Source organism: Ranitomeya variabilis, chromosome 3, assembly GCF_051348905.1.
Source record: "Ranitomeya variabilis isolate aRanVar5 chromosome 3, aRanVar5.hap1, whole genome shotgun sequence".
Classification (NCBI taxonomy): domain Eukaryota; kingdom Metazoa; phylum Chordata; class Amphibia; order Anura; family Dendrobatidae; genus Ranitomeya; species Ranitomeya variabilis.
This window is the reverse complement of record NC_135234.1, coordinates 786,968,075-787,544,790: the sequence shown is the minus strand read 5'-3', so window position 1 is coordinate 787,544,790 and position 576,716 is coordinate 786,968,075. Positions and strand designations below refer to the sequence as shown.

The window sequence follows — 576,716 nt, the reverse complement described above, 5'->3', positions numbered from 1 at the left end:
TCACCAAACCAGGGATTCAAGCTTGAGGAGGATAATTTGCATATTCCAGGTGCCTTCTGGGAAAAGCGAAGAGTCTCCCTCAGCAAGAAGATCGTTGGGTACAGCCGGGACCAGCTGCTTGGAAAGCATCACCAAACCGCGCGCCTTACGGCGCGCAAATTTTTGCCTGTAGGACATTATTGCAAGAAAGCTTGGCTGAGTAGATTACACAAGAAGGAAAGCACACAGCAAGTCAGCAGGATCTAGGAGCAACATGGCAGATGTGACAACCTACATGGTGAGCTGCAGCATGTGCTACATGTTCACAGATCGACCAGAAGAAGAATCCAATTTCACCTGTCAGAAGTGTAGACTAGTGGCCCTTTTAGAAGAAAAGGTGCGGGGTCTGGAAGAAAGAATAGCAACTTTGAAACTCATCAAAGAGAATGAAGACTTCCTAGACAGAACAGAAGCATCTCTACTGGTCACAGAAGGTGAAAAAAGTGTCAGAGAACCTCCAAAAGCAGATGAGTGGAAGCATGTGACCAAAAGAAGCAAGAAGACCATGTAGAAATCACCAACCACACAACTGAAGAACCGATATCAAATCTTTGTAGAGGTTGAAGATGGCACACCTAAGGATGAAGCACTACCAGCAAGCAAAAAAGAAAAGGGTACACAGCAACAAGTGACAGCAAAAAGTACAGCCAAGAAGCAACGAAGAGTGGTGGTGGTGGGAGACTCACTACTGAGAGGCACAGAAGCAGCCATCTGCAGACCGGACATAACTGCAAGAGAAGTATGCTGCCTTCCAGGTGCGATGATCAAGGATGTGACCGATAGGATACCAAAGCTCTTCAGCTCCAAGGACGTCCACCCATTTCTTCTGATACATGTTGGCACCAATGACACGGCAAGGAAGGACCTACCGACAATCTGCAAGGACTTTGAAGAGTTGGGGAAGAAAGTAAAGGAACTGGATGCACAGGTAGTTTTTTCTTCTATCCTTCCAGTAGACGGGCATGGCACCAGAAGATGGAACAGGATCCTTGATGCGAACAACTGGCTAAGACGATGGTGCAGACAACAAGGATTCGGATTCCTGGACCACGGTGTGAATTACTTGTACGATGGACTCCTCGCCAGAGACGGACTACACCTCAACAAACCTGGGAAACACACATTCGCCAGAAGACTCGCTACACTCATCAGGAGGGCGTTAAACTAGAAGAAGAGGGGACGGGAAGAAAAACATTAGACTCGAACAAAGAAGACCCAGGAAAACATACTCAGAAGGGAGGTAAGAACATTTCTAAAACAATCCACAGCAAGGAGATTGGAACAAAACAAAATCCTCTAAACTGCATGCTCGCAAACGCCAGAAGCCTGACAAACAAGATGGAAGAACTAGAAGCAGAAATATCTACAGGTAACTTTGACATAGTGGGAATAACTGAGACATGGTTAGATGAAAGCTATGACTGGGCAGTTAACTTACAGGGTTACAGTCTGTTTAGAAAGGATCGTAAAAATCGGAGAGGAGGAGGGGTTTGTCTCTATGTAAAGTCTTGTCTAAGGTCCACTTTAAGGGAGGATATTAGCGAAGGGAATGAGGATGTCGAGTTCATATGGGTCGAAATTCATGGAGGGAAAAATGGTAACAAAATTCTCATTGGGGTCTGTTACAAACCCCCAAATATAACAGAAATCATGGAAAGTCTACTTCTAAAGCAGATAGATGAAGCTGCAACCCATAATGAGGTCCTGGTTATGGGGGACTTTAACTACCCGGATATTAACTGGGAAACAGAAACCTGTGAAACCCATAAAGGCAACAGGTTTCTGCTAATAACCAAGAAAAATTACCTTTCACAATTGGTGCAGAATCCAACCAGAGGAGCAGCACTTTTAGACCTAATACTATCTAATAGACCTGACAGAATAACAAATCTGCAGGTGGTCGGGCATCTAGGAAATAGCAACCACAATATTGTACAGTTTCACCTGTCTTTCACTAGGGGGACTTGTCAGGGAGTCACAAAAACACTGAACTTTAGGAAGGCAAAGTTTGACCGGCTTAGAGATGCCCTTAATCTGGTAGACTGGGACAATATCCTCAGAAATAAGAATACAGATAATAAATGGAAAATGTTTAAGAACATCCTAAATAGGCACTCTAAGCGGTTTATACCTTGTGGGAATAAAAGGACTAGAAATAGGAAAAACCCAATGTGGCTAAACAAAGAAGTAAGACAGGCAATTAACAGTAAAAAGAAAGCATTGTCACTACTAAAGCAGGATGGCACCATTGAAGCTCTAAAAAACTATAGGGAGAAAAATACTTTATCTAAAAAACTAATTAAAGCTGCCAAAAAGGAAACAGAGAAGCACATTGCTAAGGAGAGTAAAACTAATCCCAAACTGTTCTTCAACTATATCAATAGTAAGAGAATAAAAACTGAAAATGTAGGCCCCTTAAAAAACAGTGAGGAAAGAATGGTTGTAGATGACGAGGAAAAGGCTAACATATTAAACACCTTCTTCTCCACGGTATTCACGGTGGAAAATGAAATGCTAGGTGAAATCCCAAGAAACAATGAAAACCCTATATTAAGGGTCACCAATCTAACCCAAGAAGAGGTGCGAAACCGGCTAAATAAGATTAAAATAGATAAATCTCCGTGTCCGGATGGCATACACCCACGAGTACTAAGAGAACTAAGTAATGTAATAGATAAACCATTATTTCTTATTTTTAGGGACTCTATAGCGACGGGGTCTGTTCCACAGGACTGGCGCATAGCAAATGTGGTGCCAATATTCAAAAAGGCTCTAAAAGTGACCCTGGAAATTATAGGCCAGTAAGTCTAACCTCTACTGTTGGTAAAATATTTGAAGGGTTTCTGAAGGATGTTATTCTGGATTATCTCAATGAGAATAACTGTTTAACTCCATATCAGCATGGGTTTATGAGAAATCGCTCCTGTCAAACCAATCTAATCAGTTTTTATGAAGAGGTAAGCTATAGGCTGGACCACGGTGAGTCATTGGACGTGGTATATCTCGATTTTTCCAAAGCATTTGATACCGTGCCGCACAAGAGGTTGGTACACAAAATGAGAATGCTTGGTCTGGGGGAAAATGTGTGTAAATGGGTTAGTAACTGGCTTAGTGATAGAAAGTAGAGGGTGGTTATAAATGGTAGATTCTCTATCTGGGTCGCTGTGACCAGTGGCGTACCGCAGGGGTCGTTATTGGGACCTGTTCTCTTCAACATATTCATTAATGATCTGGTAGAAGGTTTACACAGTAAAATATTGATATTTGCAAATGATACAAAACTATGTAAAGCAGTTAATACAAGAGAAGATAGTATTCTGCTACAGATGGATCTGGATAAGTTGGAAACTTGGGCTGAAAGGTGGCAGATGAGGTTTAACAATGATAAATGTAAGGTTATACACATGGGAAGAAGGAATCAATATCACCATTACACACTGAACGGGAAACCACTGGGTAAATCTGACAGGGAGAAGGACTTGGGGATCCTAGTTAATGATAAACTTACCTGGAGCAGCCAGTGCCAGGCAGCAGCTGCCAAGGCAAACAGGATCATGGGGTGCATTAAAAGAGGTCTGGATCCACATGATGAGAGCATTATACTGCCTCTGTACAGGTCCCTAGTTAGACCGCACATGGAGTACTGTGTCCAGTTTTGGGCACCGGTGCTCAGGAAGGATATAATGGAACTACAGAGAGTACAAAGGAGGGCAACAAAATTAATAAAGGGGATGGGAGAACTACAATACCCAGATAGATTAGCAAAATTAGGATTATTTAGTCTAGAAAAAAGACGACTGAGGGGCGATCTAATAATATGTATAAGTATCTAAGGGGACAATACAAATATCTCGCTGAGGATCTGTTTATACCAAGGAAGGTGACGGGCACAAGGGGGCATTCTTTGCATCTGGAGGAGAGAAGGTTTCTCCACCAACATAGAAGAGGATTCTTTACTGTTAGGGCAGTGAGAATCTGGAATTGCTTGCCTGAGGAGGTGGTGATGGCGAACTCAGTCGAGGGGTTCAAGAGAGGCCTGGATGTCTTCCTGGAGCAGAACAATATTGTATCATACAATTATTAGGTTCTGTAGAAGGACGTAGATCTGGGGATTTATTATGATGGAATATAGGCTGAACTGGATGGACAAATGTCTTTTTTCGGCCTTACTAACTATGTTACTATGTTACTATGTTACTAATAGTCCTTCCTCGAGTCCAACAGATCCACCACAATCACACGGATACCGATTGCTTCCTCTGACAGCTTCGGTTTCTTCTCTTCCAGTATCCAACACACAACTGACTAGATCACACATGGGTCTCTTGTCTGTGCTCCTGGGGTCATCCCATGTGTGTGTAGGGGAGGAGGGTTCATCCGAAGCTTCTAGAATGGTAGGCTCCGGTGTGTCTAGAAGTTTGTGTATTTGGAGTTATCTTCTGTTTACGAAAACAATGGGGGAATTCCCCTAGATGTTGGCACAAGCCTGAATTAAATTAAGGTCCAGGTACACAATTCTTGTGGAAAGGAGACAGGTTACTTACATAATTACATTAGAGTCCAGGAATGCAATTGTTGGGGAAAGAGACATATTGTTACAGGTGAACTCCCAGCACAAGAAAATACATAAATTACAGCTAAGGCTACGTTCACACTAGCGTTGTGCGCCGCTGCGTCGGCGACGCAACGCACAACGCACGCAAAAACGCTGCAAAACGCACGCAAAAACGCTGCGTTTTGCGACGCATGCGTCAGTTTTTGCCGAAAATCGGACGCAAGAAAAATGCAACTTGTTGCGTTTTCTTGGTCCGACGCTTGCGGCAAAAAAGACGCATGTGTGGCACAACGCAACAAAAAAAAACGCATGCGTCCCCCATGTTAAGTATAGGGGGCGCATGACGCATGCGTCGCCGCTGCGTCGCCGACGCAAACCCGACGCACATTAGCTTAACGCTAATGTGAACGTAGCCTTATAGAAACCAGAGAACAGTTACATACATCAAATGGCATATTATTCAAATACAGGACAGGGCAAAAGTACATACCATGACAACGTCCAATGGCAGAAAGGGGTTTAATAAAAAACAACGGATACATGTTTGGTGTCTGTGAACTCGTATTGACCAGGAGAATCATAATGGCAGGTCAGTGTTAGCATTTAGTGAACAAGGTAAAATAAACAATGGTGGAATTGCACTTTCACTGCACTTGTACTTTTGAACGACAAAAGTTGGTTTTACTGGAAAAGAGGAAAAAATTCCAGTTCGTCCCGCAAAAAGCAAATGCTCACACGGCCATATTGATGGAAAAATAAAGTTATGGCTCTGGGAAGAAGGTGGTGAAGGGGTTAACAGTGTTTTACTTTTAAGAGTCAGTTAAATCTTTTTTTGTTGTTGTTTTCTATTATTTCTGAGGACGTTGTACCCTCAGACCTCGCCCCTCCTTCCACAAATATTTTGCATGTGCAATAAGTTTATTAAAATCCCCAAATCTTGTGACGTTTCGGTCTTTCACGCTTTCCCTGGGACCCTATACCCGCTACTCTTCGCGATTTCTGGACTTCTTATCTACTCACTGGGATACATCCCTTCGATTTACCTTTTTATAACTGATTAGAAATGTTTGAAGAAGGTCTATGTGAAAGACCGAAACGTCACAATAATAATAATAATAATCTTTATATAGCGCCAACATATTCCGCAGCGCTTTACAGTTTAACAGTTTCAAACAACAGTCATAGGTAACAATGTTAGCAATACAATAATAAAGCAAAATAAGAGGACCCTGCTCGTGAGAGCTTACAATCTACAATGAGGTGGGGGAGATACAAAGTACAGGTGTGTATTTACAATGATGGTCCGGCCATCTTCAGGGGGTGGGGGATAGATGGAGATAGTGAATGGGCTACACACAAACATAAAATGACTGATTAGTTAATGTGGTAGGCAGCTCTGAACAAATTTTGGGACTTTAATAAACTTATTGCACATGCAACATATTGAGTGCCAGATTAATTTAATTTGTACATTAGGAGTGGTATCCTTTTCTGTGCACCTTCCACAAACGAAGTGACGTGTATCTCATCTCTACTCCTTCCACAAATACTCATCATCTGATCTACTTTATCCAATAAGGTAAGAAGTTGTCTACAGTTCGAAGGGAAAATGTGAAGAAACTGATGATCGGGTGTAAGTCCTCAGTGCCTGTGAACTGTGCACACAGTGTATATAGTGTACATATTGTATATAATGTAAACAGTCTATATAGTATATATAATGTATACAATATATATAGTGTACATAGTGTATATAATGTATACAATCTATATGGTGTATAGTGTGTATACAGTGTATATAGTAATTTATATCACAAAATCCTAGAATGCATGGTATAACCTCACACAAAACCAGAAAACACAAAATCCCAATTCATAAAATGGGATAAAAATGCATAAATATAGAAAGATTTCAAATTTTAAATATTTTATTGATAGCTATAATAAAAAGGATTCACCAAGAAGGTTTTCAAACACAGGGTATTTCATTAAAAGTAGCAAAAGGCAAATTATAAAGGATTTTAGCAGCACAGAAAGGTTATCATGGAAAAAAGTCCTACTAACGTAATTATTTTCAAGACATTTTTTATTGGTACTACTATTTACTCCGACTGGTCTGACATTCCCTTGTGTGCGTCGCTATCTATATTTGACATGCTCATACATAAATATTAGTCTCATGTATATACTGTATATTGCTCTGGTTCAGTATTCTGATTTATAGTGCATACAGTGTATGTGGAGACTTGGGGGGGTCAGCGGACGTCCTGGTCCACTAGCCAAAACCACATGGACCTGGGATCATCCCACCGAACACCCGTTCTCCCTTTAACGTGGGCATACACTACTCAGACAACACAAGGTTGCTAGGGTACACGGGATGCGTGTTTTGTCATCTTAATGGTCTTCTGCCAAATTGTTTATGAGAGGTTTACGGCAGGAGAAATACACAGGACAAGAGCAAGTCGTGTCTCAAATGATTTCTGATTGTTATTGGTGAGGCAGAAAAGTTTTATAGGGAAAATTCAGCATATTACATCATCTGTTTTTCAGCTAATATTTATTGCAAGTCATTATTGATTTCACATGTTCTAGATCATTATCTTTATTGCTATAGGATCATTACTCTAACGGTTATTGCTCTTTACTGGTGATCACTCTAAGGGTATGTGCACACGTCCGGATTTCTTGCAGAAATTTCCTGAAGAAAACCGGAAATTTTCTGCAAGAAATCCGCATTTTTTTTTTTTTTTCCGTTTTTTTCGCGTTTTTTTTAGCATTCTGTAAGCGTAATTAGCTTGCAGAATGCTAAAGTTTTCCAAGCGATCTGTAGCATCGCTTGGAAAACTGACTGACAGGTTGGTCACACTTGTCAAACATAGCGTTTGACAAGTGTGACCAACTTTTTACTATAGATGCTGCTTTTGCAGCATCTATAGTAAAAGATAGAATGTTTAAAAATAATAAAAAAATAAAAAAAATGCTTATACTTACCCGCAGACAGCTGATCTCCTCACCGGCGTCCGTTCCGTATAGATGGTGTGTGCGCGCAGGACCTTCCATGACGTCGCGGTCACGTGAGCGGTCACATGACCGGTCTCGACCAATCACAAGACGGCGACGTCATCGGCAGGTCCTTCACCGCACACCAGCTACAGGAACCGAAGCGACCGTGCAGTGGAGAGGCGGGAAGACATCGCAGGTGAGTATAGGACTATTTTTTATTTTAATTCTTTTTTTTTGACCAATTATATGGTGCCCAGTCCGTGGAGGAGAGTCTCCTCTCCTCCACCCTGGGTACCAACCGCACATAATCTGCTTACTTCCCGCATGGTGGGCACAGCCCCGTGCGGGAAGTAAGCAGATCAATGGACTCCTAGGTGTGCGGAATCCCCTGCAATTCCGCATTTTAATGAACATGTTGCTTTTTTTTCCGCGATGCGATTTTTTCGCGGAAAAAAGGCTACATTTGCACAAAAAATGCGGAATACACTGAAAATAATGGGAGGCATATGTAAGCGTTTTTTTCGCGTTTTTATCACGTTTTTATAGCGAAAAAACGTGAAAAAAACGCGAAAAATACTGAACGTGTGCACATGGCCTTAGGGTATATTGCTAGGTCAAGCTGACATCTGTCTTGCACGTATTATATCCATCTTTTGTTTATGAGGGGAGCAATATCCCCATGTGCAGGTACATTTAATCTTGATAAGCTGGGTGGATTACACAACCAAATCATAGTCCATAGTCACCCACCTGGTGACAAGAATGAACTTTGTCACAAGAAAGAATCAGAGCACATAAAAACATTATTGAGTATATATTTTCAGCAAAGCGTCCATTTTTAAATATAAGCTTGATTTTAATATATATTCATATGCCATATATTATTCATATATCATCTCCTTAACAGGGTGAGGGTAAAACAGTGTGGCAATACTTTATTGAACTACAAAACAGGCAAATAACACATAGAATAGTTCCAGCAAAATACCCCAAGATGGTGCACATTAAAGTCTCACCCTTCCGCTGACTCAGGGTGGCGCTCATAGCAATTCGGCATCAACAACCATTGAGGTCTCAAGGAGACCTTTGGTTGTCTTGCCGATGCACTGATGACCCCCGATCACATGAAAGGGGTCAGCGGTGCGCATGCTTCCGGCCCGATGGCCGGAAGAGCACGTTAAATGCCGCTGTCAATTTGACAGCGGCATTTAACTAGTTAATAGGCGCGGGTAGATCGCGATTCCACCTGCGCCTATTACGGGCACATGTCAGCTGTTGAAAACTCACCGCCGGAGTCCAACTCAAAGCGGGGATACTGATGTCGGATGTACTATCCCATACGACGTCAGAAAGGGGTTAATAAACTGGCTTATAAAATTCCATAATACCGCATCCTGTGCCTACCTCAACCACAGCCAAGTGAGTACAGACTCCTACAATTGGTGCTAGAAGCACGGGCACGAATCTCAAGAGGCAGTGTGACCACCGATAACACATGTCCTGGGTTAAGTCTTCTGGAAGCCAGAAAGCATCGCCAGACAAAATGGAGGACCTGCTGAAACACTTGGTCCAGTTGCAGCAGCAAGAGACCAACAGGCTGTTGTTACAGCAGATCCAGCAGGAGCAACGGCAGCAGATGCAGCTTCTGGCAACCGCCATCCAGGGCAGGATGAGCACCCCAACTCCAGGTCCTGCTGATGACACCCATATCCAGAAGGCGGTAGGAAGAGCATTGCAAAGGATGACCCCGGGGGACGATGTTGAGGTCGTTCCTGCCCCACGTGCCAGCTGAGTTCCCCAGTAGGTCACTTCCACAGTCTAGTACCGTTGCCCATCATCAAGGTTCCATTCAAGCGGATAGCGATAGACCTGGAAGGACCCCTGGTAAAGTCTGCAAAAGGACATCAATTCATACTGGTGGTCCTGGATTATGATATCCGGTACCCAGAGGCAGTACACTTAAGAAATGCTTCTGCTAAATGTATCTCTAAGGAGCTGATTCATATCTTCTCCAGAACCGGGCTGCCGAAGGAGATACTGATGGACCAAGAGATACCCTTCATGTCGAAGGTCATGAGGGAGTTGTGCAAGACCCTGCAAATCTCCCAGCTCAGAATCTCAGTGTACCATCCCCAGACTGATGGACTGGTAGAGAGGTTTAACAAAACCTTGGCGGCTATACTGAAAAAAGCAGTGGAGAAGGACGGCCGAGACTGGGACTGTGTAAGGATTCCGGATTTCCCTTTTGAGCCTGTTCGCCCTTAGATCTCAAGATGGAGTCATGTATCTCGCCCTGCAGTGGAACTTTCTGTCTGTACTGTTATTTAAGTCCGGGTTGTGTGTTCCTCCTTGCTTGAGTATTTTGTGCTGTTGGCTCCTGAGCTCCTGCCCGTTGTGCTGGCAAACTCCCTGCTACTGCTGCTCATTACTCGATGGTCTGCCTTGCCTCGTTCAGGTGCCTACCATTTTCTTTGTGCTCCTGGATCCTGACAGGGATTGCTGCTGCTGTCAGTAAGAAGTGTAACTTCTTTATATCTTCTGGACTACGTCTGTTGGGCTGTGGTGCAGTACTTGTCAGCTCTTAAAGGTACCTTTAGAGACCTTCCCCTTGTCTACGCTTGTTCTACGTATTATTGGACTCCCACAAACAAGTGCCGTGTGCACATGTGTTCAAGTTATTGATGGACTCCCTCGTTTAAAGGGAACCTGTCATCCCCCCCAGGCGTTTGTAACTAAAAGAGCCATCTTGTGCAGCACTAATGCTGCATTCTGACAAGGTGGCTCTTTTAGTCCTTTTTCCTGCCACTGCTGAAAGAATCGTTTATCAAATTTGTCCCTCATACCTTGAAATCGCCAGGGGGCAGGTCTTTCCCCCCTTACACAGACGCACCACAGCCGTCACTCAGGGCCTCTGCGCGCCAGGCGCCGTCCCCTCTTCCTTCATTAGTGTCCCCGGCGCCTGCGCTGTAAGTTCGAAGGGCAGCGCAACTGTGCATGCCCGAAAAAAAACTTACAGCGCAGGCGCCGGGAACGCTAATCAAGGAAGAGGAAGCAGCACCCGGCGTGCAGAGGCCCTGAGTGATGGCTGTGGTGCATCTCTGTTGGGAGGAAAGACCTGCCCCCCTGGCGATTTCAAGGTGTGAAAGACAAATTTGATAAACGATTCTTTCAGCGGTGGCAGGAAAAAGAACTAAAAGAGCCACTTTGTCAGAATGCAGCAGTAGTGCTGCACAAGGTGGCTCTTTTAGCTACAAATGCCTGGGGAGGGTGACAGGTCCCCTTTAAGTACTGTATGCATTTCCACTATCCCTTACTTGATAACCACATTTAAGTACTGTATTCATACCCACTGATATCTTTAATGGACATCCTCGATTAAGTGTCTCGCGCACTCCTGTGTCATATCCTTACTGGACTGGTTCATATAAGTGGCTGCGTTCTGCTATTCAGTTTGCTGTGATTTACCGTATTTTCTGGTGTATAAGACGACCCCCAACTCTTCCATATAAAATATGGAATTTGGGATATACCCGCCGTATAAGACGGCGGTCATCTTATACGCCCAGTCATCTTATACGGCGTGTGGTTCCCAGGGTCTGGAGGAGAGGAGACTCTCCTTCAGGCCCTGTGATCCATATTCATGTAAAAAATAAAGAATTAAAAAAAATATATGTATATACTCACCCCTCCGATGGACCCTGGACCTCAGCGGTGCAAGCGTCTGTGTTATGATTTTCCCAATGGCAGGGAAATCAAAATAACAACGGACTAGCTCTCGGGTGATGGGAACTAAAGTGACCGTGACCTGAACCTGACACGACACTGGAAGTAGCCGGGGAGTGTTTCCTACGATGCCCTAGACACCACGCGCCAGCCGGAGATCTAACTACCCCTATCAGAGGAATATACAGGCCTGCCTTACCTCCAGAGATGAACCCCAAAAGGAGATAGCAGCCCCCCACAGATATTGACGGTGAGTCAAGAGGAAAAGACATACGTAGGATGAACAGCAGATTTAGCACAGTGAGGTCCGCTTACTAGATAGCAGAAGTACAGGAAAGAGTCACTTCACGGTCAACTTCAAAACACTACTCAAAAACACCATCCTGAAATTACTTTAAAACTCCAGTGACAACTCATGCCACTGGAGTGGCAATTCCAGTCCACGAGAGCTTCCAGCTACAGAGAGTCACATTGCAAATAGCTGGACAAAAATAGAATAAACTAGAAACAAAATTCAACTTAGCTGAACAGGATCTTGAGGCAGGAGAATGCAACAGAATGCTACTGATACATTGTTGGCCGGCATCAGACCAGCAGCCAAGCAGCCTTAAATAGTAAACTCCCCTAATGGGTGTCAACAGGTGATCAAGGATAGAAGAAGGCAAATAAGTGGCACTACCATAAAACACCACCGGGGGAGCCCACAAACAGAATTCACAACAGTACCCCCCCCCCTTAAGGAGGGGGCACCGAACCCTCACCAGAACCACCAGGGCGATCTGGATGAGCACTATGAAATGCATGAACCAAATCAGGAGCATGAACATCAGATGCTGTCACCCAAGAATTATCCTCCTGACCATAGCCTTTCCACTTAACCAGATACTGAAGTTTCCGTCTGGAAACACGGGAGTCCAAGATCTTTTCCACCACATACTCCAACTCACCCTCAACCAGCACAGGAGCAGGAGGATCAGCAGACGGAACAACCGGCACCTCATACCTCCGCAACAATGACCGATGAAAAACATTATGAATAGTAAAAGATGCTGGGAGGTCCAAACGAAAGGACACAGGATTGAGAACCTCCAGAATCCTATAAGGGCCGATAAACCGAGGCTTAAACTTAGGAGACGAGACCTTCATAGGAACAAATCGAGAAGACAACCAAACCAGGTCCCCAACACAAAGACGAGGACCGACACGCCGATGACGATTAGTGAACTGTTGAGTCTTCTCCTGGGACAACTTCAGATTGTCCACAACCTGTCCCCAAATCTGATGCATTCTATCAACCACAGCATCTACTCCAGGACAATCCGAAGACTCCAATTGACCGGACGAAAAGCGAGGGTGAAACCCTGAATTACAAAAAAATGGAGAAACCAAAGTGGCAGAACTGGCCCGATTGTTAAGGGCAAACTCTGCCAATGGCAAAAAATCAAGCCAATCGTCCTGATCAGCTGACACAAAACACCTCAAGTAAGTCTCCAAGGTCTGATTAGTACGCTCAGTCTGGCCATTAGTCTGAGGATGGAATGCAGACGAAAAAGACAAGTCGATGCCCATCCTGGCACAGAACGCCCGCCAAAATCTAGACACAAACTGAGTACCCCTGTCAGACACTATATTCTCAGGAATACCATGCAAACGCACAACATTCTGAAAAAATAGAGGGACCAGCTCAGAGGAGGAGGGCAATTTGGGCAAAGGTACCAAGTGAACCATCTTGGAAAAACGGTCACACACCACCCAGATGACGGACATCCTACGAGAAACAGGAAGGTCAGAAATAAAGTCCATAGAGATGTGCGTCCAAGGCCTCTTAGGAATAGGCAAGGGCAACAACAACCCGCTGGCCCGGGAACAGCAGGGCTTAGCCCGAGCACAAACATCACAAGACTGCACAAAAATACGTACATCTCGAGACAAGGAAGGCCACCAGAAGGACCTAGACACCAGATCCCTGGTGCCAAAAATTCCAGGATGACCTGCCAACGCGGAAGAGTGAACCTCCGAAATAACTCTACTGGTCCAGTCATCAGGGACAAACAATCTACCAGGCGGACAGCGATCAGGCCTATCCACCTGAAACTCCTGCAAAGAGCGCCGCAGGTCTGGGGAGACAGCTGACAATATCACCCCATCCTTCAGGATGCCAGTAGGTTCGGAATCACCAGGCGAGTCAGGCTCAAAACTCCTAGAGAGGGCATCCGCCCTCACATTCTTAGACCCAGGCAGATATGAAACCACAAAGTTAAATCGAGAGAAAAACAATGACCAGCGCGCCTGTCTAGGATTCAGACGCCTGGCTGACTCAAGATAAATTAGATTTTTGTGGTCAGTCAAGACCACCACCTGGTGTCTAGCACCCTCAAGCCAATGACGCCACTCCTCAAATGCCCACTTTATGGCCAAGAGCTCCCGATTTCCAACATCATAATTTCGCTCAGCGGGCGAAAACTTTCGAGAGAAAAACGCACATGGTCTCATCACTGAGCAGTCAGGACCTTTCTGCGACAAAACTGCACCTGCTCCGATCTCGGAAGCATCTACTTCAACCTGGAACGGGAGCGAAACATCAGGCTGGCGCAACACAGGAGCAGAAGAAAAGCGGCGCTTAAGCTCCCAAAAGGCCTCCACAGCCGCAGAGGACCAATTAGCAACATCAGCACCCTTCTTGGTCAAATCAGTCAAAGGTTTAGCAATGGCAGAAAAACCCGCTATGAATCGGCGATAGAAATTAGCAAATCCCAAGAATTTCTGAAGACTCTTTAGAGAAGTAGGTTGTACCCAATCACAAATAGCCTGAACCTTAACAGGGTCCATCTCCATAGATGAAGGGGAAAAAATATATCCCAAAAAGGAAATTCTCTGAACCCCAAAAATACACTTTGAGCCCTTCACAAATAGAGAATTAGCTCGTAAAACCTGAAAAACTCTCCTGACCTGTTGAACATGAGATTCCCAGTCCTCCGAAAAAATCTAAATATCATCCAAATACACAATCATAAATTTATCCAGATATTCACGGAAAATATCGTGCATAAAGGACTGAAAAACGGAAGGGGCATTCGCGAGACCGAAAGGCATTACCAAATACTCAAAATGGCCTTCAGGCGTATTAAATGCGGTCTTCCACTCATCCCCCTGCTTAATCCGCACCAAATTATACGCACCACGTAGATCGATCTTAGTGAACCACTTCGCCCCCTTTATGCGAGCAAAAAGATCAGTCAGTAAAGGTAACGGATACTGGTATTTAACTGTAATCTTATTCAGAAGTCGATAGTCGATACAAGGTCTCAATGAACCATCCTTTTTACCCACAAAGAAAAACCCTGCCCCCAGTGGAGACAAAGAGGGGCGAATATGACCCTTTTCCAAAGATTCTCTGATATACTCCCGCATAGCAGTATGTTCAGGTACAGACAAATTAAACAAGCGACCCTTAGGAAATTTACTACCGGGAATCAACTCAATAGCGCAGTCACACTCTCTGTGAGGAGGGAGAGAATCAGTTTTAGGCTCCTGAAAGACATCATAAAAATCTGACAGAAATGCTGGGATCTCAGAGGGAGTAGATGAAGAAATGGGAACCAAAGGTGCATCCCCATGAATCCCCTGACATCCCCAGCTCAGCACAGACATTGATCTCCAGTCCAAGACTGGATTATGAATTTGTAACCATGGTAATCCAAGTACTAATACGTCATGTAGATTATATAACACAAGGAAACGAATAATCTCCTGATGGTCTGGGGACAGATGCATAGTCACTTGTGTCCAATATTGTGGTTTATTGCTAGCCAAAGGTGTAGAATCAATACCCTTTAAGGGAATAGAAACCTCCAGAGGCTCTAAATCAAACCCACAACGCTTGGCAAAGGACCAATCCATGAGACTCAGAGCGGCGCCAGAATCCACATAAGCATCCACAGTAACAGATGATAAAGTACAAATCAATGTCACGGACAAAAGAAATTTAGACTGCAAGGTACCCATAGAAAAAGATTTATCAACCTTTTTATCAACCTTCTTTATGCGTTTAGAGCATGCTGATATAACATGAGCTGGATCTCCACAATAGAAGCACAACCCATTTTTGCGCCTGTAATTCTGTCGTTCGCCTCTAGACAATACACTATCGCATTGCATATGCTCTGGTGCCTTTTCAGAGGTCACCGCCAAATGATGCACAGGTTTTTGCTCAGAAGATACCGCCATATGGTGCACAGGTTTTTGCTCAGAAGATACCGCCATATGGTGCACAGATTTGCGCTCCCGTAAACGCCAATCAATCTGGATAGCCAATTTCATGGCATCATTCAGACCTGTAGGCACAGGGAACCCCACCATGACATCCTTCACGGCATCAAAGAGACCTTCTCTGAAATTAGCTGCTAGAGCGCACTCATTCCATTTAGTAAGCACCGACCATTTACGAAATTTTTGGCAGTATATCTCAGCTTCATCTTGCCCTTGAGAAAGAGCTATCAAGGCTTTCTCAGCCAAAATCTCTAAATTAGGTTCTTCATAAAGCAACCCCAAAGCCAGAAAAAACGCATCTACATTTAATAACGCAGGATCCCCTGGCGACAATGCAAATGCCCAACTTTGTGGGTCACCCCGCAATAGAGAAATAACAATTTTAACCTGTTGCGCAGGATCACCAGCAGAGTGAGATTTCAGAGACAAAAACAATTTACAATTCTCTCTGAAATTCAAAAAACGGGATCTGTCTCCGGTAAAAAATTCAGGCATAGGGATCTTAGGTTCAGACATTGGAGCACGTATAACAAAATCTTGTAAGTTCTGGACCTTTGTAGCCAGGTTATTCAGACCTGCAACCAAACTCTGTGGATCCATGATTCAAACAGGTGTAACCAAAGCCATTCAGAGATTAAGAGGAGAGGGAAAAAAAAAAGGCTGAAGACTGCAGTTTAAGCAAGGAGTACAAATAAGCACTAAGGTGCACTTTCCAAACACAGAAGGAAAAAAAACCTTTTCATATCCTTTCCTGCTTTAGTGCATAGTTTTAACACATGTGGGCCGGCCAAACTGTTATGATTTTCCCAATGGCAGGGAAATCAAAATAACAACGGACTAGCTCTCGGGTGATGGGAACTAAAGTGACCGTGACCTGAACCTGACACGACACTGGAAGTAGCCGGGGAGTGTTTCCTACGATGCCCTAGACACCACGCGCCAGCCGGAGATCTAACTACCCCTATCAGAGGAATATACAGGCCTGCCTTACCTCCAGAGATGAACCCCAAAAGGAGATAGCAGCCCCCCACAGATATTGACGGTGAGTCAAGAGGAAAAGACATACGTAGGATGAACAGCAGATTTAGCACAGTGAGGTCCGCTTACTAGATAGCAGAAGTACAGGAAAGAGTCACTTCACGGTCAACTTCAAAACACTACTCAAAAACACCATCCTGAAATTACTTTAAAACTCCAGTGACAACTCATGCCACTGGAGTGGCAATTCCAGTCCACGAGAGCTTCCAGCTACAGAGAGTCACATTGCAAAAAGCTGGACAAAAATAGAATAAACTAGAAACAAAATTCAACTTAGCTGAACAGGATCTTGAGGCAGGAGAATGCAACAGAATGCTACTGATACATTGTTGGCCGGCATCAGACCAGCAGCCAAGCAGCCTTAAATAGGAAACTCCCCTAATGGGTGTCAACAGGTGATCAAGGATAGAAGAAGGCAAATAAGTGGCACTACCATAAAACACCACCGGGGGAGCCCACAAACAGAATTCACAACACGTCTGCCTCCGTTCCTAAGAATGCAGTGAGTGAAGGACCTGCGATGACGTCGCGGTCACCGAACGCTCACGTGACCGCTCATGTTACCGCGATGTCATCGAAGGTCCTACACTCACTGCATTCTTAGGAACGGAGGCAGACGCTTGCATCGCTGAGGTCCAGCGTCCGTCGGAGGGGTGAGTATATCCATATTTTTTATTCTTTATTTTTTACATGAATATGGATCCCAGGGCCTGAAGGAGAATCTCCTCTCCTTCAGACCCTGGGAACCATCCAGGATCGCTCTGTGCACCCGTACCTGGCGTATAAGACGACCCCCGACTTTTGGGACAATTTTTAGGGTTAAAAAGTCGTCTTATACGCCGGAAAATACGGTACTATATTGTGCTGAGCACCTCGTTTCAATTGCAGGAAAATCTATGTTAGTTCTGTTTGCATTTCTGTTTTGTCTAAATACATCTTTCTGCTGCATCTTTGTTCTCAGACTGGTTTTATCCCACGCTATCTTAGTACCTACATAATTATTACAAGATACTCAGGCCATTTAGGAATCTGCTGGGATAATGTCGACTGAGACAAAGTTGGATCAGTTGTTTTCTATGATCAACTCCTTACAGAGGGACATAGAATCTCTGCAAAACAAGGTTGCTAACTGGGAGGCCAATTTTGGGCAGGCGCTGCATCAAATAACAGCATGGGCACCTTCGGGGCAGCTACTGCCAACTAGTCCTCCCAAGTTACCGCTGTTTAGATTTAATGGTGAACGCTACAAATTTTGTGGGTTTATAAATCAGTGCATTTTGTATTTTGATGTACGTGCTGCCCACTTTCACGCAATCGACCTAAAGTCTTGTGTATAATCATGTTACTTCCCGAGCTCTCGCGTGGACGAATCCACTAATTGAGACTCGTTACCCTCGCTTGAATAACCTTGATGATTTTCTTACTGCAATGTCTATGATGTTTGATGATCCAAATTGTCGCACAACAGCTGAAAGGGCATCTTTGTCTTTATGTCAGGGTAAGCTTTCTGTGGTTGAATACGCCACTGTATTTAGACGGCTGGCGGTGGATACAGTTTGGGACTGTTATGCTCAATTACCCATTTTTAAGAGGAGACTTTCTAGTACGATTAAAGACAAGTTAGCCCATGCAGATTCTCCTGAGGAGTTAGAGGCGTTCATACAGCACTGCGTGCTCATTGACATACATATTACTGAATGTAGACAGGAGAAATTTGCAGCCTTTAACCTTGTCTCTAACTCTCCCCTTCCCTCCAAAGAACTTGCAGGCAAAGCCTCTTGGGAAGCGGAACCAGTCCCTATGCAAGTGGATGCTTTACAGCGCCGTGAGAGTAACGAGCGCAGGGAGCATCGCTTTCGTGAGAGTTTGTTTTACTGCGGTCAGTCTGACCATTTCCTTATTAATTGTCTTAAGTGGCCTCGCAAGGTACTAGCCGCTGTAGGGGAACATGATAATCAGGATGATGAATGATATTTCTGAGTCCAGCTTTCTGTGAATGCTGTGTTTCATTCCCTAGCAATGACTGCCGCTCTCAAGACACGGAAAGATAAAGGTACATTGTTCCCTCCCCATTAAGATCGTGTTGTCGGGCCAATAGATCTCATGTGCAGCTATGGTGGATTCTCGAGCGGGGGGGGGTAACTTTATGGACATCACCTTTGCCAAGGAACATGGCATACTGATTCTACAGAGAACCACCCCAGTAGCCATGGAAACGGTGGATGGTTCCCCCCTAGTTTCCGGACCAGTGTATCAGGAGACGGTACCCCTGGAGATTTACATGGAGCCTAATCATCGGGAATTGCTTTCTTTTATGCTAATTTCTTGGCCACATTTTCCTTTAATTCTAGGAATTCCCTGGCTTCAGGCACAGAACCCAATCATCAACTGGGAGACCAAGGAGATCACCTTTCCACCAAAAGATACACCAGTTACAGGTCAGGTAAATACTCAGGATGTGGAATGTATCACTGAAGTATCTATGTTACCACCCATTTACAACAAATTTTCTGATATCTGTGATGAGAAAATTGCAGATAAGCTTTCTCCTCATAGACCCTATAACTGTCCTATTGAGCTTCTTCCGGGGGCGGCTATTCCATTTAAAAAATTGTACCCACTAGCAGCTCCGGAGCTGCAGGCCTTGGAAGAATACATTGATCAGAATCTGGCTAAGGGTTTCATTCGGCCCTCCTCGTTACCGGCAGGAGCACCCATCTTTTTCGTAAAGAAGGATGGAACTCTTAGATCCTGTATTGACTATCAGGAGCTCAACAAGGTAACCATTCGGAACCGTTATCTTTTACCTTTAATCACCAAATTGTTGGAGAGAGTACGACACGCCAAAATTTTTTCCTTGTTGGATCTTCGAGGAGCTTATAACCTGGTTTCGGATCCGCTCTGGGGATGAATGGAAGACGGCATTTAGATGTTTGCCCTTCTCCAAGATGGAGTCTTGTATCTTGCTCTGTTATGGAACTTCTTGTCTGTACTGTTATTCAAGTCTGGGTTGCTCCTTGCCTGAGTGTCATGGTTCCCAATGGCAAGGGAACGTAAAAAACAAATAAGTAACGAACGAGCTCTCGGGTGATGGAAACTCGAGTTGACCGTGAGCTAAATCTACCACACAACTAACAGTAGCCAGGGAGCATACCTACGGCTTCCTATATGCCACGCGCCAGCCGGAGGACTAACTACGCCTGGTAGAGGAAGAAACAGACCTGGCTTACCTCTAGGGAAATACCCCAAAAGATGATAGCAGCCCCCCACATGTAATAACGGTGAATTAAGAGGAAAAGACATACACAGTATGAAAGTAGATTTAGCAAAGAGAGGTCCACTTACTAGATAGCAGAAGGATACAAAAGAGGACTTCACGGTCAACTGAAAACCCTTTCAAAAACCATCCTGAAATTACTTTAAGACTCCTGTGTCAACTCATGACACAGGAGTGGCAATTTCAGCCCGCAAGAGCTTCCAGCTACAGAGAATTACAAAAACTGCAAACTGGACAAAAGGTACAAAACAAAAGGACAAAGTCCACTTAGCTGATCAGCAGACTAGTAGCAGGAACATGCAACCGAAGGCTCTGGTTACAATGATGACCGGCAAGGAAATGACTGGAGAGCAAGGCTAAATAGGAAACTCCCAAACACTGATGGAAGCAGGTGAACAGAAGAAGCAAAGTGCAAACAAGTCACCAGTACCACCAGCAACCACCAGGGGAGCCCAAAAAGCGGATACACAACAGTACCCTCCCCTTAAGGAGGGGGCACCGAACCCTCACAAGAACCGCCAGGGCGATCTGGATGAGCCCTATGAAAGGCACGAACCAAATCCGAGGCATGAACATCAGAGGCAGTTACCCAAGAATTATCTTCCTGACCATAGCCTTTCCATTTAACCAGATATTGAAGTCTCCGTCTGGAAATACGGGAGTCCAAGATCTTCTCCACGACGTACTCCAATTCACCCTCCACCAGCACAGGAGCAGGAGGTTCAGTAGAAGGAACCACCGGTACCTCATATCTCCGCAACAACGACTGATGGAACACATTATGGATCGCGAAAGATGCCGGGAGGTCCAAACGAAAGGAAACAGGGTTAAGAATCTCCAAAATCCTATAAGGACCGATAAACCGAGGCTTAAATTTGGGAGAAGAAACCCTCATAGGGACAAAACGGGAAGACAACCACACCAAGTCCCCAACGCGAAGGTGGGGACCAACACGACGACGACGGTTAGCAAACTGCTGAGTCCTCTCCTGGGACAATTCCAAATTATCCACCACTTGTCCCCAAATCCGATGCAACCGATCCACCACCGCATCCACTCCAGGACAATCCGAAGACTCAACCTGACCAGATGAAAAACGCGGATGAAACCCTGAATTGCAAAAGAAAGGAGAAACCAAAGTGGCAGAACTAGCCCGATTATTAAGAGCAAACTCCGCCAACGGCAGAAAGGCAACCCAATCATCCTGATCCGCAGACACAAAACACCTCAAATAAGTCTGCAAAGTTTGATTAGTTCGCTCCGTCTGGCCATTGGTCTGAGGATGGAATGCAGATGAAAAGGACAAATCAATGCCCAACCTGGCACAGACTGCCCGCCAAAATCTAGACACGAACTGGGTACCCATGTCAGAAACGATGTTTTCCGGAATACCATGCAAGCGAACCACATTTTGAAAAAACAGGGACCAACTCAGATGAGGAAGGCAACTTAGGCAATGGCACCAAATGAACCATTTTAGAAAAACGGTCACACACCACCCAGATGACACATCTTCTGAGAAACAGGGAGATCCGAGATAAAGTCCATAGAGATGTGCGTCCAAGGCCTCTTCGGAATAGGCAAGGGCAACAACAACCCACTAGCCCTAGAACAACAAGGCTTGGCCCGAGCACACACATCGCAAGACTGCACAAAAACACGCACATCTCGAGACAGGGAAGGCCACCAGAAGGATCTAGCCACCAAATCTCTGGTGCCAAAAATTCCCGGATGACCTGCCAGAGTAGAAGAATGAACTTCCGAGATGACTCTAGTGGTCCACTCGTCAGGAACAAACAGTCTACCAGACGGACAACGATCAGGTCTATCCGCCTGAAATTCTTGCAAAGCACGTCGCAAATCTGGAGAGACAGCAGACAAAACCACTCCATCCTTAAGGACACCAGCAGGTTCAGAATTCCCAGGAGAGTCAGGCTCAAAACTCCTAGAAAGAGCATCTGCTTTCACATTCCTAGAACCCGGTAAGTACGAGACCACAAAATTAAACCGGGAAAAGAACAACGACCAACGTGCCTGTCTAGGATTCAGGCGCCTGGCAGACTCCAAATAAATTAAATTCTTGTGATCAGTCAAAACTACCACCTGATGTCTGGCACCCTCAAGCCAATGACGCCACTCCTCAAATGCCCACTTCATGGCCAAAAGCTCCCGATTACCAACATCATAGTTTCGCTCGGCGGCCGAAAATTTTCGCGAAAAGAACGCACAAGGTCTCATCACTGAGCAGTCGGAACTTTTCTGCGACAAAACCGCCCCCGCTCCGATCTCAGAAGCATCGACCTCAACCTGAAAGGGAAGAGAAACATCAGGCTGGCGCAACACAGGGGCAGACAAAAAGCGGCGCTTAAGCTCCCGAAAGGCCTCCACGGCAGCAGGGGACCAATTGGCAACATCAGCACCCTCTTTAGTCAAATCCGTCAGAGGTTTAGCAACGCCAGAAAAACCAGCTATAAATCGATGATAAAAATTAGCAAAGCCCAAGAATTTCTGGAGACTCTTCGGAGAAGTAGGCTGCGTCCAGTCGTAAATAGCCCGAACCTTGACAGGGTCCATCTCAATAGAAGAAGGGGAAAAAATATACCCCAAAAATGAAATTTTTTGAACCCCAAAAACACACTTTGAACCCTTTACACACAAAGAATTCTCCCGCAAAACCTGAAAAACCCTCCTGACCTGCTGAACATGAGACTCCCAGTCATCAGAAAAAATCAAAATATCATCCAAGTACACAATCATAAATTTATCCAAACATTCCCGGAAAATATCATGCATCAAGGACTGAAAGACAGAAGATGCATTAGAAAGGCCGAAAGGCATTACCAAATACTCAAAATGGCCCTCAGGCGTATTAAATGCGGTCTTAGAGAAAGGAATAATTTACAATTATATTTGAAATTCAAAAACCGAGATCTATCTCCGGAAAACACCTCTGGTGTAGGGATTTTAGGTTCAGAAATAGGAGCATGTATAACAAAATCTTGTAAATTTTGAACCTTCGTAGCAAGATTATTTAAACCTGCAGCCAAACTCTGGACATCCATATTAAACAGCTAAGGTCAGAGCCATTCAAGGGTTAAGAGGAGGTAAGAAGCAGCTAGACAGCAATTAAGGGCTAGGCAGCAAAACTCTGAGGAAAAGGAAAAAAAAAAAAATTCCCTTCAACACTTCTTTTTCTCCTGCTTTAGCCCAAACAATTAACACTTTGTAGGCCGGTCATACTGTCATGGTTCCCAATGGCAAGGGAACGTAAAAAACAAATAAGTAACGAACGAGCTCTCGGGTGATGGAAACTCGAGTTGACCGTGAGCTAAATCTACCACACAACTAACAGTAGCCAGGGAGCATACCTACGGCTTCCTATATGCCACGCGCCAGCCGGAGGACTAGCTACGCCTGGTAGAGGAAGAAACAGACCTGGCTTACCTCTAGGGAAATACCCCAAAAGATGATAGCAGCCCCCCACATGTAATAACGGTGAATTAAGAGGAAAAGACATACACAGTATGAAAGTAGATTTAGCAAAGAGAGGTCCACTTACTAGATAGCAGAAGGATACAAAAGAGGACTTCACGGTCAACTGAAAACCCTTTCAAAAACCATCCTGAAATTACTTTAAGACTCCTGTGTCAACTCATGACACAGGAGTGGCAATTTCAGCCCGCAAGAGCTTCCAGCTACAGAGAATTACAAAAACTGCAAACTGGACAAAAGGTACAAAACAAAAGGACAAAGTCCACTTAGCTGATCAGCAGACTAGTAGCAGGAACATGCAACCGAAGGCTCTGGTTACAATGATGACCGCAAGGAAATGACTGGAGAGCAAGGCTAAATAGGAAACTCCCAAACACTGATGGAAGCAGGTGAACAGAAGAAGCAAAGTGCAAACAAGTCACCAGTACCACCAGCAACCACCAGGGGAGCCCAAAAAGCGGATACACAACACCTGAGTATTTGATGCTGGTGGCTCCTGAGCTCCTTCCCCTTGTGCTGATAAACTCCCTGCTACTTGTTACTCGGTGGTCTGCCTTGCCTCATTTAGCTGTCTGTTGGGCAGTGGTGTGAGACTTGAGCGGGACTTGTCAGCCCTTAAAGGTACCTTTTAGAGACCGTCCCTGTCTACGCTTCTTCTACGTATTATTGTACTCCCACAAACAAGTACCGTGCACACGTGTGATCAAGTTATTGCTGGACTCCCTAGTTTAAGTACTGTGTGCATTTCCACTACCCCTTGCTGGATAACCATGTTTAAGTACTGTATGCATACCCACTGATATCTTTAATGGATATCCTCGTTTAAGTGTCTCGCGCACTCCTGCGTCATATCCTTGCTGGACTAGTTCGTATTAGCGGTCGCTTTCCGCTATTCAGTTTGCTGTGATTTACTATATTGTGCTGAGCACCTCGTTTCAATTGCAGGAATATCTGTATTAGTTCTGTTTGCATTTCTGTTTTGTTTAAATACATCTTTTTGCTGCAGCTTTGTTCTCAGACTGGTTTGATCACACGCTATCAGATTTCTTAGTACCGACACAATTGTTACAGACTGTCTGCTTCCTTACCTGTTGTTCTCCATCTGGGAAGTTCCCAAAGCTTCCACTGGCTTCTCCCCATTTGAACTGCTCTATGAATGACACCCTCGAGGGCTCCTGGATGTGGAAAAGGAATCCTGGGAGGCTGAAACCACCCCCTATAGAAGCATGGTAGAGCATGTCACCCAGCAAGAGAGGATTGCCAACATCATGCCCAGTGTGAAGGAGCACCTTCTCAAGGCTCAGGAAGCTCAGTCCAGGGTGTATAATAGGTCAGCCAGGGTAAGACAGTTCAACCCAGAGGATCGAGTACTTGTGCTGGTACCCACGCTGGAGACCAAATTCCTCGCCACGTGGCAGGGTTCCTATGAGGTGGTGGAGAAAGTTGGTGAGGTCAACTGCAAAATCCAACAACCGGGGAAGCGGAAGCCCTACTAGGTATACCATGTGAACCTGGTTAAGCCATGGCAGGAAAGAACCCGTGGAAGCTCCTTGTCTGATGTCGGTGCGGAAGGTGTTAAGGTGGCCGACATCTTGTCTCGCTCTCAGAAGCAGCAGTGCCGATAGTTGCTACAGCACAAGAGACCTGTTCTCAGATCTTCCAGGATGTACAAAGGTCATAGAGCCTGACGGAGCCTCATGTCCGGGTCAACTTAAAGCATACCGGATTCTCGAAGCATGCCGAGAGGTGATCTCCAGGGAAGTGAAGCTGATGCTGAGCTTGGGAGTCATCGAGGAATCCAAGAGTGGCTGATCCAGCCCAATAGTACTAGTGCCAAAGCCAGATGGGGAATGGTGATTCTGCAATGACTATTGGAAGCTGAACAAGGTTTCTAAGACTGATGCCTACCCAATGCCCTGGGTCGATTAATTAATTGAGGCTAGGGCCGGCTCCATACATCACTATCCTTGACCTCAAATTGGCAAATTCCCATGTCCCAGGGCGCCAAAAAGAAGACTGCATTCTCAACACCAGATGGATGCTTCCAATACACAAGGATGCCGTTAGGGTTGCAAGACGCTCCAGCAACATTCCAGAGAGCCATGGACCAGATCCCAGCTCCCCACAAGAGGTATGCAGTGGCCTACCTAGACGATATTGTATTCTTCAGCCAGGATTGGGGAAGCCATCTGAGCAAGGTCCAGATGGAATTTGATGCTCCATGGAAGGTGGGGTTTTCCATAAACCCAAAGAAGTGTGCCTTGGGAATAGAGAAAGTGATATACTTGGGCTATGTTGTAGGCAGGGGTGAAATAAAACCCCAGATAAAGTGGAGGTGATCCAGGGCTGGCCCCAAGCCCTCTCAAAGTAATGGGTCAGGGCGTTACTGGGCATTGTGGGATACTACCTCCGGTTCAGCCCAAACTACGCCATGGTAGCCACCTCTCTGATGGATCTCCTTAAAGGGACGAAGTTGGCTATGGCTAAGTGGTCTCCAGAAGCTGAGACGGCCTTCCAGGAACTGAAGCTGGCCCTATGTAAACAGCCGGTGCTGGTAGCACCTGATTTTCCCAAGGAGTTTGTGGGCCAGACGGATGCATCGGATGTTGGGCTGGGTGCTGTGTTCTCTCAAGAGGTAAATGGGGAAGAGCACCCCATAATGTATCTTAGCCAGAAGTTGTCATCTTGCAAGAAGAACTATTCCATAGTGGAAAAGGAATGTTTAGCCATCAAGTGGGCCTTGGACTCCCTAAGGTACTATCTTTTAGGCAGGAGGTTCAGACTAGTGTCAGACCATGCCCCACTGAAGTGGATGAGGAAAAAGAAAGGAAACAATGCCCAAGTGACCAGGTGGTTTCTAGCCCTTCAGGATATTAACTTCCATGTGGAGCATAGGTTAGGGAATGCTGCTACGACATCTCTCTCTCAATGACAGAGATGGCTCCCACCTCCATGGGTTCTGTAGGCTAAGCAGTGTCCCCTGAGCTGGAGTATAAAGGGGTTTCCTGCTGTATCACTCCTCTGGCACAGAGCCTATAGTCCATATGGACAGCCTCAGACATGGCATCCTCCAGGGTATCCGAGGGAGGATGCAAGGCCAAAGCATCCTGCAAACTGTTGGACAGGCCTCTGCGGAACAGCCCTCTTAAGGCAGCATCATTCCAGGATATCTCAGCCGCCCAACATCTGAATTTGGAACAAAAGCACTCTGCTGAGTGCTTTCCCTGTGTCACACTCATCACCATATCCTCACCCAGACGAACTCTATCAGTCTCATCATAAATATGTCCAAGCGCCTCAAAAAACTGATCCAGACACGTTCTGGAGTGGAGGGAGGGAGAGAGAGAGAAAAAGCCCAAGCCCGTGGAGCCCCCCTTAATAAAGAAATAATAATTCCCATCCTCTGGCTTTCATTTGCAGAGGCATGCGGATGCAGAGAAAAACAATTTACACCCCTCTTTGAACACCCTGAATAATTTTTTATCCCCAGGAAAGGTGTCAGGCAACTTAACAAGTGGTTTGGGGAGATTAAGGTGTCACGATGGGGGCCTGACCTGACTGCCTGGGAGAGAAGACATGGCTTGCAAGAGCTCCTGTTAAAATCAGTGATTTTTAAAGAATAAGTGAGCTCCTGGCTAAAAATTGCTCATCAGTTGGGCTAACCTCATCCTGTAATCTCTGGGGTTGAAGTTAAGACTGAAAAGAGACTCCTTGCTACCCCTGTTCCAACGAAAGGACATATTGGGCAGGCCCACCTGTCACGATAATGTATAAAATGGAGTTGTATTTTTCATTTTCCCTGTTATATGCACACTGTGGGCTCTGACCCCCCTTCTCTTTTTGCTTCTGCTGCTGTGTGTGTGAATTCTAAACCTCTCATTCCCTCCCACCACAAGAATGTTTACGACCTCTGTAGCTGCAATAGACAATTCTCCCATCTAGTACCAGCTGAAACTGGTGTAGTCTCTCTCAAAAGACATGATGTTCTTCGTTCTATTATAGTAAGATACCGATTTGGGCTAGAAAACTACGGAGTACATATTGCGAATTCCCATCGGTAGATCTGTCAATCACTGTAAGCGCTAGCAGCTAAACATGAGTACAAAGTGCAGATTTCTCCTGAACCGTGTGGACCAACTAGTCCAAGTGCGGTATCATTAGAAAGCAAATTTTAATATAAGATGAATGATGGGGGTGCTGTGACTCTGCCATGTCTGAAGCCAAGATATGAGAATTATAAGTATTGTTGGTACAATCTGTAACTTTGAGGAGAGGGGAGGTTGAAGGTAAACCAGCCCCTGTAGTGATGTCACAAGCCTGCAGGTATAAGTGACTGCACTCAACCCAGCCTTCATTCTTGCCTGGGATTTCACTACAGAAAGACCTCCTGATGCACTGGGTTATTTGGCTCCGCCTACCAGCATGGTTAGCTGACATGATCTAAGCAAATGTGAGTTTTATCTTTCTTTAATCCATGTTTATTTTTATAATTGCTGTACCGACTTTAAATTGTCTCATATTGTAAAATCTTGATATACCTTTTATAAACACTGCCTAATCTTTTTATGGAGTAAAAGTTATAATGTTTACTAGTTTTGTTCCCTTGCTCTAAAACATACCCTAAGTCTTCTGAAGTTAATTACGCTAGTAATTTGGGTTGGCTCAAACCCCTCTCTGTGAGAAATCTGAGCTGGTGGCAGCGAAGTGTGTTCTGGGCTAGGTGGGTACCGCTGGCAGCGACGGAACGGGGTTTTATAAGCTATTGTCTGCCTGCGGCCTGAGCATTTATAATTCCATCGCTGCAGCGTGCCTGCTAGCCAGTCCACAGTGAAGCGGCCCGTCCGGCGACTAATTATCCCAGGTGTAGTTCCCTGACTGACCTGAGGGTAAGGGGGGTGCCGGAGAGCTGCAAGTTCCGAAGCGGAACTGGAAAGCGGGATATACATAAATCCCTGCAGTTCGTGATATTGTAGCAGCAGTGGGATAACTAAAATAAGCCCCTGCGGTAAGTTGATAGGTCAATAGCCTTGTTTGTGTTTTCATCACATGGTAGGAGTGGAGGAATAACTAAGATAAGGCCCCCTGCACATGTGATAGCCGTGTGCTGGTCAAAGGTCACCCACGATCCGTGACCTATTGGTGTCGGCACGGTGGGAATCGTGACACCGACAGAGAAAGGATGGATGCCATCCATCTGACATAAGGAGCTGCTGCTGAAGGCAGGCTACAACCAGTGGTCTTTATCACAGAGGTACTGCCAGACTTTCATCCTTCCTTCCCCCCACCTGCACTGACTGGCCATCTTGCCTTAAAAATCGTGTCAATCAGTTCACTGGTACGTCCCCGTTCTTCTGCAACTATGGGTTTCACCCTCACTTTGGTGAGTTTTCCCGGCGGTATTCAGGGTGTCCAGGGGCTGATTTGGCCTTTCTGCAGTTAGGAGAGATCTGGAGGGAGGTTCAGAGAAACATTGGGGAGGCTCAGGGCAAGTATACATTTTGTGCCGATAAACGACGTTCTGTGGGGCCAACTTACCAACTGGGGGATAAGATATGGTTTTCCACTTAGAATATTAGATTGAGGATTCCCTCTGCTAAGTTGGGTCCCAAGTTTATTGGCCCTTATGAAATTTTAGAGGTGGTTAATCCTGTGGCCTTCCGTCTGCGCTTGCCTCCGTCATTGCGGATCCCCAATGTATTCCATAAGGCGCTTCTGAAGCCCGCGGTGCCTTCCGCAGGTGAGTCTCCCCTGCACCCACTGTCTGTTGTGGTTGATGGCCAGACCGAGTATGAGGTGGAATGGGTGGTGGATTCTTGTAAGCTCCGCCGTTCACTACAGTACTTGGTCCATTGGAAAGGTTACGGTCCTGAGGACCGGTCGTGGGTGCCGGCGCGTTCGGTCCATGCAGATCGACTGGTCCGGGCCTTTCGGGTTTCTTATCCAGGGAAGCCTGGGGGTCCGGTGGCCCCCCATTGAGGGGGGTACTGTCATGGTCCAGTCCTGAGTTTGTTTTCAGCTGTCTTGTCTCTGGACTGGTCATGTGGGAGTTAATCCCCTCTGCCTCGTTATGGAGCTGGCTGAGCTATTTCAGTCCTCTGCAGCCTGTGAGCCAGTGTCAGCTATAGTTCAAGCTTCCCAGCTGGAGCCCCTGACCTGTATTCCTGTTAGTGATCCTGGTTCCTGTGATTGCCTGCACCCGTGTATGACTTAATCTGATTTCTGGACTTCACCCCTTGTTTTCCGTCTTTGATACCACGTTTCCTGACTGGCTTCGACTCTGGTCTGGCTTATATTCTGACTTCTTCTTACGTCTCACGTTTTGGTTACCACATCTCATGTTTTTGGTTACCACGTTTTGGTTACCACTTCTTGTTTGTCCCCGACTATTCCTCTGACTCCCCGTTTACTGCGCTGACCTCTCTGTGTATGACCTTGGCTTTTCTGACTTCGCTTTCATTACCTGTGGCACCTGTGTTGTTGTGTGTACAACCTCTTTTCCCTCACCAGCACCCCCTGGTGGAGGTTGCACTATTCAGCACTGCAGCAGCACATTACAAAAACTGTGGCCGACAGCACTTTTATGCAATCCTAAAAAGACGGACACCATCGGATCACAGGTTAGACGGCGTCCACAGTGCCTCCATCTGCTTCATTATAGGGAATCTTACATCGGGGGTTCTGTCTGAATTACGTATTTCAGAGATTTACATGGAAACCCTGGTGTAAGCGCTCAGCTTAAGGGAGCAGGGTAAATGTGCGCCGAGCCTTACTGCGATCTTTGGAAGGCAGAATGAAAAAATCAACAGCATGTGAAGAATTGGTTTTCTTTATTTTTTATGCTGTTCCTCGTGCAGGTGATTAGGCGACTTTATTCTTCGGGTCGGTGTCATTACAGCGATACCAGTTTTATATTGGGTTTTTATGTTTGGCTGCTGTCACACACTAAAAAACTAATTTTTGCATCACCATATTTTGAAAGCTATAATTTTTTTCATATTTTTGTCGACAGAGTTATGTGTCGGCTTGGTTTTTGTGGGACAATTTGACATTTTTATTGGTACCATTTTCGGGCACGTGACATTTTTTGAACGCCATAACATTTTTTGAATGCTTTCTATTCTGATTTTTGGGACAGAATGAACTAAAAACAGCAATTCAGGAATTGCTTTTTTTTTTTTTAATACCGTTCCGCGTGTGGTAAAATTGGTAAGGCAGCTTTATTCTTCGGGTTAGTACGATTACAGAGATACCTCATTTATATTTTCTCTAGTAGCCCTCCACAACAGCACACCTGGAGGATGTTACCCCTTTCCTAATAGGAACAGGAAATGACAGAGGTTAAATAACCCCTCCCTCATCCTCCCCCTCAGTGTCTTTTCCTGTCCCTACTAGGGATGAAGAGGTCATCCCAGGTGTACTGTGGCGGCAGAGGTCACCGGGGGGGGGGGGTAAAAGCTTGGTGATGCCGGGCAGCTGGGGAGCAGACTTACCTCTCTTCCCTGAGTGCTGCTCTCGTCTCCTCCGGACTCGGGACTTCTGCCACCAGTCCACACCTTCAGGGCAAGGTCTGGGGGCATTTTTCGGCTGGAGGCCTCTCGGAGCTCTCCAGCCCTTCTCTTCCTCCGGCGGTGTGCGCGCGACGCGAGGACTTCCGGTCTGAAGCCAGCGGCAGGATGTGACGTCAGACGCTGGTCAGCTTCAGCGGATAGGAAGGTCCTTTTGCATTCCACGCTTGAACGCACGATAGAAACCGCGTGATGTCGGCGGCCTCCCCCCACACACACATCCGGACATCGGAGGAGGTCCTCTGGCCAGGAGGACAGGTGCTGCGGTCCGGTTGCCTATTTAAGAGCCCCGGACAAGAAGACATCTCAGGTAGGACCACTGTAGTGAAAATCATGGAGATGTCCACTGCCTCACGATCTGCATCTGCAGATCCCAGCACCATCCTGGCCCCAGTAAGTAGTCTGGCTCTGGGTGTCCACTCCCTGATGTGGGTTACAATCTTATGATTCCTTTACCCCTTTATTTCAGGGGGACAAGGAACCCGCATCAGGAGGCAAATCTAAAGCTACGCGCAAATGCGCAGTTTGTATGAAAAAGCTGTCCTCTTCGTACAAGAAGGCATTGTGCAAAGAGTGCACAGAGGAAATAATCAGGGAAGAGCAGCCATCTGTCATGGAAGAGATTAAAGGCTTAATCCAGCACGAGATTAAAACCTCTCTGGCCACCCTTTCCCAACCCACACTCTTTCCTAGTGTCCCTCCGGAAGCTAAGAAAAGCTTAATCCAGAGAATGAAGGGCATGAGGACTCTCGGGGATACGTCGGATGATCTTCCAGAAGAGGGTGAATTATCCCTAGACTCGGAGACTTCCCAGTAGGAGAGATATTACTTCTCCTCGAGTGACATAGAACTCCTTACAGCAGTAAGGAAGACTATAGAGATTGAGGAAGAGAAAACAGTGCCAGCAAAAGAGGTTGGGGAGCCACGGTAGAGCAGCACATATTTCAGGGATACTGGCCAACCGAGATAAGCCAACGATCCTCGAACTTCAGAGAACTGAAGGCGGTAGAGGAGGTCCTCAAAGCAGCAGTAACTCTTGTTCAGAATTCCCATATCAAAATATACTCGGACAACATGACAACAGTTGCCCACCTTCGCCATCAGGGAAGTACAAGATACGAGGATCTAAAAACAATATCAGCCAGAATATTTTTGTGGGCCGAAGAACACATTCTCTCACTGTCTGCCTTACACATAAAAAGAGAAATAAATATACAGGCCGACTTCCTGAGCAGAACAAAGATCCATCCAGGAGAATGGAATCTAGACCCGGAAGTTTTTCAAATACTGACCAGAAGGTGGGGACACCCAGAGGTGGACCTGTTCGCAAATGGTGAGCACAAAGGTAAACCAGTATTTCTCACTGGATCCAACCAATCCTGGGCTGGGTGTAGACGCTTTGGCCCAACCATGGACATTCACACTGGCTTATGCTTTCCCTCCATTACCGATTCTACCAAGAGTCCTACAAAAGATAAGGACAGAAAGGGTCAGGGTAATCCTGGTGGCTCCATTTTGGCCCAAAAGAAGCTGGTTCGGGACCCTCATCAGCCTAAAAGTAGATGGACCGATAGAACTACCTCCGGTCAAGAACCTTCTCTATCAGGGGCCAATACTTCATCCAGATCCCTAGAGATTACACCTGCACGCCTGGCTTCTGAATTCTCAATTCTGAGGACCAGAGGGCTATCAAAAAAGGTCATTAAGACACTACAAAAGAGCCGGAAGAAGGTAACCAATTCCATCTACCAAAAAATATCGAAGACCTTTATTACATGGAATGCTCCCGAACGGCCTAATCCAGACCGGCCGAACCTAGCCAGAATCTTGAATTTTTTACAGGATGGGCTGGAAAAAGGTATTAGACCCAGCACCCTCAAGTTACAGGTGGTGGCCCAAAGCTCGTATTTTGACCAATCTTTAGCCGACCACAGATGGATAAGATTTATGACGGCAGCATCCCGCATATCTCCAAGGTCTATAAATATAGTCCCATCCTGGGACCTCAATATAGTCTTGAAGGGACTTACACTTCCACCTTTTGAGCCCTTGTCATCAATAAACATGGATAAACTCACCTGGAATACCACCTTCCTGGTAGCAATAACTACAGACAGGAGAGTAGGGGAACTACAGGCCCTGTCAATCAATGAGCCCTACATGAAGATTCTACAAGACAGGCTTATCCTGCGATTGGATCCATCCTTTCTCCCAAAAGTCATCTCTGATTTCCACAAGTCGCAGGAGATAATTCTCCCCTCCTTCTATCAGGAACCAAAGAGTGAGGAAGAAGAACAATTCCATACTTTGGATGTTCGGGAGAATGGTAATCTCTATTATCTCCAAGCTTCAGAGAAAATCAGAAAGGATCAAAACCTGTTTATTCATCTTCACGGCCAGAATAAAGGGAAAACTTCCAAATCTACAACTGCCAACTAGATCAAGAGAGCAATCTTGGAGGCTTATCGGATCCAGGACCTTCCGCCACCAGAAAATTTCACAGCCCATTCTACCAGAGCAACAGCTGTCTCCCGGGCTGAGAAAGCCAGTGCTTCCATCGAGCAACTATGCAGAGCTGCAACATGGTCCTCGGTTCATACGTTTTCCAAACATTACAGGCTAGACCTGATGTCAAAAGAAGACTTAGCCTTTGGAGAAAAAGATCTTAGAGCTATAGTCCCTCCCTAAATGTTACTCTTGGGTACTGCTCCAGGTGTGCTGTCGTGGGGGGGTTACTAGAGAAAATAGAATTAGACTTACCGGTAATTCGGTTTCTAGTAACCCACCACGACAGCAGGAGTAATCCCTCCATTTGCTTAATATACGTTCTGAAAGAATAAATATAATTTGAAGCATTCCTTCTCCTGTGGTCCTTTATAATAGCACCGTAGGGAAGGATGAGGGAGGGGTTATTTAACCTCTTTGTCATTTTCTGTCCCTATTAGGAAAGGGGTAACATCCTCCAGGTGTGCTGTCGTGGTGGGTTACTAGAAACCGAATTACCGGTAAGTCTAATTCTATTATTTTTATGTTTTGGAGCTTTTACACAATAAAAACTATTTTATAGAAAAAATTATTTTTGCATTGCTTTATTCTGAGAGCTATAACTTTATTTTTCTTCTGATTGAGCTGTATGGCAGCTTGTTTTTTCACGAGACAAGATAACGTTTTCAGCGGTACCATTTTTATTTACATCGGTCTTTTTGATCGCATTTGATTGCACTTGTTGTTTGGCGGTATGATGTATTGTATTGGCGGTATAAAGTATTGTTTTTTGTCTAGATTTTTATTTTTTAGGGTGTTCACTGAAGGGGTTAACTAGTGGGACAGTTTTATAGAGCTGGTCGTTACGGACACCGCGATACCAAATATGTGCACTTTTATTGTTTTGTTTTTTTTAATTACTGACATAAATAAGTGTATTTATTGGAAAAATATACTGTACATATTTTTTGCTTTATTTAGGGATATTTAAAAAAATAATATTTACATTCTAATATATTTTTTTTTACATTGGGACATCACTATATAATGTCAAATTGCTGATCTGTTGTTCTGCACTGCAGAGTATCAGATCAGGATCTGACAAAGAAGGAGGCATGCCGGCGCCTGAGAGCAGGCGCTCTCAAGCCACCTTCACTGCAGGACCCCGCTGCCATCTTAGTGCCAGGTCTCCCCATTGAGACCCTCAGGCCATCGCGATCGCATTGCGATGTCCTGATGGAAGCGCGCAGGGAGCCCCCTCTCCACGCAGTGCTTCTCCATGCCACTGTCACTACTGACAACGGCATTAGAGGGGTTAAATGCCTGCAATCTGTGCTAGCACCGATCGTGGGCGTTGGTGCGGGGTGTCAGCCGTCACATACAGCTGACACCCACACCCCATTGCCATGGTACTTAGCGTGAGGCCGCGCGATCGTGCCGCCATAGATATACTGCTCTTTGCGGGAAAGAGTCTCCGGCAAAGCAGTATATGAATGGCGCATGTCAGGAAGGGGTTAATCATATGTGACAAGTGTTTGGTCATCAAATGTCTCATGCACACCGTACTGTAATATTGTACTGTCAGATTTTATCCTACATAGTTTGGTGTCGTCAGCAAAGAATAAGAATCAGACTGACACTTTACTCTCAATCCATCCATAAGGTCATTAATAAAGGAGTTAAAAAAATCGGTCCTAGCACAGATCCCTGCGGTGCGTGGTTCCCACTGCTCCCAGTACAGATCCCTGCTGCTCCCATTACAGATCCCTGCTGTCTCCACTGCTCCCAGAACAGATCCCCAGAGTCCGTACTCCCGGTAGATCCCCACGGCCCCCCCTGCTTCCTGTACAGATCCCCACGGTCCCCACTGCTTCCGGCACAGATCCCTGCGGTTCCCCACTGCTCCCGATACAGATCCCCACGGTCACCACTGCCCCCGGGTACAGATCCCCACTGTTCCCAGCACAGAGCCCTGGGGTTCCCCACAGCTGATTATATCCTATTTAGAGAACATACTATTTATGATGACTCTTTGTTTTCTGTCATTTAGCCAATTCCTTACCCATCTGCATATAGCTTCCCCAGTCCCGGCATCTGTAGCTTCAGTATAAGGCTGTTATGTGGTACAGGATCAGATGTATTAGCAAAGTCCACATAAATTACATCAGCCACGTTACCTACATCCAGATCTGCACTTACCTCCTCATAGAAACATAACATGTTGTCAGACACAACGTATATTTCATGAATCTGTGCTGGTTGTCAGTTATAATATTGTCTGCAGTCATCTCTTATAATAACTTCATATATGTCACCCTGCTGATATCAGGCTTACCAGACAGTAGTTGCCTGGATCCACCTTCTTACCTTTCTTAAATATTGGTACCATGTGAGCCTCCTCCAATCCAATACTGGTATTTACCTGATAGCGATTTGAATGATTAAGTCCCTTGTGAGACTAAAATCCTTTAATTTGCATCAGAATACTTTAGAGTGTCATGAATTTCTCTTAACATACATTGTGGATTTGAATATCCTTCCACTAGGTAGCACTCACTGACTCCAATGCGGAATTTAACATTAAGATTATCAACATAAAAACCATCAAAATGCCTCTCCTGTGTGAGTTCTCTGATGTCTAACAAGACCCGATTTATAAGTAAAGCAGCTTCCACATTCTAAACATGAATACGGCTTCTCCCCTGTGTGAGTTCGCTCATGTTTAACAAGACGCGATTTATCTTTATAACATTTCCCACATTCAGGGCATGAATATGGCTTCTCCCCTGTGTGACTTCTCTCGTGTAGAACTAGATGTGCTTTATTTGTAAAGCGTTTCCCACATTCTGAACATGTAAATGGTTTCTCTCCTGTGTGAATTCTCTGATGTGTAACAAAATTTGATTTATCTGTAAAACATTTCCCACATTCTGAACATGAATACGGCTTCTCTCCTTTGTGCCTTTTCTCATGCTGATTTAGACCTGATCTACGAGTAAAGCATTTCCCACAAAGTGAACATGGAAATGGCTTCTCTCCTCTGTGACTTCTCTCATGCTTTATCAGACTTGATTTATGTGTAAAACATTTCTCACATTCTGAACATGAAAATGGTCTCTCTCCTGTGTGAATAAATTTGTGTACAACCAGACTTGATTTATGAGTAAAATATTTCCCACATTCTAAGCATGGAAACGGCTTCTCTCCTGTGTGAGTTCTCCCATGTGTTACTAGATTTGATTTCTGGGTAAAACATCGACCACACTCAAGGCATTTATACGTCTTTTTTACTGTGTGACTTCTTTTGTTTGTAAGGAGACCGTAGCTGTGTGCACAGTGGTTCTTTCCACATTCTCCCAGCTGAAGTCTTTTACTTATACTTGAAGTAGCAATCTGTGATTGGTCAGGAGGTGTGTCGGGATTATATGGCAGATCTGTAGTGTCAAATGCTTGATGCTCATTCAGGGGGATGAGGTTTTCCGCCGGAGAGTGCTGCATGCTATCTTCTTCTGCTTTATAGCTCAGTGATAACATGACATCTCCCTCAGAGATGTTACTGGGTTTTCCTGTTAGGAGTAAAAATTATAAAATTGATTTCATGATTCAGATAAACATATGATTCTTGTTCTGCAATTGGTTTGCTTGAAGCTATAATTGCAATCATTGGTAATATAAGAGATTAGGCAACATTTGTGTAAAATGTGTGAGTCACTGGCAGGGTGGTAGAAAGGAGATATGTGTCACTGCACTTAACGGCGTCAGTGATATGAAACCAGAACATTTTTTTCTCCAGCACACTACGTGTTGAGAGGGTTAAGTTGCATAAAAGAGCTGGTTTTATGTGGACCCTCATAGAGCGGGCAGACGTGCCAGGACCTGCGTGAGGTCATAATCATGTGATCAATCACATGATGGAAATCAGAGGCGCAGGTTTAAATAACCGAGCTCTAAAGGCAGTCGGTGTTCAGCTAGCCAGGAGAAAGGAGTCTCCAGAGGCTTTGTGGCTTGGTGGGCACAGACTGAACCTGTGCTGCTTCAGAGCAGCTGGATAATAAACCAACAAAGACTTAAAGAGACAGTCTACCCAGATTTCCTACCTCTCTGTGCAGCCACGTGAGTGAACTACCACAAATCCTTCTATTTTTTGCCAATTAAAACATATTTTGGACCTGGATTTTCTAGGCACATTTTATTAGGAAAGGTTCTTGTCTGTACAGAACATGTCTACTGGTTGATACAAAATGGCCAAATTTTAAAATCACAAATCTGAAAATTGTCATGTGCATTTGAACTCGGCCCCCTGTAATCTGATACACCTAACTAAAATCCTGAGTGGCCACTTCCCCTTTTATTTTTAAAATATGTAGAAAACCATGTGCAGTATGTCCTTTACACGTTCCAAATAGTTGATACTTTGTGTTGGTATCACATAAAATCCCAATAAAATACATTTACGTTTGTGGATGTAACGTGAAAATGAGGAAAAAGTCATGAGGTATGAACACTTTTTCAAGGCACTTTATTCATTATCACAAACCTATAACATATAGGTGTATAGTCATTATTATACCCCTGCAATATCACTGTGTATAGGCATTATTACACCCCTGTGATATCACTGTATATAGTCATTATTACACCCCTGTGAGGTCACTGTGTATAGTCATTATTACATCGTTGTGATATCACTATATATAGTCATTATTACACCTCAATGATACTATACAGTGATATCACAATTACACCCCTGTGATATCACTGTCTAACCATTAGAAAAATATTTAGAATTGAGAGTCCTCAGTGGTTGATACCTTTTAATGGCTAACTGAAAAGATGGTAACAAATTGCAAGCTTTCCAGACAACACAGGTCTCTTCATCAGGCAAAGACTTTCTATCTAGTGGCTAACACGGTACCAAGATATATATCTTTCCTGTCTAACCATTATTACACCCGTGTGATAACACTGCACAGGCATTATTACACCACTTGGATAACACTGTGTATAGCCATTATTACATCCCTGTGATATCACTGTATATATCCATTATTTCATAGCTGTGATAACATTGTGTATAGGCATTATTACACCCCAGCGATATTATTATTATTCATTTATATAGGATCATTAATTCCATGGTGCTGTACATGAGACGGGGGATACATACAAAGTTATAGATATCGTGTACAGTAAACAAATTTATGATAACAGATTGGTACAGAGAACACTGAATAGTCAGTATTGCACCATTGTGATATCACTATGTATTGTCATTATTACACCCATATATCACCATAAATAGTCAATATTACACCCGTGAGGTCACTATGTATAGTCATTATTACACCCATGTGAGGTCACTGTGTATAATCATTATTACACCCCTGTGATATCACTGTGTATAGTCATTATTACACCCCTGTGGTAACACTGTATCGTCATTATTACACCCTGTGATATCAATGTATATATTCATATTACACTTCTGTGATAACACTGTGTATAGGCATTACATCCCTGTGATACCACTATATAGTCATTATTGCACCACTCTGATATCACTGCATATTCATTATTACACCCCTGAGATAACACTGTATAGACATTGTTACACGACTGTGATATCACTATGTATAGTCAGTATTACACCCCTGCGATATAAATATGTATAGTCATTATTACACCCCTGTGAGGTTACTGTGTATAGTCATTATTACAGCCCCATGATGTCACTGTGTATAGCCATTATTCCACCCCTGTGAGGTCACTGGGTATATTCATTATTACATCCCTGTGATATCACTGTGTATAGTCATTATTACACCACTCTGATATCACTGTATAATCATTATTACACCCCTGTGATATCACTGTGAATATTCATTATTACACCCCTGTGAGGTCACTGTGTATAGGCATTATTACAGCCCTGAGATATCACTGTATAGTCATTATTACACCACTCTGATATCACTGTATAATTATTACACCCCTATGATAACATTATTACACCCCTATGATAACATTGTATCGTCATTATTACACCCCTGTGATACCACTATGTATAGTCATTATCACTATATACAGCTCTGGCAAACAATAAAGAGACAGCCACATCAAAACCCTGTCATGAGCAGCCCAATCTCCAGACCTAAACCCCAATGTAGACTTCTGGAATGTAATCAAGAGGAAGATGGATAGTCACAAGCCATCAAATAAAGAACTGCTGACATTATTGTACCAGGAGCAGTGTGAAAGACTGGTGGAAAGCTGCCAAGATGCATGAAAGCTGGGATTAAAAATCATGGTTATTCCACAAAATATTGATTTCTGAACTCTTCCTGAGGTAAAACATTAGTATTCTTGTTTCTAAAAAAATAAAATAATAATAATAATAATAATAGTAATATGATTATGAACTAGTTTTCTTGCATTATTTGAGGTGTGAAAGCACAGAGGTTTTTGTTTTTTTCATTTTGACCATTTTTCTTTTTCAGAAAAAAAAAATACAAAATGTATTGCTTGGAAATTCAGAGACATGTTGTAAGAAGCTTATAAAATAAAAGAGCAATTTACATTTTACTCAAAAATATACCTATAAAGAGAAATCTGACATTTCCCTCTCCGTGGGTGGCACCATAATAACACCCCGGCAGCAGGCACGCTGTCTGGGTGTTATGTTTGACTCCGATCTCTCCTTCACCTCCCACATACAATCTCTTGCCCGCTCGTGCCGCTTACACCTAAAGAACATCTCTAGAACTCGCCCTTTTCTCACCATGGAAACCACAAAAACCCTCACTGTTGCCCTAATCCACTCCCGCCTGGACTACTGTAACGCTCTATTAATTGGCCTCCCCCTCACTCGACTTTCCCCTCTCCAGTCTATCCTTAACCCCTTCCCGACCTGTGACACAGCGTATGCGTCATGAAAGTCGGTGCCAATCCGACCTGTGACGCATATGCTGTGTCACAGAATGATCGCGTCCCTGCAGATCGGGTGAAAGGGTTAACTCCTATTTCACCCGATCTGCAGGGAGAGGGGGAGTTGTACTTCAGCCCAGGGGGGTGGCTTTGCCCCCACGTGGCTACGATCGCTCTGATTGGCTGTTGAAAGTGCAACAGCCAATCAGAGCAATTTGCAATATTTCACCTATGAAAATGGTGAAATATTGCAATCCAGCCATGGCCGATGCTGCAATAGCATCTGCCATGGCTGGAAATCATGTTCTGCCCCCCCCCCCCCACCGCCCCGATCTCCTCCCCAGTCCTCCTTTCTGTCCGGTACCCCCCTCCGTCCCCCTGTCCGCTCCCCCGTGCTCCTGTCCGCTCCCCCCGTCCTCCGATCCCCCCCCCTGTGCTCCGATCTACCCCCCTGTGCTCCGATCCACCCCCCCGCCCCCCCCCTCATACTTGCCAAGCCTCCCGAAGTCGGTCCGTCTTCTCCCTGGGCGCCGCCATCTTCCAAAATGGCGGGCGCATGCTCAGTGCGCACGCCGAATCTGCCGGCCGGCAGATGCGTTCCATGTACATTTTGATCACTGTGGTAAACTTATCACAGTGATCAAAATAAAAAAATAGTAAATGACCCCCCCCCCTTTATCACCCCCATAGGTAGGGACAATAATAAAATAGAAAATATTTTTTTTTTCCACTAGGGTTAGAACTAGGGTTAGGGTTAGGGGTAGGGTTAGAACTAGGGTTAGGGTTAGAATTAGGCTATGTGCACACTGTGCGGATTTGGCTGCGGATCCGCAGCGGATTGGCCGCTGCGGATTCATAGCAGTGTTCCATCAGGTTTACAGTACCATGTAAACCTATGGAAAACCAAATCCGCTGTGCCCATGGTGCGGAAAATACCGCGCGGAAATGCGCTGTATTTTCCGCAGTATGTCAATTCTTTGTGCGGATTTCGCAGCGTTTTACAGCTGTTCCTCAATAGGAATCCGCAGGTGAAATCCGCATAAAAAACACTGGAAATCCGCGGTAAATCCGCAGGTAAAACGCAGTGCCTTTTACCTGCGGATTTTTCAAAAATGGTGCGGAAAAATCTCACACGAATCCGCAACGTGGGCACATAGCCTTAGGGTTAGGGTTGGAATTAGAGTTAGGGTTGGAATTAGGGCTAGGGCTGGAAATAGGATTAAGAATAGGCTTGTGGTTAGGGTTATGGTTAGGGTTAGGGGTGTGTTGGGGTTAAAGTTGTGGTTGGGGTTGGGATTAGGGTTAGGGTTGGGATTAGGGTTGTGGTTAGGGGTGTGTTGGGGTTGGGTTGTGATTAGGGTTATGGCTAGAGTTGGGGTTAGGGGTGTGTTGGGGTTAGGGTTGGGATTAGGGTTAGGGGTGTGTTGGGGGTTAGTGTTGGAGTTAGAATTGAGGGGTTTCCACTGTTTAGGCACATCAGGGGTCTCCAAACGCAACGTGGCGCCACCATTGATTCCAGCCAATCTTGCGTTCAAAAAGTCAAATGGTGCTCCCTCCCTTCCGAGCCCCGACGTGTGCCCAAACAGTGGTTTACCCCCACATATGGGGTACCAGCATACTCAGGACAAACTGGGCAACAATTATCGGGGTCCAATTTCTCCTGTTACCCTTGCGAAAATAAAACATTCCTTGCTAAAACATAATTTTAGAGGAATGAAAAATGATTTTTTATTTTCACGGCTCTGCGTTATAAACTTCTGTGAAGCACTTGGGGGTTCAAAGTGCTCACTATACATCTAGATAAGTTCCTTGGGGGGTCTAGTTTCCAAAATGGGGTCACTTGTGGGGGTTTCTACTGTTTAGGCACATCAGGGGCTCTGGAAATGGAATGTGACGCACGCAGACCACTCCATCAAAGCCTGCATTTCAAAACGTCACTACCTCCCTTCCGAGCCCCGACTTGTGCCCAAACAGTGGTTTACCCCCACATATGGGGTATCAGCGTACTCAGGAGAAACTGGACAACAACTTTTGGCGTCCAATTTCTCCTGCTACCATTGGGAAAATAAAAAATTGTGGGCTAAAAAATCATTTTTGAGAAAAGAAAAATTATTTTTTATTTTCATGGCTCTGCGTTATAAACTTCTGTGAAGCACTTGGGGGTTCAAAGTGCTCACCACACATCTAGATTAGTTCCTTGGGAGGTCTAGTTTCCAAAATGGGGTCACTTGTGGGGGAGCTCCAATGTTTAGGCACACAGGGGCTCTCCAAACGCGACATGGTGTCCGCTAATGATTGGAGCTAATCTTCCATTCAAAAAGCCAAATGGCGTGCCTTCCCTTCCGAGCCCTGCCGTGCGCCCAAACAGTGGTTTACCCCCACATATGGGGTATCATCGTACTCAGGAAAAACTGGACAACAACATTTGGGGTCCAATTTCTCCTGTTACCCTTGGGAAAATAAAAAATTCTGGGCTAAAAATCATTTTTGAGGAAAGAAAAATTATTTTTTATTTTCACGGCTCTGCGGTATAAACTTCTGTGAAGCACTTGGGGGTTCAAAGTGCTCACCACACATCTAGATTAGTTCCTTGGGAGGTCTAGTTTCCAAAATGGGGTCATTTGTGGGGGAGCTCCAATGTTTAGGCACACAGGGGCTCTCCAAACGCGACATGGTGTCCGCTAACGATTGGAGCTAATTTCCCTTCCGAGCCTTGCCGTGTACCCAAACAGTGGTTTACCCCCACATATGATGCATCGGCGTACTCAGGAGAAATTGCCCAACAAATTTTAGGATCCATTTTATCCTGTTGCCCATGTGAAAATGAAAAAATTGAGGCTAAAATAATTTTTTTGTGAAAAAAAAGTACTTTTTCATTTTTACCGATCAATTTGTGAAGCACCTGGGGGTTTAAAGTGCTCACTATGCTTCTAGATAAGTTCCTTGGGGGGTCTAGTTTCCAAAATGGGGTCACTTGTGGGGGAGCTCCAATGTTTAGGCACACGGGGGCTCTCCAAACGCGACATGGTGTCCGCTAAAGATTGGAGCCAATTTTTCATTCAAAAAGTCAAATGGCGCTCCTTCCCTTCCGAGCCCTGCCGTGCGCCCAAACAGTGGTTTACCCCCACATATGAGGTATCAGCGTACTCAGGACAAATTGGACAACAACGTCCGTGGTCCAGTTTCTCCTTTTACCCTTGGGAAAATAAAAAAATTGTTGCTAAAAGATCATTTTTGTGACTAAAAAGTTAAATGTTCATTTTTTACTTCCATGTTGCTTCTGCTGCTGTGAAACACCTGAAGGGTTAATAAACTTCTTGAATGTGGTTTCGAGCACCTTGAGGGGTGCAGTTTTTAGAATGGTGTCACTTTTGGGTATTTTCAGCCATATAGAACCCTCAAAATGACTTCAAATGTGAGGTGGTCCCTAAAAAAAATGGTTTTGTAAATTTTGTTGTAAAAATGAGAAATCACTGGTCAAATTTTAACCCTTATAACTTCCTAGCAAAAAAAAAAATTGTTTCCAAAATTGTGCTGATGTAAAGTAGACATGTGGGAAACGTTATTTATTAACTATTTTGTGTCACATAACTCTCTGGTTTAACAGAATGAAAATTCAAAATGTGAAAATTGCGAAATTTTCAAAATTTTCGCCAAATTTCCGTTTTTTTCACAAATAAACTCAGAAATTATCGACCTAAATTTACCACTAACATGAAGCCCAATATGTCACGAAAAAACAATCTCAGAATCGCTAGGATCCGTTGAAGCGTTCCTGAGTTATTACCTCATAAAGGGACACTGGTCAGAATTGCAAAAAACGGCAAGGTCATTAAGGCCAAAATAGGCTGGGTCATGAAGGGGTTAATGCAGCAGCCAGGGTCGTCCATCTGGCTAATCGTTACTCGGACGCGTCGGCTCTTCGCCAGTCATTACACTGGCTGCCCATTCATTACAGGATACAATTCAAAGTTCTTGTTCTCCCCCACAAAGCTCTCCACAGTGCGGCCCCCTTACATCTCCTCCCTCATTTCTGGCTATCGGCCTCGCCGACCGCTGCGCTCTGCAAATCACTTTCGACTAACCTCTGCACTAATCCGTACCTCCCACTCCCAACTCCAAGACTTCTCTCGTGCTGCGCCAATCCTCTGGAATGCTCTACCCCAAGATATTAGGACCATCCACAATTTGCATAGTTTTAGGCACTCCCTCAAAACTAGTGTTGAGCGATACCGTCCGCTACTTGAAAGTATCGGTATCGGATAGTATCGGCCGATACCCGAAAAGTATCGGATATCGCCGATACCGATACCAATACAAGTCAATGGGACACCAAGTATCGGAAGATATCCTGATGGTTCCCAGGGTCTGAAGGAGAGGAAACTCTCCTTCAGGCCCTGGGATCCATATTACTGTGTAAAATAAAGAATTAAAATAAAAAATATTTACATAGTTACATAGTTATTAAGGTTGAAGGAAGACTGTAAGTCCATCTAGTTCAACCCATAGCCTAACCTAACATGCCCTAACATGTTGATCCAGAGGAAGGCAAAAAAACCCATGTGGCAAAGAGTAAGCTCCACCATGGGGAAAAAAATTCCTTCCCGACTCCACATACGGCAATCAGACTAGTTCCCTGGATCAACGCCCTATCAAGGAATCTAGTGTATATACCCTGTAACATTATACTTTTCCAGAAAGGTATCCAGTCCCCTCTTAAATTTAATTAATGAATCACTCATTACAACATCATACGCCAGAGAGTTCCATAGTCTCACTGCTCTTACAGTAAAGAATCCGCGTCTGTTATTATGCTTAAACCTTCTTTCCTCCAGACGTAGAGGATGCCCCCTTGTCCCTGTCTCAGGTCTATGATTAAAAAGATCACCAGACAGGTCTTTGTACTGTCCCCTCATATATTTATACATTAACATAAGATCACCCCTTAGTCTTCGTTTTTCCAAACTAAATAGCCCCAAGTGTAATAACCTATCTTGGTATTGCAGACCCCCCAGTCCTCTAATAACTTTGGTCGCTCTTCTCTGCACCCGCTCCAGTTCAGCTATGTCTTTCTTATACACCGGAGACCAGAACTGTGCACAGTATTCTAAGTGTGGTCGAACTAGTGACTTGTATAGAGGTAAAATTATGTTCTCCTCATGAGCATCTATGCCTCTTTTAATACATCCCATTATTTTATTTGCCTTTGTAGCAGCTGCCTGACACTGGCCACTGAATATGAGTTTGTCATCCACCCATACACCCAGGTCTTTTTCATTGACGGTTTTGCCCAGAGTTTTAGAATTAAGCACATAGTTATACATCTTATTACTTCTACCCAAGTGCATGACCTTACATTTATCCCCATTAAAGCTCATTTGCCATTTATCAGCCCAAGCTTCTAGTTTACATAAATCATCCTGTAATATAAAATTGTCCTCCCCTGTATTGATTACCCTGCAGAGTTTAGTGTCATCTGCAAATATTGAAATTCTACTCTGAATGCCCCCTACAAGGTCATTAATAAATATGTTAAAAAGAAGAGGGCCCAATACTGACCCCTGTGGTACCCCACTGCTAACCGTGACCCAGTCCGAGTGTGCTCCATTAATAACCACCCTTTGTTTCCTATCCCTGAGCCAGCTCTCAACCCACTTACACATATTTTCCCCTATCCCCATTACTCTCATTTTATGTAACAACCTTTTGTGTGGCACCGTATCAAAAGCTTTGGAAAAGTCCATATATACTACGTCCACTGGGTTCCCTTGGTCCAGTCCGGAACTTACCTCTTCATAGAAGCTGATCAGATTAGTCTGACATGAACGGTCCCTAGTAAACCCGTGCTGATACTGGGTCATGAGGTTATTCCTCTTCAGATACTCCAGTATAGCATCCCTTAGAATGCCCTCCAGGATTTTACCCACAGTAGAGGTTAAACTTACTGGCCTATAATTACCGAGTTCAGTTTTTGCCCCTTTTTTGAATATTGGCACCACATTTGCTATACGCCAGTCCTGTGGTACAGACCCTGTTATTATGGAGTCTTTAAAGATTAATAATAACGGTCTATCAATGACTGTACTTAGTTCCTGCAGTATTCGGGGGTCTATCCCATCCGGGCCCGGAGATTTATCAATTTTAGTTATTTTTAGACGCCGCTGTACTTCCTGCTGGGTTAAGCAGGTGACATTTAATTGGGAATTTTTGTTATCACTAGTCATATTGTCGCCATGGGATTTTCTTTTGTAAATACTGATGAAAAAAAGTCAATTAGCAGATTGGCTTTTTCCTCATCCTCATCCACCATTTCACCCAGACTATTTTTAAGGGGGCCAACACTGTCATTTTTTAGTTTCTTACTATTTATATAGTTAAAGAATATTTTGGGATTATTTTTACTCTCTCTGGCAATGAGTCTCTCTGTCTCAATCTTTGCTGCCTTGATTTGCTTTTTACAGAATTTATGTAATTTTCTGTATTTATTTAATGCCTCCTCACTACCTACTTCCTTAAATTCTCTAAATGCTTTCTTTTTGTCCCTTATTGCGCCCCTTACAGCTCTATTTAGCCATATTGGTTTCCTCCTATTTCTAGTATGTTTATTCCCATACGGTATATACTGTGCACAGGTCCTATCCAGGATGCTAATAAATGTCTCCCATTTTCTTTGTGTATTTTTGTGTCTCAGGATATCGTCCCAGTTAATTGCACCAAGATCCTCTCTCATCCGTTGGAAATTTGCCCTCCTGAAGTTTAGTGTCGTTGTCACCCCCCTACTACCCATCTTATTAAAGGTTACATGAAAACTTATTATTTTGTGATCACTATTCCCCAATTGATCCCCAACCCTTATATTTGATATGCGGTCTGGCCTGTTGGTTAATATTAGGTCTAGCAGTGCCCCCCTTCTTGTTGGGTCCTGAACCAGTTGTGAAAGGTAATTGTCTCTCATAGTTGTCAGACCCCGATTACCTTTACTGGAACTGCAGGTTTCTGTTCCCCAATCTATTTCAGGGTAGTTGAAGTCCCTCATAATAATGACTTCTCCTTGAGTCGCAGCTTCATCTATTTGCTTTACGAGGATATTCTCCATTGCTTCCATTAGTTTTGGAGATTTATAACAAACCCCTATCAGTAATTTATTATTTTTTCCCCCTCCCCTTATCTCCACCCACAGGGACTCTACATTTTCATTAAATTCACCTATATTATCACGCAGGATGGGTTTTAAGGTCGATTTTACATACAGACACACCCCACCCCCTCGCTTATCTGTACGGTCATTTCTGAACAGGCTATAGCCCTGCAAGTTAACAGCCCAGTCATGGCTCTCATCCAGCCACGTCTCCGATATCCCCACCATGTCATAATTATGCTCCAACAACATTAGTTCTAATTCGTCCATGTTGTTGGCGAGGCTTCTGGCATTAGTATACATGCACTTGATGTTCCTCTCTGTACCTCTATTCTTTCTTAAATTACTAACTGTTCTAACCCCACCCCCCATGCCACCGCCACCCCCAACTTCCTTATTTGTGCCCAGGTCTCTATCTGCACTATCTTCCCCTCCTATAAAATGAATACCCTCCCCCCCATTCCCTAGTTTAAACACTCCTCCAACCTTCTAACCATTTTCTCCCCCAGCACAGCTGCACCTTCCCCAGTGAGGTGCAGCCCGTCCCTAGCGTAGAGCCTATAGCCCACTGAGAAGTCGGCCCAGTTCTGCAGGAACCCAAACCCCTCCTTCCTACACCAATTCTTGAGCCACTTATTAACCTCCCTAATCTCCCGTTGCCTCTCTGGCGTGGCACGTGGTACAGGCAGTATTTCAGAAAATACCACGTTGGAGGTCCTTGCTTTCAGCTTGCAGCCTAATTCCCTGAAATCATCTTTAAGGACCTTCCACCTACCTCTAACTTTGTCATTTGTGCCAATGTGCACCATGACCGCTGGGTCCTCACCAGCCCCTCCCAGTAATCTGTCCACCCGATCAGCGATGTGTCGGACTCGAGCGCCAGGTAGGCAGCACACTGTCCGACGATCCCTGTGACAGATTGCCTTATCTGTTCCCCTAATAATTGAGTCCCCCACTACCAGCACCTGTCTGGCCTGCCCTGCTCTCCTATTTCCCCCCTTACTGGAGCAGTCACTCCTCCGGCTTTCAGAGGACATGCCTGGCTGCAGAAGTGCTACCCCTGTACTGGCACCCCCCTCATCTGCCAACTTAGCAAACTTATTGGGGTGTGCCAGATCAGGACTAGCCTCCCTGGCACTCTTCCCTCTACCCCGCCTTCTATCTGTCACCCAGCTAACTGCCACACTGTCCTGCAGCTCCATCCTACCATCCCCCTCCTCATCTATCCCATTGAGCGTCTGCTCTGTGAGCAGAAGACTCCTCTCCATATTGTCTATGGATCTCAGTGTTGCCAGCTGCACATTTAGATCCAGAATCTGGGTTTCCAAATGCACAATGTGCTCACATCTCGCACAGCAGTATGCACCCTCGACCGGCTGGTCAAGGACTGCATACATGTGGCAAGATGTACACTGGATGGCATTAACAATTGTGGAGCACATTTCCTAATGGGGATTGCAGCACACAGAAACGTTAATTAAAAATAAATACAAAGTATTAATTAAACCCCCCCCAAAAAAAAAAAAAAAAAAAAAACAGAAGCAATTCCTCCCTTGGAAACTCCCTGATTCCAAAGTCACTGAATCACAAGTCACACACTTACCACCGTTCACACTTACGCTCAGGTCACACTCAGCTCGCTCACACTCGCTGTGCTGAAGATTTATAGATTTATTTTTTTTTTCTCTCTGATATCTTTCTGATATACTCACCTCTCCGGAGGCCCCTGGACATCACCGCTGGTAACCGGCAGCCTTCTTTGCTTAAAATGAGCGCGTTTAGGGCCTTCCATGACGTCACGGATTCTGATTGGTCGCGTGCCGCTCATGTGACCGCCACGCGACCAATCACAAGCCGCGACGTCATTCTCAGGTCCTAAATTCCTAGAATGAGGAGTTTAGGGCCTGAGAATGACGTCACGGCTTGTGATTGGTCGCGTGGCGGTCACATGAGCGGCACGCGACCAATCAGAAGCCGTGACGTCATGGAAGGCCCTAAACGCGCTCATTTTAAGCAAAGAAGGCTGCCGGTTACCAGCGGTGATGTCCATGGGCCTCCGGAGGGGTGAGTATATCAATATTTTTTATTTTAATTCTTTATTTTACACAGTAATATGGATCCGATACCGATTCCCGATACCACAAAAGTATCGGATCTCGGTATCGGAATTCCGATACCGCAAGTATCGGCCGATACCCGATACTTGCGGTATCGGAATGCTCAACACTACTCAAAACACATTTGTTCAGAGCGGCCTATCATGTTCCCTAATCAGTCATTTTATGTTTGTGTGTGTGTGTAGCCCATTCACTATCTCCATCTACCCCCCACCCCCTGAAGATGGCTGGACCATCATTGTAAATACACACCTGTACTTTGTATCTCCCCACCTCATTGTAGATTGTAAGCTCTCACGAGCAGGGGCTGCTTATTGTGCTTTAATTATTGTATTGTTAACATTGTTACTTATGACTGTTGTGTTTGAAACTGTTAAACTGTAAAGCGCTGCGGAATATGTTGGCGCTATATAAATAAAGATTATTATTATTATTATTATTATTATTATTATTATTATTATTAAAAATCAGACAAACTGAACATTTTTCAGTGGTCTCTTAATTGTTGCCAGTGCTGTATATTACTTATTACACCCCTTTGCTAACTGTGAATAGGCATTATTACACCCCTGTGAAATCAGTGTATAGACATTACACCCCTGTAATATCACTGTGTATAGTTATTACACCCCTGTGATATCACTGTGCATAGTCATGGTTACACCCCTGTGAGGTCACGTTGTATTGTCATTATTACACCCTGTGCTATCACTGTATATAGTCATTATTACACCCCTGTGATGTCAGTGTATAGTTATTATTACATCCCTGGGATAACACTGTGTTTAGTCATTATTACACCCCTGTGAGATCACTGTGTAGTCATTATTACACCCCTGTGATATCACTGTATATATTCATTACACCCCCATGTCACTGTGTAGACCAGTGTTCCCCAACGCCGATCCTCAAGAGCCACCAACAGTTCATGTTTTCAGTATTTCCTTATTTCCTTAGTATTTCACAGGTGATAATTGCATAACCTGCACAGGCAATAATTCTATCACAAAAAAATATACTAGGCCTAGATAACTGGCACTTCCAATATTAACTCGTCATCCCATAAATAAACACGGAAGTAAACGCCAAAGTGAAAAAAGACTATAGAAATTTTATTTTAACATCAAATTACAGAACACTAAAATCAATACATGTATAAAAAGGGAATGCGGACACAAAAAAGCAAACACAATGCATGTATCAAATGTACAAACTGGGTCAATAAGGCTGAGAAAGATTTGTCAATATGGGTGCTTATACCCCGTAAATTTATATACAGTATATCCATAAGTGGATGGCCTTAAAAAGACCCAATATATGATTGAATACGCCTCATACATAAATAAATTCCTTATTCAATATATGATATATAGCCCAAAACAATTTATTTCAACAAAGTGCGTATAGTATTTTTCAAAATGCATGTATATATAATGTACTAGCTATGAATTATATATGAATAAATGAATACCAATGCACCAGTGTGCCTATTCTATACAGTCAAATCTCCACAAAGGAAGTGTATACCATATATAATTAATTTAAATATCCACATATATTACTTGCAATGACTAGGGATAAATACATAAGAATCCAAAAATAAAGTGCCAAGTGCTTAATTAAATACACAGATAAACAGATTTAATTATGTGGCATACTTTACACCAGTGTGCATTGCTGAGTGCCATTAAATCTAAAGTCTCCCGCAGTGGAGGTGTGTATTTATATTTAAATAACTATGCAAATTAAATGCGATAAGTAGCTATATACATAAATCCAAACTTAAAGTGCCAGGTGCTTAATAATTGCACTGATGAACAGTTTCTAGCTATGTAACATACTAGCACACAAATTGGGAGCAAGGAAAAGGCTGAAAAAAGACATGATACATGACCTGTGTGTGCAAGCTGAGCCCCGACGCGCGTTTCGCGATAGCTTCTTCCTGGGGGGTTATCGTATTATTCTATCACCTGTGCAATACTAAGGCAATACTGAAAACATGACCTGTTGGTGGCTCTTGAGGACCGGAGTTGGGAAACACTGGTGTATAGTCATTATTACACCAGTGTGAGGTCTCTGTGTATAGTCATTACACCTCTGTGATGTCACTATGTATAGTCATTATTACACCCGCGATGTTAATGTATATATTCATTATTACACCCCTGTGATATCACTATGTATAGTCATTATTACACCTCTGTGAGGTCACTATGTATAGTCATTATTACACCCTTGTGAAATCACTATGTATAGTCTTCATTACACCCCTGTGATATCACTGTATATAGTAATTATTACACCCCTGTGAGGTCACTATGTATAGTCATTATTACATCCCTGTGATGTCACTGTGTATTGTCTTCATTACACCCCTGTGCTTTCACTGTATAGCAACTATTACAACCCTGTGATAACACTGTGTTTAGCATTATTACACCTCTATATCACTGTGTAGTTATTACACCCGTGATATCACTGTATATAATCATTATTACACGCCTGTAATATTACTGTGTATATTCATTATTACACCGCTGTGATATCACTGTGTAGTCATTATTACACCTGTGAAATCACTGCATGTAGGCATTATTACACCCTTGATATACCATTGTGTATAGGCATTATTACACCTCTGTGATATCACTATGTATAAATGCATTATTACACCTGTGCTATCATTGTATAGTTATTATTACACCCCTGTGATATCAATGTGTATAGTCATTATTACACCCTTGTGATATCACTGTATATAGTCATTATTACACCTGTATTATCACTGTATAGTTATTATTACACCCCTGAGATAACACTGTGTTTAGTCATTATCACAACCCTGTGATATCACTGTATAGTCATTATTACACCACTCTAATATCACTGTATAATCATTATTACACCCTTGTGATATCACTGTGTATAGTCATTATTACGCCCTTATGATATCACTGTGTATAGTCATTATTACACCCTTGTGATAGCACTGTGGATAGTGATTATTACGCCCCTGTGCTGTCACTATATATATTCATTATTACGCCCCTTTGATAACTGTGTATAGGCATTATTATACATCCATGTGATATCATTATTATTATTTATTTATATAGCACCATTAGTTCCATGGTGCTGTACATGAGAAAGGGGTTACATACAAAGTTAGATATCGGTTACAGTAAACAAATTTACTATGACAGACTGGTACAGAGGGGAGAGGACCCTGTCCTTGTGGAGTACACATTCTTTGTGTATAGTCATTATTACACCCCTGTAATATCACACTGTATAGACATTATTAAACCCCTGTGATATCACTCTATAGCCATTATTACATCACTGTGATATCACTATGTATAGTCATTATTACACCCTTATGATATCACTATGTATAGTCAATATTACACCCCTTTGAGGTCACTGTGTATAGTCATTACTACACCCCTGTGATATCACTATATATAGTCATTATTACACCTGTGATATCACTGTGTCTAACCAATATTACACCTCTGTGATATCACTGTGTATAGCCATTATTACAGACCTGTGATATCATTGTGTATAGTCATTATTACATCACTGTGTATAGCCATTATTACGGTACATCCCTGTGATATCACTGTACATATTCATTATTACATCCCTGTGATATTACTATGTATAGTCATTACACCGCTGTGATATCACTGTCTAACCATTATTACACCTCTGTGATATCACTGTGTATAACCATTATTACAGTCCTGTGATATCACTGCGTATAGTCATTATTACACCTCTGTGATATCACTTTGTATAGGCATTATTACACCCCAGTAATATCACTGTATAGTCATTATTACACCCCTGTGATATCACTGTGTCTAACCATTATTACACCTGTGATATCAATGTGTATAGACATTATTACAGCCCTGTGATATCACTGTGTCTAACCATTATTACACCTCTGTGATATCACTGTGTATAGACATTATCACAGGCCTGTGATATCACTGTATAGTCATTATTACACCACTGTGACATCACTGTGTATCGCCATTATTACACACCTGTGATATCACTGTATAGTCGTTATTTCACCACTGTGTATAGCCATTATTACACACCTGTATTATCGTCTCGTGGAATCTTCTCCTTCATGTTACTCATATATGGCTGATCGTTCATTATCCGCTCTTCTTCATCCTGCAGCTTAATATCAGTCACACCTCCATCCTGATGTAACATATATAACAATTCAGTACAACACGGCAGAAACAAGAACAGAAGAATCTCCCATATCTCTTAACGCAGTTCTACAGTCATTGCCAAGATTTCTGAGACTGACACTTTTTTTTTTTCACATTTTGCCTCTTCAGTATTTTTCGCTCTTTTAGTCAGCTGTTTCTATGGTTACTGACGGACAATTAGAAATATTTCATAAGGTTTTACACTTTTCCTGATAACTACATGAAGTTTCTGTGACACCTCAATATTCCCAGGAACACTGCCCCTCATTCTCCAGACTTCTGCCCTTTATTCTCCACACTCCTGCCCCTTATTCTCCAGACTGCTGCCCCTTGTTCTACAGGCCCCTGCCCCTTATTCTCCAGACTGCTGCCCTTTATTCTCCACACTCCTGCCCCTTATTCTCTAGACTGCTGCCCTTTATTCTCCACACTCCTGCCCCTTATTGTCCACACCCCTGCCCCTTGTTCTACAGGCCCCTGCCCCTTATTCTCCAGACTTCTGCCCTTTGTTCTCAACTCCTGCCCCTTATTCTTCACTCCCCTGTCCCTTGTTCTCCAGACTTCTGCCCCTTTTTCTTCAGACTTCTGCCCCTCATTCTCCAGACTTCTGCCCCTTGTTCTCGACTACTGCCCCTTATTCTCCACACCCCTGCCCCTTATTCTCCAGACCCCGGCCCCTTGTTCTCCAGACTTCTGCCCCTTATTCTCCAGACTTGTCCCTTATTCTACACACTCCTGCCCCTTATTCTACACTCTCCTGCCCCTTATTCTCCAGACTCCTGCCCCTATTTCTCCACACTCCTGCCCCTTATTCTCTAGACTTCTGCCCCTTATTCTACACACTCCTGCCCCTTATTCTCTCCACACTGCTGCCCCTTATTCTCTCCACACTGCTGCCCCTTATTCTCCACACTCCTGCCCCTTATTCTCCACACTCCTGCCCCTTATTATCCAGACTAGTGCCCCTTATTCTCTCCACACTGCTGCCCCTTATTCTCCACACTGCTGCCCATTATTCTCTCCACACTGCTGCCCCTTATTCTCTCCACACTCCTGCCCCTTATTCTCCACATTTCTGACCCTTATTATCCAGACTAGTGCCCATTATTCTCTCCACACTCCTGCCCCTTATTCTCCACACTGCTGCCCCTTATTCTCCACATTTCTGACCCTTATTATCCAGACTAGTGCCCCTTATTCTCTCCACACTGCTGCCCCTTATTCTCTCCACACTCCTGCCCCTTATTCTCCACATTTCTGACCCTTATTATCCAGACTAGTGCCCATTATTCTCTCCACACTCCTGCCCCTTATTCTCTCCACACTGCTGCCCCTTATTCTCTCCACACTGCTGCCCCTTATTCTCCACACTCCTGCCCCTTATTCTCCACATTTCTGACCCTTATTATCCAGACTAGTGCCCCTTATTCTCTCCACACTGCTGCCCCTTATTCTCCACACTGCTGCCCATTATTCTCTCCACACTGCTGCCCCTTATTCTCTCCACACTCCTGCCCCTTATTCTCCACATTTCTGACCCTTATTATCCAGACTAGTGCCCATTATTCTCTCCACACTCCTGCCCATTATTCTCTCCACACTCCTGCCCCTTATTCTCCACACTGCTGCCCCTTATTCTCCACATTTCTGACCCTTATTATCCAGACTAGTGCCCCTTATTCTCTCCACACTGCTGCCCCTTATTCTCTCCACACTCCTGCCCCTTATTCTCCACATTTCTGACCATTATCCAGACTAGTGCCCATTATTCTCTCCACACTCCTGCCCATTATTCTCTCCACACTCCTGCCCCTTATTCTCCACACTGCTGCCCATTATTCTCTCCACACTGCTGCGCTGCCCCTTATTCTCCACACTCCTGCCCCTTATTCTCCACACTGCTGCCCCTTATTCTCTACATTTCTGACCCTTATTATCCAGACTAGTGCCCATTACTCTCCACACTCCTGCCCATTATTCTCTCCACACTCCTGCCCCTTATTCTCCACACTGCTGCCCCTTATTCTCCACACTGCTGCCCATTATTCTCTCCACACTCCTGCCCCTTATTCTCCACACTGCTGCCCCTTATTCTCTACATTTCTGACCCTTATTATCCAGACTAGTGCCCATTATTCTCTCCACACTCCTGCCCATTATTCTCTCCACACTCCTGCCCCTTATTCTCCACACTGCTGCCCCTTATTCTCCACATTTCTGACCCTTATTATCCAGACTAGTGCCCCTTATTCTCTCCACACTGCTGCCCCTTATTCTCCACATTTCTGACCCTTATTATCCAGACTAGTGCCCATTATTCTCTCCACACTCCTGCCCCTTATTCTCCACACTGCTGCCCATTATTCTCTCCACACTGCTGCGCTGCCCCTTATTCTCCACACTCCTGCCCATTATTCTCTCCACACTCCTGCCCCTTATTCTCCACACTGCTGCCCATTATTCTCTCCACACTGCTGCGCTGCCCCTTATTCTCCACACTCCTGCCCATTATTCTCTCCACACTCCTGCCCCTTATTCTCCACACTGCTGCCCATTATTCTCTCCACACTCCTGCCCCTTATTCTCCACACTCCTGCCCCTTATTCTCCACACTGCTGCCCCTTATTCTACACACTGCTGCCCCTTATTCTCTACATTTCTGACCCTTATTATCCAGACTAGTGCCCATTACTCTCCACACTCCTGCCCATTATTCTCTCCACACTCCTGCCCCTTATTCTCCACACTGCTGCCCATTATTCTCTCCACACTGCTGCCCCTTATTCTCCACACTCCTGCCCATTATTCTCTACACACTCCTGCCCCTTATTCTCCACACTGCTGCCCCTTATTCTCTACATTTCTGACCCTTATTATCCAGACTAGTGCCCATTATTCTCTCCACACTCCTGCCCGTTATTCTCTCCACACTCCTGCCCCTTATTCTCCACACTGCTGCCCCTTATTCTCCACACTCCTGCCCATTATTCTCTACACACTCCTGCCCCTTATTCTCCACACTGCTGCCCCTTATTCTCTACATTTCTGACCCTTATTATCCAGACTAGTGCCCATTATTCTCTCCACACTCCTGCCCATTATTCTCTCCACACTCCTGCCTCTTATTCTCCACACTGCTGCCCCTTATTCTCCACACTCCTGCCCATTATTCTCTCCACACTCCTGCCCCTTATTCTCCACACTGCTGCCCCTTATTCTCTACATTTCTGACCCTTATTATCCAGACTAGTGCCCATTATTCTCTCCACACTCCTGCCCATTATTCTCTCCACACTCCTGCCCCTTATTCTCCACACTGCTGCCCCTTATTCTCCACATTTCTGACCCTTATTATCCAGACTAGTGCCCCTTATTCTCTCCACACTGCTGCCCCTTATTCTCTCCACACTCCTGCCCCTTATTCTCCACATTTCTGACCCTTATTATCCAGACTAGTGCCCATTATTCTCTCCACACTCCTGCCCATTATTCTCTCCACACTCCTGCCCCTTATTCTCTCCACACTGCTGCGCTGCCCCTTATTCTCCACACTCCTGCCCCTTATTCTCCACACTGCTGCCCCTTATTCTACACACTGCTGCCCCTTATTCTCTACATTTCTGACCCTTATTATCCAGACTAGTGCCCATTACTCTCCACACTCCTGCCCATTATTCTCTCCACACTGCTGCCCATTATTCTCTCCACACTGCTGCCCCTTATTCTCCACACTCCTGCCCATTATTCTCTACACACTCCTGCCCCTTATTCTCCACACTGCTGCCCCTTATTCTCTACATTTCTGACCCTTATTATCCAGACTAGTGCCCATTATTCTCTCCACACTCCTGCCCGTTATTCTCTCCACACTCCTGCCCCTTATTCTCCACACTGCTGCCCCTTATTCTCCACATTTCTGACCCTTATTATCCAGACTAGTGCCCCTTATTCTCTCCACACTGCTGCCCCTTATTCTCCAGACTTGTTACTGGTTGTAGATGCAACATTTCAAAATGTTGTTCCCCGAGCCAGTTATCACTTTTATCTTGGTCTCCATCATGGGGGTGGGGAGGGGGTATCATCACCACATTGCTCCTGGATGATGGGAGAAGTTGCTCTCAGAGGAGGTTTAGATCCGATTCTTTTTCATGACCATGTAATTGTGAGTCAGCCCCCTCCATCAATGAAAAGTCCTTACACATAAATGACAATCGGGACATTTTTCATCAACAAGCGGGGCACACATGCAACTGGAGCTTTTACACAGGGAAAACCAGTGTGCAGCAGGTTCAGCAGCAGAGTGATGGAGCAGTGTCACACTGTTTTCTACATAGGGACATGCTTGAAAGATTCAGTGTGCGCCCTTGAAAGATTTGACCGGAGAGCTCCCGGTACTTGGAAGTGCGATGTACTAGTTATAATGGATGGAAAAGATGGCGTTTTGACAAAGAGGAACTGAAATGATGATATTTTAAGCTTTATGGTGTACACATGGCACACATTGTAAATAAAAGTGTATCTTTCAGCTGTGTGAGAGCAGGAGTGTTTTAGGCTATGTTCACATTTGCGTTGTGCACCGCAGCGTCGGCGCCGCAACGCACAACGCAAACAAAAACGCAGCAAAACGCATGCACAACGCTGCGTTTTGCGCCGCATGCGTCCTTTTTTTCATTGATTTTGGACGCAGCAAAAATGCAACTCGCTGCGTCCTCTGCGCCCGGACACGGGCGCCGCAGTGACGCATGCGGCGCAAAACGCAAGTGCGACGCATGTCCATGCGCCCCCATGTTAAATATAGGGGCGCATGACGCATGCGGCGACGCTGCGGCGCCCGACGCTGCAGCGCTGACCGCAAATGTGAACGTAGCCTTATCTACCCTGACTCCATTGTGGTTATCCTACATGCATCTCCTTGCTTTCCAAAATGGAGTCTGTATTTTGAGATTAGGAATCTAAGGAATTTCTTTGCCTAACAGACTAGAGATAACATAGGAAAGTGAAAGAAAGAAGAAAGACCCTTATAAACACATCTAGACCCTAAAGCTGGGTGTAGATTGTACTAAATGTAGCCAATGAGATTTATGTATGCTAATGCCAGCACATACGTAGAGATACAATGTAACAATACAGAGAATGCCTATATAAACTCTGACCTATGATGTAATAAAGAGAGATCTGCTTCGATGCTCAATGGATCAGCACGGCTCTTCTGTGCACAGATTTGGATTTTACAATTTAATTTGGAGCCGGCACAACATCTCAGAACGTCCCACATTACGTGGTGATGACAAAACCTGAATCAAACAGGGCCCCGCCAGTTCAAAAGACCCCTTGATCCAAACGTTTGGCAGCGATTAGACAGACGGACAGGACAGCTGCAGCAAAAGGTAAGAAGCTTCATTGTTACACTACCTGAATTTGTACCCCTGTCTTGGCCTCCGATTTTGTCTGCAGATCGCTGGATCGGTTCATAGTAAGCAGGTCCATTATTGTTAGACAAAGAAACGTGAGAAGACCTTGTGTACAGTGTTGAATTTCTGTCTTGTATATTGTATGGGGAGTGTGGATTTGGCATCGCATCGGTAATCTGTAAATTGTAACGATTAGTTGATTGTGCCCGGTGGAGCCGACGTGGGTGATTGCTAGCAGCAGCCTTTTTAGTGCTAAGGAAACCCATATGGTTCCGGCCCTTGGACGTATTTCTCGCAAGTGAAAAGGAGCCCTGAGTCTCGCATGTTAAATCCAAGCTCTGGCACCATTAAATAGAATAAGTCGGTATTGCCACCAGGAGCTATATCATGTGCTGCTCCCGCTGCACCGCTTTGTGAGCTTGCTGCTACCGTAACAGCAGATTAAAATTGACATGATGGTGGGATGTCCCCACTCTATCAGTTCTTACTCCCCCGAAGAGTCTTGATGAGAGGAAACGCGTTGGGAGTAGCGTACTCTTGTTTAAGACAGTCCTCTGCCCATCACCATATGAACTTGACAGTCCCAATCTTCTGGCTGGGTGAGAGTGTTCCAAACCAATATTTATAAAGTGATGGTTGTCTAATGTGTTTACCCAATGGGGACTGACTCTTGGACCATATACTGATTAACACATACTGGTAAAAAATCTAATTTTGGATTTTTGATTAATCACACACTGCCAGGATCATTCTGATTCTATTTGTTGGTCAGTGCAGATTATTAATTCTATATGTCTGCCACGTGCATCATATAAGTGTATCATACAAGTGTGAAGCTCAGAATTAATTCCAGAATTTTACAGACTGTACCCTGCCGTCTGCCACCATCACACTCTAATCAGCTTGTCCATTTATCTATTCTCCCTACAGGTCTGCCACCCAGCTTTCCCACACTGATCTTTCCTTCCTCAGCCTGTTGCAAAACTTGGTATGCTTTTCAATTGACCCCTGCAATACCCCCAATGTTATTTATGACTTTGTTTACTCTGCCTTGATTATATGCATTTGGTCCACTAATAACTATCTGACCAAGATGAACACAGACCACTCCCCTCTGGTTCACACCTGAATGCACTTTGTTGCACATACATTGCACAGCACAAGTCTGCCAAGATGTCAGTCTGCCCCGCGCATGATAGAAGTGTATCATAGAAGTGTGATGCTCAGAATTAACTCCAGAATTGAACCAGAAGGGAACTGAAGGTAACTGGCTACAGTCACTGTAAACAATGCTTCTGTTTGTCCTCCTCACCATATTCCCACTGTCATTTCTACCTCCCATCCACGCTCTATCACAACTTTCCGTAACCTCTCTAACCTTATACCCATCTGCCCAGCCCATGCTTCTCCAGTCCCACTAGCAGGAGCTCTATGGAACACTCACTTTGTCTGCAACAAACTTTCCTACATCCATGATCTTTTCATTACTCACAAACTTTCCTTCCTCGCCATCACCGAAACCTGGCTCACCCCCTCTGACACAGCCTCTCCTGCTGCACTCTCGTATGGTGGATACCACTTTTCCCACACCTCCCGCCCCAGCAGCAAGCATGGCAGAGGAGTTGGTTTTCTCCTGTCAGATAACTGCTCCTTCACCCCAATACCACTGTCACCCTCTGTTACCCTCCCATTCTTTGAGGTGCACTCTGTGCGCATCTATTCCCCTCAAACTGGCTGTCATTTACCGCCCCCCAGGGCCAGCCACGACCTTCTTTGACCACTTCACCACCTGGCTACTTCATTTCCTTCCCGCTGACATCCACACTATCATCATGAGCGACTTCAACATCCTCATTGACACTTCCTTCTCAGCTGCCACTAAACTTCTATCTCTCACTTCCTCCTTTGGCCTCAATCAATGGTCTTCTGCAGCCACTCACAAAGATTAGACATTACATTAGACATCACATTAGACCTCATCTTCACCCGCCTCTGCTCCCTATGTAACCTCTCTAACTCACCTCTACCTCTTTCTGACCACAAACTACTTACATTCTCTTCCCTCTCCACTCCTTGTCCACAATCCCCACTCCACAAACTTGCACACCCTCGCAAAAATCTCAAACATCTCAATCTATACTCACTGTCTGAATCCCTCCTCACTCTTACAGACATAAGTTCCCTACACAATGCGGACGCCACTGCCGCTTTATGAAAAACACCACAATAGCTGCAGCTCTGGAATCGGTTGCCCCTCTCACACATACCAAAGCTCCCAAAATCAACAGACAACCCTGGCACACCAGCCTGACCCAAGAACTGAGACAAGCTACCAGGGTTGCTAAGCGGAGATGGAAAAGATCCCACACCATCGAGCACTTCACCGCATTCAAACAGTCCCTCACTAGTTTCAAGGCCACACTCGCTGCAGCAAAACAAACCTACTTCTCATCCCTCACATGCTCCCTTCCCCACAACCCTAAACCGTTATTCAACACTTTCAATTCTCTCCTCCATCCCCCAGCACCCCCTCCCGCTCCACTCATCTCAGATGAAGATTTTGCCTCATTTTTCAAATAGAAGATTGATAACATCAGAGAGTTTTGTTGACAACCCCCAGAGCCCTTTCTCCTAACTGCTCAGCCTTCCTCCTCCTCCAAAACCAACTTCTCCACCGTTACAGAAGATCAACTCTCCACTCTACTCTCAAGATCACATCTCACCACCTGTGCACTTGACCCAATCCCATTCCACTTCATCCCAAACCTCACCACAGTCTTCATCCCAACCCTAACCCATCTCTTTAACCTATCACTAACAACTGGTGTTTTCCCCTCAAGCTTTAAACATGCCTCAATCACAGCTATCATCAAAAAGCCCTCCCTTGACCCATCCTCTGTATCTAGCTATCGCCCCATATCACTTCTCCCCTATGCCTCAAAACTACTGGAACAGCACGTCCATCTTGAACTGTCCTCCCATCTCTCTTCTTGCTCCCGCTTCAACAGCTTACAATCAGGCTTCCAGCCGCATCACTCCACTGAAACTGCCCTAACTAAAGTCACCAATGACCTACTAACTGCCAAAGCCAAGAGACACTACTCTGTCCTCCTCCTCCTAGACCTGTCCTCGGCCTTTGACACAGTGGGCCTCTCTGACCTGTCCCAGCGCCTGCGCATTGCAGTACTTTGCTCTGCCCTCAACAGGGCAGACAAAGTACGCCTGCCCCACAGCAGCGGCGTGAAGGCCAGAAGAGGACGTCATGGAATGAAGATGGGAGGCCCCGGACCGGACCTGAGACGCCCATCGGACCCGGACCATAGCGGGACCGCCCCTGGGTGAGTATAATCTAACGTCTTTTTCTCCTCTTTCAGGTAACATCGGGGGCTTATCTACAGCATTACAGAATGCTGTAGATAAGCCCCTGATGACGGTGAGCTTACCTCACCATCGATTTTGGGGGTGACAGGTTCCCTTTAATGTATGTGGGCAATTTTGAAATTTTAGATTACACTTCATATTAAAAGTTAAGTTTTATTACCACTTTTGCTACTACTCCACTGATTCTTAGTGGTACATGTACTTGTTGATTATCGCTGTAATCATATAGGGTATGGCAGGCTTTCTAACCACTGGTTTTGATACAAGTCAATGGGCTACAGAGGCTAAGGAGGTATTTTCTGACCGCACCTTTGTTCAGAAAAAGTACACCCCCTCCTTTACCGCAGCTTACCAAAGAGCTTACCAAAACCAAACCACCTCTTGGTGGGAGGTTCAGACACTTGAAAGCTATATAAAAGCAAAGATAGTTCCCTGCAATCTGAGAATCACCTTACATCCTCCCTTTACGTTTAAGAATCCTGGGCTACTAAATAAACGGGAAAAGGAGGGCACTGAGTTCTCTCGGGTTTATGAAATTACTCCTGGAAGAAGAGAAGCTCAATGTATCCAGTCTAAATGAGGCACTGAAGACCCATGTAGAGGCCACCAAAAAAATTCTCTGCACAACAAGATTTCTCAGCCAAGGAGATAGCTCTGCAAAACACTCTGGAAAGATTCCAATTTCATTTAAAAGAAAGAAACCATAGATATTTCATCAGCGACCTCCAGGAATTTAAGGATAATAAAGCCTACACCTTCCCCACAAATAAAAACTTTCGTAGTATTGAAACGAATCTGTCCTCTACGGACAGTCTCTGATTCCGAAGGTAGACCCAGAAACCAAAGGGGAAAATTAAGAGGAAGAGGTGGGAGGGGTGGAAGTAACAGCAGAGCGGCATTGGCTGGGGGGGCTTTTTTTTTTTTTAGAGAAAGGCTATCCCCTTAGAAGCCAGTTCAATCTCTCGAATCCCCAGTATCTCCTCAAATAGTCAATCTTTCCACACGTGTCCTCTCAATTACTGAAATGGCGGTGTTATCCAAGGGTTTAACATTTGTACCCACTACAGACTTTGATTCTTTCGATGTTGCTAAAGACTTGAATTTCTTTGTGCGCAAACTCAAGTGGCACAAGCATTTTGCCAGGGAGAACAGACATACTTGTTCAGAATTGGGAGTATCGGACGATCTTTTGAAAGATATTAGACTGCCGTTTAATCTTGGAGACCCTTATCCCCATCCAGGAGGGTCTTGGTCCTTTTACTGATCTAAAAAACAAAAGTAAAAAAAGCCCCAATATCAAAATGATCCATGTCCAAATGATGTTTTTTCTAGACTGGTGACAGGGGAACTGAGGAATCTCGAACACCTCAGATATAGAGACAAATACAACCTCACTAAATCAGAGATGGCCGCGTTATGTACCCTAGAAAAGGATCATACTGTGACCATCAAACAATCCGATAAAGGGGGCAATACTGTGATCATGAACACAGCTGATTATAACAATTTAAGTAATTAATTATCACAAAACAGTACCTGCTACGATGTTCTAGCGGCAAATCCGACAGATTTTGTGTGTGATTTGGGCAGACTGGACAAAATAGGGTTTGATAATTGTGTTGTTACCAAACAAGAACATGATTTTATTTGCCCTAAATTTCCGATTATGGCAACCTTCTATTGTTTACCAAAAATTCACAAGGGACTGAGTCCTTTGAAAGGTCGGCCATTGTTTCAGGGGTTGACAGTCTCACCCAGAATCTAAGTATTTATCTCGATCGTATCCTCAGGCCCTTTGTCACCAGTCTGAACTCTTACATTTGATATACCAATGATCTTATGAGAAAAGTAGAGGGCCTGACCTTCGACATCGATATGATGCTGGCCAGCATCGATGTTGAGTATCTATATTTTTCCATCCCCCACGACAAAGGACTATCGGCCGTAGAATTCTTTCTGAGGGGCAGAGGTCATCAATACTCCAACCACAATGAGTTCGTTCTTGAAGATTTGAAATTTTGCCTATCAAGAAATGTCTTCACCTTTGATAGGAAGTACTTCCACCAGCTCAGGGGTACTGCGATGGGGAGTCCCTTTTCCCCATCGTATGCCAACCTATTACTGGGCTGGTGGTATGAAACAATGGTTTCTGGAGACATCCCTATTGAAGGTAGCGAGAACGTCTCATTGCTGACCCGCTTCATAGACGACATTCTGATTGTCTGGAAAGAGGATACAGCTCAGTTCAAAGAATTTGTGGACAAATGAAATGTTAATGATCTTAATTTGTATTTCACATATGAGACCAGTGATAATCAAGTCCCATTTTTAGATCTTTTGATCCAAAGGAAAGCCAATGGTAGTCTGGTGACCAAAACTTACAGGAAGACCAAGACTACTTCACTGTGTGCAGAATTATTAGGCAAGTTGTATTTTGATCACATGATACTTTTTATACATGTTGTACAACTCCAAGCTGTTCAGGCTTGAGAGCCAACTACCAATTAAGTAAATCAGGTGATGTGCATCTCTGTAATGAGGAGGGGTGTTGTCTAATGACATCAAAATCCTATATAAAGTGTGCTTAATTATTAGACAACTTCCTTTCCTTTGGCAAAATGGGTCAGAAGAGAGATTTGACGGGCTCTGAAAAGTCCAAAATTGTGAGATGTCTTGCAGAGGGATGCAGCAGTTTTGAAATTGCGAAACTTTGGAAGCGTGATCACCGAAAAATCAAGCGTTTTGTGGCAAATAGCCAACAGGGTCGCAAGAAGCGTGTTGGGCAAAAAATAACTGCCCATGAATCGAGGAAAATCAAGCATGAAGCTGCCAAGATGCCATTTGCCACCAGTTTTGCCATATTTCAGAGCTGCAACGTTACTGGAGTAACAAAAAGCTCAAGGTGTGCGATACTCAGGGACATGGCCAAGGTAAGGAAGGCTGAAAAACGACCACCTGTGAACAAGAAACATAAGATAAAATGTCAAGACTGGGCCAAGAAATATCTCAAGACTGACTTTTCAAAGGTTTTATGGACTGATGGAATGAGAGTGACTCTTGATGGGCCAGAGGCTGGATCAGTAAAGGGCAGAGAGCTCCACTCCGACTCAGACGCCAGCAAGGTGGAGGTGGGGGACTGGTATGGGCTGTATCAAAGATGAACTTGTGGAACCTTTTCGGGTTGAGGATGGAGTAAAGCTCAACTCCCAGATCTAGTTGGCAGTTTCTGGAAGACAACTTCTTCAAGCAGTGATACAGGAAGAAGTCGGTATCGTTCAAGAATAACATGATTTTCATGCAGGACAATGCTCCATCACATGCCTCCAACTACTCCAAAGCGTGGCTGGCCAGTAAAGGTCTCAAAGAAGAAGAAATAATGACATGGCCCCCTTGTTCACCCGATCTGAACCCCATAGAGAACCTGTGGTCCCTCATAAAATGTGATATCTACAGGGAGGGAAAACAGTCCACCTCTCGGAACAGTGTCTGGGAGGCTGTGGTGGCTGCTGCACGCAATGTTGGTCGTAAACAGATCAAGCAACTGACAATCTGTGGATGGAAGGCTGTTAGTGTCATCATAAAGAATAATATTGGTCACTAATTTTTGGGGTTTTGTTTTTGCATGTCAGAAATGTTTATTTCTAAATTTTGTGCAGTTATATTGGTTTACCTGGTGAAAATAAACAAGTGAGATGGGAATATATTTGGTTTTTATAAAGTTGCCTAATAATTCTGCACAGTAATAGTTACCTGCACAAACAGATATCCTCCTAAGATAGCCAAATCTAAAAAACACCCACTCCAACTTCCAAAATATTAAGCTTTGATATTTATGAGTCTTTGGGGTTGATTGAGATTATAGTTGTTGATCAATAATAAAAATAATCCTCTAAAATACAACTTGCCGAGTAATTCTGCACACAGTGTAACTTACTACTTAGATGGGAAAGTAATCACCCAGTACCATTGAAGAAAGGGATCCTTATAGTACAATGTATGTGTGGTGAAATGTGTGAAATGTGTGTGTGTATATATATATATATATAATATATATATACACACACACAGTGTATATATATATATATATATATATATATATATATATATATATATATATATATATATATATATATATATATATATATATATATATATATATACACACACACACACGTGTGCAGTTGACTATGTATAGATTTATTGTGTCACTGGCAAATGTAACATCTGTCTTGTAAGCTTTAAGTCGCACCCGGTGTTAATATGTACGTCCCTGAGACAAGTAGACCTCTGTCTCCAAATCTCACCAGGGGGTCTAGCTAGGGCCAAGAAGAAAGGGAACATTTGACAACTCCTAGCTCTTGGAGGGGAGATGTTAATAGCGGCCTGATGGTATCTATCCGTGAGAACCTTTACACAGGGTGTCTCAAGAGAAAAATAATATATTCATTAGTAGCGCGGCTGTGTCCCAATCTAAAAGCCAGCAATCATGATATTAACATGAGGGGGCGGTCTAGAAACCTGACCTCCAGACCAAGCTATAAATTAAGGCTGTATACAGAGAATTGTGTTCACATAATGGGGGCAGCCTGAGAAGCTGGTGTGATCCAATCTACATTCGTCCTATCCTCAGGGAGCAGAAAGCAACTACCAGTTAGATAATTTCTGTAAGTTTCTCCTGTTTATTTTTATACTGTTTTGGAAGTTGTATGTCTTCTTTTTACCATATTGTTATATATTTTCTTACTGTAAGCACTGAACCTTTTTTGTATTAAAGTATAAAAATTTTAACAAGTTGAACCTTGAATGTTCTAAAAGAATCCATAGTCTAAGGTGTGTGAGCCTTATGAGTGATAGACATTATTATTATTAATATTTCCGGGACTCATCGCCCATGTATTCGGTGAGTGGTGGCAGCGCGTATGAGCGGGTGTGTGGCCTGGGTCGGTGTGTAATTTATGCTCCCATTACAGCATAGGACAGAGGTTGAATGCTGGACTGAGAGAGGCGAGATAGATTAACCCTTGCAGGCACAACCCCAAGTCATGGGCTGAGAGCGGACACGTGACGAATTAGTTACACCACGGAGTGGGATCCGTGACAATTGGAGGCAGAGCGTTGGGATAGAATTATTTCTATTAGAACATTAGTGCATGGTTTAAGCAATTATTCCCTGTACTAAAGAATTGGTATCCTTGCGAGGAGTGCACCAGTTCTACAAGGTTCAACTCAGTGCTTACTTAGACATACTTGCAAAGTTTCCCTGCCCGTTTTTCTTTTCTATCTTTTATTTGGCAAAGGCTGTTCATCGATATGGCAGCCCAGTACAAGAAGCTGAGCAAAGAGGCTCTGACCGGCCTCTGTGAGCAGAGAGGAATAGAGACAGCCGACAGATCCAGGGAGTGGCTGATATGTGCCTTGGTCGAGCAGGACATAGAGCAAAGTGCTGGAACATCTGGCCAAGGAGAGTCCACCTCAGAGAGACCCAGCAATGCCAGCTCTTGAACTGGAGATACCTGAAGGAAATGCCAGTGCTGAGGAGCCTATGGACTGTACTTTACAAATGGACTTACAACGGCTGGGAACAAGTGATCCCAATCTGCGCATGCAGCTGATTCTACAGCACCGACAGGCTGAGAGAGAGGCTGCAGAACGCCGGGACCAGGCTGAGAGAGAGGCTGCAAAACGCCGGGAGGACAGAGCTTTCCAGCTTCAGATGGCTCAAATAGAACGGGATATCAGTCCTCAGATAACCCCCTCCCAGGACATAAATCCAAGACCACGTCTGGAAAACTTCCCTGTGATGGAGAAGGATACGAACTTACTTTCCTTCGGGGGTTTGACAATACCATCTACCCCGTGAGCAGTGGGCGCAGTATCTAACCCCAGGGTTGAGAGGCAAAGCCCTGGAAGTTTTTGCTGGCCTCCCACCAGAGCTAGATGGGAACTATGAGGCCATAAGAGGCCCTGATCAGGAAATACAACCTAACACCAGAAGTGTATCGGAGAAAGTTCCGGAACCTACAACGTGGATCAACTGACAGCTATGCAGATGTTGTGAGCATCTTGAGGACCACGTTCCACCAATGGATCAGGGGACTTTCTGTTAACAGTCTTGAGGACTTAACGGATCTTATGGTCAAGGATCAATGTCGTACATCCGTGGGGCACATGTGAAGAAAATTTGTGTCTGATCGGGAGCCACAAACTGCGGATCAGGCTGCAAGGATTGCGGACTGCTATGTAGCTAACAGGATGCCTGAGGTGCGGAAACCATCGGGATTCAGCTGGAGGGGAGGTAAGCCAAACGGGGACCCTTCCCCCTCTGCCGGCCGATCACCCGTGCTGTCCAAGCCAACATTCTATGGGGCCCCGGGGAATAGACATTAGACATTCTCTAGGCGATTCAAGCCGGTGCTTCTCCTGCAACAAAGGGAGACATGTTAGCGCTGTCTGCCCTGATAGGGAGAAACGCCCAACTACAACCCCAAAGCCGTCTGTGTCCCCACCATCTGTCCTCTTTGTGGCCGGCTCTGATGCGAGGGCTAATGAGAACTGTCAGTCTGTCACTGTTGGCAATAAAGTCAGCACTCCAGTGTTATTTTTCAGTTCTGGAGTGGTGCTTTAAATATAAGCCCTGTGCCCCCATTCTTATACCCACCCTCCAGCGTCTTCATATAGTACTTTACAGACCCCACACTGGTCACGCAGCACCATCTTCTACCCGCAGCTTCCAGCAAAATAACATACTATTATATATAATAACATCACATATAATAGTATGTTATTAAATTTTACCACATTTTTTTGTTGTTGCTTCAAATATTTTTTTCCCTATTTTCCACCTCCAAAACCTGGGTGCGTCTTATAGTCCGAAAAATACGGTAGATGTAATTAAAAACCACATGGTGAAGGGAGGAGTGCTCAGTCAGTAAGCTAACATAGAAATGACAGAAAAATGACTAGCACATCCAAACTAGTGTGAATAGGTGCCTGTTTTTTTTTTCAGTCAAGATGAGGTGCAGAGTGAATTAATGAGAAAAAAAAATGAACTTTTTTTGAATTTACCAAATGGCTGCAAAGAAACAGTGAAAAATGTAAAGGGGTCTGAATAATTTCCTTACCCACTGTATACAGTGCCTTAAGAAAGTATTCGGCCCCCTGGAACTTTTCAACCCTTTCCCACATATCATGCTTCAAACATAAAGATACCAAATGTAAATTTTTCGTGACGAATCAACAAGTGGAACACAATTGTGAAGCTGATTGAAATTTATTGGTTATTTTAACTTTTTGTGGATATTCAGAAACTGAAAAATGGGGCGTGCAATATAATTCGGCCCCTTTACTTTCAGTGCAGCAAACTCACTCCAGAAGCTCATTGTGGATCTCTGAATGATCCAATGTTGTCCTAAATGCCGAATGATGATAAATAGAATCCACTTGTGTGTAATCAAGTCTCCGTATAAATGCACCTGCTCTGTGATAGTCTCAGGGTTCTGTGTGAAGCACAGAGAGCATCATGAAGACCAAGGCACACAACAGGCAGGTCCGTGATACTGTTGTGGAGAAGTTTAAAGCCGCATTTGGATACAAAATGATTTCCAAAACTTTAAACATCCCAAGGAGCACTGTGCAAGCGATCATATTGAAATGGAAGGAGTATCATACCACTGCAAATCTACCAAGACCCGGCCGTCCCTCTAAACTTTCATCTCAAACAAGGAGAAGACTGCTCATCAGAGATGCAGCCAAGAGGCCCATGATCCCTCTGGATGAACTGCAGAGATCTACAGCTGAGGTGGGACAGTCTGTCCATAGAACAACAATCAGTCGTACACTGCACAAATCTGGCCTTTATGGAAGAGTGGCAAGAAGAAAGCCATTTCTCAAAGATATCCATAAAAAGTGTTGTTTAAAGTTTGCAGCAAGCCACCTGGGAGACACACCAAACATGTGGAAGAAGGTGCTCTGGTCAGATGAAACCAAAATCAAACTTTTTGGCAACAATGCCAAACGATATGTTTGGTGTAAAGCAAAACAGCTCATCACCCTGAGCACACCATCCCCACTGTCAAACATGGTGGTGGCAGCATCATGGTTTGGGCCTGCTTTTCTTCAGCAGGGACAGGGAAGATGGTTAAAATTGATGGGAATATGGATGGAGCCAAATACAGGACCATTCTTAAAGAAAACCTGTTGGAGTCTGCAAAAGACCTGTGACTGGGACGGAGATTTGTCTTCCAACAAGACAATGATACCAAACATAAAGCAAAATCTACAATGGAATGGTTCACAAATAAATGTATCCAGGTGTTAGAATGGCCAAGTCAGAGTCCAGACCTCAATCCAATCGAGAATCTGTGGAAAGAGCTGAAAACTGCTGTTCACAAACGATCTCCATCAAACCTCACTGAGCTCGAGCTGTTTGCCAAGGAAGAATGGGCAAGAATTTCAGTCTCTCGATGTACAAAACTGATAAGAGACAAACCCCAAGCGACTTGTAATCACAGCAAAAGGAGGCGCAACAAAGTATTAAGTTACAGGGGCCGAATAATATTACACGCCCCACTTTTCAGTTTTTGAATTTCCACAAAAAAATTTAAAATAACCAATAAATTCCGTTCAACTTCACAATTGTGTTCCACTTGTTGTTGATTCTTCACCAAAAATTTACATTTGGTATCTTTATGTTTGAAGCATGATATGTGGGAACAGGTTGAAAAGTTCCAGGGAGAATACTTTCGGAAGGCACTGTACCTAAAGGTACCGTCACATTAAGCGACGCTGCAGCGATATCGACAACGATGCCGATCGCTGCGTCGCTGTGTGGTCGCTGGAGAGCTGTCACACAGACAGCTCTCCAGCGACCAACGATGCCGAAGTCCCCGGGTAACCAGGGTAAACATCTGGTTACTAAGCGCAGGGCCGCGCTTAGTAACCCGATGTTTCCCCTGGTTACCATTGTAAATGTAAAAAAAAAAACAGTACATACTCACCTTCTGATGTCCGTCAGGTCCCTGGCCGTCTGCTTCCCGCACTGACTGTGAGCGCCGGCCGTAAAGTAAAAGCAGAGCACAGCGGTGACGTCACCGCCGTGCTGTGCTTTACGGCCGGCCGGCGCTCACAGTCAGTGCGGGAAGCAGACGGCCAGGGACCTGACGGACATCAGAAGGTGAGTATGTACTGTTTTTTTTTTTTACATTTACAATGGTAACCAGGGTAAATATCGGGTTACTAAGCGCGGCCCTGCGCTTAGTAACCCGATATTTACCCTGGTTACCACTGTAAAACATTGCTGGCATCGTTGCTTTTGCTGTCAAACACGACGATACATGCCGATCTGACGACCAAATAAAGTTCTGGACTTTCAGCAATGACCAGCGATATCACAGCAGGATCCAGATCGCTGCTGCTTGTCAAACACAACGATATCGCTATCCAGGACGCTGCAACGTCACGGATCGCTGTCGTTCTCGCTGCAAAGTCGTTTAGTGTGAAGGTACCTTAAGGTCAGACTCTATCAATCTCATCAGTATCTCAGGGTCTCATGCCATTGTACTCCCAGCCCTAGGCCCATTGTGTGGATGGAGATAGTAGACCCAGGGGAGACCACCACAGGGGGTCTCACTTGCAGTCCCAGGTGATGGACTATGCTTCATTCTAGGAGCTAAGGGAAAATATGTAAGGGGGAGAGAGAAAAAGACCCCACAGGTTTAGTTAGGCAGTTGAGAGAGTGAAATTGAAGAGAGAGGATCGAGGATGACGTCCTGGACATAGATGAATGGTCTATGGAGTTTGGAGCTCGGTTGTCTCCTGGGCTGGACACGTGCTACTGTTGATAGATTTGTTGTCTGGATTTCAGGAATTTTCTTAACTGGAACTGTTTCTCCTGGATACATGGGCTTTAGTTGTGTTACCTGTCATCTGGAGGATTCTGGACTGTGACTATAGACTATGCTGGCAGGAGATGCGAAAGCTGTGGGCCAGCCAAATGTTGGGAGACAGTGAGTATCACCTGGTATGGGGGTAGTGGGACTACCAGCCCTGGGGAGGGGACTTCGTGGACTGAGGACACTGTATTTTGGACATCTACCTGGATTTGTTGTACAACCATGGACATATGAAATAAAAAATATTTGCATCGTTGATCTGCCTAGGTGATTATTACAACCCACAACCTCAGATCTTCACAGGCTCTTTTTGTCTGACTGCAATTATTCGCACACTGTTTATCAGGGGTACACTGAAATAGCGCACACAGTTGACCAGCGCACTGATTATCCATATATCACCTGTGCAGACCACCAATTGCTTGTCCTTTCAGTGCCCCCTTTTCCTGTCATTTTGTTCATTATTATGAGTGTATACCCATCTAGCGCAGAGGCACAGAACCAAAGATCTCTCTGCTTTGAGTGACCCATCTACCCCACCAGGGTGTATTCTGTCACTTGATGCTTTAAATATCTCCTGGAGTTGGAGTAAGCGCGGGTATTATCACATATGGATATACAATCTAGCCTAAAAATCCTGAACATTTCCTGCCTTGGGAACTTTTCAAACCAATTTTCCCTGGACTGTTAAATTAATTAAATAAGTGTAACAGCGAATGCTGCCAAGTCCCGTCAGCGCACCTTAGGAGGCATGTCTTGGTATAATGTGCTTCAGAAAGTCATTAGTAACATTGGGGAGGCGTTTCTTGCTCCCAGCCCTTAAACATTGACTTGTATCACCCCCATATACTGTAACCCACAGGTGCATTCAATCAGATATACAACATACGGCGAGGAATAGTTGATAACGACATGGCTGTGGAAAGTGTCACCTCAAGATTTACTGCCAGCATACACAGGACTCATGGCACCATCACCTTTTCTTCTCTGGACAATACTTACAGATGTGCCAAATAGTTTGCATGGGTCTTCATCAGATAAAATATCATTACCCCCATCCTCAACGGGCCAATCCCACCACTTCCTGCAGTTAGTCTGAAGGGGCTTCATCAGAAAGTGTTTGGGACGTCTGGAAGAAAGATTGTCTGGAGAAGAGAAGGCGACGCCGCCATGAGCCCTGTGTCTGCCAGAAGTAAAACCTCCTTAGACCATACATGCTTGGGGTCTTCTCATCCATAGAGAGAGCCACTCATAATATGTGGGGCTTTTCATCCATGGATGAGGCTTACTCAAAATTATACCTAAAAACACGGCCATAAATAAAGGGACCTAAACCCCCTACAAAATCAACTTCTCCCATCATCCAGGACAATGTGGTGATGATGCGTTTTCTAGCATGATGGAGATCATGTTACAAAGGAAAAGTGGGAACTAAATGTCTTGGGAAACAAAACATTCACATTTGGGTCCTTGGCAGGAAGTTCTCCAGATCTTAGTCTAAGTGAACCTGTGGTGAATAATCAAAAGTGACAAACAAACACAGAAATGGTTGTAAATTTCGAGAACTGATAAGACAAGAACGGGTGGCCAACAGTCACGATCTGGCCCAAAAGTTCATATCCAGCTGCTAGAGAAGGGCAGAAGTCTGGAGAATAAGGGGCAGCCCTGAGGATATTAAGGTTTTACAGAAAGTTCATGTAGTTGTCAGAAAAAGCATAAAAACATATTTATCTATCAGTAACCATAGAAACCACAGACTAAAAGAGAAAAAAACATGGAAGAGGCAAAGTGTGAAAACCAAAATGTTTGTCAGTTTAAGAACTTTAGGCCATTTCTGTTGTAGGAAAGCTGGAGGTAAAGTCTGGGATGGGAGATATGTGTCACCGAGGTGGCTAGCCTTGGTGATGTAAGTCCTGGAGGTGAAGGCTCCAGCAACAGTAGGTAGACTAGTGTCACGCTCGTGCCCAGACTGGTTGGCGCGGGCGTGCGGCCCCACTGGGCCACAGACCAGACTACCCTGGAAGGGGCATAACTAAGTAGCTTCCTTGATATTCGCTGGAGCCTCTAATGGTGAGGTCAGACTTGTGTGGCAGGAAGCTCCCAGGTGCTACTCCAGGGTGGTGTCTGGCTGTGGCCGCTGATCCCACCGGGGAACGGAACATTGATAGGCAGGTGGGTACGGCTGGCACTCTGGCAGACAGGCGGTCACGGCTGGGACACAGGCAGGCAGACGGGTACAACAGAGACACTGGCAGGCAGGCGGGCACGGCTTGCTCTCTGGTAGGCAGGCAGGTACGACTGACTCTCTAGCAGGACAGGCGGACAAGGCTGGTACACTGGAAGAACCGGCAGGGACCGGTCTGCAGGCAGGTATGTAAAACAGGTAAGAACCTGTTCAGACAGGAGAAATTATGAATAGGTAAAGACCGCAAGAGCGGATGCAATGCGGAAGCACAGGATCTAGAGCCAAGAACAGAAACGCAGGAAGCAGAGCCAAGCACAGAAATGCAGGAGGCGGAGCCAAACACAGAAATGCAGGAGGTGGAGCGAAGAGCAGGAGGCGGAGCCAAGTGCGGGAACCCAGGAGGCGGAGCCAAGAGCAGGAGGCGGAGCCAAATGCAGAAACACAGGAGGTGAAGCCAAGAGCAGGAGAAGTAGGACCGCAAGGAGCGGAGCCAGGTAGAACCGCAAGAAGCGAAGCCATGTAGAGCGACGTCACAGAGTGCAGAGCAAGACACAGTGCCAAGAGCAAAACCACAGAGTGCAGAGCAAGGAGCAAAGCAAGGTACAGAGTGCAGAGCCGAAAGCAAAGCAAAGCAAGACACAGAGTGCAGAGCCGAAAGCAAACCAAGACAGGGATATAAACAAACACAGGAACAGGACTAGACTAAGACAGTCCGAAACGGGACAAGGCACAGAGACACGGACACAAGCCAGTGTATGATGCCCCACTGGGTGGTGGACACAGGACATGGTACTACGCCCCACTGGGTGGCAAACACAGGAGTCACAGAGACAGGGCCTGGCACCTCCGCAGCTAAGAAATGACTGAGGGAGTAAGTTGCGCAGGCCCCCACCAATGGGTGGGGAAGTCTTAAATACAGGAAGCCTCATGGCGATTGGCCAGGGACACACAGTCTCTATAAGACACAGGAGTTGCTGGCGCCGCCCTCCTATGCACACAGACAGGGCATGCACAGAGCAAGCAGCAGACATGAGGCACACAGCATGGAGCTGGCAGCAGAGAGAAGTCACAACAAGGCCCAGAGAAGTGAGTTTGAGTGTAATGCAGGTGGGGGATGGGAGGCCATGCAGTGATGCCAGGAGGGTTGTTACAACTAGGGTTAAAGGAAATCTCCCAGTAGGATCGTCCCTCCTGAGCTGTCTATATGGCCGCAGGTCATTGGAAGCTGATTAAAATGCCATCTTGATATTTAGGATCTGACGTCTTAATTCAGAGCAATACACGTTTTTCATATATGTAAATGAACTCTTTCATGCTATGGTGAGGATATTGCCTGGAAGATAAATCCGCCTCCAGAGATTATTTTAAATAAAAGGGGGCGTTACCATTGTGAGACAAGTGACTCAGGCTGGTTTCACACTTGCGTTTTTGTCTGCAGCGTTTTTTGCACAAAAAACGCATGCGTTTTTTTTTCCTATATTTAACATTGAAAACGCATGCGTTTTTTTGCACATGCGTTTGGTCGCATTTTCAAACGCATGCGTTTTTTGTCTGCATGCGTTCATTTTCAAAAATGCTACCTGCAGTATTTTCTTGCGCGTTTTTTTGCCACGAAAAAACGCATGCGTTTTTTTGCGGCAAAAAAATGCATTGCTGTCTATGTAAACGCATGCGTTTTTAAGCACATGCGTTTGTTTGCGCTAAAAACGCATGCGTTTTTATAGAAAAAAACCAGAAAACACACTGAAAAGCCACCCACCACCATCAAGGTGATAAAGGGATCCAAACCCTAACCCTAACTCTACCCCTAACCTCACCCCTAACCGTTTAATGAACATTTTCTGACAGTCATATTGCCACGTATTTAAGTGCCACGTATCACGTATTTCAGTGCCACGTATGCCACGTGCCACGTATTTAAGTGCCACGTGCCACATATTTAAGTGCCACGTGCTAAAGTGCCACGTATTTAAGTGCCACGTATTTAAGTACCACATATTTAAGTGCCACGTGCCACGTATTTAAGTGCCACGTGCCACGTATTTAAGTGCCACGTATTTAAGTGCCACATGCCACGTATTTAAGTGCCACATGCCACGTATTAAAGTGCCACGTGCCACGTATTTAAGTGCCACGTATTTAAGTACCACGTATTTCAGTTGCACGTATTTCAGTGCCACGTATTTCAGTCACGGTTAGGGTTAGGGTTAGGGGTAGGGGTAGGGTTAGGGTTTTCTTGTTTTTTCTTGTGTTTTCTTGTGTTTTTCTATAAAAACGCATGCGTCTAAAAAACGCATGCGTTTTACCGCGTTTACATGCGTTTTTCACACATGCGTTTTTTTTAAAAACGCATGCAGATAAAAACGCAAGTGTGAAACCAGCCTCACACAGAAGAGAATTGAATTTTGTCTTCTTACAAACATATTTTTTGCAGCTCTCTGAGCTCTGCTGTATTTGATCAATATTACAACCCTGTCTGCCTGTGAGCTGGAAGCTGAGAGAAACCTGCAGATGTGACAGATATAATCACACACATCTCTGCAGTGAGATCAGGAGCGCAGAGAGCGGTCATCACACATAACACTGGTAACAATCACACATCACACTGTTCAACATCACACAGGTAACAGTAGTAACCATCACACATCAAACTGGTAACCATCACACAGATAACAGTGGTAACTATCACACTGCTAAATTCCCCTTCATCTAGAATAATCTCTGGAGATGGAGTTATCTTCTGGGCAGTGCTCTCCCCATAGCCTGGAAGATGTAATTTACATAAAACGATAAAAGAGGATTTCTCAACAACAAGGCAAACGAGTAGGGCTTTTTTCAGCATTCTATAACCTGTATGCCCATATTAAGGCTATGTGCAGACGTTCAGGAATGTCTGCAGAATTTTCCTGAGCAAAACCTGACTCCCTGCGCAGGAAATCCGCTTGTGTTTTTTTCTGGAGCTTCCCAATGCAATAATATAGAGGCAAAACGCGAAAAATCCGCAAAATGAATGAACATGCTGCGTTTTTTACCGCGATGCTTTTTTTCACAGAAAAAAAACCGCAGCATTAAAAATGATGGGATGCTTAATGTAAGTGTTTTTATAGTGTTTTGCTGCGGAAAACTGCCGAAAAAAACCCCAAAATTCCTGAACGTGTGCACATAGCCTTATAGTTTAGATAGGTCAAATGAGGTGATAGATTCGCTTTACAACCTAGCACTACATGTCAAGATTATGTGCACCTGAACAGCTACAACTAGAACCAGGCCATGTGTTCGATACATCCGAGCAATACTGGTCCTGATTAGGTGTACCTTGATAGCTTTGACTAGAACTAGGCCATATGTTCGATACATCCGAGCAATACAGGTCCTGATTAGGTGTACCTTGATAGCTTTGACTAGAACTAGGCCATATGTTCGATACATCCGAGCAATACAGGTCCTGATTAGGTGTACCTTGATAGCTACGACTAGAACCAGGCCATATGTTCATTACATTAGAGCAATACAGGTCCTGATTAGGTGTACCTTGATAGCTACGACTAGAACCAGACCATATGTTCATTACATCCGAGCAATACAAGTCCTGATACTGTGCATCTGGACAGCTACGACTAGAACCAGGCCATATGTTCGATACATCCTAGCAATACAGGTCCTGATTAGGTGTACCTTGATAGCTATGACTAGAACCAGGCCACGTGTTGACTAGTCAGTCAGCTGGGGAAGCTGAGCAGAGTACGATGTGTTGGAGCTGAAGAGAAACAAGCCAGAATCTGAAAAAAGACTGCACAGCCCATGTGCACCAAACTGCAAACCCATTCAAGAGCGTGAATCCCTACAATTGGTGGTTTGGATGTGGGCACCAAGTCCCAAAGAATAGAAGTGATTACATTTTAAAGACTGAATGTCCTACGTCAAGGCAGCTACAGTATTAGATAAAGGTAAAAAAGGAGCTCACCAAGCTTGCTGATCATGGAGGTAGCCAAGAACCCTGTCAGGGAGGGTGCTAGATCCAGTTGGTGTAGCACAGTGATAATAACAGGAGAAAGGGGGAATGCAGCACGCCCATCCAATAAGTATTAATAAACTATTTATTTAAATCTATTAAGATGAACAATTTCCAGGAAAAATGTTAAAACTGACAAGTTTCTAGCAAAAAATGCCCTTAATCATAACTACAGCATTGCAAGCACAATCTGAAAGCATAGAAGAGCTTGTTAAGCAACTGTTCCAGGCCAATCTGCAGCAGCGCAGCAATGGCGGCAGCAGCGGGCCCAACAAGAAACCAACAAACTTCTGGACCAGCAGTTGCATAAGAAGCAGATGGCTCTCTTAGCAGAAACTGTCCAGGTCAGGGAGATGGCCCCCCAGCCAGCCAATGTGATAGTAACCGTGTGAGGCGGACAGTACGTGAGGCCTTCCTGAAAATGTCTTTGGTAGAGAGGTTTAATAAAACCTTAAAGGGCATGTTAAAGGAGGTAGTAGAGAAGGATGGTTGTGATTGAGACCATCTTTTACCGACCTATTGTTCTCCATCAGGGAAGATTCACAAGCCTCCACAGATTTTTCTCCAATTGAGCTACTGTATGGCCGACATCCCTGGCAACACCTGGATGTAGCAAAAACAGAAGCATAATAGAGCAAGTGGCGCAGATGCAAGAGAGGAAGGTCTATGTGATGCCTACTGTGAAAGTGCATCTCCTCAAGGCACGAGACATACTCCAGGGTGTACAATACGTCATCTTGAGTGAGACAGTATCAGCCTGGGGATCGGGTTCCTGAGTTAGTATTCATGGAGGAGAGCAGGTTCCTTGCTAAGTGGCAGGGACACTATGAAGTGGTGGACAAAGTGGGAGAAGTCAAATGTAAAGTACATCAGCCAGGTGAAAGGAAGTACTTACAGACATAATATGTCAATCTAATCAAACCGTGCAGGATAGAGAACGTCTTGAAGCTCCACACTTATAGGCCAAGTCAGAAACTAGCATTGAAGATATCAAGGTGCACCCTTTCAAAAACAGCAAAGTCAAGCGTTATGCCCACCGGGATATAATCTTGAAGTAGGTGAAAAGAATGCTGAACTTAAGGCTGGGTTCACATTGCGTTCCCCCAGTCCGTTAGACGGACTACGTTACACCGCTGCATAACTTAGTCCGCTAGCGCCGCCATTGACTGCAATGTCGGACGCATCGCTAGCGCACGCCCACAATGGGCGTGCGCTAGCCATGTGCTGTCATTGAGTGACGGACCCTGAGACGCGGGCTGCAGCGTTTCCGGGTCCGTCCTGCTAGCGCAGATAGAGCTAGCAGATGCTCTATCTGCGCTAGCGATGTGCCAAAGTCGGCACTTGCGTTACAGCAGCCCGTTTAACGTATGTGTTGAACGGGCTGCTATAACGCAGTGTGAACCTGGCCTAAGGGTAATTGCAGAATCCAAGACTGGGTGGTCCAGCTCCATAGTGTTAGTGCCAAAGCCAGATGGGGAATGGCAGTTCTGCGATGACTAACGGAAACTCACTGAGGGTAGATGGGTAGAGGGTAGAAATCGCCACCCTTGCCCTCACAAAAGGTTACTGACAGACCCCTCTGTCCAAAAGGGCCAAATAAAAAACAGCCTTTCAACATCAGAAGGGTGATTTTATGATCTGGTGGCCTAGGAGCAGCATAAGACGTACTCTGGAGAAGGTGGTATCTGTACTGACCGCGGACCCTGAACTTAACACCGCAACTAGAAGTAGCCGTGGAATGTACCTACTGATCCTAGACACCTCGACACAACCGGAGGACTAATTAACCCTATAGATAGAAAAGGGAAAACTATCTCGCCTCAGAGAAAATTCCCAAAGGATAGGCAGCCCCCCACAAATATTGACTGTGAGAGGAGAGGAAAAAACATACACAGGCTGAAAACAGGATTTAGCAAAGGAGGCCAATCTAGCTAAATAGGAAAGATAGGACAGAGAACTATGCGGTCAGTATTAAAATACTAGGAAATATCCACCACAGAAAATACAAAAAACTCCACATCTAACTAAAGACATGGAGGGTATATCTGCCTCTCCAGAGATTCCAGCTTGACTGCATAAATCCTTACACAGATTAAGCTGGACAAGAAAAAACATGAAATGCACTGAACAATGAGGCCCACAAAATGTGGGCTGCAAAACAAGCAGGACTTATCTTGGTGAAAAGACCAGGAAGCAGGAGAAACCATGAAGGGGTGTGAATCCTCCAGAAACAATGAACAACTGGCACTGACTAAAGGGTGAAGCCAGACTAAATAGCCCAGTCCAGAGTGGACACACGTGATAACTGCTGTGAAGGACAGACGGCAGCGCTACCACTTATAACCACCGGAGGGAGCCCAGGAAGAGAATTCACAACAGGGTGTTTTCAGTATATCAGCATGCTTTTTGGGTTGCAGGGGGTCCCGGCCATTTTTCAGAGGGTCATCAGAGAGTCCTAACCCACAAAAAGAGTATGCAGATGCCTGCTTGATTTGCAACTGAGATTGGGGGAAGTAATTTGAATAAAGTCCAGGCAATAATTGATGCTCTAAGAAAATCTGGCTTTATGATTAAGAAATGTGCCAGAACGATGGAAGAAGCCAAATATTTGGGCTACGTTAAAGGGCAAGATATGATCAAGCCTCAGGCAAAGTGGAGGAAATAAAGGTATAACTATGACCCCTCATGATAAAATAGGCTTCAGTGTTCCTAACTTGCAGTTATAGCAGCCTCCCTTACTGACCTCCTAAAAGGTATGAAGTCGGCTATGTATAAGTGATCACTGGAAGCAGAGAGGGCATTTAAAGAACTAAAATTAGCCCTCTGTAGGCATCCAGTGTTGGTAGCGGCAGACTTTGCAAAAGAATTCATAGTTCAGAAAGATGTGTCAGATGTCGGACTGGGATCATGTCACAGGAAATTAATGCGGAAGACCACCTAATAATCTATTTGAGTAGGAAGCTGTCCCCACATGAGAAAACCTACTGCATTCTAGAAAAAGAGTGGTTGGACATCGAATGGTCACTGGAAGCATTAAGGTATTACTTGTTTGATGGGAAATTTATGCTAGTGTCCGACCATGGCCCACTAAGATGGATGCAGAAGAGCAGGAGAAAAGGGGGAACAATACATGGGTAACTCGGTAATTCTTAACTTTGCAAAATTGTAACTTTCATGTGGAGCATAGGTCCGGGAAACTACACGTAAATGCCAACGATCTCTCTCAAAAGTACAATGTTTGGTGGCATAAGAAGCCCGGGCCCTTGACTTTGGGCAAAGGGAGCAGTAAATAGGAAACCAAGAGGTAAAGTCCGGGATGGGAGATACGCGTCACCGAGCTGGCTATCCTTTGTGATGTAAGTCGAGGAGGTGAAGGCTCCAGCCATAGTAGGCAGACTAGGGATAAATCCTAGCAATACAGGTCCTGATTATGTGAACCTTGACAGCTACGACTAGAACCAGGCCATGTGTTGACTAATCAGTTAGCTGGGAAAGCTGAGCAGAGTGGGATGTGTTGGAGCTGGAGAGAGACAAGCCAGAAACTGTCTGAGAAGAGACTGCACTGGCCATGTGCACAAAACTGCAAGTATCACTGCTTGCTATGGAAGACAGTGGTTTTGGGTGACCGAACTGAGACTAGTTCACCCGTCCTGGGAAGTCAGAGTCTTCAATGTTTAATTAGTACCTGGACAAAGCCAGGGATTTTATGGATTTTATGTTCATGGGTTTGTTTTTGGTAGTGTGTAACCAGTGGAAAGAAACACCTTTCTGTTTTAAGATAATAACTCTGTGGTTTCATGCTCCTAGCGGCGACCAGAGAGAGTGAACCCCTACTATGTAGATACAGTAGATGTGGTGTATGCTTTGCTTCATCTGCATGATAACTCTCCAGATAGTCCTGGGAATACAGAGAAGCCGGACATCTCTCCGGGAAATTTCTTACCCTTAATCCATCTGTAGGAAACAAAACAGAAGTAATTGTTACATGAGATGATGAGAGCTAGGTGACCCTCTAACAGACATTAATGTCTTCCCTCCTTACACTGCTGCTCGGCCATGACATCAGTCTCTTCATCTACGACTTCAACCTTAATATCAATTAGATCATCATCCTAAAAATAAAAAAATAAAAATGAGAAAAGAGTCACGAATCATTGATTTATGGTTGAATATGGGGGAGACGATAGCGTCATCTACCTGATGATTCTCCGAGACATTCTCCTCTGGACAGTCCTGAGAAAAGAGAGGAGCCGGACATCTCTCCAGGAGATATCTCTTACTGGATCCATCTGTGGGACATACACAAATGAATACACAACCCCAGTATAGACCCTATATATCTACATACCAGAGACTACACGACCCCCGTATATCTACATACCAGAGACTACACGACCTCCGTATATCAACATACCAGAGACTACACGACCCCCGTATATTAACATACCAGAGACTACACGACCCCCGTATATCTACATACCAGAGACTACACGACCCCCGTATATCTACATACCAGAGACTACACGACCCCCCGTATATCTACATACCAGAGACTACACGACCCCAGTATATCTACATACCAGAGACTACACGACCTCCGTATATCAACATACCAGAGACTACACGACCCCCGTATATCTACATACCAGAGACTACACGACCCCCGTATATCTACATACCAGAGACTACAGGACCCCAGTATATCTACATACCAGAGACTACACGACCCCAGTATATCTACATACCAGAGACTACACGACCCCCGTATATTAACATACCAGAGACTACACGACCCCCGTATATCTACATACCAGAGACTACACGACCTCCGTATATCTACATACCAGAGACTACACGACCCCCGTATATCAACATACCAGAGACTACGCGACCTCCGTATATCTACATACCAGAGACTACACGACCCCAGTATATCTACATACCAGAGACTACACGACCCCAGTATATCAACATACCAGAGACTACACGACCCCCGTATATCTACATACCAGAGACTACACGACCCCCGTATATTAACATACCAGAGACTACACGACCCCCGTATATCTACATACCAGAGACTACACGACCCCCGTATATTAACATACCAGAGACTACACGACCCCCGTATATCTACATACCAGAGACTACACGACCCCAGTATATCTACATACCAGAGACTACACGACCCCAGTATATCTACATACCAGAGACTACACGACCTCCGTATATCAACATACCAGAGACTACACGACCCCCGTATATCTACATACCAGAGACTACACGACCCCCGTATATTAACATACCAGAGACTACACGACCCCCGTATATCTACATACCAGAGACTACACGACCCCCGTATATTAACATACCAGAGACTACACGACCCCCGTATATCTACATACCAGAGACTACACGACCCCCGTATATCTACATACCAGAGACTACACGACCCCCGTATATCTACATACCAGAGACTACACGACCCCCGTATATCTACATACCAGAGACTACACGACCCCAGTATATCTACATACCAGAGACTACACGACCTCCGTATATCTACATACCAGAGACTACACGACCTCCGTATATCAACATACCAGAGACTACACGACCCCCCGTATATCTACATACCAGAGACTACACGACCTCCGTATATCTACATACCAGAGACTACACGACCCCAGTATATCTACATACCAGAGACTACACGACCTCCGTATATCTACATACCAGAGACTACACGACCCCAGTATATCTACATACCAGAGACTACACGACCCCAGTATATCAACATACCAGAGACTACACGACCCCCGTATATCTACATACCAGAGACTACACGACCCCCGTATATTAACATACCAGAGACTACACGACCCCCGTATATCTACATACCAGAGACTACACGACCCCCGTATATTAACATACCAGAGACTACACGACCCCCGTATATCTACATACCAGAGACTACACGACCCCCGTATATTAACATACCAGAGACTACACGACCACCGTATATCTACATACCAGAGACTACACGACCCCAGTATATCTACATACCAGAGACTACACGACCCCAGTATATCTACATACCAGAGACTACACGACCTCCGTATATCAACATACCAGAGACTACACGACCCCCGTATATCTACATACCAGAGACTACACGACCCCCGTATATTAACATACCAGAGACTACACGACCCCCGTATATCTACATACCAGAGACTACACGACCCCCGTATATTAACATACCAGAGACTACACGACCCCCGTATATCTACATACCAGAGACTACACGACACCAGTATATCTACATACCAGAGACTACACGACCCCAGTATATCTACATACCAGAGACTACACGACCCCAGTATATCTACATACCAGAGACTACACGACCCCCGTATATCTACATACCAGAGACTACACGACCCCCGTATATCTACATACCAGAGACTACACGACCCCCGTATATCTACATACCAGAGACTACACGACCCCAGTATATCTACATACCAGAGACTACACGACCTCCGTATATCTACATACCAGAGACTACACGACCTCCGTATATCAACATACCAGAGACTACACGACCCCCGTATATCTACATACCAGAGACTACACGACCCCCGTATATTAACATACCAGAGACTACACGACCCCCGTATATCTACATACCAGAGACTACACGACCCCCGTATATTAACATACCAGAGACTACACGACCCCCGTATATCTACATACCAGAGACTACACGACCCCAGTATATCTACATACCAGAGACTACAGGACCCCAGTATATCTACATACCAGAGACTACACGACCCCCGTATATTAACATACCAGAGACTACACGACCCCCGTATATCTACATACCAGAGACTACACGACCCCCGTATATCTACATACCAGAGACTACAGGACCCCCGTATATCTACATACCAGAGACTACGCGACCTCCGTATATCTACATACCAGAGACTACAGGACCCCCGTATATCTACATACCAGAGACTACACGACCCCCGTATATCTACATACCAGAGACTACACGACCCCCGTATATTAACATACCAGAGACTACAGGACCCCAGTATATCTACATACCAGAGACTACACGACCCCCGTATATTAACATACCAGAGACTACAGGACCCCCGTATATCTACATACCAGAGACTACACGACCCCCGTATATCTACATACCAGAGACTACACGACCCCCGTATATCTATATACCAGAGACTACACGACCCCAGTATATCTACATACCAGAGACTACACGACCCCCGTATATCTATATACCAGAGACTACACGACCCCCGTATATCTATATACCAGAGACTACACGACCCCCGTATATCTACATACCAGAGACTACACGACCCCCGTATATCTACATACCAGAGACTACACGACCCCCGTATATCTACATACCAGAGACTACACGACCCCCGTATATTAACATACCAGAGACTACAGGACCCCAGTATATCTACATACCAGAGACTACACGACCCCCGTATATTAACATACCAGAGACTACAGGACCCCCGTATATCTACATACCAGAGACTACACGACCCCCGTATATCTACATACCAGAGACTACACGACCCCAGTATATCTACATACCAGAGACTACACGACCCCCGTATATCTATATACCAGAGACTACACGACCCCCGTATATCTACATACCAGAGACTACACGACCTCCGTATATCTACATACCAGAGACTACATGACCCCCGTATATCTACATATCAGAGACTACACGACCCCCGTATATCTATATACCAGAGACTACAGGACCCCCGTATATCTACATACCAGAGACTACAGGACCCCCGTATATCTACATACCAGAGACTACACGACCCCCGTATATCTACATACCAGAGACTACACGACCCCAGTATATCTACATACCAGAGACTACACGACCCCAGTATATCTACATACCAGAGACTACACGACCCCAGTATATCTATATACTAGAGACTACACGACCCCCGTATATCTACATACCAGAGACTACACGACCCCCGTATATCTACATACCAGAGACTACACGACCCCAGTATATCTACATACCAGAGACTACACGACCCCCGTATATCTACATACCAGAGACTACACGACCCCCGTATATCTACATATCAGAGACTACACGACCCCCGTATATCTATATACCAGAGACTACAGGACCCCCGTATATCTACATACCAGAGACTACAGGACCCCCGTATATCTACATACCAGAGACTACACGACCCCAGTATATCTATATACCAGAGACTACACGACCCCAGTATATCTACATACCAGAGACTACACGACCCCCGTATATTAACATACCAGAGACTACACGACCCCAGTATATCTATATACCAGAGACTACGCGACCTCCGTATATCTACATACCAGAGACTACACGACCCCCGTATATCTACATACCAGAGACTACGCGACCCCCGTATATCAACATACCAGAGACTACACGACCCCCGTATATCTACATACCAGAGACTACACGACCCCCGTATATCTACATACCACAGACTACACGACCCCCGTATATCTACATACCAGAGACTACACGACCCCAGTATATCTACATACCAGAGACTACACGACCCCAGTATATCTACATACCAGAGACTACACGACCCCCGTATATCTACATACCAGAGACTACGCGACCCCCGTATATCTATATACCAGAGACTACACGACCCCAGTATATCTACATACCAGAGACTACACGACCCCCGTATATCTATATACCAGAGACTACAGGACCCCCGTATATCTATATACCAGAGACTACACGACCCCCGTATATCTACATACCAGAGACTACAGGACCCCCGTATATCTACATACCAGAGACTACGCGACCCCAGTATATCTACATACCAGAGACTACACGACCCCAGTATATCTACATACCAGAGACTACACGACCCCCGTATATCTACATACCAGAGACTACACGACCCCAGTATATCTACATACCAGAGACTACACGACCCCCGTATATCTACATACCAGAGACTACACGACCCCCGTATATCTACATACCAGAGACTACACGACCCCCGTATATCTACATACCAGAGACTACACGACCCCCGTATATCAACATACCAGAGACTACAGGACCCCCGTATATCTACATACCAGAGACTACAGGACCCCCGTATATCTACATACCAGAGACTACACGACCCCAGTATATCTACATACCAGAGACTACACGACCTCCGTATATCTATATACCAGAGACTACACGACCCCAGTATATCTACATACCAGAGACTACACGACCCCCGTATATTAACATACCAGAGACTACACGACCCCAGTATATCTACATACCAGAGACTACACGACCCCAGTATATCAACATACCAGAGACTACAGGACCCCCGTATATCTACATACCAGAGACTACACGACCTCCGTATATCAACATACCAGAGACTACACGACCCCCGTATATCTACATACCAGAGACTACGCGACCTCCGTATATCTACATACCAGAGACTACGCGACCCCCGTATATCTACATACCAGAGACTACACGACCCCCGTATATCTACATACCAGAGACTACGCGACCCCCGTATATCTACATACCAGAGACTACACGACCCCCGTATATCTACATACCAGAGACTACACGACCCCCGTATATCTACATACCAGAGACTACGCGACCCCCGTATATCTACATACCAGAGACTACACGACCCCCGTATATCTACATACCAGAGACTACACGACCCCAGTATATCTACATACCAGAGACTACACGACCCCAGTATATCTACATACCAGAGACTACACGACCCCAGTATATCTACATACCAGAGACTACACGACCCCAGTATATCTACATACCAGAGACTACAGGACCCCAGTATATCTACATACCAGAGACTACAGGACCCCCGTATATCTACATACCAGAGACTACGCGACCCCCGTATATCTACATACCAGAGACTACACGACCCCCGTATATCTACATACCAGAGACTACACGACCCCCGTATATCTACATACCAGAGACTACACGACCCCCGTATATCTACATACCAGAGACTACACGACCCCCGTATATCTACATACCAGAGACTACACGACCCCCGTATATCTACATACCAGAGACTACGCGACCCCCGTATATCTACATACCAGAGACTACACGACCCCCGTATATCTACATACCAGAGACTACACGACCCCCGTATATCTATATACCAGAGACTACACGACCTCCGTATATCTACATACCAGAGACTACACGACCCCCGTATATCTACATACCAGAGACTACACGACCCCCGTATATCTACATACCAGAGACTACACGACCCCCGTATATCTACATACCAGAGACTACGCGACCCCCGTATATCTATATACCAGAGACTACACGACCTCCGTATATCTACATACCAGAGACTACACGACCCCCGTATATCTACATACCAGAGACTACACGACCCCCGTATATTAACATACCAGAGACTACACGACCACCGTATATCTATATACCAGAGACTACACGACCACCGTATATCACCATACCAGAGACTACACGACCCCCGTATATCTACATACCAGAGACTACACGACCCCAGTATATCTACATACCAGAGACTACAGGACCCCCGTATATCTACATATCAGAGACTACACGACCCCCCGTATATCTACATACCAGAGACTACACGACCCCCGTATATCTATATACCAGAGACTACAGGACCCCCGTATATCTACATACCAGAGACTACAGGACCCCCGTATATCTACATACCAGAGACTACACGACCCCCGTATATCTACATACCAGAGACTACACGACCCCCGTATATCTACATACCAGAGACTACACGACCCCAGTATATCTACATACCAGAGACTACACGACCCCAGTATATCTACATACCAGAGACTACACGACCCCCGTATATCTACATACCAGAGACTACACGACCCCCGTATATTAACATACCAGAGACTACACGACCCCCGTATATCTACATACCAGAGACTACACGACCCCCGTATATCTACATACCAGAGACTACAGGACCCCAGTATATCTACATACCAGAGACTACACGACCCCCGTATATCTACATACCAGAGACTACACGACCCCAGTATATCTACATACCAGAGACTACAGGACCCCTTATATCTACATACCAGAGACTACGCGACCCCAGTATATCTACATACCAGAGACTACACGACCCCCGTATATCTACATACCAGAGACTACACGACCACCGTATATCACCATACCAGAGACTACACGACCCCCGTATATCTACATACCAGAGACTACAGGACCCCAGTATATCTACATACCAGAGACTACACGACCCCAGTATATCTACATACCAGAGACTACAGGACCCCAGTATATCTACATACCAGAGACTACACGACCCCCGTATATCTACATACCAGAGACTACACGACCCCCGTATATCTACATACCAGAGACTACACGACCCCAGTATATCTACATACCAGAGACTACACGACCCCCGTATATCTACATACCAGAGACTACACGACCCCCGTATATCTACATACCAGAGACTACAGGACCCCCGTATATCTACATACCAGAGACTACACGACCCCAGTATATCTACATACCAGAGACTACACGACCCCCGTATATCTACATACCAGAGACTACACGACCCCCGTATATCTATATACCAGAGACTACAGGACCCCCGTATATCTACATACCAGAGACTACACGACCCCCGTATATCTATATACCAGAGACTACACGACCCCTGTATATCTACATACCAGAGACTACACGACCCCCGTATATCTACATACCAGAGACTACACGACCACCGTATATCACCATACCAGAGACTACACGACCCCCGTATATCTACATACCAGAGACTACACGACCCCAGTATATCTACATACCAGAGACTACACGACCCCCGTATATCTATATACCAGAGACTACACGACCCCCGTATATCTACATACCAGAGACTACACGACCCCCGTATATCTACATACCAGAGACTACAGGACCCCAGTATATCTATATACCAGAGACTACACGACCCCCGTATATCTACATACCAGAGACTACAGGACCCCAGTATATCTACATACCAGAGACTACACGACCCCCGTATATCTACATACCAGAGACTACACGACCCCCGTATATCTACATACCAGAGACTACACGACCCCCGTATATCTACATACCAGAGACTACGCGACCCCCGTATATCTATATACCAGAGACTACACGACCTCCGTATATCTACATACCAGAGACTACACGACCCCCGTATATCTACATACCAGAGACTACACGACCCCCGTATATCTACATACCAGAGACTACACGACCCCCGTATATCTACATACCAGAGACTACAGGACCCCCGTATATCTACATACCAGAGACTACGCGACCCCCGTATATCTACATACCAGAGACTACGCGACCCCCGTATATCTATATACCAGAGACTACAGGACCCCCGTATATCTACATACCAGAGACTACACGACCCCCGTATATCTACATACCAGAGACTACAGGACCTCCGTATATCTACATACCAGAGACTACAGGACCCCCGTATATCTACATACCAGAGACTACACGACCCCCGTATATTAACATACCAGAGACTACAGGACCCCCGTATATCTACATACCAGAGACTACGCGACCCCCGTATATCTATATACCAGAGACTACGCGACCCCCGTATATCTATATACCAGAGACTACACGACCCCCGTATATCTACATACCAGAGACTACAGGACCCCCGTATATTAACATACCAGAGACTACACGACCCCAGTATATCTACATACCAGAGACTACAGGACCCCCGTATATCTACATACCAGAGACTACACGACCCCAGTATATCTACATACCAGAGACTACACGACCCCCGTATATCTACATACCAGAGACTACGCGACCCCCGTATATCTACATACCAGAGACTACACGACCTCCGTATATCTACATACCAGAGACTACAGGACCCCCGTATATCTACATACCAGAGACTACACGACCTCCGTATATCTACATACCAGAGACTACACGACCCCCGTATATCTATATACCAGAGACTACACGACCCCCGTATATCTATATACCAGAGACTACACGACCCCCGTATATCTACATACCAGAGACTACACGACCCCAGTATATCTACATACCAGAGACTACAGGACCCCAGTATATCTACATACCAGAGACTACACGACCCCCGTATATCTATATACCAGAGACTACACGACCCCAGTATATCTACATACCAGAGACTACACGACCCCCGTATATCTACATACCAGAGACTACACGACCTCCGTATATCTACATACCAGAGACTACACGACCCCCGTATATCTATATACCAGAGACTACACGACCCCCGTATATCTATATACCAGAGACTACACGACCCCCGTATATCTACATACCAGAGACTACACGACCCCAGTATATCTACATACCAGAGACTACAGGACCCCAGTATATCTACATACCAGAGACTACACGACCCCCGTATATCTATATACCAGAGACTACACGACCCCCGTATATCTACATACCAGAGACTACACGACCTCCGTATATCTACATACCAGAGACTACACGACCTCCGTATATATCTACATACCAGAGACTACAGGACCTCCGTATATCTACATACCAGAGACTACACGACCCCCGTATATCTACATACCAGAGACTACAGGACCCCCGTATATTAACATACCAGAGACTACAGGACCCCAGTATATCTACATACCAGAGACTACACGACCCCCGTATATCTATATACCAGAGACTACACGACCCCAGTATATCTACATACCAGAGACTACACGACCCCAGTATATCAACATACCAGAGACTACACGACCCCAGTATATCTACATACCAGAGACTACACGACCCCCGTATATCTACATACCAGAGACTACACGACCCCCGTATATTAACATACCAGAGACTACACGACCCCAGTATATCTACATACCAGAGACTACACGACCTCCGTATATCTACATACCAGAGACTACACGACCCCCGTATATCTATATACCAGAGACTACACGACCCCCGTATATCTACATACCAGAGACTACACGACCCCCGTATATCTACATACCAGAGACTACACGACCCCCGTATATCTACATACCAGAGACTACACGACCCCCGTATATCTATATACCAGAGACTACACGACCCCCGTATATCTACATATCAGAGACTACACGACCCCCGTATATCTACATACCAGAGACTACACGACCCCCGTATATCTACATACCAGAGACTACACGACCCCCCGTATATCTACATACCAGAGACTACACGACCTCCGTATATCTACATACCAGAGACTACACGACCCCAGTATATCTACATACCAGAGACTACACGACCCCCGTATATCTACATACCAGAGACTACACGACCCCAGTATATCTACATACCAGAGACTACAGGACCCCCGTATATCTACATACCAGAGACTACACGACCCCCGTATATTAACATACCAGAGACTACAGGACCCCCGTATATCTACATACCAGAGACTACACGACCCCCGTATATTAACATACCAGAGACTACACGACCACCGTATATCTATATACCAGAGACTACACGACCCCCGTATATCTACATACCAGAGACTACACGACCCCAGTATATCTACATATCAGAGACTACAGGACCTCCGTATATCTACATACCAGAGACTACGCGACCCCCGTATATCTATATACCAGAGACTACACGACCCCCGTATATCTACATACCAGAGACTACAGGACCTCCGTATATCTACATACCAGAGACTACAGGACCCCCGTATATCTACATACCAGAGACTACACGACCCCCGTATATTAACATACCAGAGACTACAGGACCCCCGTATATCTACATACCAGAGACTACACGACCCCCGTATATCTATATACCAGAGACTACACGACCCCCGTATATTAACATACCAGAGACTACACGACCACCGTATATCTACATACCAGAGACTACACGACCCCAGTATATCTACATACCAGAGACTACACGACCCCCGTATATCTACATACCAGAGACTACACGACCACCGTATATCTATATACCAGAGACTACACGACCCCCGTATATCTACATACCAGAGACTACACGACCCCAGTATATCTACATACCAGAGACTACACGACCCCAGTATATCTACATACCAGAGACTACAGGACCTCCGTATATCTACATACCAGAGACTACACGACCCCCGTATATCTACATACCAGAGACTACACGACCCCAGTATATCTACATACCAGAGACTACGCGACCTCCGTATATCTATATACCAGAGACTACACGACCCCAGTATATCTACATACCAGAGACTACAGGACCTCCGTATATCTACATACCAGAGACTACACGACCCCCGTATATCTACATACCAGAGACTACACGACCCCAGTATATCTACATACCAGAGACTACGCGACCTCCGTATATCTACATACCAGAGACTACACGACCCCCGTATATTAACATACCAGAGACTACACGACCACCGTATATCTATATACCAGAGACTACACGACCCCCGTATATCTACATACCAGAGACTACACGACCCCAGTATATCTACATACCAGAGACTACAGGACCTCCGTATATCTACATACCAGAGACTACGCGACCCCCGTATATCTATATACCAGAGACTACACGACCCCCGTATATCTACATACCAGAGACTACAGGACCTCCGTATATCTACATACCAGAGACTACAGGACCCCCGTATATCTACATACCAGAGACTACACGACCCCCGTATATTAACATACCAGAGACTACAGGACCCCCGTATATCTACATACCAGAGACTACACGACCCCCGTATATCTATATACCAGAGACTACACGACCCCCGTATATTAACATACCAGAGACTACACGACCACCGTATATCTACATACCAGAGACTACACGACCCCAGTATATCTACATACCAGAGACTACACGACCCCCGTATATCTACATACCAGAGACTACACGACCACCGTATATCTATATACCAGAGACTACACGACCCCCGTATATCTACATACCAGAGACTACACGACCCCAGTATATCTACATACCAGAGACTACACGACCCCAGTATATCTACATACCAGAGACTACAGGACCTCCGTATATCTACATACCAGAGACTACACGACCCCCGTATATCTACATACCAGAGACTACACGACCCCAGTATATCTACATACCAGAGACTACACGACCCCCGTATATCTATATACCAGAGACTACACGACCCCCGTATATTAACATACCAGAGACTACACGACCACCGTATATCTACATACCAGAGACTACACGACCCCAGTATATCTACATACCAGAGACTACACGACCCCCGTATATCTACATACCAGAGACTACACGACCACCGTATATCTATATACCAGAGACTACACGACCCCCGTATATCTACATACCAGAGACTACACGACCCCAGTATATCTACATACCAGAGACTACACGACCCCAGTATATCTACATACCAGAGACTACAGGACCTCCGTATATCTACATACCAGAGACTACACGACCCCCGTATATCTACATACCAGAGACTACACGACCCCAGTATATCTACATACCAGAGACTACACGACCCCCGTATATCTATATACCAGAGACTACACGACCCCCGTATATTAACATACCAGAGACTACACGACCACCGTATATCTACATACCAGAGACTACACGACCCCAGTATATCTACATACCAGAGACTACACGACCCCCGTATATCTACATACCAGAGACTACACGACCACCGTATATCTATATACCAGAGACTACACGACCCCCGTATATCTACATACCAGAGACTACACGACCCCAGTATATCTACATACCAGAGACTACACGACCCCAGTATATCTACATACCAGAGACTACAGGACCTCCGTATATCTACATACCAGAGACTACGCGACCCCCGTATATCTATATACCAGAGACTACAGGACCCCCGTATATCTACATACCAGAGACTACACGACCCCAGTATATCTACATACCAGAGACTACACGACCCCCGTATATCTACATACCAGAGACTACACGACCCCCGTATATCTACATACCAGAGACTACACGACCCCAGTATATCTACATACCAGAGACTACGCGACCCCAGTATATCTACATACCAGAGACTACACGACCCCCGTATATCTATATACCAGAGACTACACGACCCCCGTATATCTATATACCAGAGACTACACGACCCCCGTATATCTACATACCAGAGACTACACGACCCCCGTATATCTATATACCAGAGACTACACGACCTCCGTATATCTACATACCAGAGACTACAGGACCCCAGTATATCTACATACCAGAGACTACACGACCCCCGTATATCTACATACCAGAGACTACACGACCCCAGTATATCTACATACCAGAGACTACACGACCCCAGTATATCTACATACCAGAGACTACACGACCTCCGTATATCTACATACCAGAGACTACAGGACCCCCGTATATCTACATACCAGAGACTACACGACCCCCGTATATCTATATACCAGAGACTACACGACCTCCGTATATCTACATACCAGAGACTACGCGACCCCCGTATATCTACATACCAGAGACTACGCGACCCCCGTATATCTACATACCAGAGACTACACGACCTCCGTATATCTACATACCAGAGACTACGCGACCTCCGTATATCTACATACCAGAGACTACACGACCCCCGTATATCTATATACCAGAGACTACACGACCCCAGTATATCTACATACCAGAGACTACACGACCTCCGTATATCTACATACCAGAGACTACGCGACCCCAGTATATCTACATACCAGAGACTACACGACCCCCGTATATTAACATACCAGAGACTACACGACCCCCGTATATCTACATACCAGAGACTACACGACCCCCGTATATCTATATACCAGAGACTACACGACCCCCGTATATCTACATACCAGAGACTACGCGACCCCCGTATATCTACATACCAGAGACTACGCGACCCCCGTATATCTACATACCAGAGACTACACGACCCCCGTATATCTACATACCAGAGACTACGCGACCCCCGTATATCAACATACCAGAGACTACACGACCTCCGTATATCTACATACCAGAGACTACACGACCCCCGTATATCAACATACCAGAGACTACACGACCCCCGTATCTTAACATACCAGAGACTACACGACCCCCGTATATCTACATACCAGAGACTACACGACCCCCGTATATCTATATACCAGAGACTACACGACCTCCGTATATCTACATACCAGAGACTACACGACCCCAGTATATCTACATACCAGAGACTACGCGACCCCCGTATATCTACATACCAGAGACTACACGACCACCGTATATCACCATACCAGAGACTACACGACCCCCGTATATCTACATACCAGAGACTACACGACCTCCGTATATCTACATACCAGAGACTACACGACCCCAGTATATCTACATACCAGAGACTACGCGACCTCCGTATATCTACATACCAGAGACTACACGACCACGTATATCTACATACCAGAGACTACGCGACCCCCGTATATCTACATACCAGAGACTACACGACCCCCGTATATCTACATACCAGAGACTACACGACCCCCGTATATCTACATACCAGAGACTACACGACCCCCGTATATCTACATACCAGAGACTACACGACCCCCGTATATCTACATACCAGAGACTACGCGACCCCAGTATATCTACATACCAGAGACTACAGGACCCCAGTATATCTACATACCAGAGACTACACGACCCCCGTATATTAACATACCAGAGACTACACGACCCCCGTATATCTACATACCAGAGACTACAGGACCCCAGTATATCTACATACCAGAGACTACAGGACCTCCGTATATCTACATACCAGAGACTACAGGACCCCCGTATATCTACATACCAGAGACTACACGACCCCAGTATATCTACATACCAGAGACTACACGACCCCCGTATATCTACATACCAGACTACACGACCCCAGTATATCTACATACCAGAGACTACACGACCCCCGTATATCTACATACCAGACTACACGACCCCAGTATATCTACATACCAGAGACTACACGACCCCCGTATATCTACATACCAGAGACTACACGACCCCCGTATATCTATATACCAGAGACTACACGACCTCCGTATATCTACATACCAGAGACTACGCGACCCCAGTATATCTACATACCAGAGACTACACGACCCCAGTATATCTACATATCAGAGACTACACGACCCCAGTATATCTACATACCAGAGACTACACGACCCCCGTATATCTACATACCAGAGACTACACGACCCCCGTATATCTACATACCAGAGACTACAGGACCCCCGTATATCTACATACCAGAGACTACACGACCCCCGTATATCTATATACCAGAGACTACACGACCCCCGTATATTAACATACCAGAGACTACACGACCCCCGTATATCTACATACCAGAGACTACACGACCCCCGTATATCTACATACCAGAGACTACAGGACCCCAGTATATCTATATACCAGAGACTACACGACCCCAGTATATCTATATACCAGAGACTACACGACCCCCGTATATTAACATACCAGAGACTACACGACCCCCGTATATCTATATACCAGAGACTACACGACCCCCGTATATCTATATACCAGAGACTACGCGACCCCAGTATATCTACATACCAGAGACTACGCGACCCCAGTATATCTACATACCAGAGACTACACGACCCCAGTATATCTATATACCAGAGACTACACGACCCCCGTATATTAACATACCAGAGACTACACGACCCCCGTATATCTATATACCAGAGACTACACGACCCCCGTATATTAACATACCAGAGACTACACGACCCCAGTATATCAACATACCAGAGACTACACGACCCCCGTATATCTACATACCAGAGACTACACGACCCCAGTATATTAACATACCAGAGACTACACGACCCCCGTATATCTACATACCAGAGACTACACGACCCCCGTATATCTACATACCAGAGACTACATGACCCCCGTATATCTACATACCAGAGACTACACGACCTCCGTATATCTACATACCAGAGACTACACGACCTCCGTATATCTACATACCAGAGACTACACGACCCCCGTATATCTACATACCAGAGACTACAGGACCCCGTATATCAACATACCAGAGACTACACGACCCCAGTATATCTACATACCAGAGACTACACGACCCCAGTATATCTACATACCAGAGACTACGCGACCCCCGTATATCTACATACCAGAGACTACGCGACCTCCGTATATCTACATACCAGAGACTACGCGACCTCCGTATATCTACATACCAGAGACTACGCGACCCCCGTATATCTACATACCAGTGGCATAGCGGGAGCACAGACGGGAGTATGCAGTGCACATAGCGGGAGAACGGATGGGAGTATGCAGTGCACATGACGGGAGAACGGATGGGAGTATGCAGTGCACATAGCGGGAGAACGGATGGGAGTAGACAGTGGACATAGTGGGAGAACGGATGGGAGTATGCAGTGCACATAGCGGGAGAACGGATGGGAGTAGACAGTGGACATAGTGGGAGAACGGATGGGAGTATACAGTGCACATAGCGGGAGAACGGATGGGAGTAGACAGTGGACATAGCGGGAGAACGGATGGGAGTATGCAGTGCACATAGCGGGAGAACGGATGGGAGTAGACAGTGGACATAGTGGGAGAACGGATGCGAGTATGCAGTGCACATAGCGGGAGAACGGATGGGAGTAGACAGTGGACATAGTGGGAGAACGGATGGGAGTATGCAGTGCACATAGCGGGAGAACGGATGGGAGTAGACAGTGGACATAGTGGGAGAACGGATGGGAGTATGCAGTGCACATAGCGGGAGAACGGATGGGAGTAGACAGTGGACATAGTGGGAGAACGGATGGGAGTATGCAGTGCACATAGCGGGAGAACGGATGGGAGTAGACAGTGGACATAGTGGGAGAACGGATGGGAGTATGCAGTGCACATAGCGGGAGAACGGATGGGAGTAGACAGTGGACATAGTGGGAGAACGGATGGGAGTATGCAGTGCACATAGCGGGAGAACGGATGGGAGTAGACAGTGGACATAGTGGGAGAACGGATGGGAGTATGCAGTGCACATAGCGGGAGAACGGATGGGAGTATGCAGTGCACATAGCGGGAGAACGGATGGGAGTAGACAGTGGACATAGTGGGAGAACGGATGGGAGTATGCAGTGCACATAGCGGGAGAACGGATGGGAGTAGACAGTGGACATAGTGGGAGAACGGATGGGAGTATGCAGTGCACATAGCGGGAGAACGGATGGGAGTATGCAGTGCACATAGCGGGAGAACAGATGGGAGTATGCAGTGCACATAGTGGGAGAACGGATGGGAGTATGCAGTGCACATAGCGGGAGAACGGATGGGAGTAGACAGTGGACATAGTGGGAGAACGGATGGGAGTATGCAGTGCACATAGCGGGAGAACGGATGGGAGTAGACAGTGGACATAGTGGGAGAACGGATGGGAGTATGCAGTGCACATAGCAGGAGAACGGATGGGAGTAGACAGTGGACATAGTGGGAGAACGGATGGGAGTATGCAGTGCACATAGCAGGAGAACGGATGGGAGTAGACAGTGGACATAGTGGGAGAACGGATGGGAGTATGCAGTGCACATGACGGGAGAACGGATGGGAGTATGCAGTGCACATAGCGGGAGAACGGATGGGAGTAGACAGTGGACATAGTGGGAGAACGGATGGGAGTATGCAGTGCACATAGCGGGAGAACGGATGGGAGTATGCAGTGCACATAGCGGGAGAACGGATGGGAGTAGACAGTGGACATAGTGGGAGAACGGATGGGAGTATGCAGTGCACATAGCGGGAGAACGGATGGGAGTAGACAGTGGACATAGTGGGAGAACGGATGGGAGTATGCAGTGCACATAGCGGGAGAACGGATGGGAGTATGCAGTGCACATAGCGGGAGAACGGATGGGAGTAGACAGTGGACATAGTGGGAGAACGGATGGGAGTATGCAGTGCACATGACGGGAGAACGGATGGGAGTATGCAGTGCACATGACGGGAGAATGCACGCGAATATGGATTGCACATATAGAGGGATGAATGCTCTGATATATGTTTTAACTCTGTAATGTAGGAGGCTGGTAGTTTCTTTTACTTGAGACTGCGATTGCATTCTCCACCTGAATGCACAAAAAACATGTAGCAGTTTCACCCAACACAGTGCAGTGTGGTCTATCGCAGCCTACCTTAAAAACAAGAAGCACTATAAAACACCTTCCTCTGTCCCTCCGACACAAACGGCAACAATAAGAGTCAGGAATCCACGGCCGCCCCTCTCAGACGCTGGGGAAGCCTATTTTGCACCCAGCATTGATGTAGGCTCCCACCCCAGTTGAACTGAGAGCTCAGTTGGGTTAAAGTCTTCTCATGGTGGTGGAGAGTTGGTGCTTGTAGGTGTAGAGAGAAACGGATGGCCACATACTGTGCCCCTTGGACCATTCAGGACTTGAAAAATAAGGGACCCCAACAAGAACATGCAGTGAAACACAGTGCAATAATGGCTGTAGATTCAACCAGAAAATTAACCAATTCCCTATCCAGGAAGAAGGGGTCATCAAAAGAATGAACGTCATTAGTATGCAAGTATTAGTATGCAAGTATGTCCTCCCTCAAGTGAGGGCCCAAAGCCAATCTAGACACCCAGAGGCCCCACACTGCACAAACCTTCCTAGATGACTAAATAAAACACTCAGCGAATAGCCAGTGTGCAATAGTGAACGTGCCCTACATCAGCACACCGGGCCGAGGAACAGATACTGCCCTCATCTACAGCCAAGAGGCCAAGAAGACATGTCCTCTACTGTAACCAGCCAGACCCAAGTGGTCAGAAGCATTCTGCTCTACCTATAGAGTACATGGAGCCGAAGAGAAACAAAGGAGGAAAACTGCAAAGGACATAAAACGAAGCAACAGGGATCCAACGTGTATACCGCAAACATGGCGGGAGGAGGGCGTCAGATACTGCCCTCATCTACAGCCAAGAGGCCGAGAAGACACGTCCTCTACTGTAACCAGCCAGACCCAAGTGGTCAGAAGCATTCTGCTCTACCTATAGATTACATGGAGCCGAAGAGAAACGAAGGAGGAAAACTGCAAAGGACATAAAACGAGGCAACAGGGATCCAACGTGTATACCGCAAACATGGCGGGAGGAGGGCGTCAATAATTATGTACTTACCCCATAACATAGGAGGCTGGGGGTCCTCCATCATAACGTTCTCGTACTGCGTCTTCTGTCTTCCCAGATAATCCCACTCCTCCATGGAGAAATAGATAGCGACGTCCTGACACCTCAGAGGCACCTGACAACCAACAAGACCGACATCACCCAGAATCCTTCAGTGTACACTGTATAATCTCCCAGCAGTCTCCTCACCTATCATCACTCAGAATCCTCCAGTGTATGCTGTATAATCTCCCAGCAGTCTCCTCTCCTCACCCAGAATCCTCCAGTGTACGCTGTATAATCTCCCAGCAGTCTCCTTTCATCACCCAGAATCCTCCAGTGTATGCTGTATAATCTCCCAGCAGTCTCCTCACCCAGAATCCTCCAGTGTATACTGTATAATCTCCCAGCAGTCTCCTCTCCTCACCCAGAATCCTACAGTGTATACTGTATAATCTCCCAGCAGTCTGCTCTCCTCTCATCATCCAAATTCTCCAGTGTATACTGTATAATCTCCCAGCAGTCTCCTCTCCGCTCACCCATAATCCTCCAGTGTATACTGTATAATCTCCCAGCAGTCTCCTCTCCTATCACCCAGAATCCTCCAGTGTACACTGTATAATCCCCCAGCAGTCTCCTCTCATCACCCAGAATCCTCCTGTGTATACTGTATAATCTCCCAGCAGTCTCCTCTCATCACCCAGAATCCTCCAGTGTATACTGTGTAATCTCCCAGCAGTCTCCTCTCTTCTCATCACCCAGAAACCTCCAGTGTATAATCTCCCAGCAGTCTCCTCTCCTCTCATCACACAGAATCCTCCAGCAGATTCCTCTCCTCGCATCACCCAGAATCCTCCAGTGTATACTGTATAATCTCCCAGCAGTCTCCTCTCCTCTCATCACCCAGAATCCTCCAGTGTATACTGTATAATCTCCCCGCAGTCTCCTCTCATCACCCAGAATCCTCCAGTGTATACTGTATAATCTCCCAGCAGTCTCCTCATCTACCATCACCCAGAATCCTCCAGTGCATACTGTATAATCTCCCAGCAGTCTCCTCTCATCACCCAGAATCCTCCAGTGTATACTGTATAATCCCCCAGCAGTCTCCTCTCATCATCCAGAATCCACCAGTGTATACTGTATAATCTCCCAGAAGTCTCCTCTCATCACCCAGAATCCTCCAGTGTATACAGTATAATCTCCCAGCAGCCTCCTCTCATCACCCAGAATCCTCCAGTGTATACTGTATAATCTCCCAGCAGTCTCCTCTACTATCACCCAGAATCCTCCAGTGTATACTGTATAATCTCCCAGCAGTCTCCTCTCATCACCCAGAATCCTCCAGTGTATACTGTATAATCCCCCAGCAGTCTCCTCTCATCACCCAGAATCCTCCAGTGTATAATGTATAATCTCCCAGCAGTCTCCTCTCATCACCCAGAATCCTCCAGTGTCTACTGTATAATCTCCCAGCAGTCTCCTCTCATCACCCAGAATCCTCCAGTGTATACTGTATAATCCCCCAGCAGTCTCCTCTCCTCACCCAGAATCCTCCAGTGTATACTGTATAATCTCCCAGCAGTCTCCTCTCATCACCCAGAATCCTCCAGTGTATACAGTATAATCCCCCAGCAGTCTCCTCTCCTCACCCAGAATCCTCCAGTGTATACTGTGTAATCTCCCAGCAGTCTCCTCTCATCACCCAGAATCCTCTAGTGTATACTGTATAATCCCCCAGCAGTCTCCTCTCCTCACCCAGAATCCTCCAGTGTATACAGTATAATCCCCCAGCAGTCTCCTCTCCTCACCCAGAATCCTCCAGTGTATACTGTGTAATCTCCCAGCAGTCTCCTCTCATCACCCAGAATCCTCCAGTGTATACTGTATAATCTCCCAGCAGTCTCCTCTCATCACCCAGAATCCTCTAGTGTATACTGTATAATCTCCCAGCAGTCTCCTCTCATCACCCAGAATCCTCCAGTGTATACAGTATAATCTCCCAGCAGTCTCCTCTCATCACCCAGAATCCCCCAGTGTATACTGTATAATCTCCCAGCAGTCTCCTCTCCTCTCATCACCCAGAATCCCCCAGTGTATACTGTGTAATCTCCGAGCAGTCTCCTCTCCTCTCATCACCCAGAATCCTCCAGTGTATACTGTATAATCTCCCAGCAGTCTCCTCTCCTCACATCACCCAGAATCCTCCAGTGTATACTGTATAATCTCCCAGCAGTCTCCTCTCATCACCCAGAATCCTCCAGTGTATACTGTATAATCTCCCAGCAGTCTCATCACCCAGAATCCTCCAGTGTATACTGTATAATCTCCCAGCAGTCTCATCACCCAGAATCCTCCAGTGTATACTGTATAATCTCCCAGCAGTCTCCTCTCCTCACCCAGAATCCCCCAGTGTATACTGTATAATCTCCCAGCAGTCTCCTCTCATCACCCAGAATCCTCCAGTGTATACTGTATAATCTCCCAGCAGTCTCCTCTCATCACCCAGAATCCTCCAGTGTGTACTGTAGAATCTCCCAGCAGTCTCCTCATCACCCAGAATCCTCCAGTGTGTACTGTATAATCTCCCAGCAGTCTCCTCTCATCACCCAGAATCCTCCTGTGTATACTGTATAATCTCCCAGCAGTCTCCTCTCATCACCCAGAATCCTCCAGTGTACCCTGTATAATCTCCCAGCAGTCTCCTCTCCTCTCATCACCCAGAATCCTCCAGTGTATACTGTATAATCTCCCAGCAGTCTCCTCTCCTCACATCACCCAGAATCCTCCAGTGTATACTGTATAATCTCCCAGCAGTCTCCTCTCATCACCCAGAATCCTCCAGTGTATACTGTATAATCTCCCAGCAGTCTCCTCTCATCACCCAGAATCCTCCAGTGTATACTGTATAATCTCCCAGCAGTCTCCTCTCATCACCCAGAATCCTCCAGTGTATACTGCATAATCTCACAGCAGTCTCCTCTCATCATCCAGAATCCTCCAGTGTATACTGTGTAATCTCCCAGCAGTCTCCTCTCATCACCCAGAATCCTCCAGTGTATACTGTATAATCTCCCAGCAGTCTCCTCTCATCACCCAGAATCCTCCAGTGTATACTGTATAATCTCCCAGCAGTCTCCTCTCATCACCCAGAATCCCCCAGTGTATACTGTATAATCTCCCAGCAGTCTCCTCTCATCACCCAGAATCCTCCAGTGTATACTGCATAATCTCACAGCAGTCTCCTCTCATCATCCAGAATCCTCCAGTGTATACTGTGTAATCTCCCAGCAGTCTCCTCTCATCACCCAGAATCCTCCAGTGTATACTGTATAATCTCCCAGCAGTCTCCTCTCATCACCCAGAATCCTCCAGTGTATACTGTATAATCTCCCAGCAATCTCCTCTCCTGTCACCCAGAATCCTCCAGTGTACACTGTATAATCCCCCAGCAGTCTCCTCTCCTCACCCAGAATCCTCCAGTGTATACTGTATAATCTCCCAGCAGTCTCCTCTCCTCACCCAGAATCTTCCAGTGTATACTGTGTAATCTCCCAGCAGTCTCCTCTCCTATCACCCAGAATCCTCCAGTGTACACTGTATAATCCCCCAGCAGTCTCCTCTCCTCACCCAGAATCTTCCAGTGTATACTGTATAATCTCCCAGCAGTCTCCTCTCATCACCCAGAATCCCCCAGTGTATACTGTATAATCTCCCAGCAGTCTCCTCTCTTCTCATCACCCAGAAACCTCCAGTGTATAATCTCCCAGCAGTCTCCTCTCTCTCATCACCCAGAATCCCCCAGTGTATACTGTGTAATCTCCCAGCAGTCTCCTCTCTTCTCATCACCCAGAAACCTCCAGTGTATAATCTCCCAGCAGTCTCCTCTCCTCTCATCACCCAGAATCCTCCAGTGTATACTGTATAATCTCCCAGCAGTCTCCTCTCCTCACATCACCCAGAATCCTCCAGTGTATACTGTATAATCTCCCAGCAGTCTCATCACCCAGAATCCTCCAGTGTATACTGTATAATCTCCCAGCAGTCTCCTCTCATCACCCAGAATCCCTCCAGTGTATACTGTATAATCTCCCAGCAGTCTCATCACCCAGAATCCTCCAGTGTATACTGTATAATCTCCCAGCAGTCTCCTCATCACCCAGAATCCTCCAGTGTATACTGTATAATCTCCCAGCAGTCTCCTCTCCTCACCCAGAATCCCCCAGTGTATACTGTATAATCTCCCAGCAGTCTCCTCTCATGACCCAGAATCCTCCAGTGTATAATGTATAATCTCCCAGCACTCTCCTCTCATCACCCAGAATCCTCCAGTGTCTACTGTATAATCTCCCAGCAGTCTCCTCTCATCACCCAGAATCCTCCAGTGTATACTGTATAATCCCCCAGCAGTCTCCTCTCCTCACCCAGAATCCTCCAGTGTATACTGTATAATCTCCCAGCAGTCTCCTCTCCTCACCCAGAATCCTCCAGTGTATACTGTGTAATCTCCCAGCAGTCTCCTCTCATCACCCAGAATCCTCCAGTGTATACTGTATAATCTCGCAGCAGTCTCCTCTCATCACCCAGAATCCTCTAGTGTATACTGTATAATCTCCCAGCAGTCTCCTCTCATCACCCAGAATCCTCCAGTGTATACAGTATAATCTCCCAGCAGTCTCCTCTCCTCTCATCACCCAGAAACCTCCAGTGTATAATCTCCCAGCAGTCTCATCTCCTCACCCAGAATCCTCCAGTGTATACTGTATAATCTCCCAGCAGTCTCCTCTCATCACATCACCCAGAATCCTCCAGTGTATACTGTGTAATCTCCGAGCAGTCTCCTCTCTTCTCATCACCCAGAAACCTCCAGTGTATAATCTCCCAGCAGTCTCCTCTCCTCACCCAGAATCCTCCAGTGTATACTGTATAATCTCCCAGCAGTCTCCTCTCCTCACATCACCCAGAATCCTCCAGTGTATACTGTGTAATCTCCGAGCAGTCTCCTCTCTTCTCATCACCCAGAAACCTCCAGTGTATAATCTCCCAGCAGTCTCCTCTCCTCACCCAGAATCCTCCAGTGTATACTGTATAATCTCCCAGCAGTCTCCTCTCCTCACATCACCCAGAATCCTCCAGTGTATACTGTATAATCTCCCAGCAGTCTCCTCTCATCACCCAGAATCCTCCAGTGTATACTGTATAATCTCCCAGCAGTCTCATCACCCAGAATCCTCCAGTGTATACTGTATAATCTCCCAGCAGTCTCCTCATCACCCAGAATCCTCCAGTGTATACTGTATAATCTCCCAGCAGTCTCCTCTCATCACCCAGAATCCTCCAGTGTGTACTGTAGAATCTCCCAGCAGTCTCATCACCCAGAATCCTCCAGTGTGTACTGTATAATCTCCCAGCAGTCTCCTCTCATCACCCAGAATCCTCCAGTGTATACTGTATAATCTCCCAGCAGTCTCCTCTCATCACCCAGAATCCTCCAGTGTATACTGTATAATCTCCCAGCAGTCTCCTCTCATCACCCAGAATCCTCCAGTGTATACTGTATAATCTCCCAGCAGTCTCCTCTCATCACCCAGAATCCTCCAGTGTATACTGTATAATCTCCCAGCAGTCTCCTCTCATCACCCAGAATCCTCCAGTGTGTACTGTAGAATCTCCCAGCAGTCTCATCACCCAGAATCCTCCAGTGTGTACTGTATAATCTCCCAGCAGTCTCCTCTCATCACCCAGAATCCTCCTGTGTATACTGTATAATCTCCCAGCAGTCTCCTCTCATCACCCAGAATCCTCCAGTGTATACTGTATAATCTCCCAGCAGTCTCCTCTCATCACCCAGAATCCTCCAGTGTATACTGTATAATCTCCCAGCAGTCTCCTCTCATCACCCAGAATCCTCCAGTGTATACTGTATAATCTCCCAGCAGTCTCCTCTCATCACCCAGAATCCTCCAGTGTATACTGTATAATCTCCCAGCAGTCTCCTCTCCTCACATCACCCAGAATCCTCCAGTATATACTGTATAATCTCCCAGCAGTCTCCTCTCCGCTCACCCATAATCCTCCAGTATATACTGTATAATCTCCCAGCAGTCTCCTCTCCGCTCACCCATAATCCTCCAGTGTATACTGTATAATCTCCCAGCAGTCTCCTCTCATCACCCAGAATCCTCCAGTGTGTACTGTAGAATCTCCCAGCAGTCTCATCACCCAGAATCCTCCAGTGTGTACTGTATAATCTCCCAGCAGTCTCCTCTCATCACCCAGAATCCTCCAGTGTATCCTGTATAATCTCCCAGCAGTCTCCTCTCATCACCCAGAATCCTCCAGTGTATACTGCATAATCTCACAGCAGTCTCCTCTCATCATCCAGAATCCTCCAGTGTATACTGTGTAATCTCCCAGCAGTCTCCTCTTATCACCCAGAATCCTCCAGTGTATACTGTATAATCTCCCAGCAGTCTCCTCTCATCACCCAGAATCCTCCAGTGTATACTGTATAATCTCCCAGCAGTCTCCTCTCATCACCCAGAATCCTCCAGTGTATACTGTATAATCTCCCAGCAGTCTCCTCTTATCACCCAGAATCCTCCAGTGTATACTGTATAATCTCCCAGCAGTCTCCTCTCATCACCCAGAATCCTCCAGTGTATACTGTATAATCTCCCAGCAGTCTCCTCTCATCACCCAGAATCCTCCAGTGTATACTGTATAATCTCCCAGCAGTCTCCTCTCATCACCCAGAATCCTCCAGTGTATACTGTATAATCTCCCAGCAGTCTCCTCTCCTGTCACCCAGAATCCTCCAGTGTACACTGTATAATCCCCCAGCAGTCTCCTCTCCTCACCCAGAATCCTCCAGTGTATACTGTATAATCTCCCAGCAGTCTCCTCTCCTCACCCAGAATCTTCCAGTGTATACTGTGTAATCTCCCAGCAGTCTCCTCTCCTATCACCCAGAATCCTCCAGTGTACACTGTATAATCCCCCAGCAGTCTCCTCTCCTCACCCAGAATCCTCCAGTGTATACAGTATAATCCCCCAGCAGTCTCCTCTCCTCACCCAGAATCTTCCAGTGTATACTGTGTAATCTCCCAGCAGTCTCCTCTCATCACCCAGAATCCTCCAGTGTATACTGTATAATCTCCCAGCAGTCTCCTCTCATCACCGAGAATCCTCTAGTGTATACTGTATAATCTCCCAGCAGTCTCCTCTCATCACCCAGAATCCTCCAGTGTATACAGTATAATCTCCCAGCAGTCTCCTCTCATCACCCAGAATCCCCCAGTGTATACTGTATAATCTCCCAGCAGTCTCCTCTCTTCTCATCACCCAGAAACCTCCAGTGTATAATCTCCCAGCAGTCTCCTCTCCTCTCATCACCCAGAATCCCCCAGTGTATACTGTGTAATCTCCCAGCAGTCTCCTCTCTTCTCATCACCCAGAAACCTCCAGTGTATAATCTGCCAGCAGTCTCCTCTCCTCTCATCACCCAGAATCCTCCAGTGTATACTGTATAATCTCCCAGCAGTCTCCTCTCCTCACATCACCCAGAATCCTCCAGTGTATACTGTATAATCTCCCAGCATTCTCCTCATCACCCAGAATCCTCCAGTGTATACTGTATAATCTCCCAGCAGTCTCATCTCATCACCCAGAATCCTCCAGTGTATACTGTATAATCTCCCAGCAGTCTCATCACCCAGAATCCTCCAGTGTATACTGTATAATCTCCCAGCAGTCTCATCACCCAGAATCCTCCAGTGTATACTGTATAATCTCCCAGCAGTCTCCTCTCCTCACCCAGAATCCCCCAGTGTATACTGTATAATCTCCCAGCAGTCTCCTCTCATCACCCAGAATCCTCCAGTGTATACTGTATAATCTCCCAGCAGTCTCCTCTCATCACCCAGAATCCCCCAGTGTATACTGTGTAATCTCCCAGCAGTCTCCTCTCATCACCCAGAATCCCTCCAGTGTATACTGTATAATCTCCCAGCAGTCTCCTCTCATCACCCAGAATCCTCCAGTGTATACTGTATAATCTCCCAGCAGTCTCCTCTCATCACCCAGAATCCTCCAGTGTATACTGTATAATCTCCCAGCAGTCTCCTCTCATCACCCAGAATCCCCCAGTGTATACTGTGTAATCTCCCAGCAGTCTCCTCTCATCACCCAGAATCCTCCAGTGTATACTGTATAATCTCCCAGCAGTCTCCTCTCATCACCCAGAATCCTCCAGTGTATACTGTATAATCTCCCAGCAGTCTCCTCTCATCACCCAGAATCCCCCAGTGTATACTGTGTAATCTCCCAGCAGTCTCCTCTCATCACCCAGAATCCTCCAGTGTATACTGTATAATCTCCCAGCAGTCTCCTCTCATCACCCAGAATCCTCCAGTGTGTACTGTATAATCTCCCAGCAGTCTCCTCTCATCACCCAGAATCCTCCAGTGTATACTGTATAATCTCCCAGCAGTCTCCTCTCATCACCCAGAATCCTCCAGTGTATACTGTATAATCTCCCAGCAGTCTCCTCACATCACCCAGAATCCTCCAGTGTATACAGTATAATCTCCCAGCAGTCTCCTCACATCACCCAGAATCCTCCAGTGTATACTGTATAATTTCCCAGCAGTCTCCTCTCATCACCCAGAATCCTCCAGTGTATACTGTATAATCTCCCAGCAGTCTCCTCTCATCACCCAGAATCCTCCAGTGTACCCTGTATAATCTCCCAGCAGTCTCCTCTCATCACCCAGAATCCTCCAGTGTATACTGTATAATCTGCCAGCAGTCTCCTCTCCGCTCATCACCCAGAATCCTCCAGTGTATACTGTATAATCTCCCAGCAGTCTCCTCTCATCACCCAGAATCCTCCAGTGTATACTGTATAATCTCCCAGCAGTCTCCTCTCATCACCCAGAATCCTCCAGTGTATACTGTATAATCTCCCAGCAGTCTCCTCTCATCACCCAGAATCCTCCAGTGTATACTGTATAATCTCCCAGCAGTCTCCTCTCATCACCCAGAATCCTCCAGTGTATACTGTATAATCTCCCAGCAGTCTCCTCTCATCACTCAGAATCCTCCAGTGTGTACTGTATAATCTCCCAGCAGTCTCCTCTCATCACCCAGAATCCTCCAGTGTATACTGTATAATCTCCCAGCAGTCTCCTCTCCTCTCATCACCCAGAATCCTCCAGTGTATACTGTATAATCTCCCAGCAGTCTCCTCTCATCACCCAGAATCCTCCAGTGTATACTGTATAATCTCCCAGCAGTCTCCTCTCATCACCCAGAATCCTCCAGTGTATACTGTATAATCTCCCAGCAGTCTCCTCTCATCACCCAGAATCCTCCAGTGTATACTGTATAATCTCCCAGCAGTCTCCTCTCATCACCCAGAATCCTCCAGTGTACACTGTATAATCTCCCAGCAGTCTCCTCTCATCACCCAGAATCCTCCAGTGTGTACTGTAGAATCTCCCAGCAGTCTCCTCTCATCACCCAGAATCCTCCAGTGTATACTGTATAATCTCCCAGCAGTCTCCTCTCATCACCCAGAATCCCCCAGTGTATACTGTGTAATCTCCCAGCAGTCTCCTCTCATCACCCAGAATCCTCCAGTGTATACTGTATAATCTCCCAGCAGTCTCCTCTCATCACCCAGAATCCTCCAGTGTGTACTGTATAATCTCCCAGCAGTCTCCTCTCATCACCCAGAATCCTCCAGTGTATACTGTATAATCTCCCAGCAGTCTCCTCTCATCACCCAGAATCCTCCAGTGTATACTGTATAATCTCCCAGCAGTCTCCTCACATCACCCAGAATCCTCCAGTGTATACAGTATAATCTCCCAGCAGTCTCCTCACATCACCCAGAATCCTCCAGTGTATACTGTATAATTTCCCAGCAGTCTCCTCTCATCACCCAGAATCCTCCAGTGTGTAGAGATTAGACTGAAAGAATCCATTGTGTCTTTGTCCTGAAACATCTGACTTCTTATCAGAAGAAACTAGAGCAAAGTTGACATTTCTTTTTTATGGACGCATTCCTTCTCGACTGATGTAACTTTTTACCTACATACTAGAGGTCGTAAATTTCACAGTATAGATAAGCTTTGTAAGAGAATATGAGCGCTTGTGCGCATGTCTTAAAATGTATAACTCTTCTCTGTATAAAGGAGGGGTGAGCACCCGGTGAGTCAGACGGGCTCCTGAGCTTTCCCTGTTATGATCACACAATCTTTTGTGTTGCGTGTCATTCACTCGGATGCCTACTTCTAGTAAGCCAGGGACTGAAAAGGACTTAACATTTCTTGGCGCCTGAACAGGGACCTGAGGAGAGAGTGTTTGCTCGAGATTTACCTGCGGATACGGACAACGGAGATCTGGGATAATGGACGGCAAATGAACTGAAATACCTGGCCAGGTAAGAGACATTATTAGTTCTCTTTTATCTGCCCTGTATTATCCGAAAGATCTCTATGAGCCGTGTCACGCTGGGTTAGTCTAGTAGTGAGTAGATACCTATAAAACTCGGGTTACCATATTGTATAGATTTATGAGTCTAGTCCCTGGCAGTGTGTGAGCAGTGTGTGAACAGTGTGTGAGCAGTGTGAAGGTTGTGACATGTTGTGAAAGAAGAATAGAAGTACGTAGAACAATAAGCCACGATTGTTAGAACAAGGTTATTGGTGAAGTCAGCCTAACTGGGTTATGAGGTAGCGTCCTTCTGGGAGACCTCCGCCCATGCTTGACTCTCCTATAGAACTTGTTTCTACATTCCCTGGATAAGGTGTGATAGAATGAGCCCAGGACGCGGTTTTCATGAGCCTGGGACAAGTATGCTAACTGACACAGAAAGTTTTGTGATCTGTATGGTGTTGCTGGGTTTGTGTGCATAATAGCACTTAAGTACGTCCTGCATATTAGAAGAAACGGAGCAGACGAGCTCTTCAATATTTTAGCTCCCTAGGAGAGAAGGCAACGAGACGCCACCAACAGAGGAAGTGGTTGTCCAAACGTCACCTGGGGTAGAAATAGCAAATATTGAAAGGATATTTTAGCTCCCTAGGAGAGAAGGCAACGAGACATCACCACAGTGATTGTCCAAACGTCACCTGGGGTAGAAATAGCTAAAATGAGAAATAAACAGACCAAAACTGTCTTAGGACAAGTGGAAGCAGCAGATATCATACAGGAAAGATGTGGAAAGGCAGTCAGAAGTCAGATTAGAAGAGTGAGAGGAAAATTGGGAATTTCAGAAGCACTTATGTTCAGTACAGAATGGGAAAGACTGAGTAAAGAACGAGGTGGAATTATTAAAGACAATGGGTGGGAAGAAATCATACATTGTATGATAGAGGTCTCAAAAACAGCAAAAGAGGAGAATTGGAAGTATGATCCAGACACTTCCAAATGGATCATGGGAAAGGGAAAAAGTTGTGACATAATCCCACCACCTTACCTAGATCCAAAAGCCCAATCATTTGTACCATCTGGAAGAGCAGAAGGAGGAAAACAATTTCCAGCCTTGTATCCCAATCTTGGTGGGGTAGGAGGATGGGAATGTTCACACTGTGGACAACAAAATCCAGATTGGAGAAATGATTGCCTAGCCTGTGGTACACCTAGATATGGCGCTGTACTTGCCCCTGTTAGGGTAGTACCAAGACCTTTTAGAGAAGCTGGTGCTGACGGGGTAATGAACACCAGATATCATCAGACCAGACAATACTTTCCTTGGTCCCCTGCTGAGGGTATGTCCCTCTTACATAACGCACCAGATCCTGTCCAGTTTCCAGTTAGATTTGCACAATACATACAACAAATCATGCAGACTCATGCTGGGGTCTGGGCGGACGGGGAAGAATTATGTAGAATGAAAATGTCCCCCGGACTTTTTCAGGAATTATTGACACACTTACAGCCCAATAGACCAGTGGCAGAAGGGGGTGCCTTACAGACAGAAGCATCAGGTACCCAGTTCACAGAGGCATTAATAATTTTCATGAGGGGAAAACAGAGGGAAAGGGGGTCTACAGGTGTGATTATGCAGAAATTTGGGCAAAGTATTGAAGAATATAGTCAAGAACTAGAAAATAGCTTTAGGGATGAAGGATTGGATATGACTGATGCTTCAGTAAGGAGACTTTTTACAAAACAATTAATAGAGGGGCTAGATCCGAAAATCAGAGAAAAATTTAAATCCTCTACTCCAGATTGGAGAACAATTGAACAACCAAATATTGTGAAACAGCGATGTTTAGGAATAGCCATGGATATGAGAGAGAATCATAAGCCTGTTAGAATAGCACAAGCTAATACAGGAGGAAGAGTGAGACACAATTTTCCTTGCCACTACTGTAAAAAGCCAGGTCATTTCCAAAGAGAGTGCAGGAAGAAGTTGGCAGATATAAAGTCAGGCAAATTTGTTCCCAGAAATAACCCTTCCCAAACGGACAACCAGCAGAAATCTACCATCATAGATGGTCCCATATCAGATTCAGATTGACTCGATGTGTTACAAACTTCCCTACCAGCTAGGAGACCTATGATACAGGTGAATGTGGGGGGGGAGAGAGATTCCATTTTTGATAGATACAGGTGCAACTTCCTCAATTTTGAATCAAGATTTTCTTCCGAATCCGGAAGATATTTCAGAACAAACAACTTTTGCTGAGGGTTATGATGGGGTAATTCGAACACTGCCATATACTGTGCCCCTAGAGGTCTCATTAGGACCTAAATGTTTTGCATCCAGATTTTTATATGCCAGAGGTGCCCCAACATGTTTGTTAGGAACTAATGTACTAAAGAAATTAGAAGCTAACATCAATTTTAGGGAAGATGGCACAGTTATGCTGACTATCCCTGATGATGCAGAATCATTAGAACAATATGTCAGAATTCAGGCTTTTGAGGATTATGCTGAAGAAAAAGAGTACACCACAGATCTAGACCTCTCAATGGTCCCAGAAACACTGTGGGCACAGGGTGACACTGATGTGGGATTATTGCATATTTCTCCTGTAAATTTATCTGTGCAACCAGGAGCTGTTCTCCCACAGCTCAGACAATACCCTGTGAGTGCCCAGCAGGAACTAGCGATTACAAAACAGATAGAGGGATATAGAGAGAAAGGAGTTTTGGTAGAGATACAATCACCTGCTAACACTCCTCTGTATCCAGTCAAGAAGAGAACTCTTGATAAGAGTTCTATGCCCAAATATCGTATGGTACATGATCTAAGAGAAATAAACAAAGTTCTAGATCCAATCACCCCAGTTGTACCCAATCCTCATACGTTACTATCACAGATACCAGCCAGTTCTCAAGTGTTTACTGTAATAGATCTTTCAAATGCATTTTTCTCGGTTCCTTTACACCAAGACAGTTGGCATTTGTTTGCATTTACATTTAAGGGCAAACAGTTGGCGTGGACACGCCTTCCACAGGGAATGATACACTCCCCTACTCTTTATTCAAATGCCCTACAAACAGTTCTTCAGAGGTTTGGACCTGAAACACAGGTAGTAATTTTGCAGTATGTGGATGACATACTACTTTGCTGCCCAGATCTAAAAACCGCAGAAAGGTCTACTGTGAGTTTACTATGTTTTCTAGGAAAAGAAGGGTGTAAAGTGAATAGACAAAAGCTACAAGTTTGTCAGACCAAAGTGGTCTTTCTAGGTCATTGCATTTCTCAAGGTAAAAAGCATCTTACACCTCAAAGAACTGAAGCAATAAGACAGATGAATGAGCCTAGAAATCATAAACAGCTACGAGCATTTTTAGGAATAGTGTCTCATTGTAGACAATGGATTATACATGCCAGTCAATTAATGCAACCACTGTATGACTGTGTAAAAAATGAACCTTATTTGTTGACAAAAGAAGGTCAGATTTCATTCCAACAATTAAAAGATGCCCTTGTTTCAGCTCCAGCGTTAGGGCTACCAGACTATCACATTTGCTAGGCTTCAGACTCTTAATTTAGCAACACTGCTACCTCTCGAGTCTGAAGGGGGGAATAAGGACACTGATCCACACGCAAATTTTTTCCCTACAGACACACATGATTGTACAGAGCTCATTTTACAAGAAACGGTAGGCTTACCCAATGTATCCGAAACACCACTTCAAAATCCAGATTTAGAGCTGTTTATAGATGGTAGTAGGTTTGCAGATGACACAGGTAACTTTCATACAGGGTATGCAGTTGTGTCAGAATCTGAAACTCTCAAAGCACAACCTCTTCCACCGAAACAGTCTGCACAAGAAGCAGAACTGACAGCATTGATTGAAGCGCTAAAAATAGCTGAGAATCAGACAGCTAATATATACACTGATTCTAGGTATGCACATGGTATTGTGTTTGATTTTGGAGTAATCTGGAGAGCTAGAGGTTACATGACAGCGTCAGGACAACCTGTAAAACATGCTTCTTTGATCAAACAGATCTTAGAGGCTGCACAAGAAACAAAAGAAGTAGCAGTAATCAAGGTAGCTGCACATGTGAGACTCGACACTAGGGAATCTAGGGGAAATGATAGGGCTGATAAAGCAGCCAAGGCAGCAGCAGTCAAACCCTTACAACAGGTTCATACTGTAAACCCCACAGAAAATACTGAAGATAGACTGAGACAAGCACAGGAAGATGCAGGAGAAGAGGAGAGGGACAGGTGGAAAAAGGAAGGGGCAGAAGAACAAGCAGGAATTTGGAAGAAAGATGGACTAATATGTCTACCTAGAGCCTGGTATCCGATTGTAGTTGGTGGACTGCACCACCCTACTCATGTGTCTGCAAATGCAATGACACTACTGGCAAAGCAAGTCTGGTTGGCTCCAGGTTTTGGCAACTACGCAAGAGACTATTGTGCTGCATGCGTTATATGCCTGGCACATAATCCCGGACAGACAACAAAGACCCCTATGAAGCACCACGTCCGACCTCTCTATCCGTTTCAGCGATTACAAATAGACTTTATCCAGCTGCCAAAAAGTAATGGGTATGAGTATGTGTTGGTGTGTGTGGACATGTTCCCAGGGTGGCCAGAGGCCTATCCAGTTCGGAAGGCTTCAGCTAAAAACACTGCTGTAAAGCTAGTTGCCGAACTGATACCCCGTTACGGTCTCCCTGAAGTGATCGAGTCAGATAGGGGTACTCATTTCACTGGAGAAATATTTCAAAATGTACTGAAAATGTTGGGTGTTGAAAGTCAGTTACACACTCCATACCATCCTCAAAGTTCTGGAAAGGTGGAACGCATGAATGGAACTTTAAAATTAAAAATACAGAAAGCCATGGCTGAAACAGGAAAGCCTTGGACAGAATGCCTTCCACTGGCCCTTTATTCAATACGCAATACCCCAAGGGGTAAGACTAAACTGTCTCCATATGAAATTTTGTTTGGCAGGACTGCCAATTTAGGATGTTATTTTCCACAACAACTTGTGTTAAATATTGAGTCATTGACTTCTTATGTGCAAAATCTTCAGAAACAATTAACTAAGGTGCATGCACAAGTTTTTTGCTTCCCTTCCAGATCCTGACAACATTGAAGGAAGTCACAAGTTGGAACCAGGTGATCAAGTCTATGTAAAAAGACACACCAGAAAGGCTCTTGAACCAAGGTTTGACGGACCCTTCCAAGTCCTGTTGACAACACCTACATCAGTCAAGCTCGAAGGAAAGGCATCATGGATACATGCAAGCCATTGCAAAAGAGCAGTATAAAACTCAGAATATTGATGTTAATAGTATTAACCTCAACGGAGGCATGGGATAGACTGAATTCTTTAACCCCTTTGAATAATAGATTCGTGCAACATCATAGAAAATTAGTACATGACATTTAAATTAAAGGACGTACAACGACTCAGAGATCAGTATGACAAAGATAATGACCAGAATAAGGATAGCTGGTGGTCAGATACCTTTTCTTTTCTTAACCCAGCCAACTGGTTCAGAGGAATCGGCGGGTGGGTTGCTGGGATTATGCAGAGCATAATACATATAGTTATAATTATTGTAGTCATATACGTACTATTCCAGATTGTGCTCAAGGGTATCTCAGTATGCACAGATAAACTTTGTGTAATAGATGCAAGAGTATAAAGTTTTTTTTTTCTTTATTCTTATGTTATCCTCTAGTGATTCTAATTAATATTACTGTACTAATCTTTGTTTTTTTATATTTTAGTATACTTATTGCAAAACAAAGAAAAGGTTGTGAGAGTTAAACGGAAGAATTGATACTAGATTTGATTCTCTTATTAATGATATAAGCGTGTACATGTGTAATACCAAAAATAAAGGCTTTGTCTTTGGCCCTTTGGTAATTAATAAAAAAAGAATATGTCAAAGGGGGGAATTGTAGAGATTAGACTGAAAGAATCCATTGTGTCTTTGTCCTGAAACATCTGACTTCTTATCAGAAGAAACTAGAGCAAAGTTGACATTTCTTTTTTATGGACGCATTCCTTCTCGACTGATGTAACTTTTTACCTACATACTAGAGGTCGTAAATTTCACAGTATAGATAAGCTTTGTAAGAGAATATGAGCGCTTGTGCGCATGTCTTAAAATGTATAACTCTTCTCTGTATAAAGGAGGGGTGAGCACCCGGTGAGTCAGACGGGCTCCTGAGCTTTCCCTGTTATGATCACACAATCTTTTGTGTTGCGTGTCATTCACTCGGATGCCTACTTCTAGTAAGCCAGGGACTGAAAAGGACTTAACAAGTGTATACTGTATAATCTCCCAGCAGTCTCCTCTCATCACCCAGAATCCTCCAGTGTACCCTGTATAATCTCCCAGCAGTCTCCTCTCATCACCCAGAATCCTCCAGTGTATACTGTATAATCTGCCAGCAGTCTCCTCTCCGCTCATCACCCAGAATCCTCCAGTGTATACTGTATAATCTCCCAGCAGTCTCCTCTCATCACCCAGAATCCTCCAGTGTATACTGTATAATCTCCCAGCAGTCTCCTCTCATCACCCAGAATCCCCCAGTGTATACTATATAATCTCCCAGCAGTCTCCTCTCATCACCCAGAATCCTCCAGTGTATACTGTATAATCTCCCAGCAGTCTCCTCTCATCACCCAGAATCCTCCAGTGTCTACTGTATAATCTCCCAGCAGTCTCCTCTCCTCACCCAGAATCCTCCAGTGTATACAGTATAATCTCCCAGAAGTCTCCTCTCATCACCCAGAATCCTCCAGTGTATACTGTATAATCTCCCAGCAGTCTCCTCTCATCACCCAGAATCCTCCAGTGTATACTGTATAATCTCCCAGCAGTCTCCTCTCATCACCCAGAATCCTCCAGTGTATACTGTATAATCTCCCAGCAGTCTCCTCTCATCACCCAGAATCCTCCAGTGTATACTGTATAATCTCCCAGCAGTCTCCTCTCATCACCCAGAATCCTCCAGTGTATACTGTATAATCTCCCAGCAGTCTCCTCTCATCACCCAGAATCCTCCAGTGTATACTGTATAATCTCCCAGCAGTCTCCTCTCATCACCCAGAATCCTCCAGTGTATACTGTATAATCTCCCAGCAGTCTCCTCTCCTCTCATCACCCAGAATCCTCCAGTGTATACTGTGTAATCTCCCAGCAGTCTCCTCTCATCACTCAGAATCCTCCAGTGTGTACTGTATAATCTCCCAGCAGTCTCCTCTCATCACCCAGAATCCTCCAGTGTATACTGTATAATCTCCCAGCAGTCTCCTCTCCTCTCATCACCCAGAATCCTCCAGTGTATACTGTATAATCTCCCAGCAGTCTCCTCTCATCACCCAGAATCCTCCAGTGTATACTGTATAATCTCCCAGCAGTCTCCTCTCATCACCCAGAATCCTCCAGTGTATACTGTATAATCTCCCAGCAGTCTCCTCTCATCACCCAGAATCCTCCAGTGTATACTGTATAATCTCCCAGCAGTCACCTCCCATCACCCAGAATCCTCCAGTGTATACTGTATAATCTCCCAGCAGTCTCCTCTCATCACCCAGAATCCTCCAGTGTATACTGTATAATCTCCCAGCAGTCTCCTCTCATCACCCAGAATCCTCCAGTGTACACTGTATAATCTCCCAGCAGTCTCCTCTCATCACCCAGAATCCTCCAGTGTGTACTGTAGAATCTCCCAGCAGTCTCCTCTCATCACCCAGAATCCTCCAGTGTATGCTGTATAATCTCCCAGCAGTCTCCTCTCCTCATCACCCAGAATCCTCCAGTATATACTGTATAATCTCCCAGCAGTCTCCTCTCCTCATCACCCAGAATCCTCCAGTATATACTGTATAATCTCCCAGCAGTCTCCTCTCCTCATCACCCAGAATCCTCCAGTGTATGCTGTATAATCTCCCAGCAGTCTCCTCTCATCACCCAGAATCCCCCAGTGTATACTGTATAATCCCCCAGCAGTCTCCTCTCATCACCCAGAATCCTCCAGTGTGTACTGTAGAATCTCCCAGCAGTCACCTCTCCATTTAGCAGCTCAGTGATCTTCTGGGCGAGTTGTACGATCTTCTTCTCTTGTATTGGGGGGTCCAGGGGGTTTGTGATGGGGACCTGGCCTCTGCTCCATGCTCCACAGACACACTCGCTGGACGTCTTCTTCACCACTCTGTGCTCCTGTGTATTGTGACAGACTCTGATCACTACATAGATTAGATTCATCCTTTGTCTTTCTGGTAATTTACTTCATTTATTTGAAAGATAAGAAGATTGTGTGAATCTCTCACCTCTCCAGTTATCAGGTCAATAATCTCTAGGGCGAGGATTAAGAGCCTTGTTTCCAGGTGGTCTCTGTCCTCACTCATACTTGGTGCATCATTCTTCCTCCTTATCTCCTTGTACAGATCCTCATGTCCCTCCAGATATTCCCACTCCTCCATGGAGAAAAAGTTTGCAACTTCCTGACACCTTATGGACACCAAGGAAAGAATACCATCCTTACTCAGAATCCTCCAGCATATACTGTGTAATCTCCCAGCAGTCTGCTCTCCACTCATCACCCAGAATCCTCCTGTCACGGGGTTTCCGCAACAGAGAGTAGCCGGAAGACAGCGCCGTCTGATTGTTTCTACTCCTGTGCTGAGAAGAAGTACTACTCTTTAATTTTAATGGTGTTTATTCCTTTAGGTAGAACAGGGGTTAATCAGCCTAAAGGTACCGTCACATTTAGCGACTCTGCAGCGATATAGGCAATGATGCCGATCGCTGCAGCGTCGCTGTGTGGTCGCTGGAGAGCTGTCACACAGACAGCTCTCCAGCGACCAACGATGCCGAAGTCCCCGGGTAACCAGGGTAAACATCGGGTTACTAAGCGCAGGGCCGCGCTTAGTAACCCGATGTTTACCCTGGTTACCAGTGTAAATGTAAAAAAAAAAAAACACTACATACTTACATTCCGGTGTCTGTCCCCCGGCCTCAGCTTCCATGCACTGTCTCAGCGCCGGCCGGCCGTAAAGCAGAGCGGTGACGTCACCGCTGTGCTTTACGGCCGGCCGGCGCTCACAGTCAGTGCGGGAAGCTGACGGCGAGGGGACAGACACCGGAATGTAAGTATGTAGTGTTTTTTTTTTGTTTTTTTTTACATTTACAATGGTAACCAGGGTAAACATCAGGTTACTAAGCGCGGCCCTGCGCTTAGTAACCCGATGTTTACCCTGGTTACCAGTGAAGACATCGCTGGATCGGTGTCACACACACCGATCCAGCGATGAAATAAAGTTCTGGCTTTTCTGCTCCGACCAGCGATGTCACAGCAGGATCCAGATCGCTGCTGCGTGTCAAACACAACGATATCGCTATCCAGGACGCTGCAACGTCACGGATCGCTAGCGATATCGTTGTTAAGTCGCTCAGTGTGAAGGTACCTTAAGTGGAAAACCCTGAGATCTCAGCTGAGCTCAGCCATTCCCTTTATAATCTGGCTCCTGATTCAAATCCATGTCAGAGCTATCAATTGCTGCATGGTTTAGGAGGAGAAGAGTTCACAGGAAAAGGAGTGCTGAAGGTGTTATATAATAATCTTATAATCTTTTATTTTTATATAGCGCTAACATATTCCACAGTGCTTTACAGTTTGCACACATTATCTGTGACTGTTGTGTGGTTTGTAAGTGTGGTAATTCCCTTCCCTCATCTAATTGGGTTTATTCCTCTTCCTCCACTCGCCGATGCATTCCTCTGTTATATGTGAGTGAGTATTTTGCAAGTTTGGTGCTTTCAGTTTACCCTAGTTGGTGTAGCCTTGTTTGTCAAGTTGGTGTACTGCTATGCACAGTAGCGACTCTCTTCCCTGGGTGGGGGGAAGAGAACAGACGGAGGGCTAACTCAGTAGATAAGGCAAGGGTGGTGGCCCCAGTATCTTCACCTTCAGAAGTATCCCGGGGAATAGGGTGAGCCAGGGCGCCCCTTAGTGTCAGGAACAGGGAAGGAGCCCCTATTCTCTGGTCACCCGACAGCTGTGTCGTGACACCTCCAGTGTATACTGTATAATCTCCCAGCAGTCACCTCTCCGCTCACCACCCAGAATCTTCCAGTGTAAAATCTCCCAGCAGTCTCCTCTCCTCTCACCCACGATCCTCCAGTTTATACTGTACAATCTCCCAGCAGTCTCCGCTCATCACCCAGAATTTTCCAGTGTATACTGTATAACCTCCCAGCAATCTCCTCGACTGTCATCACCCAGAATCCTAACCCAAATCTAAGACTGCGCCCCCACGATCAGGAAGGGCAGAGCTATTGACGCAGATCACCTGCCTTCTGCGATTCAAGCAGAGGATGGATTTATAGAAATCTCCTTCGCCTTGAGATTCTATTTCACGCTGTGTACACTCTCCGCGGTGCAGGATTACAAGCCGCAGCCTGTCAGGGTATGTGCCTAAGATCAGTAAGCGCTGTGGGTTGAATTCTGCGTACATTCTCCGCGATGCAGGATTCCAAGCCACAGCCTGTCAGGGTATGTGCCCACGATTAGTAAGTGCTGCGGGTTGGACGCTGTGTACACTCTCTGCAGTGTGGGATTCCAAGCCACAGCCTGTCAGGGTATGTGCCCACGATTAGTAAGTGCTGCGGGTTGGACGCTGTGTACACTCTCTGCAGTGTGGGATTCCAAGCCACAGCCTGTCAGGGTATGTGCCCACGATTAGTAAGTGCTGCGGGTTGGACGCTGTGTACACTCTCTGCAGTGTGGGATTCCAAGCCACAGCCTGTCAGGGTATGTGCCCACGATTAGTAAGTGCTGCGGGTTGGACGCTGTGTACACTCTCTGCGGTGCAGGATTACAATCTGCAGCCTGTCAGGGTATGTGCCCACGATTAGTAAGTGCTGCAGGTTGGATGCTGTATACACTCCATGGTGCAGGATTACAAGCCGCAACCTGTCAGGGTATGTGCCCCAGATCAGTAAGTGCTGCGGGTTGGACGCTGTGTACACTCTCTGCAGTGTGGGATTCCAAGCCACAGCCTGTCAGGGTATGTGCCCATGATCAGTAAGCGCTGCAGGTTGGATGCTGTATACACTCCATGGTGCAGGATTACAAGCCGCAACCTGTCAGGGTATGTGCCCCAGATCAGTAAGTGCTGCGGGTTGGACGCTGTGTACACTCTCTGCAGTGTGGGATTCCAAGCCACAGCCTGTCAGGGTATGTGCCCATGATCAGTAAGCGCTGCAGGTTGGATGCTGTATACACTCCATGGTGCAGGATTACAAGCCGCAACCTGTCAGGGTATGTGCCCCAGATCAGTAAGTGCTGCGGGTTGGACGCTGTGTACACTCTCTGCAGTGCAGGATTACAAGCTGCAGCCTGTCAGGGTATGTGCCCATGATCAGTAAGCGCTGCAGGTTGGATGCTGTATACACTCCATGGTGCAGGATTACAAGCCGCAACCTGTCAGGGTATGTGCCCACGATCAGTAAGAGCTGCGGGTTGGACGCTGTGTACACTCTCTGAGGTGCAGGATTACAAGCTGCAGCCTGTCAGGGTATGTGCCCACGATTAGTAAGTGCTGCGGGTTGGACGCTGTGTACACTCTCTGCAGTGTGGGATTCCAAGCCACAGCCTGTCAGGGTATGTGCCCACGATTAGTAAGTGCTGCGGGTTGGACGCTGTGTACACTCTCTGCAGTGTGGGATTCCAAGCCACAGCCTGTCAGGGTATGTGCCCACGATTAGTAAGTGCTGCGGGTTGGACGCTGTGTACACTCTCTGCAGTGTGGGATTCCAAGCCACAGCCTGTCAGGGTATGTGCCCATGATCAGTAAGCGCTGCAGGTTGGATGCTGTATACACTCCATGGTGCAGGATTACAAGCCGCAACCTGTCAGGGTATGTGCCCCAGATCAGTAAGTGCTGCGGGTTGGACACTGCGTACACTCTCCGCAGTGCATGATTGCGAGCCGCAGCGTATTGTAGTGCTGTCGCTCCTGCAGAGGTCTGATCCTCCTCTCCCGCGGCTGCCCCGCCATGCTTCCCATGCCCGGCCCCCTCCCCGCTCGGATACCTCGGGACCGGCACTGCTGCATGGTTCCCAGCGGAGACACTGATCCTCCGAAGTCTCCATCCTGACTCCTGCGCTTCCCTCCTCTGCTGCGGCTTCCTGGTTCCGGCAAGCAGCCTGCAGGGCTCCAGGCAAGGCTCTGAGGAAACGCCCGCTCCCTATCTCTTAAAGAGAGCAGTGCACCGTTTTCTAAAAAGGTTCCCAACCAATGGCTGAATGACCGGTACTATTTCAAGCACCTCTGCCCTTAGGGAGGTGCCTGAACAACAAGTGCTTCCTGTTGCTAGTTCCAGGTTCTCTGTATCAGCGTGTCCATGCTCTATCTGCATCACACCAATTACGATTTGTTGCCTCAGTGTGTCCGCCGTGCCTTTCCATGTCTTCTTGGATGTCGCCAGTACCACCTGCACCGGGTACATGCCAGCTGCTGCCCGTTATCCGCTTTGGCTGCTAATCAAATGCCAAGCTTCGCCATCTGCGGTTCCAGCCAGCCCGCCAGTTCAGCCGAGTCAGCTTCTACGTGTCCGGGGTCTAACTGGAGGTAGGGTTAACCACCAACCTTGCATCCCCTGGGCTTCCCAATCTGGTCCTGTTTGAAGGGTCTTGCTATGGGAGTCTGGGGCTCGCTTAGTCATGTCCCTTTCAGTACCCCCCAGACAGTGGTCCCGTGGTTCCACTAAAACTGCAATAAACGAATGTACACTTCAACATCTGTGCCTCCATTTCCATTCATTACAGATTGCTCAGGCCATGGCCTGCGGCCGCCGAGTTATACCAGGAAGTCACCCGCTTAGGGGACCAGCAGGAGAAGATCACAACTTATCTGCGGAACTTGTTGGCCCGCGTGGACTCGGCGACATCTTCGGCTTCATCTGTTCCAGCCCAGACTGCGACCACCTCCGTGGCTGGTTTCCAGGCTCTCAGCTACACGTCAGGTAAGGGGCCACGTCTGGCGGCTCCCACCCAGTTCGACGGCGATTCTGCCCAGTGCCGAGGGTTAATCAGTGCACACTGCACTTTGAACTTCTGGGCCATCTGTTTGCTTCCGATCCAGCTAAGGTAGCATTCATTATGTCTCATCTCGCTTGAGAAGCTCTCGCTTGGCAGAATCCATTGTGGGAGAGGAGATCCATTAGTTAACGACCTCCAGTCCTTCCTAGGGGTATTCTGCAGGACCTTTGACGAGCCCGGCCATACTACTTTAACAGCTTCCTCTCTTCTTCGCCTATGCCAGGAGGATCTCACCGTGGCTCAGTAAGCGGTTCGGTTTTGCACCCTGTCCTCCGAGTTGTCCTGGAATGACGAAGCGTTGGTGGCCACCTTCTGGGAGGGCCCGTCTGGTAGAATAAAGGACGAGCTGGCTGGATGGGACATTCCTACGTCTCTGGATGATCTGATATCCATGGCAACCCGAATTGACCTCTGATTTCAAGAGCGCTTCAGGGAGACCAAGTGGGAGAAGAAACCTTATCGCTTGGCACCCAGTTTCCAGAGGCCGGTTGTTTCTCAGAACTCTGCTTATTAGCCGAAGCCTATGCAACTTCACTGAGTGAACTTGGCCAAGTAGCGCCAGGAGGTGCGCCTCTCAGAGGGGCGCTGTTTCTACTGTGGCAGTTCCGAGCATCAGATCCACTCTTGTCCTGTGAGGCCGGGAAACTCCAGAGCCTAGGGTCGGTAGGAGAGGCTTCCCTGGCTGAGGACTGTTCCTCTCCATCTCTGCTGACGACTGTCATTGTCCTTCGGTACTGTCAGTTTTTTTGTGGCTGGCTACCTAGATTCCGGGTCCCCCAGGAACTACATTTATCAAGCCATGGTGGACCGATACCAGATTCCTGTCCAGCGCCTCCAGAACTCTCTGCTGGTGACCTCCGTGGATGGCAGAGCCCTGACTGAGCCCGTTCGCTTCCAGACGGAGCTAGTGGAACTTCGGGTAGGTCTGGCACACTTTGAGAGAATCTGTTTTCATGTGTTGCCTGGTTTGTCTCACCCCTTGCTCTTAGGTCTACCCTGGCTTCAAGCACACGAGCCTGGGTTAAACTGGAGGACCGGTGAAGTCCTGCGTTGGGGAGACTCCTGTTTCAACAGATGTCTCGCTCCTAGCCGTCCCATTCGCCTTCCAGTGGCGCCATCTGCCATGCCGGGTTTACCAGCCTCCTATTGGTCATTTTCCAACGTCTTCAATAAGAAAGAAGAGGAGATGCTGCCTCCACAGAGGTCGCATGACTGCCCCATCGATCTGCTCCCTGGGACGTCTCCTCGGGGTCGAATCTATCCTCTATCCCAAGCAGAGACCCAACCCATGTCGGAGTACATCAAGGAGAACCTAGCTAGATGATTTATCCAGAAGTCATCTTCTCTGGCGGGCACGGGTTTCTTCTTTGTCAAGAAGAAGGAAGGATCTCTACAGCCATGTATTGATTATAGGGGTCTAAACCAGATCACTGTAAAAAAACAAATATCCATTGCCACTGATTTCAGAGTTATTTGACCGTCTCAGGAGAGCCAAGATCTTTACCAAGCTGGATCTCAGAGGGGCCTACAACCTGATCTGCATACGCCACGGAGATGAGTGAAAGACAGTCTTCAACACCCGAGACTGCCATTATAAATACCGGGTTATGCTGTTCGAGCTCAGTCATGCTCCAGCAGTCTTGCAGGAGTTTGTGAATGACATTTTTAGGGATCTCCTCTATTCTTGTTTTGCTGTCTACCTGGATGACATCTTGATCTTCTCTCCAAATTTTGCCACGCACCGGAGGAGTGTTTCACCAGTTCCTTCAGAGACTCAGGGAGAACAGGCTGTACGTCAAGTTTGAGAAGTGTGTGTCTTCGAGCAACTCTCTGCCCTTCCTAGGCTATATTGTCTCGTCCAGCAGTCTGAGGATGGATAGAGAAAACCTACATGCAATCCTCAAGTGGCCTTACCCGACCGGGGTTAACGCGAAACCATGGTTCCTGGGGTTTGCTAACTATTATCGTCAATTTATACCACACTTCTCATCCCAAGTGACTCCCATCTCGGCTCTGACCCAAAAGGGTGGCAACTCCAAGGATTGGCCCCTTGAGGCGGAGGAGGCTTTTGCTTCACTGAAAAAAAGCCTTCTCTTCTGTGCCAATGACCATCGACCTGTCGCGAATAAACAATTTTTCCTTGAGCTGGATGCTTCCTCCATAGACACAGGGGTGGTTCTCACCCAAAAATCTTCATCCGGTTGAATGGCCATTTGTGGCTTTTTCTCGAAGATTTTTTCCGCTTCCAAGAGAAATTATTCCATTGGAGATCGGGAATTGCTGGCAATCAAGTTGGCTTTGCAGGAGAGGTGTCATCTTCTCGAGGAAACAGTCCGTCAGGTCATATTCACCGACCATAAGAATCTAGCCTACCTCCAGTCTGCACAGAGGCTGAAACCACGACAGGCCAGGTGGCCCTTGTTCTTTTGCACGATTCAACTTCGTTCTTCATGTCCGCCCTGCCTGCAAGAACATTAAGGCCGATGCACTCTCTAGGGCATTTCTGCCGCCCAACTTAGAGGAGGAGCCTCAACACATCATTGTGCCATCCAGAATGGTCACTGTAGCCTGTGTCGATCTGTCTCAGGTTCCCCCCGGGAAAACATTGGTATCTAGTTCGGACAGGAGGCAAATTCTTCGGTGGGGTCACTCTCCCAAGTTGGGCGGTCAAGCTGGGCAGAGGAAGACTTTGCAACTTATTTCTCGTTACTATTGGTGGCCTACTTTGGGAAGAGACATCTTTAAGTATGTCTCGGCCTGTCCCTCCTGTGCCTGGAACAAAACCGCGAAGCACCTTCCGTCCGGGCGTCTTCTGTAGATTCCTATTCCTTCAGTCCCCTGGAAGCACAATGCTATGGACTTCATTACGGACCTCCCCATCTCCTCTGGCTGCTCCATTATCTGGGTCGTGGTGGATCGTTTTTCGAAGATGGCTCACTTTATTCCTTTGTCAGGTCTTCCTTCGGTTCCTGAACTCGCCGACTACTTCATTCAGCATATTTTCCGCCTCCATGAGGTTCCTCTCCACATTGTGTCAGACAGGGGTGTCCAGTCTCTTCGAAGTTTTGGAGGGAGACCTGTAAAGTAATGAACGTAGAGCTGGATGTCTCTTCTGCTTGTCATCCTTAATACAACGGTCAGGTGGAGAAGGTCAATCATATCGTGTCCGGGTTCCTGCGTCACTTCATCAACATGCATCACAATGACTTGGTGAAGTTTCTGCCGTGGGGGTGTTCTCCTACAATAATCATGAAGTCCTCTACCAAGTCTCCCTTCCAGATTGTGTTGGACTTCAACCCATTATCCCTCTTCCCATCTCTGGGTCTTTGGGTATTCCAGCTTCTGACACCCTTACTAAAGATTTCTCCAAAGTTTGGAAAGACACCAAGACCGCTCTGGAGAGAGCGTTGCAGCGTATGAAGATATATGCCGACAAGAGATGCCTAGATGCTGCGACTTTTCGGCCTGGTGAGGTGAAAAGGTGTGGCTCTCCTCCAAGTACATCAGTCTGAAGATGACATCTTACAAATTGGGACCTCGCTTCATTGGGCCCTTCGAGGTTATAAAACAAATTAACGCTGACTTTTACAAATTGAAATTGCCTGCCTCTTTGCGTGTACCTAACTCTTTTCACGTTACTCTCCTCAAACCAGTAATCTTCAATTCTTTAAGGACCCGGGTACCATTCCAGATCCCGTCAGCGAGGAGGATGTCTTTGAGGTAGAGAATATTTTGGCCACAAAGAGGGTAAGGGGAAAGACCTTTTTCTTGGTAGATTGGAAGGGCTTCGGTCTTGAGGAGAAGTTGTGGGAACCCAAAGAGAATATCCAGGCCCCTCTTCAACTGGAGAAATTTTTTGCAGGCTTGAAAAGGGGGCATAAAAGGGGAGAGTACTGTAGCGCTGACGCTCCTGCAGAGCTCTGATCCTCCTCTCTTGCGGCTGCTCCGCCATGCCTCCCATGCCCAGCCCCTTCCCCGCTCGGATACCTCGGGACTGGCGCTGCTGCACGGTTCCCAGCGGAGACACCGATCCTCCGAAGTCTCCATTCTGACTCCCGTGCTTCCCACCTCTGCTGCGGCTTCCTTGTCTCGGCGCATGGCCCAGAGGGCTCCAGGCGTGGCTCTGAGGGCGCGTGCGCTCCCTGTCTCTTAAAGAGACAGCACACCATTTTCTAAAAAGTATCCCAACCAATGGCTGAATGACCGGTACTATTTCAGGCACCTCTACCCTTAGGGAGGTGCCAGAGCAACAAGTGTTTCCTGTTGCTAGTTCCAGGTTCCCTGTACCAGCGTGTCCGTGCTCTGTCTGCATCCCACTAATTCCGGTTTGTCTCCTCAATGTGTCCGCCATACCTTTCCACATCTTCTAAGATGACCCCATTACCACCTGCACCACCGGTCCATGCCAGCTGCTGCCCGCTATCCGCTTTGGCTGCTAATCCTCTGCCAAGCTCTTCGCCATCTGCAGTTCCAACCAGCCCACCAGTCCAGCCAAGTCAGCTTCCACGTGTCCGGCGTCTAATTGAAGGTAACACCTTGCAACCCCTGGGGCTTCCCAATCTGGATCTGTTTGTGGGGTCTTGCCATGGGAGTCTGGGGCTTGCTTAGTCATGCCCCCTTCGGAGCCCCCAGGCAGTGGTCTCGTGGTTCCATGAAAATTGCAATCAGCGAATGTCAGGGTGGGTCATTTATATGAATACACCTAAATAAAATGGGAACGGTTGGTGATATCAACTTCCTGTTTGTGGCACATTAGTATATGGGAGGGGGAAAACTTTTCAAGATGGGAGGTGACCATGGCGGCCATTTTGAAATCAGCCATTTTGGATCCAACTTTATGTAAAATGTTCAAATTAACTTGGCACTCAATACAATTTGTTATTGTACATCTTGGCACTCAAAGAACTTTTTGAAAAACGGTGTGACATAGCTCGCATGCAGCAGAAACGCTGAGGCTCCATACCGGCAAGCAGCGCATACCCTTGGCGACTACCTGTCGCACCCCAAGGACACACAGTCCTATTATGCAAACTGACCCTGAGCACCAGGCACCTTCATTCTTCCTCTGAGACACTATTACTATTAATCTACACTACTGAACCAGATTCTTCTGATGAAGGTCCAGTTTGGACCGAAAACGTTCGACAAGAATTTATTGTCTGGATGCATAATAAATGAACACACTATTTTTCAAAAAGTTCTTTGAGTGCCAAGTTATTTTGAACATTTTGATAGGACGGGCTGGACACCCTACTTGAGCACCTACAATTAAACAACACAGAGTGCCGTGTTTTTTCATGTGACACTTATAAAATGTGGTCAAAGTGCTGCCCATTGTGTTGGATTTTCAATGCAACCCTCTTCTCCAACTCTTGACACACTGATAGCAATACCGCAGAAGAAATGCTAGCACAGGCTCCCAGTATCTGTTGTTTCAGATGCTGCACATCTCATATAGTAAGGCAATTGTCTATGCTGTGAAGATATGAGATATGCAGCATCTGAAACAACAGATACTGGGAGCCTGTGCTAGCATTTCTTTTGCGGTGTTGCCATCAGTGTGTCAAGAGTGGGAGAAGAGGGTTGCATCGACAATCCAACACAATGGGCAGCACTTTGAACACATTTTATAAGTGGTAATAAACTTGTAACTAACTCATGAAAGAATAAAGCTACATTAAAACCAAGCACACCATTGATTTTCTTGTGAAATTTTCAATAAGTTTCATGTGTCTCATGACCATCGTCCCCTTGGAAAGAAAAAGTTGGATTCAAAATGGCCACCATGGTCACCATTCATCTTGAAAAGTTTCCCCCCTCCCATTAACTAATGTGCCACAAACAGGAAGTTGATACCACCAACCATTCCCATTTTATTCAGATGTATCCACATACATGGCCCACCTTGAACACTTCAACACCTGTGCCTCTGTTTCCATTTGTTACACCTGTCAGGATATGTGCCCATGATTAGTAATCGCTGCGAGTGTGTACAGTCTCTGCGGTGCGGAATTACGAGCCACATTATGTCAGGGTATGTGCACACGATCAGTAAGCGTTGCGGGATGGACGCTGTGTACACTCTCTGCGGTGCAGGATTACAAGCTGCAGCCTGTCAGTGTATGTGCCCACTATCAGTAAGAGCTGCGGGATGGACGCTGTGTACACTCTCTGCGGTGCAGGATTACAAGCTGCAGCCTGTCAGGGTATGTGCCCACTATCAGTAAGAGCTGCGGGATGGACGCTGTGTACACTCTCTGCAGTACAGGATTACAAGCTGCAGCCTGTCAGGGTATGTGCCTACGATCAGTAAGAGCTGCGGGTTGGACGCTGTGTACACTCTCTGCAGTGCAGGATTACAAGCTGCAGCCTGTCAGGGTATGTGCCCACGATCAGTAAGTGCTGCGGGTTGGACGCTGTGTACACTCTCTGCGGTGCAGGATTACAAGCTGCAGCCTGTCAGGGTATGTACCTACGATTAGTAAGTGCTGCGGGTTGGACGCTGTGTACACTCTCTGCGGTGCAGGATTACAAGCTGCAGCCTGTCAGGGTATGTGCCCACGATTAGTAAGAGCTGCGGGTTGGACGCTGTTTACACTCTCTGCAGTGCAGGATTACAAGCTGCAGCCTGTCAGGGTAAGTGTCTACGATCAGTAAGAGCTGCGGGGTGGACGCTGTGTACACTCTCTGCGGTGCAAGATTACAAGCTGCAGCCTGTCAGGGTATGTGCCCACTATCAGTAAGCGTTGCGGGTTGGTCGCTGTGTACACTCTCTGCGGTACAGGATTACAAGCTGCAGCCTGTCAGGGTATGTGCCCACGATTAGTAAGAGCTGCGGGTTGGACGCTGTGTACACTCTCTGCGGTGCAGGATTACAAGCTGCAGCCTGTCAGGGTATGTGCCTACCATCAGTAAGAGCTGCGGGTTGGACGCTGTGTACACTCTCTGCGGTGCAGGATTACAAGCTGCAGCCTGTCAGGGTATGTGCCTACGATTAGTAAGTGCTGCGAGTTGGACGCTGTGTACACTCTCTGCGGTGCAGGATTACAAGCTGCAGCCTGTCAGGGTATGTGCCCACAATCAGTAAGTGCTGAGGGTTTAACGCTGTGTACACTCTCTGCGGTGCAGGATTACAAGCTGCAGCCTGTCAGGGTATGTGCCTACCATCAGTTAGTGCTGCGGGTTGGACGCTGTGTACACTCTCTGCAGTACAGGATTACAAGCTGCAGCCTGTCAGGGTATGTGCCTACGATCAGTAAGCGCTGCGGGTTAGACGCTGTGTACACTCTCTGCAGTGCAGGATTACAAGCTGCAGCCTGTCAGGATATGTGCCCACGATCAGTAAGTGCTGCGGGTTGGACGCTGTGTACACTCTCTGCGGTGCAGGATTACAAGCTGCAGCCTGTCAGGATATGTGCATACGATCAGTAAGTGCTGTGGGTTGGACGCTGTGTACACTCTCTGCGGTACAGGATTACAAGCTGCAGCCTGTCAGGGTATGTACCCACGATCAGTAAGCGCTGCGGGTTGTACGCACTGTACACTCTCTGCGGTGCAGGATTACAAGCTGCAGCCTGTCAGGGTATGTGCCTACGATCAGTAAGCGCTGCAGGTTGGACGCTGTGTACACTCTCTGCAGTGCAGGATTACAAGCTGCAGCCTGTCAGGGTATGTGCCCATGATCAGTAAGTGCTGCGGGTTGGACGCTGTGTGCACTCTCTGCGGTGCAGGATTATAAGCTGCAGCCTGTCAGGGTATGTGCCCACGATCAGTAAGTGCTGCGGGTTGGACGCACTGTACACTCTCTGCGGTGCAGGATTACAAGCTGCAGCCTGTCAGGGTATGTGCCTACGATCAGTAAGTGCTGAGGGTTGGACGCTGTGTACACTCTCTGCAGTGCAGGATTACAAGTTGCAGCCTGTCAGGGTATGTGCCCACTATCAGTAAGAGCTGTGGGTTGGACGCACTGTACACTCTCTGCGGTGCAGGATTACAAGCTGCAGCCTGTCAGGGTATGTGTCTACGATCAGTAAGAGCTGCGGGTTGGACGCTGTGTACACTCTCTGCAGTACAGGATTACAAGCTGCAGCCTGTCAGTGTATGTGCCCACGATCAGTAAGAGCTGCGGGTTGGACGCTGTGTACACTCTCTGAGGTGCAGGATTACAAGCTGCAGCCTGTCAGGGTATGTGCCCACGATCAGTAAGTGCTGCGGGTTGGACGCTGTGTACACTCTCTGCGGTGCAGGATTACAAGCTGCAGCCTGTCAGGGTATGTGCCTACGATCAGTAAGCGCTGCGGGTTAGACGCTGTGTACACTCTCTGCAGTGCAGGATTACAAGCTGCAGCCTGTCAGGGTATGTGCCTACGATTAGTAAGTGCTGTGGGTTGGACGCTGTGTACACTCTCTGCGGTACAGGATTACAAGCTGCAGCCTGTCAGGGTATGTACCCACGATCAGTAAGCGCTGCGGGTTGGACGCACTGTACACTCTCTGCGGTGCAGTATTACAAGCTGCGGCCTGTTAGGGTATGTGCCCACGATCAGTAAGAGCTGCGGGTTGGACCCTGTGTACACTCTCTGCAGTGCAGGATTACAAGCTGCAGCCTGTTAGGGTATGTGCCTACGATCAGTAAGAGCTGCGGGTTGGACGCTGTGTACACTCTCTGCGGTGCAGGATTACAAGCTGCGGCCTGTTAGGGTATGTGCCTACGATCAGTAAGTGCTGCGGGTTGGACGCTGTGTACACTCTCTGCAGTGCAGGATTACAAGCTGCAGCCTGTCAGGGTATGTGCCTACGATCAGTAAGAGCTGCGGGTTGGACGCTGTGTACACTCTCTGCAGTGCAGGATTACAAGCTGCAGCCTGTCAGGGTATGTGCCCACGATCAGTAAGTGCTGCGGGTTGGACGCTGTGTACACTCTCTGCGGTGCAGGATTACAAGCTGCAGCCTGTCAGGGTATGTACCTACGATTAGTAAGTGCTGCGGGTTGGACGCTGTGTACACTCTCTGCGGTGCAGGATTACAAGCTGCAGCCTGTCAGGGTATGTGCCCACGATTAGTAAGAGCTGCGGGTTGGACGCTGTGTACACTCTCTGCAGTGCAGGATTACAAGCTGCAGCCTGTCAGGGTAAGTGTCTACGATCAGTAAGAGCTGCGGGGTGGACGCTGTGTACACTCTCTGCGGTGCAAGATTACAAGCTGCAGCCTGTCAGGGTATGTGCCCACTATCAGTAAGCGTTGCGGGTTGGTCGCTGTGTACACTCTCTGCGGTACAGGATTACAAGCTGCAGCCTGTCAGGGTATGTGCCTACGATCAGTAAGTGCTGCGGGTTGGACGCTGTGTACACTCTCTGCGGTGCAGGATTACAAGCTGCAGCCTGTCAGGGTATGTGCCTACCATCAGTAAGAGCTGCGGGTTGGACGCTGTGTACACTCTCTGCGGTGCAGGATTACAAGCTGCAGCCTGTCAGGGTATGTGCCTACGATTAGTAAGTGCTGCGAGTTGGACGCTGTGTACACTCTCTGCGGTGCAGGATTACAAGCTGCAGCCTGTCAGGGTATGTGCCCACAATCAGTAAGTGCTGAGGGTTTAACGCTGTGTACACTCTCTGCGGTGCAGGATTACAAGCTGCAGCCTGTCAGGGTATGTGCCTACCATCAGTTAGTGCTGCGGGTTGGACGCTGTGTACACTCTCTGCAGTACAGGATTACAAGCTGCAGCCTGTCAGGGTATGTGCCTACGATCAGTAAGCGCTGCGGGTTAGACGCTGTGTACACTCTCTGCAGTGCAGGATTACAAGCTGCAGCCTGTCAGGATATGTGCCCACGATCAGTAAGTGCTGCGGGTTGGACGCTGTGTACACTCTCTGCGGTGCAGGATTACAAGCTGCAGCCTGTCAGAATATGTGCATACGATCAGTAAGTGCTGTGGGTTGGACGCTGTGTACACTCTCTGCGGTACAGGATTACAAGCTGCAGCCTGTCAGGGTATGTACCCACGATCAGTAAGCGCTGCGGGTTGTACGCACTGTACACTCTCTGCGGTGCAGGATTACAAGCTGCAGCCTGTCAGGGTATGTGCCTACGATCAGTAAGCGCTGCAGGTTGGACGCTGTGTACACTCTCTGCAGTGCAGGATTACAAGCTGCAGCCTGTCAGGGTATGTGCCCATGATCAGTAAGTGCTGCGGGTTGGACGCTGTGTGCACTCTCTGCGGTGCAGGATTATAAGCTGCAGCCTGTCAGGGTATGTGCCCACGATCAGTAAGTGCTGCGGGTTGGACACACTGTACACTCTCTGCGGTGCAGGATTACAAGCTGCAGCCTGTCAGGGTATGTGCCTACGATCAGTAAGTGCTGAGGGTTGGACGCTGTGTACACTCTCTGCAGTGCAGGATTACAAGTTGCAGCCTGTCAGGGTATGTGCCCACTATCAGTAAGAGCTGTGGGTTGGACGCACTGTACACTCTCTGCGGTGCAGGATTACAAGCTGCAGCCTGTCAGGGTATGTGTCTACGATCAGTAAGAGCTGCGGGTTGGACGCTGTGTACACTCTCTGCAGTACAGGATTACAAGCTGCAGCCTGTCAGTGTATGTGCCCACGATCAGTAAGAGCTGCGGGTTGGACGCTGTGTACACTCTCTGAGGTGCAGGATTACAAGCTGCAGCCTGTCAGGGTATGTGCCTACGATCAGTAAGCGCTGCGGGTTAGACGCTGTGTACACTCTCTGCAGTGCAGGATTACAAGCTGTAGCCTGTCAGGGTATGTGCCTACGATTAGTAAGTGCTGTGGGTTGGACGCTGTGTACACTCTCTGCGGAACAGGATTACAAGCTGCAGCCTGTCAGGGTATGTGCCCACGATCAGTAAGTGCTGTGGGTTGGACGCTGTGTACACTCTCTGCGGTACAGGATTACAAGCTGCAGCCTGTCAGGGTATGTACCCACGATCAGTAAGCGCTGCGGGTTGGACGCACTGTACACTCTCTGCGGTGCAGTATTACAAGCTGCGGCCTGTTAGGGTATGTGCCCACGATCAGTAAGAGCTGCGGGTTGGACGCTGTGTACACTCTCTGCAGTGCAGGATTACAAGCTGCAGCCTGTTAGGGTATGTGCCTACGATCAGTAAGAGCTGCGGGTTGGACGCTGTGTACACTCTCTGCGGTGCAGGATTACAAGCTGCGGCCTGTTAGGGTATGTGCCTACGATCAATAAGTGCTGCGGGTTGGATGCTGTGTACACTCTCTGCAGTGCAGGATTACAAGCTGCAGCCTGTCAGGGTATGTGCCCACAATTAGTAAGAGCTGCGGGTTGGACGCTGTGTACACTCTCTGCAGTACAGGATTACAAGCTGCAGCCTGTCAGGGTATGTGCCTACGATCAGTAAGCGCTGCAGGTTGGACGCTGTGTACACTCTCTGCAGTGCAGGATTACAAGCTGTAGCCTGTCAGGGTAAGTGTCAACGATCAGTAAGTGCTGCGGGTTGGACGCTGTGTACACTCTCTGTGGTGCAGGATTACAAGCCGCAGCCTGTCAGGGTATGTGCCCACGATCAGTAAGTGCTGAGGTTTGGACGCTGTGTACACTGTCTGTGGTGCAGGATTACAAGCTGCAGCCTGTCAGGGTATGTGCCCACGATCAGTAAGTGCTGAGGTTTGGACGCTGTGTACACTCTCTGCGGTGCAGGATTACAAGCTGCAGCCTGTCAGGATATGTGCCCACGATCAGTAAGAGCTGCGGGTTGGACACTGTGTACATTCTCTGCAGTGCAGGATTACAAGCTGCAGCCTGTCAGGGTATGTGCCTACCATCAGTAAGAGCTGCGGGTTGGACGCTGTGTACACTCTCTGCGGTGCAGGATTACAAGCTGCAGCCTGTCAGGGTATGTGCCTACGATTAGTAAGTGCTGCGAGTTGGACGCTGTGTACACTCTCTGCGGTGCAGGATTACAAGCTGCAGCCTGTCAGGGTATGTGCCCACAATCAGTAAGTGCTGAGGGTTTAACGCTGTGTACACTCTCTGCGGTGCAGGATTACAAGCTGCAGCCTGTCAGGGTATGTGCCTACCATCAGTTAGTGCTGCGGGTTGGACGCTGTGTACACTCTCTGCAGTACAGGATTACAAGCTGCAGCCTGTCAGGGTATGTGCCTACGATCAGTAAGCGCTGCGGGTTAGACGCTGTGTACACTCTCTGCAGTGCAGGATTACAAGCTGCAGCCTGTCAGGATATGTGCCCACGATCAGTAAGTGCTGCGGGTTGGACGCTGTGTACACTCTCTGCGGTGCAGGATTACAAGCTGCAGCCTGTCAGAATATGTGCATACGATCAGTAAGTGCTGTGGGTTGGACGCTGTGTACACTCTCTGCGGTACAGGATTACAAGCTGCAGCCTGTCAGGGTATGTACCCACGATCAGTAAGCGCTGCGGGTTGTACGCACTGTACACTCTCTGCGGTGCAGGATTACAAGCTGCAGCCTGTCAGGGTATGTGCCTACGATCAGTAAGCGCTGCAGGTTGGACGCTGTGTACACTCTCTGCAGTGCAGGATTACAAGCTGCAGCCTGTCAGGGTATGTGCCCATGATCAGTAAGTGCTGCGGGTTGGACGCTGTGTGCACTCTCTGCGGTGCAGGATTATAAGCTGCAGCCTGTCAGGGTATGTGCCCACGATCAGTAAGTGCTGCGGGTTGGACGCACTGTACACTCTCTGCGGTGCAGGATTACAAGCTGCAGCCTGTCAGGGTATGTGCCTACGATCAGTAAGTGCTGAGGGTTGGACGCTGTGTACACTCTCTGCAGTGCAGGATTACAAGTTGCAGCCTGTCAGGGTATGTGCCCACTATCAGTAAGAGCTGTGGGTTGGACGCACTGTACACTCTCTGCGGTGCAGGATTACAAGCTGCAGCCTGTCAGGGTATGTGTCTACGATCAGTAAGAGCTGCGGGTTGGACGCTGTGTACACTCTCTGCAGTACAGGATTACAAGCTGCAGCCTGTCAGTGTATGTGCCCACGATCAGTAAGAGCTGCGGGTTGGACGCTGTGTACACTCTCTGAGGTGCAGGATTACAAGCTGCAGCCTGTCAGGGTATGTGCCTACGATCAGTAAGCGCTGCGGGTTAGACGCTGTGTACACTCTCTGCAGTGCAGGATTACAAGCTGTAGCCTGTCAGGGTATGTGCCTACGATTAGTAAGTGCTGTGGGTTGGACGCTGTGTACACTCTCTGCGGAACAGGATTACAAGCTGCAGCCTGTCAGGGTATGTGCCCACGATCAGTAAGTGCTGTGGGTTGGACGCTGTGTACACTCTCTGCGGTACAGGATTACAAGCTGCAGCCTGTCAGGGTATGTACCCACGATCAGTAAGCGCTGCGGGTTGGACGCACTGTACACTCTCTGCGGTGCAGTATTACAAGCTGCGGCCTGTTAGGGTATGTGCCCACGATCAGTAAGAGCTGCGGGTTGGACGCTGTGTACACTCTCTGCAGTGCAGGATTACAAGCTGCAGCCTGTTAGGGTATGTGCCTACGATCAGTAAGAGCTGCGGGTTGGACGCTGTGTACACTCTCTGCGGTGCAGGATTACAAGCTGCGGCCTGTTAGGGTATGTGCCTACGATCAATAAGTGCTGCGGGTTGGATGCTGTGTACACTCTCTGCAGTGCAGGATTACAAGCTGCAGCCTGTCAGGGTATGTGCCCACAATTAGTAAGAGCTGCGGGTTGGACGCTGTGTACACTCTCTGCAGTACAGGATTACAAGCTGCAGCCTGTCAGGGTATGTGCCTACGATCAGTAAGCGCTGCAGGTTGGACGCTGTGTACACTCTCTGCAGTGCAGGATTACAAGCTGTAGCCTGTCAGGGTAAGTGTCAACGATCAGTAAGTGCTGCGGGTTGGACGCTGTGTACACTCTCTGTGGTGCAGGATTACAAGCCGCAGCCTGTCAGGGTATGTGCCCACGATCAGTAAGTGCTGAGGTTTGGACGCTGTGTACACTGTCTGTGGTGCAGGATTACAAGCTGCAGCCTGTCAGGGTATGTGCCCACGATCAGTAAGTGCTGAGGTTTGGACGCTGTGTACACTCTCTGCGGTGCAGGATTACAAGCTGCAGCCTGTCAGGATATGTGCCCACGATCAGTAAGAGCTGCGGGTTGGACACTGTGTACATTCTCTGCAGTGCAGGATTACAAGCTGCAGCCTGTCAGGGTATGTGCCCACGATCAGTAAGTGCTGAGGTTTGGACGCTGTGTACACTCTCTGCGGTGCAGGATTACAAGCTGCAGCCTGTCAGGGTATGTGCCTACCATCAGTAAGTGCTGCGGGTTTAACGCTGTGTACACTCTCTGCGGTGCAGGATTACAAGCTGCAGCCTGTCAGGGTATGTGCCCACGATCAGTAAGCGCTGTGGGTTGGATGCTGTGTACACTCTCTGCGATGCATGATTACGATCCACAGCCTGTCAGGGTATGTGCCCACGATCAGTAAGTGCTGCGGATTGGACGCTGTGTACACTCTCTGCGGTGCAGGAGTACAAGCTGCAGCCTGTCAGGGTATGTGCCAACGATCAGTAAGAGCTGCGGGTTGGACCTGTGTACACTCTCTGCGGTGCAGGATTACAAGCTGCAGCCTGTCAGGGTATGTGCCCACGATTAGTAAGAGTTGCGGGTTGGATGCTGTGTACACTCTCTCCGGTGCAGGATTACAAGCTGCAGCCGGTCAGGGTATGTGCCCACAATCAGTAAGTGCTGCGGGTTGGACGCTGTGTACACTCTCTGCGGTGCAGGATTACAAGCTGCAGCCTGTCAGGGTATGTGCCTACGATCAGTAAGTGCTGCGAGTTGGACACTGTGTAGACTCTCTGCGGTGCAGGATTACAAGCTGCAGCCTGTCAGGGTATGTGCCCACAATCAGTAAGTGCTGAGGGTTTAACGCTGTGTACACTCTCTGCGGTGCAGGATTACAAGCTGCAGCCTGTCAGGGTATGTGCCTACCATCAGTTAGTGCTGTGGGTTGGACGCTGTGTACACTCTCTGCGGTGCAGGATTACAAGCTGCAGCCTGTCAGGGTATGTGCCCACGATTAGTAAGAGCTGCAGGTTGGACGCTGTGTACACTCTCTGTGGTGCAGGATTACAAGCTGCAGCCTGTCAGGGTATGTGCCTACGATCAGTAAGCGCTGCGGGTTGGACGCTGTGTACACTCTCTGCAGTGCAGGATTACAAGCTGCAGCCTGTCAGGGTATGTGCCTACGATCAGTAAGAGCTGCAGGTTGGACGCTGTGTACACTCTCTACGGTGCAGGATTACAAGCTGCAGCCTGTCAGAATATGTGCCCACGATCAGTAAGAGCTGCAGGTTGGTTGGACGCTGTATACACTCTCTGCGGTACAGGATTACAAGCTGCAGCTTGTCAGGATATGTGCCCACGATCAGTAAGTGCTGCGGGTTGGACGCTGTGTACACTCTCTGCAGTGCAGGATTACAAGCTGCAGCCTGTCAGGGTATGTGCCTACGATCAGTAAGAGCTGCAGGTTGGACGCTGTGTACACTCTCTACGGTGCAGGATTACAAGCTGCAGCCTGTCAGGGTATGTGCCCACGATCAGTAAGTGCTGCGGGTTGGACGCTGTGCACACTCTCTGCGGTGCAGGATTACAAGCTGCAGCCTGTCAGGATATGTGCATACGATCAGTAAGAGCTGTGGGTTGGACGCTGTGTACACTCTCTGCGGTACAGGATTACAAGCTGCAGCCTGTCAGGGTAAGTGTCTACCATCACTAAGAGCTGCGGGTTGGACGCTGTGTACACTCTCTGCGGTGCAGGATTATAAGCTGCAGCCTCTCAGGGTATGTGCCCACGATCAGTAAGTGCTGCGGGTTGGACGCACTGTACACTCTCTGCGGTGCAGGATTACAAGCTGCAGCCTGTCAGGGTATGTGCCTACGATCAGTAAGTGCTGCGGGTTGGACGCTGTGTAGACTCTCTGAGGTGCAGGATTACAAGCTGCAGCCTGTCAGGGTATGTGCCTACGATCAGTAAGAGCTGCGGGTTGGACGCTGTGTACACTCTCTGCAGTACAGGATTACAAGCTGCAGCCTGTCAGGGTATGTGCCCACGATCAGTAAGAGCTGCGGGTTGGACGCTGTGTACACTCTCTGAGGTGCAGGATTACAAGCTGCAGCCTGTCAGGGTATGTGTCTACGATCAGTAAGAGCTGCGGGTTGGACGCTGTGTACACTCTCTGCAGTGCAGGATTACAAGCTGCAGCCTGTCAGGGTATGTGCCTACGATCAGTAAGCGCTGCGGGTTAGACGCTGTGTACACTCTCTGTGGCAGGATTACAAGCTGCAGCCTGTCAGGGTATGTGCCTACGATTAGTAAGTGCTGCGGGTTGGACGCTGTGTACACTCTCTCCGGTGCAGGATTACAAGCTGCAGCCTGTCAGGGTATGTGCCTACGATCAGTAAGAGCTGCAGGTTGGACGCTGTGTACACTCTCTGTGGTGCAGGATTACAAGCTGCAGCCTGTCAGGGTATGTGCCTACGATCAGTAAGAGCTGCGGGTTGGACGCTGTGTACACTCTCTCCGGTGCAGGATTACAAGCTGCAGCCTGTCAGGGTATGTGCCTACGATCATTAAGTGCTGCGGGTTGGACGCTGTGTACACTCTCTGCGATGCAGGATTACAAGCTGCAGCCTGTCAGGGTATGTGCCCACGATCAGTAAGTGCTGCGGGTTGGACGCTGTGTACACTCTGTGCGGAGCAGAATTACAAGCTGCAGCCTGTCAGGGTATGTGCCCACGATCAGTAAGAGCTGCGGGTTGGACGCTGTGTACATTCTCTGAGGTGCAGGAATACAAGCTGCAGCCTGTCAGGGTATGTGCCCACGATCAGTAAGTGCTGCAGGTTGGACGCTGTGTACACTCTGCGGTGCAGGATTACAAGCTGCAGCCTGTCAGGGTATGTGCCTACGATCAGTAAGTGCTGTGGGTTGGACGCTGTGTACACTCTGTGCGGTGCAGGATTACAAGCTGCGGCCTGTCAGGGTATGTGCCTACGATCAGTAAGTGCTGCGGGTTGGACGCTGTGTACACTCTCTGCGGTGCAGGATTACAAGCTGCAGCCTGTCAGGGTATGTGCCCACGATCAGTAAGAGCTGCGGGTTGGACGCTGTGTACACTCTCTGCGGTGCAGGATTACAAGCTGCAGCCTGTCAGGGTATGTGCCCACGATCAGTAAGAGCTGCGGGTTGGACGCTGTGTACACTCTCTGCGGTGCAGGATTACAAGCTGCAGCCTGTCAGGGTATGTGCCTACGATCAGTAAGTGCTGCGGGTTGGACGCTGTGTACACTCTCTGCGGTGCAGGATTACAAGCTGCAGCCTGTCAGAGTATGTGCCTACGATCAGTAAGTGCTGCGGGTTGGACGCTGTGTACACTCTCTGTGGCAGGATTACAAGCTGCAGCCTGTCAGGGTATGTGCCCACGATCAGTAAGTGCTGCGGGTTGGACGCTGTGTACACTCTCTGCGGTGCAGGATTACAAGCTGCAGCCTGTCAGGGTATGTGCCCACGATCAGTAAGTGCTGCGGGTTGGACGCTGTGTACACTCTCTGCGGTGCAGGATTACAAGCTGCAGCCTGTCAGGGTATGTGCACACGATCAGTAAGTGCTGCGGGTTGGACGCTGTGTACACTCTCTGCGGTGCAGGACTACAAGCTGCAGCCTGTCAGGGTATGTGCCCACGATCAGTAAGTGCTGCGGGTTGGACGCTGTGTACACTCTCTGCAATGCAGGATTACAAGCTGCAGCCTGTCAGGGTATGTGCACACGATCAGTAAGTGCTGAGGGTTGGACGCTGTGTACACTCTCTGCGGTGCAGGATTACAAGCTGCAGCCTGTCAGGATATGTGCCCACAATCAGTAAGAGCTGCGGGTTGGTCGCTGTGTACACTCTCTGCGGTGCAGGATTACAAGCTGCAGCCTGTCAGGGTATGTGCCCACGATCAGTAAGAGCTGCGGGTTGGACGCTGTGTACACTCTCTGCGGTGCAGGATTACAAGCTGCAGCCTGTCAGGGTATGTGCCCACAATCAGTAAGTGCTGCGGGTTGGACGCTGTGTACACTCTCTGCAGTACAGGATTACAAGCTGCAGCCTGTCAGTGTATGTGCCCACGATCAGTAAGAGCTGCGGGTTGGACGCTGTGTACACTCTCTGAGGTGCAGGATTACAAGCTGCAGCCTGTCAGGGTATGTGCCTACGATCAGTAAGCGCTGCGGGTTAGACGCTGTGTACACTCTCTGCAGTGCAGGATTACAAGCTGCAGCCTGTCAGGGTATGTGCCTACGATTAGTAAGTGCTGTGGGTTGGACGCTGTGTACACTCTCTGCGGTACAGGATTACAAGCTGCAGCCTGTCAGGGTATGTGCCCACGATCAGTAAGTGCTGTGGGTTGGACTCTGTGTACACTCTCTGCGGTACAGGATTACAAGCTGCAGCCTGTCAGGGTATGTACCCACGATCAGTAAGCGCTGCGGGTTGGACGCACTGTACACTCTCTGCGGTGCAGGATTACAAGCTGCGGCCTGTTAGGGTATGTGTCCACGATCAGTAAGAGCTGCGGGTTGGACGCTGTGTACACTCTCTGCAGTGCAGGATTACAAGCTGCAGCCTGTCAGGGTATGTGCCTACGATCAGTAAGTGCTGCGGGTTGGACGCTGTGTACACTCTCTGCAGTGCAGGATTACAAGCTGCAGCCTGTCAGGGTATGTGCCCACAATTAGTAAGAGCTGCGGGTTGGACGCTGTGTACACTCTCTGCAGTACAGGATTACAAGCTGCAGCCTGTCAGGGTATGTGCCTACGATCAGTAAGCGCTGCAGGTTGGACGCTGTGTACACTCTCTGCAGTACAGGATTACAAGCTGCAGCCTGTCAGGGTATGTGCCCACAATCAGTAAGTGCTGCGGGTTGGACGCTGTGTACACTCTCTGCAGTACAGGATTACAAGCTGCAGCCTGTCAGGGTATGTGCCCACGATCAGTAAGAGCTGCGGGTTGGACGCTGTGTACACTCTCTGCGGTGCAGGATTACAAGCTGCAGCCTGTCAGGGTAAGTGTCTACGATCAGTAAGTGCTGCAGGTTGGACGCTGTGTACACTCTCTGCGGTGCAGGATTACAAGCTGCAGCCTGTCAGGGTAAGTGTCTACGATCAGTAAGCGCTGCAGGTTGGACGCTGTGTACACTCTCTGTGGTGCAGGATTACAAGCTGCAGCCTGTCAGGGTATGTGCCCACGATCAGTAAGTGCTGCGGGTTGGACGCACTGTACACTCTCTGTGGTGCAGGATTACAAGCTGCAGCCTGTCAGGGTATGTGCCCACGATCAGTAAGTGCTGCGGGTTGGTCGCTGTGTACACTCTCTGCAGTGCAGGATTACAAGCTGCAGCCTGTCAGGGTATGTGTCTACGATCAGTAAGTGCTGCGGGTTGGACGCTGTGTACACTCTCTGCGGTGCAGGATTACAAGCTGCAGCCTGTCAGGGTATGTGCCCACGATCAGTAAGTGCTGCGGGTTGGACGCATTGTACACTCTCTGTGGTGCAGGATTACAAGCTGTAGCCTGTCAGGGTAAGTGTCAACGATCAGTAAGTGCTGCGGGTTGGACGCTGTGTACACTCTCTGTGGTGCAGGATTACAAGCCGCAGCCTGTCAGGGTATGTGCCCACGATCAGTAAGTGCTGAGGTTTGGACGCTGTGTACACTGTCTGTGGTGCAGGATTACAAGCTGCAGCCTGTCAGGGTATGTGCCCACGATCAGTAAGTGCTGAGGTTTGGACGCTGTGTACACTCTCTGCGGTGCAGGATTACAAGCTGCAGCCTGTCAGGATATGTGCCCACGATCAGTAAGAGCTGCGGGTTGGACACTGTGTACATTCTCTGCAGTGCAGGATTACAAGCTGCAGCCTGTCAGGGTATGTGCCCACGATCAGTAAGTGCTGAGGTTTGGACGCTGTGTACACTCTCTGCGGTGCAGGATTACAAGCTGCAGCCTGTCAGGGTATGTGCCTACCATCAGTAAGTGCTGCGGGTTTAACGCTGTGTACACTCTCTGCGGTGCAGGATTACAAGCTGCAGCCTGTCAGGGTATGTGCCCACGATCAGTAAGCGCTGTGGGTTGGATGCTGTGTACACTCTCTGCGATGCATGATTACGATCCACAGCCTGTCAGGGTATGTGCCCACGATCAGTAAGTGCTGCGGATTGGACGCTGTGTACACTCTCTGCGGTGCAGGAGTACAAGCTGCAGCCTGTCAGGGTATGTGCCAACGATCAGTAAGAGCTGCGGGTTGGACCTGTGTACACTCTCTGCGGTGCAGGATTACAAGCTGCAGCCTGTCAGGGTATGTGCCCACGATTAGTAAGAGTTGCGGGTTGGATGCTGTGTACACTCTCTCCGGTGCAGGATTACAAGCTGCAGCCGGTCAGGGTATGTGCCCACAATCAGTAAGTGCTGCGGGTTGGACGCTGTGTACACTCTCTGTGGTGCAGGATTACAAGCTGCAGCCTGTCAGGGTATGTGCCCACAATCAGTAAGTGCTGCGGGTTGGACGCTGTGTACACTCTCTGCGGTGCAGGATTACAAGCTGCAGCCCGTCAGGGTATGTGCCCACAATCAGTAAGTGCTGCGGGTTGGACGCTGTGTACACTCTCTGCGGTGCAGGATTACAAGCTGCAGCCTGTCAGGGTATGTGCCTACGATCAGTAAGTGCTGCGAGTTGGACACTGTGTACACTCTCTGCGGTGCAGGATTACAAGCTGCAGCCTGTCAGGGTATGTGCCCACAATCAGTAAGTGCTGAGGGTTTAACGCTGTGTACACTCTCTGCGGTCCAGGATTACAAGCTGCAGCCTGTCAGGGTATGTGCCTACCATCAGTTAGTGCTGCGGGTTGGACGCTGTGTACACTCTCTGCAGTGCAGGATTACAAGCTGCAGCCTGTCAGGGTATGTGCCCACGATTAGTAAGAGCTGCAGGTTGGACGCTGTGTACACTCTCTGTGGTGCAGGATTACAAGCTGCAGCCTGTCAGGGTATGTGCCCACGATCAGTAAGAGCTGCAGGTTGGTTGGACGCTGTATACACTCTCTGCGGTACAGGATTACAAGCTGCAGCTTGTCAGGATATGTGCATACGATCAGTAAGAGCTGCGGGTTAGACGCTGTGTACACTCTCTGCAGTGCAGGATTACAAGCTGCAGCCTGCCAGGGTATGTGCCTACGATCAGTAAGTGCTGTGGGTTGGACGCTGTGTACACTCTCTCCGGTGCAGGATTACAAGCTGCAGCCTGTCAGGGTATGTGCCTACGATCAGTAAGAGCTGCGGGTTGGACGCTGTGTACACTCTCTGCAGTGCAGGATTACAAGCTGCAGCCTGCCAGGGTATGTGCCTACGATCAGTAAGAGCTGCGGGTTGGACGCTGTGTACACTCTCTGCAGTGCAGGATTACAAGCTGCAGCCTGTCAGGGTATGTGTCTACGATCAGTAAGAGCTGCGGGTTGGACGCTGTGTACACTCTCTGCAGTACAGGATTACAAGCTGCAGCCTGTCAGGGTATGTGCCTACGATCATTAAGTGCTGCGGGTTGGACGCTGTGTACACTCTCTGCGGTGCAGGATTACAAGCTGCAGCCTGTCAGGGTATGTGCCCACGATCAGTAAGAGCTGCGGGTTGGACGCTGTGTACACTCTCTGAGGTGCAGGATTACAAGCTGCAGCCTGTCAGGGTATGTGCCCACGATTAGTAAGAGGTGCGGGTTGGACGCTGTGTACACTCTCTGTGGCAGGATTACAAGCTGCAGCCTGTCAGGGTATGTGCCTACGATCAGTAAGTGCTGCGGGTTGGACGCTGTGTACACTCTCTGCAGTGCAGGATTATAAGCTGCAGCCTGTCAGGGTATGTGCCCACGATCAGTAAGAGCTGCGGGTTGGACGCTGTGTACATTCTCTGCAGTGCAGGATTACAAGCTGCAACCTGTCAGGGTATGTGCCTACGATCATTAAGTGCTGCGGGTTGGACGCTGTGTACACTCTCTGCGGTGCAGGATTACAAGCTGCAGCCTGTCAGGGTATGTGCCCACGATCAGTAAGTGCTGCGGGTTGGACGCTGTGTACACTCTGTGCGGAGCAGAATTACAAGCTGCAGCCTGTCAGGGTATGTGCCCACGATCAGTAAGAGCTGCGGGTTGGACGCTGTGTACATTCTCTGAGGTGCAGGATTACAAGCTGCAGCCTGTCAGGGTATGTGCCTACGATCAGTAAGTGCTGTGGGTTGGACGCTGTGTACACTCTGTGCGGTGCAGGATTACAAGCTGCGGCCTGTCAGGGTATGTGCCTACGATCAGTAAGTGCTGCGGGTTGGACGCTGTGTACACTCTCTGCGGTGCAGGATTACAAGCTGCAGCCTGTCAGGGTATGTGCCCACGATCAGTAAGAGCTGCGGGTTGGACGCTGTGTACACGCTCTGCGGTGCAGGATTACAAGCTGCAGCCTGTCAGGGTATGTGCCCACGATCAGTAAGAGCTGCGGGTTGGACGCTGTGTACACTGTTGTGAATTTGCTTTTTGCTCCCTCTAGTGGTTACTAGTTTTTTGACTCTGGTTTTTCTGTCATTCCTTTTATCCGCACCTGGGTCGTTAGTTAGGGGTGTTGCTATATAAGCTCCCTGGACCTTCAGTTCAATGCCTGGCAACGTAGTTATCAGAGCTAGTCTGCTGTGCTCTTGTCTACTGATCCTGGTTCCAGTTATATCAGCTAAGTCTGCCTTTTGCTTTTTGCTATTTGTTTTGGTTTTGTATTTTTGTCCAGCTTGTTCCCAAACTATATCCTGACCTTTGCTGGAAGCTCTAGGGGGGCTGGTGTTCTCCCCCCGGACCGTTAGACGGTTCGGGGGTTCTTGAATTTCCAGTGTGGATTTTGATAGGGTTTTTGTTGACCATATAAGTTACCTTTCTTTATTCTGCTATCAGTAAGCGGGCCTCTCTGTGCTAAACCTGGTTCATTTCTGTGTTTGTCATTTCCTCTTACCTCACCGTCATTATTTGTGGGGGGCTTCTATCCAGCTTTGGGGTCCCCTTCTCTGGAGGCAAGAAAGGTCTTTGTTTTCCTCTACTAGGGGTAGCTAGATTCTCCGGCTGGCGCGTGTCATCTAGAATCAACGTAGGAATGATCCCCGGCTACTTCTAGTGTTGGCGTTAGGAGTAGATATATGGTCAACCCAGTTACCACTGCCCTATGAGCTGGATTTTTGTATTCTGCAGACTTCCACGTTCCTCTGAGACCCTCGCCATTGGGGTCATAACAGTTTGCCAGGCCAGTATTAAATGTTTAATGCATTGCAGAAGAGGGATTATAAGAAAGAAGATTCTGAGTTTTTTTTTTTTTTTTTTCTTCTTCCCCTTTACCTCAGAGTGGCTATGCTTGCTGCAGACATGAATGTCCAGACCTTGATTACAAGTGTGGACCAGCTGGCTACTCGTGTGCAGGGCATACAAGACTATGTTATCAGAAATCCTAAGTCAGAACCTAAAATACCGATTCCTGAACTGTTTTCCGGAGACAGGTTTAAGTTTAGGAATTTCGTGAATAATTGTAAATTGTTTTTGTCCCTGAGACCCTGTTCATCTGGAGATTCTGCTCAGCAAGTGAAAATTGTTATTTCGTTCTTACGGGGCGACCCTCAGGATTGGGCTTTTTCGCTGGCGCCAGGAGATCCGGCATTGGCTGATCTTGATGCGTTTTTTCTGGCGCTCGGTTTACTTTATGAGGAACCCAATCTTGAGATTCAGGCAGAAAAGGCCTTGCTGGCTATGTCTCAGGGGCAGGATGAGGCTGAAGTGTATTGCCAAAAGTTTCGGAAATGGTCCGTGCTGACACATTGGAACGAGTGTGCACTGGCCGCTAATTTTAGAAATGGCCTTTCTGAAGCCATTAAGAATGTTATGGTGGGTTTTCCCATTCCCACAGGTCTGAATGATACTATGGCACTGGCTATTCAAATTGACCGGCGGTTGCGGGAGCGCAAAACCGCAAATTCCCTCATGGTGTTGTCTGAACAGACACCTAATTCGGTGCAATGTGATAGAAAAACCGCAAATTCCCTCATGGTGTTGTCTGAACAGACACCTGATTTAATGCAATGTGATAGAATCCTGACTAGAAATGAGCGGAAAATTCATAGACGCCGGAATGGCTTGTGCTACTACTGTGGTGATTCTACACATGTTATCTCAGCATGCTCTAAACGTATAGCTAAGGTTGTTAGTCCTGTCACCGTTGGTAATTTGCAACCTAAATTTATTCTGTCTGTAACTTTGATTTGCTCACTGTCATCTTATCCTGTCATGGCGTTTGTAGATTCAGGTGCTGCCCTGAGTCTTATGGATCTGTCATTTGCTAAGCGCTGTGGTTTTACTCTTGAACCATTAGAAAATCCTATTCCTCTTAGGGGTATTGATGCTACACCATTGGCTGCAAATAAACCGCAGTATTGGACACAGGTTACCATGTGCATGACTCCTGAACACCGCGAGGTGATACGTTTCCTGGTTTTACATAAAATGCATGATTTGGTTGTTTTAGGGCTGCCATGGTTACAGACCCATAATCCAGTCCTGGACTGGAAGGCTATGTCAGTCTCAAGTTGGGGCTGTCGTGGTATTCATGGGGATTCCCTGCCTGTGTCTATTGCTTCTTCTACGCCTTCGGAAGTTCCGGAGTATTTGTCTGATTATCAGGATGTCTTCAGTGAGTCTGAGTCCAGTGCACTGCCTCCTCATAGGGACTGTGACTGTGCTATAGATTTGATCCCAGGCAGTAAATTTCCTAAGGGAAGACTGTTTAATCTGTCGGTACCTGAACATACCGCTATGCGTTCATATATCAAGGAGTCTCTGGAGAAAGGACATATTCGTCCGTCTTCTTCCCCTCTTGGTGCGGGATTCTTTTTTGTGGCAAAAAAGGACGGATCTTTGAGACCTTGTATTGATTATCGGCTTTTAAATAAGATCACTGTCAAATTTCAGTATCCTTTACCGCTGTTGTCTGACTTGTTTGCCCGGATTAAGGGTGCCAAGTGGTTCACCAAGATAGACCTTCGTGGTGCGTACAACCTTGTGCGCATTAAGCAAGATGATGAATGGAAAACCGCATTCAATACGCCCGAAGGTCATTTTGAGTACTTGGTGATGCCTTTTGGTCTCTCCAATGCGCCTTCAGTTTTTCAGTCCTTTATGCATGACATTTTCCGGAAGTATCTGGATAAATTTTTGATTGTTTATCTGGATGATATTTTGGTTTTTTCTGGTAATTGGGATTCGCATGTGGAGCAGGTCAGGTTGGTCTTTAAAATTTTGCGTGAAAATTCTTTGTTTGTCAAGGGCTCAAAGTGTCTCTTTGGTGTACAGAAGGTTCCCTTTTTGGGGTTCATTTTTTCCCCTTCTGCTGTGGAGATGGACCCAGTCAAGGTCCGAGCTATTCTTGATTGGACTCAGCCCTCGTCAGTTAAGAGTCTTCAGAAGTTCTTGGGCTTCGCTAACTTCTACCGTCGTTTTATCGCTAATTTTTCTAGCATTGTGAAACCTTTGACGGATATGACCAAGAAGGGCTCCGATGTAGCTAACTGGGCTCCTGCTGCCGTGGAGGCTTTCCAGGAGTTGAAACGCCGGTTTACTTCGGCGCCTGTTTTGTGCCAGCCTGACGTCTCACTTCCCTTTCAGGTTGAGGTGGATGCTTCGGAGATTGGGGCAGGGGCCGTTTTGTCGCAGAGAGGCCCTGGTTGCTCTGTTATGAAACCTTGTGCCTTTTTCTCTAGGAAGTTTTCGCCTGCCGAGCGAAATTATGATGTGGGCAATCGGGAGTTGTTGGCCATGAAATGGGCATTTGTGGAGTAGCGTCATTGGCTCGAGGGTGCTAAGCATCGTGTGGTGGTCTTGACTGATCACAAAAATCTGATGTATCTCGAGTCTGCTAAACGCCTTAATCCGAGACAGGCCCGCTGGTCATTGTTTTTCTCCCGCCTTGATTTTGTTGTCTCGTATTTACCTGGTTCAAAGAATGTGAAGGCCGATGCTCTTTCTAGGAGCTTTGTGCCTGATGCTCCTGGAGTCGCTGATCCTGTTGGTATTCTTAAAGATGGAGTTATCTTGTCAGCTATTTCTCCGGATCTGCGACGTGTGTTGCAGAGATTTCAGGCTGATAGGCCTGAGTCTTGTCCACCTGACAGACTGTTTGTCCCGGATAAGTGGACCAGCAGAGTCATTTCCGAGGTTCATTCCTCGGTGTTGGCAGGTCACCCGGGAATTTTTGGCACCAGAGATCTGGTGGCCAGGTCCTTTTGGTGGCCTTCCTTGTCAAGGGATGTGCGGTCATTTGTGCAGTCCTGTGGGACTTGTGCTCGAGCTAAGCCTTGCTGTTCTCGTGCCAGCGGTTTGCTCTTGCCCTTGCCTGTCCCGAAGAGACCTTGGACACATATCTCCATGGATTTCATTTCTGATCTTCCGCTATCTCAGGGCATGTCCGTTATCTGGGTGATATGTGATCGCTTCTCCAAGATGGTCCATTTGGTTCCTTTGCCTAAGCTGCCTTCCTCTTCCGATCTGGTTCCTGTGTTTTTCCAGAACGTGGTTCGTTTGCACGGCATCCCTGAGAATATTGTGTCAGACAGAGGATCCCAGTTCGTTTCCAGGTTCTGGCGATCCTTTTGTAGTAGGATGGGCATTGATTTGTCGTTTTCGTCTGCTTTCCATCCTCAGACTAATGGACAGACGGAGCGAACCAATCAGACTTTGGAGGCTTATTTGAGGTGTTTTGTCTCTGCTGATCAGGACGATTGGGTGACATTCTTGCCGTTGGCTGAGTTTGCCCTTAATAATCGGGCTAGTTCCGCCACCTTGGTTTCACCTTTTTTCTGCAACTCTGGTTTCCATCCTCGCTTTTCTTCGGGTCATGTGGAGCCTTCTGACTGTCCTGGGGTGGATTCTGTGGTGGATAGGTTGCAGCAGATCTGGAATCATGTGGTGGACAACTTGAAGTTGTCACAGGAGAAGGCTCAGCGCTTTGCCAACCGCCGCCGCGGTGTGGGTCCCCGACTACGCGTTGGGGATTTGGTATGGCTTTCTTCCCGCTTTGTTCCTATGAAGGTCTCCTCTCCCAAATTTAAACCTCGTTTTATTGGGCCTTACAAGATATTGGAAATCCTTAATCCTGTATCTTTTCGTCTGGATCTTCCTGTGTCGTTTGCTATTCACAATGTATTTCATAGGTCCTTGTTGCGGCGGTACATTGTGCCTGTAGTTCCTTCTGCTGAGCCTCCTGCTCCGGTGTTGGTTGAGGGCGAGTTGGAGTACGTGGTGGAGAAGATCTTGGATTCTCGCCTCTCCAGGCGGAGGCTTCAGTACCTGGTCAAGTGGAAGGGCTATGGTCAGGAGGATAATTCCTGGGTGGTCGCCTCTGATGTTCATGCGGCCGATTTAGTTCGTGCCTTTCATGCCGCTCATCCTGATCGCCCTGGTGGTCGTGGTGAGGGTTCGGTGACCCCTCACTAAGGGGGGGGTACTGTTGTGAATTTGCTTTTTGCTCCCTCTAGTGGTTACTAGTTTTTTGACTCTGGTTTTTCTGTCATTCCTTTTATCCGCACCTGGGTCGTTAGTTAGGGGTGTTGCGATATAAGCTCCCTGGACCTTCAGTTCAATGCCTGGCAACGTAGTTATCAGAGCTAGTCTGCTGTGCTCTTGTCTACTGATCCTGGTTCCAGTTATATCAGCTAAGTCTGCCTTTTGCTTTTTGCTATTTGTTTTGGTTTTGTATTTTTGTCCAGCTTGTTCCCAAACTATATCCTGACCTTTGCTGGAAGCTCTAGGGGGGCTGGTGTTCTCCCCCCGGACCGTTAGACGGTTCGGGGGTTCTTGAATTTCCAGTGTGGATTTTGATAGGGTTTTTGTTGACCATATAAGTTACCTTTCTTTATTCTGCTATCAGTAAGCGGGCCTCTCTGTGCTAAACCTGGTTCATTTCTGTGTTTGTCATTTCCTCTTACCTCACCGTCATTATTTGTGGGGGGCTTCTATCCAGCTTTGGGGTCCCCTTCTCTGGAGGCAAGAAAGGTCTTTGTTTTCCTCTACTAGGGGTAGCTAGATTCTCCGGCTGGCGCGTGTCATCTAGAATCAACGTAGGAATGATCCCCGGCTACTTCTAGTGTTGGCGTTAGGAGTAGATACATGGTCAACCCAGTTACCACTGCCCTATGAGCTGGATTTTTGTATTCTGCAGACTTCCACGTTCCTCTGAGACCCTCGCCATTGGGGTCATAACAGTACACACTCTGCGGTGCAGGATTACAAGCTGCAGCCTGTCAGGGTATGTGCCTACGATCAGTAAGTGCTGCGGGTTGGACGCTGTGTACACTCTCTGCGGTGCAGGATTACAAGCTGCAGCCTGTCAGAGTATGTGCCTACGATCAGTAAGAGCTGCGGGTTGGACGCTGTGTACACTCTCTGCGGTGCAGGATTACAAGCTGCAGCCTGTCAGGGTATGTGCCCACAATCAGTAAGTGCTGCGGGTTGGACGCTGTGTACACTCTCTGTGGCAGGATTACAAGCTGCAGCCTGTCAGGGTATGTGCCCACGATCAGTAAGTGCTGCGGGTTGGACGCTGTGTACACTCTCTGCGGTGCAGGATTACAAGCTGCAGCCTGTCAGGGTATGTGCCCACGATCAGTAAGTGCTGCGGGTTGGACGCTGTGTACACTCTGTGCGGTGCAGGATTACAAGCTGCAGCCTGTCAGGGTATGTGCCCACGATCAGTAAGTGCTGCGGGTTGGACGCTGTGTACACTCTCTGCGGTGCAGGATTACAAGCTGCAGCCTGTCAGGGTATGTGCCCACGATCAGTAAGAGCTGCGGGTTGGACGCTGTGTACACTCTCTGCAGGGCAGGTTTACAAGCTGCAGCCTGTCAGGGTATGTTCCTATGATCAGTAAGAGCTGCGGGTTGGACGCTGTGTACACTCTCTGCAGTGCAGGATTACAAGCTGCAGCCTGTCAGGGTATGTGCCCACGATCAGTAAGAGCTGCGGGTTGGACGCTGTGTACACTCTCTGCGGTGCAGGATTACAAGCTGCAGCCTGTCAGGGTATGTGCCCACGATCAGTAAGAGCTGCGGGTTGGTCGCTGTGTACACTCTACGGTGCAGGATTACAAGCTGCAGCCTGTCAGGGTATGTGCCCACGATCAGTAAGTGCTGCGGGTTGGACGCTGTGTACACTCTCTGCGGTGCAGGATTACAAGCTGCAGCCTGTCAGGATATGTGCCCACAATCAGTAAGAGCTGCGGGTTGGTCGCTGTGTACACTCTCTGTGGTGCAGGATTACAAGCTGCAGCCTGTCAGGGTATGTGCCTACGATCAGTAAGTGCTGCGGGTTGGACGCTGTGTACACTCTCTACGGTGCAGGATTACAAGCTGCAGCCTGTCAGGGTATGTGCCTACGATCAGTAAGAGCTGAGGGTTGGACGCTGTGTACACACTCTACGGTGCAGGATTACAAGCTGCAGCCTGTCAGGGTATGTGCCCACGATCAGTAAGAGCTGCGGGTTGGACGCTGTGTACACTCTCTGCGGTGCAGGATTACAAGCTGCAGCCTCTCAGGGTATGTGCCCACAATCAGTAAGAGCTGCGGGTTGATCGCTGTATACACTCTCTGCGGTGCAGGATTACAAGCTGCGGCCTGTCAGGGTATGTGCCCACGATCAGTAAGAGCTGCGGGTTGGACGCTGTGTACACTCTCTGCAGTGCAGGATTACAAGCTGCAGCCTGTCAGGATATGTGCCCACAATCAGTAAGAGCTGCGGGTTGATCGCTGTGTACACTCTCTGCGGTGCAGGATTACAAGCTGCAGCCTGTCAGGGTATGTGTCTACCATCAGTAAGTGCTGCGGGTTGGACGCTGCGTACACTCTCTGCGGTGCAGGATTACAAGCTGCAGCCTGTCAGGGTATGTGCCTACGATCAGTAAGTGCTGCGGGTTGGACGCTGTGTACACTCTCTGCGGTGCAGGATTACAAGCTGCAGCCTGTCAGGGTATGTGCCTACGATCAGTAAGTGCTGCTGGTTGGACGCTGTGTACACTCTCTGCGGTGCAGGATTACAAGCTGCAGCCTGTCAGGGTATGTGCCCACGATCAGTAACTGCTGCGGGTTGGACGCTGTGTACACTCTCTGCGGTGCAGGAATACAAGCTGCAGCCTGTCAGGTTATGTGCCCACGATCAGTAAGTGCTGCGGGTTGGACGCTGTGTACACTCTCTGCGGTGCAGGATTACAAGCTGCAGCCTGTCAGGGTATGTGCCCACGATCAGTAAGTGCTGCGGGTTGGACGCTGTGTACACTCTCTGCGGTGCAGGATTACAAGCTGCAGCCTGTCAGGGTATGTGCCCACGATCAGTAAGAGCTGCGGGTTGGTCGCTGTGTACACTCTACGGTGCAGGATTACAAGCTGCAGCCTGTCAGGGTATGTGCCCACGATCAGTAAGTGCTGCGGGTTGGACGCATTGTACACTCTCTGCAGTACAGGATTACAAGCTGCAGCCTGTCAGGGTATGTGCCCACGATCAGTAAGTGCTGCGGGTTGGACGCTGTGTACACTCTCTGCAGGGCAGGTTTACAAGCTGCAGCCTGTCAGGGTATGTGCCCACGATCAGTAAGAGCTGCGGGTTGGACGCTGTGTACACTCTCTGCAGGGCAGGTTTACAAGCTGCAGCCTGTCAGGGTATGTGCCTACGATCAGTAAGAGCTGCGGGTTGGACGCTGTGTACACTCTCTGCAGTGCAGGATTACAAGCTGCAGCCTGTCAGGGTATGTGCCCACGATCAGTAAGAGCTGCGGGTTGGACGCTGTGTACACTCTCTGCGGTGCAGGATTACAAGCTGCAGCCTGTCAGGGTATGTGCCTACGATCAGTAAGTGCTGCGGGTTGGTCGCTGTGTACTCTCTGCAGTGCAGGATTACAAGCCGCAACCTGTCAGGGTATGTGCCCACGATCAGTAAGAGCTGCGGGTTGGTCGCTGTGTACACTCTACGGTGCAGGATTACAAGCTGCAGCCTGTCAGGGTATGTGCCCACGATCAGTAAGTGCTGCGGGTTGGACGCTGTGTACACTCTCTGCGGTGCAGGATTACAAGCTGCAGCCTGTCAGGATATGTGCCCACAATCAGTAAGAGCTGCGGGTTGGTCGCTGTGTACACTCTCTGTGGTGCAGGATTACAAGCTGCAGCCTGTCAGGGTATGTGCCCACGATCAGTAAGAGCTGCGGGTTGGACGCTGTGTACACTCTCTGCGGTGCAGGATTACAAGCTGCAGCCTGTCAGGGTATGTGCCTACGATCAGTAAGTGCTGCGGGTTGGACGCTGTGTACACTCTCTACGGTGCAGGATTACAAGCTGCAGCCTGTCAGGGTATGTGCCTACGATCAGTAAGAGCAGAGGGTTGGACGCTGTGTACACACTCTACGGTGCAGGATTACAAGCTGCAGCCTGTCAGGGTATGTGCCCACGATCAGTAAGAGCTGCGGGTTGGACGCTGTGTACACTCTCTGCGGTGCAGGATTACAAGCTGCAGCCTCTCAGGGTATGTGCCCACGATCAGTAAGTGCTGCGGGTTGGACGCATTGTACACTCTCTGCAGTACAGGATTACAAGCTGCAGCCTGTCAGGGTATGTGCCCACGATCAGTAAGAGCTGCGGGTTGGTCGCTGTGTACACTCTCTGCAGTGCAGGATTACAAGCTGCAGCCTGTCAGGGTATGTGCCTACGATCAGTAAGTGCTGCGGGTTGGACGCTGTGTACACTCTCTGCGGTGCAGGATTACAAGCTGCAGCCTGTCAGGATATGTGCCCACAATCAGTAAGAGCTGCGGGTTGGTCGCTGTGTACACTCTCTGCGGTGCAGGATTACAAGCTGCAGCCTGTCAGGGTATGTGCCCACGATCAGTAAGAGCTGCGGGTTGGACGCTGTGTACACTCTCTGCGGTGCAGGATTACAAGCTGCAGCCTGTCAGGGTATGCGCCTACGATCAGTAAGTGCTGCGGGTTGGACGCTGTGTACACTCTCTGCGGTGCAGGATTACAAGCTGCAGCCTGTCAGGGTATGTGCCCACGATCAGTAAGAGCTGCGGGTTGGTCGCTGTGTACACTCTACGGTGCAGGATTACAAGCTGCAGCCTGTCAGGGTATGTGCCCACGATCAGTAAGAGCTGCGGGTTGGACGCTGTGTACACTCTCTGCAGTACAGGATTACAAGCTGCAGCCTGCCAGGGTATGTGCCCACGATCAGTAAGAGCTGCGGGTTGGTCGCTGTGTACACTCTACGGTGCAGGATTACAAGCTGCAGCCTGTCAGGGTATGTGCCCACGATCAGTAAGCGCTGCAGGTTGGACGCTGTGTACACTCTCTGCAGTGCAGGATTACAAGCTGCAGCCTGTCAGGATATGTGCCCACAATCAGTAAGAGCTGCGGGTTGGTCGCTGTGTACACTCTCTGCGGTGCAGGATTACAAGCTGCAGCCTGTCAGGGTATGTGCCCACGATCAGTAAGAGCTGCGGGTTGGTCGCTGTGTACACTCTCTGCGGTGCAGGATTACAAGCTGCAGCCTGTCAGGGTATGTGCCCATGATCAGTAAGAGCTGCGGGTTGGACGCTGTGTACACTCTAAGGTGCAGGATTACAAGCTGCAGCCTGTCAGGGTATGTGCCTACAATCAGTAAGTGCTGCGGGTTGGACGCTGTGTACACTCTCTGCGGTGCAGGATTACAAGCTGCAGCCTGTCAGGGTATGTGCCTACGATCAGTAAGTGCTGCGGGTTGGACGCTGTGTACACTCTCTGCGGTGCAGGATTACAAGCTGCAGCCTGTCAGGGTATGTGCCCACGATCAGTAAGAGCTGCGGGTTGGACGCTGTGTACACTCTCTGCGGTGCAGGATTACAAGCTGCAGCCTGTCAGGGTATGTGCCCACGATCAGTAAGAGCTGCGTGTTGGACGCTGTGTACACTCTCTGCGGTGAAGGATTACAAGCTGCAGCCTGTCAGGGTATGTGCCCACGATCAGTAAGTGCTGCGGGTTGGACGCTGTGTACACTCTCTGCAGGGCAGGTTTACAAGCTGCAGCCTGCCAGGGTATGTTCCTATGATCAGTAAGAGCTGCGGGTTGGACGCTGTGTACACTCTCTGCAGTGCAGGTTTACAAGCTGCAGCCTGTCAGGGTATGTGCCTACGATCAGTAAGAGCTGCGGGTTGGACGCTGCGTACACTCTCTGCAGTGCAGGATTACAAGCTGCAGCCTGTCAGGGTATGTGCCCACGATCAGTAAGTGCTGCGGGTTGGACGCTGTGTACACTCTCTGCGGTGCAGGATTACAAGCTGCAGCCTGTCAGGATATGTGCCCACAATCAGTAAGAGCTGCGGGTTGGTCGCTGTGTACACTCTCTGCGGTGCAGGATTACAAGCTGCAGCCTGTCAGGGTATGTGCCCACGATCAGTAAGAGCTGCGGGTTGGACGCTGTGTACACTCTCTACGGTGCAGGATTACAAGCTGCAGCCTGTCAGGGTATGTGCCCACGATCAGTAAGTGCTGCGGGTTGGACGCTGTGTACACTCTCTGCAGTACAGGATTACAAGCTGCAGCCTGTCAGGGTATGTGCCCACGATCAGTAAGAGCTGCGGGTTGGACGCTGTGTACACTCTCTGCAGTACAGGATTACAAGCTGCAGCCTGTCAGGGTATGTGCCCACGATCAGTAAGAGCTGCGGGTTGGACGCTGTGTACACTCTCTGCGGTGCAGGATTACAAGCTGCAGCCTGTCAGGGTATGCGCCTACGATCAGTAAGTGCTGCGGGTTGGACGCTGTGTACACTCTCTGCGGTGCAGGATTACAAGCTGCAGCCTGTCAGGGTATGTGCCCACGATCAGTAAGAGCTGCGGGTTGGTCGCTGTGTACACTCTACGGTGCAGGATTACAAGCTGCAGCCTGTCAGGGTATGTGCCCACGATCAGTAAGAGCTGCGGGTTGGACGCTGTGTACACTCTCTGCAGTGCAGGATTACAAGCTGCAGCCTGTCAGGATATGTGCCCACAATCAGTAAGAGCTGCGGGTTGGTCGCTGTGTACACTCTCTGCGGTGCAGGATTACAAGCTGCAGCCTGTCAGGGTATGTGCCCACGATCAGTAAGAGCTGCGGGTTGGACGCTGTGTACACTCTACGGTGCAGGATTACAAGCTGCAGCCTGTCAGGGTATGTGCCTACGATCAGTAAGTGCTGCGGGTTGGACGCTGTGTACACTCTACGGTGCAGGATTACAAGCTGCAGCCTGTCAGGGTATGTGCCTACGATCAGTAAGAGCTGCGGGTTGGACGCTGTGTACACTCTACGGTGCAGGATTACAAGCTGCAGCCTGTCAGGGTATGTGCCCACAATCAGTAAGAGATGCGGGTTGGTCGCTGTGTACACTCTCTGTGGTGCAGGATTACAAGCTGCAGCCTGTCAGGGTATGTGCCCACGATCAGTAAGAGCTGCGGGTTGGACGCTGTGTACACTCTCTGCGGTGCAGGATTACAAGCTGCAGCCTGTCAGGGTATGTGCCCACAATCAGTAAGAGCTGCGGGTTGGTCGCTGTGTACACTCTCTGCGGTGCAGGATTACAGGCTGCAGCCTGTCAGGGTATGTGCCCACGATCAGTAAGAGCTGCGGGTTGGACGCTGTGTACACTCTCTGCGGTGCAGGATTACAAGCTGCAGCCTGTCAGGGTATGCGCCTACGATCAGTAAGTGCTGCGGGTTGGACGCTGTGTACACTCTCTGCGGTGCAGGATTACAAGCTGCAGCCTGTCAGGGTATGTGCCCACGATCAGTAAGAGCTGCGGGTTGGTCGCTGTGTACACTCTACGGTGCAGGATTACAAGCTGCAGCCTGTCAGGGTATGTGCCTACGATCAGTAAGAGCTGCGGGTTGGACGCTGTGTACACTCTCTGAGGTGCAGGATTACAAGCTGCAGCCTGTCAGGGTATGTGCCCACGATCAGTAAGAGCTGCGGGTTGGACGCTGTGTACACTCTCTGCAGTGCAGGATTACAAGCTGCAGCCTGTCAGGGTATGTGCCCACGATCAGTAAGTGCTGCGGGTTGGACGCTGTGTACATTCTCTGCAGAGCAGGATTACAAGCTGCAGCCTGTCAGGGTATGTGCCTACGATCAGTAAGAGCTGCGGGTTGGACGCTGTGTACACTCTCTGCGGTGCAGGATTACAAGCTGCAGCCTGTCAGGGTATGTGCCCACGATCAGTAAGAGCTGCGGGTTGGACGCTGTGTACACTCTCTGCGGTGCAGGATTACAAGCTGCAGCCTGTCAGGGTATGTGCCTACGATCAGTAAGTGCTGCGGGTTGGACGCTGTGTACACTCTCTGCGGTGCAGGATTACAAGCTGCAGCCTGTTAGGGTATTTGCCCACGATCAGTAAGAGCTGCTGGTTGGACGCTGTGTACACTCTCTGCGGTGCAGGATTACAAGCTGCAGCCTGTCAGGGTATGTGCCTACGATCAGTAAGTGCTGTGGGTTGGACGCTGTGTACACTCTCTGCGGTGCAGGATTACAAGCTGCAGCCTGTCAGGGTATGTGCCTACGATCAGTAAGTGCTGTGTGTTGGACGCTGTGTACACTCTCTGCGGTGCAGGATTACAAGCTGCAGCCTGTCAGGGTATGTGCCTACCATCAGTAAGTGCTGCGGGATGGACGCTGTGTACACTCTCTGCAGTGCAGGATTACAAGCTGCAGCCTGTCAGGGTATGTGCCCACGATCAGTAAGAGCTGCGGGTTGGACGCTGTGTACACTCTCTGCAGTACAGGATTACAAGCTGCAGCCTGTCAGGGTATGTGCCCATGATCAGTAAGAGCTGCGGGTTGGACGCTGTGTACACTCTCTGCAGTACAGGATTACAAGCTGCAGCCTGTCAGGGTATGTGCCCACGATCAGTAAGAGCTGCGGGTTGGACGCTGTGTACACTCTCTGCGGTGCAGGTTTACAAGCTGCAGCCTGTCAGGGTATGTGCCCACGATCAGTAAGAGCTGCGGGTTGGACGCTGTGTGCACTCTCTGCGGTGCAGGTTTACAAGCTGCAGCCTGTCAGGGTATGTGCCTACGATCAGTAAGTGCTGTGGGTTGGACGCTGTGTACACTCTCTGCGGTGCAGGATTACAAGCTGCAGCCTGTCAGGGTATGTGCCCACGATTAGTAAGAGCTGTGGGTTGGACGCTGTGTACACTCTCTGCGGTGCAGGATTACAAGCTGCAGCCTGTCAGGGTATGTGCCCACGATCAGTAAGAGCTGCGGGTTGGATGCTGTGTACACTCTCTGCGGTGCAGGATTACAAGCTGCAGCCTGTCAGGGTATGTGCCCACGATTAGTAAGAGCTGTGGGTTGGACGCTGTGTACACTCTCTGCGGTGCAGGATTACAAGCTGCAGCCTGTCAGGGTATGTGCCTACCATCAGTAAGAGCTGCGGGTTGGACGCTGTGTACACTCTCTGCGGTGCAGGATTACAAGCTGCAGCCTGTCAGGGTATGCGCCCACGATCAGTAAGAGCTGCGGGTTGGATGCTGTGTACACTCTCTGCGGTGCAGGATTACAAGCTGCAGCCTGTCAGGGTATGTGCCCACGATCAGTAAGAGCTGCGGGTTGGACGCTGTGTACACTCTACGGTGCAGGATTACAAGCTGCAGCCTGTCAGGGTATGTGCCCACGATCAGTAAGTGCTGCGGGTTGGACGCTGTGTACACTCTCTGCGGTGCAGGATTACAAGCTGCAGCCTGTCAGGGTATGTGCCCACGATCAGTAAGAGCTGCGGGTTGGACGCTGTGTACACTCTCTGCGGTGCAGGATTACAAGCTGCAGCCTGTCAGGGTATGTGCCCACGATCAGTAAGAGCTGCGGGTTGGACGCTGTGTACACTCTACGGTGCAGGATTACAAGCTGCAGCCTGTCAGGGTATGTGCCGACGATCAGTAAGTGCTGCGGGTTGGACGCTGTGTACACTCTCTGCAGTGCAGGATTACAAGCTGCAGCCTGTCAGGGTATGTGCCGACGATCAGTAAGAGCTGCGGGTTGGACGCTGTGTAGACTCTCTGAGGTGCAGGATTACAAGCTGCAGCCTGTCAGGGTATGTGCCCACGATCAGTAAGAGCTGCGGGTTGGACGCTGTGTGCACTCTCTGCGGTGCAGGATTACAAGCTGCAGCCTGTCAGGGTATGTGCCCACGATCAGTAAGAGCTGCGGGTTGGACGCTGTGTACACTCTCTGCGGTGCAGGATTACAAGCTGCAGCCTGTCAGGGTATGTGCCCACGATCAGTAAGAGCTGCGGGTTGGACGCTGTGTACACTCTCTGAGGTGCAGGATTACAAGCTGCAGCCTGTCAGGGTATGTGCCCACGATCAGTAAGTGCTGCGGGTTGGACGCTGTGTACACTCTCTGCAGTGCAGGATTACAAGCTGCAGCCTGTCAGGGTATGCGCCCACGATCAGTAAGAGCTGCGGGTTGGACGCTGTGTACACTCTCTGCAGGGCAGGATTATAAGCTGCAGCCTGTCAGGGTATGTGCCCACGATCAGTAAGTGCTGCGGGTTGGACGCTGTGTACACTCTCTGCAGGGCAGGATTATAAGCTGCAGCCTGTCAGGGTATGTGCCCACGATCAGTAAGTGCTGCGGGTTGGACGCTGTGTACACTCTCTGCAGGGCAGGATTATAAGCTGCAGCCTGTCAGGGTATGTGCCCACGATTAGTAAGAGCTGCGGGTTGGACGCTGTGTACACTCTCTGCGGTGCAGGATTACAAGCTGCAGCCTGTCAGGGTATGTGCCCACGATCAGTAAGTGCTGCAGGTTGGACGCTGTGTACACTCTCTGCAGTGCAGGATTACAAGCTGCAGCCTGTCAGGGTATGTGCCTACGATCAGTTAGTGCTGCGGGTTGGACGCTGTGTACACTCTCTGCAGTACAGGATTACAAGCTGCAGCCTGTCAGGGTATGTGCCCACGATCAGTAAGAGCTGCGGGTTGGACGCTGTGTACACTCTCTGCAGTGCAGGATTACAAGCTGCAGCCTGTCAGGGTATGTGCCCACGATCAGTAAGTGCTGCGGGTTGGACGCTGTGTACACTCTCTGCGGTGCAGGATTACAAGCTGCAGCCTGTCAGGGTATGTGCCCACCATCAGTAAGAGCTGCGGGTTGGACGCTCTGTTCTTGCGCTGTGTCCGACATGTAGCGTGCAGGTGTTACAGCATAGTGGATGGGATTTCGCCCGCACATCACCTGCGGAGACAGACATGCGGCGCCTCTCTCCAGACGTCTACTTATCCTGTGGAGCCACCGTACAATGTATCGGACGTGAGTCCGCGCGGCTCAGTGATCACAGAGGCGTCACCAGCGTTCAGTAGACGGCGGCGGACACGTGCTGCGTCCAATGAGCTGCTGATTCCTGATCGTCTGCACAGTCCCCACGTCACCCAGTCATTACAGGCGCATTTACCTGCAGGATCACAACAGACGGCCGCAGAGACGGAACACTCACGAAGAATCGGCAACAAAACGCACAGAAAAAGGCGCAGAGCTCACACTGTGTCTGTCCGGCCAGGAGCTGCACCAGAAAGCTCAGTCTACACAAACACTTCAGGTGTGCACAGAGCCGCCATGTGCCCGGAGACCCCGCTCTCACCCCACAATCCTCTGCAGCCTCTTACCTGACAGAGAACGCAAAGCCGCAGACGTGCGCTATGTGCTGTGTGTACAGCGGCTGAGACCAGGCAACCAGCACACCGCACTACAACAGCTGAAGGACCTGCGGTGACGTCACCGTCATGTGACCAGGAGGCGGAGCTCAGCAGAAGAGCAGAGGCAGTTAAGGCTATGTAGTGATGTTGGCATCATGTGACCAGGAGGAGGAGCAGAGGTAGTAAAACTTATGTTGACGTCACCATCATTGTGACCGGAGGCGGAACCCAGCAGAGGATCAGAGGTAGTGAAGGACCTGCGGTGACGTCAGCTCTAGGTGACCTGTAGGCGGAGCTCAGTGGAGGAGCAGTGGTAGTGAAGGACCTGTGGTGAGGTCACCATCATGTGACCAGGAGGCGGAGCTAAGCAGGGGATCAGAGGTAGTGAAGGAGCTGTGGTGACGTCATCATCATGTGACCAGGAGGCGGAGCTCAGCAGCGGAGTATTGGTGGTGAAGGACCTGCGGTGACGTCACCATCATGTGACCAGGAGGCGGAGCTCAGCCGAGGACCAGTGGTAGTGAAGGACCTGTGGTGACGTCAGCTTGAGGTGATCAGGAGAAGGAGCTCAGTGGAGGAGCAGTGGTAGTGAAGGACCTGTGGTGAGGTCACCATCATGTGACCAGGAGGCGGAGCTAAGCATGGGATCAGAGGTAGTGAAGGACCTGTGGTGAGGTCACCATCATGTGACCAGGAGGCGGAGCTAAGCAGGGGATCAGAGGTAGTGAAGGACCTGCGGTGACGTCACCATCATGTGACCAGGAGGCGGAGCTAAGCAGGGGATCAGATGTAGTGAAGGACCTGCGGTGACGTCACCATCATGTGACTAGGAGGCGGAGCTCAGCCGAGGAGCAGTGGCAGTGACTGATTTGGGGCTTCCAGGGGTCGTCACCCAGTCCAGCAGACGGACACCCAACCAGGAGTGTTCACATTTACACAAATGAGGACCTTATACCACAGTGGCATCAATTTAACCCTAGTAGAAATAGTATAATAGGGACCGACGCTTCTTCCACCACTGCTGCTGCTGTTGCTGATGTTTTGGCGCTGACGTGCCAGAGTTCGAAGTAATCTACCACCCCCCCCCCCCCCCCTTGGCATCCGCCTGTGTGACGACCATCTTGAACTTTGAGACAATGTTATCCTCTCCGCAGCCTCCTCTGCTTCTGGGACCACCATCTCCTCCAGCATGTAGATGACTGCCGAGAGATATCTAGGTCCTCTGGCCCGTGGAGCTGGAATTCAATTTGGCACCCCCCCCAAAAAAAATCTCCACGTGATGCCCTGAAAGATAGAAGTATCATTATAATGCTCCTGAATAAAAAATTGCCCCTCACTAAAATATGACCCCCACACTGTCCCGCTTATGGTACACGTGCTTCACACTGACCTCTCCTTTCCATACCGGCCCCCTCTTCACACTGTCCTCTCATACTGTGTCTCCCCTAGAGGGCCCAGTATTTATACTGCACTCTCTCATCACACTCCCCCTCCTTGGTATACTGTCCCCTCCTGGCTGTGCCCTTACACTGTCCCTCCATGCTACGCCCCCACTACTTAATTTCTATTCTGTGCCCACTCACTTCCCCCCCCCCTTACTGTCTCCTCACACTATTCCCCTCCCTCCTCATACTGTCTCCTCTCACATCCCCCCTGTTCACCATAGTGTCTCCTCATATATTCACCCCCTCACTTTCTATACTTCCTGCTCACCTGACTCCCCATACTGTGTCTGCACACATCCCATCAGCCTCACTCCCCTTACTCTGTCCACATACATTTTTCACATCGCTACTCATTGTGTCCACATACATTCCCCGTTCGCTCCCCATGCTGTCTGCACCCATTCCCTGGTACTGTTTCCTCATACATGCCCTCATTTCCCCATACTATTTCCTCGTACATGCCCCCCACCATACTGTTTCCTTATACCTGCACCCCATTCCCCTGTACTGTTTCCTCATACATGCCCCCATCTCCCCCTTTGCTCTTCATTTTGTGTCCTCAAATCTCCCCCACACATTAAATCCCCCCATCCCCACTACAAATCTCCCCACACACAATAAATAACCCCATCTCCACTCCAAATCTACCCCCACATATTAAATCCCTCCATCCCACTCCAATTCTTCCTACACACATTAAACACCCCCATTCCCACTCCAATTCTCCCCACACACAATAAATCCTCACATCGCCACTACAATTCTCGCCACAAAATAAATCCCAACATCCCCACTCCAATTCTCGCCACACACAATAAATCCCCCCATCCCCACTCAAATACTCCCTACACACAATAAATCCCCATCCCCACTCCAATTCTCCCCACATACAATAAATCCCCCAACCCCACTCCAATTCTCCCCACACAATAAATCCCCCATCCCCACTTCAATTCTCCCCACACACAATAAATCCCCCATCCCCACTCCAATTCTCGCCACACACAATAAATCACCCCATCCCCACTCCAATTCTCGCCACACACAATAAATCCCCATTCCACTCCAATTCTCCCCACACACAATATATCCCCCATCCCCACTCCAATTCTCCCCACACACAATAAATCCCCATCCCCACTCCAATTCTCCCCACACAATAAATCCCCCATCCCCACTTCAATTCTCCCCACACACAATAAATCCCCCATCCCAACTCCAATTCTCCCCACACACAATAAACCCCCATCCCCACTCCAATTCTCCCCACACAATAAATCCCCCCATCCCCACTTCAATTCTCCCCACACACAATATATCCCCCATCCCCACTCCAATTCTCCCCACACACAATAAACCCCCATCCCCACTCCAATTCTCCCCACACAATAAATCCCCCCATCCCCACTCAAATACACCCTACACACAATAAATCCCCATCCCCACTCCAATTCTCCCCACATACAATAAATCCCCCATCCCCACTCCAATTCTCCCCACACAATAAATCCCCCATCCCCACTTCAATTCTCCCCACACACAATAAATCCCCCATCCCCACTTCAATTCTCCCCACACACAATAAATCCCCCATCCCCACTTCAATTCTCCCCACACACAATAAATCCCCCATCCCCACTCCAATTCTCGCCACACACAATAAATCACCCCATCCCCACTCAAATACACCCTACACACAATAAATCCCCATCCCACTCCAATTCTCCCCACACACAATATATCCCCCATCCCCACTCCAATTCTCCCCACACACAATAAATCCCCATCCCCACTCCAATTTTCCCCACACAATAAATCCCCCATCCCCACTCCAATTCTCGCCACACACAATAAATCCCCCATCCCCACTCAAATACTCCCTACACACAATAATCCCCATCCCCACTCCAATTCTCGCCACACACAATAAATCCCCCCATCCCCACTCAAATACTCCCTACACACAATAATCCCCATCCCCACTCCAATTCTCGCCACACACAATAAATCCCCCCATCCCACTCCAATTCTCCCCACACACAATAAATCCCCCATCCCCACTCCAATTCTCCCCATACACAATAAATCCCCCCATCCCCACTCCAATTCTCCCCATACACAATAAATCCCCCCATCCCCACTCCAATTCTCCCCACACACAATAAATCCCCCCATCCCCACTCCAATTCTCCCCACACACAATAAATCCCCATCCCCACTCCAATTCTCCCCACACACAATAAATCCCCCATCCCCACTCCAATTCTCCCCACACACAATAAATCCCCCATCCCCACTCCAATTCTCCCCATACACAATAAATCCCCCATCCCCACTCCAATTCTCCCCACACACAATAAATCCCCCATCCCCACTCCAATTCTCCCCACACACAATAAATCCCCCCATCCCCACTCCAATTCTCCCCATACACAATAAATCCCCCCATCCCCACTCCAATTCTCCCCACACACAATAAATCTCCCCATCCCACTCCAATTCTCCCCACACACAATAAATCCCCCATCCCCACTCCAATTCTCCCCACACACAATATATCCCCCCATCCCCACTCCAATTCTCCCCATACACAATAAATCCCCCCATACACAATAAATCCCCCCATCCCCACTCCAATTCTCCCCACACACAATAAATCCCCATCCCCACTCAAATACTCCCTACACACAATAATCCCCATCCCCACTCCAATTCTCCCCACACACAATATATCCCCCCATCCCCACTCCAATTCTCCCCACACACAATAAATCCCCCATCCCCACTCCAATTCTCCCCACACACAATAAATCCCCCATCCCCACTCCAATTCTCGCCACACACAATAAATCCCCCCATCCCCACTCAAATACTCCCTACACACAATAATCCCCATCCCCACTCCAATTCTCGCCACACACAATAAATCCCCCCATCCCACTCCAATTCTCCCCACACACAATATATCCCCCCATCCCCACTCCAATTCTCCCCACACACAATATATCCCCCCATCCCCACTCCAATTCTCCCCACACACAATAAATCCCCCATCCCCACTCCAATTCTCCCCACACACAATAAATCCCCCACTCCAATTCTCCCCACACACAATAAATCCCCCCATCCCCACTCCAATTCTCCCCACACACAATAAATCCCCCATCCCCACTCAAATACTCCCTACACACAATAATCCCCATCCCCACTCCAATTCTCGCCACACACAATAAATCCCCCATCCCCACTCCAATTCTCCCCACACACAATAAATGCCCATCCCCACTCCAATTCTCCCCACACACAATAAATCCCCCTCCCCACTTCAATTCTCCCCACACACAATAAATCCCCCCATCCCCACTCCAATTCTCCCCACACACAATAAATCCCCCATCCCCACTCCAATTCTCCCCATACACAATAAATCCCCCCATCCCCACTCCAATTCTCCCCACACACAATATATCCCCCCATCCCCACTCCAATTCTCCCCACACACAATAAATCCCCCTCCCCACTCCAATTCTCCCCACACACAATAAATCCCCCATCCCCACTCCAATTCTCCCCACACACAATAAATCCCCCTCCCCACTCCAATTCTCCCCACACACATTAAATCTCCCCCCATCCCCACTCCAATTTTCCCCACACACAATAAATCCCCCATCCCCACTCCAATTCTCCCCACACACAATAAATCCCCCATCCCCACTCAAATACTCCCTACACACAATAATCCCCATCCCCACTCCAATTCTCCCCACACACAATAAATCCCCCTCCCCACTTCAATTCTCCCCACACACAATAAATCCCCCATCCCCACTTCAATTCTCCCCACACACAATAAATCCCCCATCCCCACTCCAATTCTCGCCACACACAATAAATCACCCCATCCCCACTCAAATACACCCTACACACAATAAATCCCCATCCCACTCCAATTCTCCCCACACACAATATATCCCCCATCCCCACTCCAATTCTCCCCACACACAATAAATCCCCATCCCCACTCCAATTTTCCCCACACAATAAATCCCCCATCCCCACTCCAATTCTCGCCACACACAATAAATCCCCCCATCCCCACTCAAATACTCCCTACACACAATAATCCCCATCCCCACTCCAATTCTCGCCACACACAATAAATCCCCCCATCCCCACTCAAATACTCCCTACACACAATAATCCCCATCCCCACTCCAATTCTCGCCACACACAATAAATCCCCCCATCCCACTCCAATTCTCCCCACACACAATAAATCCCCCATCCCCACTCCAATTCTCCCCATACACAATAAATCCCCCCATCCCCACTCCAATTCTCCCCATACACAATAAATCCCCCCATCCCCACTCCAATTCTCCCCACACACAATAAATCCCCCCATCCCCACTCCAATTCTCCCCACACACAATAAATCCCCATCCCCACTCCAATTCTCCCCACACACAATAAATCCCCCATCCCCACTCCAATTCTCCCCACACACAATAAATCCCCCATCCCCACTCCAATTCTCCCCATACACAATAAATCCCCCATCCCCACTCCAATTCTCCCCACACACAATAAATCCCCCATCCCCACTCAAATTCTCCCCACACACAATAAATCCCCCCATCCCCACTCCAATTCTCCCCATACACAATAAATCCCCCCATCCCCACTCCAATTCTCCCCACACACAATAAATCTCCCCATCCCACTCCAATTCTCCCCACACACAATAAATCCCCCATCCCCACTCCAATTCTCCCCACACACAATATATCCCCCCATCCCCACTCCAATTCTCCCCATACACAATAAATCCCCCCATACACAATAAATCCCCCCATCCCCACTCCAATTCTCCCCACACACAATAAATCCCCATCCCCACTCAAATACTCCCTACACACAATAATCCCCATCCCCACTCCAATTCTCCCCACACACAATATATCCCCCCATCCCCACTCCAATTCTCCCCACACACAATAAATCCCCCATCCCCACTCCAATTCTCCCCACACACAATAAATCCCCCATCCCCACTCAAATACTCCCTACACACAATAATCCCCATCCCCACTCCAATTCTCGCCACACACAATAAATCCCCCCATCCCACTCCAATTCTCCCCACACACAATATATCCCCCCATCCCCACTCCAATTCTCCCCACACACAATATATCCCCCCATCCCCACTCCAATTCTCCCCACACACAATAAATCCCCCATCCCCACTCCAATTCTCCCCACACACAATAAATCCCCCACTCCAATTCTCCCCACACACAATATATCCCCCCATCCCCACTCCAATTCTCCCCACACACAATAAATCCCCCATCCCCACTCCAATTCTCCCCACACACAATAAATCCCCCATCCCCACTCAAATACTCCCTACACACAATAATCCCCATCCCCACTCCAATTCTCGCCACACACAATAAATCCCCCATCCCCACTCCAATTCTCCCCACACACAATAAATGCCCATCCCCACTCCAATTCTCCCCACACACAATAAATCCCCCTCCCCACTTCAATTCTCCCCACACACAATAAATCCCCCCATCCCCACTCCAATTCTCCCCACACACAATAAATCCCCCATCCCCACTCCAATTCTCCCCATACACAATAAATCCCCCCATCCCCACTCCAATTCTCCCCACACACAATATATCCCCCCATCCCCACTCCAATTCTCCCCACACACAATAAATCCCCCTCCCCACTCCAATTCTCCCCACACACAATAAATCCCCCATCCCCACTCCAATTCTCCCCACACACAATAAATCCCCCTCCCCACTCCAATTCTCCCCACACACATTAAATCTCCCCCCATCCCCACTCCAATTTTCCCCACACACAATAAATCCCCCATCCCCACTCCAATTCTCCCCACACACAATAAATCCCCCATCCCCACTCAAATACTCCCTACACACAATAATCCCCATCCCCACTCCAATTCTCCCCACACACAATAAATCCCCCTCCCCACTTCAATTCTCCCCACACACAATAAATCCCCCCATCCCCACTCCAATTCTCCCCACACACAATAAATCCCCCATCCCCACTCCAATTCTCCCCACACACAATAAATCCCCCTCCCCACTCCAATTCTCCCCACACACAATAAATCCCCCATCCCCACTCCAATTCTCCCCACACACAATATATCCCCCCATCCCCACTCCAATTCTCCCCACACACAATAAATCCCCCTCCCCACTCCAATTCTCCCCACACACATTAAATCTCCCCCCATGCACTTAATCTTCGGTGTCTTTAGCTCCACTGGAGCACTTACCACCCATCTGCTTCTCTGCAGCGACGGCGAGTGACGTCAGCAGCGTGATCACATGACCTGATCATGCTACTCGCGTCGCTCTGACCCAGCAGTCAGAGATTCAATTGTAGTCGCGTCTGTAAGATGCGAGTACAATTGATCCCTGGGAGCCGACGCGCTGCAGCTTCTCTATGCCGGCTGTCAGCTGGACAGTTGGCACAGAGAACAGCTGACTCACAGTCCAGGGGGTGGAAGAATACAGCCGCCGGCGGAAACACTGCGGACCGCCACATTAGGCGGCCCAACTGTGCCCCCTGCCGGCTGCTCCTGGGGCACAAGCCCCGGCTGCCTCCCCCTAGATATGCCTCCGGGTGACTGGAATAGTGATGCTGATGACGGCGTTGTTAGAGTTAAGCATCTTAGTAGCCATTTCAAAACTGTGCAAAAAGGTGCAGAGGTCCTTAATCTGTGCCCACTCTGTAAACGTGATATACGCCACATCCGTACTGCGTTGGCCCAGGCTATACAACATGACATACTGCGTCAGGGCTCATTGCAGAGTGGAATTCCACCATGTCGGCACATCGCATATTAACCTGTGAACTGGGCATGGACAAAGACCTCTGTGTCAATGCAAGTCGATGACCAGAGGGGTGCGAACGGTGGAAATGAGCACACAGCTTACATGCTTTCTGGAGCAACGCTCTTGGGCCAGGATAATGGTGGAGAAAACGCTATACCACCAGGTTGAGGATGTGAGCCATGCAAAGCACGTGTGTGAGCTTGCCTCGCAGTAGGGCCGCCACGAGGTTTGCACCATTATCGGACACGGCCTTCACTGGATGCAGGTTCAGCGGAGACAGCCATTGATCAAACTCAGCCTGGAGAGCTGTCCACAACTCTTCAGCTGTATGACTGCGATCTCCAAGGCATAACAATTCTAATACTGCCTGAATGCGGTGAGCCCTGGCTGCGCAGTATGGAGGTGGTGGGGATTTGCTCTGCACTGTTGGAACGCGTGTCTTGTTAAGGCAGAGGTTGAGGGTGCAGATGGAGGCCCTAGAGGAGGTGCAGGAGGCAGATGCAGTGGAGGAAGTGTTAAATGTAGAGGTTTGTCCTACAAGCGTTGGGGATTCCCAGACTTGTGGAGCTGCGCCTTTCCCCACAGCCATCAGAGTCACCCAGTGCTCAGTCAGCGAGATGTAAAGCCCTTGGCCATGCTTACTCGTCCAAGTGTCTGTGGTGATATGCACCCTGGCAGACAGAGATTTAGTGAAGGGATGGGTGATGTTGTCTGCGACATGCTGATGTAACGCAGGCACAGCTTTCTTAGAAAAGTAATGGCGACTGGGCAATTGGTACTGGGGGACTGCGACAGCCATCAGCTTTCGGAAACCGTCTGTATCTACCAGGTGGAAAGGCAGCATTTCTATGGCCAACAGATTGGAGAAGGTGGAGTTCAACCTCTTAGCTTTGTCATGCGTAGGAGGAAACATTCTTTTACGTGACCACAACTGCGGAACCGTGGGCTGGTTGCAGTGCTGAGAGAGGGCGGAGTACGGTGAACCAGACAAACTGATGGACAATGATAGAGGTGCAGGCAGAGATTTTACGGTGGATTGAGAAACTTGTGGTGTGCTCGTTCTCTTAGATCAGTCAAAAACAGCAGGCATGTCTGCTTCCATTACAGCTGATGGCTGGCTCTCAGTCAGCGTGACTGGAGCAGGTAAAGAACACGAGGTTCTGCAGTCAAAGACCTGTGTCTCAATAGTTGGCATGGTAACAGAGGAGGAGGAAGAAGTAGCAGATGCAATTGATGGGGCAGCTGATAGTTGTTGAGGTCCGCTGGTCTGCATTTTTGAGCAGTGGGATTCCCACAGTAAAGCATGTTGATTACTACATGTATGAACCTTCACATGCGCAATCAAATTATGGCACTTTTCACCTCAAATCAGTTTTTTTGCAAAGTTGGCAGATTACATGAGTTAGCTCATCCTTTGCAGTGTCAAAAAAAGGCCCAGGCTATGCAACCCTTGCCACCCCTGCGACCTGCAGACCCGTGGATGCTGCTGGTCATAGGCACAACAAAACAAACCAACTTCTAATCCCTCATATCATACCTGTCTCACAACCCTAAACAGCTATTCAGTATTTTCAATTCTTTCCTGCGTCCATCAGTTTTCCCTCCCTCTCATCTCAGCTGAATACTTTACCTCACCACCTGTAAACTTGACACAATAACGTCCCACCTCATTCCAAATTTTACCAGTCTTCATCACAAGCCTAATCCACCTCTTCAACCTGTCACTAACAACTGATGTCTTCGACCCTGATTGAAACATATCTCAATCATACCCATCCTCATAAAGCCCATCCTTGACCCATCCTCTTTGTATACCTTTCGCCCCATATGATTACCCCCCTATGCCTCCAACTACTGGAACAACACGTCCATCTTGAACTGTCCTCCCACCTCTCCTCTTGCTCCCTCTTTGACCGCTTACAATCTGACTTCAGACCGCACCATTCCACTGAAACTGCTAAAGTCAGGAATGACCTTCTAACCGCCAAATTAAAGCGACACGAGTTTGTCCTCCTCCTTCTCCTGGATCTGGCATCTGTCTTTGACACAGTGGACCATTCCCTCTTACTACAGACTTTCTTTTCTGTTGACATGACAGACTTGGCACCCTTGATTGAATCTCCTTGTACCTAACAGACACAACATTCAGTGTCTCCCACTCACACACCACCTCCTCATCTCGCCCCCTATGTGTCAGTGTCCACCAAGGTTCGGTTGTAGGACTGGGAACTATGCTTAGAGGGTGCACACGTGCACTCCCTCCCTCTTAAAGGGACTGCCCGCATCAACCTAAGGTATTCCCAACCTATAGGTGGGTGACACCTTCTATTTAAGGCTTCTCCTCCAATATGGAAGTGCCTGAGCTATGTTGTTAGTTTGCCTTGCATGTTTGCTAATTGTCAGGCTCCCCAGGTCCGCCTGTCTGCTTGTCTACCCTGTAAGCATCTGCTCTTACCTGTCTGTGCCTGTCTGCTCATACCTGTCTTCTCTGTTCTGTCTACCTGCCCGTCCAGATCGCACCTGCAAGAGCCCATCTGTCTAACACCCAGTCCAGCCCGCACCTGCCAGTGCTTTTCTGTTCCTCAGCCGGTCCCATCTGCACCGATGGTTCCAGAATCTCTACAGTGCCTGCCTGCATTTTTTATCCCTCATTTGGGCAGTAGCAGCTTACCCACTGTAGGGGGTCAGCTGCCACCTTCTGTAGGTCAGCCATGGAGTAGCACCTAGTGCCACGTCATTGTACCTCCTGGGGTTGCAGTTTTCGCTTGCTGCTACTTTTCTGAATATGGATTTGGTAGGCCACCTAGTTATGCTATTTCTAGGCTTTCAGAGAGATACGGAACAGTGATTCCACCACCTTGCCCATTACAGTCTACATCTGCTGGGTAGGCTATAGTGGAAGAGGCGTCGGTCCCTGCTATACTAATTCTACTTTATTGCAATTGATGCCACTTTGTTGGGGTCTGCCAAATTTTTTTGTAAATGTGTAGACTCTTGGTTGGGTCTCCTTCATGCTTGTTGCCTGTAGCAGTAGGCCTCAAAGACCGTCAGGCCTCCACTTCCTTGGAGTCAACTACCCATGTTACTATCCTTCGATTTTTCTGACAATTGTAGACTACGAAATTTATATGATACTAGCTGAAGAGCCTAGCGTTGCCTGGGCATAGTAACTAACTGTGGTGAGTTATAACAAATTATGATTTTTTTATAAAATACAGACCAAAAGTTTGGACACGCCTTCTCATTTAAAGATTTTTCTGTATTTTCATGACTATGGAAATTGTAAATTCACACTGAAGGCATCAAAACAATGAATTAACACATGTGGAATTATATACTTAACAAAAAAGTGTGAAACAACTGAAATTACGTCTTATATTCTAGGTTCTTCAAAGTAGCCACCTTTTGCTTTGATGACTGCTTTGCACACTCTTGGCATTCTCTTGATGAGCTTCAAGAGGTAGTCACCGTGAATGGTTTTCACTTCACAGGTGTGCCCTGTCAGTTTTAATAAGTGGGATTTCTTGCCTTATAAATGGGGTTGGGGCCATCAGTTGTGTTGAGCAGAAGTCTGGTGGATACACAGCTGATAGTCCTACTGAATAGACTGTTAGAATTTGTATTATGGCAAGAAAAAAGCAGCAAAGTAAAGAAAAACGAGTGGCCATCATTACTTTAAGATATGAAGGTCAGTCAGTCCGAAAAATTGGGAAAACTTTGAAAGTGTCCCCAAGTGCAGTGGCAAAAACCATCAAGCACTACAAAGAAACTGGCTCACATGAGGACCGCCCCAGGAAAGGAAGACCAAGAGTCACCTCTGCTTTTGAGGATAAGTTTATCCGAGTCACCAGCCTCAGAAATCGCAGGTTAACAGCAGCTCAGATTAGAGACCAGGTCAATGCCACACAGAGTTCTAGCAGCAGACACATCTCTACAACAACTGTTAAGAGGAGACTTTGTGCAGCAGGCCTTCATAGTAAAATAGCTGCTTGGAAATCACTGCTAAGGACAGGCAACAAGCAGAAGAGACTTGTTTGGGCTAAAGAACACAAGGAATGGACATTAGACCAGTGGAAATCTGTGCTTTGGTCTGATGAGTCCAAATTTGAGATCTTTGGTTCCAACCACCGTGTCTTTGTGTGACGCAGAAAAGGTGAACGGATGGACTCTACATGCCTAGTTCCCACCGTGAAGTATGGAGGAGGAGGTGTGATGGTGTGGGGGTGCTTTGCTTTTGATACTGTTGGGGATTTATTCAAAATTGAAGGCATACTGAACCAGCATGGCTACCACAGTATCTTGCAGCGGCATGCTATTCCATCCGGTTTGCGTTTAGTTGGACCATCATTTATTTTTCACCAGGACAATGACCCCAAACACACCTCCAGGCTGTGTAAGGGCTATTTGACCAAGAAGGAGAGTGATGGGGTGCTACGCCAGATGACCTGGCCTCCACAGTCACCAGACCTGAACCCAATCGAGATGGTTTGGGGTGAGCTGGACCGCAGAGTGAAGGCGAAAGGGCCAACAAGTGCTAAGCATCTCTGGGAACTTCTTCAAGATTGTTGGAAGACTATTCCCGGTGTTCGAGCAGGATCCATTTTATCTTGTTTGCCTCTATTTTGTATAAGTGTTATTAGAGGTCAGAAAAACAAGACATAATTCACTATTCTTCATTGTGCTGTTATCGCTGATTCCTAAGAACTAATTGTAGCAGTGAATGTCCTTGGTAAAATAACGAATAATGTACTGTGTAAAATATGTTTGCGAAACCGTAGGGAGGCAAGGGAGTAAGTACAGGGTTCCATAGTGCTAGAGAATTAGTCCAGAAGGGAAGGAATCCCAGAAGCAGGTTAGTGTGCTCTTGAAGGCAGGAGGCTTCCACCCCTCAGGGGAATTAGATTCAGGTAAATGGCATGACTTCATGAAAACCCACACGGCACAGCTGACAGTGGACCTCCGACTTATCATGTTGCTAGTAGGTATCAGCCATGGTCTCCCACAGAACAGATGTCTTTGACTGTCCAGCTGCCAGACATTAACCAACGACCTATGACTTTTGCCAGACAGTGTGGGGTGATACAGCACACTTATCAGGCAACCAGACAGGACGTGCAACAGTTAGTGCGTTCAGCCCTGGGGGAAGCACCTTCCACCCGACTGACAGCTGAGACATTTAAAATGTACCCAGGGGGAAATGGTCCCCAAGACGGAGAACCTAACAATGCCAGGTCAGGGTCTGACTTTGTTGAGGCACTAGAAAAAGCCTGTAAGATTAGACAGGAGGAAGTATCGGTGCATTTAGAAGACTGTATACAGGACACGAAGGAGCTCCCCATTGATTATTTCTACAGGTTGCAACAACGGTGGTCTGATATGGGTTATGGTGAAGATGATAGAACTGCGACACGTTTGTTAAGTCATGCATATATGCAAGGGATTGATAAGTATGTGAGAGAGAAGGTGATGGCAAGTAGACCAGATTGGAGATCCTGCCCCCCAGGCGATCTTGCTAAGATTGCACATGGAGTCAGTTTGGACTCGCTAAAGCAGAAAACTAAGGTTCACTTTCAGAGGAGTGGACCCTCACAGAGGTAGAGGACGTGGACGACCCACTATGGGTCCTAGATTGTGTTACGGATGTAAGAAACCAGGACATTTTAGGAAAGATTGTCGCACAAACCCATACCCAGATAAGGTTCCCACCCCTGGTACCCCCCAGACTGACGAATAGGTAACTGGCAGCCTGCAACTGTGTCCTCTGGTCACTCTACCTCCCACCCCCGACTGTACAGTACAGGTGAGCCTGCCAGGAGGAACTACAGCAGACTTTCAGGTTGACACAGGAGCTGACAACTCAGTTATCACGCTTTCAGACTGTCCATTACCCTTCCGTGACACCACCGACTTTGTCATGGCCACACCTTTTAATGCGCCGACCCAGACCTTGGGAATGACAGAACCCATTCCCCTCTCCATTTGTGGGAAGACCATTCTGACTCAGTTAATGGTAGCCCCCAGGGGACAATGCAATTTGCTAGGTGCTGACGTTTTACGGAAACTACAGGCGGTTATTACTTACCATGATGACGGAACAGTGACTATGACCCCTCAACTTAAACCCAGTACCCTCTGCAAGATTATGGCCCTGGATGCAGCTGCAAGTACTGCAGAAAGTGATCCGCCCACTGCACCTGCCCTGGATCAACTCCCCACTGATCTGTGGGCATAAGGCAAAACTGATGTGGGAAAACTCAAAGTTTCTCCCATAATAGTCAAATTGAAACCAGGGGTAGCACCACCCCTATTGCGTCAGTACCCTCTGAGTGCTGCTCAGGAGGCTGCAATAGACGCACAGTTACAAAAATTGCTGGAATCAGGGGTTGTTGTGCCTACACAGTCCGTTTGCAACACTCCCCTGTATCCAGTAAAGAAGGTGGTTAGGGCTGGGGAGTCGGTGAATTATAGAATGGTCCATGACCTCAGAGCAGTCAGTGCCGCAACAGAACTGCTTGCTCCCTTGGTTCCTAACCCTCACACCTTGTTGGCACATATTCCTGTTAACAGTATTTGTTTTTCAGTGATTGACTTAGCAAATGCCTTTTTCAGTGTTCCATTGCACCTAGTTTGTCAGTATCACAAGGCTGGCATGTTAAAGGAGTAGTTCTCATTCAGTATGTTGATGACCTATTGCTGTGTGCTCCTTCTCGTTCTCTGTGTAAAATGGCCATAATCTCTTTACTCTTTTTTCTGCATGAACAGGGGTGCAAGGTATCCAAACAAAAATTACAGTTTTGCTTAAGTACTGTTGTGTTTCTAGGACATTGTCTCTCTCCAGGGAAAAAGCACCTCACCCCTGAGCGAAAACAGGCTATCATGGACATGCAGCCCCCACGGAATGTGCAGGGCCTCCGTGTCGTTTCTAGGACTAACTTCCTATTGTCGTCCGTGGATTCGTTCTGCCTCCATCTTAATGCAGCCTCTATATGACTGTATGCAACCTGTCCACTTCTGTCTTACACCAGAGGCACTTGACTGTTTTTACTCTCTGAAATGATGCATTGTTTCTTCTCCAGCTTTGGGCATCCCCAATTATGCCCTTCCTTTTAACCTCTTTCTTCATGAAAATGCAGGACATGCTATGGGTGTGCTGACTCAGCTTCATGGAGACAAACAGAGACCTGTTGTTTATTACAGCGGCCGCCTGGATACAGTGGCAAGAGGAAATCCCTCCTGTGTTTGGCCCGTGTTGTCTGTCCAGCTGTTGCTACACAAGTCTTCAGAGACTGTGTTGGATCACCCACTGACGGTCCATACCCCCATGATGTACATAGTATCCTTAACCAAGTACAACCTAGCCACATGTCCATGGCCAGACAGCTGCGACTTCAGTGTGCTATTCTCATGCCTACTAATGTGACTTTGAAAAGGTGCACTGTCCTAAACCCCGCTACTCTTCTCCCAGTTCCCATGGATCCAAATGGGGGAGGGGGAGGTGACATGGAAAAGGACACTCTTTTTCTTTCTAGAATGGATCCAGAGGAACAAGATCAGGTTTCCAAAACACACGATTGTCTAGAATTGATGTCTCAGGAAACGGCTGGTCTCCCTACTGTCTCTAGTGTGCCGATATCTAATGCTGATTTTGAGCTTTTTGTAGATGGATCCCGTCACCAAGATGACCAAGGACGCTTCTGTACCTGATATGCTGTGGTCTCAGAACATGAGGTAATCAAGGCAGAGTCAATGCCAGCTCATATGTCTGCACAAGAAGCAGAGCGTGCAAACTAGCAGAAGGTAAGACTGTAAATATCTACACTGATTCCAGGTATGCTTTTGGCATTGCACACGGTTATGGGCCTATCTGGAGAGCCAGGGCTTTCCTGACAGCAAATGGCCACCCCATTAAACATGCTGAGGCAGTCCAGCAACTTATGAATGCACTACAGCTTCCCACCCAAGCAGGCATCATAAAGGTAAAGGCACATACCAAAGGCACTGATGGACAGGCAAAGGGTAACGCACTGGCAGACCAGGCTGCCAAGAAAGCAGCAAGCACTCCTGTAGCCTCTAAAGTACATCACCTGGACACCCCACCATCTCCACTTGTGTCAAAAGACATCTTAGCCTGGTTACAAGAACAAGCAAGTAAGGAGGAGAAAGATAGGTGGCAAAAGATAGGGGCTTGCTCTGATACCGTCACTGGACTATGGGGGAGGGGTGAAAAGGTCTGCCTACCACAGGTACTGTACCCAATTATGGCACAGGTTCTGCACGGGACTGTGCACCACTCGAAGACGGCCATGTGTGACACCCTACAGAAACAATGGATTGCCCCCAGGTTTTCCACCTGCGCAGAAAGGCAGGTACAGAGCTGCATGATATGTGCCACACATAATCAGGGTAGGACAGTGAAAACTCCATCCAAACACACTTCCCGGCCCCTTTACCCATTCCAGAGACTGCAGATTGATTATATTCAGTTGCCTAGGGTAGGGACGTATGAGAATGTGTTGGTCTGCATTGATTTATTTTCAGGTTGGCCAGAAGCCTACCCAGTTGCCAAAGCTACGGCTAAGACAACGGCGAAGAAACTGATGGCTGAGATCATATGCAGGTATGGAGTTCCTGAAGTCATTGAGAGCGATCGGAGTTCCCATTTTACTGGAGAGATCATGTCAGAGGTAATGGCAGCACTGGGGGTAAGTCAAGCATTGCATACTCCATATTATCCGCAGAGCAGTGGGAAAGTGGAGAGACTAAATGGAACTCTTAAGCTTAAAATCCAGAAGGCAATGGCAGAGACTGGTAAACCATGGACAGAATGCCTTCCTCTAGCTTTGTTTTCAGTAAGATATACCCCAAACAGGAAGACAGGACTGTCACCGTATGAGATTCTGTTTGGCAGGAGCCCCAATCTTGAATGTTTCTTTCCACAACAGTTGCAGCTCAAGTACCAGGACTTGACTAGCTATGTGCAGGCCTTACATGGACACCTTGCCAAAGTGCATTTAACTGTCTTCAGTTCTCTTCCAGACCCAGACAAGGTTCCTGGACACCATCCCTTGGAGCCAGGAGACTGGGTAGTGATAAAGCGGCACGTCCGGAAGAGCTTGGTACCAAGATTTGACGGACCATATCCAGTGCTCCTGACCACAGCTACAGCTGTCAAGCTCGAAGGAAAATCTAGTTAGATCTACGCATCACACTGCAAGCAAGTTAAAGAACTCGACAATCGATAAAGGAAACATAATGTTTTGGCCGGTTTCGATTTCCATGATATTATGTGTAATCGCATGGGACAGTCTAAATTCTCCAACATCCTTGAACAATAAGTTTGTGCAACATCACAGAAAATTGATAGATGACTTGTTGAGAAATTCCCGGCCCTTATCAGACTGTTGGATCTGTACACATTCACCGACGTCAGCCACAAGTATCCCCTTCCTAGCTATCCCTGCGTCACCTGAGGAACTGCTTGCCTGGACTGATTGTTCTGACACACTTGCCAACAATGCCACGAACAATGTTCAGTTGTGGAACACTACCGTCGGACAGCTGGTGGTCAGATACTTTCTCTTTCCTCAACCCAGCCAATTGGTTTAAGGGGATCGGGGGCTGGGTAGCTGGGATTTTACAAAGCTTATTGCATATAGTTGCGATTGTCCTTATTGCATATATAGTGTTCAAAATAGTTTTTAAGTGTATCTCTGTATGTGCTGGGAGATCTGTGTTTTGTTTAAAGCAACAATATTGTTTTGCAGTAGAAAGAAATATTGTAAGTTGAAGTTGGAAGTTGAAGGTGAAATATGGTGCCTAGTTTTAGAAGGAAACTTGTAAGTGATTGTTTGGTTATCAGTGTGATTGAAAGATTGGTAAAAGATTTACCTGCTTCAAGTTGAGTGGTTGATATATAGCAATTGAGGATCAACAGAGGAAGTGAATTCTGATTGTTTTGTCACGTTGAAAAAAGGAAAGTTGTCTATTACTATGACAAAAAACTGGATGTTTTGTGGTGCAAGAAGGAACTGAGAAAGTGACTGAGATTAATGTGTCGGGAAAGCAAACAGTTAAAAATTTGAGACACAGGGTCTCCCTGCTAGATAATCAGTTTAAGTAGAAGAAGAAGAAGACTTTGAATTTGTGTGATGAATCTGATATTGTTAGCCCAAAGACGGGGAAAGAAATCTGTCAGGAATGCAGGAAAAATATTCTCAATCATTGGTTTTTCTAAGGTGTCCTCTCACGTGAATTGTGCTGAAGGTTTTGTAGACATTAATTGAGTCTGAGAACTGCTGTATTCCGTTTGTGTGTGAAATTTCTTAAATACCTGATGAAAGGAGCGAGTCAAACATCTGCGCTATTGCTTTCTTCTGTGTTGAGGAATGCTGTGATTTTCTTATCTCTGCTGTATCTCTGCTATGGAGGGGACATGTAGCTGCGCTCCAGTTTTCTCTGTATTTTCTGTCCTTGGTGTAGTATGCGCTGGGAAATTCTGCACTCACATAGCTGATGATGATATATACTAACAAATCCTACAGCCATACAAAAAAAAAAAAGGGTACAGCTTATTCAGAATAGTGAATAAAATGGGGGAATTTGTTAGAGAAGGATCCATTTTATCTTGTTTGCCTCCATTTTGTATAAGTGTTATTAGAGGTCAGAAAAACAAGACATAATTCACTATTCTTCATTGTGCTGTTATCGCTGATTCCTAAGAACTAATTGTAGCAGGGAATGTCCTTGGTAAAATAACGAATAATGTACTGTGTAAAATATGTTTGCGAAACCGTAGGGAGGCAAGGGAGTAATACACTCTGACGCTTAGCCAATACATGGAGAATCCGCCTCCAACACAAGAATGCATAAAAAGTGTGTGTAAGCTTATTAAAGACTAGAGATATTTCAGATACAGCCCTGGTGTATTGTGTCTTATCTCTCCGGTGCCGTGACGTCATCTCTACAGTGGACTCATCAGAGAGTAGGTCGAGACCTGCGATAACACTGGTGACTACCTCTTGAAGCTCATCAAGAGAATGTCAAGAGTGTGCAAAGCAGTCATCAAAGCAAAAGGTGGCTACTTTGACAGGGCACACCTGTGAAGCAAAAACCATTCCTGGTGACTACCTCTTGAAGCTCATCAAGAGAATGCCAAGAGTGTGCAAAGCAGTCATCAAAGCAAAAGGTGGCTACTTTGAAGAACTTAGAATATAAGACATATTTTCAGTTGTTTCATACTTTTTTGTTAAGTATATAATTCCACATGTGTTAATTCATAGTTTTGCTGTCTTCAGTGTAAATGTACAATTTTCATAGTCATGAAAAATCTTTAAATGAGAAGGTGTGTCCAAACTTTTGGTCTGTACTGTATATATATATATATATATATATATATATATATATATATATATATATATATATATATATATATATATACACACACACTCACCGGCCACTTTATTAGGTACACCATGCTAGTAACGGGTTGGACCCCCTTTTGCCTTCAGAACTGCCTCAATTCTTCGTGGCATAGATTCAACAAGGTGCTGGAAGCATTCCTCAGAGATTTTGGTCCATATTGACATGATGGCATCACACAGTTGCCGCAGATTTGTCGGCTGCACATCCCAAAGATGCTCCATACAAGGCAGGATGGATCCATGCTTTCATGTTGTTTACGCCAAATTCTGACCCTACCATCCGAATGTCGCAGCAGAAATCGAGACTCATCAGACCAAGCAACGTTTTTCCAATCTTCTACTGTCCAATTTCGATGAGCTTGTACAAATTGTAGCCTCAGTTTCCTGTTCTTAGCTGAAAGGAGTGGTACCCGGTGTGGTCTTCTGCTGCTGTAGCCCATCTGCCTCAAAGTTCGACGCACTGTGCGTTCAGAGATGCTCTTAGGCCTACCTTGGTTGTAACGGGTGGCGATTTGAGTCACTGTTGCCTTTCTATCAGCTCGAACCAGTCTGCCCATTCTCCTCTGACCTCTGGCATCAACAAGGCATTTCCGCCCACAGAACTGCCGCTCACTGGATTTTTTTTCTTTTTCGGACCATTCTCTGTAAACCCTAGAGATGGTTGTGCGTGAAAATCCCAGTAGATCAGCAGTTTCTGAAATACTCAGACCAGCCCTTCTGGCACCAACAACCATGCCACGTTCAAAGGCACTCAAATCACCTTTCTTCCCCATACTGATGCTCGGTTTGAACTGCAGGAGATTGTCTTGACCATGTCTACATGCCTAAATGCACTGAGTTGCCGCCATGTGATTGGCTGATTAGAAATTAAGTGTTAACAAGAAGTTGGACAGGTGTACCTAATAAAGTGGCCAGTGAGTGTATATATATATATATATATATATATATATATATATATATAGCTGAGTGTATAGCCCAGCCCACACCGCACAGCCACACTCACTCTAAGGGCTCATTTCCACTTGCGAGAAACACGTCCGTGTCTCGCATGTGGAAACCAAGCTGTGGCGCCGGCACTTTGGAGCGGAGCGTGCAGCTCCATGTGTTCCTATGCAGCCGCATGCTCTGCTCTGGAGTGCCGGCGCCACAGCTTGGTTTTCACATGCGAGACACGGATGTGTTTCTCGCAAGTGGAAATGAGCCCTAATATCCCACATCATCCTGTCAGCCAGAGCCACCGGATTACTACCCCTAATATCCCACATCGTCCCATCAGCCAGAGCCACCAGACTACTGCTCTTAATATGCCCTCATCATCTCCCCCTCAACTACTGCAACATCCTTTTCTGCGGCCTCCCTCCTAACACCCTTGCACCTCTCCAGTCCATCCTTAACTCTGCTGCCTGACTAATCCATCTCTCTCCTCCGCTTCCCCCCTCTGCAAATCTCTTCACTGGCTCCCATTCCCTCAGTGTATACAGTTCACATTACTAATACTGACCTACAAAGCCATCCATAACCTGTCTCCTCCATATATCTCTGAACTAATCTCCCGATATCTTCCCTCACGTAATCTCTGGTCCTCCCAAGACCTCCTTCTCTCCTCCACACTTATTCGCTCCTCACCCAACCGCCTCCACGACTTCTCCAGAATATCCCCCATCCTCTGGAATTCTTTGCCCCAACATGTTCGACTATCAACCACATTCGGATCCTTCAGACGCAACCTGAAAACCCATCTCTTCAGGAAAGCCTACAGCCTGCACTGACCCCGCTGCCTCCTCACCACCACGGAGCTACCGCCTCACCAACACCGGAGCTCCCGCAACCCCCAACCTACTGTCTCCTTCCCCATAATCCTGTAGAATGTAAGCCCGCAAGGGCAGGGTCCTCACCCCTCTGTATCAGTCTGTCATTGTTAGTTTGTCTACTGTAAGTGATATCTGTAACTTGTATGTAACCCCTTCTCATGTACAGCACCATGGAATCAATGGTGCTAGAGAAATAAATAATAATATCCCACATCATCCCATCAGCCAGAGCCACCGGACTACTACCACTAATATCCCACATCATTACATCAGCCATAGCCACTGGACTACTACCCCTAATATCCCACATTATTACATCAGCCATAGCCACTGGACTACTACCCCTAATATCCCACATCATTACATCAGCCATAGCCACTGGACTACTACCCCTAATATCCCACATCATCCCATCAGCCATAGCCACTGGACTACTACCCCTAATATCCCACATCATCCCATCAGCCAGAGCCACCGGACTACTACCACTAATATCCCACATCATCCCATCAGCCAGAGCCACCGGACTACTACCTCTAATATCCCACATCAGCCAGAGCCACCGGACTACTACCCCTAATATCCCACATCATCCCATCAGCCAGAGCCACCGGACTACTACCACTAATATCCCACATCATTACATCAGCCATAGCCACTGGACTACTACCCCTAATATCCCACATCATTACATCAGCCATAGCCACTGGACTACTACCCCTAATATCCCACATCATTACATCAGCCAGAGCCACCGGACTACTACCCCTAATATCCCACATCATTACATCAGCCATAGCCACTGGACTACTACCCCTAATATCCCACATCATCCCATCAGCCAGAGCCACCGGACTACTACCACTAATATCCCACATCATCCCATCAGCCAGAGCCACCGGACTACTACCACTAATATCCCACATCATTACATCAGCCATAGCCACTGGACTACTACCCCTAATATCCCACATCATTACATCAGCCATAGCCACTGGACTACTACCCCTAATATCCCACATCATTACATCAGCCATAGCCACTGGACTACTACCCCTAATATCCCACATCATCCCATCAGCCATAGCCACTGGACTACTACCCCTAATATCCCACATCATCCCATCAGCCAGAGCCACCGGACTACTACCACTAATATCCCACATCAGCCAGAGCCACCGGACTACTACCACTAATATCCCACATCATTACATCAGCCATAGCCACTGGACTACTACCCCTAATATCCCACATCATTACATCAGCCATAGCCACTGGACTACTACCCCTAATATCCCACATCATTACATCAGCCATAGCCACTGGACTACTACCCCTAATATCCCACATCATCCCATCAGCCAGAGCCACCGGACTACTACCCCTAATATCCCACATCAGCCAGAGCCACCGGACTACTACCACTAATATCCCACATCATTACATCAGCCAGAGCCACCGGACTACTACCACTAATATCCCACATCATTACATCAGCCAGAGCCACCGGACTACTACCCCTAATATCCCACATCAGCCAGAGCCACCGGACTACTACCCCTAATATCCCACATCATTACATCAGCCAGAGCCACTGGACTACTACCCCTAATATCCCACATCATCCCATCAGCCAGAGCCACCGGACTACTACCCCTAATATCCCACATCATCCCATCAGCCAGAGCCACCGGACTACTACCCCTAATATCCCACATCAGCCAGAGCCACCGGACTACTACCCCTAATATCCCACATCATCCCATCAGCCAGAGCCACCGGACTACTACCACTAATATCCCACATCATCCCATCAGCCAGAGCCACCGGACTACTACCTCTAATATCCCACATCATTACATCAGCCATAGCCACTGGACTACTACCCCTAATATCCCACATCATCCCATCAGCCAGAGCCACCGGACTACTACCACTAATATCCCACATCATCCCATCAGCCAGAGCCACCGGACTACTACCCCTAATATCCCACATCATCCCATCAGCCAGAGCCACCGGACTACTACCACTAATATCCCACATCATCCCATCAGCCAGAGCCACCGGACTACTACCCCTAATATCCCACATCATCCCATCAGCCAGAGCCACCGGACTACTACCCCTAATATCCCACATCAGCCAGAGCCACTGGACTACTACCCCTAATATCCCACATCATCCCATCAGCCAGAGCCACCGGACTACTACCCCTAATATCCCACATCATCCCATCAGCCAGAGCCACCGGACTACTACCCCTAATATCCCACATCAGCCAGAGCCACCGGACTACTACCCCTAATATCCCACATCATCCCATCAGCCAGAGCCACCGGACTACTACCCCTAATATCCCACATCATCCCATCAGCCAGAGCCACTGGACTACTACCCCTAATATCCCACATCATCCCATCAGCCAGAGCCACCGGACTACTACCCCTAATATCCCACATCAGCCAGAGCCACCGGACTACTACCCCTAATATCCCACATCAGCCAGAGCCACCGGACTACTACCTCTAATATCCCACATCATCCCATCAGCCAGAGCCACCGGACTACTACCCCTAATATCCCACATCATCCCATCAGCCAGAGCCACCGGACTACTACCTCTAATATCCCACATCATCCCATCAGCCAGAGCCACCGGACTACTACCCCTAATATCCCACATCAGCCAGAGCCACCGGACTACTACCCCTAATATCCCACATCATTACATCAGCCAGAGCCACTGGACTACTACCCCTAATATCCCACATCATCCCATCAGCCAGAGCCACCGGACTACTACCCCTAATATCCCACATCATCCCATCAGCCAGAGCCACCGGACTACTACCCCTAATATCCCACATCATTACATCAGCCATAGCCACTGGACTACTACCCCTAATATCCCACATCATCCCATCAGCCAGAGCCACCGGACTACTACCCCTAATATCCCACATCATCCCATCAGCCAGAGCCACCGGACTACTACCCCTAATATCCCACATCATCACATCAGCCAGAGCCACCGGACTACTACCCCTAATATCCCACATCATCCCATCAGCCAGAGCCACCGGACTACTACCACTAATATCCCTCATCATCCCATCAGCCAGAGCCACCGGACTACTACCCCTAATATCCCACATCATCCCATCAGCCAGAGCCGCCGGACTACTACCCCTAATATCTCACATCATCCCATCAGCCAGAGCCGCCGGACTACTACCACTAATATCCCACATCATTACATCAGCCAGAGCCACTGGACTACTACCCCTAATATCCCACATCAGCCAGAGCCACCGGACTACTACCCCTAATATCCCACATCATCCCATCAGCCAGAGCCACCGGACTACTACCCCTAATATCCCACATCATCCCATCAGCCAGAGCCACCGGACTACTACCCCTAATATCCCACATCATCCCATCAGCCAGAGCCACCGGACTACTACCCCTAATATCCCACATCATCCCATCAGCCAGAGCCGCCGGACTACTACCCCTAATATCCCACATCAGCCAGAGCCACCAGACTACTACCCCTAATATCCCACATCATTACATCAGCCAGAGCCACTGGACTACTACCCCTAATATCCCACATCATCCCATCAGCCAGAGCCACCGGACTACTACCTCTAATATCCCACATCAGCCAGAGCCACCGGACTACTACCCCTAATATCCCACATCATCCCATCAGCCAGAGCCACCGGACTACTACCCCTAATATCCCACATCAGCCAGAGCCACCGGACTACTACCCCTAATATCCCACATCATCACATCAGCCAGAGCCACCGGACTACTACCCCTAATATCCCACATCATCCCATCAGCCAGAGCCACCGGACTACTACCCCTAATATCCCACATCATCCCATCAGCCAGAGCCACCGGACTACTACCCCTAATATCCCACATCATCCCATCAGCCAGAGCCACCGGACTACTACCCCTAATATCCCACATCATCCCATCAGCCAGAGCCACCGGACTACTACCCCTAATATCCCACATCATCCCATCAGCCAGAGCCGCCGGACTACTACCCCTAATATCCCACATCAGCCAGAGCCACCAGACTACTACCCCTAATATCCCACATCATTACATCAGCCAGAGCCACTGGACTACTACCCCTAATATCCCACATCATCTCATCAGCCAGAGCCACCGGACTACTACCTCTAATATCCCACATCAGCCAGAGCCACCGGACTACTACCCCTAATATCCCACATCATCCCATCAGCCAGAGCCACCGGACTACTACCCCTAATATCCCACATCAGCCAGAGCCACCGGACTACTACCCCTAATATCCCACATCATCACATCAGCCAGAGCCACCGGACTACTACCCCTAATATCCCACATCATCCCATCAGCCAGAGCCACCGGACTACTACCCCTAATATCCCACATCATCCCATCAGCCAGAGCCACCGGACTACTACCCCTAATATCCCACATCATCCCATCAGCCAGAGCCACCGGACTACTACCCCTAATATCCCACATCATCCCATCAGCCAGAGCCACCGGACTACTACCCCTAATATCCCACATCATCCCATCAGCCAGAGCCACCGGACTACTACCCCTAATATCCCACATCATCACATCAGCCAGAGCCACCGGACTACTACCACTAATATCCCACATCATCCCATCAGCCAGAGCCACTGGACTACTACCCCTAATATCCCACATCATCCCATCAGAGCCACCGGACTACTACCCCTAATATCCCACATCATCACATCAGCCAGAGCCACCGGACTACTACCCCTAATATCCCACATCATCCCATCAGCCAGAGCCACCGGACTACTACCCCTAATATCCTACATCATCCCATCAGCCAGAGCCACCGGACTACTACCCCTAATATCCCACATCATCCCATCAGCCAGAGCCACCGGACTACTACCCCTACTATCCCACATCATCCCATCAGCCAGAGCCACCGGACTACTACCCCTAATATCCCACATCATCCCATCAGCCAGAGCCACCGGACTACTACCCCTAATATCCCACATCATCCCATCAGCCAGAGCCACCGGACTACTACCCCTAATATCCCACATCATCCCATCAGCTAGAGCCACCGGACTACTACCCCTAATATCCCACATCATCCCATCAGCCAGAGCCACCGGACTACTACCCCTAATATCCCACATCATCCCATCAGCCAGAGCCACCGGACTACTACCCCAAATATCCCACATCATCCCATCAGCCAGAGCCACCGGACTACTACCCCTAATATCCCACATCATCCCATCAGCCAGAGCCACCGGACTACTACCCCTAATATCCCACATCAGCCAGAGCCACCGGACTACTACCCCTAATATCCCACATCATTACATCAGCCAGAGCCACCGGACTACTACCACTAATATCCCACATCATCCCATCAGAGCCACCGGACTACTACCACTAATATTCCACATCACCCCATCAGCCAGAGCCACTGGACTACTACCACTAATATCCCACATCATCACATCAGCCAGAGCCACCGGACTACTACCCCAAATATCCCACATCATCCTGTGAGCCAGAGCCACCAGACTACTACCCCTAATATCCCACATGATCCCTTGAGCCAGAGCCACCGGACACCTACCCCTAATATCCCACATCATCCCGTCAGCCAGAGCCACCGGACTACTACCCCTAATATCTCATATCATCACATCAGCCAGAGCCACCGGACTACTACCACTAATATCCTACATCATCCCATCAGCCAGAGCCACCGGACTACTACCCCTAATATCCCACATCATCCCATCAGCCAGAGCCACCGGACTATTACCACTAATATCCCACATCATCACATCAGCCAGAGCCACCGGACTACTACCACTAATATCCCACATCATCCCATCAGCCAGAGCCACTGGACTACTACCCCTAATATCCCACATCATCCCATCAGCCAGAGCCACCGGACTATTACCACTAATATCCCACATCATCACATCAGCCAGAGCCACCGGACTACTACCACTAATATCCCACATCATCCCATCAGCCAGAGCCACCGGACTACTACCCCTAATATCCCACATCATCCTGTGAGCCAGAGCCATCGGACTACTACCACTAATATCCCACATCATCCCATCAGCCAGAGCCACCGGACTACTACCCCTAATATCCCACATCATCCCGTCAGCCAGAGCCACCGGACTACTACCCCTAATATCTCATATCATCCCGTCAGAGCCAACATTGTCAGGTTGGTGCTGTTACACCGGTTAAAATGATACCTGGTTTGGAGAAATCGGTCTTGTGTTTCTTTTTTTAACCCCTTAATCCCATATGACGTACTACCCCGTCAAGGTGACCTGGGACTTAATTCCTAGTGACGGGATAGTATGTCATATGCGATTATGCTATGACTATCGCAGCTGACATCCGGCACTATGTGTCAGGAGCAGTCACGGACCGCTCCCGGCACATTAACCCCCGGCACACTGCGATCAAACATGATCGCAGTGTTCCGGTAGTATAGGGAAGCATCGCGCAGGGAGGGGGCTCCCTGCGGGCTTCCCTGAGACCCTCGGAGCAAAGCGATGTAATCTCGTTGCTCCGAGCGTCTCTTACCTCCTCGCCCTGCAGGCCCCGGATCCAAAATGGCCACAGGGCTGCATCCGAGTCCTACAGGGAGGTGGCTTACCAAGCGCCTGCTCAGAGCAAGCGCTGGTAAGCCTGCAGCGCTGCAAGTCAGATCGCTGATCTGACATTGTGCTATGCAAACTGTCAGATCAGCGATCTGTGATGTCCCCCCCTGGGACAAAGTAAAAAAGTTTTTAAAAAAAATTTCCACATGTGTAAAAAAAAAAAAAAATCCTAAATAAAGATAAAAAAAATATTATTCCCATAAATACATTTCTTTATCTAAATAATAAAAAAAAGTACACATATTTAGTATCGCCGCGTCCGTAGTGACCCGACCTATAAAACTGTCCCAATAGTTAACCCCTTCAGTGAACACCGTAAAAAAATAAAACGAGGCAAAAAACAACGCTTTATTATCATACCGCCAAACAAAAAGTGGAATAACACGATCAAAAAGACGGATATAAATAACCATGGTACCGCTGAAAACATCATCTTGTCCCGCAAAAAACAAGCTGCCATACAGTGTCATCAAAGAAAAAAGAAAAAAGTTATAGTCCTCAGAATAAAGCGATGCCAAAATAATTTTTTCTATAAAATAGTTTATTGTATAAAAGCGCCAAAACATAAAAAAATGCTATAAATGAGATATCGCTGTAATCGTACTGACCCGGCGAATAAAACTGCTTTATCAATTTTACCAAACGTGGAACGGTACAAACGCCCCCCCAAAAGAAATTCATGAATAGCTGGTTTTTGGTCATTCTGCCTCACAAAAATCGGAATAAAAAGTAATCAAAAAATGTCACGTGCCCGAAAATGTTACCAATAAAAACGTCAACTCGTCCCGCAAAAAACAAAACCTCACATGACTCTGTGGACCAAAATATGGAAAAATTATAGGTCTCAAAATGTGGAGACGCAAAAACTTTTTTGCTATAAAAAGCGTCTTTCAGTGTGTGACAGCTGCCAATCATAAAAATCCGCTGAAAAACCCGCTATAAAAGTAAATCAAACCCCCCTTCATCACCCCCTTAGTTAGGGAAAAAATTAAAAATATTTATTTCCATTTTAGGGCTAGGGTTAGGGCTAGGGTTATGGTTAGGGCTAGGGTTAGGGCCAGGGTTAGCGTTAGGGCTAGGGTTAGCGTTAGGGCTAGGGTTAGCGTTAGGGTTGGGGCTAGGGTTGGGGCTAAAGTTAGGGTTGGGACCAGCGTCAGACTGGGGTGTCTGGGGCCCACCAGAGGAATGGACTCTAGGGGCCCACCCTACAGCTATATGCAAATATCTGTCATTATAGTGGAGCATCGGCTGTAAAACACAGGCGGCTGCTGCACATCTACCGTGTGCCCCAATAACTGGGATGTATAATTACGGTAGTTTACATTAATGGGGTTCTTGGTTAAAACAAGTTATCACTGATCCATGGGCTCCACAGGATAGGTGATCGCTTAGATCCGACCATTAGAAATTGCACCGATCAGAAGAATGGGGAAGTTTTATCCCTGACAGGACACTTTTATCACTATTTTAAAATGCAGCGGCAGGTGGGATTTCTGACCGCAGCTCCATTCATTCTCTTTGGGGCTTCCAGAAAAAAACAAGTGCAGCCACTGAGGGAATGAATGGATCAGTGATCTAGTCGGACATGCCACTCCAGTCTAACGGGGATAAAAAGTTCCACATTTTGCTGAGTGGGTACAAGCAGTCAGACCCCCACCAATCAATACGTTATCACTTATCCTGTGGAGAGGTGATTACTTTTTTCCACAGGAAACCCCCTGTAAGTGCATCTCCGCCGCTGTGTACAAAGCATTAAAACTCTAATGGAAATAAAGAATGTTCTCCTAATTAATATCAGAGAGAACAAATGACCGCCATACACAACACAATCCACTATACCAAGACCAATATTACCACATACAGGAAGAAATACCACCACACCATGACCAGACCACATAGTGACCGAATAATACTACATACAAGGGACAAATACCACCGCACCATGTCAAGACCACATATTATCACCACTTAGTGACCAAATAGCACATACAAGGGACAAATACCACAACACCATTTCCAGACCACATATTACCATCACTTGGTGACCAAATAGCACATACAAGGGACAAATACCACAACACCATTTCCAGACCACATATTACCACCACTTGGTGACCAAATAGCACATACAAGGGACAAATACCACAACACCATTTCCAGACCACATATTACCACCACATAGTGACTGAATACTACAATACTGTTCAGAAATAAATAAAAAAAAAAAAAAAACACAATACTATCACCATAAGGCTGCCGTCACACTAGCAGTATTTGGTCAGTATTTTACATCAGTATTTGTAAGCCAAAACCAAGAGTGGAACAATCAGAGGCAAAGTATAATAGAAACATATGCACCACTTCTGTATTTATCACCCACTCCTCGTTTTGGCTTACAAGCACTGAGGTAAAATACTGACCAAATACTGAATGTGTGATGGCAGCCTAAGTGACATTATACACAGGAGATCTGTACTTAGTATGCAGTGTCTGTGTAGAGGTAATACAGAGATCACTGGTGACATTATACACAGGAGCTCTGTATATAATGTATAGGTAATACAGTGATCACTGGTGACATTGTACACAGGACCTCTGTATATAGTATACAGTGTATAGTGTCAGTGTATAGGTAAAACTGACTCACCAGTGACGTCTCTAGGTGAAGTCCTTCATCTTTCATCCAGCACAGACCGCCATCACTTCATCCAGCCAGGACTCATTTCTGCAGGAAATAACACAGTTATCTCGAGCTCCGCTTGCAGAACACATTACTTAATTTTTCACAACTTCAACATTACACCACATGAAGAAAAAAAGGCGATATAGTGTCACTCTGCACACTAACAGGACCGCCCCCCCATTTAAAACAGTATCCTCAAAAAATAAAATAAATACATCACTGCAGTAATAATATCCCTTAATTAGCCCCTATGGTAATAATATTCCCACACCCTGGCCCCGTGTGTCTCATTCCTGGCTCCAGCCATATGTTCTCCCATCCTGCCCTCATGAGTATCCATTCTACCCCATATGATCTCCCCATCCTGCCCCATTCTGTCTCCATCGTATCCATCCTGCTCCTTGATCCAATCCTTCCCCATGTCTTTCATTCTGCCCCGTGTCTCCAATCATGCCCCGTGTCTACATTCTGCCCATGCCTCCAGTCCTGCCCCCAGTGTGTCCAGCAATCTGCCCCAGTGTGTCCAGCATTGCCCCCAGACAGTGTGTCCAGCAATCTTCCCCAGTATGTCAAGCATATTGCCCCAGTGTGTCCCGCATTTCCCCCAGTGTGTCCAGAAATCTGCCCCAGTGTGTCCAGCATATTACCCCAGAGTGTCCAGCATTGCCCCCAGACAGTGTGTCCAGCATATTACCCCCAGTGTGTCCAGCAATCTGCCCCAGTATGTCCAGCACTGCCCCCAGTGTGTCCAGCAATCTGCCCCAGTATCCAGCATTGCCCCCAGACAGTGTGTCCAGCAATCTTCCCCAGTATGTCAAGCATATTACCCCCAGGTTGTCCAGCAATCTGCCCCAGTATGTCCAGCACTGCCCCCAGTGTGTCCAGCATTCTGCCCCAGTGTCCAGCATTGCCCCCAGTGTGTCCAGCAATCTGCCCCTGTGTACAGCATTGCCCCAGTGTGTCCAGCACTGCCCCCAGTGTGTCCAGCAATCTGCCTCAGTATGTCCAGCAATCTGCCCCAGTGTACAGCATTGCCCCCAGTGTGTCCAGCAATCTGCCCCAGTGTACAGCATTGCCCCAGTGTGTCCAGCAATCTGCCCCAGTGTCCAGCACTGCCCCCAGTGTGTCCAGCAATCTGCCCCAGTGTCCAGCACTGCCCCCAGTGTGTCCAGCAATCTGCCCCAGTGTCCAGCATTGCCCCCAGTGTGTCCAGCAATCTGCCCCAGTGTCCAGCAATCTGCCCCAGTGTGTCCAGCATTGTCCCAGTGTCCAGCACTGCCCCCAGTGTGACCAGCAATCTGCCCCAGTGTCCAGCAATCTGCCCCAGTGTCCAGCATTGCCCCAGTGTGTCCAGCAATCTGCCCCAGTGTCCAGCATTGCCCCAGTGTCCAGCACTGCCCCCAGTGTGACCAGCAATCTGCCCCAGTCTCCAGCAATCTGCCCCAGTGTCCAGCACTGCCCCCAGTGTGTCCAGCACTGCCCCCAGTGTGTCCAGCAATCTGCCCCATTGTCCAGCATTGCCCCTGTGTCCAGCACTGCCCCCCAGTGTGACCAGCAATCTGCCCCAGTGTCCAGCATTGCCCCAGTGTACAGCACTGCCCCCAGTGTGTCCAGCAATCTGCCCCAGACTTTCCTCCCGCCTTCCCCCCCCCGGCCGCCGCCGCCGCCGTACCCGCACCGCACGCCGGCTTATGTCCTCCTTCAGCCCCCAGTACCCTTGTCCTCATACTCACCTGTCCCACACACTGCACGGCCGTGCAGACATCCCTCGCGCTCTGTCCCGACTCCCGGCGGCGGCGCAGCATCTGCTTCCTGCTTGTGCGGTCATGTGATACTGTCATTAAGGTCATGAATATGCGCATATTCATGACCTTAATGAGCAGTACCACGTGACCGCACAAGCAGGACCGAGCTGCAGTGCAGACGCCGAGACCATCGCTGGAGCAGGGTCCTGGTGAGTATCGTCTTCAAGGGGGGGGCGGGCGGCCGGGGGGGGCCCTGGAGCAGTGGGGGCCCTGGAGCAGTGGGGGCCCTACCAGCAGGTGTCAGTGCCTGGGCCCACCGGAGGATCCTCCGGTTCTCCGGTGGGCCAGTCCGAGCCTGGTTGGGACTAAAGTTAGGGTTAGGGTTGGGGCTAAAGTTAGGGTTGGGGCTAAAGATAGGGTTAGGGTTTGGATTACATTTATGGTTGGGATTAGAGTTATGGGTGTGTCAGGGTTAGGGGTGTGGTTAGGGTTACCGTTGGGATTAGGGTTAGGGGCGTATTTGGATTAGGGTTTCAGTTAGAATTGGGGAGATTCCACTGTTTAGGCACATCAGGGGCTCTCCAAACGCGACATGGCGTCCGATCTCAATTCCAGCCAATTCTGCGTTGAAAAAGTAAAGCAGTGCTCCTTCCCTTCCGAGCTCTCCCGTGCACCCAAACAGGGGTTTACCCCAACATATGGGGTATCAGCGTACTCGGGACAAATTGGACAACAACTTTTGTGGTCCAAGTTCTCTTGTTACCCTTGGGAAAATAAAAATTTGGGGGGCTAAAAATCATTTTTGTGGGAAAAAAAAGATTTTTTATTTTCACGGCTCTGCATTGTAAACTGTAGTGAAACACTTGGGGGTTCAAAGTTCTCACAACACATCTAGATAAGGCTACGTTCACATTTGCGGCCAGCGCCGCAGCGTCGGGCGCCGCAGCGGCGCCGCATGCGTCATGCGCCCCTATATTTAACATGGGGGCGCATGGACATGTGGCGCACTTGCGTTTTGCGCCGCATGCGTCGCTGCGGCGCCCGCGTCGGGGCGCAGAGGACGCAGCAAGTTGCATTTTTGCTGCGTCCAAATTCAATGAAAAAAACGACGCATGCGGCGCAAAACGCAGCGTTGTGCATGCGTTTTGCTGCGTTTTTGTTTGCGTTGTGCGCTGCGGCGCCGACGCTGCGGCGCACAACGCAAATGTGAACGTAGCCTTAGTTCCATGGGAGGTCTAGTTTCCAAAATGGTGTCACTTATGGGGGTTTCTACTGTTTGGGTACATCAGGGGCTTTGCAAATGCAACGTGACGCCTGCAGACCAATCCTTCTAAGTCTGCATTCAAAATGGCGCTCCTTCCCTTCCGAGCTCTGTCATGCGCCCAAACGGTGGTTCCCCCCCACATATGGGGTATCAGCATACTCAGGACAAATTGGACAACAACTTTTGGGGTCCAATTTATCCTGTTACCCTTGTAAAAATACAAAACTGGGGGCAAAAAATCATTTTTGTGAAAAAATATGATTTTTTATTTTGACGGCTCTGCATTATAAACTTCTGTGAAGCACTTGGTGGGTCAAAGTGCTCACCACACAACTAGATAAGTTCTTTAGGGGGCCTACTTTCCAAAATGGTGTCACTTGTGGGGGGTTTCAATGTTTAGGCACATCAGGGGCTCTCCAAACACAACATGGCGTCCCATCTCAATTCCAGTCAATTTTGCATTGAAAAGTCAAATGGCGCTCCTTCCCTTCCGAGCTCTGCCATGCGCCCAAACAGTGGTTTACCCCCACATATGGGGTATCAGCGTACTCAGGACAAATTGTACAACAACTTTTGGGGTCCAGTTTCTCCTGTTACCCTTGGTAAAATAAAACAAATTGGAGCTGAAATAAATTTTGTGTAAAAAAAAGTTAAATGTTCATTTTTATTTAAACATTCCAAAAATTCCTGTGAAACACCTGAAGGGTTAATAAACTTCTTGAATGTGGTTTTGAGCACCTTGAGGGGTGCAGTTTTTAGAATGGTGTCACACTTGGGTATTTTCTATCATATAGACCCCTCAAATTGACTTCAAATGAGATGTGGTCCCTAAAAAAAAATGGTGTTGTAAAAATGAGAAATTGCTGGTCAACTTTTAACCCTTATAACTCCCTAACAAAAAAAAAAATTGCTTCCAAAATTGTGCTGATGTAAAGTAGACATGTGGGAAATGTTACTTATTAAGTATTTTGTGTGACATATCTCTGATTTAAGGGCATAAAAATTCAAAGTTGGAAAATTGCGAAATTTTCAACATTTTCAACAAATTTCCATTTTTTTCACAAATAAACGCAAGTTAAGAAATGTTACCACTAACATGAAGTACAATATGTCACGAGAAAACAAGGTCAGAATCACCAGGATACGTTGAAGCATTCCAGAGTTATAACCTCATAAAGAGACAGTGGTCAGAATTGTAAAAATTGGCCCAGTCATTAACGTGCAAACCACCCTCGGGGCTTAAGGGGTTAATCTGTGTTTGAATTTTTAAGTTAATGAGATGCTTCATGCCAGACAAAAAAGTTCCTGATTCTGGACTTCTCCTGCAGTTTGTGGCAGAGGGTAGTCTGTGGCGGCACGGCAATAAATTGTTGTCAAACTCACGCCCTGACTGGTAGGCGTGAGCTCGGAGGGTTTGTGGCCCCACTGTGCCACAAACCAGACTACCCTGGAAGGGGCGTGACTGACAGCTGCCTGGGTTTTCACTGGAGCCTCTGATGGTGAGGTCAGGCTTCTGCAGCAGGCAGCTGCCAGGTGCTACTCCAGGGTGGTGTCTGGCTGTGGCTGCTGATCCCAGTTGAGAGACAGGGACACCAGGATTGGTGCGGGCTGTTGTGAATTCTGTTCTCGAACTCCCTCCGGTGGTTATGAATGGTATTTCGGCGAGTTCTGTCCATGGACTCCCTCTGGTGGCTGTGAGTGGAGCTGCTGGTTCTGAGGTTCTTTCCTCAGCTGATCTCATTTAGTTCTAGGCTGCTGCTCTATTTAACTCCACTTAGATCATTACTTGATGCCAGCTGTCAATGTTCTAGTACTGGTTCAGTTCTCTCTTGGATCTTTCAGATGACCTGTCTACTCCAGCAAAAGCTAAGTCCCTGCTAGCTTATTTGTTTACCACGGTTTTTCTTGTCCAGCTTGCTATCATGATTTTGCCTTGCTAGCTGGAAGCTCTGGGATGCAGAGTGGCACCTCCACGCCGTGAGTCTGTGCGGGGGTCTCTTTTGCACACTCTGCGTGGTTTTTTGGTAGTTTTTTATGCTGACCGCAAAGATACCTTTTCTATCCTCAGTCTGTTTAGTTAAGTCTGGCCTCCTTTGCTGAAACCTATTTCATTCCTGTGTTTGTGACTTCCATCTTAACTCACAGTCAATATGTGTGGGGGGCTGCCTTTTTCTTTGGGGAACTTCTCTGAGGCAAGTTAGGCTTAATTTTCTATCTTTAGGGGTAGTTAGCTCTTAGGCTGTGAAGAGGCGTCTAGGCAGAGTCCACGGCTATTTCTAGTTGTTGTGATAGGATTAGGGGTTGCGGTCAGCAGAGCTCCCACTTCCCAGAGCTTGTCCTGTATTACTAGTTTGCTCATCTGGTCATTCCTAGTGCTCCTAACCACCAGGTCATCATAACAGCGGGCATCAGGCAGGACTGGCAGAAGAGCACGGCTGAGACACAGTAGGCTGGCACGGCTGAGACAGGGCTGGCAGAGACGGCAGAGAACACTGGGCTGGCAGAGACACGGCAGAGAACACCGGGCTGGCAGAGATGGCAGGAAACACAGGACTGGCAGGGATGGCAGGAAACACAGGACTGGCAGGGACGGCAGGACTGGAAGGAACACTGGATTGGAAGGCACGGCAGAGAACACAGGACAGGTTGATGTGGTGTATGAAGGAACAGGTAGGGACCTGTTCACACTGGAGGTGCAGGAACGGATATGTAGTATGGAGAAACAGGTTGGGGCCTGTTCACACTGGAAGAGAACCGCAAGGCTGCGGATAGGAGCGGTAGAGCAGCAAGAGATAGCGCAGCAATAAAAGCAAAGCAGAGCAGAACCACAAGGAATGTGGAGAAGAGCTGCAGCAAGAGATTCTTACAGCAACGGGAGCGGAGCAGAACCGCAAGGAATGGGGAGAGGAACTGCAGAAAGAAATTCTTACAGCAACGGGAGCGGAGCAGAGATGAACGGAGCAAAACCGCAAGGAATGCGGATCAGAGGTAAAAGCCACAAAGGTACAGAGCTGCAAGAGTGCAGAGCATAAGCAGACTGAGAACACAAGGAAAGACACAGCAGGGAAGGAAGCCACAGACAAGGAGACGGAGATAAGACTAAGTACAGACAAGGCCATGGAACAAGACACAAGGACAAAGACACAGGGACCAGGATATTCTGCCTCCTGGAGGGCGGACAACAAGAACAAGGCAAAAATACAGAGTAGAGCCTCCAACGAGGGAGTAACATGATATGATATAGATATAGTTATTAAGGTTGAAGGAAGACTTTAAGTCCATCTAGTTCAACCCATAGCCTAACATGCCCTAACATGCCCTAACATGCCCTATAGAGCAAGGCCTGGCAAACTCAGCAGCTAGACACTAACTGAGCAAACACATTGCACAGGAGCAGAACACTGGGTGGAGCTGCACTATATACTGGAGGCCTCTTGACAATTGGTCAGGAACAGATTGGACAGATGCACCTGATTCCTATAAGAACCAGAGAGTTCAGGCGCCGCCCCCCTATACACAAAGCCAGGAAGCATACAGAGAGCAGAGACACAGAACATGGAGCTGGCAAGAAACAGAAACCACATCATGACCTGGAGCAGTGGGTAAGATAGTGTGAGAGATGAGAGGCCATGCCGTGATGCCAGCAGAGTTGTTACAATTGTGTTATTTTCAGCTTTACAGAAGGACGATAGCACCATAAAAATGATAAGAATAATAGGCCTCAGTTACTACAACTGTCTACAAGGAAAACTGTTGCTCATAGCAACCAATCGCAGCTCAGCTTTCATCTTTTAAACAGCTCGGGTGAAATGAAAGATGCTTAGTGATTGGTTGCTATGTGGAGTGGGTGTGGCACATACGCACACACACGCACGCACGCACGCACACACACACTCAGCTTTATATATTAGATTTGTGCCACCTGAGTGTGGCTAAGCATGAAAGCAGGATGAGCTGTTGCATGTGGTATCAGGGCTCCCAGCACAGGAGGTCTACACCGATCCCTCACCCACCTCGTCTTACTGTGACGTTCATTGGAAAGCTGTAAATGCTATCCCAGACCCCGATACCTCATGCCTGGCTGATTGCTGCAGTGCCATGCTGCAATCTGTACTGTAGGTGAATTGAGGCCACTTTCCTGGTGTCTGTCCCTCATTTGATGTGTTTTGGAAGCATTTGGGGCCGTTATAAGGTGTTGTGCATGCGTTTGTTTTTGTCTCCCATTGAGATTAATGGCGTTTGGTTCTGTTCGGCGAATGTTCGACGAATTAATATTGCAAATTCGGTGATCGTAATCCGAACCGAACATTGAAATATTCGCTCATCTCTATGTACAAGCACGCCGCTTCTCTGAGCTCTGCAAATCCCCTCATTGAATACGTGCCAAATGCTCACGATACCCCACCATTATCGGAGCCAATGTGCTCAAAATACTTTAGTGGCAACGCAAATATTTACCCACACTTTTTACAGAAAGTTTCTGACTTTTCACAATTTTATAAAATTTTGCTCGTGTTTCTGATCATGTATCCCAATGTGCCATATTTGTGCCGAATTTATGTTTGACAATCATTTATCCAAACAATTTCGCTCATCACTAGTAAAAATGTCATTTATTCTTTCTTCACCGCTCAGTGGTATAAAATTCTGTGAGGCACATGTGTTTTCAATATGATCACTGCACCCCTAGATGAATTCATTGAGGAGCGTAGTTTATTCACATATAGGGGGTTTCTGTTCTGGCACCTTAGGGGCTCTGCCAATGCGACATGGCACCCTCAAACCATTCCAGCAAAATCTGAACTACAATGTGGCTCCTCTTCCCTTCTGAGCTTTGCACTGTGCCTCAAAAGTAGTATTCCCCCACATATGCAGAATAAATTGTATGGCGCAATTTCTCCTGTTACCCTTATGAGAATGCAAAATTTTGGGCTAAAATAACATTTTTTGTGAGGAAAATGCAATTTTATTACTTTCATGGCTCAACATTATTGTGACGGGGTGTACGGCAGAGCAAGAAGGGACAACAGGCCAAGGGATGATTCCACAGATTTATTATCCAGAACGCTGGAACAACACATGCAGGTAGATCTACTGAGTCCACAATTAGTCCAATGGAACAGGTTCGGGGGCACCTCCCGATAATCCTTGAGCCAGTTAACAAAACAATAGTCCACACGAGTCCAAGGGATCACAAAACAATCTCACGAACGATGAGATATGTCCTCAGCTCAAGTCTCGCCCCGTTCGCTTCCGCAGTCACAGATGGACATGGGGTCTTGCCTCAGCTAAGAATCCCCACTCCTTCTCCTTCAAAGGTCAACTCACATCTCATCTCAAAATAAGAATGGATTGTCTGAGTTCCTGGGATCCGCCCATGAAGGGGGGTAGGGGTCACACCTTCTATTCAATGGTTGCTTCCATCAGAAGATTCTAGACTGGTCGGCTCCACTTAAGGTACCGTCACACTAAGCAACGTCGCCAGCGATCTGTGACGTTGCAGCGTCCTAGGGAGCGAGATCGCTGTATTTGACACGCAGCAGCGATCAGAATCCCGCTGTGAAATTGCTGGTCGCTGCTAGAAGGTCTGCACATTATTTGGTCGCTAGGTCGCCGTGTATCGCCGTGTTTGACGGCAAAAGCAACCATACCAGCGATATTTTACACTGGTAACCAGGGTAAACATCGGGTTACTAAGCGCAGGGCCGCGCTTAGTAACCCGATGTTTACCCTGGTTACCAGCGTAAAATGTAAAAAAAAACAAACAGTACATACTCACATGCTTCCCCCGGCGTCCGCTTCCCACACTGACTGAGCGCCGCAAATTGAAAGTGAAACCACAGCACAGCGGTGACGTCACCGCTGTGCCCTGCTACTGCCGGCGCTCAGTCATTACAGGAAGCGGACGCCGGGGGACGCATGTAAGTATGTACTTACATTTTACGCTGGTAACCAGGGTAAACATCGGGTTACTAAGCGCGGCCCTGCGCTTAGCAACCCGATGTTTACCCTGGTTACCCGGGGACCTCGGCATCGTTGGTCGCTGGAGAGCGGTCTGTGTGACAGCTCTCCAGCGACCACACAGCGACGCTGCAGCGATCGGCATTGCTGTCGCTATCGCTGCAGCGTCGCTTAGTGTGACGGTACCCTTAGTCTAAGTAGTATGTACATTTAACTAGCCACCTGCTGTGAGGAAGAATGGCTATTCTGCACTAGAGGTGTTTACAAAGCTTAATTACATTATAGCTTAGGGCTGCAAGTATTGGGGGAAGGAGACATTGTTACAGGTGAACTCCCAGCACAAGAAAATACATAAATTACAGCTAATAGAAACCAGAGAACAGTTACATACATCAAATGGCATATTATTCAAATACAGGACAGGGCAAAAGTACAGATCATGACAATCCCTTCCCCTCCCAATTTGTGTACGTACTAGGGACCTCTACAGGTTGCTGGTTAAGTACACACAGGCAGAGCGTAACTTACATGTGGCTTCATGCAGCCATGAATTGGCATCGTAGCTCTCCCACATCATTGCCCAGGAGAACATCTGCAGGCAGACCTCCCATCACCCCAACCACACATCGCCTGACCCCAAAACCAAAGTTCAGATCCACAGTGGCTGTGGGAATAGTTCTCCATTGCCCACCAGTCAGTCTAATGACAATCCCAGGTCCTCTATAAACTGCCTCAGGCCGAACCACTCGGGGATCAGCCAGTGTGAGGAAAGCCCCCGAGTCACAAAATCCAATAAGTCTCTGTCCATCCAGCACGACCTCCTGCAAGTGCTTACCTCGATGAGCAGAAGTCGTTATAGCTGCAGGTCGCACACCATAAACTCCTAGTGGTGCAACATGGGTGGGTGAGGCACTAGGCCAGTCCTCACGTAGTGGTGACACGTATTCCTTCATGGCACTTGGCTGTACATAATTAATAATACGACTGGGTACAGGATCAATCCTCATTTGAACAGCTGGGCAGGAGGCTTGCAGATGCCCCGGCTGCCCACATCGATAGTATCTGTGCTGGGTCTCACTCCATCCAAGGCGTCCTCTTGGGCAAGGAGTAAGGGAACCTGGAGGCCGGCTCCCACCTGAAGGTGCTGGAGGGGTTTGAGGACGACTCCTCCATGAGCTGGCTGGGCATGAGGCCTGCAGATGCCCCGAATGCCCACAACTATAACACCTGCGCTCTGCTACTTCCTCTCCTCGTCGTATTCCAGAAAATGCAGTAGAAGCAACTGGAGGCACATTTACATGGGTATCAGCATGAGGTGGTGGCTTAGAGGAACGGGGAACAATGGGGACAGAAGAACTGGGGGCCACCGGTGTTGTGGAGCTGGTAGGCCTCTCTTCATCCTCCAACAGAACCCTCCACTGAGGCTTGATGGTGAGAGCCTCATCAGCGAGAGATGCAGCTTCTTCCACTGTCGCTGGTCTCCTCTCACGCACCCATTCCCGGATCTCAGCAGGGCACTTGAAGTAAAACTGCTCTTTTAGGATAACCTGGAGGAAGGTCTCCCAGGTTAAGGCCTCCTCTGCCTCCAGCCAGCGATGACATATTTGTTTGAGTCTATGAGCATATATCTTAAAAGACACTTCCCCATCACATGCTAAAGTACAGAACTGAGTCCTGTAAGTGTCTGGCGTCACAGCATAATGTTCTAGAATAGTCTGTTTAATCTCCGCACACTCACGGTTCCCCCAAGGGTCCATAGCTCTATAGGCTTCGGCAGCTCCACCCTCTAAGAGCCCCACCAGATGTCGGACTCGCTCCCTTTCCGGGACTTCCATTAATCGACACTGATGCTCAAAGTCCTGGAAGAAGCCCTCAATGTCGCTTGCAGCCTCATTGAACGGCCTGAAGTCTGTGCGGGACACTCTGGGGAGTTCCCTCATGGTGGGTGCTGGGGTTACAGTCTGTCTGGAGCTTCTAGCTGCTTCCAAAGCGATCTGCCTCTCCAGCAATGCCATCTCCTGAGCTCTGTCCTCGGCTTTGTGAATGGCCTCCCTCTCCTCGGCTCTGCGAATGGCCTCCCTCTCCTGAGCTCTGTGAATGACCTCCCTCTTATCGTCTATGGTGGCCTCCTCTCCCAGCAATGCCAACTCCTCCTCGTACCACACAACCCACTGACTTTTTTGGGTATTTACCTCCGGCTGCAGTCTTTCCTCCATTTGCTGTGAGGATCCTTCCTCAGCGTCATCTTGCAGGCGAACTGCTTCCAAAGCCTCAATTAGCTGCTCCTTGGAGAGTCCTTTAAAACGGACTCCTACTTCACGGGCCTTTGATTGTAGGCTTCCCAAAGTCCAGTTCTTGTACTCTGCGGTGCTGGTTCCCGATGTTGGGCCATTGTCCTCCATTCCTTCTGCTCTTATCCTGCTGCTGCCACCAGTTTGTGACGGGGTGTACGGCAGAGCAAGAAGGGACAACAGGCCAAGGGATGATTCAACAGATTTATTATCCAGAACGCTGGAACAACACATGCAGGTAGATCTACCGAGTCCACAATTAGTCCAATGGAACAGGTTCGGGGGCACCTCCCGATAATCCTTGTGCCAGTTAACAAAACAATAGTCCACACGAGTCCAAGGGATCACAAAACAATCCCACGAACGACGAGATATGTCCTCAGCTCAAGTCTCGCCCCGTTCGCTTCCGCAGTCACAGATGGACATGGGGTCTTGCCTCAGCTAAGAATCCCCACTCCTTCTCCTTCAAAGGTCAACTCACATCTCATCTCAAAATAAGAATGGATTGTCTGAGTTCCTGGGATCCGCCCATGAAGGGGGGTAGGGGTCACACCTTCTATTCAATGGTGGGGTCCATCAGAAGATTCTAGACTAGTGGGCTCCACTTAGTCTAAGTAGTATGTACATTTGACTAGCCACCTGCTGTGAGGAAGAATGGCTATTCTGCACTAGTGGTGTTTACAAAGCTTAATTACATTATAGCTTAGGGCTGCAAGTATTGGGGGAAGGAGACATTGTTACAGGTGAACTCCCAGCACAAGAAAATACATAAATTACAGCTAATAGAAACCAGAGAACAGTTACATACATCAAATGGCATATTATTCAAATACAGGACAGGGCAAAAGTACAGATCATGACAATCATAAACTTCTGTGAAGCACTTGGGGGTTCAAAGTGCTCCCCATGCATCTAAATACATTCCTTGAAGGGTCTAGTTTCCAAAACGTGGTCACTTGTGGGTGGTTTCCACTGTTTAGGCACATTAGGTTCTCGCCAAATGAGATATGACGTCCGCTAGTGATTCCAGGAAATTTTACATTCAAAAAGTGAAATGGCGCTCCCTCCCTTCCGAGCTCTGCCGTGTGCCCAAACAGTAGTTTTCTCCCTCATATGGGGTGTCGGCATGCTCAGGAAAATTTACACAACAAATTATGGGGTTCATTCTTTCCAGATAACCTTGTCAAAATAAAAAAATTGGATCTGAATTAAATTTTTTGTGAAAAAGTAGTTTTCCATATTCCAAAAATTCATGTGAAGCACCTGAAGGGTTAATAAACTTCTTGAATGTGGTTTTGCGCACCTTGAGGGGTGCAGTTTTTAGAAATGGGTATTTTCTATCATATAGACCCCTCAAAGTCACTTCAATTGTGAGGTGGTCCCTAAAAAAAGTTTTTTTTAAGTTTTGTTGCAAAAATTAGAAAAACTTTTAACCCTTATAACTTTCTAAGAAAAAAAAAAATGTTGGTTCCAAAATTGTGCTGATGCAAAATAGACATGTGGGAAATGTTAATTACCAACTATTTTGTGTGACACATCTGTTTGATTAAGGACATAAAAATTCAAAGTTTTAAAATTGCGATATTTTCCGCATTTTTGCCAAATTTCAGGTTTTTTTCACAAACAAAAACACAAGTCATATCAAATTCATTTTACCACTATCATGAAGTAAAATGTGTCACCAAAACGTATTCTTAGAATCAGCAGGATCTGTTGAAGCTTTCCAGGGTTATAACCACATAAACAGCGACAGTGGTCAGAATAGTAAAAATTCGCCTCGTCATTAACGTGCAAACCACCTTCGGGGGTAAAGAGGTTAAATAACAAACAAGACAAAAATGTAATACGCTGGAATAAATAGGAGCAATAACTTTCCATGGATTATAGATTTATGGCTTTATCTAAGGAAAAAGTCCAAAGAGGCAGGAGAGGCCGAGATTAGAGCAGCCTGATAACTGAGGAGCCCTGATATCACTGCTCTTATGACTAATGTCACATGCTTCATAGATGGTGATCGTGTAAGGGTGTGACAGGGACCCGAAGACGACAATTGTAGTGTGAATATGCCTTTGTAGTGTGTTTTTATGGTATAATGTAAAATGTACAGTGTTATAGGTGCTGCTGCTGTGTGGGTGCTGTATTGGTATTTCCTAAAGTAACCTGGTGCACTCAACTCAGGTTTAGGGAAAGATTAGGTTATAAGTTACTATTTAGGTAGTGATAAATGTTATGTACACTGGTGGAGCACGTGGTTCATGGACCCACTGGGCCACGGGGCATAGCTAAGCTGCTACCAGGTGTTTACTGGACCACCTAATGATGGAGTCAGCCTGGCTGCAGGTAGTCCCCAGGTACCATTCTCAGGCACTCCCCAGTACTGCAGCTGCCGATCCCAGGGGTCACATATGCAGACACATTCAAATAAACAGGATGGAGTTGAGGGAGATAATTACTTCACGTGATCTAGACTCTATGCTTCTCTTATTACATCCTCGAACTGTGTTTGCAATTTATGCTGCTGCATCACACTGTTGACTCATGTGCAGTCTGTGATCTATTAGGATACCCAAGTATCAAGTATTTTTCACACGTGCTGTTGCTTAGTTCTATTCCTCCCATTCTATAGATGTAATTTTCGTTTTTCTTGCCCAGATGTAGAATTTTGCATGTCTCCCTGTTAAGTAGTATCTTATTAGTCACTGCCCATTGTTCATGCTTATCTAGATCCTACTGAATCATTTTATCTGTCTTCCTAAGGGTACCGTCTCACAGTGGCACTTTGGTCGCTACGACGGCACGATCCGTGGCGTTCCAGCGATATACATACGATCTCGCTGTGTGACACGCTACTGCAATCAGGGACCCTGCTGAGAATCGTACGTCGTAGCAGATCGTTTGAAACTTTATTTCGTCGCTGGATCTCCCGCTGTCATCGCTGGATCGTTGTGTGTGTGACACCGATCCAGCGATGTGTTCGCTTGTAACCAGGGTAAACATCGGGTTACTAAGTGCAGGGCCGCGCTTAGTAACCCGATGTTTACCCTGGTTACCATTGTAAATGAAAAAAAAAAAACACTACATACTCACCTTCTGATGTCTGTCACGTCCCCGGCCGTCAGCTTCCCGCACTGACTGTGAGTGCCGGCCGTAAAGTAAAAGCAGAGCACAGCGGTGACGTCACCGCTGTGCTGTGCTTTACGGCCGGCACAGACACAGTCAGTGCGGGAAGCTGACGGCGGGGGACGTGACAGACACCGGAATGTAAGTATAGTGTTTTGTTTTTTTTACATTTATAATGGTAACCAGGGTAAACATCGGGTTACTAACCGCAGCCCTGCGCTTAGTAACCCGATGTTTACCCTGGTTACCCGGGGACTTCGGCATCGTTGGTCGCTGGAGAGCCGTCTGTGTGACAGCTCTCGAGCGACCACACCAACGACTTACCAACGATCACGGCCAGGTCGTATTGCTGGTCGTGATCGTTGGTAAATCGTTTAGTGTAACGTACCCTTAGTGTTAGCTATCCCTACTAGCTTTGAATTATCTGTAAATTTGAGCGGTTTACATTCAGTTCCCTTATCTAGATCACCTTGTTCATGCTAGCTCAGTTGCATTGTACATCGGCTCTCCACCCTCCTACATTGGCTCAAGTGCCATCATACAGCAACACAGAGACATTCTATCTTGGCTTAGTTTAATGCTACAGCAGCATAATGCTATACTACACTGGCTGAGAATCATCCTTCCTGGGTACAAATCCCTGCGGTCCCCACTGCTCCTGGTAGAGATCGCTGCGGTCCCCACTGCTCCCAGTACAGATCCCTGCGGTCCTCAATGCTCCTGGTAAAGATCGCTGTGGTCCCCACTGCTCCCAGTACAGATCCCTGTGGTCCCCACTGCTCCAGTAGATCCCTTTGGTCCCCACTGCTCCCGGCATAGGTCCCTGCGGTTCCTCACTGCTAACTACAGGTATATCCTATATAGAGAACATACCATTTATGATGACTCTGTTTTCTGTAATTTAGCCAATTCCTTATCCATCTGGATATAGTTCCCCCAATCCCGGCTTCTGTAGCTTTTGTATAAGGCTGTTATGTGGTATAGGATCAGATGCATTGGCAAAGACCAGATAAAACACATCAGCCGCATTACCTACATCCATATCTGCACTTACCTCCTTGTCATGGATCCCACTCCGTGGTGTCACTAATTCGTCACGTGCCCGCTCTCAGCACGTGACTTGGGGTTGTGCCTGCGAGGGTTAATCTATCTCCCCTCTCTCAGCCCAACATTCAACCTCTGTCTTATGCTGTAATGGGAGCATAAATCACACACCGACCCAGGCCACACATCCGCTCATACACGCTGCCACCACTCACCGAATACACGGGCGATGAGTCCCGGAAATATTAATACTGTCTACCACGCATACGGATCATACAGTTTAAGGCTATGGATTCTTTTAGAACATTCAAGGTTCAACTTGGTAAAGTTTTATACTTTAATACAAAAAGGTTCAGTGCTTACAGTTAGAAAAAGGTATAAAAATATGATAATAAAAAGACATACAGGTATACAAAACAGTATAAAATAAACAGGAGAAAACTTACAGAACCATCTAACTTTGTAGCCTGCTTTCTACTCCCTGGGGGGTGAATATGGAGTTGGTGGAACACATCAGCTTCCCAGGCTGCCCTCATATGTGAACACGATTCTATGTATACAGGCCTAATTTATAGCTTTACTCTGGAGGTCAGATTTCTAGACCAGCCCCTCAGGTTAATATCATAATTGCTTGTTTTTTGATTGGACCGCAGCCGCTTTCCCAATGAATATATTATTTGCTTATCTGAGATTCCCTGTGTAAAAGTTCTCACAGATAGATGGTGTCACAGGTCCTTCTCCAGTATCGCACAAACAACAGAGCAAGAGTTTTGTCCAGCCATATAATAGCTGTCTAGAAAGTCTAGTCATTTTTTATGTCTCCGTTATTACAGACATTGTATTTTTGTGTGTATTAATCCTTTATATATTTCATATTGTAAGGTAACAGCACCACCTGCTGGCCGTTTAATGCATAGATTCTAGTTTAATGTGCAATGTCTTGTGGGAAGTTCCTAGGGCATTGTGGGATTGTTCCTGTTGCATCATGGTCTTATTATCATACTTCCCAACTTTTGAAGATGGGAAAGAGGGACAAATTTTAGGCCACGCCTCTGACCACACCCATTCATAATTAGTCACACCCATATCCACGTCCCAACCACACCCATTTAGCACTGCTGATCACACTGTTTCATATACAATAGTTATAAACAAAATAATATGGCCACACAGTGCTCCATACTGTATAATGACCACACATGATGCCCCATACTGTATAATGGCCACACATGACGCTCCATACTGTATAATGGCCACACATGATGCTCCATACTGTATAATGGCCGCACATGATGCTCCATACTGTATAATGACCACACAATGCTCCATACTGTATGCTGGCTGCACATGATGCTTCATACTGTATAATGACCGCACATGATGCTGCATACTGTATAATGGCCCCACATGATGCTCCATACTGTATAATGACCGCACATGATGCTCCATACTGTATAATGGCCACAGTTCTCCATACTGTATAATGACATACAGGCACGCAGCTCACACACACGCTCACACACACGCACACAGCTCACACACACGGCTCACACACACGCAGCACACACACACACGCAGCTCACACACATGCAGCATCACACACACAGTATCACACATACACACGCAGCATCACAAACGCAGCTCACAAACACATGCAGCTTTGACACAAATGCATCACACACGCAGCCATCACACACACACAGCCATCACACACACGCAGTCATCACACACACACACGCAGTCATCACACACACGCAGCCATCACACACACACATGCAGCCATCACACACACACATGCAGCCATTACACACACACACACGCAGCCATCACACACACACACGCAGCCATCACACACACACGCAGCCATCACACACACCAGATACCTCATACACACATGACACACACAAATGCAGCATCACACACACACAATGACACACACATGCAGCATCAGACACACACACACACACACATCTCACACACACATCACACACACACATCACACACACACACATCACACACACACACACAATCTCCTCTGTGTTGCAGGGGCGGCTGATCTGTCCATGTGCAGCTCTTCAGTTTCTCTGGCTGCTCACAGCTCTGCACTGTCCCGGCACCTCCCCCGTCTCTCCTTCTCTGCCGGGATAGCAGCTAAGAGCAGGAGAAGCCGGAGCTCCGTGCACACACAGGAGGAAGTGAGTCGCTGACCTCTCATCTTGATCACTGCTGGCTCTCTGCCTCAGCGTGGCAGCGCCGCACACACAGGGGGCGGGGGGGGCGGGATCGGTCGGGAGGAGACCCAGCATGTATAAGAAAAAAAAACAGCCACAAACCCAAGCTACTCACCCCCTGCATTGTCCCCGCCCTAGGCACGTAGTGCGGGACATTAGTGTCCCGCCCGGGATCCCGGGGCTGACTGTCAAAATCAGGACAGTCCCGCGGGATCCGGGACGGTTGGGAGGTATGTATTATGACACTGTGAAGGGAACAGCAGCCATTATTGGTCCATGTGTCTTAGGAGAAACTACACCATTCGTGTTCTTCATGCTCCTTAAACAGCCTGCTCTAAGCATAGTTGGTAAGTGCTATCTAGGTGTTATAATCCTGTGTTCATCAATACGATTGTTGGACTAAGTAGGTAATCATCAGTTTGTACATTACCTCATGTTACCGGTGTATTGCAGACTATTTGTGTTTCATGCTCTATGCCGTTATATATTCTGAAATGCTCCTGTCATTGCACCCTATAGGTTCACCCTTTCCTGTCACATCTGCAATAAAAAAAAGGTTACAATTTTACAGCCTCTTTCCTTAAAGACGACAGGGGGTTTAGCTACATGTCTCATTGCACACCCTGCTAACATGTATGAGGACAGTATAGTGTCTATATACATGTGTATACAGCATGTGTGTATATACAGTGTCTATATACATGTGTGTACAGTGTCTATATACATGTGTGTACAGTATGTGTGTATATACAGTGTGTCTGTGTGTACAGTGTCTATATACATGTGTGTACACTATGTGTGTATATACAGTGTGTCTGTGTGTACAGTGTCTATATACATGTGTGTACACTATGTGTGTATATACAGTGTGTCTGTGTGTACAGTGTCTATATACATGTGTGTACAGCATGTGTGTACAGTGTCTATATACATGTGTGTACAGTGTCTATATACATGTGTGTACAGTATGTGTGTATATACAGTGTGTCTGTGTGTAGTGTCTATATACATGTGTGTACAGTATGTGTGTATATACAGTGTGTCTGTGTACAGTGTCTATATACATGTGTGTACAGCATGTGTGTATATACAGTGAGTCTGTGTACAGTGTCTATATACATGTGTGTACAGTGTCTATATACATATCATTCATTCTTTGAACTGAAATATCCTGCATGTCTATTGCTCCATTCCCTGACAGCAAGCAAGCTTGAATGGTAACATATCATTCATTCTTTGAACTGAAATATCCTGCATGTCTATTGCTCCATTCCCTGACAGCAAGCAAGCTTGAATGGTATCAGAGTCCTTCTACCTTCGGCATTGATTCCTGCTTATATCTATATTTGTTAGCCAGCTTGTTATGCAATTGTTTTTGTTTCTAGATATTTAATTCTCTTCTGCTTGTCCTTATGCCAAGAGTTCGCATAACTGTTTTTCAAAGGGGTTTATGATCCATGTAGACCTGGACATTTGTTTATCTGATCACTACATTTATTGTGCCCTGCTGTCTCAATTGAGTTAGATTGATTGGTAACGAGAGGGGGGAAGACCAAAAAAAAAAAAAAAAAAGTGAGATCTAAGAGCTGGCCACCTATAAATGTAGATATAGCTTGGGGAAGCATTCATGCAGGGGGCATTCGTGCACTATTATTCGTGTACATTTTTTTTTTTCAAAATACTTTTTTTTCTAAGTATTCAGCAGTTATAACATGGCAGTTAGACAGGGCAGGAGACAGGTAAGACAATCTAAATCTATTCCCTATTCAGTTGGCACACAGCAAATACTCACCATATGTATTTGTATAATCTATATCATGGCTGCTGCTTTCACACACAATCACCGCCCTTGCATCAACTCTTTACACTCCATCCATATCGGCCCCTCTGTCCTTGCCTCTCCTATGTATAGCACTCATGCTCTGTTCACATTGCTTAACAGTACAGATCCATTCAGTCCCACCATCCAACACAAGAGACGCTCTCACAAATCACTTAACCATCTGCTCACTCTTTCTATCCTCCTTCTCCTAGTTGCTGGAGACATCTCTCCGAACCCCGGCCCCCCATGTTATAGCCAGTCAAACCTCCCACCTGCTACACCAAGAAACCCCTCTAACCTTATTAATATTCCCTGCATGCCTTCTGTCTCTTTGAATTGTGCCCTTTGGAATTCTCGCTCTGTGTGTAATAAACTCTCCTTCATTCATGACTTCTTCCTTTCTAACTCTCTTAATCTCCTGGCTCTTACTGAAACCTGGATCCAGCAGTCAGACACCACCGCTGCTGCTGCTCTCTCATTTGGTGGACTACACTTTTCTCATACCCCAAGATCAGACAACAGAGCAGGTGGAGGCGCTGGTCTGCTCCTATCACCCAAATGTACCTTCCAAGTTATCCCCCAAGTATCCTCACTTGTATTCCCTTCCTTTGAGGTCCATGCTGTCAGACTCTACGTCCCCTTCTCCATGCGAGTGGCGGTGGTGTATCGTCCTCCCGGCCCCTCTCACCAGTTCCTGGATCATTTTGCCACCTGGCTTCCACACTTTCTCTCTTATGACACCCCCACCCTCATCATGGGTGATTTCAATATCCCAATTGCTTCTCCCCTCTCCCCATCTGCTTCTCACCTTTTATCTCTAACCTCCTCTTTCGGCCTCTCGCAGCATACTAACTCTCCAACACATGATGATGGAAACTCCCTTGATTTGGTCTTCTCCCGGCTTTGCTCACTGGATGATTTCACAAACTCCCCTCTCCCGCTCTCTGACCACAACCTTCTTTCATTCTCTATCAAGAACTGCCATCCCGCTCAGGTCACCCCCACTTTCCACACTTATAGAAACATACAGGCCATTAACACCCAGAAACTTATGAAGAACTTGCAGTCTTCATTGGCCCCAATCTCCTCCATCTCTTGTCCTGATTCTGCTCTGAAGCATTACAATGAAACCCTGCAAAGTGCCCTGGAAGAAGCTGCACCTCCTATACATAGAACAACTCGGCACAGACGGCAACAACCGTGGCACACGCTGCAAACACGTTTCCTGCAGCGGTGTTCCAGGTGCGCCGAACGTCTGTGGAGAAAATCTAATCTGCCCGAAGATTTCATCCATTATAAGTTCATGTTAAAAACATACAACTCTGCCCTTCACCTCTCCAAACAAACCTATTTCAACACCCTCATCACCTCGCTGTCCAATAACCCTAAACGTCTCTTTGACACTTTCCGGTCCCTACTCAACCCAAGAGAGCAGGCCCCAACCACAGATCTCCGCGCTGACGATCTGGCCAATTACTTCAAAGAAAAAATTGACCACATTCGACAGGAAATCATTTCCCAATCTCTTCATACCAAGCACTGTCCTCCCTCCCCCACTGCATCTAGTTCACTCTCTGACTTTGAACCAGTTACAGAAGAAGAAGTAAGCAGGCTCCTTGCATCTTCTCGCCCGACCACTTGCACCAGCGACCCCATTCCGTCGCATCTCCTCCAGTCCCTTTCCCCGGCTGTCACCTCTCACCTAACAAAAATATTCAACCTTTCCCTCACTTCCGGTATTTTTCCCTCCTCATTTAAGCATGCCATCATACATCCACTACTTAAAAAGCCCTCCCTCGATCAAAATTGTGCCGCTAATTATAGACCTGTCTCTAATCTTCCCTTCATCTCTAAACTCCTGGAACGCCTGGTCCACTCCCGTCTTACCCGCTATCTCTCAGATAATTCTCTTCTCGACCCTCTTCAATCTGGTTTCCGCTCTTTACACTCTACTGAAACTGCCCTCACTAAAGTCTCTAATGACCTACTAACAGCTAAATCTAATGGTCACTATTCCATGCTCATTCTCTTGGATCTCTCCGCAGCATTCGACACTGTGGATCATCAGCTCCTTCTCACTATGCTCCGCTCCATCGGCCTCAAGGACACCGTTCTCTCTTGGTTCTCCTCCTATCTCTCTGGCCGATCCTTCACTGTTTGTTTTGCTGGTTCCTCCTCCTCTCACCTTCCCCTTACTGTTGGGGTTCCTCAAGGATCAGTCCTAGGCCCCCTCCTCTTCTCTTTGTATACTGCCCCTATTGGACAAACAATCAGTAGATTTGGTTTCCAGTACCATCTCTATGCTGACGACACCCAATTATATACCTCTTCTCCTGTTATCACGCCGACCTTTTTAGAAAACACCAGTGATTGTCTTACCGCTGTCTCTAACATCATGTCCTCCCTCTATCTGAAACTGAACCTGTCAAAAACTGAACTCCTCGTGTTCTCTCCCTCTACAAACCTACCTTTGCCCGACATTGCCATCTCTGTGTGCGGTTCCACCATTACTCCAAAGCAACATGCCCGCTGCCTTGGAGTCATCCTTGATTCCGAGCTTTCATTCACCCCCCACATCCGATCACTGGCTCGCTCTTCTTATCTGCATCTCAAAAACATTTCCAGAATTCGCCCTTTTCTTACTTTCGACTCTGCAAAAACTCTTACTGTCTCACTTATTCATTCTCGTCTGGACTATTGTAACTCTCTACTAATTGGCCTACCTTTTACCAGACTCTCCCCGCTCCAATCTGTCCTGAATGCTGCTGCCAGGATCATATTCCTCGCCAACCGTTACACCGATGCCTCTACCTTGTGCCAGTCATTACACTGGCTACCCATCCAATCCAGAATCCAGTACAAAACTACTACCCTCATCCACAAAGCGCTCCATGGCTCAGTACCACCCTACATCTCCTCTCTGGTCTCAGTCTACCAACCTACCCGTGCCCTCCGCTCTGCTAATGACCTCAGGTTAGCATCCTCAATAATCAGAACCTCCCACTCCCGTCTCCAAGACTTTACACGTGCGGCGCCGATTCTTTGGAATGCACTACCTAGGTTAATACAATTAATCCCCAATCCCCACAGTTTTAAGCGTGCCCTAAAAACTCATTTGTTCAGATTGGCCTACCGCCTCAACGCATTAACCTAATTATCCCTGTGTGGCCTATTAATAAAAAAACAACAACATAATCACGTTCCTCCATCATGTTCTCATACACTTTATGCAGTTAATAGCCTCTGTGTCTGTACTGTTACATACTTAGGTAGTTAACTGGTTCATGCAGCTTTACATGAACACCCGAGCCTTACACTATGGCTGGTCCAAATAACTAAAGCAATTGTTACCATCCACCTCTCGTGTCTCCCCTTTTCCTCATAGATTGTAAGCTTGCGAGCAGGGCCCTCATTCCTCCTGGTATCTGTTTTGAACTGTGATTTCTGTTATGCTGTAATGTCTGTTGTCTGTATAAGTCCCCTCTATAAGTTGTAAAGCGCTGCGGAATATGTTGGCGCTATATAAATAAAATTATTATTATTAAAATTATTATTACATGTGTGTACAGTGTCTATATACATGTGTGTACAGTATGTGTGTATATACAGTGTGTCTGTGTGTACAGTGTCTATATACATGTGTGTACAGTATGTGTGTACAGTGTCTATATACATGTGTGTACAGCATGTGTGTATATACAGTGTGTCTGTGTGTAGTGTCTATATACATGTGTGTACAGTATGTGTATATACAGTGTGTCTGTGTACAGTGTCTATATACATGTGTGTACAGCATGTGTGTATATACAGTGAGTCTGTGTGTACAGTGTCTATATACATGTGTGTACAGTGTCTATATACATGTGTGTACAGTATGTGTGTATATACAGTGTGTCTGTGTACAGTGTCTATATACGTGTGTATATACAGTGTGTGTGTACAGTGTCTATATACGTGTGAACAGTGTCTATATACATGTGTGTACAGTGTATATACATGTGTGTACAGTGTATATACATGTGTGTACAGTGTATATACATGTGTGTACAGTATGTGTGTATATACAGTGTGTCTGTGTGTACAGTGTCTATATACATGTGTGTACAGTGTCTATATACATGTGTGTACAGTGTCTATACATGTGTGTACAGTATGTGTATATACAGTGTGTCTGTGTGTACAGTGTCTATATACATGTGTGTACAGTGTCTATATACATGTGTGTACAGTGTCTATACATGTGTGTACAGTATGTGTATATACAGTGTGTCTGAGTGTACAGTGTCTATATACATGTGTGTACAGTATGTGTCTATATACATGTGTGTACAGTGTCTATATACAGTGTGTCTGTGTGTACAGTGTCTATATACATGTGTGTAGTGTCTATATACATGTGTGTACAGTATGTGTGTATATACAGTGTCTGTGTGTACAGTGTCTATATACATGTGTGTACAGTGTCTATATACATGTGTGTACAGTGTCTATATACATGTGTGTACAGTGTATATACATGTGTGTACAGTATGTGTGTATATACAGTGTGTCTGTGTGCACAGTGTCTATATACATGTGTGTACAGCATGTGTGTATATACAGTGTCTGTGTGTACAGTGTCTATATACATGTGTGTACAGTATGTGTGTATATACAGTGTGTCTGTGTACAGTGTCTATATACATGTGTGTACAGTATGTGTGTATATACAGTGTGTCTGTGTGTACAGTGTCTATATACATGTGTGTACAGTATGTGTGTATATACAGTGTGTCTGTGTGTACAGTGTCTATATACATGTGTGTACAGTATGTGTGTATATACAGTGTGTCTGTGTGTACAGTGTCTATATACATGTGTGTAGTGTCTATATACATGTGTGTACAGTGTCTATATACATGTGTGTACAGTATGTGTGTATATACAGTGTGTGTGTACAGTGTCTATACATGTGTGTACAGTGTCTATATACATGTGTGTACAGTATGTGTGTATATACAGTGTGTCTGTGTGTACAGTGTCTATATACATGTGTGTACAGTATGTGTGTATATACAGTGTGTCTGTGTACAGTGTCTATATACATGTGTGTAGTGTCTATATACATGTGTGCGCAGTGTCTATATACATGTGTGTACAGTATGTGTGTATATACAGTGTGTGTACAGTGTCTATATACATGTGTGTACAGTGTCTATGTCACGATATGGTATGAAATATCATATAAGTTTAGTTTCTCTTGTCAGCCCAGGATGTGGGCTAAGAAACCCCCCTTCTCTTTTACTTCAGAGTTGAGCTTGCCTTGCCAATGTACATGGGGGAAGAGCGTTTTATTGCCTAAAGGAATGTTTACGACCAGGTAGAAGCTTCCTCCAGCAAGAACTGGATTCTAAGTCTCTAGAACCATGCGGTCCTTTGTTCCATTTTTGTAAGATATTAGGCAAACGATTTAAAATACGAACACAAAAATATATCGTCATAATCACACTCGGAGGATCTACCCATCACTCTAAGCATCAGCATCTAACTCCATCGGGTGAAGAAGTAGGGATTGCTCTGTAAATAATAGGACATATTTGATCTCCTTAGAAAGCCCACGGTAATCTGAGATGAATGCTGGGTTTGTCAGGACTATGATATGTTCAGCAGCGGAATTACAAGTCTTAGAAAGATTTAGCTTATACTTAGTCAGAATGCAGAGAGAGGAGGGACTGGGATAGCCAGCCTTTTTGGTGATGTCACCAGGCTAAGCTATAACTGTTTTGGCCGGACTCCAGCAGTGAGTCTGTTGCTGGAAGAACATGTGGGTCTGACCTGAAGAGCTGTACCTCATGCATTGGGATTTTTGGGAGCCCCTCCCACTAGCATGGTGTTTGCCTGAACTGATATGAACTAAGAACATGTGAGTTATCTTTTCTTCCTTTAATCCTTTTATTTTCATAATTACCTTGTACATATTTGCAATTGTCTCATTTGTAACATCTTTGTATAATTTTGATAAAGCACTGCCTAACCTTTCTGGAGTATAATATTTAATGCTAGTTCTTCCTCCCTGCTCTAAAAACGTACCCTGTCTCTTGAAGGGAAATTACGCTACTGTTTTGGGTTAGCTCCGGACCCGTTTGATCGGAGCTGGTGGCAGCTTACCGTGTGCAGACTTTTGGGGTGTTGTTTCAGCGACTGCAGCTTGATAATTATTGTTCCTGCCTGCGTGGGAGTAGTTATCGCGTCGCTGCAGCACGCCCAATAGCCAGTACATAGCAGGCAGCCTTTCTGGCGACTAATTACCCTAGGTGCAGTACCTAATCTGACCTGAGAGTAAGGGGGGCGCCAGAGAGCTGCAAGTGTTAAGTGGAACTGTAAGCAAGATACACAAATCCCTGCAGTTCATGGTATATTGAAGAGCAGTGGGATACCTAAAATAAGCCCCTGCTGTATACTAAGAGGTCAATAGCATTGTGTGTTTTTTTTATCACATTGTGGCAGTAGAGGGATAACGAGGATAAGCCCCCCTGCACATGTGATAGCCGTCTGCTGGTCTAAAGTCACCCCAATCCGTGACCTAATGGTGGCAGTGGTCAGGAATCCCTGTGGATTTTTGTGACAAACTGCGGGCCACGGCTAAGGGATCGTGACAATTGGTGACAGTCACGGTGTGAATCGTGACAATTGGTGGCAAGGCGGTGGGATATTAGAGCATTAGTGATTTGGTTTGAGCAATCATTCCTCTCACTAAAAACTTGCAGAAAGTTCTTGCGAGAACTCTGCGCAAATAAGTTTGGGAGAACGAACTCAGTGCTTATTAGTTGTGAGACAATTGTGTACTGGTAATTATCCCCTCCCTTTTTCTTCGTTTTTCTATCCTATCTTTTATTTGGCAACCATGGTTGGGCTGGGAGAAGCCTTTTATGAACAGCAGACCAGAGACACCCTTGTTGCCTTATGCAAGTCACAGCACATTGACTATGCAAGCAAAAACAAAAGCGAACTGGTCGCAGCCCTGATGCAATGGGAAGCCGCTCTAGACCACTCACAGAGCCCAGAAGCCGCAGATGCCAGCACCAGCGAACATGGTGCTGCAGCAGAGGTCCAACCACTGAATGCTCGCCCCGTTAGCAATCCGGGCGAATTGGATCCCCACCTGCAGGCGGCCTTGAAAGAATTCCCCGCTGACGACCATGAGGGACGTCGACAGCTGATCCAGCAATACCAGGAGCGAGCCGAGGCCCGAGCCGAGCGGGAGGCCCAAGCGGAGCGGGAGTACCGGCTGCAGATGGCCCAACTGCAAATGCAGAGGTCGTCCCAGTCCAGCCGTGAGCCCAGCAGCGCTCAGATACCGAAGCCCCGGCCCGACCACTTTCCTGTTATGGAAAAGGATGGGGACTTGGACACTTTTCTGCGGGCCTTTGAGAAAGCCTGCAGACAGTACCAGCTGCCTACACAAGAATGGGCACGATACCTGACACCAGGGCTGAGAGGAAAAGCTCTGGAGGCGTTTGCTGCCCTCCCTCAAGAACAAGATGGTGACTATGAGGCCATCAAGCAGGCTCTCATAGCCAAGTACCAGCTTACACCCGAGGTGTACCGTAAAAAGTTTCGGACCCACACGACAGTTACAGTGATGTGGTGCATGGACTGGGGACCCACTTTGACCAGTGGACCCAAGGACTGTCAGTGACCACCTTTGCACAGCTGTGAGACCTGATGATCAAAGACCAGTTCTTCCATCTTTGCCCAACTGAGGTGCGACAGTTCGTGATGGACAGAGAACCCAAAGACGTGACGAAAGCAGCGCAGATTGCCGATGCCTATGAGGCCAACCGTAGATCGGAAGTGCGGAAGCCAGTCACCACCAGCTGGAGAGGGGGTAAGCCTGCATCCAACGCCAGTACCCCTGCCAGCCAACCTACCAGAGGTCCTGTCCCCGTGGCCAACAGCACCAGACCTACCACCGAACTTCGCCAGTGTTACCACTGCAGGCAGACTGGACACCTCAGTCACCAATGTCCAGCCAAGCAGAAGAACCCCTCATCCAAGGCCCCAGGGCCTAATGCAGCAGTTCTTTTGGTGCGTGGTGTGGCTGGGAGGGGGTGTGATAACGTACAGCATGTCATTGTGGGAGGTCATGTTGCTACAGGCCTCAAGGACACCGGGGCTGAACGAACCCTCATCCGACCCGAACTGGCGGCCCCTGAAGAAATCATTCCGGGGAAAACCCTAACTGTCACTGGGATTGGGGGCATCAGCTGTCCCTTACCGATGGCCCGGGTTTATATTGATTGGGGTGCCGGGAGCGGGGTGAAGGAAGTGGGGCTGTCTGATAATTTGCCCACTGATGTTTTGTTGGGGAGTGATTTGGGGAGGTTGGTGGCACACTTCGTCATTGACACCCCTCCCCAATCTACTAATGAGGGTAAAGTTAACCCTGATGATGATGATGATGATGATGATGATGGGAAATCGCATGTGTTACCTGACCATGCTTTATCTTGTAATGATGCATCTGTTAACCCTTTTTTACCTAGGATTGATGGTGAAAATGTTGTACCTGTGCCAACAGTACCTGATAATGATGTTTCTATGAAAGTTGATGTGTCCGTAGGTACAGGAGTGCTCAGCCACGTCGCTCTGCGGAGTGAGACGGCTGAGGAACCCCTAGCAGGGGCAAGTGTCGGTGCTACCGGAAATGGGGAGATACTTAGGAACCGTGAGGAAGGTGATGCCATGCAATTGACCAGTGCCACCGAGGAAGGTAACTGGCCCATAAGTAGCAATGCTCCTGAGGTAATGGGGGTGGATGGGGAGGTAGAGCCCATAGCAGCGTCGGCTGATGGGTCTGTAGAAACCCCCGGGGAGACAGCCTACGTAGCTGCTGTCACCCGCAGTCAGAGTGCCCGGAACGCAGATAACTGTCTGCCTCCCGGACCCTCCTCAGTCATCAGTATGACTGAACCAGAGGTGGACCCAGAGCAGGTCCCAGAGGGCTCCCGTGGGGAAGGGACCCTGACGTCACTTCTGGCTTCGCCTAGCCAGGAGTTTCAGGCCGCTCTGCACACAGATGCGATCCTAGAGAGTTTGAGACAACTCGCCGGGACGTCATTCTCCGAGACTGATAAGGAGAAGGTGTTCTGGGAAGGAGGAAGGTTGTACCGGGAGACAGTACCCGGAGAATCACAAAAGGAGTGGTTGAGGGAAAGACAGCTGGTAGTCCCACAGCAATTCCGGGGTGAGTTGTTGCGGATTGCCCATGAGATCCCGCTAGCTGGACACTTGGGGATCAGCAAAACTAAGGCCCGGCTGTCTCAACACTTCTATTGGCCTAAGATGGGGACAGATGTGTCAAACTACTGCCGCTCCTGTGTCACCTGTCAAAGAGTGGGGAAGGCGGGGCCTGCTCTTAAGGCTCCCCTGATCCCTTTGCCAGTGATAGAGGAGCCTTTCCAGAGGATCGCGGTGGACCTTGTGGGCCCGCTGGCCGTCCCCAGCAGCTCTGGAAAGCGATTTATTCTTACTGTGGTAGACTACGCTACCCGGTACCCAGAGGCAGTAGCTCTGTCTTCAACTAGGGCAGATAAGGTGGCGGATGCCCTGTTGGCTATCTTTGCACGGGTAGGATTTCCCAGAGAAATGCTTACTGATCAAGGGACCCAATTTATGTCTCACCTACTGGAGGCTCTCTAAGAAAATGCAGGTGAAGCACCTGGTATCGAGTGCGTATCACCCACAGACCAATGGCTTGTGTGAACGCTTCAATGGTACCCTCAAACAGATGCTACGCATGCTGGTTGAGACACAAGGGCGCGACTGGGAGCGGGACCTCCCACACCTGCTATTCGCTTACCGAGAGGTTCCGCAGGCCTCGACGGGGTTCTCCCCCTTCGAGCTCCTGTACGGCAGGCGAATCCGGGGACCCCTTGGGTTGATAAGAGAATCCTGGGAAGAGGAGCCGAACCCTTCTGAAGTGTCCATAGTGGAGTATGTCATGCGCTTCCGTGACAAGATGCAGACCTTGACACAGTTGGTGCATGACAACATGACGCAGGCTCAGGCTGATCAGAAGCACTGGTACGACCAGAACGCCCGGGAGCGGACCTACCACGTGGGTCAAAAGGTGTGGGTGCTGGTTCCTGTACCAACGGATAAGCTTCAGGCAGCCTGGGAGGGCCCGTACGTCGTCCACCAACAGCTCAACCCGGTCACCTACGTGGTCACGCTTGACCACACTCGGGGTAGGCGAAAGGCCTTTCACGTCAACATGATGAAGGCTCATCACGAACGTGAACTTTTCGTCCTACCAGTCTGCAGCGCACCCGAAGACGGGGAGGAAGACGCCCTCCTGGACATGCTGGCCCAAGCCAAGGCCTGTGGGTCCATTGAGGACGTGGAGGTAAGCGCCTCGCTAGATGAACCACAGCGGTTGCAGTTGCAAACCACACTGGAACCTGTTGTGATTTTGCTTTTTGCTCCCTCTAGTGGTCATTAGTGATTTGACTCTGGAGCGTCTGTCTTTTCCTATATCCTCACCTGGGCCGTTAGTTCAGGGGCGTTGCTATATAAGCTCCCTGGACCTTCAGTTCAATGCCTGGCATCGTTGAAATCAGAGCTAATCTGTTGTGCTCTTGTCCTCTGATCCTGGTTCCTGTTTTTCAAGCTAAGTCTGCTTCTTTGCTTTTGTTTTGTTTGGTATTTTTGTCCAGCTTGTTCCTATCTGTATCCTGACCTTTGCTGGAAGCTCTAGGGGGCTGGTGTTCTCCCCCCGGACCGTTAGACAGTTCGGGGGTTCTTGAATCTCCAGCGTGGATTTTTATAGGGTTTTTGTTGACCAGATAAGTTATCTTGCTTTATTCTGCTATTAGTAAGCTGGCCTCTCTTTGCTGAACCTGGTTCATTTCGGTGTTTGTCATTTCCTCTTACCTCACCGTTATTATTTGTGGGGGGCTTGTATCTTGCTTTGGGGTCCCTTTCTCTGGAGGCAAGAGAGGTCTTTGTTTTCTTCTCCTAGGGGTAGTTAGATTCTCCGGCTGGCGCGAGTCATCTAGCGATCACCGTAGGCATGATCCCCGGCTACTTCTAGTGTTGGCGTTAGGAGTAGCTATTTGGTCAACCCAGTTACCACAGCCCTATGAGCTGGATTTTTGTATCTTGCAGACTTACACGTTCCTCTGAGACCCTGTCCACTGGGGTCATAACAGTATGCCAGGCCAGTATTAAATGTTTAATGCATTGCAGAAGTGGGATTATAAGAAAGAAAATTTTGAGTTTTTTTTTCCCTCTCTCATTTTTTTTTTTCTTTTCCCCTTTACCTCAGAGTGGCTTAAGCTTGCTGCAGACATGAATGTCCAGACCTTGATTACAAGTGTGGACCAGCTTGCCGCTCGTGTGCAGGGTATACAAGATTATGTTACCAGAAATCCTAGGTCTGAACCCAAGATTCCGATTCCTGAACTGTTCTCAGGAGACCGATTTAAGTTTAGGAATTTCAGGAATAATTGTAAATTATTTTTGTCCCTGAAACCTTGTTCGTCTGGAGACTCTGCTCAACAAGTAAAAATTGTTATTTCATTCTTACGGGGTGACCCTCAGGATTGGGCTTTTTCGTTGGCGCCAGGAGATCCGGCATTGGCTGATATTGATGCGTTTTTTCTGGCGCTCAGTTTACTTTATGAGGAACCCAATCTTGAGATTCAGGCAGAGAAAGCCTTGCTGGCTATGTCTCAGGGCCAGGACGAGGCAGAGGTGTATTGCCAAAAATTTCGGAAATGGTCCGTGCTGACACATTGGAACGAGTGTGCACTGGCTGCTAATTTTAGAAATGGCCTTTCTGAGGCCATTAAGAATGTTATGGTGGGTTTTCCCATTCCCACAGGTCTGAATGATACCATGTCCCTGGCTATTCAAATTGACCGGCGGTTGCGGGAGCGCAAAACCGCAAATTCCCTCATGTTGTTGTCTGAACAGACACCTGATGTGATGCAATGTGATAGAATCCTGACTAGAAATGAGAGGAAAATTCATAGACGCCGGAATGGCTTGTGCTACTACTGTGGTGATTCTACACATGTTATCTCAGCATGCTCTAAACGTATATCTAAGGTTGTTAGTCCTGTCACCGTTGGTAATTTGCATCCTAAGTTTATTCTGTCTGTAACTTTGATTTGCTCACTGTCATCTTATCCTGTCATGGCGTTTGTAGATTCAGGTGCTGCCCTGAGTCTTATGGATCTCTCATTTGCTAAGCGCTGTGGTTTTATTCTTGAACCATTAGAAAATCCTATCCCTCTTAGGGGTATTGATGCTACGCCATTGGCAGAAAATAAGCCGCAGTATTGGACACAGGTTACCATGTGCATGACTCCTGAACACCGCAAGGTGATACGTTTTCTCGTTCTACATAAAATGCATGATTTGGTTGTTTTGGGGCTGCCATGGTTACAGACCCATAATCCAGTCCTTGACTGGAAGGCTATGTCAGTGTCTAGTTGGGGCTGTCGTGGTATTCATGAGGATTCCCTGCCTGTGTCTATTGCTTCTTCTACGCCTTCGGAAGTTCCGGAGTACTTGTCTGATTATCAGGATGTCTTTAGCGAGTCCAGGTCCAGTGCATTGCCTCCTCATAGGGAATGTGACTGTGCAATAGATTTGATTCCAGGCAGTAAGTTTCCTAAGGGAAGACTGTTTAATCTGTCGATACCTGAACATACCGCTATGCGTTCATATATCAAGGAGTCTCTGGAGAAAGGACACATCCGTCCGTCTTCTTCCCCTCTTGGTGCGGGATTCTTTTTTGTGGCTAAAAAGGACGGATCTTTGAGGCCTTGTATTGACTATCGGCTTTTAAATAAGATCACTGTCAAATTTCAGTATCCTTTACCGCTGTTGTCTGACTTGTTTGCCCGGATTAAAGGTGCCAAGTGGTTTACCAAGATAGACCTTCGTGGTGCGTACAACCTTGTGCGCATTAAGCAAGGGGATGAATGGAAAACCGCATTCAATACGCCCGAAGGTCATTTTGAGTACTTGGTGATGCCTTTTGGGCTCTCTAATGCCCCTTCAGTTTTTCAGTCCTTTATGCATGACATTTTCCGGAACTATCTGGATAAATTTCTGATCGTTTATCTGGATGATATTCTGGTTTTTTCTGATAATTGGGACTCGCATGTGGAGCAGGTCAGGATGGTCTTTAAAATTTTGCGTGAAAATTCTTTGTTTGTCAAGGGCTCAAAGTGTCTTTTTGGTGTACAGAAGGTTCCCTTTTTGGGGTTCATTTTTTCCCCTTCTGCTGTGGAGATGGACCCAGTCAAGGTCCGAGCTATTCTTGATTGGACTCAGCCCTCGTCAGTTAAGAGTCTTCAGAAGTTCTTGGGTTTCGCTAACTTCTACCGTCGTTTTATCGCTAACTTTTCTAGCATTGTGAAACCTTTGACGGATATGACCAAGAAGGGCTCCGATGTGGTTAATTGGGCTCCTGCTGCCGTGGAGGCTTTCCAGGAGTTGAAACGTCGGTTTACTTCGGCGCCTGTTTTGTGCCAGCCTGATGTCTCGCTTCCCTTTCAAGTTGAGGTGGATGCTTCAGAGATTGGAGCAGGGGCCGTTTTGTCGCAGAGAGGCCCTGGTTGCTCTGTTATGAGACCTTGCGCCTTTTTCTCTAGGAAGTTTTCGCCTGCGGAGCGAAATTATGATGTGGGCAATCGGGAGTTGTTGGCCATGAAATGGGCATTTGAGGAGTGGCGTCATTGGCTCGAGGGTGCTAAGCATCGTGTGGTGGTCTTGACTGATCACAAAAATCTGATGTATCTCGAGTCTGCTAAACGCCTGAATCCTAGACAGGCCCGCTGGTCATTGTTTTTCTCCCATTTTGACTTTGTTGTCTCGTATTTACCAGGTTCAAAGAATGTGAAGGCCGATGCTCTTTCCAGGAGCTTTGTGCCTGATGCTCCTGGAGTCGCTGAACCTGTTGGTATTCTTAAGGATGGTATTATCTTGTCAGCTATTTCTCCAGATCTGCGACGTGTGTTGCAGAGATTTCAGGCTGATAGGCCTGATTCTTGTCCACCTGACAGACTGTTTGTGCCTGATAAGTGGACCAGCAGAGTCATTTCCGATGTTCATTCCTCGGTGTTGGCAGGTCACCCAGGAATTTTTGGCACCAGAGATCTGGTGGCCAGATCCTTTTGGTGGCCTTCCTTGTCTAGGGATGTGCGGTCATTTGTACAGTCCTGTGGGACTTGTGCTCGAGCTAAGCCTTGCTGTTCTCGTGCCAGCGGGTTGCTCTTGCCCTTGCCTGTCCCTAAGAGACCTTGGACACATATCTCCATGGATTTCATTTCTGATCTTCCGGTGTCTCAGGGCATGTCTGTTATCTGGGTGATATGTGATCGCTTCTCCAAGATGGTCCATTTGGTTCCTTTGCCTAAACTGCCTTCCTCTTCCGATCTGGTTCCTGTGTTTTTCCAGAACGTGGTTCGTTTGCACGGCATCCCTGAGAATATTGTGTCAGACAGAGGATCCCAGTTCGTTTCCAGATTCTGGCGATCCTTTTGTAGTAGGATGGGCATTGACTTGTCGTTTTCGTCTGCTTTCCATCCTCAGACTAATGGACAGACGGAGCGAACTAATCAGACTTTGGAGGCTTATTTGAGGTGTTTTGTCTCTGCTGATCAGGACGATTGGGTGACCTTCTTGCCGTTAGCTGAGTTTGCCCTTAATAATCGGGCTAGTTCCGCCACCTTGGTTTCGCCGTTTTTCTGCAACTCTGGTTTCCACCCTCGTTTTTCTTCGGGTCATGTGGAACCTTCTGACTGCCCTGGGGTGGATTCTGTGGTGGATAGGTTGCAGCGGATCTGGAATCTTGTGGTGGACAACTTGAAGTTGTCACAGGAAAGGGCTCAGCGCTTTGCCAACCGCCGCCGCGGTGTGGGTCCCCGACTACGTGTTGGGGATTTGGTGTGGCTTTCTTCCCGCTTTGTTCCTATGAAGGTTTCCTCTCCCAAATTTAAACCTCGTTTTATTGGTCCTTACAAGATATTGGAAATTCTTAATCCTGTGTCCTTTCGCCTGGATCTTCCTGTGTCGTTTGCTATCCACAACGTGTTTCATAGGTCCTTGTTGCGGTGGTACGTTGTGCCTGTGGTTCCTTCTGCTGAGCCTCCTGCTCCGGTGTTGGTTGAGGGCGAGTTGGAGTACGTGGTGGAGAAGATCTTGGATTCTCGTCTCTCCAGGCGGAGGCTTCAGTACCTAGTCAAGTGGAAGGGCTATGGTCAGGAAGATAATTCCTGGGTGGTCGCCTCTGATGTTCATGCGGCCGATTTAGTTCGTGCCTTTCACGCCGCTCATCCTGATCGCCCTGGTGGTCGTGGTGAGGGTTCGGTGACCCCTCACTAAGGGGGGGGTACTGTTGTGATTTTGCTTTTTGCTCCCTCTAGTGGTCATTAGTGATTTGACTCTGGAGCGTCTGTCTTTTCCTATATCCTCACCTGGGCCGTTAGTTCAGGGGCGTTGCTATATAAGCTCCCTGGACCTTCAGTTCAATGCCTGGCATCGTTGAAATCAGAGCTAATCTGTTGTGCTCTTGTCCTCTGATCCTGGTTCCTGTTTTTCAAGCTAAGTCTGCTTCTTTGCTTTTTGCTTTTGTTTTGTTTGGTATTTTTGTCCAGCTTGTTCCTATCTGTATCCTGACCTTTGCTGGAAGCTCTAGGGGGCTGGTGTTCTCCCCCCGGACCGTTAGACGGTTCGGGGGTTCTTGAATCTCCAGCGTGGATTTTTATAGGGTTTTTGTTGACCAGATAAGTTATCTTGCTTTATTCTGCTATTAGTAAGCTGGCCTCTCTTTGCTGAACCTGGTTCATTTCTGTGTTTGTCATTTCCTCTTACCTCACCGTTATTATTTGTGGGGGGCTTGTATCTTGCTTTGGGGTCCCTTTCTCTGGAGGCAAGAGAGGTCTTTGTTTTCTTCTCCTAGGGGTAGTTAGATTCTCCGGCTGGCGCGAGTCATCTAGCGATCACCGTAGGCATGATCCCCGGCTACTTCTAGTGTTGGCGTTAGGAGTAGCTATTTGGTCAACCCAGTTACCACAGCCCTATGAGCTGGATTTTTGTATCTTGCAGACTTACACGTTCCCCTGAGACCCTGTCCACTGGGGTCATAACAGGAACCCTTCCGGGTCGTGTTCTCCAACCGGCCTGGAAGGACTGAGTTAGCGGTCCACGAGGTGGACACCGGGAATCACTCCCCACTACGGTGAACACCCTATCGAATCTCTGACCAGGTGCAGCAGATTATGCGCCAGGAGATCGATGAGATGTTACAGCTGGGGGTGATTAGACGGTCAAAGAGCGCGTGGGCCTCACCTGTAGTTCTCGTGCCAAAGAAGGACCGGACCACCCGGTTCTGCGTGGACTACAGGGGGCTCAACGCCATTACAGCCTCTGACGCGCACCCAATGCCGCGCATCGAGGAGCTGCTTGAGAAGTTAGCTGGCGCAAAATACCTGACAATAATGGATCTGAGTCGCGGATACTGGCAGATTCCCCTGCGCCCCGAGGTGCAGGAGAAGTCCACCTTTATCACACCCTTTGGACTGTACGAGTCCACGGTCATGCCCTTCGACATGAAGAATGCCCCTGCCACTTTCCAGCGGGTGGTCAACCTCCTGCTTCAGGGACTGGAGAAGTACGCTATGGCGTACTTGGATGACATTGCCATCTTCAGTCCCTCCGGGGGGGAACACCTGCAGCATCTAGAGGAGGTGCTCAGGCGAATTCACCGAACAGGACTGACTATCAAGCCGGGAAAGTGCCAGATGGGTATGAGGGAGGTCCACTACCTGGGGCACCGGGTAGGCGGAGGCACCCTAAAGCCAGAGCCTGACAAAGTGGGCACGATCGTGAACTGGCCCACTCCTGGGACCAAGAAACAGGTGATGTCCTTCCTGGGCACTGCAGGGTACTATAGGCGCTTTGTGCAGCACTATAGTAGCCTGGCAAAACCTTTGACGGACCTCACCAGGAAGAAGCTACCCCACATCGTCAACTGGACAGATGGCTGTGAGGGGGCCTTCCAGGCGTTGAAAACAGCACTGTGCAACGCCCCTGTGTTGAAAGCAGTCGACAGCAGTCGACCGTTCTTGGTACAGACCGACGCCAGCGAGTTTGGCCTTGGTGCTGTGCTCAGCCAGGTTGACTCGGAGGACCAAGAGCACCCCGTGTTGTACCTGAGCCGGAAACTTTTGCCGAGGGAAGTGGCCTACTCCACCATTGAGAAGGAGTGCCTGGCCATAGTCTGGGCCCTGCAGCGCTTGCAGCCCTACTTATACGGTCGCACCTTCACTGTGGTGACTGACCACGACCCTCTGCGCTGGCTAAGCACCATGTGTGGAACCAATGGCAGGTTGCTACGCTGGAGCCTTGCCCTTCAGCAATTTGACTTCACCATTAAACACAAAGCGGGCAAAGAGCATGGGAATGCAGATGGACTATCCCGCCAGGGTGAACCCACGGAGGTGCGCATGGAGGCATACCGAGAGGTTCTGCCGCCGTAGCGCACGCTAAAAGGGGGAGGTGTCACGATATGGTATGAAATATCATATAAGTTTAGTTTCTCTTGTCAGCCCAGGATGTGGGCTAAGAAACCCCCCTTCTCTTTTACTTCAGAGTTGAGCTTGCCTTGCCAATGTACATGGGGGAAGAGCGTTTTATTGCCTAAAGGAATGTTTACGACCAGGTAGAAGCTTCTTCCAGCAAGAACTGGATTCCAAGTCTCTAGAACCATGCGGTCCTTTGTTCCATTTTTGTAAGATATTAGGCAAACGATTTAAAATACGAACACAAAAATATATCGTCATAATCACACTCGGAGGATCTACCCATCACTCTAAGCATCAGCATCTAACTCCATCGGGTGAAGAAGTAGGGATTGCTCTGTAAATAATAGGACATATTTGATCTCCTTAGAAAGCCCACGGTAATCTGAGATGAATGCTGGGTTTGTCAGGACTATGATATGTTCAGCAGCGGAATTACAAGTCTTAGAAAGATTTAGCTTATACTTAGTCAGAATGCAGAGAGAGGAGGGACTGGGATAGCCAGCCTTTTTGGTGATGTCACCAGGCTAACCTATAACTGTTTTGGCCGGACTCCAGCAGTGAGTCTGTTGCTGGAAGAACATGTGGGTCTGACCTGAAGAGCTGTACCTCATGCATTGGGATTTTTGGGAGCCCCTCCCACTAGCATGGTGTTTGCCTGAACTGATATGAACTAAGAACATGTGAGTTATCTTTTCTTCCTTTAATCCTTTTATTTTCATAATTACCTTGTACATATTTGCAATTGTCTCATTTGTAACATCTTTGTATAATTTTGATAAAGCACTGCCTAACCTTTCTGGAGTATAATATTTAATGCTAGTTCTTCCTCCCTGCTCTAAAAATGTACCCTGTCTCTTGAAGGGAAATTACGCTACGGTTTTGGGTTAGCTCCGGACCCCTTTGATCGGAGCTGGTGGCAGCTTACCGTGTGCAGACTTTTGGGGTTGTTTCAGCGACTGCAGCTTGATAATTATTGTTCCTGCCTGCGTGGGAGTAGTTATCGCGTCGCTGCAGCGCGCCCAATAGCCAGTACATAGCAGGCAGCCTTTCTGGCGACTAATTACCCTAGGTGCAGTACCTAATCTGACCTGAGAGTAAGGGGGGCGCCAGAGAGCTGCAAGTGTTAAGTGGAACTGTAAGCGGGATACACAAATCCCTGCAGTTCATGGTATATTGAAGAGCAGTGGGATACCTAAAATAAGCCCCTGCTGTAAACTAAGAGGTCAATAGGATTGTGTGTGTTTTTTTTATCACATTGTGGCAGTAGAGGGATAACGAGGATAAGCCCCCCTGCACATGTGATAGCCGTCTGCTGGTCTAAAGTCACCCCAATCCGTGACCTAATGGTGGCAGTGGTCAGGAATCCCTGTGGATTTTCGTGACAATCTGCGGGCCACGGCTAAGGGATCGTGACAATTGGTGACAGTCACGGTGTAAATCGTGACAGTCTATATACATGTGTGTACAGTATGTGTGTATATACAGTGTGTCTGTGTGTACAGTGTCTATATACATGTGTGTACAGTGTCTATATACATGTGTGTACAGTGTCTATATACATGTGTGTACAGTGTCTATATACATGTGTGTACAGTATGTGTGTATATACAGTGTGGGTGTGTACAGTGTCTATATACATGTGTGTACAGCATGTGTGTATATACAGTGTGTCTGTGTGTACAGTGTCTATATACATGTGTGTACAGTGTCTATTTACATGTGTGTACAGTGTCTATATACATGTGTGTACAGCATGTGTGTATATATAGTGTGTCTGTGTGTACAGTGTCTATATACATGTGTGTACAGTATGTGTGTATATACAGTGTGGGTGTGTACAGTGTCTATATACATGTGTGTACAGCATGTGTGTATATACAGTGTGTACAGTGTCTATATACATGTGTGTACAGTGTTTATATACGTGTGTACAGTATGTGTGTATATACAGTGTGTCTGTGTGTACAGTGTCTATATACATGTGTGTACAGCATGTGTGTATATACAGTGTGTCTGTGTGTACAGTGTCTATATACATGTGTGTACAGCATGTGTGTATATATAGTGTGTCTGTGTGTACAGTGTCTATATACAGTGTGGGTGTGTACAGTGTCTATATACATGTGTGTACAGTGTCTATATACGTGTGTACAGTATGTGTGTATATACAGTGTGTCTGTGTGTACAGTGTTTATATACGTGTGTACAGTATGTGTGTATATACAGTGTGTCTGTGTGTACAGTGTCTATGTACATGTGTGTACAGTGTCTATATACATGTGTGTACAGTGTCTATATACATGTGTGTACAGTATTTGTGTATATACAGTGTGTCTGTGTGGACATATAGAGAGGAGACAGGAGTCATGAGAAGGGATCACCAATAATAACCACAGTTTATTCATGATGAATATAAAAAACAAACAAAACAAACCGTTTACAAACAATAAGAACGAACATTTGCTGCTGTGTCTGGGGGCCGAGGCTGATCTCCAGGGGCCGAGGCTGATCTCCAGGGTGTGCAGCCTCCGCCCGCGAGGTGTGCAATGACTGCACGTACAGTGTGCGCGCCTGCCTACAGTATGTACACTATGTGTCCTCACAGCCTCCCCACCATGTGACCTCTTTCAGGGACTGTGACATTTCGTGCACTTTTGTCATGCCAGTGATTAAACAAGAATAAACACAAGGAGGGGTAATTAATTCTGGGCAGGGAGTCAGGACATGACACAATCATCAGTCACAGCCTCCACGCCTGTCCTCCTTCCCCCAGAGCTCACACTTCCTCCTGACAAGGCAGCAGCAGCTCTGAGGAGAGAGATCAACACACACACACAGAGGTAAGAAACACAGGACGCACACCGACACCACACACACAGAGGTAAGAAACACAGGACGCACACCGACACAACACACACAGAGGTAAGAAACACAGGACGCACACCGACACAACACACACACACAGAGGTAAGAAACACAGGACGCACACCGACAACACACACAGAGGTAAGAAACACAGGACGCACACCGACACAACACACACACACAGAGGTAAGAAACACAGGACGCACACCGACACAACACACACACAGAGGTAAGAAACACAGGACGCACACCGACACAACACACACACAGAGGTAAGAAACACAGGACGCACACCGACACAACACACACACACAGGTAAGAAACACAGGACACACACCGATGCGACACGCTATACACCGACAACACACACACAGTTAAGAAGCACAGGACGCACACCAAAACAACACACACACACAGAGGAAAGAAACACAGGATGCACACTGACAACACACTGCACACCGACAACACACAGAGAGAAAAGAAACACAGAACACACCGACACGACGCACACCGACAACACACACAGAGGTAAGAAACACAGGACACACACCGACACGACACACACTGACACAACACAGAGGTAAGAAACACAGGATGCACACCGACACAACACACTGCACACCGACACAACACACACAGAGGTAAGAAACAGGATGCACACCGACAACACACACACAGAGGTAAGAAACACAGGATGCACACCGACACGACACGCTGCACACTGACACAATACACACAGAGGTAAGAAACACAGAACACACACCGTCACAACACACTGCACACCGACAACACACACAGAGGTAAGAAACACATGACTGTCACTTAGGAATGTATGACTAACCGGCCTTCTACACTTAAAGGGCCACTGTCACCCCCCTCCAGCCATTATAAAGGTTCAAGTATACCCCAAATAAAGCGTTTTTATACTTAGCCACAGTTCCTGTCTCTAGCCAGGTAGGTGGGTCCTCACTCCCCAGCTTGACCAGCTCCTCTGCCGTCACTCACATCTTCCTGCTCTTTTAGTTTATAATGGCTGGAGGGGGGTGACAGTGGCCCTTTAAAGGGAACCTGTCACCCCCAAAATTGAAGGTGAGCTAAGCCCACCGGCATCAGGGGCTTATCTCATTCTGGAATGCTGTAGATAAGCCCCCGATGTATCCTGAAAGGTGAGGAAAAGAGGTTAGATTATACTCACCTGGGTGGGCGGTCCGGTCCGATGGGCGTCGCGGTCCGGGGCCTCCCATCTGCTTACGATGACGTCCTCTTCTTGTCTTCACGCTGCGCCTCCGGCACAGGCATACTGATTTATCCTGTTGAGGGCAGAGCAAAGTACTGCAATGCGCAGGCGCCGGGAAAGGTCAGAGAGACCCAGCACCTGCGCACTGCAGTACTTTAATCTGACCTCAACAGGGTAAATCAGTACGCCTGCATCGGAGCCGCAGCGTGAAGACCAGAAGAAGACGTCATCATAAGCAGATGGGAGGCCCCGGACCGCCCGCCCAGGTGAGTATAATCTAACCTCTTTTCCTCACCTTTCAGGTAACATCGGGGGCTTATCTACAGCATTCCAGAATGCATTACACAATGCTGGAGATAAGCCCCTGATGCCGGTGGGCTTCGATTTTGGGAGTGACAGGTTCCCTTTAATCATCTGAACCCCCTTATTCTCAATTAACTACAAATAAAACACTACACTGCGGGACACTGGATATAAAGACCACAGCAACCCCATTTAATAGACAACATGTAGCCTTAAATAACATCAAACAATATAAATTTCTTGTCTCTGAAAAGGAAGAGGGGAATTGAAGACTCAAACAATTTTGAAGATTGCAACAAGCAGCTCTACCATACCACCCCCAGCCGCACTACAATCGGCCCAGGGGGACCCAGCTGACTGTTGCCCATACCAAAATGTCTTGCTGAGACCTCTCTCAGCAGGGACCCATTTTAATTCAAACACCTGCTTAACACCGATGGGGTCACCCATCCCTGCAATGAGCTGCCCCCGACCTCCTTTGGAGTAAGCAACCTCCTTTAAAACCCCCCTCCTTTGCTGCAAACCACTGTGACAGGTACAATAAATCTATATAAGAGGCATCGTGATTACTTGCTAATCCCGCCCCTGCACAGTAGCTCCGTCTCCCACCACATCACCACACACAATCCCGCCCCCCAACCCATCGCCGCACACAATCCCGCCCCCCAACCCATCGCCGCACACAATCCTGCCCCCCAACCCATCACCACACACAATCCCGCCCCCCAACACATCGCCGCACACAATCCCGCCCCCTGCACAGTAGCTCCGTCTCCCACCACATCGCCGCACACAATCCTGCCCCCAACACATCGCCGCACACAATCCCGCCCCCTGCACAGTAGCTCCGTCTCCCACCACATCGCCGCACACAATCCTGCCCCCAACACATCGCCGCACACAATCCCGCCCCTGCACAGTAGCTCCGTCTCCCACCACATCACCACACACAATCCCGCCCCCCAACCCATCGCCGCACACAATCCCGCCCCCCAACCCATCGCCGCACACAATCCTGCCCCCCAACCCATCACCACACACAATCCCGCCCCCCAACACATCGCCGCACACAATCCCGCCCCCTGCACAGTAGCTCCGTCTCCCACCACATCGCCGCACACAATCCTGCCCCCAACACATCGCCGCACACAATCCCGCCCCCTGCACAGTAGCTCCGTCTCCCACCACATCGCCGCACACAATCCTGCCCCCCAACACATCAACGCACACAATCCCGCCCCCTGCACAGTAGCTCCGTCTCCCACCACATCGCCGCACACAATCCTGCCCCCAACACATCGCCGCACACAATCCCGCCCCCTGCACAGTAGCTCCGTCTCCCACCACATCGCCGCACACAATCCCGCCCCCCACCCCATCGCCGCACACAATCCCGCCCCCCCAACACATCGCCGCACACAATCCCGCCCCCTGCACAGTAGCTCCGTCTCCCACCACATCGCCGCACACAATCCTGCCCCCAACACATCGCCGCACACAATCCCGCCCCCTGCACAGTAGCTCCGTCTCCCAACCCATCGCCGCACACAATCCTGCCCCCAACACATCGCCGCACACAATCCCGCCCCCTGCACAATAGCTCCGTCTCCCACCACATCGCCGCACACAATCCTGCCCCCAACACATCGCCGCACACAATCCCGCCCCCTGCACAGTAGCTCCGTCTCCCACCCCATCGCCGCACACAATCCCGCCCCGCACCCCATCGCCGCACACAATCCCGCCCCGCACCCCATCGCCGCACACAATCCCGCCCCCCACCCCATCGCCGCACACAATCCCGCCCCCCACCCCATCGCCGCACACAATCCCGCCCCCCACCCCATCGCCGCACACAATCCCGCCCCCCAACCCATCGCCGCACACAATCCCGCCCCCTGCACAGTAGCTCCATCTCCCAACCCATCGCCGCACACAATCCCGCCCCGCACCCCATCGCCGCACACAATCCCGCCCCGCACCCCATCGCCGCACACAATCCCGCCCCGCACCCCATCGCCGCACACAATCCCGCCCCCCACCCCATCGCCGCACACAATCCCGCCCCCCAACCCATCGCCGCACACAATCCCGCACCCCAACCCATCACCGCACACAATCCCGCCCCCCAACACACACAATCCCGCCCCCCAACACATCGCCGCACACAATCCCGCCCCCCACCCCATCGCCGCACACAATCCCGCCCCTCAACACATCGCCGCACACAATACCGCCCCCCACCCCATCGCCGCAAACAATCCCGCCCTCCAACCCATCGCCGCACACAATCCCGCCCCCCAACCCATCGCCGCACACAATCCCGCCCCCCACCCCATCGCCGCACACAATCCCGCCCCCCAACCCATCGCCGCACACAATCCCGCCCCCCAACCCATCGCCGCACACAATCCCGCCCCCCACCCCATCGCCGCATACAATCCCGCCCCCCAACCCATCGCCGCACACAATCCCGCCCCCCAACCCATCGCCGCACACAATCCCGCCCCCCAACCCATCGCCGCACACAATCCCGCCCCCCCACCCCATTACCACCCATAATTCCCCCTCATTACCACACACAATCCCGCCCCCCCACCCCATTACCACCCATAATTCCCCCTCATTACCACACACAATCCCGCCCCCCAACCCATCGCCGCACACAATCCCGCCCCCCACCACATTACCACACATAATCCCGTCCCCCACCACATTACCACACATAATCCTGCCCCCCACCACATTACCACACATAATCCCGTCCCCCCACCCCATTACCACACATAATCCCGCCCCCCACCACATTACCACACGTAATCCCACCCCCCACCACATTACCACACGTAATCCCGCCCCCCCACCACATTACCACACGTAATCCCACCCCCCACCACATTACCACACATAATCCCGCCCCCCACATAACACTCGCTAATCCCGCCCCCTGCACAGTAGCTCCGCCCCACCACATCACCACATAATCCCGCCCCCAACACATCACCACACATAATCCCGCCCCCACACATTAAATTGTACCTGGTAGAAGTCAAGGAAAGATCTTTGAAAATGACTATACATTTAATTGTGTTTACAGAGAAATTTTTACTTATGTTTCGTTATGAAATTTGTTTAGATGATGGAATGAATAAAAAACGCACATCTTACTGAATCCAGTTTGTTTTTGATTTTACACTGTGAATAAAATGTATTTTTAGTATTATTCAGATTTTTTATGATTATTATTGTTATTAACTTCATTTTAAGTTAATTTACCACCTGCGTAAGCGCTATTGAATGTTGTCATTATTTACTTTAGTTTAATCACCAGCAGCGTTAATTAGATAGCAATGAGCGTGCCGAGCGTTAGCTGGCTGGAAACATCTAGTCAAACATATAGAAGCAAATCAAGTAAGATAGCGCTTACTTGGAGAACACTTGCTTGGCAACGGGGTAAACGCACACAGGCACGATTTCCTTACAAAAACAGTCTCTTAGGTTTATTTCCACATCAGCATAAACCTCAACCTCAGGAACTTGGTAGCATGCAACAGCCTGAACACCGTCTGTACACATCGACTTTACAGTGGAACCACAGTCCCTCACTGACCCCGGTCAGCATAACACGGATTACAGTCCGTTACCTGTTGGCGACCATCACACAGGTTCCTGGGGCCCTCTTATCCTCAGAGTTGTCCCACAGACGTCTATCACTGACCCCGGTCAGTATCACTCACGGTTATCAGACCATCCACTCCAGAGGTGTCTCACATTACTCCTTGCTCTGGCTCAGACTAGCCAGCACTCACTCCATGTGCCAAACACACCTCCATTACATAGGTGTAACCACACCCAGGTACCTATCACATGGCCAGTCAGCTGATCGTGACATCACTGTAGGTCCTCAAACAAACATATACAGGCTTCATCTTGGTTATTCAGACACATCCCTTTGGGTGGGTTTGTAGGTGACTGGACCCACCATCTCTCCAATCACCTGGAAGCCTTCCCAATGTAAAACAAATCCCTCAGCAACATAATGTAAAACAAATTCCCAAAGTTAAGGCCTAGCAACCTCCTTAGTCATGCGGCCCTCCCTTTAAGCACCCTATGAGGGATACAGTTCAGGCCATACGGGACGCACACCGACACGACACGCTGCACAAAGACACAATGCACACAGAGGTAAGAAACACAGGACACACACTGACATGACAAGATGCACACCAACACAACACACAGAGGTAAGAAACAAAGGAAGCACACCGACACGACACGCTGCACACCAACACAACAAACACAGAGGTAAGAAACACAGGATGCACAATGACACGACACGATGCACACCAACACAACACACACAGAGGTAAGAAACACAGGATGCACAATGACACGACACGCTGCATACAGACACAACACACACAGAGGTAAGAAATACAGGACACACACTGACACGACACACTGCACACAGACACAACACACACATAGATAAGAAACACAGGACGCGCACTGACACGACATGATGCACACCAACACACACAGAGGTAAGAAACACAGGACACACACTGACACGACAAGATGCACACCAACACAACACACACAGAGGTAAGAAACAAAGGAAGCACACTGACACGACACGCTGCACACCAACACAACAAACACAGAGGTAAGAAACACAGGATGCACAATGACACGACAGGATGCACAATGACACGACACACACAGAGGTAAGAAACAAAGGAAGCACACCGACACGCTGCATACAGACACAACACACACAGAGGTAAGAAACACAGGATGCACACTGACACGACACGCTGCACACAGACACAACACACACAGAGGTAAGAAACAAAGGAAGCACACCGACACGACACGCTGCACACCAACACAACGAACACAGAGGTAAGAAACAAAGGAAGCACAATGACACGACACGATGCACACCAACACAACACAACACACACAGATGTAAGAAACACAGGACACACACTGACACGACACACTGTACACAGAGGAAAGAAACACAGGACGCACACCGACACAACACACACACAAAGGTAAGAAACAAAGGAAGCACACCGACACGACACGCTGCACACCAACACAACAAACACAGAGGTAAGAAACACAGGATGCACAATGACACGACACGGTGCACACCAACACAACACACATAGAGGTAAGAAACAAAGGAAGCATACCGACACGACACGCTGCACACCAACACAACAAACACAGAGGTAAGAAACACAGGATGCACAATGACACGACACAATGCACACCAACACAATACACACAGAAGTAAGAAACACAGGACACACACCGACACAAAGTGCTACACACCGACACAACACACAGAGGTAAGAAACAAAGGAGGCACACCGACACGACACGCTGCACACCGACACAACAAACACAGAGGTAAGAAACAAAGGAAGCACACTAACACGACATGATGCACACAAATACAACACACACATAGATAAGAAACACAGGACGTGCACTGACACGACATGATGCACACCGACACAACACACACAGAGGTAAGAAACAAAGGAAGCACACTGGCACGACATGGTGCACACCAACACAACACACAGATAAGAAACACAGGACACACACCGACACGATACGCTGCACACAGACACAACACACACAGAGGTAAGAAACACAGGACACACACTGACACGACACACTGCACACAGACACAACACACACAGAGGCAAGAAACACAGGACACACACTGACACGACAAGATGCACGACAAGATGCTCACCAACACAACACACAGATAAGAAACAGAGGACACACACCGACACGACACGCTGCACACAGACACAACACACACAGACGTAAGAAACACAGGACACACACTGACACGACAAGATGCACACCAACACAACAAACATAGAGGTAAGAAACAAAGGAAGCACACCGACACGACACGCTGCACACCGACACAACAAACACAGAGGTAAGAAACACAGGATGCACACTGACACGACATGATGCACACCGATACAACACACACATAGATAAGAAACACAGGACGCACACCGACACGACATGCTGCACACCGACAAAACACACAGAGGTAAGAAACAGGATGCACACTGACACGATGTGCTGCACATTGACACAAAAACCAGGTACGGACTGGGGCTGAAATTCAGCCCTGGCATTTGAAATCACACAGGCCCATGTTGTCCCCGTCCCCAAGCACCAGATGAAATATATTATTAATATTACCCTGGATGGTGGAAAGGAAGATTTTCTACAACACCACTATTTCTAATGATACCTGTGGCCTGCTGAGGTAAGTGACGGAGTCAGAAACTTTGTGCTCCATCACAACTCTTAACAGTATGGGGGTCTTGAGAACACAGATTCTGTTAACAATGTAGCAGACAAGGCCGCCCATGACCACAAAGGCCCTTCTGGCATTTGCCAGATGGCCAGTCCGGCCTTGCACAAAACACACAGAGGTAAGAAACACAGGACGCACACCAATACGACATGATGCACACAAACACAACATACACAAAGGTAAGAAACACAGTACACACACTGACACGAAGTGCTGCACACTGACACAACACACACAGAGGTAAGAAACACAGTATGCACACCAACACAACACACAGAGATAAGAAACACAGGACGCACACCGACACAACACAATGCACACCGATACAATAAATACAGAGGTAAGAAACACAGGATGCACACCGACACGGCGTGCAGCACACTGACACAACACACACAGAGGTAAGAAACACAGTATGCACACCAATATGACACAATGCACACTGACACAACACAAACAGAGGTAAGAAACAAAGGAAGCACACCAACACAACACACACAGAGGTAAGAAATACCGGACACACACCGACACAACGTGCAGCACACCGACACAACACACACAGAGGAAAGAAACACAGGACACACACGACACGACGTGCTGCACACTGACACAACACACACAAAGGTAAGAAACCCAGGACACACACTGACACGACGTGCTGCACACTGACACAACACACACAGAGGTAAGAAATACCAGACACACACCGACACAACGTGCAACACACACAGAGGAAAGAAACACAGGACACACACGACACGACGTGCTGCACACTGACACAACACACACAAAGGTAAGAAACCCAGGACACACTGACACGATGTGCTGCACACTGATACAACACACACAAAGGTAAGAAACACAGGATGCACACCGACATGACACGATACACACCGACAACACACACAGAGTTAACAAACAAAGGAAGCACCCCGACATGACAAGCTGCACACCGACATAACACACATAGAGGTAAGAAACAGGACACACACTGACACGACAAGCTGCACACCGACACAACACACACAGAGGTAAGAAACCCAGGACACACACTGACACGACAAGGTGCACACCGACACAACACACACAGAGGTAAGAAACACAGGACACACACTGACATGACACGCTGTACACCAACACAACAAACACAGAGGTGAGAAACAAAGGAAGAACACTGACACGACATGATGCACACCAACACAACACACACAGGACGCACACCGACACGACAAGCTGCACACCGACACAACAAACAGATAGGTAAGAAACATAGGACGCACACCGACACAACATGCTGCACACTGACACAACAAACACAGAGGTAAGAAACAATGGACATATGCCGATACGACTCGCTGCACCCCGGCACAACACTCACAGAGTTAAGAAACAAAGGACACACCGGCATGACACATTGCACACTGACACAACAAACACAGAGGTAGAAAACACAGGACACACGCCAATATGACACACTGCACACAGACACAACAAACACAGAGGTAAGAAACACAGTACGCAAGTGTAACTGTAGGGCAGATATCACTATATACTGAGGACTGTAGGGCAGATATCACTATATACTGAGGACTGTAGGGCAGATATTATATACTGAGGACTGTAGGGCAGATATCACTATATACTGAGGACTGTAGGGCAGATATCACTATATACTGAGGACTGTAGGGCAGATATCACTATATACTGAGGACTGTAGGGCAGATATTATATACTGAGGACTATAGGGCAGATATCACTATATACTGAGGACTGTAGGGCAGATATCACTATATACTGAGGACTGTAGGGCAGATATCACTATATACTGAGGACTGTAGGGCAGATATCACTATATACTGAGGACTGTAGGACAGATATCATTATATACTGAGGACTGTAGGGCAGATATCACTATATACTGAGGACTGTAGGGCAGATATCACTATATACTGAGGACTGTAGGGCAGATATCACTATATACTGAGGACTGTAGGACAGATATCATTATATACTGAGGACTGTAGGGCAGATATCACTATATACTGAGGACTGTAGGGCAGATATCACTATATACTGAGGACTGTAGGACAGATATCATTATATACTGAGGACTGTAGGGCAGATATCACTATATACTGAGGACTGTAGGGCAGATATCACTATATACTGAGGACTGTAGGGCAGATATTATATACTGAGGACTATAGGGCAGATATCACTATATACTGAGGACTGTAGGGCAGATATCACTATATACTGAGGACTGTAGGGCAGATATCACTATATACTGAGGACTGTAGGGCAGATATCACTATATACTGAGGACTGTAGGACAGATATCATTATATACTGAGGACTGTAGGGCAGATATCACTATATACTGAGGACTGTAGGGCAGATATCACTATATACTGAGGACTGTAGGGCAGATATTATATACTGAGGACTATAGGGCAGATATCACTATATACTGAGGACTGTAGGGCAGATATCACTATATACTGAGGACTGTAGGGCAGATATTATATACTGAGGACTGTAGGGCAGATATCACTATATACTGAGGACTGTAGGGCAGATATCACTATATACTGAGGACTGTAGGGCAGATATCACTATATACTGAGGACTGTAGGGCAGATATCATTATATACTGAGGACTGTAGGGCAGATATCACTATATACTGAGGACTGTAGGGCAGATATCACTATATACTGAGGACTGTAGGGCAGATATCACTATATACTGAGGACTGTAGGGCAGATATCACTATATACTGAGGACTGTAGGGCAGATATCATTATATACTGAGGACTGTAGGGCAGACATCACTATATACTGAGGACTGTAGGGCAGATATCACTATATACTGAGGACTGTAGGGCAGATATCATTATATACTGAGGACTGTAGGGCAGATATCACTATATACTGAGGACTGTAGGGCAGATATTATATACTGAGGACTGTAGGGCAGATATTATATACTGAGGACTGTAGGGCAGATATCACTATATACTGAGGACTGTAGGGCAGATATCACTATATACTGAGGACTGTAGGGCAGATATTATATACTGAGGACTGTAGGGCAGATATCACTATATACAGAGGACTGTAGGGCAGATATCACTATATACTGAGGACTGTAGGGCAGATATCACTATATACTGAGGACTGTAGGGCAGATATCACTATATACTGAGGACTGTAGGGCAGATATTATATACTGAGGACTGTAGGGCAGATATCATTATATACTGAGGACTGTAGGGCAGATATCACTATATACTGAGGACTGTAGGGCAGATATTATATACTGAGGACTGTAGGGCAGATATCACTATATACTGAGGACTGTAGGGCAGATATCACTATATACTGAGGACTGTAGGGCAGATATTATATACTGAGGACTGTAGGGCAGATATCACTATATACTGAGGACTGTAGGGCAGATATCACTATATACTGAGGACTGTAGGGCAGATATCACTATATACTGAGGACTGTAGGGCAGATATTATATACTGAGGACTGTAGGGCAGATATCACTATATACTGAGGACTGTAGGGCAGATATCACTATATACTGAGGACTGTAGGGCAGATATCACTATATACTGAGGACTGTAGGGCAGATATCACTATATACTGAGGACTGTAGGGCAGATATTACTATATACTGAGGACTGTAGGGCAGATATCACTATATAATGAGGACTGTAGGGCAGATATTATATACTGAGGACTGTAGGGCAGATATCACTATATACTGAGGACTGTAGGGCAGATATCACTATATACTGAGGACTGTAGGGCAGATATCACTATATACTGAGGACTGTAGGGCAGATATCACTATATACTGAGGACTGTAGGGCAGATATCACTATATACTGAGGACTGTAGGGCAGATATCACTATATACTGAGGACTGTAGGGCAGATATCATTATATACTGAGGACTGTAGGGCAGATATCACTATATACTGAGGACTGTAGGGCAGATATCACTATATACTGAGGACTGTAGGACAGATATCACTATATACTGAGGACTGTAGGGCAGATATCACTATATACTGAGGACTGTAGGGCAGATATCACTATATACTGAGGACTGTAGGGCAGATATCATTATATACTGAGGACTGTAGGGCAGATATCACTATATACTGAGGACTGTAGGGCAGATATTATATACTGAGGACTGTAGGGCAGATATCACTATATACTGAGGACTGTAGGGCAGATATCACTATATACTGAGGACTGTAGGGCAGATATTATATACTGAGGACTGTAGGGCAGATATCACTATATACTGAGGACTGTAGGGCAGATATCACTATATACTGAGGACTGTAGGGCAGATATTATATACTGAGGACTGTAGGGCAGATATCACTATATACTGAGGACTGTAGGGCAGATATTATATACTGAGGACTGTAGGGCAGATATCACTATATACTGAGGACTGTAGGGCAGATATCACTATATACTGAGGACTGTAGGGCAGATATCACTATATACTGAGGACTGTAGGGCAGATATCACTATATACTGAGGACTGTAGGGCAGATATTATATACTGAGGACTGTAGGGCAGATATCACTATATACTGAGGACTGTAGGGCAGATATCACTATATACTGAGGACTGTAGGGCAGATATCACTATATACTGAGGACTGTAGGGCAGATATCACTATATACAGAGGACTGTAGGGCAGATATCACTATATACTGAGGACTGTAGGGCAGATATCATTATATACTGAGGACTGTAGGACAGATATCATTATATACTGGGGACTGTAGGGCAGATATCACTATATACTGAGGACTGTAGGGCAGATATCATTATATACTGAGGACTGTAGGGCAGATATCACTATATACTGAGGACTGTAGGGCAGATATCACTATATACTGAGGACTGTAGGGCAGATATCATTATATACTGAGGACTATAGGGCAGATATCACTATATACTGAGGACTGTAGGGCAGATATCACTATATACTGAGGACTGTAGGGCAGATATTATATACTGAGGACTGTAGGGCAGATATCACTATATACTGAGGACTGTAGGGCAGATATCACTATATACTGAGGACTGTAGGGCAGATATTATATACTGAGGACTGTAGGGCAGATATCACTATATACAGAGGACTGTAGGGCAGATATCACTATATACTGAGGACTGTAGGGCAGATATCACTATATACTGAGGACTGTAGGGCAGATATCATTATATACTGAGGACTGTAGGGCAGATATCACTATATACTGAGGACTGTAGGGCAGATATTATATACTGAGGACTGTAGGGCAGATATCACTATATACTGAGGACTGTAGGGCAGATATCACTATATACTGAGGACTGTAGGGCAGATATTATATACTGAGGACTGTAGGGCAGATATCACTATATACTGAGGACTGTAGGGCAGATATCACTATATACTGAGGACTGTAGGGCAGATATCACTATATACTGAGGACTGTAGGGCAGATATCATTATATACTGAGGACTGTAGGGCAGATATCACTATATACTGAGGACTGTAGGGCAGATATTATATACTGAGGACTGTAGGGCAGATATCACTATATACTGAGGACTGTAGGGCAGATATCACTATATAATGAGGACTGTAGGGCAGATATTATATACTGAGGACTGTAGGGCAGATATCACTATATACTGAGGACTGTAGGGCAGATATCACTATATACTGAGGACTGTAGGGCAGATATCACTATATACTGAGGACTGTAGGGCAGATATCACTATATACTGAGGACTGTAGGGCAGATATCACTATATACTGAGGACTGTAGGGCAGATATCACTATATACTGAGGACTGTAGGGCAGATATTATATACTGAGGACTGTAGGGCAGATATCACTATATACTGAGGACTGTAGGGCAGATATCATTATATACTGAGGACTGTAGGGCAGATATTATATACTGAGGACTGTAGGGCAGATATTACATACTGAGGACTGTAGGGCAGATATCATTATATACTGAGGACTGTAGGGCAGATATCATTATATACTGAGGACTGTAGGGCAGATATCATTATATACTGAGGACTGTAGGGCAGATATCACTATATACTGAGGACTGTAGGGCAGATATCACTATATACTGAGGACTGTAGGGCAGATATTATATACTGAGGACTGTAGGGCAGATATCACTATATACTGAGGACTGTAGGGCAGATATCACTATATACTGAGGACTGTAGGGCAGATATCATTATATACTGAGGACTAGGACAGATATCATTATATACTGAGGACTGTAGGGCAGATATCACTATATACTGAGGACTGTAGGGCAGATATTATATACTGAGGACTGTAGGGCAGATATCACTATATACTGAGGACTGTAGGGCAGATATCACTATATACTGAGGACTGTAGGGCAGATATTATATACTGAGGACTGTAGGGCAGATATCACTATATACTGAGGACTGTAGGGCAGATATCACTATATACTGAGGACTGTAGGGCAGATATCACTATATACTGAGGACTGTAGGGCAGATATCACTATATACTGAGGACTGTAGGGCAGATATCACTATATACTGAGGACTGTACGGCGGATATCACTATATAATGAGGACTGTAGGGCAGATATCACTATATACTGAGGACTGTAGGGCAGATATCACTATATACTGAGGACTGTAGGGCAGATATCACTATATACTGAGGACTGTACGGCGGATATCACTATATACTGAGGACTGTAGGGCAGATATTATATACTGAGGACTGTAGGACAGATATCACTATATACTGAGGACTGTAGGGCAGATATCATTATATACTGAGGACTGTAGGGCAGATATCACTATATACTGAGGACTGTAGGACAGATATCACTATATACTGAGGACTGTAGGGCAGATATCACTATATACTGAGGACTGTAGGGCAGATATCACTATATACTGAGGACTGTAGGGCAGATATCATTATATACTGAGGACTGTAGGGCAGATATCACTATATACTGAGGACTGTAGGGCAGATATCACTATATACTGAGGACTGTAGGGCAGATATCACTATATACTGAGGACTGTAGGGCAGATATCACTATATACTGAGGACTGTAGGGCAGATATCACTATATACTGAGGACTGTAGGGCAGATATCACTATATACTGAGGACTGTAGGGCAGATATCACTATATAATGAGGACTGTAGGGCAGATATTATATACTGAGGACTGTAGGGCAGATATCACTATATACTGAGGACTGTAGGGCAGATATCACTATATACTGAGGACTGTAGGGCAGATATCACTATATACTGAGGACTGTAGGGCAGATATCACTATATACTGAGGACTGTAGGGCAGATATCATTATATACTGAGGACTGTAGGGCAGATATCACTATATACTGAGGACTGTAGGGCAGATATCACTATATACTGAGGACTGTAGGGCAGATATCACTATATACTGAGGACTGTAGGGCAGATATCACTATATACTGAGGACTGTAGGGCAGATATCATTATATACTGAGGACTGTAGGGCAGATATCACTATATACTGAGGACTGTAGGACAGATATCACTATATACTGAGGACTGTAGGGCAGATATCATTATATACTGAGGACTGTAGGGCAGATATCACTATATACTGAGGACTGTAGGGCAGATATCACTATATACTGAGGACTGTAGGGCAGATATCACTATATACTGAGGACTGTAGGGCAGATATCACTATATACTGAGGACTGTAGGGCAGATATTATATACTGAGGACTGTAGGGCAGATATCACTATATACTGAGGACTGTAGGGCAGATATCACTATATACTGAGGACTGTAGGGCAGATATTATATACTGAGGACTGTAGGGCAGATATCACTATATACTGAGGACTGTAGGGCAGATATCACTATATACTGAGGACTGTAGGGCAGATATTATATACTGAGGACTGTAGGGCAGATATCACTATATACTGAGGACTGTAGGGCAGATATCACTATATACTGAGGACTGTAGGGCAGATATTATATACTGAGGACTGTAGGGCAGATATCACTATATACTGAGGACAGTAGGGCAGATATCACTATATACTGAGGACTGTAGGACAGATATCACTATATACTGAGGACTGTAGGGCAGATATCACTATATACTGAGGACTGTAGGGCAGATATCACTATATACTGAGGACTGTAGGGCAGATATCACTATATACTGAGGACTGTAGGGCAGATATTATATACTGAGGACTGTAGGGCAGATATCACTATATACTGAGGACTGTAGGGCAGATATCACTATATACTGAGGACTGTAGGGCAGATATCACTATATACTGAGGACTGTAGGGCAGATATCACTATATACTGAGGACTGTAGGGCAGATATCACTATATACTGAGGACTGTAGGGCAGATATCACTATATACTGAGGACTGTAGGGCAGATATCATTATATACTGAGGACTGTAGGGCAGATATCACTATATACTGAGGACTGTAGGACAGATATCACTATATACTGAGGACTGTAGGGCAGATATCATTATATACTGAGGACTGTAGGGCAGATATCACTATATACTGAGGACTGTAGGGCAGATATCACTATATACTGAGGACTGTAGGGCAGATATCACTATATACTGAGGACTGTAGGGCAGATATCACTATATACTGAGGACTGTAGGGCAGATATTATATACTGAGGACTGTAGGGCAGATATCACTATATACTGAGGACTGTAGGGCAGATATCACTATATACTGAGGACTGTAGGGCAGATATTATATACTGAGGACTGTAGGGCAGATATCACTATATACTGAGGACTGTAGGGCAGATATCACTATATACTGAGGACTGTAGGGCAGATATTATATACTGAGGACTGTAGGGCAGATATCACTATATACTGAGGACTGTAGGGCAGATATCACTATATACTGAGGACTGTAGGGCAGATATTATATACTGAGGACTGTAGGGCAGATATCACTATATACTGAGGACTGTAGGGCAGATATCACTATATACTGAGGACTGTAGGACAGATATCACTATATACTGAGGACTGTAGGGCAGATATCACTATATACTGAGGACTGTAGGGCAGATATCACTATATACTGAGGACTGTAGGGCAGATATCACTATATACTGAGGACTGTAGGGCAGATATTATATACTGAGGACTGTAGGGCAGATATCACTATATACTGAGGACTGTAGGGCAGATATCACTATATACTGAGGACTGTAGGGCAGATATCACTATATACTGAGGACTGTAGGACAGATATCACTATATACTGAGGACTGTAGGGCAGATATCACTATATACTGAGGACTGTAGGGCAGATATCATTATATACTGAGGACTGTATGGCAGATATCACTATATACTGAGGACTGTAGGGCAGATATCACTATATACTGAGGACTGTAGGGCAGATATCACTATATACTGAGGACTGTAGGGCAGATATCACTATATACTGAGGACTAGGACAGATATCATTATATACTGAGGACTGTAGGGCAGATATCACTATATACTGAGGACTGTAGGGCAGATATCACTATATACTGAGGACTGTAGGGCAGATATCACTATATACTGAGGACTGTAGGGCAGATATCACTATATACTGAGGACTGTAGGGCAGATATCACTATATACTGAGGACTGTAGGGCAGATATCACTATATACTGAGGACTGTAGGGCAGATATCACTATATACTGAGGATTGTAGGGCAGATATCATTATATACTGAGGACTGTAGGGCAGATATCACTATATACTGAGGACTGTAGGGCAGATATCACTATATACTGAGGACTGTAGGGCAGATATCACTATATACTGAGGACTGTAGGGCAGATATCGCTATATACTGAGGACTGTAGGGCAGATATCATTATATACTGAGGACTGTAGGGCAGATATCACTATATACTGAGGACTGTAGGACAGATATCACTATATACTGAGGACTGTAGGGCAGATATCACTATATACTGAGGACTGTAGGGCAGATATCACTATATACTGAGGACTGTAGGGCAGATATCACTATATACTGAGGACTGTAGGGCAGATATCACTATATACTGAGGACTGTAGGGCAGATATCATTATATACTGAGGACTGTAGGGCAGATATCATTATATACTGAGGACTGTAGGGCAGATATCACTATATACTGAGGACTGTATGGCAGATATCACTATATACTGAGGACTGTAGGGCAGATATCACTATATACTGAGGACTGTAGGGCAGATATCACTATATACTGAGGACTGTAGGGCAGATATCACTATATACTGAGGACTGTAGGGCAGATATCACTATATACTGAGGACTGTAGGGCAGATATCATTATATACTGAGGACTGTAGGGCGGATATCACTATATAATGAGGACTGTAGGGCAGATATCACTATGGGGTGTGGACTGTAGGGCTGATATCACTATGGGGTGTGGATTGTAGGGCAGATATCACTATGGGGTGTGGACTGTAGGGCAGATATCACTATGGGGTGTGGACTGCAGGGCAGCTATCACTATGGGGTGTGGATTGTATGGCAGATATCACTATGGAATACGGACTGCAGGGCAGATATCATTATGGGGTGTGGACTGTAGGGCAGATATCACTATGGGATGTGGACTGTAGGGCAGATATCACTATGGGGTGTGGACTGTAGGGCAGATATCACTATGGGGTGTGGACTGCAGGGCAGCTATCACTATGGGGTGTGGATTGTAGGGCAGATATCACTGGGGTGTGGATTGTAGGGCAGATATCACTATGGAATACGGACTGCAGGGCAGATATCATTATGGGGTGTGGACTGTAGGTCAGATATCACTATGGGGTGTGGACTGTAGGGCAGATATCACTATGGGGTGTGCACTGTAGGGCAGACATCACTATGGAGTATGGACTGTAGGGCAGATATCACTATGGGGTGTGGACTGTAGGGCAGATATCACTATGGAGTGTGGACTGTAGGGCAGATATCACTATGGGGTGTGGACTGTAGGGCTGATATCACTATGGGGTGTGGACTGTAGGGCTGATATCACTATGGAATACGGACTGCAGGGCAGATATCATTATGGGGTGTGGACTGTAGGTCAGATATCACTATGGGGTGTGGACTGTAGGGCAGATATCACTATGGGGTGTGCACTGTAGGGCAGACATCACTATGGAGTATGGACTGTAGGGCAGATATCACTATGGGGTGTGGACTGTAGGGCAGATATCACTATGGAGTGTGGACTGTAGGGCAGATATCACTATGGGGTGTGGACTGTAGGGCAGATATCACTATGGAGTGTGGACTGTAGGGCAGATATCACTATGGGGTGTGGACTGTAGGGCAGATATCACTATGGAGTGTGGACTGTAGGGCAGATATCACTATGGGGTGTGGACTGTAGGGCAGATATCACTATGGGGTGTGGACTGTAGGGCAGATATCACTATGGGATATGGACTGTAGGGCAGATATCACTATGGAGTATGGACTGTAGGGCAGATATCACTATGGAGTATGGACTGTAGGGCAGATATCACTATGGGGTGTGAACTGTAGGGCAGATATCACTTTGGAGTATGGACTGTAGGGCAGATATCACTATGGGATGTGAACTGTAGGGCAGATATCACTATGGGGTGTGGACTGTAGGGCAGATATCACTATGGGGTGTGGACTGTAGGGCAGATATCACTATGGGGTATGTACTGTAGGGCAGATATCACTATGGGGTGTGAACTGTAGGGCAGATATCACTATGGGATGTGAACTGTAGGGCAGATATCACTATGGAGTGTGGACTGTAGGGCAGATATCACTATGGGGTGTGAACTGTAGGGCAGATATCACTATGGAGTGTGGACTGTAGGGCAGATATCACTATGGGGTGTGGACTGTAGAGCAGATATCACTATGGAGTTTGGACTGTACGGCAGATATCACTATGGAGTATGGACTGTAGGGCAGATATCACTATGGAGTGTGGATTGTAGGGCAATTATCACTATGGGGTGTGGGCTGTAGGGCAGATATCACTATGGGGTGTGAACTGTAGGGCAGATATCACTATGGAGTGTGGACTGTAGGGCAGATATCACTATGGGGTGTGGACTGTAGGGCAGATATCACTATGGAGTTTGGACTGTAGGGCAGATATCACTATGGGGTGTGGATTGTAGGGCAATTATCACTATGGGGTGTGGGCTGTAGGGCAGATATCACTATGGGGTGTAGAGTGTAGGGCAGCTATCACTATGGAGTATGGACTGTAGGGCAGATATCACTATGGGGTGTGGACTGTAGGGCAGATATCACTATGCGGTATGGACTGTAGGGCAGATATCACTATGGGGTGTGGACTGCAGGGCAGATATCACTATGGAGTATGGACTGTAGGGCAGATATCACTATGGAGTATGGACTGTAGGGCAGATATCACTATGGAGTATGGACTGTAGGGCAGATATCCCTATGGGATGTGAACTGTAGGGCAGATATCACTTTGGAGTATGGACTGTAGGGCAGATATCACTATGGGATGTGAACTGTAGGGCAGATATCACCATGGGGTGTGGACTGTAGGGCAGATATCACTATGGGGTATGTACTGTAGGGCAGATATCACTATGGGGTGTGGATTGTAGGGCAGATATCACTATGGGGTATGTACTGTAGGGCAGATATCACTATGGGATGTGGACTGTAGGGCAGATATCACTATGCGGTATGGACTGTAGGGCAGATATCACTATGGAGTATGGACTGTAGGGCAGATATCACTATGGAGTATGGACTGTAGGGCAGATATCACTATGGAGTATGGACTGTAGGGCAGATATCCCTATGGGATGTGAACTGTAGGGCAGATATCACTATGGAGTGTGGACTGTAGGGCAGATATCACTATGGGGTGTGGACTGTAGGGCAGATATCACTATGGGGTATGTACTGTAGGGCAGATATCACTATGGGGTGTGGACTGTAGGGCAGATATCACTATGGGGTGTGGACTGTAGGGCAGATATCACTATGGGGTGTGGACTGTAGGGCAGATATCACTATGGGGTATGTACTGTAGGGCAGATATCACTATGGGGTGTGGACTGTAGGGCAGATATCACTATGGGGTGTGGACTGTAGGGCAGATATCACTATGGGATGTGGACTGTAGGGCAGATATCACTATGGGGTGTGGACTGTAGGGCAGATATCACTATGGGGTGTGGACTGTAGGGCAGATATCACTATGGGGTGTGGACTGTAGGGCAGATATCACTATGGGGTATGTACTGTAGGGCAGATATCACTATGGGGTGTGAACTGTACGGCAGATATCACTATGGGGTGTGGACTGTAGGGCAGATATCACTATGGGGTGTGGACTGTAGGGCAGATATCACTATGGGGTGTGGACTGTAGGGCAGATATCACTATGGGGTGTGGACTGTAGGGCAGATATCACTATGGGGTGTGGACTGTAGGGCAGATATCACTATGGGGTATGTACTGTAGGGCAGATATCACTATGGGGTGTGAACTGTACGGCAGATATCACTATGGGGTGTGGACTGTAGGGCAGATATCACTATGGGGTGTGGACTGTAGGGCAGATATCACTATGGAGTATGGACTGTAGGGCAGATATCACTATGGGATGTGGACTGTAGGGCAGATATCACTATGGGGTGTGGACTGTACGGCAGATATCACTATGGGGTGTGGACTGTAGGGCAGATATCACTATGGTGTATGGACTGTAGGGCAGATATCACTATGGGGTGTGGACTGTAGGGCAGATATCACTATGGGGTGTGGACTGTAGGGCAGATATCACTATGGGGTGTGGACTGTAGGGCAGATATCACTATGGGGTGTGGACTGTAGGGCAGATATCACTATGGAATATGGACTGTACGGCAGATATCACTATGGGGTGTGGACTGTAGGGCAGATATCACTATGGAGTATGGACTGTAGGGCAGATATCACTATGGGGTGTGGACTGTAGGGCAGATATCACTATGGAATATGGACTGTACGGCAGATATCACTATGGAGTATGGACTGTAGGGCAGATATCACTATGGAGTATGGACTGTAGGGCAGATATCACTATGGAGTATGGACTGTAGGGCAGATATCACTATGGGGTATGGACTGTAGGGCAGATATCACTATGGAGTATGGACTGTAGGGCAGATATCACTATGGAGTATGGACTGTAGGGCAGATATCACTATGGAGTATGGACTGTAGGGCAGATATCACTATGGAGTATGGACTGTAGGGCAGATATCACTATGGGGTGTGAACTGTAGGGCAGATATCACTATGGGGTGTGGACTGTAGGGCAGATATCACTATGGAATATGGACTGTATGGCAGATATCACTATGGGGTATGGATTGTAGGGCAGATATCACTATGGGGTGTGGACTGTAGGGCAGATATCACTATGGAGTATGGATTGTAGGGCAGATATCACTATGGGGTGTGGACTGTAGGGCAGATATCACTATGGGGTGTGGACTGTAGGGCAGATATCACTATGGAGTATGGACTGTAGGGCAGATATCACTATGGGGTGTGGACTGTAGGGCAGATATCACTATGGAGTATGGACTGTAGGGCAGATATCACTATGGGGTGTGGACTGTAGAGCTGATATCACTATGGAGTATGGACTGTAGGGCAGATATCACTATGGGGTGTGGACTGTAGGGCAGTTATCACTATGGAGTGTGGACTGTAGGGAAGATATCACTATGGGGTGTGGACTGTAGGGCAGATATCACTATGGGGTGTGGACTGTAGGGCAGATATCACTATGGGGTATGGACTGTAGGGCAGATATCACTTTGGGGTGTGGACTGCAGGGCAGCTATCACTATGGGGTGTGGACTGCAGGGCAGCTATCACTATGGGGTGTGGACTGTAGGGCAGATATCACTATGGGGTGTGGACTGTAGGGCAGATATCACTATGGGGTGTGGACTGTAGGGCAGATATCACTATGGGGTGTGGACTGTAGGGCAGATATCACTATGGGGTGTGGACTGTAGGGCAGATATCACTATGGGGTGTGTAATGTAGGGCAGATATCACTATGGGGTGTGGACTGCAGGGCAGCTATCACTATGGGGTGTGGACTGTAGGGCTGATATCACTATGGAGTATGGACTGTAGGGCTGATATCAATATGGAGTATGGACTGTAGGGCAGATATCACTATGGGATATGGACTGTAGGGCAGATATCACAATGGAGTATGGACTGTAGGGCAGATATCACTATGGGGTGTGGATTGTAGGGCAGATATCACTATGGAGTATGGACTGTAGGGCAGATATCACTATGGGGTGTGGACTGTAGGGCAGATATCACTATGGAGTATGGACTGTAGGGCAGATATCACTATGGGATATGGGCTGTAGGACAGATATCACTATGGGGTGTGGACTGTAGAGCAGATATCACTGGATTATGGATTGTAGGGCAGATATCACTATGGGGTGTGGACTGTAGGGCAGATATCACTATGGGGTGTGGACTGTAAAGCTGATATCACTATGGAGTATGGACTGTAGGGCAGATATCACTATGGGGTGTGGACTGTAGGGAAGATATCACTATGGGGTGTGGACTGTAGGACAGATATCACTATGGGGTGTGGACTGTAGGGCAGATATCACTATGGGGTATGGACTGTAGGGCAGATATCACTATGGGGTGTGGACTGCAGGGTAGCTATCACTATGGGGTGTGGACTGTAGGGCAGATATCACTGGAGTGTGGACTGTAGGGCAGATATCACTATGGGGTGTGGACTGTAGGGCAGATATCACTATGGGGTGTGGACTGTAGGGCAGATATCACTATGGAATATGGACTGTACGGCAGATATCACTATGGGGTGTGGACTGTAGGGCAGATATCACTATGGGGTGTGGACTGTAGGGCAGATATCACTATGGGGTGTGGACTGTAGGGCAGATATCACTATGGGGTGTGGACTGTAGGGCAGATATCACTATGGGGTGTGTAATGTAGGGCAGATATCACTATGGGGTGTGGACTGTAGGGCAGCTATCACTATGGGGTGTGGATTGTAGGGAAGATATCACTATGGGGTGTGGACTGTAGGGCAGATATCACTATGGGGTATGGACTGTAGGGCAGATATCACTATGGGGTGTGGACTGCAGGGCAGCTATCACTATGGGGTGTGGACTGTAGGGCAGATATCACTATGGGGTGTGGACTGTAGGGCAGATATCACTATGGGGTCTGGACAGTAGGGCAGATATCACTATGGGGTGTTTAATGTAGGGCAGATATCACTATGGGGTGTGGACTGCAGGGCAGCTATCACTATGGGGTGTGGACTGTAGGGCTGATATCACTATGGAGTATGGACTGTAGGGCTGATATCACTATGGAGTATGGACTGTAGGGCAGATATCACTATGGGATATGGACTGTAGGGCAGGTATCACTATGGAGTATGGACTGTAGGGCAGATATCACTATGGGGTGTGGATTGTAGGGCAGATATCACTATGGAGTATGGACTGTAGGGCAGATATCACTATGGGGTGTGGACTGTAGGGCAAATATCACTATGGAGTATGGACTGTAGGGCAGATATCACTATGGGGTGTGGACTGCAGGGCAGCTATCACTATGGGGTGTGGACTGCAGGGCAGCTATCACTATGGGGTGTGGATTGTAGGGCAGATATCACTATGGAGTATGGACTGTAGGGCAGATATCACTATGGGGTGTGGACTGTAGGGCAGATATCACTATGGAGTATGGACTGTAGGGCAGATATCACTATGGGATATGGACTGTAGGGCAGGTATCACTATGGAGTATGGACTGTAGGGCAGATATCACTATGGGGTGTGGATTGTAGGGCAGATATCACTATGGAGTATGGACTGTAGGGCAGATATCACTATGGGGTGTGGACTGTAGGGCAAATATCACTATGGAGTATGGACTGTAGGGCAGATATCACTATGGGGTGTGGACTGCAGGGCAGCTATCACTATGGGGTGTGGACTGCAGGGCAGCTATCACTATGGGGTGTGGATTGTAGGGCAGATATCACTATGGAGTATGGACTGTAGGGCAGATATCGCTATGGGGTGTGGACTGTAGGGCAGATATCACTATGGGGTGTGGACTGTAGGGCAGATATCACTATGGAGTATGGACTGTAGGGCAGATATCACTATGGGGTGTGGACTGTAGGGCAGATATCACTATGGGGTGTGGACTGTAGGGCAGATATCACTATGGGGTGTGGACTGTAGGGAAGATATCAGCATGGGGTGTGGACTGTAGGGCAATTATCACTATGGGATGTGAACTGTAGGGCAGATATCACTATGGGGTGTGAACTGTAGGGCAGATATAACTATGGGGTATGGACTGTAGGGCAGATATCACTATGGGGTGTGGACCGTAGGGCAGATATCACTATGGAGTATGGACTGTAGGGCAGATATCACTATGGGGTGTGGACTGTAGGGCAGATATCACTATGGGGTGTGGACTGTAGGGCAGATATCACTATGGGGTGTGGACTGTAGGGCAGATATCACTATGGGGTGTGGACTGTAGGGCAGATATCACTATGGGATATGGACTGTAGGGCAGATATCACTATGGAGTATGGACTGTAGGGCAGATATCACTATGGGGTGTGGATTGTAGGGCAGATATCACTATGGAGTATGGGCTGTAGGGCAGATATCACTATGGGGTGTGGACTGTAGGGCAGATATCACTATGGAGTATGGACTGTAGGGCAGATATCACTTTGAGGTGTGGACTGTAGGGCAGATATCACTATGGGGTGTGGACTGTAGGGCAGATATCACTATGGGGTATGGACTGTAGAGCTGATATCACTATGGAGTATGGACTGTAGGGCAGATATCACTATGGGGTATGGATTGTAGGGCAGATATCACTATGGGGTGTGGACTGTAGGGCAGATATCACTATGGAGTATGGATTGTAGGGCAGATATCACTATGGGGTGTGGACTGTAGGGCAGATATCACTATGGGGTGTGGACTGTAGGGCAGATATCACTATGGAGTATGGACTGTAGGGCAGATATCACTATGGGGTGTGGACTGTAGGGCAGATATCACTATGGAGTATGGACTGTAGGGCAGATATCACTATGGGGTGTGGACTGTAGAGCTGATATCACTATGGAGTATGGACTGTAGGGCAGATATCACTATGGGGTGTGGACTGTAGGGCAGTTATCACTATGGAGTGTGGACTGTAGGGCAGATATCACTATGGGGTGTGGACTGTAGGGAAGATATCACTATGGGGTGTGGACTGTAGGGCAGATATCACTATGGGGTGTGGACTGTAGGGCAGATATCACTATGGGGTATGGACTGTAGGGCAGATATCACTTTGGGGTGTGGACTGCAGGGCAGCTATCACTATGGGGTGTGGACTGCAGGGCAGCTATCACTATGGGGTGTGGACTGTAGGGCAGATATCACTATGGGGTGTGGACTGTAGGGCAGATATCACTATGGGGTGTGGACTGTAGGGCAGATATCACTATGGGGTCTGGACAGTAGGGCAGATATCACTATGGGGTGTTTAATGTAGGGCAGATATCACTATGGGGTGTGGACTGCAGGGCAGCTATCACTATGGGGTGTGGACTGTAGGGCTGATATCACTATGGAGTATGGACTGTAGGGCTGATATCACTATGGAGTATGGACTGTAGGGCAGATATCACTATGGGATATGGACTGTAGGGCAGGTATCACTATGGAGTATGGACTGTAGGGCAGATATCACTATGGGGTGTGGATTGTAGGGCAGATATCACTATGGAGTATGGACTGTAGGGCAGATATCACTATGGGGTGTGGACTGTAGGGCAAATATCACTATGGAGTATGGACTGTAGGGCAGATATCACTATGGGGTGTGGACTGCAGGGCAGCTATCACTATGGGGTGTGGACTGCAGGGCAGCTATCACTATGGGGTGTGGATTGTAGGGCAGATATCACTATGGAGTATGGACTGTAGGGCAGATATCACTATGGGGTGTGGACTGTAGGGCAGATATCACTATGGAGTATGGACTGTAGGGCAGATATCGCTATGGGGTGTGGACTGTAGGGCAGATATCACTATGGGGTGTGGACTGTAGGGCAGATATCACTATGGAGTATGGACTGTAGGGCAGATATCACTATGGGGTGTGGACTGTAGGGCAGATATCACTATGGGGTGTGGACTGTAGGGCAGATATCACTATGGGGTGTGGACTGTAGGGAAGATATCAGCATGGGGTGTGGACTGTAGGGCAATTATCACTATGGGATGTGAACTGTAGGGCAGATATCACTATGGGGTGTGAACTGTAGGGCAGATATAACTATGGGGTATGGACTGTAGGGCAGATATCACTATGGGGTGTGGACCGTAGGGCAGATATCACTATGGAGTATGGACTGTAGGGCAGATATCACTATGGGGTGTGGACTGTAGGGCAGATATCACTATGGGGTGTGGACTGTAGGGCAGATATCACTATGGGGTGTGGACTGTAGGGCAGATATCACTATGGGGTGTGGACTGTAGGGCAGATATCACTATGGGATATGGACTGTAGGGCAGATATCACTATGGGATATGGACTGTAGGGCAGATATCACTATGGAGTATGGACTGTAGGGCAGATATCACTATGGGGTGTGGACTGCAGGGCAGCTATCACTATGGGGTGTGGACTGCAGGGCAGCTATCACTATGGGGTGTGGACTGTAGGGCAGATATCACTATGGGGTGTAGACTGTAGGGCAGATATCACTATGGGGTGTGGACTGTAGGGCAGATATCACTATGGGGTGTGGACTGTAGGGCAGATATCACTATGGGGTGTGGACTGTAGGGTAGGGCAGATATCACTATGGGGTGTGTAATGTAGGGCAGATATCACTATGGGGTGTGGACTGCAGGGCAGCTATCACTATGGGGTGTGGACTGTAGGGCTGATATCACTATGGAGTATGGACTGTAGGGCTGATATCACTATGGATTATGGACTGTAGGGCAGATATCACTATGGGATATGGACTGTAGGGCAGATATCACAATGGAGTATGGACTGTAGGGCAGATATCACTATGGGGTGTGGATTGTAGGGCAGATATCACTATGGAGTATGGACTGTAGGGCAGATATCACTATGGGGTGTGGACTGTAGGGCAGATATCACTATGGAGTATGGACTGTAGGGCAGATATCACTATGGGATATGGGCTGTAGGGCAGATATCACTATGGGGTGTGGACTGTAGAGCAGATATCACTATGGATTATGGATTGTAGGGCAGATATCACTATGGGGTGTGGACTGTAGGGCAGCTATCACTATGGGGTGTGGACTGTAGAGCTGATATCACTATGGAGTATGGACTGTAGGGCAGATATCACTATGGGGTGTGGACTGTAGGGAAGATATCACTATGGGGTGTGGACTGTAGGACAGATATCACTATGGGGTGTGGACTGTAGGGCAGATATCACTATGGGGTATGGACTGTAGGGCAGATATCACTATGGGGTGTGGACTGCAGGGCAGCTATCACTATGGGGTGTGGACTGTAGGGCAGATATCACTGGAGTGTGGACTGTAGGGCAGATATCACTATGGGGTGTGGACTGTAGGGCAGATATCACTATGGGGTGTGGACTGTAGGGCAGATATCACTATGGGGTGTGGACTGTAGGGCAGGGCAGATATCACTATGGAATATGGACTGTACGGCAGATATCACTATGGGGTGTGGACTGTAGGGCAGATTGTTGTGAAATTGGATTTTGGGCTCCCCCGGTGGCCACTGGTGGAATTGAACTGGTGTGCATCATCCCCTCTGTTCACCTGTTCCCATCAGGATGTGGGAGTCGCTATTTAGCCTTGCTCCTCTGTCACTTCCATGCCGGTCAACATTGTAATCAGAAGCCTTTCTGTGCATGTTCCTGCTGCTAGACAACTTCCAGCTAAGTTGGACTTTAGTCCTCGTTTGTTTTTGCATTTTGTTCCAGTTCACAGCTGTAGTTTCGTTTCTGTGTCTGGAAAGCTCTTGTGATCTGAAATTGCCACTCTGATGTTATGAGTTAATACTAGAGTCTTAAAGTAATTTCAGGATGGTATTTTGATAGGGTTTTCAGCTGACCATGAAAGTGCCCTTTCTGTCTTCCTGCTATCTAGTAAGCGGACCTCAATTTTGCTAAACCTATTTTCATACTACGTTTGTCATTTCATCTAAAATCACCGCCAATATATGTGGGGGCCTCTGTCTGCCTTTCGGGGAAATTTCTCTAGAGGTGAGCCAGGACTATATTTTCCTCTGCCAGGATTAGTTAGTCCTCCGGCCGGCGCTGGGCGTCTAGGGATAAAACGTAGGCAAACGCTACCCGGCTACTGTTAGTTGTGCGGCAGGTTTAGTTCATGGTCAGTTTAGTTTCCATCTTTCCAAGAGCTAGTTCTTATGTTTGCTGGGCTATGTTCTCTTGCCATTGAGAACCATAACAGTTTGACCGGACACAAAAGGGTTAAATTAATTGACAGAGAAAGGAGAGAAAAGAGAAGTCTGCTGAAGATTTTTTTTTTTTTTTTTTTCCCTTCAGTTCTGAGTGTGCTTGTAATTGAATCTCTTGCAAGTCTGCCTATATTGCAGCCTTCCTCTCTCTCTCTCCTTCTAATCCTGGAATGGCTCTGTGTTCACCTGATTAAAATGGATATTCAGAGTTTAGCTGCAGGTTTGAATAATCTCACCACGAAAGTTCAAAATTTACAAGATTTTGTTGTTCATGTTCCTATATCTGAACCTAGAATTCCTTTGCCTGAATTTTTCTCGGGGAATAGATCTTGCTTTCAAAATTTCAAAAATAATTGCAAGTTGTTTTTGTCCCTGAAATCTCGCTCTGCTGGAGATCCTGCTCAGCAGGTCAGGATTGTGATTTCCTTGCTCCGGGGCGACCCTCAGGATTGGGCTTTTGCATTGGCTCCAGGGGATCCTGCGTTGCTCAATGTGGATGCGTTTTTTCTGGCCTTGGGGTTGCTTTATGAGGAACCCCAGTCAGAACTTCAGGCGGAAAAGGCCTTGATGTCCCTATCTCAGGGGCAAGACGAAGCTGAAATATACTGCCAGAAATTTCGTAAATGGGCTGTGCTTACTCAGTGGAATGAGTGCGCCCTGGCGGCGAATTTCAGAGAGGGTCTCTCTGATGCCATTAAGGATGTTATGGTGGGGTTCCCTGTGCCTGCGGGTCTGAATGAGTCCATGACAATGGCTATCCAGATCGATAGGCGTCTGCGGGAGCGCAAACCTGTGCACCATTTGGCGGTGTCTACTGAGAAGACGCCAGAGAATATGCAATGTGATAGAATTCTGTCCAGAAGTGAACGGCAGAATTTTAGACGAAAAAATGGGTTGTGCTTCTATTGCGGTGATTCAACTCACGTTATATCAGCATGCTCTAAGCGTACTAAGAAGCTTGATAAGTCTGTTTCAATTGGCACTTTACAGTCTAAGTTTATTCTATCTGTGACCCTGATTTGTTCTTTATCATCTATTACCGCGGATGCCTATGTCGACTCTGGCGCCGCTTTGAGTCTTATGGATTGGTCCTTTGCCAAACGCTGTGGGTATGATTTGGAGCCTCTTGAAACTCCTATACCCCTGAAGGGGATTGACTCCACCCCATTGGCTAGCAATAAACCACAATACTGGACACAAGTAACTATGCGGATTAATCCGGATCACCAGGAGATTATTCGCTTTCTTGTGCTGTATAACCTACATGATGTGTTGGTGCTTGGATTGCCATGGCTGCAATCTCATAACCCAGTCCTTGACTGGAAAGCTATGTCTGTGTTAAGCTGGGGATGTAAGGGGACGCATGGGGACGTACCTGTGGTTTCCATTTCATCATCTATTCCCTCTGAGATTCCTGAATTCTTGACTGAATATCGTGACGTTTTTGAAGAACCTAAGCTTGGTTCATTACCTCCGCACCGGGAGTGCGATTGTGCCATAGATTTGATTCCGGGTAGTAAATACCCTAAGGGTCGTTTGTTTAATCTGTCTGTGCCTGAACATGCTGCTATGCGAGAATATATAAAGGAGTCCTTGGAAAAGGGACATATTCGTCCTTCATCATCTCCCTTAGGAGCCGGTTTTTTCTTTGTGGCTAAAAAAGATGGCTCTTTGAGGCCGTGTATTGATTATCGGCTTTTGAATAAAATCACGGTTAAATATCAATATCCGTTGCCACTGCTGACTGATTTGTTTGCTCGCATAAAGGGGGCCAAGTGGTTCTCTAAGATAGATCTCCGTGGGGCGTATAATTTGGTGCGAATTAAGCAGGGGGATGAGTGGAAAACCGCATTTAATACGCCCGAGGGCCACTTTGAGTATTTGGTGATGCCTTTTGGTCTTTCAAATGCCCCTTCAGTCTTTCAGTCCTTTATGCATGACATTTTCCGTGATTATTTGGATAAATTTATGATTGTGTATCTGGATGATATTTTGATTTTTTCGGATGACTGGGACTCTCATGTCCAGCAGGTCAGGAGGGTTTTTCAGGTTTTGCGGTCCAATTCTTTGTGTGTGAAGGGTTCTAAGTGCGTTTTTGGGGTTCAAAAGATTTCCTTTTTGGGATATATTTTTTCCCCCTCTTCCATCGAGATGGATCCTGTCAAGGTTCAGGCTATTTGTGATTGGACGCAACCCTCTTCTCTTAAGAGTCTTCAGAAATTTTTGGGCTTTGCTAACTTTTATCGTCGATTTATTGCTGGTTTTTCTGATGTTGTTAAACCATTGACTGATTTGACTAAGAAGGGTGCTGATGTTGCTGATTGGTCCCCTGCTGCTGTGGAGGCCTTTCGGGAGCTTAAGCGCCGCTTTTCTTCCGCCCCTGTGTTGCGTCAGCCTGATGTTGCTCTTCCTTTTCAGGTTGAGGTCGACGCTTCTGAAATCGGAGCTGGGGCGGTTTTGTCGCAGAGAAGTTCAGATTGCTCCGTGATGAGACCTTGTGCTTTTTTCTCGCGTAAATTTTCGCCCGCCGAGCGGAATTATGATGTTGGGAATCGGGAGCTTTTGGCCATGAAGTGGGCTTTTGAGGAGTGGCGTCATTGGCTTGAGGGGGCTAGACATCAGGTGGTGGTATTGACTGACCACAAAAATTTAATTTATCTTGAGTCCGCCAGACGCCTGAATCCTAGACAGGCACGCTGGTCGTTGTTTTTCTCTCGGTTTAATTTTGTGGTGTCCTACCTGCCGGGTTCTAAGAATGTTAAGGCGGATGCCCTTTCTAGGAGTTTTGAGCCTGACTCCCCTGGTAATTCTGAACCTACAGGTATCCTTAAGGATGGAGTGATATTGTCTGCCGTTTCTCCAGACCTGCGGCGGGTCTTGCAGGAGTTTCAGGCGGATAGACCTGATCGTTGCCCACCTGGTAGACTGTTTGTTCCTGATGATTGGACCAGTAAAGTCATTTCTGAGGTTCATTCTTCTGCGTTGGCAGGTCATCCTGGAATCTTTGGTACCAGGGATTTGGTGGCAAGGTCCTTCTGGTGGCCTTCCCTGTCTCGAGATGTGCGAGGCTTCGTGCAGTCTTGTGACGTTTGTGCTCGGGCCAAGCCTTGTTGTTCTCGGGCTAGTGGATTGTTGTTGCCCTTGCCTATTCCGAAGAGGCCCTGGACGCACATCTCGATGGATTTTATTTCGGATCTTCCTGTTTCTCAGAAGATGTCTGTCATTTGGGTGGTGTGTGATCGTTTCTCTAAGATGGTCCATTTGGTTCCCCTGCCTAAGTTGCCTTCTTCTTCCGAGTTGGTTCCTCTGTTTTTTCAAAATGTGGTCCGTTTGCATGGTATTCCGGAGAATATCGTTTCTGACAGAGGTACCCAATTCGTGTCTAGATTTTAGCGAGCATTCTGTGCTAGGATGGGCATAGATTTGTCTTTCTCGTCTGCTTTCCATCCTCAGACTAATGGCCAGACCGAGCGGACGAATCAGACCTTGGAGACATATTTGAGGTGTTTTGTGTCTGCAGATCAGGATGATTGGGTTGCTTTTTTGCCTTTAGCGGAGTTTGCCCTCAATAATCGGGCCAGCTCTGCCACCTTGGTGTCTCCCTTTTTCTGTAATTCAGGGTTTCATCCTCGATTTTCTTCTGGTCAGGTGGAATCTTCGGATTGTCCTGGAGTGGATGCTGTGGTGGAGAGGTTGCATCAGATTTGGGGGCAGGTAGTGGACAATTTGAAGTTGTCCCAGGAGAAGACTCAGCTTTTTGCCAACCGCCGGCGTCGGGTTGGTCCTCGGCTTTGTGTTGGGGACTTGGTGTGGTTGTCTTCTCGTTTTGTCCCTATGAGGGTTTCTTCTCCCAAGTTTAAGCCTCGGTTCATCGGCCCGTACAGGATATTGGAGATTCTTAACCCTGTGTCCTTCCGTTTGGACCTCCCTGCATCTTTTTCTATTCATAATGTTTTTCATCGGTCATTATTGCGCAGGTATGAGGTACCGGTTGTGCCTACCGTTGAGCCTCCTGCTCCGGTGTTGGTTGAGGGCGAGTTGGAGTACGTTGTGGAAAAAATCTTGGACTCCCGTGTTTCCAGACGGAAACTCCAGTATCTGGTCAAATGGAAGGGATACGGTCAGGAGGATAATTCTTGGGTGACTGCCTCTGATGTTCATGCCTCCGATCTGGTCCGTGCCTTTCATAGGGCTCATCCGATCGCCCTGGTGGTTCTGGTGAGGGTTCGGTGCCCCCTCCTTGAGGGGGGGGGTACTGTTGTGAAATTGGATTTTGGGCTCCCCCGGTGGCCACTGGTGGAATTGAACTGGTGTGCATCATCCCCTCTGTTCACCTGTTCCCATCAGGATGTGGGAGTCGCTATTTAGCCTTGCTCCTCTGTCACTTCCATGCCGGTCAACATTGTAATCAGAAGCCTTTCTGTGCATGTTCCTGCTGCTAGACAACTTCCAGCTAAGTTGGACTTTAGTCCTCGTTTGTTTTTGCATTTTGTTCCAGTTCACAGCTGTAGTTTCGTTTCTGTGTCTGGAAAGCTCTTGTGATCTGAAATTGCCACTCTGATGTTATGAGTTAATACTAGAGTCTTAAAGTAATTTCAGGATGGTATTTTGATAGGGTTTTCAGCTGACCATGAAAGTGCCCTTTCTGTCTTCCTGCTATCTAGTAAGCGGACCTCAATTTTGCTAAACCTATTTTCATACTACGTTTGTCATTTCATCTAAAATCACCGCCAATATATGTGGGGGCCTCTGTCTGCCTTTCGGGGAAATTTCTCTAGAGGTGAGCCAGGACTATATTTTCCTCTGCCAGGATTAGTTAGTCCTCCGGCCGGCGCTGGGCGTCTAGGGATAAAACGTAGGCAAACGCTACCCGGCTACTGTTAGTTGTGCGGCAGGTTTAGTTCATGGTCAGTTTAGTTTCCATCTTTCCAAGAGCTAGTTCTTATGTTTGCTGGGCTATGTTCTCTTGCCATTGAGAACCATAACAGCAGATATCACTATGGGGTGTGGACTGTAGGGCAGATATCACTATGGGGTGTGGACTGTAGGGCAGATATCACTATGGGGTGTGGACTGTAGGGCAGATATCACTATGGGGTGTGGACAGTAGGGCAGATATCACTATGGGGTGTTTAATGTAGGGCAGATATCACTATGGGGTGTGGACTGCAGGGCAGCTATCACTATGGGGTGTGGACTGTAGGGCTGATATCACTATGGAGTATGGACTGTAGGGCTGATATCACTATGGAGTATGGACTGTAGGGCAGATATCACTATGGGATATGGACTGTAGGGCAGGTATCACTATGGAGTATGGACTGTAGGGCAGATATCACTATGGGGTGTGGATTGTAGGGCAGATATCACTATGGAGTATGGACTGTAGGGCAGATATCACTATGGGGTGTGGACTGTAGGGCAAATATCACTATGGAGTATGGACTGTAGGGCAGATATCACTATGGGGTGTGGACTGCAGGGCAGCTATCACTATGGGGTGTGGACTGCAGGGCAGCTATCACTATGGGGTGTGGATTGTAGGGCAGATATCACTATGGAGTATGGACTGTAGGGCAGATATCACTATGGGGTGTGGACTGTAGGGCAGATATCACTATGGAGTATGGACTGTAGGGCAGATATCGCTATGGGGTGTGGACTGTAGGGCAGATATCACTATGGGGTGTGGACTGTAGGGCAGATATCACTATGGAGTATGGACTGTAGGGCAGATATCACTATGGGGTGTGGACTGTAGGGCAGATATCACTATGGAGTATGTACTGTAGGGCAGATATCACTATGGGGTGTGGACTGTAGGGAAGATATCAGCATGGGGTGTGGACTGTAGGGCAATTATCACTATGGGATGTGAACTGTAGGGCAGATATCACTATGGGGTGTGAACTGTAGGGCAGATATAACTATGGTGTATGGACTGTAGGGCAGATATCACTATGGGGTGTGGACTGTAGGGCAGATATCACTATGGGGTGTGGACTGTAGGGAAGATATCAGCATGGGGTGTGGACTGTAGGGCAATTATCACTATGGGATGTGAACTGTAGGGCAGATATCACTATGGGGTGTGAACTGTAGGGCAGATATAACTATGGGGTATGGACTGTAGGGCAGATATCACTATGGGGTGTGGACCGTAGGGCAGATATCACTATGGAGTATGGACTGTAGGGCAGATATCACTATGGGGTGTGGACTGTAGGGCAGATATCACTATGGGGTGTGGACTGTAGGGCAGATATCACTATGGGGTGTGGACTGTAGGGCAGATATCACTATGGGGTGTGGACTGTAGGGCAGATATCACTATGGGATATGGACTGTAGGGCAGATATCACTATGGAGTATGGACTGTAGGGCAGATATCACTATGGGGTGTGGATTGTAGGGCAGATATCACTATGGAGTATGGGCTGTAGGGCAGATATCACTATGGGGTGTGGACTGTAGGGCAGATATCACCATGGAGTATGGACTGTAGGGCAGATATCACTTTGAGGTGTGGACTGTAGGGCAGATATCACTATGGGGTGTGGACTGTAGGGCAGATATCACTATGGGGTATGGACTGTAGAGCTGATATCACTATGGAGTATGGACTGTAGGGCAGATATCACTATGGGGTGTGGACTGTAGGGCAGATATCACTATGGGGTGTGGACTGTAGGGCAGATATCATTATGGGGTGTGGACTGTAGGGCAGATATCCCTATGGGGTGTGGACTGTAGGGAAGATATCATTATGGGGTATGGACTGTAGAGCTGATATCACTATGGAGTATGGACTGTAGGGCAGATATCACTATGGGGTGTGGACTGTAGGGCAGATATCACTATGGGGTGTGGACTGTAGGGCAGATATCATTATGGGGTGTGGACTGTAGGGCAGATATCACTATGGGGTGTGGACTGTAGGGAAGATATCATTATGGGGTGTGGACTGTAGGGCAGATATCCCTATGGGGTGTGGACTGTAGGGCAGATATCATTATGGGGTGTGGACTGTAGGGCAGATATCACTATGGAGTATGGACTGTAGGGCAGATATCACTATGGGGTGTGGACTGTAGGGCAGATATCACTATGGGGTGTGGACTGTAGGGCAGATATCACTTTGGGGTGTGGACTGTAGGGCAGATATCATTATGGGGTGTGGACTGTAGGGCAGATATCCCTATGGGGTGTGGACTGTAGGGCAGATATCATTATGGGGTGTGGACTGTAGGGCAGATATCACTATGGAGTATGGACTGTAGGGCAGATATCACTATGGGGTGTGGACTGTAGGGCAGATATCACTATGGAGTATGGACTGTAGGGCAGATATCACTATGGGGTGTGGACTGTAGGGCAGATATCACTATGGGGTGTGGACTGTAGGGCAGATATCACTTTGGGGTGTGGACTGTAGGGCAGATATCACTATGGGGTGTGGACTGTAGGGCAGATATCACTATGGAGTATGGACTGTAGGGCAGATATCACTATGGGGTGTGGACTGTAGGGCAGATATCACTATGGGGTGTGGACTGTAGGGCAGATATCACTATGGAGTGTGGACTGTAGGGCAGATATCACTATGGGGTGTGGACTGTAGGGCAGATATCACTATGGGGTGTGGACTGTAGGGCAGATATCACTATGGGGTGTGGACTGTAGGGCAGATATCACTATGGGGTGTGGACTGCAGGGCAGATATCACTATGGAGTATGGACTGTAGGGCAGATATCACTATGGGATATGGACTGTAGGGCAGATATCACTATGGAGTATGGACTGTAGGGCAGATATCACTATGGGGTGTGAACTGTAGGGCAGATATCACTATGGAGTATGGACTGTAGGGCAGATATCACTATGGGGTGTGGACTGTAGGGCAGATATCACTATGGGGTGTGGACTGTAGGGCAGATATCACTATGGGGTGTGGACTGTAGGGCAGATATCACTATGGGGTGTGGACTGCAGGGCAGATATCACTATGGAGTATGGACTGTAGGGCAGATATCACTATGGGATATGGACTGTAGGGCAGATATCACTATGGAGTATGGACTGTAGGGCAGATATCACTATGGGGTGTGAACTGTAGGGCAGATATCACTATGGGGTGTGGACTGTAGGGCAGATATCACTATGGGGTGTGGACTGTAGGGCAGATATCACTATGGGGTGTGGACTGTAGGGCAGATATCATTATGGGGTGTGGACTGTAGGGCAGATATTCCTATGGGGTGTGGACTGTAGGGCAGATATCATTATGGGGTGTGGACTGTAGGGCAGATATCACTATGGAGTATGGACTGTAGGGCAGATATCACTATGGGGTGTGGACTGTAGGGCAGATATCACTTTGGGGTGTGGACTGTAGGGCAGATATCACTATGGGGTGTGGACTGTAGGGCAGATATCACTATGGGATATGGACTGTAGGGCAGATATCACTATGGGGTGTGGACTGTAGGGCAGATATCACTATGGAGTATGGACTGTAGGGCAGATATCACTATGGGGTGTGGACTGTAGGGCAGCTATCACTATGGGGTGTGGATTGTAGGGAAGATATCACTATGGGGTGTGGACTGTAGGGCAGATATCACTATGGAGTATGGACTGTAGGGCAGATATCACTATGGGATATGGACTGTAGGGCAGATATCACTATGGGGTGTGGACTGTAGGGCAGATATCACTATGGGGTATGGACTGTAGGGCAGATATCACTCTGGGGTGTGGACTGTAGGGCAGATATCACTATGGAGTATGGACTGTAGGGCAGATATCACTCTGGGGTGTGGACTGTAGGGCAGATATCACTATGGAGTATGGACTGTAGGGCAGATATCACTATGGAGTATGGACTGTAGGGCAGATATCACTATGGGATATGGACTGTAGGGCAGATATCACTCTGGGGTGTGGACTGTAGGGCAGATATCACTATGGAGTATGGACTGTAGGGCTGATATCACTATGGAGTATGGACTGTAGGGCAGATATCACTATGGGGTGTGGACTGTAGGGCAGCTATCACTATGGGGTGTGGATTGTAGGGAAGATATCACTATGGGGTGTGGACTGTAGGGCAGATATCACTATGGAGTATGGACTGTAGGGCAGATATCACTATGGGATATGGACTGTAGGGCAGATATCACTATGGGGTGTGGACTGTAGGGCAGACATCACTATGGAGTATGGACTGTAGGGCAGATATCACTATGGGGTATGGACTGTAGGGCAGATATCACTATGGGGTATGGACTGTAGGGCAGATATCACTCTGGGGTGTGGACTGTAGGGCAGATATCACTATGGAGTATGGACTGTAGGGCAGATATCACTATGGAGTATGGACTGTAGGGCAGATATCACTATGGGATATGGACTGTAGGGCAGATATCACTATGGGGTGTGGACTGTAGGGCAGACATCACTATGGAGTATGGACTGTAGGGCACATATCACTATGGGGTGTGGACTGTAGGGCAGATATCACTATGGGGTGTGGACTGTAGGGCAGATATCACTATGGAGTATGGACTGCTGCAAATATCTTTGACATTCTACCACAGTCTTTCCTATTATCATACACAATTTCTCAATGTAATTTTCATTATCTTCTGTCAGGTCCAGCGGTTAAACAATGTCCTACGACGACACCATCAATCACCTGAGGCGCAGCTTTAGGGAGGGAAAAACAAGGTCCCTAGAATTCCGGATATCACAGCTGGAAGCTCTGAGGAAATTTCTAGAAGAAAATAGGAGCCAAATAATGGAAAGTCTGAAGAAAGATCTGAATAAGGTGAGGTCGATACATCGCAATGTCCACGTTGACTTCATTGAAGTTTTTAATGATGCCATACACAGTATATAGATACCGCCTCTTAGTGCCATAATATATACAGTGAGAAAATAACTGTGTGACCATAAAGTTCATATTCTACTCATATGTGCACAATATAATGATGCCACACAGTGCATACGGTATTATGTGGTACACTGCATATACTGTAGGTGTATGAACGATATTACGTGGCCACGTAGTGCTAGAATAGCAATGCTAGAATAAAACATTTCATATTAAAAATGACAAAATATAGTCCTGTAAACCTCAAATAATGTGTGTACAGCTAGAACATAATCCTGTTATATTGTCCATACGATCACATCAGAGCCTAAATCATACTGCATAGGCAGTGGATAGCACAGCAGCCTTGCAGCGCTGGGGTCCTGGGTTCAAACCCCACCAAGGACAACATCTGCAAAGAGTTTGTATGTTCTCCCCGTGTTTGCGTGGGTTTCCTCCGGGTACTCCGGTTTCCTCCCACATTCCAAAGACATACTGATAGGGAATTTAGATTGTGAGCCCCAACGGGGACAGCGATGATAATGTGTTCAACCTGTAAAGCACTGTGGAATATGTTAGCGCTATATAAAAATAAAGATTATTATTATTATTATTGTACTCATTACAAGCACAGTATTGCCATCCTGGAGAACGTGAAAATCACTATTTTAGTGGCTGCTATAACTGTAATAGAAAAATCTATGCAGTTCTCATATGGTATGAATTGAATGGAGCGAAGTCTGACTACATGACCTCCAGATGCCCTTTAATTGAGGCTGAGACCTCCCACCTCCCCCTCCTGAAAGCATCTAAATAAATGTGGTCATCTGACAGATCACAGACAGGGGTCTAAGGGGTAACGTTTCTCCTTATGGAGAGTGACATACCATCTCTGGCTTGTCAAGGTAAGGAGGCTTATTCGCCGTGCAATGCTCCTCTCTCCATAAGGAGAAACGTTACCCCTTAGACCCCAGTCCAGAGCCTCTCACCTAGCCAAATCAGTTCTCATGCTTCGCACTGACGAGGGCCAACAGCCCGAAACACCGTGTCTGCGAATTGAGATACTGATTTGGCTTTTATCCTGTCATATTGCACGACTCGTTAGAGGGTTGATTTTGACTTGTAGGATCGCTACTTCCAATAGGTGGCGCTATAGAGTAAAGTCCTCTTTTTCTCAGAAGAGGCAATTTGCATAGATCAGACACAAATTCCACCCTCAGCTTGCCTAAGAATGTGGGAGGTCATGATTTATGGCCCTTGCCTCCTAACTGCACAGAACTGCAGACTAAGGGGTAACGTTTCTCCTTATGGAGAGTGACATACCAGCTGGCTTGTCAAGGTAAGGAGGCTTATTTGCCGTACAATGCTCCTCTGGGAAATTAAATATGCAAATTGCCTCTTCTGAGAAAAAGAGGACTTAACTCTATAGCGCCACCTGTTAGAAGTAGCGATCCTACAAGTCACAATCAACCCTCTAACGAGTCGTGCAATATGACTTAGGATAAAAGCCAAATCAGTATCTCAATTCGCAGACACTGTGTTTCGGGCTGTTGGCCCTCGTCAGTGCGAAGCATGAGAACTGTCACTCTCCATAAGGAGAAACATTACCCCTTAGACCCCAGTCCAGAGCCTCTCACCTAGCCAGATCAGTTCTCATGCTTCGCACTGCAATGATGACAATGATGCCAGATGACAATGATGCCAGAAGACGGGCAGCGCTACCAAGGGGGTTGCAGCGTGTCATTACAAAGGAAAGTCACACCTCCGGGACGGTTAAATGGTCACACAGAGGACACATTTTAGACGTGTTCAGTTCCACATGTGCGAGGAGAATAAGTTTATGAGCCACCTTGCACACATGCAGCATTACTGCTGTACAAGGTGGCTGTAAAACATACAAACGCCTGGGGGAGGGGGGACAGGTTCCCTTCAATTTCAGTTCTTGTGTCTGCGTGGCTGTTGCAGGACACGTTGCCGGCTACACAGCAGGGGAACAGCTGGCGTTGCTGAACCCCACTGACACATTGGCTGGTGTTTTTCTCTGTGCAGCTAGCATTACCGGGCACCAACTGGCGGTGTTAGAGCCCAGGGTCAGCAGGAGGAGAGGGAGCAGAGTGTAGGCCGAAGCCTGCACTGGCGGCAGCTTTGTGTCTGCGTGGCTTTTGCAGGACACGTTGCCGGCTACACAGCAGGGGAACAGCTGGCGGTGCTGAACCCCACTGACACATTGGCGGGTGTTTTTCTCTGTGCAGCCAGCACTTCGGGGCACCAACTGGCGGTGTTAGAGCCCAGGCTCTGCAGGGGGAGCAGAGTGTAGGCCGAAGCCTAATTGAACCAATTTCAAAGGTAACCTTTAACCCCCCCTCAGGTGTTATGCACTAGAAGAGCCACGCCTTATGCAGCAGTAGTGCTGCACAAGTCAAAGGTTGCTCTTTTAATTTTGTTCCTTGCACAAGCTGAATGAAACACGTACAACATTTTGGCCCTTATACAGTCAATCTGTCTTGGAGGCAGGAGTTCCCTTCGTAATGAGACGCAGCACAGCTGGCAAAAATACCACCTTTGTGCTTGGCGCGGCCTCCTGAACATCGCATTTTGATGTACAGGAGTCTGCGTTGTTGCGTTATCCCTTGGCCATGCGCTGCCCGTCTTCTGACATCATTTCATGTCGGCTGGTGCGGTTCGCGATGCCCATGAATCCCAGCCCCGCAGTGTCTTTACAGTGTTTCACACTGCGGGGCTGGGATTCATGGCCTGGCGCAGTACATAGGTTCGCCTCTCGCTCGGGTCCTTACACCTGCTTCAGACTGTGCGTCGCCAGCTGATCCCTTATGGCATGCCACGGCCATGAGGCCGCACAGTGTGAAGAAGGCGGAAGGAGATAAGTGCCAGGCGAAGATAGGCACTGCTCATGCCCATCAATCACACCCTCGCAGTCAAAATAAATTAGACACCGAGGGGCGTTGGGTCGGGCAGGGCTGCCGCAGAGGCGCAGCCAGCCAAACAATGATGTGAGAAGACGGGCAGCGCTACCAAGGGGGTTGCTGCGTGTCATTACAAAGGAAAGTCACACCTCAGGGACATTTTAATGGTCTCAGGGGACACATTGTAGACGTGTTCCGTTCCACGTGTGCAAGGAGAATAAGTTTATGAGCCACCTTGCACACATGCAGCATTACTGTTGTACAAGGTGGCTGTAAAACACACAAACACCTGGGGGAGGGGGGACAGGTTCCCTTCAATTTCAGTTCTTGTGTCTGCGTGGCTTTTGCAGGACACGATGCTGGCTACACAGCAGGGGAACAGCTGGTGGTGCTGAACCCCACTGACACATTGGCTGGTGTTTTTCTCTGTGCAGCTAGCAGTACCGGGCACCAACTGGCGGTGTTAGAGCCCAGGGTCAGCAGCAGGAGGAGAGGGAGCAGAGTGTAGGCCGAAGCCTGCACTGGCGGCAGCTTTGTGTCTGCGTGGCTGTTGCAGGACACGTTGCCGGCTACACAGCAGGGGAACAGCTGGCGGTGCTGAACCCCACTGACACATTGGCGAGGTGTTTGGCTCTGTGCAGCCAGCACATCTGGGCCCCAACTGGCGGTGTTAGAGCCCAGGGTCAGCAGGAGGAGGAGAGGGAGCGGAGTGTAGGCTGAAGCCTAATTGAACCAATTTCAAAGGTAACCTTTAACCCCCCCTCAGGTGTTACAAACTAGAAGAGCCACAGCTTATGCAGCAGTAGTGCTGCACAAGTCAAAGGTTGCTCTTTTATTTTTTCTCCTTGCACACGCTGAATGAAACACGTATAACATTTAGCCCTTTATACAGTCAAACTGTGTTGGAGGCGAGAGTTCCCTTCGTAATGAGATGCAGCACAGATGTCAAGAATCCCACCTTGGTGCTGGGTGCAGCCTCCTGAGCGTTGTTATTTGCTGTACAGGAGTCTGCGCTGTCGTGTTGTCCCCTGGCCTAGCGCTGTTAGCGCTGCCCGTCTTCTGACATCATGTAATGTCGGCCGTTGCGGTTTGCAATGACCATGAATCCCAGCCCCGCAGTGTCTTAACATTGATAAAACACTGCGGGGCTGGGATTCATGGCCTGGTGCAGCACATATGTTCGCCTCTCACACTCGGGTCCTTACACCCGCTTCAGACTGTGCGGCGTCAGCTGATCCCTTATCGCATGCCACGGCCATGAAGCCGCACAGTCTGAAGAAGGCGGAAGGAGATGAGGGACAGGCCAACTTATGCACTGCTCATGCCCATCAATCACACCCTCGCAGTCCAAATAAATAAGACACCGAGGGGCGTTGTGTGGGTCAGGGCGGCCGCAGAGGCGCAGGCAGCCAAACAATGATGCCAGAAGACGGGCAGCGCTACCAAGGGGGTTGCAGCGTGTCATTACAAAGGAAAGTCACACCTCCGGGACTGTTAAATGGTCACACAGAGGACACATTTTAGACGTGTTCAGTTCCACATGTGCGAGGAGAATAAGTTTATGAGCCACCTTGCACACATGCAGCATTACTGCTGTACAAGGTGGCTGGAAAACATACAAACGCCTGGGGGAGGGGGGACAGGTTCCCTTCAATTTCAGTTCTTGTGTCTGCGTGGCTGTTGCAGGACACGTTGCCGGCTACACAGCAGGGGAACAGCTGGCGGTGCTGAACCCCACTGACACATTGGCTGGTGTTTTTCTCTGTGCAGCTAGCACATCTGGGCCCCAACTGGTGGTGTTAGAGCCCAGGGTCAGCAGGAGGAGGAGAGGGAGCGGAGTGTAGGCCGAAGCCTGCACTGGCGGCAGCTTTGGGTCTGTTGTGTCTGCGTGGCTGTTGCAGGAAACGTTGCCGGCTACACAGCAGGGGACAGCTGGCGGTGCTGTGCCCCACTGACACATTGGCGAGGTGTTTGGCTCTGTGCAGCCAGCACATCTGGGCCCCAACTGGCGGTGTTAGAGCCCAGGGTCAGCAGGAGGAGGAGAGGGAGCGGAGTGTAGGCCGAAGCCTAATTGAACCAATTTCAAAGGTAACCTTTAACCCCCCCTCAGGTGTTACAAACTAGAAGAGCCACAGCTTATGCAGCATCCTGCACCTGTGCGGCTGCGCTGGCCGAGATCCCGCCTCGCAATGTCGTCTAATGTAATCCCACCGCGGGCCTGGGATCCGTGGCCATGCGCAGTGCATATCCTCACCTCTCACTCCCCTCCCTACGGCTTCTTCAGACTGTGCGGTGTCACGGCCGTGGCATGCTATTAGGGATCAGCTGACACCGCACAGTCTGAAGAAGCCGTAGGGAGATGAGTGAGAGGCGGAGGTTCAGATATGCACTGCGCATGTCCATGGATCCCAGGCCCGCGGAGGGATTACATTAGACGACACTGCGAGGCGGGATCTCCGCCAGCGCAGCCGCACAGGCGAAGCCAGTCTGACACCAAATGATGTCAGAAGACGGGCAGCGCAAAATGTGTGCATGGCCAAGGGCTAACCTAACAGCGCAGGCTCCGGGACTGATTCAAACAACGCTGAGGAGGCGGCGCACGGCGCCAAGGGGGTAAGAAAGACGGCTGTGCTGCGCCACATGACAAAGGAAAGTTCCACCAACCGGACGGTATCACGGTAGGAGGGGACACATTTCATAAGTGTTAGGTTCAGCATGTGCAAGGAGCACCACGAAAAGAGGCACTTTTTACCTTTGCATCATTACTGCTGCACAAGGTGTCTCCTTCAGTAACAAACGCCTGGGGGGGGGGGGGCAGGTTCCCTTAAATTTAACTTGTTGTGCCTGCGTGGCGGTTGCAGTACACGTTGCCGTATACACAGCAGGGGAACAGCTGGCGGTGCTGAACCCCACTAACACATTGGCGAGGTGTTTGGCTCTGTGCGGACAGCACTTCTGGACAGCAACTAGCGGTGTTGGAGCCCAGGGACAGGAGGAGGAGGAGGAGGTTGGAGGAGGTAGGAGGGATTGCCACACACACAGCTGGGGAACAGCTGACGTTACTGAACCCCAATAACAGAGGAGGGACTGTTGGGACTGTGCGGACAGCACTTCTGGACGGCAACTAGCGGTGTTGGAGCCCAGGGGCAGGTGGAGGAGGAGGAGGTGGAGGAGGAGATAGGAGGGATTGCCACACACACAGCTGGGGAACAGCTGACGTTACTGAACCCCAATAACAGAGGAGGGACTGTTGGGACTGTGCGTACAGCACTACCAGGCAACAACTAGCGGTGTTGGAGCCCAGGGACAGGTGGAGGAGGAGGAGGTGGAGGAGGAGATAGGAGGGATTGCCACACACACAGCTGGGGAACAGCTGACGTTACTGAACCCCAATAACAGAGGAGGGACTGTTGGGACTGTGCGGGCAGCACTACCAGGCAACAACTAGCGGTGTTGGAGCCCAGGGACAGGAGGAGGAGGAGGAGATAGGAGGGATTGCCACACACACAGCAGGGGAACAGCTGACGTTACTGAACCCCAATAACAGAGGAGGGACTGTTGGGACTGTGCGGACAGCACTTCTGGACGGCAACTAGCGGTGTTGGAGCCCAGGGACAGGAGGAGGAGGAGGTGGAGGAGGAGATAGGAGGGATTGCCACACACACAGCAGGGGAACAGCTGACGTTACTGAACCCCAATAACAGAGGAGGGACTGTTGGGACTGTGCGTACAGCACTACCAGGCAACAACTAGCGGTGTTGGAGCCCAGGGACAGGAGGAGGAGGAGGTGGAGGAGGAGATAGGAGGGATTGCCACACACACAGCAGGGGAACAGCTGACGTTACTGAACCCCAATAACAGAGGAGGGACTGTTGGGACTGTGCGTACAGCACTTCTGGACAGCAACTAGCCGTGTTGGAGCCCAGGGACAGCAGGAGAAGCAGAGGAACACAGTGTAGGCCGAAGCCTGATTGGAGAAAGTCTAAAGGGAACCTTTAACCCCCCCCCCCCCAAGGCGTTTGTAGCTGAAAGAGCCAGCTTGTGCAGCACAAAGGATGCAAAAGGAAAAGGTGGCTCTTTTCATTATGCTCCTTGCAAACACAGAACTTAACACTTATAAAATGTGTCCCCTGATACCGTGAGACCGTCCCGGAGGTGGGACTTTCCTTCATAATATGACGCAGCACAGCCGTCATTCCTACCCCCTTGGCGCCGTGCGCCGCCTCCTCAGCGTTGTTTGATTCCTTCCCGGAGCCTGCGCTGTTATGTTATCCCTTGGCCAGGCACACTTAGCGCTGCCCATCTTCTGACATCATTTGGTGTCAGCCGCGCTGTCCGAGAGCCCGCCTCGCAGTGTCGTCTAATGTAATCCCACCGCGGGCCTGGGATCCATGGCCATGCGCAGTGCATATCCTCGCCTCTCACTCCCCTCCCTACGGCTTCTTCAGACTGTGCGGTGTCACGGCCGTGGCATGCTATTAGGGACCAGCTGACACCGCACAGTCTGAAGAAGCCGTAGGGAGATGAGTGAGAGGTGGAGGTTCAGATATGCACTGCGCATGTCCATGGATCTCAGGCCCCCAGTGGGATTAAATCAGAAGACACTGCGAGGCGGGCTCTCGGCCAGCGCGGCCGCACAGGCGCAGCCAGCCTGACATAAATGATGTCAGAAGATGGGCAGCGCTAAGTGTGCCTGGCCAAGGGATAACATAACAGCGCAGGCTCCGGGACGGAATCAAACAACACTGAGGAGCCGGGGCACGGCGCCGAGGGGGTAGGAATGACGGCTGTGCTGCGTCATATTACGAAGGAAAGTCCCACCTCCGGGACGGTTTTACGGTATCAGTGGACACATTTTATAAGTGTTAAGTTCTGCGTGTGCAAGGAGCTAAACAAAAATAGCTACCTTTTCCTTGTGCAGCATTACTGCTGCACAAGGTGGCTCCTTCAGTAACAAACGCCTTGGGGGGGGACAGGTTCCCTTACATTTCAGTTGTTGTGTCAGCGTGGCGGTCGCAGGACACATTGCCAGCTACACAGCTGGGGATCAGCTGACGTTACTGAAACCCAATAACACTGGGTCGTATGTTTTGACTGTGCAGACGGCACATCTGAGCCTCAACTGGCGGTGTTGGAGCCCAGGAATTTAAGTTCAGGTGGTAGAAAGATGAACACAACAGGAGACCTGGATAACGTATACAGTGACCTAATTATTTAATCAGGAAGAGGAGTGGCAAATTCCTGCGAGATCCAGGCCTTGTTCATTTTCAGGAAAGTAAGCCGGTCAACGTTATCGGAGGATAGTCGCATGCGACGGTCAGTTAGTACACCACCTGCAGCACTAAAGACGCGTTCCGATAATACACTAGCCGCAGGGCAAGCCAGCACCTCCAATGCATACTGGCTTAGCTCTGGCCATGTATCCAGCTTTGAGACCCAAAACTTGAAAGGGGAAGAGCCGTCTGGGAGTACAGCAAGAGGGCAAGACATGTAGTCTGTCACCATCTGACGGAACCGTTGCCTCCTGCTGACTGGAGCCGTCTGTGATGGTGTAGACTTTTGTGGCGGGCACAGAAAACTGTGCCACAGTTGGGCCATACTGGTCTTGCCTTGGGCAGAGGCACTGCTTCTGCTCCCTCTTTGTGCAGAGCCTCCACCACTGCCTGGACGCACTGAGCTGCTTTGTAATGCACTAGCAGCACTTCTCTCACTTGGAATGGAGAAGATGATGGAATTCACCAGTGTGTCTTGGTACTCCCGCATTTTTCGCTCCCGGTTCAACGGTGTGATGAGGCTTTCTACGTTGTCCCGGTAGCGAGGATCGAGGAGGGTGAACACCCAATAATCAGACATGTTGAGAATGTGGGCGATGCGGCGGTCGTTTCTCAGGCACTGCAGCATGTAATCCACCATGTGCTGCAGACTGCCAACTGCCCAAGAAACGCTGTCCCCTGCTGGAGGCGTGATATCTGCCCGCTCGTCATCACCCCACCCTCGCTGTACACACTGAGTACTGGACAATTCGGTAACTCCCTCCTCTGGATGGATGTCTTCCTCCTCCATTGACTCCTCCTCATCCTCCTCACAAACTGTCCCCTGCCTACGCGTTTGTGAGGAACCACGTGGCGCTGACTGTCCAGAAGATGATGGAAATGGTGAATCCTCATCCTCCACCTCTTCCACAACATCATCCCTTAGCGCTTGCAGTGATTTTTCAAGCAGGCAGATAAGGGGGACAGTCATGCTGACTAGTGCATCATCTGCACTCGTCATCCGCGTGGAATAATCGAAGGGACGCAAAACCTGGCAGACGTCATTCATAGTGGCCCACTCTGTGGTTGTGAAGTCTGAACGGCGCGGAGTGCGACTTCTTTGCGCCTGATGCAGCTGGTACTCCATTACAGCTTGCTGCTGCTCACACAACCGCTCCAACATATGTAACGTGGAATTCCACCTGGTAGGTAGGTCACATATGATGCGATGTTCCGGCAGGTGGTGTCGGCGCTGCAGAGCCGCAATGCGCGCTTTTGCCGTGCTGGAACGCCGCAAGTGAGCACACTCTAGGCGGACCTTGTGCAGCAGTGCATCAAGATCCGGATAGTCCCTCAAAAAACTCTGCACGACCAAATTGAGCACATGTGCCAGACATGGGATGTGAGTGAGGTTGCCGAGGCCCAGAGCTGCCACCAGATTTCGGCCATTATCACACACTACCATGCCTGGCTGGAGATTCGCTGGCACAAACCACACATCGCTCTCCTGCTTGATGGCATTCCAGAGCTCCTGCGCTGTGTGGCTTCGATTCCCCAAAGAAATTAATTTCAAGACGGCCTGTTGACGTTTGGCCACGGCTGTGCTCATGTCGGTCGTAACAGGTAAACGTTCATCACGGGTCCATGTGGAGGTGGACTGTGACGGCTCCTGCAGCGATGATTCTGAGGAACTGGTGTAAGAGGAGGAGTCAATGCGTACAGAATGGATTCCTGCAATCCTTGGAGTGGGCAGGACACGTCCTGCGCCACTCGCACGGTCTGTACCCGGCTCAACGACATTAACTCAATGGGCAGTGAGGGAAAGGTATCGCCCCTGTCCATGTTGACTGGTCCACGCATCGGTGGTGAGGTGGACCTTGCTACTGACGGCGTTCAGTAGCGCGTGTTTTATGTGTCCCTCCACATGCTTGTGCAGGGCAGGGACGGCTTGCCTGCTGAAATAAAAGCAGCTGGGCACATTGTACTGTGGGACTGCCAATGACATCAAGTCACAGAAGCTGTCAGTCTCCACCAGCCTGAATGACAGCATTGCCAGTGACAGAAGTTTGGCAATGCCTGCAGTCAGAGCCTGTGCTCGTGGGTGGTTTGACGAGAAAGGCCGCCTTTTCTCCCATGCCTGTACTACCGATGGCTGTAGACTGGGCTGGGAGTGTGTGGATGACTGGGAAAGTGGTGCTGCAGGTGGAATTACAGCGGGTCTCTGGACAACAGGGCCAGAGGTTCTTCCACGGCGATCCTAGGAGGAAGCCGAACCAGCTGCGTGTGAGCTGGAGGAAGAGGCAACACGAGCTGAAGAGGCGGTAGCTGCCGCTGTTGGTTGGCCTAGCTCTTCAGTGTGTTTTTCTAACTCCGCCGCGTGCCAGGTGCGCACATGTTTCCACGTGTTGGAGGTATTGAGGTTGCTGACATTTCGACCTCTTTTGACTTTGTGATGACACACCTTGCATTTGACATAGCAAATGTCATCTGCAACTGTGTCAAAAAAGGACCAGGCACTGCAAGTCTTGGGAGCGCCCTTTTTGGCTTTTGGAAGAGACATGCTCCTAACGGGTGCCAAAGTGGAGGCTGCAGGATCCGCAGTCTTCCCCCTCCCTCTCCCTCTTTGGGCCGTACGGGGAATCTCTTCCTCAGAGCTGCTCCCACCACCTTCCTGTCCCTCACGCCAAGATGGGTCAAGGACCTCATCATCTACACTACCCTCTGCCCCCAACTGCTCCTCCTGGGTAGTCTCAGCAGCAGAGCACGCACCAGAAAGTGGCACCTGAGTGTCATCAGCGGATGCGTCCTGCGATGTGGTGACCGGAGGCACTGGCCCACCCGCCTCTTCAGACTCAGAGAGAAAAAGCTGTTGGGCATCACTGCACCCTGCCTCTTCTCCCATTTCTCCAATGCTGCTTGGCTGGCCCCCTGTTTCCAAGCCAAGAGATTCAGAGAACAGAAGTAGAGATGGCTCCTGTCCTGGGCTCTCTGTCTGCCTGGGCAATTTGGCAGGTGGTGAAGAGACAGATGGCTGCTCTCCAGTGCTCTGTGTCTGAGAGGATGTGGCACTAATTGAAGTCGATGCATTAGCTGCCATCCATCCGACAACGGCTTCAATTTGTTCTTCACGCAGCAGCGGTGTACGGCGCTCTGCGACAAAGCTGCGCATGAAGGACTGTTCCCTGGTGAAACTGGGTGCTGAGGAGTCACCGGTGCCCGCAGCAGGCACAGAATCCCCACGTCCTCTCCCTGCTCCGCGCCCACGCCCACGTGCCTTACTCACTGCCTTCTTCATCTTGGTTGACTGATAAAGATAAGCAGAAAAGTACTAACGGCTTTGTGTGCTTATTCCTGAACAACTCCTAACAGGTATAAGAAACACTAATTTTCTAAAGTGTGGACTAGACTTTAATATGAGCTAATGTGGCCTACACAAATGTAAAGTGGTGTCACTGGTGTGTTTGGTGAACTTTATTATTTATTTATTTTTGGGGGGCTGAACTGACAACAGAGAGAGCTGCAGTCACACGGAGACCGTGCAGACAGCCGTAAACGGCGCTGCAAGGCCCAAAAACCCTCCTCTACGTTATCCTATGTAGTGTTTTTCCACAAGTTAGCTGGAGACGGGTGGAAAGACACTAATAGGATTTTTTGGAAAAAATGAGCAGCAGACTACACTACTTGAAAAAAACAAAAAAAAAAAAAAGAACAGTATGAGGCAATGAACCACCCTCCCTGAACTGAATACAACCAGCTATGGATGGCCTATGGCTGCACTCAGACTAGAGAGTGGGCTGCACTCACACACACACACACACAGAGACCTTGCAGATCGCTGTGAAAACAGCGCTACAAGGCAAAAGCAAGGTGATTAGTAGGTGAACACAGCGGTTGCTAAATTAGCCTTGGAAAAGCACAAAGAAGCAAATCGCTATCTCTAAACTGGCCCTCAGTCAGCAAACAGCGTCCTGTCACTAACTGAATTCACAGCAGAGTGAGCGCAAAATGGCGCCAGCGACTTTTAAACTGCATCATGACATCATTTCAGCAGCCAATCACAGCCTTGCCAGTAGTTTCAGGCCCTCCATGCTGAACAGGATGTGCCCACACTTGGAATCATTCTCATTGGCTGATTTCGTGCAAATTTGTGCAGTTTGAATCCTGGGAACTTCCGATTCCGGTATCCGATACGCGGCAAGTATCGGATCTCGGTATCGGAATTCCGATACCGCTAAGTATCGGCCGATACCCGATACTTGCGGTATCGGAATGCTCAACACTAGTTACGATCCTGAAGAGAGAATGTGGGTTCCAGCATCTGATGTCTATGCAGTCATGTGGAACCAGTCTTTTGATGTGACACACTCTGATAAACCTGGCCCTGAGGTTCCGGAGGTCTCGCTTTGAAAGCAACAGAGAAGGGGCAGAATACCGCAGTGTCTGATTCCACATATTCCTGAACTGATTAGAAGCACGTCACCATCATATTAAAATGTGCAGAGTTCTGCTAGCAGTGCAGGGGTTAAATCTGTTCAATTGAGAGTCTCTGAAGCTTTCCATCTTTGATGGTCTCAGATGTTCAGTGTTGACAACTCCCCTCTCCTTTTTATACTCGCCTCTGGCAATTTGGATTTCTAGTGTTGTATACTCACTGATGTGGATCTGGAGGTGTTTGTTGAGAATGCATTTGGAGTGTTGATCTTAAGACTGTTGCTTGATTATTTGTCTGTATAAATACCCTCATCCTCCCCTATTTTGTTTTTCTTTCCTTTTACTTCCTGGTGTTCCACTCTGTTGTTTGTGAGTGCATATTTATATGATTAGTATCCCTCTACATCTACCCTTGTTATTATACGAAGATATCCCCAAAACACATATTCATGATTAGGTAATGGACTAGAGTCTAGTGCTCCCCCCCCCCCCCCAAGAAGGTAATAATATCGCAACATCAAGAGGTGGAGTACTCTGAATAACATACACATAACAAAAGAAAAATTGGAGTAACCATAAACTACCAATAAAGTTAAAACAAGAATATTTATTAGAAAAAGTTGTACTTTATTATGTTACTAGCTGTACTACCCGGCATCGCCCGGGTTAATGACTGCTGTTAGCAAAATAGAATGTGTTAACAAAAATTTATTCTGCACACAAAAACCACAAAACAAATAGATAGAAATGTAATTATTAAAAGGCAAAAACTAAGCTAATAGAAGAATTTCACAACATATATTAGCTTTGTTATACTGAGAATGTCTTTGTTGCCTATATTAACCAATCAGAGCTCAGGTTAATTAACTGTAGCAAAATAGAAGCTGAGCTGTGATTGGTTGCTATTGGCAGCCTGATAAATCCCCAGCCAACAGGAAGCCCTCCCCCCCCCCCGCAGTATATACACTCACCGGCCACTTTATTAGGTACACCTGTCCAACTTCTTGTTAACACTTAATTTCTAATCAGCCAATCACATGGCGGCAACTCAGTGCATTTAGGCATGTAGACATGGTCAAGACAATCTCCTGCAGTTCAAACCGAGCATCAGTATGGGGAAGAAAGGTGATTTGAGTGCCTTTGAACGTGGCATGGTTGTTGGTGCCAGAAGGGCTGGTCTGAGTATTTCAGAAACTGCTGATCTACTGGGATTTTCACGCACAACCATCTCTAGGGTTTACAGAGAATGGTCCGAAAAAGAAAAAAAATCCAGTGAGCGGCAGTTCTGTGGGCGGAAATGCCTTGTTGATGCCAGAGGTCAGAGGAGAATGGGCAGACTGGTTCGAGCTGATAGAAAGGCAACAGTGACTCAAATCGCCACCCGTTACAACCAAGGTAGGCCTAAGAGCATCTCTGAACGTACAGTGCATCGAACTTTGAGGCAGATGGGCTACAGCAGCAGAAGACCACACCGGGTACCACTCCTTTCAGCTAAGAACAGGAAACTGAGGCTACAATTTGTACAAGCTCATCGAAATTGGACAGTAGAAGATTGGAAAAACGTTGCTTGGTCTGATGAGTCTCGATTTCTGCTGCGACATTCGGATGGTAGGGTCAGAATTTGGCGTAAACAACATGAAAGCATGGATCCATCCTGCCTTGTATGGAGCATCTTTGGGATGTGCAGCCGACAAATCTGCGGCAACTGTGTGATGCCATCATGTCAATATGGACCAAAATCTCTGAGGAATGCTTCCAGCACCTTGTTGAATCTATGCCACGAAGAATTGAGGCAGTTCTGAAGGCAAAAGGGGGTCCAACCCGTTACTAGCATGGTGTACCTAATAAAGTGGCCGGTGAGTGTATTAGCTCACACATACACATAATAGACAGGTCATGTGACTGACAGCTGCCGGATTCCTATATGGTACATTTGTTGCTCTTGTAGTTTGTCTGCTTATTAATCAGATTTTTATTTTTGAAGGACAATACCAGACTTGTGTGTGTTTTAGGGCGAGTTTCATGTGTCAAGTTGTGTGTGTTGAGTTGCGTGTGGCAACATGCATGTAGCGACTTTTGTGAGATGAGTTTTGTGTGGCGACATGCGTGTAGCAACATTTTGTGTGTCGAGTTGGATGTGACAGGTTAGTGTAGCAAGTTGTGTGCAGCAAGATTTGTGCATGGGGAGTTTTGCGCGTGGCGAGTTTTATGTGTGGTGCGTTTTGAGTATGTGCAAGTTTTGTGTGAGGCAACTTTTGCATGTGGTGCAACTTTTGTACATGTGGCAATTTTTCTGTGTGTGCAAGTTTTGCATGAGGTGAGTTTTCCATGAGGTGAGTTTTGCACGTGTGGCGAGTTTTGCGTGAGCCTAGTTTTGCATATAGCGAGTTTTACATGTAGCGAGTTTTGCGCGTTGCGAGTTTTGAGTGGTGACTTTTGTGTTTCGACTTTTATGTGGCGAGGTTGGTGTGTGTGTGGTGAAATGTGTGCTGAGGGTCGTATATGTGTTCAAGCACGTGGTAGTGTGTGGCGCATTTTGTGTTTGTGTTCATATCCCCGTGTGTGGTGAGTATCCCATGTCGGGGCCCCACCTTAGCAACTGTACGGTATATACTCTTTGGCGCCATCGCTCTCATTCTTTAAGTCCTCATTGTTCACATCTGGCAGCTGTCAATTTTCCTCCAACACTTTTCCCTTCACTTTTTCCCCATTATGTAGATAGGGGCAAAATTGTTTGGTGAATTGGAACGCGTGGGGTTAAAATTTCACCTCACAACATAGCCTATGACGCTCTTGGGGTCCAGACGTGTGACTGTGCAAAATTTTGTGGCTGTAGCTGCGACGGTGCAGATGCCAATCCCGGACATACACACATACATACATACATACACACATTCAGCTTTATATATTAGATATACCTGTATGTAATCTCCTGTATATAGTATATACCTGTGTGTCATCTCACCTATATATAGTATATATCTGTGTGTCATCTCCTCCTGTATATAGTATATACCTGTATGTCATCTCCTCCTATACATAGCATATACCTGTATGTCATCTCCTCCTGTATTAGCCCTCGTTCACACGTTATTTGGTCAGTATTTTTACCTCAGTATTTGTAAGCTAAAATGGCAGCCTGATAAATCCCCAGCCAACAGTAAGCCCACCCCCTGGCAGTATATATTAGCTCACACATACACATAATAGACAGGTCATGTGACTGACAGCTGCCGGATTCCTATATGGTACATTTGTTGTTCTTGTAGTTTGTCTGCTTATTAATCAGATTTTTATTTTTGAAGGATAATACCAGACTTGTGTGTGTTTTAGGGCGAGTTTCGTGTGTCAAGTTGTGTGTGTTGAGTTTTGTGTGGCGACATGCATGTAGCGACTTTTGTGAGATGAGTTTTGTGTGGCGACATGCTTGTAGCAACTTTTTGTGTGTCGAGTTGCATGTGACAGGTTAGTGTAGCAAGTTGTGTGCAGCAAGTTTTGCGCATGGCAAGTTTTGCGCGTGGCGAGTTTTATATGTGGTGCCTTTTGAGTATGTGCAAGTTTTGTGTGAGGCAACTTTTGCATGTGTTGCAACTTTTGTGCATGTGGCAATTTTTCTGCGTGTGGCAATTTTTCTGCGTGTGCAAGTTTTGCGTGTAGCGAGTTTTCCATGAGGTGAGTTTTGCACGTGTGGCGAGTTTTGAATGTGGAGAGTTTTGCGCGTGGCGAGTTTTGAGCGGCGACTTTTGTGTTTCTACTTTTATGTGGCGAGGTTGGTGTATGTGTGGTGAAATGTGTGCTGAGGGTGGTATATGTGTTCGAGCACGTGATAGTGTGTGGCGCATTTTGTGTGTGTTCATATCCCCGTGGTGGTGTGGTGATTATCCCATGTTGGGGCCCCACCTTAGCAACTGTACAGTATATACTCTTGGGCGCCATCGCTGTCATTCTTTAAGTCCCCCTTGTTCACATCTGGCAGCTGTTAATTTGCCTCCAACACTTTTCCTTTCATTTTTTCCCCATTATGTAGATAGGGGCAAAATTGTTTGGTGAATTGGAAAGCGCGGGGTTAAAATTTCACCTCACAACATAGCTTTGACGCTCTCGGGGTCCAGACGTGTGACTGTGCAAAATTTTGTGGCTGTAGCTGCGACGGTGCAGATGCCAATCCCGGACATACACACATACATACATACACACATTCAGCTTTATATATTAGATATACCTGTATGTAATCTCCTGTATATAGTATATACCTGTGTGTCATCTCACCTATATATAGTATATATCTGTGTGTCATCTCCTCCTGTATATAGTATATACCTGTATGTCATCTCCTCCTATACATAGCATATACCTGTATGTCATCTCCTCCTGTATATACTATATACCTGTAGGTAATCTGCTCCTGTATATAGTATATAACTGTGTGTCATCTCCTCCTGTATATAGTATATACCTGTATGTCATCTCCTCCTGTATGTAGTATGTACCTGTATGTCATCTCCTCCTCTATATAGTATATACCTGTGTGTCATCTCTCCTGTATATAGTATATATCTGTGTGGTCATCTCCTGTATATAGTATATACCTGTGTGTCATCTCCCCTGTAAATAGTATATACCTGTGCGTCATCTCCTCCTGTATATAGTATATATCTGTATGTCATCTCCTCCTGTATTAGCCCTCGTTCACACGTTATTTGGTCAGTATTTTTACCTCAGTATTTGTAAGCTAAAATGGCAGCCTGATAAATCCCCAGCCAACAGTAAGCCCACCCCCTGGCAGTATATATTAGCTCACACATACACATAATAGACTGGTCATGTGACTGACAGCTGCCGGATTCCTATATGGTACATTTGTTGCTCTTGTAGTTTGTCTGCTTATTAATCAGATTTTTATTTTTGAAGGATAATACCAGACTTGTGTGTGTTTTAGGGCGAGTTTCGTGTGTCAAGTTGTGTGTGTTGAGTTGCATGTGGCGACATGCATGTAGCGACTTTTGTGAGATGAGTTTTGTGTGGCGACATGCGTGTAGCAACTTTTTGTGTGTCGAGTTGCATGTGACAGATTAGTGTAGCAAGTTGTGTGCAGCAAGTTTTGCGCATGGCGAGTTTTTCGCGTGGCGAGTTTTATGTGTGGTGCCTTTTGAGTATTGCAAGTTTTGTGTGAGGCAACTTTTGCATGTGTTGCAACTTTTGTGCATGTGGCAATTTTTCTGCGTGTGGCAATTTTTCTGCGTGTGCAAGTTTTGTGTGTGGCGAGTTTTCCATGAGGTGAGTTTTGCACGTGTGGCGAGTCTTGCATGTGGAGAGTTTTGCGCGTGGCGAGTTTTGAGCGGCGACTTTTGTGTTTCTACTTTTATGTGGCGAGGTTGGTGTATGTGTGGTGAAATGTGTGCTGAGGGTGGTATATGTGTTCGAGCACGTGGTAGTGTGTGGTGCATTTTGTGTGTGTGTTCATATCCCCATGGTGGTGTGGTGATTATCCCATGTTGGGGCCCCACCTTAGCAACTGTACAGTATATACTCTTTGGCGCCATCGCTGTCATTCTTTAAGTCCCCCTTGTTCACATCTGGCAGCTGTTAATTTGCCTCCAACACTTTTCCTTTCATTTTTTCCCCATTATGTAGATAGGGGCAAAATTGTTTGGTGAATTGGAAAGCGCGGGGTTAAAATTTCACCTCACAACATAGCTTTGACGCTCTCGGGGTCCAGACGTGTGACTGTGCAAAATTTTGTGGCTGTAGCTGCGACGGTGCAGATGCCAATCCCGGACATACACACATACATACATACACACATTCAGCTTTATATATTAGATATACCTGTATGTAATCTCCTGTATATAGTATATACCTGTGTGTCATCTCACCTATATATAGTATATATCTGTGTGTCATCTCCTCCTGTATATAGTATATACCTGTATGTCATCTCCTCCTATACATAGCATATACCTGTATGTCATCTCCTCCTGTATATACTATATACCTGTAGGTAATCTGCTCCTGTATATAGTATATAACTGTGTGTCATCTCCTCCTGTATATAGTATATACCTGTATGTCATCTCCTCCTGTATGTAGTATGTACCTGTATGTCATCTCCTCCTCTATATAGTATATACCTGTGTGTCATCTCTCCTGTATATAGTATATATCTGTGTGGTCATCTCCTGTATATAGTATATACCTGTGTGTCATCTCCCCTGTAAATAGTATATACCTGTGCGTCATCTCCTCCTGTATATAGTATATATCTGTATGTCATCTCCTCCTGTATTAGCCCTCGTTCACACGTTATTTGGTCAGTATTTTTACCTCAGTATTTGTAAGCTAAAATGGCAGCCTGATAAATCCCCAGCCAACAGTAAGCCCACCCCCTGGCAGTATATATTAGCTCACACATACACATAATAGACTGGTCATGTGACTGACAGCTGCCGGATTCCTATATGGTACATTTGTTGCTCTTGTAGTTTGTCTGCTTATTAATCAGATTTTTATTTTTGAAGGATAATACCAGACTTGTGTGTGTTTTAGGGCGAGTTTCGTGTGTCAAGTTGTGTGTGTTGAGTTGCATGTGGCGACATGCATGTAGCGACTTTTGTGAGATGAGTTTTGTGTGGCGACATGCGTGTAGCAACTTTTTGTGTGTCGAGTTGCATGTGACAGATTAGTGTAGCAAGTTGTGTGCAGCAAGTTTTGCGCATGGCGAGTTTTTCGCGTGGCGAGTTTTATGTGTGGTGCCTTTTGAGTATTGCAAGTTTTGTGTGAGGCAACTTTTGCATGTGTTGCAACTTTTGTGCATGTGGCAATTTTTCTGCGTGTGGCAATTTTTCTGCGTGTGCAAGTTTTGTGTGTGGCGAGTTTTCCATGAGGTGAGTTTTGCACGTGTGGCGAGTCTTGCATGTGGAGAGTTTTGCGCGTGGCGAGTTTTGAGCGGCGACTTTTGTGTTTCTACTTTTATGTGGCGAGGTTGGTGTATGTGTGGTGAAATGTGTGCTGAGGGTGGTATATGTGTTCGAGCACGTGGTAGTGTGTGGTGCATTTTGTGTGTGTGTTCATATCCCCATGGTGGTGTGGTGATTATCCCATGTTGGGGCCCCACCTTAGCAACTGTACAGTATATACTCTTTGGCGCCATCGCTGTCATTCTTTAAGTCCCCCTTGTTCACATCTGGCAGCTGTTAATTTGCCTCCAACACTTTTCCTTTCATTTTTTCCCCATTATGTAGATAGGGGCAAAATTGTTTGGTGAATTGGAAAGCGCGGGGTTAAAATTTCACCTCACAACATAGCTTTGACGCTCTCGGGGTCCAGACGTGTGACTGTGCAAAATTTTGTGCCTGTAGCTGCGACGGTTCAGATGCCAATCCCGGACATACACACATACATACATACACACATACACACATTCAGCTTTATATATTAGATATATCATTGTTCTGTACCATTTGGGATCATTGCTTTCTCCGTCCCTTCCTGTCCCGTCCCAATTCCCCTCGCCTCCTTGAAGATCTCCCTCTAACTGATGTAGATACAGTACATCCGTAAAAACGGCCGCTTCCTTTGGTCTCCTTTAAAATGGCCACCAGTGTGCGTATGCACGTTGTGCTTCATCATCTTTCTGCTCTGTCCAATCATCTAATAGCCCAACATGGGTGCGTCGCTGTAATGACAGTGGGCCGCAGCACTTCAATGACGGTAGCAACAACGCGTGTGCACCATTCTTAATTTGGCACCTGTGGGCGCACTATATATACTAGATAGGATATAACTGGCTGTCACCTTCCCTTATGAAATCTGCACACGAAACGCGCGTCGGGGCAGTGCTGGCACTGGCAGACCCCACCAAGTCTCCTCTCCCCCCTTTACTATGGGTAAGCATTCCAACCTATAAACCAGTCTCTTGTCTTATCCTATGTCTATTGGGTTTCTACTACATATGGTGACTGGGTATATGGGTCTACTACATAGTAATATTTTTTTTGCAATATTCGTCAAACACAGACGAATGTCAGTAGAGTCAATGCTAGTAGAAATTACCGAATAAGTGCAGAACCGATCATAAAACATACATTCATCAGGAATAGGGTACCAAAATGGCATGAATATGGCAAATTCAGGTTCAGCGACCGAATCTGAACAAATTCGCTTCACTCTATTCCTCATCCAATTGCCTGCAATACTTCTCCCAAGTATCCCCCGTTCTGTAGAATCCATGGATTCGCTCATCACTATTTCTGTTCATTATGCGGTTTGTAGGACTATGCCGTGTATATGTAATGGGGCCCCTGTGTATTTGTAGTTGTGCCCCTGTGTAAATATGTAGTGAGGTCCTTGTGTATATGTGCGGGGGCCTCTGTGTATATGTAGAGGGGCTCCTGTGTGCATGTAGTGGGGACTTTGCGTATATGTACAGGGATCCCTATGTATCTGTAGAAGGTCCCCTGTGTATAAGTAGAGGAGAACCTTTATACAGCTGTGGCCCCCGGGACTGATCTTCTCAATGTTGTTTCTCATTTTGCAGCCGCCATTTGAGGTGGAGATTTCTGAGCTGAGTATACTGAAAAGTGAGATTAACCTGGCACTAAACAACCTGAGCTCCTGGATGAAGGATGAGTACGTGTCGAAGAACTTGGTGAGTCCACAACATTACGGCAAGTGGGTGCTATGACACCACAGTATATGAGCCACCTACTGTAATCAGGCCAACATCAACGGCAGTTCTCATCTAGTACATGTCCACACTGTGGGCAAATGACGTGGAGAGATAGGCCCTCACGGGGAAAAGGTGCTAGAAGATAGAGGGTGCAGGATGATGGGGCAGATAAAACAAGATGGGATGAGAATATTCTGGAGGGAGAAGGAGGACAAAGTGGTCTGGAGGGAGGAGGAGGACAGAAGAGTCTAGAGGGAGGAGGGAACAAAGGGGCGTGATGGACATGAAAGAGCGACAGAGAGGCCTGGGGGAAAGAAGAGGGAGACAGAGGGACCCGGAGGAAGGCAGAGGGGGACAGAGAGGCATGGGAGGAGGGGGACAATGAGGCCTGAAGCGAGGGGGAGGGAGGCAGAGGGACCTGGCACTAGAAGGACAGAGGCATCGGGAGGAGGAGCAGGCAGAGGCCAATGGAGGTATAGGACAGGGGGTCTCGGAAATGCTGCAAAATGTCCTTCATGTTGTAGCATCAAATTTATGTTTTATCTTATACCAGAGCTGGAATTTCTGCTACACTGTTTAGTATTGCAGTATAATTTCCTCAATGCTGCTTTTGAGGATTCGCTGCAAGGTAGTCGGGATAATTTGATAATTTTGGCTAAAATTGAGTAGTGCTCAGGATTTTGTCCAGGGCAGACTGAAGACTTCATTGGTAGAAGATGTTTTATATATCCACCCAGCCCACAACCAGCTCCACTTACCAGTGCCCTTCTGGTCACGCGGTCCTTCATAACTACAAAACAAGATTTACCTTTCTAGTTTGAGTTGCCACGGATGGAGATCACTGCCTCCATAATAATAATAATAATAATAATAATAATAATCTTTATTTATATAGCGCCAACATATTCCGCAGCGCTTTACAGTTTAACAGTTTCAAACACAAGTCATAAGTAACAATGTTAACAATACAATAATAAAGCAAAATAAGCAGCCCCTGCTCGTGAGAGCTTACAATCTACAATGAGGTGGGGAGATACAAAGTACAGGTGTGTATTTACAATGATGTATCTACAATGATGGTCCAGCCATCTTCAGGGGGTGGGGGATAGATGGAGATAGTGAATGGGCTACACACAAACATAAAATGACTTTGATTAATTTGATTAGTGAACGTGGTAGGCCGCTCTGAACAAATGTGTTTTGAGCGAGCGCCTAAATCTATGCAAATTGTGGATGGTCCTAATATCTTGGGGTAGAGCATTCCACAGGATTGGCACAGCGCGGGAGAAGTCTTGGAGACGGGAGTGGGAGGTACGGATTAGTGCAGAGGTTAGTCGAAAGTCATTTGCAGAGCGCAGCGGTCGGCGAGGCCGATAGCCAGAAATGAGGGAGGAGATGTAAGGGGGCCGCACTGTGGAGAGCTTTGTGGGTGAGAACAAGTACTTTGAATTGTATGCTGTAATGAATGGGCAGCCAGTGTAATGACTGGCGAAGAGCGGATGCATCTGAGTAACGATTAGCTAGATGGACAAAACTGGCTGCTGCATTAAGGATGGACTGGAGAGGGGAAAGTCGAGTAAGGGGGAAGCCAAATAATAGAGCATTGCAGTAGTCCAGGCGGGAGTGGATTAGGGCGACAGTGGGGTTTTTATTGTCTCCATGGTGAGAAAAGGGCGAATTCTAGAGATGTTCTTTAGGTGTAAGCGGCACGAGCGGGCAAGAGATTGTATATGGGAGGTGAAGGAGAGATCAGAGTCAAACAAAACACCCAGAGAGCAGCGTGCCTGCTGCCGGGGTGTTATTATGGTGCCACCCATGGAGAGGGAAATGTCAGATTTAGGGAGGTTAGTAGAAGGCGGGAGCAGAAGAAGTTCAGTTATGGAGAGGTTGAGTTTCAGATAGAGAGCAGACATGATGTTGGAGACTGCAGACAGACAGTCAGTGGCGTTCTGTAGCACAGCAGGAGTAAGGTCAGGGGATGACGTGTATAGTTGTGTGTCATCGGCATAAAGATGGTACTGAAAGCCAAATCTGCTGATGGTCCGTCCAATTGGGGCCATGTAGAGGGAGAAGAGAAGGGGGCCAAGGACTGAGCCCTGAGGTAACCCAACAGTGAGAGGAAGAGGAGATGAAGTGGAACCAGAGAACAGAACACTGAAGGAGCGAGCGGTCAGAAAGGTAGGAGGAGAACCAGGAGAGAGCAGTGTCCTTAATGCCTAGTGACTGGAGCCTAGAGAGTAGGAGAGGGTGGTCAACAGTGTCGAAAGCTGCAGAAAGGTCGAGAAGAATGATCAGAGAGTGGTCACCGTTACATTTTGCTGTCAGAAGGTCATTGGTCACCTTGATGAGTGCAGTTTCTATCGAATATAATGGGCGGAAACCGGACTGTGAAGGGTCTAGGAGGGAATGAGTGGAGAGGTAACTGGTAAGGCGGGAGTAGATCAGGCGCTCCAGGAGTTTCGAGATGAAGCGGAGATTGGAGACCGGTCTGTAGTTGTTTGTGCAGGATGGGTCGAAGGCGGGTTTCTTTAGTAATGGAGTAATGATAGAGTGTTTGAAGGAGGAGGGGAAAATGCCAGAGGAGAGGGAGAGATTAAAGATTGTAGTTAGGTGAGTTGTGACGACTGGAGAGAGACTGGAGGAGGTGTGAGGGAATGGGGTCGGTGGTGCATGTAGTCGGACGGGAAGAGGAGAGGAGCTTGGAGACTTCTTCTTCTGTGATGGGATTGAATGTGGAGAGTGAGCCAGGGGAGATGCAGGGAGGGATGGGAGTCATTGCACTTGGTGTCTGGGAGCGGATTTCCTGACAGATATTGTCTATTTTCTCTATAAAGTGGGAGGCCAGGTCATCAGCACAAATGTCTGTGATAGGGTCTTGTGCTATTGGCCTGAGGAAGGAGTGAAAGGTGTGAAAAAGTTTCTTGGGGTTGTTGGATAGTGAGGAGATCAGGGTGGTGTAATAGGTCTGTTGAATGACTCCATAATAGCTGACATGAGGTAGTCATATATCACTAGTTGTCAGTACCAGACCAAGGAAGGGATGCGTACTCAATAAAGGAAAATGTATGCTCTGACAAAAGGTCGAGGACAAGTGTCGTGTTTCCCAGTATAGACAACAGTTTAGCATCTGTACATACAATGGGGTCATCACTAACCTGCTGCTCTGTTTTGGACTGTTAGGTTGGTAGCCAAATTATAATGAGAGGCCAAAAAGAACTGCAGCACACAGTGGGTTATCTATAGGCTTGCACTGAATCAAGGTGTGCACACTGCAAGCTGAATATCTAGTGAAGTTCTTAATAAGCTTACTTGTAGAAATGGCATTCTGCCTATGACAGTGGGCATGGTGGGTGGTAATGCTGAAAATCACACGGTGAATATCAGGAGGATTTAAACAAAAATCCACCATGACACTGGACAGCTTTGCTCACCTTTCCCCCAGCTCACAACCATGACCCAGGACAGCTATGATCTTCTTCCCTAGCTCACCACCATGACCCAAGTGTTGTGAATTCCGTCTGGGTTCCCTCTGGTGGCCTTTAGCGATACTGCGGGTCTGGAGCTGGGCTCAGCTGCCTCATATCCTGCTATGCTGGTTCCTATTTAACTCCACCTGGACCTTTATTTGTTGCCTGCTGTCGTTGTATTCAGTACTGGTTCTGACCTCTCCTGGATTTTCCTGGTGACCTGTCTATTTCTGAGAAGCTAAGTCTTGCTAGTTCTTTTTGCTCATTGTTTCCTTGAAAATGTTTCTCAGTATATGATTTGTTCAGTCCAGCTTGCTTATATGTGATTTTTCGCTTGCTGGTAGCTCTGGGGAGCAGAGTGCGCCCCTCACATTTGTTTTTGTACCGACCGCACAGATCCCTGCTATCTTCTGTCTATTTAGTGTTAGCGGGCCTCATTTGCTTAAACCTGTTTTTCATTCCTACGTTTGTATTTTCCCCTTAACTCACCGTTATTATTTGTGGGGGTCTGTCTAAACTTTGGGGTCATTTCTCTGAGGCAAGTGAGGCTTTGCTTTCTCTCTAGGGGTAGCTAGTTTCTCAGGCTGTGAAGAGGCGTCTAGGTTTTTAGGTAACGCTCCACGGCTGCCTTTAGTGTGTGTGGATAGGATCAGGATTGCGGTCGGTATAGTTCCCACATTCCCGGAGCTTGTCCTACTATTCAGGTTTATCTATCAAGTCAGTTTGGTGATCCTACCACCAGATCATAACAGTACAGCAGGCCCGTAAAGAGTTAATGCATCGCAAAAGAGGGATAAGAGAAATCCTGAGTTCATTTTTTTTTTTTTCCTCTGCAGTGTGTCTAGCCTCTCTCCTCCCCTTAATCTCTGGGTGGTTCAGAATTCAGCTGCAGCTATGGACCTTCAGAGTCTGTCTTCTAGTGTGGATCATCTCACTGCTAGGGTACAAGGCATTCAGGATTATGTAGTCCGCAGTCCTATGTCAGAGCCTAAGATACCTATTCCTGAGCTGTTCTCCGGAGACAGATCTAGGTTTTTGAACTTTAAAAATAATTGCAAATTATTCCTTTCTCTGAGACCTCGTTCCTCTGGTGATCCGGTTCAGCAAGTTAAAATTATTATTTCTTTGTTGCGTGGTGACCCTCAAGATTGGGCATTCTCTCTGGCGCCGGGAGATCCTGCATTGCAAAATGTGGATGCGTTTTTTCTGGCGCTTGGAGTGCTTTATGAGGAACCTAATCTGGTAGACCAAGCAGAAAAGGTTTTGCTGGCTCTCTCCCAGGGTCAGGATGAAGCAGAGGTTTTCTGTCAGAAGTTTAGGAAATGGTCTGTGCTCACTCAATGGAATGAGTGTGCCCTGGCAGCGATTTTCAGAAAGGGTCTTTCTGAAGCCATTAAGGATGTTATGGTGGGGTTCCCCACGCCTGCGGGTCTGAATGAGTCAATGTCTTTGGCCATTCAGATTGATCCCGCTTACGGGAGCGCAAACCAGTGCACCATCTGGCGGTATTTTCTTAGCAGAAGCCTGAGTCTATGCAATGTGACAGGATTCTGACCAGAATTGAACGGCACAATCACAGACGTCAGAATGGGTTGTGCTTTTACTGTGGTGATTCTGCTCATGTTATCTCAGATTGTTCTAAGCGCATAAAAAACTTCACTAAGTCTGTCACCATTGGTACTGTACAGCCTAAATTCATTTTGTCTCTTACTTTGATTTGCTCTCTGTCATCCTACTCAGTTATGGCTTTTGTGGATTCAGGTGCTGCCCTGAATTTGATGGATTTGTCTTTTGCCAGGCACTGTGGTTTTATCTTGGAGCCTTTGCAATTCCCTATTCCACTAAAGGGAATTGATGCCACGCCATTGGCCAAGAATAAACCTCAGTACTGGGCTCAAGTGACCATGTGCATGACTCCTGCACATCAGGAGGTGATTCGCTTTCTTGTGTTACATAATTTGCATGATGTTGTCGTGTTAGGTCTGCCTTGGCTGCAGGCTCATAATCCAGTCTTGGATTGGAAAGCAATGTCTGTGTCAAGTTGGGGTTGCCTATTGCTTCTTCTACTCCTTCTGAAGTCCCTGAATTTTTGTCGGACTACCAGGATGTATTTGATGAGCCCAAGTCCAGTGCCCTACCTCCTCATAGGGATTGTGATTGCGCCATAAATTTGATTCCTGGTAGTAAGTTCCCTAAGGGACGACTTTTTAAATTGTCTGTACCAGAATATGCCGCTATGCGGAGTTATATCAAGGAGTCTTTGGAGAAGGGGCATATTCGCCCGTCCTCGTCCCCTTTGGGTGCGGGGTTCTTTTTTGTGGCCAAGAAGGATGGTTCTCTGAGACCCTGTATAGATTATCGCCTTCTAAATAACATCACGATCAAATTTCAGTATCCTTTGCCACTGTTGTCCGATCTGTTTGCTCGGATTAGGGGGGCCAGTTGGTTCACCAAGATAGATCTTCGTGGAGCGTATAATCTTGTGCGTATAAAGCAGGGCGATGAATGGATAACAGCATTCAATACGCCCGAAGGCCATTTTGAGTACTTGGTGATGCCTTTTGGGCTTTCTAATGCCCTTCTGTGTTCCAGTCCTTCATGCACGACATCTTCCGAGAATATCTGGATAGGTTTATGATTGTGTACCTGGATGATATTTTGGTCTTTTCTGATGATTGGGAATCTCATGTGAAGCAGGTCAGGATGGTATTTCAGGTCCTGCGAGCCAATGCCTTGTTTGTGAAGGGCTCTAAATGTCTCTTCGGAGTCCAGAAGGTTTCCTTTTTGGGCTTTATTTTTTCTCCTTCTACCATTGAGATGGATCCAGTCAAGGTCCAGGCTATTTATGACTGGACTCAACCTACATCGGTAAAGAGTCTTCAGAAGTTCTTGGGTTTTGCTAATTTTTACCGTCGCTTCATCACTAATTTTTCCAGTGTGGTTAAGCCTTTGACGGATTTGACCAAGAAGGGTTCTGATGTGACGAATTGGTCTCCTGCGGCCGTGGAGGCCTTTCAGGAGCTCAAACGTCGGTTCTCTTCGGCTCCTGTCTTGCGTCAGCCGGATGTCTCTCTGCCCTTCCAGGTCGAGGTTGATGCTTCTGAGATTGGAGCTGGGGCTGTCTTGTCACAGAGAAGCTCTGATGGCTCTGTCATGAGGCCATGTGCTTTCTTTTCAAGAAAGTTTTTGCCTGCTGAGCGGAATTATGATGTTGGTAATCGGGAGTTGTTGGCAATGAAATGGGCATTTGAGGAGTGGCGACATTGGCTTGAGGGAGCCAAACATCGTGTGGTGGTCTTGACGGATCACAAGAATTTGACTTATCTCGAGTCTGCTAAACGGCTAAATCCTAGACAGGCTCGATGGTCGCTGTTCTTCTCCCGTTTCGATTTCGTGGTTTCATACCTTCCGGGTTCGAAGAACGTGAAGGCTGATGCTCTTTCTAGGAGCTTTGTGCCTGACTCTCCGGGAGTTTCTGAACCGGCTGGTGTCCTCAGAGAGGGGGTGATTTTGTCTGCCATCTCCCCTGATTTACGACGGGTACTGCAGGAATTTCAGGCCAATAGACCAGACCGTTGTCCACCGGAGAGACTGTTTGTCCCGGATAGATGGACCAGTAGAGTCATTTCCGAGGTTCATTCTTCGGTGTTGGCGGGTCATCCTGGGATTTTTGGTACCAGGGATTTGGTGGCTAGGTCCTTTTGGTGGCCTTCCTTGTCGCGGGATGTGCGTTCCTTTGTGCAGTCCTGTGGGATTTGTGCTCAGGCCAAGCCTTGCTGTTCTCATGCCAGTGGACTGCTTTTGCCTTTACCTGTCCCGAAGAGGCCCTGGACGCATATTTCCATGGATTTTATTTCGGATCTTCCAGTCTCTCAGAAGATGTCTGTTATCTGGGTGGTTTGTGATCGTTTTTCTAAAATGGTCCATTTGGTGCCCTTGCCTAAGCTGCCTTCCTCCTCCGATTTGGTTCCACTGTTTTTTCAGAATGTGGTTCGTTTGCATGGTATTCCTGAGAATATTGTGTCTGACAGAGGATCCCAGTTTGTGTCCAGATTTTGGCGGTCCTTTTGTGCTAAGATGGGCATTGAATTATCTTTTTCATCGGCCTTCCATCCTCAGACGAATGGCCAAACCGAACAAACTAATCAGACCTTGGAGACTTATCTGAGATGTTTTGTTTCTGCGGATCAGGATGATTGGGTGACTTTTTTGCCATTGGCTGAGTTCGCCCTCAATAATCGGGCTAGTTCTGCTACTTTGGTTTCGCCTTTTTATTGCAATTCTGGTTTTCATCCTCGTTTTTCCTCGGGTCAGGTTGAGCCTTCTGACTGTCCTGGGGTGGATTCTGTGGTGGATAGGTTGCAGCAGATTTGGAACCACGTGGTGGATAATTTGACGTTGTCACAAGAGAAGGCTCAGCGCTTTGCTAACCGCCGTCGCTGTGTGGGTCCCCGACTTCGTGTGGGGGATCTGGTATGGTTGTCTTCTCGTTATGTTCCGATGAAGGTTTCCTCTCCTAAGTTCAAGCCTCGTTTCATCGGTCCTTATAAGATTTTGGAAATCCTCAACCCTGTGTCATTTCGTTTGGACCTCCCAGCATCATTTGCCATTCACAATGTGTTCCATAGGTCATTGTTGCGGAGATATGTGGTGCCTGTGGTTCCTTCTGTTGACCCTCCTGCTCCGGTCTTGGTTGAGGGAGAATTAGAGTATGTGGTGGAGAAGATCTTGGATTCTCGTGTTTCGAGACGGAAGCTTCAGTACTTAGTTAATTGGAAGGGCTATGGTCAGCAGGATAATTCCTGGGTTGTCGCCTCTGATGTCCATGCGGCCGATTTGGTTCGTGCCTTTCATTCGGCTCGTCCTGATCGGCCTTGGGGCTCTGGTGAGGGTTCGGTGACCCCTCCTCAAGGGGGGGTACTGTTGTGAATTCCGTCTGGGTTCCCTCTGGTGGCCTTTAGCGATACTGCAGGTCTGGAGCTGGGCTCAGCTGCCTCATTTCCTGCTATGCTGGTTCCTATTTAACTCCACCTGGACCTTTATTTGTTGCCTGCTGTCGTTGTATTCAGTACTGGTTCTGACCTCTCCTGGATTTTCCTGGTGACCTGTCTATTTCTGAGAAGCTAAGTCTTGCTAGTTCTTTTTGCTCATTGTTTCCTTGAAAATGTTTCTCAGTATATGATTTGTTCAGTCCAGCTTGCTTATATGTGATTTTTCGCTTGCTGGTAGCTCTGGGGAGCAGAGTGCGCCCCTCACATCGTGAGTCGGTGTGGGGGTTCTTGTACTTTCTGCGTGGATAGTTTTTGATAGTTTTTGTACCGACCGCACAGATCCCTGCTATCTTCTGTCTATTTAGTGTTAGCGGGCCTCATTTGCTTAAACCTGTTTTTCATTCCTACGTTTGTATTTTCCCCTTAACTCACCGTTATTATTTGTGGGGGTCTGTCTAAACTTTGGGGTCATTTCTCTGAGGCAAGTGAGGCTTTGCTTTCTCTCTAGGGGTAGCTAGTTTCTCAGGCTGTGAAGAGGCGTCTAGGTTTTTAGGTAACGCTCAACGGCTGCCTTTAGTGTGTGTGGATAGGATCAGGATTGCGGTCGGTATATGTTATGATCCTTAATGGCTGAGGATCACAGATAGGACTAGCTAAGTTACTGAACATAGAACAAGCTCTAGGGAGGTGGTAACTGGACTGACCGCAAAACCTGATCCTAACCAAACACACTAAATGTAGCCGGTGAACGTGCCTAAATTCCTGGATGTCTCGACGCAGCCTGAGAAACTTGCTACCCCTATAGAGAAAGTAAGACCTCACTTGCCTCAGAGAAATGACCCCAAAGATATAGGAAGCCCCCAACAAATAATAACGGTGAGGTAAGGGGAAAATACAAAACGTAGAAATGAAAACAGATTCAGCAAATGAGGCCCACTAATACTAGATAGCAGAAGACAGGCAGGGAACTGTGCGGTCAGTAAAAAACCCTATACAAAATATCCACGCTGAGAATACAAGAACCCCCACACCAACTAACGGTGTGAGGGGAGAAACTCAGCCCCCTAGGGCTACCAGCAAGCAAGGAAATCACATATTAGCAAGCTGGACAAGGACCAATAAATAACCAAGAAACATATTGAACACTGATGAGCAAAAAATAACCAAACAGAAACTTAGCTTCTCTTGGCGAGACTGATAACGAAGGAATTCAGGAAAGATCAAAATAGCACTGAATACATCGACAGCAGGCAACAACTGATAGTCCAGGTGAGCTAAATAGGAAACCAGCTAACAGATAACGAGACAGCTGATCCAGCCTCAGACCTGCAGAATGACACAAAGAGCCACCAGAGGGAGCCCAAAGACAGCACTCACACAGTACCACTTGTGACCACAAGAGGGAGCCCAAAAACAGAGTTCACAACAGGTATAGTTCCCACATTCCCGGAGCTTGTCCTACTATTCAGGTTTATCTATCAGGTCAGTTTGGTGATCCTACCACCGGATCATAACACCCAAGACAACTGTGCTCACCTACTTTCAGATCACCCCCATGACCTAGAATAGCTATGGTCATCTGTCCCTACCTTACCCCATGACCCATGACAGCTGTCCCCAGCCCACCATCAAGACCTAGAATAGCAGTGCTTGCCTGATCCCTGTTCAGCACCATGACCCAGGTCAGCTGTGCTCAACTGACCACAGCTCTCCAGGAGAGTTGTGCTTGCCTGCTCTCAGCTCCAATCCATGACCAAGGACAGCTTTGCTCTCCTTTTCTCAGCTCATTACCATGACCCAGGACAATTGTGCTCGCCTGCCTCCAGATCACCACCACCATGATTCAGGGCACCCATGTTCGCCCATCTCAGCTCACCACTATGACTCAGGACAGATTTCCTTGCCTACTGTCACGCTCACGCCCTGACTGGTGGGCGTGAGCTCGGGCGGTTTGTGGCTCCACTGTGCCACGAACCAGACTACCCTGGAAGGGGCGTGACTATGACAGCTGCCTTGGTCTTCACTGGAGCCTCTGATGGTGAGGTCAGGCTTGTGCGGCAGGCAGCTGCCAGGTGCTACTCCAGGGTGGTGTCTGGCTGTGGCTGCTGATCCCACTTGGGAAACAGGAGCACCAGGACCAGGTGCGGGCATCAGGCAGGACTGGCAGATAAGCATGGCTGAAACTAGGACAAGTAGGCTGGCTCAGCTGAGACACAGGGCTGGCAGAGACACAGGACTGGCAGGAACGGCAGAGACACAGGGCTGGCAGGAAAGGCAGAGACACGGGGCTGGCAGGAACGGCAGAGACACAGGGCAGGTTGGTGTGGTGTATGAAGGAACAAGTAGGGACCTGTTCACACAGGAGGTGCAGGTATGGATATGAAGTATGAAGGAACAGGTTGAGACCTGTTCACACAGTAGGTGCAGGTAAGGAAACAAGCAGGAAGGAATGAAGTATGAAGGAACAGGTTGGGCCTGTTCACACAGGAAGAGAACTGCAAGGCTGCGGATAGGAGTGGTAGAGCAGCAAGAGATAGAGCAGCAACAGAAGCTAAGCTGAGCGGAACCGCAAGGAATGCAGAGGGGAGCTGCAGCAAGAGATTTCTGCAGGAGCGGAGCAGGGTAGGACGGAGCAGAACCGCAGGAGTGTGGAGCAGAGGTAAAGCTGCAAGAGAGCAGAGCACAGGCAAAGTCACAAGGGTAAACACTCTATGTCCTCATAATTAAACTGGCACTTCTAAACATATACTCAAACCTAACAGTCTATCCTTTAAGGTAGCCGAAAAACATGAAGAGATCCAAGATACTACTAAAATAAGGCTTTATTAGTGGGAATTATATCCAATACCATAGTGCACAAGCACCTAAACATGAAGTGGGGACATGCTAAACAGCACTTTTTACAATGTAAGACAGACGGTAGCACCAAAATATAAGTCAGGTACACACCATTTTATATTGCATAAGTATACATATATTAACATCAATACATAAAGTGTACAAGAGCAACCGCCATATCTACCTGTGACTTGGCCCAGCGTCCCACCTCACCCCAACGCGCGTTTCGCAATTGGCTTCTTCCGGGGGCGTGTCTGGGGCAGGGAAGTGCAGAGTTTTTATTGTGCATAAGCACCAATCAGCCAGGGCGCCTGAAACATGTGACCGCACGTATTGTTAGATAGCGTTCGGCACTAGTCGGCGCATGCGTCCTCTGTGTCTACATCCTAAACAAGGTCACTTCCGGACCTGCGCTCAATGGAACGCTTGCTGGAACGCAAGCGGTCCAGTATAGAGCGCGATCAGCAGTGAATAGGACGGAGAGAGGCGCATGCGCACTGCCTTAGAACTATTTAACCTGTAAGGAATAGAATAAGAACCGGGGAGGGGAATGCCGTATTGAGAGGGGCGTTTTATAACTTCCATATAAAGTTAATTCAATGACCGTGCAGAAAGTGCCATGTGCCAGTGCGAATAAAAGTGCCGTTATACTGAAATACTACAGTGCTCTAATATATTCTTCAATTAAAAACCGTATCGTATGTAACATTATTTAAAAAGTGATTTATTGCCAAAAATTATATAATAATTACATAATATCCGTGAAATATATAAAGTGACAAGTGCCAGCAAAAATATATATAATATATTAATAAAGTGCCTAAATTTAAATACATAATTAGGAACCCATAATAAGTCCCCATATAAAACTAATTCACTATTAAGTGACATCATAATTCTACCAATATCCTAACTATCAATCAAAAAATCCCCCTTCCCATTTTTATCCGACCCATACAATGGGTCCATAGGTATATAAAAAACTGTACGATTAAAACAACTTCTATTTAAAGTGCATACTTTCAAGGTCCTCATTTACAGTCTATTAATTATTATAATACAAGTAAGATCCCAATAATCCCCCACTTCCTTAGCAATCCCCTATCCCTCTTAGTCAAACCATCTACTAGACCCCAAGGGATATCATTGAGAGCAACATAATGACACAGAGCGAAATTAGCGGACGAGACATATACATAGAATCCCCTTGGAGAGTATATGGAAACACTGTTTAATAAAATACAGTTCCTTCAAGGTATTCAGTTCCTAAACGTGACCCAATGTCCGCTTCCAATTCTTCCACCCTTATCCAGCTCCCCATATCCAGAGGGTAATGGATGGTATCATTCCTATACCTCCTTCCACAGGTAAGATAAAAAAGATAACAGACAGAGATCACATGTTCCTATAAATCAATAAAACACATGTTAAAATCTTTAGAAACATAACATTTAATTATTAAGAATATTAAAACACCAAAAAAACCATACCCTATCCCATAAAAGAATGTCTCTCCAGAAATATTACATCTTTATAAAAGGATGTTTTTTTATAAGAATTTAAATTTAAATTTGAACAGACTACAAAAATGAGGCGAACCCTAAATTCTCATTAAGGCCCTGTGGGGTCACTGTTCCCAACCTATAGATCCACTTGCTCTCCAATTGGGCCAGGGTCCTGCCTACGTCACCACCCCGTATATTGATGTTGATCTGATCAATGCACTTAATTTTCAGGCCTCTCGCTTGTCCCTCATGATACCTTTTGAAATGCCTGGGTAAGGTCTTCAATGTCGTTTCATCCTCCACCGTTCTTGCTTTGCTGATATCTCTGGCGTGCTCCCTTGTTCTAACTTTAAGTTCCCTGGTGGTTAGTCCAACATAGAACTTACCACAGGGGCACTGAGCCTGATAGATGACTCCCCGCGAGCTACAGTTCAAATTTTTTCTAATATCGTATATTTTTGATCCGTCAAAATTACAAAAATTAGTCGCTCTAATAAGGTTGAGACATCCCTTGCATAGTCCACATGGGAAGAAACCCTTACGTTCCCCCCCCACAGGCCTTGAAGGTCCTGAATTTGGGGCTTCATAATGACTCTTGACCAGGGCATCTTTAAGGTTAGGTGAACGTCTAGCCACAAAGGATGGAGTGGGGGGTAATGCCCGTTTCAAAACAGGATCTACCATTAACACCTCCCAGTGTTTCCGGATAATGTTTGTTAGGCCCTACCATTAACAATTATACGTCGAGATAAATCTCACCTGATTCTCCTCTTCCTTCCTACTTCCTTTTGTATTCTTGTACAACAGATCATTCCGGGTAGACCTCTTAGCTCTCATATATCCTCTTTTTATGCATCGAGAGCTATATCCTCTTGCTGTAAATCTCCGAGCTAGGTCCGTAGCTTGATGTTCAAATGATCTGTCCTCTGAACATATCCTCCTGAGACGTAGGAATTGTCCTATAGGGATTCCCCTGATTGTTGATTTAAGGTGAGACGAGTCTGCTTGGTCAAGAGTCATTATGAAGCCCCAAATTCAGGACCTTCAAGGCCTGTGGGGGGGGGGGGAACGTAAGGGTTTCTTCCCATGTGGACTATGCAAGGGATGTCTCAACCTTATTAGAGCGACTAATTTTTGTAATTTTGACGGATCAAAAATATACGATATTAGAAAAAATTTGAACTGTAGCTCGCGGGGAGTCATCTATCAGGCTCAGTGCCCCTGTGGTAAGTTCTATGTTGGACTAACCACCAGGGAACTTAAAGTTAGAACAAGGGAGCACGCCAGAGATATCAGCAAAGCAAGAACGGTGGAGGATGAAACGACATTGAAGACCTTACCCAGGCATTTCAAAAGGTATCATGAGGGACAAGCGAGAGGCCTGAAAATTAAGTGCATTGATCAGATCAACATCAATATACGGGGTGGTGACGTAGGCAGGACCCTGGCCCAATTGGAGAGCAAGTGGATCTATAGGTTGGGAACAATGACCCCACAGGGCCTTAATGAGAATTTAGGGTTCGCCTCATTTTTGTAGTCTGTTCAAATTTAAATTTAAATTCTTATAAAAAAAACATCCTTTTATAAAGATGTAATATTTCTGGAGAGACATTCTTTTATGGGATAGGGTATGGTTTTTTTGGTGTTTTAATATTCTTAATAATTAAATGTTATGTTTCTAAAGATTTTAACATGTGTTTTATTGATTTATAGGAACATGTGATCTCTGTCTGTTATCTTTTTTATCTTACCTGTGGAAGGAGGTATAGGAATGATACCATCCATTACCCTCTGGATATGGGGAGCTGGATAAGGGTGGAAGAATTGGAAGCGGACATTGGGTCACGTTTAGGAACTGAATACCTTGAAGGAACTGTATTTTATTAAACAGTGTTTCCATATACTCTCCAAGGGGATTCTATGTATATGTCTTGTCCGCTAATTTCGCTCTGTGTCATTATGTTGCTCTCAATGATATCCATTGGGGTCTAGTAGATGGTTTGACTAAGAGGGATAGGGGATTGCTAAGGAAGTGGGGGATTATTGGGATCTTACTTGTATTATAATAATTAATAGACTGTATATGAGGACCTTGAAAGTATGCACTTTAAATAGAAGTTGTTTTAATCGTACAGTTTTTTATATACCTATGGACCCATTGTATGGGTCGGATAAAAATGGGAAGGGGGATTTTTTGATTGATAGTTAGGATATTGGTAGAATTATGATGTCACTTAATAGTGAATTAGTTTTATATGGGGACTTATTATGGGTTCCTAATTATGTATTTAAATTTAGGCACTTTATTAATATATTATATATATTTTTGCTGGCACTTGTCACTTTATATATTTCACGGATATTATGTAATTATTATATAATTTTTGGCAATAAATCACTTTTTAAATAATGTTACATACGATACGGTTTTTAATTGAAGAATATATTAGAGCACTGTAGTATTTCAGTATAACGGCACTTTTATTCGCACTGGCACATGGCACTTTCTGCACGGTCATTGAATTAACTTTATATGGAAGTTATAAAACGCCCCTCTCAATACGGCATTCCCCTCCCCGGTTCTTATTCTATTCCTTACAGGTTAAATAGTTCTAAGGCAGTGCGCATGCGCCTCTCTCCGTCCTATTCACTGCTGATCGCGCTCTATACTGGACCGCTTGCGTTCCAGCAAGCGTTCCATTGAGCGCAGGTCCGGAAGTGACCTTGTTTAGGATGTAGACACAGAGGACGCATGCGCCGACTAGTGCCGAACGCTATCTAACAATACGTGCGGTCACATGTTTCAGGCGCCCTGGCTGATTGGTGCTTATGCACAATAAAAACTCTGCACTTCCCTGCCCCAGACACGCCCCCGGAAGAAGCCAATTGCGAAACGCGCGTTGGGGTGAGGTGGGACGCTGGGCCAAGTCACAGGTAGATATGGCGGTTGCTCTTGTACACTTTATGTATTGATGTTAATATATGTATACTTATGCAATATAAAATGGTGTGTACCTGACTTATATTTTGGTGCTACCGTCTGTCTTACATTGTAAAAAGTGCTGTTTAGCATGTCCCCACTTCATGTTTAGGTGCTTGTGCACTATGGTATTGGATATAATTCCCACTAATAAAGCCTTATTTTAGTAGTATCTTGGATCTCTTCATGTTTTTCGGCTACCTTAAAGGATAGACTGTTAGGTTAAAGTCACAAGGGTGCAGAGCAGGCAGAGCCGCAAGAGTGCGAAGCATAAGCAAACAGAGGACATAAGGAAAGACAACAGGGAAAGAAGCCACAGACAAGGAGACAAAGGTAGGACAAAGTTCAGACAAGGTAATGGAACAAGACAAGGTATAAGAACAAAGACTCAGGGACCAGGATATTCTGCCTCCTGGAGGGCAGACAGACAGGTACAAGGCAAAGCAATGACACAGACACTGAGACAGGATATACAGCCTCCTGGAGGGCAGACCAACAAGAATAAGGCAAAGCTAAGAGTAGAGCCTCCAGAGAAGGAGGAACACAGAGCAAGGCCTGGCAGCTCAGAAGCAAAACACTAACTGAGTAAAAACATTGCACAGGCCCAGTCCACAGGGTGGGGCTGTCCTAAATACTGGAGGCCTCTTGGTAATTGGTCAGGAACAGATTAGACAGGTGCATCCTGATTCCATAAGAACCAGAGAGTTCTGGCGCCGCCCCCCTATGCACACAGCCAGGAAGCATGCAGAGAGCAGAGGCACAGAATATGGAGCTGGCAACAGACAGAACACAACATGACATGGAGCAGAGTGTAAGATGGTGTGTGAGGAATGGGAGGCCATGTAGTGATGCCAGCAAAGTTGTTACACCTTCCCCCAGTTCACAACCATAACCCATGACATCTGTACTATCCTTCCTCCATCTCACCACCATGATCTAGCACAGCTGTGCTCACCTTCGCCCAGCTTAAAACCATGACACAGGACAGCTGTTCTTGCCTGCATCAGTTTACCACCATGACCTAAAATAGCAGAGCTTGCATAATCCCAGCTGACGACTAGTGTTGAGCATTCCGAAACTGCAAATATCGGGTATCGGCCGATATTTGCTGTATCGGAATTCCGATACCGAGTTCCGATATTTTTGCGATATCGGAAATCGGAATCAGAAGTGTACGGTGCGTATGGTTCCCAGGGTCTGGAGGAGAGGAGACTCTCCTTCAGGCCCTGGGATCCATATTCATGTAAAAAAAAAATAATAAAAATAAAAAATATTGATATACTCACCCCTCCGGCGGACCCTGGACCTTAGCGATGCCTCCGTTCCTAAGAATGTAGGGAGTTAAGGACCTTCGATGACGTTGCAGCTTGTGATTGGTCGCGTGAGCGGTCACGCGACCAATCACAAGCCACGATGTCATCGAAGGTCCTTCACTCCCTGCATTCTTAGGAACGGAGGCAGACGCTTGGACCGGTGAGAGCCGTCGCCGTCGGAGGGGTGAGTATATCAATATTTTTTATTTTTATTCTTTATTTTATACATGAATATGGATCCCAAGGCCTGAAGGAGAGTTTCCTCTCCTTCAGACCCTGGGAACCATTCCGATATTTTGTGTCCCATTGATATGCATTGGTATCGGGTATCGGTATCGGCGATATCCGATATTTTTTGGATATCGTCCGATCCAATCCGATACCGATACCTTTGCATATCGGAAGGTATCGCTCAACACTACTGACGACCCAAATCCACAACTGTGCTTGCATGCCCTCACCACTATGACCCAGGACAACTGTGCTCGCCTGCCCCCTGATCACCACCATGACCAAGGACAGATGTGCTTGTGCAGCGCCCCAGAGTCCTGGTCGTTGCAGTAATGTCGCTCTGCCACTAAGGGGAGTGATGTTACGTCTGATTGCACTAAAGGAGTTTCTCTGACCAGGTAACACTCACACTACACTTCACACTCCGGCCACCAGGGGGGGTGGTTCTATCTAATAGGCCACTCCTCACACTCTGGTAAAACTTGGGGTTGGACAGGAAGACAGAGAGAGAAGTAACTGGGAAGAGCTAGTGAGAGGACCTGTCAGGGATGGGATCCTGGCAGACTCCTAAGAGCAGAACTAACCAGTGAACAACGGGAATACAGTAAAGAGGAATTAGGACCAGAAGGAGTCGTGCTGTTAGACCGAGGCAACATCCTTCTGAGGCGCAAACAGTCGGTGGCCGGAACGCCGAGCAAGTAAGAGACTCTAAGTACTACTGCAAACCACGGCAGGGCAGCCAATTATAGGTTGGCTGTCTCACACAAATCACCTAAGCAGACAACGGAGGCAGCTGTGGGAGAGGGGCGACTCTAGGGTCCCGGAAGAACTCCAGGCCTACCCCGTCATACGGGTGCGTCCTACCATATCACCTGGGGGACGGAGAGAACGAACATCAGAGACAGGCAGAATCAGTTGTGAGGACTATCCCGGGAGCTCAGCAGGGAAGAACTACAACACCCAGCGCTAGAAGGTAGACACTGATTCCCACCTGCAAAGGGAACTCCTGATGTGCCTTTGGACCGGCCGGTCTCTGACAGCCCTGTTGACAGCACTCTGGACCGAGGACTCTAAAACCTTCAGTAAAGAGGTAAAGAGACTGCAACCTGGTGTCCTCGTTATTTACTACGACCTACACTGCACCGCAACATTACCATCGCATCTATCATTGTGCGCCCCTCAGCAGGGTCACGGACCGGGTCTAGCCACCGTGACCACCCCAGAGCAGAGACTCAGAGGCCCGGTACCGGGTACCCCTCAGCCCTGCGGCAGTGGGGGCGCTACAATTTGGCGTCACGAACAGGATCTTCTTAAGCCTGAAGAATCAGGTCATGTGTGCCTTGGAACTGTGATTTATTGTGCTTGGACTGTGTATTGCCATTTACCACCAAAATTTGCCATTGCCGCGCACGGAGGGAGGAGCCACAGCTTCGTGGGCGGAACCGGCCAAAAGAAGCGCGGAACGGAAAGCGCGGTAAGGCGCCAATCCCGGAAGAGGAACTCTGACCTCCAGCAGGTTAGTGGGAGGAAGGGACAGCCATGTCCGAGTCGGGAGGAGAGGAGGTGGCGGCCGCAGACGCAGGGGCAGCTCCGGTTCCGCAGCGGGCGAAGCCGCGGCCCTAATACCACCACCGGTTGCCGCAGAACCCGCTGTTCCCCTCAGCCACTCGGACACTGCCGCTAACACAAAAGCCATAATGCCCTTCTCTATGCCGTACCTGCCCGGAGCGGCCTGGCTCCCACGATACTCTGGGGAGTCGCATACATTCACTGACTTTAAGGAAGGGCTCTGCAGTCTGCTCGAATTCTATCCCCTGACAGAGCCTCAGAAGGTTCATATGATAACCGGCCAACTCTTTGGGGCGGCTCTGAGAGAATTGAAGTCCTGGCCCGCCGAGGATAAGGGAACTGCACAGCAGATTTTTGCAAAGCTTAAAGCCACCTTCGATACTCGCACTGCTACAGAAATTAAACTGACTTTCTATGGATGCAAACAGAGACTGCAGGATAGCTTACGGGACTATGCCCTTAATCTCCAGGAGGCGATGCGGGCCATTAAGCAGAGTGACCCCGGCAGCATGCAGGATGAGGATAAACTCCTGAAGGAGCAGTTCATTGAGGGGCTCCTGTGCAGTCACCAGCGGGGCCAATTGCACTTCCTGGCCATGCAAAATCCAGACTTGACTTTTGCGCAATTCAAAGATAAAGCTATCCAGGCATTGCAGGAGCGACAGCCCAGCCGCGCAATACCACCCAGGCGCCCCGCTCTCACATACCACCAGGAGGTGGTACCGGATACCCCAGTTGCCGGGGAGGCCGACGCCCAGAGCTTCGAGGACGACTCCCCTGCAGGACTGCGTCTTCAGATGCAGGAGCTGACCAAGAGCGTTGCTGCCCTAGCCCGGACGGTGCAGTCCCTACAGGAGGCCCCCAAGGAAAAGATCCAGCTGGCCTCCAGACCAGAAGATGTCCCCTGGACGCGACAGAAGAGGACCCCACCGACCAGAGGCCGGGACAGCGATCGCTTCCATCAGGACGGACGACCCATCTGCCGCCGCTGTCACCAGGTGGGCCACCTTGCAAGGTACTGTCCTTTAAACGAGCAACCCCTGGGGCAAAGGGCCAACCCCCAGGAGTAGGACGGTCAGGCCCGCAGCATTGGAGAACCAAGTATATTGGAGGACGACCAGTTCTCCCTGTAGTGGTTGATGGAATCCCCTTGAACGCTTTGCTGGACACCGGTTCTCAGGTGACGACTATACCTTACGTGCTTTATAAACGGTATTGGGAGAACACTGATATTACTCGTGGCCCTGACGATGATTTCACCATAATAGCCAGTAATGGTCAGCCGTTGCCACAAGTGGGGTATAAGGAGGTCACCATCAAGGTGGGGCGGGTGGAATTGAAAGCCCAAGGGATTGTGATTGTTGATATTGATCGTCGAGAATGTAATCCCATGATGACTCTTGGTACTAATGTTATAGAAAATTGTCTTGCAGAAGTTATTGTTTTGTTGCAAAAGGTGGCAGAAACCGCTGGCCACAGTGAGCAATGTGCCCTGCAGAAGGAAATCAGAGCTCTGATACAGAGACAGCAGGTAGAGCTGACTGGTGGTGAGATTGGTCGTGTCACTGTGAGTGATTCAAACCCCATCGCGATACCCCCCAGGAGTGAAATGTTAATATGGTGTCGGGCAGCCATAGGCCTCAGGGGAAAGGACTACCAGGCCTTGGTAGAACCCGTATATTCAGACAATAGGCCTACTATTCTGACAGCCCGGGGGGTGGTCGACGTTCGCCAGGGGAGAGTGCCCGTATGCGTCCTCAATTGTGGGGAGGAAGAGGTTCACCTCACCAAGTATGCCAAGCTCGCCAAATTGTTCACTGTTAATAATAATGTGATACAGACAGCTGAACCCTTGGTCCCGTCAAACGTGGCGGAGGACAACGGTTCTGCAGAGCACTCGAAAGACAGGTGTCGGGAATTGCATGTGGGCACTGACTCTACCCCATCCCATCAAAAACAGGGGGCCTACAGGGTGGTACACGAGTACGAGCAGGTATTCAGCAAACACCCCTTAGATTTTGGGCAGGTGAAAGGGATCCAACATCATATCCCCACAGGAGATCACCGACCCATAAAAGAGAGATATCGCCCTGTACCCCCAGCTCATTACCAGTGTGCCAAGGACATGTTGCGGGAAATGAAGGAGGCTGGGGTGGTGAGAGACAGCTGTAGCCCCTGGGCAGCTCCGTTAGTCCTTGTTAAAAAGAAAGATGGTACAATGAGGATGTGTGTTGATTACAGGCAGTTGAATCGCATTACACATAAGGACGCATACCCACTGCCCAGGATAGAGGAGTCTCTGGCTGCCTTAAAATCTGCTAACTACTTCTCTACCTTAGATCTCACCAGTGGGTACTGGCAGGTTCCTGTAGCGGAGGCGGACAAAGAGAAGACGGCCTTCACGACGCCAATGGGTCTCTGCGAATTCAATTACATGCCATTCGGATTGTGCAATGCTCCCGGGACGTTCCAGAGGATGATGGAGTGCTGCCTGGGGCACATGAACTTCGAAACCGTGCTGCTGTATTTGGATGATGTCATTGTCTTCTCTAAGACCTACGAAGACCATCTGAAGCACCTGGCCGAGGTGTTTGAAGCCCTGTCCAACTTTGGCTTAAAGGTGAAACCGTCCAAGTGTCATCTGCTGAAACCTAAAGTGCAATACCTGGGCCATGTGGTGAGCGCTGAAGGAGTGGCCCCAGACCCCGACAAGGTCACGGTGATCAAGGACTGGCAAAAGCCCAGTGACCTTCACGAAGTCCGGCAGTTCCTCGGGCTGGTAGGCTATTACCGGAGGTTCATTAAGGACTTCACCAGGAAGGCCGCACCCTTGCAAAACTTGTTAGTAGGCCAACCAAAAAAAAAACCAAGGGGAAGAACACCCCCTTTGATTGGAACGAGCAGCTGGAGGGATCCTTCACTTGTTTGAAGTCGGCACTGACGGGAGAAGAGGTACTGGCTTACCCCGAATACGACCAACCGTTTGTGCTGTACACAGATGCCAGCAATGTGGGATTAGGAGCCGTGCTGTCCCAGGTCCAGAAAGGCAAAGAAAGGGTGATCGCTTACGCCAGCAGGAAACTCCGTCCCACGGAAAGGAACCCTGACAACTACAGTTCCTTTAAGCTGGAATTCCTTGCCATCGTCTGGGCAGTGACAGAGAGGTTCAAACACTACCTGGCCTCTGCGAAATTCACCGTCTTCACGGATAACAATCCGCTAACGCATCTGGATACTGCCAAACTCGGGGCCTTGGAACAGCGGTGGATGGCCCGGTTGTCCAACTACGATTTCACCATCAAGTACCGGGCAGGACACAAGAATGCCAATGCTGATGCCTTGTCCCGAATGCCCAATTTGCCAGAAACGGGAGAAGACCCGGAGGCACTTGAAGAGGTGGAGCTGCCTGCATTCCATCGCCCCAAAGCCACTCAGAACTCTCATCATGTGAAGAACAGGCACAGGAACCAACCGGGTGCCACGCTGAATCCCCTGCCCCATCATGGGTGGGCGGAGACCCAGGATGGTGACCCCACGGTCCGTCGGGTGAAAGAGCTCTTGACGCAGGCAGGGTTGCATCCCGGCCCAGATGATCCACAGGAAACCCAACAGCTGTGGAAGGGGAGAAGCAAACTGTTTATCCATGATGGAAAGCTGTGCAGGAGGAGCATCGACCTACGTACTCATGAATTGGTGTGGCAGATAGTGGTGCCAAGGCGAGATGCGCCCATGGTTCTGGGAGCCTACCATGATGGAGCCGGACACTTCGGATGGAGGAAGCTAGAGAGGCTACTCCGAGGGAGGTTCTATTGGATTGGCATGAAGAGAGCCATTGAGAAGTGGTGCCAGGAGTGCGGTCCATGTAGCCTACGCAGGAAGGACCGTGGCAGCCAACGGGCTCCCCTGCAGCCTATCATCACCAAACGGCCGCTCGAACTGGTCGCGCTGGATCATGTGAAGTTGACACCTAGCCGGTCAGGCTATATCTACGCTCTTACCATCGTAGATCACTACTCCAGATTTTTGGTGGTTATACCTGTCAAGGATCTAACAGCCAGGACTGCCGCCAAGGCCTTCCAGCAGTACTTTTGTAGGCCCCATGGCTACCCGGAGAAGGTACTGACCGATCAGGGACCAGCATTCGAAGACGAAGTGTTCCAAGAGTTCTGCCAACTGTACGGGTGTAAGAAGATCCGAACCACGCCGTACCATCCTCAAACCAATGGGATGTGCGAAAAGATGAACCAGGTGGTGATCGACTTATTGAAGACCTTGCCCGTAGAGGAACGGAACCTGTGGCCGACGAAGTTGCCTGATTTGGTGGATATCTACAATCACATCCCAGTAAATTCCACCAACTGTACTCCAGCGTACCTAATGAGGGGAAGGCCTAGCCAGTTACCCGTTGATCTGGATATGGGGGTCCTAGTCCCCGAAGATACCTCACCGGATGCGGATTGGGATGCAGAAAGGCAGCGAAGGTACCGCAAAGTACAGGAGTGCGTGGAAAGAAGTCTCGCTCAGGCTAGGCAAAAACAAGAAAGGGACTACAACCAGCACGCTCCTGCGATTCCCCTATCACCTGGTGAGCAAGTACTTAAACGAAAGAGGAGACTACACAAGCTCGAAGACCAATGGGAAGCGGAACCATATACCATCCTGCCATCCGATTTCGACAACACGAAGGTCTGTCTCATCAGCAAGGACAGAGGGGAGACCTCGACAGCGGTATCCAGGGATCACCTTAAGGTCTGCCCCGATAAGTTGAGAGAGAGGGACACGGTCCCAGGAATCTCCCCGCCGGTGGAAAAGGAGATGATCCATACCGTCCTTGGTGACTTTCCCCAGTCCTGGACTCAGATAAATCAGGCCATCGTGGTACCTGTTCTAACGTTTCAACAGCCGGACCCACCAGAAGCAATGGTGGTACCAGATCATCCGGCCCCGCAACCTCAACAAGCCCTACCTGAAGATGCCATGCCAACCGTTGAACCGGCAAATCCTCCCTCTGCTATCGGTGAATCTGCTGTACCCACTGTTGATAGCAGCAGCTCTGAGAGCCCCAACCTGCCAGTGCTACCCAGACTCACTAGAAGTGTAGCTAGAAGACAGTGCACTACACCAGTGGTAGCAAGCATAGCGGGCCCTGTTAGGCCAATAGCAACCCCTGCGCTGCGAAGGTCCACACGCAGCACTCAGAACCAAACTCCCCTCCGTTACAAAACTTGGAGGTATTAGCGAGGGCTGCTATTTAGTTTAAAATGGTTGTGTGCATATCTTTTGTTACAGGTTTTAAAATGGACAATAGAGTAATGGACGGTGAATTGCTCAAAAACTTTCAAAAGGGGGACCCCTTTGTTTACCCGGGGTCCCCGCTGTTTCAACCATTGAACTGAGAGTCATAAACTGTGCATGACCTAACTTTTGCAACGTTCAAGAGTCCTCACCTCCCATAAAGGGAAGCACTGTTATGTTTAATTGTTTATGCTATTTCAAAATTGTGTGTGTTTTCTGTTAAACATGTATTGTTGTTCTTGTTTTCCCAGTCCGGGAGTACTGGATTTAACCGGGGGGGAGTGCAGCGCCCCAGAGTCCTGGTCGTTGCAGTAATGTCGCTCTGCCACTAAGGGGAGTGATGTTACGTCTGATTGCACTAAAGGAGTTTCTCTGACCAGGTAACACTCACACTACACTTCACACTCCGGCCACCAGGGGGGGTGGTTCTATCTAGTAGGCCACTCCTCACACTCTGGTAAAACTGGGGGTTGGACAGGAAGACAGAGAGAGAAGTAACTGGGAAGAGCTAGTGAGAGGACCTGTCAGGGATGGGATCCTGGCAGACTCCTAAGAGCAGAACTAACCAGTGAACAACGGGAATACAGTAAAGAGGAATTAGGACCAGAAGGAGTCGTGCTGTTAGACCGAGGCAACATCCTTCTGAGGCGCAAACAGTCGGTGGCCGGAACGCCGAGCAAGTAAGAGACTCTAAGTACTACTGCAAACCACGGCAGGGCAGCCAATTATAGGTTGGCTGTCTCACACAAATCACCTAAGCAGACAACGGAGGCAGCTGTGGGAGAGGGGCGACTCTAGGGTCCCGGAAGAACTCCAGGCCTACCCCGTCATACGGGTGCGTCCTACCATATCACCTGGGGGACGGAGAGAACGAACATCAGAGACAGGCAGAATCAGTTGTGAGGACTATCCCGGGAGCTCAGCAGGGAAGAACTACAACACCCAGTGCTAGAAGGTAGACACTGATTCCCACCTGCAAAGGGAACTCCTGATGTGCCTTTGGACCGGCCGGTCTCTGACAGCCCTGTTGACAGCACTCTGGACCGAGGACTCTAAAACCTTCAGTAAAGAGGTAAAGAGACTGCAACCTGGTGTCCTCGTTATTTACTACGACCTACACTGCACCGCAACATTACCATCGCATCTATCATTGTGCACCCCTCAGCAGGGTCACGGACCGGGTCTAGCCACCGTGACCACCCCAGAGCAGAGACTCAGAGGCCCGGTACCGGGTACCCCTCGGCCCTGCGGCAGTGGGGGCGCTACACTTGCCTACCCCCAGCTCACCACAATGACATAGAATATCAGTGCTGGCCTGTCTCCAGCTCACCACCATGACCCAGGACAACTTTGATTCCCTGACCTAGCTGACCAAAATGACTCAGGACAGCTGTGCTTGCCTGCCACCATCTCACGACCTTGACCAAAGACAACTATGTTCACCTGTCCCCAGGTCACCACCATGACACAGAACAGCTGTACTTTCCTGCCGTCTGCTCACCTCTATGACCCAGGAAAGCTGTGTTCACTTATCTCATCACTATGCTCCAGGACACCTGTGTTCACCCACACCCAGCTCACCATGGTTTAGAATAGCCGTGATCACCTGTGCCTACCTTATCACCATGATCCAGGAAAACTGCTTGTCTACACCAAGCTCACTACCATGACCTAGAATAGCAGTGCTTACCTGATCTCAGCTCACCACCATGATCCAGGACCACAATGATCCAGGCTTACCACCATGATCTAGATTAACTGTGCACTCCACCCCCAGCTTCCCATCATGACCCAGGACAGCTGTGCTCACCTACCCCCAGCTCACCATGATGACCTAGAATAGCAGTCTTTGCCTGATTCCAGCTCACCACCATGACCTAGGACAGGTAAGCTTGCTTTCCCGCAGCTTAACTCCAGGATTACGTCCTAAGCTTTCCACTATTACCATGCAGAGTTGTGTTAAACTGTTCCTGGATCAACACCATGACTGAGTCAGAACTACTGTATCCACCCGTCAGCCTGAAGCTCACCATTGCGTTCACCTGACGCCTGCTCACCTCAATGGGTCAGGACGGCTGCGCTCGCATTTCCCCTGCTCACCACAATGGCTCAGGACAGTTGCACTCTCCTGTACCTAGCTCACCACAATTACTCAGGACAGCTGCGCTCACCTGTCCCCAGCTCACCAAAATGGCTCAGGACAGCTGCGCTCACTTGTCCCCAGCTCACCACAATGGATCAGGAAAGCTGCATTCGCCTGTCCCCAGCTCACCTCAATGGCTCAGGACAGCTGTGCTCACCTGTCCCCAGCTCACCACAATGGCTCAGGACAGCTGTGCTCGCTTATCCCCAGGTCAACACAATGGCTCAGGACAGCTGTTCTTGCTTGTCTCCAGCTCCCCACAATGGCTCAGGACAGCTGCACTCGCTTGTCTCCAGCTCACCACAATGGCTCAGGACAGCTGCACTCGCTTGTCCCCAGCTCACCACAATGGCTCAGGACAGCTGCACTTACCTGTCCCCAGCTCACCACAATGGCTCGGGACAGCTGCGCTCGCCTGTCCCCTGCTCACCACAATGGCTCAGTGCAGTAAGGTTCGCCAGCCCCCAGCTCACCACAAAGGCTCAGGACAGCTGCGCTCGCTTGTCCCCAGCTCACCACAATGGCTAAGGACTGCAGTGCTCGCCTGTCCCCAGCTCACCACAATGGCTCAGGACAGCTGCGCTCGCCTGTCCCCAGCTCACCACAATGGCTCAGGACAGCTGCGCTCGCCTGTCCCCAGCTCACCACAATGGCTCAGCTGCGCTTGCCTGTCTTCACTCCAAATCATCACAGTGAACCTTGACAACCATGAGCACTCATCCACCCCCCAGCTTACCACCATGATCCAGTAGAGGTGTGCCAGGCTCCTAGAAGTTTCTCACCATGATCTGGGACATGCAAACCTTTGTGATTGCCCAGGCCCAAAACATTCTGCTGTTGCCCAGATTATGCCCACCCCTTGCTGTCATATAATTGCTGACATTCTCTTTCTCCATCAGGCAACTTCACTGGACTCTGCTTTCATCCGAAAAGATCCATTTGGTGTTGTTCTTGTCATGGCTCCATGGAACTACCCCATAAACCTGTCTCTCATTCCTCTTGTTGGGGCAATTGCAGCAGGTGAGTCCTCATGTGTAGAGAGTAGTCATCTCCATGACTCGCCCAAGTATCACTATGCTCGGTGTACTCGGCGAGCACTGAGTATTTCCGGGATTATTCAGCGGAGCTCGGGTCTCCTCCCTGCAATTCTGGCACTCTTTAGAGCACCAATGACAGTGCAGGGATTGTCAGCCATGTACTGTAATGCCGCAGCCATCTTTATTGTGGTATTACAGTGATTGGCTGGCAGCACAGTATCATCAGGTCTATAAGAGACCTGGCGCCGCCCTGCTCACCGTATTCTGCTCCGGACTTAGCGAGTGTAGGGAGAGCTGCTGCTGAAATAGGGTCAGAATCGCCCTTTTAAGAGTCAGTGTAGGTCTGCAACTGTTCAGTCCACAACTCCGAGAAACCAACAGTCCTTTTTAGGGCTAATTCGGGGGTCCCGAGATTTCAGCTCTAGGTAGGCAGGGGAGTCTATGTGCACATATCCACATCAGTGCAAGGCCTGCAGGCACTGTATGTGCGTACATAGCTCTCACTGCATCCCTCCCAAAGCTCCGTAACTGCTGCTGCTGCTGCTGCTTATTTACTATAGACCTAGCTGCAGTTTTCATTTTTTTTTTTTCATTTTTAAATTCACCAAAAAGCAAAAAAAAAATTAATACAGTCTGTTATGTCAGGCTGAGGCCTGGTGTTTCTGTGTTTGAAAAACCGTATTTTCGCAGGCATACGTACACTGTGTGCAGAATTATTAGGCAAGTTGTATTTTAGAGGATTATTTTTATTATTGATCAACAACTATGTTCTCAATCAACCCAAAAGACTCATAAATATCAAAGCTTAATATTTTTGGAAGTTGGAGTGGGTTTTTTAGATTTGGCTATCTTAGGAGGATATCTGTTTGTGCAGGTAACTATTACTGTGCAGAATTATTAGACAACTTAATAAAAACCAAATATATTCCCATCTCACTTGTTTATATTCACCAGGTAAACCAATATAACTGCACAAAATTTAGAAATAAACATTTCTGACATGCAAAAACAAAACCCCCAAAAATGAGTGCCCAATATAGTCACCTTTCTTTATGATGATACTCAGCAGCCTCCATCCATAGATTCTGTCAGCTGCTTGATCTGACGACCAACATTGTGTGCAGCAGCCACCACAGCCTCCCAGACACTGCTCCGAGAGGTGGACTGTTTTCCCTCCCTGTAGATCTCACATTTTATGAGGGACCACAGGTTCTCCATGGGGTTCAGATGAGGTGAACAAGGGGGCCATGTCATTATTTTTTCTTCTTTGAGACCTTTACTGGCCAGCCACGCTTTGGAGTAGTTGAAGGCATCTGATGGAGCATTGTCCTGCATGAAAATCATGTTTTTCTTGAACGATACCGACTTCTTCTTCCTGTACCACTGCTTGAAGTCGTCTTCCAGAAAAAGGCAGTAGGTCTGGGAGTTGAGCTTCACTCCATCCTTAACCCGAAAAGGTCCCACAAGTTCATCTTTGATACCAGCCCATACCAGTCCCCCACCTCCACCTTGCTGGCGTCTGAGTCTCTGCCCTTTACTGATCTAGCCTCTGGCCCATCCATCTGGCCCATCAAGAATCACTCTCATTTCATCAGTCCATAAAACCTTTGAAAAGTCAGTCTTAAGATATTTGTTGGCCCAGTTTCGACATTTTATCTTATGTTCCTTGCTCAAAGGTGGTCGTTATTCAGCCTTCCTTACCTTGGCCATGTCCCTGAGTATCGCACACCTTGTGCTTTTTGTTACTCCAGTAACGTTGCAGCTCTGAAATATGGCAAAACTGGTGGCAAATGGCATCTTGGCAGCTTCACGCTTGATTTTCCTCAATTCATGGACAGTTATTTTGCGACTTTATTGCCCAACATGCTTCTTGCGACCCTGTTGGCTATTCGCCATGAAACGCTTGATTGTTCGGTGATCACGCTTCAAAAGTTTGGCAATTTCAAGACTGCTGCCTCCCTCTGCAAGACATCTCACAATTTTGGACTTTTCAGAGCCCGTCAAATCTCTCTTCTGACCCATTTTGCCAAAGGAAAGGAAGTTGCCTAATAATTACGCACACCTTATATAGGGTTTTGATGTCATTAGGCAACACCGCTCCTCATTACAGAGATGCCTAATAATTCTGCACACAGTGTAGAATAATTCTGTGTGCTAGCCTTGTTCTACTCTTTTTTTTTTTTTTTTTTTTTTAATTCACCAAAAAGCCAAAAAAAATGTAATACAGTCTGTTATGTCAGGCTGAGGCCTGGTGTATCTGTGGTGGAAAAATCATAGTTTCGCAGGCATACGTGGCATAGGTCTGTGTGCTAGCCTTGTTCTACTCTTTCTTTTTTTATTTGTCTTTTTAAATTCACCAAAAACATATTTAACCCCTTTACCCCAAAGGTGGTTTGCATTTTAACGACTGGGCCAATTTTTACAATTCTGACCACTGTCCCTTTATGAGGTTATAACTCTGGAACGCTTGCATGGATCCCAGTGATTCTGACATTGTTTTCTCATGACATATTGTACTTCATGTTAGTCATAAAATTTCTTTGACATTACCTGCGTTTATTTGTGAAAAAAACAGAAATTTGTCAAAAATTTTGAAAATTTCACAATTTTCCAACTTTGAATTTTCATGCCCTTAAATCACAGAGATATCTCAAACAAAATACATAATAAGTAACATTTCCCACATGTCAACTTTACATCACCACAATTTTGGAACCAACATTTTTTTTGTTAGGGAGTTATAAGGGTTGACCAGCAATTTCTCATTTTTACAACACCATTCTTTTTAGGGACCACATCACATTTGAAGTCATTTTGAGGGGTCTATATGATAGAAAATACCCAAGTGTGACACCTTTCTAAAAACTGCGCCCCCCAAGGTGCTCAAAACCACATTCAAGAAGTTTATTAACCCTTCAGGTGCTTCACAGGAATTTTTGGAATGTTTAAAACAAAATGAACATTTAACTTTTTTTCACAAAAAATTTATTCAGATCCAATTTGTTTTATTTTACCAAGGGTAACAGAAGAAATTGGACCCCAAAAGTTGTTGCACAATTTGTTCTGAGTACGCTGATACCCCATATGTGGTGGTAAACCACTGTTTGGGCGCATGGCAGGGTTCGGAAGGGAAGGAGCGCCATGTCGCGTTTGGAGAGCCCCTGATGTGCCTAAACATTGAAACCCCCGACAAGTGACATCATTTTGGAAAGCAAACCCCCTAAGGAACTTATCTAGATGTGTGGTGAGCACTTTGAACCCCCAAGTGCTTCACAGAAGTTTATAATGTAGAGCCTTGAAAATTAAAAAATCCTTTTTTTTCCACAAAAATGATCTTTTAGCCCCCAATTTTGTATTTTCCCAAGGGTATCTGGAGAAATTGGACCCCAACAGTTGTTGTGCAATTTGTCCTGAGTATGCTTATACCCCATATGTGGGAGAAAACTACTGTTTGGGCACATGGCAGAGCTCGTGAGGGAAGATGTGGCGTTTTGGAATGCAGACTTTGATGGAATGGTCTGCAGGCGTCACATTGCGTTTGTAGAGCCCCTGATGTACCCAAACAGTATAAACCTCCAACAAGTGACCCCATATTGGAAAGTAGCCCCCCAAGGAACTTATCTAGATGTGTTGTGAGAATTTTGAAACCCCAAGTGTTTCACTAAAGTTTATAACGCAGAGCCGTGAAAACAAAAAATCTTTTATTTCCCACAAAAATTTGTTAGCCCCAAGTTTTGTATTTTCCCAAAGGTAACAGGAGAAATTGGACCCCAAAAGTTGTTGTCCAATTTGTCCTGAGTATGCTGATTCCCCATATGTGGGGGTAAACCACTGTTGGGCGCACGGCAGAGCTCGGAAGGGAAGGAACACTGCTTTACTTTTTCAAACCAGAATTGGATGGAATTGAGATCAGACGTCATGTTGCATTTGCAGAGCCCCTGGTGTGCCTCAACAGTGGAAACCTCCCAATTTTAACTCCAACCCTAACCCCAACACACCCCTAACCCTAATCCCAAACCTAACCCCAACACACCCCTAACCCCAATCCCTAATCCCAACCCTAACCATACACCTAACCCTGACACACCTTTAACCCAACCGTAAACGAAAGCCAAACCCTAACCCCAACTCTATCCCCAACCCTAACTTTAGCCCAACGCTAACCCTAACTTTAGCCCCTAACCCTAGCCCTAATTGGAAAATGGAAATAAATACATTTTTTTAATTTTATTATTTTTCCCTAACTAAGGCATTGATAAAGGGGGGTTTGATTTACCATTTATAGCAGGTTTTTATAGCGGGTTTTTATGTTTGGCAGCTGTCACACACTAAAAGACGTTTTTATTGCAAAAAATAGTTTTTGCATTACCACCACATTCTGAGAACTATAAGGTATGTGTCCACGTTCAGGATTGCATCAGGATTTGGTCAGGATTTTACGCAGGTAAAATCCTGACCAAATCTGCACCTGAGGTCACTGGCAGGTCACCTGCGTTGTTCTTGCGTTGTTTCAGCAATGTAAGGACATGCTGCGTTCTTAAAAGACGCGCCGCATGTCCGTTTCCGCGGGTCTGCCGCATGCGTCTTTTAATGCATAGTGGAGATGGGATTTCATGAAATCCCCTCCACTATGCTGTAACATCTGGACGCGGCGTGTTGACGCTGCGAATCTACGCAGCGTCAAACACGCAGCGTTTCCTAAACATAGAAACATACCCTAATTATTTCATACTTTGGTCTACAGAGTCATGTGAGGTTTTGTTTTTTGCAGGAAGAGGTATTGGTACCATTTTCGGGCATATGACATTTTTTGATCGCTTTTTATTCCGATTTTTGTTAGGCAGAATGAAAAAAAAAACAGCAATTTGTGAATTTCTTTTGGGGGGGCGTTTATACTGTTCCGTGTTTGGTAAAATTGATGAAGCAGCTTTATTCTTCAGGTCAGTACGATTACAGTGATACCTTATTTATATTTTTTTATGTTTTGGCGCTTTTATACAATAAAAACTATTTTATAGAAAAAATAATTATTTTGCAGGGCTATAACTTTTTTATTTTTTTGCTGATGACGCTGTATGGTGGCTCCTTTTTGCGGGACAAGATGACGTTTTCGGCGGTACCATGTTTATTTAACCCCTTCATGACCCAACCTATTTTGACCTTAATGATCTGGCCGTTTTTTGCAATTCTGACCAGTGTCCTTTAAGGAGGTAATAACTCAGGAACGCTTCAACAGATCCTAGCGGTTCTGAGATTGTTTTTTTGTGACATAATGGGCTTCATGTTAGTGGTAAATTTAGGTCGATAATTTTTGCATTTATTTGTAAAAAAATGGAAATTTGTCGAAAATTTAGAAAATTTCGCAATTTTCAAATTTTTAATTTTTATTCTGTTAAACAAGAGAATTATGTGACACAAAATAGTTAATAAATAACATTTCCCACATGTCTACTTTACATCAGCACAATTTTGGAAACAAAATTTTTTTTTGCTAGGAAGTTATAAGGGTTAAAATTTGACCAGCGATTTCTCATTTTTACAACGAAATTTACAAAACCATTTTTTTAGGGACCACCTCACATTTGAAGTCAATTTGAGGGTTCTATATGGCTGAAAATACCCAAAAGTGACACCATTCTAAAAACTGCACCCCTCAAGGTGCTCAAAACCACATTCAAGAAGTTTATTAACCCTTCAGGTGTTTCACAGCAGCAGAAGCAACATGGAAGGAAAAAATGAACATGTAACTTTTTAGTCACAAAAACGATCTTTTAGCAACATTTTTTTTTATTTTCCCAAAGGTAAAAAGAGAAACTGGACCCCAAAAGTTATTGTACAATTTGTCCTGAGTACGTCGATACCCCATATGTGGGGGGGAACCACTGTTTGGGCGCACGACATGGCTCGGAAGGGAAGGAGCGCCATTTGACTTTTTCAATGAAAAATTGGTTCCAATCTTTAGCGGACACCATGTCGCGTTTGGAGAGCCCCTCTGTGCCTAAACATTGGAGCTCCCCAACAAGTGATCCCATTTTGGAAACTAGACCCCCCAAGGAACTTATCTAGATGCATAGTGAGAACTTTGAACCACCAGGTGCTTCACAAATTGATCCGTAAAAATGAAAAAGTACTTTTTTTTCACAAAAAAAATTCTTTTAGCCTCAATTTTTTCATTTTCACATGGGCAACAGGATAAAATGGATCCTAAAATTTGTTGGGCAATTTCTACTGAGTACGCCAATACCCCATATGTGGGGGAGAACCACTGTTTGTGCACACGAGAAAGCTCGGAACGGAAGGAGCGCCATTTGACTTTTGAATGAAAAATTAGCTCCAATCGTTAGTGGACACCATGTCGCGTTTGGAGAGCCCCTCTGTGCCTAAACATTGGAGCTCCCCCACATGTGACCGCATTTTGGAAACAAGACCCCCTAGGAACTTATCTAGAGGCATAGTGAGCACTTTGAACCCCCAGGTGCTTAACAAATTGATCCGTAAATATGAAAAAGTGCTTTTTTTTTCACAAAATTTTCTTTTAGCCTCAATTTGTTCATTTCCACATGGGCAACAGGATAAAATGGATCCTAAAATTTATTGGGCAATTTCTCCTGAGTACACTGATACCTCACATGTGGAGGTAAACCACTGTTTGGGCACACGGCAGGGCTCGGAAGGAAAGGAGCGCCATTTGACTTTTTGAATGAAAAATTAGCTCCAATCGTTAGCAGACACCATGTCGCGTTTGGAGAGCCCCTGATGTGCCTAAACATTGGAGCTCCCCCACATGTGACCCCACGTTGGAAACTAGACCCCCCAAGGAACTTATCTAGATATGTTGTGAGCACTTTGAACCCCCAAGTGCTTCACAGAAGTTTACAACGCAGAGCCATGAAAATAAAAAATCATTTTTCTTTCCTCAAAAATCATGTTTTAGCAAGCAATTTTTTATTTTCACAAGGGTAACAGGAGAAATTAGACCCCAGTAGTTGTTGCCCAGTTTGTCCTGAGTATGCTGGTACCCCATATGTGGGGGTAAACCACTGTTTGGGCGCACGTCAGGGCTCGGAAGGGAGGGAGCACCATTTGACTTTTTGAACGCAAGATTGGCTGGAATCAATGGTGTCGCCATGTTGCGTTTGGAGACTCCTGATGTGCCTAAACAGTGGAAACCCCTCAATTCTAACCCCAACACACCCCTAACCCTAATCCCAACTCTAGCCATAACCCTAATCACAACCCTATCCCCAACACACCCCTAACCACAACACTAACCCCAACACACCCCTAATCCCAACCCTATCCCTAAACCTAACCCTAATCCCAACCCTAACCACAACTTGAACCCCAACACACCCTAACCCTAACCCTAACCACAAGCCTAATCTTAACCCTATTTCCAACCCTAGCCCTAATTCTAACCCTAACTCTAATTCCTAGTTGCGGATTCGTGTGAGATTTTTCCGCACCATTTTTGAAAAATCCGCAGGTAAAAGGCACTGCGTTTTACCTGCGTGTTTACCGCGGATTTCCAGTGTTTTTTTGTGCGGATTTCACCTGCGGATTCTTATTTTGGAACAGGTGTAAAACGCTGCGGAATCCGCACAAAGAATTGACATACTGCAGGAAAATACAACGCAGCATTTCTGTGTGGTATTTTCCGCACCATGGGCACAGCGGATTTGGTTTTCCATAGGTTTACATGGTACTGTAAACCTGATGGAACACTGCTACGAATTCGCAGCGGCTAATCCGCAGCCAAATTCGCACCGTGTGCACATAGCCTAATTCTAACCCTAGCCCTAACCCTAACCCTAGCCCTAACCCTAGCCCTAACCCTAACCCTAGTTCTTATCCTAACCTTAGTGGAAAAATAAAAGAAAATATATTTTCTTTATTTTATGATTGTCCCTACCTATGGGGGTGATAAAGGGGGGGTTCATTTACTATTTTTTTATTTTGATCACTGTGATAGGTTTTATCACAGTGATCAAAATGTACCTGGAACGAATCTGCCGGCCGGCAGATTCGGCAGGCACACTGTGCATGCGCCCGCCATTTTGGAAGATGGTGGCGCCCATAGAGGAGACGGACGGACACCAGGAGGCTCGGTAAGTATGGGGGGGAGATCGGAGCACGGGGGGATCGGAGCACGGGGGGTGGAGTCAGAGCACGGGGGGAGCGGACAGGACGACGGGGGAGCGGACAGTGTCATGTTCCCAATGGCAGGGAATTAAACACATAACACGGGCAAAATCAGGACGAGCTCTAGGGTGATGGAACCTGAGCTGACCGCGATCCTGAACCTCAACACTCAACTAACAGCAGCCGGGGAACGTTCCTGGGGGGACTCTAGACGTCTCGCGCCAGCCGGAGATTTAGCTACCCCTATCAGAAGAATCACAGACCTATCTTGCCTCCAGAGAAATATTCCCACAGAAATAGCAGCCCCCCACATATAATGACGGTGAAATGAGAGGAAGGCACAAACGTAGTTATGAAAACAGATTCAGCAAAATGAGGCCCGCTTAAGCTAGATAGCAGAGGATACAAAAGGTGAACTGCGCGGTCAGCTTAAAACCCTTCAAAATACCATCCTGAAATTACTTGAACTCATGTGCCAACTCATGGTACATGACTGGTAATTTCAGCCCACTAGAGCAACCAGCAGCAGAGAATTACATATCTGCAAGCTGGACTAAAAACATGAAAGCAAACATGAAACAGGGAAATCCAGACTTAGCTTGTCTTGAAGGCCTAGGAGCAGGTAGCAAAGGTAACAGAGACACACTGATACATTGATAGCCGGCAAGGGAATGACAGGAAAGCCAGGTTAAATAGGAAACACCCAGCCTCTGATGGACAGGTGGAAACCAGAGACCGCAACCCACCAAAGTCACCCAGTACCAGTTGTAACCACCAGAGGGAGCCCAAAAACAGAATCCACAACAGTACCCCCCCCTTGAGGAGGGGTCACCGAACCCTCACGAGAACCCCCAGGGCGATCAGGATGAGCTCTATGGAAGGCGCGGACCAAATCAGTCGCATGAACATCAGAGGCGACCACCCAGGAATTATCCTCCTGACCATAACCCTTCCACTTAACCAAATACTGGAGTTTACGTCTGGAAACACGAGAATCCAAGATCTTCTCAACAACATACTCCAATTCTTTCTCCACCAGCACCGGAGCAGGAGGCTCAACCGAAGGAACAACGGGCACCTCATACCTCCGCAATAACGACCGATGGAACACATTATGAATAGCAAACGATGCTGGGAGATCCAAACGAAAAGATACAGGGTTAAGAATCTCCAAGATCTTATAAGGACCGATGAACCGAGGCTTGAACTTAGGAGAAGAGACCTTCATAGGGACAAAACGAGAAGACAACCACACCAAGTCCCCAACAAGAAGTCGGGGACCCACGCGGCGACGGCGATTAGCAAACTGCTGAGTCTTCTCCTGAGACAACTTCAAATTGTCCACCACCTGATTCCAAATCTGATGTAGCCTGTCCACCACCACGTCCACTCCAGGACAATCCGAAGGCTCCACCTGACCAGAGGAAAAACGAGGATGAAACCCCGAATTACAAAAGAAAGGAGAAACCAAAGTAGCAGAACTAGCCCGATTATTAAGGGCAAATTCGGCCAGTGGCAAAAAGGCAACCCAGTCATCTTGATCAGCAGAAACAAAACACCTTAAATAAGTTTCCAAGGTCTGATTAGTTCGCTCCGTCTGGCCATTCGTCTGAGGATGGAATGCAGACGAGAAAGACAAATCAATGCCCATCTTAGCACAAAACGTCCGCCAAAATCTAGACACAAACTGGGATCCCCTGTCAGAAACGATATTCTCCGGAATCCCATGCAAACAAACCACGTTCTGAAAAAATAAAGGGACCAACTCAAAGGAGGAAGGCAACTTAGGCAAGGGTACCAAATGAACCATCTTAGAAAAGCGGTCACACACAACCCAGATAACGGACATTTTCTGTGAGACAGGGAGATCTGAAATAAAATCCATGGAAATGTGCATCCAAGGCCTCTTCGGGATAGGCAAGGATAACAACAACCCACTGGCCCGAGAACAGCAAGGCTTAGCCCGAGCACACACTTCACAAGACTGCACAAAGGTGCGCACATCCCTTGACAAGGAAGGCCACCAAAAAGACCTGGCCACCAAGTCTCTAGTACCAAATATTCCAGGATGACCAGCCAACACAGAAGAATGGACCTCGGAGATGACTCTACTGGTCCAATCATCCGGAACAAACAGTCTTTCTGGTGGACAACGATCAGGTTTATCCGCCTGAAACTCCTGCAATGCACGTCGCAAGTCTGGGGAGACGGCGGACAATATTACCCCATCCCTAAGGATACCAGTAGGCCCAGAGTCTCCAGGAGAGTCAGGCACAAAACTCCTGGAAAGAGCATCTGCCTTCACATTCTTTGAACCTGGCAGGTATGAAACCACAAAATTGAAACGAGAAAAAAACAACGACCAACGAGCCTGTCTAGGATTCAGACGCCTGGCAGACTCAAGGTAAATCAGATTTTTGTGATCAGTCAAGACCACCACACGATGTCTAGCACCCTCAAGCCAATGACGCCACTCCTCAAATGCCCACTTCATGGCCAAAAGCTCCCGATTACCCACATCATAATTGCGCTCGGCGGGCGAGAATTTTCTAGAAAAGAACGCACATGGCTTCATCACCGAGCCATCGGAACTTCTCTGTGACAAAACCGCCCCCGCTCCAATCTCAGAAGCATCAACCTCAACCTGAAAAGGAAGTGAAACATCTGGTTGACATAACACAGGAGCAGAAGAAAACCGGCGCTTAAGTTCCTGAAAGGCCTCCACAGCCGTAGGAGACCAATTAGCAACATCAGCACCCTTTTTAGTCAAATCAGTCAAAGGTTTAACAACACTGGAAAAATTAGTAATGAACCGACGATAAAAATTAGCAAAACCCAAGAACTTCTGAAGACTCTTAACAGATGTAGGTTGTGTCCAGTCACAAATCGCCTGAACCTTGACGGGATCCATCTCAATAGTAGAAGGAGAAAAAATGTACCCCAAAAAAGAAATCTTCTGGACTCCGAAGAGACATTTTGAGCCCTTCACAAACAGAGAATTGGCCCGCAGGACTTGAAACACCTTCCTGACCTGTAGAACATGAGACTCCCAGTCATCAGAAAACACCAAAATATCATCCAAATACACAATCATAAACTTATCCAGATATTCACGGAAAATATTGTGCATAAAGGACTGAAAGACTGAAGGAGCATTAGAAAGTCCAAAAGGCATTACCAAATACTCAAAATGGCCCTCAGGCGTATTAAATGCGGTTTTCCACTCATCACCCTGCTTTATCCGCACAAGATTATACGCACCGCGAAGATCTATCTTAGTGAACCACCTAGCCCCCTTAATGCGAGCAAACAAATCAGTCAATAATGGCAATGGATACTGATATTTGACTGTAATCTTATTCAGAAGGCGATAATCTATACAAGGCCTCAGGGAACCATCTTTTTTTGCCACGAAAAAAAACCTGCTCCCAGAGGGGACGAAGATGGACGAATATGTCCCTTTTCCAAGGACTCCTTAATATAATTCCGCATAGCAGTATGCTCTGGCACTGACAGATTAAATAAACGACCCTTAGGGAACTTACTGCCAGGAATTAATTCTATAGCACAGTCACAATCCCTATGAGGAGGGAGCGAATTGAGCTTAGGCTCCTCAAAAACATCCCGATAGTCAGACAAAAACGCAGGGACCTCAGAAGGAGTAGATGAAGCGATTGAAATCAGAGGTGCATCATCATGAACCCCCTGACATCCCCAGCTTAACACAGACATTGTTTTCCAATCCAGGACTGGATTATGAGTTTGTAACCATGGCAGACCAAGCACTAGTACATCATGTAAATTATACAGTACAAGGAAGCGAATCACCTCCTGATGAACGGGAGTCATGCGCATGGTCACTTGTGTCCAGTACTGCGGTTTATTCATAGCCAATGGTGTAGAGTCAATTCCCTTCAAAGGAATAGGAACTTCCAGAGGCTCCAGACTAAAACCGCAGCGTTTGGCAAATGACCAATCCATAAGACTCAGGGCAGCGCCCGAATCCACATAGGCATCGACGGAAATGGATGACAGTGAACAAATCAGAGTTACAGACAAAATGAACTTAGACTGCAGAGTACTAATGGCAAAAGATTTATCAACCTTTTTTGTGCGTTTAGAGCATGCTGATATAACATGAGCTGAATCACCACAATAAAAACACAATCCATTTTTCCGCCTATAATTTTGCCGTTCACTTCTGGACTGAATTCTATCACATTGCATAGTCTCAGGTGCCTGTTCAGAAGACACCACCAACTGGTGCACAGGTTTGCGCTCCCGTAAACGCCGATCAATCTGAATGGCCATAGCCATAGACTCATTCAGACCTGTAGGCGCAGGGAACCCCACCATAATATCCTTAATGGCCTCAGAAAGACCATCTCTGAAGTTTGCAGCCAGGGCGCACTCATTCCACTGAGTAAGCACCGACCATTTCCGAAATTTTTGACAATATACTTCCGCTTCATCATGCCCCTGAGAGAGGGCTAATAAAGCCTTTTCAGCCTGAATCTCCAGGTTAGGTTCCTCATAGAGCAATCCCAGTGCCAGAAAAAACGCATCCACACTGAGCAATGCAGGATCCCCTGGTGCCAATGCAAATGCCCAATTCTGAGGGTCGCCCCGCAGGAAAGATATTACAATCTTGACCTGCTGAACAGGGTCTCCAGAGGAGCGAGATTTCAAAGAAAGAAACAATTTGCAATTGTTCCTGAAATTCAGGAAGGTAGATCTATCTCCAGAAAAAAACTCTGGAATAGGAATTCTAGGTTCAGACATAGGAGTGTGAACAACAAAATCCTGTATGTTTTGAACTTTTGCAGCAAGATTATTCAGGCTGGAAGCCAAACTCTGGACATCCATGTTAAACAGCTAAGGTCAGAGCCATTCAAGGGTTAAGAGGAGGTAAGAAGCAGCTAGACAGCAATTAAGGGCTAGGCAGCAAAACTCTGAGGGAAAAAAAAAATAAAAATTTCCCTTCAACACTTCTTTTTCTCCTGCTTCAGCCCAAACAATTAACACTTTGTGGGCCGGCTATACTGTCATGTTCCCAATGGCAGGGAATTAAACACATAACACGGGCAAAATCAGGACGAGCTCTAGGGTGATGGAACCTGAGCTGACCGCGATCCTGAACCTCAACACTCAACTAACAGCAGCCGGGGAACGTTCCTGGGGGGACTCTAGACGTCTCGCGCCAGCCGGAGATTTAGCTACCCCTATCAGAAGAATCACAGACCTATCTTGCCTCCAGAGAAATATTCCCACAGAAATAGCAGCCCCCCACATATAATGACGGTGAAATGAGAGGAAGGCACAAACGTAGTTATGAAAACAGATTCAGCAAAATGAGGCCCGCTTAAGCTAGATAGCAGAGGATACAAAAGGTGAACTGCGCGGTCAGCTTAAAACCCTTCAAAATACCATCCTGAAATTACTTGAACTCATGTGCCAACTCATGGTACATGAGTGGTAATTTCAGCCCACTAGAGCAACCAGCAGCAGAGAATTACATATCTGCAAGCTGGACTAAAAACATGAAAGCATACATGAAACAGGGAAATCCAGACTTAGCTTGTCTTGAAGGCCTAGGAGCAGGTAGCAAAGGTAACAGAGACACACTGATACATTGATAGCCGGCAAGGGAATGACAGGAAAGCCAGGTTAAATAGGAAACACCCAGCCTCTGATGGACAGGTGGAAACCAGAGACCGCAACCCACCAAAGTCACCCAGTACCAGTTGTAACCACCAGAGGGAGCCCAAAAACAGAATCCACAACAGGACAGGACGACGTATGGGAGCGGACCACCGGACGGAGGACTGGGGAGGAGATCGGTGGCGGTGGGGGGGAGATCAGAGTTTCCAGCCGTGGCTGATGATTTCCAGCCACCCCCCCCTGGGCTGAAGTACCACGCCCCCTGTCCCGGCAGATCGGGTGAAATTGGAGTTAACCCTTTGTAAGAGTCATGTCGGTCTGGTAGTCGGGGGCAGGTATATCTCGCCCAGGTGTTTGTCCTATGTGAATTAGGCCGCTCAGTATCTTCAGGATACCGAGGGGTTAATAAGTGCAGGAATAAAGGCTGACCAGCTGGAGGTTTCAGGTGTCAGCCTGGGGCACACAGAATGCCTGTCTGTGTGAGACAAACGTGAGTGAGAGCTGTGCTCGTGATCTGTGTAATGTTAGCTGGGAGGGAGAAGCCCCCCAGTGGTTAGATAGCAACGTATTTGTTTAGTTAGCGCCGGACAGGCTAGGATTTATTTTTATGTTTTGTTTTCTGTATTTGCTTTCACTTTAATAAACCTGACCTGAGGTCAGTCAACTTGGAACCCTGCTGTCGCCTCAGAGTTCAATGCACAAACCAGATGACCTTTGACCCCAGCAAAGGCGATCCCGGAGTGTTTTGTTACATTGTGGTGGAGAACGCGGGCAGTTACGTGGCACAGGCGACAGTATGGAAGACGTGGTGAAAGCCCTATTGCAGGCCACTGCCACACAGCATGAAGCTAATCGCTTGATGGCCGCACAGCTGAAGGAATTAGTGGACATGACGGCTGCAGACCGCCACCTTCTCCAACAGGTGGCGCAGCGCCTGGTGAGCATGCCTGAGGTGGACCCGGGAGCAGAGTCCAGAAGGATCCATGTGAGTCGATACTGGCAAAAGTTGACTGCGGAAGATGACGTCGAGGCGTACCTGACAACGTTTGAGCGGACGGCGTTGAGGGAGAAGTGGCCGAAGGCACGATGGGCCGATTTGATTGCTCCGTTTCTCTCCGGCGAGGCCCAAAAAGCTTACCATGACTTAGACCCGGAAGTCGCACAGGACTTTGAGAAGCTGAAAGTTGAGATCCTGGCCCGGCTAGGTGTGACGACGGCTGTCCGTGCACAGAGGGTACATCAGTGGACATACCAGCCAGATAAACCGCCGCGGTCTCAGATGTTCGACCTGATCTACTTGACAAAGAAATGGCTGCAACCCGAGGTACTGACAACCCCGGAGATAATCCAGCGGGTTGTCCTGGATAAGTATCTGAGAGTGCTACCTCCAGCGCTGAAAAGGTGGGTAAGCCAAGGAAATCCCACGACAGCGGATAAACTTGTGGAGTTGGTCGAGCGTTATTCCATGGCAGAAGGACTTCCCGACGAAACCGCTAGCACCCGGTCTGTGCCTTCTCCTCGTGGAACCGGTAAGACTGTTCCAGCGACTACGGGTGAAGGAAAATCGCCAAAAACTGTGGGGGAGGAACCCGGGACTGCTCGCACTCCGAGACCGAGAGTATGGGACGGTGGTCTCAGTAGGGGGCCTGTTAGGTGTTTTCGTTGCCATGAGAAGGGCCATGTTTCTGCGAACTGTCCTGTTACCACCGAACCCATGCAGTGCGAAGTTACAGACTCTAAAAAACGCATGTCTTTGGTGACCCGGCTAGTGAGTGTGAATGCGGGTCAAAATGATACAGCGAAACACCTGTGTGAATTATCGGTTGGTGGGAAAAATGTTGTGGCATTACTAGACTCTGGAAGTGTGGTGACTCTGGTGAAAGCTAGTCTGGTGGCACTTCCATCTGGTTCGTCTGACAAATTTTCTGTAACGTGTGTGCATGGTGACACCTGCTCGTACCTAACAGCGGTCATACCGATTTCCACTCCCTATGGGTCTGTGCAACACAAAGTGGGACTCGTTCCCGCATTGTTACATGATATAATCCTGGGCAGGGATTTCCCCCATTTCTGGCAGTTATGGGAGAATCAGTTGCTCCTTCACCGTAGTTGTGAACCTTCCCCCATGCCATCTGGAGGTCCCGAGTTCCTAGACGAGACCCCACAGGAAGATGTTGCTGGGGAGGTTATTGAATCTAACCTTCAGTTCCCCTTCTCAGTTATGGCGGGGGAAACTGAAGAAACTGAGGAAACTCAGCGAGAGGCGGAGGCAGACAGCCATCCCGCACCCTGCCTACCAGATTTGGGAGTCCAGTTGGATGACTTCCATAGCGAACAAATGAAAGATCCAACCCTTACTCAGGCTAGGAAAAATGTAAAAATGATAGATAGCGTACCCGTAGAACCTGACACTAGGCTAGCGTATCCGTACATAGTTCTTGAAAATGATTTACTCTACCAGGTAGAAAAAAAAGGAAGACGCTGTGCAGCAGTTAGTGGTACCCAAACCTTATCGGCGGAAGGTACTGGACCTGGCCCACGGACATATAATGGGGGGACATCTGGGGGTACAAAAAACCACAGAAAGAATATTGCATTGTTTTGTGTGGCCTGGAATACACAATGATGTGCGTAACTATTGTGAGTCCTGTCCAGAGTGCCAAATCTCGGCACCTAAACCTCGGTACTGTAGCCCTTTGGTACCCCTCCCTATCATTGGGGTCCCTTTTGAGAGAATTGGGATGGATTTGGTTGGGCCCCTTCCCCGGTCCGCACGTGGGCACCAACATATCCTCGTCATCATGGACTATGCCACTCGCTACCCGGAAGCCATCCCTTTGCGTAACACTGCTACCACAACTATCGCCAAAGAGTTGGTGCAAGTGTTTAGTCGGGTAGGAATTCCAAAACAGATACTCACCGACCAGGGGACTCCCTTTATGTCGAGGGTAATGAAGGAGCTCTGCAGACTCTTACAAATAGATCCGTTGCGTACATCTGTCTATCACCCTCAAACAGATGGGTTGGTTGAGCGGTTCAATAAAACCTTAAAACAGATGCTCCGGAAGGCGATAGACAAAGATGGGAAGAACTGGGATTACTTGTTACCCTATTTGCTGTTTGCCATTAGGGAAGTTCCCCAGTTTTCCACAGGGTTCTCGCCTTTCGAGCTATTATACGCCCGTCGTCCCCGTGGACTGTTGGACGTCGCAAAAGAAACCTGGGAAGGTCAAGTCACTCCCTTTAAAACGGTGATAGACCATGTAACGCAAATGCAGGACCGTATTGCTGCTGTCATGCCCATTGTTAGGGAACATATGTTACAGGCCCAGGGAGCCCAGAGGCTAAGTTATGATAGAGGCGCCAAGGTCCGTACGTTTGTACCCAGGGATAGGGTGTTGATCCTAATCCCTACGGTGGATAGTAAATTTCTGGCGAAATGGCAGGGCCCCTTTGAGGTCATGGAACGAGTTGGAGAAGTGAACTATAAAGTGCACCAGCCTGGTAAGAGAAAACCAGAACAGATTTATCATGTGAATCTGATAAAACCCTGGAAAGACCGCGCTGCCCTAACAGCGGATCTGCCCCGTCCGGTTTGCTCACCTACCAGAGGTGCAGATTGCCGAGACTCTCTCTGAACGACAAAAATCTGAGGTTAAGCAGTTTTTGTTACAGAACCAACAGTTTTTCTCAGGAAAACCTGGCCAGACTAGGCTAGTGAAACATGAGATTGTCACAGAGCCTGGTGTCACAGTTCATGTGAAGCCATACCGGATTCCGGAAGCACGCCGTGAAGCCGTCTCCCAGGAGGTGAAGGCAATGTTGGACTTAGGAGTCATTGAAGAGTCGCACAGCGCCTGGTCCAGTCCAATCGTGTTGATACCTAAGCAGGATGGCTCTATACGGTTTTGCAATGACTTTAGGAAACTGAATGCGGTTTCTAAATTTGATGCCTACCCTATGCCCCGGGTCGATGAGTTGATCGATCGGCTGGGTAAAGCCCAATACATTACGACCCTGGATCTAACAAAGGGGTACTGGCAGATCCCTCTGGCCGAGGCGGCCAGAGAGAAGACGGCATTTGCTACACCGGAAGGGCTGTTCCAGTATATCTACATGCCGTTTGGACTTCACGGAGCCCCAGCAACGTTCCAGAGATTGATGGATCGAGTCTTGAGGCCCCACAGGCAGTACGCTTCTGCCTACCTAGACGACATCATAATTTACAGCGTGGACTGGGAGCTCACCTCCGGAAGGTACAGGCGGTGATTGATGACCTGAGAGACGCAGGCTTAACGGCGAATCCCAAGAAATGCCACATTGGCCTTGAAGAAGCCCGATACTTGGGCTACGTGATTGGCAGAGGAGTGGTTAAACCCCAGATCGATAAAATACAGGCAATTCAGGGCTGGCCGCAACCAGTGAACAAGAAACAAGTTCAAGCTTTCCTGGGCATTGCTGGCTATTATCGCCAGTTCATACCCAACTTTGCGGCCATGGCTACCCCCTTGACGGATCTTACCAAAGGGAGGGATTCCGTCATGGTAAAATGGACCTTAGCGGCTGAAGAGGCCTTCCACAGTCTGAAACGGGCTTTGTGCTCTCAGCCCGTACTAGTGACTCCTGATTTCAGCAGCGAGTTTGTGGTGCAAACTGATGCTTCTGATACTGGTGTCGGAGCTGTACTTTCCCAGGTAAGGGACGGAGTCGAACACCCGGTCCTCTACCTCAGTCGGAAACTGAATGTACATGAGCCGAGGTATGCCGTGATTGAAAAAGAGTGCTTAGCCATCAAATGGGCTCTTGACTCCCTCAAATATTACCTGGCAGGTAGGAAGTTTAGGCTGGTCACGGACCATGCCCCTCTCAAGTGGATGCATCTCCACAAGGACCGTAATAGTCGGGTAACCCGGTGGTTCCTTGCCCTGCATGCTTACTCTTTCACGGTGGAGCACCGCCCCGGGGTGCAGATGGGGAACGCTGATGCCCTGTCCCGAGTACACTGTTTCGAGAGTATTCTTGCTCGACCTGAGTGGTCTGAGCAGGGGGGGAGGATATGTAAGAGTCATGTCGGTCTGGTAGTCGGGGGCAGGTATATCTCGCCCAGGTGTTTGTCCTATGTGAATTAGGCCGCTCAGTATCTTCAGGATACCGAGGGGTTAATAAGTGCAGGAATAAAGGCTGACCAGCTGGAGGTTTCAGGTGTCAGCCTGGGGCACACAGAATGCCTGTCTGTGTGAGACAAACGTGAGTGAGAGCTGTGCTCGTGATCTGTGTAATGTTAGCTGGGAGGGAGAAGCCCTGGTGGTTAGATAGCAACGTATTTGTTTAGTTAGCGCCGGACAGGCTAGGATTTATTTTTGTTTTGTTTTCTGTATTTGCTTTCACTTTAATAAACCTGACCTAAGGTCAGTCAACTTGGAAACCTGCTGTCGCCTCAGAGTTCAATGCACAAACCCACGTGACCTTTGACCCCAGCAAAGGCGATCCCGGAGTGTTTTGTTACACCTTTCACCCGATCTGCAGGGACGCGATCATTCCATGACACCACATAGGCGTCACAGGTCGGATTGGCACCGACTTTCATGACACCTACGTGGCATCACAGGTCGGGAAGGGGTTAAATCCATCTTTTTGATCGCGTGTTATTCCACTTTTTGTTCGGCGGTATGATGATAAAGCGTTGTTTTTTGCCTCGTTTTTTAGGATTTTTTTTACGGTGTTCACTGAAAGGGTTAACTAGTGGGATACTTTTATAGGCCGGGTCGTTACGGACGCGGCGATACTAAATATGTGTACTTTTATTGTTTTTTTTAAATTTACATAAAGCAATGCATTTATTGGAACAATATATTTTTTTAATTATTATTTATTTAGGTTTTGTTTTTTTTCACATGTAAATATATATATATATTTGTTTTACTTTGTCCCAGGGTGGGACATTATGGTATAGTGTCAGATTGCTGATCTGACACTTTGCAGAGCAGTGTGTCAGATTAGCGATCTGACAGGCAGTGCTGCAGGCCTGCCGGCGCCTGCTCTCAGCAGGCGCTTGCAAGCCGCCTCCCTGCAGGACCCCGAAGGCCCTCCGCGGCCATCTTAGATCCGGGGCCTGCAGGGAGGAGGACGGAGAAGACGTTCGGAACAACGCGATCACATTGTGTTGTTCCGAGGGTCTCAGAGAAGCACACAGGGAGCCCCCTCCCTGCGCGATGCTTCCCTATGCCGCCGGAAAGCTGCAATTATGTTTGATCGCAGTGTTCCGGGGGTTAATGTGACGGGAGTGGTCTGTGACCGCTCCTGGCACATAGTGCCGGATGATGTACTATCCCATCCCTGGTAATAAAGTCCCAGGTCACCTCGAAGGGATAGCACGTCTAATGGCAAAAAGAGGTTAATACAGTCTGTTATGTCAGGCTGAGGCCTGGTGTATCTGTGGTTGAGAAATCATAGTTTCGCAGGCATACGTGGCATAGTTCTGTGTGCTAGCCTTGTTCTACTCTTTTTTTTTTTTTTAATTCACACAAAAGCAAAAAAAAAATGTAATACAGTCTGTTATGTCATGCTGAGGACTGGTGTTTCTGTGTTAGAAAAATCGTAGCTTTGCAGGCATACTGATCAGTTATAATTTAGCTCCAAATAAATACATTTGTGTTGAGCTTTTCAAATAGTGCAGTAGTCCATTTAAAATGGGCAAGGCAAGGGATGGGGAAGTGGACGTGATGCTGATGGTGCATGCAGAGGACGAGGATGTGGTCAATCTGAAAGAGGGCCTCAACAAAGACCAACATCTTCTCGCTCGACCTTCCTGTTCCAGTTTCTAGCGGACCGCCGCACACCACTATTGAAGCCAGAGCAGTGTGAAACGGTTGTTGGTTGGATAGCGGATAATGCTTCCAGTCACTTAACCCCCACCACCTATATGTCTTCCACACGATCAAGTCTAAGTAGCCGTGAGTGTGGACCGGATATTCCTCACCCTGATCCTCCTTTCTCCCATGATGACGAGTGCCCTGAGACAACTGATCCCACACTTGGACACTCCGAAGAGCTGTTCAGTTTTCCCTTTCAAGATTCCGGAATCTCGGCCAGTCAACTTGAAGTGGGGCCAGATGAGGTCACATGTAGCGATGCCCAAAGCTATGAACAGCCCCGGTCACATGAAGGCGATGGTGGGAAAGTGTCACAAGAGGTGGACGATGATGAGACACAATTGCCAGAAAGTCAGGAGGAGGAGCAGGGTGTGGATGTGGAAGACGAGGTGGTGGATGACATAGTGACTGACCCAGCTTGGCAGGAGGACATGCAGAGCGAGGACAGCAGCACACATGGGGAAGGAGGCATATCACCCCAACAGGCAAGATGAAGCAGTTTAGTGGCCACAGACCGAAGGCGTGCATCCATTCCCCGTAACACCAACATGAGGGAAGTAGCCATTCCAACTGTTTAGATCTTCCCGTCTGGTTATTTTTTAAAGACTCTGCTGATAACCCCAAACAGGCCATTTGCAGCATCTGCCATGCCCGCATCAGCAGGGGTAGCAAAACTGTCAGCCTGACTACCACCAGCATGATCAGGCACATGGCAGCAAAGCACCCGACTTTGTGGGCCGAACCCCAGGCTCCAGGAACACTGTCTGCAGGTGACACCACTGCTTCTTCCACTGTTTTGCGTAGAAGCCAATCCCCAGTCCACCGTGCATGTGAAGATGCCTCTAGCCCTGCACCTGTTGTGGCCCAGAGTCAAGCAGCACCATCATCAAGCCCGTCAACGTCCTTGTCCCAGCACAGCCTTCAGTTGTCTATACCCCAGTCATTGGAACGCAAGCGGAAATACCCAGCCAACGCCCAGGGCTGCCACCAGGAATTTCAGGGTCCCATACTGGCAACATTTTTGGGGCCCCCTTGAGACTCAGCCCAGGCTCCACCCCAGCTCCGCCTCCACCCATCGAACCTTCCACAATCCCACTGCCCACTCTTGGAAAAACTCCACTTCTGCACCATGTCTTCACCAATCACAGTGATGCGGCTGCAGGGCAGTGTAACACAACCTCCACCAGGGGTGCTGGCGAGGGAAGAGAGACTGCACACTCACAGCGCATCAACAATGAGCAGCCGCACATGTGTCACAGGTAACGAAAGGGTGGTCAGACGAGCTGAGTCAGAACCTGTCAGGAGCAGAAGTACCAGAAGTAACAACAATGCATGTAGACAAGCCAGAAGTCAGAGCCAAATGGGAGAGCAGTATCCAAAAAGTGAGACGTAAGATGAAATCGGGATACACGCCAGAGAGCCAAAGCCGGTCGGGACATGTGGTATCAGAGACAGAAAACAAGAGGTGGGGTACATAGATCAGGTTGAGTCATACACTGTAGGGAAACAACCAGACGAACACTAAATCAGGGATAGAAAACGAGGCTCACACAAATACGGGAAGTCAGAGGCAGAAGGATCACCAGGGTCAGCTGCTCTAGCCTGCTCTAGCTGCTCTAGCCTGGAAGCATGAACTATCACTGACGCTGGCCACCAGACTGCAGAGGACTCCTTGCCTTTCCATTTTCTTTCTTTGACTTTCCATTTTCTTTCCTTGCCTTTCCCTCTTCTTTCCTGGCCTTTCCCTCTTCCTTCCTTGTCTTTCCCTTTTCTTTTCTTTCCTGGCCTTACCCTTTTCATTCCTTGCCTTTCCCTCTTCTTTCCTGACCTTTCCCTCTTCCTTCCTGTCCTTTCCCTCTTTTTTTTCCTGGCCTTTTCCTCTTCCTTCCTTGTCTTTCCCTTTTCTTTCCTGGCCTTTCCCTCTTCTTTCCTGAGCTTTCCCTCTTCTTTCCTGTCCTTTCCCTCTTTTTTTTCCTGGCCTTTCCCTCTTCTTTCCTGGCCTTTCCCTCTTCTTTCTTGGCCTTTACCTCCTCTTTCTTTGCCTTTCCCCTTCCTTTTCTTTCCCCTTTCCTTTTCCTTTTCATATTCTATTGTGGGGTTACAAAAAAAAATTCAAGCTTGATCAGAATGGCACTGGTGCCTCCGCTGTAGCATGATACATGCCTACAATAGCTATACATATTTATGCTTTATTCCTATACTATCATGGGGTGTAAAAAAAACTATCACCAAAATGGCGCTTTCCAATAGTTGCTACTATTCAAGAGCCGCCGCCACTATTTTGCTGAAGCCAAATTTTGCTTTAAGTGCAGAATCAAAGCTTTTCTTTATATAAAAAGCACATTAATAATGTGGCTTCACATCTGCACCAAAAACGCATCAAATAAGGGAGAGAAGATTGTTATTGTATAGTTTGATCCTACAGAAAAGTATTTCTGCACTGTGTGAACATGGCCTTACAGACAGCAGACGCAGGTTGTCGTATAGTGATGCTAAATCGAGTTGAGAAAGCTCTGGTGGCTTCGACTGTGAATGAAGGAATAAAAAATAATCCACAGGTTCCAACTTGAGATGAGCAAGACGCCCAAATGACGTTGCTCCGGCCCTGGGGGATCAAAACACGGAAGGTTAGATATTTGCGGCCTACCATCCGTCCGCTAGGTACCACTGATCTGGACACTGGATCAGAGACCCGTGAATCCATCCGCTCATCTCTAGCCCCAACTGTCCTGGATACTGCATACAGTCCTGGATTTGGGTCTACGTCCTGCAGGTATAAGCAGGTTCGGGAATGCAGTAACGCAGGGATTGCAGAACAATGCTGTATAACACTTTTATTTAATTATTAACAAAAGGATGAAACTGATCTCCTCGCAGGGAGTTAATAAGCAGTAAATAGGAATCAAAGGAACTAAATAGTTAATGCAACAGTCTGATAGTTAAATGGCACTTATCATAGTCTTCTTTGATCCTCATCCGCAAACAGTCTGATGGGAGTTGGAGTACCGGCAACGGCCGGCGCGATGTCCTCAGATGGATCCACGGCTATGGGTGGTCACTGGTATTGCCCGCTGAGCCCTTAGTCCATAAATCTGTGCAGCCAAAGTGGGGAGTGCTGCAGTAGTCTTTGTCTCACACGTGCGCTGCGACTGCTGCTGGGCGTATAACAGCAATGGGGAACGCATTTCAGAACCCGGCACCTAGCAACCGCTCCTCAGAGCAAGCACCGCATACTATTTGGCTGTGTGCCCGATGCTCTGCGCAATCACGGGCTCTCACTGAAGTTCCGCAGGAGTACGGCTCCTCACTGCCTCTCTTGCTGCAGAGCACGGCACACACCACCTTCCTTTCTCGCTGCTGCTGGGAAACTGAGAGCACTCTCCCGCGCTTCCTGCTCACTACCCGGCTTAACCATGTCCCCTCTCCCCGGGTCATGGGACCTATCCAGTCCTTCATTCTTTCCTTCCCGGCAACACTGGACGCAGATTCGACAGTTCTGGACCCGGCCCAACGCAGGTATTCGCAGCCCGGTCTTTCTCGCTATACAGGCTCAGGTGTCTGCTGAATTTCCTTCACTATGGTAAAGTGAATATGGTAAATGGATGTGGTTTAGGGTTTGACCAGAGGCGTGGCCAAAATTTGATGCATTATATGTCCCTCTTCCTGTTCTACAAAAGTTGGGAGATATGCCTACAGTGTATGCCTGCATTTTTTGTCCCTCCTTTGGGCCGTAGCAGCCTACCCACTCTAGGGGGTCAGCTGCCACCCTCTGTAGTTCAGCCCTGGAGTAGCACCTGGTACCACCTTGTCCCTTCTTGGGTCGCAATTTTTGCCTGCTGCCTCTTATCCAAGGTCAGATTTGGTAGGCCACTTAGTTATGCCCCTCCAGGCTTTCCGAGGGCTACGGCACAGTGGTTCCACCACCTTGCCCGTTACAGTCTACATCTGCTGGATTGGGTGTAGTGGAAGACCTGTCGATCCCTATTATACTATTTCTACTGTGGTGAAATTGTTGCCACTTTGGTGGTGCCTGGCAATAATTTTTGGAGATGTGAACACTCCTGGTTGGGTTTGGGTTAGACTGCTGGACTGGGGGTAGTGTAAGACCTGTCGGTCCCTATTATACTATTTCTACTCTAATGCCACTTTGGTGGTGTCTGCCACAAATTTTTGGAAATGTGAACTCTCCTGGCTGGGTCTCCTTCATGTGTGTTGCCTGTAGCAGTAGGCCTCTGAGATTGACAGGCTTTCACTACCTTTGAGTCTACTACCCGTGTTACTATCATTGCATTTTTCTGACAATAGTAGCCTACAAGAATGATATTTGTGCCACCTGAGTGTGGCTGAGCATGAAAGCAGGATGAGCTGTTGCATGTGGTATCAGGGCTCCCAGCACAGGAGGTCTACACCGATCCCTCACCCACCTCGTCTTACTGTGATGTTCAATTGAAAGCTGTAAATGCTATCCCAGACCCCGATACCTCATGCCTGGCTGATTGCTGCAGTGCTATACTACAATTTGTACTGTGGGTGAATTGAGGCCACTTTCCTGGTGTCTGTCCCTCATTTAATGTGTTTTGGAAGCATTTGCAGCCGTTGTAAGGTGTTGTGCATTCGTTTGTTTTTCTTCCCATTGACTGTAATAATGTTCGGGTATGTTCCGCAAATTTTGCAAAATCGGTGATTGTAATCCCAAGCGAACATTGAAATAGTCGGTCATCTCTAACCGTGAGTACTAAGTGTGAGGAGACTTAGAGCATGAGGAAGTGCAGTGTATGAGGTGGCTTAGAGTAAGAAGAAGCACTGAGTGTTAGGGAGTAGGGATGGGCGAACCTGAACTGTAAAGTTCGGAACCATACCGAACACATAGTGTTCGGTCACAAGATCCCGAACAGTTCGGGTCCAGTAACCCCCGGATGAGGCACAGAGGGTCGGAAGGAGGGGGGCATGACCGGGGCAGGTTGCCAGTGACCAGGTGATTGGGGTTTTTGGGAAAAGGCAGGGAGAATGACAAGGAAGGAGGGGGGAGGAAGTAAGGGATTGACAAAGGGGGAAATGACATAGGAGAAGTGACCTAGGCATGGGGGAGGAGGGGGGTCAAGGGGGATAAAAGGACGCAGGGATGAGCCATAACCCTCTTTCACTCCCAGGACGGCAGGACAACGATGTGTGGAAGCAACCTCTTCCCCCAATTCATGGTGCTTCCGAACCTGGAGGAAAACGCGGCTGGAAGTAAGGTTGGGAGGGAAGAGGCAATGCCGATGGTTTAATCACCAGACCAGGATCGGGTTAGCTTCGAGAGCCCCACCAAGTGTCTTTAATTATTATTATTATTATTATTAATAATAATAATAAATTGGCTGCTGTGGCCATTATTATCCATAAGTACTGGTGTGGCATGTTTATTCAAGGGAAAAGGGGGAAGGTCACGGAGAGTCAACCTTGCCAAGGTCAAGGTCGGCTGTGAAAGAAAACATAAAATTAATAATAAACATTATAAATATTATACTTACCTGTCCAGCGACGCGTCCTCCTGTCCCGCTGTCTCCCGGCCGCATCTGCTTCCAGGGCCGCTCATTACCTTCTGGTGGTATTCACTGCACTCGGCAGTCTTCGGCTTTTTCCGACACTGACTGAACCTGCTGGACAGCATTGTGGTTACAGCCACGGCAGTGATTTCCGTGCAAAATAAAAGTCAGTGTAGATTGGGACAAGTTATTTGACCAAGTCATTTTAGAAAAACCTGTGTTGGGCTTTTATTTTTGGAGTTTGTGTTGGATTTCACATGTAGCAGACCTGAAGGTGCTGTGAACGTATGCCTGGCTGTGTGACGAGAGCACAGACCAGAGCCAGAGCCAGCGGCGTGAGGAACACATTAGTACCTGAGATCCTTATTAGAGATGAGCGGTGTTCGAGTCGAACTGTTCGCCAATTTCAAATTCGAGCTGTTTTGGGCGGTGTTTGAGTCGTTCGACGAACCCGAACAATTTGCTTAAAATTCGGCTGTTCGAGTTTCTGTTCGATAACTGTTCGTTCACCAAAAGCCTAGCTTGATTTGCACACTAAAACTGTTTATCATTGTTAATGGACTGTTTCAGTATATAGTGGGTGGGGGATATATCTGTGCTGAAATAACGCCGATCTCCATTTTTTTTTTCTTTCCCACATTTACAGTGGGGCGGTGCAGTCTCTCAGCCTATCAGCAGTGCACACACACACAGCAATGTGCATGTGGTGCTCACAAGCAAGGGCATGAGTCACTGGCTGTGTATGTCACATGTCACTCCTTGCCCTATAAGAACCAGCCATTTGCCCCGTCGCCACCATTTCCTCACTGCTGCAGCTTAGTGTTAGACGGCACCGCTGCTGCTGTGGGCGCTATACAGACTAAGAGTGTTTTTTTGGAGCGAATTGTCAGAGAGATAGGTTTAGGGAGTCGGGAGGAGTCGGGACTAGTTGTAATATCAGTCCTTTTCAGGGTAGGTTACAGCAGTTCATAGCACTGTTTGCCAGGCAGGTCTGTGCCAGTGCTGTGCAAGTGTTAGTCACAGCATTTGGTGTAATCCAGCTCACCCAATCCTTTTGGGCTAGTGGCATTGTCTGATAGTCAGCAGAGTAGCCCGCCTGTGAAACAAACAATACCGCCTGTGTATCTCTATTTTCACTGCATCTAATCCAGTTAATAGTTTTGGGCCTAGGAGCAGTGTCTGCACGTCAGCAGAGTAGCCCGCCTGTGAAACAAACAATACCGCCTGTGTATCTCTATTTTCACTGCATCTAATCCAGTTAATAGTTTTGGGCCTAGGAGCAGTGTCTGCACGTCAGCAGAGTAGCCCGCCTGTGAAACAAACTATACCTCCTGTGTATCTCTATTTTCACTGCATCTAATCCAGTTAATAGTTTTGGGCTTAGTAGCAGTGTCTGCACGTCAGCAGAGTAGCCCGCCTGTGAAACAAACTATACCTGCTGTGTATCTCTATTTTCACTGCATCTAATCCAGTTAATATTTTTGGGCCTAGGAGCAGTGTCTGCACGTCAGCAGAGTAGCCCGCCTGTGAAACAAACTATACCGCCTGTGTATCTCAATTTTTACTGCATCTAGTCCAGTTAATAGTTTTGGGGTTTTTTGGGCCTAGGAGCAGTGTCTGCACGTCAGCAGAGTAGCCCGCCTGTGAAACAAACTATACCTCCTGTGTATCTCTATTTTCACTGCATCTAATCCAGTTAATACTTTTGGGCCTAGGAGCAGTGTCTGCACGTCAGCAGAGTAGCCCGCCTGTGAAACAAACTATACCGCCTGTGTATCTCAATTTTTAGAAAGGGATTCACACATGCAGGAGTATCAGCAGAGACTGTTACAGAATCTAACATCTGCTTTTCCACAAAACACCAGTGGTGCACGTAGTCAATCTCTGAGTTCTAACTTGCCAACCGTGGGACTATCGAGTCATCACTCTAACCGTAACAGTAACATCGTATCTGGTGGTAACAGCAATTTTTTCCAATCGTTTCAAGATTTTTTTTAGACCATCCTTTGCAAGGCCACAGGAGACAAGAAGTCTGACACACAGCCAACGCCTAGAGAGGATGGTACAAGAGTATCTCCAAGTTAACATCGATGCCATGACTGTGGAACTGGACCCTTGCTCATTTTGGGCTTCCAATCTTGAAAAATGGCCTGAGCTCGCCACTCATGTCAGCCCTCCCCCGTCCATAATATTAAAATTATAGGGGGGGTCTCATGGCCTCACAGGTCCTGAAGAAAATGCTATGCTTATTTTTATTGGTACCTATATGGTTAAATGTGTTTCTGAGGTAAGCTTTGGCCATGGGGCCTGGAGCAGGTTTGAACTGGTATTGACAATTTCTTGGCGGCCAAAATAACGGCTTTTCTTTGGTTGTGGTGGGGTTTGGCGGGCTTTTTGTGTGGTTATAAAAAGCCATGCAGTTTGAATTTCTCCTCAGTCGACGGTTGGTCTGAAGAAACCGAAGATACAGAGATGGAAAACCTGCTGCAACAGCTCCTGTTAAGAGTCGGCAAAGAAGACGGGGAGAACTGACTGAGAAGCTGCCTAGCTTCTGAATCCTTACCTTCAGCTTCTATTACCATTCCCTCTTCTTTGGAGCCGAGCCCTCAGGTGCAACCGCCGGAGAATGAAGTAGCCACAGCGGTGATTACTCCGGGCCGTGCGAGGAGGAGGACGCCCCGGAGGTCATTCTCACCGTCACTTCCATTGACAAGTCCCACCAGCCGGGCACCGGATGCTGGTAAAAAGAGACGCCGTCCATCTTCCCACAAATCCCGCAGCCCAGCGCGAGAACCTCTATGCCGGCAACAAGAGGCGCTGTGAACGTCTTCACAGAACACCGCCATATTGAATGCCGCTCGCAGCCGTAAAAGCGCTGCGGCGGCATCTTCCTGTCAGGTTGAGGCAGCGGTGTCAACCCGGGTCCCCAGCCTGGAACCCTCAGCGTCGACCATCAACATTCAAACGGAAGATTCAGACAGCGATCAAATTTCTCCAGCTCCAGGAAATCTTCAGCTGTGCTCGCCTTCCCTGCACGGCTCGAGCGCTGGCTGCCCTACAGTACAGATACCCAGAGGAAGTTCATCCAGAAGGGGTGAGATAATTAATGAACCCCTGTCTGTCCATCCTAATCAGCTTAGGGACATTATAAAGAGCGTTTTAGCGGAATCCTTAGGGGATGTTATTAGTACACCTGTTAGTTCTTTAACATCCCTTACTCCTGAGTGTAGCCTAACACCTCAGAACACTATTAAGGAGGCACTGACTTGTGATCTGTCACCTCTTGGTTTTCATTTGAGCTCATCAATGAAGGAGCTCATTTGGAGTAATACTTATGTGGATTTATTTTCCTTACTTCCTCGTAAGGACCACTTGAATAGATCAGATAAGGATCTTAAGCCTGATAATGATGAGTCTAAGGGTACCGTCACACATTGAAATTTCCATCGCTACGACGTTACGATTCGTGACGTTCTAGCGATATCGTTACGATATCGCTGTGTCTGACACGCTACTGCGATCAGACACCCTGCTGAGAATCGTACGTCGTAGCAGATCGTTTGGAACTTTCTTTCGTCGCTTGATCACCCGCTGACATCGCTGGATCGTTGTGTGTGACAGCGATCCAGCGATGTCTTCGCTTGTAACCAGGGTAAACATCGGGTAACTAAGCGCAGGGCCGCGCTTAGTAACCCGATGTTTACCCTGGTTACAAGCGTAAACGTAAAAAAACAAACCGTACATACTCACCCGTCGGTGTCCTTCAGGTCCCTTGCCGTCTGCTTCCTGCTCTCCGGCAGGAAAGTGAGAGCAGAGCGCAGCGGTGCTGCGCTCTGCTCTCACTGTACGGCTGCACTCAGAGCAGGAAGCAGACGGCAAGGGACCTGAAGGACACCGACGGGTGAGTATGTACTGTTTGTTTTTTTTACGTTTACGCTGGTAACCAGGGTAAACATCGGGTTACTAAGCGCGGCCCTGCGCTTAGTTACCCGATGTTTACCCTGGTTACCCGGGGACTTCGGCATTGCTCCAGCGCCGTGATTGCAACGTGTGACCGCAGTCTACGACGCTGGAGCGATGATCATACGACGCTGCGACGTCACGAATCGTGCCGTCGCAGCGATGAAAATTTCAATGTGTGACGGTACCCTAAACGTGGCTCATTGAAGTCCTTTAACAATTGGATTCAGGCCTTCTGTGTCTATTCAGCAGTCTTAGGGTACTGTCACACAGTGCCATTTTCATCGCTACGACGGTACGATTCGTGACGTTCTAGCGATATCGTTACGATATCGCAGTGTCTGACACGCAGCAGCGATCAGGGACCCTGCTGAGAATCGTACGTCGTAGCAGATCATTTGGAACTTTCTTTCGTCGCTTGATCACCCGCTGACATCGCTGGATCGTTGTGTGTGACACCGATCCAGCGATGTGTTCGCTTGTAACCAGGGTAAACATCGGGTAACTAAGCGCAGGGCCGCGCTTAGTAACCCGATGTTTACCCTGGTTACCAGCGTAAACGTAAAAAAAACAAACAGTACATACTCACATTCCGGTGTCTGTCCCCCGGCATTCTGCTTCTCTGCACTGTGAGCGCCTGCCGGCCGGAAAGCGAGCACAGCGGTGACGTCACCGCTCTGCTTTCCGGCTATGGTGCTTACACAGTGGAGAGAAGCAGAACGCCGGGGGACAGACACCGGAATGTGAGTATATACTGTTTGGTTTTTTTACGTTTACGCTGGTAACCAGGGTAAACATCGGGTTACTAAGCGCGGCCCTGCGCTTAGTAACCCGATGTTTACCCTGGTTACCCGGGGACTTCGGCATCGCTCCAGCGCCGTGATTGCAAAGTGTGACCGCAGTCTACGACGCTGGAGCGATAATCATACGACGCTGCGACGTCACGGATCGTGCCGTCGTAGCGATCAAAATTGCACTGTGTGACAGTACCCTTAGGAGAGAAGTTCCCCAATCTATGTACTAAGCTATTCCAGCATATAGATATAATTTTGGAGGCCTACCGTAACTTTGTTGGTGTAGCTTGGCTCCACTATGATGAGGCGTTTAGGCAGAAATTAGCAGTCCACCCGGATGTTAACTGGGGAGTGAAAGATGTAGGTTTGTGGATTAATTTGATGCTTCCACAAAGGCATTATACCAATAAACAACCAGTGTCTGGGTTTTCAAAAAAGGGTTTATGCTTCGCGTTTAATGAATCTACGTGCAAATGGGGCAATTCATGCAGGTTTCGCCATGAGTGCTCCTTTTGCGGTAACTCACACCCATTGTTCAAGTGCTTTCGTAAGCTGGCATCTTACCCATCCTCCAAAGAACCCATTTCAAAAGGCTCAGACGCCAGTGAAGGTACTAGAAATGCTATGGTGGCTAAACATGTACCCAAAACAGGAGATCAGTAATCTCTTGTTTAGTGGCTTCTGTTTTGGTTTCGATGTCCCTTAATTTGCAGGCCCAGGGTGTACTTTAGTTAAAAACCTGTCATCTTTGAATCATCACCACGAGGTGGCAAGGAAAAAGATTTTGGAGGAATTGGAATTAGGCAGGATTGCGGGCCCCTTTTCTCGCCCCCCCCTTTGCGAATTTTCGGGTCTCCCCCCCCTCGGGATTGTCCCCAAAAAAGAAGTTGGTAGTTTTCGCATGATACACCATTTATCTTATCCTTTAGGTTCCTCTCTGAACGATGAAGTGGATAAAGCCGCATGTTCAGTGTCATATTCATCGTTTGATTCTGCCATTGATCTGCTTAAAAAATTTGGTAGATTCTGCCTAATGGCAAAGTCTGACATCAAGTCTGCTTTTAGGTTGCTTCCCGTTAACCCAACTGGCTTTAATTCTTTGGGTTTTCATTTTGAAAATCAATTTTTTTTTCGACAAGTGTTTACCCATGGGTTTTGCGTTATCATGTTTTTATTTTGAGAGTTTTTTGGGTTTTTTGCATTGGGTGTTGGAAACCAGTACTCAAGATGCTGGAATTCTACACTACCTGGACGATTTCCTCTTTGTCGGTCCTCCTTTTTCTGACTCTTGCCTAGTGACTTTGAATAGCTTTATATCAATGTGTGAGCAATTTGGGGTTCCGCTAGCTCATGATAAAACCTGTCGACCTACAAATGTAATCGAATTTTTGGGTATTACCCTGGATTCAGTTAAAATGAAATGCAGACTTCCGGAAAAAAAAATTGTTAAATTGTTCAACGCTTTGGACAAATTCTTGTTTAGTAAGAAGGCCACCTTAAAAGAAATGCAATCTCTATTGGGCCTGTTGAACTTAGCATTACGTGTAATTCCTATGGGTAGAATTTTTTTCCAGACGGCTGTATAATTCTACCATAGGAGTTTCTTCCCCCGAGTGTCATATCAGAGTGTCTTCAGATTTGAAGGAAGACGCCAAGATTTGGCGAGCCTTTTTATCGGGCTACAACGGTAAATCTTTAGAAAAAATGCCACAAACGGACAAAGTGATGCCGCGCTTAGGGGTAAATGCTATATGCTACTAAGATGCAAGTAGTCAATGTATAAATACAATGCGCAATTGTTCCGTGGTGAGAGGGTGCTTACCCTAAGTATAGATGCGCTGATTGTTCCGCTGCGATGCCCCGAGGAGTAGTCTGATCCGGTCCCCGCTGCTGGTTCTTGCAGCGTCGGAGGGAAATAGAAGGGGAGAGCGGGAGGTAGTATAGTAGCTAGCGCGATACCTGGGAGCCCCGGCCGAAGGCGTCCCTGGTAACCGCGAGGAGAGAAATGGCTGCTGGCGCCGGCTCGCAAGTGCCTGAACTGTGACGTCACACAAGGTACGGAGCGGCGTTGGGGCCAAAAGGGATGACTAAACCAACGCGTTTCGAAGGTGCACGGCCTTCTTCATCAGGGTTACCCTGATGAAGAAGGCCGTGCACCTTCGAAACGCGTTGGTTTAGTCATCCCTTTTGGCCCCAACGCCGCTCCGTACCTTGTGTGACGTCACAGTTCAGGCACTTGCGAGCCGGCGCCAGCAGCCATTTCTCTCCTCGCGGTTACCAGGGACGCCTTCGGCCGGGGCTCCCAGGTATCGCGCTAGCTACTATACTACCTCCCGCTCTCCCCTTCTATTTCCCTCCGACGCTGCAAGAACCAGCAGCGGGGACCGGATCAGACTACTCCTCGGGGCATCGCAGCGGAACAATCAGCGCATCTATACTTAGGGTAAGCACCCTCTCACCACGGAACAATTGCGCATTGTATTTATACATTGACTACTTGCATCTTAGTAGCATATAGCATTTACCCCTAAGCGCGGCATCACTTTGTCCGTTTGTGGCATTTTTTCTATATATCTATATCTCAGGATAGGCACAGCTCCTGTCAGTGATCCCAGCAGCTAGGGTTTTCCAATCACTATCCATTTTCCCTGTCACCATCCTTTTGTCTCTAAACGTGGTGAGCGCCAGTGTGTCAATTTCTTCTATCACTCAAACGGTAAATCTTGTTGGCAATCGGCCTTTGTCCTCGCTGACACGTTGAATTTTGCCTTTTCTTGCAATCCGGATACGGGTTGTGGTATCCTATTTTCTCCTCATTGGTTCTCTCACAAATGGCCTGATTCTTGGTTCCGGAACAAGATAGTGAATAATTCTATGGTTTTAGAGCTCTTTTCTATTTTTCTTGGCCTTTTTTTGTGGGGACACCTTATGAAGGATAATAGGATTTTAATTTTAACAAACAATAAAGGTGTTATTCTTGGTATTAACACATTGACTTCCAAAAATTTGTGGGCCATGAGAATTTTGAGACAGTTAGTCTTGCTCTGTTTAAAGTGAAATATCTGGTTGAAGGCCAAAATTGGAACAAGTAGCTTGGCTGTAATCACAGATTCCCTGTGCGATGAACAATGGCAAATTTTTCGCCAACAGGTTCCTACTGCAGACCTGGATCCAACAACTTGCCCTCAGGAGATTTGGGATGCAATCCTGAACTGATTCCACATTTTATCGAAAATTCATAGTCTGCTCGATCATGGGCTGATTACTCGGCCGCATGGCAACAATGGATTAATTTCTGTAATTTAAATAATTTTAACTTTAGTATTTCTAGTCCTATTTCTGGTTTGAGATTTCTAGAATTTCTTTGTAGCAAAGGACTTTCTTATTCGGCAGTCGCTATATCCCTAGCTGGGGTATCGTTTTTTCTAAAGTTACTTGGTAAAACTCCGTTGACGGGTTTATTTCCCATCAAACAATTTTTGAAGGGATTTAAAAGATCCAGTTTCAAACCAGATTCTAGACGCCCGATTTCCCTTTCGTTTTTGAATGACCTTTGTTTATCCCTCCACTCAGTTTGTACCAATTCTTTTGAGTCCGTTTTGTTTTCTTCAGCCTTTTCGTTAGCGTATTTCTGGGCCTTGCGGGTCGGAGAATTAGTTTCGGGAAGGAAATCTAATCCATCGGGTCTTATGGTTTCAGACGTTTCTCTTCTTGATTCGCATTTATTTTTATTTGTTAGGAGATCTAAAACGGATCAGTTAGGCAGAGGTGTTAGATTAAAAATTGAGTCAAAGCCAGACGCAAATTTCTGCCCAGTAGCCAATACCAGAAATTGGCTTCGAATTAGGCCGCTTATTCCTGGTCCCTTATTTGTTCACTTGGATGGCACTCCAGCAACGATCTTTCAATTCAATTCGGTTTTGAAAAAGTGTTTACGATTCTTGAACAAAGATCATTTAAAATTCACGTCACATTCCTTTCGTATAGGAGCGGCAACGGAAGCAGCAAGAGCTGGTCTACGAGATTCTCAGATTATGCAACTAGGCAGATGGGAATCGGGGAGATTCAAACTATACGTTAGGCATGATCTTTATGATAACTAACTTTCATTTCATTTCAGGTGCTAAAGTTGTATGGATTGTGGGACACTCATATGTGTTTTGGGCTCAGAAGAGAGCCAACCAACGTTCTTATTCTGAAAATCTTTCTTTCAGCCAGGATTCGGTTCAAGTTTTTTGGCACAGCGTTAGAGGCATGTCTTAGTCTAATTTAGCCTCTGAATTTAGCCTCTGAATTTAAGAGATGTTTTGTTAAATTTCCCTCTCCAGATCTAGTAGTTTTTCTCCTGGGTGTAAATGATCTCGGGAAAACCAAAACTTTGGAGTTATTATCCATTCTGAGATCGGATTTTGTTTATTTTAAACAATCTTCCCCTTTTACTTGTTTTGTATTTTCAGAGATCATCCCCAGGTTACTTTGGGTTACGAAAGAACTTTCCTTTTTGGAGAAGATACGGAAAAGGGTCAACAGAGGAATGTTTAAATTTCTCCCGATGATTAACGGCTTCTCTTTCAGACACGAGGACTTAGAGGGATTTTTACCCGGTTTATACAGAAATGATTTAGTTCACCTTTCTGATATAGGTTTAGACATTTTTAATTTGGATCTGCAGACAATGGTGGAAAAGTGGCTGTGCTGCTGTGGGGGGGGGGGGGCAGGTCTCTTTGATCCCTGGCTGGTGGAAAGTCGCCCTTTGGGTGGATTGGTGTTTAGCTTGGTTAAAAACTTCCTGTTATTCAAGAGTTAATTTTAAAAGAAAGAGAAAATGTGTGTTATGAATTTCAAGGTAACTCAAAATAAATGACACGGCCATTCTTTCCACATATTGTCTCTGGTGTTTTATTGTATGAATGGGCCTTGTGTGGCCATATCAGCCCTCCCCCGTCCATAATATTAAAATTATAGGGGGGGGGTCTCATGGCCTCACAGGTCCTGAAGAAAATGCTATGCTTATTTTTATTGGTACCTATATGGTTAAATGTGTTTCTGAGGTAAGCTTTGGCCGTGGGGCCTGGAGCAGGTTTGAACTGGTATTGACAAGTTCTTGGCGGCCAAAATAACGGCTTTTGATTGGTTGTGGTGGGGTTTGGTGGGCTTTTTGTGTGGTTATAAAAAGCCCTGCAGTTTGAATTTCTCCTCAGTCGACGGTTTGTCTGAAGAAACCGAAGATCCCGCCCACCCTCCCCTTATTTTATGTATTATCCTGTCGTGTTCATTTATTTTGCGAGGAAAGTCGCCCTTTGGGTGGATTGGTGTTTAGCTTGGTTAAAAACTTCCGGTTATTCAAGAGTTAATTTTAAAAGAAAGAGAAAATGTGTGTTATGAATTTCAAGGTAACTCAAAATAAATGACACGGCCATTCTTTCCACATATTGTCTCTGGTGTTTTATTGTATGAATGGGCCTTGTGTGGCCATGCCTTGCAGATCTTGTCGTGCCCCACAGCCAGCGTTCTCTCTGAACGTGTGTTCAGCGCTGCTAGTGGTGTGCTGACTGATAAGCGCACGCGGCTGTCCAGTGACAATGTAGACAGACTAACGTTCATCAAGATGAACAAATCCTGGATCCGCAATGACTTTTCTACCTCTTTGTCATCTTGGGGAGACTAAAAGCTTGATGATTTTTGAAAATCACCTCACCAACCGTTTTAAAAAACTCTGGCGAAATTGATGCCACTTAAGTGGTGTCTGTGGCCGAATTTTTTGAAAAAATGGAGACTCTTATTTAGTCCCCTTGCTGAGTTTTACATGAAGTTGCCATCGTCAATTCCAGGTGGGTGGGGTCGTCTGCAGAGTTGTTTACTCATACTATGGCCAGGGATTCAGAGGTCTGCTCCAAAGCTTCAGTGTCTGCTAGTCAGCAGAGTAGCCCAGCCACCCACCGCCTGTTTACCTAAGTACTATTTTTAACGGCATTTGGCCCAGGAAATCCTTTTGGGCCTAGTAGAATTTGGTGCTACTCAGCAGCATATCCCACCCATGAAGCAAGCTACACCGCCTGTTTTCCTAAGTGCTATTTTTAACGGCATCTGGCCCAGGAAATCCTTTTGGGCCTAGTAGAATTTGGTGCTACTCAGCAGCGTACCCCACCCATGAAGCAAGCTACACCGCCTGTTTACCTAAGTGCTATTTTTAACGGCATCTGGCCCAGGAAATCCTTTTGGGCCTAGTAGAATTTGGTGCTACTCAGCAGCGTACCCCACCCATGAAGCAAGCTACACCGCCTGTTTACCTAACTACTATTTTGTAACTGCATCTAGCCCAGGAAATCCTTTTGGGCCTAGTAGAATTTGGTGCTACTCAGCAGTGTACTTCACCCATGAAGCAAGCTACACCTCCTGTTTACCTAACTACTATTTTGTAATGGCATCTAGCCAGGGAAATCTGTTGTGGATTCTGTTTGCGGGCTCCCTCTGGTGGTTACTGCTGGTACTGGGTGACTTTGGTGGGTTGCGGCCTTTGGTTTCTATCTGTCCATCAGAGGCTGGGTGTTTCCTATTTTACCTGGCCTCTCTGTCATTTCCCTTGCCGGCTATCAATGTGTTCAGATGTGCTCTGTTTGGTTCCTGCCTACCTGCTCCCAGATCTTTCAGGATAAGCTAAGTGCTGATTTTCAGTTGTTTGGTTTTTTGTCCAGCTTGCTTAGAATGTCTCTTTGTTAGCTGGTTGCTCTAGTGGACTGAGGTTCTCCCCATGTGCCATGAGTTGGCACATGGGTTCTTGTAATCTCAGGATGGTTTTTTTGATTAGGGTTTTTTGCTGACCGCTCAGTCCCCTTTTGTGTCATTCTGCTTTCTAGTTTTCAGCGGGCCTCTATTTGCTAAAGCTATATACATCATCTCTATGTATGTGCCTTCCTCTCATTTCACCGTCAATACATGTGGGGGGCAACTATATCTTTGGGGTTAATTCCTCTGGAGGCAAGTGAGGTCTTTGTTTTCTCTGCAGTACTAGTTAGCTCTTAGGCTGGTGCGTGGCGTCTAGAACCAACGTAGGCACGCTCCCTGGCTATCTCTAGTTGCGTTTGTCAGGCGTAGGGCAGCGGTCAGCCCAGGTTCCATCACCCTAGAGCTCGTCCGATATTTTGCTTATCCTGTGCTATCCCTAGCCATTGGGGATTCATGACAGAAATCCTTTTGGGCCTAGTAGAATTTAGTGCTACTCAGCAGCGTACCCCACCCATGAAGCAAGCTACACCTCCTGTTTACCTAACTACTATTTTGTAATGGCATCTAGCCAGGGAAATCCTTTTGGGCCTAGTAGAATTTGGTGCTACTCAGCAGCATACCCCACCCATGAAGCAAGCTACACCTCCTGTTTACCTAACTACTATTTTGTAATGGCATCTAGCCAGGGAAATCCTTTTGGGCCTAGTAGAATTTAGTGCTACTCAGCAGCGTACCCCACCCATGAAGCAAGCTACACCGCCTTTTTACCTAAGTACTATTTTTAACGGCATCTGGCCCAGGAAATCCTTTTGGGCCTAGTAGAATTTGGTGCTACTCAGCAGCGTACCCCACCCATGAAGCAAGCTACACCGCCTGTTTACCTAACTATTATTTTGTAACGGCCTCTGGCCCAGGAAATCCTTTTGGGCCTAGTAGCAATTTCTGCTACTCAGCAGCGTACCCCACCCATGAAGAAAGGTACACCGCCTTCTTTCTTTCTCAATCTAACCCCTCGGCTCTGGGGTGTCCACTTTCCCTCCAGCTCTCTCCTTCTCACAGGTGGACTACCGCGTGTTTTCACACTGTGGCGAATCTTTTGGGCCCAAGCATAAGAAGTCGTCGAGGTAATGGATAATATGTGCCGCCTTACAAACATCCATGACGACCCATTTGAGGAGGCAACTAAACGCCTCAAATAGTGAGCAGGATATGGAGCACCCCATGGGCAAACAGCGATCTATGCAGTATGCTCCTTCACAGAAGCAGCCCAATGGGAGGACACTATTCGGAGGCATAGGTAGTAACCGGAACGCCCCCTCAATGTCTGTTTTGGCCATTAGGGTGCCCCTTACCAACTTCTTGATATAGAAAATGTTCAGCACAGCCTAAAAGAGGAGGTGCATAGATATAGGTTCCCAAACCTTAATACATGGAATAGTTACAACTAGCATGCTCCAATGTGATGCAAAAAAGGGGGTATTTAATATACATACAGTAACCACAAACGTTTCGGTCTGCAATGGACCTTCATCAGTGTGCTAAATGTAGCATGAATGGTGTATATATAGTGGAACCCCGATAGGAATTAACTCACTCCACTTGCGGTGGATACCGCGTGGCTCTCATGTCTCTTCCTCTCCCGCTAGCCGGACTGACCTACCATTCAAAACTGTTTTCAGTGCAATTTTTTTTACTCCAGCCTTTCTTGATTTTAGAAGGGCATGACATGCCTATATCTGTGTCTCCTCCTCCTTTTACTCCTCCACCTCTTTTCTTTTCGCATGACTATATGTAGTTGTGACTTTTCCATGTGTTTGTTGTCTTCTGAGCAGTTTGTCAGCTTTTGGACACCTTTTAAGGTATTTTCTATGTGTTTTCCATGTGTTTGTATGTGTTTGCCTGCCATTGGTTTCAATGGGGTTCGACGGTGTTCGTCGAACGTTCAACGAACAGTTCGTATAACACGTCCCTGTTCGACGAACCGAACCAAACCCGAACACTAGGGAGGTGGCTCATCTCTAATCCTTATGGGCGTGTAAGTGCAAGCAGCACAGGACTTTACTTCACATGTTTGAGGCTGTGATCCGGAGGTGAGTGATGTCATGGGTGCAGTTTGGACAATAAAGGACGTGTTATTCACCTCGCCCGGGTCACTGTCTTACTAACTTCATGCCGCTTTACACCATCTCTAGAATAACATGAATATTTCCCAACATATCACCGATGATTATTATGGCTATTCGCGTTACTAACCGTCTGAGAGGCCATTCCACTGTCCCTGACCCTGCAGATATTCAGGTTTTATCATTCATGTTGTTTAAAGAGATATGAAATGTTTCTAGTTCGGATAGTCGCGTAATGTCTGCCTAACTCTTTCCTGATACAGGGGCTTCACTTTCATGTTGTTATGATTCCTCCGCTCAGAGTGTCTGGGATGCTGTGATGGACAGCTCTGTCATCCTATCCTCTGCTGCGGTGTGCTGAGCTGTCGGTGCTTTGATTGACAGCTCAGTTGACCTATCTGAGACTGGAAGGTGCAGAGATTTCCACAGGTGCTCCCTGTTCTTGGTAATTGACCTGCTATTTAGGTGAGCTGTCTCGGCAGATCATTGCCAGTCAAAAGCTTGTTCTAAGCCTGTGCTCTCTGGTGCGTGTTCACCTGATCCCTGGGCTGTAAGTTCTGATATTCTGCTGCTGACCTTTGGACCGTGTTCAGACTACCCGTTTGTTACTGTCCCTTTGCATCTAATCTTCTGCTGCTGACTTTTGGACCGTGTTCTGACTACCTGTTTGTTATTGCCCCTTTGCATCTGATTTTCTGCTGCTGACCTTTGGACCGTGTTCTGACTACCAGTTTGTTATTGCCCCTTTGCATCTGAGATTCTGCTGCTGACCTTTGGACCGTGTTCCGGCCTCCTGTTTGTTATTGCCCCTTTGCATCTGAGATTCTGCTGCTGACCATTGAACTGTGTTCTTACCTCCGGTTTATTATTACCCCTTTGCATCTGAGATTCTGCTGCTGACCCTTGGACCGTGTTCTGACCTCCTTTGTTATTGCCCCTTTGCATCTGAGATTCTACTGCTGACCTTTGGACTGTGTTCTGACCTCCTGTTTGTTATTGCCCCTTTGCATCTAAGATTCTGCTGCTGACCCTTGGACCGTGTTCTGACCTCTCCTTTGTTATTGCCCCTTTGCATCTGAGATTCTGCTGCTGACCTTTGGACTGTGTTCTGACCTCCTGTTTGTTATTGCCCCTTTGCATCTGAGATTCTGCTGCTGACCTTTGGACCGTGTTCTGACCTCCGTTTGTTATTGCCCCTTTGTTCATCCACTATTTCTCTGGTATTCTGACCCTGGAATGTGACCTGACTTACAACTTTGTATTTTTCTTTGGTTTACTATGTGCTCTTTTGGTATTGACCCCGGAACGTCTGACTTCTCTGACTCACGGCCTGTCCGTGGGTTGTGACTACCATCACACGTCACTGTCGTGTTTTTTTTTTTTTGCTGATATGTTTTCCCTTTTTTTTTTTTTAATTTGTTGATCACACAGTAAAACAACGCTATTTGCTGCCCACCCTGTGACATGTTCTCTTATATTGGGCGTGCCCATAGGGGATGGGGCTGGTAACAGCAGCTTGAATTAACAGTAGTTTTATTGTTTTTCAGGAGAAGGTGCCAGTGGTTATAAACCATCTCTGCCTTCTCTATACTGATTCCGACTGTCTCCGGTGGCCACTCCCTCAGCTGCATGACCATGCGTAGCTCCGCTCCTATGGACATCACTGCGGAGAAGGAGATGGACCACCCGCACGTATATAGTCTATGGTGGTCCAGAAATGTCTAATATAATGTTCTAAATCCCAGCGGCCGTCACTGATTCTTGTCCTTGATCCACTTTGGCTTCTTCCCGAGACCCTCGAGGGTTGTACTGAGTGGGCGCAGGATGTGCGCTGATCCCAGCTGCGTTCTGCCGGTGATTTTATCTACCCAGGGTTGTCCGAGTGTCCGTGGGTTTTGGGGGGACAGCGCCCCGTGTGCCGACCATCATCAGTCACGCAGTTGCTTTGTGCCGTTGTCTTCGAATGTTGTAGGTCTTTTAGGAGTGCCGATTCTCAGTCAGTCAGGTGCGTTGTGGGTTAGTTACCACTCATGTCTGCGTAGGATTTCATTGCTCTATGATCTGTGTATTTATCTGACTTTCATCCTAATTTCTACCATATTATTATTATTATTATTTGCAGGGAACTGTGCGGTGCTGAAGCCTTCAGAGATGAGTCAGAACACCGAGAAACTTCTTGCTGACAGTCTCCCTCGTTATCTGGACAAGGTTGTTGCTTTGTTTCATGTTACTTAGCGAGCAGTCATCGCTGACTGCCTCTGTCCTTGTATGCGAACCCTTCCTCTGCTATAGTCACTGCCCACCATAAATGTGGAAGAAATCATAGAGGGGTCATCCTGTGACCCCTGAACCATGACCACAAAAATAAGCCTGTCCATGACTCGTCACTTACTGCTACCGCACCAATAGAGACAAACAGGGGCTCCGGCAACGTCCAAAGAGTGGCCCCTGATGCTGACAGCACATCACACAGAGTGTGACCCACGATGCTGACAGCACATCATAGATTCACAGTGCATTACAGCAGATGATGTCAGCCGCTAGACGAGTGCGATGGACTAGATAGAAATGGTTCTGCGCCTGTTCTCCGGCCTGTTTACACAGGACGGCAAAGTCTAAAGAGGGCAGAACAGCTGCACAACTATGGCTACTACAGCCATCTGGCCCCACACATCATGTACATATCACTGTGTCAGTAGCACATCTGATCACATGGAACAATGATTGCTGGTCTGATGAATGTTGGGTGAACGCCAAATGTTCACACCTACTGGAAGGATGCTCATCTGCAATGCAAAAATATGCATGCTACACTCACTACATGTTAAACACTATATACATCATACACACACTGCATGTTACATACTATATACATCATATACACACACGCACAGAGTGGCCCCCCTACATCTCTTCCCTCAATATATCACCCTACCCATCCTCTCCATTCATTTCTGTCTATCACCCTACCCGTGCACTCAACAGTGCGGCTCCTCTACATCTCCTCCCTTATTTCTGCTTATCACCCTATCCATCCTCTCCACCGTGCAGCCCCCCTACATTTCCTACATTTCTGCATATCACCCCACTTGTCCTCTCCACAGAGCGGCTCCTGTTGTGAATTTGGATTCTGGGCTCCCCCGGTGGCTACTGGTGGAATTGAACTGGTGTCCTCATCTTCTCTGTTCACCTGTTCCCATCAAGATGTGGGAGTCGCTATATAACCTTGCTGCTCTGTTAGTTGCTTGCCGGTCAACAATGTTATCAGAAGCCTCTCTGTGCTTGTTCCTGCTCCTAGACAACTACTAGATAAGTTGGACTCTTGTCCATGTTTGTTTTTGCATTTTTGTTCCAGTTCACAGCTGTAGTTTCGTTACTGTGTCTGGAAAGCTCTTGTGAACAGGAATTGCCACTCTGGTGTTATGAGTTAATGCCAGAGTTTTAAAGTAATTTCTGGATGGTGTTTTGATAGGGTTTTCAGCTGACCATGAAAGTGTCCTTTCTGTCTTCTGCTATGTAGTAAGTGGACCTCAAATTTGCTAAACCTATTTTCATACTACGTTTGTTGTTTCATCTTAACTCACCGCCAATACATGTGGGGGGCCTCTGTCTCCTTTCGGGGTATTTCTCTAGAGGTGAGCTAGGACTAATATTTTCCTCTGCTAGCTTTATTTAGTCCTCCGGCTGGTGCTGGGCATCTAGAGTCAACGTAGGCATGCTACCCGGCCACTGCTAGTTGTGCGGTAGGTTTAGTTCATGGTCAGCTCAGTTCCCATCTTCCAAGAGCTAGTTCCTGTATATGCTGATGCTATGTTCTCTTGCCATTGAGATCATGACAGTTTGACCGGCCACTAAAGGGTTAAAATCCTTGGCTGAGAAAGGAGAGAAATAAGAAGTCTGCTGAGATTTTTTTTTTTTTTTTTTTTTTCCTCTTGAGTGTGCTCTTAATTGGACCTCTTGCCAGTCTGTCTATGCTGCAGCCTTTTTCTTTTCCTTTCTCTCCTTCTAATCTTTGAATGGCTCTGTGTCCACCTGTTTGTAATGGATCTTCAGAGTGTAACTGCAGGTTTGAATAATCTCGCCACGAAAGTACAAAATTTGCAGGATTTTGTTTGTCATGCACCTGTATCTGAGCCGAGAATTCCTTTGCCGGAATTTTTCTCGGGGAATAGATCCGGGTTTCAGAATTTTCGAAATAATTGCAAATTATTTTTGTCCCTGAAATCTCGCTCTGCCGGAGACCCTGCACAGCAGGTCAGGATTGTGATTTCCTTGCTCCGGGGCGACCCTCAAAACTGGGCTTTTTCATTGACACCAGGGGATCCGGCGTTGCTCAATGTGGATGCGTTTTTTCTGGCCTTGGGGTTGCTTTATGACGAACCTCATTTGGAGCTTCAGGCAGAAAAAACTTTGATGTCCCTATCTCAGGGGCAAGATGAAGCGGAAATTTACTGCCAAAGATTCCGTAAATGGTCTGTGCTTACTCAGTGGAATGAGTGCGCCCTGGCGGCGACTTTCAGAGAGGGTCTCTCTGATGCCATTAAGGATGTTATGGTGGGGTTCCCTGTGCCTGCGGGTCTGAATGAGTCCATGACAATGGCTATTCAGATCGATAGGCGTTTGCGGGAGCGCAAACCAGTGCACCATCTGGCGGTGTCCACTGAGAAGTCGCCAGAGAGTATGCAGTGTGATAGAATTCTGTCCCGAAGCGAGCGGCAGAATTTTAGACGGAAAAATGGGTTGTGTTTCTATTGTGGTGATTCTACTCATGTTATATCAGCATGCTCTAAGCGCACTAAAAAGCTTGGTAAATCTGTTTCCATTTGCACCTTACCGTCTAAGTTTATTCTATCTGTGACCCTGATTTGCTCCTTGTCATCTATTACCACGGACGCCTATGTCGACTCTGGCGCCGCTTTGAGTCTTATGGATTGGTCCTTTGCCAAATGCTGTGGGTATGATTTAGAGCCTTTGGAGACTCCTATTCCTCTGAAGGGGATTGACTCCACCCCATTGGCTAATAATAAACCACAATACTGGACACAAGTAACTATGCGTATTAATCCGGATCACCAGGAGATTATTCGCTTTCTGGTGCTGTATAATCTACATGATGATTTGGTGTTAGGATTGCCTTGGCTGCAATCTCACAACCCAGTCCTCGACTGGAGAGCTATGTCTGTGTTGAGCTGGGGATGTAAGGGGGCTCATGGGGATGTACCTGTGGTTTCCATTTCATCATCTATTCCCTCTGAAATTCCTGAGTTCCTGTCTGACTATCGTGACGTCTTTGAAGAATCCAAGCTTGGTTCGTTACCTCCGCACCGAGAGTGCGATTGTGCCATAGATTTAATCCCAGGTAGTAAATACCCAAAGGGTCGTTTATTTAATCTGTCTGTGCCTGAACATGCTGCTATGCGAGAATATATAAAGGAGTCCTTGGAAAAGGGACATATTCGTCCATCGTCATCTCCCTTAGGAGCCGGTTTTTTCTTTGTGTCAAAAAAAGACGGCTCTTTGAGACCATGTATTGATTATCGGCTTTTGAATAAAATCACTGTTAAATATCAATACCCATTGCCGTTGCTGACTGATTTGTTTGCTCGCATAAAGGGGGCCAAGTGGTTCTCTAAGATTGACCTTCGTGGGGCGTATAATTTGGTGCGAATCAGGCAGGGGGATGAGTGGAAAACCGCATTTAATACGCCCGAGGGCCACTTTGAGTATTTAGTGATGCCTTTTGGTCTTTCAAATGCTCCGTCAGTTTTCCAGTCCTTTATGCATGATATTTTTCGCGATTATTTGGATAAATTTATGATTGTGTATCTGGATGATATTCTGATTTTTTCGGATGACTGGGACTCTCATGTCCAGCAAGTCAGGAGGGTTTTTCAGGTTTTGCGGTCTAATTCTTTGTGTGTGAAGGGTTCTAAGTGTGTTTTTGGGGTACAGAGGATTTCCTTTTTGGGATATATTTTTTCCCCCTCTTCCATTGAAATGGATCCTGTCAAGGTTCAGGCTATTTGTGATTGGACGCAACCCTCTTCTCTTAAGAGTCTTCAGAAATTTTTGGGCTTTGCTAACTTTTATCGTCGATTTATTGCTGGTTTTTCGGATATTGCTAAGCCATTGACCGATTTGACTAAGAAGGGTGCTGATGTTGCTGATTGGTCCCCTGATGCTGTGGAGGCCTTTCGGGAGCTTAAGCGCCGTTTTTCCTCTGCCCCTGTGTTGCGTCAGCCTGATGTTGCTCTACCTTTTCAGGTTGAGGTCGACGCTTCTGAGATCGGAGCTGGGGCAGTGTTGTCGCAGAAAAGTTCTGACTGCTCCATGATGAGGCCTTGTGCCTTCTTTTCCCGTAAATTTTCGCCCGCTGAGCGGAATTATGATGTTGGGAATCGGGAGCTTTTAGCCATGAAGTGGGCTTTTGAGGAGTGGCGCCATTGGCTTGAGGGGGCCAGACATCAGGTGGTGGTATTGACTGACCACAAAAATTTGATTTATCTTGAGACCGCCAGGCGCCTGAATCCTAGACAGGCGCGCTGGTCATTATTTTTCTCTCGGTTTAATTTTGTGGTGTCATACCTACCGGGTTCTAAGAATGTTAAGGCGGATGCCCTTTCTAGGAGTTTTGAGCCTGACTCGCCTGGTAACTCTGAGCCCACAGGTATCCTTAAGGATGGAGTGGTATTGTCAGCCGTTTCTCCAGACCTGCGGCGGGCCTTGCAGGAGTTTCAGGCGGATAGACCTGATCGTTGCCCACCTGATAAACTGTTTGTTCCTGATGATTGGACCAGTAGAGTCATCTCTGAGGTTCATTCTTCTGCGTTGGCAGGTCATCCTGGCATTTTTGGTACCAGGGATTTGGTGGCAAGGTCCTTCTGGTGGCCTTCCCTGTCACGAGATGTGCGAGGCTTTGTGCAGTCTTGTGACGTTTGTGCTCGGGCCAAGCCTTGTTGTTCTCGGGCTAGTGGATTATTGTTGCCCTTGCCTATTCCTAAGAGGCCTTGGACGCACATCTCGATGGATTTTATTTCAGATCTGCCTGTTTCACAGAAGATGTCTGTCATCTGGGTGGTGTGTGACCGTTTTTCTAAGATGGTCCATTTGGTTCCTCTGCCCAAGTTGCCTTCTTCTTCCGAGTTGGTTCCTCTGTTTTTTCAAAATGTTGTTCGTTTGCATGGTATTCCTGAGAATATCGTTTCTGACAGAGGGACCCAATTCGTGTCTAGATTTTGGCGGGCATTCTGTGCTAGGATGGGCATAGATTTATCTTTTTCGTCCGCTTTCCATCCTCAGACGAATGGCCAGACCGAGCGGATTAATCAGACCCTGGAGACATATCTGAGGTGTTTTGTGTCTGCTGACCAGGATGATTGGGTTGCTTTTTTGCCATTGGCGGAGTTCGCTCTCAATAATCGGGCCAGCTCTGCCACTTTGGTGTCCCCGTTTTTCTGTAATTCGGGGTTTCATCCTCGATTTTCCTCTGGTCAGGTGGAATCTTCGGATTGTCCTGGAGTGGATGCTGTGGTGGAGAGATTGCATCAGATCTGGGGGCAGGTGGTGGACAATTTGAGGTTGTCCCAGGAGAAGACTCAGCTTTTTGCCAACCGCCACCGTCGTGTTGGTCCTCGGCTTTGTGTTGGGGATTTGGTGTGGTTGTCTTCTCGTTTTGTCCCTATGAGGGTCTCTTCTCCTAAGTTTAAGCCTCGGTTCATCGGCCCGTATAAGATATTGGAGATTCTTAACCCTGTTTCCTTCCGTTTGGACCTCCCTGCATCCTTTTCTATTCATAACGTTTTTCATCGGTCATTATTGCGCAGGTATGAGGTACCGGTTGTGCCTTCCGTTGAGCCTCCTGCTCCGGTGTTGGTTGAGGGTGAGTTGGAGTACGTTGTGGAGAAAATCTTAGACTCTCGTGTTTCCAGACGGAGACTCCAGTATCTGGTCAAGTGGAAGGGATACGGCCAGGAGGATAATTCTTGGGTGAATGCATCTGATGTTCATGCCTCTGATCTGGTTCGTGCCTTTCATAGGGCCCATCCTGATCGCCCTGGTGGTTCTGGTGAGGGTTCGGTGCCCCCTCCTTGAGGGGGGGGTACTGTTGTGAATTTGGATTCTGGGCTCCCCCGGTGGCTACTGGTGGAATTGAACTGGTGTCCTCATCTTCTCTGTTCACCTGTTCCCATCAAGATGTGGGAGTCGCTATATAACCTTGCTGCTCTGTTAGTTGCTTGCCGGTCAACAATGTTATCAGAAGCCTCTCTGTGCTTGTTCCTGCTCCTAGACAACTACTAGATAAGTTGGACTCTTGTCCATGTTTGTTTTTGCATTTTTGTTCCAGTTCACAGCTGTAGTTTCGTTACTGTGTCTGGAAAGCTCTTGTGAACAGGAATTGCCACTCTGGTGTTATGAGTTAATGCCAGAGTTTTAAAGTAATTTCTGGATGGTGTTTTGATAGGGTTTTCAGCTGACCATGAAAGTGTCCTTTCTGTCTTCTGCTATGTAGTAAGTGGACCTCAAATTTGCTAAACCTATTTTCATACTACGTTTGTTGTTTCATCTTAACTCACCGCCAATACATGTGGGGGGCCTCTGTCTCCTTTCGGGGTATTTCTCTAGAGGTGAGCTAGGACTAATATTTTCCTCTGCTAGCTTTATTTAGTCCTCCGGCTGGTGCTGGGCATCTAGAGTCAACGTAGGCATGCTACCCGGCCACTGCTAGTTGTGCGGTAGGTTTAGTTCATGGTCAGCTCAGTTCCCATCTTCCAAGAGCTAGTTCCTGTATATGCTGATGCTATGTTCTCTTGCCATTGAGATCATGACAGGCTCCCCTAGATCTCCTCCCTAATTTCTGGCTACCACCCTATGTGTCCTGTCCACAGTGTGGCCCCTCCTACATCTCCTCCCTCATTTCTGTCTATCACCCTACCCATCCTCTACACAGTGCGGTCCCCCTAAATTTCCTCCATTTCTGCATATCACCCCACTTGTCCTCTCCACAGTGCGGCCCCCCCTACATCTCCTCCCTCGTTTCTGTCTATCACCCTACCCATCCTCTACACAGTGCGGTCCCCCTAAATTTCCTCCATTTCTGCATATCACCCCACTTGTCCTCTCCACAGTGCGGCCCCCCCTACATCTCCTCCCTCATTTCTGTCTATCACCCTACCCATCCTCTACACAGTGCGGTCCCCCTAAATTTCCTCCATTTCTGCATATCACCCCACTTGTCCTCTCCACAGTGCGGCCCCCCCTACATCTCCTCCCTCATTTCTGTCTATCACCCTACCCATCCTCTACACAGTGCGGTCCCCCTAAATTTCCTCCATTTCTGCATATCACCCCACTTGTCCTCTCCACAGTGCGGCCCCCCCTACATCTCCTCCCTCGTTTCTGTCTATCACCCTTTCCATCCTATCCACGGTGCGACCCCTCTACATCTCCTCCATAATTTCTGTTTATCACCCTACCCATCCTCTCCACAGTGCAGCCACTTCATTTTTTCCCTCATTTCTGTTTATCAGCCTACCCGCTCATTACGCTCCACAAGTGACTTTCGCCTAACATCCCCACTAATCCGTACCTACCACCCCCGACTCCAAGACGTCTCCCGAGCTGCATCAATCCTCTTGAATGCTCTACCCCAAGAAATCATGACTAACCCTAACTTACACATTTTTTAGACACTTCCCAAAAACACATCTGTTTTGGCGGCCTATCCCGTTCCCTAATCGAAGTCCTTTTGCATAGTCCATTCTCTACTTCACTATAAATATTGGCTGGTGACCAGATCACTCAGCATTTATCAACCCCCATTTCCTAAACCCCTGTACTTTGTCACCCCCACCTCATTGTAGATAGTAATCTCTTACGGGCAGGGTCATCATTATCTTTGCATTAATTATTGTATTATCGTTAAATTAGCTATGACTGTTGTATATGAAATGTTGAATTGTAAAGTGCTGCTGAATATGTTGGCGCTATATAAAGGCTATTATTACATACTGACAGCATGGCCACATACAGTCCCACGTACTGACAGCATGGCCATGTACAGAGACACGTACTGACAGCATGGCCACGTACAGACACACGTACTGACAGCATGGCCTTGTACAGACACATGTACTGACAGCATGGCCACGTACAGTCACACGTACTGATAGTATGTGTCACGATAATGCCAAAAATGTCATATTGTGAGGTTGGGGTCAGAAGGATATGGCTTTCTACACACACACTCACAATGCAGCTGCGACCGCCCCTTGTTCTTCTCCCCCCCCTTGTTCTTCTCCCCCCCCCCCTTGTTCTTCTCCCCCCCCCTTGTTCTTCTCCCCCCCCCCCCCCCCCGCTTCACTCCTACTCCAAACAAAGCCTATGGTAGAGACTGGGCAACCTGATACTAATGGTGGGCAGGGTGTGGCTTTAAACTGCAGGTGACCAATCCTGCAAAGCCACCCTTTGTCCCTCCCTTCTGACTCAGGAATTTCTTTGTCTTCTGACTCTAGAAATGTAAATATCTCTCAGATCAGTGCATATCATTAACCAGCCCTTTAGTGATGTCACAAGCTGAGAAGTATAAGTGACTTTACACATAGCCCTGCCTTCATTCTTGCCTGGGACCTTAATGTGTGAAGACTAGGGTTGAGCGAAACGGATCGTTCATTTTCCTAAGTCGCCGACTTTTGGTAAAGTCGGCATCTCATGAAACCCGACCCGATCCCTGTGTGGGGTCGGCCATGCGGTACGCGATCTTGGCACCAAAGTCGCATTTCGTATGACGCGTTTAGCGCCATTTTTTACAGCCAATGAAGGAGCGTGGGCAGAGTGATGACATAGGGGTTAGGGCGTGCACGCCTATCATCATTTTATCGCTTGTGCGCAGTAGCGATTTGGAATGTGTAAAACGAAATTTTCTGTGCTGGGACGGAGGGGAGAGAGAGAGAGAGAGAGAGAGAGAGAAAAAAATAATAAAATAAAATAATGCCCATTGACGTGCATAGGGTTTCGTGTTCCGGCCGATCCTCGACTTTGCGCAGTAATCGGCCGATTTCGCCCGACTCGACTTTTCCAACAGTCGGGTTTCGTGAAACATGACTCGACCCTAAAAAAGTCAAGGTCGCTCAACCCTAGTGAAGACCCTTTGTCATGCATTGTGATGTCTGGATCCTCAACCAGCATGGTTAGCCTGCAATGACTTAAGTTAAATGTGAGTGTAATCTTCTATTTTAATCCTTAATTTATTTGTAGTTGCAATGTATATACGAATCGTCTCCTTTCTAATATCTTTTTATACTTTATAAACACTGCCTAATTTTTAATGGAGTAAAATATTTAATTGCTAGCTTGTCTCTTCTGCTCTTTACGACTGTGCATCCTCTGAAGTGAATTGTGCTACTGATTTGGGTTGGCTCCGGACCCGTTAACCTTTGGTGCAATCGGAGCTGGTGGCAGCATACCTTGTCCTGTGCAATTGGGCATCTCTGCAGCGACGGGCGGCGTTGATAATTATTGTTCCTGCCTGTGTGGGAGTAGTTATATCACCCTCGCTGCAGTGTGTCCAATAACCAGTGCATAGCAGGCAGCCTTTCTGGCGACTAATTACCCTAGGCGAAGTACCTAATCTGACCTGAAGGTAAGGGAAGCACCAGAGAGCTGCAAGTTCCAAACCGGAAGTGGGATATAGATAAATCCCCTTCAGAGGGAACCAGGGGCAATCAAACAACCCCGGTTCGTGACAAATTGGTGTGAGTAGCGGGGACAATAAAGATATCCTCCCCGAGATCCCTGACATACCGCTGGGATCCATGACATAGTGTTGGCAGTCCCGGTGTGAACTGTGACAGCATGGCCACGTACAGACACACGTACTGACAGCATGGCCACGTACAGACACATGTACTGACAGTATGGCCTCGTACAGACACACATACTGACAGTATGGCTCGTACAGACACACGTACAGACAACATGGCCATGTACAGACACACGAACTGACAGGATGGCCACATACAGACACACAAACTGACAGCATGGCCACGTACAGACACGAACTGACAGCATAGCCACGTACAGACACACTTACTGACAGCATGGCCATGTACAGACACACGTACTGACAGCATGGCCACGTACAGACACACTGACAGCATGGCCATGTACAGACACACGTACTGACAGCATGGCCACGTACAGACACACTTACTGACAGCATGGCCATGTACAGACACACGTACTGACAGCATGGCCACGTACAGACACGAACTGACAGCATAGCCACGTACAGACACACTGACAGCATGGCCATGTACAGACATACTTACTGACAGCATGGCCACGTACAGACACACTTACTGACAGCATGGCCATGTACAGACACACGTACTGACAGCATGGCCACGTACAGACACACTTACTGACCGCATGGCCATGTACAGACACACTTACTGACAGCATGGCCATGTACAGACACACGTACTGACAGCATGGCCACTGTAAGGAGGCTATTGGCCACCTAGTTGATGGAAGGTATGTGGAGCGCCCCCACTGCCGCAGGGCCGAGGGGTACCCGGTACCGGGCCTCTCTGTCTCGGTTCTGGGAGTGTCACGGTGGCTAGACCCGGTCCGTGACCCTGCTGAGGGGCGTCCAGTGAAAGTTGAGAATGTTGTGGTGTGGTGCAGGTCGTGATGAATAACGAGGACACCAGGTTGCAGTCTCTTTACCTCTTTACTGAAGGCTTCAGGATCCTCAATCCGGAGTACGGTTAACAAGGCTGTCTGAGACCGGCCGGTCCGATGGCACTTCCAGAGTTCCCTTTGCAGGTGGAAATCTGTGCCTACCTTCTAGAGCTTGTGTGTTGTAGTCCTTCCCTGCTTAGCACTACGGGATAGTCCTCACAACTGTTGTGTCTGTTTCTGAAGTTCCCTCACAACTGATTCTGATGTTCTTCTCCGTCCCCCCAGATGATATGGCTAGGACGCACCCGTATGACGGGTAGGCCTGGAGGTCTTCCGGGACCCTAGAGTCGCCCCTCTCCAACTGTTGCCCCCTATGTCTGCTTAGGTGATTTTGGTGAGACAGCCCGCCTATAACTGACTGTCCTGCCGTAGGTTTGAAGTAAGGCCTGGAGCTCAATACTTCCTCGGCGTTTCCGGCCACCGGCTACGTGCCTCAGTAGGATGTTGCCTCGGTCTTACAGCACGACTCCTACTGGTGTTATCTCCTTGTCGCGTTGATCTCGTTTCTCACTCTTCACAATAAACCTCGCTTCTTGTCCTTTCTTGGGGTACCGCTGCAATGAAGTGCAGGCGCGGTCCCGTAACGTTCTTTCTGTTCGCTAGGCCTCTGTCAGGATCCCACCCCTGACAGGGACCCCCCTGAATCTTCCCCTGCAACACCCTCTGCCACAGGATAATGCCTGGTTCCAACCCAGTCAGCTTCTGTCTAACTTCCTATCTAACCCCCAGTTTTACCAGACTGTGAGGAGTGGCCTAATACATAGCACCCTTAGCTCCCCCTGGAGGCCAGACTGTGAAGTGTATTGGTGTCTGTGATACCTGGTCAGGTGAACTCCTTCAGTGCCATCAGACGTACCAACACTCCCCTTAGCGGCGGAGCATCAGTACTGCAACGACCAGGACTCTGGGGCGCTGCACTCCCCCCCGGTTAAATCCAGTACTCCTGGACTGGGAAGAAAACAACAATACATGTCAGCAAAAAGACATACAATTTTTAGAAATGCAAAAACAAGTAAATTTTAAAAGAGCTTCCCTTTTTTTTTGGAGGTGAGAACACTTGAACGTTACAAACATGGTTAAATATTTTAAATAACATACTATAAATAACTTCTGTTACCCAACCGAGTATTCTACTTAGTGCAATCACTGAACAATAATTTAACTTTGCCTCTAAGGACGTATAAGCTGAATCCACTAAAGGCTTACTCACAAAACACTACAATGTTAATCAACTTTTCTTCATTCTCCAACTTTACATTCGCAGGACCGCCTGTCTATCTGCCCCAGGCCTACTGCCTCTCGCTCTTTTGCACGACCGCCCCATTCCTCATCCGGGCCTACTGCCTTTCTCTTTCTCTACACAGTATAGGACTTATCAACCTTCTCTCAGTTCAAGATCACTGAGCCATCTCTGTATGGCTTCTAGGAGGACTCACCGACTAACCCCGTACGGGTTCACTTCCTGTCCTCATTCTCTAACACATTATTAAACATTCCCTACAAGCAACTAACTAACTACATATAACTTTTACATGTAAGCATTATTACTACTTCTGTTAAGACATCATTATACTTTAAGTGCTATTGGTGAACGTTCCCTTTAAGAGAGAACCAAGTCTCTTGGAGGTAGTGCAGCTTCCCAAGCTGCAAGTTCGTGTAAGGCAGGGACTCCTGTACTGTTTCCAGGAACAGTTTCTTCGCAAAGAGTCCTTTTCCTTGTAAAACCAGTAGGGAGCACCTTTAAGAAGGTGCAAACTATTTACAATAAGTTTGTAATCATGTAGTGTTCATGATTCGGTAGTCTTTATAACATGGGTGAACAGGGAGCAAAAAGGAAAATAAAAGCAAAAATAAAAGCAATAGGGATCCCGGGTAAACGAAGGGATCCCTTTAAGAATAACCCTAGTCGGGTTTAAAGCAGCAAAAAGCAGGGAAACAAACAGTTAACTATTTACATATCCATGGCATCGAGGTTTACTCTCGCTCTGGCGGCCGTAGCTCTGCATAGACCTTGCTCGGCAAGGTGATCGGCGAGATCGGAGCCTTTAAGAAGTGCTCCATACCCGTGGCCCGATCCCAGGGTGTAAGGCGCCGGAGTCTATAGGTCCAAGGGAGAGGGGGTACCGCGACGGGGCCTATCAGCAGGTCCTCTGCTGGCGAGGCAGGGTCGTTCTTCATACCTGCTTCAGATGCGGTCCCTCCGGTGCCGATCTGCTCCGTCTCCGCTGGGATCTGGAACGCTGGTTGTGTTGAGGGAGGATCTAAATTGATCCTTCACGGTTAACTCAGTGATTTCCAAATTAATATACAAGGTGTTGCCAGCAACTGAAAATGACCAGACGGAGACGTGTGCCTCTGTATGGGGGATCGAGCAGATCTCTGGCCCCCGTTTTATTGTGTATGAGTTTTCATAGTCATAGAAATTATACTTCAACCAATCAGCATAAGAACATGCTCACAGTTCTTAACCTATAAGAATGCAGGAAAAACTTAACCCATGAGGATACAGGAAAAATGGAAACTACAGATATGGTCATGTCTTTTTGGCATAGTATGTGTTTTTCTAACAGATGCCTCAGTCTTGTATAGTGATACACCCCCGAATCTATTATCTGGCTCGAGTCAGAAGACTCAAGGTCTTTAAACCAATTATGAACCATAGCTGTCATGGTTCCCAATGGCAAGGGAACGTCAGAGAACATAAATAACAGAACAGCTCTTGGGTGATGGAATCTCGAGCTGACCGTGAGCTAAACCTACCACACAACTAACAGTGGCCGGGTGGCGTACCTACGTTTTATCCCTAGACGCCTAGCGCCAGCCGGAGGACTAACTAACCCTAATAGAGGAAAAGACAGACCTGGCTTACCTCTAGGGAAATTCCCCCAAAAAGGAGACAGAAGCCCCCCACATATATTGACGGTGAGTTCAGAGGAAAAGACATACGCAGTATGAAGGTAGGTTCAGCAAAGCGAGGTCCGCTTACTAGATAGCAAGAAGATACAATAGGGAACTTCACGGTCAGCTGAAAACCCTATTAAAATACCATCCCGAAATTACTTTAAGACGCATGTGTCAACTCATGACACCGGAGTGGCAATTTCGGCCCACAAGAGCTTCCAGCTACAGAAAAATAACATAACTGTGAACTGGAACAAAAATGCAAAACAAACTTAGGACTAAGAGTCCAACTTAGCTGATAGTAGTCTAGAAGCAGGAACATGCAACAGAAAGGCTCTGGTTACATTGATGGCCGGCACTAGAATAACTGAGCAGCAAGGCTAAATAGGATACACCCATATCCTGATGGAAACAGGTGAACAGAGAAAGAGAAGCACACAAGTCCAGTACCACCAGTGACCACCGGGGGAGCCCAAAAACCAAACTCACAACAGTACCCCCCCCCTCAAGGAGGGGGCACCGAACCCTCACAAGAACCACCAGGGCGATCAGGACGAGCCCTATGAAAGGCACGGACCAAATCAGAGGCATGAACATCAGAGGCTGTCACCCAAGAATTATCCTCTTGACCGTAGCCCTTCCACTTGACCAGATACTGAAGTTTCCGTCTGGAAACACGGGAGTCCAAGATCTTCTCCACAACGTACTCCAATTCACCCTCAACCAACACCGGAGCGGGAGGCTCAACGGAAGGCACAACCGGTACCTCATACCTGCGCAATAATGACCGATGGAAGACATTATGGATAGAAAAAGATGCTGGGAGGTCCAATCGAAAGGACACGGGGTTAAGAATCTCCAAAATCTTATACGGGCCGATGAACCGAGGCTTAAACTTAGGAGAAGAAACCCTCATAGGGACAAAACGAGAAGACAACCACACCAAGTCCCCAACACGAAGACGAGGACCAACACGACGACAGCGGTTAGCAAAATGCCGAGTCTTCTCCTGGGACAACTCCAAATTGTCCACCACCTGTCCCCAAATCCGATGCAACCTATCCACCACAGTATCCACTCCAGGACAATCCGAAGACTCCACCTGACCGGAAGAAAAACGAGGATGAAACCCCGAATTGCAAAAGAAAGGAGAAACCAAAGTGGCAGAACTAGCCCGATTATTGAGGGCAAACTCCGCCATCGGCAAAAAGGCAACCCAGTCATCCTGATCCGCAGACACAAAACACCTCAAATAAGTCTCCAAGGTCTGATTAGTTCGCTCAGTCTGGCCATTAGTCTGAGGATGGAACGCAGACGAAAAAGACAAATCAATGCCCATCCTAGCACAGAACGCCCGCCAAAATCTAGACACGAACTGGGTCCCCCTGTCAGAAACGATATTCTCCGGAATACCATGCAAGCGAACCACATTTTGAAAAAACAGAGGAACCAACTCGGATGAGGAAGGCAACTTAGGCAAGGGCACCAAATGAACCATCTTTGAAAAACTGTCACACACCACCCAGATGACAGACATTTTCTGAGAAACAGGGAGATCAGAAATAAAATCCATAGAGATGTGAGTCCAAGGCCTCTTCGGAATAGGCAAAGATAACAACAATCCGCTAGCCCGAGAACAACAAGGTTTGGCCCGAGCACAAACATCACAAGACTGCACAAAAACTCGTACATCTCGAGACAGGGAAGGCCACCAGAAGGACCTAGCCACCAAATCCCTGGTACCAAAGATCCCGGGATGACCTGCCAACACAGAAGAATGAACCTCCGAGATGACTCTACTGGTCCAATCATCAGGAACAAACAGTCTACCAGGCGGGCAACGATCAGGTCTATCCGCCTGAAACTCCTGCAAAGCCCGTCGCAGGTCTGGGGAAACAGCAGATAATATCACCCCATCCTTAAGGATACCTGTAGGTGCAGAATCACCAGGGGAATCAGGCTCAAAACTCCTAGAAAGGGCATCCGCCTTCACATTTTTAGAACCTGGTAAGTATGAGACCACAAAATTAAACCGAGAGAAAAACAACGACCAGCGCGCCTGTCTAGGATTCAGGCGCCTGGCAGACTCAAGATAAATCAAATTCTTGTGATCGGTCAATACCACCACCTGATGTCTAGCCCCCTCAAGCCAATGACGCCACTCCTCAAAAGCCCACTTCATAGCCAAAAGCTCCCGATTACCAATATCATAATTTCGCTCGGCGGGCGAAAATTTTCGAGAAAAGAACGCACAAGGTCTCATCACGGAGCAGTCGGAACTTTTCTGCGACAAGACCGCCCCAGCTCCGATCTCGGAAGCATCGACCTCAACCTGAAAAGGAAGAGTAACATCAGGCTGACGCAACACAGGGGCGGAAGAAAAGCGGCGCTTAAGCTCCCGAAAGGCCTCCACAGCAGCAGGGGACCAATCAGCAACATCAGCACCCTTTTTGGTCAAATCAGTCAAAGGTTTAGCAACATCAGAAAAACCAGTTATAAATCGACGATAAAAATTAGCAAAGCCCAAAAATTTCTGAAGGCTCTTAAGAGAAGAAGGTTGCGTCCAATCACAAATAGCCCGAACCTTGACAGGATCCATCTCAATGGAAGAGGGGGAAAAAATGTACCCCAAAAAAGAAATCTTTTGAACCCCAAAAATACACTTAGAACCCTTCACGCACAAGGAATTAGCCCGCAAAACCTGAAAAACCCTCCTGACCTGTTGGACATGAGAATCCCAGTCATCCGAAAAAATCAAAATATCATCCAGATACACGATCATAAATTTATCCAAATATTCACGGAAAATGTCATGCATAAAGGACTGAAAGACTGAAGGGGCATTTGAAAGACCAAAAGGCATTACTAAATACTCAAAATGGCCCTCGGGCGTATTAAATGCGGTTTTCCACTCATCCCCCTGCTTAATTCGCACCAAATTATACGCCCCACGGAGATCAATCTTAGAGAACCACTTAGCCCCTTTTATTCGAGCAAACAAATCAGTCAGCAGTGGCAGAGGATACTGATATTTGACTGTAATTTTATTCAAGAGTCGATAATCAATACACGGCCTCAAAGAGCCATCTTTTTTAGATACAAAGAAAAAACCGGCTCCTAAGGGAGATGAAGAAGGACGAATATGTCCCTTTTCCAGGGACTCCTTAATATATTCTCGCATAGCAGCATGTTCAGGTACAGATAGATTAAATAAACGACCCTTTGGAAATTTACTGCCCGGAATCAGATCTATGGTACAATCGCAATCTCTGTGAGGAGGTAGTGAACCAAGCTTAGGCTCCTCAAAAACATCACGATAATCAGATAAAAATTCCGGAATCTCAGAGGGAATAGATGACGAAATGGAAACCAAAGGTACGTCCCCATGAGCCCCCTGACATCCCCAGCTTAACACAGACATTGCTTTCCAGTCAAGGACTGGGTTATGAGATTGTAACCATGGTAATCCGAGCACCAAAACGTCATGTAGATTGTACAACACAAGGAAGCGAATCATCTCCTGATGGTCTGGATTCATACGCATAGTCACTTGTGTCCAGTATTGTGGTTTATTACTAGCCAATGGTGTAGAGTCAATACCCTTCAGAGGTATAGGAACTTCCAGAGGCTCTAGATCAAACCCACAGCGCCTGGCAAAGGACCAATCCATTAGACTCAAAGCGGCGCCAGAGTCGACATAGGCATCCGCGGTAATTGACGATAATGAACAAATCAAGGTCACAGACAGAATAAACTTAGACTGTAAAGTGCCAATTGAAATAGACTTATCAACCTTTTTTGTACGTTTAGAGCATGCTGATATAACATGAGTTGAATCACCACAATAGAAGCACAACCCATTTTTTCGCCTAAAATTCTGCCGTTCGCTTCTGGACAGAATTCTATCACATTGCATATTTTCTGGAGCCTTCTCAGAAGACACCGCCAAATGGTGCACAGGTTTGCGCTCCCGCAAACGCCGATCAATCTGAATAGCCATTGTCATGGACTCATTCAGACCTGTAGGTGCAGGGAACCCCACCATAACATCTTTAATGGCATCAGAGAGACCCTCTCTGAAATTCGCCGCCAGGGCGCACTCATTCCACTGAGTAAGCACAGACCATTTATGAAATTTTTGGCAGTATATTTCAGCTTCATCTTGCCCTTGAGATAGGGCCATCAAGGCTTTTTCAGCCTGAATCTCTAAGTTAGGTTCCTCATAAAGCAACCCCAAAGCCAGAAAAAACGCATCCACATTGAGCAACGCAGGATCCCCGGGTGCCAATGCAAATGCCCAGTCTTGAGGGTCACCCCGCAGCAAGGAAATTACTATCCTAACCTGCTGTGCGGGATCTCCAGCGGAGCGAGATCTCAGGGAAAGAAATAATTTACAATTATTTTTGAAATTCAGGAAACGAGATCTATCCCCGGAGAAAAATTCTGGTATAGGAATTCTAGGTTCAGATATAGGAGCATGAATAACAAAATCCTGTAAATTTTGAACCTTCGTAGCAAGATTATTCAAACCTGTAGCCAAACTCTGAGGATCCATTTTAATCAGGTGAGATCAGAGCCATTCAAGGATTAGAAGGAGAGAGAGAGACAAAGGCTGCAATTAGAGCAGAAATGCAACTAAGTCAACTATAGAGCAAGCTCAGAGGAAAAAAAAATAAAAAAAAATCTGCAGACTTCTTTTTCTCTCCTTTCTTCTGCCAACGGTTTTAACACTGGGCCGGCCATACTGTCATGGTTCCCAATGGCAAGGGAACGTCAGAGAACATAAATAACAGAACAGCTCTTGGGTGATGGAATCTCGAGCTGACCGTGAGCTAAACCTACCACACAACTAACAGTGGCCGGGTGGCGTACCTACGTTTTATCCCTAGACGCCTAGCGCCAGCCGGAGGACTAACTAACCCTAATAGAGGAAAAGACAGACCTGGCTTACCTCTAGGGAAATTCCCCCAAAAAGGAGACAGAAGCCCCCCACATATATTGACGGTGAGTTCAGAGGAAAAGACATACGCAGTATGAAGGTAGGTTCAGCAAAGCGAGGTCCGCTTACTAGATAGCAAGAAGATACAATAGGGAACTTCACGGTCAGCTGAAAACCCTATTAAAATACCATCCCGAAATTACTTTAAGACTCATGTGTCAACTCATGACACCGGAGTGGCAATTTCGGCCCACAAGAGCTTCCAGCTACAGAAAAATAACATAACTGTGAACTGGAACAAAAATGCAAAACAAACTTAGGACTAAGAGTCCAACTTAGCTGATAGTAGTCTAGAAGCAGGAACATGCAACAGAAAGGCTCTGGTTACATTGATGGCCGGCACTAGAATAACTGAGCAGCAAGGCTAAATAGGATACACCCATATCCTGATGGAAACAGGTGAACAGAGAAAGAGAAGCACACAAGTCCAGTACCACCAGTGACCACCGGGGGAGCCCAAAAACCAAACTCACAACACATAGCCTAGTTGCATACCAGGCTTGTGAACAACAAGATAAAATTACTTCATGGCAGCTGTAACCTTTTACCTAATGAAATAACAGAATTTATCTTTAAGCAACAAGAAAATGGAGTCAAAAACACAAAATGGAGAATCTAGCACAAAATGGAGAACCTTTCATAATTTGTTCCTTCACAGTTGCAGGACCTTGCGCTGCGGCATTGTCATCTCCGTTTGCAGCATCTCGCTTTCCGGCAGGGCCTTGTTTTCTGGCTTCGGAGAGCTGGAACTTATTTCTTGCTCCGGACCAGACGAGGCTGCCGACAGACGTCTGGTGAGGCTCCCGATGAAGGTCTTCTTCCACCCGGCCTCAGTGCTCAGCTGCGTCCGCCGGAGTTGGTCGCTGAGCTCATCCACTCCGGCCTGCAGGAAGTCAGTATCAGCGGTGGAGGCCCGGTCACGGTGTCCCTCCGGGTAGCTGGGGAAGTCCTCTGCTCCGACCCCACACTCCAGTTCCGGGCAGCTCACCATGGCGTCCTCCACGTGGTTCGCTTCTTCTTCCTCGTCCTTTTCCCGCTCTCTCCTTCGCGGGCGGTTTTGTTTCCTCTGCCTCCGCCCACCATTGAGGATCAGGAGGCGGATCTCAGCCGCTGATGGGCACATCCTCGCTGTGCAATAATATTTAGACTGGGCGGCCATCGTCTTTCGCGCTCTCCAGCTTGTCTACGCCCACTCCCGCGCTCTCCTTTAGCGCTGTAATGGGGGTGGTTTTGGCGGCAAGTGGCAATACACAGTCTTTGCAATATGTCACAGTCCAAGCACAATAAATCACAGTTCCAAGGCACACATGACCTGATTCTTCAGGCTTAAGTAGATCCTGTTCGTGATGCCAAGTTGGAGCGCCCTTACTGCCGCAGGGCCGAGGGGTACCCGGTACCGGGCCTCTCTGTCTCGGTTCTGGGAGTGTCACGATGGCTAGACCCGGTCCGTGACCCTGCTGAGGGGTGTCCAGTGAAAGTTGAGAATGTTGTGGTGTGGTGCAGGTCGCGATGAATAACGAGGACACCAGGTTGCAGTCTCTTTACCTCTTTACTGAAGGCTTCAGGATCCTCAATCCGGAGTACGGTTAACAAGGCTGTCTGAGACCGGCCGGTCCGATGGCACTTCCAGAGTTCCCTTTGCAGGTGGAAATCTGTGCCTACCTTCTAGAGCTTGTGTGTTGTAGTCTTTCCCTGCTTAGCACCACGGGATAGTCCTCACAACTGTTGTGTCTGTTTCTGAAGTTCCCTCACAACTGATTCTGATGTTCTTCTCCGTCCCCCCAGATGATATGGCTAGGACGCACCCGTATGACGGGTAGGCCTGGAGGTCTTCCGGGACCCTAGAGTCGCCCCTCTCCAACTGTTGCCCCCTATGTCTGCTTAGGTGATTTTGGTGAGACTGCCCGCCTATAACTGACTGTCCTGCCGTAGGTTTGAAGTAAGGCCTGGAGCTCAATACTTCCTCGGCGTTTCCGGCCACCGGCTATGCGCCTCAGTAGGATGTTGCCTTGGTCTTACAGCACGACTCCTACTGGTGTTATCTCCTTGTTGCGTTGATCTCGTTTCTCACTCTTCACAATAAACCTCGCTTCTTGTCCTTTCTTGGGGTACCGCCGCAGTGAAGTGCAGGCGCGGTCCCGTAACGTTCTTTCTGTTCGCTAGGCCTCTGTCAGGATCCCACCCCTGACAGGGACCCCCCTGAATCTTCCCCTGCAACACCCTCTGCCACAGGATGTTGCCTGGTTCCAACCCAGTCAGCTTCTGTCTAACTTCCTATCTAACCCCCAGTTTTACCAGACTGTGAGGAGTGGCCTAATACATAGCGCCCTTAGCTCCCCCTGGAGGCCAGACTGTGAAGTGTATTGGTGTCTGTGATACCTGGTCAGGTGAACTCCTTCAGTGCCATCAGACGTACCAACACTCCCCTTAGCGGCGGAGCATCAGTACTGCAACGACCAGGACTCTGGGGCGCTGCAAATGTGTCACAGAGATGGCTGCTCTCTGTGATGTAACCCAGAGTATTTCTTTAGTGCACATAAGCACTAAGGTGTTTGTTGCACCTGGGTCTGTCTTGTGGGTATTCATGAGAGATGGGCGGGTCTGGCTACCCACATACCTCACCTCTGAGTGTGGTTGTAAGTGAGGAGTTGGAGTGGGCGACCCATTCCTTGTGAATAGACCCACCGACGATCCTAGGTTAAACTCAGCGAAGACCTGTAGATGAGGGGAAGGAGGTCCCTAAAAGACCTTAGGACTGGGTATGAAAAACAGGTCACCTCCTAATAAGAAACACAGAGATGGCTGCAGAAACCAACTGAAAACAGAAACTAAGGATAGCAGAACCAGAGGTCCCAGAACTGCATAAATTCAAACACAGAACGCTATCAAAGCACCTAGCCAGAACTCTAGCGGATTAACACTGTTGTCCAGCAAGGAATGGGAGACAGGTGCTGGGTAATAAAGGGCGATACAATCACCTCACCTAAGACAACCCAGCACCAGGGGAAAAGGACCAACAGCCAGAAAACCACAACAAGATGGCGGATGGTCAAAACAAAACAGATTCTAACAGTAACAATTTAATAAACAGGGTATTCACTCCTCGCAGGGAGGTTAATGGCTAAACGATGGATAATAGGGGTAGCAACTGTAAAACAATAGCAGTCCAATGGAAGAACTTATCATGTCCTGTATTGTCCTCTGCAGCAGATGATCCCGCAGGAGGAAAGTTTGTAGAATTGGCAGCAGCCAGACAATGTCCTCAGATGGGGTCCTTTAAGCGATGGCCCGTCTTCTGTTGGCAGCGGTCAGTCTCCTGTACCTTCCGCTGAGCCCCTAGCCCATAAGCATGTGCGGCCAAAACAAACAAGGCCGCGGCACTCCCTGAGTCAAATGTAAACTGGTGGGAAGCAAGTGGCTAGTTAGGCCACAAGAATCTGTCCACTACTCAGCCTTCTCTCCTCTGCACGTGCGCAGTACTCACAGTCACGGAGCACACGGCACTTCTGTCTCTGGCAGCTACTGAGCGCATGGTACCTCGCTCTGCAGCAATCCCACTGGAGGCAGCGGGGACCAAGCAACACAGCCCGTCGCAGCGCCGGTGCTCAGAGGACGGAGCACGCTGCCCACCTCGCTGCTCGCTGCTGCTAATTCCCGCCAAAATGCCCACAGCTGCGTGTGCTTTGCTTTTTAAGCTGCCCCTCCTACTTGAGTCATGAGGTTGTTCCTGCTCCTCATTTCTGTCCTGCCCTGCCAGTATCTTCTCTCGCACAGGTCCCACCCCCTCAGCAGATACAACATGCTCCAGATATTCAATTTGCTTGCGGAAGAGGTGACACTTTTGGGGTTTCACTTTCAGGCCGTGTTTCTGCAGTCGACTCAACACTTGCTCCAGCCGCCGAAGATTCTCTTCAAAGGTAGCTGCATAGACAATGATGTCATCCAGATAAATAATGGTGGCTTAGAAGTTGAGGTCTCCCAAACATCTTTCCATTAGTCGTTGAAAGGTCCCTGGGGCATTAGTAAGACCGAAGGGCATCTGATTGAATTCAAACAATTCCATGGGTAGGATGAACGCTGTCTTTGATCGATCATGTTCAGCCATTGGTACCTGCCAATATCCACTGTCTAGATCTAGGAACAAAAAATACTTTGCTTTCCCAAAGGCAGACAATGACTCTTCAATTCGGGACAAGGGATACGAGTCTCGCACCATGCAAGCATTCAGTCGCCTATAATCGACACAAACGCAGGGTCCCATCCTTCTTCCTCACCGGTACGATGGGAACCCACGGACGTTGACACTCCCAAATGACTCCACTCTGCCGCATATGCGACAACATTTCTTTCACCTCCTGATACATCTGAGGCGGAATCTAGCGGCATCTTTCCCAGATCGGTGCGTCACTTCCTGTGGGTATCTTGTGAGTTATGGATGTAGTGCATTCGAAGTCATCATCATGACGGACGAAGACATCCTGGTAGCGCTCTAGCACAGCTTCCACTTGTTGTACCTGTTGTGGGAAGAGCCCTGACAGTTCAGCTCGCATTTGTTCCAGAATTCAAAGCCCCTCTTCAGTGTCACAGATACAGCCATGGATCTCCTTGTCTCACCGCTAACTGGACGTCCTCTGGTTGCATCAGTTCTTCGGGCATGCCCAGCACCTGTGCCACTTCACCCTTGGGTGAGAGGGTGAGGCTGTCTGCCCCTAAGTTGACAGACCTCACCACTACGTTGCCCTCATGGACTATGGCTAAGTGTCACGATAATATAAATATGCCATGTTCTGAGTAATTTTTTAGAAGGTTCCATGGTTCCAGACACACGCTGCAGATTAAACCCCCGCCTCTTTTTTCCCCCCACAGCATGTCAGCATGGTGAAATTCTAAGCCATTCTTTTGCCCCTCCCCAGGAATGTTTTTGTTTGCTGCTGTGAAACCGAAAGTAAAGAGTAGCAGCTCATAGCAATCCCTTTGTGTTGCTACAATGGTCCTTTAAGACCAAATATATCAAAACAGGATACTAACAGAAATAGGCAGTGCTTATTTCTGGGAACCGCAGGGACAAGGCTCCGAGCTGGTAGATTTTGGAAGCTCAGCGCTTAGCAGAAATTGAGAAATTCTTTACTGCTTAATCGGGGCTCCTAGCCAAGACGTGTTTACACTTAAATGAACCCCCAGGACATGCTGAACATAGTGATAACTTTGTCTTTCTTCTATGAGGTTCATACACCAAGATATGTGTAAAAATGACTTTTCATAATTTTAAGGAAGGGGAGTATTCAGCCTCTGAGTGAGGTCACCACAGAGCGAGTGCCTTAGTTTTGGGCACAGGAATAAATGAGTGAGACCTCCTTCATCACTAGTTTTTTGTCCGGGGTCTAGCTTAGAGTCACATCTGTAATGAATCTTGATGTATCGTCCCTCCCCCTCCAGCCGCATGGTCCGCCATGAAATGAAAGAACCATAAGTCTATTTTCTTCCGTTAATCCCTTTTTATTTGTAATTGTTTGTACATACAATACTTGTCTTAATTTTATAATATCTTTTTATACTTTTGTAAAACACTGCCTACCTTTGGAGTAAAATATTTAAAATGACTAGCTTCGTTTCTCCTTGCTCTATAACGTACTGTCACGTCCTCTGAAGTGAATTACGCTACTAATTGGGTTGGCTCCTGACTAGTGTTGAGCATTCCGATACTGCAAGTATCGGGTATCGGCCGATACTTGCTGTATCGGAATTCCGATACCGAGATCCGATATTTTTGTGATATCGGGTATCGGTATCGAAACAACATTAATGTAAAAATGTGTAAAAGAGAGAATTAAAATAAAAAATATTGCTATACTCACCTCTCCGACGCAGCCTGCACCTTACCGAGGGAAGCGGCAGCGTTCTTTGTTTAAAATTCGCGCTTTTCTTTCCTTTACGTGAGTCCCGGCTTGTGATTGGTTGCGTGCCGCCCATGTGACCGGGACGCAACCAATCACAGCAAGCCGTGACGTAATTTCAGGTCCTTAAGGATTTTAAAATTACGTCCCGGCTTTGTGATTGGTTGCGTCGCAGTCACATGGGAGACGCAACCAATCACAAGCCTTGACGTCACGGGAGGCTGGACACGCGCGCATTTTAAAATGGGCGCGTGTCCAGCCTCCCGTGACGTCCCGGCTTGTGATTGGTTGCGCCGCGGTCAACCAATCACAAGCCGGGAGGCTGGACACGCGCGCATTTTAAAATTTTAAAATGCGCGCGTGTCCAGCCTCCCGGCTTGTGATTGGTTGACCGCGGCGCAACCAATCACAAGCCGGGACGTCACGGGAGGCTGGACACGCGCCCATTTTAAAAAGCGCGCGTGTCCAGCCTCCCGTGACGTCACGGCTTGTGATTGGTTAATGGCGGCCATGTTGCCGGGACGCGGACCAATCACAGCAAGCCGTGACGTAATTTTGTCACGGCTTGCTGTGATTGGTCCGCGTCCCGGCAACATGGCGCCGTGACCAATCATAAGCCGGGACGTCACTGGAGGCTGGACACGCGCGCTTTTTAAAAAGCGCGCGTGTCCAGCCTCCCGTGACGTCACGGCTTGTGATTGGTTAATGGCGGCCATGTTGCCGGGACGCGGACCAATCACAGCAAGCCGTGACGTAATTTCGTCACGGCTTGCTGTGATTGGTCCGCGTCCCGGCAACATGGCCGCCCTGACCAATCACAAGCCGGGACTTCACGTAACCAAGTAAAAGCGCGAATTTTAAACAAACAACGCTGCCGGTTCCCTCGCTGAGGTCCAGGCTGCGTCGGAGAGGTGAGTATAGCGATATTTTTTATTTTAATTCTTTCTTTTACACATTTATATGGATCCCAGGGCCTGAAGGAGAGTTTCCTCTCCTTCAGACCCTGGGAACCATCAGGAATACCGTCCGATACTTGAGTCCCATTGACTTGTATTGGTATCGGGTATCGGTATCGGATTGGATCCGATACTTTGCCGGTATCGGCCGATACTTTCCGATACCGATACTTTCAAGTATCGGACGGTATCGCTCAACACTACTCCTGACCCCTTAATTCAGAGATAGGAGCTGGTGGCAGCGGAAATTGTCCTGAGCTTTTGGGGAAACTGACAGCGATGGACAGCGTTGATAATTATTGTTCCCACCAGAGTGGGAGTAGTTATATTGCCCTCGCTGCAGTATGCCCATTAGCCAGTACAAAGTAAGGCTGCCTTTCTGGCGAATAATTATCCTAGGTGCAGTACCCGGTCTGACCTGAGGGTAAGGGTGCACCAGAGAGCTGCAAGTTCCCAACGGGAAGTGGGATATAGATAAATCCTCTTCAAAAAGGAACCAGGGGCAACCAAACAACCCCGGTTCATGACATATTGGTGTGAGCGGTGGGGATGATAAAAATATTCCCCCTGTGATTCGTGATACTAAGGTTTGAGCAATGAGGAGTCCCATGGTTATTTGATCCACTATGGTGGGCTCAATCTGGACTTCTACTCCCTCAAGTGGCATGCAGGCCCGTACAGGCAGTGTGAGCACAGTCTGACCGGGTGGTAGGATGAGTTTAGCAGTAGCGGGGACTACTACCTTCCCCAAGACCTTCCCTGCACTGGACATCTCTTGGGCCTGGACAACTCATATCAGTTGTTGAAACACTTGCCTCTGGGGAGATTGTGGGCTCCATCGGTCAAGAAAAACTTCAGACGACTCGCTGATCAGAAGAGTTCCAAGTTCTTTTAGTACATTCATCCCCAAAGCCATGATGGGGCCATTACCGGAGTCTCCAGCAGTTAATACAATTCCTTTTTTACCCCAATCTTTGCCACACATGGTAACCTGCATTGAGACTACCCCTGCAACCGGGATGGACAACTGGTTGGCCGCTGTCAACTTAATCATCGGGCCCCATTCGGGCCACGTTGCCTTCAAAAAATTATGTCTGAAGTGCGTTTCTGGCATGGTAGTCACTTGGGAGCCGGTGTCAACTAGACAGAGGACGGCTCAATTATCCATTTTGGCCCATATGAGAGGGCTCAGGGAAATCAAACTTGTGAGACTTCCTTCTCTCCTTCTTGGCTGCTCACGCTCTGGGCGGCATCCCACAGCCACCAAGCCCACTAGTTTAACGGCCGGTGAGTAAGAGGCCTCCCCCGTCAGGGGCATTCTTGGGCATAATGTCCAGTATCCCCCGCATATAAAGCAAATTGGCCGTCTCTCTGATTGGGATTGTCCCATTCCCTGATGGCAGAGTCCAGAATCACAGGGGTCTTTTTTTGAAGTCAGTCCACTCTTTCCGCATGTCTTGGATTTCCTTCCGAATTTCTCTCACCCAACCTGGTTCAGCTGCGAGCAGAGCGGATACCTCCCGGCTCCGGATCTTCCCTGTCAAGGCTGCCATCCCCTGCTCTTGCTCTCGCCTACGTGCTTCCACCCCAACTTCCAGAAAAGACATATGCGGATTGGCTCGCAAGCGCTTCCGCAGGGCCTGTTTAAGCAGCGCATCCCTCAATCCTGCTACGAGTTGGTCCCTCAAAATTACATGGGGGGGGCCCACACCCACATCATCCCTCTTAACAATCGCAGCACGTTCATATATTGGGTCATAGACTCCCCCTCTCTTTGGATATGGCTAAACAAGTGCATCCGCAATGCACTGATATCTGTGGGGTCCCCATTAATGATGAGCGAGTATACTCGTTGCTCGGGTTTTCCACAGCATGCTCGGGTGACCTCCGAGTATTTGTTAGTGTTCGGAGATTTAGTTTTCATCACCTCAGCTGAATGATTTACAGCTACTACCCAGCCTGAGTACATGTGGGGGTTGCCTGGTTGCTAGGGAATTCCCACATGTAATCAAACTGTCTAACAGTCGCAAATCATCCATCTGCTGCAAGGAAAACTTAATCTCTGATCAGTCATAAATAGGGTTGAGCGACCTTTACTTTTATAGGATCGGGTCGGGTTTCACGAAACCCGACTTTTTCAAAAGTCGGGTCGAGTGTAATCGGCCGATCCTATAAAAAAGTCGGGGTCGGGGTCGGCCGAAACCCGAAACCCAATGCAGTGCATTGGGTTTCCAATGGTTCCCAGGGTCTGAAGGAGCGGAAACTCTCCTTCAGGCCCTGGGATCCATATTTAAGTGTAAAATAAAGAATTAAAATAAAAAATATCGCTATACTTACGCTCTGACGGGCCCTGGTACTAACCGGGAACCTTCCTTCCTTAGAATCAGCCTTCCAGGACCTTCGGTGACGTCACGGTGACGTCGCGGCTTGTGATTGGTCGCGCGAGCGGTCACATGGGCGGCCGCGCGACCAATCACAAGCCGCGACGTCACCGTGACGTCACCGCAGGGTCCTGGAAGGCTGATTCTAAGGAAGGAAGGTTCCCGGTTAGTACCAGGGCCCGTCAGAGGGTAAGTATAGCGATATTTTTTATATTAATTCTTTATTTTACACTTAAATCTGAATTCCGATACCAATTCCCGATATCTTAAACATATCGGGAATCGGTATCGGAATTCCGATTCCAGATTCAGAAGATCGCCGACTTCATGGCCGACCCCACACAGGGGTCGGGTCGGGTTTCATGAAACCCGACTTTGCCAAAAGTCGGCGACTTATGAAAATTGCCGACCCGTTTCGCTCAACCCTAGTCATAAATACTCGGAGACTACCCGAACATGCTTGGGAAAAACCCGAGCAACGAGTACACTCGCTCATCACTAGTCCCCATGCATCTCTTCCAAGATCTGTAAAACTTTAGTGAACATGTTTTGCTCGTGCGTCGGCCAAATCATAACAGAACACCTGGCTTTCCCATCTAGGGCCATCACAGCAATCTCTGCCTGCATAGCGGGGGTCTTGGGATGCATCCTTAGCATGCCTTTAGCCCGCTCAGACCAGTCCCATAACAGTGAATCACTCCCTGTAAACTTCGAGAGATTACTGAGCATGGCCCCCAGCACCAAGCTGGCCCTTGGGACCCTCACGGCCGCTTGGTCTGCCACCTCTGTGCTTGTGGACTGCATCCTGCCAACTACGCCAAATGTAAGCAGGTTACGGGATGCAGTGACAGACAAGAGGCAGAGCAAGGTTTAACAAGATGTAACAGTGTATTCATGTAATAGGCTGCAGGTGTTGAGTAGGTCACCACGGAATAGACAGACCATCTGTTGAGGGGGTTTATTAACAGGAGTAAGATTCTCCTCGCAGGGAGAAAACAGTAGGATATAAACTGATAATATAACCGTGCAAATATATGGGAAGCAGTATAAGTTCCCAGACAGTCAAACAGTATAACAGTAATAAACGGAATTTCTTGAGAAAACACTTATCAGTGTGATGAGGACTTGCTTGTAGGGTCGTCTTCTCTAACGCAGGCACCGAGAAACAGTGGCACTTGTCGTCCGTCTGTTATCCGTGGGCTGTGTAGTCTCTAGGAACCCATAACCTGGGGTTTAAGGGGTCCCTGTGGTGGGCAGAGGGGATGCTAGGCAAACGGGGTCCCCTGTGCTCTGAGTCTTTTGCTTCAACAGTACAGCCTATCCCGGGAGAACAATGCTCTATTATTGAGTCTCTCAACAGGAATCAGGGGCTCTGCACTGATACCGTGGATACCAGGGGCCACTGTCTCTGCATGGGTCACTGTTGTGGATTCTGTTTTTGGGCTCCCTCTGGTGGTTACAGCTGGTACTGGGTGACTTTGGTGGGTTGCGGTCTCTGGTTTCCACCTGTCCATCAGAGGCTGGGTGTTTCCTATTTAACCTGGCTTTCCTGTCATTCCCTTGCCGGCTATCAATGTATCAGTGTGTCTCTGTTACCTTTGCTACCTGCTCCTAGGCCTTCAAGACAAGCTAAGTCTGGATTTCCCTGTTTCATGTTTGCTTTCATGTTTTTAGTCCAGCTTGCAGATATGTAATTCTCTGCTGCTGGTTGCTCTAGTGGGCTGAAATTACCACTCATGTACCATGAGTTGGCACATGAGTTCAAGTAATTTCAGGATGGTATTTTGAAGGGTTTTAAGCTGACCGCGCAGTTCACCTTTTGTATCCTCTGCTGTCATGAATCCCCAATGGCTAGGGATAGCACAGGATAAGCAAAGTATAATAAATATCGGACGAGCTCTAGGGTGATGGAACCTGGGCTGACCGCTGCCCTACGCCTGACAAACGCAACTAGAGATAGCCAGGGAGCGTGCCTACGTTGGTTCTAGACGCCACGCACCAGCCTAAGAGCTAACTAGTACTGCAGAGAAAACAAAGACCTCACTTGCCTCCAGAAGAATTAACCCCAAAGATATAGTTGCCCCCCACATGTATTGACGGTGAAATGAGAGGAAGGCACACATATAGAGATGATGTATATAGCTTTAGCAAATAGAGGCCCGCTGAAAACTAGAAAGCAGAATGACACAAAAGGGGACTGAGCGGTCAGCAAAAAACCCTAATCAAAAAAACCATCCTGAGATTACAAGAACCCATGTGCCAACTCATGGCACATGGGGAGAACCTCAGTCCACTAGAGCAACCAGCTATCAAAGAGACATTCTAAGCAAGCTGGACAAAAAACCAAACAACTGAAAATCAGCACTTAGCTTATCCTGAAAGATCTGGGAGCAGGTAGGCAGGAACCAAGCAGAGCACATCTGAACACATTGATAGCCGGCAAGGGAAATGACAGAAAGGCCAGGTAAAATAGGAAACACCCAGCCTCTGATGGACAGATGGAAACCAAAGGCCGCAACCCACCAAAGTCACCCAGTACCAGCAGTAACCACCAGAGGGAGCCCGCAAACAGAATCCACAACACTCTGCTATCTAGCTTAAGCGGGCCTCATTTTGCTGAATCTGTTTTCATAACTACGTTTGTGCCTTCCTCTCATTTCACCGTCATTATATGTGGGGGGCTGCTATTTCTGTGGGAATATTTCTCTGGAGGCAAGATAGGTCTGTGATTCTTCTGATAGGGGTAGCTAGATCTCCGGCTGGCGCGAGACGTCTAGAGTCCCCCCAGGAACGTTCCCCGGCTGCTGTTAGTTGAGTGTTGAGGTTCAGGATCGCGGTCAGCTCAGGTTCCATCACCCTAGAGCTCGTCCTGTTTTTGCCCGTGTTATGTGTTTAATTCCCTGCCATTGGGAACATGACAGGTCACTGTCTCTGTCAGGGCGCACCTCTCCAGTCACAGCAGAGTCCGCTTTCACGTACTCACAAGATGCAGTCTCTCTGGACAATCTCCCTGTATTTGTCCTCCGACCGGGAGTTCTCTCTCTCTTCCCCGGAGTGCAGCTGCGTGCTGTTCTGGCCGCTGTACCCGCTGCTCTCCCCGCTGCGCCCGCTGCTTTCTCTGCTGCACATGCTGCTCTGTCTGCTGCACACGCTAGCCCTAGAACACGCGCCTTTTTCCTCTCTCAGCTGTCATGGTTCTCAATGGCAAGAGAACATAGTAAAGCATACAAAAAGGACTAGCTCTTGGAAGATGGGAACTCGAGCTGACTGTGAGCTAAACCTACCGCACAACTAACATTGGCCGGGTAGCGTGCCTACGTTTTATCCCTAGACGCCCAGCGCCAGCCGGAGAACTGACTGACCCTAGCAGAGGAAAATACAGACCTGGCTTACCTCTAGAGAAATTTTCCCCAAAAGGCAGACAGTAGCCCCCACATATATTGTCGGTGATTTCAGAGGAAATTGACATACGAAGTATGAAGATAGGTTTAGCAAATTGAGGTCCGCTTACTAGATAGTAGGAAGACAGAAAAGGGAACTTCACAGTCAGCTGAAAACCCTTTCAAAACACCATCCTGAAATTACTTTAAGACTCTAATATCAACTCATGACACCAGAGTGGCAATTTCAGCTCACAAGAGCTTCCAGCCTCAGAAATAATCAATCACAGAGAACTGGAACAAAAATGCAAAACAAACTTAGGACTACAAGTCCAACTTAGCTGATAGTAGTCTAGGAGCAGGAACATGCAACAGAAAGGCTTCTGGTAACATTGTTGGCCGGCATAGAAATGACTGAGGAGCAAGGTTAAATAGAAAACTCCCACATCCTGATGGAAACAGGTGAACAGAGGAGATGAAGCACACAAGTGCAGTACCACCAGAAACCACCGGGGGAGCCCAGAAACCAAATTCACAACAGTACCCCCCCCTCAAGGAGGGGGCACCGAACCCTCACCAGAACCACCAGGGCGATCAGGATGAGCCCTATGAAAGGCACGGACCAAATCGGAGGCATGAACATCAGAGGCTGTCACCCAAGAGTTATCCTCCTGACCGTAGCCCTTCCACTTGACCAGATACTGAAGTCTCCGTCTGGAAACACGGGAGTCCAAGATCTTCTCGACAACGTACTCCAACTCACCCTCAACCAACACCGGAGCAGGAGGCTCAACGGAAGGCACAACCGGTACCTCATACCTGCGCAACAATGACCGATGGAAGACATTATGAATAGAAAAAGATGCAGGGAGGTCCAAACGAAAGGACACAGGGTTAAGAATCTCCAATATCTTGTACGGGCCGATGAACCGAGGCTTAAACTTAGGAGAAGAAACCTTCATAGGGACAAAACGAGAAGATAACCACACCAAGTCCCCAACACAAAGACGAGGACCAACACGACGACGGCGGTTGGCAAAATGCTGAGTCTTCTCCTGGGACAACTTCAAATTGTCCACCACATGCCCCCAAATCTGATGCAACCTCTCCACCACAGCATCCACTCCAGGACAATCCGAAGACTCCACCTGACCGGAAGAGAAACGAGGATGAAACCCCGAATTACAGAAGAAAGGAGAAACCAAGGTGGCAGAACTAGCCCGATTATTGAGGGCAAACTCCGCCAAGGGCAAAAAGGCAACCCAATCATCCTGATCCGCAGACACAAAACACCTCAAATAAGTCTCCAAGGTCTGATTAGTTCGCTCGGTCTGGCCATTAGTCTGAGGGTGGAAAGCAGACGAAAAAGACAAATCAATGCCCATCCTAGCACAGAACGCTCGCCAAAATCTAGACACGAATTGGGTTCCCCTGTCAGAAACGATATTCTCCGGAATACCATGCAAGCGCACCACATTTTGAAAAAACAGAGGAACCAGCTCGGATGAAGAAGGCAATTTAGGCAAGGGAACCAAATGGACCATCTTAGAGAAACGGTCACACACCACCCAGATGACAGACATCTTCTGAGAAACAGGGAGATCAGAAATAAAATCCATGGAGATGTGAGTCCAAGGCCTCTTCGGAATAGGCAAGGATAACAACAATCCACTAGCCCGAGAACAACAAGGCTTGGCCCGAGCACAAACATCACAAGACTGCACAAAACCTCGCACATCTCGCGACAGGGAAGGCCACCAGAAGGACCTAGCCACCAAATCCCTGGTACCAAAGATTCCAGGATGACCTGCTAACGCAGAAGAATGGACCTCCGAGATGACTCTACTGGTCCAATCATCAGGAACAAACAATCTACCAGGCGGGCAACGATCAGGTCTATCCGCCTGAAACTCCTGCAAGACCCGTCGCAAATCTGGGGAAACAGCAGATAATATCACTCCATCCTTAAGGATACCTGTAGGTTCAGAATTACCAGGGGAATCAGGCTCAAAACTCCTAGAAAGGGCATCCGCCTTCACATTTTTAGAACCCGGTAGGTAAGAAACCACAAAATTAAACCGAGAGAAAAATAACGACCAGCGCGCCTGTCTATGATTCAGGCGCCTGGCGGACTCAAGATAAATCAAATTCTTGTGGTCGGTCAATACCACCACCTGATGTCTAGCCCCCTCAAGCCAATGACGCCACTCCTCAAAAGCCCACTTCATAGCCAAGAGCTCCCGATTACCAATATCATAATTTCGCTCAGCGGGCGAAAACTTACGAGAAAAGAACGCACAAGGTCTCATCACGGAGCAGTCGGAACTTTTCTGCGACAAATCCGCCCCAGCTCCGATTTCTGAAGCGTCGACCTCAACCTGAAAAGGAAGAGTAACATCAGGCTGACGCAATACAGGGGCGGAAGAAAAGCGGCGCTTAAGCTCCCGAAAGGCCTCCACAGCAGCAGGGGACCACTCAGCAACATCAGCACCCTTCTTAGTCAAATCAGTCAACGGTTTAGCGACATCAGAAAAACCAGTTATAAATCGACGATAAAAATTAGCAAAGCCCAAAAACTTCTGAAGGCTCTTAAGAGAAGAGGGTTGCGTCCAATCACAAATAGCCTGAACCTTGACAGGGTCCATCTCAATGGAAGAGGGGGAAAAAATGTACCCCAAAAACGAAATCTTTTGAACCCCAAAAACGCACTTAGAACCCTTTACACACAAGGAATTAGAGCGCAAAACCTGAAAAACCCTCCTGACCTGTTGGACATGAGAGTCCCAGTCATCCGAAAAAATCAAAATATCATCCAGATACACAATCAAAAATTTATCCAAATATTCACGGAAAATGTCATGCATAAAGGACTGAAAGACTGAAGGGGCATTTGAAAGACCAAAAGGCATTACTAAATACTCAAAATGGCCCTCAGGCGTATTAAATGCGGTTTTCCACTCATCCCCCTGCTTAATTCGCACTAAATTATACGCCCCACGAAGATCAATCTTAGAGAACCACTTGGCCCCCTTTATTCGAGCAAACAAATCAGTAAGCAGTGGCAAAGGATACTGATATTTAACCGTGATTTTATTCAAAAGCCGATAATCAATACACGGCCTCAAAGAGCCATCTTTTTTAGATACAAAGAAAAAACCGGCTCCTAAGTGAGATGACGAAGGACGAATATGTCCCTTTTCCAAGGACTCCTTAATATATTCCCGCATAGCAGCATGTTCAGGCACAGATAGATTAAATAAACGACCCTTTGGAAACTTACTGCCCGGAATCAGATCTATAGTACAATCGCACTCTCTGTGCGGAGGTAGTGAACCAATTTTAGGCTCCTCAAAAACGTCACGATAATCAGATAAAAATTCCGGAATCTCAGAGGGAATAGATGACGAAATGGAAACCAAAGGTACGTCCCCATGAGTCCCCTGACATCCCCAGCTTAACACAGACATTGCTTTCCAGTCGAGGACTGGGTTATGAGATTGCAGCCATGGCAATCCAAGCACCAACACATCATGTAGATTATACAACACAAGGAAGCGAATAATCTCCTGGTGATCCGGATTAATACGCATATTTACTTGTGTCCAGTATTGTGGTTTATTACTAGCCAATGGCGTGGAGTCAATACCCTTCAGAGGTATAGGAACTTCCAGAGGCTCTAAATCAAACCCACAGCGTTTGGCAAAGGACCAATCCATAAGACTCAAAGCGGCGCCAGAGTCGACATAGGCGTCCGCGGTAATAGACGATAAAGAGCAAATCAGGGTCACAGATAGAATAAACTTAGACTGTAAAGTGCCAATTGAAACAGACTTATCAACCTTCTTAGTACGTTTAGAGCATGCTGATATAACATGAGTTGAATCACCACAATATAAATATTTGAAGCATAACCCATTTTTTCGCCTAAAATTCTGTCGTTCGCTTCTGGACAGAATTCTATCACATTGCATAATCTCTGGCGCCTTCTCAGTAGACACCGCCAAATGGTGCACAGGTTTGCGCTCCCGCAAACGCCGATCAATCTGAATAGCCATTGTCATGGACTCATTCAGACCTGTAGGCACAGGGAACCCCACCATAACATCCTTAATGGCATCAGAGAGACCCTCTCTGAAATTCGCCGCCAGGGCGCACTCATTCCACTGAGTAAGCACAGACCACTTACGAAATTTTTGGCAGTATATTTCAGCCTCATCCTGCCCTTGAGACAGGGCCATTAAGGCTTTTTCAGCCTGAATCTCCAAATGAGGTTCCTCATAAAGCAACCCCAAAGCCAGGAAAAACGCATCCACATTGAGCAACGCAGGATCCCCTGGTGCCAAAGCAAATGCCCAGTCCTGAGGGTCGCCCCGGAGCAAGGAAATTACAATCCTGACCTGCTGTGCAGGATCTCCAGCGGAGCGAGATCTCAGAGACAAAAATAATTTACAATTATGTTTGAAATTCTGGAAGCGAGATCTATCCCCGGAGAAAAATTCAGGTAAAGGAATTCTAGGTTCAGATATAGGAGCATGAATAACAAAATCCTGTAAACTTTGAACCTTCACAGCGAGATTATCCAAACCTGTAGCTAAACTCTGAGGATCCATATTAATCAGGTGAAATCAGAACCATTCAAGGATTAGAAGGAGAGAGAGACGAAGGCTGCAGTAAGCAGAGATGCTAGTGAATCAACTAATGAGCAAACTCAGGAAAAAAAAAAAAAAAAAAATTCTCTGCAGGGTTCTTTTCTCTCCTTTCTTCTGCCAATTATTTTAACCCTTGGCCGGCCAAACTGTCATGGTTCTCAATGGCAAGAGAACATAGTAAAGCATACAAAAAGGACTAGCTCTTGGAAGATGGGAACTCGAGCTGACTGTGAGCTAAACCTACCGCACAACTAACAGTGGCCGGGTAGCGTGCCTACGTTTTATCCCTAGACGCCCAGCGCCAGCCGGAGAACTGACTGACCCTAGCAGAGGAAAATACAGACCTGGCTTACCTCTAGAGAAATTTTCCCCAAAAGGCAGACAGTAGCCCCCACATATATTGTCGGTGATTTCAGAGGAAATTGACATACGAAGTATGAAGATAGGTTTAGCAAATTGAGGTCCGCTTACTAGATAGTAGGAAGACAGAAAAGGGAACTTCACAGTCAGCTGAAAACCCTTTCAAAACACCATCCTGAAATTACTTTAAGACTCTAATATCAACTCATGACACCAGAGTGGCAATTTCAGCTCACAAGAGCTTCCAGCCTCAGAAATAATCAATCACAGAGAACTGGAACAAAAATGCAAAACAAACTTAGGACTACAAGTCCAACTTAGCTGATAGTAGTCTAGGAGCAGGAACATGCAACAGAAAGGCTTCTGGTAACATTGTTGGCCGGCATAGAAATGACTGAGGAGCAAGGTTAAATAGAAAACTCCCACATCCTGATGGAAACAGGTGAACAGAGGAGATGAAGCACACAAGTGCAGTACCACCAGAAACCACCGGGGGAGCCCAGAAACCAAATTCACAACACTCAGCCCGGCTTCCTTCCTGTTCCGGTCTCTAAGTCTGCCCCCAGGGAAACCTGCTGCAGAGCTAATTGGTTCCAGGCATGGAGCAGAGAAGGTAACCCCCTTATATTCACTCCTCGCAGGGAGGTAAATGGTTAAAAGAGGAATAGAGGTAGCAACTGTAAAACAATAGCAGTCCAATGAAAGAACTTATGTGTCCTGTATGGTCCTCTGCAGCAGATGATCCCGCAGGAGAAAAGGTTGTAGAACCGGCAGCGGCCAGGCAATATCCTCAGATGGGGTCCTTTAAGCGATAGTTCATCTTCTGGGGGCAGCGGTCGGTCTCTGGTACCTTCTGCTGAGCCCCTTGTCCATAAGCAAATGCGGCCAAAACAAGACCGCGGCACTCTGAGTGAAATGTAAATGGGTAGGAAGCAAGTGGCTAGTTAGGCCGCAAGAGGCTGTACAGTACTCGGCCTTCTCTCCTCTGCATGTGCGTGGTACTCACAGTCACGGAGCACACGGCACTTCTGTGTCTGGCAGCTACTGAGCGCATGGCACTTCTGTCTCTGACAGCTACTGATCGCACGGCACCTCCCACTGGAGGCGGCAGGTACCAAACAACGCAGCCCTGAACGCTGGTGCTCAGAGGATGGAGTCGGCTGCTCACCCGGCTGCTAATTCCCGTCAAACTGCCTGCAGCTGTGCGCTCTTTGCTTTTTAAGCTGCCACTCCCACACGTGTCATAAAGTCGGTCCTGCTCCTCATTTCTTCCCTCAGGTAACAACGGATGCAGCCTCAACAGTTCCGGACTCGCCTCGGTACAGGTACCCGTGGTCTGGTCTTCCTCCTTACATGTCCCCTGGTGAAATCTGCTCGTGGACAACAATACATATTGGTCATCCTGGACTATGCCACACGCTATACTGAGGCAATACCCCTGAGAAACTCCTCCGCAAAGATTATAGCTCGCGAGCTGGTCCATGTTTTTTTTCCGGACAGGTTTGCCAAAGGAGATCCTGACCGACTAGGGAACACCTTTTATGAGTAAGGTGATGAGGGAGTTATGCAAGGTCCTGCAAATCTCCCAGTTGAGGACTTCAGTGTACCATCTTCAGACAGATGGCCTTTTCGAAAGGTTTACTATAACGCTGTAAAGAATGCTGAGAAAAGCCATAGAAAAGGACGGTAGAGACTGGGATTGTCTTTTACCATATGCATTGTTCTCCATCCGTGAGGTTCCACAGGCCTCTACGGTCTACGGGGTTCTCGCCATTCGAACTTCTGTATGGCCGACATCTGCGAGGTCTCCTGGATATAGCCAAGGAAATCTGGGAAGCCGAAGTCACGTCCCACAGAAGCGTCATCGAACACATTGCACTGATGCAGCAGAGGATTGCGAAGGTGACGGCCATCGTAAAAGGACATCTCCAGGCACAAGAAGCTCAGGCCTGGGTCTACAACTCATCAGCCAGAGTAAGGCAGTTCAATCCGGGAAACCAAGTCCTTGTGCTAATTCCTACAGTGGAGAGGAAGTTCTTGGCCAAATGGCAAGGGCCGTATGAGGTGGTGGAGAAGCTTAGTGATGTAAACTATAGGATTCATCAACCAGGAAGACAAAAACCATATCAGGCTACCATGTCATCAAGCCATGGCAAGACAGAGAACCAGCTGAAACTCCGTGCTTGCTGGGCCAACCAGAAGGTGAGGTTGGCACTATCGGCATAGCAGAGATGCTGTCGTAGGCCCAAAAACAACAGTGCCAGGAGTTGCTCCAGAAGAACAGGGACCTGTTCTCGGAATTGCCGGGGGTGCACAAAGGTCGTGGAACACGAAGTTCTGACGGAGCCACATGTGCGTGTAAATGTGAAGCCTTATTGGATTCCGGAGGCCAGTCGAAAAGTGTTCTCCAAGGAGGTGGAGCGTATGTTGAAACTCGGGGTAATTGAGGAATCTAAAAGTAGATGGTCAAGCCCGATTGTCCTGGTCCCAAAGCTCCATGGGTAATGGAAATTCTGCAGTGACTATCAGAAGTAGAATATGGTCTCTAAGTTTGATGCATATCTCGTGCCACGCGTCGATGAGCTGATTGAGAGGCTTGGGCCCGGAAGGTACATAACCACCTCGGATTTGACGAAGTGCTATTGACAGATTCCCCGGCACAAGGAACCAAGAAAAAGACTGTGTTTTCTACACTGGATAGATGCTTCCAGTATGTCCGGATGCCGTTTGGACTGCAGGGGGCCCCGGCGACTTTCCAGACAGCTATGGATAGAATTCTTTCACCTCATAAGCAATATGCCGTGGCATACCTGGATGATAGTGTTGTCTTCAGCCCGGACTGGGAGAGTCATCTGGAAAAGGTCCAGATGGTATTTGATGCTCTAAGCAAAGTGGGGTTTTCAATCAACACAAAGAAGTGTATCTTGGGGAAAGAAGATGCAAAGTACCTGGGATATGTAGTAGGGCGAGGCGAGATAAAACCCTGTTGTGAATTCTGTTGTGAGTTCTGCTCTTAGGCTCCCTCCGGTGGTTATAAGTGGTAGTGCTGCTGTTTGTCCTTCACAACAGTCATCAGCTGCTTCCACTTTGGACGGGGCTATTTAGTCTGGCTTCTTCCTTTAGTGAGTGCCAGTTGTCCATTGTTTTCTAGGGATCCACATCTCTGCTTGGTTTCTCCGTCTGGATTGTCCAAATCATCAAAGATAAGTCCTGGCTCTGTTTTTGCAGTCCACATGCGGAGGACTTAATAGTTCTGTGAATTGCTATGTTTTTTCTTGTCCAGCTTTGTCTGTGTTAAGATTTAGTCAGCCAAGTTGGAAGCTCTGGAGTCAGAGTTACCCTCCATGCCTTTAGTTAGGTGTGGAGATTTTTGTATTCTCTGTGGTGGATTTTGTAGTATTTTTTATACTGACCGCACAGTACTCTTTCCTGTCTTTTCTTTCTAGGTAGCGTGGCCTCCTTTGCTAAATTCTGTTTTCAGTCTGCGTTTGTAATTTCCCTCTCCTCTCACAGTCAATATTTGTGGGGGGCTGCCTTTCCTTTGGGTATTTTCTCTGAGGCAAGATAGTATTCCTGTTTCTTTCTTTAGGTGTAATTAGTCCTCCGGCCGTGACGAGGTGTCTAGGGAGTGACAGGAACATCCCACGGCTACTTCTAGTTGATGTGTTAAGTTCAGGGTCTGCGGTCAGTATAGAGGCCACCTACTCCAGAGCTCGTCCATGCTGCTCCTAGGCCACCAGTTCATAACAGTACAACTGGCCAACAATGAGTTAACCGCATCTCAAAAGAAGGGAAAGAAAGTGCTGAGCCATGTTTTTTTTCTGTACTCTGTTGTGTTTTTTTTTTCCCTCTTCACTTCTGGGTGGCTCAGGAGTTAGGCGTTGACATGGATGTTCAGGGACTTTCTTCTCGGGTGGATCAACTTGCTGCTAGAGTACAGGGTATTTCTGATTATATTGTGCAGACTCCTGTTTTAGAGCCTAGAATTCCTACCCCCGATCTGTTCTTCGGGGACAGGTCCAAATTTTTGAGCTTTAAAAATAACTGTAAACTGTTTTTTGCTCTTAAGCCCCGTTCCTCTGGTGATCCCATCCAGCAGGTAAAAATTGTCATTTCTCTGTTGCGTGGTGACCCGCAGGATTGGGCATTTTCCCTGGAATCTGGGAATCCGGCCTTGCTTAATGTAGACACCTTTTTTCAGGCGCTTGGGTCATTGTATGATGAACCTAACTCTGTAGAGCATGCTGAGAAAACACTTTTGGCCCTGTGTCAGGGTCAAGAAGCGGCAGAGTCATATTGCCAGAAATTCAGAAAATGGTCTGTGCTTACTAAGTGGAATGAGGATGCTTTGGCGGCAATTTTCAGAAAGGGTCTTTCTGAATCTGTTAAAGATGTTATGGTGGGGTTCCCCACGCCTGCAGGTCTGAGTGATTCTATGTCTCTGGCCATTCAAATTGATCGGCGCTTGTGTGAGCGCAGAGTTGTGCACACTATGGCGTTGTCTTCCGAGCGGAGTCCTGAGCCTATGCAGTGTGATAGGATTGTGTCTAGAGCGGAACGCCAAGGATTCAGACGTCAGAATAGGTTGTGCTTTTACTGCGGCGATTCTGCTCATGTTATTTCTGATTGCCCTAAGCGTGCCAAGAGAATCGCTAATTCCGTTACTATCAGTACTGTACAACCTAAATTTCTGTTATCTGTGACCCTGATCTGCTCATTATCGTCATTCTCTGTCATGGCATTTGTGGATTCAGGCGCCGCTTTAAATTTAATGGACTTAGAATTTGCCAGACGTTGTGGTTTTTCCTTACAACCTTTGCAGAGTCCTATTCCTTTGAGGGGGATTGATGCTACACCATTGGCTAAAAATAAACCTCAGTTTTGGACACAGTTAACCATGTGCATGGCGCCAGCCCATCAGGAAGATTGTCGCTTCCTGGTGTTACATAATTTGCATGATGCTGTTGTGCTGGGTTTCCCATGGTTACAGGTGCATAATCCGGTATTAGATTGGAAATCCATGTCTGTGACTAGTTGGGGTTGTCAGGGGGTTCACGATGACGTTCCTCTGATGTCAATTTCCTCTTCCCCCTCTTCTGAAATTCCTGAGTTTCTGTCAGATTTCCAGGATGTTTTCGATGAGCCCAAGTCCAGTTCCCTTCCACCGCATAGGGACTGTGATTGTGCTATTGATTTGATTCCAGGCTGTAAGTTTCCTAAGGGCCGACTTTTCAACCTGTCTGTGCCTGAACATGCCGCCATGCGGAGCTATGTAAGGGAGTCTTTGGAGAAGGGGCATATTCGGCCATCTTCTTCTCCATTAGGAGCAGGTTTTTTTTTTTGTTACCAAGAAGGATGGCTTCTTGAGACCCTGTATTGATTATCGCCTCTTGAATAAGATCACGGTCAAATTCCAATACCCTTTGCCTTTGCTTTCTAATCTGTTTGCTAGGATTAAGGGGGCTAGTTGGTTTACTAAGATTGACCTTCGAGGGGCATATAATCTGGTTCGTATTAAGCAGGGTGACGAATGGAAAACTGCGTTTAATACGCCCGAGGGCCATTTTGAGTATCTTGTGATGCCATTCGGACTCTCTAATGCCCCATCTGTGTTTCAGTCCTTCATGCATGATATTTTTCAGAATTATCTTGATAAATTCATGATTGTATATTTGGATGATATTTAGATTTTTTCAGATGATTGGGAGTCTCATGTGAAACAACTTAGGATGGTATTTCAGGTCCTTCGTGACAATGCCTTGTTTGTGAAGGGGTCTAAGTGCCTCTTTGGAGTACGGAAGGTTTCTTTTTTGGGCTTCATTTTTTCTCCATCATCTATAGAAATGGATCCGGCTAAGGTTCAGGCCATTCATGATTGGATCCAGCCCACATCCGTGAAGAGCCTTCAGAAATTTTTGGGCTTTGCTAATTTTTATCGCCGTTTCATTGCCAACTTCTCCAGTGTGGTTAAACCCCTGACCGATTTGACGAGGAAGGGCGCTGATGTAGCTAATTGGTCCTCTGAGGCCGTTTCTGCCTTTCAGGAGCTTAAGCGCCGATTTACTTCTGCCCCTGTGTTGCGTCAGCCGGATGTTTCTCTTCCTTTTCAGGTTGAGGTTGATGCTTCTGAGATTGGGGCAGGGGCCGTTTTGTCTCAGAGGAATTCTGATGGTTCCTTGATGAAACCGTGTGCCTTCTTTTCTCGAAAGTTTTCGCCTGCGGAACGCAATTATGATGTCGGCAATCGTGAGTTGTTGGCTATGAAGTGGGCATTTGAGGAGTGGCGACATTGGCTTGAGGGGGTCAAGCACCGTATTGTGGTCTTGACCGATCATAAGAATCTGATTTACCTCGAGTCTGCCAAACGGCTGAATCCTAGACAGGCCCGATGGTCCCTGTTTTTCTCCCGTTTTGATTTTGTTGTCTCGTATCTTCCAGGTTCTAAGAATGTTAAGGCTGATGCCCTCTCTAGGAGTTTCTTGCCTGATTCCCCTGGGATTCTTGAGCCGGTTGGTATTCTTAAGGAGGGGGTGATTCTTTCTGCCATCTCCCCTGATTTGCGACGGGCTCTTCAGGAGTTTCAGGCTGATAAACCTGATCGCTGTCCAGCGGGGAAACTGTTTGTTCCTGACAGATGGACTAGTAAAGTGATTTCTGAGGTTCACTGTTCTGTGTTGGCTGGCCATCCTGGGATTTTTGGTACCAGAGATTTGGTTAGAAGGCCCTTTTGGTGGCCTTCTTTGTCACGGGATGTGCGTTCTTTTGTGCAGTCCTGTGGGACTTGTGCGCGGGCCAAACCTTGCTGCTCCCGCGCCAGTGGGTTGCTTTTGCCTTTGCCGGTCCCTGAGAGGCCTTGGATGCATATTTCTATAGATTTTATTTCGGATCTTCCTGTTTCCCAGAGGATGTCTGTTATCTGGGTGGTCTGTGACCGGTTTTCTAAGATGGTTCATTTGGTACCTTTGCCTAAGTTGCCTTCCTCTTCTGAGTTGGTTCCGTTGTTTTTTCAGCATGTGGTTCGTTTGCATGGCATTCCGGAGAATATTGTGTCCGATAGAGGTTCCCAGTTTGTTTCTAGGTTTTGGCGGTCCTTTTGTGCTAAGCTGTTCATTGATTTGTCTTTTTCTTCCGCATTTCATCCTCAGACAAACGGCCAAACCGAGCGAACTAACCAGACTTTGGAAACGTATTTGAGATGCTTTGTGTCTGCCGATCAGGATGATTGGGTGGCTTTCTTGCCATTGGCAGAGTTTGCCCTTAATAATCGGGCTAGTTCTGCTACCTTGGTGTCACCATTCTTTTGTAATTCTGGGTTTCATCCTCGTTTTTCTTCAGGGCAGGTTGAGTCTTCTGATTGTCCTGGGGTGGACTCTGTGGTTGACAGGTTGCAGCAGATTTGGGCTCATGTTGTGGACAATTTGGTGTTGTCTCAGGAGGAGGCTCAGCGTTTTGCCAACCGTCGTCGGCGTGTGGGTTCCCGGCTTCGGGTTGGGGATTTGGTCTGGTTGTCTTCTCGTCATGTTCCTATGAAGGTTTCTTCCCCGAAGTTCAAGGCTCGGTTTATTGGTCCTTATAGGATTTCTGAGATTATCAATCCAGTGTCTTTTCATTTGGCCCTTCCAGCCTCTTTTTCCATCCATAATGTTTTTCATAGATCTTTGTTGCGGAAATATGTGGTGCCCGTGGTTCCCTCTGTTGATCCTCCTGCCCTGGTGTTGATTGATGGGGAGTTGGAGTATGTTGTGGTGAAGATCTTGGATTCTCGTTTTTCTAGGCGGAGGCTTCAGTATCTTGTCAAGTGGAAGGGTTATGGCCAGGAGGATAATTCTTGGGTTGTTGCCTCCGATGTTCATGCTGACGATTTGGTTCGTGCCTTCCATTTGGCTCGTCCGGATCGGCCTGGGGGCTCTGGTGAGGGTTCGGTGACCCCTCCTCAAGGGGGGATACTGTTGTGAATTCTGTTGTGGGTTCTGCTCTTAGGCTCCCTCCGGTGGTTATAAGTGGTAGTGCTGCTGTTTGTCCTTCACAACAGTCATCAGCTGCTTCCACTTTGGACGGGGCTATTTAGTCTGGCTTCTTCCTTTAGTGAGTGCCAGTTGTCCATTGTTTTCTAGGGATCCACATCTCTGCTTGGTTTCTCCGTCTGGATTGTCCAAATCATCAAAGATAAGTCCTGGCTCTGTTTTTGCAGTCCACATGCGGAGGACTTAATAGTTCTGTGAATTGCTATGTTTTTTCTTGTCTAGCTTTGTCTGTGTTAAGATTTACTCAGCCAAGTTGGAAGCTCTGGAGTCACAGAGTTACCCTCCATGCCTTTAGTTAGGTGTGGAGATTTTTGTATTCTCTGTGGTGGATTTTGTAGTATTTTTTATACTGACCGCACAGTACTCTTTCCTGTCTTTTCTTTCTAGGGAGCGTGGCCTCCTTTGCTAAATTCTGTTTTCAGTCTGCGTTTGTAATTTCCCTCTCCTCTCACAGTCAATATTTGTGGGGGGCTGCCTTTCCTTTGGGTATTTTCTCTGAGGCAAGATAGTATTCCTGTTTCTTTCTTTAGGTGTAATTAGTCCTCCGGCCGTGACGAGGTGTCTAGGGAGTGACAGGAACATCCCACGGCTACTTCTAGTTGATGTGTTAAGTTCAGGGTCTTTGGTCAGTATAGAGGCCACCTACTCCAGAGCTCGTCCATGCTGCTCCTAGGCCACCAGTTCATAACAAAACCCCAAATCAGTAAAGTGGAGGCAATCCAAACATGGCCGAGACCAAAGTCAAAAAACAAGTTAGAGCCTTCCTGGGGATCATGGGATACTACAGAAGGTCCATCCCGAACTTCGCCATGATGGCCGCGCCCCTGACTGACCTCCTTAAGGGGACAAAATCAGTAATGGTCAAATGGTCTGAAGAGGCAGAGATGGCAATTTAAAAAAGGAAAGGAGCTCTATGTGAACAGTCGGTTCTGGTGGCCCCCGAATTTAAGAGAGTTTGTACTGCAAACAGATGCCTCAGGTGTCGGTTTAGGAGCAGTCCTTTCTCAGGAGATACACGGAGAGGATCATCCTGTTCTCTATCTGAGTAGGAAGCTTTCCTCATATGAGAGGAATTATTTGGTCATAGAAAAGGAGTGCTTGGCCATAAAGTGGGAGGTGGAAACATTATGGTACTATCTGGTAGAATGTAAGTTTAGATTGGTATCCAACCATGCCCCACTTGGTGGTTGAGGGAAACAAAGTGGAAAAATGCTAGGGTCACCCGCTGGTAACCCGGTGTATTTAATGCACTAAGAGGCGTTTGGTGCACTGTTATGACCCCAATGGCGAGGGTCTCAGAGGAACGTGGAAGTCTGCAGAATACAAAAATCCAGCTCATGGGGCAGTGGTAACTGGGTTGACCATATATCTACTCCTAACGCCAACACTAGAAGTAGCCGGGGATCATTCCTACGTTGATTCTAGATGACACACGCCAGCCGGAGAATCTAGCTAACCCTAGTAGAGGAAAACAAAGACCTTTCTTGCCTCCAGAGAAGGGGACCCCAAAGCTGGATAGAAGCCCCCCACAAATAATGACGGTGAGGTAAGAGGAAATGACAAACACAGAAATGAACCAGGTTTAGCACAGAGAGGCCCGCTTACTGATAGCAGAATAAAGAAAGGTAACTTATATGGTCAACAAAAACCCTATCAAAATCCACACTGGAAATTCAAGAACCCCCGAACCGTCTAACGGTCCGGGGGGAGAACACCAGCCCCCTAGAGCTTCCAGCAAAGGTCAGGATATAGATTAGGAACAAGCTGGACAAAAATACAAAACCAAAACAAATAGCAAAAAGCAAAAGGCAGACTTAGCTGATATAACTGGAACCAGGATCAGTAGACAAGAGCACAGCAGACTAGCTCTGATAACTACGTTGCCAGGCATTGAACTGAAGGTCCAGGGAGCTTATATAGCAACACCCCTAACTAACGACCCAGGTGCGGATAAAAGGAATGACAGAAAAACCAGAGTCAAAAAACTAGTAACCACTAGAGGGAGCAAAAAGCAAATTCACAACAGTACCCCCCCCTTAGTGAGGGGTCACCGAACCCTCACCACGACCACCAGGGCGATCAGGATGAGCGGCATGAAAGGCACGAACTAAATCGGCCGCATGAACATCAGAGGCGACCACCCAGGAATTATCCTCCTGACCATAGCCCTTCCACTTGACCAGGTACTGAAGCCTCCGCCTGGAGAGGCGAGAATCCAAGATCTTCTCCACCACGTACTCCAACTCGCCCTCAACCAACACCGGAGCAGGAGGCTCAGCAGAAGGAACTACAGGCACAATGTACCGCCGCAACAAGGACCTATGAAATACATTGTGAATAGCAAACGACACAGGAAGATCCAGACGAAAAGATACAGGATTAAGGATTTCCAATATCTTGTAAGGCCCAATAAAACGAGGTTTAAATTTGGGAGAGGAGACCTTCATAGGAACAAAGCGGGAAGAAAGCCATACCAAATCCCCAACGCGTAGTCGGGGACCCACACCGCGGCGGCGGTTGGCAAAGCGCTGAGCCTTCTCCTGTGACAACTTCAAGTTGTCCACCACATGATTCCAGATCTGCTGCAACCTATCCACCACAGAATCCACCCCAGGACAGTCAGAAGGCTCCACATGACCCGAAGAAAAGCGAGGATGGAAACCAGAGTTGCAGAAAAAAGGCGAAACCAAGGTGGCGGAACTAGCCCGATTATTAAGGGCAAACTCAGGCAACGGCAAGAATGTCACCCAATCGTCCTGATCAGCAGAGACAAAACACCTCAAATAAGCCTCCAAAGTCTGATTGGTTCGCTCCGTCTGTCCATTAGTCTGAGGATGGAAAGCAGACGAAAACGACAAATCAATGCCCATCCTACTACAAAAGGATCGCCAGAACCTGGAAACGAACTGGGATCCTCTGTCTGACACAATATTCTCAGGGATGCCGTGCAAACGAACCACGTTCTGGAAAAACACAGGAACCAGATCGGAAGAGGAAGGCAGCTTAGGCAAAGGAACCAAATGGACCATCTTGGAGAAGCGATCACATATCACCCAGATAACGGACATGCCCTGAGATAGCGGAAGATCAGAAATGAAATCCATGGAGATATGTGTCCAAGGTCTCTTCGGGACAGGCAAGGGCAAGAGCAAACCGCTGGCACGAGAACAGCAAGGCTTAGCTCGAGCACAAGTCCCACAGGACTGCACAAATGACCGCACATCCCTTGACAAGGAAGGCCACCAAAAGGACCTGGCCACCAGATCTCTGGTGCCAAAAATTCCCGGGTGACCTGCCAACACCGAGGAATGAACCTCGGAAATGACTCTGCTGGTCCACTTATCCGGGACAAACAGTCTGTCAGGTGGACAAGACTCAGGCCTATCAGCCTGAAATCTCTGCAACACACGTCGCAGATCCGGAGAAATAGCTGACAAGATAACTCCATCTTTAAGAATACCAACAGGATCCGCGACTCCAGGAGCATCAGGCACAAAGCTCCTAGAAAGAGCATCGGCCTTCACATTCTTTGAACCTGGTAAATACGAGACAACAAAATCAAAGCGGGAGAAAAACAATGACCAGCGGGCCTGTCTCGGATTAAGGCGTTTAGCAGATTCGAGATACATCAGATTTTTGTGATCAGTCAAGACCACCACACGATGCTTAGCACCCTCGAGCCAATGACGCCACTCCTCAAATGCCCATTTCATGGCCAACAACTCCCGATTGCCCACATCATAATTTCGCTCGGCAGGCGAAAACTTCCTAGAGAAAAAGGCACAAGGTTTCATAACAGAGCAACCAGGGCCTCTCTGCGACAAAACGGCCCCTGCCCCAATCTCCGAAGCATCCACCTCAACCTGAAAGGGAAGTGAGACGTCAGGCTGGCACAAAACAGGCGCCGAAGTAAACCGGCGTTTCAACTCCTGGAAAGCCTCCACGGCAGCAGGAGCCCAGTTAGCTACATCGGAGCCCTTCTTGGTCATATCCGTCAAAGGTTTCACAATGCTAGAAAAATTAGCGATAAAACGACGGTAGAAGTTAGCGAAGCCCAAGAACTTCTGAAGACTCTTAACTGACGAGGGCTGAGTCCAATCAAGAATAGCTCGGACCTTGACTGGGTCCATCTCCACAGCAGAAGGGGAAAAAATGAACCCCAAAAAGGGAACCTTCTGTACACCAAAGAGACACTTTGAGCCCTTGACAAACAAAGAATTTTCACGCAAAATTTTAAAGACCAACCTGACCTGCTCCACATGCGAATCCCAATCATCAGAAAAAACCAAAATATCATCCAGATAAACAATCAAAAATTTATCCAGATACTTCCGGAAAATGTCATGCATAAAGGACTGAAAAACTGAAGGCGCATTGGAGAGCCCAAAAGGCATCACCAAGTACTCAAAATGACCTTCGGGCGTATTGAATGCGGTTTTCCATTCATCACCTTGCTTAATGCGCACAAGGTTGTACGCACCACGAAGGTCTATCTTGGTGAACCACTTGGCACCCTTAATCCGGGCAAACAAGTCAGACAACAGCGGTAAAGGATACTGAAATTTGACAGTGATCTTATTTAAAAGCCGATAATCAATACAAGGTCTCAAAGATCCGTCCTTTTTTGCCACAAAAAAGAATCCCGCACCAAGAGGGGAAGAAGACGGACGAATATGTCCTTTCTCCAGAGACTCCTTGATATATGAACGCATAGCGGTATGTTCAGGTACCGACAGATTAAACAGTCTTCCCTTAGGAAATTTACTGCCTGGGATCAAATCTATAGCACAGTCACAGTCCCTATGAGGAGGCAGTGCACTGGACTCAGACTCACTGAAGACATCCTGATAATCAGACAAATACTCCGGAACTTCCGAAGGCGTAGAAGAAGCAATAGACACAGGCAGGGAATCCCCATGAATACCACGACAGCCCCAACTTGAGACTGACATAGCCTTCCAGTCCAGGACTGGATTATGGGTCTGTAACCATGGCAGCCCTAAAACAACCAAATCATGCATTTTATGTAAAACCAGGAAACGTATCACCTCGCGGTGTTCAGGAGTCATGCACATGGTAACCTGTGTCCAATACTGCGGTTTATTTGCTGCCAATGGCGTAGCATCAATACCCCTAAGAGGAATAGGATTTTCTAATGGTTCAAGAGTAAAACCACAGCGCTTAGCAAATGAGAGATCCATGAGACTCAGGGCAGCACCTGAATCTACAAACGCCATGACAGGATAAGATGACAGTGAGCAAATCAAAGTTACAGACAGAATAAATTTAGGTTGCAAATTACCAACGGTGACAGGACTAACAACCTTAGCTATACGTTTAGAGCATGCTGAGATAACATGTGTAGAATCACCACAGTAGTAGCACAAGCCATTCCGGCGTCTATGAATTTTCCGCTCATTTCTAGTCAGGATTCTATCACATTGCATTAAATCAGGTGTCTGTTCAGACAACACCATGAGGGAATTTGCGGTTTTTCTATCACATTGCACCGAATCAGGTGTCTGTTCAGACAACACCATGAGGGAATTTGCGGTTTTGCGCTCCCGCAACCGCCGGTCAATTTGAATAGCCAGTGCCATAGTATCATTCAGACCTGTGGGAATGGGGAAACCCACCATGACATTCTTAATGGCTTCAGAAAGGCCATTTCTAAAATTAGCGGCCAGTGCACACTCGTTCCAATGTGTCAGCACGGACCATTTCCGAAATTTTTGGCAATACACTTCAGCCTCGTCCTGCCCCTGAGACATAGCCAGCAAGGCCTTTTCTGCCTGAATCTCAAGATTGGGTTCCTCATAAAGTAAACCGAGCGCCAGAAAAAACGCATCAAGATCAGCCAATGCCGGATCTCCTGGCGCCAGCGAAAAAGCCCAATCCTGAGGGTCGCCCCGTAAGAACGAAATAACAATTTTTACTTGCTGAGCAGAATCTCCAGATGAACAGGGTCTCAGGGACAAAAACAATTTACAATTATTCACGAAATTCCTAAACTTAAACCTGTCTCCGGAAAACAGTTCAGGAATCGGTATTTTAGGTTCTGACCTAGGATTCCTGATAACATAGTCTTGTATGCCCTGCACACGAGTAGCCAGCTGGTCCACACTTGTAATCAAGGTCTGGACATTCATGTCTGCAGCAAGCATAGCCACTCTGAGGTAAAGGGGAAGGAGAAAAAAAAAAAAACTCAGAATCTTCTTTCTTATAATCCCTCTTCTGCAATGCATTAAACATTTAATACTGGCCTGGCAAACTGTTATGACCCCAATGGCGAGGGTCTCAGAGGAACGTGGAAGTCTGCAGAATACAAAAATCCAGCTCATAGGGCAGTGGTAACTGGGTTGACCATATATCTACTCCTAACGCCAACACTAGAAGTAGCCGGGGATCATTCCTACGTTGATTCTAGATGACACGCGCCAGCCGGAGAATCTAGCTACCCCTAGTAGAGGAAAACAAAGACCTTTCTTGCCTCCAGAGAAGGGGACCCCAAAGCTGGATAGAAGCCCCCCACAAATAATGACGGTGAGGTAAGAGGAAATGACAAACACAGAAATGAACCAGGTTTAGCACAGAGAGGCCCGCTTACTGATAGCAGAATAAAGAAAGGTAACTTATATGGTCAACAAAAACCCTATCAAAATCCACACTGGAAATTCAAGAACCCCCGAACCGTCTAACGGTCCGGGGGGAGAACACCAGCCCCCTAGAGCTTCCAGCAAAGGTCAGGATATAGATTAGGAACAAGCTGGACAAAAATACAAAACCAAAACAAATAGCAAAAAGCAAAAGGCAGACTTAGCTGATATAACTGGAACCAGGATCAGTAGACAAGAGCACAGCAGACTAGCTCTGATAACTACGTTGCCAGGCATTGAACTGAAGGTCCAGGGAGCTTATATAGCAACACCCCTAACTAACGACCCAGGTGCGGATAAAAGGAATGACAGAAAAACCAGAGTCAAAAAACTAGTAACCACTAGAGGGAGCAAAAAGCAAATTCACAACAGTGCACCTGGGTCTGGGTTGCGCGTATCTATGAGAGATGGGCGGGTCTGGCTACCCCCATGCCTCACCGCTGGGTATGGTTACAGTCTATATAATGAAGGCTTATTTTTGGCACATGGTCTGTGACCGGAGGCATGGAGGCCTGCATTCTGTGTGTACTAAGACACTGATCTGAGCGGGTGGACCCGCAGTGCTATATGAACTCTTTGCTTTGTCCGTTTCCATTTTGTGCCACAGAAGGCCATCTTTTGTTTACTTAAACTTAAGCAGGTTTATGGGACGAATAAACCTGAGGAAACATTTTTATGAAAACCGCTTCCTGTGCTTACCTCAACCTGCAGCTGAGTGAGTAAAACCTTACACCACGTCCAGACACACGTACTGCCACATGGCCACGTACAGACACACGTACTGACAGCATGGCCACGTACTGACAGCATGGCCACGTACAGACACACGTATTGACAGCATGGCCACGTACAGACACATGTACTGACAACATGGCCACATACAGATACATGTACTGAAAACATGGCCACATACAGACACACGTACTGACAACATGGTACCATGAGCACATCCTCTCAGATGACCAGGATGTTTTGTGCTGTGCAGATGTCTCACGTCCTCTCTCTCTTTGTGTTGCAGGATTGTTTTGCGGTGGTCTGTGCCGGAGTCGAAGACACAACTCGTCTTCTGGAGAACAAATTTGATTATATTTTCTTCACAGGTAAACCCTTAACACTTGGAAAATGTAAGAGAAACCATCTCCCTTCTTAGTGCGACCTTCTTGCCTCTTCTTGGGGCCTCTGTCCTTCTGCCTCCACATCTTGGGTCCTAATTTCCAGGGACATTTAGGTTGTCCACATCACTTCTTCTTCTTCCTTCTTCTGCAGGGAACCCTCATGTTGGAAGGATCATTATGACAGCTGCAGCCAAACATCTGACGCCGGTGACCTTGGAGCTTGGTGGGAAGAACCCGTGTTATGTCCATGATGAATGTGACCTGAAGACCGCGGCACGGCGCATTGCATGGTCTCGGTTTTTTAATGCTGGTCAGACCTGCCTGGCTCCAGATTATATTCTGTGCTCTGACAACATCAAGGAGAAGTTGCTGAGGGCCCTGCAGACCACCATTCATGAATTTTATGGAGAAGACCCTAAACATTCCCCAGACCTGGGTCGGATTATCAGTGACAGGCATTTTAAGCGAGTGTCGGCCCTACTCACTTGTGGGAAGATCGTGACAGGAGGACAAATGGATGAATCTGAAAAGTACATTGGTGAGAAGCTGAACGATCTGTGTGATCAGAGCCGATCAGATTGGAGCCATATTGGCCTTTCTCCAAAAGGAAGACCGTGGCTCTCTAGTGCCACCTCTAATAGGCTGGCTAGCTCCATTAGGCGGCACCAGATTTGCATTTGTTTTTCCCAGGGAGCAATGCCTGACGTATACGTTTCACTATGCCCAATCTCCAGCTTTCTTTCATTCAAAGCAAAATTTTATTGGCTTCCCGTAGCCCTGTAACTAAAAACCCTGGTCAATAGAAAGTGACTATTTGATGTCCCTTGACACTCACCACACAGGGCATATGCCCTTCCCCTCCCCCAGCAACACCCCTGTGTGTGATACTTGCTCACTAAAATCCATCTGCAGATAGACTTGAGGAAGGAACGCACCTAGTACTGTTACTGGGTCATGTGCCCTGAGCGCTGGGTCTCAGGTAGGTGCCAACTAGCCACTTTTCCTCGCCCTATGTGAAAGAAGGCATAGCTGCATCTTCATGATGAAGTAAAAACTGTGAGGGGGGAAGAAACAGAACTTGCGAATCTGAAGAAAAGAGGTCAATCGGGTGAGGATACTGCAACTCCAGTGTGGACATGGCCATGGGTGGAAGCTGGAAGGGGCCGAATTTGGATGGATGGTTGCATTGGGTTAGGGTGTAAGCTTGTGAGCCCTGACTCCTCCCTATCTGACTTATGTCTTTACTTCTGTAGAAGTCTCCTCTGTAATGTAAAGTGCTACTGAATAAGTTGGCACCATAGACATACTGCCGCTCATTTACTGTGCTGAGGGGCTCACCTAAGGCAGTGGAGTCTCTAAGCCATAGATTGAGCTGAGCAGCACGGTCTACAGGTGACGGAGCAGCTGGTTTTGCTGGGCGGCATGAGGTGCAGAGAGAACCAGCAGAGCATGCAGTATGGCAGACTAATAGAGCAAGTAGCAACAGATCAGGTCTAGCCTGATGTGAGGATACACATGGAAGAGATGTACTGACAATCCAGAAAAAATAGCTGGCAAATGGTTGATGGCATCATGGCAGTCATTTCTAGGAAATGGATTCATACAGTTTTTGCAGAGGTGTGGTTACACACAGGAGTAATAGACAGTCTGGTAACTTGCTGGCAGAGTTATGGTTTACAGCACAGGCACGTGCAAACAGGAACTTGTGGCAAGAACATTTTTAACAGTAGGACAGCAGGAAAGTGTTGACAACAAATTCTTACTTGCAGAGGTGAGGTTCACACATAATTAGCAAAATGTATAGGCAAACTGGACATAAGCTAGCTGTGATGTGTTAGGCCGGAGTCACACCAAAAGTATAAAAATCCGGTCCGTTTTTTATGGCCGAGACACGCAGAAATGTTCATGAACGGTGATCCGTATTCAATGCAAGTATCCATGTGTCATCCGTATGGCGAGATTTTCTCACCGGCTTGCAAAATGGACGTATAATGGATCCATGGGCTCAAATATTCATGAAAACATATACAGTTATATATATATATCCAAAAAACGGAGGCAGCACACCATTAGTAGTGGAAAAGGCAGGAGCTACTTTTATTAGCCTATCTCAGCAACGTTTCGGACTGCATTATATAGAAAAAGGAGAGCACAGCAGCCCTATGTATAAGTTTAGGCCATGTGAAAACGCAGAAAAAAATGAAAATTTTTTTTTAGCTCTACTTGCCCATAAATTGTAGGCTAAATTCAGGAGCAGACATGAGTGTCCAAAATTGTAGGTTGATAGTCCAAGAGAAGGTATGTACAGTAGAGCAGGGACCCATCAGGGGGAGGTCACCTTGCCGTGGTTGATGGGCATACATGAATTGGCCAATTTATGCGCTAAGAACCCATTTCCGTAAGATAAAAAAAAAATATTTTTGAGAAAAAATGTTTTGAGTAGCAAAATCTAGATTATGTTAATGTTTTTCTGTGTTTTCACATGGCCTAAACGTACACATAGTGCTGCTGTGCTCTCCTTTTTCTATATAATATAGTCTGGCAGCTTGCACATATTCACACTTAGGAGGTGCTGATCAGTCTTTTTGTCTTTTTGTGTGTGTGTATATATATATACAGTATATATATATACAGTATATATATATATATATATATATATATATATATATATATAGCTACCTATACTATGTGTAGACATTTATTTTATCTATTCTACTCGAACCTGTCAGTGTGATGTTACTGTACACCACACTGAATTGCCGGCTTTTCTCTAGAGCACCGCTGCGTATTTCTCACAAGTCACACGCATGGTCCGTGTGGTGTGCGAGGTTTTCTCGCCCCCATAGACTTTCATTGGCGGATTTTTCTCGGAATACGCTGACAAACGCAGCATGCTGCCATTTTCTCAGCCTGTAAAATACAGCTGAGAAATATACGGCTGATAGGAGCTGCCCCATAGAGAAACATTGGTCCGAGTGCGATGCGTAGTTTTTGCGCCTCTCACTCGTCCGTATTTCTCTAGTGTGACCCCGGCATTACCTTGATTACAGTGACTGAAGTGTGATCATTGCCAAGAACAATGGACTCGCAGAGTTGGGTGCAGACGACCTTACAGGGGTAAGCTGGACTGTACTTTGAAACAAACATTTGTAGTTGAATGGCAGTTGGCGGTAGGAGACAATTAGGTTGGAGCTTCAGCTAAGTTAAAGATGAAACAGTTCCCGATAAGTAAATGGCCACTCAGAGCAATGTTATCTCAACATTCAGAAGGCACATGGCTGCTGAGGGAAAGGATACCTCAATACTCAGACAGCACATGGCTGTCTCAGCCAGCCATAACACCTTTGACACCATACCCCAAAGCTTTTTGATGGGTTACCACAGTAATATGGCATGGACTCATGAACTAGCACAAAGGGAGCCGTAGGGAAACTAAACAACGCCCAGTACCAGAGCTGTGACAGGAGAGTAACATGCTGCTCCCCATTTGTTTGGTAAATTTTAGGAACGTGGAAGTGGGTGACCATTTCTTTTACCAACCTTGTGTGGAAACACAAGGGTTAGTGGGTGCTCTCGTCTGCTAGCCCGGCTGTCTTTACAAAGACTACACGGACCAGAGCTCATCCCACTGAACGCCCGCACTCTCTTCATGTGGACAGAATGCTACTCAGACAACACAGGATGAGGGTAAAGGTACCGTCACACTAGGCGATATCGCCAGCGATCCGTGACGTTGCAGCGACCTGGATAGCGATATCGCTGTATTTGACACGCAGCAGCGATCTGGATCCCGCTGTGAAATTGCTGGTCGCTGCTAGAAGGTCTGCACTTTATTTGGTCGCTAGGTCGCCGTGTATCGCCGTGTTTGACAGCAAAAGCAAGGATACCAGCGATATTTTACACTGGTAACCAGGGTAAACATCGGGTTACTAAGCGCAGGGCCGCGCTTAGTAACCCGATGTTTACCCTGGTTACCAGCGTAAAAGTTAAAAAAACAAACAGCACATACTCACCAGCGCGTCCCCCAGCCTCTGCTTCCTGACACTGACTGAGCGCCGGCCCTAAACTGAAAGTGAAAGCACAGCGGTGACGTCACCGCTGTGCTGTTAGGGCCGGAGCTCAGTCAGTGTCAGGAAGCAGAGGCTGGGGGACGCGCTGGTGAGTATGTGCTGTTTGTTTTTTTAACTTTTACGCTGGTAACCAGGGTAAACATCGGGTTACTAAGCGCGGCCCTGCGCTTAGCAACCCGATGCTTACCCTGGTTACCCGGGGACCTCGGCATCGTTGGTCGCTGGAGAGCTGTCTGTGTGACAGCTCCCCAGCGATCAAACAGCGACGCTGCAGCGATCAGCATCGCTGTCGCTATCGCTGCAGCGTCGCTTAATGTGACGGTACCTTAAAACAGTGTGATTATACCTTATTGACCCACAAATCAGACAATAACATAAAGAACATTTCCAGCAAATACCCCAAGACGGTGCAAATTACAGAATTTCACCCTCCCACCAGTGGCACCCCGCTTTTGGTTGACACCCACAGAGAGGAGGTAACGACAAGCTTAGGAAGCTGACAGTCCATTTAGGTACTTGGCCTGGTGACCAGATTGTCCCAATGTGGCTTCTCCAAACGTCTACATGGGTTCAGTGATGGTCAATGGAGTAGATCTGTCCCTTAAGCTGGCATGCTGTAGGGTGTCAAATCTGTATGTTTGAGCCATAGTTCCTTGGCTGCTGTTCTGTAGAATCTTCTTGCAGAAGGATTGAGGTCCCTTTTTGTACCCACAGCTGTCCTCCAGGCTATCATGCGCAGGTCAGGAAGGTGAGATCAGATCAATTCTCATTATTTGAGTATTCAATTAATCTTCAACGCTTGTCCATCAATGTTTACAGGTCAACAAGCTTTAGGGACTGATTCAATGGGTAATCATCATTTCAGGAAACATCAATTGTTCAGTTACCCTCAGTTCCTGTGATCACAACGGCATAGTGGTTTCTGGATGGGCATGGATTGCTCAGATGATTTTGGTGGACTCTTTCATGAACAATTGACCAAGAATGTATTCTTCTCCTCTGCATAGTGCAAAGTTGTTGTAAACCTCATTGACTCTGCGCTCTTCTGTTCTGCAGCCCCCACCATCCTTGTAGATGTCAAGGAATCAGATCCAGTGATGCAAGAAGAGATCTTTGGCCCAATTCTTCCTGTATTTATAGTTTCTGGATTTGATGAAGCAATTAACTTTATAAATGATAGAGAGAAGCCATTGGCTGCGTACATCTTCTCATCCAACACTCAGGTGAGTCCATTGTGTCTGTGTGTGTCCAAATCCTAGACTTGGGATGGTGTTGTCTGCATCTAGCTTGTACAGCTTGATTCCCATTCTGGCTGGTCATGCTGGTCCATATACCTCACCCCGGTCACGTAATTGTGGGGCCCAGTAAGAAGAGTAATGGGCTGCAAGCAGTGATTATATTGAGACACTATGGGGAAAAACAACTTTAAGATGGTTGTGCCTTAGACCCGTTCCCTCAAACCACCAATATTGGTTAGATTCCCGATTGTGTGGGGTCGACACCTTCCTGAGCTGTTCCTCATGATTGATATTGCTGTGTGGTGTATCCTGAGATGTTGCATTACTAATAGGCCAGTGAAAGAAGCCAAACGTATTTTTTCCTGAAGACGTTGCAATAGGCTTAGTGGATGCATATCTGTAGTAGAGAGGCACGTGGTTGAGACATCACATAATGGCAGCAGACGTATGGCGGTGCACAGAGCAATGCTTCTGCAAGGCCAAGCCTTAGACACTGTCTCTACCTCCCTGGTGTTAGGGTTTACACCCTTCACCCCATTCCTCGACCCAACAGAGGACATTCCATTACCAATGGATCTCAGTATTCCAGCTTTTTGCCAAAGCTTCATCGAGTGAGAAACAAACTCTTAGATACAGATACCATAGTACAATAACATCTTAAAAGAATAAATCAGGGCGAAATATGGGTAATACCCAGTGGAGCTCCCCACTAACATAGAATACAAAAAATATGGAGCTAAACAACCACCAATTAGATCATAAAAAAAAGTTTTTTAATAGCACAATAGTTTTAAAATTTACAAAAAAATCAAATTTATCATAGAACAATTGTCAAAAAACAGAGAAATTCAAATGAGGTCACAGGCGCACCCAGAGAGTGTCACACCATGAACATCATGACATGGGGAGAAATAGTAATCACAAAGATATGAAAAAAACCCCTTTAAAAGAACTATAATACCATATAAAGTGACAGTGCACTATTGCATTATAAGGGGTAAGTTTCTAAATGTACCAGGTTTCCCCCCTTGTCACTGTGCCCATAGGTGGAGATTTTCACGAAGTTGGTGGTGGAGAAGTTTAACCCCTTTCTACCATTGGACGTACTATTCCGTCCATGTGACCCGGGCCCTAATTCTCATGGACGTAATAGTACGTCCAACGCAATCAGCCGCGCTCACGAGGGGAACGCGGCCGATCGCGGCCTGGTGTCAGTGCCGGATGTCAGCTGTGATAATCAGCTATGTGCCAGGAGCGGTCACGGACCACTCCCGGCACTTTAGCCCCCGGAACACTGTGATCAAACAAGATTGCAGCATTCCGGCGGCATAGGGAAGCATCGCGCATACTTATTATTATTTATTTATATAGCACCATTGATTCCATGGTGCTGTACATGAGAAGGGGTTACATCAAAATACAGATATCACTTACAGTAAACTAACAATGACAGACTGGTACAGAGGGGCGAGGACCCTGCCCTTGTGGGCTTACATTCTACAGGGTTATGGGGAAGGAGACAGTAGGTCGGGGGGTTGCAGTAGCTCCGATGGTGTTGAGGTGGCCGTGCGGTCTTTACAGGCTGTAAGCTTTCTTGAAGAGATGGGTTTTCAGGTTTCTTTTGAAGGATCCAAATGTGGTGGATAACCGGATGTGTTGGGGCAAAGAATTCCAGAGGATGGGGGATATTCGGGAGGAGTCTTGGAGGCGATTGGGTGAGGAACGAATAAGTGTGGAGGAGAGAAGGAGGTCTGGGGAGGACCGGAGATTACGTGAGGGAAGATATTGAGAGACAGGAATACTGTAGCAGAGTGAGGAAGATCAGGAAAGTTGGGTGATGGTGATGGGATTGGAGGTGCAGCCAGCGGGCAAACCAGGAATAGCATTTTTTATATAAAATCGTTTTTATTGTATAAAAGTGCCAACACAAAAAATGATATAAATGAGGTATCGCTGTAATCGTACTGACCCGAAGAATAAAACTGCTTTATCAATTTTACCAAACACGGAACGGTATAAACTCCCCCCCAAAGAAATTCATGAATTGCTGTTTTTTGTTCATTCTGCCTAAAAAAAAAAAAAACAGAATAAAAAGCAATCAAAAAATGTCATGTGCCTGAAAATGGTACCAATAAAAACGTCAACTCGTCCCGCAAAAAACAAGACCTCACATGACTGTGGACCAAAATATGGAAAAATTATAGCTCTCAAAATATGGTGATGCAAAAACTATTTTTTGCAATAAAAAAACATCTTAAAGGGTATGTGCACACGTTGCGGATTTGACGCTGCGGATTTGGAGCAGATTTCCATCCGGTTTACAGTACCATGTAAACCTATGGAAAACAAAATCCGCAGTGCACATGCTGTGGAAAATACTGTGCAGAACCGCGCAGAGAAGGAATATAAACCAGCTCACCCGTGATGCATAAGCCGAGTTTCGGGAGCACAGACCCGCTGTGTCCAGGCGTGTAGAATCCAAAAAAGAAGAGAATGTCCAGCTTCACCGAATCCGTGAAAGAAAGTTTTCTTTATTCACAAACTTAAATATGGAGGATACAAACTTCTGCACAAACCTTATGGGTAAGAATCTCATCGCGTTTCTGGGGACTAAGATCCCGTGACATTCCCAATGACCCATGTATCCCACGTAAATACCCCTAGGCCGGGGAGATAAGTGATTGATGTAACGAGTTAGGGACGTGGGCGTGAAATGAACTAGTGTGAAAGGTGACATGACATGATTCGCTATGTGAACAACATACAATTATAAGACATTGCACAACAACAAAACAAAAATATTACTGATAATTATACAATTTAAAAACATCTACACAATGAAATCTGTAAAGAATAAAATATTCATGGATAAAGAATTCTGACTGGACAAAAATTCCAAAGAAATGAACAATTAGGCCTACAGTTATTAATGACTAATTATATTACACATTTTAGCAGCCAATATTAACTAAGAAAATTGTTAAAATATGACCTATAACAATAGGCAAAGGCAAAATGTCCATAGATAATTGTAATCGCAGGCAGCAGACGCACCCCGTGGGCTTGTAGCGCTACAATGACAAATGCTCATGTATTTCGGCATGTGCCTGGCTTGTTTTTACAGAAGATCAATACAGAAGTTATTTGTTAGCAAAGAAGAAAAAAAAGCCTCGGACAATTGTAGGATTCCATAATGAACTTGTGCAGCTGAGTGCAGAGAGGACAGAAAATAGCTAATAGTACAAAGCCTCTGTCTAAACGAGATTGATTGATGCACATAACGCAGCACAACTAGTCACTGAACATCAAAAGAAGGGAGAGGTCAGAGCCAAAAATCCAGGCCCCAAAGCGCAGCGCATAGAGGAGAACATTACACAAAGGGCTACTGTAAGGGTATTGTATAGTGTTTATAATCCAAATAGACAAATCCGGATAGCTCTGAGATTAGCGGAAGGATAATAATATGAAATAACTGATCAATGAAGGTAAAAAGAAAAAAAGAAAAAAGATGAAAAAATAAGGAAACTGTAGCCCATCATTGAATGTGTGAATACAATTAGTGGGACAAAGCTAATCAAGTGAGACCCGTAATTTACAACTAAGTGTGAATACCTACAATAAATAAAGACAAAATGTCCATTGATAATTAAAGCCGCAAAAAGAAGACACAGCATATGTTGTATTTTCTGCGGCATGTCAATTCTTTGTGCAGATTCGCAGCGTTTTACACCTGTTTCTGCATAGGAATCCACAGGTGGTAAAACTCAGGTGAAATCCGCACAAAAAACACTGGAAATCCATGGTAAATCCGTGGGCAATCCGCAGGTAAAGCTGAGTGGAAAAATCCGCACAGAAATACGCGACGTGTGCACATAGCCTTAGTGTGTGACAGCTGCCAAACAAAAACCTGATATAAATAGTAAATCAAACCCCCCTTAGTTAGGGAAAAATAATAAAATAAAAAAAGTATTTATTTCCATTTTCCCATTCGGGTTGGGGCTAAAGTTTTAGGGTTAGGGTTGGGGCTAGAGTTGGGGTTAGGGTTTGGATTACGTTTACGGTTGGGTTACGGGGGTGTCAAGGTTATGGGTGTGGTTAGGGTTGGGATTAGGGGTGTATTGGGGTTAGGGGTGTGTTGGGATTAGGGTTAGGGGTGTATTCGGGATAGGGGTGTGGTTAGGGTTGGGATTAGGGTTAGGGGTGTGTTGGGGTTAGGGTTGGGATTAAGGTTAGGGGTGTGTTCAGGTTACGGGTGTGTTCGGCTTAGGGGTGTGGCTAGGGTTATGGTTAGGGTTGGGATTAGGGTTAGGGGTGTGTTCGGGTTAGGGTTGGAGTTAGTATTGGGGGTTTCCACTGTTTAGGCACATCAGGGGCTCTGCAAACGCAACAGGACGTCCGATCTCAATTCCAGCCAATTCTGCATTGAAAAAGTAAAACGGCGCTCCTTCCCTTCCGAGCTCGGCCGTGCGCCCAAACAGTGGTTTACCTCCACATATGGGGTATCAGCATACTCAGGACAAATTGTACAACAACCTTTGCAGTCCAATTTCTCCTGTTACCCTTGGGAAAATAAAAATTTGGGGGCTAAGAAATCATTTTTGTGGGAAAAAATGATTTTTTATTTTCATAGCTCTGAGTTATAAACTTTAGTGAAACACTGGGGGTTCAAAGTTCTCACAACACATCTAGATAAGTTCCTTAGGGGGGTCTATTTTCCAATATTGGGTCAATTGTGGGGGGGTTTCTACTGTTTAGGTACATCAGTGGCTCTGCAAACACAACGTGACGCCCGCAGACCAATCCATCTAAGTCTGCAATCAAAAACGCCACTTCATCACTTCCGATCCCCAATGTGTGCCCAAACAGTAGTTTTCTCCCTCATATGGGGTATCAGCGTACTCAGGACAAAGTGGACAACAACTTTTGGGGTTTCTCCTGTTACCCTTGGGAAAATACAAATTTGGAGGCTAAAAGATCATTTTTGTGGAAAAAAAAATGATTTTGTAATTTTCACGGCTCTACATTATAAACTTTAGTGAAAAAATTGGAGGTTCAAAGTGCTCACCACACATCTAGATAAGTTTCTTAATGAGTCTAGTTTCCAAAATGGTGTCACTTGTGGGGGGTTTCCACTGTTTAGGCACATCAGTGGCTCTCTAAACGTGACATGGCGTCCGATCTCAATTCCAGCCAATTCTGCGTTGAAAAAGTCAAACGGCGCTCCTTCTCTTCCGAGCTCTGCCGTGCGCCCAAACAGTGGTTTACCCCCACATATGGGGTATCGGCGTACTCAGGACAAATTGTACAACATCTTTTGGGGTCCATTTTCTCCTGTCACCCTTGGTAAAATAAAACAAATTGGAGCTGAAGTAATTTTTTGGTGAAAAAAAGTTAAATGTTCATTTTTTTTTAACACATTCCAAAAAATTCTGTGAAACACCTGAAGGGTTAATAAACTTCTTGAATGTGGTTCTGAGTACGAGTACCTTGAGGGGTGCAGTTTTTAGAATGGTGTCACACTTGGGTATTTTCTATCATATAGACCCCTCAAAATGACTTCAAATGTGATGTGGTCCCTATAAAAAAATGGTGTTGTAAAAATGAGAAATTGCTGGTCAACTTTTAACCCTTATAGCTCCCTAAAAATAAAATTATGTTTCCAAAATTGTGCTGATGTAAAGTAGACATGTGGGAAATGTTACTTATTAAGTATTTTGTGTGTCATATCTCTGTGATTTAAGGGCATGAAACTTCAAAGTTGGAAAAATGCAAAATTTTCATTTTTTTTTTCACAAATAAATGCAGGTAATATTAAATGTTACCACTATCATGAAGTACAATATGTCACGAGAAAACAGGATCCGTTGAAGCGTTTCAGAGTTATAACCTCTTAAAGGGACAGTGGTCAGAATTGTAAAAATTGGCCCGGTCATTAACGTGCAAACCACCCTTGGGGCTTAAAACCATAAAAAAATAGGAGAAATAGAGATAATCTTACAGCTGTACAACGTAAGGCATTGGAGGAACTGAGACAACTAGATGATGTTGTTATAAAGGCAGCTGATAAGGGGGCAACATGGTCAATTAGGCCATTGGAGAAGTATGAACGGGAAGCCTTGAGACAGCTGAGAGACATTAGTGTCCTTTAAGGACAAACTCGTGTATTTTGGAGATTGTGTTTAAGCGGGGCATTATTTCCAAAAAGGTTCTGGATGGATTGGTAGTCAAATGCCCCGTTGTCCCCACCTTTTATCTTCTGCCCAAGATCCATAAGGCTACTTTCACACTAGCGTCATGCACTGCACGTCGCTATGCGTCATTTGCGATGGTTGCGTCGTGTTGCGTCGGACCGTCGTCACCAAAAAAACGTTGCATGTAACTTTTTTTGGTGCGTCATGTCCGCCATTTCCGTCCGCGCATGCGCAGCCGGAACTCTGCCCCCGCCTCCCTGCACCTCACAATGGGGCAGCGGATGCATTGAAAAACAGCATCCGCTGGCCCCGTTGTGCGGCGTCGGTACGACGCAATTCGTCGTGCGTCGTACGACGCTAGTGTGAAAAGTAGCCTCAGGATCATTTGTGCCCCCCGGGGCGTCCGATAGTCTCTGGCATAGGAGGGTTATGTGATCCCATATGTAAATTAATTGTCTTGATGTTCATGGTGTGACACTCCTTGGGTGCGCCTGTAACCTCATTTGAATTTCTCTGTTTTTTGACAATTGTTCTATGATAAATGTGTTTGTTTTTTTTGTTACATTTTAAAACTATTATGCCATTAAAAAACTTTTTTATGATCTAATTGGTGGTTATTTAGCTCCATATTTTTTGTATTCTAAAACTTCATCTAGTGCAGCATAGTAACACTGCTATTATCAGATCAGCTTTTTCTGCTCCAACCACCGTTCCATCATGAGGGTTTTCTTAGCAGGTCCTCCTTCTACTTAAGAATGCAAGGAAACTTGAAGCTGCATGTCTCTCAGACCTGACTGCTGTTTTTGCCATCTGCAAGCAAACTGTCTATTAACACTGCTCCTCCCTTATCGCACCACCACTTGCACAAATTCTCGTTTCTCACACCACTCCTTTCTACTAAAATTGCTCCTCAATGCAAACACTGTTCTTCGCTAATTGCACCACTGCTCGCCATTCACACGGATCCTAGCGACTCACAGCGCTTCTCACTGCGTGTACTGCTCCACACTATCCACACCGCTGATCCTCACTGCTTGTACCGCTCCTCACTATTCACACCGCTGATCCTCACTGCGTGTACTGCTCCTCACTATTCACACCGCTGATCCTCACTGCTTGTACCGCTCCTCACTATTCACACCGCTGATCCTCACTGCTTGTACTGCTCCTCACTATTCACACCGCTGATCTTCACTGCTTGTACTGCTCCTCACTATTCACACCGCTGATCCTCACTGCTTGTACCGCTCCTCACTATTCACACCGCTGATCCTCACTGCTTGTACTGCTCCTCACTATTCACACCGCTGATCTTCACTGCTTGTACCGCTCCTCACTATTCACACCGCTGATCCTCACTATTCACACCGCTGATCCTCACTGCTTGTACTGCTCCTCACTATCCACACCGCTGATCCTCACTGCTTGTACTGCTCCTCACTATCCACACCGCTGATCCTCACTATTCACACCGCTGATCTTCACTGCTTGTACTGCTCCTCACTATCCACACCGCTGATCCTCACTGCTTGTACCGCTCCACACTATTCACACCGCTGATCCTCACTGCTTGTACTGCTCCTCACTATTCACACCGCTGATCCTCACTGCTTGTACTGCTCCTCACTATTCACACCGCTGATCCTCACTGCTTGTACTGCTCCTCACTATTCACACCGCTGATCTTCACTGCTTGTACTGCTCCTCACTATCCACACCGCTGATCCTCACTGCTTGTACCGCTCCTCACTATTCACACCGCTGATCCTCACTGCTTGTACTGCTCCTCACTATTCACACCGCTGATCCTCACTGCTTGTACTACTCCTCACTATTCACACCGCTGATCCTCACTATTCACACCGCTGATCTTCACTGCTTGTACCGCTCCACACTATCCACACCGCTGATCCTCACTGCTTGTACTACTCCTCACTATTCACACCGCTGATCCTCACTATTCACACCGCTGATCTTCACTGCTTGTACTGCTCCTCACTATCCACACCGCTGATCCTCACTGCGTGTACTGCTCCTCACTATTCACACCGCTGATCCTCACTGCTTGTACCGCTCCTCACTATTCACACCGCTGATCCTCACTGCTTGTACTGCTCCTCACTATTCACACCGCTGATCTTCACTGCTTGTACTGCTCCTCACTATCCACACCGCTGATCCTCACTGCTTGTACCGCTCCTCACTATTCACACCGCTGATCCTCACTGCTTGTACTGCTCCTCACTATTCACACCGCTGATCCTCACTGCTTGTACTACTCCTCACTATTCACACCGCTGATCCTCACTATTCACACCGCTGATCTTCACTGCTTGTACCGCTCCACACTATCCACACCGCTGATCCTCACTGCGTGTACTGCTCCTCACTATTCACACCGCTGATCCTCACTGCTTGTACCGCTCCTCACTATTCACACCGCTGATCCTCACTGCTTGTACTGCTCCTCACTATTCACACCGCTGATCCTCACTGCTTGTACTGCTCCTCACTATCCACACCGCTGATCCTCACTGCTTGTACCGCTCCTCACTATTCACACCGCTGATCCTCACTGCTTGTACTGCTCCTCACTATTCACACCGCTGATCTTCACTGCTTGTACCGCTCCTCACTATTCACACCGCTGATCCTCACTATTCACACCGCTGATCCTCACTGCTTGTACTGCTCCTCACTATCCACACCGCTGATCTTCACTGCTTGTACCGCTCCTCACTATTCACACCGCTGATCCTCACTATTCACACCGCTGATCTTCACTGCTTGTACCGCTCCTCACTATTCACACCGCTGATCCTCACTATTCACACCGCTGATCCTCACTGCTTGTACTGCTCCTCACTATCCACACCGCTGATCCTCACTGCTTGTACCGCTCCTCACTATTCACACCGCTGATCCTCACTGCTTGTACTGCTCCTCACTATTCACACCGCTGATCTTCACTGCTTGTACCGCTCCTCACTATCCACACCACTGATCCTCACTGCGTGTACTGCTCCTCACTATTCACACCGCTGATCCTCACTGCTTGTACCGCTCCTCACTATTCACACCGCTGATCCTCACTGCTTGTACTGCTCCTCACTATTCACACCGCTGATCTTCACTGCTTGTACCGCTCCTCACTATTCACACCGCTGATCCTCACTATTCACACCGCTGATCCTCACTGCTTGTACTGCTCCTCACTATCCACACCGCTGATCTTCACTGCTTGTACCGCTCCTCACTATTCACACCGCTGATCCTCACTATTCACACCGCTGATCTTCACTGCTTGTACCGCTCCTCACTATTCACACCGCTGATCCTCACTATTCACACCGCTGATCCTCACTGCTTGTACTGCTCCTCACTATCCACACCGCTGATCCTCACTGCTTGTACTGCTCCTCACTATCCACACCGCTGATCCTCACTGCTTGTACCGCTCCTCACTATTCACACCGCTGATCCTCACTGCTTGTACTGCTCCTCACTATTCACACCGCTGATCTTCACTGCTTGTACCGCTCCTCACTATTCACAACGCTGATCCTCACTATTCACACCGCTGATCCTCACTGCTTGTACTGCTCCTCACTATCCACACCGCTGATCCTCACTGCTTGTACTACTCCTCACTATCCACACCGCTGATCCTCACTGCTTGTACCGCTCCTCACTATTCACACCGCTGATCCTCACTGCTTGTACTGCTCCTCACTATTCACACCGCTGATCTTCACTGCTTGTACCGCTCCTCACTATTCACACCGCTGATCCTCACTATTCACACCGCTGATCCTCACTGCTTGTACTGCTCCTCACTATCCACACCGCTGATCCTCACTGCTTGTACTGCTCCTCACTATCCACACCGCTGATCCTCACTGCTTGTACCGCTCCTCACTATTCACACCGCTGATCCTCACTGCTTGTACTGCTCCTCACTATTCACACCGCTGATCTTCACTGCTTGTACTGCTCCTCACTATCCACACCGCTGATCCTCACTGCTTGTACTGCTCCACACTATCCACACCGCTGATCCTCATTGCTTGTACTGCTCCTCACTATCCACACCGCTGATCCTCACTGCTTGTACCGCTCCTCACTATTCACACCGCTGATCCTCACTGCTTGTACTGCTCCTCACTATTCACACCGCTGATCTTCACTGCTTGTACCGCTCCTCACTATTCACACCGCTGATCCTCACTATTCACACCGCTGATCCTCACTGCTTGTACTGCTCCTCACTATCCACACCGCTGATCCTCACTGCTTGTACCGCTCCTCACTATTCACACCGCTGATCCTCACTGCTTGTACTGCTCCTCACTATTCACACCGCTGATCTTCACTGCTTGTACCGCTCCTCACTATTCACACCGCTGATCCTCACTATTCACACCGCTGATCCTCACTGCTTGTACTGCTCCTCACTATCCACACCGCTGATCCTCACTGCTTGTACTGCTCCTCACTATCCACACCGCTGATCCTCACTGCTTGTACCGCTCCTCACTATTCACACCGCTGATCCTCACTGCTTGTACTGCTCCTCACTATTCACACCGCTGATCTTCACTGCTTGTACCGCTCCTCACTATTCACACCGCTGATCCTCACTATTCACACCGCTGATCCTCACTGCTTGTACTGCTCCTCACTATCCACACCGCTGATCCTCACTGCTTGTACTGCTCCTCACTATCCACACCGCTGATCCTCACTGCTTGTACCGCTCCTCACTATTCACACCGCTGATCCTCACTGCTTGTACTGCTCCTCACTATCCACACCGCTGATCCTCACTGCTTGTACTGCTCCACACTATCCACACCGCTGATCCTCACTGCTTGTACTGCTCCTCACTATCCACACCGCTGATCCTCACTGCTTGTACCGCTCCTCACTATTCACACCGCTGATCCTCACTGCTTGTACCGCTCCTCACTATCCACACCGCTGATCCTCACTGCTTGTACCGCTCCTCACTATTCACACCGCTGATCCTCACTGCTTGTACTGCTCCACACTATCCACACCGCTGATCCTCACTGCTTGTACTGCTCCTCACTATCCACACCGCTGATCCTCACTGCTTGTACCGCTCCTCACTATCCACACCGCTGATCCTCACTGCTTGTACCGCTCCTCACTATTCACACCGCTGATCCTCACTGCTTGTACTGCTCCTCACTATCCACACCGCTGATCCTCACTGCTTGTACTGCTCCACACTATCCACACCGCTGATCCTCACTGCTTGTACTGCTCCTCACTATCCACACCGCTGATCCTCACTGCTTGTACCGCTCCTCACTATTCACACCGCTGATCCTCACTGCTTGTACTGCTCCTCACTATCCACACCGCTGATCCTCACTGCTTGTACTGCTCCTCACTATCCACACCGCTGATCCTCACTGCTTGTACTGCTCCTCACTATTCACACCGCTGATCTTCACTGCTTGTACTGCTCCTCACTATTCACACCGCTGATCCTCACTGCTTGTACTGCTCCACACTATCCACACCGCTGATCCTCACTGCTTGTACTGCTCCTCACTATCCACACCGCTGATCCTCACTGCTTGTGCTGCTCCTCACTATTCACACCGCTGATCCTCACTGCTTGTACTGCTCCTCACTATCCACACCGCTGATCCTCACTGCTTGTACTGCTCCACACTATCCACACCGCTGATCTTCACTGCTTGTACTGCTCCTCACTATCCACACCGCTGATCCTCACTGCTTGTACCACTCTTCACTATTCACACCGCTGATCCTCACTGCTTGTACTGCTCCACACTATCCACACTGCTGATCCTCACTGCTTGTACTGCTCCTCACTATCCACACCGCTGATCCTCACTTCTTGTACCGCTCCTCACTATTCATACCGCTGATCCTCACTGCTTGTACTGCTCCTCGCTATCCACACCGCTGATCCTCACTGCTTGCACTGCTCCTCACTATCCACACCGCTGATCCTCGCTGCTTGTAGTGCTCCTCATTATTCACACCGCTGATCTTCACTGCTTGTACTGCTCCTCACTATTCATACTGCTGATCCTCACTGCTTGTGGAGCGCCCCCCAGGGCGGCGGGGTACTCGGTACCGAGTCCTTCGGTTCTCAAGGGGGGATGTCACGGTGGCTGACCCGGTCCGTGGCCCTAGGGACGTCCTTGTAAAAGGGAAAGGTCTTTAAAGGGGAATGTTCGTGACTAGGGTTGAGCAACCTTTACATTTATAGGATCGGGTCGGGTTTCACGAAACGCGACTTTTTCAGAAGTCGGGTCGAGTGAAATCGGCCGATCCTATAAAAAAGTCGGGGTCGGGGTCGGCCGAAACTCGAAACCCAATGCAGTGCATTGGGTTTCCAATGGTTCCCAGGGTCTGAAGGAGCGGAAACTCTCCTTCAGGCCCTGGGATCCATATTTAAGTGTAAAATAAAGAATTAAAATAAAAAATATCGCCATACTTACCATCTGATGCGCCCTGGTACTAAGCGGGAACCTTCCTTCCTTAGAATCAGCCTTCCAGGACCTTGCGGTGACGTCGCGGTGACGTCGCGGCTTGTGATTGGTCGCGCGGCCGCCCATGTGACCGCTCGTGCGACCAATCACAAGCCGCGACGTCACCGTGACGTCACCGAAGGTCCTGGAAGGGCTGATTCTTAGGAAGGAAGGCTGCCGGAAAGAAGCCGAGGGTGAGTATATTCCTATTAGGTATATACTCACCCTCGTACGTGCCCTGCTTCTTTCCGGCAGCCTTCCTTCCTAAGAATCAGCCCTTCCAGGACCTTCGGTGACGTCACGGTGACGTTGCGGCTTTTGATTGGTCGCGCGAGCGGTCACATGGGCGGCCGCGCGACCAATCACAAGCCGCGACGTCACCGCGACGTCACCGCAAGGTCCTGGAAGGCTGATTCTAAGGAAGGAAGGTTCCCGCTTAGTACCAGGGCGCATCAGATGGTAAGTATAGCGATATTTTTTATTTTAATTCTTTATTTTACACTTAAATCTGAATTCCGATACCAATTCCCGATATCTTAAACATATCGGGAATCGGTATCGGAATTCCGATTCCAGATTCAGAAGATCGCCGACTTCATGGCCGACCCCACACAGGGGTCGGGTCGGGTTTCATGAAACCCGACTTTGCCAAAAGTCGTCGACTTCTGAAAATTGCCGACCCGTTTCGCTCAACCCTATTCGTGACGCCACCTTTGGTATTCGGTCAGGGTGACCGACGCTGCTTTAAGGCGTCCGCTGGGGTGATGTTATGGCAGCTAGATGGTATACCTTCCCACAGATGAAGTATGTCCCCAGGGCTACTCAGTGTGTAGATGGTGGATGGTGTGAGGCGCAGTGAAGAACGAGGACACAAGGTTGCAGTCTCTTTACCTTTTTACTGAAGGCTTCAGCATCCACAGTCCAGGGCACCAGATCACCGGGCAGGCAGAGTCCGGCCGGTTTGGAGGCAAATCCAGAGTCCCCTTATCTAGGTGAAAATCAGTAGCCTTCCTCTAGCGCCTGGGTGTTGTAGTACCTCCCTGCTGAGCCTCTCATAAGGTCCTCATGTTGAGGGAGGATCTAAAGTGACCCTTCACGGTTGACCTTAGTGATTTTCAAATTAATTAACAGGGTGTTGCCGGCAACTGAGAATGACCAGACGGAGACGTAGCTCTGTTTGGGAGAATCAAAGGAGATTCCTAGCCCCCGTTTATTGTGTTGTACTTTTATCATGTTAGCAAATTCTACTTCAACCAATAGTATAAAAACACACTTTCAGCACTTAACCTATAAAAATGCAGGAAAAACTTAACCTATGAGGATACAGAAAAAACGGAAACTACATATATGGTCGTGTCTTTTTGGCATAAAACAACATGTTAACAGGTGCCTCAAAGTCTTATCTAGCGATACACCCCCTAGTCCCTTCCCTGGCTCAAGCTAGAACACTCAAGGTCTTTACACCAATTATAAACCATAGCCTAATTAAGTAACAAAATGTTATCTTTGTGAGAAACAGGACAGAGTTTCAAGCAAAAAAATGAAGCCTTTAGTTTTGATCTTAGTTTAACCCTTCACAATCCCCCCTAGATAAATTTTGTTAATTAATGTCCAGCATCAGAGGTACTATCCCAAGCTATAAGCTCGAGGGGTACTGGTCTTCACATGACTGGTGCCATGTTACCAGCCATGGCTGTTGCGGCGTACCCATCCCCCCTGTATGCTAGAATTTACGAATAACAATTGTTGATGACAATGGTGGGGATCTTTTGAAAGTAGCCATGCGCTTGGCTTCAACATCTTCATCAGATAACTTTGTGAAATCGGTGTAGAGAAGAGCAGGGGTAGCAGCGCTTTTGGTATCATCATTAGCTGTCCTAGTGCAGAATTTCCTAATACATACAGAAATACACCAAAGAACAAGTTTTAGTATTACATACATAACAAGGATAAAGGCAGCAATGTGTAACAAACTTTGCAAGATTCCAGCTATCCAGCCCCCAAGTCCCTTAAACCAATTGGCTGGATTAAGAAAGGAGAAGGTGTCTGCCCACCAACTGTCCTTATTACGGTCATTGTCTGTATCATATTGATCTCTGAGTCTTTGAATGTCCTCTAACTTTAACTTTAACTTCATAGTACTAATGGGATCTATATAATGACAGCATGCGGGTCCAATAACCTGACACATACCACCCTGTGCTGCTGTTAAGTAATCCAGTACTACAATATATTGATTATATTGATTAGTGACTATAATAAGTTGGTTTTGGACAGCAACAGTAGTATTAAGTATATCCAATATATCCCAAATTTGATCATCTAGATAGTCTGTGGCCCTAACCAATTTATCCCACATTTGTGTAATCATAGGGTAAATGAAAATAGAACTGACAATTTTATTGGCTATACCCATCTGTACTACATGTGGTCTCCCCGAAGGACGGGGTGAGTTATCTGCAGCTCTTTTGTACAATGTATGTTTGGGTATAGCCTGTGTATCCAACTGTTTACTTGAGAGGACAAAGGTGGCCGGGGTCAATCGACCTATAGTACAAGTACCCCTACTGGCAACCATTTATAAGCATTGTCTCCACACACCCAGAACATATCAACAGGTAAATCCCATAAGGCTGAATGTTGCAGTACCAATCTATGCGCTAAGTCTATAAAGGCTGAGACATTCTGGAGCATGCACCAAGGTGGAGACTGTCCTAGAGGACTACAATAACCTACATTAGGATTCCCACAAATGGGGGTTCCTGGCACATATCCAGAGGACTCATTGCAAGGTATATTGCCAGGAATGCTAGCGCAGATATCTTTAGAACCTTGTAAAAACAGACTAGAAAATTTCCATGACGTATTATGTATCATTCTTTCTAACATTATTGGTTTGAAAGCATCAGTAGAGTATGAGGTCACATCAAAACTAATTTGTAAACCATACGTTGGAACTTGCCCTAGATTGGTTAGGCTAGTCTTATTCTTAGGTACCCAAGTCGCTCCTTTATAGGCTAGATATTGAAGGTGTGTATCGCTTCCTGAAAGGTTACCTTGCCACCAGGGGTACCCCACCCATCCCACAATAGGTATACCGACAGTAGTGTTCCATAATTTAGCATTATCTGTGGCATTGTTAGCGAATGTGTCAGAACAGTTAGTCCAGGCAAACAACTCCTCAGGTGGGACGGGAATAGCCAAATAGGGGATACTTGTGGCCGACACTGGTGAATGTGTGCAAATCCAGCAATCTGCCAGAGACTGGGAATTATCCAACAAATCTCTCCGTAATCTTTCATGATGTTGTACAAACTTATTATTCAAGGAAGTTGGGGAATTTAGGCTGTCCCATGCGGTTACCAATAATAATATGGAAAATGCGAAAAACCAAAACATTATGTTCTCTTATTTGCTACTAGTCTGTTTGACCAGCTTGCAGTGTGATACGTGGATCCACGTCGGCCTTCCTTCCAGTTTCACTGATGTAGGGGTGATGAGGAGGACTTAGTAGGGACCGTCATACAAGGGTTCTAGTCCGTGTTTTCTGACATGCCTTTTCACGACCACAAAATCACCAGGCTTCAAGTTGTGACAAGTGTCCGTTTCTGCTGAATCTGGAAGGGAAGAAGAAACTGGAGCATGGGTGTTAGCAAGATTTCTACTGAGCTGAATAACATATTGAACAGTACGGTCAGTTTCCTCTGACAACTGCTGAGGCTGGAAATTTGCAACTGGGGGCCTAGCACCAAACAATATCTCATATGGGGACAGGCCATGTTTTGCAATAGGGGTAGTGCGAATGTGGTACAGTACAATGGGTAGGAGCTCTGGCCATGGAGCCGTAGTCTCCTGCATCATTTTGGTCAATTGTCCCTTCAGTGTGCCGTTCAACCTCTCAACCTTTCCACTGGATTGTGGATGGTACAGAGTATGGAGAGCTACTGTGGATCCAAGCATTGTCAGAACCTCCTGATACACATGAGAAGAAAAGGCCGGGCCTTGGTCACTTTCGACGACTTCTGGAACACCATATCTGCATATAACTTCCATCACCAGTTTCTTCGCTGTGGTCTTTGCAGTCATGTTGGTAACAGGGAATGCTTCTGGCCAACTGGAGAACATGTCGACAACTACCAGACAATATTCATACCTTCCAGACTTAGGCAACGTGATGTGGTCCACCTGGAGCCTTTGGAAAGGATAGTCGGGCTTAGCAAGGTGTTTCGGGGGTACACGTTGAAGTTGACCGGGATTGCAGGTTTGACAGATATTACATGCACGGTTGAGTGCTGTCAGGACTGTAGAAATACCTGGAGCCCAGTAGAATTTTTGTACCAGGGCTAGGGCCTGTTTTTTTCCTCGATGTGTGGGCCCATGTGCCCATGTGGCAATAGCAGGGTACATCCGCTTAGGGAGACACACAAGTTGGTCCTTTTTCCAGAGACCATTGTCCATACATGCTCCATCAGCCTTCCACTGCTTCACTTCTTCCTTTGGAGACATTCTCTGCATCGTCATTAAGCGGTCTCGTGGGGTTCGGCAGAAAACCTCAGTCTGTCGTGGATCATAAGGTTCCTGTAGAGTCAGTGTTTCTTGTAACTGTTTACGCTGAGAGCGTGTGGTCACCATAGTTGGTATGGTCAGTTCAATAGGCAGAAGAGCCGCGGCTTTTGCTTGCATATCCGCAAAAGCGTTACCAACACTGTGTGGACTGTTCCTAGGACCGTGTGCCTGGACCTTGATAATGGCCACCTGGGTAGGTAATTTGATTGAGTCCATGAGGGTTTTAACAGCTTCAGCATTCTTCACTGGTGTTCCGGCAGTAGTAATAAACCCTCGATTGGCCCATAGAGCCCCAAAATCGTGAGCAATACTGTTGTGAATTAGACTTTTTTGGCTCCCTCTTGTGGTCACTAGTGATATGACTCTGGGATTGTCTTTCCTCAGTTTGGCACCCACCTGGGTCGTTAGTCCAGGGGTGTTGCTATATAAACTTCCTGGTTTCTCAGTCCAGTGCCTGGCATCGTTGTAATCAGTTCCTTTCTGTTTGCTCCTGTCTGCTGGTCTTGGATCTTGCAAAATTAAGCTAAGTCCTGCTTCCTTGTTTTTTGGTTATTTGCTTGCTCTTATTTTTTGTCCAGCTTGTACTAAATGTGATTCCTGATTTTGCTGGAAGCTCTAGGGGGCTGGTGATCTCCCCCCGGGCCGTTAGACGGTTCGGGGGTTCTTGAATATCCAGCGTGGAAATTTTGATAGGGTTTTTGCTGACCATATAAGTCATCTTACTATATTCTGCTATTAGTCAGTGGGCCTCTCTTTGCTAAATATCTAGTTCATTCTTACGTTTGTCTTTTCTCCTTACCTCACCGTTATTATTTGTTGGGGGCTTGTATCCAACTTTTGGGGTCTTTTCTCTGGAGGCAAGAAAGGTCTATCTTTTCCCTTCTAGGGTTAGTTAGTTCTCCGGCTGGCGCGAGACGTCTAGAACCAACGTAGGCACGTTCCCCGGCTGCTGCTATTTGTGGTGCTAGGATTAGATATATGGTCAGCCCAGTTACCACTGCCCTATGAGCTGGTTTTTTGTGTTTGCAGACTTGGTATGTACTTTTGAGACTCTCTGCCATTGGGGTCATAACACAATACCAAATGCATACTGTTAGTCCGTGTATATATTAGCCCGCCTGTCTTTGGCCAGAACACATGCAGTAGACAGAGCTTGAAGTTCTGCTTCTTGTGCTGACTGTGAGGGAGGGAGTGCAGTTGCGTGCACTACAGTGTCTTGCGTAGTAACAGCGTATCCGGTGTGGAATCTGCCAAACTCATCAGCATATCTTGAACCATCCGTGTATAACACCAGGTCAGGATTTGGAAGTGGATTTTCACTGACATTTGATGGAGTAGCTGTCTCTTCAGTCAGGAGTTGGGAACAGTCATGTTGGAGGTAATCCTCATCACTGCCATCCTTCTTGGGGACCGGCAGTAAAATAGCAGGGTTGATTGTAGTACAGCGATGCAATTTGACATAGTCAGGCAGAAGGAGTGAACACTGCAGCCGTAAGTGTCGTTGTACGGTCAAATGTCTTGGCTGTTGGAGTGTCAGTATTGCTGCGATATCATGCGGGGCAAAAATGTGCGTCTCATGTCCAAGAATTATGTCTGCATTCTTGTCAAGCAACGAGTGAGTGGCGTGAACTGCCCTCATGCAACTTGGTGATGCTCGGGCCACGGGGTCGAGGCGGGCCGAATAATAGCCCACTGGTCGTTGCCTATTGCCATGCGACTGTGTGAGTACCCCTGCTGCGTGTCCTTCATTCTCAGACACATACAAATGGAACGGTCGAGTATAGTCTGGGATGCCCAAGGCAGGGGCGGAGGCAATAAGTCGCTTTAATTCAGAGAAGGCACGATAAAGGCTTTCCATACAAACCGGTGATCTTTCCTTATAGTTCATTATACCGTCTTTTAAGGCATTGTAGAGAGGTTGCATTATACGGGATGCATCCGGTATCCACTGACGACAATAAGTACATAGTCCAAGAAAACGCTGGAGTTCAGTCTCATCTTTTGGGAAAGGAAGGGAGCTGACGGCTATTTTTCTTTCTTCTGTGAGGTGTCTGGCACCCTGAAGGAGACAGTGACCCAAAAATATCACTTGACCAAGGCAGAACTGAAGTTTCAAGGCCGAAACCCGACAGTTCAGATCTGCCAGATACTTAAGGAGGCTAACAGTGGCAGCAATGGCTTCCTGCTCTGTTCGTGCACACAACAAAAGATCATCCACATACTGAAGCAGCGTGACATAGGGATGTTCTAACTGCCAGGGTAAAAGGCACTCGCTCATATTTTTTGCAAACTGATTGAGACTGTTTTGGGCCCCTTGTGGCATAACTGTCCACATCAATTGTCGTCCCTGATAAGTGAATGTGTAGCGCCCCCACTGCCGCAGGGCCGAGGGGTACCCGGTGCCGGGCCTCTGAGTCTCTGCTCCGGGGTTGTCACGGTGGCTAGGCCCGGTCCGTGACCCTGTCGTGGGGCGCACAGTGTAATAGGTATAACGGATGATGGTGATGAGGCTGTAGTGGTGCAGTGCAGTAAATAACGAGGACACCAGGTTGCAGTCTCTTTACCTCTTTACTGAAGATCTCTGGGTCCTCAGTCCAGAATATGGTTCACCAGGTTGCGCAAGTCCGGCCGGTCCAATGGCACCTCCAGAGTTCTCTTCACAGGTGGAAATCGGTGCCTTCCTTCTAGCGCTATGTGTTGCGGTCCTTCCCTGCTGTGCTTACGGAAAGTCCCCACAACTGTTGTGTCTGTTTCTTAAGTTCCCTCACAACTCAATTAGATGATGTTCTGCTAATTCTCCATCCCTCCCTGGTGTTGTGGTTGGGACGGCACCCGTTTGACGGGTAGGCTCGGAGCTCTTCCGGGACCCTAGAGTCGCCCCTCTCCACAAGTTGCCCCCCAAGACTGCATAGGTGATTTAAGTTAGACAGCCCGCCTCAGACTGACTGTCCTGCCGCTGTTTGAAGTATTGCTTAAAGCTGAATGTTATTATACTCCCTCGGCGTTCCGGCCACCGGTAGTGCGCCTCAGTAGGATGTTGCCTCGGTCTTACAGCACGACCCCTACTGGTATTTCTCCTTTTGCGTGATCTCGTTTCTCACTCAGCACAATCTATCTCTCTTCTAGTCCTTCCTTGGGCACCGCCGCTATGCTGAGCAGGCACGGTCCTGTTACGTTCGTTCAAGTTGCCAAGCCTCTGTCAGGATCCCACCCCTGACAGAGACCCTACTGTATCTTCCCCCACAACACCCTCTGCCACAAGGTGTTGCCTGGTTCCAACCCAGTCAGCTTTCTCATCTAACTTCCTGCCTGACCCCCAGTTTACCCACTATGGTGGGGAGTGGCCTAATGAATAGAACCCTTAGCTCCCCCCGGAGGCCCGACTGTGAAATGTATTGGTGTCTGTGATACCTGATCAGATGAACTCCTTCAGTGCCATCAGACGTACCATAGCTCCCCTTTAGTGGCGGAGCCACAGTACTGCAACGACCAGGACTCTGGGGCGCTGCACTCCCCCCTGGTTAAACACAGTACTCCGGGACTGGGAAGAAAACAACAATACAAGTTAGCAAAAAGACATACAATTTTGTTGAGTGTAATAACAATAAGCATATTTAAACAGGCTTCCCTTTATGGGAGGTAAGGACACTTGAACGTTAAAAACGTGGTTAAATATCATAGCAACATGCTACAAATAACTTTTCTTACCCAACCGGGTATTCTACTAAGTGCAAAATTTGTTGAACATTAATTTAACATTGCCTTTAAGGACATACACTCTAAATCCACTAAAGACCTTCCTATAATCACATTATAAGGTAATTTAACTTTTTCATTCTCCTTCTTTAAATCTGCAGGACCACCTGTCCTAACGGCGCCAGACCTACTGCCTCTCCTTTCTTACAGGACCGCTCCTTTCAGCCCGGGCCTTCTGTCTTTTCAACTACTATACACAGTATAGAACATAACATACTTTCAATTTTAAGAGCGCTGAGCCATCTCTGTATGGCTCCTATGAGGACTCAGGGTTTACCTTCTATCCTAATTATCTATCAACGTAATTAACCATTTTCTCTACACAACATCAAACCTTCTCATTATTTTTCTCACTAATATGCATGCTGGACACCACGTCTACCCCTACGGGCCCACTGCATCCTTCTTCTCGCTTTCGCTTTCTTCCCGGAACATCATCAGCATTTCTTCACAATTAACTAGTTAAACACATATAACTTTCTCATGTAAACATTATCATCATTTTCTTTCGTCAAGCATCATTGCTACTTATCTTAAAGCAATATCACCATTTACGTGCGACAAGTGAACATCCCCTTTAAGAGAGGACTAAGTCTCTATGAGGTAGCACGCCTTCTCAGGCTACCAGTCCATACTCAACAAAGGTTCCAGTGTGGTATCTTCACAAAGAGTCCTTCTTTAAGTAAAACCAGTAGGGAGCACCTTTAATAAGGTGCAAACTATATACAAGAAGTTCGGATCATGCACTGTTCATGATTTCAGCAGTTCTGGAAACTTTGTGCAAAAACTTGGAAAAATCAAACAAAAGCAAAACAGTAGGGATCCCGGGTCAACAGAAGGATCCCCTTAAGAGTTAGCCCTGGACGGGTTTTAGCAGCAAAACAGCAGAGAAACAGTTAACTATTTACATGTTCAGGGTATCGAGGTTTATCCTTATAGCAAATCACAAGACATCAGCCGGAAGTGGACACCTTCCGACTGTGCAGGCTTCGATCCTTGGTCAGCAGCTGATGCCGCACCAGTGTCACTGGTGGATTTCCCTGGTGCAGTCAGACCTCCGAAGGTCTGAACCTGAAGGCGGACTCTAGCTGCCAGCTCAGTCGCTGCTATGAGACGTACGGCGGCAATATTGGTAAGATCCGTCACGTCTGGTTCCATCATGATTGGAGTAACAGATGACACTCTCCCAGACCCACAGCGGCGCACATTCCGGGCATACCATCCGCATGCATTTCGATGCCGAGTGTAAGTCACCTGATCCCCCTTTTTCAATGGGTCACCACTTCGGCCGCAGCAGGGAGTCTTCACGTTGCAACTGGCAACAAAGACGTCAGTTGGTAACCCCGGTTCCTGTATGGAACCCCATCCCCTCCTCGGGTGGAAAGTCAATACAGTGCCCCGCTTTACCATGTCCCTGTCATCACATACAAGAGGCGATGGTTGCGCCCTCGGCGGGTCAGTCGGTTCTGCCTCTTTTTGCCGTTTCCAATGTAAGATCAAGCATTGTTTGTACTGTTCCCAGGTAAGTACAGCAAGGGTGAATCCTTCTTCCCGAACTCCATCTGACCCAACCCGGGGGGTGTCCCACTGGAGGATCACCCCATCTGGCCCCACGTCTATGGGTTCTCCCATCCTAGTCGGTAGCGGCGGTACCAGCTTCCCCATTGCATCAGGAGGTAACACCATTAACTCTGCCGAGCGGAGACGGCTTTTACTGGGGTGAGGGCCGGTCGCGGGAGCGGGATCGGGCGGGGGCGCAGGGGCGTCTTCCATACCTGCGCCTGATGTGATTCCACCGATGTCGATCCGGTCCATTGACGAGGACACTGGAATCGGCTGCAGTCCGGACCGCGGCTCCTCCACCGCGGTCCCTGGGTGTGGCTCCGCCCCCCATGGTTCCTCCTCCACTAGCTCCGAGGATAGGATGGGTAGGTTCCGCTCCGCGACCGGTTCCAAGGAATTCAGATCCTTCCGCTGCAGTGGACGTAGGTCCGCCTCTGGTGGAAGAGGACAAGCCGGGATCGCTCCTTCCTCGTTCAGGCACTTGCTGCTCGTCATCGCTGCCTGATAGTTGGTGGCAGTGCATGCACCTGACTCCGCCATTTCTCCGAGGTCGAGCTTCTCCGTCACCCGCTTCCCGCCGTTGCAAACCAAGGGGTCGCCCTCTACTTTGGGGCAGGTCTTTGCTTTGCAGCAAGAGGTGCAGGGGGCGGTCGCCGCTTCTGGCGCCACTTTGGTAGTCCCCTCCCATGGCACGCCCCCCTTCTTCTTTGGTGTAGCAATGGCGGCGGTTTTTGGCGGGAACTTTTGGCGGTAAACGACACAGCGCAGCCTTTGCAATAAAGTACAGTCCAAGCACAATAAATCACAGTTCCAAGGCACACATGACCTGATTCTTCAGGCTTAAGTAGATCCTGTTCGTGACGCCAAGTTGTAGCGCCCCCACTGCCGCAGGGCCGAGGGGTACCCGGTGCCGGGCCTCTGAGTCTCTGCTCCGGGGTTGTCACGGTGGCTAGGCCCGGTCCGTGACCCTGTCGTGGGGCGCACAGTGTAATAGGTATAACGGATGATGGTGATGAGGCTGTAGTGGTGCAGTGCAGTAAATAACGAGGACACCAGGTTGCAGTCTCTTTACCTCTTTACTGAAGATCTCTGGGTCCTCAGTCCAGAATATGGTTCACCAGGCTGCGCAAGTCCGGCCGGTCCAATGGCACCTCCAGAGTTCTCTTCACAGGTGGAAATCGGTGCCTTCCTTCTAGCGCTATGTGTTGCGGTCCTTCCCTGCTGTGCTTACGGAAAGTCCCCACAACTGTTGTGTCTGTTTCTTAAGTTCCCTCACAACTCAATTAGATGATGTTCTGCTAATTCTCCGTCCCTCCCTGGTGTTCTGGTTGGGACGGCACCCGTTTGACGGGTAGGTTCGGAGCTCTTCCGGGACCCTAGAGTCGCCCCTCTCCACAAGTTGCCCCCCAAGACTGCATAGGTGATTTAAGTTAGACAGCCCGCCTCAGACTGACTGTCCTGCCGCTGTTTGAAGTATTGCTTAAAGCTGAATGTTATTATACTCCCTCGGCGTTCCGGCCACCGGTAGTGCGCCTCAGTAGGATGTTGCCTCGGTCTTACAGCACGACCCCTACTGGAATTTCTCCTTTTGCGTGATCTCGTTTCTCACTCAGCACAATCTATCTCTCTTCTAGTCCTTCCTTGGGCACCGCCGCTATGCTGAGCAGGCACGGTCCCGTTACGTTCGTTCAAGTTGCCAAGCCTCTGTCAGGATCCCACCCCTGACAGAGACCCTACTGTATCTTCCCCCACAACACCCTCTGCCACAAGGTGTTGCCTGGTTCCAACCCAGTCAGCTTTCTCATCTAACTTCCTGCCTGACCCCCAGTTTACCCACTATGGTGGGGAGTGGCCTAATGAATAGAACCCTTAGCTCCCCCCGGAGGCCCGACTGTGAAATGTATTGGTGTCTGTGATACCTGATCAGATGAACTCCTTCAGTGCCATCAGACGTACCATAGCTCCCCTTTAGTGGCGGAGCCACAGTACTGCAACGACCAGGACTCTGGGGCGCTGCACTTGCAAACAGAAACTGGCAATCTAGGTGTAATGGAATACTGAAGAAGGCATTGGCAAGGTCGATGACTGTGAACCAAGCAGCATCCTGAGGTATCTGGGACAAGAGAGTATGTGGATTAGGCACCACCGGAGTTTCTAGAACAGTAACTGCATTAACTGCCCGTAGATCTTGTACCAGCCGGTACACAGGGGGTTGGCCGGGTGGGGGCTTTTTCTTAACGGGAAACAAGGGCGTATTACATGGGGAAACACAGGGTACCAGGGCACCATTATCGAGTAATGTTTGTATTTGCCCCTTGAGGCACTGCTCCTGATCATGTTTCAAAGGGTACTGATGGACTTTGGGAAAAGGGGCACCAGGTTTGAGAAACACTTTTACTGGTTCTACAGGCATTTTCCCTATATCATCTGGCCCTTTTGACCAAAGTTTAGGTGGTATCTCTGAGAGATAGGGGGCGAGTCGCTGGTCCTCAGGCATGATTGGGGGTGGATCTGGGCCTATCAGGGCCATCATAACCGTAGGAAGGGCATGTAGGATACAGATCTCCTCACTATCTTTATCTGCATAGGGGTTATATAATGTGAGGACCATCTGACCATCATCTTGGAATTGTATTCTGGAGCGGAACTGTGATAATAAATCTGCCCCCAGTAAATTTACAGGACATGTGGGAGAGATTACGAACTGAGCAGTAACTTCAGGGAAAGGCCCCACTGGAATGGGTTTTGTAAGAGTATGTTTATTGGGTCTGCCATCTACTCCAATTAAAACAAGCTCTTGGTCTGAGAATTGAATAGGGATATCTGTAGGTACATCTGATGACCTGATTATAGAGTTGGCCGCCCCAGTGTCTACCATGAACTTAACCCCTTCCCGACCCATGACGCCACGTAGGCGTCATGAAAACCCGTGCCAATCCGACCCATGACGCCTATGTGGCGTCATGGAATGATCGCGTCCCTGCAGATCGGGTGAAAGGGTTAACTCCGATTTCACCCAATCTGCAGAGACAGGGGGAGTGGTGCTTCAGCCCAGGGGGGGTGGCTTCACCCCCCCATGGCTACGATCGCTCTGATTGGCTGTTGAAAGTGAAACTGCCAATCAGAGCGATTTGTAATATTTCACCTGAAAAACTGGTGAAATATTACAATCCAGCCATGGCCGATGCTGCAATATCATTGGCCATGGCTGGAAACACTAATGTGACCCCCCCCCCACCCCACCGATCGCCCCCCCAAGCGACCGATCTGTGCTCCGCTCCCCTCGGTCCTGTGCGGAGCCGCTGCCCCGTGCTCCTGCCCGCTCCCCCCGTGCTGCTAAGCCACCCCTCTGTGCTCCGATGCCCCCCCCCGGCCCCGATCTCCCCCCCCTTATACTCACCGAGGCTCCCGGTGTCCGTCCGCCTCCTCGCTGGGCGCCGCCATCTTCCAAAATGGCGGGCGCATGCTCAGTGCGCCCGCCGAATCTGCCAGTCGGCAGATTCGTTAAAAGTACATTTTGATCGCTGTGATAGGTTCTATCACAGCGATCAAAATAAAAAAATAATAAATTAACCCCCCCCTTTATCACCCCCATAGGTAGGGACAATAATAAAATAAAGAAAATATATATATATTTTTTTCCACTAGGGTTAGGGTTAGAACTAGGGTTAGGGTTAGAACTAGGGGTAGGGTTAGGGGTAGGGTTAGGGTTACGGGTAGGGTTAGGGTTAGGGGTAGGGTTAGGGTTATGGCATGTGCACACAGTGCGGATTTGGCTGCGGATCCACAGCGGATCCGCAGCGGATTGGCCGCGGATCCGCAGCGGATTGGCCGCGGATCCGCAGCTGATTGGCCGCGGATCCGCAGCTGATTGGCCGCGGATCCGCAGCTGATTGGCCGCGGATCCGCAGCTGATTGCCTGCGGATCCGCAGCGGATTGGCCGCGGATCCGCAGCGGATTGGCCGCTGCGAATTCGTAGCAGTTTTCCATCAGGTTTACAGTACCATGTACACCTATGGAAAACCAAATCCGCTGTGCCCATGGTGCGGAAAATTCCGTGCAGAAACGCTGCGTTGTATTTTCCGCAGCATGTCAATTCTTTGTGAAAGCGTTTTACACCTGTTCCTCAATAGGAATCCGCAGGTGAAATCCGCACAAAAAAACACTGGAAATCTGCTGTAAATCCGCAGGTAAAACGCAGTGCCTTTTACCTGCAGATTTTTCAAAAATCGTGCGGAAAAATCTCACAAGAATCCGCAACGTGGGCACATAGCCTTAGGGTTAGGGTTGGAATTAGAGTTAGGGTTGGAATTAGGGCTAGGGTTGGAAATAGGGTTAAGATTAGGCTTGTGGTTAGGGTTACGGATAGGGTTAGGGGTGCGTTGGGGTTACAGTTGTGGTTAGGGTTGGGATTGGGGTTAGGGTTGGGATTAGGGTTGGAATTAGGGTTACGGGTGTGTTGCGGTTAGGGTTGTGGTTAGGGGTGTGTTGGGGTTAGGGTTGTGATTAGGGTTATGGCTACAGTTGGGATTAGGATTAGGGGTGTGTTGGGGTTAGTGTTGAAGTTAGAATTGAGGGGTTTCCACTGTTTAGGCACATCAGGGGTCTCCAAACGCAACATGGTGCCACCATTGATTCCAGCCAATCTTGCGTTCAAAAAGTCAAATGGTGCTCCCTCCCTTCCAAGCCCCGACGTGCGCCCAAACAGTGGTTTACCCCCACATTTGGGGTACCAGCGTACTCAGGACAAACTGGGCAACAACTGTTGGGGTCCAATTTCTCCTGTTACCCTTGCAAAAATAAAAAATTACTTGCTAAAACATAATTTTTGAGGAAAGAACAATTATTTTTTATTTTCACGGCTCTGCGTTATAAACTTCTGTGAAGCACTTGGGGGTTGAAAGTGGTCACCACACATCTAGATAAGTTCCTTCGGGGGTCTAGTTTCCAAAATGGGGTCACTTGTGGGGTGTTTCTACTGTTTAGGCACATCAGGGGCTCTGCAAATGCAACGTGATGCCCGCAGACCATTCCATCAAAGTCTGCATTTCAAATGTCACTACTTCCCTTCCGAGCGCTGACGTGTGCCCAAACAGTGGTTTACCCCCACATATGGGGTACCAGCACACTCACAACAAACTGGGCAACAAATATTGGGGCCCAATTTCTCCTGTTACCCTTGTGAAAATAAAAAATTGCTTGCTAAAACATCTTTTTTGAGGAAAGAAAAATGATTTTTTATTTTCACGGCTCTGCGTTGTAAACTTCTGTGAAGCACTTGGGGGTTGAACGTGCTCACCACACATCTAGATAAGTTCCTTCGGGGGTCTAGTTTCCAAAATGGGGTCACTTGTGGGGTGTTTCTACTGTTTAGGCACATCAGGGGCTCTGCAAATGCAACGTGATGCCCGCAGACCATTCCATCAAAGTCTGCATTTCAAATGTCACTACTTCCCTTCCGAGCCCTGACGTGTGCCCAAACAGTGGTTTACCCCCACATATGGGGTACCAGCACACTCACAACAAACTGGGCAACAAATATTGGGGCCCAATTTCTCCTGTTACCCTTGTGAAAATAAAAAATTGCTTGCTAAAACATCTTTTTTGAGGAAAGAAAAATGATTTTTTATTTTCACGGCTCTGCGTTGTAAACTTCTGTGAAGCACTTGGGGGTTGAACGTGCTCACCACACATCTAGATAAGTTCCTTGGGGGGTCTAGTTTCCAAAATGGGGTCACTTATGGGGGGTTTCTACTGTTTAGGCATATCAGGGGCTCTGCAAACGTAACATGATGCCCGCAGACCATTCCATCAAAGTCTGCATTCCAAAACGTCACTACTTCCCTTCCGAGCCCCGGCATGTGCCCAAACAGTGGTTTACCCCCACATATGGGGTATCAGCGTACTCAGGAGAAACTGGACAACAACTTTGGGGTCAAATTTCTCCTGTTACCCTTGCAAAAATAAAAAATTCTGGGCTAAAAAAATATTTTTGAGGAAAGGAAACACATTTATTATTTTCACGGCTCTGCGTTATAAACTTCTGTGAAGCACTTGGGGGTTCAAAGTGCTCACCACACTTGGGGGTTTAGTTTCCAAAATGGAGTCACTTGTGGGGAGTTCCTACTGTTTAGGCACATCAGGGGCTCTGCAAACGCAACCTGACACCCGCAGAGCATTCCATCAAAGTCTGCATTTCAAAACATCACTACTTCCCTTCCTAACCCCGACGTGTGCCAAAACAGTGGTTTACCCCCACATATGGGGTATCAGCGTACTCGGGAGAAACTGGACAACAACTTTTGGGGTCCAATTTCTCCTGTTACCCTTGGGAAAATAGAAAATTGTGGGCTAAAAAATCATTTTTGAGAAAAGAAAAATTATTTTTTATTTTCATGGCTCTGCGTTATAAACTTCTGTGAAGCACTTGGGGGTTCAAAGTGCTCACCACACATCTAGATAAGTTCCTTGGGAGGTCTAGTTTCCAAAATGGGGTCACTTGTGCGGGAGCTCCAATGTTTAGGCACACAGGGGCTCTCCAAACGCGACATGGTGTCCGCTAATGATTGGAGCTAATTTTCCATTCAAAAAGCCAAATGGCGTGCCTTCCCTTCCGAGCCCTGCCGTGCGCCCAAACAGTGGTTTACCCCCACATATGGGGTATCATCGTACTCAGGACAAACTGGACAACAACATTTGGGGTCCAATTTCTCCTATTACCCTTGGGAAAATAAAAAATTCTGGGCTAAAAATTATTTTTGAGGAAAGAAAAATTATTTTTTATTTTCACGGCTCTGCGTTATAAACTTCTGTGAAGCACCTGGGGGTTATAAGTGCTCACTATGCTTCTAGATAAGTTCCTTGGGGGGTCTAGTTTCCAAAATGGGCTCACTTGTAGGGGAGCTCCAATGTTTAGGCACACAGGGGCTCTCCAAACGCGACATGGTATCCGCTAACGATTGGAGCTAACTTTCCATTCAAAAAGTCAAATGGCACGCCTCCCATTCTGAGCCTTGCCGTGCACCCAAACAGTGGTTTACCCCCACATATGAGGTATCGGCGTACTCAGGAGAAATTGCCCAACAAATTTTAGGATCCATTTTATCCTGTTGCCCTCTTGAAAATGAAAAAATTGAGGCTAAAAGAAATTTTGTGTGAAAAAAAAGTACTTTTTCATTTTTACGGATCAATTTGTGAAGCACCTGATAGTTTAAAGTGCTCACTATGCTTCTAGATAAGTTCCTTGGGGGGTCTAGTTTCCAAAATGGGGTCACTTGTGGGGGAGCTCCAATGTTTAGGCACACAGGGGCTCTCCAAACGTGACATGGTGTCCGCTAGCGATGGAGATAATTTTTCATTCAAAAAGTCAAATGGCGCTCCGTCCCTTCCGAGCCTTACCATGTGCCCAAACAGTGGTTTACCCCCACATGTAAGGTATCGGTGTACTCAGGAGAAATTGTCCAACAAATTTTAGGATCCATTTTATCCTGTTGCCCATGTGAAAATGAAAAAATTGAGGCTAAAAGAAATTTTGTGTGAAAAAAAAGTACTTTTTCATTTTTACGGATCAATTTGTGAAGCACCTGAGGTTTTAAAGTGCTCACTATGCTTCTAGATAAGTTCCTTGGGGGGTCTAGTTTCCAAAATGGGGTCACTTGTGGGGGAGCTCCAATGTTTAGGCACACGGGGGCTCTCCAAACGCGACATGGTGTCCGCTAAAGATTGGAGCCAATTTTTCATTGAAAAAGTCAAATGGCGCTCTTTCCCTTCCGAGCCCTGCCGTGTGCCCAAACAGTGGTTTACCCCCACATATGAGGTATCAGCGTACTCAGGACAAATTGGACAACAACGTTCGTGGTCCAGTTTCTCCTTTTACCCTTGGGAAAATAAAAAAAAATTCGCTAAAAGATCATTTTTGTGACTAAAAAGTTAAATGTTAATTTTTCCCCTCCATGTTGCTTCTGCGGCTGTGAAACACCTGAAGGGTTAATAAACTTCTTGAATGTGGTTTTGAGCACCTTGAGGGGTGCAGTTTTTAGAATGGTGTCACTTTTGGGTATTTTCAGCCATATAGAACCCTCAAACTGACTTCAAATGTGAGGTGGTCCCTAAAAAAAATGGTTTTGTAAATTTTGTTGTAAAAATGAGAAATCACTGGTCACATTTTAACCCTTATAACTTCCTAGCAAAAAAAACATTTGTTTCCAAAATTGTGCTGATGTAAAGTAGACATGTGGGAAATGTTATTTATTAACTATTTTGTGTCACATAACTCTCTGGTTTAACAGAATAAAAATTCAAAATGTGAAAATTGCTAAATTTTCAAAATTTTCGCCAATATTCCGTTTTTTTCACAAATAAACTAAAAAATTATCGACCTAAATTTACCACTAACATGAAGCCCAATATGTCACGAAAAAACAATCTCAGAATCGCTAGGATCCGTTGAAGCGTTCCTGAGTTATTACCTCATAAAGGGACACTGGTCAGAATTTCAAAAAACGGCAAGGTCATTAAGGCCAAAATAGGCTGGGTCATGAAGGGGTTAACAAGGGTGTCCCCGACAGGAAGCGTGACAGATGAGCATGCCCCAGGTTTGGTGGAGGACATTGTGATGGCAGACCCTGGTTGGCCACCCCTTCAGTATGGGCGATTATCAGGATTTTGAGGCTGTCTGTAATTGTGGTATCCTCTGGGGTTCCCTGTATTCAGGTTGTGACTGGAAGGGGGAACTTGATGGTAGCATCTGTCAGCAGGGGTGTGACAATCTCTCTGAAAGTGACCGGGTCAGCCACAGTGCCAACACTGCAAGCGAGAACTGGTGCGGCGGGGCTGGGGAGCGATACTTGGATATTTGAGTAGGGGACTGAATTCGTATAAGGTGGGAGGGCTGGAACTGGAGTTTGCTGCTGGGCAGGCCACTGATAAGGAGCCAGCTGCGTGCTTGTACCTGGGGTGGGGGCTGGAATTGAAGCAGAGATTGCTGCAGCTACAGTTTTAACCTTTGATTTTCCTGTTGATGCAGAACGTGCTAAATTCTTCTGAAAACTTTTAATTACTTTTAATGCATCATCCGGAGTGGAATTCTCGATGTCAGGTCTAACTGACATTATTGCCTCTTTCAATTCAGATTTAAGGCCGGACATCCAAGCTGCCACAAAAAGGTGTGAATGGGGTTTATTATACAGTGAAAACCCCAAATCTTTAAACACTACCATAAGACGCCCATAGAACTTCTCGGCAGTCTCCCCCTTGTCCTGTGTGACATCTGTGAGGGAGGTAGCTTGGTCCGCTAGTCTATCTTGTGCCCAAACCTTTAAAGCATTACAGAAATCAACACCACTCTCATATGTTCCCCCATCCAGGTTCACATTATACATTATGCCACCCTCAATAATTGGAAAATACCCCTCTCCAGCCTTCACCTGGAGTAAGTGTAACAGATCTCTTCGGGGAGTGGAATAAATCTCTCGATTCGCTGCTATTTGTCTATAGAAGGCCATGGGGGAGGTTTCTGGATCGGGTAATTGGTTACAAAGGGTGTCTATCTGGGATGGAGAAAAGGGGGTATACTTTGGCCTGTCAGGAGTAGTTTCCACATCATCCTCTCCAAACTCTGATATTACTGACTCGGAGGCGGGAGGAGGTGGCGGTAGTACGGGTACAAGAGGCATCTGCTGAGGAAGCGGGGCAGGAGGCTCTGTTACAGTTAGAGATTGTATTGACTGATGGGCCATTAGTCTGCTGTCAAGGACAAATCGGACCTCCTCCAATTTTATGGGGTTTACCTGTATACACCGCTCTATTGCTGATACTATGATCATGGCAGCATCCTTCCTGGAATATTGAAAGATACCGGCAGAGATTAATGGTATGGTCATTGTACGTTGAGGCATCGTACTGGGGGGGACAGAGGAGGCATACAAGATTGCATTCTGGACAGCCTCAGTAAGTAATTGTTGGGATATTGGTAGGATCATATCGTGGTCCCACTGCATGTATCACATATTGGCACGGCAGCTGTCCTGCTCTGGTTGCTGCGACCTGTCCTGTTTCTACCTGGCCATAAGTTTGTATATATGAATTAGATTCTTCCTGTATCATGGGTCCGCCTTTCTGTGAAATTGTTGCAGCCAGTCCTCCAGCATGGTGGAGTTGATTATTTGCGGCATTTACTATGGCCCCAACGTGCTGCTTCGTAAGATCCCCTGTCCCTATCCTAAAGAGCACATCATGATGGTGGGGTCCGGGAATAACATTAGAATACATTTCCTGGAAATCTTCTGTCTCCTCTGTGTATCCCGTCTCTGAGCGGGTGACTAAAGTAGGAGGGGTGGATACTCATAACCACTAGCAATACTAGGCATAGCAGGGACTGGTGCTGGCGGTGGCTGATAATAAGTGCCGTCAGCGTTTAGCAATGGAAAGGTGGGGACTACAACTCCGGGTCTTCTTGCTTCACAATTGTAACAGACCTGTCTCCACTGAGAATTAGTAACTCTGCATACATCACAAATCCACCCGGCAGGATCATAGGGTGGGGGCGCACTGAGTTTTGGCAACCCAGGATATATTGGAGCTTTGGGGTTAAGGGGCACAGAGCTTACAGTCGGGAGAAGAGGCTTGATTTCCTGGGGAGGGACCTTATCTAGCAGGGAGACCCCCTGTTCTAGATCATCATTTTTAATGGCTTGTCTTTCGGACACATTATTCTCAATCGCTTTCTCAATACCTTCCTGCACCACAAAACATCCAGACTTTATCATAGGAGTAGACAGCTTTCCTTTTTCAACGTAGCAATAACAGAGACAATCAGAACTCACTTCCTCTTCTACCTCCACATACCCTTCGTCACATAATTCATGTGCCAGACCACGGAATTCCACAGCATCTTTAAACAAACCCTTATCAATCAACCTTCCCTTGTTCTTTCTGATACCTTCGTCCCATAACGTAGGCTGTAGCCTCCCGCCCTTAGGAAAACCCATAATTGAGAATATTTTTCCTGCATTCCTGACAGATTTCTTTCCCCGTCTTTGAATCATAAGACTAACGGTATCAGATTCATCACACAAATTCAAAGTCTTCTTTTTGTTCCACAGAAACATGATTCACCTTTTGAGCTAAATATCCTTACTTTACTTGTGCACAATACCGAGTGGCCTTACGGTTGTTCCATGGGTCTCTGTCCCCCGCTGGGACAACCCAAAAACGCGGTACTCAGTGAAAGGAGGAGGGCGTCTTAGACTTCCCTCCGGACACCTCTGGATATATACTGTATACTTCTATATATTCCTGAGTTACGTATCCTACCCAATCTTCGATCACCTCACCGCGCCTGTTTCTAACAATGATCAGGAATTCAGGATATTTTGACTAAAAAGAGAATTACAATCACTGGTCAATCCGGGGTGTCCGTCCCTTATGAGGTACGGTTCGTGCACTGGGCCCCCAATGGAACTACACCTCTATATGATTCCACCCAAGAATCACCCCACCATAGGGGACAACCTCAGATCCTCTTTGCAGCAACACACACAGGAAAACCACACCAAACGGTCAGTCTGAACAGTATAACTGCCAACTTACCGTGGTTGTCGTGGGGGATGATCAGTCCCAATTTTCCAGTGCCTGTGTCCGGTCCGAGGGTCCTTTGTCTTGTTGTCCTCCGGGGAAGAGGAGTCCCTAATTGGGAGCCCCACGTTGGGCGCCAAGCTGTTGAGGGAGGATCTAAAGTGACCCTTCACGGTTGACCTTAGTGATTTTCAAATTAATTAACAGGGTGTTGCCGGCAACTGAGAATGACCAGATGGAGACGTAGCTCTGTTTGGGAGAATCAAAGGAGATTCCTAGCCCCCGTTTATTGTGTTGTACTTTTATCATGTTAGCAAATTCTACTTCAACCAATAGTATAAAAACACACTTTCAGCACTTAACCTATAAAAATGCAGGAAAAACTTAACCTATGAGGATACAGAAAAAACGGAAACTACATATATGGTCGTGTCTTTTTGGCATAAAACAACATGTTAACAGGTGCCTCAAAGTCTTATCTAGCGATACACCCCCGAGTCCCTTCCCTGGCTCGAGTTAGAACACTCAAGGTCTTTACACCAATTATAAACCATAGCCTAATTAAGTAACAAAATGTTATCTTTGTGAGAAACAGGACAGAGTTTCAAGCAAAAAAATGAAGCCTTTAGTTTTGATCTTAGTTTAACCCTTCCCACTCACAGATGTTGTAGATGTTCTAGATGTTATGTCTCTCTCTCTGTCCCCCAGATGGATAGGACAACCCGTATGACCAGTGGCTTGAGGCTTTTTACAGGGATTCTATCATGCCCCGGCCTCTCATGGGTGTGACCTTGCCTCCTGGGTATGGGGCGGATCAGTAACATGAAATTAGCTGTCCTGCCAGTCTCTGGAGCAAGGCATAAAGGACTGTTGCTCCCTCGGTGTTCTGGGTACCAGATTCTGCGCCTCAGAAGGAGGCAGCCTGTGCAGGGCAGAACTCCTTCTGGTTTCCACTCCTTTGCTATGACTTCTTATCACCGTCTCTACAATACAGTTCTCTGTTCGTGTCCTTTCTTAGGAACTGCTGCACGTGGGGCAGTCGCAGCTCCGTGACCTTCCGTCTAGGCCTCTGACAGGCTCCCACCCCTGTCAGGGACCAACTACCTGAGTGGAGCTCAGATAGCAACTGCCTAGCTTCCTTTCCAGGCCACCAGTTTTACCTAAGTGTGAAGAGTGCCCTAATAAATAGGAGCATAGCTCCCCCTGGTGGATTGGAGTATGAAATGTGTTGTATGTTTGTGATACCTGGTAAAGAGATCTCCTTTATTGCCTCCAAACGTAACATCACTCCCCCCTAGAGGAGAATTATATTACTGCAACGACCAGGACCCTGGAGCGCTGCACTTGTACTGCTCCTCACTATTCACACCGCTGATCCTCACTGCTTGTACTGCTCCTCACTCTCCATACCGCTGATCCTCACTGCTTGTACTGCTCCTCACTATCCACATCGCTGATCCTCACTGTTTGTACCGCTCCTCACTATCCACATCGCTGATCCTCACTGCTTGTACTGCTCCTCACTATCCACATCACTGATCCTCACTGCTTGTACTGCTCCTCACTATCCACACCGCTGATCCTCACTGCTTGTACTGCTCCTCACTATTCACACCACTGATCCTCACTGCTTGTACTGCTCCTCACTATCCACACCGCTGATCCTCACTGCTTGTACTGCTCCTCACTATCCATATCACTGATCCTCACTGCTTGTACTGTTCCTCACTATCCACACCGCTGATCCTCATGCTTGTACTGCTCCTCACTATCCACACCGCTGATCCTCACTGCTTGTACTGCTCCTCTCTATCCACACTGCTGATCCTCACTGCTTGCACTGCTCTTCACTATCCACACTGCTGATCCTCACTGCTTGTACTGCTCCTCACTATACACACCGCTGATCCTCACTGCTTGTACTGCTCCTCACTATCCACACCGCTGATCCTCTCTGCTTGTACTGCTCCTCACTATTTACATCGCTGATCCTCTCTGCTTGTACTGCTCCTAACTATCTATGTAAGAGGGTGGTGATGTTATGGACAGTAAGGAACACGCTGTCACTTTAAGAGGCTGCACCCCCTTGTGTGGCGTGATGAAATGTTCTGCTTCTCCCCTGCGATAGTCAGAGTAATGAACTAGTCTGGCAGAGTGCAGGTGTTGAGCTGGAGCAGCTTGTGTGAGCTGAGGCTGCTGGAAAGAGGACTTTTTGTGCTGATAGCTGAAAGAGAGAAGAACTGTGCCCTGATATAGCTGCAAGAGAGCCACAAAGATACAGAGAAAGGGATTTACAGTTACCAGGAGCATCCCTAGGACCCAGAAGCAAGGAGAAGACCACGCTTCACAGAGCTGACAGAAAGCCGTGCGCACCACCATATTAGACTGTTGGGGCCCCCCTGGGACTGGACCTGATTCTCCAACATCACCGTGAGTTTGCTCCTGTTTGGTGCACCTGTTAGGGTCTAGTGTAGGCTTCAATAGTCAGTACACGGGAGCCGTGTGGCCTACTTAGTAAAGGCCAAGGAGGTTATACGTAGAGTAGCATCATCACCTGTTTATTGTTTACATTTGCTTGTTAGACATATTTTGAGTCTGTAATAGCTGGAGCACTGTGCTATTTTATGGGAAAGATAAAGTTTATAACTCTTGTAAATTGTCTTTTGCCATTGTATACCCCTGTTTGCATCTTCCTCATTCACTTCATCCCTTGCCTTCCAATAAATCTACCCTTTGTTGTTTGCACCTCATCTTGTGTACAGTAGTCTTCCTGCACCGTGGTGGTCCTCCGGCCATCGCTTCAAGTGGCGCTGCGAGCAGGGTACTGTCACCAAGATGGAGGCAGCAGACAGCAATGGCGGGAATGCTTATGTTAATGGAGATGCTGTGGCCATTAGTGGAACCCCTGCAAGTACACTCCTTATGGGCACCATATTTAGTGTGCTACCAAAGTTTGACGGCAAGAATATGCCACTGTCCGACTGGGTGTCCCGGCTAAAAAAAAGCACCCTGAAGATTTATAACATCAGCCCAGACCTTGAAGTGGACATTGCTTTGACTTCCCTAGACGGAGAAGTCTGTAGAAACGTCTGCCTACAATCAGAACTCACCTGCAGTACCCTGAAGGAGCTAGTGAAGTTCCTAGAAGAGATCTACGGCGAGACTGCTAGCGCCGGACACCTTCTCGCCAAATTTTTCTCTAGGCTGCAGCAGGAAGAAGAAGGAATTTCTCAGTGTGCAACAGCACTGCAAGAAGTGTTAGCAGAGGTGCAGACAAAGGAGGCAGATGGATTTGGCGGCATGAGCTCTAAAGACCAGATACTCCGGGAGCAATTCATTCTGGGACTGCACAGCACATCCTTGAAGCGAGCACTGTCAGAACGGGTTCGGGCAGATCCGGCTCTTACGTTTCGTCAAATCCTGGTGGAAACAGTGGCCTGAAGTAAAGAAGAGAGCTATGCATCTGGGGTGATGCGTGTCCAGGGCGCCAATATCAGAAGGGACCCAAACCATCAGGAGGTGCTGGTCCAGGTGGTGCAAGACTTTCAGCGGTCCCTTGTCAACGTGCAAGAGAAACTGACCCAGATGGAGCGAAGAGTGGGGGAACTACAACAGTCTCACCCACCGTACTCATGCAACCATTCTTCAGCCCGACCGATAAGGGATCAGTGAGAGCAAGCCCCCTCCCGTCAGGCATCGGAGGCACGAGGACGGGCTCGAGGTACCCCCCGGCGAGGAGGAGGCATTCAATGCTGGGAATGTGGAGGACGGGGGCACCTTGCCAGAGACTGTCGGAACTATACTCAAGGCCAGCGGAAGCCGCCGTTAAACTACCAGCCCCCGCAGTAGTGTTGCACTCTGCGGGGGAGGCGAGGAGAGAGGCCGCTCCATATCATGACGAACACTTCATTGCTGGGAGCCCCATCCTGCGTGCTGAATTTGAAGGAGTTCTAGTGGTTTGCCTGATAGATACCGGGTCACCAGTGACAACGATGCCAGAAGCGTATTTCAAGCAGCATTTCCAGGACCTGGCCAAGCCAGAAAAAGAGACATTGATCCGGTTGTTTGCTGCCAACCAACAACCGATCCCGGTCACGGGGGTCGTGTGGATGAATATTCGAATCTGTGGGCAAGAAGTTGGGAGAAAAGGGATCCTGCTAGTCCCTGAGCCTATCAAGGAAGATGTGCCTGTAGTACTGGGAATGAATATCCTACGTGAACTCGATCAGATTATGTTTACCAAACGGGGACCTGGATATTGGAAGAAGGCTACTACACATAAGCCTACTCAAGAAGCCCTTCAACGACTGATCCGCGTCTGTGGGACGCAGAAGAGTGTACCATCTTATCAGACTGTAGGGGTCATCAGGGCCTCTGGTAAAGAGCCTGTAATCCTGCCTCCTGAGCGAGAAACTATATTATACCTTGAAGTGGGGACTCATTTCAACCTCTACGGGTTGGAAGTGTTTGTTCAGCCTGTGGTAGGTGGAGGAGTGGACCAAGAAGTCATGATAGCTCATGCGATAGCTGTGGTCCAGCAAGGACATGTCCCCAAAAGAGCTTTGAATGTGGGCCCCAGAGAGGTCACCTTGCCATGAAGGACAGATCTGGCCCTGGTGTACCTACATAAGGGTGAAGTGGTGAGTCAGAAGGAGATGTCTTTATCACCGAAAGAAGGCGTGGGGTGGACCCTAGCAGTTGCTGTGGGGGACGAAGAGACGCCATCCCCGGAGTGGAGTGGACGGGTCATCATGGATCAAATGGAAGTGGATGTGAAGGCTCTGGGCCCTTAGCGTGTGCAAGCAATAGAAACTATGCTGTGGGAAAATCAGGCCGCATTCGCCCGTCACGCCGAAGATTTCGGCTGTACTGAAGCCATCACGCATGAGATACCGACTGGGGAAGCTCGTCCAATTCGAGAAAGATACCGGCAGATCCCACCCAAGATGTATCAAGAGGTGAAAACATTACTGAGGCAGATGCTGGATTCAGGAGTGGTGCAGAGTAGTCAGATCCCTTGGGCAGCCCCGGTGGTGCTCGTCAAGAAAAAGGATGGGACCATCCGGTTCTGTGTAGATTACAGGAAACTCAATGCCTGCACTGCTCAAGACTCGTATCCGTTGCCCCGCATCGAGGAATCCTTGACAGCATTGGGGAAAGCCAAGTACTTCTCCACCCTGGACCTAGCAAGCTGATACTGGCAAGTAGCCGTGGCAGAGAAAGACAAAGAGAAAACCACCTTCATCCTCCCTATGGGGCTGTTCGAGTTTAACCGGATGCCCTTCGGGCTCTCCAATGCTCCAGGCACATTTCCACGGCTGATGGAAAAGTGTTTGGGAGACTTAAAGTTTGAGGCTACCCTGATCTATCTGGATGACATCATTGTGTTTTCGGCCTCATTCGAAGAACACCTTGCCCTGGCTTGGACAGGTACTCTGAAGACTGCGGGCTCATAACATGAAGGTGAAGCCAAAGAAGTGCCACCTCTTCAAGAGAGAGATCGAGTACCTGGGCCACATAGTGTCACAAGGTGGAGTTCTACCCTCGCCAGAAAAAGTGGCTGCTATCCAGAAGTGGCCAGTCCCTCGAACAGTGAGAGAACTCCAGGCCTTCCTGGGACTCGCTGGGTACTACCGCCGGTTTGTTAAAAACTTCGCGAAGGTGGCGGGTCCTCTCAATGAGTTGCTGAGGAGGACCGCTGGAGTACCGAAGACCCAGCGCTTCCCCTGGGCACAGGGACAAGATGAGGCCTTCCAGGCTATAAAGAATGCCCTTACCTCAGCCCCGATTTTGGCCTACGCAGACTTCGATCAACCGTTCCTGTTGTACACAGATGGTAGCCTTCATGGACTCGGTGCAGTACTTTCTCAGATACAGGATGGACATGAGAGAGTCATCGGGTATGCCAGCAGGTCCCTGTGAGACAGCGAAAGAAACCCTCAAAATTACAGCTCCTTCTGGTTAGAGCTCCTGGCCCTGGTGTGGGCCATGACAGAAAAGTTTGCAGGCTTCCTGACAGGTACCAAGATTCAAGTTCGAACAGACAATAATCCCCTGGCCCACCTTGAGAATGCTAAATTGGGGGCCTTAGAACAACGGTGGGTGGCTCGCCTAGCCAAGTTCGACTTTACCATCCGTTATCGGTCTGCTACCACAAATGCAAATGCTGATGGGCTGTCAAGAGTGACTGTGGAGACTCCAGTGGGGGATCTTGATGAGCAAGATGGAGGAAACCCCAGACTTCCGTAAGTTTAAGCCCCCAATGGTTGTGGCCCAGTCAAGAAGGGAGGCATGCGCATTACCCCGGTCCCTGGGGAGAACCAATGAGGAATGGGGACACGTTCAGGATAAAGACGAAGGGCTGAGACAGATGAAATGGTGGGTAACTCAAAAGCAGAAGCCTGGCAAACGAGAGAGATGATCTGGACTCTGAAATGAGGAGTGTGTTACATCAGTGGGATAGACTGGAAGTGCGAGAGTCAGTGCTATATCGTAAGAGACAACAGCCAAAAGATATTTAAGTAAGGTGGCAAGTCGTCATCCCAGGAAGAATGGCTCAAGAAGTAGCTAAAGAAGCCCACAAATTTGGAGCACACGTCAGCCCCGCTGTACCAATGGTTACAGCGGTATGTGTATTGCTCCCGGTTGGAGTTTGTGGTGGAAGAGGTTTGCCGGCACTGTCGAGTATGTGACCTCATTAAGAATACCGAAAAGAGGGCACCCATCCAGACCATACAAACTAAGGAACCGCTACAAGTCTTGATGATCGACTATCTCCTCGTGGGTCACTCGGCCCGGGGGCTGTAATACTGTTTGGTGATGACTGATCATTTCTCTAAGTTCGCAGTAGTCACTCTGACTAGAGATCAGACTGCGGAATTGGCTGCACGAGCCATCTGTCAAGACTTCATCCGGGTGTATGGGTGCCCAAAGCGCATCCACTCCGACCAAGGCGCATGTTTCCAAGGTAAGGTGATGGAAGAATTGTATCGTATGTTTGGCATCGAGCGGTCCCGGACCACCCCTTACCACCCTCAAGGTAACGGAGCTTGTGAACGCTTCAACCGATCCTTACTTCAAATGCTGAGAACGTTGGAGGAGGATAAGAAGGCTTGTTGGCCAGACTATCTGCCGGAATTGGTCTGGACCTGCAACATTCGGGTCCACTCCACCACGGGTTATACCCCCTATCTACTGTTGCTTGGAAGAGCTGGACGAGAGATCATTGAGCTGAATTTGTAACAGCCAGAGGAGCTGATGGAGCGAACTGTCACCTAATGGGTGAAAGAGCATCGGCAACGATTGCAAACGATACGGCGGTTGGCAGGTCAGCAGCTGCAAGAAAAAAGAACATACGGGCCGCAAACCTACTCAGGAGTTACCGCACCAACTTGGAGACCGAGTATTAGTCAGAGAGAAACGCCCCAAGGGAAAACTAAGTGAGAGATGGGAAGCACAGCCGTACAAAGTTATCAAGCGAGTGTATGCTAACGGCCCTGTCTACAAGGTACAGATTGAGACTGGGGCATCCGCCCCTAGAGTACTTCACAGAAATATGCTGCGGCCTTGCCGGTCTGAGGTCTGTTCTACGCCATTGTCGCCTGAAGGCGCTACTCCACTTCCTGAATCTGTCATGCCTGATGGTGAAATCGATGATGAGTGGTGGACCGTCCCTGACACAGTAGGGGGTGTTCAGCCGCACAGAGACGGTAATACCATGGATGTACCAGTATCGCCATGCGAGGACGAGACCAGACAAGCTCACAATGTCTCCTGCAACAAGTGTTCCTCTGGAAGATAGTCAAGCCTTGCCTGACAGCCAAGAGCTTCGGAGATCCCAGAAGTCTAATGCAGGGGTTCCACCAATCTGATATGTAGAACAGTGTGCTCTGTCTGGTTTTACACCTTTGCTGCCTCCTCTATAGGTGCTGTTTCCGCATTGCACATTCCTCCATTACACTTTGACCCTGATGCTGTGATGGCTGAGGACGACCATCATTAAGAAGGGAGGCATGTAAGAGGGTTGTGCTGTTATGGACAGTAAGGAACACGCTGTCACTTTAAGAGGCTGCACCCCCTTGTCTGGCGTGATGGAATGTTCTGCTTCTCCCCTGCAATAGTCGGTGTAATGAACTAGTCTGTGCAGAGTGCAGATGTGGAGCTGGAGCAGCGTGTGTGAGCTGAGGCTGCTGCAGAGAGGACTTTGTGTGCTGATAGCTGAAAGAGAGAAGAACTGTGTCCTGATATAGCTGCAAAAGAGCCCCGAAGATACAGAGAAAGGGATTTACAGTTTCCAGGAGCATCCCTAGGATCCAGAAGCTAGGAGAAGACCACATTTCACAGAGCTGACAGAAAGCCATGCACACCACCGTATTAGACTGCTGGGGGCCCCCCTGGGACTAGATCTGATTCTCCAACATCACCGTGAGTTTGTTCCTGTTTGATGCACATGTTAGGGCCTAGTGTAGGCTTCAATAGTCAGTACACGGGAGCCGTGTGGCCTACTTAGTAATGGCCAGGGAGGTTATACGTAGAGTAGCATCATCACTTGTTTATTGTTTACATTTGCTTGTTAGACATGTTTTGAGTCTGTAATAGTTGGAGCACCGTGCTATTTTATGGAAAAGATAAAGTTTATAACTCTTGTAAATTGTCTTTTGCCATTGTATGGCCTAGGCAGCATCAATAGAAAAAGTTGGTCACACAGGGTTAATAGCAGCATTAACGGACTGCGTTACACCGTGGCATAATGCGGTGTAACGCAGCCATTAACCCTGTGTGAGCGCTGACTGGAGGAGAGTATGGAGCGGGCGCCGGGCACTGACAGAAAGTAGGAAGGGGCGAATTTGCGTCTGGACTGTGCCCGTCGCTGCCGGCCGCGACCAATCAGCGATGCGGGATATCCGTGACAGACAAACAGACAGAAGTGCCCCTTAGACGAGATATATATATATATATATATATATATATATATATATATATATATATATATATATATACACTCACTGGCCACTTTATTAGGTACACCTGTCCAACTTCTTGTTAACACTTAATTTCTAATCAGCCAATCACATGGCGGCAACTCAGTGCATTTAGGCATGTAGACATGGTCAAGACAATCTCCTGCAGTTCAAACCGAGCATCAGTATGGGGAAGAAAGGTGATTTGAGTGCCTTTGAACGTGGCATGGTTGTTGGTGCCAGAAGGGCTGGTCTGAGTATTTCAGAAACTGCTGATCTACTGGGATTTTCACGCACAACCATCTCTAGGGTTTACAGAGAATGGTCCGAAAAAGAAAAAAAATCCAGTGAGCGGCAGTTCTGTGGGCGGAAATGCCTTGTTGATGCCAGAGGTCAGAGGAGAATGGGCAGACTGGTTCGAGCTGATAGAAAGGCAACAGTGACTCAAATCGCCACCCGTTACAACCAAGGTAGGCCTAAGAGCATCTCTGAACGCACAGTGCGTCGAACTTTGAGGCAGATGGGCTACAGCAACAGAAGACCACACCGGGTACCACTCCTTTCAGCTAAGAACAGGAAACTAAGGCTACAATTTGTACAAGCTCATCGAAATTGGACAGTAGAAGATTGGAAAAACGTTGCTTGGTCTGATGAGTCTCGATTTCTGCTGCGACATTCGGATGGTAGGGTCAGAATTTGGCGTAAACAACATGAAAGCATGGATCCATCCTGCCTTGTATGGAGCATCTTTGGGATGTGCAGCCGACAAATCTGCGGCAACTGTGTGATGCCATCATGTCAATATGGACCAAAATCTCTGAGGAATGCTTCCAGCACCTTGTTGAATCTATGCCACGAAGAATTGAGGCAGTTCTGAAGGCAAAAGGGGGTCCAACCCGTTACTAGCATGGTGTACCTAATAAAGTGGCCGGTGAGTGTATATACATATATATATATATATATATATATATATATACACACACAGACAGACAGACAGACAGATAGATAGTATCACTATTATTTAACATGACCTTCTAGACAGTCTGGATTAACCTGAAATGATGTTAGTCATTCAATGGGGATATAGATTTCATGGTTTTATCAATGCCTTCTCGGCTACTATGGTGTCTCAAGTGAGAGGTTGTCTTTAAGATCAGGTGATATATTTGCCCTTTTCATATTCAATAATATTGGAAGCTTCTAGAACCACAGAACCAGCAACAAAATGAATGTTCTTGGTAATGGATCTGTTCCTAACTAATCATGACAGCCACCAAGTTGTAGACTGAATTTGGGCAGATTAAGGCCTAGAAACCTAGTTTATTGTAACTGGAATATGCTAGTGGGCCTATTTCGGTCTCCCTTGATCTTACTGCCAACCAACTTAAGGTTCTGAAGAATTTATTGGGTCAGGTGTTGATTAGAGTTTTTCAATTGAACAAAAATAGCTTTAAGAAAGAAATTCTTTTAATAAGGTGTATTCGACCTAAGGAGAGAAGTAAAGGCCTCCATTACTATTTCCTGAGAAACAATTGAGATAATTCCAGAGATGTTCTGTTTGTAGAGTGAATCCCAGTTTGCAGTCAGGCTGACTCCTACGTATGTATCTGTCCTCCAGGTAAAAGAGCACTTATCTCCTCAAGCCCTGCTAACTGACACAAAAACTGACAAAACTTGACATTTAGCATTGTTCATTTTGAAATAAAAAATCCCGGCAAACTTTTCGAACCTTGATCTGACATCTGGCAGGGCTTCTGTATGGAATGCCATCTGCAAAGTCTCTAGGGCCTGTAAGACAGCCCTCCCTATGGACATACCCTTAAGAGTTCACAACTCTCAATGGTTGATCCAAAGCAAGGATAATCTGAGCAGAAAAGGGTCAGCCTTGTTGTGTGCCTCTAAAAATGGCAAACGAGTCAGGCTGCACGCCATTGATCCGTAGGGTAGAGGTTCTGTTGACCTAGGAAATTTAAAAAAGGTGAAGGTGATCCCAAAAAATGTGACATATGGTCCTTCACAATGTGGGAGTCTGGAGGGGCAGAACAGAAGGAAAGAGCTTGGGGGGGGGGGGGGTGATCTGGGATTCAGAAGGTCAGAACTTTTAATCAATGGTAGGTCCTCTTTACTGTCCATTTGTCTAGTACCTTAAATTGGAATGATTTTGCTTTCATTCAGTGCTAAAAAGGTTAAGGACTAGCGATGGATGGATACCTGGATGTTCATGTCTGGCTAAACAGTTACAAAAAGTTTGTGTTGAGTTACCATCACAGTACCCAGACCCAAACCTCATGCACTTAGGGGGCCCACATTCCAGTGTTTGTCACGCTATCATGTGCATGAATGTGCGGCAAACACCACTTCTGATCGCCGGTAAAATCATCACCATCAGTCAGACAGCCGCAGTTCCAACCGTGTCAAAAGAAAGCATAAGCCCACAGCTGTAATCAGAGGTATAAAGTTTACCTAAGGTCACTGGTGTCAGCTGAAGGGACTACTGCTCCCATCAGCCGATGCCTGCTGCCACTAATAACAGTGAGAGCACACGGTGGCTGATCGGAGTATTTATCAGCTGGCATCTCCACTGTAAATAAATAATTTATCAAAAATACAGGAGAACCCACGCTGTTTTTTAACCAGCCAGGCAAAACTCACAGCTGGGGGCTGCAACCATCCGCTGTCAGCTTCAGCAAGGCTGGTTATCAAGAATAGAGGGATCCCCACGCTGTATTTTTTAATTATTTAAATAAATAATTTTAAAAAAATGGCGTGGGGTCCCCCACATTTTTTGACAACCAGCCAAGCTAAAGCAGGCAGCTAAGAGGCGAGTTAATTTCACTGCAGTGAATTTGAACAGATCCACAGAGCTACAAGGATCCCAAGAAGCAGCCTTTTGGATTACAGACCGAGAAAGGACAACAACAAGGTGCCCCCACATACAACTCCCACATGAGTATCCTAAGAAAAATTGGTGCTGATCTCCAAACCATATTCCACAGAGACCACAAACACTTGTCAGAAGAGTCCTCTCATCACCATCAGTGACGTGCACATTCCCCTGTAATAATAAAAAAAGCCAATCCTGTCGCCACATATTACCCTCAAATACAGTCTGCATACCAATACAAATCAGGACTATAAAGTTATGGATTTCTTCTCATGTACATCCTCCAATGTGGTGACATGACACAATGTACGAGGTGCCCTGGAGGTCTCTATATTGGAAAACCATGAAAAACCACAAACAGGGATGGATCTACACCGACCCAATCAGGAATGAAAAGGATACCTGTGGGAAAACATCTCTCTGCACCTGGACACTCTACGACAGACTTAAAAGTCTTAACACTAAAAGGTCGTTTTAAGGACGACAGAGAGAAACATTTGGGAATTCAAACTGATAAAGATGTTTAATTCTTTGACACTAGGACTCAATGTAACACCTGGATTTATGCCTCACTGCATGGACACAGTTCACACCTCTACTAGACGGACTTCGGATCCCTAAGGAAACATTCCAACCTCCTCTCCATTTGTAGGAAACCACCTAATTTGATTTCCTTGGCTTACCTTTAGGAGGCATCACCCTCCACCTCATGAACGATGTCCTGCTGTAATATCCCTTAAATGTTGTGCCTTTTTCTTATTAATTCATCTGTAATCCTGCCTGAAGAATGAGCCGTTGTGCTCTGAAAGCTGCAAACATCTATTATGTTCTGGTTAGCCAATAACGGTATCGCTCCGAGAATACTTCTGTCATCATTGGGCAGAAAAGTATTCACACGTAAAATAGAACAGTAAATAACACTAGCGCCCTCAATAATAAACGGAAAACACAAAAACTAAGGATACAAAGCGGCAGACAAATTTAGGATTCTGTGTGTAAAATCCAATATGCAAACCAGACAGAAATATAAAAAATGTTTGTCACTCTAATCCTTACAATAGACACTCGGAAGTGTCAAATAAATGACCAATAGATATGCGTTGTTGTCAGTGTGCTAAATAAAACATCAATAAGTTCTATATTTGCTCACTACTTAAAAAGAGTAAATGCCCAAGGTAGAGAAAGTACAGTGGATACCTGCAAAACTTAATTGAGAGAGCAATGTCCAACTCAACGGCTCTATTAGTCCATCTCACATAGAAAGCTCAACTAGCAATGTGAGTTTTCACCAATGTCCATAAAGAGCTGCAAAGTGGACATTGGTACCACAAACACGAGCCCCAGTGATGAACGAGTAGAAGGAATTACAGGAGAGGGATAAATTGCAGATGGGCAGGTAGGATGCTAGATAAAGCCCATGTAGCTTGTCTTTTTCCCTGCTTGTAATCCTTCCAGTTGCACGAGATGCGGAGTCCTGTCCACTCGTTTGGACTGATAGAGGGCTGCTGCGGTGGGGATATACAATCCGTTTCAGTGAGAAATCTCAGAATAGCCATGTAGAGCCAGGGGCGCCCCGACCGGTGGCGTCCCTGGTTACCCGGCAAAAGAAAAAATGGCCGACAGTGCTTGGCAGCATCTGAGGCCAAAAAGCTATCCGCCGCATTCCAAGGAATACACTGTTCCCCTTCCTCAATATTCACATTGATTTTTCTGGCTAACACGGTACCACATTATCATTTATTGTACAACGTGATAATGGAAGATACCCCAATGTATCTGTGGTGCCCCTGAGGGTCCAGTCACCACAGAGGTACTGTGTCAAGATCCTGTCAGCACCAAAACACTGTAACAGCTGTACAGGGTGACTCACCCACTCTACAGGAGGACCCGGGATCAAATACCACAAGGAAAACTCAGACAGACGGGACCTGCACAGCTTGCTGAATATGGTAGAGAGCAGAAGGACCTATGGTCATGTGACCACAGGGGGCAGGGCTTAGCGTCCTGCTGCTGGGGAAGAGTGTAAGATTTTACAGGGAAACTGAAGTAAGGAGAGGGGAACTCAGGTCGGACAGGCAGGGGTCATACACGGAGAGGGCGGCGCAGTACACAGGGGCAATCAGAAGAATAGTCAGGACGTAGCAAGAGATCAGAAAAACCAGAACGGGCAATAGACGGTACAGAAACAGCAGGCAAGAATCACAACAGGGACAGAATCAGATCAGAAACCAAACAGACAGACTAGTACTTGCACAAAGCAGAGGCACACCAGGGTCAGACACACTCAGCCAAGGTCAGAGTATAAATGACAAGGACTGACCTCAGAGTGAGGCTATAAAAAGCCTCCCAGGACCCAGAAAGAGGCCTTCCGAGTTAACCCTGCAACTACCTGACCCGAGAGGACAGTAAACCATGACATACTGCACCTAAGCCAGAGGTGTGATACTCCGCTCTTGGGTAAGGAGGGGGCACTACCCTATACCCACACTAGCACCCAACACCACATCACTCCAGGCCAGGGGATCTGGGCACACCCTATTGAGGGAGGGCCCCATCTCAGGCTGGAGGGGGAGCTAGGTAGAGGGTGTGGGTGGAGAGAGTGACAGAGTTGTCATGGAAACAAGAGGGAGGAGTTAGTGAATCAGTTAGGGAGTTGGAGCCCGGAGAGGAGTTGAGGAGAGCAGATGAGTCGCCCCATGGGCTAGAGGTACTCGGTACCGGGTCCGGTGTTCACAGGGGGATGTCACGGTGGCTGTGACCCTGGGCGCCCATGTAAAAGGGAAAGGCGAAATGTTCATGTGGCCACCTGTGGTATTCGGTCAGGGTGACCAACGCTGCTTTAAGGGGTCCGCTGGGGTGATGTTATGGCAGCTAGATGTTATACCTTCCCACAGGTGAAGTATGTCCCCAGGGCTTCCCAGAGGTGTAGATGGTGGATGATGAGAGGCGGAGAGAAGAACGAGGACACAAGGTTGCAGTCTCTTTACCTTTACTGAAGACTTCAGCATCCACAGTCCAAAGCACCAGATCACAGGGCAGGCAGAGTCCGGCCGGTTTGGAGGCAAGTCCAGAGTCCCCTTATCCAGGTGGAAATCAGCAGCCTTCCTTTGCACTGCGGTGGTGTAGTCCCTTACTGCCTATGGCTTCACATAAGGGTCTCACAGATGTGGTGTTTCGCTCTCTCTGTCCCCCATATAGGATAGGACAAAACCCGTATGACTGGTGACTTGAGCCTGTTTATAGGATCTCTTAGATAACCCAGCTCTGTAGATATATCACTGTTCCTCCTGGGTGTAAGTGCGGACAGGTAACCTGCAATTAGCTGTCCTGCTGGTCTCTGAAATAAGGCGTAGAGGTCCTTACTCCCTCAGTGTTCCGGCTACCAGGATTTTGCGCCTCAGAAGGAGACAGCTTGAGCGGGGCTGGTCCCCTTCTGGTATCCTCTCCTTTGCTTTGACTTCCTTCATGCTCGCTGCAATACAGTTCTGCCTTTGAATGTCTCTTTCTGGGAGCTGCAGCTCTGAGAGCATGCACAGCTCCTTTTAACCTTCCATCCTCCTCAGACTCTGGTCTGGAACTAACAGAACTCCTGTCTGGAGCTCTGCCAGGAACTGACTCCTGTCTGGAACTGACTAACTTTCCTCACAGACTACCAGTTATATATATATATATGGGGAGTGACCTAATAAATAGGGTCAGGAGCTCCCCCTGGTGGCCTCCATTGTGAAATGTGTTGCATGTTTGTGATACCTGGATGCAGTTATCCTTCTTTGCCTCCAAACGTAGCATCACTCTCCCTGAGAGGAAAGCAATACCACTGCGATGACCAGGACCCTGGGGCGCCACACAGATGTAAAGGAAGGAGCTCCTGAGAGAAAGGGGCCTGGGAAGTGAGGGATCCACCCATGGCGCCCGGAGGACCAAGTCGCAGTGGGGGAATTGGTCCCCAGACTACAAGGAGGAACTACAAGATTCAGCTAGAAAGTCGGAGGCTGTGGTATCTGTATGTTCCACATCCACACACATTCGCCAAAAGCACAGCCACATAGGATCAAGGGGACCAGGAGGACGTCGCCCGACAGGGTCCGAGGCTACTGGCTTGGGACACTGTGTGTGAGACGCAGGGCAGGAGGGTGAAGCCAACGCAGAGAGACGGCCAGGGAAGGAACCTAACAAAGGGAGTCTTGGGAAAGTGAACTCCAAATTACCTGACAGCTGGCTGGATCACAGACTCGGAGTACACAGCACCCGGCTGGGGACTGCATCTAAAAACTGTGAGTAAAGTGTGGGAAACTGCACCCTGCTGTGTCCTCTGAATTATTTACTGCGTCACCTGCCCTGCACTACAACATTCAACATAATTGACTTTAACTCTTTAACTGCCCTGGGACCTAGCTCTACTCCTGGAGAGCTATAACATCTCTGCTGCGTCACCAATTGCCCCAGGGGACCTGAACCGTAGAGAGCCCTCAGGAAGGTACTCACGCAACACACTATGAGTGCATCTCATAAGTACCTTATTGCAGGCATATTTTAATTAAGTATACCAATAAAGGAAGTTTTTATTTAATTCCGGTGAGTGCAACCATATTTTTTTGGGACATTATTTGCACAGCTCTCAATGAAGCTGACGGTAAGCCCAATTTACAGAATCATTTTAACACATCTTCCTATGTTGTGAACCTCTCACGATATGAGCCAAGCCCAGGAGAAACGCATGTTCTATCAAAGGGACTAAGCTTCTGTCCCACCAAACAGCTGGATACGGCTCCGTTTTGTAGTGATATCAAGGAATTCTTGTGCAGATTGTGACTCAAAGAATTCTTTCATAAACATGCAGATATCACATCACAAGACAATGTGAACAACACAACAAAAAAGAAAAAAAGAGGACAAACTGGACCCTGCAACCTGGGCACAAGCAAACTGTGGAGCACTACATTGACTGTTTCCATAAAAAAAGCTAAATCTGACATTTTGGACAGACACCAAAGTGCCGCACAATATCAGTATGGAGGGAAGAAAAGCCATACAATCCTTAAAAGCCAACAACAATATCATCATCAAACCAGGAGACAAAGGAGGCGCTGTAGTCATCATGAGCATGTTCGATTACATCCGGGAAGCTGACACACAACTCTAGGATGTAAAATACTACACTCCACTTCAGGAAGATCTCACCAAAAAATACACAGAGGAACTAACATACAGCTCTGGCAAAAATTAAGAGACCACTGAAAAATGTTCAGTTTGTCTGATTTTTCTCTTTATAGGTATATTTTTGAGTAAAATGTAAATTGTTCTTTTATTCTATAAACTTCTGACAACATGTGTCACAATATTGTATGAAATGTAATATGATTTTGTAGCTTTGCCTGTCAGACTCATGCTGTGGGCTAAAACCACCCCTCTCTCTGTGTTTGTGTTTGCTGAGATGTGGGTGTGTAGAGAGGTTTTATTGCTTCTAGTTCTGGGAGCAAACAAATTTTTACGACCGGTATAGCTGCATAGACAATGGTACCAGCTGAAACTGGTCTGATCTCTCTTTTAAAACATGAGGCTCTTTGTTCCAATATTGTAAGATATTAGGCCAACGATTTTGGCTAGGAAAATAATAAATACATATTGCTAATCTCCATCGGCAGATTTATCAGCCACTGTAAGCATGAGCCTCTATTTCAAACAGGGACAGAGTACAGATTTCTCCAGAACCGGGCATCACAACGAGCCCGAATTTAGTATCATTAGAAAGCCAATTGTAAAATAAGCAGAATGCCGGGTGTGTTATGATTCTGACATGTTTGGGAACGAACATACGAGACTTATAAGAATTAGAGTTAAATTTGGTAAGTTTGAAGAGAGAGGACAGACTGGGAAAGCCAGCCCTTTTAGTGATGTCTCCAGGCTGAGCTATAAGTCTCTGCCAGGCCCCCAGCAGTCAGTTTTTACCAGAGGAGCTCTGACTGCCAGACCTGATGCATTGGGACATTTGGGAGCTCCGCCCACTAGCCTGGTTTTGCCTGCAATGCCCTGAACATATGTAAGTGTTAAATTTCTCATTTAACCCCTGTTATTTTTATAATTACCTTGTACATATTTTCAATTGTCTCTTTTGTAACATCTTTATATGCCCTTTTGTAAACACTGCCTTAATTTTTTTTTCGGAGTTAAATATCTAAATACTAGTTTCGTTCTCCTGTTCTAAAACGTACCCTAAGTCTTCTGAAGGGAATTACGCTACTGTTTTGGGTTAGCTTTGGACCCATTTAATCGAAGCTGGTGGCAGCATACCTTTGTTCTGTCCCTTTGGGAGCCGTTGTAGCAACGGCGGCGTTGATAATTGTTGTTCCTGCCTGAGTGGGAGTAGTTATATCACCTCGCTGCAGCGTGCCCAATAGCCAGTACAAAGCAGGCAGCCTTTCTGGCGACTAATTACCCTAGGTGCAGTACCTAGTCTGACCTGAGGGTAAGCTGGCGCCAGAGAGCTGCAAGTTCAAGCAGAACTGTAAAGTGAGATATACATAAATGTTGTGAATCTGCTTTTGGGCTCCTTCTGGTGGTGGCTAGTGGTACTGGTGACTCGGGTGTGTTTTCTTTCTCAGTTCACCTGTTTTCATCAGTAGTGGGGAGTTCCTATTTATTCCTGCTCTTCAGTGATTGCCTTGCCGGCCATCAATGTAACCAGAGCCTTTCTGTTGCATGTTCCTGCTCCTAGACTACTGATCAGCTAAGTTGGACTCTTAGTCCTAAGTTTGTTTGCATTTTTGTTCCAGTTTACAGTTAAGTCTTTCTCTGTAGCTGGAAGCTCTTGTGGGCTGAAATTACCACTCCGGTGTCATGAGTTGACACATGAGTTTTAAAGTAATTTCAGGATGGTATTTTAAAAGGGTTTTCAGCTGACCGTGCAGTTCCCTTTTGTATCTTTCTACTATCTAGTAAGCGGACCTCGCTTTGCTGAACCTACCTTCATACTGCGTATGTCTTTTCCTCTGAACTCACCGTCAATATATGTGGGGGGCTTCTGTCTCCTTTTTGGGGGAATTTCCCTAGAGGTAAGCCAGGTCTGTTTTTTCCTCTACTAGGGTAAGTTAGTTCTCCGGCTGGCGAGAGACGTCTAGGGATAAAACGTAGGCACGCCCCCCGGCCACTATTAGTTGTGTGGTAGGTTTAGCTCACGGTCAGCTCGAGATTCCATCACCCAAGAGCTCGTTCGTTATTTATGTGTCCTGACGTTCCCCTGCCATTGGGAACCATGACAGTATGGCCGGCCCTGTGTTAAAACTGTTGGCAGAAGAAAGGAGAGAAAAAGAAGTCTGCAAATTTTTTTTTTTTTTCCCCTCTGTGTTTGCTCCATAGTTGAATCAGTTGCATTTCAGCTCTAATTGCAGTCTTTGTCTCCCTCTCCTTCTAACCCTTGAATGGCTCTGATCTCACCTGCTTAAAATGGATCCTCAGAGTTTGGCTACAGGTTTGAATAATCTTGCCACAAAAGTTCAAAATTTACAGGATTTTGTTATACATGCTCCTATATCTGAACCTAGAATTCCTATACCAGAGTTTTTCTCCAGAGATAGATCTCGTTTTCTGAATTTCAAATATAATTGTAAATTATTTCTTTCTCTGAGACCTCGCTCCGCTGGATGTCCCGCACAGCAGGTTAAGATTGTAATTTCCTTGCTGCGAGGTGACCCTCAAAATTGGGCATTTGCATTGGCACCAGGGGATCCTGCGTTGCTCAATGTGGATGCGTTTTTTCTGGCTTTGGGGTTGCTTTATGAGGAACCTAATTTAGAGATTCAGGCTGAAAAAGCCTTGATGGCCCTGTCTCAAGGGCAAGATGAAGCTGAAATATACTGCCAAAAATTTCGTAAATGGTCTGTGCTTACTCAGTGGAATGAGTGCGCTTTGGCGGCGAATTTCAGAGAGGGTCTCTCTGATGCCATTAAGGATGTTATGGTGGGGTTCCCTGCGCCTACAGGTCTGAATGAGTCCATGACAATGGCTATTCAGATTGATCGGCGTTTGCGGGAGCGTAAACCTGTGCACCATTTGGCGGTGTCTTCTGAGAAGGCGCCAGAGAATATGCAATGTGATAGAATTCTGTCCAGAAGCGAACGGCAGAATTTTAGGCGAAAAAATGGGTTGTGCTTCTATTGTGGTGATTCAACTCATGTTATATCAGCATGCTCTAGACGCACAAAGAAGGTTGATAAGTCTGTTTCAATTGGCACTTTACAGTCTAAGTTTATTCTATCTGTGACCTTGATTTGTTCATTATCGTCATTTACCGCGGACGCCTATGTCGACTCTGGCGCCGCTTTGAGTCTTATGGATTGGTCCTTTGCCAGGCGCTGTGGGTTTAATCTAGAGCCTCTGGAAGTCCCTATACCTCTGAAGGGTATTGATTCTACGCCATTGGCTAGTAATAAACCACAATACTGGACACAAGTGACTATGCGTATGACTCCAGACCATCAGGAGGTGATTCGCTTCCTTGTGTTGTACAATCTACATGAAGTTTTGGTGCTCGGATTGCCATGGTTACAATCTCATAATCCAGTCCTTAACTGGAAAGCAATGTCTGTGTTAAGCTGGGGGTGTCAGGGGGCTCATGGGGACGTACCTTTGGTTTCCATTTCATCATCTATTCCCTCTGAGATTCCGGCATTTTTGTCTGATTATCGTGATGTTTTTGAGGAGCCTAAGCTTGGTTCACTCCCTCCTCACAGAGATTGCAATTGTACCATAGATCTGATTCCAGGCAGTAAATTTCCAAAGGGTCGTTTGTTTAATTTATCCGTACCTGAACATGTTGCTATGCGGGAGTATATTAAGGAGTCCCTGGAAAAGGGACATATTCGTCCTTCTTCATCTCCCTTAGGAGCCGGTTTTTTCTTTGTGTCTAAAAAAGATGGCTCTTTGAGGCCGTGTATTGATTATCGACTCTTGAATAAAATTACAGTCAAATATCAGTATCCTTTGCCACTGCTGACTGATTTGTTTGCTCGAATAAAGGGGGCTAAGTGGTTCTCTAAGATTGATCTTCGTGGGGCGTATAATTTGGTGCGAATTAAGCAGGGGGATGAGTGGAAAACCGCATTTAATACGCCCGAGGGCCATTTTGAGTATTTAGTAATGCCTTTTGGTCTTTCAAATGCCCCTTCAGTCTTTCAGTCCTTTATGCATAACATTTTCCGTGAATATTTGGATAAATTTATGATTGTGTATCTGGATGATATTTTGATTTTTTCGGATGACTGGGACTCTCATGTCCAACAAGTCAGGAGGGTTTTTCAGGTTTTGCGGGCTAATTCCTTGTGTGTGAAGGGTTCTAAGTGTATTTTTGGGGTTCAAAAGATTTCTTTTTTGGGGTACATTTTTTCCCCTTATTCCATTGAGATGGATCCTGTCAAGGTTCGGGCTATTTGTGATTGGACGCAACCTACTTCTCTTAAGAGCCTTCAGAAATTCTTGGGCTTTGCTAATTTTTATCGTCGATTTATAACTGGTTTTTCGGATGTTGCTAAACCTTTGACTGATTTGACTAAAAAGGGTGCTGATGTTGCTGATTGGTCCCCTGCTGCTGTGGAGGCCTTTCGGGAGCTTAAGCGCCGCTTTTCTTCTGCCCCTGTGTTGCGTCAGCCTGATGTTGCTCTTCCTTTTCAGGTTGAGGTCGACGCTTCCGAGATCGGAGCTGGGGCGGTTTTGTCGCAGAAAAGTTCCGACTGCTCCGTGATGAGACCTTGTGCGTTCTTTTCTCGAAAATTTTCGCCCGCCGAGCGAAACTATGATATTGGTAATCGGGAGCCTTTGGCTATGAAGTGGGCTTTTGAGGAGTGGCGTCATTGGCTTGAGGGGGCTAGACATCAGGTGGTGGTATTGACCGATGACAAGAATCTGATTTATCTTGAGTCTGCCAAGCGCCTGAATCCTAGACAGGCGCGCTGGTCGTTGTTTTTCTCTCGGTTTAATTTTGTGGTCTCATACCTACCAGGTTCTAAAAATGTGAAGGCAGATGCCCTTTCTAGGAGTTTTGAGCCTGATTCCCCTGGTGATTCTGAACCTACAGGTATCCTTAAGGATGGGGTGATATTATCTGCTGTTTCCCCAGACCTGCGACGGGCTTTGCAGGAGTTTCAGGCGGATAGACCTGATCGTTGCCCGCCTGGTAGACTGTTTGTTCCTGATGATTGGACCAGTAGAGTCATCTCGGAGGTTCATTCTTCTGCATTGGCAGGTCATCCTGGAATCTTCGGTACTAGGGATTTGGTCGCTAGGTCCTTCTGGTGGCCTTCCCTGTCTCGAGACGTACGAGTTTTTGTGCAGTCTTGTGATGTTTGTGCTCGGGCCAAGCCTTGTTGTTCTCGGGCTAGCGGATTGTTGTTATCCTTGCCTATTCCGAAGAGGCCTTGGACTCACATCTCTATGGATTTTATTTCTGATCTCCCTGCTTCTCAGAAAATGTCTGTCATCTGGGTGGTGTGTGACCGTTTTTCAAAGATGGTTCATTTGGTACCCTTGCCTAAGTTGCCTTCCTCATCCGAATTGGTTCCTCTGTTTTTTCAAAATGTGGTTCGCTTGCATGGTATTCCGGAAAATATCGTTTCTGACAGGGGGACCCAGTTCGTGTCTAGATTTTGGCGGGCATTCTGTGCTAGGATGGGCATTGATTTGTCTTTTTCGTCTGCGTTCCATCCTCAGACTAATGGCCAGACTGAGCGAACTAATCAGACCTTGGAGACTTATTTGAGGTGTTTTGTGTCTGCGGATCAGGATGATTGGGTTGCCTTTTTGCCGTTGGCAGAGTTTGCCCTCAATAATCGGGCTAGTTCTGCCACTTTGGTTTCTCCTTTCTTTTGCAATTCGGGGTTTCATCCTCGTTTTTCTTCCGGTCAGGTGGAGTCTTCGGATTGTCCGGGGGTGGATACTATGGTGGATAGGTTGCATCGGATTTGGGGACAGGTGGTGGACAATTTGAAGTTGTCCCAGGAGAAGACTCAGCATTTTGCTTACTGCCGTCGTCGTGTTGGTCCTTGTCTTCGTGTTGGGGACTTGGTGTGGTTGTCTTCCCGTTTTGTCCCTATGAGGGTTTCTTCTCCTAAGTTTAAGCCTCGGTTCATCGGTCCTTATAGGATTTTGGAGATTCTTAACCCTGTATCCTTTCGTTTAGACCTTCCGGCATCTTTCGCTATCCATAATGTCTTCCATCGGTCGTTGTTGCGGAGGTATGAGGTGCCGGTTGTTCCTTCTACCGAGCCTCCTGCTCCTGTGCTGGTTGAGGGTGAATTGGAGTATGTTGTGGAGAAAATCTTGGACTCCCGTATTTCCAGACGGAGACTACAATATCTGGTTAAGTGGAAGGGTTATGGTCAAGAAGATAATTCTTGGGTAACTGCTTCTGATGTTCACGCCTCTGATTTGGTTCGTGCCTTTCATAGGGCTCATCCGGATCGCCCTGGTGGTTCTTGTGAGGGTTCGGTGCCCCCTCCTTGAGGGGGGGGTACTGTTGTGAATCTGCTTTTGGGCTCCTTCTGGTGGTGGCTAGTGGTACTGGTGACTCGGGTGTGTTTTCTTTCTCAGTTCACCTGTTTTCATCAGTAGTGGGGAGTTCCTATTTATTCCTGCTCTTCAGTCATTGCCTTGCCGGCCATCAATGTAACCAGAGCCTTTCTGTTGCATGTTCCTGCTCCTAGACTACTGATCAGCTAAGTTGGACTCTTAGTCCTAAGTTTGTTTGCATTTTTGTTCCAGTTTACAGTTAAGTCTTTCTCTGTAGCTGGAAGCTCTTGTGGGCTGAAATTACCACTCCGGTGTCATGAGTTGACACATGAGTTTTAAAGTAATTTCAGGATGGTATTTTAAAAGGGTTTTCAGCTGACCGTGCAGTTCCCTTTTGTATCTTTCTACTATCTAGTAAGCGGACCTCGCTTTGCTGAACCTACCTTCATACTGCGTATGTCTTTTCCTCTGAACTCACCGTCAATATATGTGGGGGGCTTCTGTCTCCTTTTTGGGGGAATTTCCCTAGAGGTAAGCCAGGTCTGTTTTTTCCTCTACTAGGGTAAGTTAGTTCTCCGGCTGGCGAGAGACGTCTAGGGATAAAACGTAGGCACGCCCCCCGGCCACTATTAGTTGTGTGGTAGGTTTAGCTCACGGTCAGGTCGAGATTCCATCACCCAAGAGCTCGTTGGTTATTTATGTGTCCTGACGTTCCCCTGCCATTGGGAACCATGACACATAAATCCCTGTAGTTCGTAGTATATTGTAGATAGTGGGATAACTAAAATAAGCCCCTGCTGTAAACTAAGAGGTCAATTGTTATGATCCGGTGACCTTGGAGCCGCATGAGAGACTTTCTCAGGAGTAGGTGGTACCTGTACTGACCGCAAACCCTAAACTAACACCGCAACTAGAAGTAGCCGTGGGATGTACCTAACAAGTCCTAGACACCTCGACACAGCCGGAGGACTAAATACCCCTATAGATGGAAATGGGAATTCTATCTTGCCTCAGAGCAGAACCCCAAAGGATAGGCAGCCCCCCACAAATATTGACTGTGAGTATAAGAGGAAAGACACACGCAGGCAGAAAAACAGGATTTAGCAAAAGAGGCACTTCTAGCTAAATAGAAAAGGACAGGACAGAATTCTAAGCGGTCAGTATTAAAATCCTAAAAATATCCACAGCAGATAATACAAATATTCTACATCTAACTAAAGACATAGAAAGTATATCTGCATCTCCTGAGAATCCAGCATGACTGAAAAATCCAAACAAAGTCTAAGCTGGACAAAAACACAATGAATTGCACTGAATTGCAAAGCACACTGCATGTGTGCACAAAGACAAAAAACCAGACACTTATCTTAGCTGAATTGGCAGCAGAGCATGAGGAACCAGAGAGAGATGCAATCCCTCCAAGAACAATGGGCAACTGGCAAGGACTCATGGATCCTGCAAACCTAAATACCTTGTAGAGCTGCAATCAGCAGAAACACCTGCCCAGGATTACAACCCCAAGACAACTGCACTACCACCAACAACCACCGGAGGGAGCCCAAGAGCAGAATTCACAACAGTACCCCCCCCCTTGAAGAGGGGTCACCGAACCCTCACCAGAGCCCCCAGGCTGATCAGGACGAGCCAGATGAAAGGCACAGACCAAATCAGCAGCATGGACATCAGAGGCAAAAACCCAAGAATTATCCTCCTGGCCATAACCCTTCCATTTGACAAGGTACTGAAGCCTCCGCCTCGAAAAGCGAGAATCCAAAATCTTCTCAACCACATACTCCAACTCCCCATCAACCAACACAGGAGCAGGAGGATCAACAGAGGGAACAACGGGCACCACATATTTCCGCAATAAGGATCTATGGAAAACATTATGGATGGCAAAAGAGGCCGGAAGGGCCAAACGAAAAGACACCGGATTGATAATCTCAGAAATCCTATAAGAACCAATAAACCGAGGCTTAAACTTAGGGGAAGAAACCTTCATAGGAACATGACGGGAAGACAACCAGACCAAATCCCCAACCCGAAGCCGGGAACCAACACACCGACGACGGTTAGCAAAACGCTGAGCCTCCTCCTGAGACAACACCAAATTGTCCACCACATGAGCCCAAATCTGCTGCAACCTATCAACCACAGAATCCACACCAGGACAATCAGAAGGTTCAACTTGCCCCAAAGAAAAACGAGGATGAAAACCAAAATTACAAAAGAAGGGCGAAACCAAGGTAGCCGAACTAGCCCGATTATTAAGGGCAAACTCGGCCAATGGCAAGAAAGCCACCCAATCATCCTGATCAGCAGACACAAAGCATCTCAAATAAGTTTCCAAAGTCTGATTAGTTTGCTCGGTCTGGCCATTTGTCTGAGGATAAAATGCGGAAGAAAAAGACAAATCAATGCCCAGCCTAGCACAAAAGGCCCGCCAAAACCTAGAAACAAACTGGGAACCTCTGTCGGCCACAATATTCTCCGGAATACCATGCAAACGAACCACATGCTGAAAAAACAACGGAACCAAATCAGAAGAGGAAGGCAATTTAGGCAAAGGCACCAAATGAACCATCTTTGAAAACCGGTCACAAACCACCCAGATAACCGACATCCTCTGGGAATCCTGAAGATCCGAAATAAAATCCATAGAAATATGCGTCCAGGGCCTCTCAGGGACCGGCAAAGGCAAAAGCAACCCACTAGCACGGGAACAACAAGGCTTGGCCCGCGCACAAGTCCCACAGGACTGCACAAAAGAACGCACATCACGCGACAAAGAAGGCCACCAAAAGGACCTACCAACCAAATCTCTGGTACCAAAAATACCAGGATGGCCAGCCAACACAGAACAATGAATCTCAGAAATCACTCTACTAGTCCATCTATCAGGAACAAACAGTTTCCCCACTGGACAGCGGTCAGGTTTGTCAGCTGTTATGACCCCAATGGCAGAGGGTCTCAAAAGTACATACCAAGTCTGCAAACACAAAAAACCAGCTCATAGGGCAGTGGTAACTGGGCTGACCATATATCTAATCCTAGCACCACAAATAGCAGCAGCCGGGGAACGTGCCTACGTTGGTTCTAGACGTCTCGCGCCAGCCGGAGAACTAACTAACCCTAGAAGGGAAAAGATAGACCTTTCTTGCCTCCAGAGAAAAGACCCCAAAAGTTGAATACAAGCCCCCAACAAATAATAACGGTGAGGTAAGGAGAAAAGACAAACGTAAGAATGAACTAGATATTTAGCAAAGAGAGGCCCACTGACTAATAGCAGAATATTGTAAGATGACTTATATGGTCAGCAAAAACCCTATCAAAATTTCCACGCTGGATATTCAAGAACCCCCGAACCGTCTAACGGCCCGGGGGGAGAACACCAGCCCCCTAGAGCTTCCAGCAAAATCAGGAATCACATTTAGTACAAGCTGGACAAAAAAATGAGAGCAAAGCAAATAACTAAAAAACAAGGAAGCAGGACTTAGCTTAACTTTGCAAGATCCAAGACCAGCAGACAGGAGCAAACAGAAAGGAACTGATTACAACGATGCCAGGCACTGGACTGAGAAACCAGGAAGTTTATATAGCAACACCCCTGGACTAACGACCCAGGTGGGTGCCAAACTGAGGAAAGACAATCCCAGAGTCATATCACTAATGACCACAAGAGGGAGCCAAAAAAGTCTAATTCACAACAGTACCCCCCCTTTAAGGAGGGGTCACCGAACCCTCACCAAGACCACCAGGGCGATCAGGATGAGCAGCGTGAAAGGCACGAACTAAATCGGCCGCATGCACATCAGAGGCAACCACCCAGGAATTATCCTCCTGACCATAGCCCTTCCACTTGACCAGATACTGAAGCCTCCGCCTGGAGAGACGAGAATCCAAGATCTTCTCCACCACGTACTCCAACTCGCCCTCAACCAACACCGGAGCAGGAGGCTCAACAGAAGGAACCACAGGTACAACGTACCGCCGCAACAAAGACCTATGGAACACGTTGTGAATGGCAAACGACACCGGAAGATCCAAGCGAAAGGACACAGGATTAAGGATTTCCAATATCTTGTAAGGACCGATGAAGCGAGGCTTAAATTTAGGAGAGGAGACCTTCATAGGAACAAATCGAGAAGACAGCCATACCAAATCCCCAACACGAAGTCGGGGACCCACACCGCGGCGGCGGTTGGCAAAAAGCTGAGCCTTCTCCTGTGACAACTTCAAGTTGTCCACCACATGATTCCAGATCCGCTGCAACCTATCCACCACGGAATCTACCCCAGGACAGTCAGAAGGCTCCACATGTCCCGAGGAAAAACGAGGATGGAAACCAGAGTTGCAAAAAAATGGCAAAACCAAAGTAGCGGAACTAGCCCGATTATTAAGGGCAAACTCAGCCAACGGCAAGAAGGTCACCCAATCATCCTGATCTGCAGAAACAAAACACCTCAAATAAGCCTCCAGAGTCTGATTAGTTCGCTCCGTTTGTCCATTAGTCTGAGGATGAAAGGCAGACGAAAACGACAAATCAATGCCCATCTTAGCACAAAAGGATCGCCAGAACCTGGAAACAAACTGGGATCCTCTGTCAGACACAATATTCTCAGGAATGCCGTGTAAACGAACCACATTCTGAAAGAACAAAGGAACCAGATCGGAAGAGGAAGGCAGCTTAGGCAAAGATACCAAATGGACCATCTTGGAAAAGCGATCACATACCACCCAGATGACAGACATGCCCTGAGACACCGGAAGATCTGAAATGAAATCCATGGAAATGTGTGTCCAAGGCCTCTTCGGGACAGGCAAGGGCAAGAGCAACCCGCTGGCACGAGAACAGCAAGGCTTAGCTCGAGCACAAGTCCCACAGGACTGCACAAATGACCGCACATCCCGTGACAAGGAAGGCCACCAAAAGGACCTAGCCACCAGATCTCTGGTGCCAAAAATTCCCGGATGCCCTGCCAACACCGAGGAATGAACCTCGGAAATGACTCTGCTGGTCCACTTATCAGGAACAAACAGTCTGTCAGGTGGACAAGAGTCAGGTCTACCAGCCTGAAATCTCTGCAACACACGTCGCAAATCCGGAGAAATGGCTGACAGGATAACTCCCTCTTTGAGAATACCAACTGGTTCTGCGACTCCAGGAGAGTCAGGCACAAAGCTCCTTGAAAGAGCATCAGCCTTCACATTCTTTGAACCTGGTAAATACGAGACCACAAAGTCAAAACGGGAGAAAAACAATGACCAGCGGGCCTGTCTAGGATTCAGGCGTTTAGCAGACTCGAGATACATCAGATTTTTGTGATCAGTTAAGACCACCACACGATGCTTAGCACCCTCGAGCCAATGACGCCACTCCTCAAATGCCCACTTCATGGCTAACAACTCCCGATTGCCAACATCATAATTCCGCTCAGCAGGCGAAAACTTCCTAGAGAAAAAAGCACATGGTCTCATTACAGAGCAACCAGGGCCTCTCTGCGACAAAACGGCCCCTGCCCCAATCTCAGAAGCATCCACTTCAACCTGAAAGGGAAGTGAGACATCAGGCTGGCACAAAACAGGCGCCGAAGTAAACCAGCGCTTCAACTCTTGAAAGGCTTCCACGGCTGCAGGAGCCCAGTTAGCAACATCAGAACCTTTCTTGGTCATATCCGTCAAAGGTTTAACAACGCTAGAAAAATTAGCGATAAAACGACGGTAGAAGTTAGCAAAACCCAAGAACTTCTGAAGACTCTTAACTGACGTGGGTTGAGTCCAATCATGAATAGCTCGGACCTTGCCTGGGTCCATCTCCACCGCAGAAGGGGAAAAAATAAAACCCAAAAAGGGAACCTTCTGTACTCCAAAGAGACACTTTGAGCCCTTAACAAACAAAGCATTCTCACGCAAAACCTGAAACACCATCCTGACCTGCTCTACATGCGAGTCCCAATCATCAGAAAAAAACAGAATATCATCCAGATAAACAATCATAAATTTATCCAGATACTTCCGGAAAATATCATGCATAAAGGACTGAAACACTGAAGGAGCATTAGAGAGCCCGAAAGGCATCACCAAGTACTCAAAATGGCCTTCGGGCGTATTAAATGCAGTTTTCCATTCATCTCCTTGCTTAATGCGCACAAGGTTGTACGCACCACGAAGATCTATCTTGGTGAACCACTTGGCACCTTTAATCCGGGCAAACAAGTCCGACAACAGAGGCAAAGGATACTGAAATTTAACAGTGATTTTATTCAGAAGCCGATAGTCAATACAAGGTCTCAAAGATCCGTCCTTCTTGGCCACAAAAAAGAATCCCGCACTAAGAGGGGAAGAGGATGGACGGATATGCCCTTTCTCCAGAGATTCCTTGATATACGAACGCATTGCGGTATGCTCAGGTACAGACAGATTAAATAATCTTCTCTTAGGAAATTTACTACCTGGAATCAAATCTATAGCGCAGTCACAGTCCCTATGAGGAGGAAGAGCACTGGACCTGGACTCGCTGAATACATCCTGGTAATCAGACAAATAATCAGGAACTTCCGAAGGAGTAGAGGAAGCAATAGACACCGGCGGGGAATCACCATGAATTCCCTGACAGCCCCAACTTGACACAGACATTGCCTTCCAATCCAAGACTGGATTATGGGTCTGTAACCATGGCAGACCCAAAACGACCAAATCATGCATTTTATGCAGAACAAGAAAACGAATCACCTCCCGATGTTCAGGAGTCATGCACATGGTTACCTGTGTCCAAAACTGTGGTTTATTTTCCGCCAATGGCGTAGCATCAATACCTCTAAGAGGGATAGGATTTACCAACGGCTCAAGAACAAAACCACAGCGCTTGGCAAACGACAGATCCATAAGACTCAGGGCAGCACCTGAATCCACAAACGCCATAACAGGGTAAGAAGACAATGAACAAATTAAAGTCACAGACAAAATAAATTTAGGTTGCAAATTACCAATGGCGACAGGACTAACAACCCTAGTTAGGCGTTTAGAGCATGCTGATATAACATGTGTAGAATCACCACAGTAAAAACACAACCCATTCTGACGTCTATGATTTTTCCGTTCATTTCTAGTCTGAATTCTACCACATTGCATTAAATCAGGTGTTTGTTCAGACAACACCACCAGAGGATTCGCGGCTTTGCGCTCCCGCAAACGCCGGTCAATTTGAATAGCCAGCGCCATGGAATCATTCAGACCTGTAGGAATGGAGAAACCCACCATCACATTCTTAATGGCTTCAGAAAGGCCATTTCTGAAATTTGCGGCCAGAGCACACTCATTCCACTGAGTAAGCACGGACCATTTCCGAAATTTTTGGCAATACACTTCAGCTTCATCCTGACCCTGAGAAATAGCCAGCAAGGCTTTTTCTGCCTGAATTTCAAGATTGGGTTCCTCGTAAAGCAATCCGAGCGCCAGAAAAAACGCATCAATATTTGCCAATGCCGGATCTCCTGGCGCTAGCGAGAAGGCCCAATCCTGAGGGTCGCCCGTAAGAAAGAGATAACAATTTTTACTTGCTGAGCGGAGTCTCCAGATGAACGGGGTCTCAGAGATAGAAACAATTTACAATTATTCCTGAAATTCCTAAACTTAAATCGGTCTCCAGAGAACAGTTCAGGAATAGGTATTTTATGTTCAGACATTGGACTACTGGTAACAAAATCTTGTATGCCCTGCACACGAGCAGCAAGCTGATCCACACTTGTAATCAAAGTCTGGACATTCATGTCTGCAGCAAGCACAAGCCACTCAGAGAAAGGGGAGGAAAAAAAGAGAGGAAAGAAAAAAAAAAAAAACTCAGACTTTCCTTTCTTGTAATCCCACTTCTGCAATGCATTAAACATTCAACCTGGGCCTAGCATACTGTTATGACCCCAATGGCAGAGGGTCTCAAAAGTACATACCAAGTCTGCAAACACAAAAAACCAGCTCATAGGGCAGTGGTAACTGGGCTGACCATATATCTAATCCTAGCACCACAAATAGCAGCAGCCGGGGAACGTGCCTACGTTGGTTCTAGACGTCTCGCGCCAGCCGGAGAACTAACTAACCCTAGAAGGGAAAAGATAGACCTTTCTTGCCTCCAGAGAAAAGACCCCAAAAGTTGAATACAAGCCCCCAACAAATAATAACGGTGAGGTAAGGAGAAAAGACAAACGTAAGAATGAACTAGATATTTAGCAAAGAGAGGCCCACTGACTAATAGCAGAATATAGTAAGATGACTTATATGGTCAGCAAAAACCCTATCAAAATTTCCACGCTGGATATTCAAGAACCCCCGAACCGTCTAACGGCCCGGGGGGAGAACACCAGCCCCCTAGAGCTTCCAGCAAAATCAGGAATCACATTTAGTACAAGCTGGACAAAAAAATGAGAGCAAAGCAAATAACTAAAAAACAAGGAAGCAGGACTTAGCTTAATTTTGCAAGATCCAAGACCAGCAGACAGGAGCAAACAGAAAGGAACTGATTACAACGATGCCAGGCACTGGACTGAGAAACCAGGAAGTTTATATAGCAACACCCCTGGACTAACGACCCAGGTGGGTGCCAAACTGAGGAAAGACAATCCCAGAGTCATATTACTAGTGACCACAAGAGGGAGCCAAAAAAGTCTAATTCACAACAGTCAGCCTGAAATTCCTGCAGAACCCGTCGCAAATCAGGGGAAATGGCAGAAAGGACCACCCCTTCCTTCAGAATGCCGACCGGCTCAAGTACCTCAGGAGAATCAGGCAAAAAACTCCTAGAGAGGGCATCAGCCTTAATATTCTTAGAACCCGGAAGATACGAGACCACGAAATCAAAACGGGAGAAAAACAGGGACCATCGAGCCTGTCTAGGATTCAGCCGTTTGGCAGATTCGAAGTAAATCAGATTTTTATGATCGGTCAAGACCACAATACGGTGCTTGGCTCAAGCCAATGTCGCCATTCCTCAAACGCCCACTTCATAGCCAACAACTCCCGATTGCCGACATCATAATTGCGTTCAGCAGGCGAAAACGTATGGGAAAAGAAGGCACACGGTTTCATCAAGGAACCATCAGAATTCCTTTGAGACAAAACGGCCCCTGCCCCAATCTCAGAAGCGTCAACCTCAACCTGAAACGGAAGAGAAACATCTGGCTGACGCAACACCGGGGCAGAAGTAAATCGGCGTTTAAGCTCCTGAAAGGCAGAGACAGCCACAGAGGACCAATTCGTTACATCAGCGCCTTTCTTCGTCAAATCGGTCAGGGGTTTAACCACACTGGAGAAGTTAGCAATGAAACGGCGATAAAAATTAGCAAAGCCCAAACATTTCTGAAGGCTTTTCACGGATGTGGGCTGAATCCAATCATGAATGGCCTGAACCTTAACCGGATCCATCTCTATAGATGAGGGAGAAAAAAATGAAGCCCAAAAAAGAAACCTTCTGCACTCCAAAGAGACAATTAGACCCCTTCACAAACAAAGCATTATCACGAAGGATCTGAAATACCATCCTGACCTGTTTCACATGAGACTCCCAATCATCGGAAAAAATTAAGATATCATCCAAATATACAATCATGAATTTATCAAGATAATTCCGGAAGATATCATGCATGAAGGACTGAAAAACAGATGGAGCATTAGAGAGCCCGAATGGCATCACAAGGTATTCAAAATGGCCTTCGGGCGTATTAAACGCAGTTTTCCATTCGTCACCCTGCTTAATACGAACCAGATTATATGCCCCCCGAAGGTCAATTTTAGTAAACCAACTAGCCCCCTTAATCCTGGCAAACAAATCGGAAAGCAAAGGTAAAGGGTATTGAAACTTGACCGTGATCTTATTCAAGAGGCGATAATCAATACAGGGTCTCAAGGAGCCATCCTTCTTAGCAACAAAAAAAAATCCCGCTCCCAACGGTGAAGAAGATGGCCGAATATGCCCTTTCTCTAAAGACTCCTTAACATAACTCCGCATGGCGGTATGTTCAGGCACAGACAGGTTGAAAAGTCGGCCCTTAGGAAGCTTACAGCCTGGAACCAAGTCAATAGCACAATCACAGTCCCTATGCGGTGGAAGGGAACTGGACTTGGGCTCATCGAATACATCCTGAAAATCAGACAAAAACTCTGGAACTTCAGAAGAGGAGGAAGAGGAGATTGACATCACAGGAACGTCATTATGAACCCCCTGACAACCCCAACTAGTCACAGACATAGACTTCCAATCCAACACAGGATTATGTATCTGCAACCATGGAAAACCCAGCACAATAGCATCATGCAAATTATGCAACACCAGAAAACGACAATCTTCCTGATGGGCTGGCGCCATGCACATGGTCACCTGTGTCCAAAACTGGGGTTTATTTTTAGCCAAAGGTGTAGCATCAATGCCCCTTAAAGGAATAGGGTTCTGCAAAGACTGCAAGGGGAAACCACAACGCCTGTCAAATTCAAAGTCCATTAAGTTCAAAGCGGCGCCTGAATCCACAAACGCCATGACAGAAAATGACGACAATGAGCAGATCAAGGTCACAGATAACAGAAATTTAGGTTGTACAGTTCCGATGGTAACTGAACTAGCGATTCTCTTTGTACGTTTTGGGCAGACTGAAATGACATGAGAAGCATCACCACAATAAAAACACAACCTATTCTGATGTCTGAATCCTTGTCGTTCTGTTCTAGACAGAATCCTATCACACTGCATAGGCTCAGGCATCTGCTCTGAGGACAACGCCACAGCACGCACAGTTCTGCGCTCCCGCAAGCGCCGATCAATCTGAATGGCCAGAGACATAGAATCACTCAGACCAACAGGCGTGGGAAACCCCACCATAACATCTTTAACAGATTCAGAAAGACCCTTTCTGAAAATTGCAGCCAAAGCATCATCATTCCATTTAGTCAGCACAGACCATTTTCTAAATTTCTGACAATACAATTCTGCCGCTTCTTGACCCCGAGACAGGGCCAACAAGGTCTTCTCCGCTTGATCCACAGAATTTGGTTCATCATATAATAATCCTAGAGCCTGAAAAAAGGCATCTACATTAAGCAAGGCCGGATTCCCAGATTCCAGGGAAAATGCCCAATCCTGAGGGTCGCCTTGCAGCAGGGAGATGACAATTTTAACCTGCTGAATGGGATCACCAGAGGAACGAGGCTTCAGAGCAAAAAACAGTTTACAGTTGTTTTTAAAACTCAAAAATTTGGACCTGTCCCCAAAAGACAAATCAGGAGTAGGAATCCTAGGCTCTAAAAGCGGAGTCTGAACAATATAATCAGAAATACCCTGTACCCTAGCAGCAAGCTGGTCTACACGAGAAACTAATCCCTGAACATCCATGCTAGCACAAGACTCCTCAGTCACCCAGAGGAAAAGAGGGAAGAAAAGACAAAGCAGGCTACAGAAAAAAAAATGTCTCTTTCTTCCCTTCTTCTGAGATGCATTTAACTCATTGTTGGCCAGTTGTACTGTTATGATCCAGTGACCTTGGAGCCTCATGAGAGACTTTCTCAGGAGTAGGTGGTACCTGTACTGATCGCAAACCCTAAACTAACACCGCAACTAGAAGTAGCCGTGGGATGTACCTAACAAGTCCTAGACACCTCGACACAGCCGGAGGACTAAATACCCCTATAGATGGAAATGGGAATTCTATCTTGCCTCAGAGCAGAACCCCAAAGGATAGGCAGCCCCCCACAAATATTGACTGTGAGTATAAGAGGAAAGACACACGCAGGCAGAAAAACAGGATTTAGCAAAAGAGGCACTTCTAGCTAAATCGAAAAGGATAGGACAGAATTCTAAGCGGTCAGTATTAAAATCCCAAAAATATCCACAGCAGATAATACAAATATTCTACATCTAACTAAAGACATAGAAAGTATATCTGCATCTCCTGAGAATCCAGCATGACTGAAAAATCCAAACAAAGTCTAAGCTGGACAAAAACACAATGAATTGCACTGAATTGCAAAGCACACTGCATGTGTGCACAGAGACAAAAAAACAGACACTTATCTTAGCTGAATTGGCAGCAGGGCATGAGGAACCAGAGAGATGCAATCCCTCCAAGAACAATGGGCAACTGGCAAGGACTCAAGGATCCTGCAAACCTAAATACCTAGTAGAGCTGTAATCAGCAGAAACACCTGCCCTGGATTACAACCCCAAGACAACTGCACTACCACCAACAACCACCGGAGGGAGCCCAAGAGCAGAATTCACAACAGTCAATAGCCTTGTGTGTGTTTTTTCATCGCATTATAACAGTGGAGGGATAACTAGGATAAGCCCCCTGCACATGTGATAGCCGTCTGTTGGCCTAAAGTCACCCCGATCCGTGATGTAGGGGTGACAGTCACGGTGTGAATCATGACAAATTGGTGGCAGCAGTGTGGATTTGTGACAACATGTCTCCGAATTTCCAAATCGATAAAGTTTGTATTTTTTTCTGGAAAGGAGAAATGCTCAAAATAAAAAAAAAACAGTGCTTTCAGACCTCAAATAATGCAAAGAAACCAAGTTCATAATCATTTAGAAACAACAATACTAATGTTTTACCTCAGGAAGATTTCAGAAATCAATATTTTGTGGAATAACCATGATTTTTAATCCCAGCGTTCATGCGTCTTGGCAGCTTTCCACCAGTTCTTCACTCTGCTTCTGGCTCAAATATTTAAGCAGTTCTTCTTTGATGGCTTGTGACTATCCATCTTCCTCTTGATTACATTCCAAAGGTTTTCATTGGGGTTCAGGTCTGAAGATTGGGCTGCCCATGACAGGGTTTTGATGTGGTGGTCTCTTAATTTTTGAAAAGAAACTGGGTCCGCGCTACAGTGCTGCAAAAAGAACTAGGAATATGCACTAAATACTTCGCTTAGATAATGCACAGTAGAATAGACAGCAGAAGGATGAATGCTGTGCTGCCCAGCACCACACAGGACACCAAGTATGTACATGTACCAAGACCCACTGGTCAGGGCTGCGACCAAAAACCAGGATCAGAGGTGTGCCTGGAGAGTCAGTGAGAAAATACCGCACTAACCGTTATAATCCAGTACCCGGTAAATGATGATGGATGTAGGTCCAGTAGGAGGTGGTGTCCGTCGGGCTGAAGTGCGGGCAGATGGACGAACAAGCAGCGTGCTGTGCTGTTCGGAACAGCTGCGTAGAGCCAGGGACAACTCCGGCCGGTAGCGTCCCTGGATACGAGCGGGAACCAACCGAGGGAGGAGCTCGCTGGCGTGAAGCTCAGCGTGTGACGTCACTGAGCTTAGGGAAAGTACGGGGTGCCACAGGAATCAAACCGACGCGTTTCGAAGGAGCGGCGTCCTTCTTCACCCTGATGAAGAAGGACGCCGCTCCTTCGAAACGCGTCGGTTTGATTCCTGTGGCACCCCGTACTTTCCCTAAGCTCAGTGACGTCACACGCTGAGCTTCACGCCAGCGAGCTCCTCCCTCGGTTGGTTCCCGCTCGTATCCAGGGACGCTACCGGCCGGAGTTGTCCCTGGCTCTATGCAGCTTTTCCGAACAGCACAGCACGCTGCTTGTTCGTCCATCTGCCCGCACTTCAGCCCGACGGACACCACCTCCTACTGGACCTACATCCATCATCATTTACCGGGTACTGGATTATAACGGCTAGTGCGGTATTTTCTCACTGACTCTCCAGGCGCACCTCTGATCCTGGTTTTTGGTCGCAGCCCTGACCAGTGGGTCTTGGTACATGTACATACTTGGTGTCCTGTGTGGTGCTGGGCAGCACAGCATTCATCCTTCTGCTGTCTATTCTACTGTGCATTATCTAAGCGAAGTATTTAGTGCATATTCCTAGTTCTTTTTGCAGCACTGTAGCGCGGACCCAGTTTCTTTTCATATTGTAACTATTCCCTGACAGTTTAAGCCCCTTTTCTGTCTTGGTTCCTGCGGCTCAGTGACTCTGGGGAGGTAGCGCTGGTGTATTCTTTTGTATAGTCTCTTAATTTTTGCCAGAGCTGTATATAGATGTCAGTGGCACACACATATATGTATTTATATTACATAGATGGATGGATAGAAGAAAAGCCGGTAATTCAGCAGTCGTGGTAGTGTAAAATCACAGCAGGAGCCAACAGGATAGAAGAGATGGATTACATAGAGTAAATACATATAGAATAGGTAGATATATAGATGTCAATGACAAATACAATTAGTACAGTGTGTGTATAAATTACTGGACATGGATTTAATTAATAAAAGATTATTTTTCTGAAAAAAATGGCGTGGGCTCCCGCATAATTTTCGTAACTAGCAGAGGGAAAGCCGATGGCTGGGGGACGATATTTATAGCCTGGGAAGGGGGTATACCAATGGAGCTTCCCAGGCTGTTAATATCAGCTCAAAGCTGTACACTTAGCGTTCACTGGCTATTAAAATGTGGGACCCTACAAAATGAAGTAGGGTCCGCCTATAATTAATAACCAGCAAAGGCTATGCAGACAGCTGCGGCCTGATATTAATAGCCTAGGAAGGGGCCATGGATACTGCCCCCCAGGCTAAAATATCAGCTCTCAGCCACCCCAGAAAAGGTGCATCTCTAAGATGCGCCACTTCTGGCACTTAGCCTTGCTCTTCCCACTTGCCCTGTAGCGGTGGCAAGTGGGGTAATAGTTGGGGGATCGATGTCACCGTTAGGTGACATCAAGCCCCGAGGTTAGTGATGGAGAGGCGTCAATAAGACGCCCCCATTACTAACCCCATACTCACATTGTATAAAAACATAGACACCCAGAATAAAAGTCCTTTAATTGAAAGAATGACACAGACTCCTTTAATAATCTCAATTAAACCATACTTACAACCTCGCCTGAGGCTCCATTCCCAGCTGTGAGATCCCCGCTAGAACCGTGAGAAAGTCGCACGGTGCAGAGGCAATTTCACCGCAGTGAAATTCTCCTGGTGAACTCACCTCTGCATCGTGTGCCTTTCTCACGGTACTAGCGAGTATCTCACTGAGGTCACCACCATTCATCCCCGCTGGGAACGGAACCTCAGTGACGTCACCGCTAGTCACTGAGGCTGCGCTCGCAGCATCTCATTCACCAGTGGTTCTCAGCCTGGATGGTCGCATGTTGGACCGTCCAGGTTGAAAACTAATTATCCCCCAGACATGGATTACGGCATGGGACAAAACGACGGACAAGTATGGTATATTGTTGTTTTTTTTAATTTTTGGTTTATTACAGGAGAACGAGGGCTTCGGTGGAATTAGGCGAGGTCGTAAGTATGGTTTAATTAAGATTATTAAAGGAGTCTGTGTCATTCTTTCAATTAAAGGACTTTAGTCTGGCTGTGTCTTTAGTTACCATATAACTATAGGATTATTATTATTTATTATTATAGCACCATTTATTCCATGGCGATTTATATGTGAGGAGGGGTATACATAATAAAAACAAGTACAATAATCTTACAATAATACAAGTCACGACTGGTACAGTAGGAGAGAGGACCCTGCCCGCGAGGGCTCACAATCTACAAGGGATGGGTGAGGAAACAATATGCGAGGGTAGAGCTGGTCATGCAGCGATTTGGTTGATTGGTGGTTACTGCAGGTTGTAGGCTTGCCGGAAGAGGTGGGTCTTCAGGATCTTTCTGGAGCTTTCGATGGTAGGCGAGAGTTTGATATGTTGTGGTAGAGAGTTCCAGAGTAGGGGTGATGCGCGAGAGAAATCTGGTAGGTGATTGTGGGAAGAGGAGATAAGAGGGGAGTAGAGAAGGAGATCTTGTGAGGATCGGAGGTTGCGTGCAGGTAAGTACCGGAAGACGAGGTCACAGATGTATGGAGGAGACGGGTTGTGGATGGCTTTGTATGTCATGGTTAGGGTTTTGTACTGGAGTCTCTGGGTACTGGGGAGCCAGTGAAGGGATTGACAGAGGGGAGAGGCCGGGGAATAGCGGGGGGACAGGTGGATTAGTCTTGTAGGAGAGTTTAGAATAGATTGGAGGGGTGCGAGAGTGTTAGAGGGGAGGCCACAGAGCAGGAGGTTGCAGTAGTCAAGGTGGGAGATGATGAGGGCATGGACTAGGGTTTTTGCAGATTCTTGGTTTAGGAATGTACGGATCCGAGAAATATTTTGGAGTTGAAGGCGGCAGCAAGTGGAAAGGGTTTGGATATGCGGTTTGAAGGAGAGATCAGCGTCAAGGATTACCCGAGGCAGCGAGCTTGTGGGACTAGGTAAAGTGGGCAGCCGTTTACTGTAATGGATAGGTTCTTTGGGGGGTTGTGTGAGATGGGGGGGAAAGATGATGAATTCTGTTCTGTCCACGTTAAGTTTTAGAAATCTAGTGGAGAAGAAGGATGAAATAGCGGACAGACATTGAGGGATTCTGGTTAGTAGGGTGGTGATATCTGGTCCAGAGATGTAGATCTGTGTGTCGTCAGCATAGAGATGATACTGAAAGCCGTGAGATTCTAAGATTCTATGAGCTGTCCCAGGCTAAAGGTGTAAATGGAGAAGAGCAGTGGCCCAAGGACTGAACATTGCAAGACTCCGACAGATAGGGGGCGATAGGTGTCTTATAGACGTCTCTCCATTACTAACCTCGAGACTTGATGTCACTGGACAATACAAAGGTGACATTGACCACACAAATATGAACCCCCACTTGCCACCGCTACAGGGCAAGTGGGAAGAGCCGGGCAAAGCGCCAGAATTGGCGCATCTAATAGATGTGCCTTTTCTGGGCAGCTGTGGGCTGCTATTTTTAGGTTGGGGGCCTATATCTATGGCCCCTTACCAGCCTGAGGATACCAGCCCCCAGCTGTCTGCTTTAGTAAGGCTGGTTGTCAAAAATGGAGGGACCCCTCGCCATTTTTTTTAAAATTTATTTATTTAAATAATTAAAAAAACGGCGTGGGGACCCTTCTATTCTTAATAACCAGCCTTGATGAAGCTGACAGCTGAGGGTTGCAGCCCCCAGCTGTGAATTTTGCCTGTCTGGTTATCAAAAATACAAGGGAACCCATGCAGGTTTTTTTAAATTATTTATTTACAACACAGGAGCGGCTAATTAATACTTCTATCATCCGCTCCTGCCCTCACTGTTATTAGCGGCTGTAGGTGTCAGATGATGGGAGCTGTAGTCCCATCAGCTGACACTAGTGATCGGAGGTACATTTTTTACCTCCAGTCACAGCTGGGAACAACATGGGAACCGCGGCTCTCTGACTGGCGGGGATGTTCCATCACTGATTAAAAGTGGTGTTTGCCGTTCTATCATGCATATGACAGCATGTATTATCAGGCCCCCCATTCAAGTGAATGGGTTTCGGGTTCGCTCTACTGTTGTGATTTTTTTTTTATTATTATTATTTATGTACAGCGCAGGAGCTGCTGAATTCTCCCATCTGCTCCTGCTCTCACTGTTATTAGCAGCAGCAAGTGTCAGCTGATTGGGTATTGTAGTCCCATCAGCTGACACCAGTGACCAGAGGTAAACTTTTTACCTCTAATCACAGCTGCGGGTTCACGCTGCCTTCTGACAGCATGGGAACCGCGGTTCTCTGACCGGCAGGGATGATTTCACTGCCGACCAAAAGCGCTACGCCGTTCCGCCGATCAGAAGGGCTACACTGTTGTTTCCCACCGGCTTTAGTGCTGTGCATGTTCCGCTATATTTGGCAATTTAGTCAGCGATTAAATCGGCGAATATTGCAAATTCGTCAATTGTGAGCCGAACCGATTATTGAAATATTCGCTCATCTCTACTCACTACATGGATAGAATTCACACCTCCACCAGACGGACTCCGGATCAGTAAGGGAATATTTCCCCCACCTCTCCATTTGTAGCAAAATTCCTAATTTGATTTCCTTGGTGTCTCTTTAGGAGGCATCACCCTCCATCTCATGAGCAAAACGTCCTGCTGTAATGTCCTTTAAATGTTGTGCCTTTCTTATTAATTCATCTGTAATCTGCCTGAAGAAGGAGCCACTGTGCTCTGAAAGCTGCAAACATCTATTACTTTCTGGTTAGCCAATAAAGGTGTCGCTCCGAGAATACTTCTGTCCTCGTTGGGCAGAAAAGTATTCAGATCGAGTACCTAAGGATCTAATTCATCTGGACTAGGAGATGTAAATTCATGTAAATTAGCTCAGTGTTCTCTCACCATCTCTCTGTTTATGGGTAGAGTGGATTCTCTTATTCCTTCGATGGCACCGTGAAGATCAGTTGATGTTACATTTGCTTTCTTAGAGAACACAGATGTAAAATAGGAATGTAAAAGTTCAGCTTCTCAACATCATTTCTGACCATTTCACCCTTTTCATCATGTAAAATTCCTATAGAATCTTTGACTTTTCTTTTGCTTTTGACAACCCCCCAAAATCCTTTTTTGCTGCTTTTGGTCTCCCTTGCAAACCTCACTTCATTACTGGCTTTAGCGCTTCTAACCCTTGCCCTCCATTCCCTGCAGGTATCATTATATTCGTCTTTAGATATGTCCATCTCTTTCCAGTTTATATACATTTATTTTTTTCCTCTTTAACAAGTTATTAAGTTCTGTGTTCATCCATCCTGGTCTCTTTAAATGCTTCCAATTCTTCCTTTTTGGGGTTGTTACCAATTGTGCGGTGAGAATTTCATTTAGCAAAATCTCCCATCCTTCTTAGACATTTCTGTCCTTTAGAACATCCGGTCATTGGACCTCTCCCACCCTCTTTCTGAGTCCATCAAAATCTGCCTTATGAAGTCCAACCTTAAAGTCTGAGTCCTCGCTGGTATTCTCCTTTTGTAATCCAAAATTTGAGGATAGCATGATCGCTGCCCCCTAAATTCCCAGCCACCTTTACTTCCTTAACCGTTTCCTCCCTGTTGCTAAGAATTAGGTCCAAGATTGCAGATCCTCTTGTTCTCACGTCTACTTTTTGAAAAATAAAGTTTTCAGCAAGAGAAGAGATGAATTTTCTGGACCAATTACTTTTGCCTGAGAGATTCCCATCAAATATCTGGATAGTTAAAATCTCCCATGATCACTATGTCATAGTTTTTTAAGAACAGAGAGATCTGATGTAAAAGAGTTCATCCTCAGTCTGAAATGGGGGCCTTTAGTAAACACCTACAATAGTATCCTTTCTGTTCTTCTCTCCTTGTTTACCCAAACAGTTTCTACAGAGCTACCAGTCTCTGATTCTTGGATCTGTGTGCAGATATACGCTTTCCTAACATACAATGCAAAACCGCCTCCCTTCTTGTTAATTCTGTTTCTAATAAATAAGTTGTAGCCTTCAAGGTTTGTATTCCAATCATGTGTATATTATCCCACCAAGTTTCCGTGATACCTATGACATCATATCTCTCTTTTTTAGTTAGCAGCTCCAAATTGCCATGTTTGTTTCCCATGCTTTTTGCATTTGCAGAGACACAATTTAATTTGTAGCCATACAGACCCAGCTCTGGGCAAGCACAAATTTGTCTATGATAGACATACAGGCCAGATTGTTGTCAGATGCAGTTTATCATTATTATTATTATTTATTGTTATAGCGCCATTTATTCCATAGCGCTTTACATGTGAGGAGGGGTATACATAATAAAAACAAGTACAATAATCTTAAACAATACAAGTCATAACTGGTACAGGAGGAGAGAGGACCCTGCCCACGAGGGCTCACAATCTACAAGGGATGGGTGAGAATACAGTAGGCGAGGGTAGAGCTGGTCATGCAGCGGTTTGGTCGATCGGTGGTTACTGCAGGTTGTAGGCTTGTCTGAAGAGGTGGGTCTTCAGGCTCTTTTTGAAGGTTTCGATGGTAGGCGAGAGTCTGATGTGTTGTGGTAGTGGGTTCCAGAGTAGGGGTGATACGCACGAGAAATCTTGTATACGATTGTGGGAAGAGGAGATAAGAGGGGAGTAGAGAAGGAGATCTTGTGAGGATCGGAGGTTGCGTGTAGGTAAGTACCGGGAGACGAGGTCACAGATGTATGGAGGAGACAGGTTGTGGATGGCTTTGTACGTCATGGTTAGGGTTTTGTACTGGAGTCTCTGGGCAATGGGGAGCCAGTGCAGGGATTGACAGAGGGGAGAGGCCGGGGAATAGCGGGGGGACAGGTGGATTAGTCTGACAGCAGAGTTTAGAATAGATTGGAGGGGTGCGAGAGTGTTTGAGGGGAGGCCACAGAGCAGGAGGTTGCAGTAGTCAAGGCGAGAGAAGACGAGGGCATGGACTAGGGTTTTTGCAGATTCTTTGTTGAGGAATGTATGGATTCGTGAAATATTTTTGAGTTGAAGTCGGCAGGAAGTGGAAAGGGCTTGGATATGTGGTTTGAAGGAGAGATCAGTGTCAAGGATTACCCCGAGGCAGTGAGCTTGTGGGACTGGGGAGAGTGGGCAGCCATTTACTGTAATGGATAGGTTCGTTGGGGAAGTCGCGTGAGATAGGGGAAAGATGATGAATTCTGTTTTGTCCATGTTAAGTTTCAGAAATCTAGCGGAGAAGAAGGATGAAATAGTGGACAGACATTGAGGGATTCTGGTTAGTAGGGAGGTGATATCTGGTCCGGAGATGTAGATCTGTGTGTCATCAGCATAGAGGTGATACTGAAAGCCATGAGATTCTATGAGCTGTCCCAGGCCAAAGGTGTAAATGGAGAAGAGCAGGGACCCTGGGACTGAACCTTGTGGGACTCCGACAGATAGGGGGCGAGGTGAGGAGCTGGTGTGTGAGTGGGAGACGCTGAATGTCCGGTCTGTTAGGTATGATGAGATCCAGGATAGGGCCAAGTCTGTGATGCCAAGGGATGAGAGGGTCTGTAATAATAGGGAATGGTCCACTGTCTCAAAGGCAGCCGACAGGTAGAGGAGGAGGAGGACAGAGTAGTGTCACTTGCTCTTGGCGGTTAAGAGGTCATTGGTGACCTTAGTTAGGGCAGTTTCAGTGGAATGGTGCGACCGAAAGCCAGATTGTAAGTGGTCAAAGAAGAAGCAAGAAGAGAGATGGGAGGACAGTTCAAGGTAGACGTGTTGTTCCAGTAGTTTTGAGGCATAGAGAAGTGATATAGGGCGATAGCTAGATACAGAGGATGGGTCAAGAGAGGGCTTTTTGAGGATAGGTGTGATGGAGGCATGTTTAAAGCTTGAGGGGAAAACACCAGTTGTTAGTGATAGGTTGAAGAGAAGGGTTAGGTTGGGATGAAGACTGTGGTGAGGTTTGGGATGAAGTGGGATGGGAGCGGGTCAAGTGCACAGGTGGTGAGATGTGATCTTGAGAGTAGAGTGGAGAGTTGATCTTCTGTAATGGTGGAGAAGTTGGTTTTGGAGGTGGAGGACTGGGAAGTCGGGAGGAAGGGCTCTGGGGGTTGTTGACCAAAACTGTCTCTGATGTTATCAATCTTCTGCTTGAAAAATGAGGCAAAGTCTTCAGCTGAGATATGTAGGGAGGGAGGAGGTGCTGGGGGACGGAGGAGAGAATTGAAGGTGTTGAATAACTGTTTAGGGTTGTGAGACAGGGAGGATATGAGAGATGAGAATTAGGTTTGTTTAGCTGTGGCGAGTGTGGTCTTGAAAGTAGTGAGGGACTGTTTCAATGCAATGAAGTGCTCGTTGGAGTGGGGTTTTTTCCATCTGCGCTCAGCAGCCCTGGAAGCTCGCCTCAGTTCTTTGGTCAGGCTGGTGTGCCAGGGCTGTCTTTTGATTTTGCGAGCTTTGGTATGTGTAAGTGGGGCAGCAGATTCCAAAGCTACAGCTATTGTGGTGTTATATACAGCGGCAGCGTCATCCGCATTGTGTAAGGAACTTATATCTGTGAGAGGGAGGAGGGATCCAGAGAATGAATGTAGGTCAAGATGTTTAAGATTTCTGCGAGGGTGTGAAAATTTGTGGGGTGGGGATTGTAGACATGGAGTGGAGAGGGAAGAGAATGTGAGAAGGTTGTGGTCAGAGAGAGGAAGAAGTGAGTTAGAGAGGTTAGATAGGGAGCAGAGGCGGGTGAAGATGAGGTCCAGTGTGTGACCATCTTTGTGGGTGGCTGTAGAAGACCATTGAGTGAGGCTGAAGGAGGAAGTGAGAGATAGAAGTTTAGTGGCAGCTGAGAGGAAAGTGTCAATGGGGATGTTGAAGTTGCCCATGATGATAGTGGGGATGTCCGCGGAATGGAAATGAAGTAGCCAGGTGGTGAAGTGGACAAGGAAGGTGGTGGCTGGCCCTGGGGGGCGTAAATGACAGCCAGTTGGAGGTTGGAGGGGAAGTAGATGCGCACAGAGTGCACCTCAAAGGAGGGGAGGGTAACAGGGTGGCAGTGGGATGGGGGTGAAGGAGCAGTTATCTGACAGGAGAAAACCAACTCCTCCGCCATGCTTGCTGCTGGGGCGGGGTGTGTGAGAAAGGTGGAAGTCACCGTAAGAGAGTGCAGCAGGGGAGGCTGTGTCAGAAGGGGTTAGCCAGGTTTCAGTGATGGCGAGGAAGGAAAGTTTGGTAGTAACAAAATCATATGAAAGTCATATGACACAGGCTCTGGGTAGGCAGACTAAGATCCTCATGATAGCTGGACAGGTTTTAGGCACATTGAGTTTATCATTTTGTCCAGGATCAGTGCAAGCAGTGTTAGATCCCTGCTTGACCTGAGTCGTTGTTTGGGTGTAAGTCCCAGGTGGAGGATACCTGTATTCGCTACCTCGTCATCGTACATATCTGACCAGAGTACAGAGACTCCAAGACGTGGACACTGCTGGTAATTGTCTGCACTTTACTTGACAGATCGTTCACCAGTTTCTGGGCAGGACGAGCAGCGGTGGCTTCTGTGCTAATGATGGCATCATGCACAACTCCATTCCGAGTCTGCCATTTGGAGGGGTTGGTAAGTGCCTTGTTTTCTACTTCTCTACTTCTTGTGCAGGCTGCACAGATTGCTGAAGGTCCTTCTTGCACAGAACAGAGGACGCTGCTTGAGTTTCTAACTGTACACACATTGCTTAGATCTACAATTCCACCATTAATTACAGTATATACCGAACCCGAACAATGATAATAATGTTTATTTTTATATAGCGCTAACATATTCCGCAGCGCTTTACAGTTTGCACACATTATCATCGCTGTCCCCGATGGGGCTCACAATCTAAATTCCCTATTAGTATGTCTTTGGAGTGTGGGAGGAAACCGGAGAACCTGGAGAGAACATACAAACTCTTTGCAGATGTCTGTGGTGGGGTTTGAACCCAGGACTCCAGCGCTGCAGGGCTGCGGTGCTAACCACTGAGCCACCGTGCTGCCCTAATGCAAATAATATAGATCAAAGTAATGTGAGCGGTTGACTCACTCAGCTGCTTTAAGAGGAACACCCTGGAAAGCTTCTAGGGTAAATCAGGGTTTAATAAAATAAACATGGCCTTTCTGGCATAACGGTAAAACAAAAGATATAAGTATAGCAAAGCCCTTATCTCTGTGGGATTCCTCCGCTCAGACCACCATGTGTCTTCAGCTCCACCTGGAGCCATGTCTGGAGTCTTTCCTCTCCAAACACACAACACTGAAAAAAAACAGTGGCTGCAGATTTTTCTTTAATCAGATACATTTTTAGTAAACATAACAGAGTTTACAACAACTCATGTGTCAATGCTTATTTTGTGTTTTACAAAAGAATAGACCCCCCCCCCGGAGACCACATCAGGAGCAAGCAATAATTTGTCCATATTTAACCAATTTTCATGTTGTACAATCCAGTATTATACACTAATAACACATGAATTATTCCCATCCAACCATGGCTGCCATAATGGAAAAATCCCAGCCTATTTCTCTTGTGTAGATACTTTTCTCACACTGGATTATATGGTTTGTTTGAATAATAAAATCCCGTCTCGATGGAGGCTCCTCTCTAATCCAGTATCTTGCAATCCGTTTCCTCGCAATAAACAATAGTCTTGCAATTTTAGTCACGTTATCAGCTAATATTTCCTCCACATACCCTAATATATATATCAGTGGGTCTCTAGGAACACCGCACCCATATATCACTTCAATTCGGTTCAACACTACAATCCAGGAGGAGGACAATCTGGGACAATGCCAAAGCATCTGCGATATACCCACCTGTGATTGTGAACATCTAGCATTCAGAAGTGGATCTCAACCCAGCTTTAGGCCGGTTTCACACGTCAGTGGCTCCGGTACGTGAGGTGACAGTTTCCTCACGTACCGGAGACACTGACACACGTAGACCCATTAAAATCAATGCATCTGTGCAGATGTCATTGATTTTTTGCGGACCGTGTCTCCGTGTGCCAAACACGGAGACATGTCAGTGTTCGTGGGAGCGCACGTATTACACGGACCCATTAAAGTCAATGGGTCCGTGTAAAACACGGACCACACACGGACCTTCTCCGTTTGCAGTCCGTGTGGCGTGCAGGAGACAGCGCTACAGTAAGCGCTGTCCCCCCCACTGGTGCTGAATCCGTGATTCATATGTTCCCTGCAGCAGCGTTTGCTGCAGAGAAAATATGAATAATAGTGTTTAAAATAAAGATCTATGTGTCCGCCGCCCTCCCACCCCCTGTGCGCCCCCCCCCCCCCGCTGTTCTGAAAATACTCACCCGCCTCCCTCGCAGTGTTCTGTGCTGGCCGCCCCTTCTACTGTATGCGGTCACCGTGGGGCCGCCGATTAGAGTCATGAATATGTGGCTCCACCTCCCATAGGGGGGAGCCGCCTATTCATGACTGTAAATGAGCGGCCCCACGTGACCGCATACAGGAGAAGATGGGGCCAACCAGGAAGCAGCGACAGCCACCGAGGGAGCGGGTGAGTATTTTCAGAACAGCGGGGGGGGGCGCACAGGGGGTGGGGGGGCGTCGGACACATAGATCTTTATTTTAAAGAATATTATTCATATTTTCTCTGCAGCAAACGCTGCTGCAGGGAACATATGAATTGCGGATTCAGCACCAGATGCTGGTAGTACGTGTGGTACCCAGCACGGTGCGTGTGGTACCCAGTGGGCACACGGGCGGCACACGTGTGCCGCACTGATGTTCACCAGAAACGCAGGGGCCCACGGACACGGATAATTCCGGTACCGATTGTTTCCGGTACCGGAATTATCTGGATGTGTGGGACAGCCCTTAGGGTAAGTTCACACAGGGCGTTTTTGCTGCGTTTTTTTTCTGCAGCAAAACCTGATCATCTTGGCAAGAAGGAAGCTGCGCCATAAATGCAGGCTTAGGTGCGTTTTTGGTGCGTTTTTGTTGCATTTTTTTCATGCATTTTTTTCTTTGTGCATGCCAATAAAGTTGAGTGCACACAAAGAAAAATAAAAAAACTTACTGTAGACAGATTGATAGAATAGATAGAATGAATAGATAGAATAGATACATTACCTACGGTATCCTCTTCCCCGGCACTTTCCCACGGTGCAGAGGTTACCTCCGGTCAGGCTGTGAGCGGGCGCAGGCTCACGTCACCGCTCGTTACTGAGCCTGCGCCCGCTCCGTCTCCTTCATTCCCCAGTAGCTTACAGCCGGGCCGGTCGCATTAGCAGCTTTGTCTCCCCCAGATTCTCCGTGGGACCCTCGTTATATTGGTCTGCGATGGATCAGGGAGTATACTGTACTTTTCCTTTTTTATTTCATTTTTATTACAGAAGATCGAGGGCTTCGCTTTGGAATGGCAGAAAAATAAAATGGTAAAACTGTATTGTTTTATTTCATTAAAAGACTTTTTTCTGCATGTGTGTGTTTATTTAACCCTTCAATTACTATAGGATTAGTAATGGATAGGTGTCTTATTGACGCCTCTCCATTACTAAGCCGGCTAAATGTCACCTTACAATAGCAAGGTGATATTAACCCCTCATTACCCCGCTTGCCACCTTTCCAGGACAAGTGGGAATAGTGAGGGAAAGCACCAGAATTGGCGCATCTAATAGATGCGCCTTTCCTGGGCAGCTGTGGGCTGCTAGTTTTAGGCTGGGGGCCTATATCAATGGCAATACCAAAAGTAAGTCTTTACCAATCACAAAATTAGTGTATAGCAGCAAGGTAAGTGTGCAGGTTTCCAAAATTAATAAAATTTAACCTTTAATATATTCCACAAAAAAAACGTTGGGTATAAATATCCAATCGGTCTATGAAACAACAAATACCAAAAACAACACACCGAAAATAAATCAAAACCGTTTTAAAAATTCAACATAACACCTCTCCTATCAATTAAGGTGGATATCTGTCACAATAACTTCAAAATTGTGCTCTATCTTGAACAAAAGGCCAGCAGGCCAAACAACACTTTGTAGCTCAAAGGCCACAAAAATACTTCTATTTCTATTTCATAAGAATATTAATAACAGAACGATCTCACCCAGCGTTACTGTTCTTTCATTTCTTTTACAAAGTATCCATAGGGTTCCAAAGACGTCCGTGAATTCCAGGGGAGGCTTTCTTTTAAACATCCATACAATACCCCGATCTTTAGGACAAATGGAGGACCCTAATTATAACATCCCCGAAAGAGGGGCTCCCAACGCGTTTCCCTCGGCTCTGTTCATCAGGGGAGACTAGCCTTTCAAAGTATTGTGGGGGATCAAGGCGCGGTATCCATAACTCCTCCACTATGAGTGAGCGGACCTTACCGCGTGTGTTTGTGCTGCTTTCAAATAGGACGCCGGATTGAAGAGCGTGTCGTCACATCCGGTGCGCCGACTTGTGGAGCGCATTGGTGACACGCACACGTCACTACCACCGCGTCCCAAGAGAAGGGGACGCCACAGCAGAGCGCTGTTCTCAGAAGCGGAACGTCACATCCGGTGCGCCCTCTATGGAGCGCACTGGTGACCCGCACACGTCACTGCCACCGCGCCCCAAACTGGGACGTCACAGTGAGGCGCTGTTCCTACTCCCTGTTACCAAGTGGTCATGTGATCATTATTATTCTGCTGTCACCAGCCGGTCCGTGACAGATGCATGTAGTCTATAGTTAGGCGCATGTCAGAAAGCCGGTGTGTTTGTAAAGTGTTATAATGTGGCCTTTGCAGCCCAACTTAAAATAATTACTTAGAAATTTGTAAGGAAGTATAATCAATCTTCACTCGTATTTAACCCCAGGGTGGCAGAATCCTTTCATCAACCATTTATTTAACCCATAAGGGGGGGGAAACAAGAAATATATATATAAAGTCCTACTACTTATAATCATAAAGGAGGACATTAAAAGGGGGGCATTGGTGATCTCATGGCCTCAAGCAGAAAAACCAACAAGATGGTGCCACGACTTTTCAAGCCGCTATTGGGTAGAAAATTCAAAATAATATGTGTACAAATACGTATGAAGATATAATACAGAGGATTGGACATTGGAGAGAAGACAATATTTTCCTCCCACCAGCCCAGGATCAAATTCGCGTACGATGGCGCACAGGAATAGCCCATCGCGGTGCCCCTGAGCTGGTGGTATAGGGTCCCATTAAACATAAAGATGTTCTTTGTCAGACAGAATTCCAACAGTCTAAGCACAAAAGCATTATGTTCAAGACACTGTTGACCTCTACCCCTAAGGAAGTATTCGGCTGCTCTCAACCCATCCACATGGTTAATGGATGAATACAACGCCTCCACATCGATGCTACACAAACTTGTGTCGGGTTCGAAAGTAAGGCCATCTAACTTCCTTAAAAGGTCAGTAGAGTCCCTCGTGTAGGAATTTAAAGATGTCACAAAAGGTTTTAAAATTTCATCTAAATAAATTCCAACATGGTGACAAATACTATCAATTCCTGATACTATAGGCCTCCCTTTCAACGGTGACACCCCCTTATGAACTTTTGGGAGGCAATAGAAGGTTGCCGTAACAGGATGTATAGTATTGAGGAAGTCATACTCGTTTTTGTCTTGTCTTTTTTTTTTTTCTCGCGCTTAGATAGTATTTGTCAGAAGAGGGACATCTAGGGCCCCTAGGGGTAGTTGTCGTTGAGTGGGGGCGCCATTCTCGTTTCTATCCTAGGGTGCCAACCCCCGCTGTGTAGGTAGGGTTTGTGTTGTGTATCCGCTTTTTGGGCTCCCCTGGTGGTTGCTGGTGGTATTGGTGACTTGTTTGCACTTTGCTGCTTCTGTTCACCTGCTTCCATCAGCGTTTGGGAGTTTCCTATTTAGCCTTGCTCTCCAGTCATTTCCTTGCCGGTCATCATTGTAACCAGAGCCTTTGGTTGCATGTTCCTGCTACTAGTCTGCTGATCAGCTAAGTGGACTTTGTCCTTTTGTTTTGTATCTTTTGTCCAGTTTGCAGTTTTTGTAATTCTCTGTAGCTGGAAGCTCTTGCGGGCTGAAATTGCCACTCCTGTGTCATGAGTTGACACAGGAGTCTTAAAGTAATTTCAGGATGGTTTTTGAAAGGGTTTTCAGTTGACCGTGAAGTCCTCTTTTGTATCTTTCTGCTATCTAGTAAGTGGACCTCTCTTTGCTAAATCTACTTTCATACTGTGTATGTCTTTTCCTCTTAATTCACCGTCATTAATGTGTTCCATCGGTCGCTGTTGCGGAGCTATGAGGTACCGGTGGTTCCTTCTACTGAACCTCCTGCTCCTGTGCTGGTGGAGGGTGAATTGGAGTACGTGGTAGAAAAGATCTTGGACTCCCGTATTTCCAGACGGAGACTTCAATATCTGGTTAAATGGAAAGGCTATGGTCAGGAAGATAATTCTTGGGTAAATGCCTCTGATGTTCATGCCTCGGATTTGGTTCGTGCCTTTCATAGGGCTCATCCAGATCGCCCTGGCGGTTCTTGTGAGGGTTCGGTGCCCCCTCCTTAAGGGGAGGGTACTGTTGTGTATCCGCTTTTTGGGCTCCCCTGGTGGTTGCTGGTGGTATTGTTGACTTGTTTGCACTTTGCTGCTTCTGTTCACCTGCTTCCATCAGTGTTTGGGAGTTTCCTATTTAGCCTTGCTCTCCAGTCATTTCCTTGCCGGTCATCATTGTAACCAGAGCCTTCGGTTGCATGTTCCTGCTACTAGTCTGCTGATCAGCTAAGTGGACTTTGTCCTTTTGTTTTGTATCTTTTGTCCAGTTTGCAGTTTTTGTAATTCTCTGTAGCTGGAAGCTCTTGCGGGCTGAAATTGCCACTCCTGTGTCATGAGTTGACACAGGAGTCTTAAAGTAATTTCAGGATGGTTTTTGAAAGGGTTTTCAGTTGACCGTGAAGTCCTCTTTTGTATCTTTCTGCTATCTAGTAAGTGGACCTCTCTTTGCTAAATCTACTTTCATACTGTGTATGTCTTTTCCTCTTAATTCACCGTTATTACATGTGGGGGGCTGCTATCATCTTTTGGGGTATTTCCCTAGAGGTAAGCCAGGTCTGTTTCTTCCTCTACCAGGCGTTGTTAGTCCTCCGGCTGGCGCGTGGCATATAGGAAGCCGTAGGTATGCTCCCTGGCTACTGTTAGTTGTGTGGTAGATTTAGCTCACGGTCAACTCGAGTTTCCATCACCCGAGAGCTCGTTCGTTATTTATATGTTTCTTACGTTCCCTTGCCATTGGGAACCATGACAGGTTTGGATGAAATTTGTTCTAGGTACAGTGAGGAAATCGGATAGTTTGTCCTCTTCCATGTCCCCATCTTCTCTCCAACGTCCAATCCTCTGTATTATATCTTCATACGTATTTGTACACATATTATTTTGAATTTTCTACCCAATAGCGGCTTGAAAAGTCGTGGCACCATCTTGTTGGCTTTTCTGCTTGAGGCCATGAGATCACCAATGCCCCCCTTTTAATGTCCTCCTTTATGATTATAAGTAGTAAGACTTTATATATATATATTTCTTGTTTCCCCCCCCCCCTTATGGGTTAAATAAATGGTTGATGAAAGGATTCTGCCACCCTGGGGTTAAATACGAGTGAAGATTGATTATACTTCCTTACAAATTTCTAAGTAATTATTTTAAGTTGGGCTGCAAAGGCCACGTTATAACACTTTACAAACACACCGGCTTTCTGACATGCGCCTAACTATAGACTACATGCATCTGTCACGGACCGGCTGGTGACAGCAGAATAATAATGATCACATGACCACTTGGTAACAGGGAGTAGGAACAGCGCCTCACTGTGACGTCCCAGTTTGGGGCGCGGTGGCAGTGACGTGTGCGGGTCACCAGTGCGCTCCATAGAGGGCGCACCGGATGTGACGTTCCGCTTCTGAGAACAGCGCTCTGCTGTGGCGTTCCCTTCTCTTGGGACGCGGTGGTAGTGACGTGTGCGTGTCACCAATGCGCTCCACAAGTCGGCGCACCGGATGTGACGACACGCTCTTCAATCCGGCGTCCTATTTGAAAGCAGCACAAACACACGCGGTAAGGTCCGCTCACTCATAGTGGAGGAGTTATGGATACCGCGCCTTGATCCCCCACAATACTTTGAAAGGCTAGTCTCCCCTGATGAACAGAGCCGAGGGAAACGCGTTGGGAGCCACTCTTTCGGGGATGTTATAATTAGGGTCCTCCATTTGTCCTAAAGATCGGGGTATTGTATGGATGTTTAAAAGAAAGCCTCCCCCGGAATTCACGGACGTCTTTGGAACCCTATGGATACTTTGTAAAAGAAATGAAAGAACAGTAATGCTGGGTGAGATCGTTCTGTTATTAATATTCTTATGAAATAGAGGTATTTTTGTGGCCTTTGAGCTACAAAGTGTTGTTTGGCCTGCTGGCCTTTTGTTCCAGATAGAGCACAATTTTGAAGTTATTGTGACAGATATCCACCTTAATTGATAGGAGAGGTGTTATGTTGAATTTTTAAAACGGTTTTGATTTATTTTCGGTGTGTTGTTTTTGGTATTTGTTGTTTCATAGACCGATTGGATATTTATACCCAACGTTTTTTTTAGTGGAATATATTAAAGGTTAAATTTTATTAATTTTGGAAACCTGCACACTTACCTTGCTGCTATACACCTATATCAATGGCCCCTTACCAGACTGAGAATACCAGCCCCCAGCTGTCTGCTTTAGCAAGGCTGGTTGTCAAAAATGGGGAGGACCCCATGCCAGTTTTTTTGTTATTTATTTAAATCATTTTCTTAAAAAGTCCCCAACTGTGAGTTTTGTATGGCTGGTTATCAAAATTAGGGGGGAACCCACGCTGTTTTTTTTTTTGTTTTTTAATTATTTATTTATGGCACAGGAACGGCAGATGAAAACTCCCATCCGCTGCTCCTGCTATCACTGTAATTAGCGGCTGTAGGTGTCAGATGATGGGAGCAGTAGGCCCATCAGCTGACACCAGTGATTGGAGGTGACGTTTACACCTCCGATCACAGCTGAGCACTCCCCGCTGTCTTCTGACAGTATGGGAAGCGCAGCTCTGACAGGCGAGGACCTATCTAAGGGTATGTGTGCACGTTCAGGAAACGCTGCGTTTTTGACGCAGCGCTGAGCCGCAGCGTCAAAAACGCAGCGTCCAGATGTTACAGCATAGTGGAGGGGATTTCATGAAATCCCGTCTCCACTGTGCAGTAAAAAATGCATGCGGCATTCCCGCAAAAACGCACATGCGGTGCGTTTTTTCAGAACGCAGCATGTTGCTACAATGAGCAAAACACGCAGGAACACCGCAGGTGACCTGCCAGTGACCTCAGGTGCATTTTTGGTCAGGATTTTACTTGCATAAAATCCTGACCAAAGCCTGAAGCAAACCTGAACGTGGACACATACCCTCACTGTCCCACTAGTTAACCTCTTCAGTGAACACCATAAAAAAAAAAGAGGCAAAAAACAATGCTTGATCATCATACCGCCGAACAAAAAGTGGAATAACACGTGATCAAAAAGACGGATATAAATAAACATGGTACCACTGAAAACGTCATCTTGTCCCGCAAAAAAAAGTCGCCAAAAAGTGTCATCAGCGAAAAAATAAAAAAGTTATAGCTCTCAGAATAAAGCGATGCAAAAACAATTATTTTTTATATAAAATAGTTTTTATTGTATAAAAGCGTCAAAACATAAAAAAATATAAATGAGGTATCGCTGTAATCGTACTGACCCGAAGAATAAAACTGCTTTATCAATTTTACCAAACGCAGAACGGTATAAACTCCCCCTTCCCCAAAAGAAATTCATGAATTGCTGATTTTTGGTCATTCTGCCTCTCAAAAATTAGAATAAAAAGCGATCTAAAAATGTCATGTGCCCGAAAATGATACCAATAAAAAGGTCAACTCGTCCCGCAAAAAACAAGACCTCACATGACTCTGTGGACCAAAATATGGAAAAATTATAGCTCTCAAAATGTGGTGATGCAAAAACTATTTTTTGCAATAAAAAGCGTCTTTTAGTGTGTGACAGCTGCCAAACATAAAACCCCAATATAAATAGTAACTCAAACCCCCCTTTATCACCCCCTTAGTTAGGTAAAATTAATAAAAATTAAAAAAATGTATTTATTTCCATTTTCCCACTAGGGTTGGGGCTAAAGTTAGGGTTGGGGTTGGGGCTAAAGTTAGGGTTAGGGCTAGAGTTGGGGTTAGGGTTTGGAGTAGGTTTGGAATTAGGGTTGGGATTAGGGTTAGGAGTGTGTTAGGGTTATGGTTAGGGTTGGAATTAGGGTTAGGGATGTGTTGAGGTTAGGGGTGTGGTTGGGGTTAGGGGTGTGGTTGGGATTAGGGCTAGGGGTGTGTTCGGGTTAGGGGTGTGGTTAGAGTTATGGTCAGGGTTGGGATTAGGGTTGTGTTGGGGATAGGGGTGTGGTGGGGTTAGGGGTGTGGTTAGGGGTGTGTTGGGGTTAGGGTTGGAGTTAGAAAAGGGGGTTTCCACTGTTAGGGATAAGGTACATCAGGGGTTCTCCAAACGCGACATGGCGTCCGATCCCAATTCAAGCCAATTCTGCGCTTAAAATTTAAAACGGTGCTCCTTCCATTCCGAGCTTTGCTGTGCGCCCAAACAGTGGTTTACCCCCACATATGGGGTATCAGCGTACTCAGGACAAATTGGACAACAACTTTTGGGGTCCAATTTCTCCTGTTACCCTTGGGAAAATACAAAACTGGTGGCTAAAACAATCATTTTTGTGGAAAAGAAAAAGGCTTTTTTATTTTCACGGCTCTGCGTTATAAACTTTAGTGAAACACTTGGGGATTCAAAGTTCTCACAACACATCTAGATAAGTTATTTGGGGGGTCTAGTTTCAGATATGGGGTCACTTATGGGGGTTTATACTGTTTAGGTACATCAAGGGCTCTGCAAATGCAACGTGATGCCCACAGACCATTCCATCAAAGTCTGCATTATAAAACGGCGCTCCTTCCCTTCCGAGCTCTGTCATGCGCATACATATCGGGTATCAGCATACTCAGGACAAATTGCACAACAAATTTTGGGGTCTAATTTCTCCCGATACCCTTGGGAAAATTAAAAATTGTGGGCTAAAAGATAATTTTTGTGAAAAAAAAAATGAATTTTTAATTTCCACGGCTCTACATTTTAAACTTTAGTGAAACAACTGGGGGTTCAAAGTGCACACCACACATCTAGATAAGTTCCTTAGGTGGTCCAGTTTCCAAAATGGTGTCACTTGTGGGGGGTTTCCATTGTTTAGTCACATCAGAGTCTGTCTAAACGCGACATGGCATCCGATCTCAATTCCAGCCAATTCTGCGTTGAAAAAGTCAAACGGCGCGCCTTCCCTTCCGAGCTCTGCCTTGCGCCCAAACGGTGGTTCCCCCCACATATGGGGTATCAGCTTACTCAGGATAAATTGCACAACAACTTTTTTACTCCAATTTCTCCTATTACTCTTGGGAAAATAAAAAATTGAGGGCGAAAAGATCATTACTTTGAAAAAAAATTGATTTTTTATTATTAAGGTTCTACATTATAAACTTCTGTGAAGCACTTTGGGGTTCAAAGTGCTCACCACACATCTAGATCAGTTCCTTAGGGGGTCTACTTTCCAAAATGGTGTTACTTGTGGGGGTTTAATGTTTAGGCACATCAGTGGCTCTCCAAACATGACATGGCATCCTATCTCAATTCCTGCCAATTTTGCATTGAAAAGTAAAACGGTGCTCCTTCCTTTCTGAGCAATGCCATGCGCCCAAACAGTGGTTCCCCCCAACATATGGGGTATCAGAGTACTCAGGACAAATTGGACAACTTTTGGGGTCTTGAGGTTGTGGTTTTGAGCACCTTGAGGGGTGCAGTTTTTAGAATGGTGTCACTTTTGGGTATCTTCTATCACATAGACCCCTCAAAGTGACTTCAAATGTGATGTGGTCCCTAAAAAAATGGTGTTTTAAAATGAGAAATTTCTGGTCAACTTTTAACCCTTATAACTTACTAAGAAAAAAAAATGTTGGTTCCAAAACTGTGCTGATGTAAAGTAGACATGTGGGAAATGTTATTTATTAAGTATTTTGTGTAACATATCTCTGTGATTTAAAGGCATGAAAATTCAAAGTTGGAAAATTGTCAAAATTTTCGCCAAATTTCCGTTTTTTTTTCACAAATAAATGCAAGTCATATCAAAGAAATTTTACCACTATCATGAAGTACAATATGTCACGAGAAAACAAAGTCAGAATCACTGGGATCCGTTGAAGCGTTCCAGAGTTAAAACCTCATAAAGGGACAGTGGTCAGAGTTATAAAAATTGGCTTGTCATTAACATGCAAACCATCCTTGGGGGTGAAGGGGTTAAAAAGTTATTTTCCCCACCTTAACCCCTTAATGACCGACCAGAGATTTTTTCGGTTTTGCGTTTTCTTTTTTCACTCCCCTCCTTCCCAGAGCCATAACTTTTTTATTTTTCAGTCAATTTGGCCATGTGAGGGCTTATTTTTTGCGGGACGAGTTGTACTTTTGAACAACACCATTGGTTTTACCATGTTGTGTACTAGAAAACGGGAAAAAAATTCCAGGTGCAGTGAAATTGCAAAAAAAGTGCAATCCCACACTTGTTTTTTGTTTGGCTTTTTTGCTAGGTTCACTAAATGCTAAAACTGACCTGTCACTATGATTCTCCAGACCATTACAAGTTCATAGACACCAAACATGTCTAGGTTCTTTTTTATCTAATTGGTGAAAAAAAATTCCAAACTTTGCTAAAAAAAAAATTGCGCCATTTTCCGATATCCGTATTGTCTCTATTTTTCGAGATCTCGGGTCAGGTGAGGGCTTATTTGTTGCGCGCTGAGCTGTCGTTTATAATGATACCATTTTGGTGCAGATACGATCTTTTGATCACTTATTGCATTTTAATGCACCATCGCAATGACCAAAAAAACGTAATTCTGGAGTTTTTAATTTTTTTCTCGCTATGCCATTTAGCGATCAGAATAATTTTTTTTATTGACTGGGCGATTCTGAACACGGTGATACCAAATATGTGTAAGTTTCATTTTTTTATTGTTTTATTTTGAATGGGGTGAAAGGGGGTCGATTTGAACTTTTATATATTTTTTTAATTTTTGTTTCATATTTTTAAAAACTATTTTTTTTTACTTTTGCCATGCTTCAGTAGCCTCCATGGGAGGCTAGAGGCTGGCATAGACTAATCGGCTCTGCTACATAGGAACCATTTGCCTCTATGTAGCTCAATTACAGCATCGCTATGAGCGCCGACCACAGGGTGGCGCTCACAGCGATCTGGCATCAACAACCATAGAGGTCTTCAGGAGACCTTTGGCTGTCATGCCGACATCGCTGACCCCCGAAGTGCTTGTGAAATGCCACTGCCAGTTTGACAGCGGCATTTAACTAGTTAATAGGCGCAGGCACATGTCAGCTGTTCAAAACAGCTGACATGTCGCAGCTTTAAGGTGGGCTCCCCGCCGGAGCTCACCTCAAAGTGGGGGTACTGACGTGAGACGTACTATTCTGTCCGACATCAATAAGGGGTTAAAACATAAATTAACTGTGGTTTATCACATCTTTGGGAAGCTGCATTCACATTCCCTAGCCAAAAGCAGGCCTGATTAATTCCTCACTTGTTCTCAATCAAGTAGGACCTGCCTGACAAAGTAGACCAAAGGTTGCACAAAAGCTAGACATCATGCCGTTATCCAAAGAAATTCTGGAACAAATAAGAAATAAAATTAATTGAGATCTATAAGTTGGGAAAAGGTTATAAAGCCATTTCTAAAGCTTTGGGACTTCAGTGAGCCACAATGAGAGCCAGTATCCACAAATGGCAAAAATATGGAACAGCGGTGAACCTTCCCAAGAGTGTCCGACCAACCAAAATTACCCCGAGTGGAGCGGCAACTCATCCAAGTGGTCACAAAAGACTCCACAACAACATCTAAAGAACTGCAGGTCTTACTTACCTCAGTTAAATCAGTGTTCATGGCTCCACCATAAGAAAGAGACTCGGCAAAAATGGCCTGTGTAGCGTTACGCCTGGCGCCCCAGTTCTGCCACTATGAGGGAACGCTGGTTTACTCACTGCCTCGGCCAACAGAGTGATCCCTGGCCTGCTTCTGTTCCTGCCTCCTTCCTTCTCTGTGTACGCCACACTTTGTCAATTTGGCGTGTCTAGGGCGCGGGTGCGCATGCTCCCCTGTTCTTAAAGGGGTAGAGCGCACACATGGTAAATGCTCCCAGCAAGTTCTGGGAAGCATTTAGTTAAATGTACATTCACCTGCAAGGTGTCTCCCAGTTAATAGCTTGGAGACATCTTGTCTAAAAGGCACCCTCTCCTGCTGGGAGTGGCCTGAGCAACATCTATAGTTCTGTTAGGTGGTTTGGTGGTAACTATGTTGCCAGGTCCCTCTTTCTTAGTCTGTTAGAGCTCCGTATCCCAAATCCCATGTGTTCCTGTTAGTCCGCCAGAATTAGCTCTTGTTTCCTAAAACCGCTTCAGCGGTGACCATACCCCATTGCCGTATCGGTGGTACCTGCCTGCGACCCTGGGGGCTGAATAGCCAGGCCAGAACTGGGAACTTATCTCTGTGGCTCCCCTGTCTGCACAGGGAGAACCTGTCCCAGTCACTGTTCTTTGTGAACTTGTCCCAAGAGGTCATCCTGTCTGAACTTGTCCCAAGTGGCCATCCTGATTTGTCCGAGTATCTGAAGTGACATCTCTGTCCCTTTGGGTTCAGCAGCTACTGCCGAATGTCGCCCTGGAATGGCACCTGGCAGCCACCTGCCACACAAGTCTGACCTTAACACTGGAGGCTTTAGCGAACACTAAGGTGGCTACTTGGTCACGCCCATCCAGGGAAATCGGGTCTCTGGCGCAGTGGGTCCACGAACCACGTGTGTCTCCTAGTAGCGTAACAGCCTGCATGGCAGAATTGAAAGATGAAAACCACTGCTGAGCAATAAGAACATAAAGGCTTTTCTCAGTTTTGCCAGAAAACATCTTGATGATCCCCAATACTTTTGGGAGAATACTCTGAGGTCTGACGAGACAAAAATTGAACTTTTTGGAAGGTGTATGTCCCATTACATCTGGCGTAGAAGTAACACAGCATTTCAGGAAAGGAACATCATAACAACAGTCCCGCTTGCTTGAGACCACATGGACCATGGATCATTCCACTGAAATCCTGCTCTCCTTTTACCATGGGCATAATACTAGTCAGACAACACATGGTGAGGGTAAAACAGTGTGGCTATACTTTATTGAACCACAAAACAGGTAAATAACAGAACGGTCCAGCCAATATACCCCAAGATGGTGCAGAATTACAGTCTCACCCTTCTGCTGACTCAATTAAAACCAGCTGCGACTTCCAAAGCCAACTACCCCCACTTGTGGCATGCCCAGAGAGGAGGTAATGTGTCATGTTCCCAATGGCAGGGAATTAAACACATAACACGGGCAAAAACAGGACGAGCTCTAGGGTGATGGAACCTGAGCTGACCGCGATCCTGAACCTCAACACTCAACTAACAGCAGCCGGGGAACGTTCCTGGGGGGACTCTAGACGTCTCGCGCCAGCCGGAGATCTAGCTACCCCTATCAGAAGAATCACAGACCTATCTTGCCTCCAGAGAAATATTCCCACAGAAATAGCAGCCCCCCACATATAATGACGGTGAAATGAGAGGAAGGCACAAACGTAGTTATGAAAACAGATTCAGCAAAATGAGGCCCGCTTAAGCTAGATAGCAGAGGATACAAAAGGTGAACTGCGCGGTCAGCTTAAAACCCTTCAAAATACCATCCTGAAATTACTTGAACTCATGTGCCAACTCATGGTACATGAGTGGTAATTTCAGCCCACTAGAGCAACCAGCAGCAGAGAATTACATATCTGCAAGCTGGACTAAAAACATGAAAGCAAACATGAAACAGGGAAATCCAGACTTAGCTTGTCTTGAAGGCCTAGGAGCAGGTAGCAAAGGTAACAGAGACACACTGATACATTGATAGCCGGCAAGGGAATGACAGGAAAGCCAGGTTAAATAGGAAACACCCAGCCTCTGATGGACAGGTGGAAACCAGAGACCGCAACCCACCAAAGTAACCCAGTACCAGCTGAAACCACCAGAGGGAGCCCAAAAACAGAATCCACAACAGTAATGACAAGCTTAGGAAGCTGACAGTCCATTGAGGTACAAGACCAGGTGACTTGAGGGTCACAATCTGGCTTCTCAAAACATCTGCATGGAGCCAGTTGACCGGTGAGTTCAAATCCTGATTTCCCCAACCATATCCATACGTTCAGTGATGGCCAATGGAGCAGATCTATATTCTTTCAGCCAGGGCTGTGGTCCTCTAAGCTGGAATCCAGTAGAATATCAAATCTATGTCCCTCGAGATGGGGCCATGATCTGGCATCTGTCTTGTAGAGTGTTCCTGGCTGTGGTTTTGTAAAGAGTCTCCGATTCTCTGGATGTCTTGAAACAGAGGCACATCCCCTTTTTATAGCTCACAACTGTTGTCCTTCAAGCCATCATCAAGGGGAAGGGGTGATGAGGTTGACCTGCTTTGTTTGATTATTTAAAGTTTATCCTTCAGTGTTTGCAATTCAACAAACTGCATGGCCTGGACAATTTGTAATCCACATATCAGTAAATATCTATTGTTCAATTATCCTGTGTCTGTCATCCAGGATAAAAACAAAATACGTTGCAACAAATGCCAACTTAAATGTCAATATTACAAGCTTATACAACAAAAGTCTGTTTTCTTGACCAAAGAACAAACACATAAATTCAAAAGTTAACATATGGATAAGTCTAAGCCTCCTGGCTTACTGAAAATATACATCTGGATAATTAAGATTAAATGCTGTGTCATCACTAATAGTGATGGGTGAGCACTAAAATGCTCGGATGCTCGTTGCTCGGGTCGACCAAATTGGAATGCTCTGGTGCTCGACCTGAGCAACGAGCCCATTGTAAGTCTATGGGAAACACGAGCATTTTTCCGACGGCTCTGTCGGTGGTCTGCAGAGGGACTAGAAATTGCGGAAATTGATGGGAACAGTGCTCAAATTACATGGGAACAGCATGGGGAAGACCCCTGGAAGCTTTTCTGACTCCCAGGTCACTGCTGTGAACAATGTTGTCAGAGTCTTACGCCTCTTTTACAGACTCACAATAAAACATACAAAAACGAAACCAAAATGGATATAATGGGGAATATGTTAAGGAACATTCTTTCCAGGGTAATGACTTGTATATAAGGCAAAATAAATAACCAAAAGTAAAAATGCTCCTCCACACCTTGGGCTATGTTCACACGTGGTGTTTTTGATGCATTTTTCAACTTTAGCATTGCTTTCACCCAAGACAAATGCCTTCACTGGGAAATGTCATTTTAACATTTTACAACCTTATCTGGCCATGTGGTGTGTGAAACTCACAGAGCCTATTTTTATAGGGCCTTCAAGCGGCCTTTACTATTCTTAGAGAGACATCAGCCGGCTGTGCTTTGTTGTTCCCATTATTAAACAGTGGATAATCAGTGGGTTTCCTATACTGTTATTGTGTATACAGTGAGTGGCAGGGCTGCCCAAAATTTGGACACACCCCAATACCCCTTTGAAGAGATGTATAGGAGGGCCTCCTGAAAACAATGTTCTCATTATTAGGAAGTGGTCTCCCATACTGTTTGCCTATGCACTGAATGCAAGGGCTGCCAAAAATTTGGAGGCACTCCAATGCCCCTTGGAAAAGACGTGGAGGAGGGCCTAATAAAAAATGTTCCCATTAGAAAGGAGCGGGTCTCTTATACTTGTAATGCCCATGCACTAAGTGTATGGGCTGACAAACATTTACCCTTGGGGGTGTATACATGAACATACTGTATAATAATTTTTTTTTACGGGCATCATAAACACCATTTAAAAAAATTATGTGGGTGTTAAATCACGGACCACGGTCACCCTGGTGATATGGTGGTTCAGGATGAGAAGGAGGCAGACAACAGCAAATAGCCAAAATCAGGAAGCATATACCCATGTGTGGGTGTGAAGAGGTGCGTGGGATTAGACCTCCCAAAAAGACACTGGATTTGAGTTTGTTACGCTGCTATCATTTGGTGGTGTTGAGAAGTCTGGCCCAATCTAGCCCTTGTTCATTTTTATGAGTCAGCCTGTCAGCATTTTCAGTTGTCAGGCTGATGTGCTTATCTGTTATAATTCCACCAGGAGCACTAAAAACCCGCTCTGACAGAATGCTAGCAGCAGGGCAGGCCAGGACCTCTAAGGCGTAGAGAGCAAGTTCATGCCACGTGTCCAGCTTGGATACCCAATAATTAAAAGGCACTGGGGAATCCCAGAGGACATTTGTAAGATCTGCAAGGTACTCCCTCAGCATCTTCCCAAACATTCCACTTCTTGTGACAGCACCCCTTGCTTCTGTGCCATCACGATGGGAGGGTCTGAGAAAACTGTCCCAGAACTTTGCCAGTGTTCCCCTGCCTCTGCTGGATTGGAGGTGTCTCTCTCGCCTGTACTCCTTGGTTGTCCAATTAACTGTGACCTCTGCCGCCAGGGTTTTCTCATGGGAATTTTTTAAATAATTCTGCAACAATGACCTTCTGGTACTGCCCCATTTTAGTAGACCTGTCTGCCTCGGGAATAAGAGAGAGAATAAGTTCTCCTTTTACCGTGGGTCTAGAAGTGTCACCAAACAGTAATGAGTGTCACCCAAAATTTGAGAACGTGAGGGTCACGAGAAAGGCAGCTTAACATAAATTCAGCCATGCGTGACAGACTGCCAACAGGCAAGACTTCCGTGTTCCAACCAAGAAGACGACTGACCATGCTGTTCTCCTCCTCCCTGTCCTCAGGCCATCCATGCATAACAGATGGTATGACAGTTGTGCAGGTAGTAACTTTTATACCGCATGAACCTAGCTCCTGTTCTTCCTCCTCCTCTTTCTCATTGTCATCCAATCCACGTTGGGATGAGATGAGGCTGAGCTGCGTGCAATCACCCTGTATGGTTCCTTGCTCCATTGTCACGGGAAGCCTAGGCAGGCAAGAGCTAATAACCCGGGCCCCTGCGATTTCCCTCAGACTAGGGAAATCCTGACTGACCCTCACCCAGAGTTTACACTGATGGTGCGCATGTCTGGGCCTCCATCCTCACCCTATCTCCTGTTTCAACCCTAGGCTGAAACCAGCACCCACCACCCAGTGAAGAGACCACACACCAATATCCACAGTTAGCACAGACAAGGATAACGGAAAATATGAACCACGCCGCAGTCACTCAGGAATACACTATAAATGCACAGGGAAAAACAAATACAAATATAGGAAGGAGAAAATATGACAAAGGGAAATACACCACCAGATACGATACTCCTTCTCCTAGATCACCACTCCAGACCGAGATAACCAAGCACAAGACAGAAGCTATAATCGGCGATGCCCAATGTTCAGAAGAACTATTTAAAGGCAGTGGGCGTGACCCAGCTTCCAATCCGAGCACCAGCTAAATTAACCCCGGACCAGCTAGATAAAATCTACCCGACGCCACTGAGCACAGTGGACAAAAGCGGAATTACCGCTGTCTGACGAACGCCCTAGTATGAACAGCGTCCGACATGACAGTACCCCGCCTTCTACGAGGGACCCCAGGACCCTCACGACTTATAGGACCCGGCTTGTCCGGATGGCGGCGGTGAAACATACTGACCAGCCGATCCGCATGAATGTCCGAGGCTGGTACCCAGGACCTCTCCTCAGGCCCATAACCACGCCAGTGTACCAAGTACTGTAAAGTGCGGCGGACCACACGAGAGTCAACCAACTTGGAGACTTCAAATTCCAAATTACCATCCACCAAGACTGGAGAAGGCATCGGTGTCGTGTCCACAAGACCCACCATCTTTTTTAGCAATGATCTGTGGAACACGTTGTGTATCTTATACATATATAGGAAGCTCCAAACGGTACGCTACTGGGTTAATGACGGCGGCGACCCTAAACGGACCAATAAACCTTGGACCCAATTTAAGGGATGGTATTTTGAGTCTTATGTTTTTTGTGGATAACCACACCCAGTCATCCACACTCATTTCCGGACCTGGCACACGCCTACTGTCAGCCACACGTTTGTACCTAGCACCCATGCTCAACAGACGCTGTTTAACTCTCCTCCAGACTGATGACAATTGTGCTCCTAACTGGTCTTCCTCTGGGACGCCGGAAGAGCCCCCCTGACTCAAAGTACAAAATTGAGGATGTAGCCCGTAAACACAAAAAAACGGAGACTCCCCAGAAGACTCCTGGCGGTGATTATTGATGGCAAACTCAGCCAAAGGAAGGAACGTCGACCACTCCTCCTGGTTATCAGAAACAAAGCAGCGCAAGTACTGTTCCAAATTTTGGTTCATACGCTCGGTCTGACCATTTGACTGGGGATGAAACGCCGAAGAATGAGACAACTTGATCCCCAGCCGTGAGCAAAATGCTTTCCAAAATTTTGCCACAAACTGAGACCCCCTATCAGAAACGATGTCAGACGGAACCCCATGAAGTCTGACCACCTCCTGCACAAATACCTGAGCCAGAGTCTTTGCGTTAGGCAATGAAGGCAATGACACAAAGTGCAACATTTTTGAGAACCGATCAACAATCACCAAGATGACCGTGTTCCCAGCTGAAGAGGGCAAGTCAGTGATAAAATCCATGGAGATCTCCGTCCATGGCTTACAAGGTACCTCGAGAGGAAGTAGTGTGCCAACAGGACGGGAGCGGGGCGTCTTAGCCCTAGCGCACGTGGTGCAAGCTGACACGTATGAGACCACGTCCTGTCAGATTTTGGGCCACCAAAACCGACGTGACACCAACTCCAAGGTACCCCTAACCCCTGAGTGGCCAGCCAGGACAGCATCATGATGCTCCGCCAAAACCTTTAAGCGGAGATGAAGCGGTACAAACGATTTGTTGATGGGAAGTTCAGATGGTATCTCCTCCTGGGTCTCGGCAATCTCAGCCTCAACCTCGGTAGTGAGAGCCGAAACCACAACACCCTTTTGGAGGATGGGTACCGGATCTTCCCGAGGTTCTCCCCCCAGAAAACACCTGGACAGAGCATCCGCCTTAATGTTTTTAGACCCAGGTCTGTAAGTAACAACAAAGTTGAACCGCATGAAAAACAATGCCCAGCGAGCCTGCCTGGGAGATAGACGCTTGGCAGACTCCAAATAAAGCAAATTCTTATGGTCGGTAATAACAGTAACCTGATGAACCAACCCCTCCAAGAAGTGTCGCCATTCCTCAAAGGCCAAATTGATTGCCAACAACTCCCTGTTGCCGATATCGTAGTTACGTTTGGCGGACGACAGTTTCTGGGAGAAATAGGCGCATGGACGCAAATCGCTCAAGGATGAACCTTGTGACAACACCGCCCCTACACCCACCTCAGAGGCATCGATTTCCACGACAAAAGGTTCCGATACGTCTGGCTGCACAAGAATGGGGGCCGAAACAAAACTGTTCTTAAGAAATTCAAATGCGTGCACAGCAGCCTCAGGCCACACGGAGAAATTGGTACTCTTTTTAGTCGTCAGTTAGCGGTTTAGCAATGATAGAAAAATCCTTGATAAACTTCCTATAGTAGTTAGAAAACCCAAGGAACCGCTGAAGTGCTTTCAGGTTATCAGGCCGTTCCCAACGCAACACCGCTTGCACCTTAGCGGCGTCCATTTTAAAACCAGAAGCAGACACAATATAACTCAAGAAAGGCAACTCCTGAACCGAAAATACACATTTCTCAAGTTTTGCATATAGCGTATTCTCTCTGAGAAGCTGTTACACCTGCCTGATATGATCCAAATGAGTTTCACGGTCGCAAGAATATATGAGAATGTCATCTAGGTACACAATAACGAATTTTCCCAAAACATGCGAGAACACACCATTTATGAAATGTTGAAACACTGCAGGCGCGTTTGTCAACCCAAAAGGCATCACCAAATTTTCAAAATGACCCTCAGGAGTATTAAAAGCCGTCTTCCACTCATCACCTTGACGGACTCTTATGAGGTTGTATGCCCCCCTGAGGTCAAGCTTGGTAAACCACTTAGCACCTGCCACCTGGTTGAACAAGTCTGGTATCAGAGGCATAGGGTATGGATCACGAGCTGTAATCTGGTTTAACTCCCTGAAATCCAGACACGGGCGTAGTCCGCCATCTTTCTTCTTTACAAAGAAGAACTCTGCTGCCACAGGCGAGGATGAAGGCCTGATGTGCCCTTTGCTCAAACTTTCAGCAATGTAATCTTTTAATGCTTGTCTCTCCGGACCGGACATGTTAAACATCCTTGCTTTAGGCAATTTGGCCCCTGGTTTAAACCTGATAGTACAGTCATAGGGGCGATGTGGTGGCAACTCTGAGCAACCCTTCTCAGAGAAAACATCCGCAAAATCCAGAAGTGACTCAGGAACGCTTGAAGTCACAGCAGACACACATGTGGCAAGGCAATTCTCCTGGCAGAATTCGCTCCACTGAATTATGTCCTGAGTTTTCCAGTCAATAACCGGGTTGTGCATAGACAACCATGGAAAACCCAAAACCACCTGTGCAGGAAGATTCTTGAGCACCTTACATGTAACCTGCTCGAAATGTAGAACCCCAATGTGGAGTTTCACCTCAGCCACAAACTCAGTAATCTCCCCCTGTGAGAGAGGAGCAGCATTGATGGTGACCACACGGATAGGATGAGGCAGTTTTTCGATCTTAAAACCGGCAGTGCACGCAAACTCCTCATCAATGAGATTTGTGGCAGAACCACTATCCACAAAAACAGTAATTGGCAGCTCTCTGCCAGCGATAATAACCTTAGCAGGGAGCATGCATTGAGAAACCACCATGGAGGATATACATAAGCTCAGATTGGCCTCCTCCACACCCTCTGAGCTTAGAAGTTTTCCGCCGTTGCGTTTTTCTTACACAGCAGAGGACAAATGTTAACAAAATGACCAGTTTTACCGCAGTAAAAACAGGCTCCCTGCTTCCTGAGCACAGGGGCTCGACGCTTAACATGTGACACCCCTGCGATTTGCATAGGCTCCGTGGGCTCACCTGCAGCAACCTCACGTGAACCTGAACCCTCTCCCAAAAGCGGCGTCTCATGCTCCCCCTGACGCAAATGGCGATCAATGCGGACAACCAGACTCATAGCGGAATCTAGAGAAGCAGGAGTCTCGTACATCAGGAGGGCTTTTTTAACCCTTCAAGAAACCCCATGAATAAACTGACTCCGCAGCGCGGGATCATTTCACAGTGTGTAGACCGCCCAGCGGCGAAATTCAGAACAGTAATCCTCTGAAACATGCTCCCCCTGGCAAATAGTGCGTATCTTAGATTCTGCTAGAGCCATTCTGTCAGGATCATCGTAAATGTGTCCAAGAGCAAAAAAAAAACTCTCCACAGAGTCAAATGCAGCAGAATCAGATGGCAAAGAAAACGCCCATGCTTGGGCGTCCCCGTTTAATAATGACAACGTCAGGCCCACACGCTGAGCCTCATTACCCGAGGAGATCGGGCGCATATGGAAATATAGTTTGCAAGCTTCACGAAAAGAAACAAATTTACTGCGTTCCCCAGCAAACTTTTCAGGCAAAGGAAACTTAGGCTCAGCAACTCTACCTGTAGCTCCAGCTTGCACATTAGATACTGCTAGTTCCTGTTGCTGCACTGCCCCCCTCAACTCAGTGACCTGTAGGGAAAACGCCTCCAACTGGCGGGTTATGGAAGTCATGGGATCCATGGAATACAAATAATGTTGGCTGATTATAATGTCACGGGAAGTGTTATGATCCTAGTGGCTGAGGATCACAAAACGGACTAGCTAAGTTTATGAACATAGACACGAGCTCTAGGGAGGTGGTAACTGGACTGACCGCAAACCTGATCCTAACCAACACACTAAAGGTAGCCGGTGAACGTGCCTAAATTCCTGGTTGTCTCGACGCAGCCTGAGAAACTATCTACTCCTGGAGGGAAAGTAAGACCTCACTTGCCTCAAGAGAAATCACCCCAAAGATATAGAAAAGCCCCCAACAAATAATAACGGTGAGGTAAGGGGAAAACACAAACGTAGAATGAAAACAGATTCAGCAAATGAGGCCCACTAATACTAGATAGCAGAAGACAGATAGGAAACTGTGCGGTCAGTAAAAAAACCCTATGCAAAATATCCACGCTGAGAATACAAGAACCCCCACACCAACTAACGGTGTGAGGGGAGAAACTCAGCCCCCTAGAGCTACCAGCAAGCAAGGAAATCACATATTAGCAAGCTGGACAAGAAACAAAAATAAAGCAAGAAACATATGACCACTGATGGTCAAAAATGAACCAAGCAAAACTTAGCTTCTCTTGAAGAGACAGATAACTGTTGTGAATTTGCTTTTTGCTCCCTCTAGTGTTACTAGTTTTTTGACTCTGGTTTTTCTGTCATTCCTTTTATCCGCACCTGGGTCGTTAGTTAGGGGTGTTGCTATATAAGCTCCCTGGACCTTCAGTTCAATGCCTGGCAACGTAGTTATCAGAGCTAGTCTGCTGTGCTCTTGTCTACTGATCCTGGTTCCAGTTATATCAGCTAAGTCTGCCTTTTGCTTTTTGCTATTTGTTTTGGTTTTGTATTTTTGTCCAGCTTGTTCCTAATCTATATCCTGACCTTTGCTGGAAGCTCTAGGGGGCTGGTGTTCTCCCCCCGGACCGTTAGACGGTTCGGGGGTTCTTGAATTTCCAGTGTGGATTTTGATAGGGTTTTTGTTGACCATATAAGTTACCTTTCTTTATTCTGCTATCAGTAAGCGGGCCTCTCTGTGCTAAACCTGGTTCATTTCTGTGTTTGTCATTTCCTCTTACCTCACCGTCATTATTTGTGGGGGGCTTCTATCCAGCTTTGGGGTCCCCTTCTCTGGAGGCAAGAAAGGTCTTTGTTTTCCTCTACTAGGGGTAGCTAGATTCTCCGGCTGGCGCGTGTCATCTAGAATCAACGTAGGAATGATCCCCGGCTACTTCTAGTGTTGGCGTTAGGAGTAGATATATGGTCAACCCAGTTACCACTGCCCTATGAGCTGGATTTTTGTATTCTGCAGACTTCCACGTTCCTCTGAGACCCTCGCCATTGGGGTCATAACAGTTTGCCAGGCCAGTATTAAATGTTTAATGCATTGCAGAAGAGGGATTATAAGAAAGAAGATTCTGAGTTTTTTTTTTTTTTTTTTTTTCTTCTTCCCCTTTACCTCAGAGTGGCTATGCTTGCTGCAGACATGAATGTCCAGACCTTGATTACAAGTGTGGACCAGCTGGCTACTCGTGTGCAGGGCATACAAGACTATGTTATCAGAAATCCTAGGTCAGAACCTAAAATACCGATTCCTGAACTGTTTTCCGGAGACAGGTTTAAGTTTAGGAATTTCGTGAATAATTGTAAATTGTTTTTGTCCCTGAGACCCTGTTCATCTGGAGATTCTGCTCAGCAAGTAAAAATTGTTATTTCGTTCTTACGGGGCGACCCTCAGGATTGGGCTTTTTCGCTGGCGCCAGGAGATCCGGCATTGGCTGATCTTGATGCGTTTTTTCTGGCGCTCGGTTTACTTTATGAGGAACCCAATCTTGAGATTCAGGCAGAAAAGGCCTTGCTGGCTATGTCTCAGGGGCAGGACGAGGCTGAAGTGTATTGCCAAAAATTTCGGAAATGGTCCGTGCTGACACATTGGAACGAGTGTGCACTGGCCGCTAATTTTAGAAATGGCCTTTCTGAAGCCATTAAGAATGTTATGGTGGGTTTTCCCATTCCCACAGGTCTGAATGATACTATGGCACTGGCTATTCAAATTGACCGGCGGTTGCGGGAGCGCAAAACCGCAAATTCCCTCATGGTGTTGTCTGAACAGACACCTAATTCGGTGCAATGTGATAGAAAAACCGCAAATTCCCTCATGGTGTTGTCTGAACAGACACCTGATTTAATGCAATGTGATAGAATCCTGACTAGAAATGAGCGGAAAATTCATAGACGCCGGAATGGCTTGTGCTACTACTGTGGTGATTCTACACATGTTATCTCAGCATGCTCTAAACGTATAGCTAAGGTTGTTAGTCCTGTCACCGTTGGTAATTTGCAACCTAAATTTATTCTGTCTGTAACTTTGATTTGCTCACTGTCATCTTATCCTGTCATGGCGTTTGTAGATTCAGGTGCTGCCCTGAGTCTCATGGATCTCTCATTTGCTAAGCGCTGTGGTTTTACTCTTGAACCATTAGAAAATCCTATTCCTCTTAGGGGTATTGATGCTACACCATTGGCAGCAAATAAACCGCAGTATTGGACACAGGTTACCATGTGCATGACTCCTGAACACCGCGAGGTGATACGTTTCCTGGTTTTACATAAAATGCATGATTTGGTTGTTTTAGGGCTGCCATGGTTACAGACCCATAATCCAGTCCTGGACTGGAAGGCTATGTCAGTCTCAAGTTGGGGCTGTCGTGGTATTCATGGGGATTCCCTGCCTGTGTCTATTGCTTCTTCTACGCCTTCGGAAGTTCCGGAGTATTTGTCTGATTATCAGGATGTCTTCAGTGAGTCTGAGTCCAGTGCACTGCCTCCTCATAGGGACTGTGACTGTGCTATAGATTTGATCCCAGGCAGTAAATTTCCTAAGGGAAGACTGTTTAATCTGTCGGTACCTGAACATACCGCTATGCGTTCATATATCAAGGAGTCTCTGGAGAAAGGACATATTCGTCCGTCTTCTTCCCCTCTTGGTGCGGGATTCTTTTTTGTGGCAAAAAAGGACGGATCTTTGAGACCTTGTATTGATTATCGGCTTTTAAATAAGATCACTGTCAAATTTCAGTATCCTTTACCGCTGTTGTCTGACTTGTTTGCCCGGATTAAGGGTGCCAAGTGGTTCACCAAGATAGACCTTCGTGGTGCGTACAACCTTGTGCGCATTAAGCAAGGTGATGAATGGAAAACCGCATTCAATACGCCCGAAGGTCATTTTGAGTACTTGGTGATGCCTTTTGGGCTCTCCAATGCGCCTTCAGTTTTTCAGTCCTTTATGCATGACATTTTCCGGAAGTATCTGGATAAATTTTTGATTGTTTATCTGGATGATATTTTGGTTTTTTCTGATAATTGGGATTCGCATGTGGAGCAGGTCAGGTTGGTCTTTAAAATTTTGCGTGAAAATTCTTTGTTTGTCAAGGGCTCAAAGTGTCTCTTTGGTGTACAGAAGGTTCCCTTTTTGGGGTTCATTTTTTCCCCTTCTGCTGTGGAGATGGACCCAGTCAAGGTCCGAGCTATTCTTGATTGGACTCAGCCCTCGTCAGTTAAGAGTCTTCAGAAGTTCTTGGGCTTCGCTAACTTCTACCGTCGTTTTATCGCTAATTTTTCTAGCATTGTGAAACCTTTGACGGATATGACCAAGAAGGGCTCCGATGTAGCTAACTGGGCTCCTGCTGCCGTGGAGGCTTTCCAGGAGTTGAAACGCCGGTTTACTTCGGCGCCTGTTTTGTGCCAGCCTGACGTCTCACTTCCCTTTCAGGTTGAGGTGGATGCTTCGGAGATTGGGGCAGGGGCCGTTTTGTCGCAGAGAGGCCCTGGTTGCTCTGTTATGAAACCTTGTGCCTTTTTCTCTAGGAAGTTTTCGCCTGCCGAGCGAAATTATGATGTGGGCAATCGGGAGTTGTTGGCCATGAAATGGGCATTTGAGGAGTGGCGTCATTGGCTCGAGGGTGCTAAGCATCGTGTGGTGGTCTTGACTGATCACAAAAATCTGATGTATCTCGAGTCTGCTAAACGCCTTAATCCGAGACAGGCCCGCTGGTCATTGTTTTTCTCCCGCTTTGATTTTGTTGTCTCGTATTTACCAGGTTCAAAGAATGTAAAGGCCGATGCTCTTTCTAGGAGCTTTGTGCCTGATGCTCCTGGAGTCGCTGATCCTGTTGGTATTCTTAAAGATGGAGTTATCTTGTCAGCTATTTCTCCGGATCTGCGACGTGTGTTGCAGAGATTTCAGGCTGATAGGCCTGAGTCTTGTCCACCTGACAGACTGTTTGTCCCGGATAAGTGGACTAGCAGAGTCATTTCCGAGGTTCATTCCTCGGTGTTGGCAGGTCACCCGGGAATTTTTGGCACCAGAGATCTGGTGGCCAGGTCCTTTTGGTGGCCTTCCTTGTCAAGGGATGTGCGGTCATTTGTGCAGTCCTGTGGGACTTGTGCTCGAGCTAAGCCTTGCTGTTCTCGTGCCAGCGGTTTGCTCTTGCCCTTGCCTGTCCCGAAGAGACCTTGGACACATATCTCCATGGATTTCATTTCTGATCTTCCGCTATCTCAGGGCATGTCCGTTATCTGGGTGATATGTGATCGCTTCTCCAAGATGGTCCATTTGGTTCCTTTGCCTAAGCTGCCTTCCTCTTCCGATCTGGTTCCTGTGTTTTTTCAGAACGTGGTTCGTTTGCACGGCATCCCTGAGAATATTGTGTCAGACAGAGGATCCCAGTTCGTTTCCAGGTTCTGGCGATCCTTTTGTAGTAGGATGGGCATTGATTTGTCGTTTTCGTCTGCTTTCCATCCTCAGACTAATGGACAGACGGAGCGAACCAATCAGACTTTGGAGGCTTATTTGAGGTGTTTTGTCTCTGCTGATCAGGACGATTGGGTGACATTCTTGCCGTTGGCTGAGTTTGCCCTTAATAATCGGGCTAGTTCCGCCACCTTGGTTTCGCCTTTTTTCTGCAACTCTGGTTTCCATCCTCGCTTTTCTTCGGGTCATGTGGAGCCTTCTGACTGTCCTGGGGTGGATTCTGTGGTGGATAGGTTGCAGCGGATCTGGAATCATGTGGTGGACAACTTGAAGTTGTCACAGGAGAAGGCTCAGCGCTTTGCCAACCGCCGCCGCGGTGTGGGTCCCCGACTACGCGTTGGGGATTTGGTATGGCTTTCTTCCCGCTTTGTTCCTATGAAGGTCTCCTCTCCCAAATTTAAACCTCGTTTTATTGGGCCTTACAAGATATTGGAAATCCTTAATCCTGTATCTTTTCGTCTGGATCTTCCTGTGTCGTTTGCTATTCACAATGTATTTCATAGGTCCTTGTTGCGGCGGTACATTGTGCCTGTAGTTCCTTCTGCTGAGCCTCCTGCTCCGGTGTTGGTTGAGGGCGAGTTGGAGTACGTGGTGGAGAAGATCTTGGATTCTCGCCTCTCCAGGCGGAGGCTTCAGTACCTGGTCAAGTGGAAGGGCTATGGTCAGGAGGATAATTCCTGGGTGGTCGCCTCGGATGTTCATGCGGCCGATTTAGTTCGTGCCTTTCATGCCGCTCATCCTGATCGCCCTGGTGGTCGTGGTGAGGGTTCGGTGACCCCTCACTAAGGGGGGGGCACTGTTGTGAATTTGTTTTTTGCTCCCTCTAGTGTTACTAGTTTTTTGACTCTGGTTTTTCTGTCATTCCTTTTATCCGCACCTGGGTCGTTAGTTAGGGGTGTTGCTATATAAGCTCCCTGGACCTTCAGTTCAATGCCTGGCAACGTAGTTATCAGAGCTAGTCTGCTGTGCTCTTGTCTACTGATCCTGGTTCCAGTTATATCAGCTAAGTCTGCCTTTTGCTTTTTGCTATTTGTTTTGGTTTTGTATTTTTGTCCAGCTTGTTCCAAATCTATATCCTGACCTTTGCTGGAAGCTCTAGGGGGCTGGTGTTCTCCCCCCGGACCGTTAGACGGTTCGGGGGTTCTTGAATTTCCAGTGTGGATTTTGATAGGGTTTTTGTTGACCATATAAGTTACCTTTCTTTATTCTGCTATCAGTAAGCGGGCCTCTCTGTGCTAAACCTGGTTCATTTCTGTGTTTGTCATTTCCTCTTACCTCACCGTCATTATTTGTGGGGGGCTTCTATCCAGCTTTGGGGTCCCCTTCTCTGGAGGCAAGAAAGGTCTTTGTTTTCCTCTACTAGGGGTAGCTAGATTCTCCGGCTGGCGCGTGTCATCTAGAATCAACGTAGGAATGATCCCCGGCTACTTCTAGTGTTGGCGTTAGGAGTAGATATATGGTCAAACCAGTTACCACTGCCCTATGAGCTGGATTTTTGTATTCTGCAGACTTCCACGTTCCTCTGAGACCCTCGCCATTGGGGTCATAAGAGATAACGAAGGACTGCAGGAGAGCTCCAAAATAGCACTGAAGACATTGACAGCAGGCAAGGAATAATGGTCCAGGTGAGCTAAATAGCAAACCTGAATAGCAAGTGACGAAACAGCTGATTCCAGCCAAAGAGCCGCAGTAAAACAAAAAGGCCACTAGAGGGAGACAAAACAGAGAACTCACACAGTGTTCACAACAGTACCCCCCCCTTGAGGAGGGGTCACCGAACCCTCACCAGAGCCCCCAGGGCGATCAGGATGAGCCAAATGGAAGGCATGAACCAAATCGGCCGCATGAACATCAGAGGCGACAACCCAGGAATTATCCTCCTGACCATAGCCCTTCCACTTAACCAAATACTGAAGCCTCCGTCTAGAAATACGAGAATCCAAGATCTTCTCCACCACGTACTCCAATTCGCCCTCAACCAGCACCGGAGCAGGGGGTTCAACAGAAGGAACCACAGGCACCACATACCTCCGCAACAAAGACCTATGGAATACGTTATGAATAGTGTTGAGCGATACCGTCCGATACTTGAAAGTATCGGTATCGGAAAGTATCGGCCGATACCGGCAAAGTATCGGATCTAATCCGATACCGATACCCGATACCAATACAAGTCAATGGGACTCAAGTATCGGACGGTATCCCTGATGGTTCCCAGGGTCTGAAGGAGAGGAAACTCTCCTTCAGGCCCTGGGAACCATATTAATGTGTAAAATAAAGAATTAAAATAAAAAATATTGCTATACTCACCTCTCCGACGCAGCCTGCACCTTACCGAGGGAACCGGCAGCGTTCTTTGCTTAAAATGCGCGCTTTTCCTTCCTTCCGTGACGTCACGGCTTCTGATTGGTCGCGTGCCGCCCATGTGGCCGCGACGCAACCAATCACAGCAAGCCGTGACGTAATTTTAGGTCCTTCAGTATTTTAAAATTACGTTCCGGCGTTGTGATTGGTCGCGTCGCCCATGTGACCACATGGGCGACGCGACCAATCACAAGCCGTGACGTCACGGGAGGCAGGAGACGCGCGCATTTTAAAATGCGCGCGTGTGCAGCCTCCCGTGACGTCACGGCTTGTGATTGGTCGCGTCGCCCATGTGGCCGTGACGCAACCAATCACAGCAAGCCGTCACGTAATTTCAGGTCCTTCAGGATTTTAAAATTACGTACTGATCTCGGTATCGGAATTCCGATACCCGCAAGTATCGGCCGATACCCGATACTTGCGGTATCGGAATGCTCAACACTAGTTATGAATGGCAAACGACGCTGGGAGGTCCAAATGAAATGACACCGGGTTAAGGATTTCCAAAATCTTATAAGGACCGATGAAGCGAGGCTTGAATTTAGGAGAGGAAACCTTCATAGGAACATACCGAGAAGACAGCCATACCAAATCCCCAACAAGAAGTCGGGGACCCACACCGCGACGGCGGTTGGCAAAGCGCTGAGCCTTCTCCTGTGACAACTTCAAATTGTCCACCACATGGTTCCAAATCTGTTGCAACCTATCCACCACAGAATCCACCCCAGGACAGTCAGAAGGCTCAACCTGACCCGAGGAAAAACGAGGATGAAAACCAGAATTGCAGAAAAAAGGCGAAACCAAAGTAGCAGAACTAGCCCGATTATTAAGGGCAAACTCGGCCAATGGCAAAAAAGTCACCCAATCATCCTGATCAGCAGAAACAAAACATCTTAAATAAGTTTCCAAGGTCTGATTAGTTCGCTCGGTTTGGCCATTCGTCTGAGGATGGAAGGCCGACGAAAAAGACAAATCAATGCCCATCTTAGCACAAAAGATCCGCCAAAATCTGGACACAAACTGGGATCCTCTGTCAGACACAATATTTTCAGGGATGCCGTGCAAGCGAACCACATTCTGAAAAAATAGAGGAACCAAATCGGAGGAGGAAGGCAACTTAGGCAAGGGCACCAAATGGACCATCTTGGAAAAACGATCACACACCACCCAGATGACAGACATTCTCTGAGAGACTGGAAGATCCAAAATAAAATCCATGGAAATGTGCGTTCAAGGCCTCTTCGGGACAGGCAAGGGCAAAAGCAAACCGCTGGCACGAGAACAGCAAGGCTTAGCCCGAGCACAAATCCCACAGGACTGCACAAAGGAACGCACATCCCGCGACAAGGAAGGACACCAGAAGGACCTAGCCACCAAATCTCTGGTACCAAAAATCCCAGGATGGCCTGCCAACACCGAAGAATGAACCTCGGAAATAACTCTGCTGGTCCATCTCTCTGGGACAAACAGTCTCTCTGGTGGGCAACGGTCAGGTCTATCCGCCTGAAATTTCTGCAGCACTCGTCGCAAATCTGGGGAAATGGCAGACAAAATCACTCCCTCTCTGAGGATACCAGCCAGCTCAGAAACTCCCGGAGAGTCAGGCACAAAACTCCTAGAAAGAGCATCAGCCTTCACGTTCTTTGAACCAGGCAGGTACTAGACCACGAAATCGAAACGGGAGAAAAACAACGACCAACGAGCCTGTCTAGGGTTCAGCCGATTGGCAGACTCGAGATAAATCAGATTTTTGTGATCAGTTAAGACCACTACACGATGCTTAGCTCCCTCGAGCCAATGTCGCCACTTTTCAAATGCCCACTTCATAGCCAACAACTCCCGATTACCAACATCATAATTCCGCTCGGCAGGCGAAAACTTTCTTGAAAAGAAAGCACAAGGCTTCATCACAGAGCAATCAGAGCTTCTCTGCGACAAAACAGCCCCTGCTCCAATCTCAGAAGCATCAACCTCGACCTGAAAAGGAAGAGAGACATCAGGCTGACACAAAACTGGAGCCGAAGAAAACCGGCGCTTCAGCTCCCGAAAGGCTTCCATGGCCGCAGGAGACCAATTAGTCACATCAGAACCCTTCTTGGTCAAATCCGTCAAGGGTTTAACCACGCCAGAAAAATTAGCAATGAAGCGACGGTAAAAATTAGCAAAACCCAAGAACTTCTGAAGACTCTTAACAGATGTAGGCTGAGTCCAGTCATGAATAGCCTGGACCTTGACTGGGTCCATCTCAATAGTAGAAGGAGAGAAAATAAAACCCAAAAAGGAAACCTTCTGTACTCCGAAGAGACATTTTGAGCCCTTCACAAATAAGGCATTAGGACGCAGGACCTGAAATACCATCCTGACCTGCTTCACATGGGACTCCCAGTCTTCAGAAAAAACCAAAATGTCATCCAGATACACAATCATAAATTTATCCAGATATTCTCGGAAGATGTCATGCATGAAGGACTGGAACACAGAAGGAGCATTAGAGAGTCCAAAAGGCATCACCAAGTACTCAAAATGGCCTTCGGGCGTATTAAATGCTGTTTTCCATTCATCCCCCTGCTTAATGCGCACAAGGTTATACGCACCACGAAGATCTATCTTGGTGAACCAACTGGACCCCTTAATCCGAGCAAACAGATCAGACAACAATGGCAAAGGATACTGAAATTTGACAGTGATTTTATTTAGAAGACGATAATCTATACAAGGTCTCAGAGAACCATCCTTCTTGGCCACAAAAAAGAATCCTGCACCAAGAGGGGAGGAGGACGGGCGAATATGTCCCTTCTCTAAAGACTCCTTTATATAGCTCCTCATTGCGGCATGTTCTGGTACAGACAAATTAAAAAGTCGTCCCTTAGGGAACTTACTACCAGGAATCAAATTTATAGCACAATCACAATCCCTGTGAGGAGGCAGGGCACCGGATCTGGGCTCATCAAATACATCCTGGTAGTCCGACAAAAACTCAGGGACCTCAGAAGGAGTGGAAGAAGCAATTGATACCAAAGGAGCATCGCCATGAATACCCTGGCAACCCCAACTTGACACAGACATAGCTTTCCAATCCAGAACTGGATTATGGGCCTGCAGCCATGGCAGACCCAACACGACAACATCATGCAAATTATGCAGCACAAGAAAGCGAATCACCTCCTGATGCACAGGAGTCATGCACATGGTCACTTGAGTCCAATATTGAGGCTTATTCTCAGCCAATGGTGTAGCATCAATTCCCCTCAGTGGAATAGGGAATTCCAAAGGCTCCAGGACAAAACCACAGCGCCTGGCAAACGACAAATCCATCAGATTCAGGGCAGCACCTGAAAGCCATAACCGAGTAGGATGACAAAGAACAAATTAAAGTAACAGACAAAATGAATCTAGGCTGTATAGTACCAATGGTGACAGGTTTAGCGATTTTTTAACGCGCTTAGAGCATGCTGAGATAACATGAGTTGAATCACCACAGTAAAAGCACAACCCATTTTGACGTCTATGATTTTGCTGCTCAATTCTGGTCAGAACTCGGTCACATTGCATAGACTCAGGTCTCTGTTCAGAAAACACCGCCAGATGGTGCGCAGATTTGCGCTCCCGCAAACGCCGATCAATCTGAATGGCCAAAGCCACTGAGTCATTCAGACTTGCAGGCGTGGGGAACCCCACCATAACATTCTTAATGGCTTCAGAAAGACCTTCTCTGAAATTTGCAGCCAGGGCACACTCATTCCATTGAGTAAGCACCGACCATTTCCGAAATTTTTGACAATACACCTCAGCTTCATCCTGGCCCTGAGAAAGAGCCAGCAAGGCCTTTTCTGCCTGATTCTCAAGATTAGGTTCCTCATAAAGCAGTCCAAGCGCCAGAAAAAACGCATCCACATTCAGCAATGCAGGATCTCCTGGCACCAGAGAGAAAGCCCAATCTTGAGGGTCGCCACGTAACAAGGAGATAACAATTTTAACTTGCTGAGCGGAATCGCCAGAGGAACGAGGTCTCAAAGATAGAAACAATTTACAATTATTCTTAAAATTCAGAAACCTAGATCTATCTCCAGAAAACAACTCAGGAATAGGTGTTTTTGGCTCTGACATAGGGCTATGAACAACAAAATCCTGAATGCTTTGCACCCTTGCAGCAAGATGTTCCACACTAGAAGTCAGACTCTGAATATCCATGTCTGCAGCTGAACTCAAAGCCACCCAGAGATTAAGGGGATGAGAGAAGCTGGACAGACTGCAGCAAAGGGAGAGGAAAAAAAAAATTGCACTCAGGACTTCTCTTATCCCACTTCTGCGATGCATTAAACACTTTTTGGGCCTGCTGTACTGTTATGATCCTAGTGGCTGAGGATCACAAAACGGACTAGCTAAGTTTATGAACATAGACACGAGCTCTAGGGAGGTGGTAACTGGACTGACCGCAAACCTGATCCTAACCAACACACTAAAGGTAGCCGGTGAACGTGCCTAAATTCCTGGACGTCTCGACGCAGCCTGAGAAACTATCTACTCCTGGAGGGAAAGTAAGACCTCACTTGCCTCAAGAGAAATCACCCCAAAGATATAGAAAAGCCCCCAACAAATAATAACGGTGAGGTAAGGGGAAAACACAAACGTAGAATGAAAACAGATTCAGCAAATGAGGCCCACTAATACTAGATAGCAGAAGACAGATAGGAAACTGTGCGGTCAGTAAAAAAACCCTATGCAAAATATCCACGCTGAGAATACAAGAACCCCCACACCAACTAACGGTGTGAGGGGAGAAACTCAGCCCCCTAGAGCTACCAGCAAGCAAGGAAATCACATATTAGCAAGCTGGACAAGAAACAAAAATAAAGCAAGAAACATATGACCACTGATGGTCAAAAATGAACCAAGCAAAACTTAGCTTCTCTTGAAGAGACAGATAACGAAGGACTGCAGGAGAGCTCCAAAATAGCACTGAAGACATTGACAGCAGGCAAGGAATAATGGTCCAGGTGAGCTAAATAGCAAACCTGAATAGCAAGTGACGAAACAGCTGATTCCAGCCAAAGAGCCGCAGTAAAACAAAAAGGCCACTAGAGGGAGACAAAACAGAGAACTCACACAGTGTTCACAACAGGGAAGCCTAGGTAGGCAAGAGCTAATAACCCGGGCCCCTGCGATTTCCCTCAGACTAGGGAAATCCTGACTGACCCTCTCCCAGAGTTTACACTGATGGTGTGCATGTCTGGGCCTCCATCCTCACCCTATCTCCTGTTTCAACCCTAGGCTGAAACCACCACCCACCACCCAGGGAAGAGACCACACACCAATACCCACAGTTAGCACAGACAAGGATAACGGAAAATATGAACCATGCCGCTGTCACTCAGGAATACACTATAAATGCACAGGAAAAAACAAATACAAATATAGGAAGGAGAAAATATGACAAAGGGAAATACACCACCAGATACGATACTCCTTCTCCTAGATCACCACTCCAGACCGAGATAACCAAGCACAAGACAGAAGCTATAATCGGCGACGCCCAATGTTCAGAAGAACTATTTAAAGACAGTGGGCGTGACCCAGCTTCCAATCCGAGCACCAGCTAAATTAACCCCGGACCAGCTAGATAAAATCTACCCGACGCCACTGAGCACATAGTGGACAAAAGCGGAATTACCGCTGTCTGATGAACGCCCTAGTATGAACAGCGTCCGACATGACATCCATCTCATTGTGCTCCACCTGCATCGCATCCTCTTTGATTGTGAGCAGAGTGTTTCAGAACACAGAGAAGCAGGATGGTGATGCTAATTATGGCATCATTGCCACTCACCATCTTGGTGCAGTCCTCAAAGTTTTGGAGGATGGTACATATGTCTGACATCCATGTCCACTCCTGAGGTCTTATGTGTGGAGTCTGAAGTGAATACCAACGGCCTTGTTGATGCTGGTAGTCAACAACTTCCCTCTTCTGCTCACAAATCCTTCCCAACATCTGCAGTGTAGAGTTCCAATGTGTGAGGACATTACGCACCAGTCGGTGAGCTGGAAGCTGCAAACGATGCTGAAGCACAGCAAGGGTCGCGGAAGCTGTAGCTGACTTTCTAAAATAGGCACACAGGCGGCGTACTTTGACAAGCAGATCCGGCAGCTTTGGGTAGGTTTTGAGAAACCGCTGAACCTCGAGGTTAAGCACATGGGCCAGGTATGGTATGTGTGTGAGCTGACCTCGCCTCAGAGCTGCCACCAGGTTCTGGCCATTGTCACACATGACCATGCCTGGCTGTAGGTTCAGTGGTGTCAGCCACAGATCTGCATGCTCTTTCAGAGCTGTCCACAACTCTTCAGCATTGTGCGGTTTGTCACCTAAGCATATTATCTTCAGCACAGCCTGTTGCTGCTTGGCTGAGGAGTGCTGCAGTGCTTTCAGCTTCTGACTGATGTGGTCATTTTGGAGATGGAGGCTGAAGAAGAGGAGGAGGATGAGGTGCAGGAGCTGTACACTGTGGGGGCAACCCTGATTTATGCAGGACCCGCAATCTTCGGCGTCGGGAGGACGTGTTCCATCCCAAGGTCTGACTGGGTCCTGGCTTCCACTATGTTAACCTAGTGTGCCGTCAGCGAGATGTACCATCCCTGCCCACAAGCACTTGTCCACGTGTCCGTGGATAGGTTGACTTTCCCAGTAACTACATTGTTGGGGGCACGGCTAATCTTGTGGGACACGTGCTTATGTAATGCAGGGATAACACACCGGGAGAAATAGTGGCGGCTGGGGACAGAGTACTGAGGGATAGCCGCGGCCATCAGGTTTAGGAAAGCTTCCGTCTCCACGAGCCTAAAAAGCAACATTTCGAGTGCAAGTAGTCTCAAAATGTAGGAATTTAGCAATGTGGCCTGTGGGGCGTTGGCTGTATATTTTTGCTTGTGCTCCAAGGACTGGGGTACGGACAACTGAAGCCTGCACTGGGATTGGCTTGCAGACACCACAGCGGAAGAAGCAGTGCTGTCACCCGCAGACACTGTTCCTGGACCCTGGGGTTTGGCCCACAAAGTCGAGTGCTTTGCTGCCATGTGCCTGATCATGCTGGTCTGACAGGTGATGCAAATGGCCTTTTTGGAGCTATTGCCAGAGTCTTTAAAAAACAACCAGGGGCCGCCCCCTTGAGAAGCGGTATTTTGAATGCGAAACGCACGTCGGGGTACGAGGCCGAGGCATAGGCAGGACCAGTCACCTCTATGGGTAATTATCCCGATTTCATATTATATGATCCTACATTGATTATGATACTGTGGCAGGATTTGTTGTATTGAAGGTTATGGTGGCAATTGACTGAAGAATGCTCAGCTGGACATGTGAGCCATATATTAAGCCTCAGTGATACACTATTTGCCCTCTAGCTGCACGATACATATATATACTGTATGTCCTGACCTTACTTCGGCCTCTTTTCTATACCTTGGATCTAACCACTTAGTGAGAATAACATTAAAAAAAACCCATGTATTTGTATTATCATATATTTTCCTTTTTTTTGTTTGATGTATTGTGTTAACAGTATTTATATAAATAAACTTTGGTATTATTTTATTGGCTTTTGTACTCGATTTTGTCCGTGATTAAGCATATTCTAGCGTGTTGCCTTACACATGGGTGTATAATATTACATTACTGGTAATTATCTTGTGGATCTACATGAGAAGTCAGTTGCACATGTAATGAATACACATGGATCTGTGCAGATATATTATCTTACTGGATACGTTGTCTGTATATATGGGATTCCCTTTACATTGGTACATATTGTGTACACAGTACTTAATTTCATATTTACGTGTATATACAATGGCGACCAAAAGTTTTGCATCTTTTTTAAAAGGTAAACACACTACCTAAGCCCACTTTCCTAACATAAGGAATGGGCAACACTCCACAAGTTAGATACATATACCGATCCCTGAAAGAAGCACGAGCTAAACGCGCGTCAGGGTCAGGAGGTTCAGCATGCCACTTGGCATCTTACTCGTGGAGCAGCGCGGACCCAGGAAATATGTGCGCGGTGCAGTTTACTGAATCTTTCTTGTGAATACTGCAAATAGATGTACAGTTGCTGCAATTGTTATCACCGTGTTCCATTCTGAGATATTGCTCCCCCAGTGGAATTTATCTTTTCTGCACCTGCACTTTAACATTGCATGCCACCATAGCGGTCATTAGGCCGTAGGTATATACCTTAATCTTGCACAAGCCTCATTGTTCATTTATATTATAGTGTCGGCCATTGTAGGGATAGGATTCATTTTCCATGTGTAATATATCTTGCTGATTATGTCCTTGGTGCTGAGAGTGGCCTGTGTATTATATAAGTTGCACATCAGTCTAAATTTTTTTTTTGAACCTGCCTAAATTGGACAGGACATATGTAGTCATCTATATATATAATTGTCTAAGGGTTTTTCCGTCTGTCTGTCCTGGAAATCCCGCGTTCCTGATTGGTCGAGGCCGCCAGGCCTCGACCAATCAGCGACGGGCACAGCATGGCGACGATGATGTTATAAAGATTGCCTCGACCAATCAGCGACAGGCACAGTCTGCCGCGAATTCTGGAATCATCATTGTCCATATACTATGGGGACATGCATATTCTAGAATACCCGATGCGTTAGAATCAGGCCACAATCTAGTGCATATATAGTTGCCTGTGTATTGCTGTATACTGCTTCAGCTGACCTCATTTTTGTGTTTTTTTGCAGTTTGAGGCACCTATTTATATCACTGAATATTAAAATTCACAAGGATATTGACAATGAAAATTTAAGTGTTTGTTTAATGCGAATTCTAATTTGTAAACACTTCTTTATCTTTATATAGTTTATTTATTATGGGATCAGTATACAGTATGTATATATATATATATATATATATATATATATATATATATATATATATTTTTTTTTTTTTTTTTAAGTGTGAATACTTCTGTCTGGTTGTTGCCATTTTCCTGGTGATTTTAGTAAACCAAAAGCAAATGGTTGTCAGCTATAAGGATGAAAATTGTGTGACATTGTTTTATCCCTTTATGTGTTAGTTTTCTGCATTTGCTAGGCCAAATGTTTTGCATATTTTGTTATGGGTAGTTGAATTTTGCCTAAAAAATTTTGGTGTGTGTTTTTTTGCTAAAAACTGTCAAAGACAAATTTATCACTAGATGTCAGGAAGCTTATTATTCTGAGAGTGAAGTCCGGCAAAAGCCAAGAAGAGGAGCTATGGTATACAACTGCTCTCAGACACAAGTGTCACTTATAATAAAGAAGGAAAAAGAAGGTGATAGAATATCTGTCACCTAGAAGTGGACGACCATGGAAAACTTCCTCCAAAGGTGATCACATTGTTAAGAAGTCAGTATCTGATGTTCTGAAAAGTTCTGTGCAGATTTCACACAAAATGAAGGAAGACTATGGAGTCGGTGAGTCGCTAAACTGTGGTGCGACGGCTGAGAGCAGTAGAGCTGAATGCACGAGGTCCGATCCAGAAGCCTTTCATGAGTTTTCCAAAGTACACAGCCAATGGGAAGAGACAAGACTGGTCTAAGGTTGTGGTCTGATGAATCCAAGATCAATCTGTTGGGTAATGATGGAAAGCACTAAATATACCGCCCAATTGGAAAACGTAATGATGCAAGGTACTAAACACCTACAGTGAAGCATGGTGGAGGCAATGTCATGGTTTGGGGATCCTTTTCTGCATCTGCCACTGGCCCTCAGCATAGAATCGCTGGAAATATGAATGCTACCGTATACAAGGTGTAGTGCTGCAGGGTTGGTGCAGTGTGACAGACAGGCAGTGACCACAGGAAAGTTCAAAGCACACGTGTTTAATGTCCAAACAACTCTCACAATGAATAGCACACGTATCCTCCAGATTGCAGCTGAAGCATCACAACAGTCTGTTCATGAGTCCAGTTGCTGAGAGCGACTATACCACCATATCATGCTGCGGGGTGCCAGGCGCTGGCTGCTCTTGGCTCTGTCTTACCTCACACAGGTTGGGCGCTGTAGAGCCTCCTGTTCTGCCACTTGCAAACAAACACACTCAAACCCTTTACTGCAGGGTTTTTAACCGGAATCTGTGGCCATGGGCACTTGTAAGACCCGGCCTGGAGGAAGTGGACAGCCCCACTACCATCCTGTAGTCCACTTCAAAAATAAAATCCCTTAACAGGTTTTCCTGAACATTGTTTTGGCCAAATAGCTTGTCCAGGTCCACAATTTACTTTTATTTTGTCTTGTGACTCACAGGCATCCTGCTGTGGACAAAAGGCACTCCAGCAGGTCTAATAGGACTCCATCCACATCCTGGGAGAGACATAGCGACCCTTGCATATAATACCTGTCACTGCCTCACATATTCCCCTTTGTTCAAACTTGTGGGGTTAAACATTTGTCACCATACAGGGGGCCCGTGACAGGGATCCACAGTGAAGTTAAAGTTCTGCCGAAAGAGAAAACATCTGGTGACCCAAGCGTTCCTGTCCTTGGCATTTCTCTTCCATACCAAGTGTGAATGATCCGTCACCAAGCAAAACAGTCGACCGAGTAAATAATAGCGTAGAGACACCAAGGCCCACTTAATGGCGAGGAACTCCTCCACTACGCTATCATTTTTCTTGGCTGGTTTGAGTTTCCTAGCTAGATTGGTGACCGCATGCTCCTCTCTGTTCACTTCCTGCGACAGAACCGCTCTTAGGCCCATGTTAGAGGCATCCATCTGCACGATGAAGCGTTCCTGGAAGTTGGGGCTAATGAGGATGGGCTGTCCGAACAGCACTACCTTCATGGACTGGTACACTTCCTCCGTCTGGGTTTCCACTGAACCATGATTGACTTTTTCCCCTTGAGGAGATCGTTTAGGTGTGTTGTTCTCCCTGAAAAATTAGGAAGAAACCTCCAGTAATACCTGATGATTCTGAGAAATGCTCTCACCTGTTTGGTGGTCGGGGCCAGTTCTGAATGGTCTCAATTTGATTACTTTGGGGTTTAATAACCCCACGGGCGATCAGGTATCCCAAGTACCAGGCTTCCTTGAGCCGTACGTGCATTTCTTGGGAATCGCCGTCAAACCCACGGCTCTGAGCGAATCTACGGTGTGCAAATTTTTGCCTCTAGGACATTATTGCAAGAAAGCTTGGCTGATTGAGTAGATTACACAAGAAGGAAAACACACAGCAGATTATACAAGAAGGTTACACACAGTAGATTACACAAGAAGGAAGACACATAGCAAGTCAGCAGGATCTAGGAGCAACATGGCAGATGTGACCACCTACATGGTGAGCTCCAACATGTGCTACATGTTCACAGATCGACCAGAAGAAGAATCCAACTTTTAGAAGAAAAGGAGCGGAGTCTGGAAGAAAGAATTGCAACTTTGATACTCAAAGAAAATGAAGCAGACTGGACATAAGCAGCCCTCTGCAGACTGGACATAACCGCAAGAGAAGTATGCTGCCTCCCAGGTGTAAAGATCAAGGGTGTGACAGATAGGATACCAAAGCTCATCAGTTCCAATGATGTCCACCCATTTCTTCATACATGTTGGCACCAATGACACGGCAATGAAGGACCTACCGACAATCTGCAAGGACTTTGAAGAGTTGGGGAAAGAACGAAAGGAACTAGATGCACAGGTAGTTTTTTCTTCTATCCTTCCAGTAGATGGGTATGGCACCAGGAGATGGAACAGGATCCTTGATGCCAACTGGCTAAGATGATGGTGCAGACAACAAGGATTCAGATTCCTGGACCACGGTATGAATTACCTGTACGACGGACTCCTCGCCAGAGACGGACTACACCTCAACAAACCTGGGAAACATGCATTAGCCAGAACACTCGCTACACTCATCAGGAGGGCATTAAACTAGAAGAAGAGGGGACAGGAAGAAAAACGCTAGACACGAACATGAAGCCATAAAATATACTGATGAAGGATATGAGGTGCGGCAAAGAAGACCCAAGACTACATACTCGGAAGGGAGGTACGAAAATTTCTAAGACAATCCACAGGGAGGAGATTGGAACAAAAAAAAATCCTCTAAACTGCATGCTCGCAAACGCCAGAAGCCTGACAAACTATCATGCTGCAGCAATGCAGGTATGTGCAGACTCCATGAAGGAGACAGGGTGACAGAAAAAGAGGTCACACTTACCACACCGCAGCCCAGTGCAAGCTGCACTGCGCCACCAGGTGGCGACAGAGAGTGGTCAAAACAAGCCAAGTCCGTAACAGTCGGTAAGCGTATTGTTTAAAGGGGAAAACAGAAACCGTGGTCAATAAACAAGCCGAGGGTCCGAACCAACCAGGAGCAAAGGTACCAAAGACGTGAGACAGAGAACGGAGTCAGAGTAAGCCAAAGGGTCAAAAAGCCAGACAGACGTGTGGTAACAAAAACGGGAAGCAGGAGACAAAGTCAGAGTCTTAGCCGGGTCACAAACGGAGGGATACACACAAGAGTCAGCCTAGGTTGGGTACAGGAGACAGGGCAGGTACAGGTAAGGGAGGTCAGAGGCAAAAGGAACACAGGGGTATCACAGGTAGCAGTCTCAGCAAGCCCAAAACTATCACTGACACAAGCTGCCAGCAAGAGAACAAATAAATAGCCACTCCCAAATCAAAGAGAGGCAGGAATAGTTAACCCCACCATGACCAGGCCGGAGCAGAGTAAAAATGGCAAACTTCGACCGGGATCATGACAGTACCCTTCTCTCAAGCGGGGGCCACTGGACCCCCAGGTTTCCCAGGATAGCGGGTGTGAAAGGCCCGGACCAATCGATCCGCATCGACTGACCGTGTCGGAACCCAGGACCGGTCCTCTGGACCGTAACCCTTCCAATGAATGAGGTACTGGAGGGAACGATGGACCATGCGGGAGTCCACAATCTGTTCCACCTCAAATTCATTCTGGCCTTCCACCGACACGGGTGGTGGAGGAGAAGGATACCCCCCTGAGGAAGGACCCAACGGTTTAAAAAGGGCTTTATGGAACACGTTGGGAATCTGGAAAGATGGAGGAAGACGTAAACGAAAGGACACCGGGTTGACCACCTCCATAATCTCGTAAGGGCCAATTAACTTAGGCCCCAACTTAGCTGAAGGAATCTTGAGCTTTATATTCCGGGTAGACAACCATACCTTATCCCCAACCCGGAATACAGGCCCTACAGATTGTTTTTTGTCAGCAAAGAATTTATATTTACCCTGAGCCCCGCCAACATTCTTTTGAACTTCCTGCCACACCTCCCCTAACCGTTGAATCGCAAAATCAGACCCAGGACATCCTGAATCCAGTCGGGAAAATTCCCCAAAATGAGGGTGGAAACCATAGTTACAGAAGAAAGGGGAGGTACCTGTGGACTGATTAATGCGATTATTAAAAGCAAACTCAGCCACAGGCAAAGAGGAACACCAATCGTCCTGCCAAGCCGTGACCAGACATCGCAAAATTTGTTCCAGAGACTGATTGGTTCTCTCTGTCTGACCATTAGTCTCAGGATGGTAAGCAGAAGAAAAGGTCAAACAGACACCCAGCCTTTTACAAAAAGCCCTCCAGAACTTGGACACAAACTGCACCCCTCTATCTGAAACCACATTCAAAGGCACACCATGCAATCGCACCACATGTTCCACAAACAACTTAGCAAGCGTCTCAGCATTCGGCAAACCTGACAAAGGCACAAAATGCGCCTGCTTACTAAATCTGTCCACCACCACCCAAATTACAGTTTTTCCATTAGAAGGAGGAAGATCGGTGATAAAATCCATGGACAGATGGGTCCATGGTCTATCAGGAATTGGCAATGGCACCAATTCCCCGGCCGGCTGATTATGCGAGTTCTTAGCACGGGCACATACAAAACAGGAGGACACAAATCTAACCACATCTGAGGCTAATGAGGACCACCAAAACAACCTAGCAATCGCTCTACGGGTGGCCACGATTCCAGGGTGCCCACTCAAAACAGAATCATGAAACTCTCGGAGAACCCTGAGACGAAGTTGAACAGGCACAAAGAGCTTACCCACAGGCATAGACAGAGGAGCAAGAGACTGAGCCTCCCGAATCTCTCGCTCCAACTCAGAGGAAGCCCCGGCCACCACCACACCAGGCTGAAGAATGGAGGAAGGAGGCTCAGGAGGTGACATCGGGTCCAGACTACGAGACAAGGCATCAGCCTTAAAGTTTTTAGAACCTGGCCGAAAGGTGATAGAGAACTGAAACCGAGAGAAAAATAGTGACCATCTAGCCTGTCTCGGAGTCAGTCTTTTGGCCGACTCAATATAAGCCAGATTCTTATGGTCTGTAATTACAGTGATTTTATGGACAGCCCCCTCCAAAAAATACCTCCATTCTTCAAAAGCCAATTTAATGGCCAACAATTCTTGATTCCCCACATCATAATTCTTTTCTGTGGGAGAGAATTTCCTAGAGAAGAAAGCACAGGGTCTTAAGTTAGTTAGAGTGGCAGGTCCCTGGGACAACACCGCTCCCACCCCCACCTCAGAGGCGTCCAACTCTACAATAAATGTTTCTGATGGATCTGGTTGAATCAAAACAGGGGCGGACATGAAACATTTTTTTAATGCTGAAAAGGCCGCTACAGCAGGAGCTGACCAATTCTTGACATCAGACCCTTTCTGAGTTAAATCTGTGAGGGGTTTGACAATCTGCGAAAATCCCTTTATAAATTTTCGATAATAATTTGCGAATCCTAGGAAATGCTGGAGACCCTTAAGATCTTTAGGTTTCACCCAATCAACAATGGCCTGAACCTTTCTAGGGTCCATACGGAACCCCTCAGCAGACAAGATAAACTCCAGAAAGGTTAATTCCCGAACAACAAATAAACATTTCTCAGGTTTAGCAAAAAGGCAGTTCTCCCAGAGCCTCTGGAGAACTGCACGAAGATGACTTATGTGATTTTGCCTATCCATTGAGTACACCAGAATATCATCGAGATAGACTACCATAAAGCGCCCAATGAAGTCAGAGAAGACATGATTGATAAAATTCTGGAAAACTGCTGGCGCATTTGTCAGACCAAAAGGCATAACCAAATTCTCAAACAGTCTCTCTGAGGTGAGAAAGGCAGTTTTCCACTCATCCCCCTCACATATTCGGATAAGATTGTATGCCCCACGGAGGTCTAATTTAGAAAACCACTTGGCCCCAGATAGTTGGTTATACAAATCAGGGATAAGCGGGAGAGGATAAGTGTTCCTCACAGTAATCTTATTTAGCTCTCGGAAATCGAGGCATGGGCGCAGACCACCATCTTTTTTTTAACAAAAAGAACCCAGCCACCACAGGGGATACAGAGGGGCGAATGTGCCCTTTACGAAGACTCTCAGAGATGTATTCTTTCATGGCAGATCTCTCAGGACCAGATAGATTGTATAAACGGGCCTTGGGCAATTTAGCATTAGAAACCAGGTCTATGGTACAATCAAATGAGCGGTGTGGTGGTAAAGCCTCAGTCTCTTTTTCCGAGAACACATCCTCAAAGTCTCTCAGGTACTCCGGAATACCCTCGAGACTGACGGATGACACAGACACCGAAGTAAGGCAACATTTAGAACATTTAGGTCCCCACTTTACAATATCCCGGGACCCCCAGTCAAAAACCGGGTTATGTAGTTGTAACCATGGAAAACCTAACACCAGTCCAGCCGGGAGATTGTCCAGGACAAAACATGACATACGCTCCTGGTGTAAACCCCCCACCTTGAGGGTAAACTCCTCAGAGATTAAATTAACCCCACTCTTTGCGATAGGTGATGAGTCGATAGCCACAAGTTTAATGGGAGTCTCCAGCCTAACTGTCCCTAACTTGCAAGTGGCCACCAGTTTGGAGTCAATAAAATTCATGGAGGACCCGCAGTCCACAAAAGCAAAAAAAAAGTTAGCAAAAACAGAGTCCATAACAGTTAGTTCCACTTTCAACAATATCTTTGAAAATGAAGAAAAAGGTACCTGTGAATCTGAGTGACCACCACGACAATCACCCAGATTCAGTCGCTTGCTAGTCAGTGAGCAGGAAGGACAGTCCATTTTCCAATGTCCGGGATCTCCGCAGTAGAAACAGAGTTTGCCAAGTCGCCGACGTCTCCTCTCCTTTTCTTTGAGAGTGATGGCTCCCACTTCCACGGATTCTACAGGTGGCAAAGACTCTGGTTTACCAGGAAGAAAAGGAGCCTCCCGTTGCATGATTCCTCTCTCTCGTAACCTCCGATCCATGCGGACAGCCTGAGTCATGGCCTCTTCCAAGGAACTGGGTGAAGGAAAGAGAGCCAGAGCATCCTTTAAATGTTCAGACAGTCCCCTCAGGAACAAACACCTGAGAGCTGAGTTGCTCCAGGAAATCTCTGAAGACCACCGCCGGAACTCCGAACAGTACCACTCAGCTGAGAGCTTACCCTGAGAGAGCCCCATAATGAACACGATCAGGTTCATCATATATCAGTCCCAGAGCATCAAAGAACATATTCACAGACATTCTTTCAGGGGCGGTCGGAGGTAAGGAAAATGCCCACAACTGCGGACCCTCACGAAGTAAAGATATAACTATCCCCACCCGCTGATTCTCATCCCCTGAAGATCGGGGTCTAAGGGAAAAAAGGAAAGTTTGCAACTTTCCTTGAACACGTGGAATTTTTTCTTCTCACCAGAGAACGTGTCAGGTAGTTTAACATAGGGTTCCGGAGAGTGCAGAAAAACATCAGTCATCTCACCTGACTTACTGACAGAGGGAGAAGAAACACCCTGGACTATTTTAACTGTTTCTGCAAGCTCCCTCTGCACCTGCTTCTGAGAGGTAGTCAAGGTCCTATGCTCCATGGAAAAAGTCTGCATCATCTGTGTCAAGTTAGTTATTTGATCAACCAAGGTATGCAGCGGATCCATGACCAGAGAGAGAGGAGAAAAAAAAAAAAAAAAAAGTGTGAATCTCTTTTAAATGTTTCGCGGTCAGTGATAATATCATGCTGCAGCAATGCAGGTATGTGCAGACTCCATGAAGGAGACTGGGTGACAGAAAAAGAGGTCACACTTACCACACCGCAGCCCAGTGCAAGCTGCACTGCGCCACCAGGTGGCGACAGAGAGTGGTCAAAACAAGCCAAGTCCGTAACAGTCGGTAAGCGTATTGTTTATAGGGGAAAACAAACCGTGGTCAATAAACAAGCCGAGGGTCCGAACCAACCAGGAGCAAAGGTACCAAAGACGTGAGACAGAGAACGGAGTCAGAGTAAGCCAAAGGGTCAAAAAGCCAGACAGACGTGTGGTAACAAAAACAGGAAGCAGGAGACAAAGTCAGAGTCTTAGCCGGGTCACAAACGGAGGGGATACACACAAGAGTCAGCCTAGGTTGGGTACAGGAGACAGGGCAGGTACAGGTAAGGGAGGTCAGAGGCAAAAGGAACACAGGGGTATCACCGGTAGCAGTCTCAGCAAGCCCAAAACTATCACTGACACAAGCTGCCAGCAAGAGAACCAATAAATAGCCACTCCCAAATCAAAGAGAGGCAGGAATAGTTAACCCCACCATGACCAGGCCGGAGCAGGGGAAAAATGGCAAACTCCGACCAGGATCATGACACAAACAAGATGGAAGAACTAGAAGCAGAAATATCTACAGGTAACTATGACATAGTGGGAATAACTAAGACAAGGTTAGATGAAAGCTATGACTGGGCAGATAACTTACAGGGTTACAGTCTGTTTAGAAAGTATTGTAAAAAATCGGAGAGGAGGAGGGGTTTGTCTCTATGTAAAGTCTTGTCTAAAGTCCACTTTATGGGAGGATATTAGCGAAGGGAATGAGGATGTCAAAATACATGGAGGGAAAAATAGTAACAAAATTCTCATTGGGGTCTGTTACAAACCCCCAAATATAACAGAAATCATGGAAAGTCTACTACTAAGGCAGATAGATGAAGCTGCAACCCATAATGAGGTCCTTGTTATGGGATGTCACGGTTCACACCGTGCTGTCAACACTGTCAGTCATGGATCCCAGCAATATGTCAAGGATCCCGGGGAGGATATCTTTATCGTCCCCACTGCTCACAACAATTTGTCACAAACTGGGGTTGTTTGGTTGCCCCTGGTTCCTTCTGAAGGGGATTTATCTATATCCCACTTCCCAGTTCCGGTTTGGAACCTGCAGTTCTGTAGCGTCCCCTTACCCTCAGGTCAGATTAGGTACTGCACATAGCAGGCAGTCTTTCTGGCGACTAATTAACCTATGTACTAGCTATTGGGCACGCTACAGCGAGGGCGATATAACTACTCCCACTCAGGCGGGAACAATAAATAACAACGCCGCCGGTCGCTGCAGAGGTGCTCGATTGCACAGTACAAGGTATGCCACCACCAGCTTCGATTGCACCAAAGGTTAATGGGTCCGGTGCCAACCCAAATCAGTAGCGTAATTCACCTCAGAGGACACAGTTCGTATAGAGCAGAAGAGACAAGCTTAGTAAAATTATATATTTTATTCCGTAAAAGATAGGCAGTATTTACAAAAATATTAAAAAGATATTATAAAGGAGACAAATCATGTGTATATACAATTACAAATAAAAAAGGATTAACGGTGAAAATTTACTTACGATTCTTTCGTATCGTTCAATGGTACGCAATGTGCTGGCTGGGGGAGGGGACCTTCCCCACTTATTCTCAGGTCAGATTGCACAGCCTGTCTGCAGCTGAATCCCCCGGCAAAAAGACACTGCAGGAATGCTGTCCCACTAAGATATCTCACAGCCCAACTCCCAGGCACTCCCCCTGTAGTGACATCACGTGGAAGCTGAAACCTCCTCTTACTTACAATACACTCACCGGCCACTTTATTAGGTACACCTGTCCAACTTCTTGTTAACACTTAATTTCTAATCAGCCAATCACATGGCGGCAACTCAGTGCATTTAGGCATGTAGACATGGTCAAGACAATCTCCTGCAGTTCAAACCGAGCATCAGTATGGGGAAGAAAGGTGATTTGAGTGCCTTTGAACGTGGCATGGTTGTTGGTGCCAGAAGGGCTGGTCTGAGTATTTCAGAAACTGCTGATCTACTGGGATTTTCACGCACAACCATCTCTAGGGTTTACAGAGAATGGTCCGAAAAAGAAAAAAAATCCAGTGAGCGGCAGTTCTGTGGGCGGAAATGCCTTGTTGATGCCAGAGGTCAGAGGAGAATGGGCAGACTGGTTCGAGCTGATAGAAAGGCAACAGTGACTCAAATCGCCACCCGTTACAACCAAGGTAGGCCTAAGAGCATCTCTGAACGCACAGTGCGTCGAACTTTGAGGCAGATGGGCTACAGCAGCAGAAGACCACACCGGGTACCACTCCTTTCAGCTAAGAACAGGAAACTGAGGCTACAATTTGTACAAGCTCATCGAAATTGGACAGTAGAAGATTGGAAAAACGTTGCTTGGTCTGATGAGTCTCGATTTCTGCTGCGACATTCGGATGGTAGGGTCAGAATTTGGCGTAAACAACATGAAAGCATGGATCCATCCTGCCTTGTATGGAGCATCTTTGGGATGTGCAGCCGACAAATCTGCGGCAACTGTGTGATGCCATCATGTCAATATGGACCAAAATCTCTGAGGAATGCTTCCAGCACCTTGTTGAATCTATGCCACGAAGAATTGAGGCAGTTCTGAAGGCAAAAGGGGGTCCAACCCGTTACTAGCATGGTGTACCTAATAAAGTGGCCAGTGAGTGTATGCAGACCATCTTTTACGCATCTCTCGCTGTGTGAACCTCACATAAGTACGAAACAATGCTCATGATGAACCCACGTCAAGGGAGTTCTTTTAAGTGTAAATATGTAACCATTACATGAACTGCTTGAGGAAAAATCCGCACTTTGCACTCACTGCGACTAGCTGCTCGCGCTTTCAGTGGATAGGTGTACCGATGGACATCTGAAATATGAAACTCGTACATTTCTAGCCCAACTCGGTGCCGCGATATATCAATTTACAAGAACAATAGAAATCCATGCCTTTGAGAGGGACTATACTAGTTTCAGCTGGTACTAGATGGGAGGATTGTCTGCTGCAGCTACAAGGACCATATAAATTCTTTTGGGAGGGGTTTAGGATTCAAACACACACATATAGCAGCAGGCAGAAGAGCTAGAGAGGGGGGTCGGAATGACCGCAGCGTGTCTTGTAAAGTTAGGCAGAATCAAACATGGCATATTCACATTATCGTGACATGGGGGCTTACTACTCAGATATTAACTGGGAAACGGACACCTGCGAAACCCATAAAGGCAACAGGTTTCTGCTAATAACCAAGATAATTATCTTTCACAATTGGTGCAGAATCCAACCAGAGGAGCAGCACTTTTAGACCTAATACTATCTAATAGACCTGACAGAATAACAAATCTGCAGGTGGTCGGGCATCTAGGAAATAGTGACCACAATATTGTACAGTTTCACCTGTCTTTCACTAGGGGGACTTGTCAGGGAGTCACAAAAACACTGAACTTTAGGAAGGCAAAGTTTGACCAGCTTAGAGATGCCCTTAATCTGGTAGACTGGGACAATATCCTCAGAAATAAGAATACAGATAATAAATGGAAAATGTTTAAGAACATCCTAAATAGGCACTGTAAGCGGTTTATACCTTAAGGGAATAAAAGGAATAAAGGGTCAAGAAATAGGAAAAACCCAATGTGGCTAAACAGAGAAGAGGGGCAATTAACAGTAAAAAGAAAGCATCTAAACTACTAAAGAAGGATGGCACCGGTGAAGCTGCAAAAAAAAATATAGGAAGAAAAATACCATATATACTCGAGTATAAGCCAAGATTTTCAGCCCATTTTTTTAGGCTGAAAGTGACCCTCTCGGCTTATACTCGAGTCACCCCCACCGTTCTGTCTCCCTTCTCCCCCGCTCCGTCTCTCTTCCCTGGGGGTGTTTCTTACCCCCTCCTTCACAGCAGCAGCGGCATATCATGGCTATCCTGGCATGTATTGAGTCTCTGAGGGAAGCGGGGTGCTGGTAATCTATGGAGCAAGCGGTAGCGGCAGAGCAGCACCATCCTGTCATGTATGGAGACGCAGAGGTAGCGGCGTGCTGGTAATGTATACAGCAGCAGTCGTGGAGGCCAGCGGTAGTCATACAGCAGGTGGAGGTTGCGGGTGGCCTGTATTTTCAGTGCCGCACGTTTCACTTCCAGTGACATCATGAATATTCATAAGCAATAATAAGCGGGACCAGAAGTAAAGTGTGCGCAGCGAAAATACAGGCCACCTGCAACCTCCACCTGCCATATGGCTACCGCTTGCCTCCATGACTGCTACTGCCGCTCCATACGCCACTACCTCCGGGACTCCATACGTGACAAGATGACGCTGCTCCGCCGCTACCACTTGCTCCATAGGTTACAGGCATGCCGCTACCTCCAGGACTCCACAGATGATAGGATGGCGCTGCTCCACCGCTGCCACAGCTGTGTAGAAGTGGGTAAGAAACACCCCCATGGGAGACTCGCGGACCGACGGGGAGAGGGGAGACTTGTGGACCCAGTAGCTGCGTCATCTCCCCCTCGGCGTATACTGGAATCAATGTTTTCCCGTTTTTTTAGGTAAAATTAGGTGCCTTGGCTTATACTCGTCGGCTTATACTCGAGTATATACGGTACTTTATCTAAAAAACTAATTAAAGCTGCCAAAAAGGAAACCGAGAAGCACATTGCTAAGGAGAGTAAAACTAATCCCAAACTGTTCTTCAACTATATCAATAGTAAAAGAATAAAAACTGAAAATGTAGGCCCCTTAAAAAATAGTGAGGAAAGAATGGTTGTAGATGACGAGGAAAAAGCAAATACAGGTCCTTCTCAAAAAATTAGCATATAGTGTTAAATTTCATTATTTCTTATTTTTAGGGACTCTATAGCGACGGGGTCTGTTCCGCAGGACTGGCGCATAGCAAATGTGGTGCCAATATTCAAAAAGGGCTCTAAAAGTGAACCTGGAAATTATAGGCCAGTAAGTCTAACCTCTACTGTTGGTAAAATATTTGAAGGGTTTCTGAAGGATGTTATTCTGGATTATCTCAATGAGAATAACTGTTTAACTCCATATCAGCATGGGTTTATGAGAAATCGCTCCTGTCAAACCAATCTAATCAGTTTTTATGAAGAGGTAAGCTATAGGCTGGACCACGGTGAGTCATTGGACGTGGTATATCTCGATTTTTCCAAAGCGTTTGATACCGTGCCGCACAAGAGGTTGGTACACAAAATGAGAATGCTTGGTCTGGGGGAAAATGTGTGTAAATGGGTTAGTAACTGGCTTAGTGATAGAAAGCAGAGGGTGGTTATAAATGGTATAGTCTCTAACTGGGTCGCTGTGACCAGTGGGGTACCGCAGGGGTCGGTATTGGGACCTGTTCTCTTCAACATATTCATTAATGATCTGGTAGAAGGTTTACACAGTAAAATATTGATATTTGCAGATGATACAAAACTATGTAAAGCAGTCAATACAAGAGAAAATAGTATTCTGCTACAGATGGATCTGGATAAGTTGGAAACTTGGGCTGAAAGGTGGCAGATGAGGTTTAACAATGATAAATGTAAGGTTATACACATGGGAAGAAGGAATCAATATCACCATTACACACTGAACGGGAAACCACTGGGTAAATCTGACAGGGAGAAGGACTTGGGGATCCTAGTTAATGATAAACTTACCTGGAGCAGCCAGTGCCAGGCAGCAGCTGCCAAGGCAAACGGGATCATGGGGTGCATTAAAAGAGGTCTGGATACACATGATGAGAGCATTATACTGCCTTTGTACAAATCCCTAGTTAGACCGCACATGGAGTACTGTGTCCAGTTTTGGGCACCGGTGCTCAGGAAGGATATAATGGAACTAGAGAGAGTACAAAGGAGGGCAACAAAATTAATAAAGGGGATGGGAGAACTACAATACCCAGATAGATTAGCGAAATTAGGATTATTTAGTCTAGAAAAAAGACGACTGAGGGGCGATCTAATAACCATGTATAAGTATATAAGGGGACAATACAAATATCTCGCTGAGGATCTGTTTATACCAAGGAAGGTGACGGGCACAAGGGGGCATTCTTTGCGTCTGGAGGAGAGAAGGTTTTTCCACCAACATAGAAGAGGATTCTTTACTGTTAGGGCAGTGAGAATCTGGAATTGCTTGCCTGAGGAGGTGGTGATGGCGAACTCAGTCGAGGGGTTCAAGAGAGGCCTGGATGTCTTCCTGGAGCAGAACAATATTGTATCATACAATTATTAGGTTCTGTAGAAGGACGTAGATCTGGGGATTTATTATGATGGAATATAGGCTGAACTGGATGGACAAATGTCTTTTTTCGGCCTTACTAACTATGTTACTATGTTACCATAATGTAATGATTACAATTAAACTTTCATATATTATAGATTCATTATCCACCAACTGAAATTTGTCAGGTCTTTTATTGTTTTAATACTGATGATTTTGGCCTACAACTCCTGATAACCCAAAAAACCTGTCTCAATAAATTAGCATATTTCACCTGTCCAATCAAATAAAAGTGTTTTTTAATAACAAACCAAAAAACCAACAAATAATAATGTTCAGTTATGCACTCAATACTTGGTCGGGAATCCTTTGGCAGAAATGACTGCTTCAATGCGGCGTGGCATGGAGGCAATCAGCCTGTGACACTGCTGAGATGTTATGGAGGCCCAGGATGCTTCAATAGCGGCCTTAAGCTCATCCAGAGTGTTGGGTCTCAGCTTTCTCTTCACAATATCCCACAGATTCTCTATGGGGTTCAGGTCAGGAGAGTTGGCAGGCCAATTGAGCACAGTAATACCATGGTCAGTAAACCATTTACCAGTGGTTTTGGCACTGTGAGCAGGTGCCAGGTCGTGCTGAAAAATGAAATCTTCATCTCCATAAAGCATTTCAGCCGATGGAAGCATGAAGTGCTCCAAAATCTCCTGATAGCTAGCTGCATTGACCCTGCCCTTGATGAAACACAGTGGACCAACACCAGCAGCTGACATGGCACCCCACACCATCACTGACTGTGGGTACTTGACACTGGACTTCAGGCATTTTGGCATTTCCTTCTCCCCAGTCTTCCTCCAGACTCTGGCACCTTGATTTCCGAATGACATGCAAAATTTGCTTTCATCAGAAAAAAGTACTTGGGACCACTTAGCAACAGTCCAGTGCTGCTTCTCTGTAGCCCAGGTCAGGCGCTTCTGCCGCTGTTTACCTGGGGAATGCGGCACCTGTAGCCCATTTCCTGCACACGCCTGTGCACGGTGGCTCTGGATGTTTCCACACCAGACTCAGTCCACTGCTTCCTCAGGTTCCCCAAGGTCTGGAATCGGTCCTTCTCCACAATCTTCCTCAGGTTCCGGTCACCTCTTCTTGTTGTACAGCGTTTTCTGCCACATTGTTTCCTTCCAACAGACTTACCATTGAGGTGCCTTGATACAGCACTCTGGGAACAGCCTATTTGTTGAGAAATTTCTTTCTGGGTCTTACCCTCTTGCTTGAGGGTGTCAATGATGGCCTTCTTGACATCTGTCAGGTCGCTAGTCTTACCCATGATGGGGGTTTTGAGTAATGAACCAGGCAGGGAGTTTTTAAAAGCCTCAGGTATCTTTTGCATGTGTTTAGAGTTAATTAGTTGATTCAGAAGATTAGGGTAATAGGTCGTTTAGAGAACCTTTTCTTGATATGCTAATTTATTGAGACAGGTTTTTTGGGTTATCAGGAGTTGTATGCCAAAATCATCAGTATTAAAACAATAAAAGACCTGACAAATTTCAGTTGGTGGATAATGAATCTATAATATATGAAAGTTTAATTGTAATCATTACATTATGGTAAATAATGAAATTTAACACTATATGCTAATTTTTTGAGAAGGACCTGTATATAAAACACCTTCTTCTCCACGGTATTCACGGTGGAAAATGAAATGCTAGGTGAAATGCCGAGAGACGAAGAAAACCCTATATAAGGGTCACCAATCTAACCCAAGAAGAGGTGCGAAACCGGCTAAATAAGATTAAATTATATAAATCTCCGGGTCCGGATGGCATACACCCACGAGTACTAAGTAATGTAATAGACAAACCATTATATCTTATATTTAGGGACTCTATAGCGACGGGGTCTGTTCCACAGGACTGGCGCATAGCAAATGTGGTACCAATATTCAAAAAGGCCTCTAAAAGTGAACCTGGAAATTATAGGCCAGTAAGTCTAACCTCTACTGTTGGTAAAGTAGTTGAAGGGTTTCTGAAGGATGTTATTCCGGATTATCTCAATGATAATAACTGTTTAACTCCATATCAGCATGGGTTTATGAGGACTCGCTCCTGTCACACCAATCTAATCAGCTTTTATGAGGAGGTAAGCTATAGGCTGGACCAAGGTGAGTCATTGGACGTGGTATATCTGTCACGGGAAGCCTAGGTAGGCAAGAGCTAATAACCCGGGCCCCTGCGATTTCCCTCAACTCTGGGAAACCCTGACTGACCCTCTCCCAGAGTTTACACTAATGGTGTGCATGTCTGGGTCTCCACCCTGTCTCCTGTTTCCCTAGGCTGAAACCTCCACCCACCACCCAGTGAAGAGACCACTAACCAATACCCACAGTTAGCACAGACAAGGATAACGGAAAATATACACCACGCCGCAGCCACTCAGGAATACACAATAAATGCACAGGGCAAAACAAATACAAATATAGGAAGGAGGAAAAATATGACAAAGGGAAATACACCACCAGATACGATACTCCTTCTCCTAGACCACCACTCCAGACCGAGATAAGCAAGCACAAGACAGAAGCTATAATCGGCGACGCCCAATGTTCAGAAGAACAATTTAAAGGCAGTGGGCATGACCCAGCTTCCAATCTGAGCACCAGCTAAATTAACCCCCAACCAGCTAGACAAAATCTAGTCAACGCCACTGAGCGCATAGTGGACAAAAGCGGAATTACCGCTGTCTGTCGAACGCCCTAGTATGAACAGCGTCCGACATGACAATATCTTGATGTTTCCAAAGCATTTGATACCGTGCCACACAAGAGGTTGGTACACAAAATGAGAATGCCAGGTCTGGGGGAAAATGTGTGTAAATGGGTAAGTAACTGGCTTAATGATAGAAAGCAGAGGGTGGTTGTCAGGAATCCCACCGCGCTGCCACGATTCACGGGGAGGATACCTTTATCATGCCCAACACACACCAATTTGTCATGAACCGGGGTTGTTTGGTTGCCCGTTTCTTTCTGAAGTGGATTTATCTATATCCCACTTCCCAGTTCCGGTTTGGAACTTGCAGCTCTCTGGCGCCCCCTTACCCTCAGGTCAGTCCAGGTACTGCACCTAGGATAATTAGTCGCCAGAAAGGCTGCCTTACTTTGTACTGGCTAATGGGCACACTGCAGCAAGGGCGATATAACTACTCCCACTCAGGCGGGAACAATAATTATCAACGCAGTCCGTCGCTACAAAGCCTCCCAAACGCACAGATCAAATCTGTTGCCACCAGCTCCGATTTCTTAATTAATCCCAGGTCCGGAGCCGACCCAAATTAGTAGCGTAAATCACTTCAGAGGACATGACAGTTCGTTATAGAGCAAGGAAAGACAAGCTAGTCATTTTATATATTTTACTACAAAAAATGGTAGGCAGTGTTTACAGAAGTATAAAAAGATATTATAAAAGTAGACAAGTCGTATGTACAATACAATTACAAATAAAATGGGATTAAAGTTGAAAAAACACATAGCGTTCAGATCATTTAATCTCCCGGCTGACTGTGCGCTGTGGGGGATGTTTGACACATCTAGATGCATCACACCTCTCTATAGCAGCTAGACCCTGGACAAAAGACACTGGAAGACTGCTGGCTAACTAAGATATCTCCCAACCTAAAACCCAGGCACTCCCCCTGTGGTGACCTCACTCAGTGCTGAATCCTCCTCTTTCTTACTGTAGAGCTGTGACAAACCATTTTTTATACATAGCTTGCTGTCTGAACCTCATATACGAATGCCACAATGATCACAATATTCACCACGTCGGGGGGATTCTTTTAAGTGTAAACACAGTGTAGTTACATGACCAGCTTATGGAGAAACCCCTCCTTGCACTCATTGGGTTTAGCGTCTAGCGATTTCAGGCAGTTATAGATCTCTCGATGGACATCCTGAATATGTAATCCTTATATCTCTAGCCCTGACCGGTGCCAATATACATAACCTTAAAGGAACAATAGAATCCCATGTGTTCTGTACCAGTTTTAGCCAGTATCAGGTTGGGGGGTCGAATGAGGAGTGTAGGGAGACCCGTGTGTTGCAGCACAGAGCCATAAAAAAAAGTCACAGGAAAGTGCAGCTGAGAGCCCTGTATGTGTAATTGCAGTAATCAGAACTTCTTCCTACTTCCTGACAGTGTTTATAAATGGTATATTCTCTAACTGGGTCGCTGTGACCAGTGGGGACCGCAGGGGTTGGTGTTGGGACCTATTCTCTTCAACATATTTATTAACGATCTGGTTGAAGGTTTACACAGTAAAATATCAATATTTGCAGATGATACAAAACTATGTAAAGCAGTCAGTACAAGAGAAGATAGTATTTTGCTACAGATGGATCTGGATAAGTGGGAAACTTGGGCAGAGAGGTGGCAGATGCAGTTTAACAATGATAAATGTAAGGTTATACACATGGGAAGAAGGAATCAATATCACCATTACACACTGAACGGGAAACCACTGGGTAAATCTGACATGGAGAAGGACTTGGGGATCTTAGTTAATGATAAACTTACCTGGAGCAGCCAGTACCAGGCAGCGGCTACCAAGGCTAACAGGATCATGGGGTGCATTAAAAGAGGTCTGGATACACATGATGAGAGCATTATACTGCCTCTGTACAAATCCCTGGTTAGACCGCACATGGAGTACTGTATACAGTTTTGGGCATCGGTGCTCAGGAAGGATAAAATGGAACTAGAGCGAGTACAAAGGAGGGCAACAAAACTAATAAAGGGCATGGGCGAACTACAATACCCAGAGATTAGCAAAATTAGAATTATTTAGTCTAGAAAAAAGACGACTGAGGGGCGATCTAATAACCATGTATAAGTATATAAGGGGACAATACAAATATCTCTCCAAGGATCTGTTTATACCAAGGAAGGTGACGGTCACAAGGGGGCATACTCTGCGTCTAGAGGAGAGAAGGTTTTTCCACCAACATAGAAGAGGATTCTTTACTGTTAGGGCAGTGAGAATCTGAAATTTGGGCAGTAAGAATCTGGAATTCCTTGCCTGAGGAGGTGGTGATGGTGAACTCAGTCGAGGGGTTCAAGAGAGGCCTGGATGTCTTCCTGGAGCGTAACAATATTGTATCTTACAGTTATTAGGTTCTTTAGAAGGACGTAGATCTGGGGATTTATTCTGACAGAATATAGGCTGAACTGGATGGACACATTTTTTTCGGCCTTGCTAACTATGTTACTATGTTAGTAGTTTACTTCCCCAATTTTTCCCAAACTTCATATGGCCCTTGCCACTTGGCCATAAGTTTGCTTTAAATGGTGGGTACCAGAAACAAAACCCGATCTTCTGCTTTAAAGGAGTGGACCATTGCCTTTTTGTTATATACGCAGCCCTGAGCTGCCTGAGCATCCACCAAATGCCCTTTTACTATAGTCATGACTGCTGCTAATCGGTCCTGCATATTGGCAACGTGCTCAATGACACTTATGCGGTGTAGGTTCCTGCTCCGACATCTCTTTGGCTACGTCCAACAGACCCTAGGATGCCTGCCATACAGTAGCTCAAAGGGTGAAAATCCTGTGGAAGTCTGTGGTACCACACGAATGGCGAACATTAGCTAGGGCAACAACATATCCCAATCCCTTCCATCCTTGGAAACTACCTTTTTGATCATGGATTTAAGAATCTTATTATATCTCTCTACTGACCCGTCGTTTTGTGGGTGGCACACCGACGAGCGTAGCTATTTGTTCCGGAGCAGGTTACATAGCTCCTTCGTCACCTAGGACATAAAAAGAGTCCCCTGATCTGTGAGAATCTCATTTGACAGCCCACGGTGACAAAATATGGCAAATAGCTTGCGGGCTATTCGTTTTGCCGAGGTGTGGCAGAGAGGTATCGCCTCTGGGTATCATGTGGCGTAGTCCACTATGGCCCAAATATGTTGATGGCTCACGGGCAGATTTCAAAATAGGTCCCACCAGATCCATTGCTATCTGCTCAAATGGAACCTCTATGATGGACAGAGGTACTAATAGGCTCCGGTAGATCACAGTGGGTGAGGTTAGTTGGCACGCTGGACCCATGTCACAGTACCTCTGGACGTCCGCATAGACTCCAGGCAAAGAAAAAATGCTGCAGTATGCGCTCCTGCGTCTTTTTGGTCCCCAAGTGCCCTCCCAGCACATGGGTGAGAGCCATTTCGAGCACCGCCCGACGGTTGGATTGGGGCATTGCCAGTTGTTCCACCACCTCATCCCGAATTTTATCCACCCTGTAGAACAACTGCTGGTACATAGCCATGCAGGGAAATACTGCCTCAGCATCCGGTTGCAGAGCCACTCCATTTATCTCTATCACCCTTTCTCGTGCCCGGGCCAGAGTGGGATCCTGGAGCTGAGCTGTCTTGAACTTACCAGGGGACAGTTCCAGCTTGGGGATTGGTGGAGCCTCCTTGACCTCTACTGCCAATACCGCTGGGGAAACCTATTGGGTTTACACTCTGTTCCTAAGTTTGTGACCCCTACAACAGGTATTCCTGACTCCGGTTCTTTGGGTTCTGAGCCCGGAATAAAATTTTTCCTGGGAGGGTTAATCTGGTCTCCCACAGGGACCAGAACAGGGGCAAGTCTCTACCCAACACAGTACCATATGGAAGGGTTACTCTTCACCACCCCACCACGTTTTATTTCTCCATACGGTGTGGAAAATGTAACCTCCACGGTCGGATGCTCTTGGAGTTCCCCCATGTATAAACACCACCCCCACTTTCCATCCATTGGGATTGTCCCTGGCAAAAAGGGACCAATGAACCAAAGTCACTAAGCTCCCCGATTCCAAGAGAGCCTCCGTTGGGTACCTGTTGACGAGTACCTGGCACAGTTGAGGTTCGCTGCCGGCAGTGCTGGTGGTTGCAGTGCAGACTGGCTGGGAGTACATAGAGACACTGGGTAGAAAACCACAGTCCATAGGTTCAGGGGGCAGTTGACAGCCACACGTCTGGGCCCTTGACACCGTAACACCTAATAACGGTGGCACAACTGGACCTCAGGGCCAGTTTAGGGGAATTGGGACTTTTATCACCCTCACTTCAGGGTACCCCTTCATTACGGGCTCTGTCCTGGTTGGCCCCAGTAGAGGGTCGGAGACCTTCCCTAGGCTCCTGCAGCAAGTCATAGGACTGAGACCTGGCAGGGCGAGACTCTGCAAAGGTCCACCCGCTGAACCCACACATATGTATTAAAGCCCAGACAGGCAAGGATCTCAACTCTCAGCTTCTCATCGTTCAGTGCATCTTCCAAACTGAGGTCCAGGTAGGCCTTCTGGGCATCACCCATCAGGAAGGGGGCCACCACTTCAGCCCACTGGGACATCGGCAGGCTCTCCCTCTCTGCTGTGTGCTCAAACACATCTTCCTCAACGTTGATCGGACTTTATACCGGGCCTCCGAACAGAATGTGGTCGCTGTTGTGGATGTCTCTCACAGAGCCACGATCTGCTCTGTGAGAGACATCAACAGGTTATTTGTCTGCTGCTGATTATGTAGCTCCTGCTGGCATTGCTGATGCTCCTGCTGCTGCAACTCCAGCGTCTCTTGCTGCTGCCACTGAAACTATAGTGGCTACTGCTCCTGCTGCTCTTGCTGAGTGAGGACCAACTGCTTCAAAAGCTCCACCATTTTGTTGACATGCTTGAGCTGTAGTGTTGCAGGCTTAATCACTGACATGCAGCATGCTTTGGGGTATGCCTCAGTTCACACTGTCCGCATTCTCCACCGAATGTAGTGCAGTAGGGTTGATGCAATGCAGTGTGACAGATAGGCAGTGACCACAGGAAAGTTCACAGCAAACATGTTTAATGTCCAAACAACTCAGACAGTGCACAGCACACGGTAACGTCAAGATCGCAGCTGGGGCGTCACAACAGTCTGTACATGAGTCTGGTTGCCGAGGGCAACTGCACCACTGTATCATGCTGCGGAGTTCCAGGCGTTCGTTGCTCTTGGCTTTGTGTTACCTCACAGAGGTTGGATGCTGCAGAGCCTCCTGCTCTGCCACTTGCAAACACTGACACACCCAACCCTTTACTGCAGGGTTTTTAACTGGAATCTGTGGCCATGGGCCACTTGTAAGACCCGGCCAGGAGGATGCGAACTGCCCCACTACCATCTTGTAGTCCGCTTTAAAAACAAAGCCCATAACAGGTTTTCCTGAACATTGTCTTGGCCAAATAGATTGACCAAGTCCACACTTACTTTTATCTTGCTTTGAGACTCACAGGTGTCCTGCTGTGAACACAAGGCACTCCAGCGGGTCTAATAAGACTCCATCCGCATCCCGGGAGAGACATAGCGACGATCCTATATGATCCCCCTTACTGCCTCACAAAGGTTATACCAGAGAAAGTAATGCTGCCACATGGTAAAACCAAAGTAGGCAGGGCTGGAAACTCCAGCAGGACAATGATCTTAGGCACACATCCAGTTTAGTAAAAAAATTGGTTAGCAGAGAAAAATGTTCTCCTGTTGCAATGGCCGAGCCAATCCCGATTTACATTCTATAAAGGGCCTTTGGGATGAGTTAGGGCGACGAGTTGAGGCCCGAACTCAGAGCAATACAGATGAATTGTTTGTAAATTTCCACATGGAAAGGAGCAAGATCCCTCTGGAAGTCTTATACCTGAGTGGCTACAATGCCCGTCGGTTGGTGCAGGAATTTGTCACGTACCCACTTTCAGCACGTGACTTGGGGTTGCACCTGCAAGGGTTAATCTATCTACCCTCTCTTAGTCCAGCATTCAACCTCTGTCCTATGCTGTAATGGGAGGATAAATCACACACCGACCCAGGCCACACACCCGCTCATACACGCTGCCACCACTCACCGAACACACGGGCGATGAGTCCCGGAAATATTACTACTACTGTCTTCCACTCCAAAGGCTCACACAGTTTAAGGCTATGGATTCTTTAGAACATACAAGGTTCAAATTGTTAAAGTTTTATGCTTTAATACAAAAAGGTACAGTGCTTACAATAAGAAAAAGGTATAAAAATATGGTAATAAAAAGACATACAACTATGCAAAACAGTTCTAAAAATAAACAGGAGGAAACTTACAGAAATAGCTAACTTTGTAGTCTGCTTTCTGCTCCCTGAGGGGGGAATGAATATGGACTAGAACACATCAGCTCGGCTGCCCTCAATCTGTGAACACGATTCTATGTATACAGGCCTAATTTATAGAGTCACCCAGGAGGTCATATTTCTAGAACAGCCTCTCGGGTTGATATTATAATTGCTTGTTTTTCACTGGGCCATGGCCACTCCACCAATGAATATATTATTTTCTCTGAAATTCTTTGTGTAAAGTTTCCCACAGATAGCTAGTGTCAGGCTGTAATTGACCTCTCTCTTCAAAAGAGCCAGAAGGTGTGAAATGTTTCCCTTTCCTGGTTCCCAGCAAGACCCCTTGGCAAGATTGGAGACAGTAGACTGCTTGCTCAGGATACCATATGCTGTGACCCCCAGTGAGACCTGCAGTCTCAGGACAGATGTTAAATTATTGCTAGTCACACATATATACCTATACATTTTACTGCACACATATACTGTATACCTATACATATTTCACCACAGGTGATGTTACAAAATACTAAGTTATGGCATTGTAACCGATATTCTAAAGCATTTTGGTAAAAATTAAGGTCTTGTATGATGACGACATCATGCACTTTCAAATCATCACCAGGAAAATGGCTAAACTTTTGGTCGCTACTGTAGATTTATTCTGTTGTTGCATAATATGCATATGTTTATTTCTCTATATTATGTCCATTGATTCTTCCCGATAAGTCCATCTTTCAGTCATTTTTTACCTTGTTTGACTGCTTTGTGTAGTTTGTGCACCCATGTTTCAGTGCAACCATTTTACTAAAACCATTAATCCCAATAAAGATTATTCAATATGCTGCTAAGCTCTCATCATCATTTATGACCACGCAGTTAATTTTTTTTCCAGTCACTACATTAATGTGTTGGGTGGAAGTGACGTCAAACACATTTCACTTAACTGTGGATAAATGACTATAGCTAATCAGGTGATGAAACAATGTGTATGTGCAATGGCTGCACCACGGTAATTCTTTTGTTGGGCGTTGGGCAGAGTGAAGACACTAACACTTTATGACATAATGGTAACTAACACGTCTGCTTGCTTTATCTTCCAGGACATAGTGGCATGGGCAAGTATCACGGCAAGTTCAGCTTTGACACGTTTTCTCATCACCGTGCCTGCCTCCTGCGCAGTGATGGACGTGAAAAACTAAATGAGGTCCGGTACCCACCATACAATGAGAGCCGTCTAGGATTCATCTTATACTCCACAGAAACAAAACGCAAATCCTCCTGTGCTGTAATGTGAGCCTAGAATAAAAGGACATCATGAGGAAGGACATTCCACCAATACCTCCAAGCACACGACTTTGTCTTTCTCCAGACCAATTAGGCCATTCATCTTGACCACTGTCTCCCTCCCAGTTTCCCCTTGGCCACTGTCTCTGTTTCCCCTTGTCCACTGTCTCCATATATGTTAATGGTTTCTCTTCTTTTTGTTGCTTGTAAATTGTTGTAAATGACCCAAGACAGATATGGCAAGCGGCTCCTATGCAATAACATAATAATAATAAAATAATGTAATAATTATTACATAACATCCAAAAAATACATGAGTATCACTATTGGGAGGAATACCTCCATAATATTTTGTCTGCGGTTTATCCATCTCCCACAGAACCATAATAAGCATTTATCATCCCACAAGCAGCAGGGTTTATTATATTTACATAGTTATATGGCTTGAAAAAAGACTTAGGTCAATCAAGTTCAACCTTTCTCCACCAGGGTCATGGATAACAACAGGGAGATCACGCAGATCCCACCACTGTCACCAATATGTCAGGGAACAGCACTCCGCCGCCTCCAATCATCAGGACAATTATACAATTGGCTGACGAGTGACGGATGAGGCCGTGGCTGCTTTCACTACTAGGCCGGATATTGAGGAACTCACAGTGGCCGTGTGGTATATGCACCTCCGATTCCAACACGTGGAATATATGTATACTATATACATACGCCAGTACGGTCACTGCTATTTCATCTTTCTATAGGTAAGAAACATCCATCTGACCGATATTATTTTGGAGGTGCTGCAGCAACCGCCCAGTGATGTAAACCAATGTGTCATTTCTATAAACACTGTCTACTTTTTGGATTGAATAAATAAAATGTAATTGTTCTGTTCCTTTTGCTCTGTAATCCGCACCCCTGTAGCCATATGCTGCCTGTAATGGGTGTCCAATCTGCCTGTAAAATGATTGGTGGTGGCAGCTAGTTCCTTTTATTGTGGAGTTGGCAGTGTCTGATCAGACAGGATCTGACATCCGGTGTCCCTACCAATCAGTTCTTCTAGGTGTCAGCGCCGGTGACTAGAACTGCTTAATTGTGGAGTAGCTTAGTCTTCTGATAGTGGCTGTGGCAGGGCACTGCACATCTACCTTCCATTGATTTTATTAGCACCCTAGGCCACTATCAGAAGATGGATCATGTAAGTATAGGTCATCAATGATGAAGTAGTGGACAACCTCTTGAAATATTGGTACCACGTCAGCCTCTTCCAAACCTGCAGCATGGATGCTGTTACAAGAAAGACTAAGAATGGGATCCAGCGGTCTGTCAGTTACTGAGTTCAGCTCCCTCAGTATCCGTGGGTGAATGCCATCTGGTCTGTCGCTTTGTCAATATTTCATGTGCTCAGGCGCAGGCGTACTTCTTCTTGTGTTAGTTATATCTGGTGGTGAACTTTGATTTCTGCCTCGCTGAATGATCCCTTGTACAGTAAGGTCATTGGTGAACATGGATGAGATGAGCATGTTTGATATCTCAGCCTTTTCTTTGTCCTCTATAATTATAATACTGCCATCATCTTTTAAGGGGCCGATGCCGTCAGATTTATTCCTTTTGGCATTGATGTATTTATAACCATTTTTTGGATTTATTTTAATGTCGCTGGTGATTTGTTTCTTTGGTAACTTTGTATCCTGATTAGAGATGAGCGAATTTGATCGGGTCAGGGATTATTCGGCCAGCTATAGCGCTTACCGAATAAGCTGTAGAGGGAACCCAAATGCATGGAGCGTGCCAGCTGATCGGCGTGCCGGCTGTGTGACAGTCACGACATATTAATGGAGAGCCCAACAAACAGGCTCTCCATGCATGTGACTGTCACACAGTCGCGACACATGCAGCTGCGGCGCCGATCAGCTGATTAGCTGAAGCGATCCAGGAAGCCGGGTTCCCTAGCATTATACCTTGCCGAATAACCCCTGATCAAATTCGCTCAACTCTAATCCTGATTTCATTATTACATTTCCTATTGAGAGCCCCACACTTCTGGATGTGACCTCTGAGTTCTCAGTTTTCTGTTCTGTCTTATTAGGGTTAGCATAGAGCAGTCAGTATCACATGGGATAGGATTAGATACGCGTCTCAGCAGATAATATCACACAGGAGAGGATTAGATACACAGCTCTGGAGACAGTATCACACAGGAGAGGATTAGATACACAGCTCTGGAGACAGTATCACACAGGAGAGGATTAGATACGCGGCTCAGCAGACAGTATCACACAGGAGAGGATTAGATACACAGCTCTGGAGACAGTATCACACAGGAGAGGATTAGATACGCGGCTCAGCAGTCGGTATCACACAGGAGAGGATTAGATACGCGGCTCAGCAGACAGTATCACACAGGAAAGGATTAGATACACAGCTCAGCAGACAGTATCACACAGGACAGGATTAGATACACGGCTCAGCAGTCAGTATCACACAGGAGAGGATTAGATACGCGGCTCAGCAGACAGTATCACACAGGAAAGGATTAGATACACAGCTCAGCAGACAGTATCACACAGGACAGGATTAGATACACGGCTCAGCAGACAGTATCACACAGGAGAGGATTAGATACACGGCTCAGCAGTCAGTATCACACAGGAGAGGATTAGATACGCGGCTCAGCAGACAGTATCACACAGGAAAGGATTAGATACACAGCTCAGCAGACAGTATCACACAGGACAGGATTAGATACACGGCTCAGCAGACAGTATCACACAGGAAAGGATTAGATACACGGCTCAGCAGTCAGTATCACACAGAAGAGGATTAGATACACGGCTCAGCAGTCAGTATCACACAGGAGAGGATTAGATACACGGCTCAGCAGACAGTATCACACAGGAGAGGATTAGATACACGGCTCAGCAGACAGTATCACACAGGAGAGGATTAGATACACAGCTCAGCAGACAGTATCACACAGGAGAGGATTAGATACACGGCTCAGCAGTCAGTATCACAGGAGAGGATTAGATACGCGGCTCAGCAGTCAGTATCACACAGGAGAGGATTAGATACACGGCTCAGCAGTCAGTATCACACAGGAGAGGATTAGATACACGGCTCAGCAGACAGTATCACACAGGAGAGGATTAGATACACGGCTCAGCAGACAGTATCACACAGGAGAGGATTAGATACACAGCTCAGCAGACAGTATCACACAGGAGAGGATTAGATACACAGCTCAGCAGACAGTATCACACAGGATAGGATTAGATACACAGCTCAGCAGTCAGTATCACACAGGAGAGGATTAGATACACGGCTCAGCAGTCAGTATCACAGGAGAGGATTAGATACACGGCTCAGCAGTCAGTATCACACAGGAGAGGATTAGATACACGGCTCAGCAGACAGTATCACACAGGAGAGGATTAGATACACGGCTCAGCAGACAATATCACACAGGAGAGGATTAGATACACAGCTCAGCAGACAGTATCACACAGGAGAGGATTAGATACACGGCTCAGCAGTCAGTATCACAGGAGAGGATTAGATACACAGCTCAGCAGACAGTATCACACAGGAGAGGATTAGATACACGGCTCAGCAGTCAGTATCACAGGAGAGGATTAGATACGCGGCTCAGCAGTCAGTATCACACACGATAGGACTAGACACGCGGCTCTGCTATGTCAGTGTTCAGAGCAGCGTGATAATTTCTCTGCTGTGTTCTGAACACTGTTGTGACAGTGGTGGGGAGCAGTCGTCGGCAGCCTGACATTGTACTAATCCCAGACTATTCTAATAGAAGTTGAGAAAAATTTAAATCCACAAAGACATCTGCAGAGAGGAGGACTTATCACCCAGAGAGGAGACGTATCATCCACAGAGTAGACCTATCACCCTGCATTGAAGAAATGGGAATAATTATAAATGGGAAAGTGAGAAAGAGCTGACACTTCAACCTCCATTGAAGTAGGGACCTCCTAACGTGAACATGTCATTACAACAGATATCTGCTCTGAGAGCCAGCCACCAAGACTCGGATTTGTCTACTCATAGGCGGAGAAGTACACTTCCCAGACAAGAGCTTCCTCTCTTCAAAGCACAGTTCCCAGATTTACTTGGATTCAAGAAAAGCACATCCAGCCCATGAATGGCAGCGCTTCCCAGGACGTACTATTCCGTCCATGTGGGGTGGGCCCTAATTCCCAAGGACGGAATAGTATGTCCAGCGCGATCGTCGGCGCTCACGGGGGGAGCGCGGCCGGGTGTCAGCTGCCTATCGCAGCTGACATCCGACACTATGTGCCAGGAGCGGTCACGGACCGCCCCCGGCACATTAACCCCCGGCACACCGCGTGCTTCCCTGAGACCCCCGGAGCAACGCGATGTGATCGCGTTGCTGCGAGGGTCTCCTACCTCCTATCCCTGCAGGCCCCGGATCCAAAATGGCCGCGGGGCTGCATCCGAGTCCTGCAGGGATTACTTCCGGGTGCAGACCAGGCTCTGGTAAGCCTGCAGCACTGGAACTCAGATCGGTGATCTGACAGAGTGCTGTGCAAACTGTCAGATCAGCGATCTGTGATGTCCCCCCCTGGGACAAAGTAAAAAAGTTTTAAAAAAAATTTCCACATGTGTAAAAAAAAAGAAAAAAAAATCCTAAATAAAGAAAAAAATATATATATTATTCCCATAAATACATTTCTTTATCTAAATAAAAAAAATATCAAACAATAAAAGTACACATATTTTGTATAGCCGCGTCCGTAACGACCCCACCTATAAAACTATATCACTAGTTAACCCCTTCAGTGAACACCGTAAAAAAAATAAAAACCGAGGCAAAAAACAACGCTTTATTCTCATACCGCCAAACAAAAAGTGGAATAACACGCGATCAAAAAGACGGATATAAATAACCATGGTACCGCTGAAAACATCATCTTGTCCCACAAAAAACGAGCCACCATACAGCATCATCAGTGAAAAAATAAAAAAGTTATAGTCCTCAGAATAAAGCGATGCCAAAATAATTATTTTTTCTATAAAATAGTTTTTATCGTATAAAAGCGCCAAAACATAAAAAAATGATATAAATGAGGTATCGCTGTAATCGTACTGACCCGAAGAATAAAACTGCTTTATCAATTTTACCAAACGCGGAACGGTATAAACGCCTCCCCCAAAAGAAATTCATGAATAGCTGGTTTTTGGTCATTCTGACTCACAAAAATCGGAATAAAAAGCGATCAGAAAATCTCCCGTGCCCGAACATGTTACCAATAAAAACGTCAACTCGTCCTGCAAAAAACAAGACCTCACATGACTCTGTGGACCAAAATATGGAAAAATTATAGCTCTCAAAATGTGGTAACGCAAAAAATATTTTTTGCAATAAAAAGCGTCTTTCAGTGTGTGACGGCTGCCAATCATAAAAATCCGCTAAAAAAAGCCATAAAAGTAAATCAAACCCCCCTTCATCACCCGCTTAGTTAGGGAAAAAAAAAAAATTATTTATTTCCATTTTCCCATTAGGGTTAGGGCTAGGGTTAGGGCTAGGGCTAGGGTTAGAGTTAGGGTTAGGGTTAGAGTTAGGGCTAGGGTTAGAGTTAGAGTTAGGGCTAGGGTTAGGGCTAGGGTTGGGGCTAGGGTTGTTAAGGCTAGTTAGGGATGGGGCTAAAGTTAGGGTTAGGGTTGGGGCTAAAGTTAGGGTTAGGGTTTGGATTACATTTACGGTTGGGAATAGGGTTGGGATTAGGGTTAGGGGTGTGTTTGGGTTAGGGGTGTGGTTAGGGTTACCATTGGGATTAGGGTTAGGGGTGTGTTTGGGTTAGGGTTTCAGGTAGAATTGGGGAGTTTCCACTGTTTAGGCACATCAGAGGCTCTCCAAACGCGACATGGCGTCCGATCTCAATTCCAGCCAATTCTGCATTGAAAAAGTAAAACAGTGCTCCTTCCCTTCCGAGCTCTCCCGTGCGCCCAAACAGGGGTTTACCCCAACATATGGGGTATCCGCGTACTCGGAACACATTGGAGAACAACTTTTGGGGTCCAATTTCTCCTGTTACCCTTGGGAAAATACAAAACTGGGGGCTAAAAAATAATTTTGGGGGGAAATTTTTTTTATTTTATTTTCACGGCTCTGCATTATAAACTGTAGTGAAACACTTGGGGGTTCAAAGCTCTCACAACACATCTAGATGAGTTCCTTAGGGGGTCTACTTTCCAAAATGGTGTCACTTGTGGGGGGGTTTTACTGTTTAGGTACATTAGGGGCTCTGCAAACGCAATGTGACGCCTGCAGACCATTCCATCTAAGTCTGCATTCCAAATGGTTCTCCATCCCTTCCGAGCTCTCCCATGCGCCCAAACAGTGGTTCCCCCCCACATATGGGGTATCAGCGTACTCAGGACAAATTGGACAACAACTTTTGGGGTCCAATTTCTCCTGTCACCCTCGGGAAAATACAAAACTGGGGGCTAAAAAATAATTTTTGTGGGAAAAAATTTTTGTTTTATTTTTATGGCTCTGCATTATAAACTTCTGTGAAGCACTTGGTGGGTCAAAGTGCTCACCACACCTCTAGATAAGTTCCTTAGGGGGTCTACTTTCCAAAATGGTGTCACTTGTGGGGGTTTCAATGTTTAGGCACATCAGGGGCTCTCCAAACGCAACATGGCGTCCCATCCCAATTCCAGTCAATTTTGCATTGAAAAGTCAAATGGCGCTCCTTCACTTCCGAGCTCTGTCATGCGCCCAAACAGTGGTTTACCCCCACATATGGGGTATCGGCGTACTCAGGACAAATTGTACAACATCTTTTGGGGTCTATTTTCTCCTGTTACCCTTGGTAAAAATAAAACAAATAGGAGGTGAAGTAAATTTTGTGTGAAAAAAAAGTTAAATGTTCATTTTTATTTAAACATTCCAAAAATTCCGGTGAAACACCTGAAGGGTTAATAAACTTCTTGAATGTGGTTTTGAGCACCCTGAGGGGTGCAGTTTTTAGAATGGTGTCACACTTGGTTATTTTTTATCATATAGACCCCTCAAAATGACTTCAAATGAGATGTGGTCCCTAAAAAAAATGGTGTTGTAAAAATGAGAAATTGCTGGTCAACTTTTAACCCTTAAGGTACCGTCACACTAGGCGATATCGCCAGCGATCCGTGACGTTGCAGCGACCTGGATAGCGATATCGCTGTATTTGACACGCAGCAGCGATCTGGATCCCGCTGTGAAATTGCTGGTCGCTGCTAGAAGGTCTGCACTTTATTTGGTCGCTAGGTCGCCGTGTATCGCCGTGTTTGACAGCAAAAGCAAGGATACCAGCGATATTTTACACTGGTAACCAGGGTAAACATCGGGTTACTAAGCGCAGGGCCGCGCTTAGTAACCCGATGTTTACCCTGGTTACCAGCGTAAAAGTTAAAAAAACAAACAGCACATACTCACCAGCGCGTCCCCCAGCCTCTGCTTCCTGACACTGACTGAGCGCCGGCCCTAAACTGAAAGTGAAAGCACAGCGGTGACGTCACCGCTGTGCTGTTAGGGCCGGAGCTCAGTCAGTGTCAGGAAGCAGAGGCTGGGGGACGCGCTGGTGAGTATGTGCTGTTTGTTTTTTTAACTTTTACGCTGGTAACCAGGATAAACATCGGGTTACTAAGCGCGGCCCTGCGCTTAGCAACCCGATGCTTACCCTGGTTACCCGGGGACCTCGGCATCGTTGGTCGCTGGAGAGCGGTCTGTGTGACAGCTCTCCAGCGACCAAACAGCGACGCTGCAGCGATCGGCATCGCTGTCGCTATCGCTGCAGCGTCGCTTAATGTGACGGTACCTTTATAACTCCCTAACAAAAAAAAATTTTGGTTCCAAAATTGTGCTGATGTAAAGTAGACATGAGGGAAATGTTACTTATTAAGTATTTTGTGTGACATATCACTGTGATTTAATTGCATAAAAATTAAAAGTTGGAAAATTGCGAAATTTTCAAAATTTTCACCAAATTTCCATTTTTTTCACAAATAAACGCAGGTAATATCAAAGAAATTTTACCACTATCATGAAGTACAATATGTCGCGAGAAAAGAATGTCAGAATCACCAGGATCCGTTGAAGTGTTCCAGAGTTATAACCTCATAAAAGGACAGTGGTCAGAATTGTAAAAATTGGCCCGGTCATTAACGTGCAAACCACCCTTGGGGGTGAAGGGGTAAGGGTATGTGTCCACGTTCAGGAAACGCTGCGTTTTTGACGCAGCATTGAGCAGCATGCATAAAAAACGCAGCGTCCAGATGTTACAGCATAGTGGAGGGGATTTCATGAAATCCTGTCTCCACTATGCAGTAAAAGACGCATGTGGCATACCCGAGAAAACTCACATGCGAGCGCGTCTTTTAAGAACGCAGCATGTCCTTATGTAGCGCCCCCACTGCCGCAGGGCCGAGGGGTACCCGGTACCGGGCCTCTGAGTCTCTGCTCTGGGGTTGTCACGGTGGCTAGGCCCGGTCCGTGACCCTGCCGAGGGGCGCACGGTGAATGATGTGACGGATGGTAGTGGTAGTGAGGCTGTAGTGGTGCGGTGCAGTAAATAACGAGGACACCAGGTTGCAGTCTCTTTACCTCTTTACTGAAGGTCTCTGGGTCCTCAGTCCAGAACACGGTTCACCAGGCTGCGCAAGTCCGGCCGGTCCAATGGCACCTCCAGAGTTCTCTTCACAGGTGGAAATCTGTGCCTTCCTTCTAGCGCTATGTGTTGCGGTCCTTCCCTGCTGTGCTTACGGAAAGTCCCCACAACTGTTGTGTCTGTTTCTTAAGTTCCCTCACAACTCGATTAGATGATGTTCTGCTAATCCTCCGTCCCTCCCTGATGTTCTGGTTGGGACGGCACCCGTTTGACGGGTAGGCTCGGAGCTCTTCCGGGACCCTAGAGTCGCCCCTCTCCACAAGTTGCCCCCCAAGACTGCATAGGTGATTAAAGTTAGACAGCCCGCCTTAGACTGACTGTCCTGCCGCTGTTTAGAGTATTGCTTGAAGCTGAATGTTATGATACTCCCTCGGCGTTCCGGCCACCGGTAGTGCGCCTCAGTAGGA

General features: G+C 47.2%; 2 protein-coding genes across 6 annotated transcripts; one reads left to right on the top strand and one right to left on the bottom strand.

The window, feature by feature from the left end:
- Positions 1-35,380: 35,380 nt before the first annotated feature.
- LOC143817530 (uncharacterized) lies at positions 35,381-165,229 on the bottom strand. 3 transcript variants are annotated; one of them, XM_077299019.1, is made up of 8 exons: positions 164,663-165,229; positions 121,086-121,266; positions 120,823-120,975; positions 102,321-102,444; positions 82,942-83,033; positions 82,787-82,856; positions 53,743-53,851; positions 35,381-37,014 (listed from the first exon to the last, which is right to left on the bottom strand). In XM_077299019.1, the coding sequence occupies exons 6-8, from the start codon at positions 82,817-82,819 to the stop codon at positions 36,053-36,055; spliced, it is 1,104 nt and encodes a 367-aa protein (XP_077155134.1). In that variant the 5' UTR covers positions 82,820-82,856; positions 82,942-83,033; positions 102,321-102,444; positions 120,823-120,975; positions 121,086-121,266; positions 164,663-165,229; the 3' UTR covers positions 35,381-36,052. The 3 variants fall into 3 exon arrangements, with proteins under 3 accessions (XP_077155134.1, XP_077155135.1, XP_077155136.1); XM_077299020.1 differs by lacking the exon at positions 121,086-121,266; XM_077299021.1 differs by lacking the exons at positions 82,787-82,856; positions 82,942-83,033; positions 102,321-102,444; ... (1 more) ...; positions 121,086-121,266; positions 164,663-165,229 and adding an exon at positions 79,261-80,542.
- A 70,237-nt stretch (positions 165,230-235,466) lies between these two features.
- On the top strand, positions 235,467-568,507 carry LOC143817529 (aldehyde dehydrogenase family 3 member B1-like). Of its 3 annotated transcripts, none has more exons than XM_077299016.1 (10): positions 235,467-235,575; positions 274,910-275,084; positions 296,273-296,383; positions 323,636-323,756; positions 365,702-365,787; positions 417,539-417,620; positions 417,787-418,173; positions 422,762-422,928; positions 503,240-503,339; positions 567,433-568,507. In XM_077299016.1, exons 2-10 carry the CDS (start codon positions 274,926-274,928, stop codon positions 567,624-567,626), a joined length of 1,407 nt encoding a protein of 468 aa, XP_077155131.1. In that variant the 5' UTR covers positions 235,467-235,575; positions 274,910-274,925; the 3' UTR covers positions 567,627-568,507. The 3 variants fall into 3 exon arrangements, with proteins under 3 accessions (XP_077155131.1, XP_077155132.1, XP_077155133.1); XM_077299017.1 differs by lacking the exon at positions 235,467-235,575 and adding an exon at positions 235,769-235,786; XM_077299018.1 differs by lacking the exon at positions 235,467-235,575 and adding an exon at positions 236,265-236,280.
- Positions 568,508-576,716: the final 8,209 nt, after the last annotated feature.

What these genes read in the sequence shown, in the direction of transcription:
- LOC143817529 (XM_077299016.1), top strand. Translation starts at nt 274,926, where the DNA reads ATGTCCTACGACGACACCATCAATCACCTGAGGCGCAGCTTTAGGGAG. An exon ending in TGAATCTGAAAAGTACATTG is followed by an intron (nt 418,174 to 422,761) that starts GTGAGAAGCTGA and finishes TCTGTTCTGCAG; the next exon opens with CCCCCACCATCCTTGTAGAT. An exon ending in TCTGCCATTTGGAGGGGTTG is followed by an intron (nt 503,340 to 567,432) that starts GTAAGTGCCTTG and finishes TTTATCTTCCAG; the next exon opens with GACATAGTGGCATGGGCAAG.
- LOC143817530 (XM_077299019.1), bottom strand. Translation starts at nt 82,819, where the DNA reads ATGAAGAGACTGATGTCATGGCCGAGCAGCAGT. An exon ending in TGTCATGGCCGAGCAGCAGT is followed by an intron (nt 53,852 to 82,786) that starts GTAAGGAGGGAA and finishes ATGTTACATCAG; the next exon opens with GATGGAGGTGTGACTGATAT. An exon ending in TCCACGAGACGATAATACAG is followed by an intron (nt 37,015 to 53,742) that starts GTGTGTAATAAT and finishes TACTCCTAACAG; the next exon opens with GAAAACCCAGTAACATCTCT.